This window comes from Mauremys reevesii, linkage group 4 (genome assembly GCF_016161935.1).
Source record: "Mauremys reevesii isolate NIE-2019 linkage group 4, ASM1616193v1, whole genome shotgun sequence".
NCBI classification, from domain to species: Eukaryota; Metazoa; Chordata; order Testudines; family Geoemydidae; genus Mauremys; species Mauremys reevesii.
Window position 1 is genome coordinate 11,688,728 of NC_052626.1, and position 551,257 is coordinate 12,239,984.

The 551,257-nt window shown below is 43.1% G+C and overlaps 7 protein-coding genes, 2 long non-coding RNA genes and 1 other non-coding gene across 42 annotated transcripts; 5 read left to right on the forward strand and 5 right to left on the reverse strand.

Moving 5' to 3' along the window:
* Positions 1–70,660: 70,660 nt before the first annotated feature.
* ARMH4 (armadillo like helical domain containing 4) lies at positions 70,661–204,448 on the reverse strand. Of its 6 annotated transcripts, none has more exons than XM_039536306.1 (8): positions 204,350–204,448; positions 173,627–175,079; positions 170,304–170,552; positions 168,138–168,368; positions 134,496–134,735; positions 78,770–78,801; positions 71,114–71,248; positions 70,661–70,883 (listed from the first exon to the last, which is right to left on the reverse strand). In XM_039536306.1, exons 2-8 carry the CDS (start codon positions 175,062–175,064, stop codon positions 70,815–70,817), a joined length of 2,394 nt encoding a protein of 797 aa, XP_039392240.1. In that variant the 5' UTR covers positions 175,065–175,079; positions 204,350–204,448; the 3' UTR covers positions 70,661–70,814. The 6 variants fall into 6 exon arrangements, with proteins under 6 accessions (XP_039392240.1, XP_039392239.1, XP_039392241.1 ...); XM_039536305.1 differs by having other exon boundaries at positions 204,279–204,401; XM_039536307.1 differs by lacking the exon at positions 204,350–204,448 and adding an exon at positions 184,848–184,865.
* Positions 204,449–204,485: 37 nt separating this feature from the next.
* Positions 204,486–225,470, forward strand: ACTR10 (actin related protein 10). Of its 2 annotated transcripts, XR_005597864.1 has the most exons (14): positions 204,486–204,618; positions 209,554–209,626; positions 211,112–211,194; positions 214,061–214,169; positions 217,574–217,681; positions 218,106–218,173; positions 218,518–218,597; positions 219,065–219,100; positions 221,359–221,438; positions 221,530–221,603; positions 222,043–222,124; positions 223,002–223,203; positions 224,371–224,630; positions 224,959–225,470. XR_005597864.1 is itself a non-coding variant. In XM_039536311.1 (13 exons), exons 1-13 carry the CDS (start codon positions 204,542–204,544, stop codon positions 224,550–224,552), a joined length of 1,254 nt encoding a protein of 417 aa, XP_039392245.1. In that variant the 5' UTR covers positions 204,486–204,541; the 3' UTR covers positions 224,553–225,082. The 2 variants fall into 2 exon arrangements, 1 of the variants encoding a protein (XP_039392245.1); XM_039536311.1 differs by having other exon boundaries at positions 224,371–225,082.
* Positions 225,471–230,067: 4,597 nt separating this feature from the next.
* TRNAK-CUU lies at positions 230,068–230,140 on the reverse strand. The gene has a single exon. It is a non-coding gene; the product is annotated as a tRNA-Lys (tRNA).
* Positions 230,141–230,316: 176 nt separating this feature from the next.
* Positions 230,317–252,835, forward strand: PSMA3 (proteasome 20S subunit alpha 3). Its single transcript, XM_039538263.1, has 11 exons — positions 230,317–230,474; positions 235,339–235,421; positions 237,435–237,558; positions 239,118–239,219; positions 239,376–239,449; positions 240,111–240,183; positions 245,801–245,866; positions 248,360–248,406; positions 251,483–251,550; positions 251,795–251,859; positions 252,658–252,835. Exons 1-11 carry the CDS (start codon positions 230,454–230,456, stop codon positions 252,700–252,702), a joined length of 768 nt encoding a protein of 255 aa, XP_039394197.1. The 5' UTR covers positions 230,317–230,453; the 3' UTR covers positions 252,703–252,835.
* LOC120405057 lies at positions 251,856–272,478 on the reverse strand. 6 transcript variants are annotated; one of them, XR_005598341.1, is made up of 6 exons: positions 271,995–272,212; positions 271,375–271,482; positions 269,663–269,906; positions 268,299–268,425; positions 267,066–267,188; positions 251,856–252,160 (listed from the first exon to the last, which is right to left on the reverse strand). It is a non-coding gene; the product is annotated as an uncharacterized LOC120405057 (long non-coding RNA). The 6 variants fall into 6 exon arrangements; XR_005598339.1 differs by having other exon boundaries at positions 269,663–269,909; XR_005598344.1 differs by lacking the exon at positions 271,375–271,482 and having other exon boundaries at positions 269,663–269,909; positions 272,054–272,478.
* A 305-nt stretch (positions 272,479–272,783) lies between these two features.
* ARID4A (AT-rich interaction domain 4A) lies at positions 272,784–343,313 on the forward strand. 9 transcript variants are annotated; one of them, XM_039538255.1, is made up of 27 exons: positions 272,784–272,917; positions 274,440–274,512; positions 276,348–276,458; positions 279,489–279,554; positions 280,884–280,974; positions 296,036–296,115; positions 296,210–296,304; positions 296,990–297,122; positions 299,471–299,550; positions 302,131–302,204; positions 304,355–304,521; positions 313,861–313,933; positions 316,982–317,076; positions 317,204–317,301; positions 319,479–319,707; positions 323,854–324,104; positions 326,852–327,049; positions 328,237–328,314; positions 328,502–328,586; positions 328,782–328,983; positions 329,211–329,273; positions 330,204–331,337; positions 331,542–331,646; positions 333,413–333,625; positions 340,426–340,572; positions 341,504–341,603; positions 341,877–343,313. In XM_039538255.1, exons 2-27 carry the CDS (start codon positions 274,507–274,509, stop codon positions 342,037–342,039), a joined length of 4,137 nt encoding a protein of 1,378 aa, XP_039394189.1. In that variant the 5' UTR covers positions 272,784–272,917; positions 274,440–274,506; the 3' UTR covers positions 342,040–343,313. The 9 variants fall into 9 exon arrangements, with proteins under 9 accessions (XP_039394189.1, XP_039394187.1, XP_039394191.1 ...); XM_039538253.1 differs by lacking the exon at positions 272,784–272,917 and adding an exon at positions 272,939–273,070; XM_039538257.1 differs by lacking the exon at positions 272,784–272,917 and adding an exon at positions 272,939–273,070 and having other exon boundaries at positions 328,782–328,914.
* Positions 343,314–354,592: 11,279 nt separating this feature from the next.
* Positions 354,593–365,304, forward strand: TOMM20L (translocase of outer mitochondrial membrane 20 like). The gene is made up of 5 exons (XM_039536198.1): positions 354,593–354,899; positions 357,147–357,190; positions 358,484–358,565; positions 361,039–361,181; positions 365,120–365,304. Exons 1-5 carry the CDS (start codon positions 354,770–354,772, stop codon positions 365,171–365,173), a joined length of 453 nt encoding a protein of 150 aa, XP_039392132.1. The 5' UTR covers positions 354,593–354,769; the 3' UTR covers positions 365,174–365,304.
* Positions 365,253–381,305, reverse strand: TIMM9 (translocase of inner mitochondrial membrane 9). Of its 3 annotated transcripts, none has more exons than XM_039536200.1 (4): positions 381,106–381,305; positions 368,809–368,872; positions 368,249–368,344; positions 365,253–365,821 (listed from the first exon to the last, which is right to left on the reverse strand). In XM_039536200.1, exons 2-4 carry the CDS (start codon positions 368,845–368,847, stop codon positions 365,687–365,689), a joined length of 270 nt encoding a protein of 89 aa, XP_039392134.1. In that variant the 5' UTR covers positions 368,848–368,872; positions 381,106–381,305; the 3' UTR covers positions 365,253–365,686. The 3 variants fall into 3 exon arrangements, with proteins under 3 accessions (XP_039392134.1, XP_039392133.1, XP_039392135.1); XM_039536199.1 differs by having other exon boundaries at positions 380,962–381,304; XM_039536201.1 differs by lacking the exon at positions 381,106–381,305 and adding an exon at positions 370,131–370,149.
* A 143-nt stretch (positions 381,306–381,448) lies between these two features.
* Positions 381,449–508,058, forward strand: KIAA0586 (KIAA0586 ortholog). 9 transcript variants are annotated; one of them, XM_039536193.1, is made up of 33 exons: positions 381,449–381,609; positions 382,170–382,518; positions 384,160–384,245; positions 384,836–384,905; positions 391,795–391,864; positions 393,744–393,918; positions 397,010–397,246; positions 398,343–398,514; positions 400,667–400,855; positions 404,588–404,708; positions 406,445–406,592; positions 408,302–408,343; positions 413,572–413,798; positions 417,725–417,797; positions 418,116–418,376; positions 419,048–419,222; positions 426,863–427,051; positions 428,097–428,284; positions 431,453–431,560; positions 433,136–433,216; positions 453,926–454,119; positions 454,301–454,419; positions 455,123–455,307; positions 456,760–456,907; positions 457,522–457,747; positions 458,277–458,515; positions 459,509–459,585; positions 462,332–462,466; positions 466,492–466,663; positions 470,155–470,294; positions 471,853–471,940; positions 501,084–501,149; positions 507,062–508,058. In XM_039536193.1, the coding sequence occupies exons 2-33, from the start codon at positions 382,209–382,211 to the stop codon at positions 507,205–507,207; spliced, it is 4,857 nt and encodes a 1,618-aa protein (XP_039392127.1). In that variant the 5' UTR covers positions 381,449–381,609; positions 382,170–382,208; the 3' UTR covers positions 507,208–508,058. The 9 variants fall into 9 exon arrangements, with proteins under 9 accessions (XP_039392127.1, XP_039392126.1, XP_039392123.1 ...); XM_039536192.1 differs by having other exon boundaries at positions 406,448–406,592; positions 470,152–470,294; XM_039536189.1 differs by having other exon boundaries at positions 470,152–470,294; positions 507,062–507,207.
* Positions 456,734–483,846, reverse strand: LOC120404166. 4 transcript variants are annotated; one of them, XR_005597834.1, is made up of 7 exons: positions 483,793–483,816; positions 482,613–482,659; positions 475,564–475,633; positions 468,801–468,936; positions 467,166–467,268; positions 461,568–461,672; positions 456,734–456,853 (listed from the first exon to the last, which is right to left on the reverse strand). It is a non-coding gene; the product is annotated as an uncharacterized LOC120404166 (long non-coding RNA). The 4 variants fall into 4 exon arrangements; XR_005597833.1 differs by lacking the exon at positions 482,613–482,659 and having other exon boundaries at positions 483,793–483,846; XR_005597835.1 differs by lacking the exon at positions 482,613–482,659 and having other exon boundaries at positions 456,758–456,853; positions 461,611–461,672; positions 483,793–483,846.
* Positions 508,059–551,257: the final 43,199 nt, after the last annotated feature.

Here is a 551,257-nt window from a genome sequence, read left to right on the forward strand (position 1 = left end):
TCAGAGGCTGGGGGGCACAGGAGCTGGAGCACGGGGTGGGCAGGGAATGGAGGGAGGAGTGTGGTGGGGCAGAAGGGAGGTTTTGTGGGCAGGAACACAGGGGTCAGGGGCAGGAGTTGGGGAACAGGAACACATTGGGGGTCAGAGGCTGGGGGCAGGGAGGAGAGGGGCAGGAACACAGTGGGGGTCAGAGGTTGGGGAGGCAGGAACACATTGGGGGTCAGAGGCTGTGGCAGCCGGGAGATGGGGGTCAGGAACACATTGAGGGTCAGAGGCTGGGGGGCAGAGAGGTGAGGGACAGGAACACGTTGGGGGTCAGAGGTTGGGAACACTTTGGAGGTGAGGGGGCTTGGACAACAGGGAGACTGGTGATCAGGAGCTTTTTGAGGCCATCATCCGCCCCACGGCTGCTCCTTCCCTGTGTGCCCTCCGTTCTGGGCAGGAAGGGAGCAGGGTCCTGCAGTGCATGGGCAATGTAAGGGAACCTTTGCTCCTTTCCTCCATCCAACCCTTGAACTGAAAGGGTGTCAGGAGCCTAGTTCTTTGCTCCCCTTCCCAGCTCGGTGCATGATCACAGCTGCTATAGAGAGCGTGGGACCTCACCGGGAAATTCATGAGTGTAGAGGCAGAGGCATGACATTTGCTTGGTCTACTGCCCAGCCTAGGTGTAGTATCAACTACCCTTCCAAATTGCATGCAAGCCCCTCTCCTGCTTCTTGGATCCGCCTCCAGTATATGCTGTGAAGAGGGGGCAGAGGCCTTCAGTCCTCCCCCTAAAGCAGAAGTGCTCTTCCCCTCTGCTGGAGTTGGAAAACATTGTGGGAGACTTTGAGTTCCTCTACCGTACCCAGCTCAGGTCTGTTTGGTTCTTGTCTCCTTCATGCAGTCAGATCCGTACCCCAAAGCGCCTCCTTTTGGTAGGATCAGCTCCTTACCCTTGGGGAATCTTGCCTCTTCTGAACCACGCTCCATGTGTCCTGTTGGTGTCGGGATGAATCCTGTAGCCTCATTCACTCTTTAGCCAATAGAGTCAATGTTGGCAGTGGATGGAGAGGGAGTTATAGGATCTGACCCTAAACCCACTAACCAGATGAGCAGAGTGTGGCGTATTGCAAACTATTAAAATTGTAATCTGACACTTTAAATTGTTTGAGGTTTTCCTCATCTTGCTTGCAGGGTAGGGGGCTCTGGAGGGAAGCGAGGTGGAGTGAGTTGTACTTTGCTGCCTTAGGGAGCAGCCTGCTTTATCTGTCTCTGGTTTTGGTTCTTGTGCATTAGGCTTCTGGATTCTAAGAAGTCAAGTAGTGCTATGTTGCAACCTCCCAGAAAGAGCAGTTTATGTTTTTATCTAATGTTTCTGTTTGTATGCCATGAACATAACATGGAGAGTATATAAAAAGATAGGGCTGGATTAACCACAACAGTTTAGCACCTTCTTTCATTTGATCCTTTTCCTCCCTTTGGTCTAGATCAGGGGTCTGCAACCCGCAGCTCCGGAGCTGCATGCAGCTCTTCAGCCTCCTTGTTGTGGCTCCCTTCGGCCTTGACAAAAGAAAAAAAAAGAAAAAAATGAATAACGGTTATTTATTAATTTAAATTTTATTTATATATTATTTTATTTTTGTTTATTTTGTTGCACAGTTATCTTGGAGTTCGAGGTGATACTTTAACATCGAATTTTTAAAAAGTTTTTATAATTTGTCAATTAAAATATGCGTCACATCCACGTCTATAGCCCTCGCCTTTACCTGCAGGCAGCTTCTTGAGTGTGTGACCCCCGCGGTAAGCTAACCATGAATACATCCCAAAAAAGAAAAATCTCAGAAGAAAATAGAGAGTTTAATTCTGCATGGACAGATTCCTTTGCCTTCACTGCCAACGACGCTGGCTTACCTGTGTGCTTGATATGTGGTGAGAAATTAGCAAACAACAAAAAATGTAACGTTGAAAGACATTTTCAAAACAAGCACTCAGCATTTTCTGAAAAGTACCCAACTGAAGATGGGCGAAAGAGAGCGATTTCGGAACTACTACGGAAAGTTGAGCAGAGCAAACATACTTTCAAGAAGTGGATCAACTCTCCAAACTCAACTACAGCTGCTAGTTTTGTGGCAGCTCATGAGATCGTAAGGAGGGGGAAGCCGTTCACAGACGGAGAATACATGAAAGAATCGTTCATAAAAATATCAGAGCATCTATTCTCCGAATTCAAAAACAAACAGGAAATTATTCAGAAAATTAAAGAAATGCCTCTCTCTGCAAAGACCGTCAAGGACAGGACCATTAAAATGGCAACAAACATCACCAGTAAGCAAATTGATGACATCAATTCAGCTCAAGCATATTCAATTGCCTGTGATGAGTCAAGTGATGTAAACGATATTGAGCAGACAGCACTGTTATGCAGATATGTGAACTCTGATGGGCCGCAGGAAGAACTGATTGAACTCATACCGCTAAAGGACCAAACGTGGGGACAGGACATTTGTGAGGCTGTTTTGAGTTGTCTAAAAGCCAAAGGAATAAACACCACTCACCTGGTGTCAGTGTCTACTGATGGTGCACCCAGTATGAGAGGAGCACAGAAGGGCTTTGTGAATTTACTTCAAAAATCACTGGATCGAGAGCTGATGACATTTCACTGCATCTTGCACCAAGAAGCACTGTGCGCTCAAACATTCCCCCCTGAATGTGTGGAAGTGATGAACCTCGTTATTAAGATAGTGAACAAAATAATTGCAAATGGGTTAAACCACCGACAGTTTTGTTCATGGTTAGATGAAGTCGAGAGCGCATATTTGGATCTCCTGCTGCACAACAGAGTTCGGTGGCTGTCAAGGGGAGACGTGCTGAAACGCTTCGCTGCTTGTCTGGAACATTTGAAAACCTTCTTGGAAAGCAAAGGCCTCAGCTATCCCAAACTGGGAGACCTCGATTGGCTGGAAAAGTTTTATTTCATGGTGGATATGACAAGTCACTTAAACATGCTGAATAAAAATCTCCAGGGAAAGGGAAGCACGGCCCTGCAGTTGCTGGAGGATGTTCTGGCGTTTGAGCGCAAGATGACAGTGTTTGCCAGAGATGTACAGAGAGGTACGCTCTCTCACTTCCCCTCCCTGAGAGAGTTCAAAGAAGAGAACAATCACATAAATTGTGATTATTTACACCGTGCAATTATGGCAATGCAAGCTGCATTTGGAGAAAGAAAGATTCAGCGAGTTCAGAAAGGAAAAAAACACTCTGTCCTTCCCTGTCACACCGCTGGACATCGACCCATCCCTGCTGAACATATCCGCATTCACAGGGATAAGTCAGCCCGATCTTGAAATTGAACTGGCCGACATAGCGGATAAAGACTTATGGGTGTCCAAGTTCAAAAGCCTGACAGCGGATCTCGAAGAAGTCGCCCGTCAGAAGGCCACTCTCGCTAAAGAGCACAAATGGAATGATATTGAAAACCTCCCCAAACCCGACAAACTTGTTTTTGAAACATGGAGTGCCATTCCCGACACGTATATGAACATGAAAAAGTATGCATTTGGAGTCCTGTCCATCTTTGGCTCAACATACTTATGCGAGCAAGTTTTCTCGAGCATGAACTTCATAAAGTCCAAATATCGCTCCCGCCTCACAAATGAGAGCCTACAGTCCTGTGTGAAGATCAAAGTCACATCTTACAGCCCCGACATAGGGAAGATCAGCATCGAGCTTCAGAAACAGAAGTCACATTAAACAGGTGAGAACACTAGCATTTAATAGGCTATTATTATTCAGAAAAAACATTTATTTCAGACCCGGAGCTGATGTAGGTTTTTATTGTATGTTCAGGTGCTTCGGTTGATTGCTGGCCAAGAAAGAAACCCGAAGAGGATGAGAGCACACTGAAATGGACTTGTCAAAAAACGTTCCTAATTTTATGTTTACTTTTTTAAAACTGCTAAGCTGCAACTATATATGTTTTTTTATATTAAAGTGGGCTACGTTTTATTTTAATTTTACACAAATACGGGAAGGACTCAAAAAGGCCTGCATAGTTCAGTGTTTAATTTATTTCAAAGTAGGCCTACACATGCACACTGCACTTCTGTTTGTTGTATTCTGTTGTTGTAACAGGTAAAATTAAAAAAAGATTAAAACTTTTAAAAGTTTATAAGCAGTGTTATGTTTTGCGGCTCCAGACTATTTTTCTTTAGTGGAAGAGGGGGCAAAATGGCTCTTTTGATAGTAAAGGTTGCCGACCCCTGGTCTAGATGGTGCCCTCAGGCACAGTCTTGAGCAAGGGTTGGTACGTAGACTGCACCATCCCAGGAGCAACCCCAGGCGGCACTGTGCCCTAGGCATTGTCTATACCCAAAAGTTTTGCCAGCATCGCTATATAAGTTAGGAGTTTGAAAAAAATCGCCAGCCTAGCTGGAAGAGCTATGCCAGCCTAAACCCTAGTGTAGATGCAGTTAGAGTGGCAAAAAATTCCTCCTGGGGTATTGCTTATTCCATGTGGGGAACCGATGTAAGCTATACTGCAAGTTGCAGCTATAGCTATACTGGTATATTAGTATATTCCAAGGTGCCGATTCCCCCCGTTCCCGGGGGGATGCTCAGCCCCCGGTCCGCCCCAGACCCTGCTCCCACTCCACCTCTTCTCCCAAGTCCCCTCCCCTGCCTCCTCCTGCCCCCACTCCTCCCTCTCCCTCTCAGCGCCTCCTGAACTCCGCGGAACAACTGATCACGCCAGGCAGGAGGTGCTGGGAGGGAGGAGGAGGAGCTGATCGATGGGGCCCACTAGTGGGTGGGAGGCCTGGGGGAGGAGCTGATCTGCGGGGATGTTAGTGGGTGCTGAGCACCCACTATTTTTTTTTCCGTGGGTGCTCCAGCCCCGGAGCACAGCACGGAGTCAGCACCCCTGGTATATCTATACTGGCACACCCTGTCTAATGAACACAGGGCCTTTGAGACATTATGGCTCCCATACTCCCTTCTTGCTTTGGGCCAGGGAGTAGCATTACAGCCCTTTACAGAGTGCAGCATAGCTTAAAGCAGCGTACGGCCAGAAGGGACGGTTAGATCATCTAGGTCTCTCTCTCTCGTGCAAGTATGCAGACGTTAGAGATCGCAGTCCCGGTGCTGTAAGCGGAGGGTAGCCTCAGGAGCAAGGGAGGCTCGGCCCTGTAAACTGCCCTCCCGCTGTCAGGTTGGGCACTTTTCCACCGCAAAAGTGGGGTGGAAAAGTGTGGGGAGGAAACCAGGGCAAGCTAGTGCATAGTTTCCGCAACTCTGTGCGAACCAGAGAGTAGCCTGTTGAGCCTGGTCCAGGGTGTGTGATCAAGTGGCAAGGAGACAGGTGCAGCAATGGACTCCTGAATTTACGCAGCATCTGTCTACACTTCAAATGCTACAGTGGCGTAGCTTCAAATGCAGAGCTTCAGCATAGACACTCACTATGGTGATGGGAGGGGTTCTCCCATCACATACTTAATCCACCTTCTGTCAACCTTGCACAGAAGGTTGGGTCTGCAGAGATGAGTCTCAGCTGTGGATTTTTTCACACCCGAGGAACATAGCTTTGCCGACGTAAGTTATCAGTGCAGACCAGGGCATAGTGTGTTAGATCCCCCTCCCCCCCCTTTGTGAGGGTGTCGTTTTCAGCTCCCTGGCCCCGCTGATCATCTGTGCATGGTAAAGGGCTAGTAGCACTCTTGTGCGAGCGTGCCTGAGCTGCCCTGGCAAAGGGGCGTCGCGAGATCAGCTGTGGCGTCACAGCCAGGTCTGCAGGAGCGGGGAGCAAGTCTACTGCCTTCACATGGTGCCCCCCCTCCCACATCACTAACTCAAAGTAAAACTAAATTACACAAAATGCAAAATTGGAGCTCAAATTCTCATCGTAAAAAGTGAAAGAAAAACACGGCCCCCAGGAGTCCTGCAGTGGGGTCCCTTTCAGGGCCAGTGTTCCAAACCCTAGCAGTGGGGCTGGCTCACAAGGGATGATACCCCAGTATTGAGGGAATCTCAGCAGCCCAGAGGGATGTCCTCCAGCTGGACGTAGACCATGAAGCACATCACCTTGCTTCAGGAAAAACGCTATTACTGACACTCAACTCCTGGCTTTGCTGTTATGTGGGTGACATAGTCGGACCCCCTGTGGATCCCGGGTCTTTCCATTCAGCCAGTTACCCCTGTGTTGAGCCAAGCGGTGTGTGTTTGGCCCCTGACTATCTTCCAGAAAGGCATCCAGTCTTGAGCTGACGACATCAAGAGATGGAGAATTCACCACATCCCTTGGCAGTGTGGTGCAATGGTTATTTCCCCTCCCCCACTCGGATAAAAATGTGTCTCATTTCTGGCTTCACCTTCCAGCCACGGGTTCTTGTTCTGTTTTTCTCTGTGAGATTAAAGAGGCCTTTAGGTACCCCATATTTTCTCCCCACAAAATAATCAAGTTACCACTCAATCTTCTTTTTGATAAACTAAACAGACTGAGCCCTTCAAGGCTCACTGTCCGGGGTTCTCTCTTTTCTGCACCCTCCCTGCACTATCCCCACCTCACATCCCTCCAGGAGCTGGTGCCTGGGGAGGGAGGTGGAGTCACTTCCCCTTCACAACACCAGGCTTCCAGCCCCTGCTCGTCACACCAGGATGCCCAGCTTATGCAGCCCTGCAGAGAAGTGGGCTCTGGGCCTTAATTCCCCACCCCCTCCACATGGCCATGTAAAATGAGGCCACAATACAGGCCTTTTATAAGCCCAAACAAAGAGATGTGTAAAAGTAGCCACTGCACTCACTTAACACACAGGTTTGTAGATATTCATTCGACGGTTCGTGTTAGTACAGGGCTTTGAAGATTGGAATTTTGTGTGTGAGAACATGTGGCTATCATAGATGCTGGAGACGTGCAGACTCACCCCTGTGGCACCTCCTGCTGGTGACTCCTGGGAATTAGCTCTTTTTCCAGCCAGGAACGCCCTCTGCAGGCCAGTGATCCGCCTGCCTCTTGGCCCCCGTGTCCTTCCCTGGACCCCGGTGCCCTTTTAACTGGGGTGCTGCCCCCTGGCAGTACCCCACCAATCTGGGTCTCCCCTCCCTGGGGAACCCCCAACCCACTATCCCCACTTTGCCTCAGTTTTGGCTACTGCCCAGTCTCCATCTAGCCCCCGCTCCCTGGGGCAGACTGCAGTATCAGCCACTCATCATAGGCAAAGGGGTTTGGACCTGCTTCCTTTGCCTACCCCTGGGCTGCCCCCTGCAATCCCCAGTACCCCTTGGCCTTGTGCTAGGTCGCAGCCTGGGGCTTTCCAGGCTGGAGCTCCCCAGCTCCTCTGCCTTTCCCCAGCCCTGCTCCACTCAGGTACCCTGTCTCCAGCTCCCTGCAGCCAGGCCCTTCTCCCTCTACAGGCAGAGGGAGACTGTTTGCTCCTGGCTTCCCTGGCCTTTTATAGGGGCCAGCTGGGCCTCATTGGGACATGGCCACAGCTGAGCCTGCTTTCCCCCCAATCAGCCCAGGCTTCTTGCCCCAGCCACAGCCCTCTCCTAGGGTTGTTTTAAACCCCGAAGGGCAGGAGCGGATAACCACCCTGCTACAGATACATTTAAGAGACTAAGTACTCTTTTGATCTTGGTTACTCGTCTCCCCTTGCTCTGCAAGCAGGGGCAGCTCCAGACCCCAGCACGCCAAGCGCGTGCCTGGGGCGGCATGCGGCGGGGGGCACTCTGCCGGTCGCCAGGAGGGCGGCAGGCGGCTCCGGTGGACCTCCCGCAGGCGTGCCTGCAGGAGGTCCACCGGAGCCATGGGACTGGCGACCAGCAGAGTGCCTCCCGCAGCATGCTGCCCTGCTTGGGGCAGCGAAATGTCTAGAGCCGCCCCTGTCTGCAAGAGACTTTTACTGGTAACTAGTGTACTGGGTGTTAAATCAGCCACACATCGGTGAGACTACACTCAGTCAGGAATGGGAGAATAAATCTAATTTCCCAGGTTTTCATTGCCTATGGTGGTCTAATACCACACAACTAACCTGTGTTCATCTACTAATTAACCTTGAGAGGTGCTGAGTCAATAGGAGTTGCGAGTGCTCGCAGGATCCAGGCACTCTAATACTAAAATTCTCTATAACTCGGAAAGCATAAGTCACTTGCATTGTGTGTTGTTTGGAATCACTGAGTAAATGACAAGGCATCCCCATCCCTGTTCCAGCGGGAGCCACTGTTACGAAACAGTATCGGCATTGATCTCAGCTTCAAAGTCAACTTTCAAGACTTAAAAGTGCTACTTTAGAGAGAAAAGAATTGATCTGGTTCATTTGAAGGTTAAACTAATAAGACCAGAAACAACTGTAAAGTTCAAATTGTTTCTAAACACCATAGATTTGGTTTAATATTTCATCACGTCTTCCTTTTACCCTTTGTCTTTCAAGGACATGCTGTGCATGTCCAAACATCCCTAGATAATAATGTAAAGCAGAGTAATTCTTGAAATTGCTCCTGGCTAGGTTTCCCATCCAGCATCTGACTATATGCAATAGACACAGCAGTACTTCTGTGTCTTTGAAAGCTTATAATGAATTTCAGCTTGGTATTATTTCTGAATTCTTGCTATGCTGACAACTTTAAAAAAAAATTAAGCATGTTACTTTTTATATGGAAAAGCTTTTTGAAATGTTATACACAGAAATACAGTGGGAGGTTCAATAGGATAAACTGTATCAAGCATCATTTATTACTAAGAAACAGATATTTACACAATTTAATGCACTTGGGGACTTATTTGTTCCAACTTTTCAAGTTAACAGTCTCAATCTAAATGATTAGCTGCATAAATACGCTAAAGTGATTCTAGAAAGATTTATACTTCCACTGCTCTGACTAAAAACTAAGTCTCCTGTTCAGTAAAGCACATAAGCAGTAGCTTAACTTGAAGTCTGTAAGTCGTCCCATTGACTTCACTCAACTCTGACAAATAGGAAGCTTTCACCAGTGAGTGAGGGGATTTATATCACCAATATCCATGGACTTTAAGCTTTCATTTTAAATCAAGAGGCTAGCCCTTCTATTTACAAAGATAACCTTCTAAATAGGAGAATAATGTAAACACCACATTACTGTCTTCTTGAGTCTGCAGCCAGACAACTCCAGTGCCTCTGTGGCTGCTCATAGCTTTGCCAAGCAGCACTGATGGAAATCAACAAGGTTCTGGTCAGTTTGGAAGTTCTCTTTCAGAACCCTGTAGGAGCACTGTAATTGTAAAGAATCATGTTAGTTTCACGCTGCTGCTGCTACTATATGCTATAGTCTTCTGTGTCTCTATAGGCGCACACACATACTGTGATGAGAGGGTAGCAGCACAAAACATTAAAATAGTTGCCTATACTAATGAGTCACTTCTGATATGACTGTCCAGCCAGCATTGTTTTCCTTTGTTCTTGTCTGCACTGTTTCTTTAATGTACCATGAAGAAAACACAGGAAGCTTTTAATTAACAGGTACCCTATTCTCTGCATACAGCTAAACTATAAACCCAGGAATGTTGGTAACTGAGATGAAATCAAATCACATACAATGAGGCAATGTTCAAAGCAAAATTTAAATTTTTAATGAAAAATAAATTACAATTCTTATCATCCTAAATTAAATCCCCAGTACACAATTTTCTATGAAAATATTGAACAGTTTGCCTTAAATAGCTATTGCAATTTGACAGGGGTGTCCCAAATAAAATAAATCAGCATCACAACTATTTTCAGATCTTAAAAGGCTTTTTTCCCTTACTGTTTTTATTACCCCAGTTCTCCTCTCACACCAGTGTAAGTCAATGGAGTTAGTCCAGTTTAGAAACTGGTGTAAATGTGAAGAAATTAGGCCCCTCGATAGAAGAAAGGGTGTCATGTAGAAGGTGTGAAATGACTGAGTGTCCACTCACCACTGTCAGTGTAAAACTCCCCAGAGCAGACAGGTCTCCATCTTTTTGTGACATACCTGTTTCCTTTTGCATTCTGCCCCAGATGCACTACGTATGAAGAATGACATGGTATCTCCGTCAATGAAACTGAAAGTTACCTATTGCAGAGCTCAGAATATATAGTACAGAGATACCCAAAACAGAACTCTTGGATCCAGAGCCCATCCTCTCCCCCTGGAAACTCAGGAAATTCCAATTTGGGTCCAAATCTGCAATCAAACCTCAAAATCCTCCCATGACAATGGACCAAAGGGGGCCCCAAATAAGCTGAACACTGTTGAACTTTGGGAGGTTACGATTCAGACCTGAGCTAAGGGGCTGGGGCCCATATCTCTGTACTAATCAGTTTCATTGACCAGTGGAACAGTAAGAAGCGCCCAAGCCTGCATGATCCAAAGCACAAGGGTGACATTGTGAGTGGTGGAGAAGAACCCAAGACAAAAAAAGGAAGGAAAGTCAAAGGAAAGAGAGAGCAATAGTGGAAGAGGAAAGCCAGCGAGAGATTCATGCACACAGACAGGCAACGGAACTAACGTAACATGTTGTGGACTTAACATGACATTTGTAAACCATCCCTCTGTTCATCCTGATTTGCCCTGCATTAGTGCCTATTCCAAAAAAGAAAAAAGAAATTGTTAGACTATGGCTAAATAATAATTATGAAGGCAAGTTTGTAACTCTTTCAGTTCTTGGCAGTCAAGGCACAGCACAGGCTGGGGGGGAAAGGCAGAAGCGGTTCAAAGCTCATCAGTGCATTCTCCCAGTCATGAAGTATGCGACACATCCCCCACATATAAATGAGAGCAGTCTAATTTATGCCAGTTGCTAAGAGCATCAAGGGGCTGGGGATCAGTGCAGCCTAGAGGTGTCCAGACCACCCTGCTTTTCTTCCAATCACATTCCCTACACCTACACCTGGGATTGGAGTATGCTGCGGCAATCTTAGCAGGGATGTACATGCCTGCTCTATGACCAGGATCTACAGATCAGCCACACTACATTGAAGAAACTGGCTGTCAGGGTTCCCTCCCCACTCTGAACTCTGGGATACAGATGTGGGGACCCGAATTATAGACCCCCTAAGCTTATATTCCACCAGTTTAGGTTAAAAACTTCCAAGGCACAAATTCCTTTCCTTGTCCTTGGACGGTATTGCTGCCACCACCAAGTGATTTAAACAAACATTCAGGGAGGGGCCACTTGGAGCCCTATCCTCGCCCAAAATATTGCCCCCTTCACCCCCTTTCCTGGGGAGACTTGAGAATAATATACCAACCAAATAGGTTAACAAGGTGAACACAGACCAGACCCTTGGACTATTAGGACACTAAAAAACTAATCAGGTTCTTAAAAGAAGAACTTTATTATAAAAAAAAATAAAAGAAGCACCTCTGTAAAATCAGGATGGAAGGTAAGTTTACAGGGTAATAAAAAGATTTAAAACACAGAGGATTCCCCTCTAGGCTGAACTTCAGAGTTACAAAACAGGAATAAACCTCCCTCTTGGCATAGGGAAAATTCACAAGCTAAAACAAAAGATAATCTAACACATTTCCTTGCTATTACTTACAATTTCTGTAATTTTAGATGTATCATTTCCAGGGCCGGCTTTAGGAAGTGTGGGGTCCGAATCTAATACCCAGCGGCGGTCCAGGTCTTTGGCGGCACTTCAGCAGCGGGTCCTTCACTCACTCCGGGTCTTCAGCGGCACTGAAGAACCCGCCACCGAAATGCCGCTGAAGACCTGAAGTGAGTGAAGGACCCACCGCCAAAGTGCCGCTGAAGACCCGGATCCTTAACTTCGTGGCCATACACAAATTCAAATGGTGAAAACCCTAAATTGAGGTGTGGTACAGTCTGTAGGCAAAGAGCAACTGATGCAACACTAGGTCCCAATCATTGGAGTGCTCATTTATAAATTTATGTATTATGGCCCCCAAAGTTCCATTAAACCTCTCCACCAGGCCATTGGTTTGATGGTGGTAAGGGGTGGCAACTAAGTGGTTCACTCCATGAGCTTCCCACAGGATTTTTATGGTCCCTGCCAGGAAATTATTTCCCGAATCCATAAGGATGTCGGAGGGCCAACCTACCCTGACAAAAAATGTCTGTTAATGCCTGGCACACACTTTTAGCCCTGGTGTTGCTTAGAGCTACTGCTTCCAGCCATCGGGTGGCAAAAATCTATGAAAGTCAGTATGTACTGCTTTCCTCTGGGTGTCTTTTTTGGAAAAGGACCCAGAATATCCACAGCTACTTGCTGAAATGGAACCTCAATTATGGGGAGTGGCTGGAGAGGGGCTTTGACCTGGGCTTGGGGTTTTCCCACTCTTTGGCACACCTCACAAGACCAGACATAAGTAGAAATGTCCTTGCCCATTCCCTCCCAGTAGGACTCCCGCAAACTGTCTTTGGTCCTCTTTACCCCAGCATGGCCACTAGGATGATCATGGGCTAAGCTCAAGAGCTTTACCCGGTACTTAGTTGGAACTACCAACTGTCTTTGAGTATGCCAGTCTTCATGGTTCCCACCAGAAAGAGTTTCCTTGTATAAAAGTCCTCTTTTCTACAACAAAAAAGGATCGATTAGAAGAGCTGAGAGGTGGTGGGTTGCTCCGAGCCACCATCCAAGATCCCTGGAGGCTTTCATCTGCTTCCTGCTCGGCCTGGAACTGTTCCCTGGATGCTGGAGACATCAGTTCCTCACTGGATTGTGGACTTGGGCTTGGTCCCTCTGAAAGCGATGTAGAGGATGGGGCTGTTTCTGTTGACTGTGAACCACTCTCTGCTGGTGCACTATGTTGTGTTTCAGGCTCCGGTTGAGCCTCTTGCACAGGTTTAACCGATGCTGCCAGTGCAGGCTCAGTGGTGCCCTCTGATGTTGGAGTTGCTGACGAGGTTGCAAGCACTGGATTCAGGGCTGACAATGGTTCTGATGCTGGTTGCTCCACCAGTTCCAGTTCTGGCACTGGCTCTGGCTGGGACTCTGTGACTGGGTCCACTACTGCTGTCACAGACGTTGGCCTGGGGTCCAATTCCACCACCTCAATCTGGGTTTCTGGTAACAGACTGGGCCCTTGTAGAAGGCTCAGGAACAGAGCAAGGTCTGAAGGCTTGCTTAGCCCGGCTGCGGGTGACCATTCCCACCCTCTTGGCTAGCTTCACATGGTGAGCCAAGTCTTCTCCCAGCAGCACGGGAATGGGATAATCATCATAGACTGCAAAAGTCCACATTCCTGACCAGCCCTTGTACTCAACAGGCAACTTGGCTGTAGGCAAGTCAAAAGAGTTTGACTTGAAGGGTTGAATCGTCACTTGGGCCTCTGGGTTGATGAATTTGGGGTCCACTAAGGATTGGTGGATAGCTGACACCTGTGCTCCAGTGTCCCTCCATGTGATAACCTTCTTCCCGCCCACACTCACAGTTTCCCTGCACTCTGAGGGTATCTGGGAGGCATCTGGGCCTGAGGACCTTTGGTGTGACCCCGGTGCAATGAACTGTAATCTGTTGGGGTTCTTGGGGCAATTGGCTTTTACATGCCCCAGCTCATTACATTTAAAACATTGCCCAGCTGACTGGTCGGTGGGGTGAGGTGGGTTGCTGGAGAAGGGTGTGGTGGGATGATAAGGTGTCTGGGGTTTTCCTTGGGGTGTAGGTGGGGCTGCCCCCGGTGGTATGGTGTGGTCTCGGGGTATCCCTTCTGGTATCTGCCCAAACTGCAACCAGGGTTGTTCCTCTCTGCTACCTCCACCTGTTTTGTTTCAGTTTTCCCTGTCTCTCTGGCGGTCTGGGACTGCTCGTATTGATCAGCATAAGAAGCAAGACTTTCTGCCAAGTCCATGTTCTTATCCCATAAGCACTGTTTTACATCATCATTGGTCATAATCAGGAACTGCTCCTGTATAACCAAATCACACATTCCTTCAAAGCTAGTTACACCCCTTCCCTTGACACATTTATCTAAAAGATCCTTCATCTGGTTTACATAAGCCACATTACTTAGTCCAGCCCCTCTCTTAAGGGCTCTAAATTTTACTCTGTAAATTTCAGGTGTAATCTGAAATTGTTTCAAAACCAAATCCTTAAATTTACTATAGTCAGAAGCATCCTCAATAGGCATCTTGTTGAATATGTCCAGAGCTCTTCCAGTCAATTTTGCTACCAGTGTGGTCATCTTGTGATCTTCAGGAATTGCATGGAGGGTGCACAGTCTCTCAAAGGTGATGAAATATTCAGAAATATCACTGGATTCATCAAACTGTGAACAGAGTCCCTCCCATTTGTGGATTTTTAGGGGAAATGGAACCAGCTGCTGAAGGGTTCTGTCTTTTCAACTCCATAACAGCCAGTTCATGCTTCTGGGCCAAAATCTGGGCCTCAATCTGGGCCTGTATTTCTTTGTCTTTAACTCAAGGGCTCTTTTATGGGCAGCCTCCTCCCTGGCTATTTTTGCCTCTAACTCCAAGCACTTTAAGGCCATCTGTCTTTCAGGTTCTTTCTGTCTCTTTTCAGCTTCCAATCTGGCTAATTCTAGTTTCTTTTGGATCTCACTTTCTATCATCCTAACCTTCCTGTGTTTAGCCTCGCCTAACCCGAGAGCTAGAAAGAAAAGCAAAAAAACAGCTTGTGAATTCCCTTGCAGGAACTTAACTACTCTGCCTCCAGGCAAAGAAAAAAAACACTCCAGCTGCTCTCAGCTAAAAGAAAAAAAAAAGTGTCCTTTAAAAAAAACTCCCTGGTTTTCAATCAGCCAAACGAAGAAATGTTTTTAAAATCCTGAGGTCTGTGCTTCTGGTTCAAAATGATCCCACCACGCTGCCACAATGTTAGGGTTCCCTCCCCACTCTGAACTCTGGGGTACAGATGTGAGGACTCACATGAAAGATCCCCTAATCTTATATTCCACCAGCTTAGGTTAAAAACTTCCCCAAGGCACAAATTCCTTTCCTTGTCCTTGGACGGTATTGCTGCCACCACCAAGTGATTTAAGCAAACATTCAGGGAGGGGCCACTTGGAGCCCTCTCCCCCCAAAAATATTCCCCCAAGCTACTTCACCTTCTTTCCTGGGGAGACTTGAGAATAATATACCAACCAAATAGGTTAACAAGGTGAACACAGACCAGACCCTTGGGGTTTTAGGACACTAAAAACCAATCAGGTTCTTAAAAGAATAACTTTATTATAAAAAAAAATAAATAAAAGAAGCACCTCTGTAAAATAAGGATGGAAGGTAAGTTTACAGGATAATAAAAAGATTTAAAACACAGAAGATTCCCCTCTAGGCTCAACTCCAAAGTTACAAAACAGGAATAAACCTCCCTCTTAGTCTTGACATAGGGAAAATTCACAAGCTAAAACAAAAGATAATCTAATGCATTTCCTTGCTATTACTTACAATTTCTGTAATTTTAGATGTATAATTTCAGTAGGAGCTGGATTACCTGCTTGGTCTCTCTCTTTGTCTCAAGAGGGAACACAAACAAAAGAGCCCCCATAAAACCTCCCCGTCTCCCCCAATTTGAAAGTATCTTCTTTCTTTATTGGTCCTTTTGGTCAGGTGCCAACCAGGTTATTTGAGCTTTTTAACCCCTTACAGGTAAAGGAGGGATTTTATATTACTGCATACATAAAGGTTGTTACCCTTCCTTTATATTTATGACACTGGCCTTTGCTTGTTTGTTTCTTATATTCTTGGCACTGCTACTGGGAGAGGGAAATGGCATGTCATCAACAAAGTCAGGGAGTGTGAAGGTACATACATTTTCCAACACAGGGGCAATGCTCCCTAGGCAGAGGAAGACAAACTCCCAGCTCTCTAAATCTTTTCTAACTGAAGCCAACAAGGGAGGTTGTTTCAGGGCACACATCACTTGTATTTCCAAATATCCAAGTCATGCAGCTATCTACTTTAAAGCCAAACCCTCAGTCATTTCTTGAGAACATTTATTGACATTTATTTCAACGAGTGGTTACGATCAGGGAAGTAAAAATTGCACCTTGTTACTGCAAACATTTGCTCCCTTTGGGTCTTTCAGGTCACGCCTGTTCATTTTCACCAACAAAAACAATTTTTCCTCCTACAGCCAATACAGTTGCAGATGGGCAGGCTGTTCTGTTCTGCATGCCAATAAAGGGACCGATTCTGCACGGTGCTGATCACTCCCAAGAGCTCTTGCTCCCCTTCAAGTCAGTGGAGTTATGCCAACTTCCACCAGCCGAGGAACTGACCCTGTGAATTCAAATTTAGGGACTGATCCTACAAGTTGCTGAGCATTCTCCACTCCCATTGACCTCACTGGGAGCTGAGAATTCTCAACATCTCTCAGGAAGTGATCAGCACCTCACAGAATTAAGCCCTTTGCTGTCTTCAGTAGAGGCAGGCCAATTTACACTGTCTGAGGATCTTTGTTGCTGGGGGTGATGTATGTAGCAGAGAAAGCCCAGCTTGACTTTCAGATTTCAGGTTGAATTTGTACTACTGGCAATTTGCAAACAAAAAAACTGACTTTTGACTTGAGAAAGTAATGAGGTAGTCTTTGAATAAATATGAGATCCCCAAGATGCTATTTCTACAGGGTCTCTTGTCTAATAAGAACTGCCCAATCAGGATTCCAATCCCTGAACAATATTCAGTGTAAAGAGGGCTCGGAGGCATTTGGATTCTTCATTGTGATAATGAAGTCATATGCATAGACTCCTTTTCATCTCTTCAGTATCTGGTTAGAGTCCCTGTATCTCCATTTCCCCTCCCTTTCCTCAACTCTAAAAGTGGAGGCTGGTGCTACTTGCGAGTAACCAGGCCAGTGGACTGGCACATGGGTGTTCTCAGAGGTGACCTACAGTACGATCTTTATATGGCCCTGTATCCGACTCATTCTGTCTGTCTACCCAACGGAGACTCCTCTGTCCTCTGATCCTTTATGACAGGAGTCTTACTGCCACTGCAAACAAGTAACAAACACAGGAGGACCCTCTTCCCCAGTTAAACTGGAGAAACCTTTGGAACTGGACATCTATAGGAGCGGTGGGTTTTTCAGGTAATGAAGCCATGACCCATCCAATATTTTTATAACTATGAGGTTCCCCAACTTACATTCAGAGCAAGGCACAGAGTTCATGGAACTTAATGAATTAAAAGCCTAAGAATAGTGTTAACTACATAGCAGTATCCACCATTTGTTCTTCTGTATATCACTATAAAACCCTCACCCTCTATTCATACAGGGCCTGATCCAAAGCCCTTTGAAGTCAGTAGAAAGACTCCATAACCCCAGGCCGTAACCCATGCAAAAACTCCTGCTGACACTCATAGATAAGGGAGGAAGCATTTCAAGACAGATCCCACTAAAGCAGGCTCCTAGCCCCTCACCACCTCTCCCTAGGTTATGGATGGACTCCCTTCATTTAGGTTCCCTGTCCAATTGATTGGGTTGGAGAAAAGATTCCCCACCCCTCTTCTTCTTTTTCCCCCTCTCCCCTGATTGGTGACTTGGGCTGTATCCTGTACACTTGGGGAAATTTATCTCCCCTCCTAAGTCACTGAGCCACAAAAAGGCACAAATGAAGATGAAAAATGAAAGAGGCTTTGGCCCCCATAATAAAGGCCGGGGATTCTGCAGGAAAGTGCACACACATCCTCATGCTCCCCCAATAGGACGTCTCCCAGGTGCTCCAGACTGATAGTCCCTGGCGTCCCAATGGACAGCTCACAGGAAAACGAATTGGCTACCCCACTGGAATGAGGTAATGGCTAGCTGGGGAGAAGAACGTGCAAGTAGAACTACACACCCCTCATCCTCTTCTAAGCAAGACAAAATCCTATTCACAGGAGTTCAAGGGCCCTCTAGTGGCCCACTTGCAGTAACAGCCCCGGGAAGATTCGCCAGAGAGCTCCCGTCGGTTTTACCGCAAGCTCTTTGCGGCTCTTGAGACGGCCACAGCAGGGCCCCGAAGCTGCAGGGGCTGTTTCAGAAATAAGATGGATTTTAATGAACCCACCTGGTCAGTAATGATCACTGAAGTTGAGGCTGTAGCACATTTGCTAAGACTTCACAACCACAATTCACAGAAAACAGCCTGTAGTTCTCATGGCGTAGGTAGGAGATCTTGTCTGTTTGATTTCAAGACACTTTGCCCAGCCCCCAGTCAGGCAGATAGCCATCTTCACTGAAGATGGGAGGGCCTCTTTTTTAATCAAGTGATCCAGGGTCTTTACCACCATACTGAAGCTAACTGGTCTTTGTACAATTTGAAGGTGAGACAAGCACATCCTGCCTCTTCTGTTGTCAGGAACATTTCATCCCGAGTTATGTCTATGTCCCAAGGGTCTGAGAGTAGAGAGCTTTATTCTCTCTCCCCCTGGACTCTCTGAAGTATGAGTGCTTTGTGCAATTCTCCCTGGGCCAGATCCCCAGGTGATGTAAATAGGTGCAACTCTGTGGAATTCAGTCAAGTCCATTTTATACCATGCATTTCCATGGAGAATTTGGAGGTGGATACTAACAGAGCCATTCCATTGGTGACATTACTGATTTAGACTAGTGCTTTCTGCCTCTTTTGGCAGGCCATTTGACTGCTTTTTTCACCCTTATGGAACAGAGATCTTTTTCCATCAAAACCTAACATCCAATCTTATTTAAAATATATCCTATTAAGGCCATTTAAAAAAAATTAAATTAGAAATAAACCTATTTAAAATTAAATTTGAAATTGACAGTTTGTGTGCAGGCCTAAACTTACCATAATCTATTAAAATCATTTAAATTAAATACAAAAAAATGATATTAAGCAGTACATATTTGCTACCTAGTTTTAAAGAAAGTCAAATCACTGACCTGGTGGAAAGCACTGGCTAAGTACCTGGAGCCAGAGTTTGTTGAAGACCTAACCCAGCTTTTGACTGCAGAAGCCTCTTTCGGCAGGTGCAGAGAGAATATCTTTTCATTTCTGTTTAGTCAGCTAGTTCAGTACAATGACTAGTTCATTCAAAGTTAAGAAACTCATTGGGAATTGAAAAAAGCATGAAAGCTTGTTTTCCCTCTTCCAATCTATGAATAAAGCCTTGGTGAGAGAGGATGAGCTCTACTAGTTCTAAAATCTTGAAGAACTTGGTGACCAGAGTCAGTCAGTTACATTCACTAACTAAAGATAATACTTCCTTTGTTTAATAAATAAGTTGGTTTGAAATTCAAAACACCTTTTGATACATTTTTTGTTCTTATGTATCCAGCACATGGAAGGTAGTTTTATTTTATTACAAAAATTAATGCTTTTTCTGTGCATTTTTAATTTAATTTGAACTTGCATCCAAATAAAGCTTGGATACAAATCACAAGTAAGAGATTAATCACCATCTTGTAATTAAAAAATGCATCACTAACCAATTTCTAACATATAAAAATAGAAAAATTAAGAATTTGAATAAATGTAAGTTAAATTGTATAATTGATTAAATAAATGTTTACAGCTGTAGTGTATCCTTCTGGTTACCAAAAAGAAGCACCAAATTTAATGTAAATACTATATTTACTTGGAAATCAACATGTTTTAATGGTTACCAATGAGAATCATTTTCTTTAGGAAAATAACTATAAAGTACAAATGCAAAACTCAATTAAAATCAATTTATTTAAATTGTGGTTTCCTGCTTGCTGATTTAAATCATTATTTAAATTGGTGATTTAAATCAATCCACCTTGATCCTCTGCCTTTTGAAAGTGGGTCATTATTGTATCACCCTTCTGTCAACTGTCTCACTGGGGATAGGGGTTGAGTTTTAATCCCCACTCCCCAGCTGTTCACCTTGCTTTACTAAATTTAGCAAGCCCCAATTAGATATCATTACCCATCCTCTGCTTATTGCTTTCATCACATTGCACAGCCCAAGTGCTGTAGCAATCCCCCTAGTATCCTCATGGGGAAATTTTCAGATGTGCATAAGGGATTTAGGAGCACATTTTGCATTGAAAGTCTCTCCACAGTAGTCTAAGGGGGGTTTTGCCATAATATTTACTGTTCTGCATATTTTAGTGACAAATTGAATTTCCAGTATCTCCACCTATTACAAAGCTGTGGGAGCAAAATAACACTAACTAGGATGTGATCTAACAGAATCCTTGGTAGGATCTTGGTTTTAATGTCTAGTTTCTCTCTAGAAGCGCCCTAAAGTAAATACATGGGTTTGGGATTATGATTAAATTAAAAAAATGGTATCTTGCTCCCCCTGGTGGTGCAGTCTTCACCCACATCTCTGCACCAAACATTAAACAGTCTGGGTGTTCCAATCTCCAACTTCTCCTGTCTAGAAATTGACACCTCTACCCAAGGAGACAGGTTAGGGGGGAAAACAGCTAATTTCTCAATAGATTTTCTAATTAAATAATGGTGTCCTGAATGGTGTTGTATATTATGCAGTGTTGCTTTGGTCTTCCCCCTGCTCCTGCTACCCAAGCACGTCTTCAACTATTTTTTCTGTTTTGACAAAGATTTCAGAATTTACTAGTATCATCATGGCTCTTATTGCATAATCAGCCTCCCAGCTCCCATGAGATATGATTCCTCTATAAACACATCATCGCCATGCTTCTGTTTGCAGTGCTGCCGTATTTTAAAACGTTATGTGATATTCCCCAGACACTGTCCCTTCCTTTTCCATCTGACGTCCCATTTCAAGTATTATCAGGCTTCGTTGGCAGAGCATTATACATCTATAACATTGAATTGACACATTTGTTAGTATAATCTCAAGAAAACATGAGTTCACTAATCCCAGAGAGGTGGGTATAGCACTATTGAAATTTAGAGCAGCAATAACTCATTCATAGAAATGGATGCATGGTGGTCTATGGGTTTCTAGTCCATTTCTACAGTTTATAATAAATTACTTCCTTTCCAGTTATTTGATTATGGTATAAATCATTTGACTCCATTTCAAAGAGATATCAGGTGTATCTGAACGCACACTGCTGCCTTCTATTTATTACATCAAAAATTAGCTACATTGGGAGAATGTAAAGATTGCAAAGTCAAGCACTCAAAAGATAGAAAATACCAGAATTCAGCTTGCCTGTGCAACCTTTATGCAGCCCCCTTGCATGTATGCATTCAGATACCATCTTTAATTACGTGATCGCATGCTATGTGTTTTCTACAGAACCCCTGCCTCATTCAGTGCACAGGACAGATGGCTCTCCCTGAATTATTCATTACTTTTCTTCATGCTTATCCTTCAATGTGTGGCCCCAGGCCTTTTTTACTTCGCATTGTTCAAACCCTGCACTGAATCCACAATTAGTAATTTCTTTGTGGGGTTTTCTATGATACTCTAAGTGTTTCACAAACACTAATGAATAAATCTCTCTTTACATCACCCGCGATTTGTAAGAGAATATTGTTATCCCCATTTCACAGATGGGGAACTGAGGCACAGCATTGCCAACATTCTCAAAAGCAACCACTAATTTTGGGAGACCATCTTGAGACTCCAAGGGCCTGATTTTTCAGAGCAATTTGCATTTTTACCGCACCTTAAATGTTCAAAGCACAGCTTGCATTGACTTCAGTTGCAGCTGTGAGTGCTCAGCACTTCTACAAATCAGACCCAAGGCATTTCAAATCAGACACCCAGAAAATGAGGAACACACAATTAGTGACCACCTGTGAAAAGTTTGGTTCAAGAGACTTGCCCATCACGTAGGAACTCCCTGGCAGCGGCAGAACTCAATTCCCCAGAGCAACATTCAACTGCATTCATCATGACACCATCCTTTCTCTTCTTGCAAGCCCCTGCATCCAAACACCTTCTAATTTGTCTATGACAAGCAAGGCAGGGATTCTACAGACAACAGCTTTGAACAGCACACAGGCCTGATTCGTTTCCAGAGTACTATCCACTCTGGTCACAGAATGAGGTGGGGTCCTGTGAAAAAGGCAGTATGTGATCATGCAATTAACAACGGTATCATATAGGAGACCAAATTAAGATTGCACAGACAACGTTAAATCTGGCATTTCCTAACGTGTTTAACTTTACAGCCTTAATCTTATTTTCATATAGAGAGGTTAGGAGGTGGGGTCCAATAAAATTTCCTAATTTTTAAAAAAGCAAACTGAAAAAATAGAAAATTCTATCATATGGAACCATATTAATCACATGGGTCATCATCAGGTTTGGGCCCTTTAGGCCCACGAGTAACTGGCAGCAACAGTAGGTTGTTATTCTCCAAGTGGGCCAGTCACTAGAGGGCGAAGAGAGACACAGCCATTTCCTAGACAGCAGAGGAATGTTGAGACTCAGGAATCTTGGGTTCAGATCCAGGTTCTGGACTGAGCCTAGACCCTGCTTCCCACATGCCTGCAGCCTGTCTCTGTGCTCCTCTACTTCCAATCTACCCCTGTTCCCCACCTCCCTTCTCACCCCTCACTCCTCCCCTCTGCAGTCAAGTCACTCAGGCTGCTTTTCTGTCTCCTCTTCACTGGCTGGCTGCTAAGGTGGGGGTGAGGAAGCACTGAGGGCACAGAAGAGACAGTCTTCCGGCTCTCAGTTCTGCTACCTAGAGACCCAGTGGCAGCCAGGAGGAACAATTTCAAGAAAAGCCCTGCTCAGTCCCTGAAGCCTTTGGATGGCGCATGCTCAGTCCACTGTGGGGATGGTGTATGCAACATCCAGTCAGTATGAGGGAGTTGTGTGATATGGGCCATGCTCAGTGCATGGAGAATGTCTGGAGACCAGGGCTGCCAGTCTCTAACAAAGCCTGAGAAACTTCTACTGAGCATGTGTGAACTGTGATTTTTCTGAGGCTTATAACTTGGCCACATTTCAGAGGCTTGTCTCCGGGAAAGCAAGCTCCCTGCCACCAGGGTAACCTCCCTGCCAAAGTTCAAGTCCCGACTGCCAAGTACGAAAGCGCTAGAGCGTCTCAGCACAACAGCTGTAAGAATTTAACACGGGCAAACCAATGCCTTTTTCCCCATTCTCATTCTTGGAAATGGCTGAACAGTTTTGGCTGAAACTTTCCCAGATAATTCAGCGACAGGCAGACACCCAGCATGGAAAATTTCAGCTCAGGTCCTACGCCTTGCATTCCAGGCACACGCTGACTGAGGACATCCTGCCCGGAGTGATGCTACACTCCCCCCAAAGGTAGGTGAGGCCTGCTCTCTTACACACTGGCCAGCAGAGCTGGAGTGGCTATGGCTGCTGCAGTCGGTAGTGGGGACCCCTCAGATTGGCATGCCCCAGGGCTCCCAATGGCCTCAAGCATACTGTTTCTGGGAGCAACCATCAATGTGCAAACCCAGCTCACCCCTCAGCCCCCTCCCCCACCACCAATGTGGGCAGTGGCTTAAAACCACCCTCTTGCCCAATATGTATAACAGAGATGGTTTCTGTGCAGCTGAAGAATGGAGGAGCAGTGCTTGAAACAATTGTCTGTCATTTGTATAGCACCAGCAGGGGGAGCTGCAGCTGAGGCTGAAGGCCATTATATGAACACTGCCCAATTTATTAGGTGCTTTGGGAGCTGTTAACTGAGTGACTGTGGCACTGATGTAATGTCCCTGATTACGTCTTTAGATTCAGAGTTCCCACTAGCACAGTTTTCCCAAAGATGTCCAGCGGAGGTGTCCTCGAGTCTCCCTTCATCCATGTTTTCCTCAGAAACTTATGAACATTAGTTCCTGTCACCAAGCAGGGAGGGGTTGCAAGCACTTTTAGAATCCAAATCAACTTGGATTAGAGAATGTGTTTGAAATCAACAAGATGAAATGCCATAAAGACAAGTGCAAAATACTACACTAGGAAGAAAAATTAAATGCATAACTGTAAAATGGGGACTATTTGGCTACATAGTAGGACTGCTGAAAAGGATCTGGGGGTTACAATGGATCACAAATTGATTATGGGTCAAAAATGTGATGCAGTTGTGAAAAAGGCTAATATCATACCGGGGTGTATTAACGGAAGTGACAAAAGTAAGACATAGGAGGCAATTGTCCCACTCTGCTCAGCGCTGGTGAGGCATCAGCTGGAGTACTGTGTCCAATTCTGTGTGCGACACTTCAGGAGTGATGTAGACAAAATGGAGAGAATCCAAAGGAGAGCAACCAAAATGATAGAAGGTTTAGAAACTCTGACCGATGTTTAGTCTTGAAGAAAAGAAGACTGAGGAGAGGTACTTGATAACAGTCTTCAAATATGTTAAGGGCTGTTAGAAAGAGCACAGGGACCAATTGTTCTCCATGTCCACTGAGGGTAGGACAAGAAGTCATGGGTTTAATCTGCAGCAAGGGTCATTTAGGATAGCTATTAGACAACCTTTCTAACCATAAGGGGTAGTTAAGCTCTGCAATAGGCTTCCATGAAAGGTTGTGGAATCCCCATCATTAGAGGTTTTTAAAAACAGGCTGGACAAACCTGTCGGATGGTCTAGGTTTACTTGGTCCTACCTCAGCACAGGGGGCTGGACTTAATGATTTCGAGGCCCCGCCCTACATTTCTATGATTCCCAGACACCTTCCTTCTGGCCCACCTTTTCCTGTCTGGTTGAGCATATCTAGTCTTGTTCTTGCTAGAATGGCCCACTCTGGTTCAGCCCCCTCCATCCTGGCCAGCCTTGTGCTGGTCCTTCTCCTCTGCTGACTGGCTTCTCCGCTTTAATAGAACTTCCTCCCGGGCTAGCCAAATCTAGTTCTTCTCATCTCAAAACAGCTCCTCAGAGCCACTCTGGTTGCTTGCTCGGCATCGTGCTGCACTGGTGACTCTTCTAGATTGTCAGGCAAGAGAAGCCAGCATGTCCTCATAGCTGCCTCCCACTTACTATTTAGATTGCAGTGACACCTAGGCCCTAGTCATAGGCTCGGACATCTTGGAGCTAGGTGCTGTACGAACACAGAACCCAAACGACAGGCTTGAAGGCACTATATAAGAACTAAGTACCATTGCAGTAGGCACGTTAGAAAGCATTCCACACCATTCCTGATGTCATTTTATGGGTTCCCCAATAATTTCCTCCTCAGAGGCTCTTCACTTACGGCTTCTGTACCCCTGACATGTGACCCACAGCTCACAGTTCATGGTTACAATGATGGAAGCAGAAGTAGGACAGTCAAACTTTAAAGTGTTAGATGAGGCAAAAGAACTATTAATTAGGCTAGTGGCAGCATGTTTGTAGAGTAAAATATATGTACATATGTTCATTATCGAACAATAAAGAACTCAACAAACCCCGCGGCTCAGATGGCAATGCTGTGATGCCACATGGGGAAGAGAATTTGCGTCTAAGGAGTGACTATTGGCTTCCAGTCTCCAGGCCAGTGCAGCTAGGAAAACATCGCTTAGCTGACACTTTCAATCTCCTGGGAAGAGGCAGCAGTGCACACCACGCCACAGACGCTCTTCAGCGGCATGAAGCAGCATTAATGTCAAACCCCCCCCTCCCCCCGCCCCAAAGAGACTGTCAGTTCCACTCGGCCAGTCACAGGATGCGCCCAGAGAGTGTTAGAAGCACATTGGCATGAGGCGATCGGACATAATGGCAAACGGGATGTCAGCCTGAAATACAAGATGAAGAAAGTCATGGCTCCCCTAAAGAAAGCTCCTTTGAGTAAGTATAAAGAGCATCTAAAAGGCTTGCGTTCCACCTCTTCTTCTGTCCCCAGTCCATGTGCTCAAAGGGTTCCTGGTAACACTTTAAACGGCAACAACTCCCTGGGTGGTATACAGTTGATGTAACCCTGAAAGCAAGGACACACAGGATTTGCTTCTGCCTCATCAAAATGAACAGTGCTGTTTGTAGAAGAAAGATGGTACAAGTGGGAGGGCAGGTTACGGTGAGGGCAGGCATGGAATATAATTAGCGACGAGACACAATAGAGAGGTCTGGGTCAAAACAAGGGGAATCTTTTCTTTTATGTCCTACTCATCATTGTGTCTTATCTCTGGTCTGACTGTAAGCTCCTGTAGGGACTGAGCCAGCCCCTCAGCTGGTGTAAACTGAAGTAAATGGAGCTACACCAATTTGCACTCGGCACCATGAGTCCCAAAAACTGACCAGGGCCCACTGGCTGCTGCTGTAATACAAAAATAGTAATAGCATCACCTTCCTGGGAGCAGAGAGAGAAGAGCCAGACACAAGGGCCCAAACAGATGTCACTTTTCAGTTGCTGCTGTTCTTATGTCCTTGCAAAAAAGGGAAAAGAGGAAAGTCAAAACAGGAAGATCAGGGGGAAAAAAAACAGGTTCAGATGAAGGCTCAGAACCTCGGCTGATGTAAATGTTAAAAGAAGGAATCATCTTTGCTTTTTTTCCGCATCCGCAGAAGATTTTAAACAGCTTACTGGGCATAAACAATAATAATTATAATTAGTGCCTTGCTCTTATACAGTGCTTGTCATCAGTAGATCTCAAAGCACTTTAACAACGGAGGCCAGTATCATTATCCCCATTTTACAGATGGGGAAATTGAGGCACAGAGCGGGGCAGTGGCTTGCCCACGGTCTCCCGGCCAGCCAGTGGCACAACCAGGAATAGAAGGGAAGTGCAGTTCCATCAGAGTGATTCAAGGACATTTTTTTGTCATCACTCTGCCTCTTACAACAATGGTTCTGTTGAACAAACCCCCGCCCCCGAGTGAACCTCTGCACAGAGGTAAAGTGTTTAGCATCCCGTGGATAAGGCTATCCCAGCACCGTCTTATGCACAATGACAAATATAAAGTATTGTAATAGGAAAAAACTACATTGGGATAAAATGGCTATAAAACAAGGTGAAAGAGTGTTTATGGTAAATATCCAACCAGTTACTAAGTTTCCACTTGCAACGAGAGAGAAAAAGTATTTAGACTGAGCATACCACACATAGCCAAGTAGGGTGACCAGATGTCCCAATTTTATAGGGACAGTCCCAATTTTTGGGTCTTTTTCTTATATGAGCTCCTATTACCGCCTCGCCCCCCGTCCTGATCTTTCACATTTGCTGTCTGGTCACCCTATAGCAAGTGAAAGTGATTTAACGCAATAACCTAGACAGGAACTTGCCATGTGCTTATTCAGCAACAGTGCATGCTTCCGTAGCTCAGTGCCTGTTGTAACTACAGCTCCATTGTACTGGATTTGCCAGCTACAGCCTATGAAATGCTGTTTCTACACCACACAGCAGCGATCAATATAAATCTCACATTAAGATGGTAAATAACATGATAAAATAACCTATAATGTCAAATAATACATTACTGATATTCTAATAAAAGAGTCTCCGGACAGTAACAATATAGCACATTACTGCCTAGTTATTACATTTCAGTCTGGAGCATAAGATCTAGAGTAAACAAAGCAGAGTTTTGGATTCTAAAGATATAGTTCAAGATTATTTGAACTAAGTGGGATTTTGAAGTCATTATAATGGCTTTCACAAACTACTAATTTTTATACTGACAATTCACAGGCCCATAGTAAAGATCACTAGCAGGCATTCAACAAGCGAGTAGCTCAAACTACTGCTACACTCGAAGTGCAGCAAACTGAATAAAAAGGCCGACCAATATTTATGCAGCTCGTGTTACCAGAAACCACATATTTGCAGATAAAGTGTAACAGTTCATTGATGAAGTCACAGTAATAAACAGCAGGCTACTGCAGCTCTTAGTGAAAATACAATTAACTTAGTACAAAATTAGACATACAAAATCCATAATAAGTATAAGCAGCTTACTACTCCCTATGGGTTGCCCGTAAGAATATAATGTATCAACCATCACTGCATATAACCACTTCTAGATCGCCTCTGAATGCCTGGCATTTATTTTAGTCCCATTCTAGATACACATTTTTATTATATTTTATATTATTGTAGTAACATGTCCCCATCTTGTGGACACCTCCTCATCTCCGCTCAGAGCCTTGCATGAGACCCCCATCTCTGTCACCCCCTACTGGACTCTCCTTCCGACCTGCAATGTCCTTTCTCAGCCTGGGTCTACTCCCAACTACCCCTCTGGGTATTCTGCAGCTAAAAGTCTAAAGCCCGTATGGGGTAGCATGACCAAGTCCAAATGAAAGTCCAAACGAATCTTCAAACTAAGCGCCTTTCCATCCCTCTTAGGGCCCACTCTAGTTCCCTTGTTGGCTATGCCTCATGGCTTCCCCTGCTGGAGCTTAACCTGCTCCTGTAGCGTTCAGCCTCCATTGTATCCTGACCATTAAACACTATCCCAGGGCTTCTCTCCACCAGAGACCTGTCTCCTCTGCAGTCGCTCCAAAACTGAGCTCCCTTGGTCTACTTATAAGGCCCAGCTCTGTCTCCTTTGGCCAGGAGGCAATTAGCTAATGACCTGCCAGGTGCGGTGCATGACTAATTGGGGGTCTTTCCCTTGCCTTGCAGGGGATGTGGGGTTAAGCCCCATCACAATTTATATATAATTGTGTGTATATATTACACATACACACACACACACACGCCAGGTCATCAGCTGGTGGATATCAGTATGGGCCCACTGACTTCAATGGAGCCGTATTGAGTTGCACTTGCTGAGGACCCAGCCTGTAGTCTTGCACAAATGCAACTTTAATAAAAGTGTTTGTACTATAGAAGATGTAAACTTTGATAATCTGACTTCCCTTTCACTGACCCTGACGTAGATCAGGAGTAACCCCAGTGAAGTTGGTGACATTACCGTGGTTTAAAACTAGTGTAAGCAAAAGGAGAATCAGACCTCATGCACTTTGTATTTGTATTCTAGGCACCTTCCAAAGAGAAATACATCAATACATTATTGCAGTTTACAGAAACCAGGCCAGTGCAAAAAAACAAAAACAAAAACAATGCTACCTAGGCTATTTTAGTCCGATAATCAAGTTTGGACTCTGCAGCAATTGTTTGAAATTACAGTGCTTCCGCCAAATGAATTTACATTCCACACAGTCTCCCTTCTCCAATATATGAAACAGAAAAATAATGTGATGTATGAGCCATTGAAAGAATACTCCTTTTTGCGCACTTGCACCTCCGCAACTTGGAGGCTGTTTTGAGAATTGGTTAAACTAATTTGACCATCCTTAATACCAGTATTGCTCTTTGCCTCTCTCATTATGGGTGAAATTCATCCCCACGCCGAATGGGGATGAGCTGGCACAAGGCATATGCACCATTTAAGTCCTATTTAAGATGTACAGACTCTGAGGGGCTTAAATGGGACTTAAATCATGGCTAGACCTTGTGCTGGCTCTCGCATAGGGGAGAGTTTCACCTTCTCTGCATAGCTATTATGACCACTGGGAATCTCAAGCAAGAGTAAAGAGGTTATTTGGTACTGGTGCGACCACTGCTGGAATATTGTGTTCAGTTCTGGTGTCCACAATTCAAGAAGGATGTTGATAAATTGGAGAGAAGAGCCATGAGAATGATTCAGGGATTAAAAAAACCTTCCTTATAGACTCCAGGAACTCAATCTATTTAGCCAAACAAAGAGAAGGCAAAGGGGTGACTTGATTATAATCTACAAGTAGCTGTATGGGGAATAAATACTTGATAATGGACTCTTCAGTCTAGCAGAGAAAAGTCTAACACGACCCAGTGGCTGGAAGTTGAAGCAAGACAAATTCAGACTGGAAATAAGGTGTAAATTAATTATGAGAATAATTAACCATTGGAACAATTTACCAAGGGTCATGGTGGATTCTCCATCCCTGACAATTATTAAATCAAGATTGGATGTTTTCCTAAGAGATCTGCTCTAGGAATTATTTTGGGGAAGTTCTCTGGCTTGTGTTCTACATGAGGTCAGACGAGATAATCACAATGGTCCCTTCTGCCCTTGGAAACCATGAAATCCTTTCAAGTCCTTACACAGTCTAAAGCCACATTGAAGTCAAGGGGATAGTTTGGCTAAAGGCTTCAGGACGAGGCCCAGTATTTGCAATTTGACCATAACATGTCTGTTCATGAGGTTGAGGTCCCAGATTTAGTTCTCGGTTCTAGGGATGGGCCTATGCCACAGAATTCAGATGTGGATTTCAAAAGTTTGGGGATGTTCAGATCCAGGGTTTTGACTCTTCTCTATTCAGCATCATGTTATGGAACAACACTTTCCATTTTCTACAGCTTTCCGATCACCCTTGACATGAGAGTTAAATGTTCCTAAACTTCTCTGGTTCAGCCAGCTGTCCCTTCCTGCCACTCCATCCACTGACACCCTGGCTTAATTAAACTGTTCCAAAGGTTCCCAGTGAAACCCCACCTTTCTTCCCATTCAAGAACACATTGCATTAAATAAGAAATGCTTTCCAAGAGGAAATTTCATTCTGTTACCTCTCATAAGGTAACAAGGAATTGGAAACTTTTATAGGAACATTTACATCTGAGGGCTGTTCTACACTGGGGGGGGAAATCAATCTAAGATACACAACTTCAGCTACGTGAATAGCATAGCTGAAGTCGAAGTATCTTAGATCGAGTTACCTACCGTCCTCACGGCGCGGGATCGATGTCCGCGGCTCCCCATGTCGACTCCACTACTGCCGTTCGCGTTGGTGGGTTCCGGAGTCAACAGGAGCGCGTTCGGGGATCGATATATCGCGTCTAGATGAGACGCGATATATCGATCCCCGAGAAATCGATTGCTACCCGCCGATATGGCCGGTAGTGAAGACGTACCTTGAGAAGTTCTTTCAGGTCTATGATATCACTGTCATGTGGTGCACTGGTCTACTGGTGTCCCCTGGAGGGACCCTGAAGAACTGCAGCTCCCAGAAACCCACAGAAGGAAGTGGTCTTCGAAGTCAGCCAGTGGTGTGGTGTGTTCAAAAAACGATATTTATGAAAGGTCACAGGGAGAAAGGGGAAACAAAGAGTATCATCTTAAAAACAGACAAATGTTCTTCAGAGGCTCCTGATTGTTTAAAATGTGATGGGCCAGCAGGTGATATTCCTGGGTGATCTCCAGCACAAACTGATGCCTATACCCATCTCACTAAGCAAAACGAACGCCAGCCTCCACCCTGGTGCAAAGTTCATGGTGACGGAAGTTGTGACTGCAGATAATGATTGTCCATCACCCACAGAACTCCAGCACAGCTCGTCATTACTCATAAGAGATGGATGGGTAACAGCTGTTGCTCAGGGAAAATTCACTGAGGCAGAGACAACTACTTTTCTCACTAGCAGCTCTGTGGCTTTGGTATCAGAAGCTGCAAGCCCAGGGAGCAGAGATTATCCTTTACAGGTACCAGGAGGAAACTATCAGGCCAAATATGAGGCAGAGGGTCAATACAGCCACACGATCACTTTGGTGTATAGCAGCAGGATGGGATGAAGATTCTACCCTACAGCTAGAAATGGGGGTGAGCTGCAGCATTAGAATGTGGTCTTGGACCTTGCTGGAGTTGGGATCTGGGGTTTGAATCTGCACCCATCTCCAATCATAAATCAAGAAAATTACTGAGACTAGTACCTAGGGGTAATAAATAGCCTTTTAGACCCAGTCTGTTGTTTCATTTAAGTGCCTATGGCTTTTGTACAGAAGAGTGGTCACTGTGCTGGAAAGGAACTGTGATGCTGAGAGCCCCTTTATGCCAACTGGCAAAGGGCACATCCAACCCACTGTGATCAGAAATTTGGCCAGACAGAGTCTTGTAAGGTATCATGTAAAAGCTGGCTTCACGCTGGTCATGAATATCACTGTGCAATGCCCATATGGACTGCGCATACAGAGTTATGTGTCTGCTGGAAATATGTTCTTAAACTACTTTGTTGATAAACAAGCCTCCCCTAGGCAAAGCAATGTGGATTTACGTGACTGCATGGATCAAGCTAACATGAGGATGAGGAAATCAGCAAGGACAGCAGAAGCACATTTGCATCTAAAGTAAACAAAGTGATCAAAACAATCCAGACAGCAAATTGACCTGATGATGAAGAAGGGACTTGGTGCCTGCACCCCAAAGGACAAGCAGCAAGAGAGAGGAACTTTATCTGGCTTTACTTTTCAGAGAATAAATTTCAAAGGTTTTTGGGACTATAAAAGGGAAGAACAGGGACTCCTTTGTTATCCATCACTTACAGGACAAATAGATTGATACCGTCTGTCAGTGGTGGATCCGCCTGCTGGAAGAGCTGGAGATGCTGATAGCTTGATGTTTAGACTTGAAATTAGATGATGGTTTCTAACCATCAGCGGAGTGAAGTTCTGGAACAGCCTTCCAAGGGGAGCAGTGGGGGCAAAAGACATATCTGGCTTCAAGACTAAGCTTGATACATTTATGGAAGGGATGGTATGATGGGATAGCCTAATTTTGGCAATTAATTGGTGTTTGACTATTAGCAGTAAATATGCCCAATGGTCTGTGATGGGATGTTAGATGGGGTGGGATCTGAGTTACTACAGATAATTCTTTCCTGGGTGTCTGGCTGGTGAGTCTTGCCCACATGCTCAGGGTTTAGCTGATTGCCATATTTGGAGTTGGGAAGGAATTTTCCTCCAGAGCAGAGTGGCAGAGACCCTGGGGGGTTTTCGCCTTCCTCTGCAGCATGGGTCACTTGCTGGAGACAGTGGACTTAATTTCTGTGAGCGTCCAGTGAAAGGGACTGGACACTACAGAGAAACATCTCTGGGGAACTGGGGTTCTCTGAACATTAGCTGCAAGGCAAGGTTTAGACTGAGAGAGTCTCACAGAGTTTGCTGGTAAGACAAGCAGAGTGGTGCGGCAGGGAGCTGTCACACAGTTTAAGCTCCAGCAAAGTTCCCTCTTGCTAAGCCAGAGAGAGAACGCAATGGCTTACAGTTCTGGGCTCCCTGAGGAAAGTGTCACAGTGATCTTAAAAATCAGTGTGAAAGGGATTTTCAAAAGAGGGATTTATAGTGGGTGCGGTATTGCCTCCAGTGGAGGGCAACAAAAATTATTAGGGGGCTGGAGCACATGACTTATGAGGAGAGTTTGAGGGAACTGGGATTATTTAGTCTGCAGAAGAGAAGAGTGAAGGGGGGATTTGACAGCTGTTTTCAACTACCTGAAGCGGGGTTCCAAAGAGGATGGAGCTCGGCTGTTTTCAGTGGTGGCAGATGACAGAACAAGGAGTAATGGTCTCAAGTTGCAGTGGGGGAAGTTTAAGTTGGATATTAGGAAAAACTTTTTCACTAGGAGGGTGGTGAAGCACTGGAATGGGTTACCTAGGGAGGTGGTGGAATCTCCTTCCATAGAGGTTTTTAAGGTCAGGCTTGACAAAGCCCTGGCTGGGATGATTTAGTTGGGGATTGGTCCTGCTTTGAGCAGGGGGTTGGACTAGATGACCTCCCGAGGTCCCTTCCAACTCTGATATTCTATGATTCTATGATTGATTCTATGATTTTCAAACATTTAAATTTCTACACAGCTGCATTTTTCTACGAAGAAAAATTTTGGTCAAAAAATTTCGATCAGCTCAAGAATCTGCATTTCTGCAGAATCTCCCCTGATGGGCCACCATCCCACCTCCAAAGACTGCACAAAGGAAAATGCCTTTTCATCCCGGTGCGCCATGAATCACGACAGAACCGCATTATGAAAAACATGCACTGTGCAGCACTCCACACAGAGAGAGTATCCAAGTTATCATGTCACCTACGCTTCTGTTCTAGTCCACCTACATCCAATTCAGTCGCGCCATTGTAATAAATTAAGAGGTGTGGTTTTGCATATAGAAGCCTTGAGCCACTGAAGCTGCATCAAGGGGACATACCTGCCCCAACAGGATGATGGGGGATTACCCTGATGTAGAGAGAATGCTCAGGTGTGCAAAGCTGGTGTAACTCCCTAACACCTACTCTCAACACCAGGCGAGGGGGAATCCATGGTCAGGCCAGAGGTGTGCCACGGGCAGGAGGGGATGGAGCTGGAGTATAGTGCACACTGGAAATCCCAGGCCAACAGAGGCTGTGTAACTAAGAGCATCTCTTTGAGCACCCTTAAGGAGTCCTTACTCACATGAGCAGTCCTGACGATTCAATGCAATTAACGAATGCCAGTAAGGATCAATGATAAATTCAGCCTTGGAGGTGGGGAAAGTCTCACATACTCTCATTTCCCTTTGTTTTTTAAACATTCATCCAAATAATTTAGATGCACTGTGATGGCGGGCACACTTTCCTAGCTACAATCTGAAATCCATGTAGATCTGAAACACTACCCAGCATCCAGACACTCCCCTAACCCAAAATATACATTCAAATGATGGAGGGGCCAAAATCTAGCTCCACAGTCAAAGCTGCATTGAGATTTGCACATACAGCCTGATCCAGTGCCCACAGAATGTAATATGAATGCTCCCATTAACTTCAGTGGAGGTTGGCTCAGGCCCTTGAAGTGGGAATTTAACCTCTTTGTTTTACGCAGACACTAAGCAATATAGTTTCAAAGTGATCAAGGGACTTATTGGCATGGTTAACGTTAATAGAATGGGAACCAGATGGCCAAATATGGGGGATCCTACTTACTCCTAATGAAACAGGTTTGTAATGTCAACTCTGGAAATATTCCTTAGAGCACAGTTCAGCTGAAATCCTTAAGTAGAGTAGCTCTTCAATATTTAATGTAAATAGTAACAATCACCAAGGAGCCACTGGGGCTCTGTGCATAAAATATTACAGTTTAAAATTCATAAACTGGACCCAATAACCTTGATCAATAGGTCACCAAGATCACTGATCCCTGTTAGTCTGCAAGGAAAGCCTGATCCAAACCCCACTTAAAGACAATGGGATTCTTTCAATTGATTCCAGCAGACTTTGGAGCAAACCCTAAATTTGCTTGGTTAAGCTTCCCATTGAAATGAGTCACTTGTGTTTTTTCTACCCAACCAGTACTTACTTAGACACACACGCAAGCATATGGATTTTAACAACTCAGGATATTAATTTGGAGAGGTAGAACCGCAGATTAATTGAATGAAGACCATCCATGAATATTTAACAGCTTTACAATCTAAAGCAATTCTACAGTAATCTGTCACATAGATAGACCCAATAATCAGTCAGATTGAGAGTTGGGCTGCATGCATTGTGAATTATTCATTTCACCATAAAGCTGTGCCAGCATGTCTGAAAAATGAATGCAATGCAATTTGAGTAAGTACAAACGGAGACAAGGGGGGTGTGGGCTTGTAGGGGAGACTAATCACCTTTTTTTTTCCTTTTACACTCAATAGATTTTAAAGCCAGAAGGAACCAGTGTGATTATCTAGTCTGACCTCCTGCATAACCCAGGCCAGAGAACTTCCCTGAATTAATTCCTGTTTGAACTGAAGCAGAACTTTTAGAAAAACATCCAGTCTTGATTTAAAAATCTCCAGTGATACAAGAATCCACCACAGCCCTTGTTAAGTTTTCCAATGGTTAATTCCCCTCACTGTTAAAAATTTGTACCTTATTTCAAGTCTGAATTTGTCTAGTTTCAACATTCTGGCCATTGGATTGTGTTAGACCTTGGTCTGCTAGACTGAAGAGCCTTCTGTGATCAGGTTTCTATTCTACACTGAGGTATTTATACTTAAACTTCTGTTAAACTAAATAGATTGAGCTCCTGGAGTCTGTCACTATGAGGCATGTTTGCCAATCCTTTAATCATTCTTGTGGCTTTTTGCTGAACCCTTACCAATTTTTGGAGATCCCTCTTGAAGTGTGAACATCAGAACTGGACAGAGTATCCTAATAGTAGTCACACCAGAGACAGATAGAGGGGTAAAATAACCTCCCTACTCCTACTCAATATTCCCATTTGTACAAAGGATCACCTTAGCCCTTTTAGCAACAATGTCAAATTGTCAGTTGACCATCCACCATGACCCTCACCAGGACTTTTTCAGAGTCACTGCTTCCCAGGATAGAGTCCCCCATCCTGTACCTATAGCCTACATTCTTTGTTCCTAGATGTGTACATTTATATTTGGCCATATTGAAATGCATGTTTGCTTGGGTCCTGCTTACGAAGCAATTCAGATCACTCTGTATCAGTGACTTGTCCTCGTCGTTATGTACCACTCGTCCAATCTTTGTGTCAGATGCAAATTTTATCAGTAATGATTTTATGTTTCTTTCCAGGTTGTTGATAAAAATGCTAACTAGCATCAAGCCAAGAACTGATCCCTGCAGGACCTCACTAGAAATAGCTCCTCGAGGATAGCTTCCCATTTGCAATTACTTTTTGAGACCTATCAGTTAGCCAGTTTTTAATCCATATAATGTGTGCTGTATTGATTTTATATTGTTCTAGTTTCTTAATAAAAATATTGAGCAGTACCAGGTCATAGGCCACATAATTATATTACATCAACACTATTACTTTTCTCAACCAAACTTATAATCACATCCAAAAAAGGATATCAAGTTAGTTTGAAAGGATCTATTTTCCATAAATTCATGTTGATTTGCATTAATTATATTACCCTTCTTCCATTCTGTATTAATAGAGTCCCATATCAACCTTCCATTATTTTGAACAAAAGAATGGCCAAATTAGGTCAGACCAGTATCCCGTCTTATGACAGTGGCCAGTGCCACATGCTTCAGAGGGAATGAATGGAACAGGGCAATTATCAAGTGATTCATCCCCTGTCATCCAGTCTCAGCTGCTGGCAGTCAGAGGTTTAGGGACACTCAGAGAAGCTGAGATATTCATTACTCTGTGAAAGCAGCAAAGAGTCCTGTGGCACCTTATAGACTAACAGACGTAGTGGAGCATGAGCTTTCGTGGGTGAATACCCACTTCGTTGGATGCAAGACGGCTACCCCTCTGATACGTTACTCTGTGAGTAGTCCTAGTATGTTCAGCTAGGCTACTCATGCAGTAAGGCTCTACCAATGTGATTAAGAAGCAGCTTCTGGCTCTTAATTATTTGAAGGTCTCCTTTAGAACATAAGAACGGCCATACTGGATCAGACCATCTAGCCCAGTATCCTGTCTCTGACAGTGGCCAATGCCAGGTGCTTCAGAGAGAATGAGCCAAAAAGGCAGTCACTGAGTGATCCATCCCCTGTTGTACACTCCCATCTTCTGGCAAACACAGACCAGGGACATTCAAAGCATGGGGTTGCATCCCTGACTATTTTGGCTAATAGCCATTGATGGACTTATCCTCCATGAACTTATCTAATTCTGTTTTGAACCCATTTATAGTTTTGGCCTTCACAACATCCCCTGGCAATGAGTTCCACAATTGCCTGGGATCAATATCAGGCTGGCAAACCTATAAGTATCCAGGTGATCCCATTTACCCTTTTTACATATTGGCAACATTAGCTTTCACCCAGTTCTCTAGAACCTCCACAGCATTCTAAGACTTTTTGAAAATTAACGATAATGGTCCAGAGCTCTCCTTGGCTAGTTCTTTTAAAACTCTTGAATGCAAGTTATCTGGAACTGCTCATTTAAAAATATTTAACTTTAGTAGCTGCTGTTTAACATCTCCTTAATTACTGTGAAAATGAAAAGTATTTCATCATCAATCATCATCATATGATATAAATACAGCTGGCTTTTTGCCAGTACAGAACATAAATATTTATAGAACTTCTATGCATTTTCTGCATTATTATTGACAATGCTACCATTTCCATCTATTAATGGATCAATATAATTGTTACCATTCCTTTTGTTCTAATGTACTTCAAAAATCTTTCTTATTGTCCTTAGCTTTGCTAGATACAGAGTTCGCCTCATGTCCTTTTGCTTCCCTTATCAATTTTCTACAATTCCTAGCTTCTACTATATTATTACTATCAATTTCTCTTTTCTTTCATCTGTTACATATGTATTTTTTATATAGTCATTTCACTTCCCTTCTAAGCAAGGCTGGTTTTTAAAACTGATCTAGCCTATCTCAGCTGCGGGATTGTGGCTTTTTAGAAAAATATTCTTAAGCAGTTTCCAATTATCATTCACATTTTTCTGTTTAATTTTTTTCTCCAAGCTGATTTGGCTCATAATTGCTTTCAGCACTATGAAATTGCCTGTAGTAATTGATGGTCAGTTTCAGTTTCTTTTTTTGGGAGGGGGCTTTCTTGGTTTTGTTGTTTGGTTGGTTTTTTAAGAAAAAGATACCTCCATTTATAAGAACAGTTTGGAAGTTGTAGCTGTGTGTTTAAACTATTTGTGGCCTCTTCTTGATGCTTATTTTAACTTCCTATGACCATGCTAGTTAAGATGACAGTATTGTCCACTCCCATGTCTGTAACAGCACCTGGAAACAAGTGCCTGATTTACACCTGCAGTAGGCCTGAAAGTGTGAATATGAATTTCTCTTTTATAGCTGTTGCATAAGCAAATATAGGCCTGTGGCAAATTGCCAGCACTATTATGATGGGTCTTGCGCTTTGGGGGTGTTTGGGGGTGTTTCAGGGCACCATTTTTTGCCCCTAAATTGGAATATTAATTGCCCCACTAGTGTCCTAGAGGAGGGGAGTGGAGAGGGAGGGACCTGGGCCCACCCTCTACTCCAGGTCTCAGCCCAGGGGCCCTGAGGATAGCGGTGAACCACTTGAACTGACAGTTCCTTCCCCTGGGCTACTTCCTTCTCCTGCCCTTCAGCTTGTGGGGGGCTTCCTGCCCTCCCTCTGCACAAGCCAGGTGCCCCTTACCTAGGGTCTAGGACTTCTTAGCCCACCACAGCACTTCTCCAAACTGTCCTCTGCTTCCCTTCAAACTGTTCTCTGCTCCAACACCAATCCTTTCTGCTCCCGCTCCGCCAAACTGTTCTCTGCTCCAACACCAATCCTTTCTGCTCCCGCTCCGCCAAACTGTTCTCTGCTCCAACATCAATCCTTTCTGCTCCTACTCCCACACTGTCTGATTGAAGCAGGGGGTTTCATCATGTGACTGACTGCAGGTGCTCTAATTGGTGTCAGGTGCTCTAGTTAATCTACAGCAAACTTTCTTCCCCTTACAGGGAAGAAGGCTCCCTTCTAACCCTCTCCTGCTGCCCTCTGGCCATGCTGTATCACAAGGCCCTTTTGCAATTGTGCATGGTGAGGATTAGGCCAGTATGTACAGCCCCACATCGGTGTCTGGATTAGACATACAAGACAGGCTATGCAACATACAGCCAGACTGTTCGTGCATAGGAGGTTAATATTCTCACTTTCAAGTGTGAAGCTGGCATGTGCTTCCAGCCCTAAAACAGCACTTTGAAAATTCTGTGCTGCACAGGTGCTCAAGCTGCCATGCCAGCCCCTTGGGTCCTTGAATAAGCCTATGTGTCTTCTTGATAGGTCTGCTGCCTCTGGTGCCCCATCCAGAACCATGCAGGGCACTGAGGCCTCACACATAAAACAAGGCTACCATCCAGCCCTAAATAAGCCAGCTCACACAGCCCTATTGTTGTTGAGGTGTTTAACGGGGAGAAATGCAGAGTGCCCATAGGCAGCGTGCCACACAAGCTGCGGTGGCACATGCACAAAACACGACAACCCACGTGTGATTTGTCCCTCCTTTCCAGGAAGCTCGCCGAGCCATTATTCTGCTTCCCCTTCTCCCACCCTTACCCAATGCAGTAAGCCCCCAGGCTCTCCGCCAAGGCAGAGGTTTTTGTGAGCGCTGCGTTTAGTTTTTAATTACTTAGGAAACTTAGCTCAGCATCCTTCCTGCATCAAAACATTCTCCATCTAGCAATCGTAATGGGGAGGCTGAGAGAGGCACTTCTAGGTTTTCTCCTTCTCAGAGGGCGCTGTTGCTGTTGCTCCGTCTCTCATTTTATCACTTTGATTCCACTGCTGTTTTGTAATTAAGATGGAACCGAGATTTATTTACTCCTTGTCAGGCTTGAGATCAAGAGGTTGGTTTGTGAAGTGCTTAAAGACTGCCTCTATTTTGCCTGGAAATTAACAGGTCAGCTTAACTCTTCTTTCTACAGGAACATGCACTGACTACATTAGCGAGCAAGTAATGCTGTTCTCCATGCACTCTCACGTTCAGCCAACCCTTCTATGAATCTGTTCTCTCCAGGATATGTACATACATTTACCATCCAGGACACTGGATGTGTGTGTGGTAAGGACAAATTCACATAACGCAAGAACTAGGGGTCACCCAATGAAATTAATCGGCAGCAGGTTTAAAACAAACCAAAGGAAGTATTTCTTCACACAGCGCACAGTCAGCCTGTGGAACTCCTTGCCAGAGGATGTTGTGAAGGCCAAGACTATAACAGGGTTCAAAAAGAACTAGGTAAGTTCATGGAGGATAGGTCCATCAATGGCTATTAGCCAGGATGGGCAGGGATGCAACCCCATGCTCTCAGTGTCCCTTGCCTCTGTTTGCCAGAAGCTGGGAGTGGACAACAGGCGATGGATCACTCAGTGTCTGCCTTTTCTGTTCATTCCCTCCAAAGCACCTGGCATTGGCCACTGTCAGAAGACAGGATACTGGGCTAGATGGTCAGACCCAGTATGGCTGTTCTTACGTACTAAAGGAGATCCTCAGATAAGAGCCAGATTCTGCTACTTATTCATATTGGTAGAGCCTTGCTGCATGAGTAGCCTAGCTGAACATAGTAAGACTACTCACAGAATAACGTACTTCTCAACATCAGCAAAGGGGGCAGTATCCAGCCCGCATGTAATTGTAGAAATACGTGGCATTTGCAAGCTATTGTTAGAAGGCAGGTTAAAATACAATGTGTCCAAACTGCAGGGGCAGCTCCGGGGCGGGGGCGCTCTGCCAGTTGCACGCCTGCGGGAGGTCCACCGGAGCCGCGGGACCAGCGACCGGCAAAGCGCCCCCCGCGGCATGCCGCCGTGCTTGGGGCGGTGAAATGTCTAGAGCTGCCCCTGCCAAACTGACACTGAGCGTACCCATTAGAGCAGTCACTGCCGTACCAGGAAGAGAAAAGCCACCTCCTCGCAGCTCAGCGACAGGCTGAGTTTGCCATTCCATGTAGCGCTTCCTTATGGTGCTCTCTCTCACTTGTAAAGTGTTGCTTTATTAAGTGACATGGTGGACAGCTGAACCAACACTGAGAGACAGAATGTCTGTGATGCACAAGAGGAAACTCAGGGTATGTTTACACAGCAAAAGAAAATCCATGGTGCCAAGTCTCAGAGGGGGCTCAGCAGGAGCGGCGGAAGTGCCCTAAAAGCGAGGAGGCACCTGACCTGAGGCCCTGCCCACCCTGCCCTGCACCGCCCTCCCAAGGCCCCGCCCCTGCACTGCCCCCTGAGGCCCCACCCCATACCACACCTTCAGCCCAAGCCCCGCCTCGTACCACCGCTTCCTCCAAGGCCCAGCCCCCACACCACCTCTCCCCCCGAGGCCCCACTCCTGAGCCACCTCTTCCCACCCAAGACCCTGTCCCTCTCTCGCTCCTCTCTGCCCCCTCCCCACATTGCTCACCCATATGGCAGGTAAAAAGTGGGAGGGCATAGCCACTTTTAAACATGGGGGTCCATGGCCTCCTGGCCCCCCTATTCCAGCACCCCTGGGGCTCAGGCTGTGGAGCTAAAAATAGCAGCATACATATTCAGGCTTGGGCTGGAGCCCAGGCTCTGAAACCTGGCCAGGGGAGAGGGCCTCAGAGCATTGGCTCTAGCTCCAGTGGGAATGTCTACACTGCTATTTTTAGCCCTGCAGCCCAAGCCCAAGTCAATTGACCCGGGCTCTGAGACTCGGTGTCCCGGGTTTTCCTTTGCAGAGTAGATGTATCCTTAGGACCATGTTCTAGCCATACCAGGCCCTGGGATTTCTTCTCTTTCTGTGGATTTGCACCCACCTAGCCATTCTAAAATTGCTCACAATATTGGGCCAGATCAGCATATCTCCATTTGGCCCAGTATATTTTAGGTCTCCTATTAAGAGAGAAAGGTATAGTTCAAATGGAGAAGTCTTACCCTTGGTCAAGCTTTTGTTTTATTGAAGCAAGATGCAGAGCAAGTTAAATCTGAGATGCATTAATGTGGATGTGCAAGCAGATATTGATGTGTTAACCAAGGAACTGTCTTTATCTGGAGTCCATAACTCTCCTAACCATTTTTGTTATTAGTGTCTTCTGTTATTTCTCACCATGTTTCTATGATGTTCAGAGAGACCAGAGGGGAGTCATTCTGTGGCTAGTTTAGCATTCGTAGATGGACTATAACCAAAAACGGCGCAGCCTGCTGGATGGAGGGCAGCATATTACAAACCTAGTGGAACAAACTCTGCTGTCATTATGCCAGAGTATTCATCCAGTTAATCCAGATTTATACTGGTGACATGAGAGCTGAATTCAGTCCAACAAATTATAAAATTGGTACAAAGTCTCACTACCTACCCAATCTATCATAGGTAGTACCCATGACCATAATGTCTAAGTGCTATTCACTGTTATCCAGTCAATTCCTTGGGACTGGGAGTTATACACATTTAGAGAAGGATTGGATGTCATAAGGATTGGATTGGATTTCCATGAAGTCAATGGCAAAAATTCCATTGCCTTCAAAGAGTGCAGGCGCTCACCCTATTATTAAAAAAATTAAAGCTATCAGGAAAAATTCTGCTGTCAGATAAACTAGTGTTACTGACAGCGGAATTTGATAGAGAACATCTCTCACTAGTGGGGGAAGCCATGTTTTTATTGGGAAATTCTTTGTCTCTTTTATTCCATGTCAGGTGTATCATTATATGTGCAACAATTCATTTTGTTCTCCCAGGACACAGTGCATTTAAAACAAAAATAACTGTTCAAGTGGCAGTGCAGTAGTACCCAGTATTGTCCAGTTTTCAGAAGATTCTGCATCCGTGTGCATCTTACTATGAACTAGGAAATGTATTTAAGGCATACATGTTGTAGCCTTCGCATTCGTGTTTTTAAATGGTTTGTAATTCTTGATACAGTACTTCTGTTGCAATAACTGGAGCGATAGGGGATCCTAATCACCAAAATAATTTCTCTAAATTTGTACACAGAGGATAAATTTGGATTGTGTAGCCTAGTCAATAAAGCTTCATATTTCAATTGTACCACGTTTTAATCTGGATAAGGAAAAGGTTTCTATTAACTTCACATACACATCCATGAAACTATAAATGAATCACTACAACTTTCTAAGTCTCATTCCCAGCTGGCTTTGGAGCAGATCTTCAGCTAGTGTGAAACAGCACAGTTCCATTGCCTGTCTACTTACATGGCCCCACACCCCAGAGTGCACCATAGTCACTGGCCTGGTCTACATTTGGGGGGGTTTGATGTAAGATACGCAATTTCAGCTATGGGAATAGCATAGCCGAAGTCGATGTATCTTATTTCGACTTACCTCCCGTCCTCACGGCGCAGGATCGACGGCCACGGCTCCCCCGTCGACTCTGCTTCCGCCTCTCGCCCTGGTGGAGTTCTGGAGTCATTGGGAGCACGTTCGGGCATCGATTTAGCGTGTCTAGACAAGACATGATAAATCGATCCCCGATAGATTGATCGCTACCCGCCGATCCAGCGGGTAGTGTGGACATACCCACTAACAGATTTAACATTCAGAACACCCCTGAGAGATGCTAGCCCCATTTTACAGATGTCCGAAGCACCAGGACAGCTGAGAGGATCTGAGGCACAGAGTAGACCAACTAGCTCGACTAAGGAAGTCTGCAGCTGATGTGAGACTTAAACACGGGTCTGTTGCGTTCTAGACCAGTGTTCTAGCTGTTAAACCAGACTTCTTTTTGCTGAGCTCAATAGAGTTACACTGATGGAGACCAGCTGAGGATCTGGCCTTCCATCTGATCCCAAATGCTTTTCACATAGAAGATGCCAGTTCTCCTCAACTATAACATCTCTTTCAGAAATTGAATGAAGAGCCACACTCTGCCATCCTTAGTCAGCTATAATACCATTAGCTCTGGGCCAAGCTCTACCACTGCCTTTTAAAAAACATATTAAAAAGTTTGAGGCATCGTATGCACTGAATAAATAAGTAAATTGTAACTATCCAGTGCTGACTTGGCGAGAATTGCTTTTACAATAATCCGCTTAGGGGCGGGACGCTCAATTGTCTTCTTTTTAATCACACTGAAAAGAGTTGACTTAGGAAACATTCCTTTTCTTCTGCAGCCTTCCTGGGCAGGAGCAAGTTAAAGGGAAAGACAAGAAAACGTGCTCTGATCATCAAAAGTCCAGACCACTCACCAGCTCTTACTGACGTCAGTTGGTGGTGGCTGGGTATGGATTCAGGAGACTAACTTCAGGCACCCGTTCTTTAAAAGCTTGGCTCTGTAAAATGGAAGCAACTGCACCAATTGATAAGCTACACAATATCACATGGCAGACACTGGATTTGAGGCTTTTACACCATTCTTAGCTTGGTTCCCAATGCCAGTTCACTTCCAAAAAGACCAAGCACCATAAACTACGGTATATGCTTGGCTGTGAGTGTGTTGCGAACCCATGCTCATCGTATATGACAAGTCTGGCTTTGCACCTTTCTCATGTTTCTTTGCTCGTGTTTCTCTCTCAGTGTCTCAGACAGAGAGAGAAGAGACATCTTGCACCTCTTTAGTGCCAGCAGAGTGAAATGGGCTCATTGAAATAAGCCCTTGACTCAGGTGAAAAGGGCTGTTGGTTTGAATTAGTAGGGCCAGAGTTCTGGTCTCAGGTCTGTGAATGAAGCTGTGTGCTCTATCTAGTAACCATGCCTGCTCTGTGCACCTGGAGGCATTTCAAGTGCATCTAGGTCAAATTACAAAAGACAAATATAAACAAATAACGTGAGCACAAAATTAGCAAGGCCAAGGCACAAAATGAGATTAAACTCGCTAGAGACAAAGTGTAACAGGAAAACATTCTACAAATACATTAGAAGCAAGAGGAAGACTAAGACCAGTGTAGACCTGTTACTCAATGGGGTTGGGGAGAAGACAATAATAGAAAATGTGGAAATGGTGGCGATGCTAAATGATGTCTTTGTTTCAGTTTTCACCAACAAGTTTAATAGCAATCTGACGTCTAACATAGTGAACACCAGTGAAAATCAGGTAGAATCTGAGGCTAAAATAGGGAAAGAACAAGTTTAAAATTACTTAGCCAAGTTAGATGTTTTCAAGTCACCAGGGCCTGATGAAATACATCAAGAACAAATCATGTCAAACCAACTTAATAGTTTTCTTCGACAGGGTAACAAGCCTTGTGGATAGTGGGGAAGCAGTAGATGTGGTATATCTTGACTTTAGTAAGGTTTTTGATACTATCTCGCATGACCGTCTCATAAACAAAGCAGGGATATACACCCTAAATGGAGATACTATAAGGTGGGTACATAACTGGTTGGAAAACAGTTCACAGAGAGTAGTTATCAGTGGTTCACAGTCATACTGGAAGGGCATAATGAGTGGGGTCCCACAGGGATTGGTCCTGGATCTGGTTCTGTTCAATATCTTCATCAATGATTTAGATAAAGGCATCTAGAGTACACTTATAAAGTTTGCAGACAATACCACGCTGGGAGGGGTTGCAAGTGCTTTGGAGGATAGGATTAAAATTCAAAATAAACTGGACAAACTGGAGAAATGGTCTGAAGTAAGTAGGATGAAATTCAATAAGGACAAATGCAAAGTACTCTACTTAGGAAGGAACAATCAGTTGCACACATACAAAAGGGGAAATGACTGCCTAGGAAGAAATACTGCCGAAAGGGCTCTGGGGGTCATAGTGTTACCCCAGAATGTTATCAAGCTAATTGCAATCATATTATGTGCATTCAGCCACCATGAACTAATGAAATAGAACACCACAGAGTTAAGGGTTAATTTGGAGACAGGCTTTCAGAAGCAAGGTCAATACTAGCTACAGTTTCTGCTAATTAGAATGGGAGGAGGGGACAAATAAGTAAACGATTGAGACTAAAAACCTTGGTGGTTGGAAAACCTTGAGTCTGGATGCCTTGGATATTGAAAGTTTATTGAAAGTTAGAAAAATGATGATCCAGGAGGGGTCATTATGACCTATGTGTTTTGTTGCAGTTAATTATAAAAGATTATCTAATAGCGTGTACTTGAGAGCAGTCCTCTGAAGCTATCTTGAGAGACTTTTTTCCTGACACACTTTCTCCCCAGTGGGTGAGCAACTGGCCACTGTGAACCTGCTGTTAATTACGCAATATCGTTCCAGATGTTCGGTAAATATCTGGGATGTTCTAAACCTATTGCTTACGTCTGTGTGTGCTTAAATCTAATAAACTGCAGTTTTAGACAAGAGCATGCTTACTTGCATTACTCCTTGATCAGACAGAATCGCTGAGCTTGTTGATTTATTCCTTATACAGTAACTCCTCACTTAACGTTGTAGATATGTTCCTGAAAAATGCGACTTTAAACGAAATGATGTTAAGCAAATCCAATTTCCCCCATAAGAATTAATGTAAATAGGGGGGTTAGGTTCCAAGGAAATTTTTTTCACCAGAGAAAAGACATATATATATACACACACACACACAGTATAAGTTTTAAACAAACAATTTAATACTGGTACACAGCAATGATGATTGTGAAGCTTGGTTGAGGTGGAAGTCAGAGGATGGGATATTTCCCAGGGAATGCCTTACTGCTAAATGATGAACTAGCAATCGGCTGAGCCCTCAACATTTAGGGGGGAGGGATAGCTCAGTGGTTTGAGCATTGGCCTGCTAAACTCAGGGTTGTGAGTTCAATCCTTGAGGGGGTCACTTAGGGATCTGGGGCAAAAATTGGTCCTGCTAGTGAAGGCAGGGAGCTGGACTCAATGACCTTTCAAGGTCCCTTCCAGTTCTAAGAAATTGGTATATCTCCAATTATTACTTTATTTTAACACATTGTTAATGTAGCCTCACACTCTACAAGGCAGCACGAACAGGAGGGAGGGGAGACAGCATAGTAGACAGAGACAGACACACACCTTGTGTGGGGAAGAGAGAGAGAGATGCACACTGCCCCTTTAAGTAAGCTGACCCGCTCTTAAGTGCATTGTCTTTTTAAGTGGATCCGACGAAGTGGGTATTCACCCACAAAAGCTCATGCTCCAATACGTCTGTTAGTCTATAAGGTGCCACAGGACTCTTTGCTGCTTTTACAGATCCAGACTAACACGGCTCCCCCTCTGATACTTGACAATGTTAGAAGGGAGCATTGCACAACTTTAAATGAGCATGTTCCCTAATTAATCAGCAAAGTAACAACAAAACAACATTAACTGGGATGACTTTAAGTGGGGAGTTACTGTACCTCGTCTGGACAAAGGCAGCTTGTTCTGCATCTGAGGTTCCCAACAGTTCAAATCCTGGACAAGCCCCACCCCACCACCACCACCCCATTACTATAGCATCCACCATCTTGACCAACATGCATAGGATTGAACAGGAGACCTCCAGAGCTAAAAGCATAAGCTGCTTGAACTGAAGGGCCGAGGTTTCCCCAATGGGGGCTGCAACAACTCACATCCTTTGTGGCTTGGACACAAGGAGGGACACGTAACACACACTCACTGGTGGCTTAATGTGGACAGATCTCCTGAAATCGTTAGTCTGGGAACTAAGCCGGAACATTAAACTGTATTAAAGTTCTAGGATTTCTCTTCTGCTCTCCCTCCTTGCTAAGGAACATAAGTCATTCATCAGAGGAGTCAGACATTTGACACACAAGAATCAGAGCACGCCACTCCTGTCATGTTTTGTTCACATTACCTGGGGGCTGTAAAACATCTGCATGCTGAGAAATCATTTAGCTTCCAAGTATGTTACACCTAGTGGAGAAGATTAAATGTCATTGTTTAGGCTACGTTTGACATTAAACACAATCACCTGTGCCATTGCAGGTGAAAATGTACCGTTGATAAAATACTGTCCCCTAGCTCAGATACTCAGGCAACGAGATTGGGGAGTGCAGGGGAAAACAACAACTGAGCTTCTTTTACGGAAACCTTCCCTTCCCTGCTAACAAAGGCTCACGCACTCTGGCCTATTGCCACTTTGGCACCATGGCAAAAAGAGACTTGGCCAGGCAGCTAGTGTGCGTACACGGTTCTTTGTGTTAACATGCTACCGCCTTGTTTCACAGCATGTGTAGCTTTAGATAATCTGTCACGCTTCGTGGGACTGGCATTTCCAAGTGAAGCCAGGATGGTCAGCAGCATCAGAGTGCAAAGAGTTCGAGAAATAACTCCCCAGCAATGCTTGGCTTTTTGCTTCTTAAAAATAGGGTCATCTTCCATAAAGGGATTGCAAAACAGCTCAGGCTGAGGTTTGTCAAAGCTGCAGAAGGGATTTGGATGCCTAATTCCAGTTAAAAAGAAATCTCAGCCTAACTGTGTATATGAGACATTACTCTTTGTCTAACACCCAACACTGATGAACTAAGATAATAACTGCACATAGGCCTGAACCTAGCCCCACATCTGGACAAGGTGGAGCTCTGGGGAAATTCAGATCCAGGCTTTGCAGCTGGGCTTGCTACGGAGCTGCTGAACCAAAGATCTGGATCCACAAACTCACAAGCTCTGTGGCTTAGCCCCATCCATGATAATAATAATAAAATCATTTAACCCAATGCCCAGAAAAATGCACAAGGACTTCTGAAGTGGAGTTGTGGGGGAGGGAGGGGGCGAGGAAAGAAAATAGATTGTGCATCCGTGGTTGATGTTTAATTATAGTTATCACCTGACGGGTTTCAGAGGAGGGACAAAGTCCTAGTACAATGCTGGGGCGAGGGAAGGAAAGGCAAATTTCCCTGGCTTATGGAGGGGGATTTGGCTATGGCAGTAGGTGAAATCTCTGCTCCTCTCCCCTTACTGCAGGGGAGAGCAGAGCTGAAGGAACTCTCCAATCCCACCCCATCCCTGGTAGTGTGGCACTCAGTGGTGGTGACATGACGTCACAGCTGACTGGCCTGGGCATGGTCCAAAGCAAAGCCCCTGAAGGACCTCGTGCAGAAACTCCTGCAGGCTCTCTTCCAAAACACTTATAGGGGTGCTGAGCCTTCCACTACTGCGTGCTGCCCCCCAGCAGCACCTTCTCCTATGGCTGCTCTGGAAGGGAGAACATGAAGGCTCCCCCCACCCCCAGCTAAGTACAACTATAGCAGCCAGCCGGGCCTGAATGCTTCCATCCATAGCGCCAGGAATCAGGGGCTGCACGGATTGCAGCCTCCAAGAAGAGGTAGCAAGAGAAGCTGATGTGGCTCTACCGTTCTCTGCACCGAGAAGGGGGTTGTGAAGGACCAACAGTACCGGAAGTCCTGCTTCACAGACACTCCTCCGCTGCGTTTCCCATGCACTCAGGGGTGCTGGAACAGGGGGGTCCAGGGGGCCATGGCTCCATCACTTTTTACCAGCCATAAGGGAGAGCAACGGGGGGAAGGCGGCAGAGAGGAGTAAGCAGGGGGTGGAGGCTCGGAGAGAAGGGGTGGTGTGAGGGAGGACTCTCAGGAGGAAGGGGCAATGGAGGGTGGGACCTTGGGGGGGAGGGGCATCACAGGAGGGTGGGGCCATGGTTCAGGCACCCATGCCCCCCCACACACACACTTTTAGGGAGTTTCTGCCACTCCTGCGTACGGCTCTCAGTCACTGCTGCCCCCGAGCAGGATCTTTCATCCTCTCTGAAACAGGAGGCATCTTTGGCTAAGCTCCCTGCTGTTAGATAATAAGGCAATTATCACACTGGGGACACACATGGCTGGTCAGTTAGTTTAGTCTGTCTTTTTTAACATTGTAACGGGCGTCCATGTAGCTGTGTGACTTAAGAAGATCGTGAGATATTGGTAGCCCAGTCATGTACTAAGGCTTTGTCTACACTATATACACACCTTCTGGGTGTGGTGTTCTGTCCTATCTAGTGGCACCAAGACCACTCAGAGAGCAATTCATGAGCCTGCTCTGCAGCCTTAGATAACAGCCAGTTGGTTTTTAGCTCATGCGGTAGAGGCTCAAAGTCAGACTGTGGAACGGCGTCCCAAGGGAAAGGATTGGAGCTCCAGCACTCGGGGTATCTGAAACATGGCTTGACCAAACACTAATGCACTGTAGTGAACCTGCACTAGCAGGGGCCTGGACTCGATGGCCTAACAGGATTTTTCCATCCTCCGTTTCAGTGTGGCTCAGAGAGGAATGAGCATGTTTCTGTTCCTGGCGACGTAGGGCTGATGTACGTGCCATGAAGGGCAAGCCGGCTATGGAGCATGTTCCGCCCATGCTGTATAGCAGTCACCATCCTTCTGCAGCAATCAGATACATCATAAATATAGGCACTGAGGAGAGTTGTGGGCAGCTAAGAAGAGGACGAATCTAGAGAGCGGCTGCACTGTGTATCTGCTGTTACTGTTGCCAGATCGGCCTGTAGCAATGTAGTTTTGGGTGTCTGGGGCTGGTCAGGCAGCTGCAAATGCCAAAGGTGTTTGTGTCACCATGAGGCTTTCACCCTTTTTTCCACTGAGGGGTCCAATATGGCAGTATGGTTGTTTGAGGGCACACGGGGCTGCTCAGGGGGAAGCATCTGGCAGGGTGGCAGCTGGAGTAGGTGACCCTGCCAGATCTTTTCTCCTTTTATGTCTTGCTGAGCCTATGAAATGCTAACAAAATGCTGCACCTGCTGTCGAAGCTCTTCAGTGTACTTTGGAGAAAGTGTCAAGCGCTCGTTTTGGGAGAGAGAGCCACTCTACTGAGGTGGGGCTGCCCTTCCCTTCTGAGCGGGAAGACGGAGACGAGGGTGAGGAGGGGAGCCTCTGTCTGTGTGAAACCACGGCCACCGTCAGATCCTTCATCTCAGGAGCTGTGCTGACACCATAAGGTGCCAGGCTAGATTCTCCATTAGAATGTGGCCACTTTACACCAGGGCCCTGACCTACCATGGCCACAGCTCCTTTCCCACCAGCCTCAGGCCGAGGGTGGTACTGGAGCCACTGTACGTGGCTAAGATGGCCTTAGGGCTGCTTTGTGTGATAGCACATGCTCACACATGGACAAGGAAGGGCCCCAAGGGCCAGCCCCTTTGCCAAAAGGGTGTCATTGCCTGCAGTGGACCTTCCATGATATAGCAGGAAACACCCTCCAGACTCCCTGTTAAACCCCTTTGACCCGTCAATTAAAGTAACAGATCCTATTTCTGCGGGACACGCAAAAAACATGTGAACGGCCTCAGCTGGACTCTCTGTTAAGAACATAAGAACATAAGAAAGGCCGTACCGGGTCAGACCAAAGGTCCATCTAGCCCAGTATCTGTCTACCGACAGTGGCCAATGCCAGGTGCCCCAGAGGGAGTGAACCTAACAGGCAATGATCAAGTGATCTCTCTCCTGCCATCCATCTCCATCCTGTGACGAACAGAGGCTAGGGACACCATTCTTACCCATCCTGGCTAATAGCCATTTATGGACTTAGCCACCATGAATTTATCCAGTCCCCTTTTAAACATTGTTATAGTCCTAGTGTTGCCAGCTCAAAGAGCCCAAGGCGGAGCAACAGTAGGGTTCATTGCCCGGTGTGCGTCGCACTAATTATCACACCAGGGTGGAGAAGCAAAACCAGGTTTATTTAAGCCCAAATAGGTGCCAGGGAGAAAAGCATTCTCAAATCCTGCACCCCGATGCAAGCAGTTTTCCTCTCTTTATACAGAACTTCAGCTACGCATTCCCATTACCCCCACACTCCTCCTCTCCCCCCACCTTTCATTCCCATGCAGCAAATACACTTTGCAATAGCAATCACATGAAGCAGTTAAGTCATACTTGGCAAAAAACCACCTTAGCTCGTTAGCAACTTTTCTGTGATCAGTTATCTGTACTTTCCCACCGTGGGGGCTACGTTCTCATGCATATAACTTTAATTACAGCACCTGCTTTCCGCCTATCTTATTTAATATTGGCTACATCTAGTATCAAGCAACCTTACCACTGCAGTAATTAGCACATAACACAAAAGGTTACAAAAGTTTAGTAAGGCTAACAAAAGCACTTTACATAAAGGTACTTTGGGTCACATAGGCCCAAAGTCACAACTTTGGTTTACTCAGGCCTAGTGGCACCAACACTAGCCTTCACAACCTCCTCAGGTAAGGAGTTCCACAAGTTGACTGTGCGCTGCGTGAAGAAGAACTTCCTTTTATTTGTTTTAAACCTGCTGCCTATTAATTTCATTTGGTGACCCCTAGTTCTTGTATTTGTATTTAGTTGTCAACAGACAACTAAAAGTCGCTATTGCCAAAGCTATGCACAATAGCTGCCGACCCCCATCAGCACTACTGGTGCACAAATAAGAGAACACACAGATCCACCATGGGAATTTCAGCTTCATTCAAAATCCCTGGGGACAGAAAGGAGGCCCTTGCCTTTAGCCAGGTGCAGGGCACAAGTGTAAGGAGGTTATTCACTGCATTCCCCGGGTTTTCCTGGCTGCGCCTCAGTCTTTATGATTACAGGAGTCTGCGGGAAAGACAGAGCTTTGCTTTTTAAGAGCTCTTCTGCTCCCATTGCTTAGTCCCCCGTTCATAATCTTGTGTCGGGATCATTTCAATAACAATAGTCCCCAAGCCTCCAGCCGGGCAATAAGTACAGGGGCATCGTTATTACTCCGCATTTAAGAGGCAGTTACAAAATGAGTGATGAGCCCTCTAGACCCCGAGCCAGCCCAGTGTGAGAACTGCCTCAGTGCACCTACTCACACTGGCCCTGCTCCTTCTCCCACTTAACAATGGGAGGTTTGCCATCAGATTCAGCAGGGTCAGGATTGAACTGAGCCATAGCAGCAGTCAGGGGGTTGAGCCATCTTGGGGGCTGGGATGGGAGAGAGTAACCCCACTGAAGGCACTGAACTCAAAAGGCTTGAAAGATGTGGTCCTTTCCCTCCGTCTTGGCCAAGCCTTTCACCCTGGCTTCCCTCTCCCCATTACACTCTAGTAAAGCAAATGACCGAGGCGGTTCTTGAGAGGTAAAAGAGAGTTGCGGGTGGACTTAGTTGAAAGGGAATGGGATTGAAGGACATCATCTTGCTGGACTACACATTGCCCTGGTTTCCTGCATATGAGTGTGACTTAGCGAACGGTTCACGGAGTCTCCACTGTACCTCTGCTGGGAGAGTAAAGGGCTCAGTGCCCTTTGGTCCCATGCCAGCTGAACACATCCCCCTGGAGTTTTGCTATAGGCGCCACGGGAAGGTGCAGAAGCAGCTGGGCTCATGACAAAGTGACCCTAGCTGGACCATTCCCAGGCCATCATTTGCTCAGTCTATTTCCATATTCCGGGCCCCGTCACCAAGGTTAATGCAGACAGGGATTTTAAGAGAAAAACAGCACCCCTGTCCCAAGTTACTGTCCTCTCACCTTTGACTGTGATGAAGGCTTTAAGCGCTCCTCTCCCTAGCACTTACAAAGTACTTCAAAGCCAAAGCACCCAAGAGTGTATTATTGCACACATACAGGGCCACGGTACCAAAATAATGCATGTGCCAAGGAGCATCCATGAGAAGACTGGTGATATTAAAAGAGAAACCAAATACACAGAGCAAATTCCTGCCTTGTGCAGCTGCATTGATGAGGGCAAGAGGGTGCAGGGATCCCACAACACTTCTGCACAGGAGGCAGCCAGGATATAGATCTAGCCCTCCCTGGAGCTCAAGGCAGTGGACCCGGCTAATTTACCAATGCACTAGAGGGGAGTGCCATTCATCATGGAGCAGCTTTTAGGAGCACTGCGGAGTGCATTGCCCCTTATGAGCTATCTCCACCTACGCAGACAGCATGACTGAAGGACCTTTTACTTGGCCTCTGCCAGTCTGCTCCCAGCCCTGCAGGTCTCAGAAGCTGTAATGGCAAAATGTTGTTCTCTGCAAGGTACTTGTGGGATCTTGGACTCTACAATAGATGCGACTGCACATTGCTACTAGAATGGTTTGCAAGAAGATTTCTAGGCAACACATCTCAGGCACAGACACATTCAGGAGCTGGAAGTGTCAATCATTCAGCTCTGGGTTTTAGCACAAAATGTGGCCCATTCCACCCAGCGAAACCCATCTCAGTCTGAAGCAGAGCCGTTCTGTTTGCCAATGGAGCCCTTTACTTCCCCTGCATTGAGATTCAGGAGCTACGGGTCAGTTGTGCTCACTGCAGATGGACAGCAGAGACGCCAGAGTTATGAATCAATCCGTATGAAGCAGCAGTTGGTAAAATAGGCTGCTATTCATGTACAGAAAAGAGGAAAGTCCTGCCAAGCTCGGAATCTGTTTGACAACAGGACAGGGATTTTTTTTGTTTTTTGTTTTTACTTACATACCCTGATGAGGGAGTCCTGGAGGCTGTTGCCTCCTGAAAGCAGCAAAGCTTCATTCTCATTAGGCCAAAAAAAAAAAATCAAAAAACCCAAAACATATTTCTCATCTCTTGGCTGTTTTAGTGTGAGGGAAAAAATGAACCTTCTGGCAGACCGACTCGGCAGGGAAATGCTTCACCCTGGAGAGTCGAAATTGAATCTGGAAGGCGCTATTCAGACTCGCTGAGATTTTCTGTAACAGACTTTTTATGCCGTTGCAGGGAGCTGGACACTGACAGGTTTATATTATGGGGGGAAATTGCTTGCTCCCAGGGCTCTCTGAAGGAGAGTTACTGCTGGTAGCACGCTTCCAAGCAGACAACTGCCTCTGAAGAGAAAAGGGCTTTGACCAGGTGCCACTCAGTGGACCCTTTCCAATCCTCCTTACCCCAGACATGCCCATGCTGTGAAAAACCCAAGAGCAGGGATGTGTCAGTCCTGAACTGACACTGCTCTCCAGAGGCGAGGTGTTAAGTACCAGAACTCACCAATCCACACCAAAGGGGGCAGCTTCTCTCTGAAAAGTTTTAATAGCAGATGTGGCACTGAGGCCCACTAGTATTAATGCAGTGTTATTTTTGCCAAATAGACGGCTGACCCGTTCCTAGTGCAGCATTCAGAACAGCACATTGATTAAAAGAATGGAAAAATAAGGCACCAAATCACGCATCTCTCAGGCTAGTTTAGTCTACGTCTTCCCGCACTCCCTGGTTTGCAAAATGCAATACATGCCAGTGGGTTCCCAGTCATACGTGCAAATAAGTGTGGTTCTACCGTGCTACACGAGAGGCTTCCTACAGAACCCTTAGACCATATGCACTCCCAGTCTGTGTAGCCAGCATCTGGTCTGGTCCCGCCACCACTCCCGTGTGTGTTTGTGAGGGCCATGTGGGAACACTTGGCCTTATATAACTATACAACATACGATGCCCTGAGTTATTCTTAACCATCAACCAGCCAAGGAGCACACAAATCATTTTGCTAAAAGGCTTAAATTAATTGCTAGGCTTCTACTGCCCTCGGGATTAAGAGACAAGGCTCTGGCTTTAGCACCCTCATGCGTGCTGGCAATGCCAGGACAGGGGGGACGTTGCAGGCGGAGATTTCAGATAAAACTCTGGTTAGCATTTGTCCTTCAGGGACTTCCAGGGAGCGCACACCAGAGCCATGATGCCACAACCCTTGCAGAGGTGTGTGGATACGTGTACTGTTTCTTTAAATCCTCCCTCGGGCGGTAATTGGCGTTGGCCAGCTGAAAGCCTTGGCCTTTTCTTTCACAGCAGGAGTCCCATCTTCTCAAAGCGATTGGCACTGCCATTATCCATCGTTCCATGGGAAGATACAGGGGGTGCATCTTCCCCCTTCTCTCCCGAGAAAGGAGGTGATATTTGGAGGAACCTGACTCTAAGGAACATTAGAGAGACGAGGCTAAACTCAGCTCTGTTACAGCCTGCAGCACCAGTGCTTCCTCCTGTTAGCTGCCTCACCCTCCCACCGGCATGTGTTAAACCAACTTATACCACCCGGCACATCAGCTTTGCCTGGGGCTATTTGCCACTCGGACATCAGCATCAGGCGGGAGCGTGCGCAGAGAGAAAGGGACGGGGGTGGGCCCCTCACTCGTTTGGCTGGTTGCTCTCAGGCCCACCCAAACGACCCAGAGGCAGTTCTACTCACCACCACCGCAGTCCCCCCTCGCCTCACAACATGGCATTGCAAGGACTCGTTCATTCTAGCAGCCCCTATCGTTGGCCAGTCTGGTTCTTCCGCCCTCCTCGTCCGGGTGTCTCTGGCCAAGGCACACTTAGAATTCAGTCACCTTCCGCGACAACAAAGTCCAATTTGAACAACAAAACCTCCTGCCTGTCAAGTTTCTGCCCCTCGTGGGGCTGACGGTTTTCCCACGGCCTCCCCTCCCTGGGACTCGGAGGCTTTCTCTTAGAGACGCCCCTCTTTCTGACAGGCCTTCCCACAGGAGCCTCTACTGTGGCTTCTATCCCAGATTCCTCCTGATTGTGCTCTCTTCAGCGTTTAATGAGGCCCAGGTGTTCAGCAGACCAACACTTGAGCCCCTAGGTTCTCCTCCCTCAGGCCGAGCTACAGCTAATTACAGCACAGGCCGGGAAAGCCACAGGCCACCCTGTTACCCAGCACTGCTACTGAACATCAGCAGGAGAGCAGGCCAGCTCTTTCTTTTTTAAAGATACATTCAGCAGTTATTTGCAGGGCACTTTCTCCCAACTGAGAGTAGTCAGCTTACACCACTCAGGTGAACAGACGCCTTTTAACCTTGCCGTTCTGCTTTAGTAAAATAAAGGCTAACAGAAAGGAATTCCTTCAGACAAGGATTTCACTGTTCAGCTGTCCTCGCTGGGAAGGGAGAGCAAACACATTGCATCTGGGGACCGCTACACATTGTGTTCTCTCATTTCTTGAGTCCCTTGCTACAGCTTACCTATAGATACAGTCTAGAAAGCAACTAGCTACATATTCAGAGATTGCAAGGCCAGCAGGGACCATTGTAATCATTTAGTCGGATCTCTGGTCTAACACAGGCCATAGAACTTCCCCAGAATAATCCCTAGAGCAGATCTTTTAGGGAAACATCCAATCCTGATTTTAAAATTGTCAGTGATGGAGAATCCAATTGCTCCAATGATTAATTCCCCTCACTGCTGAAAATTTACACTTTATTTCCAGTCTGAATTTTCCAGCTTCAGTGTCCAGCCATTGGGTCATGTTAGACCTTTCTCAGTGAGACCAAAGAGCCCATGATTAAATATTTGTTCTCCATCTTAACAGGAATATTAACAGGAGTGTCCTATGTAAGATCATCGGCATCATGTTCCTATTACGCCTCTGGCGTTTAGGGCAGTGACAAAGGTAATTGTTTTGCTCTACCTGGCTCTCGTGAGGCCTCACCTGGAGTAGTGTGTCCAAATCTGGGCGCCACTATTTAGGAAAGATACGGACAAATTGGAGAGAGTCCAGAGGAGAGCAACAAAAATGGTAAAAGGTTTAGAAATAAGGGCCTAAATAGGGGCCAAATAGTCACACACTGCTCAGCACCTAGTGGCGCCCACATGATGCTTTGAGCCAGATTTGCAAAAGAACTTAGCACTCCGCCCCCTTGCACCTAAAGTGAGGAGCTGCTTTGAAAATCTGGTTCATAGTGCGATAGTCAAATGCTACCGTAAATTAGCTAAACCACATACTGAATCTGGCTAATTGATTTCATGATCTAGATTTTGCATATATAATAGCGGCTGTGTCAGCTCTCTCTTGGTTTAGTTCAGAATATTTATGTATATGAATAAGAAATTTTTGCAAATGCTGTTTTAAAAACACATTACCCGTTTATTCTCTACATAAAAGCCTGCTTAAAATTAAAGTGTAGTGGAGCTTGGTTAATATGTCAGGCTCCTTTTTCATATTCCAGTTTTGCTTTCCATGCTCCAAGTGAAAAAGATTTCAGTAGTTAATGTCCTCAGAGATTGTAGTTTATCCTTAGAGTTCTTTTGTCCGCAATATCTGGTAAGGTTTCATTTTGCTTGAAATAGTCCCATGCCACTCCCTTGATTTTTGCAGCTCAGCCAGTCTTTCTAATTGTATAATGTAGATGTCAGATTATTGGAACCATTTTAGAATTACTTCACAAACTTTGTTTGCAAAACAAACAGCAATTCATTCACAGACACACCTCCAGCAGAAACTGCAGACTCTCGGATGCATGCGTGCAGCTTCCAAGAAAGACAATCAGAGTGACAAGTGCACACCGAGGGTAAGTTGACACGGCAGCTGGAAGGTGTGATTCCCAGCTCAAGTAGACCCACATGTGCTAGCTCTGCTCAAGTTAGCGCCTAAAAATAAGGGTGTGGGCATGGCAGCATGGGTGGCACTGGTTAATGGGCCAAGTATATACCCAGGGTATCGGGCAGGACTATACACGAGTTGCTAACTTGAGCTATCACAGCTACACTTCTATTTTTAGGTACTCGCAAGAGCAGAGCTAGCACAGGTATGTCTAGCCAAGCTAGGAATTGCACCTCCCAGCTACTGTGCGGACACACCCTTAAGGTACATCTGCAGGGCGATATAAAACCTGAAGCACCAAGCCTCAGAGCCCAGGTAAGCCAACTCAAGCCTGTGGGGCTAGTGTAGACATTCGAGCTCAGGCTGGACCTCAGATGGAGACTCTCCTCCTGTGCAGGGGCTCCGAACCCAGGCTCCAGCCTGAACCCAAACACTGACAATGCAGTTTTCTAGCCCTGCAGTCCCAGTCCGAGTCAGCTGAACCAGGCCGGCCCCAGGTATGTTATCGCAGCATAGATGTACCCCTAGTGTCATCATTTGGCCATAAATACTAAGAGCTGGATTCCCTGGTCTGCTAAGGCCTCATTACACAGCACAAAGAGGCTTTAAGCCAGCCAGAGCTTCCAAGTGGAGAATTCCATCTGTTGTGTCGGGACCAAGTTCTGCCACACCCAATCCTTCCCTGGTACAAGAGACGTTATGCCAGGAGCACAATTCAGATGAAATCTAATTTAGACTGGGGTCATGTGGCCTTGGACCAGGGAGCTACAATCAGCTCCCTGAGGACACCACTGCTGACCACATCCAAGTCCAGATCAGGCATAGTGGAAAATTGGGGCCTTAAGTAGGATGCAAGCTTGCTATTGGCTACGTGTGAGCAGAGCTTGCATGGGTGGAGACTCCACCAGTGTAGAGTCAGCTGCAGGATCATGGCCTTAGCTAGTAAATCTTTGAAAACCATGCTGTATTTTAGCTGTTTACCATTTCATATTCTGTGTCCTGGCCCGTTAGATTTCTAGAAGCCTGCTGTCCATCGGAAAGGGTCCCATTGTGTGTTCGGTCCAGATGCAGCCTGCGGCCAAGTGGACAGCCACACTGTGCTCTCTCCTTTTTAATCTCAATTTTTCACATTTATTCTACCACACAAATTCATTCAGATGGAAAGATAACGGGAAACAACGAAACCATTGCCGGAGTTTTAATTTTCACAACTCCATAGGTTTGAAAAATCCATGTCAAATGTTCAGCAATCTCTTCCCCCCGACCTCTTTATTATTTGTAAAACATGCAAAAGCAGGGAGAATACTTCATGGGATAGAAATCCAAAGTCACTGTCCTGAAGAGTTTGCAATCTAAGGATAAAGGTAACATTAGGGAGGGCATGGGGTGAGGAGTTGCAACAATACAACCTTGTCATAAAGCAATACAATGTGACTGGCCAGCACTGAAGGGAGACTGATGCACACTGCCCGGCAGTATGCTTAGACAGCAAGTCAGAGCCCTATGCCCCACTTGTACCCAGTGAACCATTTAACTTTGCAATATCGTTGTTATTATTTCTGGTTGGGCAGCTCCGGAGGGTACGTCTAGACTGCGGCTGGGAACAAGCCTCCCAAGGCCTACAGGGTCAGGTGGGCTTGAGAGCAAAAGCCACCTCCCAAACCGCAAAGTCCACACTGCTAGTTTTAGCACAGTAGCTAGCGTGAGTCTGTCTACCAATCTGGGAAGTTCGGTCCAGCTGCAGTGTTGATATACGCATGGAGGCCCCAGTCAGGGTCCCATTGCGCTCGCCAGGGTACACGCACACGGTAAAAAGACAGGCCTTGCCCCAAAGAACTCACACCTAAGTATACAATGGGAGACAGCAAGTGAGTACAACAGAGAGAACAAAATAGCTGTGAGGCGATTATGTAGGGTGACCAGATGTCCTGATTTTATAGGGACAGTCTGATATTTGGGGCTTTTTCTTATATAGGTTCCTATTACCCCCCACTTTTTCACACTTGCTGTCTGGTCACCCTATGATTGGCCGGGGAGGGGAGCATAATGAGCCGTGGTCACCACTCACCAAGCGTGGAACTCCTCAAATTAGTCTGTACACTCCATTTGCCAGGCTGCTAGACTCTGTTCTAAGTAGGCCCTTGAATTGCATGATCAAGGTGGCCGGATCTATAAAGCCCCCAACGGTTTAGTACCCGGCCTACTTAAGAAACTGCCTCTGTCCCCACGAGATGCCACAGAAGAGGTCAGTGAAACATTTGTTCTGCAGGCCCCTGGTTCAAAAGAGATCCTGGATCCCAGCAGAGGGTTCTCCATGAATGGCCCTTGATTCAGAACTCAGATACCTTTGGTCACAAATAGCCTGAACCTACTGAGCATCAGGTGATCTGCAAAGCTCATCCGTCTTCCTGGGCTGGAGAGTAGATGGAGGAGCACCAAGGGCAGATATGCGGGGATAAAATGGGGGGACTGCAAGCTCTTGATTTTCACTTGTGGTTGGTTTCTTGCTGGGTCTGAATGAGTGAGGAGAAGCTAGTTTTATTCATGTTTGGGTGATTTTGTTTTTAATATATGTAAAAAGCTCACAGGTCTTCCCACCATTTTCCTTTCTACCCACATAATAAAGTAAATAAATTGCCAGGGAATTATAAGGCTCTTGATTCCCCTGGTGGACCACAAACTGCACAGGTATGGAAACTGGTTGTGATTTAGATCAGATTAAGCACAGGGATGCACATGTACTTGCTCATTTCAACAGGAAAAAAAAGAAAACCATCATAAGGCACCCTTCAAATTAATGTAAAACAGTGAGAAATGGTCAGTTCTTTACATTTTAAGATGACCCTAATGCCACTTTTAAAAGTAAGTTTGAGGTAAAGGGTTCTGTCATTCCAAAAAGATCTTTCTGATGTAATTTTTTTTTGTTTTAATGTTGCTGTTTTAAACAGTTTTGGAAAAGATGAAAATCACTTACATTCACTCCCACAACACTTTACAAACACAATGATCATTTCATACACCCTGGAGATGAACCATGGCAGCTGTTTAATGGGGCACAGCGGTACTGCATAACCATTTAAAAGTCAGGACAGGAAGATGAATACTGTATCCATTTGGAAACTGCAGGGGAAATATATGTAAGCAGAAAGCAATTAACTGATATGGAAGCTGGCCAGGGCACTGGGGTTAAAATCCCTATTCTTGCTGAAAGTGCCAAGGAACCTTGAAGGCAATGTTTTTAGAAAGAGAAGCTGAGGTTGGTGTACAAATGCATATGTTTGCATATATAGTACTGCCATTTCCCACACAAATCAGGTGACTACATGCAAATAGCTGCTTAGGTGTCTCTAAACTATTTGTTCCTGTAATCACTTGATTTGACAATGTAGCTGGAAAAATTGCATGCACAAATATACCTATCTCATAGAGCTGGAAGGGACCCTGAAAGGTCACTGAGTCCAGCCCCCTGCCCCTGCCCGCAGGATCAGGTATTGATTTTGCCCCAGATCCCTAACTGGTCCCCCACAAGGATTGGGCTCAGAACCCTGGGCTTAGCAGGCCAATGCTCAAACCACTATGCTCTCTCTCCCACCCCCACAGGTGTGGAATTGCCCGTGAATGTTCACATATGGATCTTGGGCCGCTATATAAAAAAATTGGGCCTAATGACCAGGCATTTAATTTTATGTCTCATCTGAAAGGCAGCACTGTGCTGGGGCATCAATTCAATACTGCCTCCAAAGGAAGAGTGTGACCTACTGAGTCACCACTGTTTCTTGTGCACTGTGGGGTTTCCTGGGGATTTCCCATGCAAATACAGAGCAAGGCCCAATGCTGCTTAGCATAAGACAGGATAAACTCTCCCATCTTGAGCCTTCCCACTTCTCAACTGGAATTTAAATTTGGCCCCAATCCTGCAGTGAATTCCCTGCAGGCAGACACTGAAGCCTGTGCAGCCTGCCAATGAAGTCAACAGTCTGACCCAGGAAATGGTAATCACACTACAGCTGATGAATACATGAGATGGGCTGGAGGCTTTCACAGCTGTTTAAGGTAAGCTTCTTTTAACTTGAAAAGGTGTAGAGAGTACATGTGTACTGCTCATTGAGCATCAGTGTTAAATGAACACATTCAAAGAAGGTGATACAAATACTTAATAATGATATAACTCGTCTTAACATAACTGGCCTCTGGAAGCCTCCTGCATTCAGATGCCAAGCAGCATTTCCTCTGTCACAATCAATTCCAGCAGACAGGACAGCAGCTTCCTGTTTCTTTAGCCATCTTTGCATTTAAGCATATTTCGTATTTTAAAAACAAAACTCAAAAATATTCACAACTACATGAAGTGATTCTGACATTTTAAAGGCCAATTGCAGTTTTCCTTTGAAGACTCTGCCCTGCTGATCCTTGGGAGCGTGTTTCTCCAGAGACGTGGCTGCCATCGGAGCCTGCTTGTTTTTCTCCCAAGAAGCTTTTGTGCTGCTTTAATTAGAAATCTGGACTGATGTTCACTCCAGATTCCCCATTTCTGTTCCAGCAACATGCCCTGCAAGAGGGACAGAGAGCAAAGTCACTGGGAACTAGGCCAAGAAGAGCTTTAACTGAAACAGCGTTAAACTAAAAAAATAAACCCTGTGGCTTGATGTAGACTTGCAGAAGATTTTGCATAAGCAGAATCATATAGGTTTGTATCTGTATCTCCAACTGCAGCAGGTATCCTTGCATACATACCCTAGATACATGCCAACCATACTGTCAATGCATCGCATCACAGGGGTGGCCAAGTTAAATCCTGGTGTAGGATCAGGCCAATCGTCTTCATACACACTGTCCCATCCTACGTTACAGCCACAGGGACACATGGGCATGTCATTAGCAGAGCCAACGACAGGCTGTCCTTGTCTGGGACACACACAGCTCTCCTACTGTAAGAGGATGTGTGAACTACTGCAGGCCTGGAGCAGCCAGAGGGTCAGCTCCTCTGCTGCTGGAAATCAGGGTCGTTCCGTTGATTTTAAAGGACGATCCCATTTTACACCAGATGAGGGAGTGACCTGTCGTGACAGGGACAGCCCTCACTGGACATGCCAAGGTCAGAACAGGCTGCAAAAGGGAGAGCAGATGACTGGTGGGTAAGACTGAAGTTAAACTCCCCAACCAGTCACAAACTGTGCTTCTGATTCCCCGCACTGGTTATCAAGAAGCAAACAAGAAATCACACAGCCCCCTTTATTGCATTCCAGTTCTCTGGCTCCCAATCAGCACCTCCGTCCAGTACAGTAAGAAGTTATCTTAAACTCTGCTCACATATACAAAAATGTTCTTCTGACTCCCAAGGGTCAGCCACATTACCAGACACGTGGCAACCCTAGATGTACTCTGTACTTAGAGCACTGTAGGAAGATTCAGAGTTGGGGCGGGCAGGAGCTCCCTCTGAAGTTTAGCAAAAAACAAAAAAAAATATATATTTTTTCTACACTATTTCAGGTTTTCATCAAAACAAAACCCATGAAAATAGAAAATGTCTCCATTTTCTGCAACTGAAACCAAAAAAATATTGGCAGGTTGGGGAAATTTTTTGTTGAAATGGACAACCCCAAGGAAATGTCCGTTTTGGTGGAGAGGAAAACATTTTATGTCAAAAAAAAAATATTTAGGATGAAAAACTTCAACCAGATGTAATTGTTAGTGAAACACTGCAGAGGGTGAATGTAGGTGCCACATGGTGAATTTTAGCCATTATGATTTAATAGCCTAAGCAGCCTTGTCCATTTTTGCATGTTCTCAAGATGCATGTGCAACACATGGGATGCACCCACACACTAGGGTAGTGTATATGCAAAGGTGTTCAGATACTCCAGCCTTTGACCTATGCATGCAACGGGCATATTGAACATAAGAACATAAGAACGGCCGTACTGGGTCAGACCAAAGGTCCATCTACCCCAGTATCTGTCTACCGACAGTGGCCAATGCCAGGTGCCCCAGAGGGAGTGAAACTAACAGGCAATGATCAAGTGATCTCTCTCCTGCCATCCATCTCCATCCTCTGACGAACAGAGGCTAGGGACACCATTCTTACCCATCCTAGCTAATAGCCATTTATGGACTTAGCCACCATGAATTTATCCAGTTCCCTTTTAAACATTGTTATAGTCCTAGCCTTCACAACCTCCTCAGGTAAGGAGTTCCACAAGTTGACTGTGCGCTGCGTGAAGAAGAACTTCCTTTTATTTGTTTTAAACCTGCTGCCTATTAATTTCATTTGGTGACCCCTAGTTCTTGTATTATGGGAATAAGTAAATAACTTTTACATGTACACATGTTAGAAAAATATGGTCGACATTTTTCACTTTCAAATGCTTTCCATTCCTCTGTATCATTTGCACAAAACAAACTCTTCCTCTAATCACCTTCTGTGCACAAGTGCATTACTTGATAATGGCCTATTTTCTTTATGAAATATTTGTTGAGCTTATTTCTGGATCTCTTGGAAAAGTGCACAAATATCATGATTCAGTCCAATACAGAATTTTGCACAGACCCCTAAAACATGCAAACAAATCAGACAAGATAGAAAAGCAAACTTGGGTCTTAAAAATATGATTTAAATATTAATTAAAAAGCCAGTGAAAGTGACAAACCATAAATCAAGGATGCGAGTCAATTAAAGTTAGATATGATGGACAGCTTTTATTTTCTGATATTTTAATTTAACAAAGTGCTACATTCCATTGGTACAATATGAGCAGTAGTTCTTGTTTGGAATAGAAAATCACAGTAAAGCACAAGGGACTGCTGCTAGCATTTTATGGAAGCCATGCAGTCCAAAAAAAAAAATCTAATAGAAGGTGAACATCCAGCATGACAGACGTTTTAAAATCAGCAGCTGTACAGTGAAGGTACGTTTTGCCACGACAAGAACTGCACATCAAACAGGCCTGTTCCTCCCATTTGAGCCAAAACTTTAAACAGTGAAATTCTTTTTTGTGATGCCTACAATAAATTGTGGCTTGTGCTAGCATGAAATTCCTAACCAGGCATCCGTGAGTAACAGAAGCAAGCTGCCTGCCTCGTGCCAAGCAAAGGGACCGTTGCACTGTGGCTACGACTGGGCTGACACTTTCATGATACACCCCTATTTTCAGAGGCTGACAGTCCACTGTTGCAATGTAGGGCCAGAAACAAGTGCGGTTGTTACATTTTTTTAAAAAGCGGTTTTAAAAAAAAACAGAAGTGATTTATTTTAATACGTAAGTACAAATAAAATCAAGAAAGCCTTAAGAGATGGGAGGTTTCAGCTTACATAGGGTGACCAGATGTCGTCATATTCAGAGCTTTGTCTTATAGAGGCACCTATTACCTTGTACCCCGTCCTGATTTTTCACACTTGCTATCTGGGCACTCTACTCCCGACAGGACACGACTCCCACCCAGCCTGCATCCCGATTATTTCAAGCGGATTTGTCCAGCTACTGGTGGGAAACCCAGGCTGCTGTCTGGGAAATAATTTTAAAGTCCTCTGAAGTCTTTCCACTGTCTGCCTTTGGATCAGGCCTTAGTTAAATGGATACGCCGTTAAATGGTGCGTGCATACCGAGGGCCAGCTCCAACTCCGATTGACTTCAATGGACATTAGATCAGGCCCGGCCTCCCTTCCAAAGACATTCCAAAATGATTTTTCACTGGCAGCCTAATAATGGGCCTGGCCATCATCTTTACTTGTCTGTGCAGAGCGGGAGCTGGATCGGAAGATCCAAGTTGCAGCTGGAGTTTGTGGCATGCTCTTCATCAGAGGAAAGGCTCTCCAAGCAGTTGTCTATACCAGTGCTGCTAGAATCTGCATTATGTTGTGCTGCACGCCTGCAGCCCTCCTGAGAGGATGGTTTTGCCCAGACAATGCATGCCTGGCTAATGACAGCCCCATTCCTGGGGGAGTCATGATGTCGAGGGAGCCCAGAACAAAAGCATGGAGGATGTCTGTGGATGTCCCTGCATCTGCCGGACTGGGGCTTTCCCTTCAAACGCTATGGGAGGCTATGCCACCTGCCTCCTCGCCAGCACCCTGCGGGGGAGGAGATTAGCTGGAAACTCTGAGCCTCATTCAACGCCCACTGATGTCAATGGGCGTCTTTCCACTGACTTCATCGGGCTTTGGATCAGGTCCTCTTGAGTGTCACCTGACAGTTTCGCAGGCCCTCTGCTGCTTCCCACAGGCTTTTTCCACAAGAGGATGCACCCTGGCCCCCAGATGGACCACAGTGACCGAAACCGAACATGACCAGGAAGTGCAGCGCATCTCAGCGAGCTTGGAATTTCCTGCTGCGGCGGCTCATGTCGCCCCATAAGCAGGGGCGCTGCAACAATTTGCACAGTGGGGGTGCTGAGAGGCATGGAACCAAACTGCAAACCCTCGATATAATGGAAACCTCTTCAAGCCACGGGGTGCTGCAGCACCTCCCGCACGCCTAGTTTCCCGCACCTAAGTGCTACTTAACCATTGGGACGTTTGCATTTATCTGTCAGACCCTACTTCAGACACAGACACAGCTGTGGTTAGCACACATGCCTGGCACGGGTGGACTGAATAAAATCCGTGATATTACCGAGCTGTTCTTGGCTGTCAAACACATCGTGACAGACAAGAAGGGAGAAATGCAGCTGTTTCATTTAAATGCGGCTTCATCGTTTCCACAGGCAGCCTTCCTTTTAATTTCTTATGAACATAATGACGGTGGGGGAAAAAGAGACATGGCTGAGCGTACAAAGTTAGCACTTCCCAAACTACGGCTTTATTTGCACAATGAAAGGCTGGGGCGGCTCACTAGCAGCTTTTCCAATCCAGCAAGCTGACATCCCCATCTGAGGGGCCCTGGCCTCCTTTCAGTGCGGCCACTCCTAGCACTGGGTTCCCCCCACCCCCACCCTTCCTCTTTTCCTGCTCAGTCAACACAGGCTAGACATCTCCTGCACGGAGCCCACACTGCTGTTACCCCTCGCGAACAATCACTAGCAGGAGCACAATGCAGAGGCTGTCATTGCAGAAAGCCCTGCTGATTCCCAGCCTTTTGGGTCTCACTGAGCCGTCCCGAGTCCTCTGATTCTCATCTGCCGCAGCAGCTCACCTTCCCGCTACCAGCTCAGAGCCGTCTTCTAGGGCATCGCCGCTGGCAAAGAGCCCAGTGAGACCAGTTACTAACCTTGCTGCTCCTAAGTCAATTACACTCACTCCTGCAGAATGGTTCATGCCCTTAGCCCATACGTTCTTCCTGCGCCTCCGCCTTTAAGATGGAAGAACAGTTGCCACAAATATCCCGCCGTTGCCTGTATAGTCTCTCGCTCCCAGCCTGCTAAAAGCGGATTCTGGCTGAGACAACAGTAATTAAGCTGAGCTGGGATGAAAGTCACTCTGCTGAAGGCTTCGCTTCCACAAATCAGACCTGGCCACAAGCCCTGCCACCTCCTCAAAGAGTCCAAAGGAAAAGACTTCCCCATTACCAGACGCCCCAGCTGGAGCAGGTAGTTAAGCCAAAGCTCCTCATTTCATTAGTGTAGCAACATCCCAAAACCATTTCCCCTCCTCCAAGCAACTTCAGAGAGAGGGAGAGAGAAGAAAAGAGTGTCAAGTATCAGAGGGGGAGCCGTGTTAGTCTGGTTCTGTAAAAGCAGCAAAGAATCCTGTGGCACCTTATAGACTAACAGACGTTTTGCAGCATGAGCTTTCGGGGGTGAATACCCACTTCTTCGGATGCAAGAAAAGAGTGGGCATTCATTCCAAGAGGAAATGCTTCTCCTAGCTAGGACTGATCCCTAGCTCTGAGGGAAAGAGGCTTTAACCATTTGTTATAAGAACAAACAACCCTGCCGCTGGATTTAAACTGCATTTCAATAATTGCTATATGTTTCCCGGATGGATTTAGGCAGGATCCTTGAGATCCAGACCTCATGGACAGAGACACCTGGGAGCACCAGTGAGTGGCAGAGTAGCAAGCGGCAATAGAACAAACAGGTGATTGCTGCCAGGAGACCTGGGACTGCCTAGCAAGGCAGGAAGACCAAAGACCCGGGGGTGGAAGACAAGAGTCTATCTGGAGGTGCTGGGAGGGAAAGTCTGTCCCAGAGGGATGCTTGAGGGAAGACATGCTCCAGGGGGGACCCCAACGTTTTGTTGGAACTGGCTCTGTTTAGCCTTAGTCCACCTCCGGTTTCTGTGTGTTCGTTGAGAAATCCCTGACTCGCCATGCAGAGTTGTCAGATTGGAAGACTCATCAATAGGCGCATTTCAAATCCTGCCGGTCCCTTCTTTCACGCTCAAGGGAAACCGCCGTAACATGGGAAAGAGCTACTGCAAAGTACCTCGGTTTGGGTGAGCAAACTCCATTGCTTGTTATTAAACATCACATTTGTGCACGACGTTCTGCAGACCGCTGACCTTCCGTTTCCAGCGGGAGAGCTCTCACTATCCCAGAGGAGGAATCCCATTTTTCTGGTTCACACTGTATACGCTGGTTAGTATGTGGGCTGTTTCCTGCACAGTCAGCAGTCAGTCCAATTTTCAAAGCATAAGCCTCAGCTTTGCACACACAATCACGTGCCTGTGCAGTGTTTGATCACTGTCATCTGTGCATGCCAATGATAGAATGTACACACTCAAATGTTACCGGCCCCCGCAGGGTGGAGGGTATGGGCAGGGTGATAGGGCAGAAGTGGGGCCTCCTTGTGTCTCTGGCTTCTGTATCATCCCCATTGGTGTAACTTGCAGGGCTTTGCTATGTCGCATCTTGGCAAGTAGCCAGTCCTTTTCACCTTTACAAAGAATTCAATCATACCCTGTCTATTCTTCAAACGCATCTCTCGTACTTCTTTCAAAGATTTAGAGGGATCGATCTAGATAAATGAGCAGCCTCCTGACCTTACTTGACTCATCTTGTCTCCTTGACTCGTAGCAGCTTAAATCAAGGTTCCCTCTAATGGGGCAATTTCCAATTTGGGAATAAGGATTTTTGCATACATGTAATATGGATGCAGAACGAAATAGCCATCTCACGGCACGCCAGAGCAGAGGAAATAAGGGGCATTTTTAAAAACACAACAACAACAAAACATGGCATGCATTCTGGGCTGAAACAACCAGCCAACCAACCAGCTCAGCAGCAATGCCCCTTCTTTCCGGTTCAGTTCCAGAAACATGTTTTGCTAATTCACTGTGTTATTTTGCGATCAACTGTACATGTTGATGCTGCTCACGCTTGCTGATGAAATGACCAGTAAGGCCACTTTCCTCCAGCTTCAGCCACCTGTGGCCGCATGTACTACAGCCTTGATTGCCTTTCCACCTATGGCCACACACACCCCATCCTAACAACTTCCTAATCTATGGCTGCCTTCACTCCAGCCTCAGCTGCCTTCTGGCCTGTGACCCCATGTTCCCAATCTGACCCCATTCCACCCACAACCACACATGCTGCAGCCCTGACTACCTTTCCTTTTGGCCACATGTATCCCAGCCTTGACCTCCTTCTCCACTGATGGGGGCCTTTGCTATCTATAACCATACGTACCCCAGCCATGACTGCCTAGCCATCTACAGTCACATGCACGGCAGCCTTGTGCTGGCACAACTTCTAAACCTGATCTGAATCTGGTCCAAAAAAATCTGTCAGCCACAGGTGAGGTCCTCTTCAGCACTCAAGAGGAGAGCTCCTTTCGCATGAGCCAGCAGCCTGTGCTTCGTTTGCCTTCTGTACTGCATCCCACACACCACCTGCTTTCCTGATCAATCAGACGACAGGACACAGCCACAGCATTATGCACCTTCCATGGTGCAGAGGGCCACAGGTGTTTGTGACGCTTATAAGAGTTAGTTACCAATTGTGAAAAGAGACCGACACTCGATTATTATTTCTCTAGCACCGCTAAGAGGGCAGAGCTCCGCTTGATAGGTGAACCACGCCAAACAAATAATCAGACAAGCCCCTTAAGATGAAAACTCTCTAGCCTGCTTTTCCCGTTTCCTTTGCCTGCTTGATATTCCAGCAGCACACTGAATAAAAGCTAAGAGATTCATGCAAAGAGCATCTTAGCATTTGTCAATGTGCGGGCGGCGGCATTTGTTGTGCTGTTATAATGCTGGTGAAAACTGCACTGAATATTTAGGCTATGAATCGTGTTTTGTTGCCATTTCCATATGTTTTCCCTAAACATGGAACACAGTTAAAAAGAGGATTTTAAAAAAGGACAAGGGAAATTGGGGCAAGGAATGTACAAATGAGTCTATTATTATGTCTATAATTGGACTGTACTTGGGTGTCTCCCTGTTGACAAGGGAGGTGGTTCAAGTGTGTAGTTTGTTAATTAAGCAGAACAGCTAATTTTAGCACTGACAAACTCTAGTAAACTCCGGTAATATAACATTTACAGTTAACTAATTGGACAGAAGTCATTCTCGGTTAAAGTTTCCATCCTGAAATTAGGTGACAGCAATAATTATGATTAGTTACCATCAGCTGGAACAAAAATATTACACTGTGATCAAAACAAAGTCATCATCCATTAGTATCGGCTCCAGCTGTAACAATACGTATTCTGCATTTCAATGAGGTGCACTGTGTGAATGTGTAATCTCACTACGGTGTAAAAACAAACATCATTGCGCATTACATTTAGAATACAACATGCCTGTTTTGCCAGGATGTAAAAACCGCTACACAGTGGCACGTGGTGGCTGATAGCAGTGATGCAGCACAAACGCCTTCCTTCTTCTCCCCTTGCCCCCGAAAAAGTCATTGGAAATCACAATGGCTCCGCAGTCAGGTTCAAAATTCATCTTCAGAGCTATCAGCTAAGAGCATTACTCGATCTTGCATGCTGTTAAATTCCCTCTGCTAAGGAAAAGAAAAGAAACATTGCACAGCTTCAATTACAGGGGCAAAACCTTTCAATTCCTTCACCCGCCCTCCCCCACTATAATGAATATAATCTAGAGCAGTGGTCCAGTCCAACCCAAACACACAAAGATGCTCCACAATTAGCTTGTATTTACTCTATGAACCAGAAATGGGAACAGGAGAGTGGTCAGGAGAGCAGATCTGGGTTTTCTTTCCATGTGCTGTACCTTTCTTTTATGCCTTTTGGAGCCGTTTCTCCTTCGGCGATTCATGATCTTAATGCTGTAGAGCGCTCCCAGGATAAACAGGGCTCCAGCTATACCAACCCCCACAGGAACCAGCATCCCCGACATGTATCCCGCCTACATGAAAAGGAGACAATCACAGCAATACTAAAGAGGCAAGCCATTCAAGGTGGTCCTTTTTCTACTAGCGTAAGACCGCAGTATATTTCCATGCTTCATGTTACAGCATGTTCCCAAACGCAACCACCCCTGAAAAAAGTGGGAAGGGCTCAGAACTATTTATAACACCACCTCGCTCTTATATCGTGCTTTTCATCAGTAGCTCTCCAAGCGCTTTATAGGCGCGGTATCATTATCCCTTTTAAAATGCATGGAGACACAACAAAATGAATGGTCTAGCCTTCAGATATACATGTTTATCAGCCTCAGTTTTTGCATAAGAACATAGGAGGTGACAGACTGGATCAGACCCGAGAGCCTTCTACTCCAGTTCCTGATTCTAATAGTAACCAGAGCCAGCTGCTTCAGAGGAGAATGTAAGAATGCTGCAGAAGGCAGATATAGGAAAATCAGCCCTCCACATGAGTTTTTAGTGAAAGCAAGATAATTTGCTATATAGCCTAAGACGAGTCTCTTTGCATGATACCTGGCCTATTGAGGTGTTTGTACTGTGTTCAGCACTGCGGGATCTGAAGATTAGGGACAGACTAAATGAGTTTCAGACAGCATCAGCCCCCTCACGTGTTTTAAATCCCTGCCTGAGCCAAACCTCTAAAGGGTCAAGTTCCATTAAAAACTCTGGATTAAAGTCACCCCTGGCATACGCGGCTGCAACTCCACTGACATCATTGCGTACAGCAGTGTGAAATTTGCCCCTTTGCCTTTTCAAGGCTAGCCGGGGTTTAGAGTTGGAATGACTCTGCGCTCCCTCCCAGCCTGTAACCACCTTTGCTCCAATGGCTGCACAGGGACAGTCGTCGCAATGAAAAACGCAGGATTTGACAAGACTTACCACAGTTCCGTACTCTTAAGAAAGGAAAGAAACGAGGCACTGGATTGCAAATGCTGTGGGCGGGTTGCATAGTGTCACTGCTACCAGATGACTCAGTGGGGGAGAGAAAAAAGCCTGTGTTGTATGTGTATAACTAATTGTGTGCCTAGATGGGCGTGACCACAGTCCCGTTGCATGTTGAACACCACACCCCTGAAATGAGGTGTGCCGAAATCAGAGCGCAGAAATAAAAGGGCCTGGGCTTACGTGAGCTCAGGTTAGGGAACAATTGGCCAGGAGCTTCAGTTCTCTTATGGAATCACGGCCACTTCTTTGCACTCCCTGGTGCATGGTTAACTGTGCGCTGCTGTGTGCTTAAAATGCATTCTTTGAAACTGTAGTCCCACTCAGCCAGGGCTAACGTCACCCTCCACCCAAAGGCCTTCTGTCCCACTTATCTGCCAGGGTGCGTCTGTGCCTGTGTGCGCGCGCATGCGTGTGTGTGAGGAATAGCTGGTGTACCAGGATGTTGGGGGATGTGTGTGCACACGAGCGTGTGGAGTGGCTGTCATGCAACCATATGGCTGCAGAGAATAATGGTCATCCTCCATTTTGGAAGGCGGGGTTCTGGACTGCAGAGAGCAGGACACACTGGCTTGCTGCGGGCGCTCATTGCTGGGCTAATACCTCTGTACAAATAATTAGGCTGTTAAATACAAGCTCTCCATCTGTAATAAGGAGAACACCACATCGATGGGGGCCATACTGGCATTGACAGGGAGTCTCTGCACTGCCTACGAACGCTGGGCAAACAATGGATTTTTCAGTTTGCTGGAAATCCTGGGGAGAAAAATTGTTTCAGGTCAACCCAAAATTGAACATTTTCAAAATTTAGGAGCAATCAAAAGGTCAGGAAAAAATGCTTCAACTAGAGTGTTTCGTTTTGATTTCAAGTCTCCCCACTCTGCTTAAAAATAAAATTGAAGGTAATTTTGAAACAAAAAGTTGCTTTGGATCAAAAGTGTCAAAACAAAACTTATGATTTTTTTCCCCAACTGAAATAAGTCACCGAAATCAACACGAATTTGGTAAATATTCTGGGCAACCTGAATCGGCTTTTTCCACCAAGACAATGTTTTGGCTGAAAAATTTTGCCCCGGAGGAGGTCTCTGTACTAGCTTCAGACAGGCCAATGGGGAGGGAGGTGCTGTGGACATGATAACAGGGCGGTGACAGAACCTATGTTTAAACTGATCCAGTGGCCCAAGATTTCCTGCCCAGAGGGATCTATTCCAGCCCAGCTGCTGAAATAGTGGCAGTAGAGGAGTTGTACTGCAGCCCCAGACTGTGCCCACAGATTGGGGAAAGAGGGTAAATGCCCAACTCCATCCCACTCCCGCTTGCTTCCATGCACAAAGCCAAATTACTCTGCCTGTTTGTAAGGAGGGGTGAATTTCCTGCTGCATAATTTAAGTGTGCAGTACAGTGCTACTAAGGGAATGCTGTTATCACAGCTGAGACTAGGGTGACCAGACAGCAAATGTGAAAAATCAGAACGGGGTGGGGGGTAATAGGAGCCTATATAAGAAAAAGACCCGAAAATCAGGACTGTCCCTATAAAATCGGGACATCTGGTCACCCAAGCTGAGACACAACATGTAACTTAGCCAAGAAGAAAACACCCGCCATGAGAAATGCAGCAAGGATAACCTGATTTAAATTCACTATTAAGTATAAGAAAATTTGCATTGCCTGGGAGTTTATAATCAGGGAAATGGCCAGTAACCAAAAAAAAAAAAAAAAAGAATATTTAGGAAATAACTTCTAGAGTTACAAAAACACTTTTTTAAAAATGTGTGTTGTTTTACATTTTACTGTTTTAAATGAAAGTTCACCCACATTTTTAGTGCTCCTATGGTTTGGATGCACCCAACAGTTGCACGTGCAAACAGCTCTGGCATCGCACACACAGCTCCTTACCCTTCCATATATGCACACACAAATGCAAAGGTAAGTGACCAAAATGGTTTTGACACATATAGATGGATGCATGCACAATTCAGAGGCCTGCTGAAATTGGGGGCCTTTTAGTTTTGGTCCTCATTCATGTGCAATCATACACATCCAACTGAGGGAGTCTAAAGCTAGAACAGAGGTGGGCAAACTACAGCCCAGGGGCTGCATCCGGCCCTCAGACGTTTTCATCCGGCTCTTGAGCTCCAGCCGGGGAGTGGGGTAAGGGGCTTGCCCCACTCTGCACTGCTCCCAGAAGCAGCTACATGTCTCCTCTCCAGCTCCTACGTGTAGGGGTAGCCAGGGGGCTCCGCACAGTGCCCCTGCCCCAAGCGCTGCCCCCCAGCTCCCATTGGCCAGGAACCGCGGCCAATGGGAGTTGCAGAGCGGTGCCTGCGGACGGGGTGGCACACAGAGCCACCTGGCCGCGCCTCTGTGTAGGAGCTGGAGGGGGGATGTGGTGCTGCTTCTGGGAGCTGCTTGAGGAGAGCGCCACCTGGAACCTGCACCCCGACCCCCTCCCATGTACCATCCCTCTGTCCCAGTCCTGATCCCCCTCCCACCAGCCAAACCCCTCAGTCCCAGCCTGGAGCACCCTCCTACACTCCCAACCCCTGATCCCCAGCCCCACCCCAGAGCCTGCACTGCCAGACAGAGCCCTCACCTTCCCCCTGCATCCCAACCCCCTGCCTCAGTCCAGAGCCCCCTCCCGCACCCTGAATTCCTCATTTCTGGCCCCACCCCAGAGCCTGCACCCCCAGCCGGAGCCCTCACCCCCTCCCACACCCCAACCCCCAATTTCGTGAGCATTCAAGGCCCGCCATACAATCTCCATACCCAGATGTGGCCCTCGGGCCAAAAACTCTGCCCACCCCTGTGCTAGAAGAATCTGACACATGCTTTTTAACCGTAATTACTTTTCTTCCATAAACCACTAAGTGGAAAAAATGCTATTCGGCAAGCATTGCCTTTGGATTTTAAACTGGAGACTGAACATACAGACTCTCCCCTGAGAAAGAAGTTGTTAGTGAGAGCTGATTTATACACTGGCCACATCATAAACCCCTCTTAATATCATGGCTCTATCAGAACGGTCACCGGAATGTAGCCATGTTGGTCCCAGGATATTAAAGACAAAGTGGGTGAGGGTCCAATAAAAGATATTACCTCACCCACCTTGTCGGTCTGGTACAGGGCTTTTCCCATAGTAACAGCTTTATCCCTGAATCCCAAGGCCTGAGAAACGTGTTTGCTGTTTGTTTGCATTCACTGGTTCTTTAATGGCACATTACTGGGTGCTGCATGTGCATTCTTTGAAAATGTAGCCTCACTCAACAGGAAAGACAGCTGCCTGCTTTAAAGTTACTGCGAAAGGAGGTTAGGAAGAATACAGTTGAATGGCTAAATTTCAGAGTTAATTAAGGTGCCTTAATTGTGTGACCTAATTAATACACTATGGGCATTTCTATTCCTGGAACTTTGCTGTGAGTGCAGACTGCGAGGGGAGGTTGAAACGCTTGCTGTTAGCATTAGCCCAGGCCTGGTTTCCAATCCAGAAATCTGTGTTTGTTCTGTGTCAGAATCTTGATTCTCTAGCCAGCCATGACCCTAACAAATCTGTGCTCCTTTCTAGAGCTTCCTCGTGCAATTGTGTCAGGGTCCCGTATCCAAACCCTGGCCCTACTCCCTCCCATCCTAGCCTGTGGAGCGCTGCGTGCATACTCAATGGGAAACCCCACTTCAGGGGCAGCTGTGTAGCCACTCCTCTGCCCCCAGCCCCGGGGGTGGAACCTGACTGCTCCCATGAAGGTGATGTTTGGCAGGTTCTGCACGTGAATAGGGCCTGCCTGACTCCACAGGGCTTGGAAGGGTCAACAACATAGGACTTAAAGAGGCCACACGGGGCATCACTCTACATGTTGGCTGCAAGTGGGATAGAGCTAGCTGGGGCAAAGAACCCCCCTTGTGACATTTGGAAGAGGGGGAAGACACTCCCATGATATATAACCTCCGCCCCCCACTGAAGAGGAAAGGGGACATCAGTTTAGTGACCCCTTATCTGCGCATCCCCTGTGGCATTTCCACAGCCCTTGAAGGGAGGATAGAGACAGGATTGCAAGGATGGCTCGTTTACATGCTCCCTGCCTCCCAAAGCAGTTCCAGGCAGCATTCACGCAGAACCACGGCACGCTCCCTTCGGCCCAGGGCCTGAGCCATCAGAGATCAGATGGGCTGGTGGAGAATTGGGACAGGAGGCAGTAAGGGGTTCAGGAATGCAGTCCTGAGCAGAGAAGAGAAAATATTAAGCCTAAATCTTACTAGGAATCTCAATAGGGGAAAGGACACAAGAGGGTGAGTGAGTGGTTTTATTTAGCATTTTATTTTGGGGTGTTTATTTTTTTGAACTGGAACAAAGTGTTACTAGATAATATAAAGTAGCATGAAAAAAAAATCAGCCCCGGTATAATTGCCAACCCCTGGGGTGTCTGTGAATCTGAGGCAAAACCCGCCGTAATGGGGATGCTAACTGATTTTTTTTTACACTGGAACAACGGCAGTAAAGCCCGGGTGGGGGCACAGTAATGAAATATGGCACCAGCCTTGCAACAGGCTCAATCGATATGATAAAGAACAGAGCAATTCCGATTTGAAATTGCACAGTGCACAGGCGTCTGCAACAGGGAAAGGAAAAAGCTGGAGAGGGAAGTGCCAGGAGGAGAAAAAGGAAAGACATGCACTCGGTGAGAAGAAAAATGACACCAAGTCAGTGCAATGTACTGGGGTAGCTTTGGCAATAGCCGGCGACACATTTGTGTGCATGCCACAGTCACTCAGGACACTCAGTCTTGGTCTTTGTTTTCATCATGAAGATGGTTTTCTCCCTCCCCCCAATCTTGAGTCTTTTGAGGTGGACTGGCTGAGTCCTAGGCTAAGATGTTTTGCTAAAAGCCCCACACTGGACCTCCTCGCTAGCACAGGCAGACAAGCACCTCAACATAGGACAGGTAGAAACTCACCTTAATCCCCTCACACAGACCATTCCAGGAAAACCGCTATCCTGATCCCTTCTCCCCCATTATATTGATGGGCTCGGGTAGGTGGTGCTGGGTGGGGGTGAGTGGAACTGCTGGGACTCAGGGATCAGTGTTATTTTCCCCTTGTGATCATCGGTCCAGGCCCTGAGAGCTTTCGTTCTAATCTTACCAAAAGGGGTTCGAAGCCCTAGTGAGTCACAAACTGTGTTTTAAAGCCCAGGGGCCACCTGATTTATTCTTCTTTGGCTTCCGTTTCTTTGTTGTCAATTAAATAACATTGCAATAGCTTCACAACATTACGAAATTTGTATTTCTCCCTGGGCAGTGCCTGAGAAGCTGAGTCCCACCCAGCGGTTGGTGCAACAGATCCTCCTTGAAGCCACCGACAACTCTCCAGGGAAGTGAACAAAACACCGGGTTCCACTGGTGTTTTCGTTGCTCCCACACCTCCTCTTGGCTTTTCTGGGCAGTTTCAGCTCTTCTTGAACGAGGAGCCAGCAGCAGCCGCATGGCGTGCGCGCTCTCTCTCTCTCTCTGTCATGCTCTCTCTCTCGTGTGCTCTCGCACTCGCACACTCGCATGCACTTGCTCACTCGCACGTGTGCTCTCTCTCATGCGCACACCCTCTCTTGCTGTCTCACGCGCATGCCCTCTCTCGCTGTCTTGCACGCACACCCTCTCTCGCTGTCTCTTGCATGCGCTTGCTCTCTGAAACACACACTCTCTCTTGCACACACACCCAGCCTCTCTCGCACGCGTATATGTGCTCTCTCGCACGTGCACTTGCTTCCTCTGTCTTGCATGCACGCACTCTCTCTTGCACGCACACACTCTCTCTCATGTTCTCTCTCATGCACACTCTCTAGCTCTCTCACACGCGCTCTCTCGCTCGCTCTGAGGTGAGAGGGTTCCAGAGCGCTGGCCCATAGGTCTACACTGCAGTGAAACAGCCCTGCAGCCTGAGCCCTGCGAGCTCAAGTCAGCTGGCAGGGCCAGCCGTGGATGTCCAATTACAGAGTATCGATGTACCCTTACACTGTGCTGGGAGAGGGCTCCAGAGCGGAGGCCAGGCTGGAAAGGAGAGGGGAGGAAGGTCAGGCAGCAATCCGAAGGTCAGGGGGGTTTAGAACAGGCACGTGAGCGGTACCAAGGAAGGGTGCTGCACTAGGACAAGGGAACACACACCATCATATCCTAAAAACAGTCACACTCCCCCTATGCTTTAGAAGTGCATGTTCGTGGGGTTACGGCACCTCAATCTTAGGTAGAGCAAACAGCACAGGCATCCTCCCTGCCTGAGGGCAGTGCTAATCCCTCAGAGCCGAGCTACTGAGATCCCTTCCCAGGCCTCCAGGGAGACAAGAAGGAAAGAGAGAGAAAAAAATTTCAGCCTTTCCAGCAGCCAGGAATGGAAAAAGAAATGCTCCCTGCCTCTCACCAACCAGGAGATGGAAGGAGAGGAAAGAGAAATTATCCACCCAGATCTCAGTGACCCATAGAACTCCCCCAAAATAACTTCACCAGTCTAGACTTCTTTTTTCCAAAAGTCCAAATGTAATTGTCTTTAAAATCAAACAAGGGAAATAAAGAGTTTCCTACCTTATCTTTTAGCTTTTCCATCCAGCTTCTCACTAAAAAATAAGGAAGAGAAAAATATATGAATTGCAGTCATAATTTGTATCTAATTAATGCAATATGAGTAACAAGGCTGTTTACAAATAGCCACAATAAGCTTGACAGATGGATAACATTTTCATTAGGTTTCATATTTTCTCAGTTATTAAGTAGACAGAATGCAGCAAATCTGCCAGAAAAGAAACTTTAACAAATGCTGCTTGATGGGAGATGAACTGGCATCGTTTTGCATGATCCGGGCCTCACTGGACTCAAGAGGGAAAAAGAAAAGACGATAAAGATTAATGTTCCGCGTTCAGTTCCCTCATCCCAGCAGTTCCCAGCATGTGTGTAGAGTTTGTAATGGGGAAAAATCTGGTGGTGAGTGGTCGATTGTAGATTCTCCAGGCAATGTGGCTGACTGCTTCTGTTGAACTCTCCCGTTCAGAAGGATTCTTTTCTCCGTAAAAGGGTACATTTATCTTGGAGACTGAAAACTCCTTTTCCCATTGGGTTCACAGACAGCTCTTATGCATAGGGCTGCATTCTGGTTTGTCCAGAGTGGGTGCACTAGAATGGGAGAGCCTTTCAAGGGTCTTCTTACTCCAGCTATGTGTGACCAAGGCATGTTGACCTAGCATCCCCTGAGTACTGTGGTGTGAGTGAAGCCAGGTCTGAGTCCCCACTGCCCACCTGCTGGCCTCTGGTGCTGGAAGGGACATACGCTACACCTTTCACCAGCTGGTTTCAGGAGCACTATTCAGCATGCTCCCTCAAGCAGTCCCTGAGGCAGTCTGCCGGCATCTGCCCTGGAGAAATCTGCTCAGGCCCTACAACTCTGCACACACCCACAAAGGAGAAAGGGCACAATTTGTCCCTTAGATTGAAGAGTCTGCAGAGCAGGAAATGTGTCTTACTCTGTAAGATTTTGCCAAGCGTTGTGTATGTCTGCAATGCTACACAAGTTATTATTAATTATTAATTATTATTAAAAAGTAATAGTAAATAACCAAGAGTCATTCAAAACCAGAATCTAGTCAAAGTCACAGTTTTGGCCACCCGTGGCAAACAAAACTGGCCCTGCCTTCTGACAATACAGGGGAATCCATGTTTGAAAAGCACACGTTGAAAACAGTCTCTCTGAATGGTCTATTATTCCAGTTCTCCACTAGTTTTATTCTGCCTTTAAGATGCTCATATCAGCTGGTCTCTACTCCAGATCCCTGTTACAAAAAAAGACATCCCCTCCTATTTAGGGACTGCTGAGAAACTCATCAGTACTGCACAACTGCTGTAGAAGGAACATGTGAGAGGAATGAGGAGTGCTCAGCTACTGCATTGTTCCTGTGACTGACTTAATTCAAGACACCATAGAGAAGTTTCTTCAGATTTCTACTGGATTGAAATTGTGCTCCCAGCACGTTAACTGGCAACAAATGGAGGTTGCTGAGCCCTCTTGTGACAAGAAACCGGCAAAGCAGATAGGGGTGCAGCCACTAGTGACATGAGTTAGATACTCGCCTTTGGCTGAAATAGCAGAGCTGCTGATTTCAGACCCTAGTGCCCCCAGTTCAAGTCTCAGCCCCAGGAAGGTTGGGGTCACCAAAGACCCACCTATCAGATTAAAGGGAAGCTATTTTCTGAGCCAGCTGCTCACCTTTGCAAATGCAAGTCATCTGTCCATGCACAAACTAGATAGTTCCCTGTTTCTACCCAATTACAGGAAGGTCATGCAGGGTTATGTGGGACTATCTGGTGACACAGCTCTTAAAATGTGGCCCCTTAGGGAAGGGGCCTGCTCCATTCTCCTTCCCTCTCCCCCAATGTTTCCCACTGTTGTACCCACTAGTTCAGTTCTACTGATCGCAGAAATGGTGGGAGCACGAGTGGAGACCAGCTACTGGTGCCTTCAGCACCGTATTACTTACCATTGCTCAGAGTAAGCCTAGAAGACATGGTGGTTAAAACACCTGTGGCCACCAGTGAACATTCTACACTAGCCAGTCTGCTCTTGCTACCACTGAAAGCGCTGAAATAGCAGCCGCGGGAATGCTGGGTGCTGGCGAGAGGACTCAAAATACTTTGCAGACTTGTACTGCTGTGTGGCAAAGGGACATCCAAGGAGCTCTCCATGGTGCTGCACCAGCACTGGGCTGTTTGGTGACTCAGACGAGCTGTCCCCTTATAGGTTCATTGCTATGGCAGCTGGATTTGTGACTTTTGCTACACTCTTTCCTAGGGAATGGAGTACATGCAGTCCCACGTGGAGCAATACACCAATCCGGGGCTTCATTAGGTCAGTCATGGGACCTTATTGGAACTGGGAGTATCCTCCCAAGGGATTTCTGGTTTAGTTACAAATGCATTGCAGGTTCATGCTATCACCAGCTGAGAGTTTCAGAGGTAAGATAACTCATGTCATACCAAAGAATTAAACCCTGCTTCGTGTCATGCACTATGGAGTTAAACATCAAGATAATCGCAAAGAACTGAAAATGATTAACAGTGAGAGCACCATTTATTAATTCTACTGACACTGCTAGATTCAGCACAGGGCATTGAAGACAAAATGCTTGGCCTTTGGGACATCTGCCATCATTTTATATGGATGTATCTCTCATAGGTAAGAGGCAGTGGACTAGTGAAAAACAGTTCTTTTATCAATGTACAGCGATTATGTTTTAAACAGTAGTCAAGGATCCACTTTTCACTGTGGGAGAGATTAGATCTGTTCATAATTTTGGATGGATGGGTGTTCTTTCAGGTAATACTTTCCCCAAGCTACATTAGATCCCAAATGTAATCTGACACATTTCCTTCATGGAGAGAGACCTGATTTATAAAGGATACCTCCCTATAGGGCATCACTGCAAAGATTTCACTTGCAGTATTAACGTGTGCCTGCTGGCATATTAAAAGAGCGCCACTGAAAGCACTTTTACAAGACAGTCTAAGGCGGCTTAGAGCATCAGAATATTATGGGTTATAGGCCTTGCATTAACAAAGGAAACAGAAGTAACGAAACAGAGGTTAACAATGGACAAAGCATGAAATTCACAAGTGGCCTTGTAAATAACCAGCAGGTAGTAGATAAAGAAATATTAAGGGTCATGTGTGATGACTTTGCAGCTGCAGCCTTGTTTACTAACATTTACTAGCATATGAATTCATGCTTAGTCATTTGTTAACTTCTGTTTTCTTTCATTGCTTGTGCCAGGCCTACACGGGTGCGTGAGAGGGTATATCCCATGGGGACAGGAGTGAATGGCCTTTAAATCTGTCAGATAAAAATAGGGATAGACAAACTGGGTGGGAAGAAATGAGATCCAGCCCAAACACTGTCATGATTACTAAACTAAACTAAGCCAATTTTAAAGGTTTGGATCAATTTGGATAGTGCCCATTTAATAATCAATAACACCTTCTGTTAACATAGCATCTTCCATACCTAAACAAATAGAGGGTACAAAGTCTCACACACACTTTGAAATACAGCCATGGAAGAAATGTGGCAATCGACAAGTACATAGTCACACTGTTGTTTAGATCAGAAAGAAGCATATAGAGTATCTAACTGAACTGTTCTAACTTATGCCAGTGGGCTGGAGTAGAAACAGATACACCCTGTGACTTACACACACACCCCACCCACACACAGATGCCTTCTTCTCCAGCCCTGTTCATGGGTCTTCAACAGCCTTTAAGAAGTGCTTGCTTTGAATTGGATTCCCTTTTGAATATTAAGTTAAGCAAGGGAAATACGGAGAGAAAAGCATAGGTCTATACTCCCTGCATTGTGCTACTACATGTAAAACTAAACTGTAACTTTCACTTGCATGTCAAAGAGAAATACTACTCTATGCCTCATGTGCCTTGCACTGGCCCTGAGAGGGTTAAAACCAGCCTAGGGAGGCTGAGCGGCATGCAGACAAAGGAGGGGCTGCAGGGGAAACAGCCAATTAGGGTGACGACTGCAGACAATTAGGGCGATGGCTGGACCAGCCAATCAGGGCCCAGTCGGCCCATATAAAAGGAAGCTGCAGACCAGAGGGAGTTAGTCTGCTGCTGGGAGCCCTAGAGAGAAGACTGGCTTCCTACAGAGAGACCAGCACCTGGGGACGGGCAGGTGCTAGCAGGGACCAGAGGAGCTAGGGAGAGCTCCTGATGGGCTGCCAGGACTTACAGGCTCAAGGCCCTGGGAAGAGGGCAAAGGAGCTGGAGGAAGGAGCATAAGGAACTGAGGCTGCAGGGAAGTGGCCCAGGAATAGAGACAGTGAGCAGGAAGGAAGATGCAGCAGGAAGCTGCTGTTTGTAGGGTCCTTGGACTGGGGCCTGGAGTAGTGGGTGGGTCTGCCCCCCCCACTAGCCACTGAAGGAGTGGCCCAACTGTGGACTGCCAAGCCACGAGGACTGACCTTGTGACACCTCCTTATATTTCACTGAGCAGAAAATGAAAGAGAAAGCAGGTGATATCTGACCAATGCTATTGCATGGGAAAATTCTATTTAAAAAACAAAAATATTGAAAAAAAATATGGCAAATCTTCAAGTAAATTCTGCTAAAGTTGCATAAAGTAATAAAAGAACTGAGCTTCTTAATTAACTAAGCTATTATTTGTCCATTCCAGTTTCCTATGCTAGATGCAGTAAGAGTCTGATGAATTCTCAAACTTGTATTGGAATAGTTATAGGTCCAAAATAAAATTCAATGCATATTTTGAAGATTTAGCTGGAAGTCGTAGATATATACACATAAATATAGCTTGTTAGAGCTTTAATTATGCTAAATTTGCCTTAATTCAAGTTAAGCACAAAACCCATTTGTTATCTGTTTTTCACAATAATTACATTGCAGTAGGAATCTCATGAATAGAATGACCTACTTCCTTGTAAAAGAACAACAACTGAGCATCTCTAAAGCAGCAATTAATGTAAGGATATTTTTAACAATTCTTATCTCGGAGGTTGATACTTCCACGGGGGAGAGGATAGTATAACATTCTAATCCCTATTTTCAAAGAATATTAAAGTTTGCTTCATTCTCTCACTCTTCAAAACAATACTAGGATGTCTTCTAGGACACACGTATGTTGAGACATGGATCATTATTTGCCTTATGCACTGACCATCTGTTGTTAAAATAGGCCCCAGTTCAGCAATGTATTTAAGTATGTGCTCAAGTTACTAATAAATAATAAACTGGCTCAGCAAAAGGCCTCAACAGTCCCATGTAGATGAGCTGACTTCAGACTTTGGAGACCATGAAGTCCACCGGCGTGCACAGCGTTTTTGAACTGAACAGCATGTGAACATGTGGCGATGCCCTAGGACAGTTTATTTGCTATTGCATCAGTAACACTTGTTGTCCTTGCCCTTTCACTGACTGCGATTGTCAAAGTAATTTTCTGTCATTAACTTGTGGATTATAGTGAATTACAAAGTATTGATTTTATCGTGATCCAATATATAAAACTAATTTTAGCACTAAAGGGAGAAATGACAGAACTGTTGTGATTTTAAAAGCATGTTCTGTCCAATTATTTTGAATATACAAATATGGAAAGTAAGACTGATAACTGTTCTCACAGCAGGTGCAGTTTGTTTAGCTACCATTGATTATATATGTGAATATAGCCTCTATTATACATAATTATTCATAAAATATTAGTATTCTGTCCTGATCGTAAAAGGGGAACCTTAAAGATAATATCTTCACATGAAAATGAAATCTACCTTGAGAACACCAGTGACTGTCATTTAAATCTTTTAGAGATTAGCAAATAATTTCTGACAATTTATTAAACTAGTTTTGTCTAATTCCTGCTCACAAAACGTCTGAACAGATTGCGACACTTCGATGGATTGCATTTTTACAAATTTCTGCACTGAATAATTCTTTGTCTTTAGATTGCTCAAACTGAGCATACTAGAACTAAACATGCAAGTGAGGGATTCTCAGAAGCTCACAGTGTTAGCCAAACTCAATGGGGAGTCTGAACCACTGACTTCAGTGGGAGCAGAGTTAGGCCAGCAATGAGATTTGTTGAAAATTCCAGGTATAATTTATAATTTTCATAGTAATTTATATAATGTATTTTATGCAACTCTCATTAAAATAAGGTGCCACAAGGCCTCCTCGTTACAAGGTGGACACAGATGATCGTCCTGTGGTTAGAGCATTAGCCTAGGACTTGGGAGACCTGAGTTGGATCCCCTGTTCCATGACAGCCTTCCTGTGTGACCTTGAGCAAGTCATTTAATCTCTCTGTGCCTTGGTTTCCCGTCCATACAATGGGAATAATAGCAATACTCTACTTCACAGGGATGCTGCGAGGATAAATACATTATGAATTGTGAAGTGCTCAGATCCTATGGAGATGTGGGCCAGACATGTACTACAGATTGAAAGTCTTGTTCTGTTGATTCTAATAAAAATGTAACAAGCTTTGGGAAAGCTAAAAACCTTGGCTAAATCCACTGAAACAGACTTAGCTCTGATAAAGTCGTCATTGATCTAAATTCAAGGATATTTTGATCGCCTCTCTTTATAGACAGGAGAGATTAGATATGATTTACAACAAAGAAGAGAAAAGGAGCTTTGGAAGCTACCTCTGACTTAGTTTTTGAAGAGACTCTCTGGCAACGTACATCCCACATGAATTATTCAATGGAAGGTGCCAATAGTGAAAGCTCTGTACAAAAAAAATAAATGATGTTTGAACTACTGACCACATTTGCAGACAGTCTGAACTACAGCTCTATCACCTTTCTTCCTAAGCCAGAGTACATACTGCAGCTGGTACCCTACACCATTCGCTAGTGCTAATGATTCAGGACTACTGACATGATCCTGCTTAATCAGTTAGGGTCAATTTTAAATTCTGTTGTGTCTCCAAAGAGAGGCAATTAATTCTATACCAGCAAACTGAGGCAGTACTGTCCATTCTTCCTTTCTAGAACTGATGTTTTAAAGATAATGGAGCATATTCAGACGTGACATGTTTGGTGGTCGATGTTAGCTCCTCTTACACACTCCCTTGGTCGTAATTACACTGGCCAACTCCTGTGTCTAAGTAGGTATAATTTGCAAACCTAGGAACTGGAAGAAAGTCTAAGTTCCAGTTCCATGCTGTGCGAGCGTCCCAGTTAGACGTCCGTGGAGCAGGTGGCAGTAGGGCTTAGAGTGTCTAATGGCCCGATCCAAAGCTCACTGAAGTTAATGTAAGTTTTTCTATTGATCTCAATGGATTGTTTGGATCAGGGTCCAAGTTAGCGTACAGGGATTTAACTGAGGCAGATGCTTTTGTACTATATAAAAGGATGCACCATTTCTCAATTCTACCCACAGGTCCTGATTCACCTCTCTCTGTCGCTGGCTCTACCCCAGTGACTTCTGTGGGACTGCTCCTGGGTCAGGGTGGGGTAAGTAAAAGGCGCCTCAGGCTCACAGTGGGCTATATTTAGCAGAAAAGTCTTGCACCCACTTTGCTCCCCCAACAATACCAAATGAAGCACATGCCAAATACCTCCCTCTCCGGAGGAATCACATCCAACCACCTGTGAAATGATCCGGGATGAAAGCGGAGAGCCCTTGAGAGTGGTGCGTTTGAGACACTTTGTTAAAAAGAACTTACACGGGAAGGGGGGTGGGCGAGGAAAGGAGAGGACTGTTTCGTTGAGCCCCGGGCCTTGGGAAAAAAGCACTGAATGTACCTTACATAAAGTGACAAACGATGACTGCTACTTAGTCTTCCTAATCCCTTCAAACACTGTATGACAGCACACTCTGGATCATACCATCTTCAGTCTCTGGGGGGCCCTGAGAATTCGGGGAGGTAAAATGTGGAACAGTTCCCCACTTTTTTCTCTTTTTGAAGTACATGCATCTCAATAGGGCATGTGATGTGGCTATAAATACCAACTGTAAGAATGAAAGTGGGTAAATATAGTTCACACACACACAAACACACACACAGTGACCAAATGCACCCCTGTATTCACACCCGACACATTATTGTAATAGACTTTATACAAAATATGCCTTGTGAGGTATCATTTGAAAACTAACAACTCACTGGTCAATAATATGATGAAATGTGCGTAGCAACATTATATATAAAGTGATAAATTCCCTCTAAATGTTGTTGGTGGCATATGTTCAACCCCACTACCATCAATTAGGCAGGACTGGTCAAGCAGGTCTTAAACAAAGGAACGTGTGTAATAAAAATTGCAAACAGGGGGAAGACAGGAGACAAGGAAAATCTACATTTCATCAAACAGAAGTGAGAAGAAACAGCATGGAACATCTCTCACCACCAGACACCATGTTTACTATTTGAATAAACTTTGCTTTGAGGAATGCAACTCAAAGGGAGTTCTCTCTCCTACTCATCTCTCTTTTTCACTTAAGACAAAAGAAACAGCCTCTGGACACTGGGAGAAGATCCTGACCTGGAATTTGGTCAGGCCTGTTGCTGGAAGCATGTGGTAAGAGCTGTACCTTGAACCAAGTCTAGTATGTTAAGTTTAGAAAATGTTTTCCCTTTATTTTTCTTGTAGCCATTTCTGACTTTAATGCCTCATTACTGGTACTCACGTAAAAATCTCTTAGTAGCTAAATACACTTGTTTTATTCTTTAATCAAAATGAATCCAGTGCTGAGTGGGTAACTCCATTTAAATGGCAAACTGTAGAGGGGCAACAGACGCAATATATCTGGACAGTCTAGGAGAGGGCTGCGCAGTGGGGGACACACATTTGTGTGTGGGGGGGGAATCCAGGACTGGAAATGTGTTGGGGTCACCCTGCATGTAGTAACCAATGCTGCTGAAAGCCCAAGTGGGGCTGGTGTGCGGCTGGGGTCAGAGTTGCTGGCCTAAGGGTGTGGCTATACAGACACTCAGAGTTTATGCTGTTTGGCTATTTGTGATGAGTCCAGGTTGGGAGCTACAGCAGCAAAGCATTGTGAGGCGCCCCAGGTCAAGTGGCGACACAGCCCCTTGCTGGTCTGGATTGCACCCTGAAGTGTGTGTGCGTCTCTCTCACACGCACACACAGAAAGAATTAGTCATTCTGGGTTACAATAGATTGATCTCAAAGTTATTACTACTAGTACTTTGACTTCTAGCTGAGTTACACCAGGGATGGTGTGGTCCAGGAAGTCTAAATTTCTGGCACAGAATCACAGTGTGATTTGCAGTCTGCTTGCCCCGTGCAGCCACAGAGAGGTATATGTGGTGAGGGAAACACTCCCAAACTGAGGGCATTTGGGCTTGGGCAGAAATTCAGACGAGTTCATTTTGCCCAAACCCAGGGGCCTTTGTCTCTTTATGGAAGGGTGCAGAATACTGACACTGCACGCCCAGCTAGCACAGATATAAAAAGCCGCGCCTCACCTTCTACACTGCTAAAGCGAGTTGAGTGCCCTACATGCCTGAACCCCCAAAGTATATAACTTATATGGCTCTCTGCACACCTCAGCAGTGCCTCCCACATCTATACTGCTATTATTAGCAATGTCCCACAGCTGGAGCCTGTTGTTGCTGCATGTAGCTACACACTGCCCTGACAAACGTGGACAGGGCCGATGCAAGGATGTTTTGCGCCCTAGGTGAAACTTCTACCTTGCGCTCCCCCACTCCGTGCCCCCGCCCTGAGGCGTCCCCACTGGCCTCCGCGGCAGCTGCCCTTCTCCGCCCTGAGGCGCCCCCTTGCAGCAGCTCCCCACCCTCTGCCCTGAGGCACCCCTCCCACCCCAGCTCATCCCTGCTCCGCACACGAGCATGAGCACACCGAGCACGCCGTCGCTGCTTCACTTCTCCCGCCTCCCAGGCTTGCGGAGCCTAAGCTGATTGGCGCCGCAAGCCTGGGAGGTGGGAGAAGTGAAGCAGCTCACCCCTGCCCCGCCTCCTCCCCGAGCATGCCGTCACCGCTTCACTTCTCCCGCCTCCCAAGCTTGCGGAACCAATCAGCTTAGGCGCCGCAAGCCTGGGAGGCGGGAGAAGTGAAGCAGCCATGGCCTGCTCAGGGAGGAGGCGGGCCAGGGGTGAGCTGGGGCGAGGAGTTCCCCTGTGTGCCGCCCCCCCTACTTGCTGCAAGCGGTCCTCCCCGCACTCCCCTGCCCCAGAGCTCCCTCCGCCTAAATGCCAGTGGCGACTGGGGCAGCCAAAGATCTGGCTGCCACGGTCGCTGCAGAAGAAAATTGCGCCCCCCAAATCCTAGCACCCTAGGCGACCGCCTAGGTCGCCTAAATGGTTGCACCAGCCCTGAGCGTGGATGTAGCTTGCCTTTCACTGCAGCGTGTAGCTATATGTGTAGTGCCTGTATTCTACACGCCACTATAAGTGTAGACGTCGCCAGAGTGTGTACACAGCACCTGGCACATGTCCCCTATACTGGGCTGGAACCTCGATGCACTACAGTAATACGTAAAGATAATACATATTTTTTACCCAGAGTACTTTCAGCTTGCAATTAAGCAGTTATACTAACAGTCACATCTATAGTTCTTTACATGAAATATACGGGAAGAAGTGCACACTGGTTACTGTTCTCAGAAGCCAGTAAACTGCTGGTTAACTCTATATTTTTAGGAGATCAGAATATTTTGTTCTAACAGTTGCCATTAACTGCAGTTCACATCAACACGAATGTGGGTGGGAAACGATCCTGTGGCACAGAAAGAAGCTGCAACTCTGAAGACCACTTATTTTGTTTTTATTATTAATTATTTGTGTTACCATGGCACTTAGGAGCCTGGGTCGTGGTCCAGGATCACATTGTGCTAGGCACTGTGCAGACACAGAATAAAAAGATAGATTGTAAGCTCTTTGGAGCAGGGACCAAGGATGAGACAAGAGACAACCGATGGAGACAGACAGATGGGGGAGCACGAGGAAACCAAGAGAATATTGGCCAGCAGCGGTCTGAGCAAAGCAAAGTGTAAAATGTTTAAATGTATTGGTCATTCAAAATGATTTCCCCCCTTCTAGCCAGAATGAGAGAGCCTGCCCCCATTAAGTTTATAATTCACAATTTACAGCTGAGATATCGTATCCCCAAAGCAGTTATATGTGTAAAAGTGCCTTTATCTGCAGTTAGAAAACTGGTTGTTAGTGTTCTTTAATGCAGCTCTTAAATCTCTGTTACACACACAAAACTTTGTGATTTACTAGAGTTGTTTCTTCCACACCCACCCACCCACCCTCCGTTTGTATACACAGAGCCATACACAAACCTCCAAGTATATTATTTGCTCCCAACAAAAGAGGAATATTTAAAGGATGAAAATAAAAAAAGATGATGTTAAACTAATCCAGAGACACAAAAGGATCTGTCTTATTACCTTACAGATATCACCTCTTTCTCTGAGGCAAATGACTTGTTTTTATGAGACTACAGAGGACAATTTTACAAAAATGCTCCTTTCTTCAATCTGCCCAGCTCTGACAAGTTAATGGCAAGATGCTGCGTCAAATCAATTTCCTTCAAAAAATGAAAATGTACTTAATCACACAAATAAACAACGGAGAAAATGGTATTTTGCTAGGAGGCAGTATGTTTTAAAAAATCAGCATTTGATGATAATTATAAGTTTATTTCCCTCCATACCCAATTAAACCAGAGCTGAACAGTTGGATGAACAGACAAATGTCAAGTGGACGGTTATCATTTAAGTTTTCAGACAAATGTCCGCAGTGTGAGCTTCTAATTAACCAAACTAATATTTACAGACATCTGATCAATACCATTGTTATTAACTGTTAGAGAGCCAAACTTTCCTCTGGCCACACAGCTAGAACTCTCATCCAAGCCTTCATCACTCATCAAAGAGTACTACAAACTCTCCAGAGACAGAGAGTGGTCTAATGGTTAGCGGGTGCTAGCCAGAGACCTGGTGTCTATTCCCTACTCCGCCACAGGCTTCCTGAGTGACCTGGGCAAGTCACTCAGTCTCTTTCTGCCTCACTTCCCTGTCAAATGGGACTAACAACACTGCCTTGCCTCATAGGGGCCTTCGGAGGGAAAAGATAATGAGGTGTGCAGATACTGAGGTGATGGGGACCATAAATTATCTAAGGGCTTGTTGTCACATACAGCGCTGCAGCTGTGCCACTGTGGCGCTTTAGTGAAGACCCTACTATGCTGATTGGAGCGCTTCCCCCAACAGTGCAGTGAATCCACCTCCCTGTGAGGCGGTCGCTAGGTTGGGGGGAAGCTCTCCCGTTGACCCGGCGCTGTCTACACTAGGGGTCAGGTGGCGATAACGACGTCGCTCAGGAGTGTGGTAGTCATACCACTGCAAGTTTGTAGTGTAGACCTGGCCTAAGACCAAGAAGCTACAGAATCTATTTAAGTCCTGCTCTTTCCTCCTCCAGCTCATACAGCAAGCAGCAGCTAAACCACCTTCCTAGCCTATGGATCTGACCACATCAGTCCTCATGCTGGCACTGCCCTCTCCATGAGATTAAGGTCAAGTTTCTCATCACCTTCAGGGCTCTACAAAACTATGCCCCACCCTACTTATCTAAATGTATTCTCATGACATGGCCCAGTGCCCACTCCACATCAGGGGCGTGGCCACAGGTGGGGTTGGGAGGCATCCTGGCCCACCCAAATCTGAGCAGAGGTGTGGTGCTGGCACAGCGGCCCGGAGCATCACTCAGGCAGCTGAAATCCAGGACGGAGCTATGCGCCCGCCCTTGAGAAAGCTACGCTCTGTCCTGCCTTGCCATTTTTCTGAGCTGCCCCAGGCATGCACCCAGCTCGGCAGGTGAAGCCCTGTGTCTGGGGGCACCAGGGCTAGGAACAGGGCGTGGCATCGGGGGAGAAGCTAAGCTAGCAGGTGCTCAGGGGCTGCCCATTGGCCAGCGGCATCTCTGCACGGCTCGTCTCCTGCACGTCCAGTGGCAACGGCGAGGCTGGTCTCTCTCAGCGCTCCCAGGAGAGGATGCACTTTGCTGGGCAACTCAGAACAGAGTCTGGGCCTAGCTGTGTGCACAGGCAAGCCCCTGTTTGTGCCCCCACAGTGCAGCCGGAGCCAACCCCACACAGGGCCGTATGGCCTGCAGGAGACGCAAGCCCCCAGCTGAAGGGAAGCAGCCCATACCCTGCAACGAGGCAACGGCCCCCTCTCTTCCGCCGCTGCAGAGTCGGGGCGCAGCCGAAGGGATCAGCGCTCCCCACCCTGACCAGGCTGCACAGCCAGCCGGCATGGCCAGCGGATGGCACAGTCTGTCATTGCCCATCTATCCAAAAGTTGGGGCCCATCCAAATTTCCATTCCTAGCTACGCTGCTGCTCCACATACGATGTCAGCCTTGTCACCCTATCTGTCTGCTTCTTCCACAGCCTCTCTGAGCTCTGAGCTTCTCTTCCCCACCCCGCCCCTCTATTCCCCTCTCCACGCCCCCACGACCTATCTGCATGGAACAGCCTTCATGAGCTGATTGACAAAGATGATGCCCGTTCCTCTTTTCAATTCCTCCTGCAGACTTGCTGCTTTTGTGACGCTAAGAGAAACCTGCCAACTAGGTTCATTCCTACCACCACCTCTTTGTTCTGTCTGGAGATGAAGACATTAAAATGGAGTTGAAGTTGAGTATTGATCAGCATTCTTAAGAAGTAAGAATAAAAGCGAGTACAGGAATATTGTCATTATCCCCTAAAATAAGCATTACAAACCCAGGAAATTAAGATTGGAGCTAAAAGAAATCCAAACACACTAAGGTACGGAACTACACATTTAGGGCACTTAACTCTGACCTGTAAGGTCACCATCCAATAACCAGATGTTTAGGATAAAGGCATTTCTGTGTTTGTAGGCCCAGATTAGGTTACTGATTTTTAAAACAGATTTTTTCCCCCACACACAGATCAGAAAATACCTATTTTCTGTATGTTTTGTGATCCAGCTCAACTTTTGTTGTACATCAAGCACCCATCATTCCAGACTACGGGCACTAGGCACTAATAGGCTGTATCATTAAGGTTTCCGGTGGCACACCATGTACCAAAGGAATAGATACACCGAGAAACGAAATGCAAAGCTACTTTAGTGAAATGTGAACCACTTACGAGAGCGCACACACGGAAACAGATTCTCAGCTGACATAAACTGGACCAGCTCCTAGAGCCCTGCTGATTTATACCAGCTGAGAATCTGCTCTGTTATAGCCAATTATTTTTATTGCACTGTGAAAATATTCACATTCCCATTGTACATTTAGTACATAACAGATATGACATTGCTGAACATTCCCTGTGTTAACACTGCAAATATAAATATCTACTAAAATACACACTTAGAGCCAGTGAAAGAACCCATGAGTCCTGACTCCTGACACTAACTTGCTAAGCAAACCCAAAGAAGTCACAAACTCTCTTCTGTAGCTGAGATTCCCAATTGTATAATCATTACTCACCCCACACGGGATTTTCATCTGCAAAGCACTCTGAGATCCTCAAACAAAGGGTTCCAGTGCAAAGCGTATAGAAAGAACATGTGATGTTGAATAAAACAGCGACTCTCAACATTTCCAGACGACTGTACCCCTTTCAGGAGTCTAATTTTTTTTGTGTACCCCCAAGTTTCACCACTGAAACTACTTGCTTACAAAATCAGACATAAAAATACAAAAGCGTCACAGCACGCTATGACTGAAAAATTGCTTATTTTTACCATATAGTTATAAATCAATTTGAATATAAATATTGTAGTTACATTTCAGTGTATAGTACATAGAGCAGTATAAACAAGTCATTGTATGAAATTTTAGTTTGTACTGACTTCGCTAGTGCTTTTTATGTAGCCTGTTGTAAAACTAGATGAGTTGACGTATCCCCTAGAAGACTTCTGCATACCTTCAGGGGTACGCGTATCCCTGGTTGAGAACCACCGGTATAAAAGGTGAATTGCAGGGTGTCATAAGTAGTTAGTTAAGGGTTAAGTTCTACCTGTAAAGGGTTAACACAGACCTGGTGAAACACCTGACCAAAGGACCAATCAGGAAAGAGAATTTGAAAATCCCAGAGAGCGGGAACTTGGGTCTCTGTGTTCTTTGTTCTGAGTTCTTAGCCGTCTGGACCTACACCAGTCCAGATGTTTAATCAAGTCTGCTCATCTTTCTGAACTAATTTCTTCTATTCAAGCTAGTGAGTATTAGAAGAACTGGGTAATTGCATATAAGAATCCTGTGTCTGCAATTCTGTGTGTTTGCATTGATTATTCGTAATTTTGCCTGTATTGTTTGTACTGAGGAAAAGGGAGAAATTTCTCCAGGGATTAATAAGATTAGACCCTATGAATGTCTATCTTGGATTCATAGAGATTGTGTATTTTTTCTCTTCTTTCCTTTATTCTTTTAATAAACTCTTTTAAGTTCAGGACTTGGTTAAGTTCCTTACCTGTGGATTCAGGGGAAGGAAGCTAGGCGCCACTCTGTGGAGACAAGGGTTGTCTCCAAGCAGAGAGAGAGCGGGAGAGGGAGGGGGGAAGTGGGCTGCTTCCCTGTGTGTAGAGATTCAAGGGATTTGAATCTGGGTTCCCCAGGGGAAGCTTGGGGGACAGGCAGTGCGTCAGACACGTTAACCTGACTGGTGGCAGCGAGAAGGAATCCTACCCTAAGGGTTAGGGTGGGGGGAGAATACCTGCGGGTCCCCATCTTTGAACCCACAAGCTCAAAGTGGGGGTGAGATCCCATGACACAGGGGATCTAAAACTAGTGCTGATACAAACCCGATGCCACACCACATTATCACTGTGGCTGTATTTTTCAAAGGAATCTAAGGAAGTTAGACTGAAATTCAAGGGGAGTTAGGGATCTAGTAGAGTTTTTTTTTCTATCCCTCCACCTGTGAAGTCAGCCTTAGTAACATGAGTCCTACATAATCAGGGAAAGGAACAAGAGACTTTTAAAAGCTTTAGTACCCTAAAGTACAGCAGCTCTGCAATCCATAAACATACCATGACTATACAGTCTAATATCTTAGAACTTCCAGAGCTAGAAGCAAGCAGCCTGTGTCCCACCAAGAAATCCCGAAGGTCTCCAATCCAGTGATATCAAGCTCCTGTTTCTAGCCCTCATGGATTGTGACATGTCGGACCTTAAACCTCACATTGGTTCAGCCGTGAATTAGTCCATTCTCCATTTCAGGTCACTGTGATTTGGAGGAAAGGGGTATAAAGAAGGAGAGGGAATTTCACATTTGGGGGAAAAGAAAGCATTTTTGTGGTATGTGTTTGAGGATTTGTTTTTAATGGCGCTGTCTGAAGCTGCTCAGGGGGTTGTAATTTTAGCATAAATTCTGGGAAAGATGGATTCGTGAACAGAGTGATAGTCAAAAAGTACGTGATAAATTCAATTCATCACATGGCTCTACAATTTGTTACTTGGCTATTACAACTATATTATACACACAAAGCTGTGTTAAAAGAACATTCAAGTTGCAAAGTCAAGTCTGACTGAGAAAATGCCCCCTTGTGCATATGCATTATGATAGTCTTTAATTCCTAGACTATAAAGCTAGAAGGGACCACAGTCATCTAGTCCAACCTCCTGTATAACAGAGCATAGGACTTTCCTGGACTAATTCCTGTTTGAACTAGAGCAGATCTTTTAGAAAAACATCCAATCTTGATTTCAAAATAGTCATTGAGGGAGAATCCACTGCAGCCTTTGGTAAATTGTTGCAGTGGTTAACAACACACTGCTAAAAGCGTGCACCTTATTTCTAGCCGGATTTGTCTACCTTCAACTTCCAGCTATTAGACCTTATTATACCTTTGTCTGCTAGACTGAAGAGCCCTCTATTATCAAATTTTTGTTCCCCAAACACACTGCAATCAAGCCACCCTTTAACTTTCTCTTTGTTAGACTCAAGGAGCTTAATCTACTGAGTTTCACTATCCAGCAAGTTTTCCAACCCTTTGATCATTCTTGTGGCTCTTCTCTGAATGCTTTAGAATTTACCAGCATCTTCTTTGAATTGTAGAATTACATGATCACATGCTTCTCCTCCACACACAGGACCCCTGCAGAGGGGCACCAGAGGTTCTCACTGAAACAACTGTAAGCATTTTTTTTTAATATGACAAAATGCATTTCCCCTCCCCTCTTTCTGAGAAACAGCTGAACTGTTTTGTCTGAAACTCCCAAAAAAGATTCCGCTTGAGACAGACATTGAGCATGGAACATTTCAGCCTTGTGGTTAAAGTCTGGCAAAGTTATAAGTAACTGAAAACAGGGTCTTATAATGGGAAGTGACAGGCAACCTCAGTAACAGTCAGCTCCACCTATAGTAGTGCACGTGCTCGTGTGTGCATTGCATTATAGGAGGAGGTATTATAATTAAGGTTGAGATAAGCTGACTATTTTAACAGGCTATTTTTCTAAGTGTAGGCCCAGATCCTCAGCTGGTATAGCCTGCCTCATCTATATCAGCTGAGCACTTGACCCTTACTCAGTTCTTTGCGGGAAGAGACCAGGTCTTTTTTTGTGCGTAAAGTAATATGGCACTTAGCAACTAACTGTGGTGTTTAGAGATGCCTATCGCTGTCACACAGTGAACCTTTATGCTGAGACTACTACTAATAAGAATAAATCCTAGTGTATTATAGAAAATCTTTGTACTTTTATAATCCAACCCTGCAGTCCTTACTGAAGCCAGACTCCAGCTGACATCATTACAAGTTTTGCCTTAGTAACGGCTGCAGGATTGGGCCCTTTATTTTTCTAGAAAAGAAGAGCAGGCAACTGATCCCAGGTTTTGAACCATCTTTACATGCCCATTTTCCCAACCAGCTTGTTTTCTGCTCCATAACCCAGCACGTCTCTCTTAATCTGGACAAGGCAGGCACGTTTTGGCAAGTTAAAACTACCAGCAAATAGCTGCTTTGGGGGAGTGGAAAAGCGAGAGCAGCAGCAGCAGCTGGAGGGTACCTGATGCATTTTCCCTCCACTCTGACAGCATCTCATTTCTGCTGCAGGATAGCCGCAAAGCAATGGCTACTCTTATTGGACTAAATGAATCCCTGCAAAAATCTCCAGCTGAGACCATGTGAGCCTGCCCTCCACAGACAGAAGAGGCGATTTCTGCATGCACATGTTTTGGAGTCTCTGTATAACTCCTGTACGCGCTCATTTCAGCCTTTTCTACATGCAAGCTGCATAAGCTTCCAGCTACTTCTGAAAGTCAACACCCTTATATGCGCTAAAGGATCCGCAGCCAAACTGCAAAAGTCCTTCCTATAATTCAGTTTACATTATAATTAATCAGGCTCTGAAAATGTTCTCTGGGTTTTTTCCTTACATAAAGAGGAATTGCATTTGTCAAAATTATTTTTTCCTGGGGACACTGCATAATATGTATTTGCCTCCAGAAAGCCATGTTGAAATAAAAAAGGTGCACTTAATGATGGCTTGTAACTGGGATGCTTTCCATGTAATTTCCTATTCGAGATTCAGCTTCTGCAGCCTTTATTTTAGTTGGGAAGACCAAGTAGTAGTTGTGAAATGTCATAAAGATCAATAAAGTCCTAAATGCTTGAAAATAACGATGAAGGAGGTTAATTTTTACAGGAAGAGAGAGAGAGCGGGATCGGACTGTTTTCAGCAAACACTTCTAGTAATTAAACCCCAAAGCCCTAAGCATCGATTAGGATATAAAGTCTGATTATCCCAGAGACTCATTTCCATGCAAACAGTTATGAGCATCAGCAAACTGAACTTGGTCCGGAATTAGCTGCACATGAAAATGCTACTTGCTAACCAAACAAGGGCCTGCATTCCTTGTGCACCTAAAACTGCACATTGATTTCACTGCAGAGAAAAGAAGGAATGGTCTTGGGGTTACAGTAATGGACTGGGACTTAGGAGATATAGGGTTAATTCCCAGCTCTCTCGCAGACTAAGGGACTTGCCTATGGACACAATCTCTCTGCACTTCATTTCTCCATCCTTAAAATGGGGATGATAGTATTTAAATAGACAAAGGGTGGCAGAAGTTAGAAGCTTTTCGGGTAAAGTACTGTCTCTTCCTCTGCGTTTCCACAGTACCTAGAATGATGGTTAGTGCATCTAGGTGCCACTGTAATTCAAATATTAAATGACTCCCATTTAAATCCTGATTATTAATCTGAAAACTTTTAGTAGATTTTTACATTGAAACAATGCTCAGGCAATGTCAGTGCCTATATTATTTATGAAAATACAGCTTATTCTGCTCTCGGCTCTCCGTAGGTAGATTCCATTATTACACAGAGGAGATATTCACGTGTCATCTATTTTCAGACACACACAATTTTCAGACAAACCTTTGCCTAACGCTTGGAGTAAAACTGTCAAATATAAGACAGCAGCAAGAGGAATGGCTGCTCTACAGTTCCTTGAGCTAAACAGTTGCTACTCAGAAATTCAGCAAAAGACACATCATGGCACTGCCCAACAGAGAAACGGGCTGGGGCCCAATCTTACTCCCATGGAAGTCAATGGGAGTAATAATTAAGCATCAACACAACCGGCCAAATGCAGACTTCTTATAAGTGGATGAAACTCCGCTGACTTCAATCAAGTTGCATCCACTTCCACAAGGTCTGACTATTTGGCCAAGGATCAGATGTGCTGTTCCGACATGGGAGGATCTAGTAATCTCCATTGATATTTACAGTAAACAAACAAAACACACAGAGGCAAAAGGTGCTGTATGTCCAGAGTAACAGTCAAGCTTTGGGAAGAGCAGAGAAACATATTTGATTCCGCATGTCAGCCCCCACGTGCCTGAATTCCACATGTATGGCAGAAGATAGGTCTATGAAGATGACTACGTTTCCTTCCAATTCACACTGGGCCCAATCCAATGCCCAATGAAGTCAATGGAAATTCTTCCATTGATTTAAGTGGGGCTCTGGCTCAAACCCATGTCTGTACATTTCTCCACTTATAGTAAAACACACAGGTACACAGATTACTGGTCCCTCAAGCAGAGCCTCTTTACCCAGGGATGGCAGAAGGGCAAAAAAATCATTGAAGTCCACTACAGGCTTCACCAGGCGGATGTAATTCGCCAGGGGAGTGGTGAGGGCTTCCTCCTATGTCTATTGAAGTCAATGAAAAGGCTCCCATTGACAACAAATTCCATAGATATGGATACTCAAAGGCAGATGTGTGAAGTGGACAGCAAAACTAGATCACTCTGAGGCTACCAGGGCCTTACTCTTGATAAGCACATGATACAGATTTTGGTTGTGTAACACTTGGATCTACTCCTTGCATGTATTTATCAGGTTAAGTCCCCTAATGCCATCGGGAGACAGGTATACGAATGTCCTGTGTCACTGGACCCCTACAAGCTGGCAAAGCAAGGCTCCTGATTGCACTGGAAAGGATGGCCCACCCCAGGCAAAAGGGCACTCATGATCTCAGAAGACAGCCAAAGGGACTGCCTGGCTCCCAGACGGACTCTTAATTGGACCGGGATCTTCAGGAAAGGTATGTTCCGAAGAGACTTCGTGCCTGGAAGTGAAGCACACAGGGAGCTAATGACACAAGGCATCAGCACAAGGTAGTATATATGATGTCTTCTAGTTCCTGTAGTGCATTTAGAATTAACATTACTCCTAGCCTACATTTATAGTACATTAAAAAGTGGGGGGAAAATCTCCATATACATCAAATTAAGTCACATAATGTCAGGTTAAATCACATGCCAAGTAACAGGATTTGACGTGTCAAAGTGCATTATTACAGCACTGACTAAAACATATCACACGTTCCAAACAGCATCTTCAGTTAGTTCTGAGGCTGTCTCCTGCCTACAGGCACTCTTTGGTGTTTGATAGCCTGCCTTTTTGTTGCGATGGATATTCATCCAGCAACAGGTCAAAGCAGCGACTGTAGCATGTCTCTATCTAGCTTTCTGTGTACTTATATGCCCCCCGCCCCACACCTCTGTAGGAACTGAGCACCTCACAGAAGTTAGGGAATTTAACACTCCTGTGAGGTAAGAAATTCCCATTATACAGATGGGGAAACTAAGGCCTAGAGAAAGTAAGGCCACATCAACACTAGCGAACTTACAATGGCACCGATGCAGCCGCACCGCTGCAAGATCGCTTGCGTAGCTGCTTGAGAGAATTCTCAATTCTTGAGAGAATTCTCCTGTCGACATAATAAAACCACCACAATGTGCTGCGGTAGCTATGTCGGTGGGAGGAGCTCTCTACCACTTATGCAGGTGAAACTTATGTCACTCAGCGGGGTGTTTTTTTCCACACCCTGAGTGACATAAGCTTTGCTGCCACAAGTGGTAGTGTAGACATGGCCAAAGTGACTTGCTAAAGGACATCCAGGCAGTCTGTGGCAGCGCAGAGAATGGGTGTCTTAAGTGCCCTAACCACAAGTCCATCCTACTCTTTCCCACCCTGCCCCAACTAGCGATATCAACCCAGCTCTGGAGCCATCATCCTATGTCAAAGTGCCCGGATGCCCTGGTGAGGGATGCAATATAAGCACCTAATCACAGTAAGAATCAGAGCTCTAAACAGAATAGTCGTGACATCTTCCCAGCCCTGAGCAGAGCTCAGCAACTGTCTTAAATGATGTGTGATGAAGGGCTTGTACTTCCTCATCCAAGATGACATAACAGTCTCTGCTTTTTAACTTCAGCATGTGGCAGCGAACCTGCAAGATGAGAGAACTAGAAAAAAAGTCAGCAGTACAAAGTGCTGGTCCTGTGACATCTCGTAAGTGACTGGGGACTGCTTCTGAACTCAATGTGCCATTACCGCGGGGTGCGACACAAGTCATTCCTTTGTTCTAACAGGTCCCGCAGATGAACTCGGACGCATGCCCGCCATGCGATGTGCTATCAGACAGTGTTCAGTCGGAGGTCAGCAGCCTCTGTCCTTTGATTTACACTTCCAATCCTTTCCAAGGCGTGCCAGGTAAGATGCTGCTCCCGAGACACAAAGGCTAACTTCGGCGTGAGTTGTGGTCTGATGACCAGACGTAGCACAACTCAGCATTACAAGGGAAGCTATATTCCCATTCTGGCCACTGAGCAACACGAAACAATGGTTATGGGAAAACGACTAGGGTCGGCCAAGCTGTCTTCCAGCAACCACGGCAGCCCACCCCAACAACGGAAGTCTGAGTCATTAGCGTAACATTACCTACCCCTTTGTAGATATTTCTTGCTGTGTTACAACATGTTGTGTCCTGGCATTGCAACAAACAGCCTGATCCAAATGGAAAGACTCCCATTGGACAAGGCAACCCTTATGCCTCATGTTACAAGGCTGGCTTTAAGTACAAGCAACTTCTAGTTATCCTGCTTAGGAACTCACAGTTCAAACCCCCATCCCCAAATAGCAAGATAGGAATAGGGGTCACAAGTCTGATTCCTTGCTTGGGGATGTACAAATTATAAAGCTGGCCCACTATTAAACAATCCATGCAACATAAAGCAGGACGAGGTTTCAGGTCAGCCCAATGTTGTGGCAAAAGCCTTCATGTTCATCTTCGCCTCAAACCGACATCACTTTGATGGGGATGGGCGTTCCCAACAAAGGAACATTTTTAGGAATAACCCAAAGCAAAAGATCTTTGAGCCAGCACTGTGATGTTGACTCACTCCATGCACAGAGCACTTTCCAGATGTGGGAGCATATATTCTGCTCCAGTCATAAATCTCCTTCACCTGGTCCTGTTTTTCCCTCCAGCTGGGTGGGGAAGTGAACAGCAGCCCTGTAAACTGGCCCAGAGGGCACAAACTGACTCTGATGTGGTGTAAGCCAGAGTACAGCTTCACTGAGGTCCACTGGAGCCAAGGGAGTGCAGCGCTTTCTGAAAACAAGGCCACAGTTGTCTAATGCCAGACACCCAAAAACTGAGGTACCCAAAATTACAGTCCATTTTTAAAACTGAGTCTCAGTTTCCCCCACCTGAAAATGGTGAAAATACTTACCTATCTCACAAGGGCATTGGGAGGATGGAGATTGTTTCAAAGCCACCTAAGGAAATTAAGCTCCCTACCCCCAGTGAGCATTCCCAACTCCTTGAAACACCTTTAATGAGTGCCAGCCTAAACTACACCTCTACCTCGATATAACGCTGTCCTTGGGAGCCAAAAAATCTTACCGCGTTATAGGTGAAACCGTGTTATATCTAACTTGCTTTGATCCACTGGAGTGCGCAGCCCTGCCCCCCTGGAGCACTGCTTTACTGTGTTATATCTGAATTCGTGTTATATCAGGTCGCGTTATATTGAGGCAGCGGTGTAGTTTTCATACAGCACCTTAAGTGAAACAGATTCCAAACCTGGACCGCAAATTGTTTATCCTAGAGAGGGGACTGTAGTGGTGGATTTACCCCCAGCTATCCAAACAGTCCATCTCTCTTGCCCAAGTCCAGGTGATCCAAAGGCCTAAAGATCTCAACACACCTTCATTCCAGAAAGGTACCACTTTGGCTCTTTATACGCCATTGAAAGCCTCTCTCTGACAGAAAACAAAAGCAACACAAACTCTATCCCACATTAACTACAGGATATTTAAAGTCATCAACTCTTTAGGTCCATCAGTCTCTTGGTCATTGTGGACAACAGGCACTAGACCAGAAAAATCCAACACCAGCTGAGGTGCTGAAAATCATCCTAAGTCCTCAGAGGTGCGTGGAGCTGGAAACAGGGAAATAATCAGGGAAAGGAAAGACTGATTTGTTCACCATTTCTTTCTGAAGTCCTAATGGGCAACTCATTCTTTTAGAAAATGACAAGACATAACGTTTCTCTGAACGAACATCTTTTTGGAATGGGGGGAAAGAAGAGATGAAAAGACGAGTAATTTAGCACCTCACCGCTCATCTGTTTGGTAAGAATTACAAAACTCCTAATCCAATTCACAAACCCCACAAGAGAACCAAATTAAGGATTGTTTTGAGCACGTCTAGGAAGCAGTTCATTATTTATACATCTCCTTTTATGCCTAGGAGGTGTGGAATATCTTTCCAGACTTGTTGAAGTGCCCAACCCAGCACTCACATTGGCAAACCACCTGGGTCCTAAATCTCTTTTCTGGACCCAGAGAATCCAATAATATTGATCCCTCGTCTCCTGCCACTGAGATGAAATCTCTAGCAACTCAGCATGTGAGTCACATGGATTGAACAGTTTCACTGAAAGATGACAGTGAAACTAATGAAACTTTATCCCTTTGACTGCAAAGTCACAGACTAAGAAAACAACAAATTATTTAAACTGCCCCTTCTTCAGTTGGGAAAGCAAATCACATTCCTGCATAGCTTCAGGTACCCCAGAATAGACCAAGCTGGAGAACAGACACTGCAGGGTTTGAGACATTAACCAGTAGCATGACATCACCATAATTCTTTGGTGTTGCTCTCCAGGGATGTAGCTGCAGCAAAATATATATAGTGCACATTCAACAATCAAACAGCACCTGTTGATTGCAATTCCTGACCATGATAAGCTTTGCTGGACATATGAAACCTCAGAGCTGTATCGCTGCTGCAGAGGGAGGAAGTGGAAGGGGTAGGAATCAGCAGGAAGGGACATGGCTTTGTATGAAAGGAAGAGTAGACCAGTTTCAGTCCCATGTGCTAGCACATCAATTAGAAGTATTGAGTATTTAGTCCACTCCTGCCAATGCAGGAGTGAGCCCTACAATACATTCAAACAAATGACTTATACACACATTGGATGGGAACCAAGTCTCAGCACCTGGCCCCAAAGTGCCTTTTTTGCAAGCAAAATGCATCTCATTTCTGAACTACACTGAAATCAGGCCCAGAACCAATGCAACATGCTGCTTTCCCGTCCAGGGCTAGGAATACCAAAGATGTTATTTGCTACCCTTGTAGGTTGTTTAATAAATTTAATAATAATTGGAGACATACCAACCTCCTAGAACTGGAAGGGACCTTGAAAGGTCATTGAGTCCAACCCCCTGCCTTCACTAGCAGGACCAATTTTTGCCCTAGATCCCTAAGTGGCCTCCTCAAGGATTGAACTCACAATCCTGGGTTTAGCAGGCCAATGCTCAAACCACTGAGCTATCCCTCCCCCCAGGATGCTTTGCATCAGCATCCTCTTGTGAAGGTGGTTCCGCTTCCATCCCCAGTGCAGTGTGCTCAGGAGGACCAGGCACATGGGCTTAGGTGGCGACAGAGGCACTGCTGCTGGAAGACTGGAGCAGTGCTCTCATGGGGTTGATCCAAAGCCCATCCAACGCAATGGCAGACTTTCCACTAACTGGCAGAGCTTTGGATTACAGCTTTAGGCAGGAGCCTGCCTTGGTGATGGTGGGGAAAGAAGTGTTGAAAGAGGAGAAATCAGTGGCTTCTCATACAGACCTGTGGCTAGAGAGATGGCCCTCCAGTGCCAAGGTGGCCCAATATTTAAACACTGAAGCCGGAAGGTGCAGACACAGAAGCTGCCTCAGCAGATATTGCAGCATTGGTGGGGGGACCCAGTATTGTGCAATGGTGACTCCCCTCCATTCAGCAGCACTAGGGCCCATGTGGGGCCACCAACACCCAGGCAGGAGCCAAAGACAATAAGCATCCTCAACAGGCTCTGTAGCAGAGACTGATGGACACTGGTACGATCATCAGAGTGTTTCCTGCTGTTGTGACTCTTATTAGATCACTGTACAGTCTGAGCACAATGGGGCCCCATTTTCAGTCGGTCCCCAAATGTGGCGGTAATAGTTAATAGTATTAGTATTATTATTAATATAAAAACGCTCTGTTCATCTCCAGGCTAAGCTGGCCATGGGGAGGCTCCCTTCTGCAGTCAAGCCAGGCAGAGTTAACAGGCAGGTTAGGCTCTGGTTTGATTTCAAAGCTAGATTAAGTGGACCTAAGGAAAGGTCACCCAACACAGGTCACAATGGGCTAGCCCCATTAAATCCAGCCACGAATGAGAGACGGGCACCAGGAATCCTGTTTCTGGGCCTGAGTCACTTGTGCCCTGCAACATGTGCAGCAAGAGGCACCGACTCTGGAGGTGCTCTGGGGCTGGAGCACCCATGGAAAAAAATAGTGGGTGTTTGGCACCCATCAGCCACAGCCATTTAGTGGCACAAGCAAACAACTGATTGGCGGCTGGGGGAAGGGTTTGGGGGAGGGCAGAGAGCAGCGAGAGGGCAGGGGCCTCGGGGGAGGGAGGAAGGGTGGAGCACCACCAGGGAAAAGAAAAACTCAGTGCCTGTGTGTGCAGCCACTCACATCAGGGCAAAGTGAGCCCTAAATGCTACCAGATCAGAACGGTTGCAGTTTGCACTGGCATAGGTGACGGTGCAAGGCAACAATTAATCACTTCACTTCTGCAGACCAATTAATTGTGACAGTTTCAAAGCATGAGGCAGGGCCAGACAACGAAAAGGGAGGACACTGTATACAGATGCCTTCGTACAAGCACAATGGGAGAGAACTGTCTGTCTCTTCTATTGCTCTCGTGAATTCACCTTTGAAGCTCATGCCAAACAGCTTAGAGACCACTGAATAATACAGCAGGCTCTTCTACAGCACCTCCCTCGGCGGACCATTTAACTGACAATGAACTAAGCCCCACAACATTCCATGAAGCAGGGACTTATTGTCATCCCCATTTTTCAGATGGTGAAACTGAGACACAGAGAGGTTAAGTGACTAGCCCAAGGTCACAAAACCAGATAGTGGCAGAGCTGAGCATATACCCAGGGCTCCCGACTCCCAGTCCAGGACTTTGTCTGCCAAACCATGCATCCATTGCACCGATACATCATTTGCAAAATGGAGACAGTTTTGCCTTTGCTTCAGTTTGTTGTCCTAAACTCTCTGTTCATATCCTGTTTGTGAATCCAGTACTAGAATTCTAACTGTAAGGAAGTATTTTTCTTGCCAAAATGGGATGGCTGACAGGACTTTCAATTCTGTGGTTTAAAACAAGGAGCTTACGAATGCCTAGGTTTTTATTGTGACCGCTGAAGTGGACCTAAGTATTAGTTTCAGGACCTGCTCAAATACTCCACATCCTGGAAATTGCACCTTATCTATCTTCTTTGACTCCCTCTTCACTGCAACACCCTGACCCCAGACTCAAGAAAGCTGGAGTTGTCAGTAATAGCATGGGCAGTATTGCTGATGTCTGTCTGTCGTTTAGTGCCAGTGCCTTGGCTGCTTTCAGACCTTGTCAGTCCCATCACATTTCACAGACTGGTGCAGTGAGAATACTGGGGGGAGGGGGTGGTTTATAAAAATTAGAACCTCCAGGTTTCTTAAATTTCAAACACATTCTGTGCAAGTTCCCAACCCCTGTATAGCACTTGGCTTCCAAAATGCTTGAGATGTTCATCTTCCCAAACCATAACCTCATTAGGGAAAGAAACGCTCCGATTTTACAGAGCTCTCACGTATTGCAGGTCTTATGTAATCTCCCTACAACAGTAGGATCAGCTGCATCCACCCATATGCTGGATGATATCATGCACTTTATATGCTGGATGCCTCTGCCCAGAATCCAGGGAAGCAAATATACAGTTGTGCTTTGTAACATAGGTAATTCTCAGATCAAATACATCTTCCATCCATCAGTCAAATGATGCCTGCAAGTACATCGCATTCAGTGAAAAGGGGATACCACTCATCTTGCACTGCCTCATTTTGAAACAGACGGAAGCCATGGGGCCATCTCCAGGAATTGTCAATAGGAATTGGGGATTCTCTTCTCTTCACAGGTTTCTAAGAGCAGCTGATTTATAGCACGACTTATTCCATCCAGACCTAACCAACTCCCATTAAATCCATGGAAGCCTCCCGTTAACTTCAGTAGGATTTGAGTCTGGCCATAAGAGATTAACCGTGAACCTTCCGCTCCTGTAATGCATCTGGGAGCTGGGTTCTTGGATTCTCATGGACCATGGATGGCCTTCTTTTCTTCCCATGGGCCATTTCAAATCGGACAGGCTAACACTGGCTGCATTTGTAATGCACCTGAAAGGTTAGGGGTTTGTGTTGTGACTGTGTGTTAGAGAGGCAGTGTGAAATAGTGTATAGAACACTGGAGTAGAGACCTGGATTCTATTCCTGGCTCTGCCATTAGCCCGCTGAATGACCTTGTGCAAGTCACTTCACTGCTCCGTGCCTCAGTTTCCCTACTAGTAAAACAGGAATCCTGATACTGACCTCCTTTGTAAAGCATTTTGAGATCCATGGATGAAAGGCTCTACATAAGACCTAGGCATTATTTCTAGCCTTTCACAGAGCTGTGTGACAGTGCTAATTATTCAGCTTTTATATTTATAGAAAGCCAGCACTTTACAAACACTGGAAAATACTAATGTGTTGTTTTCCATAACCGTGATACTTAGAACTAGAACTGTTCATTAGCATTCAAATGACAAATAATGAACCAGAATTAAGTGTATACAATTAAACTAAAAAAACAACATCAACTCATCATCCCTTGCAGGACTCCATACTTCACACTAGTTACTGTGAACTGGGGCTCATTACTTAATACTTAGAACCTTCATTATTCTTCAGCACTGTAGAAACATTAATGGGCCTCACAATATTCCTGTAAGATAGGTAATCAGCAGTATCCCCATTTACAGATTAGGAAACAGAGAAAAAGGGGCTGGCTGATTTCCTCATGGGCAAACAGTGGTAATCAGGGTCGGAGACAGGTTTAGAAATCTTTAAATCTGTGGGTGCTGACTTCAAGGGGAACAGGGTTAGGCCAATGTTGAGTGCTTTTGCAAGTCTCACCCAGAGTCCTAGCCGAACAGTCCCAAGATTACTCTTCCAGTCTATGTGCCTTATTTATTGAATGAAGAAGCTTTTCCATAAGAGCTGAGCCATTTCACCATGTGTGTTCCAAACCAGTAGTTATTTCTCTTTGTTTATGATCTAGATCAGTGTTTCCCAAACTTGGGACGCCGCTTGTTTAGGGAAAGCCCCTGATGGGCCGGGGCTGTTTGTTTACCTGCCGCGTCCTCAGGTCCGGCCGATCGCGGCTCCCACTGGCCGTGGTTCACTGCTCCAGGCCAACGGGAGCTGCTGGAAGCGGCAGCCAGTACGTCCCTCGGCCTGTGCTGCTTCCAGCAGCTCCCATTGGCCTGGGCAGTGAACCGCGGCCAGTGGGAGCCGCGATCGGCCGGACCTGCGGACGTGGCAGGTAAACAAACTGGCCCAGCCTGCCAGGGACTTTCTCTACACAAGTGGTGTCCCAAGTTTGGGAAACAGTGATCTAGATAACTAATGACAAGCAAAACCAAATGACCCCACTGAGACTCTATCAAACAGAAAAGGAAGCAGACTTGACAGCTGAAAACTTTCCTTCAAGTGTCTAAAGTGCAGTTGTCCTTTGGATAAGCAGAAGTGAAGAAGCCCCAGATTCACTCAGGAGGATATGACTGAATGGAGGGTTGGTCCATTTTTAGCTTGTACTGGTAAAAGTGTCTTGTCTCAAACACTCGCATTGACACTACAGTCTCAGAGGGAAATTCAGAGAATTAGAGGATTGATTTAACAACTGGTCAGTTGGTGCAGCTGTAATTGACACCTCCTGGGCGTGGTGTTCTGTCCCATCTAGTGACACTGAGAGAGAGATTAATGAGTCTGCTCTACAGCCTTAGCTAAGGGCCCACGTGGCTTTTAGCTCATGCAGTAGAGGCTCATGCAGTAAGCTTCAGAAGTCCCAAATTCATTCCCACCCGACGACGTGTTACACAGCTTCAATGCAAGTGTCAGAGTGCAAAGGGGACTGAGGCGTTGCTCTGTTTTACTAAAACACAGGGCCATATGCAGCCTGGGGTAGACAGGTGTGACTGCTGTTGGTGGACCTACATACTGGATGGACATTTACCCCTGGGCAGAGGCAGCATAAGGCCTAGGTATGACTTGGAGTCTCCCCAAGAAGGGTGAATTTCACCCTCGCTGCCCTACAATATATACCAAGGACTGATAGGTGTCAAGTATCAGGGGGTAGCCGTGTTAGTCTGTATCCACAAAAACAACAAGGAGTCCGGTGGCACCTTAAAGACTAACAGATTTATTTGGGCATAAGCTTTCATGGGTAAAAAACCTCACTTCTTCAGATGCGTGGAGTATAATGCATCTTTATATAATGCCTGCATCTGTAACTTTCACTCCATGCATTTGAAGAAGTGGTTTTTTACCCCTGAAAGCTTATGCCCAAATAAATCTGTTAGTCTTTAAGGTGCCACCAGACTCTTTGTTATTTTAAGGACTGATAGGGCGAACGCAGAATGAAATGTTGGCCGGAACTCAGACTTCCTGTGCCTTTGTGACTTTAACTTAAATCCTTATTATAACAGTTTTTGTAGGGTGACCCTTTCAGTGGCCATACATGAACGGCACCTGTGAGACCCTGGGGACAGATACATTCTAAAACTCGCTGAAGTTCAGCCCAACAAACCCCATACAATTCTCACTCTCCAGCTGTGTGTGTCACTCACATGCTGGCATTCCAGGGGTTAATTTATACAGGGATTATATCCATCGTCTACATTTTATTTTTATTTCACAAAAGGCACAGAACATGCTGCTCCTGCTCAAGTGAGACAACTAGATTAATGTCTGTGTGATTTCAATCAAATGGCTGTTGCAGATGCCCCAGAGCGGTAGCAACATCTCATGCCAGATTATGCTAACGCATATATTAATGGGGTTTCCTAAGCACCAAAAGGCAGGAAGAGAAGAATGAAGCTCTAGGAAGAGCTGAGGGGAAAAGTCATTCAGCTTGTGACCCAACATGCTAGCAGTGCAGCTTCTACCTAGAGCGTTCTTGTGAAGAATGCAGCTAACAGCATTATTTCTGGTCTGGATTAATGAAAAAACCAATAGTGGTTATGATCCTGAGCTGCTTGATTTATAGCTTTAAATACTCTGAGTTATTAGGAGAGGCATTTTAAAAGAGCAACTACATCTGTTCCTGAACGTGCCAACTTCCCTCCTCTCTCCATTAATTACACAAGCAAGTTCTGCAAAGGGAAACTCTGAACAGGAGATAGGAATTTTCTGCACCATTTGTGGATGGGGGAAGCGGTAGATATGGTATATCTTGACTTTAGTAAGGCTTTTGATACTGTCTCACGTGACCTTCTCATAAACAAACTAGGGAAATACAACCTACATGAAGCTACTATAAGGTGGGTGCAAAATTGGTTGGAAAACCGTTTCCAGAGAGTAGTTATCAGTGGTTCAGAGTCAAGCTGGAATGACGTAATGAGTGGGGTCCCGCAGGGATCAGTTCTGGGTCCGGTTCTGTTCAATATCTTCATCAATGATTTAGATAATGGCAGAGAGAGTATGCTTATAAAGTTTGCGGACGGTACCAAGTTGAAAGTGGTTGCAAGTGCTTTAGAGGATCGGATTAAAATTAGGGCTGTCAAGTGATTAAAAAAATTAATTGTGATTAATCGCGCCGTTAAAATAATAGAATACCGTTTATTTAAATATTTTTGGGTGATTTCTACATTTTCAAATATATTGATTTTAATTACAACACAGAATACAAAGTGTACAGTGCTCACTTTATATTTATTACAAACCTTTGCACTATAAAAAAGAAACATCAATTCACCTCATTGAAGTACTGTAATGCAATCTCTTTATCATGAAAGTTGAACTTACAAATGTAGAATTATGTAAAAAAGAGTAACTGCACTTAACAATAAAACCATGTAACACTTTAGAGCCTACAAGTCCACTCAGTCCTACTGCTTGTTCAGCCAGTCATTCAGGCCTTGGCTATACTTGCCAGTTACAGCGCAATAAAGCCTCCCAGAGCGCTGTACCTCACTCCCCGTCCACACTGGCAAGGCACGTACAGAGCTGGGTCTCCGTGGCTACAGCGCTGCTGGTACTCCACCTCCCCGAGAGGAATAACAGCTGTTGCGTATTGGCTGAGACGCTGCTGCTCCAGTGTAAACGGGGAGTAATGTAATTACACACTGATTGACCTCCGGAAACTCCCCATAATCCTTTTAACTGAAGCGGCCTCTCTTGTTTTGTTGTGAACTCCGGAGGAGGAAGTGCCCTTTCAAAGCTCCGTTTTGGGGGCTGCTTATCATAAAAACAAACACAGCTGCTGTTTGCTTTGAATGAGTGAGAGGCAGGCAGGGAGGCTCCGTTTGGAGTACTGACAGCTAATGTTTGCTTGAAGAGAGAGGCAGCGCAGGGAGAGAGGGGGGTCCATTTCGGGGAGCGGCTGCTTATCTGGTCTATGAGAAAAAAAGAAACAGCTGGTGGGGGAGGGAGGAGGGTCTGAACTTACAAGACAGTGTGCTGACACACTCTCAGCACTCCAAAAACCCACTCTCTCTCCCCCCACGCTGTCACACCCCATCCCACCCCACCCCATTTGAAAAGCACGTTGCAGCCACTTGAATGCTGGGATAGCTGCCCATAACGCACCGCTCCCAATGCAGCTGCAAATGTGGCCGGGACAGTGCGCTGGCAGCTGGCAGTGTGGACAGACTGCAGCGCTTTCCCTACTCAGCTGTACGAAGGCGGGTTTAACGCACAGCGCTGTACAACTGCAAGTGTAGCCATGGCCTCAGACAAACAAGCATCCGGTGTTGGGGGAGGACAGAGGAGGGGGGAAATAAGCAATGACTTGTGCAGGAGCAGGGCCTGGGAGGACAGGGGCTGACAACGGAGAGGAGCAAGCAATGACTTGTGCAGGAGGAGGGTGAGGGAGGTGTCTTGCTGCTGCTTCTGGAAGGGTGGTTTCTGGGACTGGGCTCACCAGGGTCGCCTCCTTTTACTGAGCTAGGTGGGATCCCTTCAGCTGAGTGAGCCCTTGTTTGCAAGGAAGGGTGGATTTTACCTCAGGGACTCGTCATACTGCAGGGGAGGAGAGGCTGGTGCAGGGAAGCTGAGCTCGCCAGGCCACGCTCTCTATGGGTAACCCGAGAGCGAGCGGCCGGCAAGGGGCAATGGGGCATGACACAGGGGGGTTGGTCCCGGGAGTGAGGGGCTGGCTGGGAACAATAGGGCCCAGGCTGGCTAGGGTGATGATACATCCCGTTGTGGCAAGGACAGGCCTCGTTTTCAGCTCTGTCCCGGCTGTCCCTACTTCTTTGCCAAACCTGGACATTCGTCCCAGCTGCAAGGCAGAGCAGAGAGAGGCAGCTGCTGCCTGGGGATCAGCTGAAGCCAGCACTGTCCCTGCCCACCAGCAGGAAAGCGGAGAAATTTGCTGCTGGCAGGCAGTGCTGGCTTCAGAGCTGACCCCTGGGCAGCGCGGAGCTCGGGGGTGTGTGTGTGTGTGGAGGAATCAGTCTCAGCGGGGGGAGGCACAGAGCTCGGGTGGGGAGGGGGAGCACAGCCCCAACTGCAGGTGGGGAGGGGGTGGGGGTCAGCCCCAACCCCGGGTGGCACAGGGATCGGGGGGTCAGCCCTAGCCCCATGAGGCAAGCGGGAGGGGTGGGGGGGGTGTAGCTCCGGCGAGCCCCTGGCCATCCTGTTTTTACTTTAAAAACGCTGGGATGAGAGCCAGGTTATTTTCTCAAGCCTCCTCTCTTCCCACCTCTGGCGGCAGCTTGTGTTACTGCACCTGACCAGACAAGTTCTCTGGAGCAGCTCATGCTCAGGTCTGCGATTAACAGGCGTTTAAAAAATTAACGTGTTAATTGTACTGAGATTTTTAAGAGCAGATTAGACAAACACCTGCCAGGGATGGTCTAGATCAGGGGTGGGCAAACTGCAGCCCACAGGCCACATCCATTTAATCCGGCCCCCAGCTCCTGCCAGAGAGCGGGGTCAGGGGCTTGCCCCACTCCGTGAGGCTCCCAGGAAGCAGCCGGCATGACCCCCCTACGCGGAGGTGTGACCAGGCAGCTCTGTGCGCTGCCCTGTCTGTGGATGGGGCAGCGCACAGAGCCGCCTGGCTGCGCCTTGCAGCCGGAGGCGGGACATGCTTCCAGGAGCTGCTTGAGATAAGCGCTGTCCAGAGCCGGCACCCGGAGCCCCCTGCCTGTGCCCCAATCCCCTGCCCTGATCCCCCTCCCACCCTCCAACCCCTTGGTCCCAACCTGGAGCCCCCTCCTGCACCCCAAACCCCTCATCCCCAGCCCCATCCCAGGGCCTTCACTGCCTCCCTGCACCCCGACCTGGAGCCCCCTCCCGCACCCTGAACTCCTCATTTCTGGCCCTTCCCCAGAGCCTGCACCCCCTCCCACACCCCTACCCCCAATTTTGTGAGCATTCATGGCCCGCCATACAATTTCTATACCCCAATGTGGACCTCAGGCCAAAAAGTTTGCCCACCCCTGGTCTAGATGATACTTAGTCCTGCCATGAGTGCAGGGGTCTGGACTAGATAACCTTTCAAGCTCCCTTCCAGTCCTAAGGTTCACACACTTGTTTGAAAGATGCAATCAAATAATTTATTCAGTCTCCAAGGGCCCTGAGGGGAACGCCAAACAAAACAAGCCATCCAGCCCTGCCATTTAACTCTTCGAGTACCAGCGCTGCAGCTGTTCAAGATGCAGGAAGGAACTTTTGCACTGTCATTCAGAACAGCCATTCCTCTGTTTGGAAGAATTTGTGGGGAGGGAAGAGGGTGTTTTTTAAAAGCTAAATACAGATTAAATTAATCTTAAAATGTATTCAGACTGAAAGGGCATTATAGTGATTTGAACCGATCAAGGGCCACTCTCAAACTGGGATGGCGATTAGATGCTGCTCTGGTAGGGTGCTTTAGAATAAGAGGGTTTCTGAATGGGTTCCTGACTTCACAAATGTCTGTGCAAAACAGCAACAAACTGACTAACATTGAGAAACGTTTCCAAAATATATTAACAAGCTCAGCATTAATGTTTGATCTGACTTCAGATCACCATCTTTATTGCAGTGATCAGTGTAGACAGCACCTGCACCCCCAGGCAGTGAGCGCTTAGCTATCTTAGCACTAAGTTGTCCTCTTGTTTGGCTGTTATGTTGTATTTGATCAGGTGTCTGGCAGAAGTTTTAGTCCTGCCTGTGTGCTGGAATTGTCAGTTGCAGTGTCCCAATAAATCCGTGGATTTCTATAAGCGAGTATTATACTATTTGTTTGTTCAGTGCTGAGTGTGTGTTTGAGTCACCTCAAAAAGCACCCGAGCCAGTGACCACTGAAGGAATGGAAAGACTCTCACTGAAAGTACCATGATGACAGACCCTGCCATGAAGAGCTTTCAATACAAACAGGATTCACTGACAAGCCCAAAGCAAGGAATAACTGGCAGGAATTTTTAGGTTTATATTATTAACTACCATTGTTGGCTCATTTCTTGTGGGTGTCTCAGAAGCAGCACGTCTTACTTGAATGCACAGAGACTATATCAGAAAGAGACACCAGGACTTTAAAAGTTTGCAGATTTTAGTACGAAATGAAGATTGCTCTGAAAAACTGAATAATACGAGGAAGTGACATTCGTTGGGGATTTCCCATTTTAATAAAAGCTCAGTGATGACTGGCTGGTTGAGAAATGGCTGGAGTGTAACGCAAAATAATCCCCACTGCACACAAAGGAGCTGGACCAGCAGCAGAACCAAGCATTGGGAAGGTCTGGTTTATCACCAAAATCCAAAAGCAAGACAGCAATCCATTCAAAACGCCACTCTACCCACCCCACCCCACAGAGCCTAAGACTATAGCAGCTGAGAGTCAGCCAGTCCTATGAAGAGCCCTGACTGGATTTTTAAACTGCTCTGCCCTAGGGTGAATCATCCAGTCTTGGCACGTCTGCACTCATCACCACTACTGGGGTGCAAACAACATGGAAGTGAATCTGGCCTCCCATGTGGAAGGTGTATAAGATGTAATATTAACATCAAGAGGAGCTGATGTAACGAAGGTCCAGATGGACAAGATGCAGCAGAAGAAGAGAGTGCTATGAAATATTTAAACACTTAGTCCTGTAGTTTGTAACACTCCGAGTCCAGATAAATCTGAAAGTTCTGCACAAAGCAAGCAGACAGGGGCCAGCACAGCGACACTTAAGCAGACTGCAAGCAAGGCAGGCTGATTACGTTCCTGCAGGATTTTGTGAGTGCGCTCCTAACCATCAGCAAATGAGCTCTAATCTCAAAGTCAATTTTAATAGCAATTCCCAACAGCAGGGGCCAATAATAAACAAACAAATGAGGAGCGTGGATTTGATTTAAATCAATTTGATTTAAATCATGATTTAAATCACTAGTCAGGAAGACTCGATTTAATCATGGATTTCTACATAAAAGTGCATTCTTGTTGGTTGTTATAACCTTAATACATAGTCTTCACAACTCAGAGATAAATATAGGTTTCATTTTCAGAAGGTACACACTATACATTTTTAAAGTGATTTATTTTGAAAATTTTTCAGATTCGTTTTACAGCTATATCAGAAAATGAATGATTGTTTGGGTATTTCATTTACCAAAAGTAATTGAAGCAGATATTTAAGAAGTCATTGGGAGGTGAACTACCTCCAGTTCAACAGGTTAAACATTAATATTTGGAGGATTTTCTTGCCAGGCTGTATTAGGAGGAGAACATCACCAGACAGACATTTAAATTGGTTTATTTAACTAAAACAACAACGTTAGATATTCTGGATTATTTTCTTCAACAGCAAACACATAATATTTTAACAAAAGCATATGAATTTTTGAATTTAGTTAAACATTCAGTTTTTTAAAATCAGGTTTGTTTCTGTTAAAATGGTTTAAAATTAAAATAGTTAAATAAAATATTTTTAAAAAAATTAAATCGACTGTCAGCCAGGTCAACATGGGAAACTTAAAATATTGGCTTCTGCAGCTAACTCAGTCATCTTCACCTTTGTTTTCCTGTTTGTTCATAATCTAGAAAAGAAAAACAAGCTTTCCTGCTTTTTCAAGTCCCAAACAATTTCTCAATTTGGAATGAATAGTCCAAAGGAAGAAAATATGCTTTCTACCCCAGCAGAAGAAGCTACTGCTCTTAAAAGTGATATTATCACTTGAACAGTCTCTGAATCTAAGTGCTTATGTGACTTCCACCAGTTCACTGGTGTGACTTTCTTTAAAACATCACCAGCAAACATATTTCTTGAATGGCTCTTATTCCCAAACTGGGTCTCTTTTACAGCCTGCTGTCATTATAGGTTCTCCCTTCTAGTAAGAGAATGCTATGGTAGATCTCAAATCAGTGAAGGCTACACTCAGGCCTGGTCTACACTAAGGTAGGGGGTCGAACTAAGGTACGTGACTTCAGCTACGCGAATAGCGTAGCTGAAGTCGAACTACCTTAGTTCGAACTTCTTACCTGTCCACACGCCCGTGGTGGAGTTCGACCCGGCAGGTAAGTATAGACCTACCCTCGGAAAGACCTCAAGACTTCTGGACTATGCTGCTCAAACAGTTTCACTTTTGTTTCTACTGTCTGTCCCTCCCTTCTCACATTTATCTCCAGATTTCTCCTTGTCCAGAACTTTTCCGCCCCCAACGATCTTCTATTCACTGAACTTTTTGAAACTTTGCACTTTTAGAGAGAGGTAAGGGATGAACTCTGTGTACAGAAATTTGCAGAGAGACAACAGGGTTAAGGTCTGTTATTTCTCACCTCCATATATTATTTATTTATTTAAAAACATTTTTGCTGTTAACAAGCATGTTATCTCTGGAGGCACAAATCCACAGTTTGAGAACTGCAAAACTAAGCATCTCTGATGGTATCTTCTAGGCTGAGCACTGAGTCTCAGTGGGTAGATAGAAAGATTAACCTAAATAATCCATACAGAAGCCCCTGGAATCGCATAAAACTGGGTCCCTAATCCATGAACTATTGGAACTCGTTTTCTTAAACATTACATTAATACTATAGAATTAAAATTTATAATCCCTATTCCATGATAAAATATCTTTTGAGCTATAATGTATCTTAATTAAAACCATCTTTAGATAGGTTTTTTCCTCAAAAAGTATATATATATTTTAAAAATCGTTGATTTTTATCCACCCTGCAAATGAGTTTAGGAGTCACAAGTTTCTCTCTCCTGTTTCAAGAGAATCACATGCCCTGGTTCATGAAAGCACTTAGTTAGGAACTTAACTTTAGGAACATGCTTAAATCAAACTGACTTCACCTGGGACAACAGCACATCCCTAAAATTAAGCACATACTTAAATGTTGTCCTGAAAGCGCTGCTTTCCTGAATAGGATACTGAGAGATGGCTTCAACCACCATTCCAGGGGACATACGTCCATGCTGATGACGTGTTCTGCTCAATAACAATCCAAAGCAGTGCGGACCGACGCACGTTCATTTTCATTATCTGAGTCAGATGCCACCAGAAGAAGGTTGATTTTCTTTTTTGGTGGTTCAGATTCTGTAGTTTCCGCATCAGAGTGTTACTCTTTTAAGACTTCTGATTTATTTAGCATGTGCATAGTCATCTAGCCAAGCGATGGCATCTTCAGTGGCGTGATGCAGTTCTTCTAGGCCACCGCTGAACCTAGTCGGCAGGCATTCAACAACAATGTGTGTCACCATCTGTGTTGCGCCACAGCTGCACAAAAGGCTGTCACGAAGGCCCCAGCGATACTGGTTGGCTGCACAGAGACCTTGCCCGGTCCGGAACCTGTTCAGCAGGGACCATTGGCAATGGGGCAGGTCAAAACCAGGTAGGCAAATTGTGGGGTCGGCAATGAGGGACTGGTTGGGGATTATAACAGATATCCATTCCTCTCGCCAGAGTGTTTCCGCCCTAACATCCTGGCGTGGCGGGTGAGACCATAATGGGTGACATGACGGCAAACGTGCAGCTGGTGGTTTTAAAAGGTCATTGTGCTGCGGCAGCATGCTCCACACCTTGTCCCTGTTAGATTTTGGAAGATTCCTATACCTTGGGTCGAGTGCTGTAGCTACCTTTAAAAATCTCACATTGGTACCTTCTTTGCGTTTTGTCAAATCTGCAGTGAAAGTGTTCTTAAAACTAACAACATGCGCTGGGTCATCATCCGAGACGGCTATAACATGAAATATATGGCAGAATGCAGGTAAAACAGATCAGGGGACATACAATTCTCCCCAAAGAAGTTCAGTCACAAATTTAATTAACACATTATTTTTTGAATTAATGTCATCAGCACAGAAGCATGTCCTCTGGAATGGTAGCTGAAGCATGAAGAGGCATATGAATGTTTAACATATCTGGCATGTAAATACCTTGCAATGCCGGCTACAAAAGTGCCATGCAAATGCTTGTTCTCACTTTCTGGTGATATTGTAAATAAGAAGAGGGCAGCATTATCTCCCGTAAATGTAAACAAACTTGTTTGTCTTAGCAATTGGCTGAACAAGAAGTAGGACTGAGTGGACTTGTACGCTCTGAAATTTTACATTGTTTTGTTTTTGAGTGCAGTTGTGTAACAAAAAAACCTACATTTATAAGTTGCACTTTAGCAACAAAGAGATTGCACTACAGTACTTGTATGAATTGCATTGAAAAATACTATTTCTTTTATCATTTTTACAGTGCAAATATTTATAATAAAAAATAATATACACTTTGATTTCAATTACAACACAGAATACAATATATATGAAAACGTAGAAAAATATCCAAAATATTTAATACATTTCAATTGGTAATCTATTGTTTAGCAGTGCAATTAAAACTGAAAATAATCACGATTAATTTTTTCGAGTTAATTGTGTGAGTTAACTGCAATTAATCGACAGCTCCAGCTCAGGCCTGTTTTATCTACCACACCATTGCTACTATCAAGTTTCTTTCTAGCAAAGTTTCCATGACTAGTCTGGACAGCAATTGTTATTTGTCTGTGAACTAAGAGTCCATTGACATAAGGATTTCAGCGGTGCATTATTAACTATTTATATCACAGCAATACCTAGAAGCCCCACCTGAGACTGTGTTCTAAATTCTGAACAAAATCTCTGCCCCAAGGAATGTAAATAGACATTGCACACATGGGAAGCATTATTATCCTTATTTTACAGGTGGGGACTGTGGCACAGAGATTAAGTGACTTGTCCAAGGTCAGACAGGAAATAAGTGGCAGAGCCAGGAACTGAAGTCAGCGCTTACAAGTCGTAAGCCAGTGCTTCCTCTCCCAAGGGATTGGCCCTTGTGAACAACTTAAACCCCTTCTTTTCCTCAAGAGAGCACACAGTCCCTGAGTCACCATCCAAACTCACCTCCTTTTTGCAGCCTAACTATTGGCAACAGCAAAAACAAACACCACAACATCAAACTCAGCCTCCCGGAGTTTGACTGTTCCTAGGGATTTCCTCCACGACCTGCTCTGGCCCACAGAGACACACCTATCACCTTCATGCTCTGGCTTGAACTAATGAGATCTGCCTGCCAGCATGAGGCAGCAGTAACAATTATCCTAACTGTTAATGGTGCGTTTTAGCCCCTGAGCTTAGGGTGGCTCAACAGAAGAGTCCTGCAGCACTGCACAGGGCCTGCCAGCCAGTGACAGTCCTGTCTGATGTAAACACGCTACTACCTGTCTACAGGATGGAGTAGCCTATAGCAGTCTGGCTGGCACAGTGCTCAGAACAGCCTGTCTGCCCCGATTATAGAAACTAGAAATCCCATTAGCAACTACATTTAAACAGTGTGAAACTGAAAAGCGAATGGTAAACAAATTAGAGCCTGTGCAGATGACTGAGAAACTGCGGGGGGCGGGGGGGTGCCTTTGTGTGATTCCCGGGCCTGCGCTGCTTGGCACATTAGCTACGTTATGTACTCCTCTGTCACGCAGCAGCAATGTGAAGTCAAGGGGATTCTCTCCCTGGCTGCGTTATCTAATACACTAGGTGCCACTGACATCCAGCAGAACAACTTTCACAAGCAGTTCCCCTCAGTGGGACTTAGAAGCCAGACTGCTGGATTGGGATTGTCAGGGACTCTAACCCCAACAGCGAAGTTCGTTGTCTGACCGCAGAGAGACAGGCAACACCAGCAAGGTCCGATCAAAAGTTCTTTATTGACAAGTGCACGCGTCAGTAAAGAACAGCTCGTATCCGAAGAGAACCAGCCGCCTCTTTTACAACTAAGTATAGGTTATATAGACAGTTCCGTCGCGTCACAAATTATTCATTTCACACAACCCATATCCCACCCCCCTTTGGTTAGTAACAAACCCTAATAACAAAGCACATCTGTCTTTCTTTATAATGTAAGCAAGTTGTGATGCCCCAGCAACTTCTTATCAGCATGGTTGCCAAGCACCAGAAGCTGGAAGACAGGAGTTAACGCAGTTGGTAACGTGAGGAATGCACCTCCCTCTCTTATCTCACTTTTTCCCAGGGCTTTGTGAAACATGCTGCTTCTCAGTATTTTTCCATGCTGGGATTACCCAGAAACCTCTGTTAGCCTGACTTCAGTCAGGCTGGCATAACTGGTTTTGTGCTACATCTTTATTCAGGCCTAACAGGATGCTCCTTTGTTCAGTATTTCCACCAGCAGAAGCAGTTATGGCTAAAGTGAATGAGAGAAAGGATGAAATACCATATCCCCATTTAACAGAGAGAGAGAAACTGAGGCAGGGAGAAGTGACGTGACTTGACCAAGGTCACACAGCACATCAGTGGCAGAGTCAGGAATAGAACTGACTCAGCACAGTGCCTTCTCCAATGCACCACAGTAGCTTATGCATAACTAATCATTTCTGAGCCCTGGCCTGAGGAATACAGAGGATTGTGCCTTTTAAATCACTCCTGTGTGACCCTGGGCAAGTCACGTAGCCTCTCTGTAAGCATGGGCATAACAGCACTGCCCTGCCCCACAGGTGTGTTGTGAGGATAGATCCATTAAAGATTGTAACCTGGTTTGAGATCTACTGATGAAAGGCCCTGTATAAGAGCAGGTATTATTATTATAATCACCTGTGCCAAAAGTCCCTTTGTAAAGCATCTACATGCAGTAAGTGTTCTCAGGATAATACTAATCAGTACATTTTAACTGATACTGTATTAGATGCTTGTAAGCAGATTCAAAATGTACCTACTGCTTTTATTCTTGACCTTTAAAACTCACTGGCCCGTATGCTTTTATTGGTGTTTGTTTTCAGAGCCCACATATTAGGGACTGATCATCAGCCAAAGAATGAAATAGTTCAAAAAAAGGACCTATCAGATATTAAACTGATAAGAACAAACACTACACTTTTGATACTTATTAATTCTTATGGTTGCACAATATATTTACACATTTCCTGCTGAAGATGAGCTAAATATGTGAATCCAAGTTCGGTTGTTAAAGAGGCGATATTACAGTTGCAGTTTTTCTGGCCTATGCATAAAACCTTCCCTAGCCATTCTAGCTGACAGCGGCGACACCTACTGTTGAGAACAAAAAGGGATCACTACAGTTCCCAAGTAACTGAATTCAGTCTGCAAGCCATTCAGGCCTCCAGATGTTACTACATTTTATGCCAATCCAGAGTTAAATTCTTAGCTGGTGTAAACTGATGCAACTCCAAATGGAGCCATGTCAATTTACATCAGCTGAGGATCTGGCCTCAGAACTGCATGTTCCTCCTCCTTCCAGATGTAAAAGCCTCTTCTTTTTACTTAAAACAAAATTACTGTCTAGAAAAGGGATGTGATCTAGTAAGAACACCACCGCCGCCCACAATTAGCACAGGTAAATTTCCCACAGCACAGTCCATCAACACAAAACTTGGGCCAACTCTGCAAAACAGTTGATGAAACTTTCAGCAAACCCGGGTAAAGCTTCCCAAGAGCCTGGGCTGGTTTGTCATTTCAGGTGGAAACTTGAGTGGCTTTGCATGGCTGGGACACCAAATCCAGCAAAACTAACCGCTGCTGACTGGCTTTTGCTCTGAGGTTTATTTGAACTCAAAATTCAAAGCTAAATCAGAGGGGTGTGAAGCACAGTATGACCCAGGGTGAAACAAAGCCATGTGTTGCACCACTCTAGTCCTGGTGGATGGTGTTAAAAAACATACACTTCAAGACCCCAGGCCAGATTCTCATCAGCTGGAGCTAGGCCGATTTATGCTAGCCGAGGATCTGGCTCCCCACCTGTTCAAGTAACAGTTTCATGCGCCGCAGCAAAAAAAAATTCTGAAGCTGCCCCAGGGCAGGCAGAAGCAGAAGAGGGAAAGGCTCCCAGAGCTTCCCCCGACCTCCCTTGTGCACTTACACAGGAGCAGCTGTCTTGGGCTAACGTGGAAGATATTGAGCCATCAGCTAACATGGGATCATTCCGGCAGTCAGGAACTCTATTTCTGGCCTGTGACGCTGGTGGAATACAGGATACAGAACTGAATCCCAAGAGCTACCCCTCTTCGGCCTGGCAGTGGGTAACTTTTCTGGTGCATCTAAAGTGCAGGTACTAAGCAGACTTCTGAAAGGCAGACAGATATATCAGCTGCACATTAAAGTGCCTCCTACATCAGTAGCATGCTATTGACACTTAATAATAAACCCAAGCATCATAAATAGCACTCAGAGAAAATCTCCAGTTAAAGAGAAACACAGTTGAATTTATAGAGGTTTGCTCTACCGAGGCAGTTTGCTTTGTCTCATACTACACTAGACCTCCCTCCCACTGCAGCACGGTAGATACAAGAGAGTGTATTTAACTTGCTCTCAATTGCAGAAAAGAGAGTGTGTGGGAGAAAGGTTTTTCCACTAGGAAATTTCATTGGCAATCCCAGGCTATTCATACAATCACTTGCCTGAAGCTGTTTATAGGCAGTTGCAAGAGAAGGACTGAACTGAATTTTGGGCCTTCCCATCCCCCACATAATATGTCAGTACAGCATTCAATTGTCCCCTGCATCTAAGTTCCAGCTGGCAAGCAGGAGAGGTGGGTGAATCTGAGTTGCCTGCCCCTGAAGATACTTAGAACCATTGAGGGGTTACCCTAACCTACACTGGATTTAGGCCACTGGAGGCTAGGCAGAGCAGAGATCCTCTGTGCCTGTCTCATTCCCCCACCCCTGCCCCGGCACACCCCCACTGCCAGAGGGGTGGAGAGCGGCTGGGGCAGACGCCAGCTCCTCTGGCTTGAGACCAGTGGGGATTTACTTCTTGTGAAAGGAACAACAGCTCCACTGGCAACTTCCAGCCAGAATTTGGCCACTTTGAGCTGACTGAGCAGCACAAAGAGGCAGAACAGCCTGGAGAACCCAGCCCAGAGACCTCTCATATTTGATCAGTCCAAGCTCGATTTAACTTCAACCCAGACTTGCAAATTTCAACACATCCAGAGTCGACATTTTAATACAGGTGAGTAAAATATTAGTTGTTCTTTATAATCAGCACAGTAAAGGGCAAGCAAGTAGATTCGGTGCTAGGGCTGAGAAGTCATCATGATGGTTTCTCAAGGCTGCTTTAACCCATCCTTACCGAAAGGGAGAAATGACTCTATCCTGGCTGGGCTGCAGCGGCAGGAACCAATCTCACTGCTCTGTTTTGAATCAAGGACCTGTTCCGAAGTCTGTGTTTCAGGACAGATGTGTTTAAAGAGCTCCACAGCAGTCCAATGGGACAGAACAGCACATCTCACATCAGGTGTGTGTGGGGGGGGGAAAGTCACACACCACTGCCCTGAGGAAAGCTTAGGCTATGTTGACACTACCGGCCTATGTTGGCAAAACTTGTGTCGCTTGGGGGGGGGGTGAATATTCCATTGTTACACCAACATAAGCGTTCATGTGCAAAGTGTTATGTCAGCAGGAAAGCTTCTCCCGCCAACGTAGCTTATGCTGCTTGCGGGGGTGGGGGGGTTTATGCCGATGGGAGAGCTCTTTCCCGTCGGCATAGACCGTCTTCAGCACACATGCTGTACCGGTACAGCTGTGCCACTGCAGCACTATAACTGTAGACGGGCCCAAAAATCAGAGAAAGCAGCCCCCTGGTTATATTCCACATGGAAGTCAGACCACGAGTCGTTATCAAGAACCTCAGCTCTATGGCAAGCACAGGACAAGGCTTAATGTCCAGAGTCTCGAGAAGTTATACTTGGTGCAATGGTTTGTTGGCTGCTCCAGTGAAAGGCAGCAGGAGTCTGATTCAAACCCCTTTGAAGCCCATGGAAAGACTTCCATTGGCTCAGGCCCCAGGTGCTTTAAAAGAAGGGCCAACTCACTGGCCCAACCTTAATCATCAACATATGCAAACAAGTCACAAATACACCACAGAGGCAACATTCACTTTGATCACCTAAAAGTCAGGGTTAAGATTCCAACAGGGATGTTAACACGATTCCAAGGGCTCTCATCACATGGTCACACAATACGTTTGATGCAAAATGGCACATTTGTTGTACGAATGGTTGCAATATGCAGTGCAATCCAATCTAATGTATTGTTTGCTGAATAGCACAACTGCTGTGTGAGCATGTTACAAAATTTGGGAACCCACACAGAGGAGACTGCAGAAGGGGACTGAGTAGCTGCACAGCTTAATTTGTGGATGAATCAAGCGCAGCGATGATAATATGGACCCTTTCACCTGAGCTCACTGGTTCAATTCCTGCTCAGCCTGGTAATGACAGTTGTCAGCAGATGTGAAATGAGCTGGTGGAGTCACTCAGATTTCCAAGTGAACAGGTGCCCATATAAACAAACATCACAGTTAGTACTAGTTGGCAGTATCAGCAGAGAGGGCAAGAATTTAATGGCCATGGAGACTGAAGTATACTCTCACCACTCAGGGAAGTCTCACTAAACTGCTCCACCCAACACATCTGAACCCCTTTAAGGGAAACTTCCATTGATTCTCCATGTACTTCACCTGATTGGTGGTGAAAATATTTCTCTTTCAAGGACTGTTTCTCTCCTTTCAATGGGAATGAATTAACTGCATCTATATGACCTCAAAACTACATTATCTCATATTCTCATCGACTATACAAGGTCAGCCCTCACTAATACTTGGATGAGTCAGCTCCAGGTAAAACCTAGGTCCAACCAAGTGCTGTAGGTGGTTCAGTAGAGGTGGTCAGGCATTCTTGTCTCAGTTTGTTAGACCGCAATGCATCTCAGCATTTTTTAAAACAGAAATTGAGGAATACCAGATCCAATTGAAACTGCAGGGGTATTTGAGGTAGGATCAATGTAATTATGTAATTGGAATTTAGCCAAGGAACTGCGGCTAAGCTAACCCTAGGATAGCATTGTTAACCTCAGCACTTGCAAGAAGCAGTGTGTTTTTCTTAATGACAGCAAGATGGTCAGTCCTCACCTTTACATCTCCAGAATTATTGTATTAGTTATTACATGAAATGACACCACCTCCAACAGCAGAGTGCTGCTTAGCATCATACTGGAGCTTTGGTCCAGTACTGAGTTGGAAGGAAGAGAACAAGAGGCAGTGTGTTGGTTACTGTCAGCAGACAGGATACTGGGCTAGATGGACCTTTGGTCTGACACAGTGTGGCCGTTCTTATGTGTTCCAGCTGTTAGAGCAGGGTATGTCTACACACCAGTCTATGGGTGTGATTGCAAACTAACTTTGATCTAGCTAACATGGCTACTGGAACAGTGACACTGCAGCAGTACGTGTTTCAGTGCAGCCTATCTGCCCGAGTAATTATCCAGGTGGGTTTGTACAGTCCATGCTAAAGTCTGTGCTGGTCAGGGCCGGCTCCAGGCTCCAGGCTCCAGCGCAGGAAGCAAGTGCTTGGGGCGGCCAATGGACAGGGGCGGCACGTCGAAAAATGAAGCGGCACGGTAGAGCTGCCGCCGAAGTGCCACCGATCGTGGCTTTTTTTTTTTTTCTTCGCCACTTGGGGTGGCAAAAAAACTAGAGCCGGCCCTGGTGCTGGTGAGTCTTCATATGCTAGCTAGATGAAAGCTAGCTCAGGTACGTCGAGAAGAGCGACAATGAAACCCAAGACTGCAGTGTAGCTATACGATCGCAGCAGGAGACCTGCTGTGTGCTTAAGCTCTCGGGGCCCATAAAATGGAAATAGTAATAATCAAGGTCATGTTCACTGGGAAGTTATCTCCAGTTGGACGACATGCCGTGAAAAGATCAGATTACCTCACACTTCAGAAGACAACATCCACGTGAAAGAGGCAATAAGGAAAGAATCTCTTAGCTACTCCAATCAAGTGAAAGGAAAGGACCTTGAGTTCTTAGCGCAGAGCCCAGTACCTGCGATCATGTTAACAAAATTCTAAAAAAGCTTTATCAAGATGCATGTTTACCTACCCAGAAAGGGAAAGTTCAGTTGTGCAGACACTTCAGCTAGAAAGTTCATTTTCTATTCAAGACCAAGGAGAGAAAAAGCAAACCTAACAGAATTGGAAAAAACTTGGTAGAGTTGTAGGACTCACTTTAGATTAATAAAGCTTCAAGCACAGACGGCACTGCCAATAAATTAAAAGAAATAATGCTTTACTGAAACCCTTTCTTATGTTCCCAGGTTTGTATGAGGCTATGATTAGAGCTCTTCAAAAACAAAGAAAAGAAAAAACGAGACCTGGGGCAATATTCATCCTATCGATCCCTCTCACTGAGTAATGCCGATTCCAACATCTCTGTGAACAACATTTGCTTGAGGTTTGAAGGAATTATTTTGTTATTGGCAACCCAAACACACTTATTTCCAATAGATGTTCCTGTCTAGCCCTCACATAAGATTTGTATGTTTATCAAAAAGGAGCCCTTCCAGAAGAACTTTAATCTCCACTGTCCTACATGCTTTTATTTGGACACACAATATGGGGGAGGGTATATTTAGTTTTAATCAATTCTGGCTCTTCCTTTCTGAGCTGGATACCATTCCTTTCCATTCTCAGCAGATAGCAATCTTTTAAAGCAGACGTTCTCAGTAAAGCACAATATCGGTGCATGGTACTAGCCACAAGTGTTCTCTCTCCACCTATTTTTCCTTTAGTCACTGTGCAATCAGAACAACACTTTGGGGTTCAAGATTAGTATCAGAAATGAATTCCCCCTTATAAGGAATGAGCTGAAGGCTGATGCACACTTACATCCTACTCTTCCAGAGGGCTTACGTGGGATGTAAATGGTATGCAGGCAGGCCTTCTGCCCAGGAGTGTCTCTCATCCCCTGAGAATAAGCGCTGTCCTCTGATATAACAGCTATTGCATCTATACAGAAGGCCACACAGCTTAAGGATCAAAGCAAAAGTCTAGGAGCCAGGAGGATCTGGGATTCTCATCCTGGGTGAATGATTGAATAACTGGGACCTGGGGAAAGTTACTGGAGCTTCTGGAAACTCCAAGGAGACCAGTTGTAGAAGCAGGACGTCGCTGAATACTAAATGTTACTTCTAAGTGAAACTGAGCTGTCTGGGGTGATTAAATTACAGGACAGAGGAAGAAGATAAGAATATTGCCTGTGCTATGAAACACAAGAAAAGATCTTTAAATTTCAGATTGAAAAAAGCACCATTATTATTTAAATTGCAGGAGTGCCTAAAAACAGAACAGAGATCTTCCAGTCTAGGTATAATCCAAGAGGCAGCAGGTGAGAGGGATAGCTCAGTGGTTTGAGCATTGGCCAACACAAGGAAACTGTCTCGAAAGGTACAGAGACAGGCAGGGTTAGCGCAGAGCCAAGGTTCCAACCCCTTGATGCTAGTCAGCAGCGTTCGGCTGGTATCGTGTGCCCAGATCATGGTCTGGCAGCTGCTGAGGGCGCTCCCAAAGACATTGCACCTAGGCAGGCCATTCGTCCGGTTTTAAAACATACAGCCCTGCACTACTCTGGTTAGTCCACATCCAGTACTGATTTAAAACCAATCTGGTCTCAGGCCCAGAGGACACCATTTGGAAGAGCTCCCCGCTCTGCCCCCACCTGGGGCAGGGCAGGTGTGTAACCCGCACAATCTAGGGCATGCTCTTCAAAATGGCATTCTCCAGGAGGCATGATCTTGCAAGGTGACGCCGCCGGGAGCAGGCCCACGGCATTCCTAGAAACCCCAAAATACTAGACATTTTTGGTAATGTGCTAGTGGACACTTTCACTGCAACTGCCTCCTGCATATCCCTGTAACAGCTGCTGCTAGTCCACACCCCCCACCAGCCGCAGGGCTACAGACCTCAACCACTCAAATACCAGGGTGAGTATGTTTGAATGGCTTTTTGGTTTTTCACTTCAATAGCCCAAGTCTCTCATATATTAAATGATTTAAGCAGCAGCAAGTTCCAAATCAGGATCAGATGAGAACTACAGTGAACCACTAAAACATCAAAAACCTTCCAGCACATCCCCTTTGCGCCCTTCCCTTCCCCATCATAAAGGGCTCTTATTGGCTCATGCAAGATCCATCTAAACCATCTGAGACTTTTGTACCTCCCCCACCTATTCCTGAGTAGCTGGTGTCAGAAACCATGAAGGGGCTGGACAGGCCTAATGGTCAGAGCCAGAACCAGGAGTCCAGAATGGTGTTAGAACAAGACCGGAACAGGAGCAAGGCTGGAGCAGGACTAGGAACAGGGCTGGAGCAAGCTAACACTTGTAGAGTCTGTTATCACTACCAGGAAGGGGAGAATTCTAAGCCATGAAGCAACATTGCATGGTACTAAGCTGCCATTTCTCCTGGGAGGCTTATATACCTCCCCTGAGAGTCACCAGAGCAGCTTCTGGATTGGCCAGAGCCTAGCACAGGAATGACTCATCAATGTGGTTTAATGGGACTCCTGTTGGGGGATGAATCATTACTTTATACCTGGAGAGAGACTGCAAATGCCTCTATCAAATTGACCAAGGGGAGAGAGGGGGATAAGGATTGTAGCAAGCAGGTGGCTCCATTGATTTGCCTGGCTTTACCCTCCTATTCATTATCAGCTCCCAGGCCGGGGAGCAGCCTACAAAAGGAGCTCAGCTTTGAGCTGCTCCTGATTTCTTTGCAGTCTAGCAGGGAGTAAGCCAGGCTAGACTAGTTTTTAAACTGCAGGAGGTTTGCAGGCTGGGTAGTTGGCATCAGCAGGCTGCCTAGCTTCACCCCACAGTCTGTAATAAACAGCGGCAGGTGGCGTGACTCTCCTCAGCCCTGCTTACACCAAACTTTATCGGTTGGAGCCACCCATACTCCCTTTGGCCTGATCTTCAGGTATTCTGTGCTTCAGTCTGTTCTACTGCTGAGGCTGTTGTTTCACGGGAGGGCTGGCTAGCTTCGGGATTCAGAGCCTTTGATTCCAAAAGAGCTCTGCACTGCAGGGGTACCTAGGAACAGAATGTGGAATTACAGCAGCCTTTGGGAAGGGCTTAGCCCCTCCTAGGTTTACACTGTATCAGTGGGCCTTGCTAATCTGCGTCCTTGTGTAACTGATTTGAAACTGCTCTCAGTCAATAAGATCTGAGCCGGAACCTCTTGTATACATCATACTGGACACTGATACAGGGTCTCCCCATTGTCCCATTGAACTGGCAAAGGAATTCTCTGCTGCTTCTAAAACTCAAGGCTGAAATGGGGAAAAAAAAATGCTGCGGAGGTAAGTGCCTAATAACTTGGTTGTCGACATTAATGGCTGACCCTAGTTTACTGTCATGTCTGACAAAAATCCCTTTTTTGTTGTTGTCGTTGATGGGAAGAATGAAGGCCAAGAGAGATGTGGCTTTTTGTATGAGCTAATATGTCTTAAGTCTCTCAGCACAACTGGAGGTGATAGTTAAGGATGGATAGTAAATTGATCTAGCCAAACTTACTCTGACACAGCTTTAACTGGCCACATAAACCTTTTGGAAGAAGCTGGTATTTCAAAGCTGCTATTTGAAAATGTTGCAATATTGCTGTTTCTCGGTATATTCAGCCAACAATGTCGGACCAAAATCAGCTCAGATTTCTTATTACATGTGTGTGAAAAAGACCCTTTCTGTTTTCCCTTACCTTGATAGGTTTATAAAGATACATTTATTATCTTAAGCAGAAGCTTAAGATTTCATCTATTTCTCATAGCAGTTTTTTCAGAATTAACCCCTTTGAGTGCTGTTAAGCACAATCCAATTCCCATATCTTCTGAGAGTGCCCAAGGCTGCCCCACTTTTGCGCTGTTCTATGCTAGAGCCTGGGAGAAGCTGCTGGATACTACCCATACTTCCTTTTTCTTTATCTTTGCCTCCAACTTCATTTCTATTATGGAATCAATAATCAAGGTATATCCTACAGAACCATGTGGATCTTATTAACTCTTCTAACTGACTAACACCAGATGGCCTGCGTAGATTCAGATTTCTCTTTTCCACCTCACTAGGGAATGATGAGACTATCAAATTTTTACTTTTAATATAGTGGGCTTAATTGACGACTACGCTCCTTCAGTATTACACTGATGTAACTTCTTTGGTCTCAGCTGAGTGTAAAAACAGAGCAACAGAGTCATCGCTTGGACCCATTGTGCCTAGGCCCAAGGGTGAACTGCATTTCTCTCTGAAGGCCCAATCATGCAAACACTAAGGGCTTGTCTACAGTTGAAAGTTGTTTTTGATTAAGGAAGGTGGGATGTTATTGACATGAACTGGAACCGTATAGATCATTGTTGCAACCAAAGTCCTGTAGTGGCACCAAATCTTGTATAAAGGGGGTCAAATGAGGTGTCTAAGACAAGGTTATGGTTTGCTGGTTATGGTTATGCTGTCTATATGTGTGCATCATTTTTGTAGTTGAAGTTATGAATATTGGCTCTATACTGTCTGTATTTCAAACTTCTGCTATGCTTCTGGGTGACACCCCAGACAAGATGGTGTCAGCTCTGCCTAGTCTGCTTGATGGCCCATTAAGGACCACTGATCCATTGAGAGAAGGCAGATATGCCTTGTAACTCAGCAAAGTATGCAGGGATTTGCCCAGACTCCATTTTGCTGTAATTTTCCACAGTAAGGACAAAGAGGTCTTATTACACCTGGAAAAGACTATAAAAGGCTGATGCCTCACCTTCATAGGTATAGCTCAGTGGTTTGAGCAGTGGCCTGTTAAACCCAGAGTTGTGAGTTCAATCCTTGAGGGGGGCTAAAATCAGTACTTGGTCCTGCTAGTGAAGGCAGGGGGCTGGACTCGATAACCTTTCAGGGTCCCTTCTAGTTTTACAAGATAGGTATATCTCGATATATTATTTATTCTTACCTCTGGAGGGACTTTGCTACAAATGGAAGCTCAACACAAAGAACTGATGACCCATCCCAGCTGTGGATGTACTCCAGAGACTTGATTTGAACCTGCAGTTTATTCCATCACTGTTACAAGCCTGAACCAAGAACTTTGCCATTTTTCCTTTGATGAATAAACATTTAGATTTTAGATTGTAAAGGATTGGCAACAGAGTGATTTGTGGGTAAGATCTGATGTGTAGATTGACCTGGGTCGGGGGCTTGATCCTTTGGGATCGAGAGAACCTTTTTTCTTTTACTGGGGCATTGGTTTTCATAACCATTTGTCCCCATAACGAGTAGCACTGGTGGTAATACTGGGAAATTGGAGTGTCTATGGGAATTGCTTGTGTGACTTGTGGTTAGCTAGTGGGGTGAGACCAAAGTCCTCTTTCTCTGGCTGTTTTGGTTTGCCTTAGAGGTGGAAAAACCCCAGCCTTGGGCTGTAACTGCCCCGCTTTAAGCATTTTGTCCTGAATTGGCACTCTCAGTTGGGTCCCGCCAGAACCAGCGTTGTTACAGAAGTGTATGAATTTAAAATGCAATCAATATTCCTGAATGACTCCATGTGTGGAAACTCATATTCCACAATAAGAGTGTCCAGACATGGAGCTGATCAGGAACAACTCATTGTGTAGACAAGCCCTTACATAATGCTTACTACTATGTGTAGTCCCACTGAGCACTACGCTGAATAGTGTTTGCAGAACAGGGTCATAAACCTTTTTATTGCATCAGTCATTGAAAGGAGATATAACTAGAGAAAGTAGAAGTTGCCTTTGGGAAAAACAAAACAACACACCCAGATAATTTGACCACAGGCTTATTTTTGTGATTCTAGATATTTTCATGCAGGAGTTACTGTGGCAGGTGCCATTACAAGAAGGCAGATAGGCTTATTAATGTTTAGATGTATTTGGAGGCTGATTCTGGTTCAACAAGAGAAACCTGATTAAGTGTTTGTCTTCTTTTAGATCTAAGACTTTCAACTAGACAGCTCGAACAGGTTCTGGAAACCAGACCAAGAAAACAAAGTGATGGTCCAAATGTGCATTTTTCATTTGTTATGAGGAACATAGCTGTTGATATCAACAGACATTTTAAGTGCTTCATCTGAAGAGAAGGAAGAGGAACTGGCAAGGAGCTGTATAAATTCTCAGGAGAAAATAACCCATATAACCTATATTCCAGGGAGCATTCGTCCTACTTTAGTCAAGGGCCACTCACCAGAGAGGTGCCTCCTGCTGGTTGCCTCAGGGGTTAGCTCTTTCAGCCAGCACACCCTCTCCTGGTGGTGCCTCTGCTGCCACCTTTTCCGCCCACATACCCGTCTCAGCCCAGGAACCTCAGTGTCCTTTTCATCATTCCACCCTCCAGCTGTGCCACCATCCATATTTTCCCCCTTCAGGGGGAAGGGGGATATTTCCCAGTTCTATAGTCCAGCCACTTCCCCAGTGGCCCCCTGCTTTGGATCCCAGCCCACGGACCCTGTAGATAGCAGCCTTCTGCTGCTTCTCCTTAACTTCTCTGCTCATAGTGCTTCAATTCCCTGGGCCACTGCCCTGCAGCCCCAGCACCTTTTTCACCCTCTTTTCAGGGCCTCCAGCCTGCAAGTCCCAGCCGCTTGCTCTCCCAGTCCCTGCCAGCAACTGCTCTGTCCAAGGTGCTAACTTCCTGCAGCCTGCTGGTAACACAGTCCTTTCCCCTTGGTCTCCCTGCAGGTACTGAGTGTCTCTGTCCCAGCAGCTCCTTTTATGTAAGCCCACTGGGCCCTGATTGGCTACTCCCTGCACAGCCTCCCTAGGCTGCTTTTAACCCCTTCCTTTCTGGTGTGGGGTGGACACCCTTAAACACAAACTTATGTTACATGGTAAATACTATAACAGAACTCATGTAAACATACATATGCTCTAATATATGTGACTGAACTCCTGTAAATGGCTACAACACACTGACACATCTGGCGATGATTGGCAGCTCAAGAGGCAAAGCTTTGCAGAGATACTTATCCAGGGTGCAATCCTGCCAGGTGTCGAGCACTCTGGCCCTGAACCAGGCTAACCACGCGCTTAACTGTAAGCATGTGAGTAATCCCATTGGTGGCACTGAACTGGTCAAGCCAGCACAAAAGATCTGGTAAATTATCATTTTCTCCCTAGACACCATAAAAATAATGCAACAACAAATGAAAAGCTTTCTGAGGCCTTCTCAGTGCAACCTTTCTCTCCCAAATATTCACCTGTTTATTCCTCTAAATCCAGTTCTTTAAAATTAACCAGCAAGGAGTTAAGGAATCAGAATTATTTACTTCACACATTGTTCCTGTCCAGTTTAATGGGCTAATAAGACCCATGCAACAGATTTTACACGTGAAACATGAAACAGTTTTTCCAAGCAAGATTTAGTCAGCCAGAGTGATGTCAGATCAGACTCAAACTCAATCTGCCCTCAGCAGGGAACAAGCAGCCTGGCAGTTGAGGATCTCGGAAAATGCTTCAGAGGAAACTACCACCACCAGAGCAGGTCGGAAATGGATTTGCAGGGGAAAGAACTGCCAAATGCAAGGAATTGAACTCCTGGCAGAGGTGCAAGTTATAATCACACAATACATGATAGAGGCTGAAGATAAAAGGACTCGAGACTGGTGATCTCTCTCTTTCTTAAACCTTCTACTGGCCCACACCTTAGGCCCACTGCTCACCTCAGATGGTTGCAAGCACCCATTTCAAGTCCTAACGCGTTCAGCTTCGGCGTACAAGGATGGGAAATTCACGTCATGTCGACAACTAAAGCTGTGACCACAGAAGTTTGGAGACAAGGCTGACGCTGTCCTTGCAGCTTTCTATGTTGCCTTGTGCAACAGAGATCACCAAACAGCTGGTGACTTCTCATACAGTGCAAGCTGCAATGGGTAGGCCCAGGAGACTGATCGAGGGCATGGCCTTCCTAGACTGGTGGTTTTCCCAGGTGGGGATATCTGGTCTGGTCATGCAATCCAGAGCTAGAGATAAGCTGGGCACTGACTGAATATAATTTCATGTAGGCCTTGGTTTGTAACCTTCACCAGTGCTGCCTCACATACCATGAACTCATTGCCTCAAAGGCTGATGCATGTACCTGGAACAGACCTCTCCAATGAAATAACAGGAAACTGGCACTGAAAAGAATGCAGCAGCAGGTGAGAGCAACAGTAGCAAAATGCTTGACTAACCGCTACTCTTCCCTGTCCTAGCAGGCCTCACTTTGCTGCACCTCTCCTCCAGCAGAGGGCACCCAACTTTCCCTTTGAAGCTCAGTTTTCAGCGCTTACCTTAGCTAGCAAGTCTGTCCGCAGAGTGATACGGTGCGAGGCTTTGGAAACAAAGGGCTAGAACAGGTGCACTGAGTGGGTTCTCCAGTAAATGGGATGTTATTTGACTGGGGACACAGAGCCAGATTCTGATCCCGGTGACACAGGTGTCCATCTGGAGTACTTGCATTGCCTACAGTGACGCTACTCTGGATTTAGTGAATACGTTAATTATACAGCCCAGGGGGTTTCTGAGCAAAAAATGCAAAACAAGGAACACTCCCCCTTAAAGAAAGAAGAGAAGAGTTGCTCTTACCAAGGCCCTGGTTTTGCTGTTCCCATTCAATGGTGTCTGGAACTTGGTAAGATACCCCAGCCAGCTGTGCGGCAGAGTCTCCTATGCCAACTACAGGCTCCTGGGAAGTTTCGCCAGGAAGAGTGAAACCTGGCAGCTCCGTGTCACCCTCCATGCTTTCCTCCATTGAGTCTGTATCTCTGTCTTCCTCCTCTTCCTCTTCTTCATCCTCCTCTTCATCCTCCTCCTCCTCCTCCCCCTCTGGACAAACAGAAACCAAGACAAAAACCACAGTGAGGAAGATCCTGCAAAGCTGAAGATTTATACGGCTGTGTCATCAGACTTTACTAACTGGGTTTGCTACCAGAACAGGTTTTATTTCCTTCATGCAGAAAGACAGATTGATTATTTGAACCAGGCTGTCTCAGTTTTATAGGGTATGTGACACCTAGGACTGGGTTAATTTGGAAAAGCTATCACAGGGGTTGGCAATCTTTTAGAAGTGCTGTGCCGAGTCTTCATTTATTCACTCTCATTTAAGGTTTCACGTGCCAGTAATACATTTTAACATTTTTAGAAGGTCTCTTTCTATAAGTCTATAATATATAACTAAACTATTGTTGTATGTAAAGTAAATAAGGTTTTTAAAATGTGTAAGACGCTTCATTTAAAATTAACTTAAAATGCAGAGTCCCCCGGACCAGTGGCCAGGACCCGGGCAGTGTGAAAGCCACTGAAAATCAGCTCACGTGCCACCTTTGGCACACGTGCCATAGGTTGCCTACCCCTGAGCTATCAGCTTCCTGAAGTTGCTAAGTAATTATGTTCTGTCTTCAAGTTATTCTCAGCCAATAAGATGTATTCTAAGGACGTCTGGTGTCAGTGGTGGAGTATGTTGTCATTCAGTATCCTGAGTGTGTGCGTATTTGGGTGTGTGCATGGTGTATGTGTGTACGCACACCCAACAAACATGTGCCTGTCTTGACAATTTTCAATTAAAGTGAGAAATGTTTTCCTAGTTTCCAAGCTTTAAAGCAGCAACAATTTGCTTCTGCTTTTTATTATCAATATTTTCACAGCACCCAAACACATGCCAAGTTATTTCCCAGCACAATCAGACACACTCCCGGCTCCAAAGAGCTTACAGCCAGAAGAAACCTCAATCCTGCAATCAGATCTGCTAAGGCAGATGCATGGGCCCACGCGGAGTCCCACTGACTTGTGCTGGCACATGTGTTTTCAGTGAGGATCACAGCAGGGACCGGATGGGGCAAGGAAGGACAAGGGTTACAGCAGTGTCACATGGTTACTTCGTTTAGGCAAATGTACTTCTAGGTGGCTCCATTTAAAAAAAAAAAAAACATTTGAGTCACTATTACAAAAACATCCTCAGCTGGTGTAAACTGGCATAGCTCCATCAGCTACCCTGATTTACCCAGCTGAAAATTTGACCCACTGTGTCTTCCGAAAGTCTTTGAAAGAATCCAGTAGTATTAAGATAGCCTGTGACCCTCTTTTCACCTGGTTGCTAGAGTGCTGGACATCTGAAAAGGCAATAAGCTGATAAATAATGATCAGAAATATTTTTGCAAGTCAGCCTACACAAACAAAATATCACTGTAGTTTATCATTTACATAAAGCTCACTTTGATCTGTTACAAACTGCTCTACAGACGTAATCAGAGTAGAAGACGGTCACCATACATCTGGAGGTGTATTCTAGTCAGTGGGCCTCAGTCTGTGTTTAAAAAAAAACATTCTAAGAAAAATCCATGTTTGCCATTTGGATACTCCTAACAGGTGAGTCATTTGGGCTCAGAACTGTGTCCCACGTATATTACTGCCTTGGCAGTTAGCTGGAGCAGCTCAGCTTAGATAAGGCTGGAAAATTCAAATACGTATTGCGACCCTGAGAGCTGTGCCGTATTTAACATGGCTCTGCTTTACCCTGCTACAGGATGCGATTACACTATAACAGGCCTGGGTCCAGGAGTAAACTAGTAACCAAGCTGGAATAACTTTTGGAAAGGATGTTGCTTTGTGGGGAGGACACTCATGTTTTGAATTCATTGGGTTTTGAGTTCCCCCTCTACTTAATATTTCAGAGATGAGAATGACATTACAATTTACAAGGCTTCGGTGTGCCGTGCTGCATTAGTATCAAAGACTGGTGCATGACACAAGTGTGTATATCATCAGGGATTTGCTTTAAAAGGCTACATTGCTTTTCAGATCTTCAGATGAGACAATTTCACTTTGATGAGTTTTATTCAATTCCAGAATTTGATGCAAGTGATGCGCTATTTGGATTTAGCATAAAGATCATTCCTAAGAACAATTATGCCATGCAGAGTACTGAATAGAACTTCAGGGGTCCCATCAGCCCCTTAGCGTCTCATTACCTTTGATAGGAAAAAGGCAGGAGTATTTCATCCCCCTGGTGGCTTTGTCCTTCTGCTTTTCCTGTCCTTTCAAATCAACGACAAGAACTTTCACTGCCATATTGAATGAGCTCACACCAAAACAGTCAGCCTCTATAAACAGGGCTGGAGCTTATCCCTGGTGGGTCATGAGGCGAATGCTTACAGGAGAGTTACAAAGACAAATTAATGTTGGTGTTCTGGTCCAGTACCGGGTTTACCATGGTGCCAGTGGCTCCATGGCGCCAGGCCCACACTCAGAAGGAGCCCCGGAGTCCAGACCATGGCCCCACTTCCCTTCCCTTCTCTGCCTGTGCTCTTCCCCAAGGCCTCGCTCACTCCTCTTCACCCCCATCCCTCCTGCCTGACCCCTGGGTGTGGGGCCAGTGGCGCAGCTGGGTTGAGAAGGCTCTCAGGGGTCACGTCCCAGGGTCTGGGTCTGCCCCACTCAGCTCTGGCTGGGTGGTCTCTGCTGCCCACTGCCTGCGGGGCCCAACGTGCTTCCTCGGGACGAGCTGCCTTGGACCAGTGCTGGCAGTTTTTGGGCAAGGGGGCACTGGGCATAAGGGTGGTGGCACTGGGTAGGGGGGTGGTGTGGCATGGGCGCGCCCCCAGAGGGAAGGGGCACACTGGCAGTGCAGGGCTGGGCGGGCCAGTGTGCGTCTGGCGGCTGCAGGTTTGTAAACAGTGTCCTCATGCTGGGCTCTGCTCCTGCCGTGCCATCCCCTGCCTTACCAGCCCCTCGCTCTGGAGACCGACCCCCCCTGCACCATGCCCCATTGCCCCCATGGGGGCCCACAAATATGTTTGGCGCCAGACTCACAAAAAGTTCATCCAGCCCTGTTTTGTTCTCTGCTGGGAGAAACGCCGCCATAAAGGAAGGCAGCAGCTTTGGATTTCTAAGCTTTAATAGTAAAGACAGAAGAGGGGTGGAAAACACCAGCAGAAACTTGAATATTAGCAGAGTTTCCCCAAGCCCTGATGGAGGGTGGGGAGTGCTGGCCAGCAGGTGAGGAAATAGGGATTTGAGGTCAAATCTGAAAAAGATTTAGGGTCAAAAATTTTCACAGTGACTAGTAATTTTTGGGAGCCCAACCTGGGGTGCCTTTCAAAGGGCAGGTGACAGCACTTCTGAAAATCACGCCCCTGCAAAGCATCTGAAGCTGGGCAGCCAAAAATCGAAGTGGCCGGAATCACTAGTCACATCTGAAAAGAACTGTTACAAAGAGAGATGCGGTCCCTAAGCTGCGATGACCACTTCGTGATCACGCCACAAAGATCAAGGGGATACAAGCCTTCTGGCATAATCACTGGTAAAAATCCCTATTGGATGGATGGCTCCTGAACGCTGCACCCCTTCTTTCTCTACCCTTTACCGCAAGTTCACAGTCTTAAAAAGGCCTTTAAAATCAGGGCTGGCTCCAGGCACCAGCTGAGCAAGCTGGTGCTTGGGGCGGCATATTCTGTGGGGCGGCATTTCGCCCAATCTTAGGGCAGCACGGCCGGGTTTTGTTTGGTTTTTTTTGGTTTGCCGCTCCGGCCGCCCTGTAGGGGGCGGCAGTGCGGAGGAGGGGAGTGCCCTGCAGCAAAATGGGCAGGGCAGCCCCTGTTCTTCCCTCTCCCCCGACTGGAGCGGAGCGGAGCCCACCCGGTAGGCGGCGCAGTGGTCAGGACCGCGGGACAAGCGCCCTGCTGAAGCCCTGGCCGCCCCCCTGCTCTCTCTCTCCCCCGCTCCCTCCCCTTCCTCCCCGCTAGACTGGGTGCGCACTCTGCTGCACGTCTGCAGCACAGGGAGTCCCCCTGCACCCTGGCTCCGGCTGCCCGGCAGGCTTTTTTATTGTTGTTTTTTTCCCCCTGCTTTGCCGCTCCGGCCATGCCCCAGGTTTTTTTGTTTTGTTTTGTTTTCTTTCCCTGCTTTGGCGCTCCGGCCGCACTGCAGGTCCCTCCCCCCCGCTGCTCCAGCCGCGCTGCAGGTTTTTTTGTTTTGTTTTCTTTGCCGCTCCGGCCGCGCTGCAGGTGTTCCCCCCGCCCCCCCAACTTTGCTGCTTGGACCGCGCCACAGGTTTTTTTGTTTTGTTTTGGTTTTTTCCCCTCCTGCTTTGCCGCTCCGCCCCCCCCCCCTTTTTTTTTTTCGCTTGGGGCGGCAAAAAAGCCAGAGACGGCCCTGTTTAAAATCTCATAAGAACATAAGAACATAAGAATGGCCGTACCGGGTCAGACCAAAGGTCCATCTAGCCCAGTATCTGTCTACCGACAGTGGCCAATGCCAGGTGCCCCAGAGGGAGTGAACCTAACAGGCAATGATCAAGTGATCTCTCTCCTGCCATCTATCTCCATCCTCTGACGAACAGAGGCTAGGGACACCATTTTTACCCATCCTGGCTAATAGCCATTTATGGACTTAGCCACCATGAATTTATCCAGTCCCCTTTTAAACATTGTTATAGTCCTAGCCTTCACAACTTCCTCAGGTAAGGAGTTCCACAAGTTGACTGTGCGCTGCGTGAAGAAGAACTTCCTTTTATTTGTTTTAAACCTGCTGCCTATTAATTTCATTTGGTGACCCCTAGTTCTTGTATTATGGGAATAAGTAAATAACTTTTCCTTATCCACTTTCTCAACATCACTCATGATTTTATATACCTCTATCATGTCCCCCCTTAGTCTTCTCTTTTCCAAGCTGAAGAGTCCTAGCCTCTTTAATCTTTCCTCATATGGGACCCTCTCTAAATCCCTAATCATTTTAGTTGCTCTTTTCTGAACCTTTTCTAGTGCTAGAATATCTTTTTTGAGGTGAGGAGACCACATCTGTACACAGTATTCGAGATGTGGGCGTACCATGGATTTATATAAGGGCAATAATATATTCTCAGTCTTATTCTCTATCCCCTTTTTAATGATTCCTAACATCCTGTTTGCTTTTTTGACTGCCTCTGCACACTGCGTGGACATTTTTAGAGAACTATCCACGATGACTCCAAGATCTTTTTCCTGACTCGTTGTTGCTAAATTAGCCCCCATCATGTTGTATGTATAGTTGGGGTTATTTTTTCCAATGTGCATTACTTTACATTTATCCACATTAAATTTCATTTGCCATTTTGTTGCCCAATCACTTAGTTTTGTGAGATCTTTTTGAAGTTCTTCACAATCTGCTTTGGTCTTAACTATCTTGAGCAGTTTAGTATCATCTGCAAACTTTGCCACCTCACTGTTTACCCCTTTCTCCAGATCATTTATGAATAAATTGAATAGGATTGGTCTCCCTATCCTATCGCCTGCTGTCCACTGTTCCTTAGTGAAACCATTCAGCACCGGTGAGAGTAGTGAAGAGCGCCACCTGCCAGTCACTGCGAGGAAGTGCTTCCTCCAAACACCAGCACATTTCACAAATGCTGGGAAGGGCAAAAGAGGCAAGAGGAGACGGACAATCCATATGTCCGACCTGATGCTCCCACAGACCAGTATTCAGGGGCAAATGTGCAGCCAAACCCCAGAATACTCCAGTGAGTGAACCCCACCATGACAATGTTTCCCTGCGCTCATGTACATCATTGGGCACCCCAGGGCTCTGACAGCGCCAGAGGTAAAAGAAAAGAAACAAAAGTGGTTTCAGGTGCCTAGGATGGAAGCCACAATGACCAACAGACTAAGGGAGTGTGCCAGAGCTGCCCATATGGCAGCGGTTCATGATGAATTTTACTAGGCACTGGCCAATGTAAAAGTAGTGAATTTTGGCCCCAAATCTTTTTCAGATTCTGCCTGCAACATGGAAGAGCTGAGCTGTGACAGGAAAGATGGCCCAGTAATTAGGACACTAGTTTAGCCCTTGAAAGACATAGGTTCAATTCCCTGCTCTGTCAGAGACTTCTTGTGTGACCTTGGGCAAGTTACTTAACCTCTCTTTGGCTCAGATCCCCATCTGTAACGGGGATACTAGCACTGCCCTGCCTCACAGAGAGGTTGTGAGGATAAATACGTTAGAGATTGTGAGGTGCCCAGATACTACAGTGATAGGGGTCATATATAGTCTCTTTCTTGTTCAGAGAGTGGGACTACATTTTTGTTTATATGTAAACCCTTAGCTGCTATGGCTTTATGTAAACACTAGTTTACAAAGTTAGTGCTATGTTTTTACACTCCCTGTCTCTGGGTCAAATCCTGCCTCTCAGTTCATTAGTTTGTTATTATTTGCATTGTGGTGGCAGCTACATGCCCCAATCAAGGATTCCCGCCCCATTTTGCTGGGCACTATATACGTAACACAAAGACAGTCTCTGTCCCAAGGAGCTTGCAATCGAGTATGCAATCGAGTATCCCAGCCTCCACTGAAATAAAGGGAAGCAATAAGCAATGCATATGTAGCAGAGGACAGAATCTGAAATGAATGAAAAAATAAAAACCCTGCTCTTCTTTGATGTCAACAGAAGTTTTGCCTTCCAGGAGGCCCCTGGCTCAGGGAAGATCAGCAGGGTTTGATCTATAACATTTGTTATTTTTAGAAGGCTTTAAAACAGGCAGGAGGAGGGGGGGAGACCCAAAGGAACTTAATTGGCTGCTGAGAATACCTACTGGAACATCTATACAGAATAGCTCATGAGCAGCTGGAGTGCTGAGAGCAGGAGGTGTGATACGCCACAGCTCATGTCCCAGTGGACTTTTATTCCCTTAAGCACCTGACAGCTTTTAGAACTATTTCGGAAGCTGAGATTAGAATCAGTGATGGAAGAATGTTCAGACATGGAGAGGTTTAGCTAAGTGTCAAAATACTTATCTGAGCACCTAGGATCCCCAGCTACATTACCTATCACTAGAAATTGTAATTATAACTTGCCACAGGTTGGTCTACTAGCAGTATTGCAGTAAATTTACCAGGGATTTTTCTGATTCCTAGTGGCAAGCAGCTTCTATGTTATGGTTAACAACAAATATACTGTAAAGATAATTTTACATTACAAAACTGCACCAAACCTCACAGCAGTGTGCAGCACAGAAAAAAAGTGTGAGTACTTCTCTCCTTCCTAAAGAGTTCTCTGTGGCATGTGTAAAGGGCGCAGCTCTGCTCTCATCAGTTAGTGGAGTGGCCACAGTCATACAGATAAAAGATCCCAGTTGCATTCGTGTGAGACAGCCAGAGGAAGTGTTGCGGGTGCAGTGCTGGGGAGTAGACAGGTAGGTCACAGAGGAAAGAGGCAGTTTTGGTCTATGGAACATCTAGTGCTGTGGTCAGAGAGCACGTGGGACCAGCATTCCCATCACCAGTGGAGAATGGTCTTGCCCAGGTCCCAGGACTGGCTTAACATTCACTCAAGTTTCTTACTTTGGCATCATCCACTTTCCGTATGATTCCCATGGATTTTAGGTCATTACAAAAATTAGGCAAATTCCAGCCAGCAGCAAACCTGAATTGTTTATTAATTATAATTAGTAATTGTAGTGACAGTATCGCTTAGAAGCCCCACTCAAGGACCAAGAACTCACTGTGTCATGGGTGTCAGATTTCCCACCTCCCTGCTGTGACCATGCTGAAAGAGACAGAAACAAGGTGGAAGGCACTGAAAAAAGGTTCCTTGGTACACCTTCTGTATCCAGTCCTTGCCCCACATCCATCCCCAGAGGAGGAGGCGGGTGAAGAGCGAGTGACTGAGCACCCAGAGGGAACCTCAAATGGCACTGCCAGGATGGGGATATCACCCTCCTTGAGGGTACCATATACATGACGGGTCACCTCTCATCTGTTTGCCTTATCACCTTGGAGAGATTACTTAGGGTGAGGGCATTTTCTGCAGCTACAGGGGGCATCTGATTGTCTGGGACAATGGGTACCTGACAGACAAAAGATAGTAACAACGATAGGTCTATCAATGGCTATTAATCAGGATGGGCAGGAATGGTGTCCCTAGCCTCTGTTTGCCAGAAGCTGGGAATGAGCGAAAGGGGAAGGATCATTTGATGGATCCTTGTTGTAACCCCACTGGTGTCAATGAAGTTACATCAGGATGAATTTGGCCCTTCATTTTTATTTCAAGAAAACCTTCATGGGAAAAGATTTCAGTATTCAGAACTTTGCCATTATCATTTGCTAACATTCTTGTTATCCAGAAATTTTAAGAAACAGCCATTTATCTGATTTATAGCAGAGGAGAAATGTCTTGTTCTACCCTGAGCAGTAAGATTCTCTTATTAGAAGAAGAAAAATTCATTGGCCCAAATCATGAATTAAAATTAATATAATTTTAATAAGAATTATAGGGCAGTACCCAAGTAGCCGCCTGTGACACACTGTACCTCAGAATGGCACCCTATAATCCCATATTTATAATTCATAGATGGTTGTGATATTTCATACAAAGCATGCCACGTAAGGGATCATATGAAAGGTCATGATCCACTGAAACCCACTGTTCTGTCCAACTATGTATATTATTAGTGTGTATAAAGTTACTGGAAAACTGGAGGGTGTAGCCTGATGACACGATGTCTAACACCCAACGGTCTGAGGTAACCTCAACCAGGCCGAATGGAAGGGATGGAGATGGTCGAGGAAAATGGTCGGGGCAGATCCTGGGAGGTGACTGGTGCGTGGCTCTCGAGAGCACCCTCAAAACGAGGGCTTCTGGCCCCCCACGATGTTTTGTCAGGCCAGGCTGCGCTGGTCAGTGGGAGGATGAAGGGCAGCGGTGGCTAAAACCAGTTTCCCTTCTGCTTGCAGGTCCCTGCGGAGGCTGCCACTGCTTTGGCGGTGGGGGTGGTCGGCATGGTTGCCGTCAGATTGAGGAGTATTCATCCCCAGTGAGCGGAGGGTGGCCCAAGTGTCTGTTAGGCCATGTAGCCTCGCGTCTGTCTGGTCAGAGAATAGGCCAACCCTGTCAAACAGGAGGTCTTGCATAGAGGCCTGCATCTCCTGGGACAGGCCGGTGGTCTGGAGCTAGGAACTACACCTCATGAACACCGCCAAGGCGAACACCCTGGCAGCCAAATTAGCCACATCTCAGGCCATCTGGAGGGAGCACCAAGCTGCCGCGGTACCTTCCTCCCCCAGAACCCCAAGTTCTTGAGCTGCTGCCTGGGACATAGAGTCCTTAAACTTGAGGGAGTCCCACAAGTTAAAATTATAGTACCCCAAAAGGGCCTGGTGGTTTACCACCCGGAACTGGAAACTGGCCATGGAATAAATCTTGCCTCCAAAAAGGTCCAATCTCTTGGCCTCCTTATTTTTGGGGGTGGAACTGGCTGGCCCCTGCTTGTCCTTTTCGCTGGCCGCCAATATGACCAACAAAATACTTCTTTTCTGCCCTCTTGGAAGTGGGCAGGATGGAGAACGGGGCTTGCCAGATGGTCTTGGCAATATTCAGGACCCCTTCGTGTACCAGGAGTGTGACACAAGCGGGGGCGGACGCGGAAAGCACACTCAATAGCGTATCCGATTGCTCCTCCATTTTCTCCGCCTTGAGGCCCAAGTTGGTGGCCACCCGGAGGAGCAGCGCTTGATGCTCTCTGAAGTCATCCGGTGGACTAGCCCAGAAGGGCCCCGCCACTGCCTTGTCCGGAGAGGAGGAGGATGATTGGACTACAGGAGGAGGGCCCAAGGCATCTTCCCCCTCAGGGGAAGGGGGTCTTGGGGTGGGCATCTGCTACTCCACCGCAGCGCCCACCAGTGCATCCTAAACCAAGCCCGGTGCTATCAGTGCCGCCGGTGCCAACTGAGGTTTGTCTGATGCAGCGACCGAGGACTGGTGGGACTGGGCCATTGGCATAACGAGTATGCCCCAGGCATTCGAAAAGGGCCATTGTGTTGGCCTCTGGGCCTGATGCCAGGTTGGCATCGCCACAGTGGATGCACCTTCCGGAGCCCAGTCACGCTGCTGTCTAGGCAAGGGACTGAACTCCTCCTCCATGCCGGAGAAGTCCTCTTCCTTCAGAGACCAGGGCAGGACCGTTGAAGCCTGGGTCTGGTGGCTAACTATCGCTGCGGGTGACTGGTGCCTGGAATATCCAACTGGTTCCGGGCGTAGGGGAGCAGCGCCAAGCTGGGGAGCATCCCTGAGGCCTCAGTGACGGTGATTGTTGGCGCGAAGATGACCAGTGGCGACTGTGAGATGATCAGCATCTCTCTCTAGGCAAGCCCTGGCGTGAGGGCGGAGGCTGGAAATGCAGTGCCGGTGACCTGTAGCAGTGAATCAGTGACCTGGGCTGACGAGGAGACCAATAGCATGGCGACACAGGGCTCTGCCTTGGCTCCGGAGACCAGCGGTGTTCGCTTGCCTTCTGGAAGGCCCTCACAGCCAGCTTGCCCTTGTGGGGAGCTTTAGTCGGATGGCGGGAGCACTTGTTGCTCCCCAGGCACCGGGAGCTTAGAGGGTGTTGATTGCGTCATCAGCCTGGGTCCCCTACTGCTCCCCGGAGTTGGTGGTGGGTCCCTTAGGGAGGTAGTCCCCAGAGCAGTGCCCCCTTGCAGCTCCGCTGTGGGTAGGTGGCCCGAGTAGGGTCCTTTTCCCAATGCCCCTTGATCTGGCTTGCTCAGTGCCGGGTCCCTCTTCTTGGGCACCAGCAAAAGGAACCGGTGCTGGGAAGAGCCCGGCGCCGGACGTGCGCTACACACCGAAGCTGAAGCCCTGGGAGACGAGCAGCCTCCATGAGGAGGACCCTCAAGCGAATGTCACGTTCTTTCTGTATCCTGGGATGAAAGCTTTTACAGATGCGACACTTCTCTTTGATATGGGATTCCCCCAGGCACTTCAAACAGCTGCCATGCAGGTCACTAACAGGCATAAGCCTGCTGCAGTCTGAGCAGGGCTTAAACCCCTCTAAATCGATGGCTGAGCGCTCTCTGGTTGACCCCGGTACTCCTGCTCTCTGAGAAGCGTAAGGGAAGTCAACCGGAGAGCGTCTCCTGTTGACGCAGTGCAGTGAAGACACCGGGGTAAGTCGACCTAAGCTACGTCGACTCCAGCTACGTTATTCAGGTAGCTGGAGTAGCGTGACTTAAGTGGACTTACCCCGGTAGTGAAAACAAACCCTAAGAGATCAATACAGATGTACGGAGAGGAGATATTTGGATTCTGATCCAAATCCTCATCTCAAAAGTCTAAGTGGATGCAGACATTGTGTTCGATTCTTGCTCATCTCCAATCAGAAGAGACCTCATGCACTAAAGATCTTTTGAAACAGCTGCCACAAAATGAGAACAATGCAAATTATTCAGCCAGAGAAGCATGGGTTTGCTTTGTGTTATGATCAAAAATACTAACTGAAGAATCATAGAATATCAGGGTTGGAAGGGACCTCAGGAGGTCATCTAGTCCAACCCCCTGCTCAAAGTAGGACCAACACCATCTAAATCATCCCAGACAGGGCTTTGTCAAGCCTGACCTTAAAAACCTCTAACGAAGGGGATTCTACCACCTCCCTAGGTAACCCATTCCAGTGCTTCACCACCCTCCTAGTGAAATAGTGTTTCCTAATATCCAACCTAAGCCTCTGCCACTGCAACTTGAGACAATTACTACTCCTTCTGTCATCTGGTACCACTGAGAACAGTCTAGCTCCATCCTCTTTGGAACCCCCTTTCAGGTAGGTGAACGCAGCTATCAAATCCCCCTCATTCTTCCCTTCTGCAGACTAAATAATCCCATTTCCCTCAGCCTCTCCTTATAAGTCATGTGCTCCAACCCCCTAATCATTTTTGTTGCACTCCGTTGGACTCGTCCCAATTTTTCCACATCCTTCTTGTAGTGTGGAGCCCAAAACTGGACACAGTACTCCAGATGAGGCCTCACCAATGCTGAATAGAGGGGAATGATCACGTCCCTCGATCTGCTGGCAATGCCTCTACTTACACAACCCAAAATGCCGCTAGCCTTCTTGGCAACAAGGCCACACTATTGACTCGTAAGAGCGCTATGTAAGCTCAAAAGCTTGTCTCTCTCTGTCTCACCAACAGAAGCTGGTCCAATAAAAGATATTACCTCACCCACCTTGTCATTCTAATGAGCTGCATTTCCAGCAGCATTATCCGAATTGCCTAAACATTGAGCAGGGCTGAGGAGACGCGGAGTGTGAGGTAATATCTTTTATGGCACCAGCTTCTCTTTTTGAGAGAGAGACAAGCTTTCAAGATTCCAGAAGGCTCTTCTTCAGGTCTGGGAAATTTACTCAGAGTGTCACAGCTAAACACAAGAAGGAACAGATTGTTTAGAATAAGAAGTTAACATATATTTCAAGGGGCCATTCAAGGGTGGAGGGGTTTATAGAAAAGATGCTGACAGAACCTTAGATTTCCCGCCCCCGCCTTAGGCCAAGCTTCTGGTTGAGGCAGAAGAGTAACCGGGGAAAGTGAAGGACCCCCTACAAAGAAAGTGAGTTCCTTTTTACTATTACACAGAGTAAATGAAAAGGAAGGAGGGGTGCAAGTGAGAAATGTTTCCCAGAGAGTGGGAAAAACAACCTCAGAGATGCAGGAACAGGTATGAACAGGAAATCGATAAGTCACTGAAGCAGGTAAATGATGCAGTGACAGATGAATGACAACGTGCTGTTCCACCTGCTCCACACGATTGAGGTTGGATGTCAAAACACAATCTCTCAAACAACAAAATATAAACAGAAAAGCGGCAAAGCGGAAACAGAGCAAAAACAGATGACTGGATCAGATGAGCTAAACCTAATGACACGCTCGGACTTGTTAAAAGAAAGAATGACTGGGAAGAAGAAGCTATAACAAAAAACAATTAAATGACTATTCTTTACTGCTGCAAGGACCTAACTATTTAAGGATTTGTAACATGGAGAGAGTAAAAAGTTTCCTTCTGAAAAACAGGACATGAAGGCTCATCATCCCAGAGGTCTAACGCTCAACCTTGGTACATCTTGAAAGGAAGTGTGAATTGGCCCAGTCAGCTCAGGGATGTCACTTTGTAATGCATTAGGCCAGAATGTCTTACTTTTCCTCTTCTACGAAGAAGATAAAGGAGTGGGGACTGTTCTGATACTTGTGTCAGAGTTAAAGTTGCACACGCCAATGAGATTTTGGTTTTCATCACACAAAGCTCCAATGCAAGCAAGGTGTGTTGGGATTCCTATTCCCCATGTAACAGGGTTCAGAGGAAGACCTCTTTCTCCTCCCAGCACACTGATTGTTATCTCTTGGTTGGCAATAATAAGTCTGCCAGACTTAACCCTCGTAGGCTATGTCTACACCGGCAATTGAACGACAAAACTTTTGTCTTTTAGAGGTGTTAACCTCCCAATCCCCCCCACCCTCGCCAAAAGACAAAAGTGCCAGTGTGAACAATGCGCATGCTCCTGCCAACAAAGCTAACCCAGCTCGTTGGGGGTGGAAGTTTTTTGTCGGCAGGAGCGCCAACAAACAGCGGCTACACTGCACAACTTTTAGTGGCACAGCTGTGGCAACACAGACATGTCATTAAAAGCTGTGTAGTGTAGACAAAGCCTTAGGGCTTGTCCACACTGGCACTTTACAGTGCTGCAACTTTCTTGCTAGGGGTGTGAAAAAACACCCCCCTGGGCACAGCAAGTTTCTGCGCTGTCAAGTGCTGGTATAGACAGTGCACCAGCTGGTAGCTACGCCCCTCATGGAGGTGGGTTTTTTAGAGCGCTGGGAGAGAGCTCTCCCAGATCTCTGCTGCGATTACGCAAACCACATTAAAGCGCTGCCATGGCAGCGCTTTAACGTTGCCAGCGTAGACTAGCCCTAAATCTTGGACAGCCACCCAGAGTAGAAGTATCCTCTAAAAACTAGAAGTCAAATCCTACTGAGAAACACAGAAAGGAGCATAAACTCTGGCAAGTCAAGTATAAAGAAAGAGTCTGAAGAGCAACTAGCTAAAGACAATAAAACAAACAGCAAAATTTTGTTTAATTACACCTCTACCCCGATAGAACGCGGTCCTCGGGAGCCACAAAATCTCACCGTGTTATAGGTGAGACCGCGTTACATCGACGTAGGGAGAGGAACCGCTCCCTGCCCCAGCTCACCTCCGCTCTGTCTCCGCCTCCTCCCTGAGCGCGCTGCCGCCGCTCCGCTTCTCCCTCCCTCCCTTCCAGGCTTGCCGCGCCAATCAGCTGTTTGGCCCGGCAAGCCTGAAAGTGGGGGGAGAGAAGCACAAGCGACAGGGCTGAGAGCAGGGGAAGTGGAGCGGGCTGGGGCCGGGTTGCTCTGCTTCCCGCCACCGCCGCTGGTGAGTGCAGGGGGACGGGCCCGACTCCTGCTGTCAGCGCCTGGCTCCCCACTAATCCCCTGCGCTGCCCTGGGCCTCCCAGCCCTGCTGCTGCCCCCCACAGCTCCTGCCTCCACGGCCCTGCAGCCCTTGAGCCAATCCCCCCTTACCCCCGCGTGGAGGGGCTGGCCCCGCAGCGGAGTGGCCGCTCCCCTGGCAGGGGGGGTGCAGGTGATCAGGCTGCGTAGGGCACTACCATAGTTAGGGACGGCCCCACTAGAGGTTCACCTAGAAATGGCCAATCTTTAATTGCTAAATCATTTTCCAGATCTCTCGAGACATTTAGACAGGCTTATGTGCAATGCTGGGGAGGAGCCAGTGATCATGGTACACGTAGGTACCAGTGACATAGGGAAAGGTAGGAGAGAGGTCCTGGAGGCCAAATTTAGGCTGCTGGGTAAGAGACTGAAATCCAGGATCTCCTTGGTAGCATTCTCTGAAATGCTTCCAGTTCCATGCACAGGGCCAGTTAGACAGGCAGAACTGCAGGGTCTCAATTTGTGGATGAGATGATGGTGTAGGGAGAAGGGGTTTAGGTTAATAAGGAACTGGGAAACATTTTGGGAAAGGAGGAGCTTATACAGGAAGAATAGACTCCATCGAACTAAAACAACCAGATTGCTGGCATGTAAAATTAAAAAGGTTGTAGAAAAGTTTTTAAACTAAGGGCTAAGGGGAAAGCCGACAGGTGGAGGAGCACATGATTCGGACAGTGACATCCCACAGGGGAAGCTCTATTAAACAGGGATTCTTTATATCCTAGTAAAGAGGAGAGAATAGAAATTAATAAAGTACAGACAGGAACTGAAGAGAAACAGTCAAATGAAAAAGAGTCCCATTCAATGGCAGACAGCTAAAAAGTGACAAATTTCATAAGTGTTTGTATACAAATGCCAAAGTCTAAACACTAAGATGGGTGAACTGGAGTGCCTGGTATTAAATGAGGATAGTGATATAATAGGCATCACAGAAACTTGGTGGAATGATGATAATCAATGGGACATGGTGATACTAGGGTACAAAATACCCAGGAATGACAGAGGAGATCCTTTTAAAATTGGAAGTCATATCCTACTGAGGAAAATAGAAACTCTGGCAAGTCAAGTGTAAAAGTAGAATTAGGAAGGCCACAAAAGAATTTGAAGAGCAACTAGCCAGAGACTCAAAAACTAACAACAACAAAATTTTTAAGTACACCAGAAACAGGAAGCCTGCCGAACAATCAGTGGGGCCACTGGATGATCGAGATGCTAAAGGAGCACTTGAGGAAGATAAGGTCATTGCAGAGAAGCTAAATGAATTCTTTGCATCAGTCTTCACCTGAAGAGAATGTGAGGGAGATTCCCATGTCAGCGCCATTCTTCCTAGGTGACAAAACTGAGGAACTATCCCAGACTGAGGTGTCAACAGAGGAGGTTTTGGAATGAACTGGATAAATTAAACAGCAATAAGTCACCAGGACCAGATAGTATTCACCCAGGAGTTCTGAAAGAACTCAAATATGAAATTGCAGAACTACCAACTGTAGTCTGTAACCTATCATTTAAATCAGCTTCCGTACCAAATGACTGGAGGATAGCTAATGTGATGCCAATTTTTTTAAAAGGCTCCAGAGGCGATCCTTGCAGTTACAGGTTGGTAAGCCTAACTTCAGTTCCAGGCAAATTGGTTGAAACTATAATAAATAACAGAATTATCAGACACGTAGATGAACATTATTTGTTGGGGAAGAGTCAACATGGCTTTTGTAAAGGGAAATCACGCCTCACCTATTAGAATCTATTAGAATTTTTGAAGGGGGTCAATAAACATGGTGGACCAGGATGATCCAGTGGCTATAGTGCAGGAGTCTCAAACATGCGGCCCGCGGGGTTATTTCCTGCGGCCCACCAAGCTCCCCTCCTCCCCTGCCCCGCAGTGTGCCATGTCCCGGCTCCTCCGCCTACCTCCCAGCGCTTTCCCGCCGCCAAACAGCTGTTTGGCTGCGCTTAGGACTTTCCAGGAGGGAGGGGGAGGAGCGGGGACGCGGTGCGCTCGGGGAGGAGGTGGAGAAGAGGGGGGGCCGGGGCGGGGATTTGGGGAAGGGGTTGGAATGGGGGCGGGGCCTCATGGAAGGTTTCAGTGATGTGGCTCTCAGGCCAATGTACTAGTCCTCATGTGGCCCTCATGATGATTTGAGTTTGAGATCCCTGCTATAGTGTATTTTGACTTTCAGAAAGCTTTTGACAAGGTCCCTCCCCAAAGGCTCTTAAGCAAAGTAAGCAGTCATGGGATAAGAGGGAAGGCCCTCTCATGAATCAGCAACTCATTAAAAGACAGGAAACAAAGGGTAGGAATAAATGGTCAGTTTTCAGAATTGAGAGAGGCAAAAAGTAGTGGCCCCCAGGGATCTATACTAGGACCAGTGCTTTCCAACATATTCATAAATGATCTGGAAAAGGGGGTAAACAGTGAGGTGGCAAATTTTGCAGAAGATATAAAATTATTCAAGATAGTTAAGTCCAAAGCAGACTGCAAAGAATTACAAAGGGATCTCACAAAAACGGGTGACTGGGCAACAAAATGGCCCATGAAATTCAATGATAATAAATGCAAAGTAATGCACATTGGAAAACATAATCCCAATTATACATACAAAATGATGGGGTCTAAATTAGCTGTTACCACTCAAGAAAGTTCTTGTGGATGGTTCTGTGAAAACATCTGCTCAATGTGCTGAGGTGGTCAAAAAAGTGAAGAGAATGTTAGGAACCATTAGGAAAGGGATAGAAAATAAGACAGAAAATATCATAACGCCATTATATAAATCCATGGTGCACCCGCACCTTGAATACTGCATGCAGTTCTGGTCGCCACATCTCAAAAGAGATATATTGGAATTGGGAAAGGTACAGAAAAGAAGCGTAAAAATGATTAAAGGTTATGGAATAGCTTCCATATGAGGAGAGATTTAAAGGACTGGGACTTTTCAGCTTGGAAAAGAGACAACTATGGGGGGATATGATATAGGTCTATAAAATCATGAATGGTGTAGAGGAAGTGAATAGGGAAGTGTTATTTACTTCTTCACATTACACAAGAACCAGAGGTCACCCAATGAGATTAATAGGCAGCAGGTTTAAGACAAACAAAAGGAAGTATTTCTTCACACAACGCACAGTCAACCTGTGGAACTCATTGTCAGGGAATGTTGTGAAGACCAAAAGTATAACTGGGTTTAAAAAATAATTAGGTAAGTTCACAGAGGATAGATCCATCAATGGCTGTTAGCCAGGACACCCAGGGATACAACCCTATGCTCTGGGTGTTCCTAAGCCTCTGACTGGTAGACGCTGGGAGTGGATGACAAGGGATGGATCACTCGATGATTGTCCTGTTCTGTTCATTCCCTCTGAAGTACCTGGCATTGGTCATTATCAGAAGATAGGATACCGGGCCAGATGGATGATTGGTCTGAGCCAGTATGACCATTCTTATGTTCTTAACTGTGTGCCCTCATTGCCAAGAAGGCCAACGGCCTATTGGGCTGTATTAGTAGGAGCATTGCCAGCAGATTGAGGGAAGTGATTATTCCCCTCTATTAGACACTGGTGAGGCCACACCTGGAGTATTGTGTCCAGTTTTGGTCCCCCCACTACAGAAGAGATGTGGACAAATTGGAGAGAGTCCAGCGGAGGGCGACGAAAATGATTAGGGGGCTGGGGCACATGACTTACAAGGAGAGGCTGAGGGAACTGGGGTTATTTAGTCTACAGAAGAGAAGAGTGAGGGGGGATTTGATAGCAGCCTTCAACTACCTGAAAGGAGGGTTCCAAAGAGGATGGAGCTCAGTGGTGGCAGAAGACAGAACAAGAAGCAATGGTCTCAAGTTGTAGTGAGGGAGGTCTAGGTTGGATTTTAGGAAACACTATTTCATAGGAGGGTGGTAAAGCACTGGAATGGATTACCTAGTGAGGTGGTGGAATCTCCATCCTTAACGGTTTTTAAGGCCTGGCTTGACGAAGCCCTGGCTGGGATGATTTAGTTCGCATTGGTCCTGCTTAAGCAGAAGATTGGACTAGATGACCTCCTGAGGTCTCTTCCAACCCTAATATTCTATGATTCTATGAATGCCGGGCATCCTCTCACACCCTCCACAGCCTGCTAAGAAAAATGAGGCATGTCTGGGTTTACCCCTGGTAGAGATGTTCTCTTCAGTCACATTCATGATGTGGGGGGAAAAGAAACAAAAAACCCAATACACTGGTTTGGGAAAAAATACAAACTTTTGTTTTGATGCAACATTTTGTTAAACAGATGCTCTCATTTTCAATTGCAAAAGAGCAGAAAAATCTGGGAGGTATTGCCAATTGCTTATAAAAGCTGAAAAGCATGCAGAGGCCAAGTGTGTATCAAAAATACTGCAGTTCCCATTTCTAAGTAGCATTAATAAATAGGGAGCAATGAAAAATCTGTATCTACAGCCTTTTCATAATTAATCCATTTGTCTGTTTTGATTTAAATCATTTGGATCTTGCCAATTTTTTCTGACTTCTAAAAAGCTGGGTGGAGCTAGTTAACCACACTGGGCCAAATTCCCTTCCTATTTACATCCCTACAACCTCATTTAAATGTTTTATGAGATTGCAAGGCTGTAAGGGAGCAGATTTTAGCCCATTATAGCCAGGGCTCAGCAATTTCACTGCCTCTGCTTTTCATTAATTTATACTCCTCTCTCTCAAATTAAATGACCTTTCGGGGAGAAATTTCTCATGCTTAATCACAGCTCAGAGACAAATTATTTTTTGGAAAAATTTCTAGAAGACTCAGCCAGTTGAATTACCAGAATGTAAAATAAAAGGGGTTTGGATGGTTTTGGAGGACTGCGGTGGGAGGGGGTTTAAACAGAAATCTCAAGCACTTGTTCTTGCACCTGGAGAACTGAAGCAGATTAGATTTAAAACATCAAACTCGGCATGTGTGTAGTCCTCATTGCTAGACTTGAAAAACACCAACTACAGAACAGAGATGGCATGAATGAGTGAAACAGAACAGCATGCACCAATGTACAGGTGCATTCCATTATAATCCTGCACAGCAGTGCACAGCCCAGGTATTGGGCTGTATGCTGCCCTGCTCCAGGGAGCACGGGCAGGAGTTGGGGGAGAAATACCTGCCTCCTCTGTCTGTAGAGCCACTCCGCATACAGCGCTACAGCGCTGAGGCACAGTGCATTGAACAAGCACCTGGGACCTCAGCATGTGAAATCTGAACTGTATGTGCACTGCAACAATCCACACTCAGTTGCAATGTTCCCTCTCCTCTGGTACCTACCACGCATCTCACGTGAAAGGGATTCATAGATTCATAGATTCTAGAACTGGAAGGGACCTCGTGAGGTCATCGAGTCCAGTCCCCTGCCTTCATGGCAGGACCAAATACTGTCTAGACCATCCCTGATAGACATTTATCTAACCTACTCTTAAATATCTCCAGAGATGGAGATTCCACAACCTCCCTAGGCAATTTATTCCAGTGTTTAACCACCCTGACAGTTAGGAACTTTTTCCTAATGTCCAACTAAACCCCCCTTGCTGCAGTTTAAGCCCATTGCTTCTTGTTCTATCCTTAGAGGCTAAGATGAACAAGTTTTCTCTCTCCTCCTTATGACACCCTTTTAGATACCTGAAAACTGCTATCATGTCCCCTCTCAGTCTTCTCTTTTCCAAACTAAACAAACCCAATACTTTCAGCCTTCCTTCATAGGTCATGTTCTCAAGACCTTTACTCATTCTTGTTGCTCTTCTCTGGACACTCTCCAATTTCTCCACATCTTTCTTGAAATGCGGTGCCCAGAACTGGACACAATACTCTAGTTGAGGCCTAACCAGTGCAGAGTAGAGCGGAAGAATGACTTCTCGTGTCTTGCTCACAACACACCTGTTAACGCATCCCAGAATCACGTTTCCTTTTTTTTGCAACAGCATCACACTGTTGACTCACATTTAGCTTGTGGTCCACTATAACCCCTAGATCCCTTTCTGCCGTACTCCTTCCTAGACAGTCTCGTCCCATTTTGTATGTGTGAAACTGATTTTTCCTTCCTAAGTGGAGCACTTTGCATTTGTCTTTGTTAAACTTCATCCTGTTTACCTCAGACCATTTCTCCAATTTGTCCAGATTATTTTGAATTATGACCCTATCCTCCAAAGCAGTTGCAATCCCTCCCAGTTTGGTATCATCTGCAAACTTAATAAGTGTACTTTTTATGCCAATATCTAAGTCATTGATGAAGATATTGAACAGAGCCCTCAACCTGCCAGAACTTGGCACTTGGGCCCTCAACCTGCCAGACCCCATAGCAGTGGCCTGCCAGCACTAGGGACCAGCAGGAAGCCTCAAACCAGCAGGGAAGAGGGAGGCTTGGGGGCGGAGGCAACCGGAGCTCTGGAGGGAGCACGGCTGGCACCCAGGTCCTGTTCTGCCTGTGAGGGCCTCCTGCTGGAACCTGTGGCAGTTCCTCTGGGCACCGTGGGAAGCCTCGAGCCAGCAGGGAAGGGTAAGGAGCCGGGGGGAGGCACAGGCCAGGGGCTCTATTTGGGGGAGATCGGGAAGCTGTTCGTCCAGGGTGCAAGGCGCTGGCTGCGGAGAGCTTGGTCCCAGCTGCTGGCAGCGGCATCTGAGGGCTGGCGGTCCTAAAATGTGCCCCCAGCAGCCTGGCCCAGGAAGAAGCTGCAGCGGTAGATGAAGGGGGAGCCTGTGCTGCCACTGCTGCCCCAGGCGGGGGTGGGAGAGCAGGGCTGGCTGTGGGGCAGAGAAGGGAAGACCCTAAAGTCCCTTTCCCCAAGGAAGCATCGAGTCAGCAGGGAGAGGAGCCTGGGAGGGGATGGAAGGGGTTTCCCTCTGGGGTTGAGGCTCCTTGCAGGGGTGGGTGTAGGGGCTCCTGCTGGGAGAGGCAGGGGCTCCTGCTATCCTGGGTTTCTAACTTGCTTTGGTTGTTAACTCAAACTCTTGAAAGCTAATAAGTCCTCAGCCCACTGTGATATATGCCTGTGTGTTCCATCAGAACCGGACAGTCTCTACACAAAAGAATTAATGGACACAAGTCTGACATCAGGAATCATAACACTCAAAAACCAGTAGGAGAACACTTTAACCTTTCTGGTCATTCAATGACAGACCTGCGGGTGGCAATTTTGCAACAGAAAAGCTTCAAAAACAGACTCCAACGAGAAACTGCTGAGCTGGAATTGATATGCAAACTAGATACAATCACCTTAGGTTTAAATAGGGACTGGGAATGGCTGAGCCATTACAAACATTGAATCTATCTCCCCTTGTAAGTATTCTCACACTTCTTATCAAACTGTCTGTACTGGGCTATCTTGATTATTATCACTTCAAAAGTTTTTTGTTGTTGTTGTTGTTTTTTCCTTACTTAATTGGCCTCTTAGAGTTGGTAAGGCAACTTCCACCTTTTCATGCTCTCTGTATGTATATATATATCTCCTCAATATATGTTCCATTCCATGCATCCGAAGAAGTGGGCTGTAGCCCATGAAAGCTTATGCTCAAATAAATTTGTTAGTCTCTAAGGTGCCACAAGTACTCCTGTTCTTTTATCTCATAGGTGGAAATTTCCTGACTCCTGTGCTTGTGAACTCACAGCCATCCCATTGCTTGTGGCATTTCACAGAATTATTTAACGTGCCGCTTAACCATTGCACTAGGCACCTGCACTACATTTACGAAAATACAAGCTGGTCCAATGTCTACAATAAAAACCCGACTGACTCCCCCTCCAGCCCAGCTGAGTCCTGAGAAATGAGACAACGGCACGCCAAAGGTCAACAAATTCATTTGTTGCCTTGAAAGCAGGGCTGAGTTTTTAAACAGCCATTAACATCTCTGACACTGACATGCTGGGCTGTGATTCATAGCACTTCAACCCCTCGCCCCCATCGCCATCCATATACAGTTTATTTTTAAACTGACTGTTTTTATATTAACGTACTGCTTGTCTGCAGTTTGCTCTCCTCCACTGGGCATGGGGCAAAACCCAGCCTCTACTTCTGACGCTCAATTCTGCAAAGTGCTAAGCACCCTCCTCAACTCCCATTGACTTCAGCTAACTAGAGTGCTCAGCATGTTGCAGGATGGAGCCCCAGATGACCTTGCATGAGGCAGCCTACTGACTGGAAGATGGCTGGGGGGTCCTTTTCCTTTTCTTGCAGAGAATAGGGTGTAGCTTCCAAATCCTTGAGTTTAGTTAGTGTGGTTGAAAGGCAGTGTTTAGCTAGAGTGTTTTTCTCTATCTGTAGTGCCTTCCTCATTTTCAGGAGCGGTTACCAGCTGCAGCTGTCCATGACATCAGCTGGAGTTACGCATGCTTGACAGCCAGGGCTGGCTCCAGCATTTTTGCTGCCCCAAGCAGCGGGGGTGGGGGGGGAATGGCGATCGGTGGCAGCTCTACCGCTGCCGCTTCATCATCCTGCGGCAGCAATTCAGCGGCAGGTCCTTCCCTCCGAGAGGGACTGAGGAACCCACTGCCGAATTGCCGCCGAAGAGCCGGACGTGTTGCCCCCTTTCCTTAGGCCGCCCCAAGCACCCGTTTGCTGCGCTGGTGCCTGGAGCCAGCCCAGTTGACAGCCCAGAAAAATCAGACCCTAATTGGTTTCTAGGGAGTTTTTTGTCCCAAGGTACATCTACACAGCAACTGGACACCCACGGCTTGCCCATGTCAGCCGACTTGGCCTGTGGAGCTGTTTCACTGCTGTGTAGACTTCCAGGCTCGAGCTGGAGCCTGGGCTCTAGAAGCCTGTGAGGTGGGAGGATCCCAAACCCTGGGCTCCAGCCCGAAGCCTATACAGCAATGAAACAGCCCTGCAGCCCGAGCCCTACAAGCCTGAGTCAGCTCGCATGGGCCAGCGGTGGGTTTTTCTTTGGTGTGTAGGCATATCCTCAGAGGTTGTGTTGGGGACGGGAGGTAATGGTTAAAGAGTCTAGGAATCAATTAGAGAAAAAATTTTATGAAGGTGACCTACAAGGGCATAAAGAGGGTCTGAGCTCACTTTTGCTTCTTTATGATCCTGTGCAGTGAGACAGAGTGGCCTCCCTCCAAGCCGGAGAGGGAGGGACCTCTCTCCGCCACCCCCCGCCTCACACACACACCCGGTGCAGGGGTGTTGGAACAATTTTTATAGTGGGGTTGCTGAGCGCCATTTAACCAACCTGTAAACCCCGTATATAATGGAAACCACTTCAAACCAGGGGGTGCAGCAGTACCCCAGCACCCCTAGTTCCAGAACCTATGCCCTGGTGGGAAGAGCCAGGCCGGGCCCACTCCTTGTGCGTGGAACAGGAAGTATAAGAGGCAGGGTCTCCAGTGCAGTTGGGCCAGAGCCAGGGAAGGACTTGGCTGCCTCTGCCTTGCTCCTGGCCCCTGGTCCAGGGACCAAGTGGCATCACCCTCTGCTCCCAGAGGAGGACCCCGAGGAGCTGCCGGGACTGCCAGCTGCCTAGTACTCTGAGAAGCTACTGGGACTGTGGGTGCTGAGTACCCCGAGGAGCTGCTGGCTGCCGAGTAACCTGAGGAGCTACCGGGACTGCTGGCTGCCGAGTACCCTGAGGAGATGGGGGACCCTTGGACTATGGAGCCCCATCCCTGGACTGTGGTAAGAAAGAACCCAGGGAAACCAGACTTTAGTTCAGCTTTGCTGCCAGAGCGTGAGTCAGCATGTTTCGGTGGGATCCCCAGTGACTCAGTGGCAGACCTCTCTGCCCCTGGGCTGGGACCCAATGGAGTAGGGTGGGCCCAGGTCCCTTGCCCCTCTGCTGCCAACCCCACCCCTGGGGTGGCAGTCTACCCACCTTAGGCTAAACAGCCTCTGTTTACCTCATGTCTGCCCAGCCAGGGAGCTGGGCCATGGACTGCTGCTGCTCCGCCCTGACCAAAGAGCGGAGCCAGACTGCCTATGCTGTCTGCCCTAGCCAGAAGGCTGGACTAAAGCCTGCTCCTTGCTCTGCCCTGCCCAGAGGGCCAGGGAACCAGACTGTATTTGCTGTCTGCCGTAGTCAGGAGGCTAGGCCAGAGACTGGTCATTGCTAGGCCCGCCCAAGACTGGCAATGTGCTAATTCCCCTGCTCATAGACTTTGATCGTTGTGCCGTAGTAAGGAGGGCATGGCCTCCCTCCGAGCCGGAGGGGGAGGGACAACCTCCAACGTACTACATCCATAAGAATTTTGTGTTCGTCTTTTCCTGCTTGTTTTTATGGATTTAGACATTCAGATCTTGTCTACCCTAGAAAACCACTGGGAAACTGGTAAGGCTGACATCACAGTTATCAAGGAAATGAAACCTGATTAATTGGGAAGGGGAGGGCTTTAAAAAAAGGCACAAAACTACATTTTATTCCCCTTTTGATGTCACCTTTGAGCAGCCCAATTCAGCTGCACCATGCATCTCCTTTATCCTTCACAAAGAACACCAAAACCAACAGGATGCTGCATAAAAACACGCAGCCAATGAAAAACCTAGACAAAAAGCATTGTATTACTGAACAATGCTCATTGGCTGAAAACAGCCTACGAGCAGCTACAGTTACCTAATGGGGCAAGTCTTGAGGGCTGATTAACTCTTGTGAGAGACAGATAGTAGCTTGCCCACCTTGTCTCTCTTATATCCTGGGACCAACATGGCCACAACAACATTGCAAATAACTCTTTTATGTCACTTATATACCAATCACATCTGGTTCATCAGGTTTTCTTTGCACTTCTGTTGAGTCATATTTTCAAAAAGGCTTAATCCAATTTTCATTTGTGAGTGCACTGCATTACACATGCAATCACCTGTTTGTGCAATTTTGTGTACTAACACTTCTGCACCCACTTGCACTCAGCTTATTAAAACAATTAATATTGCCACAGTTGCAACAGCAGCACACACAAATAATGACCAATATTTGATGATCTAGGCTGAGATTTTTCAAAGCTGCCTATGTGATTTGGTTGTCCAGTTCCCAGGAATGGGGGATCAAAATCTTTTAGGTAGCTTTGTAAATGTCAGCCTTAGTACTTAATCTTTTGAGGCCTGATCCAAAGCCCACTGAAATCTTGACTTTAGTAAAGTTTTGATACTGTCTTACATGACCTTCTCATATACAAACTAGGGAAATGCAACCTAGATGAAGCTACTATAAGGTGGGTGCAAAACTGGTTGGAAAATCGTTCCCAGAGAGTAGTTATCAGTGGTTCACAGTCATGCTGGAAGGGCATAATGAGTGGGGTCCTGCAGTGATCAGTTCTGGGTCTGGTTCCGTTTAATATCTTCATCAATTATTTAGATACTGGCATACAGAGTATACAGATAAAGTTTGCGGATGATACCAAGCTGGGGGGGGGAGGGGTAGGAAGTGCTTTGGAGGACAGGATTAAAATTCAAAATGATCTGGACAAACTGGAGAAATGGTCTGAAGTAAATAGGATGAAATTCAATAAGGACAAATGCAAAGTACTCCATTTAGGAAGGAACAATCAGTTGCACACATACAAAATGGGAAATGATGCCTAGGAAGGAGTACTGCAGAAAGGGATCTGAGGGTCATAGTGGACCACAAGCTAAATATGAGTCAACAGTGTAACACTGTTGCAAAAAAACAGAACATCATTCTGGGATGTATTAGCAGGAGTGTTGTAAGCAAGACAGGAGATATAATTCTTCCGTTCTACTCTGCACTGATTAGGCTTCAACTGGAGTATTGCGTCCAGTTCTGGGCGCCACATTTCAGGAAAGATGTGGACAAATTAGAGAGAGTCCAGAGAAGAGGGACAAAAATGATTAAAGGTCTAGAAAACATGATCTCTGAGGGAAGATTGAAAAAATAGGGTTTGTTTACTCTGGGAAAGAGAAGAATGAGAGGGGACACAATAACAGTTTTCAAGTACACCTCTACCCTGATATAATGCGACCCGATATAACACGAATTCGGATATAATGTGGTAACGCAGTGCTCCGGGAGGGTCGGGCTGCGCACTCCAGTGGATCAAAGCAAATTCGATATAACGCGGTTTCACCTATAACACTGTAAGATTTTTTTGGCTCCCGAGGACAGCGTTATATCGAGGTAGAGGTGTATGTAAAAGGTTGTTACAAGGAGGAAGGAGAAACATTGTTTTTCTTAACCTCTGAGGGTAGGACAAGAAGCAATGGGCTTAAACTGCAGCAAGGGAGGTTTAGGTTGGACATTAGGAAAAAGTTCCTAACTATCAGGGTGGTTAAGCACTGGAATAAATTGCCTAGGGAGGTTGTGGAATCTCCATCATTGGAGATTTTTAAGAGCAGGTTACACAAACACCTGTCAGGGATGGTCTAGATAATACTTAGTCCTGCCATGAGTGCAGGGGACTGGATTAGATGACCTCTTGAGGTCCCTTCCAGGCCTGTGATTCTATGAAATCAATGGGATCAAGCCGTAGCTGCATTGTTCTTGGGTGCCCCATATATGTTCAGAAAACAATGTATTGTATGATGTTCCTTTTTATTTTATGGTTTGGTTCAAACAAATAACTGAAAAACACTTTTTTGGTCTTCATTGAAAATTTTAATGTGACAAATCCTATTATTATCAGCAAACAGGCACTACCTCTGGATGTCCCAACCTCCGTAACCACTGGGTTAAGGCCTGTGTATATCTCTCAACATTGAAGCACGCAAAGTTTATGAACCAGGCTCTGGCATCTTTTCTGCAAGAACCATGTTTAAGCACAGTTTGCCACAAAGGTGCTACCGTAGTTTCACTAGTCAGTCAGGGTCAAGAGAACTGTCCGCTGTTAGGGTCAAGAGAACTACATATTGGGCAGGGTTTCAAAAATATACTGACACACCATGTGTATACGGATCCCACTAAGCCTCTTTTAACCAGGCATAGTGAGTTGACGTGGAGGTGGCCAAACCAGGCTTAACATCTGTGTTTGAGATTAGATCCAGCTCAAGAATTTAGTCTCAGGTACAATTTTTGAAAACCGTTTTGCATCTGGATTGGGCCCCTCCCAAAAGGTTGGCCACCTGTGTTCACTTGTTTAAGGAGAGCAGCATTCAAGCCCGGTTTTAATCCTGCTGCCAAACATGGCCCATCTGTAAAGAAGATGCTAATTTATAAACATGACATACTTAGAATTCTCTGTGGCAACTCAGAATCCTCCCCACCTAGTGTCCTGTCTGCTTGCATTTTCTTTCTCGGGTATCTGCCTGGCAGGTCTTGCCCACATGCTCAGGGTCTAACTGACCGCCATATTTGGGGCTGGGAAGGAATCTTCCCCCAGGTCAGATTAGCAGAGACCCTGGTGGGTTTTCACCTTCCTCTGAGCATGGGGCACAGGTCACTTACAGGTTTAAACTAGTGTAAATGGTGGATTCTCTGTAACTTGAAGTCTTTAAAAAATGATTTGAGGACTTCAGTAACTCACCCAAAGCTTAAAGGTCTATTACAGGAGAGGGAGGGCGAGGTTCTGTGGCCTGTGATGTGCAAGAGGTCAGACTAGATTATCACGATGGTCCCTTCTGGCCTTAATGCCTGAGTCTATGAGATGCTGCTATAACCCAAAGCACATGTCATTATTAATTGATTTCATATGTGAAAATGTTGTGGGTTTTTTTTAAAAAGGAGACAGCCAGGTGAACATGCAGCCCCCATTCATGATGCACTGAACCTCACCCTACTTGGCATGGAAGACCTCTACAGTACTTAAATAGCTGCACAGTATGTGTTTCTTTAGAAATAGGGAGCCAGATCCTCCGCTGGTATAATTCAGCATAGCTCCACTGAAGTCAATGGAGATACACTGATTTACACCATTTTATGATCTACCCAGTGTCTTTTTCTCCCCTCACTTCCCCTGACAGCCTGCAAACTGTGGCCTCAATTCTGCAATCAGGCCCTTACAGATACCAGGATCCCCTATCAGGACCTCATTACCCTGGAGAGAAATATCAAGAATTGTTCTTAATGAGAAACAAATGTCTGTTGCTTTCTTGGTCTATATGAACCTCACTGAGAATCTGATCTTGCAAAACTCTCATTAGAGTCAATGAGGCTGCAGGATCAGGCTCTTTTGTGGCTGGAGTTCAGCCTTCCCTTGCCTTCTCCTGAAGGCACTGTGACACCCTGGCACCCCAACAGTCACCACTGCCATGTCTTGATCTGCTAGACATTAATATCTCATTGGATTGTATGAGCTATCGTGGTATGTGAAGTTATGAAGTTTGGCTATGCATGTGGTACTGAAACATGTGAGGTTGAAAACACCCACAAGCAGCCTTTCAGGTACAACAATAAAAAGGCCGAACAATGTTAATGGCTTACTGAGGAAATGCACACAAGCACAAGGATTACCACGGGGACTGCGTAGAACAGAAACCTCTCAGAGATAGCACTACACAATGGGAACTCTTTGACCCAGGTCACAGCAAAATTGCTTTCCAGCAATTGGGAAGAAAATATAAAAGGAGGAAATGACATCATGATGGTACCTCACTCTCCCTGGAAACACCTAAGGAACAAAGACTCAACTGGGGGAAGTGATGGTCCCAGGCTAAAGCAATTTTTAGCCTGCGTATGAAAACCTGGGAAACCCAAGCTGCAAAGCAAAGGCAGCTTGTGCCTTAAGAATCTGCCAGCCTATCACTCAGGGTGAGAACTTGCTAATTCATATCCTATCTATCTAGTATGTTAAGATCAGTTTGTGTTTTTATTTACAAGGTAATCTGCTTTGATCTGTTCGCTATCATTTATAATCACTTAAAATCTATCTTTTGTAGTCGATAAACTTGTTTTTGCTTTATCTAAACCAGTGAGTTGGAATGAAGTAACTCAAGGGGCAAAGGCTGTTGCATATTCCTCTCCACATTGAGGGAGGGGGTGAATTGTATGAGCTTACGCTGTACTGTTCCCTGTGCAGCACAAGACGGTCTAATTTGGGGTTTATACTCTAGAGGGGGTGCGTGCCTGAGGAGCTGGGGGTAGCCTTCCCATGCAGCTTGCTTGTAACTGCAGCTGGGTGTGTCCCTACCTGTGTGCATGCTGGTGAAAGTGCAGGCTGGAGGGCTTTGCAGCTTGTCACAGCAGTACAGTGTGAGAGGGAGCCCAGGCTGGTGGGTCAGGGGGATCAGTGGTACCCCAGTTCCAGGTGATGCCCCAGGGGGAACCCATCACAGGCACCATTTTACATTTGGGCTCTAGAGACAAACCGTCCTCTGGATAAATAGCTGTTAAAAAGAGGGGAGAATTGAGTTTGGAAGCCACTTGAGGATGGTCACTTCTCAGGCTAGAGGCAGGATCAGAGAGGTGTGTGAGGGTGTCGTGTATCCAGACACAAAAGAGTTAACAGTACTGTTGCTCTTCTAACCTGATCCTGGGAGAGAAGATACAGTTGGTGTGGGAAGCTGGGACCAGCAGCTTGCTTTCAAGTGCCATTCCCATCTCAGAGGAAGGGCATACTTTGCCCTCCAGTAGCCATTAGGCAGAGGGCAGAAGAGGTTATACAGAGAAGACACAGACCAGAACAAAGGGAATGGGGAGGTGAAAACCTTATTGATTCCTATCAACTGGAGCAGCTAATCTCCTGTGAGGAGGGAAGCTTCTCCCTGGATAGCTCATGGCCCACTTTAGCGGGTTGGTAACGGGGAAAGCGAGTGATAGCAAGCTCTGCCTCAGCCTGAGAGAAAGGAGGTTAACCATGGGCAGCGTGTAAACCTCGTGCTGCTGAGGGTGGGGTAGTGGCAGATTTGGGGACCCTGGAAAACTCCCCTGCCTGCACAGCCCTGGGGTGGGGACAAAGAACTTTTCAGTCTCGTGGCTGCGGCGGGGGGCGGGGGGGGAAGAGAGGGAGGAGCAAGCAGGGGATGGGGCCACAGGGGGAAAAGGCAGAGTGGGGGTGGAAAGGGAACAGGGCCATGGGAAGGGTGGGGAGTCAGAATAGGGTGGGGCTGTGGGTGGGGCCAAGGGTGGAACGGGGGAGACTCAAGGCTCAGAGCTCCAGCCAGGGCAGAGATTTCTGCTGCGGTCCCAGCCAAGGCTGAGAGCTCGACCCCAGCTGGGCCTGAGGTCTCAGCCTCCCCACACACACCCCACCCTGGCTGGAGCCATGCGGGGGCTGACAGCAGCGAGTAGGGGCAGGGCCTCGGCCAGAAGAGGCAAGGCAGGGACTAGCCTCCCCAAGGGGAAACTTCACCCGCTGCCCATGAGGTTAACCTCAAAATTCCTGGCTGACCAGTGGTGAACTGTCTGACAACCCGGTCCAGAGCTGCCTGCTCCGCCACAGCCATGTACCACACTGAGAGAGATGACTTGGTTGCTTAGAAACTGGGTATCCCACACAGCTGCGTGATGGAGCCAATAGACCCTCAGGCTTGTAGGTTGATGTAGTCATTAAGGAAGCCGCTTGCAGCTACTGACTCTATCAGCAGTTGGAATGAATGCATTTCAGGAGCTTAGTACCTCATTCAGTTATAAGAACAGAGATAGGTCTCGGGTTGTTTAAAGGGAACAGGCGGGAGCCCAACAGAAAGGGTTTCTCACAGCAGAAAACAGGCTCGTTTATCCCTATGCAGACAGAGTGAAGGAGCCGAGTGCAGTTAAACACCCCCCACCCAGGACAAAAATGCTACAACTTCAAGAGACCCCCAACTTTTAAAGAGTCTGGAAATGAGTCGTTCCAGGTCCACTTTGAACCTTCATCCCCTAACCACACCCTGCCTATTCTAAACCCACTCACTTTACCGTAAATACTCCACCCCTTAACCTTCCCCCAAACTTGTTGTTTTTTCTAAGCTCCACCCCACCACCACCAACCCCACCCCCACACACACTACACCTTGAATTGCCAAAAGAACAGGCCAGATTCCCTTGGAAGTAAACAGGAGATGGGAGACGGGATGGTAGTAGGGAAAACAAAAACACGCTTGAAAGCTGGGGGTTGGGGAGAAGGTCCAGGGGAGGGATGGATCATGATAGCATAGAACATGGGAAGGAAAAGGGCTGAAGCAGACAAAAGGAGGGAGACGTGGGAAACTGGAGTGAAGAACAGCCTGGAGAGGGGAATGGTACATGCCTCCTGAATGGTGTCAGTCCTGTCTTTAAAGTAATGAGGGAAGATCCTGGATCGAGAATGAGAGACAGGGAGGGAGGTTTCAGGAGAGGTCCGGGGACTTAATCAGAGCTGACGGGACAATGATGGCACAGTCACAATATTTCATCCGGCAGAGCTCAGCACAGCAGGAGAAGAGATAGCGAAGGGAGGGGAGATACAGGCCTGGGATTGGGTGAGGCAGTCCTAACAGTGGGAGAGGGGAACCAAGGGTGTGAGGGTAGAGGAAAGGCAGAGATCAAGGAATCAAAAATGGAGGATGGAGAGCAGCAGAGTAGTGGGAGTGGCTGGTAGAATGGATGCCATGGAAGGGGCGAGGGTGAGCAATATTGGAGGCGATCATAAGGGGTGGGCTCAGAGGAAGGGCAGCAGTGCTTAATTTGAGCCCCGGCACTTCGAGGCTCGGCAGTTCATAGCCCTGGCACCTCTGGGCTTGCCGCGTCAGTTACGAAAGTAAAAAATTGCTTGAACCCCTTTTGTTACAAATTAAGCACTGAAGGGCAGCACGGGCTCTTCAAGATTTAACTAATTGCTCGTTGCACCAATATGGATCTTTTTAAACACCCACCTCTCCCTGAACTGGGACAAGGACAAGTGCAGAGTCCTGCACTTAGGACAGAAGAATCCCATGCACTGCTACAGACTAGGGACCAAATGGCTAGGCAACAGTTCTGCAGAAAATAACCTAGGGGTTACAGTGGACGAGAAGCTGGATATGAGTTAACAGTCTGCCCTTGTTGCCAAGAAGGCTAATGGCATTTTGGGCTGTATAAATAGGAGCATTGCCAGCAGATCGAGGGACATGATCATTCCCCTCTATTTGGCATTGGTGAGGCCTCATCCGGAGTACTGTGTCCAGTTTTGGGCCCCACACTACAAGAAGGATGTGGAAAAATTGGAGAGTCCAGAGGAGGGCAACAAAAATGATTAGGGGGCTGGAGCACATGACTTATGAGGAGAGGCTGAGGGAACTGGGATTGCTTAGTCTGCAGAAGAGAAGAATGAGGGGGGATTTGATAGCTGCTTTCAACTACCTGAAAGGGGGTTCCAAAGAGGATGGATCTAGACTGTTCTCAGTGGTGACAGATGACAGAACAAGGAGTAATGGTTTCACGTTGTAGTGGGGGAAGTTTAGGTTGGATATTAGGAAAAACTTTTTCACTGGGAGGGTGGTGAAGCACTGGAATGGGTTACCTAGGGAGGTGGTGGAATCTCCTTCCTTAGAGGTTTTTAAGGTCAGGCTTGATGAAGCCCTCTCTGGGATGATTTAGTTGGGGTTGGTCCTGCTTTGAGCAGGGGGTTGGACTACATGACTTCCTGAGGTCCCTTCCAACCCTGCTATTCTATGATTCTATGTCTGCGAGGCACCCAGCGCTCAAGATTGTCTCTTTTCCCTTACGCTGTTCAGGAACGTTAACAGCATCTCTTTGTGGAAGACACTGGGTTTCAATATGTGGGGGCTCAAATTGCTTGACTATAGCTTTAAATACATTATTATGGTCATTGTGTTACTCGTGCGGGACAGAGGCACCAAAATGAGCCTTTACACCATTGGTTATCGTCACCAATAACAAGTACTACTGGGATGTCGTGGAATGTTCCTCCTCCCCCACACCTCAAGTTGTTCCAGCATACAGTTCTATCAAAAATCAATAATTATGCTCAGTTGCACAATGCACAGTGTTAATTGTCCATTGTGTCCCTGGGAAAGGGGGACACATTTTCCTGTTTCTCCTTATTTGCACCTGTAAGAATTGTACATAGATCTGTCTCCCAGACAAAATTACAAAGGTGAAGAAAAATCAAGTAGCACATCCTAACCCAGGCGCACCATCTCACACCAAACCAGCCTGCCTGCTAGCCTTCAGAGCATGTGTACCTTCCGACTCCAGCCGGTCCAATCCGTAGGTGACAGCTGTGCTAATCCGCCTCACAGATGGAACAACTGTTCTCCTTACAGAAGATGCCATCAAAGCTGGAGTTGCCAGGGTCGCAGTTCTGCTGGTCAGCTCCTCCACCTCCATTCTCATTCCAGAGAGGGTCTCTGAGGATTCAGGAAGAGCAGTGACTGCTTCCTCATCTGAGACAGTGACCAGGTCTGTTAAGACTACTGAAAACAGGAAGTATAAATACCAGTCACGATAATTATTGCAGACCAACTATACAGTAATTATTAAAGAATTCATTCTTAAAGGGAGGCTTAACTTTAAACAAAAAGGAATTATTAAATTCTGTTATCATTTATGCACAAAGCTCTCTCTGTGAGATGGTGCAATGAATGAAATCAGTACGCCCCGAGGGCCAGCTCTCTGAGTGTGGGAGATCTCCTGTAACAAGCCTTCAGTTAGTTTTACTTTATGTTGCTTCTGGGGATGCCAGTCACTACACTGAGGCACTTCAAAGGCATAAATCAAGTTATGAACCAAGAGACAGATCTAATTGTTTACTGCACAGATAAAATATTAGGGACGATAAATTTATAATTAAACTCTAGCAGCAAATTAATTACAGTGGAACTTTTAAAAAGAAGTCTTTTTTTTTTTTTAGAATGGAGTCATTTTTTTCCTACCAAACAACCTCACTCTGACCCAAACGGCAGTTTTCACACTGTAGAGCACCAACGCAAAAGGAGACTCCCTGGCTAGATTTGCCATTGGTGGTGTTTCATTGTAAGTGGTTTCTACTGTATTAATGCCTTGGCTGGATTTTGAGTTAGTTTTGCAGCGCTAGCTTGGTGTGAAGGGGAACCTAGGCTGCGCTCTTTGCAAGGATAACAGAGTTTCTGATGCAGTGGGTGTGCATTCCCTGGCTGATGCCAGGAGGAATTCTGGTTACGTTTGCAAGGACTCCTCCTGCAGCTCTATACCACCCCTAGGGCGTGCTTCTGGGGGAGCCAGAATCCAGCCCTAAAGGCTTTAGAAGGTCTATCAGGAAACCCAGTAGATAAAGTAAAGAAAATCCCATCAAATGCCTGCCAAAGATAAAGCTCTTTCATTAATTCCCCATAACAAAAGGCTAGTAATTAGTCTCACATCCCTTTGGGCTCAATCCCAAGGAAGGAGAGACTGTAGCCATATTGTCCAAGGAAGAGCAACCAGCTGCATTAGGGCAGGTGGGAGGAGCATCCCTGCTCACTCTCCATCCTTCCCCATCCATTAGTTTGTGGGTGAGATTTTCAGGAGCGGAGTCCTTGCTCTTCCCCTTGCACCCAGAGCCACTGCTGAGGCAGCACTAACATAGAAGACATGGGCAGTTCTTACATCCCTCTGTGCCCCTGCGTGGCTGCATAAGAGGAGGGCTAATCTGACACATCTGACTCCCATGAACTCCACCTCAGCTGCCTTTGATCTCCTCGCTCATAACACACTGCCAAGAGGCCTGCATACCCTGACACGTTTAAGAGGAGTGATGGCTAGAGAAGCAAGGACACAAACCACTTCAGGACTGGAAGACGAAGGCCAATGCCTCTGAAATGAACTGGCAACCAGGGAGGAGCACAATGATAGGCTGCTCCCTGAACCCTCACTCACTTCTAGCTGAAGTTTCTGGTGTCACTCTGCCCCCACCCAAATCACCGTATTTAAACGTAGTTGTGGCTAAAGCATGTTATATGATGGTTGGTTCTTGCTTGTTAGGAGAAGAAAAATCAGTTTTGTTAGAGAACCAGGTTTTAATCTAGGTATCTACCAAGGTTAAAACCTGGTTCTCTAATATGATTGTAAACAGGGTTTTTTCCCCAGTCACAGTAGCAAGCCAAAAATATGTTACAACATAGTTTGGCCATAGCCAAGTTACCAAATGTGATTTTTGTAGGGCAGATAGGACCCCAGAACAACAGAATCAATCCATGGAGAGGAGGAGAATACACCACAAATATTCTAGCAGGGCAAGCTTGTTTTGCAATGAGAATAGTGAGCTGATAATGTGCAGCAGGAGGCATCTCAATTAAAGTTGTTTCTGGCACAGGAACAACAAGATCAGTAATATTTTACTTATCCTAAAGAAAAAATAAAGCTTATAGAGAAATGAAAACAGAAAACCCTACCTTCGGCATCCGGGGTTTTTGCAATAGACAAATGGGTGGCAGTAAAGGAGACAGTAGTGGCTGAGTGTTCTGACTTTTTCGACAGCTGGGCTACACCAGAAACAGTCGGTATCAGGGTTGCCCCCTTACTTTCTTCCTCTGTCACGCTTGCTTCACTTGTGGTCTCGTGTACAGCAAAGCATGCTGGTGTCATGACTGGCAAGGTGGCATCAGTTTCTTGACTGGCTGGCATCGTATCTTGAGTAACACCTATGGCAGTAAAGTTTTTCAGCTTTGATTTTGAAAATTACCACCGACTTCTTGTATGTTACTTGTGGAACTCCCTAGCCAAAAAACGTTACAAGAAATTTAAAGCAAAAAGGAAGAGGTAAAGGAAATACTGAATGGGAACAACTAAAGGGTTTGTTTTTTTCCCTATCCTATAAGGGTCCAATTCTGCCACCCTTTCTCCACATGGAGCTCCCTTCAGATAAACGCAACTAATAACTAAATAATCCCTTGAGCCTGCAATGAGCTCTGGGAGGTGCTCAGAGCAGGATTGGAACCTAAAGCACTCTTCAGTGTGAATGAGCTCGGCAGAATCAGGCCCTAAGTTATTAGTAAAAGATCAATAATCAGCTCTCAAAAATGTATAAACCGCCCCCCAATTCTGGAAAAAGTACCTTAAAACAAAACAAAACATACCGCCACAGGTATTTTTACACATTACTAGATCTATTATTTGAGATAATCTACAGAGCAATAAACAAAAGGAACCAGTTTAGAACAATAATTCACAGTGACCATAGAATATAATTAAGTCTACGATTTTGTCACAGAGGTCGCGGAACTCATGGAATTCGTGACTTCCAGAGACTTCTGTGACTTCAGCCCGCAGTGGCTCAGACCTCCCGGGGGCCTCACCAGCATCAGCAGCTGGGAACTGCGAGGTACCCCTGCTGCCTGTGGGGTCCCCAAGTTTCAAGCTGTCAGGGGTGGGGGGCACCCCACAGCTCCTGGCCACTGTGGGCAATGAGAATACCCCGCAGCTCCCAGCCACCATAGGCGGTGGGACCACCAGGAGCTCTGAGCTGCCACGGGCAGGGGGTACCCCGGAGATCCCGGCCACCGCAGGCAGTGGGGGCCCTCGGGAGCTTTGAGCCACTGCCAGCGGGGGGCACCCCACAGCTCCCAGCTGCTACAGGCAGCAGGGGCCCCTGGATCTCCTAGCCACAGGCAGTAGATATGTGGTGGGGCCTCATGAACTCCGAGCCAGGGCCCCTGCAGCTGCTGCGGGTACTCCACAGCTCCCCATTTTGTCACACATATTTTCAGAAAAAGTCACGGTCAGATCACAGGCTTCCGTGAATTTTTCTTTATTACCCATGACCTGTCGGTGATGTTTACTAAAAATATGTGTGACAAAATCTTAGCCTTAAACGTAATGGATTAACAAACTCCTGTAAAAACAACAAGGCTACAGACTAACGCAGCTACCCCACTGATACTAAACTCCTGTTAAAGCAGAATCAAAACACAAACATTGTCTTTGTTTTGTTTTCCAGGCGCAGAGGTGGGGTGTCAAGTTCTTTGCACATCTTGAGGTGGACAGGCTGAGTTTGTACAGGACTTACCACAATGTGGTCCCACCCCATGACTAGGGCTTCTAGGCACTATGGTAATACTAAGAAATAAAATAACAACAACAACAAATAATAGCAGCATCCACAGTTCATCAGCACCATTGCACTGTTGCATGGAAGGAATCTGTTTTCTTTCTCATTTTCAGTTTTGTATGGTTTAAAATACACTCCCACCTCAGTGGCTCATTGGTTGTTCTGTCTAGTTCCTCTTGAATATAAATACTACAGCTGTGAGGAATTGCTATGCCCAGAGCCAAGGACGGCATAGACTGCCTCTGTGCAATCCTTGCGCAGGCAGTTTTCCCAGTGTGACTCAATTCTAACCTATAACCAGAGCCTCTGCACGCTCACAAAAACTGCCAATGAATCTGAGCCAGATCACAGAATTTTGAGCTGTCTGCAAACTTCTTGAGCAGCAGCAATTGCTCCTCCTCATCCTGGAGGTCAACAACGCTTCCATTCCCACATCATCTAAGACAACATCAGTGGCTCCAGGCCCTCCGTTACCTGCTCTTGCTGTTCCAGTGGAATCATTGCACTGAGCCTTCAGATTCTCCAAAGTCACAGGCTATAGATAAAACTCACTACAGAAACAATTGTACCTGGCTTGAAGATGCTTCACTGTGTTCACACCCCCAGCACTTGAGTTTAAGTTTACAGCCATCACACAATTTAAAGACTGGTACGATCCCAGAAGCCAACTGGAGTTGCACTTGCTTACACCAGGGCTGAATTTGGCCCATACACTGAATGGCCCCAGTAGGACTCTGAAGTTCCTACCTTATGGAACAGTGAATGCAGGAATACACTAACACACTAGAGGGACAGTGTCAACTTGAATTTTTTACTAACAACGCCCCCAAGTTTTTGATAGTATATAAATGGTGTTCTATGCACTGAAATTTTTGAAAGTCTCCTTAAAACAGTTTTCATATTTCTTTTTTCTTTCCTTCTCCTCCCCCAGTGATGATTATATAGAGAGAAAATTCATCAGACACTCGGGCACAGCCCTAACCCCCATGTATCCGTCTGCTTCTGCCTTTTCAGTTTCAGCTTTGCTGCTTCTGTTACTGGTAAACATTCTCTCCCCAGGGCACGAGGTAGAGCATACATATCAGCTCAGTGCATGAGAGTGATCTCACTTCAGTGTGGGAGGCTTGAACTGATCATCAACAAAAGAGTGAAACTGGTTGGACACTAGGAAAAACTTCCTAACTCTCAGGGTGGTTAAGCACTGGAATAAATTGCCTAAGGAGGTTGTGGAATCTCCATCATTGGAGATTTTTAAGAGCAGGTCAGACAAACGCCTGTCACGGATGGTTTAGATAATACTTAGCCCTGCCAGGACTGCAGGGGATTGGACTAGATGACCTCTCTTTCAGTTCTACGATTCTATGATTATACACGAGGTACTGTCAAAAGCTCAAAATGCACGGAAAAAGTATATTTAGTCATTTCATTCATTTCTAGCAATCTTAGCTGTTACTCATAGCTATAGCAAGCACAAAAATGTATAACAGCATCCCTTTAAACATTTATACTGCAGCTGCAGGTTAGCCTCTAGCTATAAATCAAAGCCATCTTTGTTCGCTTTTGTTCTTTGATTTTAAGGAGACAAATCAATAACAAACGGGCTTCTCCCAATACCCATGTTGGAAAGCAAGTGTAGGTTTTTATTTCAATGTGGGGTACGCAAGTTACCTTTTAATGAATTTTCCAGGGTAAGGAAGATATTGGATTTTGTGTCCGTCATAGTAACAGTCTCTGGCAATGACAAGGAGACACTTTTCCTATCATCCATTGTGACGGGTTCTGTATTTTTCTTTGTGTTTATAGCAGTCACTTCAGCTTCTGCCAAGGGACTTGTGAGATAAACAGAAGTTTGGCCAGCGGAAACTGTTGGCATCATCTCCCCCTGCACTGACACCTGTGCTGGCCCAGGGTACACATTTTTTTCTAGTTTAATGGTTGTTGCATATGCAGAAGCTGTAAACGGCATGCCTCTTTTCACATCATCTTCATCATCCTCTCCTCCCGTTGTCCAAGGAGGTTCCGCTATCACATCGTTCTGTTTTTTCTCCTCATGCTTTGAGCCTCTTACCTGACTTATAGTTCCTAATTTTGTATCATCCCAATCATCACTCAGTACAGAGACAGCTGGAGCGCCTGTGACAGCACTAGCTGCCACTCGCAAGCTTCCTTGCCTGCTGTCCGTTTTTGTTTCCAAATTTAGGGAGGCATCAGTGGATACAAATGTCTGTTTCGCCGTGAGGGCAGAGGCACGGGCATCTGTCAATTGCAAAGGGCTCCCTACATTTGGTTCCAGTGTTCCAGGCTCAGAATCAGCTTTTTGATGAGCCAAAAGTAAAGGGCTTGTGGGGTAGTCACTCATCGCTTCTAAGTTTTGGGTTCTGAGGTGCTGAGTTGGCAATTCTTCATTGCTAAGCTGGGGTGTAGCTGAGAGCTCGGAACTACCATCTGCCTTCTTCCCTCCTTCTACAGCATCCATCCTAAAAAAGTGATTATCCTGGTTGCTAATAAAACTATGCCCTGCCTCTGTGCTACCCCCTACTGTCGTCTTGAACACAGTACTACTGAGCACATCAGCCTCAATGTCCGGATTGAGAGTAGTCAAAGCTGTAGTTAGCATGGCCTTCAGTAGCCCGTTTTCACTCGACTCTTGGCTTGATCCAGTGGGACTGAACTCACTTTCATCTGCCACAACCATTGACACTATAGGGGGGTAAACATCGAGGCTCTTACTGCCTATGAAAAGATTATCACTAAGACTTGTGTGTTGCGTTTCTCCTTTAGCAGTGAAGATCTTGTTTAATGAAGTCCCAGATGGCTCTGTTGACACTCCAGATGGCTCTTCTGAGACAGCAACACTGGTCGATTGCTCAGAAGGGCCTACGTTATTTTCCAAGCTTTGCATGCTCATCCTCTTGTCTTCTAGCCCATTCCCTGCCAATGCAGTTTGTTGGACCCGTACTGTGTCTTTCTCCGGTTTCTGAAAGGTTAGACATTGCAGGCTGGTGGAGCTGAGCAGGATGCTGCATATGACCATGCAAATGTGAAATCCTATTGATCTGCTCATATCGGAAGAAAGATGTGCACAGAAATTTGCAGAGTTGATCATTTCAGAATGTGAGTCCTAGGAAAAGAAAAACACAATATACAAATGTGTCACTTTTACATACTTCAAATTAACACTTTAAATTAAGATAAATGCAGGTAAGTGGGTCACCTTGACAATGGGACAGGTTAATAGTCTCTAAGGTAATTTGTGGTGAGGATGCCAGTCAGGAACTGACACTACTTTTTTTCCCATCCCTGCTATAAACACGACCTATTTCACTCATTCCTGCTGCATTCTGGGTTTCATTTTATTTCTGTGTGCTCTAGTACCTAGAGACATATACTCCTGAGTTCTCAGCCAGTTTTGACATTGACACGCTCAGCATACAATACATACCTATCTCACAGGGTGTGATGAAGATTAACCAATTGGGCTCTGATCCAGCAAAGGACGCAAGAATGTGTGTAATACTAAGCATGTCAGTAACCCCACCTACTTTAGTGGAACTGTTCCCATGCTTAAAATTATGCACATACTTATGTGCTTTGCTTGGTCAGGCCTTAATATATCACAACTACTTTGAAGACATAAAATGCTACCTCGGTGCTAAGTATCATTGTTCTCCCAGAAACAGGACACAGTGGTGAAATATACTCTGAATATCTGCTTACAAAAATTCCTGCAAACTATCAGGCAACATGTCTATGTATGTATACACATGCCCACCATGCTGTCTGATAGAAGAGTAATCCTAATATGATCTATTGAAATATAGAAATGTTATATATACAATAGGCAAAGCAGGTAATGCGGCCTATTTTGAAGATTGCCAGACACTTCCCTTTATCAGACCTGTTTTCAGTCACTTATAACTTTGCCAAATTTTAACCATTTGGGCTGAAATTTTACATGCCAGGTGTCTGCCTCAAGTTGAATTTTTTGGGAAAATTTCAGCCTAAATGGTTCTGCTGTTTCTGAGAATGAGGGGAAAATGCATTGTTTTCCCCATGTTAAAAACATTCTGTTGGCTTTTTCTTTGAGAAGCTCTAGCACTTTGATGCTTTGGAGCAGGAATGTGAAATACAGCAGGAATTGGCCTCTGTGTCAAAGATGTGCCTTTTGCTGGCCCCGTAAAAATCCACCCTAATTTGGCCAAGCTATAAGCGTTTGAAAAAAAATTGCAGTTTGTATAAGCTCAGTAGAGACTCCTTGTATTTTAGCTGCTAAAATCTCTAAAGACTCTGTCCTCACTGAGCACGCTAGCCTCTCTCAGCTCCTACAGTTGACCAGACTGTACATGGTAGGACATCCCCACAGAATGAGTAAGCATGCTCCCTCCAGCCCAGGGCACAGGGACAAAGCTGAACTTCCCCTGTCATGGGTGATCCAGGCAGAGTTGCTGGAACAATTTTTATAGTGGGGGTGCTGATGATGGAAACTAGGTATTTTGTGTTTGTTATTACTACTTCAAGCCAGGGGGGGAGGCTGCACCCCCAACATCCCTCTTCCAGCAGTGCACCACTGGCTCCAGGCTAGGATGGGGCCAGGCACTGGAACAGACAGCAGGGAACCTCTCTCTCCTGAGTTCTCAATGATCCTCTGCTGGCACCCAGGCAGCAGGAAGGAAAAGGTGCCTGATTCAAATGCAGAGACTGGACAAGAGGCAGCCTCAGAGTGGGGAGAAGAGTAGATTGGGAAAAGGAGTCTGGTGATACTTGGACTGGAGGTGGGCGGGGAGAGAAATTGGAACTGGCGGGGCAAGGAGACTGCAACTGGGAGATGGGTGGAGGGGAGGCTGTGACTGGATAAGCAAGAAGGCTGAGGTTCTGTGGAAAAAATACTATATAGTCATGTAATTATCATAATGCATACACCCAAGGGGGCTTCATGAAGATTGCACAGACACCCCTAGCTCTGGCATTTCCTAACTTTGGAGTGATTGACGTTACAACCTTAATAATGTTCTTTTAACATAGCATTTTGTGGTTTTATATATTAAAAAATACAGACACACTTGTACATATGGCTAGGCAGTTGGTGGCTGTGCTGAGATAGCTGCTTATTATACTAGATTGGACTGTTACCTTGTGTTCCCTCCTCCCTCTGTTTGTTGCATCCATCTATTGCAGTGGTTCTCAAACTTTTGTACTGGTGACCCCTTTCACATAGCAAGCCTTTGAGTGCGACCCCCCCTTATAAGTTAAAAACACTTTTAAATACCCCTCTACCCCAATATAACGCTGTCCTCGGGAGCCAAAAAAATCTTACTGCGTTATAGGTGAAACCGCGTTATATCGAACTTGCTTTGATCCGCAGGAGGGCTCAGCCCTGCCCCCCCTGGAGCGCTGCTTTACCACGTTATATCCAAATTTGTGTTATATCGGGTCGCATTATATCAGGGTAAAGGTGTATATTTAACACAATTATAAACGTTGGAGGCAAAGCGGGGTTTGGGGTGGAGGCTGACAGCTCGCGACCCCCCATGTAATAACCTTACGATCCCCTGAGAGGTCCCGACCCCCAGTGTGAGAACCCCTGATCTATTGTGTATCATCACATGCTAAGCTCTTAGGGGCAGGGACTGTATTTTTGTTTAGTATTTTTGTGTACAGTATAACAGAGCCCGGAGGGGGCTGATAAGTGCTACCACAAGGCAAATATATAATAACTGTACTCATAGTCCACCAAACGGAAAAGTAAAAAAAAACTGTTAAAAACTAGTTAAGGATTCTTAAATGCATAGACCACTAACGCAACCATTAAAAAGCCATGAAATTACTAGTTAAATTCTTAGTCTACCTTTGCAATATACAACCATGACTGTCTTCTTCACTTTACATCACGCACATCCACCACCACAAAACATATGTCTCTCCCTTCCTCCCACCCACACTCCTATAAGGATGTTTAAAACAATCAAGGAAAGTGAAGTGATTCTATGGTGTACTCTAAAACATTCCTTGAAAGCCAATACTGACAACTATACAAGAGTAACCTTACAGATCTTATGGTATTCTGAAGCGTGCATTTTTAATTTTAGAAAGGAGACCACAACCCCAGTATTGCCAACTCCCAACATCCAAAATCATGAGACTGCCTTACAATTCATGAGGGCTTTTTAATGATATATTTGGAGATCTTTTTATTTGCCTTCTGGTTTTTGAGTCTCTAGGGTACACTCACATCACATTTTCAAGCTTTTCTTTGCAAACATGAGGGCTAAAAACTTTTTTATTTTAATGAAACAATTTTTTTTAGGTTCTTATATATTCACATGACTCAGGAGCTAGTGCTTTAAGTGAAACATCAAATATCATGAGGCCTGTGATAAAATCACAAGAATTGACAACGCTGCTGAATCCCCACTTCTCTTTTCCCATCCTGCACCTTTTCTTGCTGTCTGGACTGCAAAACACCTTTCCTGTTCAAAATCTGAGGCCTGGGAATGTTCTAATCTAATCCAATTGCTAATCTAGCAATCTAATCCCTTAGTGCTTTCCAATGACTAAAAGATGCACAAAAATATATTGCGTAAATTAAAAAATCAATAATGCCTAATGGAAGGTGTCTGCCTTTCTGTATGAATACAGATTATTTTCACCTCATTCCCCCCAGGTCTTGCCAGCTAAGATTACATGGAAATTGTGGAACAGTCCTTTCAAAAGATTTTTTAAAGAAAATTTGACTCAAAATGCAGTGTTTGTAAATAAACACATAAATAAGATATAGAAATATTTCTATGGAATATAAAAAGTTCAATGGAAATAATTTTAGGAGAAAAAAATCAAACAAACCTTCTCTAACAATGCTTGAAACTCAAGCTTTGTTGCTTTGAATTAATGCAAGAGAACCGAGAGATGAAACTGACTAGAAACCAACTGCAAAGGTATTTTCAGTGTGCTCCCTGCAAGAAATTCAGAAAGCGAATATACCACAATAGCGAAAAGCAAATTAGATTTGTAAATTGTTTTTCAAATTTAACCCTCTCAACCTATGTCTACACTATGAGCAAGGGATGTGATTCCCTGCTCATGGACACACACCCATGCTAGCTCTCATCAAGTTAGTGCGAGTATAAATAGCACCGGTAGCCATGGTGAAGGCACAGCTTGAGCTGTGCTGAGTACAAACCTGTGGATAGTATGTACTGGGCATGGCTCAGCTATGCCTCGCCTGCTGCTACCCATGCGACCACGGCTACACTGCTATTTGTACTCGTGCTAGCTTGCACAAATATGTTTCTACAAGCAGGAGAATCACACCTCTAGCTTGCAGTGTAGACATAGCTTAATGCACTCTTTGTAAAATAGGTAAGGGAAGGTGTGGGGGTGGGTTTAATATATATCTTTTCATCTGTGTCCCTCTAATTATATCATTTTTACAGTTATAACTCTTAAAGTATTTATTTACTTAAGAACATAAGAACGGCCATACTGGGTCAGACCAATTATCCATCTAGCCCAGTATCCTGCCTTCTGACAGTAGCCAATGCCAGGTGCTTCAGAGGGAATGAACAGAACCCGCAATCATTGAATGATCGAGCCAGTGGACGTATTAAAGTGAAGTGGGAGAGGGGGGTTCTGCTCCCTCTTTCCCCCACCACCACTAATAGCACGTAACTGGTTGATATGCAGTGCTTGCCTAGTATTATCATAATTTGCATTACAGAAGTACATAGAGGTCCTAGCTGAGGCTTGTTGTGCTAGATACTATGCATAGATAGTGAGAGACAGTGCCCCTTACCTGAAAAAGCTTACAATCTCAACAGACAAGGCAGACAAAGGGTAGAAGTCAAGAAGTATTAGCATCACCACTTTACAAACGGGAACAGAGGCACAGAGCGTTTGATGTGCCCAAGTCACACATGAAGTCTGTGACAGCCAGGAATTTAACTTATTAGATCTCTTGACTTGAACAGGGCTCTGTTGCAGGCACAGCAGCACAGAGCTCATTGCAGGATTGGGGCCTAAGAATTTATTAATGACAGCAAGGACCTATTTCAAAGAAGATTAAGCAAAGCTTAAAGCCTGACTTCGCTTTTTTTTTTTTTAAAAAAAAGGGGGCTGGATTGGATTTTGCGTCTAAGAAGCATTACAAGTATCCCCCTGGCTATCCTCTTAAATAAAATAATGTAATGTGTTAAATAAATTAACAGTGGAAAGCTTAAAGCAAAGCTGAATCAGGTTTTAACTAGTAATCAACTGCAAAGCAGTTCATTATTTGTGCTGCACTGAGCCATGGATCTGTTTGCACATATCTATTCTCTTTTCTGGCTGTTGTAGGGTCCGTCTATCCTACAAACATGTTGAGTCAGGGGACCCATGTATAACTTGGTTAAAGTTTGCATTGTTGATTAGGACCTAACCACATCCCCATAACTGGACTAAAATAAAGGCTTCTTGTTCACAAGGTAGAAGAATACTATAGAAGAATTTTTCCAAGGCCCACAAACACTCTGAATGTCCTAAAGTCATGCCAAAAATATCCCCTTTAGGCTGACACCTTCCAGGAGAAAGGAATTTAGAGGGGGAATCAAAATCAGGCTACTTGTGGAAAGCTAGTTACAGCCTCGACTATGGAGTCACTGCTGTTGTTTCATCATACAGGAATCAGGGGGTTAAAAGAGTCCCAGCAACTTCTCCAGCATTGCTGAGCAACACAGCTAGGCTGGAGGGAAAACCCAGCTCTTCTCTTTGAAGAGGCACTGGTGGACCATCATAACAGAGAAATCACTCTTGGAGGCAGCGGGGCAGTGTAAAATGAAAGGTTTATATCAGTTGGGCTGGAAGAAAAAGGGAAAGAAGCAGGAGGGGCTGATCATAGCAAGGGAAATGAGCTGAGGGAGGGGTGTGCTCTAGTGATCTGGGAATACAACTAGAAGCGTCGAACTCCAGAGTTCTGATCCTGAAACTGACTTCATTTCTAGCCTTGGGTGAGTCACTAAGCCGAAAAACGTAAGCCGTGTCAGGAGCTCTCGTGTAAACAGGCCACCAACTGAGGCACTGTTTTAAGAACACTGTTGATTAGGCTTTCTCTGAGCCAGGCTACAGCACCAGCCCTGCGGTGTCAAGGCAATTATCACAGCTGACTAAAATGGATTTTTTTCTCATAAGTGAATCTCAGTACGTGAAGAGTCAATTATTTTGTTTAAGAGTGATGGCAGGTCCTGAGTTACCATTGTCAGGAAGTTCTTATTTTATATTGAGATTCAGCTTTGAGAAAGTCCCATCCCTCAAATACAACAGTTACTTTCACACAGCAGGGCTGGGGACGGCAGGTGGGAAGTGAAGATAACAGATGACTTCCCCATTCAAGAAAGTCACCCACTGCATAGCCAAAGAGCTGGTGGATGTGTGCGACAAACAGCAAATAGCTGTCAGCAAATCACAGAAGCTAATGACAGAAATGACCTGTTAGGGCATAAAAGCTTATCCCTTGCTACCACATAATTGTTCCCTAAAAAATATTTTACAGCACGTTGTCCAGTCCGATTTAATATATCTCAGCTGATGGGGTTTCCATGGAAAACTATCCTCTCTGCTATTTTCTGGCCTTTGGTAAGTTTTGACCATATTTTCCAACTGCGAACACTCTAACAGGGGATGAGCATCAAGCTTTTAGACACCTGAATAAATACAATTGCTCTGATGATCCATCTTCCATGTCTCAAGATTACACTTGTGCTCTGAAGTTACTGAAGTGACTGCATGTGTCGTGCAGAAAAAGCACAAGAGGATTAACAGGTCATCCACTTCAGACAAATCACTGGACGACCTTTGTGGTACACGGCTTTCCACATCTCTGAGTGCAAGCTTCATTATACCAGCTTTGCCCAGCTGAATGGTCCCATACGTGTTCAGCAGGGCAATTCATCTGCTGATTGGTAAAAAGAATACGAGAAAAACTCTGGAACGCCTCAATATAAATATGAAAATATGTGCAAAACACACAGTAGAGTCATTGCCAGGAATCAAATTCCATAACACTGGAGTGCTAATGCACACTGCCCCCAAGGCTTTACCCATTTTGATGGACACAAAAGCCAAGGGATTATACACATCAGTGGTCTGACACTACAGACTTCTAACTCTTGCCATATTTTTTATGGACAAATTCCTGTATTTCTCCTCATGCTAAATTATTGCCAGTTCAGTCTTCCAATACAGCACACATCTGAACACCTTTCATTCCCAGTTAGTTCAGATAAACAAACCTCAACCAGCTAGAACTATCCGGCCTGCTCACAGCTGACAGCTTCCAGCCAAATCCCAAGGAATAAGACAGGTTTAAAAAAAGGAGCCAACAACAAACATGCCCATCAGATTCAGCAAGAGGGTGGAACAAGACTCTATCATTCTGCCACTCCATATGCAATCTACTGCATCCCTATGGATAAGTTCACTACAGCATCAAACGTACCGAGAAGCCAAAATATCTTTAGTTTTCCAAGAAACAAACTATTTTATTTACCAGTTCTATGCAGGCATCCGCCCTAAAAAGGATGAAAGACCAAGCAAACCAGAACCTTCACATCAGTCATCTATCTGCACTACAATGGTCCAGGACGGAGACATGTCAACCCTCCCTTCTCATATTTCCTAGGGTCATTTGTGATTTTTAAATGTATATTTTATTGCAGTTTTTGTCTTTTTAAAAGAAATGGAAAAATAAAAGGAAAACAGCATAGTATGTCTCATATGGTATTCTCAAACAGTTAGTAATATTATCTTGTTTTGTCAGTGACTACATATGTTTAGATATTTATCTATATAAATCTTTAGTTATCTCTGTATATCTATATACAGATAGACAGACAAATATGCAGCACAACTTCCACACCTCTTCTTGAAGCTTCACTCTAACAGCTATGTGCTGTGTGCTCTCTGCTTCAGAGATCCTCTCTCTTTCTTCATTTCAGAGTCATCATTCTGATCACTCTGCTTTTCGGAGTCTCTCGAGGGGTGCTGGAACTAGGGGTGTTGCTGCACCCTGGGCTTAAAATAGTAATAACAAACAGCAAATGTGTGATTTCCATGGTTTCTATCAACAACACCCCCACTATAAAAATTGTTCCCACATCTCTGGGTCTCTTCACCACACACACCTCCCTATGCTTGCAGGTCACTTCCCTAACATAGCCCCTATCAACTGATGGGCTCTCTCTCGCAGATGCCAGACCTGTCCTCTTTAAGCCAAGTTCCTTCATATATTGGCTCTTAACATCTCTGTCCAAACTGTCTAGGCATTTCTAATGCACTCGTCACTGGTATCTAGGTGCTACATACACAAATTAAAAAGCACACCATCTCCACCTGACACATACTACCATGCGGGGCACCCCATGCTACTATTCATACAGAGGCCAGTCCCACCATTGTTTGACTGCATTACCGATAATGAGCAGGATAACACCTATGTTTGACCATGCTACTAAAAAGCTCAACATCTCCATTTGCTTTCTACACCTTTCATGTTGATGCTCACACCACACTACAATTGAACTGATGAGTCCTCCTCTACGTTCATGTTCTTTCGAGTGATCAGAGGAGGGAGGAGAAGGTATGGGGAAAGCATGAGCAGAGACATGTTAAATTACTGCTGAGATACAGGGTGGGCAGCTAGCAAAATATCAGTTGTTGTTTTGGACTTGCTACCACCTTGTTTCATGCTGAGGAAATCTATCAATCATAAAAACTTACCTTCCACATAAAAGATAAATCTGCTTCTGTGGCACATTTTTTTCATTGTTTTCCTTACTAATAAGCAGTAAAAACAGGAACCTTTTATCCAACACAACCATCCTGGACTATTATAAATTCAGATAAAAATAGAATTGAGATCCAACGCACCTCTGGTTTTACAAAAACAAAGTCTATGTTTCTCAACTCATCTCTGCAAATTACGGAAGCCGTTTGTGTTCAAACAAAGTGTTTCCTCCTCACAGTCTATATTCTTATCTTACTTGACCCTGTGGTGGTCTTAGAGACAAATCTGCCTCAGGAAACAGTAGCTGGTATCAGTGCCTGGCAGAATAGGATTGTATATTATGAATAATACTTAGCACTTATATAGCATTTTACATTTTCAATGTACTGTACAAGTACTAGCTCATTTTCAGAACCTGCTGTAAATTAGGTGAATATTATTATCCCTATTAAACTGTTAGGGAAACTGCAAAACACAGAGGTTAAGTACCATCCCCAAGGACACACAGTGAGTCAGTCACAGAGCCAGAACAAATACTTTCGATCCTTTTTAAAAATGCTTTTGTGCAGTAATCTGTGCTCTTCGTGGTTTTGTACCCAAACAGCCACGTTTCAGAATCTACCCCATAATAATGCTTTGGTGACCCCATAGCTATTTCCAGAGAAACAGACTGTGATGTCAAACACAGGATTGTGATTTCACTCAGGCTAAAGGAGAAGCTGGGCTCTGAGGGGAAAGCATTTTTAGAAACACAAACACCTCCCACAACACAACAATGAAGGGAACAAAGGAAACGACCAGCCATGTCCATTTCTCTTCCCAGCATTCTCTCTCCCCCAAATCCGCTGCTGTGCAAAATCCCTCCTGTAAAGGGAGCATAAAATCTAACTGAGATGACAATGCACTGTAATCCAACAGCTGTGTTAAAGGTGAGTGGCAGGCCTGGCATGCGGTGACAGCCGACAAGCTGCACTGAGGTCTCCAAGGCGGACAAGAAGGATTCAATAATAAAAACTATCCTGACAGTGCCAACTCCTTCCCTTCCCGTGCTAATCTCAGGCACTCAGCTTATTATAAGCCATAGACATTCAGACAGCATCTATACACAACAGGCTAAGGAGGAAGCAGGGAGGTTACCCATTTCCCTCATCTAGCCAGGTCTCTGATTAAGTGGCCATTCCGAACAATAGCCTTGCTTCCCTGGGCAGTGGCAGAGGGAAGGGGGCACCAGCAGCCAGCCTGGTGTGGCCACTCCAGAGCATCCTTCACTACAGCAGTCAAAGGAACAGCTCTCTCTGCCTGGAGCCCATTCGATGGGCAGCTTCGCGGCCCGCCACGGGCTAGGGGATCCAAGAGGAGAAAGGGGCGACGGCTGGCGCTGGGAACTTGCTGTGCCCGTGAGAAGTGGGGAGAGGAGGCGGAAGAGAGGAACCCCCCCCACACACACACACACACAAAAGGAGGCCAGAGGCAGCAGCATCCATGGAACACAAAGGAGGCTCAGCAGCGCTCCGCTGTCCCCGGGCATCGCATCCTGCCGGCCAGGCCTGCTCCCTTGCACGGATCGGGGCATCTATTCTCTAGGGAGCCTCTCGACCATTGCACCGGCTCCCCCCACGCCCCCAGCCGCTGCGATTCCCAGCCCCGCTGCAGCGGGGCTGCCCCCTCCCCGCCTCTCACCTGAGCCCCGCGTGTCCCGTCCGCCGGGCAGCGCTGCCAAGGCACATGGGAAGCGACCCGGGCCGGCGCTCACCATCCCGCCGCCGGCTGCTCGCGGGGCCAGTGGGGCTGGGCTGGGAGGAGAGAGAGGGGCGGGGGGGGGGCGGCCCTATTTCTTATTCATGAGGCGCCCGTCCCCGCTCCAGGATTGGGCAGGAGGCAGGGGCCGGGCACGCCCCTGCGCGTCCCTTCCCGCCCCCGGTGGGGGCTGGTGCTGCAGCCCCTGCCGCTGCCTTGTGCCCGGCTCCCGCTGCGGCGGGCGCAGGGCGGCTGTGGCCTGGCTGCGCGGCCACGAGGGGAAGGAGCTGGTGGCCGCCCCGAGGCGAGCTGCTGCGCCAGCGCCGCTGGCCAGGGGGGACCCCGCGGAGCAGGGTCGCAACACGTGCAAACTCCCCGGCGGCTCCCTGGCTCTGCGGGACTGAGCGTGGCGGGGAGTCGCTTTGGGGCGCGGGTTAGGGGCAGGCTACCCACAACTGCACCCCTGCAGTGCCAGGGTGCAGTTGTGCCGGGTGCGGGGACAAGTCAGTGCGATCTCCTCCCCCTGGCACGCTGGACAGCGGCTGGCAAAGTGCAAAGACAGGAGCTTCTGGGAACCAGATGGGTGCGTTGCCTCCTTGCACCCCCCAATCCTCTTATCCTTGGCAGGGTGCAGGCGCTTGGGAGTCACTGGCCTCGCCCTCTGCAGTGGTTAAAGAGGTAGTCAATTATTTTTTGTCAAGGTCCAGATTTCTTGGTCAAGGTATAGTCAAAGTCCAGACCTGCAGAGAAAATAATAAAAAATAACAATGATAATAATAAGTAAATAAAAAGATTTCAGGGTCCATTCAAAAGTGTCCGGGAGTCTAGATTTGGCCCACATGCCGCCTATTGAGCATTCCTGAAGTAGGTTCCCCAACAGGAAGAGGAGCTTTCATGTCACAAGAGGGGAGCAGTGGGGAGGGAGTGTGGACTGTTAAGGGAAGCCAGGGAAAGGAGGGGAAGTTGTGCTTCCCGCCAGTTTTCCCCCAGCCCTTACGTTAACCGCTGCTTCTACCTTTGTGACATCAATGGGCTTTGGATCAGAACTTTGCTAAAAAATACCTCAAGCATATAATGCACTGCCAGTCCGTTTCTCTCGGTCACAGTGTCCTATTTCTATAAATTTTCATTGGCACTCAAGTCATTGTTAGAAGGAAAAGTATTTTTGAATGTACTGCAGGCAAGTTGTCACATAATAGTACTGTGCGCTCAGCAATAGGCAATGGCGGTCAAAGTGATGCTGGTGGTTTGAGGCAGCAGCCAAAGAACTATCCTGAGGGGCTAAGGAAACACTTTTCATAAAGAGAACTACTCTTGTGTACAAGCCTTGGAATATGCTAGCTTTTGTTAGAATGAAACAGTCCAGTGAAATTGTGGGCAATGAAAATGAAAAGTGATTTGTCTTACAGCGTATATATTCTGGGCCCAAAACACAAAAAATGAATCAAACATGAAATTGGTCTTGCCCAGAAGTAAACTACAATTTAAAAAAATTATTCTCTTTAATATAGCAATGCTAGTCGTAATCTGTGCAAACACTACGTTTTGAATTACTCCCATACATATTTCAATGGTAAATATCTGATTAGTCCTTTCCCGGTCATAAAATAAATAGGCATCCCTCTGAGCCCACACATGGTATGTTTTCCAGTTTTGTCATATTGTTTTTACACCTTCATAATTCCAGTATACAGGACAACTGAGTCACTTCACCATTTTCCTCACAAAAATGTTCATGTGCATAGCCAAGACCATCTTTAAGCGAGACAGCTGATTGATTAATCCTAGACAAATTAGAGGATTGGGCCAAAAGAAATCTGATGAGGTTCAACAAGGACAAGTGCAAAGTCCTGCATTTAGGATGGAGGAATCCCATGCACTGCTACAGACTAGGGACCAAGTGACTAGGCAGCAGTTCTGCAGAAAAGGACCTAGGGGTTACAGTGGACGAGAAGCTGGATATGAGTTAACACTGTGCCCTTGTTGCCAAGAAGGCTAATGGCATTTTGGCCTGTATAAATAGGAGCATTGCCAGCAGATTGAGGGACATGATCATTCCCCTCTATTTGGCATTGGTGAGGCTCCATCTGGAGTACTGTGTCCAGTTTTGGGCCCCAGACTACAAGAAGGATGTGGATAAATTGGAGACAGTCCAGCGGAGGGCAACAAAAAATATTAGGGGGCTGGAGCACGTGATTTATGAGGAGAGGCTGAGGGAACTGGGATTATTTAGTCTGCAAAAGAGAAGAATGAGGGGGGATTTGATAGGCTGCTTTCAACTACCTGAAAGGGGGATCCAAAGAGGATGGATCTAGACTGTTCTCAGTGGTACCAGATGACAGAAGAAGGAGTAATGGTCTCAAGTTGCAGTGGGGGAGGCTTAGGTTGGATATTAGGAAAAACTTTTTCACTAGGAAGGTGGTGAAGCACTGGAATGGGTTACCTAGGGAGGTGGTGGAATCTCCTTCCTTAGAGTTTTTAAGGTCAGGCTTGACAAAGCCCTGGCTGGGATGATTTAGTTGGGGTCGGTCCTGTCCTCCTGAGGTCCCTTCCTACCCTGATATTCTATGATTCTATGATGCCCCTTTGTAACTCCCAGAACTCTTGGAATGATTTTCCAACCCACTCCCATTTCAGGGACTAGAGAAGAAAACACTCAAGGCCCAGTTCTCATTTATAGCCACAGAGCTAGAGGAAGAAGCCCAGTAGAACTTCCACTGTTTGGGATTCCCCAAGTGGTAAGACTGTCCTACCTCATATTATATGAATTTAGGTCTGCTTGATTTGGATATCCCCAAAGGAACCTGTGCTCTGCTCATAACCCTTCTGCTCATAACCCTCCTAAGAGGTTGTTTTTCTTGATGTAAAAATGCAGAGACCAGGGTCAAAACATTAATTTATAGTCATACAATCACATGACAAAAGACAAAGTCTTGGCCTTGTAGCCTATAGGTGCACTTTGCCCAGCCATGAGACTTTTGTTCAGTCTTGGAGTCACGTACATTCAGCCATCGGGCACTGGGAGTGGTGAACAGACAGACTATATTAGCCCAGTGAGAGGCTAATACACTTTGAGTGGCTCAGTAGCCAATAATAGCAAATTCATCAGGCTTTCACAGGGGTCCCAGCCAGTCCTCCTTGGCATAGCGAGGATGATGATTCAGATTTGAGGCTCAGAGATGGGATGTGAAGTATCCCCACCAAAAAGTTTGCATTTTTTTAAAGGTAGGTGGGAGCCATAGGTGCGCAGTAGGTCCAAAACTTGGGCCACTTTTATTTACGTCTGTGGATTGAGGTGTGTGACTTTAGTTTTGAAATATTTGGGATAAGTTTTCAAGCTCTCTATGTGGGTTCAATGGTAGACACATCTGGTTTGGGAACTAGAACCACTGGAGATGCCCATGCACTGGTAGAAGGGCGGATTATACCCATCTGTAGCATGTTGTGGATCTCCTGTTCTACAGCAACTTGGGCATGAGGAAACACCCGGTAGGGTGGTGTTCTAATTGGGTGAGCATTACCTGTGTCAATGGAGTGGTATGCTTGTTCAGTCCGTCCTGGGGTGGCTGAGAACAAGGGGGTGAAGCAAGTGCACAGCTCCTTGATCTGCTGCCGCTGCAGATGTTCCAGGGTTGTGGAGAGGTTCACCTCTTCCACGCCACCATTACTTTTCCCTTCGTAGTAGAAACCTTCAGGCCACTCAGCGTCATCTCCTCCCTGGGCTGTAAACTGACAAACCTGTAATTCTCTGGAATAAAAGGGCTTTAGAGAGTTAACATGGTACACTTTAGGCTTTAAGGAGGAATTAGGAAATGCTATGAGGTAGTTAACAGCTCCCAGGCACTCTTGAACCGTGAATGGCCCTTCCCATGACGCTTCCATCTTATGGGCCTGTTGCACCTTCAAGACCATAACCTGGTCTCCTACCTTGAAGGAACGCTCTCTGGTATGTCTATCATACCAGGCCTTTTGTTCTGCTTGAGCATCCTTTAGGTTTTCTTTAGCAAGGGCTAAAGAGTGTTGGAGGGTGCTTACAAAGTCCAGAATGTTAGTTCCTGGAGAAGACATAAACCCCTCCCATTGCTGCTTCACCAACTGTAATGGCCCCTTAACCTCGTGGCCATACACAAGCTCGAATGGTGAGAACCCTAAACTGGGATGTGGTACAGCCCTGTAGGCAAAAAGGAACTGCTGCAACACTAGATCCCAATCATTGGAGTGTTCATTCACGAATTTACGTATCATGGCCCCCAAAGTTCCATTAAATCTCTCCACCAGGCCATTGGTTTGGTGGTGGTAAGGGGTGGCAACCAAGTGATTCACCCCATGAGCTTCCCACAGGTTTTTCATGGTCCCTGACAGGAAATTAGTTCCTGAATCTGTAAGGATGTTGGAGGGCCAACCTACCCTGGCAAAAATGTCTGTTAAGGCCCGGCACACAGTGGTAGCCCTGGTGTTGCCTAGAGCTACTGCTTCCGGCCATCTGGTAGCAAAGTCCACGAAAGTCAGTATGTACTGCTTTCCTCTGGGGGTCTTCTTTGGGAAAGGACCCATAATATCCACAGCTACTCGCTGAAATGGGACCTCAATTATGGGGAGTGGCTGGAGAGGGGCCTTGACCTGGTCTTGAGGCTTTCCCACTTTTTGGCATACCTCACAAGACCGGACATAATTGGCAACGTCCTTGCCCATCCCCTCCCAGTGGAAGGACTTCCCCAAATGGTCTTTGGTTCTGTTCACCCCAGAATGGCCACTGGGATGATCATGGGTACTTAGTTGGAACTACCAACTGTTTTTGAGGATGCCAGCCTTCCTGGTGTCCACCAGAAAGAGTCTCCTTGTATAAAAGTCCTTGTTCTACAACAAACCGGGATTGGTTAGAAGAGCTGAGAGGCAGTGGGGTGCTCTGTGCCGCCGCCCAAGCTTTCTTAAGGCTGTCATCTGCTTCCTGCTCAGTCTGGAACTGTTCCCTTGAGGCTGGAGACACCAGTTCCTCCTTAGACTGTGGACTTGGGCTTGGTCCCTCTGGAAGCGATGTAGGTGATGAGGTTGTTTCCGTTGACTGTGAACCGCTCTCCGCTGGTGCACTAGGTGATATTTCAGGCTCTGGCTGAGCCTCTTGGGTAGGGTTGTCTGCTGCTTCTCCCAGTTCAGGGCCGCTGGTGCCCTCTGGCGTTGGGGTTGGAGACGGGTTTGCAAGCGCTGGCGTTAGTGCTGGCAATGGTTCTGCTGCTGGTTGCTTTTCCAGTTCCGGTTCTGGGACTGGATGCACTATGGCTGTTTCCGTTGTTGGAATGGGATCCAGTTCCACCACTTCTGTCTGGGTCTCTGGCAGCACAGACGGGGCCCTGGTGGACGGCTCAGGAACAGGGATGGGAGTGGAAGCTTGCTTGGCCTCGCTGCGGGTGACCACTCCCACCCTCTTGGCCAGCTTCACATGGTTGGCCAAGTCTTGCCCCACTAGCATGGGGATGGGATAATTGTCATAGACAGCAAAAGTCCACCTTCCTGACCAGCCCTTGTACTGGACAGGCAATTCAGCTGTAGGTAAAGTTACAGCTTTTGACATGAAGGGACAAATTGTTATTTGGGCCCCTGGGTTGATGAATTTGGGGTCCACTAAGGATTGGTGGATAACTGACACCTGTGCCCCGGTGTCTCTCCACGCGATAACCTTCTTTCCGCCCACTCTCAAGGTCTCCCTTTGCTCCAGGGTATTTGAGAGATATCTGGGCCTGGGGATCCTTGGTGTGATGATGGTTTAATGGACTGTACTCGATTGGGGTTCTTGGGGCAGTTGGCCTTTATATGTCCCAGTTTATTACATTTAAAACATCGCCCAGATGACGGGTCACTGGGCCGAGGTGAGTTGCTGGAGACTGGTGAGGTGGGACTATAGGTAGTCTGGGGCTTTCCTTGGGTTGTAGCTGGGGTCTTGGGTGGCCCCTAGTGGTAGGGTTTATTGTCATCTTGCCCCTTGTTATATTCGCTCCCCTTGTTAGTATCTTTTTTCTTTTCTGTCACTTCCACCCATCTGGCTCCAATCTCCCCTGCCTCGGTTATAGTTTTGGGTTTCCCATCTAGGATGTACCTTTCTATTTGCTCAGGAACACCCTCTAAGAACTGTTCCATTCTCATCAGGAGGGACAGCTCTTCAAAATTTTGAACTTTTGTGCCTGATATCCATGCATTCCAATTTTTGTCAATGTAGTAGGCGTGTCCGGGGAATGACCCATCTGGTTTCCACTTTAGGGCTCTGAACCGCCGACGGGCATGCTCAGGTATTAGCCCCATTCTGATTCTGGCCTTTGATTGAAACAGTTTATAATCGTTCATGCTGTCCTTAGGCATTTCAGCCGCCACCTCTGCTAAGGGTCCACTGAGCTGTGGCCTCAGCTCTATCATGTACTGGTCTTCAGGGATGCTGTACCCATGGCAGGTCCTTTCAAAATTTTCTAAGAAGGCCTCAGTGTCATCACCTGCCTTGTAGGTGGGAAATTTCCTGGGATGGGAAACAGTACCTGGAGAAGGGTTGTTAGGGTTGGCAGGAACATCTGGCTTAGCCTTTGCCAATTGGAGGGCCTGCTGGTGGGCCTCCCTCTGGAGCTCCAGCTCCCTCTTGTGGTCAGCCTCCCGCTTCTCCATCTCTCTCCTGTGGTCAGCCTCTTTGGCTTTTTTTTTTATTTCCATCTCCTTGAGTTTTAATTCCAATTCCTTTTTTTTTAATTCCAGTTCTTTTTGCCTTGCTTCCAGTTTAGATGCTTCCTTGGTACTCATTTTTTCTGCTTTCTGGTGTTGGCCACACCCCCCTGCAGTCAGTGAACTGTGTTGCTTCAGCTCAGGCTGCTTGGTTTACAGTTTCCTAATCTTTCTATTTCCGACTGAATTAAAACAAAACAAAACTTTTTATTTGCAAATGTCTCTTGCTGGTGTTTGCTCGCTGACAAGGAACCAGAAAAAACTGGTTTTGTAACCTGTCTCTTGCAAACTGCTAATGCTCTTTCAGTGGGAATCCTTTCTCTCTGCCCTCAGGCTGCTTTTCCAAGCAGCCAGAAAGGGGAAAAAATTCTCTTGCTTTGGTTTTAAAAACAATCCCCCCCTAGCCTGCTTTCCTGCCCTAGGAGAGAACAGCTCTCACTGGCTTTTGGTTCCTAAAACATCCCACCTCTGCCACCATGTCATAGGTTTATTCCCCACTTTGAACTTTATCGTCCAAAAGATGGGGACCTGCATGGATCCTTCTAAGCTTAAATTCTAGCTTAGATCTGGTACTGCTGCCACCAGCCAAAAAATTATAGTGTTTTGGCACACTCCCTGTCCCCCCAAACCTTTCCCTGGGGAACACAGATCCAAACTCCTTGGATCTTAACACAAAGGGAAATAAACCATTCCCCCTCCCAGACTTCCCCTCCCTTGGTTGTTAGGGAAGACTACCTTGATTCAAACTCCTTGAATCTAAAACAAAGAGGGATTCACCTCCTTTCTTTCCCCCACTCCTTTCTTTCCCCCACCTGTTCCTGGTGAGTCAAACTAATCCCCTGAGGTCTCAAACAAGGGAAAAAGTCAATCAGGTTCTTAAAAAGAAAAGCTTTTAATGAAAGAAAGAAAAGTAAAAACTATCTCTGTAAAATCAGGATGGAAATGTTTACAGGGTATACAGCTTATAAAAACTAGAGAGACTCCACCCCCTCTCTTCTAGTTTAAGCACAAGTAACAGCAAACAAAAATAAAATATTTCTCCAGCAAAACACACATTTGCAAATACAGAAATTAATAAAAAAGACTAATCCACCTTTCTAATACTCACTATACTGAATAGAAGAGAATACTTCAGGAAACTTGGAGAGCCTGGATATACGTCTGGCCCCTCTTAGATCCAAAGAGAGAACAGCCCCCAAAACAAAGAACACAAACAAAGACTTCCCTCCACAGAGATTTGAAATTATCTTGTCCCTTGATTGGTTCTCTGGTCAGGTGTTCGTCAGGTTTACTGAGCTTGTTAACCTTTTACAGGTAAAAGAGACATTAACCCTTAACTATCTTTTTATGACAACTCCTTTTAACATTAATGAGAGTCATACAGCTAAACCCCAAGGCACCCCTAAGAATGTCAATTAAGATTAACTTGCTTTGGCATGATGTGTCATTTTCCTTTTAACACTGTATTATTAGTCTTTTGAAGCTTGGTATGTAGGACAGGGGTAAGATATCCAAGTGCTACAAGAAATCGACAGATGGTTCATATTCAGCTGAGTTGGGTTTGGTTTTTTTAGCATTTTATTTCTGGAAAAGTATAAATGTGTAATATGTTTTGGTATTCACTGCATTGATTTTATGCCTTTTAATAGACATATGAAAGGGAATGATTATCGTACAGAGCTTAGAGTGAGGACCTGGAAGTCAGGACTCCTGGGCTCTGTTCCTGGCTCTGCAACTGACATGTGTGACTTTGGGTAAGCCAGTTAAAGTGTAGTTCTGTTTGGAAAGTGACTATGTAAAAATGGTGCCTTCTTACTCAGCAGATCTGTTCTGAGTGTGTATTCCAAGTCATAGCTGCTGATTTTAGTGACTTTACTGCTTTCTTACTCCTTTGAGCATTGCAGAGCCAACCAAACTGAGATGGTGTGAGCTGGAGTCTATTTTTTCTTGTGGGACTAATTATTAAATTGCAATCACCAGTGTGGTTGCATAGGCATAATGTAGCTTGGACACCCTTTTAATTATTGTTAGGGATGACGAAAGAAAGAATCCATATAGATTCTCTTGATTGAACTTGATATCAGGTTGAGTTTACAGGGCTGGCATATAGATGTGGGTTTTTTGTCTATTTACTTGTAAGATGAGCACATTTGAAATAGACTGTGAACTCCATGATACACTTTTCAATGTGAACCCACGCTTTAAACTCTCTCTTCCCATCTGTAAAATGGGGACAGAACCCTCTCCTAGAGAATCAATTTAAACTCTGTCTTATTTAATATCAACAACACCTCTTTAATGGGAAGAATAATTCCACTTAATGGAGATGCTTCCAGGTGATTTAAAGATGAATTGCAAAGCAAAAATCCAAACTGAGTTGTGCTGAGATTTCTGTGCTGAATATACCCAGTAACTAATCTGTCAGTCATTCAACACAGAAATAAACGTTAACAATTTAAATGTTGCCTTTACCCTCTGTGAGCTCTTGTTGGTATTTCCCTAAGATATCTGAGCTTAGGGTGACCAGACAGCAAGTGTGAAAAATTGGGACGGGGTGGGGGATAATAGGCGCCTATAGAAGAAAAAGCCCCAAATATTGGGACTGTCCCTATAAAATAGGGACATCTAGTCACCCTATCTGAGCTTATTACATCACAGATACCAGAAGCCTCATTGAACATATTATATGTGATGTCCGATAATGGTGAATTTTTATTCAGTAGAGCATTTTATATCATTTTAACTATTTTCAGAGTTTTCTTTAAGAGATCTATTCTCTTTATTGGAAGAGCTTTTTAATCTGTGCATAGGCTGAGAACCGGAGTGTTCCACTTTAAATAATTCTACTATATTATTGTGCTTATCATTTCATACACTATAACTCACCATTAGCTACCACTGTAAGAAGCTATAGGTAAAGCTGAACCTAAATTCTGCAGTACCTTCAGATAGATTAAAAAACTGACATTTCCAATTAATTAACTATGAAAACAAATAACACTTTGTACAGTGGCCCCATTTTTTTTTATTAAATTCAGTTTATTTGAGGGTATCTCCCCGCTGTTAGTTTTTACTAACTTGCAGATTTTGGTCTTGATAAGACAGAAGAACAGGAATGTGACACCTTATCTTTTACACTTCTTTCCCCCTAGCTTGACTATCTAATGGTAGACAAATTTTCTGAAGGAACTGTGTAGTTAATAGACTTTATGATTCATAGAGTTAATTCTTAATCTACTTGAAAATTTAAGATTTTGATTTTATTTTTGGCATTGTCACAAGCAATGTACTGTGCCTATAGTTGTTTGCAGAGGATTTATTTTTTTATCTTTTTTGCAAACCCTACCTGTGTATTTCTATTAAATAGCTTAGAGTACAAGTTTAAAATAACATACATTTGCTGTATTTTCTTTCAAGAGCGTGATTAGGCTTTCTGTCTCAGGGCATATGTATTGAAAACAGCTTCTATACAGATGGCAACCTCACAAGATGTAAACTCGGCAACCAGTTATTTCCAGAAAACTTAGAAATAACCACTCTCCAAAGTACTCCTCTAAAGACATCCCATATTTCATCCACGCAAATAGTGCTATTTCCCTGGAAGATTCAAAAGCAGGGACAAAGGGATAACTGTTAACGAGGAATGGCCAATATCTCCAAGCCTCATTATCAGCAGTACCAACATGTTTATCATGGGAAATTACTGTAGCCAAGAGCTGGCAAGTTGAGGTCAATGGTCAAAGTTCAGGGAGCATTCTTTGGAGGGTTGGATACAGCTAGATTTTTATCCTCCTCTAAATTCCTTTTCATATCTAATTTCATTGTCCTACCTTCTGAGACTGTGAATAATTATCTTAATTTATATTGTCATCCTGAAGGTATTTATAGTCTGAATCTTACGGTGAAGCACTGCCATCTGTGTTTCTCAATCAGTTACATATCTGGGAAAACAGGACTACATTTCACATTTTAGGAGCAGCTTCCTTGATTAAACCAGTGTGCTCTAGATAGAATTTGTTATGAAACACTGACATACTTTTAAGCTATATTTGGCTTCTATTATCAATAATTCCTATACCCATTGAAGACCTTCCATTATAAGTGCTCTTTTAGCTGTTGCTTGCATTTCAGAACTCATTTTAACAGTGATTGATTAACTCTGTTTAAGAAAAGAATTCCAAGGGCAACCAGGATGGTAACGTGATCCGATATAAACTCTGATCTCTTCTAACCCCACAATCGTATGGTTAGGAGATCATTTTTCAAAAGACACCTACTATAGTGAAATTGTGGCTTGTGATTTGCTTCAAAAAGCACATTTAAGAAATTATTTTTCATTATTAATGGTCTGAATCAAGCCAAGCAATCATAAATAAGAAAGGATTTTGGATGAAGCAGGTAATAAAGAATTCAGGTTAAGACATTACAGTATTTTAATCACATATTAGCTGAATAATTCCTTAGTCCAGAATTTAGATTTCAAATTAATTATTTCAGCAGTCACAAGGTCAAATATATCACCTCAAGTCTTTACAAGATCCCTATCATTTTGGTAGCTAGGAATGCTTTACACAAGTTAGTGAAGACCAGACATCTTGAAAAGAATAGGGAGCATATAATCCATAACCAGTCACATTAGCCAACTGCCTTGACATTTCAAAAATGGCATATAGCACCTAATATATTAAGTCAGGGGATTTTAGAACCTACTGTTGGTAGACAGCCTAGACAAAGAAAAGCATGTTGGCTCTAGTTCCCAACATGGTCAGGCATTGCCTCAGATGTATTTAGAGATGGATCAAATCCAGAGTTGAGGGCTTAGAACAACCAACATGGACATTCAGCCATTTTTCAGGCTCTGATGTTCAAATCAGCACACAGGTTTCCATCAGCCATAAAAACCTCTCCCAACCACTTACTAGAAAATATTTTTCTCTTCTTTTTACAAAGAAATAACAAACGTACAAGAAAAATGTCCATAAACTGTAAACCTTTAGGCAAGGGTAGTCAATAGGCAGACTGTAGGCCAAATCTGGACTGCCGGATGCTTTTGAATGGACCCCAAAATCGTTTTATTTACTTATTATCATCATTATTATATTTATTATTTTCTCTGGAGTCTGGACCTTGACTATAACTTGACCAAGAAATTTTGACCTTGACAAGAAATAATTGACTACCCCTGCCTTAAGGTTACATTTAAGTGTAGAATAAGGAAACTGAGATCGAAGCTCCTCAGCAACTGCAGAGTTAAATCAAAACAACCTTAACTCTGCCCCCCATGCATACACATTCTAATAGCAATTTTCAGCACATGACTGCACTACACTCAGTGATGCAACCATTCTGTACAGCACAATATTGCACTATAGAAAGGATTTCCATTTTCTTCTATACTGTTTCTTGAGCAAAACAATGAGGAGTCCAGGGGCACCTTAAAGACTAACAGATTTATTTTGGCGTAAGCTTTCGTGGGTAAAAACAGTCTTTAAGGTGCCACTGGACTCCTCATTGTTTTTGTGGATACAGACTAACACAGCTACCCCTGTGATACTTGCTTCTTCAGTGAGACTGATAACATGTTCTGTTTTTCATTTAAATTGTACCATTTCTATAAACTTTCTGGTGGGCTTTGTTCAACCCATCAACCTCTCATCATTCAAATATCTCCCTAAGACTCTGTTCTTTCAAGATACCCACAAGTAGCAAGTCAACAATAGTAGATTAAAAAAAAAAGCAGCAAACTGTAGTCAATCTGTTCTCTGAGCTGCCTGTTGGATTCTGTCTAATCTGTATCAGCTTTGTTCAGATTGTAAATTCTTTAGAGCTATAGCAACATCTGACTTGTGTCTTGTACAGTGCCAAGCACATTGTTAATGCTTAAACAAATAATACAAGTATTACTGTATATACATTGTATGATAAAAGGCCCCACTTTAATTCATATTAAAGCCCAAAGGCTTCACATTTACACGGTGGTTAGGTGGCCCAGTGGTACCGCATGCCTTTCCAGAATGAAAAGAAGGAAGGACAAAATTAAGGTACATGCCAGATGCATCCTTAACTCTGCTACCTGGACCTGGCAATAGCCTCTGAGAATGGTTCAGTATGGAGCCATAAGAGGTAGACATGAGGAAGTTCTAAGACAGTTTGCCATTATTTGTGTTCCAGCATTTATCTGCATGCACTCCAGCTGCATTCGTTGTATTAGGTGTAGGTTAGGTCCAGCACAGCTCTCCCCATCTACTATCTCTGGCTCCTTAGCAATGATTCTCCCAATTGCAAAATAACTGGCTGCATGTTGCAAAAATCCATCTGAGGATTGGTCCAGCTCTGAGCAGGGGGTTGGATTTTTTAGCTTTTTTGGGGAGAGATAGCTCAGTGGTTTGAGCATTGGCCTGCTAAACCCAGGGTTGTGAGTTCAATCCCTGAAGGAGCCACTTAGGGATCTGGGGCAAAATCAGTACTTGGTCCTGTTAGTGAAGGCAGGGGGCTGGACTCAATGACCTTTCAGGGTCCCTTCCAGTTCTGTGAGATAGGTGTATCTCCATATTTTATGTTTCTCCCTCCGCAACTCCTCCTCTCCGGTTTCTCTGCCTGTACAGCACAGCCCAGTCCTCCCACACACAGAGACAGGTGTCAGCATGGGACCCACAGGTTGAGGAGCTAAGAAGAGGATGCTGGAAGAGCACAGGGACATTACACTCAATGAGGTCATTTTTGAAGGGCTGGACAAAAGGGGGCATGATAAGGGCTTTTTGGGGGGACAGAGATGAAGCTCCCCAACATCCCCACTGCACAGCTCTCACCTTCATTTCCACCCCACAATTCAATGAACTGTTCCATCACACCCCACATTTTCCCTTGCTGCTGCAACCTCCCATATTCCCTTTGACTGCTCAGACTCTTCCAAAGTGCTCCAACGCTGCTTCAACTCCTCCAACATTCCTTCCATTACACCCACCCGTTCTCAGACCATCCCCATATCCTCTGCTGCTTCAAGTACCTTCTCCCCACATCACCCCACATACACACAAATACACTGCTCCAAGCCCCTCTCCCCCCAGCTCCACACCTCTGGTAAATTTGGAGGGGCAATGAGGAGAAGGAGGTGGTGGTACTGCGAGGAGTGCAGCATGTACCATCTGGATGCAGAACAGGGCAGGAGCATGGAGATGCAGAGCTCCTACCTCAGGTCTGGACCTACTGTGTGGGGAAGGGGCTCCAATCCACATAAGAAGTCTACTTGAGGACGTTCAAGGCAGCATGTAAACAATGGATGCTACCTGTAAAAACTGAGAGTCATGCATGGACATGTGACTTGCCCAGGTGACTCCTAAACTCCATCTTGGAGCTGGACTTTGCACAGGAGTGAGGAGGGTGGTCTCCACCCACAAGAGAAAGTCTATTTAAACCCCTGTGGGACCCCTCCATTTTGTCTTCAGCTGGCTAAGGAGAGGAGCCATCATGAGGAATCCCCTAGATACCACCTGAGCTGGAACAAGAGCTGTACCAGGGGAAAGAATTGTGCCCAGGCCTGGAAGGTGTCCAGTCTGAGGAAAAAACTTACTGAAGCATCTCTGAGGGTGAGATTATCTGTATTCAGTTTGATTAGACATAGATTTGTGCATTTTATTTTGTTTTGCTTGGTGACTTACTTTGTTCTGTCTGTTACTACTTGGAACCACTTAAATCCTACTTTCTGTATTTAATAAAATCACTTTTTACTTATTAATTAACTCAGAGTGTGTATTAATACCCGGGGGAGCAAACAACTGTGCATATCTCTCTATCAGTGTTATAGAGGGCGAACAATTTATGAGTTTACCCTGTATAAGCTTTATACCGGGTAAAACGGATTTATTTGGGTTTAGACCCCATTGGGAGTTGGGCATCTGAGTGTTAAAGACAAACACACTTCTGTGAACTGCTTTCAGGTAAACCTGCAGCTTTGGGGCAGGCAATTCAGACCCTGTGTCTGTGTTGGAGCAGACGGGAGTGTCTGGCTCAGCAAGACAGGGTGCTGGAGTCCTGAGCTGGCAGGGAAAGCAGGGGTAGAAGTAGTCTTGGCACATCAGGTGGCAGATCCCAAGTGGGGTTCTGTGATCCAACCCATCACACCAGCATATACATAGGGGGCTGGGAGAAGGGCTCAGACTAGCCCCTCCCATGCTCCCCCTGCTACCCATTCCATGCCCCCTCTAATCACCTCAGACAGGCTCCAACCCCCCTGAATCTCTGTTCTCTCCCCTACCACCCATCCCCATTTACCCTCCCTCCCTTAGCCACAGCCCCAGACACCTCACCCAGTATTCCCCTCCAATCTCTCTACGCTTTCAATCTCTACACTACTCTAACATCCCCCACATTCTGCCTCACTGCTCCAATTCCCCATATTCCCTTGCTCTGCACCAGAAAAGTTATAAACATCTGGAAATGTTAAGAATAGCTCATGTTAGGAGGGCTGTGTTGACCAAATAAGCCAGTGACTTGCTTTCCTTTGATCACACTCAATGCCATCATTCAGGAAATATGACTACATTATCCTGTCTTTCATCTTCCTGCTAATTTCTTCAACAAAACTTCTGAAGTAAAATCAGAATCTGAATGTGGATTTTAAAACACTTTAAAATATGACCCAAACCATACATTTTGGCATCAAGGCAAAACTTGCAAAAGGAACCCTGAAAAATGCAAGGAATATGCACATAAGGTGACCAGATAGCACGTGTGAAAAATCGGACACCTTTTTTTTTTTGGTGGGGGGGGGGAAGTGGCAGGGTATAGTTCCATATATAAGACAAATCCCGTAATATCAGGATGGTCCCGATAATATTGGAATGTCTGGTCACCTTATGAGCACAAGACACATTCTCTGAAAATTGCCATGAACTCACATGGGTGCAGCTCAGGTTCAGTGGTCACTGGATGTCACCTTGCACCATTCTGTTAATATAACAACAGCCTGCCTGGAAACCTTCTGTGACATTATGAGTGTAATATAATATTTCATTGAAAGGTGACAGGGCCAGAAAGAGTTAATTAACTCAGACTGACCTGACCTATGGGTGAATTGTAGAAACTGGTTAGGAAGATATGTAAATGAATAGAGCTTTGAAATGCAAGTCTGCATTGTTAGAGGTAGAAGGGTAGATGTTTACTCAGGGCTTGTGATGTAAGCAAACAAGTCTTGTCTATCACTATAGCTTTGATTCAAAGATCAAAAAAGGAATATTAACATTTAGGAAGATACTTGAATGAAATAGTATTATTGTCTATATGTCTCTTTGAAGGTTGTGGTACCCTGTATCTGAACTGTTTAATGGATAAATTACCCTGTACTAATTGCCAGGATGTTTGGAAGAAGGAGTTAAGCCTATTGTTTTCTCAGGCCAAAAGGCTGCTGGAAATGTATAAGAACCCTGGGACACGATCCTGCTTTATCTCAGATCTGCTTTGGGTTTCAAGAAGGGGAAACCTTAAGCCATAAGGATTGAGATCCCCAGTCACTGACTAGAGTCACCCTGAATATGGACATTGGACTATAACCTATGGACTATTCCTAAAAGAACTTTTGGCAACTACAAGCTCATCTCTACTATGTATCTAAACCTCAAGAATTGAATTCAAGCCTGTATGTATATTGATCTTTTAACCAACACTCTCTCTCTTTTCTTTTTAAATAAATTTTAGCTTAGTTAATAAGAATTGGCTATAAGTGTGTATTTTGGGTAAGATCTACGTTATAATTGAACCTGGGTATGTGGCTGATCCTTTGGGACTGGAAGAACCTTTTCTTTTATATAAGATTTTCAGTAATCATCATCATATGTTTGACAGGTGTGTCTAGACGGAGGCCTGAGGCTGGGTACTTTAAGGGAACTGCGTTGTTTGGACTTCTAAGTAACCAGTGAGGTACTATAGAAGCTGTTTTGTGCTGGCGTGGTAAATCTAAGTATTGGAATATCCACCAGCATTTGGGGTTTGTCTGCCCTGTTTTGTTTGCAGTTCACCCTGATTGAGTGACCTCAGCTGGCTCCCACAGGCAGCACCGTCACACCCTCTTCTTCAGTAGAGCCCTAATCTTGTTTCATACGGATCCTTCAGTCTCTTGGGCTTGGCCACTGGGCATGAGCCAGCCTCTCGATCCAAACTCCAAAAGATTAGTAACTTTTTCAATATTGCTTCCCTAAATAGCCAGTGAATGTCATGCACTAGCTGAGATAAATGTCAAGTGGCTGAGATCATTTGGGGAATGATCAGAGCCATAGCTTGAGCCCTAGGCATTCTCAAAAAACTTTAGAAGAACTAAGTTGATTCTGAACAATGCTGTTTTTAAAGGGCTGCATCTCAGGAAACTCTTGCTCAAATGACTTCAGTTATGGACCATTAATATTACCCAGCACCCCCATAAGTAAGGCTACGATTTAGTCATGGAGGTCACGGAAGTCACAGAATCTGTGACTTCAGCCTGGGGTGGTTGGGAGCTACAGGGTACTCCAGGTGCCCCTGGCAGCCCTGGAGCTCCAAGCTGCTGTGGGCAGCAGGGTACCCCACAGGTCCCAGCTGCCACAGGTGGTGGGGGAACCCCTGAACTCTGCAGGCAGTGGGGGAACCCCCAAGCCTCCGCTGGCAGAGGACCCCGAGCCCCTGGCCGCCGGCGGGAGAACCCCACAGCTCCTGGTTGCTGCTGGTGGCGGGGAAACCCCTGAGCCCCAGGCCGCCACAGGTAGCAGGGAAATCCCTGAGCCCCTGGTAGAGAACTCTCGAGCCTCCGGCTGCCACAGGTGGTGCGGGAACCCCCGAGCTCCTGGCCACTACTGCCGCTGGGGAACCCTGCAGCTCCCAGTCAGAGTAGGGGAACATAAATTCTAGCCAATACATACATATAAAAATAAATCTGTTCTCTAACATTGTGTTAATATGATAATATATTGCTGATATTACTGAATCATAGTATCATGAAATAATATTCTAGCATTGCCAAACACAAGCATTCAAAAATCATGTCCGATCCTAAAAGTCATGAGATTGGCGTATCAATCATGAGATCTTAAAATAATATATATATTTTTACAATTTGCTTTCTGAGTTTTGAGCATTTAGGGTTCACATTTTCATGCTTTTCTCTACAACTGTGAGAGCTAGCAACTTATTTTTTACTTTTTAAAAAATGAAAGCTGAAAGTTTCGTATAATCACATGATTCCAGGAGGTGGAAAACACCAAACAGTGCAAGACTTGTGATAAAATTGTAAGAGCTGGCAACAATATTTGTATTTTCATTATACAAGACTGAAATGGGAGTTGTATTGCATATATACAATGCTTTGTATGTATATAGCACCTTTCACCTGAGATTTCAAAACATGTTGCATACGTTAATTAAGCTCCACAACTCCCCTAAGTTCAAAGTAGGAAAGTGGGGAAAGTGAAACATTTCCAAGATCACAGAGTGAGGGCCAGGAATAACATCATTCAGGAGTCCTGACCAGGGCCAGCTTTAAGCCTATTCACCCGATTCCCCGGAATCAGGCCCCGCGCCTAAGGGGGCCCCGCTCCGGGGGGTCTCTGGTGGCATTTCGGTGGCAGGGGGTCCTTCGGTGCTGCGGAAAACCCTGAGCAGACCCCCCCCCCCGCTGCCAAAGTGCTGCCAAAGCCCCAGACCACCGCCAAGTATTCCAATCGGGCCCCGCGGGTCATAAAGCCGTCCCTGGTCCTGACTTCCAGTCCTATGCTCTGACCACTAGCACATGGACTCCCCCATCCCCTTTATTACTATCAAATCAAAGCTCTTCAACCTGGATCATCCCTCTCTGTACTCGAGGGCGGGGACAAAGGAGGCTAACAGGACCCTGTGCTCCAGTCTCCAAACACAATCTCTCACCCCATGAATCACTATCACCCCCCTTTCTCCTACTTGGGTCTCAGTCCTCAAAACAACCATCTCCCATCACTTTCCCCCAGGGACCTCTCCATCCTTCACCCCCAGCACCCATCCTTGTCATCCTCTCCCGCAAGGGCCCGCTCTCTCTTTCACCCCAGCACCTTCCCCGAAGCCCTCTCCTGCTCTCTCTGTCCGCCTTCCTCCCCACCCCTGCACATAGCCTCTCTTAAGGTGACTACTACGTGCCTGAAAACAGCTCGGGCCAGAGCCGTACAGTTTCTAGCGCCGGGAAAGAAGAAGGGGACGTGCAGAATCACCTCAGCTCCCTCCGAAAGTGTCAAGCCCCGACAGAGGGATTAAACCTGAGAACAGGCAGAATTAGGGACAGCCTTGATCTGCGCCGGCCGGTGTAGAAGGCCCCCCCAGGCCGCGAGGGTCTGCGCCGTTCAGTGAGGAAGGCCCCCTTTGTTGTGGTGGAAGCCGGGCGCTGGTCTCTGCAGCCCGTGGCGATGCCGCTGTACGAGGGCCTGGGGAGCGGCGGGGAGAAGACGGCGGTGGTGATAGACCTGGGAGAATCTTTCACCAAGTGAGTGGTCCGGCTGGCCGCGGCGGGCAGCCCCTTCCCCCGGTCCCGGGGCTCGCTGCGGGCTGACTCCCGCCTCCGCACGATGCCCAGGTTAGGGGTGCAGGTGGGGCTGCCCCTGTATCCCCGGCAACTGCGCCCTGTCGCGACATGAGGCAGCGCGGGCTGGGGGCGGGGGAGGGCTGTGTCCGGCGTTCCCTGCCCTCTGAACGCCGTGTCACCACACGTCAGGCTGTGCCCAGCCCTGACCGGCGCTTGGCGCGCGCCCGGGATGCCCGGCTGGTCTGTCACCATCGCAAAAGAGGCGCAACAACCCTGCCCTGGGGCCTGGCACTCGGGTACCATGACGATGGACGTCTTGACTCTTCGTTAAGGCTGGATGTCCCTGAGAGAGACGCAGTAGCACAAACCCAAGTTATGGGCTTGATGTAGTAATTGACGGGAGAGGTTCTCTGGCCTGTGCTATGTGGAAGATCAGTAGATGATCATAATGGTCCTTTCTGGCTTTGAAATAACTGAATTTGTGAATGTGACTTGAAAGATCTTTCTTTAAATTTGAAAGCTTGTCTCTTTTACCAGCATAATTTGGTCCAGTAAAAGATATTATCTCATCCGCCTTGTCTCTCTAAATACCTACACAAATAATCATAGAATCATAGAATATCAGGGTTTGAAGAGACCTCAGGTGGTCATCTAGTCCAACCCCCTGCTCAAAGCAGGCCCAATCCCCAGACAGATTTTTTCCCTAGATCCCTAAATGGCCCCCTCAAAGATTGAGCTCATAACCCTGGATTTAGCAGGCCAATGTTCAAACCACCGAGCTATCCCTCCACCCCCAGGGAACAATTGTTTGATGCTGGTTTAGCTGCAATCATAGAGACTTACCTACTTTTTGAAAAAAAGCTAATATAGACACACAAATTTGTGTTTCTTTCTTGAAAACTAGCCTGTGAATTAGGTTACATACATTCTTATCCAGGTCTGGATGGTTCTTTTACATCTTGCTCTGAGTAAGAGGCATCACACAGCTGTGCTGCCCGGGGAGGAGACCAAGGAGAAAATTGTGACTAGAGCTGGTGTGATGCCATTATTCCTAATCCAGATGCAGAAAAATCTTTTAGTGTTAATTGCAGTCCTGCATCCTGATTTTTCTTCTACACCCAACCTACTACCTAGCTCTTCTGACTCCAGGTGACATTTAATTTATTAAACAGATCTTTTCAGGTTTAAAAATAATTTATGTAAGAGAAAAACCCACCCCTTGATTGTAAATAACACCTTTTAAATTATTAAAATGTAAACAAAATATTACATATGCCTTGCCATTGTTTACTTGTTCTATTAGACATACCTTGGACAGTGATAATAAACTACTTAGTTTCATTTTCTGACCCTCCTGCACTAGCACTATGATACAGTGATGTTTGGGTTGCATATATTATAGGTGAAAGTTTGGATTTGAACAATAAATATCTGTAAATGTTTTGATTAATAATGGTGTAAAACTTTTCTAACTGTTTAGAGTTCAGTTTTGGACATAAGCTACCCAGCATTGTTTCTTTAATTAGTCACGTGTATGCGAACAGTAGGATTGTTTTGAGACCCACATGATTTGGGAATTTGAGAGATTAAAGGAGGCAATACACAGTGCTGGTCTGAATATGCCAACCCTTATTTAAGAACGTAAGGTCAGCCATACTGGGACAGACCAGTGGTCCATGTATTTCAGTATCCTGTCTCTGACAGTGGCCAGTGCCAGATGCTTCTGGCAGTCAGAGGTTTAGGTACACCTGGAGCACAAGTTTGCATCCCTGACCATCTTGGCTAATAGCCATTGATGGACCTGTCCTCCAAATGTATTTAATTTGTTTTTTAACCTAGTTAAACTTTTGGCTTCACAACATTCCATGGCAACAAGTTCCACAGGTTGACTGTGCATTGTATGAAGAAATATTTCCTTTGGTTTGTCTTAAACCTGCTGCCTGTTAATTTCATCAGGTGACCCGTAGTTCTCCTGTTATGTGATAAATCAGTGGGGCTACCTGCATGAGTAAAGTTATGCACATGCATAAGTGTTTGCAGGATCGGGGCCTTAGTTTCTATTTACTTATGGTACCCAAGTGCCGTGGCAATTGCCCCTTAACAAAGTGTTGAATACAACCTAATAGCTCTGGTTGTGTTGTTGAACTTTGATGTTGAATCCATGTTTGTAAAGTAAAACAAGGTATGTTAACTTGGTATTATAGTTTAATCTGTGTTTTTAAGAACTCAAGCCTCTATGAGGTGCTCAAGTCTATGAGTCTGAATTCCCAAGTGAAGGCCACTCAGCACTTCACAGAACATGCTTAGGAGTGAGGCTTGAATAATTATGGCACAAAGATGTTTCTTTTAGAAGCCCCAGATTCTGTAAACTGAGCATCTGAACCCTGAGTCAGTGGGGCTGTGTGTGCGTTCAGTTGTCAAACCATGTGGAATAGTTTGCAGGATTATGGCTAAATTGAGAACAGAGTCACTTGAAGATACTGTTGTAAAATATTTTGACACAAATACCTTAGAATTTATTACGTAAATCATGCTTTCTCTCATCAAATGCCTATTATATGTGAGTTTATGCTTTAGTAAAACTAAGCTGATTAGTTTTAGTAGAGGACACCAGTTCAAGCAGTTGGACTAATCCATGAAGTCTATTCTTGAGGTTCTGAACTAAACTTGGCTGCGTCTTTCAGGATTCAGTGTATAAAAATTACCAGTCCTACTACCTAGCTCTTATGTAGCAGATCTCAAAGCACTTTACAAAGGAGGCTAATATCATTATCCCCATACCCTACCCTGCTCCTACTAAAGTAAATGGTGAAATTTCCATTGACTTCAAAGGGAGCAAAATTGTGCCTGCTGTCATTAGCTTGGACACTAAAGTGGATTCAGTTGTTTCAATCTCTGCTATTGGGGCAGCAAGCCGTGGCGGGTGGCAGGCAGGCTGCCCTCGGCGGCTTGCCTACGGAGGGTCCGCCGAAGCTGCGGGACCAGTGGACTGCCCGCAGGCAAGCCGCGAAAGGCAGCCTGCCTGCCGTGCTTGGGGCGGCAAAATTCCTAGAGCCGCCCCTGACAGTTTCAATTGAAAGTGGTCATTACTCAATTAATTTAGCTTTCAAATGTGATGTCTGATTCATTTTGGAATTAATATAGTGAGAAACTTTCTTCATATCTTGAGAGATTTTTATCTGAAGCCTTCTATATCCTAAGTTTTATTTTTCCTTTTTGATCAAACTAGCTAATATGATTTGAAACGCCACTTAGCGTGAATTGTAGACAAATTGTGTTAGCTACTTGATTAAAAATACACACATCTTTTTTTCCTAGTCTAAATAAAGCCTAAATGTAAGCTTTACTTTCACTTTATAACTAAGAAAATCAAAATGTGAAAAAGTAGAATGATTCTTAGACCAGTTTACAAAAGAAAATGTCTGATACCTGCAATGTAAAACTATTTATACCCCCTTCTATCCACCACCCCAAAGTGTCCTTTTTGTATTATCAGCGCCAAATTCCAGACCCTTTCTTTTTTATGCTAGTGTCTTCTGCATGCAAAGTACTCACTTAAAATAAGAAGATAACTATGGGCTTGATCTTGTGAACAGTTAAATAAGTGACTATATTATTCACTTGAGTAGTTCCATTGGTTTCAGTGGACCTACTTGGAGGAGTAATTTTTATTCCTGCAATGTTTGCGACAACTGCAACAGAGTCATTTGTTTACATTTACGCCACATTTGTGGCTGTACTACATTAGGCCCAGTTCTTCACCTGCCTCTATGCTGTCAGATGCATGCATGGAGCTCCAGTAATATCATTGGGGCTCCATGCCGGAGCATGAGCTCCCATGTGAAGGCAGTTGTAGGATTGTGGGCTTAGACACACCGATCTTGGGATCAGATGGTACTGATTTCCACATGACTGTATATTATTATTAAAAATTAAGGCCTTAGTTCTGCAATCAAATCCTTGCAGGTGCAAGTCTGTGATGTGAATTTGGTTGCAGCATTGGGGTCTAAATATATAACCAAAATAACATTATAGTAAGGATGTGTTAAATCCTCTATGTATGTATAAATATTGATATTCTGAAGTCTGGCTGTTTTTCTCTAGAATAGTCCCCATTCAGGAAACTGATTGGATGCATTCATGGTATCAGAATGCCAAGACAAAATATATTTATTGACCTCTTTACTTTAAAAACATTAAACTCTGAAACCATGGGTAGGCATTCTACCAAATCGTGCTTGAACTTCTAATATGTATTTCAAAAGGGACAAAAGAAATGTAAAGCATTGGGAACTCCTAAAACCTCATCCTTAGGGCATCTGTTTTTTCTGTTTAATCTTTAGAACTTGCTGTCCTTTTATATATGACCTGTTTATGAAAAGTTAACTTGACTAGCTATTCTAAATCTTGGCTTGGAATCCTGCTAATTTGAACTCACTACATAGGCTGAGTCTACACTATGAGCACTCTACCAATATAAGAATACCAGTATACTAGAATGGCAAAGCACTCCTAATGTGGACACAGCTTTACTAGTAACACTGTTCTTTGTACCAGTATAATAAAACCAACCCCTACAAGCAAAACAAGCTATACCAGTAAAAGTGTAGCATCTACACTATGGCCTTTGTAAGCACTGCTGTGTTACTCAGGGATCACACCCCTTCACCCCACTAGCTAGTCTAGCTGTGCTGGCAGAAGTTTGCAGTGTAGACCTGGCCGTAGTAAATCATACATTAAACATCTCTATGGACTTTACAGATTTTGTTCAGATTAAATTATTTTGATTATCAAATCCACTTTTACTATTTGAAATACCAGATCATTAATTTCTTGGTAGTTCTTAAATGTGAAATACATATATGTAATTAGTTAATTTTAAATATTTTTGTTTAGATGTGGTTTTGCGGGAGAAACAGGACCAAGATGCATTATTCCTAGTGAAATAAAGAAACCTGACATTCCTAAGGTAATATTTTTTAAAATGTACTATCGGGAAAGAGCCACAAATTCAATAGTTATTTGTGTTACATTTTTATTTTTGAGAAGTACTTTAAATATATATGTTCAGTCATCACAGAAATGTGTGTCATTATTTCCTCCATTGTAAACCATGTCCGTTATCTTGTAGCTGTTCCTATTAGGAGGCCATAATAAATTGTTATGAAAATTGACCTCATATTGAGGACAATGATTGTTACATGAACAACCATAAAGTGAGCTGGCTTTTGCAAATGAAAAATTAATTGGACACATCCCTAAATTAGAAATTTGGGACCATATAGTATATTAATAGGGTAAGCTGATTGATATAAAAATGTCTGGAACTGCCAAACATGGATTTGACAATTGCCACCTCACATACAAAACAGGATAAGTAGAATAATCCTCAAAAGTATTTTTAAAAATAACAAAATGTTTCACCTATAAGAGCCATGATTACCTTGATTTCTGGGTATTAATGTTCTCTCTGTTGTGATTCGGGCTATAAATTTCTCCCAGTAAATTGTTAATTCTCAGGAAACTTTCTTTTTCTGCATCAATATTACTTACAAATTAAGGCTCTAATCCTACAAGGTGTTCAGTCAATGGGTCTCCATGTGAACACAGGGGTCCGCATATACAGAACAGCTGGTAGGCTTGGGGCCTTTCAAATATTTAAGATTATTTATCTCTTGAGTTATCCAGTTGATCAGTTAGGCCCCAGTTCTGCAAAGATGTATGCATGTGTTTGTGCCCTGTGAATCATCCTGTTGAATTAAAAAAGATGATTATCAGTGGATAAAGTTAAGTATGTGTATAAGTCTTTGCAAGATTGGAGCACTTCATGCGAAGTGTCCACACCACCACATTTGGCATTAATCGGTACCTTTAGAGGTGGTCTCTAGGGGTATGTCTACACTGCAGTTAAACAACCACAGCTGGCCCATGTCAGCTAACTTGGGCTCAGGCTGTGAGGCTATAAAACTGCAGTGTAGATGCACGGGGTGGAGCCTGGACTCTGGGACCTTGCAAGGTGGGAGGGTCCCAGAGCCTGGGCTCCAGCCCAAGCCCAGACATCCACTGCAGTTTTATAGCTCGGCAGCCCAAGTCCTGTGAGCCTGCTTCAGCTGACACGGGCCAGCCTCTGGTGTTTAATTGCAGTGTAGACATAACCACAGGGTCAGGTTTGAGGCACATTGCCTCCACCTGTACTACGCTTTTTCTCTTAGTAGGGGATGTAAGTCTCCAGAATTGTCAATTTGACACCTTTCCTCCGCATTAAAATTGATAACAAGTTTTAAAGGAAAAAAATTCAAAATTGATTAAAGTAAAATAATTTGTAGGATAATTTTGTGATGTGCGTTAATACATCAGACAATGGAAAATGATATTTCTTAAAGTCAGTAACAATATTTTTTGAATTTTATACTGGCTATAGATAACATTTTAATATAATTTTTTATTTTTGCAGCCTATTAAAGTCGTTCAGTATAATATTAACACAGAAGAGCTGTATTCATATCTGAAGGAATTTATTCACATGCTGTATTTCAGGTAAGCGGCACTGGGATATTTTTCTCTGATTAGCTGCTTTTGTTTGAGCATGTTGCAAAAGATGTCTGTTTTGATAGGGGTTTTGGAGAAGGCTGATGTTATGTTTCCTAAACGATAAAACGATGGGAAGGAGATGGCTAGCTGGCTGAGCTCTTGCTGAAACAATTATTTAATGTTGCTAAAATTTGAATTGTGTTGTTAATGTCTGATAAGCACCTAGAGCCTTGGATATGCATCTTATTGTTTAAAATCATCTAAATAAATAAAACAACTGTTAACTGTGACATAGTCACAAATAGCTTGAGCCTGAAAATTCTTATTCTTGTGTGGAGTTGCACTGATTTCAATGGGGCTGCTCATAGGACTCCAAAGCCCATTGAGATAAATGGAAAAACCAGGCCTGATGTGAACAAGGGTTTGGACGTCTGGATACAAATGTTCAGCGTCTGAGATTTATAATGTGCCTGATGGGATCACTGAATTCTGTAGGGTTATATTTTTTTACTTGAATAGAACACATCTTCCCCTGGGTCTAAATGTCCTCATGAACTTAGATCTGGTGCTCTCCTGTCCCACTCACATCCACATACAGAATGACTTGACTCCTGTTGTGTCAAGTAACATTACTTTTGTTACTGGACTTCTGCCTCACTCCCTCAAGCATTATTGGTTTTCTTTCTGACCTCTACCAGTGCTGTTCTGTTTCTGACCCAAAGTCTCTGACATGCTGGGGACACGTCCTTCTGCAACTAGAAGATGGTTCTATTATCATTTTGAGAAAATGCAATTTATTCCTCTTTTTCTTTTAATTTTGTGAGAGATGATGAGCTAGACCAGGGGTAGGCAACCTCTGGCACTTGTGCCGAAGGCAGCACGCGAGCTGATTTTCAGTGGCACTCACACTGCCCTGGTCCTGGCCACTGGTCCAGGGGGCTCTGCATTTTAATTTAATTTTCAATGAAACTTCTTAAACATTTTAAAAACCTTATTTACTTTACATACAACAGTTTAGTTATATTTTATAGACTTAGAGAAAGAGACCTTCTAAAAATGTTAAAATGTATTACTGGCACACAAAACCTTAAATTAGAGTGAATAAAATGAAGACTCGGCACCCCACTTCTGAAAGGTTGCTGACCCCTGAGCTAGACGTTGAAGCACAGGACTGTGGGTCAGGAGATCTGGGTCATATTCTTAGGTCTTCCACAAATGCACTGTGGCATTGGACAAGTCACTGAAGGGTGGCCTGCACACAGACCTATATACTTAGAGCAGGGGTGGGCAAACTTTTTGGCCCAAGGGCCACATTGGGGTTGCAAAACAGTATGGAGGGCCAGGTAGGGAAGACTGTGCCCCCTCCCAAACAGCCTGCCCCCCACCCCTTATCCACCCCCTCCCACTTCCTGCCCCCGGACTGCCCCCCTCAGAACCTCCAAACCCATCCAACCCCTCTGCTCCTTGTCCCCAACCGACCCCCTCCATCCACCCCACCCCTGACCACCCCTTCCAGGACCCCCGGCCCCTGACCGCCCCCGTCCAGGACCCTACCCTTATCCATCTTCCCCAGCCCCTTTCGGAATGTGGCCCCGCAAACATGGGCGGAGGACTCAACAGGAGCAGGGGCAGCCGCACAGCCAGAGAGAAGCGGCGGTTTCCCCTTCAAAGGGCCGCTTCTCTCTGGCCGGCTGCGTGGCCTCCCAGTGCTCCCCCTGAGTCCTCCGCCTGCGTTCCCTGCGCTCCCGCCATCTGCACCGCCCGCCTGCATATGATTTCAGTGCAGCCAGTGTTGAGTTGCCCGAGTGCCCGGCCCTGGGTCCCCCTGTTGTTGGGGGGCCTTTGCCAGGGCACCCTGTGTTCACTTGTAAATCTGCCCCTGCACCGCGCCGCCCAGCCCCGGAGCCAGCCAGGATGCCGCGCTGCCAGCACAGCAAGCTGAGGCTGTGGGGGAGGAAGGACAGCCGGGGAGGGGCCGGGGCCAGCTGGGAGCTCAGGGGCTGGGCAGGATGGCCCCGCAGGCCAGATGTGGCTCGCGGTCCGTAATTTGCCCACCTCTGCCCTATCCACACCCCCGCCCTCTGACCACCACCCCAAACTCCTCTGCCCTCTATCCAACCCCCCCGTCCCCTGCCCCCTTACCACACTGCCTGGAGCACCGCTGGCTGGCGGCGCTACAGCCACGCAGCCGCCGCCACCGTGCAGCACAGAGACTGGGTCAGGCCGGGCTCCGCAGCTCGCTGCCCCAGGAGCTCGCAGCCCCGCCGCCCAGAGCATTGCGCCAGCGGCGGAGCGAGCAAGCTGAGGCTGCGGGGGATGGGGGATAGCAAGGGAGGGGCCAAGGGTGAGCTTCCTGGGTCAGGAGCTCAGGGGCCGGGCAGGACAGTCCCGCGGGCCGGATGTGGCCCGCGGGCCGTAGTTTGCCCACCCCTGACTTAGAGGTACATAATCTGTTTGTAGACAAGACTGTAACCTCTGCATGCACCGCCGTTTCCTGATCTGTAAATCTGGAATAATGCCTACCTCCCTGCATGTTGTGAAGCTTCATTGTAAGATGCAGTGAGGTGTGGGGTGGAAGGTGCTATCTAAGCACACTTTATTATGCTTTTGACTGAATTAACTTTCAAAAGAAGTAGTTACAAAACTTGAAAAAAGGTATCAGGTCCCATAAGAGATGCTTAGATTTAACAAGTATCAGAGGGGTAGCTGTATTAGTCTGGATCTGTAAAAGCAGCAAAGAGTCCTGTGGCACCTTATAGACTAACAGAAGTTTTGGAGCATGAGCTTTCGTGGGTGAATACCCACTTCGTCGGATGCATGCATTAACAGTCTCAATTTATAATTCTTTACAAATATATGTGCTGTTTTCCAGACATCTGCTGGTGAATCCCAGAGACCGTCGCGTTGTAATAGTGGAATCTGTGCTATGCCCCTCACACTTCAGAGAGACACTCACTAGAGTACTTTTCAAGTATTTTGAGGTACGTGTATTACCTATTGGCATTCGTTGTCTTAATTGATTACATAAGAATGGGCATATTGTGTCAGACCAGTGATTTATCTATCCCAGTATCCTGTCTTCTGATAGTGGCCAGTGCCAGATGTTTTAGAGGGAATGAAGAGAACAGGAATTTATCAAGGGATCCATCCCCGGTCGTCCAGTCCCAGTTTCTGTCAGTCAGAGGTTTAGGAACAACCCAGAGCATGGAGTTGCATCCCTGACCTTCTTGGCTAGTAGCCATTATTCTTACCTTATTCTTGTTTGAACCTAGTTACATTTTTGGTCTTCCCAACATCCCCGGCAATCATTTCCACAGGTTGACTGTGTGTTGTGTGAGGAAGTACTTCCTTATGCTTGTTTTAAACCTACTGTCTATTAATTTCATTGGGTGACCCCTGGTACTTGTATTATGTGAAGGGATAAATAACTCTTATTCACTTTCTCCCCACTATTCATGATTTTATAGATTTCTATCATATTCCCCTTTAGTCGTCTATTTTCCAAACTGAACACCTCCAGTCTTTTTAATCTTTCCTCATATGGGAGCTGTTCCATTTCCCTAATCATTTTTGTTGCCTTTTTCTGTACTTTTTCCAGTTCTAACATATCTTTTTTGAGAAGGGGCAACCAGAACTGCACACACTGTTCAAGGTTTGGGCATACCATGGATTTATGTAATGGCATATATTTTCTGTCTTATTATCTATCCCTTTCCTTATGGTTTCCAACATTCTATTCACTTTTTTTTTAAACTGCTGCTGCACAGTGAGCAGATGTTTTCAGAGAACTATCCACGTTGACTCCAAGAGCGCTTTCTTGAGTGGTAATTGCTAATTTAGACCCCATTGTTTTGTATGTATAGTTAGGGCTGTGTTTTCCAATGTGAATGACTTTGCATTTATCAACTTTAAATTTAATTGGCCAGTTTGTTGTCCAGTCACCCCGTTTAGTGAGATTCCCTTTGTAACTCCTCGCAGTCAGCTTTGAACTTAACTGCCTTGAATCATTTTATATCATCTGCAAACTTTGCCACATCTTTGTTTACCTCTTTTTCAAGATCATTTATGAATATATTGAACAACACTGGTCCCAATACGGATCCTTGGAGGACCCCACTTTTTACTTCTCTCCACTGTAAAAACATTTATTCCTACACTTTGTTTCCTGTCTTGTAACCAGTTACTGATCGATGAGAGGACCTTCCCTCTTATCCCATGACTGCCTACTTTGCTTAAGAGCCTTTGGTGAGGGACCTTATCAATGTCTTTCTGAAAGTCCAAATACACTATATCCACTGGATCACCCTTGTTCATGTTTGTTGACACCCCCCCCAAAGAATTCTAATAGATTGGTGAAACATGATTTCCCTGTTCAAAAGCCATGTTGATTCTTCCCCAAATATCATGTTCATCTGTGTGTCTAATAATTCTGTTCTTTACTATATTTTCAGCCAATTTGCCTGGTACTGAAGTTAGGCTTACAAGCCTGTAATTGCCAGGATCACCCCTAGAGCCTTTTATACAAATCAGTGTTACATTAGCTATCCAACATTCATCTGGTACAGAGGTTGATTTAAGCAATAGGTTACATACCACAGTTAGCAGTTCTGTAATTTCATATTTGAGTGCCTTCAGAACTCCTGGGTGAATGCCATCTGTCATGTAGGATATGTAGAATAATCAAATAGTGCTAGTGGCCATTGCTATACTTGGCATGTGTGGGAATGGACAAAGGAGTGGGGATAAAGGGAAAAAAATGAAAGTGAAAAAAGAAAGACAGAGAGGTAGAGATCAGTGGGATTTTTTCCTGACTCATTTAAATATCAGTTATCTAAATAGCATATATTAGCAAGAATTACCTATAGATTTTTTTTTGACTTGGCAAAAAATAGCTCATGTCATCTCATTTTTGACAGGACCAATAATCCCCACTGAGCACTGCCAGAAACCTGAGTCTATATTTAAACATTTCTTAGTGCTCTCTCTCAACACAAGTCTTAATCTTTTATCATAAGCCAATATCTTTGCCTAGCATGTGACCTAAACTGGCTGTACTCACTTAGATAGGAACTTATCTGATATTTATGTCCTTTACATAATCAATCTTTTTGTTAGATCAGACTCTTCCTTAACTCTAATTCTGATCCTAGTGTCAGTGGAAAACACTTTGCAAGGTAATGCCATAACCTTTCAGTTCATATAGGTCAGATTGCTATGCTTTTCTGTTAAAGGCTATGCAAATAAGTAGTTTGCCTCCCCAGCCTAATTTTATAACTAATCTTAAACTGTCATAGATTACATTTCTGTATAATTCCTTCCTGGTATCTTTTTTCCCCACCTTAAATTTGATGAGCAGTGTGAGTGGATTTTCTAATCCGTTCACAGAAAGTTAAAAAAGAGGAGAGAGAAATGCCATTCATTTTGATTACTTTGCAATGTGAGGGTGACAAATAATGCACTTAACATAGAGCTGCTTTAAACATTATCCAAAATGACTGGTGACAGTGAAAGGTCCGTACTTTGGTTTTGAGGTCTGGTTCTATGACAACAAACCTGCTGGTAGCCATGTAAAGTGAGCCCTGCCTCGTGTGTAGGGCCACCATTTCATGGTGTTACAAATAAATGTGACATTTGATTCAAGGTCAGCATTTTTAAATAGTTATCTTGTGATCTAATTACACCACGCTGTTGCCAATAAATAAAAACTGTATGGAATTACTTTTCTTCCTTTTCCCCAGAGTTCAGGGGAGGGTATTTGCCAATGGAGTTGTCAGCACCCTGAGAGCGAGATTTCTAGGGCAAGGCTGGCGCTCTCATCTAGCTATATGGTCTGAGCTGCTTCTTTCACATTTCCTTTTAGAGTTCCCTCTTTCTTACCTATATTGCAATGTGATCCTTGTGGCCAAAAGAGCTGTTGATTTGCTCTGAGACTAACACTTCCTAGTACTGGCTTTTAATCAGTATTTGTACAGTGGAGAGCATGATCCCACTGGCCACACATCAAAACTTTGTCTCCTTTGCTCACCTCTTCATGTCTTCGCAGCATGTTATGAAGAGCTACGTTTGGCCTTCTGTAGTCACCTGTGACTTGACCTAAGCTATGTTCCATACACAGTACTTGTTTTTCTGACAACCCTCTGTTACTATTCACTGGTATTAAGCACATATGTGGACATGGTGTAGCGATGAACATGTTGGGAATGAATTTGAGTATGCTGCTGTATTTAGTTGGTCGTCATCACCTTAGATTAAATCCTGAATTAAGACTGGGCAGTTCAGTACTTGATTGTTCAGTCTTCATTTTTTATACGAAATTGGGGGGAATGAAAATTGTAAACCTTCAAGTTTTCTTGCACTGAATTTAATTGTTTTGGTCTCATTACAGGTTCCTTCTGTGTTGTTTGCCCCAAGTCACCTGATGTCTCTTCTGACACTTGGGATTAATTCTGCTATGGTTTTAGACTGTGGATATGCAGAAAGTCTGGTGCTGCCTGTATCCTTGAATAATAATCCAGAAATCAAATCTTCAGCAGGAAAACTATAACGAGAAGTAGCTTATTTTATTATAGACTTGAAATATGATAGACAAGAATAGGGACAGACCAGCAATTTAGCTTTGATCATTGTATTCTGGCTTGCGGTTTTAGAGTGGAGAATATCACAATATCCTGACTTACTACGTGAGAATCCCTAGACCTATGCTCTTTCCAAAGGATGGGATAGGAACAGATATAATCTTGACAGTTCTGTGTTTCTCCCTCACATACTACACATTAATGAGAGTTCTGGACAGAACTGACTATTAGAAATATTTCTAACTGATGCAGGGAAAGGAGGAAGAAAAATGCCTTCAATCCCTGTGTCTTCAGATGGAAAACACATTATAATATAGTGAAGATTTCCTGAGCTGCTTGTAGATATATGAGGGAATTCCCATTTTGAGTTGCTGGGGTGCCCTTCCCCTAGGAGGAAAAGCAATTCACAAGTAAGTTTACAGTTATGCATGCAAAATGATTCTGTCAACTGATGATGCCATTTGATTGTGAAAATTAATCTTTAGTCGATTACTTTATTATAATATAATTAAATTGGATTATGAGCCCTGTTGTGTTACCATCCCATTCTAAAGTTGTAAACATGTAGTGGCCGTGGAAATATGATGGGAACTGTGGAAATAACAGTTTAGAAATTGGATTTATTTCGGTCTTTATTTGAAAGAAAGGAAGTAAATAATTGAAGGAAGTAAATAACGTAGCGCTGACATGGTGCAAATACATAGGATTGGTAGCGGGTGGTAACTATAGACTTTTTATATTTACAACATTTTAGGGAGCTGGAGAATCAGCTGTTGGAGCAATGCAGTGTTGACACAGGAGTAGCTAAAGGACAAAGACTCCCATCAGTGATGGGTAAGATGTATTTCTGATGTAACATAAATGTGTTCCTTTTTAGGCAGTCGTTCTGGGGAAGGTGGGTTAATCCCGCTTCCTTCTTTGCTTCCTTTCATGCTGCTAACATCAGAAAGAATAAATTAATGTTTCTCCACCAGGTTTAACATGCTGCTGGTTCCATGTCTCCTCCCAGTATAAAATTAATTAGTATGTTACTTCCATGACAAACCACTCTTAACGGTTAACTGGTTTGAAATAAAGTTTAGTGCTGTATTCTTTGTCTGTTACATTGTTTCCAAATGTAAGACAGGTTCTCTTTTTCATATAGATTTCTTCCCCCAGTAAAGTTGTTTATTTCTAGCAACTCTTTTAAAGTTATTGTTGTGCAGTTTCTGTACTAAATTCACACTTCAATTATTGGTTGGATTTTGCAAGTTGTATTTTTACTTAATGAAGATGTGTACTAAACTATTAACTATTTTTAGGCTCAGTTCCAGAAGACATTGTAGAGGATATAAAAGGTAAAACTCTTTACTTCAATAAACCCTATTTTGTGCTTTCCTCCAGAGATCAATTTAACAACATCACTACATTTACAGTACCCTGCCACTGTAAATTTATGGGATTCTGTTGTTTTAAATTCCCTTTTGTCATATTTCTTATATCAGCAAAAGAACTTGAAGTACTGTCCATATTGTAGGTGTTCTGCGGGTCATATTGCATCCATCTTCTGAGGTTAGACTTGAGGTATTGGTCCAGATATAGCTGAGTGTTGTGTTTTTGCATATAAACACAATGTAAGAATATTGGGTAGTTTTGTGCATCCATCCATCAGCAGTTTAGGTTAATATGGTGTTGTATTTTTAAATACTCGTGTTCTGATGACTATTTATAGAAACACACAGTATGTACCCTACCTTTGATTAATAGCAGATTTAACTTTCACAAACTGGCAACATCAAGTTTCGATTGCTTCTGGTCAAAAAGACCATTACTGCTGAGAAGTTCTGACTTAAAAGATTGTTCGTTCTTGCTTAAAATGATTTAGCTAGGCATGCTCTGTGTTTGCCACATAATATGGTATCTTCACCAAAACTGAAAATACACCGCTACCTCAGTATAACGCCACCCGAAATAACACAAATTTGGTTATAGCGCAGTAAAGCAGTGCTCCGGGGGGCGGGGCTGCGCACTGCAATGGATCAAATCAATTTCAATATAACACGGTTTCACCTATAACACGGTGACAGCGTTATATCGAGGTAGAGGTGTGGCATGTAAAAGGCGTTTTGGAATATTGGATCTGGTATGAAATATTAATCACCTTAATAAATTTGCACTTCAAAAATTTGGGCGTACTTCAGTAAAAAAACTATACTAACTTCTCTATGTCTTGGTCTACATTATAAGTTTAGGTCAAATTTAGCAGCGTTAGGTCGATTTAACCCTGCACCCGTCCACACGACGAAGCCATTTTTGTCAATTTAAAGGGCTCTTAAAATCGATTTCTGTACTCCTCCCCGACGAGGGGATTAGTACTAAAATCGACATCGCTGGGTCTAATTTGGACTAGTGTGGACACAATTTGACGGTATTGGCCTCCGAAAGCTATCCCAGAGTGCTCCATTGTGACCGCACTGGACAGCACTTTCAACTCAGATGCACTAGTGAGGTATGCAGGAAAAGCCCCGGGAACTTTTGAATTTCATTTCCTGTTTGGCAGCGGAGACTGCAGGAAGTGTGTGATAGCTACCCACAGTCCACTGCTCTGAAAGTCGACGCTAGCCCCGGTACGGTGGACGCACTCCGCCGACTTAATGCGCTTAGGGGGGATGCACACAATCAACTGTATAAAATCTCTTCTGAGAAATTGACTTCTATAAAATCGACCTAATTTCGTAGGGTAGATATACCCTATAGCACTTTAGATGTAGTTCATCCCAAACCACTTTACAACTCTTTTAATAGAAAATAAAAATCGTTGATGAACTTAAGAAATGTTTCCTATGGCTTATTAACAGCCAGTCTTAACAGAAATAGTATCTACCTGTTGGGTCAAACAAGGGAGAAAGGCCACATGTCAAGCACCTTGCTACCTTAAGATGTTCCATACCTTTTAAACATTGCTAATATTTTATCACATATAATTAATTCATGGAAATGGCTTTTTAAAATTCTGGATACAAATGCAGCTTTCTGATTGGCTGTCTTTTTTTCACACTGTTATTTTTAACCAGATATAAGATGTTATTTGCTAGAATGGTTGTTTGTGTTCTATTAAAGATACAAATGGAGTTTGGCTCTTAAGCTCCTTCTGGAGTTTTGGAGGGCAGGAGATATGTGCCACTAACACCACCACATAATAGCAGACCATTTACAAAACAGCAACATCCAATTTGAGATGGTGGTGTGTAAGACTGGAATTGTTGATTCAGATGCAGTAAACTATCCCTTCCACCTCCTGGCAACAAAAAGGCAGAGTTGATAACACTCGATGGACTTTAGATCTAGCTATTTAGTTCCTCAAGAAGAAAATCCTCTCTAGTGCAGCATATTTCTGGTATGAATGCTACTTCCTTTAGAATTCTGCATCCCAACCAGAGCCTAAGTTCTGATAAGTAGTGTCAGAGTATTTCACAGCAAGTAGCAATATCTTGTATACATAAAAATGTAGACTTTGGTCCCAAAAATGTTAAGTAAAGGGATAGAAGTCACAAGCTGTGTTGAAGCTACTCCAAGGAACAAAGTCTTTGTATATCTTTTTTTTTCTTTTATAAAGTCCGCACTTGTTTTGTGAGTGATCTCCAACGTGGGCTGAAAATCCAGGCAGCAAAGTTTAACATGGATGGCAGTGCTGAGGTAGGTGGAGAGTAAATGTTTCTCCTCTTCTTCGAAGTGGAAGGAGATCTCTTTTTTGCCTTTCAGATGATATGTGTGTGTTTTGTTTCAGCGTCCTTCACCACCTCCAGATGTAGATTACCCTCTAGATGGAGAGAAGATTCTGCATGTAGTTGGCTCAATCAGGTTAGAAAACTTACAACTAACATGAATTATTATTTTATTGTTGTGTTTAGAGTAGTGCCCAGATGCCTGAATATTGAAATAAACCATTAGAAATGATGCCTTAGTTGTGTGCTGGTAAAATTTATTTGTGTGTTTAGGGGCATTAATGAACCATTGCACTTTGGTCTTGTGATCTGAGGCCCCTAAAACTTCACACTATAATGACAGCCTGTGGTACCACCTTGAGGCCCCAGTCATGCACCAGGACCCCATTGTGTTAGGTGCTGTACTAACATGTAACAAAAACTGTCCCTGTTACACTAAGACTCTAAACTCTTTGAAAGGTGAAAGACAATAGGTGGAAACAGACAGTTGGGAGAACACGAGGAAACAATGACACCATACTGGTAGGCTGTTGTTTGTTGCTAATGCGCCATGCTTTGTTTTGTTTTGTCAACAGAGACTCAGTTGTTGAAATACTATTTGAGCAGGATAATGAAGAGAAATCCGTTGCCACTTTAATACTGGATGCACTTATTGAGGTATCGCTACCAGTATAAATAGTTGCATGCATTGCTGTGGCCTTGCATAGAGCCTGGTTTTACAAACCATCATTCACTTGGGCAGTCTCACTGATTATAAGTATGGACCGTGTATGGGTAAGATGTTCTCTGAATCAGGCTCATGACTGGCTTAGGGAAGATGAGAAACTACAGCATCTTGTGTACTCTTAGAAATTCGAGTGCTGTAATTCAAGAGGTGTCAGCATTTTTATTTCTCTCTTCACTCTTTTAAGGTCTTTTATTTGGACTTGGAAATTCTCTTGAGGCGTGATAGCGTATCATAAGAAGAAATGTCTTTGTCTAGTTAGGAAAAAAAATATGGAATGTGGGTTTGACCAGTACAAATGTAAACTACATCTCATTCTATGTATATTTTAAAGATGGGTTTCTGCAGTTACAAATATATTGTTTGAACCAAAGTTTGCAGATGAGTAATTCTTTGCTAGGACAATAAACTTGGATGTTTTAAGGCAATTATTTCAAGTTAGGGCTCACCTTGTTATAAAAATTGATCCAATTAAATAATTCCCAATGTTTTGGGTTCCTTGGTCTAGAGGTCCTGGGATGGTTCAAATTACATTGTTCTCTAGTGACTCCTTCTGACCAAGCAAGCAATGGCTCTGGAGGAATAAGTCAGTCAGGAGAGGGTCACTGCAGCATGGGACACCTTGAGAGGGGTAGCAGGCCTAGATAAAAACACAAATGAGTTGCTGCAAATAGTGTATATTGCCTTGTGCTTACGTTAACAGAAATACATACCAGTGTCACTTGTAAAGAGAGGCGCTACATTTCTGACATGTTCTGAATGCTGTGTATATAACTTCATTTAAACATTTTCAATTTTCTTTTGTACCAGTGCCCAATAGACACCAGGAAGCAGCTGGCTGAGAACTTAGTAGTTATTGGTGGCACTGCTATGTTGCCAGGATTCCTACACAGATTAATGGCTGAAATTAGGTGCCTGGTTGATAAACCAAAATACAAAGAAGCACTTGCCACTAAGACCTTCAGAATTCACACTCCACCTGCCAAACCCAACTGTGTGGCTTGGCTGGGAGGTAAGAATGACACTGGGGTTAGTCAGAGGTATGAAGGGAAAAGCAAGGTTATACAATGGGATTTGGAAGGAGTAAATGACAATAGTGCTTTGAAACGTTGCTAAGTGTAAACTGCATCTGAGCTCTTTGTAGTTATTGTGCCTCATGTCAAAGTCCTGTGGAGCAAAGCTGCCTCCTGGAGTTTTGGAGGGCAGGAGATTTGCCCCACTAATGACAGCAGATCATTGAAAAGCAGCAACATCAAATTTGAAGCGGTGGTGTGGAAGACAGGAATTGGTGATTCAGGTGTGCAGTACGCTATTCATGCCATGTGGTGGCACCAGCAAAGCAACCATCCAAAGCACAAACTTGAGGACAGGGGTGTCATTTGCTATGGGGCCAGATTTTTCATAGCTCCTCTCCAGCTGGCACTGCAATGTCTCCCTTGGGCGTGCATGGACCACTGTGAGCCGGGAGTTCTAATTGCTGCATTGGTAGTTCCAGCCCCGGCTGGCCAGGGAGCAGTAGCAGCCTGGGTCAGAGCTGAGCGCAGAGTGAGTTGGGCCCTGATTCCCCCACACCCACCCCCTCCCAAAAAAAAGAGGTGGGAGGCAGTTATTGACTTAAAAGCTGCCAATCATGGGCTAGGCAACTAGAGTAGAATTTTAGAGAAACAAAATGTAATAAATTTAAGCCTGGTTGAACGTGAGTGCCACAGAACAGCAAATGTTTGATATTGTGGGTGTCATCAGCCTGTCTGCAGCTCCTCATCAGAAAGAGTTGCCAGTTAACCAACATAGACGTACTTTTCTCCACGAGTCGTACAAACTTTTTCTTGTGCACGTTGTGCCATGCTAGGAGTGTGCCTAGTTTCTGGGAGAATTTCATTTACCCATGGGATTGATGGTACCTGTTTAAAGCACTTGGAGTTACAGCTTCAGGGAAAGGCCTCTGGCGGGAAACTACTCGCAGTAAAGCCCATATGGGTCTTTTAGTCAGTCACTTATGAAGGGTGTGGAATGAAGCAATAAAATACATAAAAGAGGGAAAGGGATTAGACTCAGTATATTCAGACTTTTGTCTCTTTGGCGGGTTGAAAAGGAGTTAGGGGAGATTCCCGCAACCGAGCAGGGGAAAGAGACATTCAGTGTGATGAGAACTAATGTGAAATTTTGTTTTACGCTGCAGGAGCCATTTTTGGAGCTCTTCAGGACATACTTGGAAGCCGGTCAGTGTCCAAGGAATATTACAGTCAAACAGGCCGTATACCTGACTGGTGCTGTCTCAATAACCCTCCTTTGGAAATGATGTTTGAGGTTGGCAAAGCCCCACCACCATTGATGAAGAGGGCTTTTTCCACTGAGAAATAAGCATCTGAATACAACACAACTGCACAAGGCTTCCTTTCACCTATTTCAAGCAGACCTATACAAGTTGCTTCTTATGCAGTAAGTTAATCAGGTGTAACACTGTTTCAAATTAATGATATAGGTGTGGCTTCGGAGCATCTTGTTGGCTGGAACTATATTGAAGTTGGATACAATTCTACATTTAGATTAAAAGACCCCAAAACACTGGTTTTGACAAATGTGATGTTGTGCTTGGTGGGGTTTTTTTGTTTGTTTGTTTTTGTTTTTCTTTTTTCTTTCTGTGGAAATATTGTAACTGGCACAAGTTGTTAACTACTAAGTTGTTTGCTCTATACATATATGTACAGTAGATACAAAATTAAGAGGCTTAGTTTTAGATATTTTTGTTTTGTTTTAAATATCTTAGAAGAATGAAGGAGATTCCTTGTTACCTGAAACCATCTGTGGAAGTTTCTCTGCCAAACTCTGCATAAAATGTTGCACATGTTAACATAACCTGTTGGTTCATATATTAAAGTGTCTCCTGGAAACTGTTTTGTTTTGTTGTCTGTCCATGGAAGTTGTTATAGGGATAGTAATTCTCTTAGACAGAGATGCCTATTTTCAGAAGCTGAACAGGGAGTTGCTCCAGGCTGAAGTTGTCAAAGTGTCAACCTGCCTGCTAGCTACCTTTACCCCCCCAAATCTGTCCGACCACTCAGGAAATGTACATGAAAATCTTAATGTTAATAACATGCCCATATTGATTATTTTAATTTTATTTGGGTTGGAGAGGCAAGTTAGCCTCAAGGCAGATGTTAAAATATGTAATCCTACGGCAATAAATATTAAATAAAAATACACAGCTGAACTCTAAGGCAAATGATGTACAATAACTGATGTAAAGACCAAAAGTAATAAAAGACTTGAAATTCCTAACAGAGAATCAAATGAAAATGTTCTCTGAGGAGCCTGTGATCAGGCTTTTTTGTTGTTTGTTTAATTACTGTTCATGCAAATACATTTTTTTTCAGGTATATCCACATTAACATTGTTAACAATTCCAGAGACTAGAGTTCTACCCTCCACTTTAATTATTCTAAAGGTCTGTTGAGTCAAAAGTTCACCCTTTAAAAAACACAACAGCCTACATTTGGATGCACACAATGTGCCATTATGACACTAATTAATAGGCTTCTATAAATCCTGTAACTCTGTATACTGCAAGGCACTCGTACTTGGAAAAGTATCTCTAAAGTTTGTGAGAGTCAGTCTCTCTCTCTCTCTCTCTCTCTCTCTCTCACACACACACAGACTCTCTCTCTCTCTCACACACACACAGACTCTCTCTCTCTCTCTCTCTCTGTTATTTTTGTCAATTCTCATTATTTCCACTAGAATTTTATTTATAATATTGCCTTAAATAATATTTTGTGCAAACATGGTATAGTGCCTTCCATCTGAGAATTATGAACGCTTCAGTTTCAAAGGTTTGACTTATTTTTAGGTGAGGAATGTCAAGATTAAGGATCAGTTTCTCATTAATTTACACCAATATGCCTGACTCATAACTATCTCTAGATAACTAGTAATTTTCACCTATCCTGTACTAAATACTGAGACAGATGGATTCTTGTGCCTTTAAATCCTATCGTTAGGCTTGAATGTTTAATCAATCTTTAGAATTTATTTGTTTAGAATCTTTCATTGTCGCTAATAGGATTTGCATGACTAATTCCCCCCCTCCCAGCCTGTTGTTCACTTTCTGGTGGTTACTGAAATGTAGTTTTAGAAATAAAGCAGGATCTTACATAGAAACAACAAAGATTGTTGATTTGAAACTAAACAGTGTAGCATGCATTGGTATTTAAATAAGCTTTAATCTGAAGGTTGTCATTACATTTCATAAGTGCCCTAACCTCCATACGCATTTTTTCAGTTGACAAATGTTGACAGATCCTCTCTCCTATCTTAATATTTTATAATTAGTGTGTCCAGGAATCCCTGTGTGAAGTCCCACGGCTTGTACTGTTAATTAAGTCAGACTTGATGATCATAGTGGCCTCTTCTGGCCTTAAAATTGTGGGTTTTTTCCAACATATTATTGAGGGATATATATTTGAGTTAATTGGAGCTAGGCAGAATATCTCTAATACTAGCTACACTCATCTTTCTGTACTCACCTACCATCTAGGCATCATGTATGTATCTGCTATAGTTTGTAATGAAGATATTGGAACAGTTTCTGATAATGGCAAGTACTTAGCCCATTCCCCTACCCATTTTTAATGAAATAATTAGGAAAGCAGAAATCACTGCAAAAGGTGAACTTGATTCTAAAAGCGCAGGTGAGAGAAAAAGATCTAGCTTCTGGATAACAGCCCATTGTATTTCTTTTCATGACTGATTCTCAGTCTATATAGTACCATTAGAGCTTCTTTATTTAAAAAAAGATGTCTTTGCAATGTGTATTAATGCGCCCTTTGATCAGGGCTGGCTCCAGGGTTTTTGCCACCCCAAGCAGCAACAAAACCAAAAAAAAAGCCATGATCAGCTCTACTGCCGCCACTTCAGTCTTCGGCGGCAATTCGGCGGCTGATCCTTCGCTCCGAGAGGGAGTGAGGGACCCACCGCCGAAGAGCTGGACGTGCTGCCCCTCTCTGTTGGCCGCCCCAAGCACCTGCTTTCTGGGCTGGTGCCTGGATCCGGCCCTGCCTTTAATAGAGAGAGATCAGACCAAGTTTCTGTCATCCCCTTGTAAATACAAGGTGAATGCATCAGAATAACAATCTGAAGTTTCAAATTCTGTTTTGGCCCAATGTGCAAAACTCCTGCTGAGTGCAGTGAGAGTTGCACGTACAAACGAAATATCTTGGCCTGAAGGGACAAATTATGCAATCACTTGTTGCAGTCTATAGAGCTTGCTACTTGTAGTCCCATGGAAGCCAGAGGATTGTTCACATTAGTAATCGCTATGCACCATAGGAGGGACTCTTAGATTTGTGAGGCTTTTATTTTCATTTGTCTTATACCACAGCAAATTCAAATATAGGAGCCATGGAAATTCACAGGGTTATTATTAGTTGTTCCAAGTCCAATATCTTGTGGCCCATGATGGTTAGAAACAGAAATGTCATCCTGTTGAAAAGAAGATATTCCCCACTTCCCAGCACTTGTAGCCTGGAAACTCCATAGATATCACACCTTAAACATATAAAAGGTGATTTAGGTCATTGATTTGTTTTTAAAGTATATTGATTATAATTCTCTCCTTCCTCCAAGGGCTGTTTGGTAGTAAAACTCCTGGTATGAAGCTAGCCAGGCTTTATTGGTGCAGATATGAAATGTGTTTTAATACACCCAAATACAAGGCCTTGCTTTAAGAACAAAGAGTGCAGGCCATGCCTAGAGAATGGGAGACTGTATCCTGGAAATCAGTATCTCTGTAAAGGATTCAGAGGTCATAACAGGCAAACAATTGAACATGAGCTCCTAGTAAAATGCTATGGCAAAAAGGGCTACTGTGATCCTTGGATTTATAAATGGGCATAATGAGTAAGAGATGATTTTACCTCTGTACATCAGTGGTGAGACTCATCATGTACAGTTCTGGTGTCCACATTTTAAAAAGGATATTGAAAAACTTCAGAGGGTGCAGAGAAGAGCCACAAAAATGATTCAGTGACTGGAGGAAAATGCCTTACACGGAGAGAGGGGCAAAAATACCAGGCACCCAAGGATTCCTTAAGCTAACAAAGAAAGGCATAACGAGTACCAATGGCAAATTCAAATTAGAAATCAATTACACATGATTAACAGTGAGGGTGATTCACCATTGGAACCAACTAACAAGGGAAGTGGTGGCTTCTCCATCTCTTGATGGAGTCTTCAAATCAAGACTGGATGCCTTTCTGGAAGACATGCCTTAGCAGAACCCAAGTTATTAGGCTCAATTCAGGGGTAACTAGATGAAATTCGCTGGCCTGTGTTGTAGAGGAGGTCAGACTAGATGTTTTAATGGTCCCGGCTGGCCTTAAAATCTGGGAACAACAGTACTGTAGCCAACCCACTGTAAGGTGTCTCTGAGTGTTGAAATACACCAGCCCCTATGTGTCTGAGGCAAGTACTGTAGATCTGGGGCTTGCCCCGCTCCAGCCAGGCTCCCAGAAGCAGTGGCATGTCCCCCCTCCGCCTCCTACATTTAGGGGCAGCCAGGGGGCTCTGCCCCACACACTGCCCTCACCCTAAGTGCTGCCCCTGGAGCTCCCATGGTCTGGGAACCATGGCCAATGGGAGCTGCAGGGGCGGTACCTGCGGAGGGAGCAGCACGCAGCAGAGCTGCCTGGCTGCTCCTCCGCATAGGAGCCAGAGGAGAGACATGTTGTTGCTTCTGGGAGCTGCTTGAGGTAAGCGCTGCCCTAAGCCTGCACCCCTGAGCAACCCCCACAGCCCTGATCCCCCTCCTGCCTTTTGAACCCCTCGGTCCCAGCCTTCCTGGAGCACCCTCCTACACCCCAAACCCCTCATACCCAGCCCCACTCCAAAGTTTGCATCCCATCTGGAGCCCTCATCTGCCCCCCCCACACTTCACCCTCCCTGCCCCAGCCCAGAGCCCCCTCCCGCACCCTGAGCACCTCATTTCTGGCCCCACCCTGGAGCCCACACCCCCAGCCAGAGCCCTCACCCCAATTTCATGAGCATTCATGGCCCACTATACAATTTCCATACCCAGATGTGGCCTCAGCACTCTGTAGTCATATGCCTAGTAAGGAATCTATTTGTCAAAAAACATTTCTGTGTTTTTTTGTTGTCAGACATACCTGCTGACAGGTATTTTGAAACCAATTACAGAAATAATTGAAAGTGGGGTGATTATATGCTGTTCTTTTGACAAATAAAATATGCAGAATTTCAAAATATTGTGTGCGGAATTTGTAATTGCTTGGCACAGCCTTCCCCCAGAAGCAGTGTATTCTCAACAGTGTCAGGGGAGCCTCTGACTCTACAAGCAGCCTTTTCCAATCATAAACAAGCCTTGGGGACACCCACTGAGTCCTCCTTTGGTGGGACGGGCCCTTTTGCCAGTAACACACAATACTACAGCTGGTAACTAGTTACAAAGCAGCCCCGCTGTGTTTGATGATAGTCACAGCTTAAACAGCAAAGAGGGTTACAGAAAAAAAATGACCCCTGGCTTCGATTGAGTTACCAGCACTGGGCTAGTTTTAAGTGACTTTGGGCTATTAATGCAGTAGCCATTTGGCAGCCTGCTCCTCTGAGGGTCACCCCACAGCGCAGTGGGACCAGGGGCTTCCCCACCCTTGGAGAGGGGCTGCTGCAGCCTTTCCTGTGCTGGAGGATGCCTGGCGATCGGTCCCCAGGCCCTGCCCCTCCCCATCTGGGCGCACCACCGGGCTGACCCGCTTTGCAAGGCTGATTGCCAAGCTTGCCCCCTTCGCAGGCAAACGGCGCTGCCCCCATTGCTCCTCGGGGCAAAAGCACGGAACACCTGCAACTGCAGGAGCAAAATTCTCTGCGCCCAACGTGGGGCTCGAACCCACGACCCTGGGATTAAGAGTCCCATGCTCTACCGACTGAGCTAGCCGGGCGCTGCGAGCTAGGGCTCCTTCAGTGCCTATTCGAAATATAGTTTGGCGCATGCGCAGAATTAGTGATTCAGCTTTGCTTATGAGACTCCTCCCCTTTCGAGTCATCTCCCGCGGGGTTCTTCCGGTCTCGGGCCGGGCGCGCTCCCGCGGCAGTGACGAAGCTGCTCTGCGGACGCGCACGTTCGCATAGGAACCCACCGCGGGAGCTCATTGGCTGGTGTGCGGCGGACCAATGGGCGTGTGCGTTGGTGAGCGCTGGGGCGCGTGAGGATCGGGTCTGTCCGGCGCTCGCTCTCCGCACGGCTCCGCCGCCATGAGCTCCATCGGCACCGGGGTGAGTGTGTGTCCTCGGCGGGGCCGCCGCGGGGCCCGCTGGGGCGGGAGCGAGCTTGAGCCCCCCCCCCCCATGGGGCCGGGGGGGAGGAGGGGGGGCTGCCCGCGCGGGCTGGGTGCGGCGCCGCGCCGCGCGGCGGAGTCCCCGGGGCCCGCGCGGCGGGTGGGAAAGCGAACGGGAAAGCGCGGGGGGGGGCCACCGGGCTCTGGCCCTGGGGGGTGGGGAGCGGGGGCAGGAGCTGGGGAGGGCGGGGGCTCTAGGGGCAAGGGAGGAGAAGGGGTGGGGTCTAGGGGTGGGGAGCGGGGCAGGAGCTGGGGAGGGGGGGGGGGGGGGGGCAGGAGGGAGGGGGGGGATGGGGGGGGGGGGGCAGGGGAGGAGAAGGGGTGGGGGTCTAGGGGTGGGAGGCGGGGGCAGGAGCTGGGGAAGGGATGGGGGCCTCTAGGGGCAAGGGAGGAGTAGGGGTGGGGCTCTAGGGGTGGGCAGCAGGGGCAGGAGCTGGGGAGGGGGAAGGGATGGGGGGGCCTCTAGGGACCAGGGGGAGGGAGGTGGGGGTCTAGGCCAAGGGGTTCTCAACTTTCCCCCCCTGGGGTCTGTTCTCCCTAACATGTTTTTAAAAATTCAGGGCTTCAGCCCGGGGTGGAGCGTGAGAGCCACTGCTCTAGGGTGTGAGGAGAGAGGATGCGGGTGGGGGTCCTGGCTAGACAGTTGGGAGGGTGGGCTCTAAGGGGGGGAGTGGGGGCGGGTGGCTCTGGGGAGATTGGGTCTGGATGGGTGGGTGCTCTGGGAGAAGGAGTGTGTGGGGCTATAGGAAGTGGGTGAATTGAGGTGCTGGGGGGAGATGAGGCACTAAGAGGAGCAGGGAAGGGGATGATGGGGGTGGTGAAGCAGTGGGGGCCCTCTGTCCAGCCCCAGGGCACTGGTGTACTCTTCTCAGCCCCATGATGCCCCCTCCTCCAGTCGCTGCCATGTTTGAAAAGGGGGCACCACATCTGCAGGGAGAGATTCAGGATGCCCCTCTCCATGTTCAGATGCATGTTGTCAATGAACTGGGGAGGTTGTGGCTGGGAACGTGCCATTTAACTTATGGGGGATGCTTTTTTCTATGGATATGCAGACTTAACTGGTGCTTAACAAGGGCCTTTGCCACTCTGACCCAGGCTAATGCAGTAAGTACATGAGACTATGGCATGGTTATGTCTAGGGGTTCTCACAACAAATATTTTGGTGGCTTCAGAGAGCGGCTACCAGCAAGAGCTGGTGGCAGCTCTTACAATTTTTCCTAAAATACTTAATTAATTTTAGGAAAAACAAATAAATATGTACATATACATGCCCAAATCATTGTAATTTATTTATGCAGGGTTTTTTTCAGACTCTAATAAAAATAATGTACAATTGTCTCTAATCTTTACTCGGCCAAAACAGAATAGAAACATAGATACGGTGCTTTGTGTGTGTTGCTTTTTATGGTTGATTTTTTTTTTTTTAATTTGCTATCTAGTAAGTCTGCCACTGAGAAAAGTGATATTTGTATATTTGTCAATATCACTTTTCATAGCAGGCTTACTCATCCCCGACAAGCTGGGGAACAAATTAAACCCTGGATGGGGAGGTGAGTAAGGATGGCCAGGGGTAATGGGGGACTGGATGGGGGGCTAAAAGAGGTAGCGGGGGTTGGGGCAATGGAGGGTGAGTCCAGGGCTGGATCACGGGGTCTGGCTGGGGGCTGGAAGGAGCAGCAGGAATCAGGAGTGATGTGGGGGGAATGTGCCCAGGGCCAGAGCACAAAGCCCTGCCACTGAGGGATGAAGCCTGCCACCCACCACCTCAGAGCTGAAGCCCAAAGCCCAATCCCCACTGCCCCTGGGAAGGTGGGGAACTCACACAGGTCGCCTGCTCCTAACAGTATTTGTGGCTTCAGAGTGGGGCTGGGACCAATCCCTGCTGGCGGCCCCAGGGGAGGGGCTTCTCCGCCACGCCCCCTCCCATCACCACCCAGAAGGTTGTAGCTGCAAGAAGAACCCCTTGTGGCCACATTTGAGAGACGCTGGTATGCTACAGACCTTACAGTGGCACAGCTGTAGCCTCATTATGCTGACCAGAGAGAGCTTTCCCGTCTGGATAATTTAAACCACCCCCAGTGAGCGGCGGTAGCTATGTCTCCCGCTGACTTAGCGCTGTCCTCACCAGCGCTTTTGTTGGTGAAACCTATGTCGGTCAGGGGTGTGGTTTTTTTTCACCCCCCGACAGACAAAAGTTTTACCGGCAAAAGTGCTAGTGTAGACCTAGCCTACGGCTCAGTGAGAAGATGATCTGTCACTTGTTGGCAGTTCCCTGTTCATTTAAGAATGGAATCAGGCCTGAAAACTGTTTTCTGGGAACAAGGGAAGGTCTGGGTTAAACCTGCATATTCATAATAGTTGGGTGCTTTCATGAAACATCTACTTTTTTATTCTTCTGCCCTTCGCTGCACCAGGCATGTGCAAACTCCACACTACTGAGATGACTGAGGGTCTGTCTACACTGCAAAAACACCCCACAACTATGGCACAGAGTTTCAGAGCCTGCTAAAAATAGCAGTGTAGATGTTTCCACCCAGGCTCTGAAATGTGGTGAGGAGGGGTGGGTGTAGAAGATATACCCTGAATTTCCTTGGACCAAGTATAATAGTCATCACAGACCCAGCTATCTACATTTCTAATAATCCATTACTAACACCTGCCTTTTCCAGAAACTGGAGTTCCAGGCAACCCCAGCACCATCTGGAAGGATCCTCAACAGCACAGGTGCTGTCTCCAGGAGCTCTGCACCGACTGCACACAGGTAATCATACATGCTACATGCTGCTGGGCTTCTGAGTGCAAGGCTGGTTTACATAGTTTTGGAATGAAACTCCGCCCTGGCCTGGCCTGTGAATGCCCGCCCACTGATTAAGGCTCAGCCAATTACCAGAGGCTTCGAGCTTTCAAACCTGCCTCCAACTGCCAGCCAGAGCACACGGTCCCTCAAACAACCAAACAAACAAACAGACTGACAAACACAAGCTCAGCACACAGCAAGTAACCCCCAATACAGTTACAAGCAGAGCTCAGTTAGTGTTATACCTATTTGGCCAGCAGGCAGCACTGTTCACCGACATCACTCAAATGCCCACTGACCTCTCACACATTCTGCTGTACACATTACCTAGGTACCAGAGATGAAGCCCCGGTTTGTGCAAGGGCTTAAACGTTAAAGTGTGAGAAGTGCTTTGAGATCGTCATCTGGAAAGCAAAGTGGAAGAGAAAAGTACTAATGCTATTCTAAGTATCTAAATAAGTCACAATGTACTAAAAAATAGGAACTTTTTGTATGGTTAATACTATGTCTGTGTGAAGCCTTACTCATTATGCTACTGTTTGGAATTTGAGATTCCTTAATGGGTTTGAATTATGGAATGAATTTCACTGAAGCAAGAGCTTTTTTAAAAACTAAGCAAACCAACATTGAGCTTACTAATTTACTTTGAGTTTATATACTTTCACTAAAAGAGAACTGTCTGATTTTTTTTTTAAAAGTACTGCCCGCTTTATTCACATGAAGTAAACATCAGTTTGAGTGAACCATTCTTACACGTTAAGATAAAATGGTCAGTTTTCAGAATGGAGAGAGTCTAAATAGTGGTGTGTCTCCTGGGGTCTTTTTTGGGACCAGTCTTCTTCAACATATTCATATATGATCTGGAAAAAGGGGTAAACAGTGAGGTGGCAAAATTTGCAGATGATACAAAACTACTCAAGATAGTTAAGTCCCAAGCAGACTGCAAAGAGCTACAAAAGGATCTTACAAAACTGGGTGACTGGGCAACAAAATGGCAGATGAAATTCAGTGTTGATAAACACAAAGTAATGCATATTGAAAAACAATCCCAACTGTACACATAAAATGAGGTCTAAATTAGCTGTTACCACTCAAGGAAGAGATCTTGGAGTCAGTGTGAATAGTTCTCTGAAAACACACTCATTGTGCAGCAGCAGTCAAAAAAGTGAACAGAATGCTGGGAATCATTAAGAAAGGGCTAGATAATAAGATAGAAAATATCATATTGCCTCTATAAATCCATGGTACGCCCGCATCTTGAATACTGTGTGTGGATGTAGTTGCCCGATCTCAAAAAAAATTGGAATTGGAAAAGGTTCAGAAAAGGGCAACAAAAATGATTAGGGGTATGGGACAGCTTCCATATGAGGAGAGATTAATAAGACCTGGACTTTTCAGCTTGGAAAAGAGATGACTAAGGGGGGGATATGATAGAGGTCTATAAAAACATGACTGGTTTGGAGACAGTAAATAAGGAAGTGTTATTTACTCCTCCTCATAACACAAGAACTAGGGGTCACCAAATGAAATTAATAGGCAGCAGGTTTAAAACAAACAAAAGGAAGTATTTTTTTCGCACAGTCAACCTGTGGAACTCCTTGCCAGAGGATGTTGTGAAGGCCAAAACTGTAACAGGGTTCAGAAAAGAACTAGATAAGTTCATGGAGGATAGGTCCATCAATGGCTATTAGCCAGGATGGGTGGAGATGGTGTCCCTAGTCTGTTTGCCAGAAGCTGGGAATAGGTGACAGGATGGATCACTTGATAATTACCTATTCTGTTTGTTCCCTCTAGGGCACCTGGCATTCGCCACTGTTGGAAGACAGGATACTGGGCTAAATGGACCTTTGATCTGACCCAGTATGGCTGTTCTTATGTTCTTACATAGATTTTCTCCAAAGACTCACTTTAAGACTCTGCATAGAAAAATAGCTTAGTACTACCACTATGTGGGTTCTATTTGTAACTCTTTTTATGCTGAGTAGTTTGTTTTCTTCCTTTACAGTATGACCTGTCAGCTTCCACATTCTCTCCAGATGGCAGAGTATTTCAAGTTGAATATGCTATGAAAGCTGTGGAGAATAGTAGGTAAGAGAAATGTCTTTGTTTTATACTTCACAGATTTCTTTAAAAAGGGCAAGAGAAATGTGATTAGGGCAGATAGCTAAGATCGTATTGCAAAGAAAATTGTACTCCTGAAATAAGCAATTTTGTGACTGTATTCCTTTCAGGAAGCTCTTCAGATTAAATATAAAGGGAGTGTAATCATCCTTATTTGTTCAATAGTTTGGAGGAACAAAAATTATAAAGGCATGTTTTGAGAGACTGCAAAGGAAGGTAGTAAATTATTCATGTTTGCTAGGTGTAATAAAATCTCATACTTTGGGGCAAAAGCTGATTGCATAGGTCCTTAATATATGTAAAGTGCTCATCTAGTATGGTAATAGGCTATATAAATACCAAAAAGGCCATTTTAGAGATGGTGAATTGAGGCACTGAGAAGTCAAGTAACTTGCTCAGGACCACACAGGTTTGTGGTAGTCTCACTGGCTGTTGCCAGTTTCTTAAAGAATGATGGTTTGGCTAAAACGACAACGTCAGCCTCCCTAAGATTACATACGTTCATTCAGGCATATGCCAGGTGACAGCTATAAACATGTAAATATTATTTTGTGTTGTAGCACAATCTGGATGTGTTGACTAGTAAATGCAGATAAATTGCTTTGAGCTTTGGATTGGATCATCCTGTGTTTGTACAGTAACTGGTCTTGATCCAGGTCTCTGGATACTATTGCAATAGAAATAACGTAGTTCAAAATACATCTGTGTGGTACTCCAGCTAGTATGAATATCTAATATCTTGGGAGTATATCACCCTTTTAGTGACTTCATCAAATGCTTTTAAAGATCTCTTACCATCTGTAATACCATCCTAAAAGTAATGGTGGAATGGTCCATAAATCTTAAATATGCATCAAAAACTATTTTGTACTAATTCTCAATTAGTAAGAACTATTTAATGTCACTGAAGTGCGTGTTCTAGTGATTTATCTTCTCTTCTTCATTCACTTGGTCGGTAAGAGTTTTTGATGCATCTAGATACTTTAATGTTAGGCACTTAGAGGACATGATTTAGCCCCATGGAGGGAGGAGGGAACTTTATGGCAGTGGTTCTCAAACTTATTTGATCGAGCGCCCCCCCCCCCCCTTCCTTTCTCTGTAGTAGTTTACACCTCCCACTCTCACCACACAAATACATATATGGCCGCCCAACTCTGAAGGCAGAGTGGAGAGTGGCGGCTGCTGGCCAGGTACCCAGCTGTGAAGGCAACACCGTCACGAGCAGCAGTGAAGTAACAGTGGCATGGTATGGCATTGCCATGCTTACTTCTCTGCTGCTGCTGGTGGCGGTGCTGCCTTCAGAGCTGGGTGCCTGGCCAGCAGCTGCTACTCTCTGGCTTCCAGCTCTGAAGGCAGCACTGCTTCTCACGCCGCCCCAGAATTCATTCTGTGCTCCCCAATGTGAGAACCTCTTCCTTACGGAGTAGGTAGGGGCCATGGCCGTCCTAACTTAGTGATGACAACAGATTCTTGAGATACTTGTGCCACTGCCTGGGTGCTCTCAGGAGCTGTGTTCCTATTTTTACAATTATGTGCTTACTGGGGGAGAGGGGGATTGAAGGAAAATAACACATCCATGTAGATGCTCCCACTTCACAACTATAGGAAACCTGCAGGTTTGAAGGGAGAACTGCTCCCCACCCACGTCCCTCAAACTATTAATTCTAGATGTACAGAGTGTGTGCGAAAACTTTCTTGGGTAGGGTGGGAAAAAGGGAAATGCGGTGCCACTTTCTTATAGAAACACTGGGTAACTTCAGTGGGTCTTACTCTTTTCCTCCCCGTCTTCAAGACAGCAGTGAAATCATGGAGCAGATCTACCTCACTTTAAATTAAGCTGTCTTGTACTTCAGTCCTGCACCTATTTAACTTTGATAAAGATATGCTAAAATAACTTTCCAACCCCAGTCCTACCGATTTAGTGGGGTTTTTTTGTTTTAAAAAAAATCTTACTCTTCTTATATTTGACTTGTCTTTCAGTACAGCAATTGGCATAAGATGTAAAGATGGTGTTGTCTTTGGAGTAGAAAAACTAGTCTTGTCCAAGCTTTATGAAGAAGGTTCCAATAAACGTCTCTTCAATGTTGATCGACATGTTGGAATGGTGAGGTGCTGCAACACTTTTTTTTGCTTTTCTCCTATGAATTAGGAAAACGTCACAGAAAATGGATAGTCCATTGCATAAATATAGCCAGTGTTAAATAGCTTTTGAAGTACTGTATCCCGACACTTCTAAACTTGTAGTCAGAGAAAAGTCAAGGGACATTTAGACAAATCAGATTCTCAATTCTGTGTATGCACTTCTAGTCCTGTTTGTGGGTATGTGTATAAACCTGTTCATGTACAAGCAAAATCTCACAGTAAAATGGGAGGCTGATCTGTGATATTTACTCATTCTAGAGTTATCTTTCTCTGGTTTCTTTTTTCTATGTGCACTAAAACAAATGCTCCAATGAGAGCAGGAATATACATAAACTAAATATTAAGAAAGCAGCCTCTTGTTACCCATATCATAAAACACATTTTCTAAGAATAGCAAAACACAACAACAGTACTAACATATAAGATATTCTCACCGTCTTTTGAAAGGGGCGTGGGACGGAAGGAGCAGGATGCTATAATGGCTGGTATAAAGGGACCAAATATCATGGGCTACTGACCTGTCCCCAATAGTAATGTCAGTAACATCAATAGGGCTCTACCAAATTCACGGTCCATTTTGGTCAATTTCATGATCATAGGATTTTAAAAATAATAAATTTCATGATATTTAAATCTGAAATTTCACAGTGTTGTAACTGTAGGAGTCCTGACCTAACTCTGAAGGCAGCAGCGTAGAAATAAGGGTGGCATGGTATGGTATTGCCACCCTTACTTCTGCGCTGCTGCTGGTGGAGCACTGCCTTAAGAGCTGGGAACCTGGCCAGTAGCCACTGCTCTCAGGCCACCTATCTCTGAAGGCAGCGCAATACCTTCCCCCCAATAACCCTTTCATGGATTGGGACCCCCAGTTTGAGTAACACTGTTCTCCCCCTTGAAATCTGTATAGATAGCGTAAAAGTACACAAAAGACCAGATTTCATGGGGGACATCAAATTTCACAGTCCGTGATACATTTTTTTATGGCTGTGAATTTGGTAGGGCCCTAAACATCAGGTGGGAACCATGCTAGTAAAACTGCTTGAAGCTGCACCACTAGTCATGGAGAGTAAGAAGATTGCTCCTGCAACTGTAATGCTGCCAGAAGAAGGGTAGGTGTTGCTGCAGTTCAAGAAATCTTAAAATCCAGGGGGAAAAATATATAATATACTGTTAAGGGTGCTTGTCTATTTTTTCCATGTTCTCATGGTTTTTGTTTATATTAAGTTAACTTTACAGCTTACATAGAAGTTGGATCTTAAAAGTATACCTTTATTTTATGCGGTTTACAATAATACATCAATTTTGTTTTTATTGAATAATTTTAAAAAGCTTTTTCAGCTTGTTGACAGGTGTAAAGTCTGGTTTGGTCAGTTTTGAAAGAGCAGATGTATGGTGCAGTGAAAACCTGTTTAAGTCACAGTAACAGAATTAGAGGTTGTCTAAAGTTTGTCAATTACCTTGCAAGAAATAGCGGTAATTTATCTGAATGTTGACTTTAGCCGGTGATACTCTTCATTTCAGGCAGTAGCAGGACTCCTGGCAGATGCTCGTTCTTTGGCAGACATAGCTAGAGAAGAAGCTTCTAACTTTAGATCTAACTATGGATATAATATTCCATTGAAGGTAAGTAACTGGTGCTTTTAGCACAAATTCATTCTTTAGGTTTCCTTAGATCCTGTGACAAGGAAGGTAGCCTGTTTTGAATTGTTTTTACTTGAGGCATGTTTATTTCATTAAATTAAATGTTCTAAAACTCCTCCCTTTTTTTTTCCCCCCTAGCATCTTGCCGACAGAGTGGCCATGTATGTACATGCCTACACACTATACAGTGCTGTCAGACCTTTTGGCTGCAGGTATAAGTTTTTAAAATACTTGTGCTTGATTGGAAGAATTTTTATTCAGTGCACAACAGATAGATTTATCTTGCGTATTTATAAGATGATTTTTCACCTTGGTGTATCTGTGCCTTTGTGTCTATCTGTCTCTCCTAAAACAAGCGTAATTATATTGGTAATATTGAGGAGGACTTTAGGTAAAGATGTCTGTGTAAAGATGCATTTGATTACTAGGTAAAATATCTAATTGTTCCTAAATTTTAAAACTGAGACGCTTGTGCTGGTAACTTCCATGGGAATCATGAAAGCAAAATTGTCATTTGAAAATTTACTTCTCCGGCCCTGTAGCTAAGTGAGGCATTGTAAATTCAGTGCAGTTTATCTTAAATGACAATCCAAGGGACCAATAAGTCAGTGACTTAAGAAAGACGATCTTTAGCTATAGGTCGAGCAAAATTGTACTGACAGCTTTGGGGTTGAAGGTACCCAAAAGGTAAAGATGAGTTTCTTGTTGGAAGGTAGTGTATAGCGGAGGTTTCACTGCAAGAGCAATGATGAGACCTTGTTGTCTACTGTGTGCAAAAAAGCCCAAGGCAGTATAATTAATCTTTGTAATTTTGTGTGATTTTTGTAGCACCATGCATAACCTGTCTTCTAATATCTCATTTTCTTTATTCAGTTTCATGTTAGGGTCTTATGATGAGGATGATGGCGCTCAGCTTTACATGATTGACCCATCAGGTGTTTCATATGTGAGTATTTTGAAATAGCCTCAAATATCTTCTGACCTAATAGTTCCTAATAGGGTCATGGAATATAGGATTTTCTCTTTGGATAGTGGTCACTACTGCTGGATGACAGTTGAACTGGTAGTGTTGTATGGCATTGGTGTGGCTTGTCTGTTTGCAAGCTAAGTACTCTTGAGATAGACCTTTTCAAAATCACTGTCAATTGTAATTGACAGCATTTCTCACACCTGGTTTCACTTATTTGTTAAAGATGAGTGTCAAGGACTTTTTTGGAAAAGTAGCTTGTCTGTTAAACCCCTCTGCTAAATGAGTCAGAAATCCAGCACATCACTTTATTTGTTCTGTCTTCTGAAGTCAGGTATTAGTGGATGGGACTCTGACATAAAAAGTGTGTGGCACTGTAGTAAGAGTTCCACTTACTAATAGTTACCGCCAAGTAGACTCCCTTAAGACATTGCTTTAATAATGTCAGGTCAGGACAGACACGTGTCTTGTAAATCATAATGCTTGACAGGGCTATCTCTGAATAGTCAGCTAAAGAACAAACAGGACAATACAAGACCATAGACAACAGCAGGAAGTGTCCTACTGTGCAAAGCCCTGCACATTTTGTATCCCTAAGGATGTATTTAGTAAGATAATTTGTAAGGCAAGGAAATCTTTCAAAGTGTGGATAGCTAGGGATAGTCTCTAAGCCTTGATCTGAATTTCCTGACTTAGTTTTCAGTTGCGACCTAGATATATATTATACACAGAGTATATTAAAAGAATACTAAGGCTGCAAAGACTCAGAAGTTAAATGTTAGAATTAAAGTTGCATCTGCTTAAAAAGGCTTATGGTTACCTGGGTCCTCCCATTTACCTTTTTTAAATGTTGGCACTCCAGCTGTTTTCAGTCTTGTAGAACTCTCCCAGTACACCAAGATTCCTTAAATATCAATATCAGTGGGCCAGAGCTTATCAGCCAGTATTTTTAAACCTCCTGGATGCAAGATACTGTTTAACACCCTCCCTAGTCACATTTTTCAATAGAAAGTATTTCATTATCAGTAAGTTGTGAATATCTCATCTGGCTTCTTTCCAAATGCAGAACAGAAATGTACTGACTACATCTGCCTCTTCTTTATCAACAGCTTTTCCATCACTGTTGGATAACTGACTGATACCAGTGCTAGGTTTTCTTATGTTCCTGATATATACAAAATTACTACTTATTGTTAATTCTACTGGTGGTAGCTTTTTTTTTCATTTATACCTTTAGCTTTTCCTGTCAACTGCCTGTATTTAATAACTGATAATTTTTAGTCTTTCCTGTTGACTTCCCCTTTCTGTTGATTATGATTTCTTTTATTGCTGCTTTCATTTCTCTTTCTTAATTAGGATTTATTTTTTTTAACCAAAGAATCCATTCTTTATTGACACTGGAATTGGGGGGCATCTAGTAATGTTTTCTTAAACAACTCCTAAATATAATTCACATTTGTATTGTTTAAATTTTTCCTCCCACTCACTCGTGACCATAATTGTGTTAAACTTTGAGAAATTGGCCCTGTTAAAGCGTGTGTGTATCCTGTGGTATATACATACTAGGTCAGTGTTCTATTACTTCACCATTGACTGATTACTGTTAAAATTTAAACTTTGCAGCACAACAGTTTCACTTTGGAAATTTCAGCTAATGGTTTATTTTCATAGTCTTGTTTGAATATATTTAAATACTTACGTTGGGCATGACAGTTGGGCTTGTGAATACAATATTCACATCGAATCTGACTTTTTGTATTTATCCTAATGAGTATCAGAAGGGTAGCTGTGTTAGTCTGGATCTGTAAAAGCAGCAAAGAGTCCTGTGGCACTTTATAGACTAACAGACGTTTTGGAGCATGAGCTTTCGTGGGTGAATACCCACTTCGTCGGATGCATGTCATATCCTAATGAGCACATCTCTGAGTAAAAATATTTTACTATAGCAAATATCTAATAGATATGTACTAACCATAACAAGCACAGTCTTGGTTAGCTATTCCTAGCTAGTTTTAGACAATCTCACATCAATGTCTACAGTAGCTTTTTATGGGAAATCTTCTCGTTCCATGCACAGGACTAGCCACACAGAGGGAACATCAGAGCCTTTGCAAAGAAGGTTTTAAATGACTAGGAAACTATGGTAGGTAAAATGGAAATTAGGAGGCTACAAATTTGAAGAATAGCCAAAGATCTGAAAAAACAAGTAACACGTTCTTTAGTATCAGAAGCAAGAAACATTGAGAATCTATGGGTCTACTGCATGATAGAGTGTAAAAGATACAATTAAGGAGGATCAGGACACTGCAGAAAAGCCTAATGGTTTCTTTGCATCAGTCTTTACTGCAGAGGATATTGTGGAGGTACCTTTATTCCCTGATAAGAGTGGGTATCAAGAGAAGTTGCTGGAACCAATTGATAAATTAAAGAGTAGCAAGTTGCCAGTGCTAGATGGCATCCATCCATCCAGGAATTCTGAAGGACTTTAAGAATGAAGTGGCTGATCTGTTAATAAGAATATGCCATGTCTCAATATACTGGAGGGTAGGAAATGCTGTACCTATTTTTAAAATAGTTGCTGGGATGACCTCGGAATTTAAGCCTTTCTTTAAGCTGATTCAAAGCTGGTAAAACAAATACAACTGTACACAACCTGTGGAATTCGGTGCCACAGGATATCATTAAATCCAAGGATTTAGGATTCAAACATTAGATATCTGTGTACTGAGAGTGTTCATGCTTATATAAGGGTAAAAACTTTATTTTCTTTTAGAAAAGATGTAAAGCCTATATGCTTCAGGTCATAGCCAACATGAATGAGGTTAGCAAGAAACTACCTTTGTGGACAGATTATTCCATAATTGTCCACTATAGGGCTTCTTCCTCTGAAGCATCTGGTACTAGCCACTGTCGAGAGGCAGACTGGACTAGATGGACCCATAGACATTTCAACCTTGTGTTTCAGTAGTCTGTGTATTACTTTGACTTCTGTGCTGTGAGGTATAAGAAGGTGAGTCACTGATGTATATCTCCTTCTTTCATCAAATGGTATACATGGTTAAACTCCACTGTATTTACCACTGTGCTTGCAGTGCAAAAATTAGGAAATTAATACTTCCTTTGTGACTAAACAAATGTTTGGTGACCACCTCTCCCACCTAAGCATGAGGAATATAGAAAACGTATTCTGCGAAAACACTCCAGAGTATGTGAAACTTTTAAAGCTGCAGTTTTGGGGGTCCAACAAAAATCAGTAAGAACAGCTAGGCTTTCACATACAAGATGCTTCAAGGCAGACAACACACCAGTGGGAGTTCTGCAAAGGAGAATGATAGGAAGGGACAGATGGCATGAGGGGAGATTTTGGGAAAACAGTATATGTTAATTCCCAGAGATGGATATATGTTGTACAGCCAAACTGTACAACAGTTTTGGGGGTGGAAGTGATGATGCAATTCAAATGGAATGTTTAGTTTTGTATGCGGTGTTGTAGCCCTGTTGATCCTAGGATATTAGAGAGAGAAGGTGGATGATGTAATATCTCTTATTTGACCAACTTCTGTTGGTGAGAGAGACGAGCTTTCGAGCTCACACGGAGCTCTACTTCAGGTCTGGGAAAGGTACTCAGTGTCTCAGCTAAATACAAGGTAGAACAGATTGTTTAGCACGAGTAGTTAACACATTTCAAGGGACCATTCAAGATGAAGTGGCCCACAAACATCTCTCTATTCATGGGGGGGGGGGGGAGAGAAAGAGGGGGGAAGAGCAGCTGGGGGCGGAGTTACTAGTGGGTTATATAAATTATTGTAATAACCATAAGGCTAGTGTGTCTATGCAGTCCATTATTTTTAGTGTCTAGCTAAATTCTGAATTTAAGCTCTCAGGCCAATGTTTTGAAAGTGTTGTGCAGTTTTCCTTTGAAGATGGGGACTGATAGGTCAGATATAAAGTGATCACTTTGTGAAAATTGTTCACCCACGGGTGGGGGTGATGGGGTATTTTTGTCCTTTGTCATTTTCCTACATTCATTTGAGAGTGTAGTGATTGTCTGGGGGTGGGATAGCTCAGTGGTTTGAGCATTGGCCTGCTAAACCCAGGGTTGTGAGTTCAATCCTTGAGGGGGCCACTTAGGGATCTGGGGCAAAAATTGGTCCTGCTAGTGAAGGCAGGGGGCTGGACTCAATGACCTTTCAAGGTCCCTTCCAGTTCTAGGAGATTGGTATATCTCCAATTATTACCTTTATTACCTTTTTTTATTACATAGTTGCTATCTGGGCATTTAGTGTGCTGGATGAAGTACACCACATTGTGATAGGCATGTTGAGGACCCATTGATCTTGAAAGATGTGTTGTGGGGAGCATTGATCATTGTAGCAGTGGAGGGGTGCACTCCACTAGAGAAATAGATCACATTATGGAATGGACCATCCAAATATCACGAGAGAACTGGCTTCAACATAGAATTTAAACCGCCTCCAACTGCACACCCCTAGGTGTCACCTGCCACCACGCACTGGAACCCATACAGGGTACCATCAAATAGCTATAACCCATACTTGATGGGGATCCCACCCTGAAGGAAATCTTTCCTGAATTCCCCCTTCTGGCCTTCAAATAACCCCCTGACCTCTTCAAGCTCATCAGAAGCAAACTCCCCACAGACCAGGACATACTAGCTCAAAGCGGCACCAGACTGCCAGAACGACAGATGCAAAACCTGCCTACATATCTCCAATGCTACAATGATCAACGCTCCCCACAACGCATCTTTTAAGATGCATGGGTCCTACACATGCCTATTGCTACATGTGGTGTACCTCATCCAGTGCACTAAGTGCCCCCATAGCAACTATGTGGCCGAAACCAGACAATCACTATGCTCTCGAATGAATGTAGAAAAATGATAAAAGACAAAAACGCCATATCACTTATGGGTGAACACTTTTCATAAAGTGATCATTCTATATCAGTTCTCATCCTCAAAGGAAACTTGCGCAATGCTTTCAAAAGACAAGCCTGGAAGCTTAAATTCATAACTTTGCTAGACACTAAAAATCATGGACTGAATAGAGAAACTGGATTTATGGCTTATTACAACTATCTGCAACCCCCTAACAATTCCCCCCCCCCCCATTTCCACCCCAGATGTTTCCCCTACCCTTCCTCCTTATGACTGCAGGGGTCACCTTGAATGGTCCCTTGAAATGTGTGTTAACTACTTATGCTAAGCAGTGACACTTCGAGTTAATTTCCAGTCCTAAAGAAGAGCTCTGTGTAAAGCTCAAAAGCTTGTCTCTCAGCAACAGAGGTTGGTCCAATAAAAGATATTAATACGCCCACTTTGTCTGTTAAGTTTTTGAGAGTTTTCACTTATTGTGTTAAAACACCAGTATAAATAGGATTCTACTCTGAGGAATTTACTGAGAAGGATGTTTTGTTGTTACTGTAATATTACCTACAGGTATACTCCGAGTTCTACATCGTAAACTGCAACACTTTACTGAGTTCTTCCGACTAAAGAATATTAAAGAAACCCTCCCTGTAAAAAAGATTATAACAAACTTTAACTAATCTCTTTTTTTTGTTGCTTTTATAGGGTTATTGGGGGTGTGCCATTGGTAAAGCCAGACAGGCTGCAAAGACAGAGATTGAAAAACTTCAGGTAGGATGGTATTAACAATATAATATACAGTCTATCCAATTATTTTGTATTAATCCATTTCAAGACAGATATTCCTAGCTACCACTGTTGTGCTGTAACTTTTAGGTTTTTGAAGGTAAGGGTTAGTAGGCGTCAGTGCATTCTGGCACAAGGGAGATTAGCAAGTAGATGAAGCTACTTGCTCTGTACAGGAACATTTCCCTATAGCCCACTGTGACTGGAACATCCCCTGAAGAACAGTGAATGGGGCTGCAGCCCCATCTCTTTCCCATGCTGAATGACCAGAGGAATACTATGAATTGTACTAAAATATACTGTCGTGGAGAAGTAAGATCAGAGATGTTTGTTCTCATCAGGTGAAGCACCAGCCAGTTGTCACCGTAGCTTAGGTCGACCTTTTGTGGTGTTTACGCCACGCTGGGTCGACAGGAGAAACTCTGACTTTCCTTATGCTTCTCATTCTGGTGGAGTAATGGAGTTGACAGGATAGCGATTGGCGCTCAATTTAGCATGTCTTCACTAGACCTGTTAAACTGACTCCTGGTGGATTGATCGCTGCACGGAGATATCCCCCCTTCCACCTCCCAGTAAGCAGAGACAAGCCCTAGGTTTCCAGAGACTTTGACCTATTTGTTAGGTGCACGTTTGCCACAGATTAACATTTGATCACGTTTCAAACATAAAATTAGAAGTAGCAAACTGCAAGGTGTCTTGTAGTGATGGACAATATGGCCTGCTGGAGATTACATATAAAAATCTACACCCAGAAAAGAGGGGAGAGGTAAGGAAGTAGCTCCACCTATCATCTTAAAGCAGATCTTTTCCTTCTTAGTACTGTCAGATAGCCAAGCATTATAGGGGAACAGCTAAGCATACTGCAGTGAAGATACAGAAGCTGGGAGGGGAGGTGGTTAGTGAAATATTTTCTATCATAAGTGGTCTACATTATGAAGAACTGCTGTATTAATCACCTCTAGTGGTAGCTGTAAACACTTAATACTTCAAAATGGGAATCTGTATTCAACCAGGGAAAGCGGTTTGTTTTTTCAGTATCTCACAAATTCAGCTTTTTCTGAGACAATTCATGTGCCATCTAATGTTTAAATTTCCCCCATTACTTTGGATGTGAACAGTGAATGATACATGTAAACCTTTGAATGATAAATTCAGTGTCAAGCTTTTGATACTGTCTGCAGGATTAACAAATCTGAGATGAAAAAGGTGGTCAGGGATAATGTCTAGCTGAAACATGTGGCCTGCAAACCTTCTTAACATCAGTAGACTAATAAATCTCTCACTCTTCCACAAATAACTTGTGTGCATAAATGCAAGAATCAGTTCTGTGGTGCATGCAATGGTTATACAAAGATAGTGGTGTATATATCTTAGGGCTTGTGTCAACACAAACATCTAGTTTGTGGCAAAACAGGGGGTAAATTTACCCCATACTAGCCTGCTGTGCATAAGATGTCTGTCTGGGCCTGCTGCTACTCATTAAAAGTTCCCTAGTGTGCTCTGATCCACCCTGCTTTGAAGTGAGTAGATTAATGCATACGAGGGAACGTTTAGTGTGCTGCAGCACGTGAACATTTAGCACAAATAGCACAGTAGACTTGTATCCCGTCTTGTTGTTCGCTGAGTGTTTGTCCAGATATGATCCTGTCACTGTTAAGAATCAGTTATTGGGGAAAGGGAAGAAGGATCTAGTTTTGTGCTGCTTTTCCATTATTCCAAAAGGAGGAGGTCCCGGTTGAGATCTGATGTGTATGAATGTTTTTTCATGAGCTTGTGCCATGTCATGGATCCTGGAATTTAATTTTGTAAATGTTACCATAATCAAGTGTGAAACTTTATTTTGGTCAGCTGTCAGTGGACTGCCTCAGGACTCAATGTACCTACATGAGTTTGAGGAAAAAATGAAAAACCAATCCTCCGTTCAGCCTCACAAGGTCTGTCTTATCAAAATTAGAATAGCATTTACTAGTAGGACACTACATGTAAACAGGAATGCCCTTGAGACTCTTGACGCATGATTGTTAGAACAGGTGCTAAGATAGAGATGCATCTGTTGGTATGATAGTCCCATGATTTAGTCTGTCAAAAGGCATTAAGGTATAATCAGCTAAGTAAAGGCCTGTGTGCTGAGATTTATAAAAAGCTCTGCAGCGTCTAGTTGAAAGGAACAAACTGAAGAGCTGTGTCTGAGTTGTCTACAACTGAATGAATAGGGGAAAGAGTAACATTTGGGACTCATACAGAAGTAGTCGTCCAGAATAAAAAGTGAAAATAAGGAATCATTAGCTAACTTAATTTGGCTCTATTCTTAACTGAGCCCGTGGCAGGATTGTGCAGCAGAAACCGATGCCGGAACAAAACAAGAGTAATATAATTTGGTGCATCAGCCACCAATATCCTGGCTTTCCCCTAGTGGATAAGTGCTTTCCAAAAATACAAAATGTTAAATCAACTAAATTGTACATTCCTTACCCACAGATGAAAGAAATGACTTGCCGTGATGTTGTTAAAGAAGTTGCAAAAATGTAAGTTTCCTTTCCTTTCGGCCTTTCATCCCCAGTGCTCTTATTTTCTCTTATCCCTCTTTGTGAAAAATAAACATCTCAATAGATTGGCAAACTGGCCCTAACATGGAACTGAGTCAGTTAAATAAAAAATAAAAATGGAAGCTTAAAGTACTACTCCTGTTCCTAGGGCTGTCCCTGTGTAACTAACTTTAGTAGTTTTACAATCTTCTTTCCCTATTTTAAATATGTGGTTTTCTCTCCCTCCTTCCTGTGCAAAAGATCTATCCAGCATGGGGAAACTGACTATACAGAGGAAACCGTGAAAGGAGTCAATTCTTGGTGCTTTTGGCAGCACTGTGGAAGCCAAGTGAAAACATGTATCTTTATTCTTTCCATTAATCACTTTAGGTGTTGCTTGAAACAGTGGGTTAAGTGCAGATAAATGTTTGGCCGTGTTCCTACTTTTTAAATGTAAACATTTGAGAGAAAGGGAAGCTGGTCATAGTTCATAATACAGAGTTACTATGGAAATAGATCTATGCAAACTTAATTAATTGTGGCTTCAGGTGCTTCCTAGCTTGGCAGTATCTAGGAATGAAGCAAAGGAACACTGTTCCTGGAGAGGGCCTCATTACCACCCCTCTCTTCTCCTTGCTAGCTGATTAAGGAGCATCACTGCTTGGTTAGGAGAGCAAGTGCAGTGCAATTTATCCAGAAGATGACATGTAGCCTTCTACTATGTAGATGGAGAAATAGTAGGACTTAGCTGACTCCTGGAGGAAACTAACAATCAAATTTGGTATTTGATGGCACAGTAGCTTCTTTGCTCGTTTAATGTTTCTAAACTTACTAACGGGTGTTAGAAATACCATGTTAGGTAATTAAGACTAGGGAAATATTTTATATATAGTATACATTAGACAGTGCTGGATAGTCACTATTCCTTCCTGGTCTCATCTGCTGGCTGCTATGAGCCTCTTGTTGAACTTGAGCACACAAACACAGGCAGGAGAGAAAACAGAACTGGGGTGCAGAATTGAAGAAATAGGAGTGTTTGAGTCTAGTGTGTCCTTCCTTTTGTATTTTCATGTTTGTTCGTATCAGTATCTCTAACCCTTTCTTGCCTAGACATTTTTCCTCAGTGATTTGAAGGCTTTAGACTAACTCAGTGCCAGAAATGGAAACTAATCTGCTGGATGCTTATACAATGCTGTTTTCACCTTGATTCTGTCCTCCTGATACTTTGTATGAATTAAATGGTTGATTGAACACATTTCAGAGGAGGGGTTAGAACTTTTTTGTCTGAATATCTGAGGACATTTCCCCTTCAAACTTTTAGCTACTGCAGGAATTACAGTGAGTTTCTTGGACATCGAGTGTGCTTGCCTGTGAAACTTTAATATTACAGTTTAGTTGCAAATGATTCCAGTATTTTTGTAGCAGTATCTTAGAAGGCTAAGGATGTACTAGGATGAACCTTTTTGTACTGGGGCATATGCATGTTCCATACAACAGATGTCTCAGGTTGCCTTGATGTGTTGAACCAGAGAGCTTAAGTAGGATCTCTGACCTTGATATTTATTTGAAGCCCTGTGAGCAGGGGATCAAATTCTCTCAAGCTGCACAAACTGGGGGCAAACTTTGTTTTTGGTCCAAGGAATTAGAATGGAAAAGTGAACCACATGGTACTGGAGGCTTGAAATGTTGCATAGTGGCAACTCTATGCACTTTACACTTTTTCTTTTGACATTTTCAGTTTATCTGCAATCCTTTAACACTCCAGTAGCACTGAAAGGCCTTAACCAGGTTGGGGTCCCCACTGCACTAGCAATACAATAGCTGTTGGAGGCAAGCACTTAGTCTCAAAAACAACAGGTGGATGAGACAGGGCGGGGTGAGGGCCTGTGAGTTGAGGTAATGAAAATAGCATGAGCAATTTCCAGGATCAGTGCCTACAATTCCATATGATTAATAGCAGGCTTTGAGGCATTCAGAGCTCTGATCTTGGTTGGCAAGTAAGTCCAGAGCATATGCCCAATGCAATTAGTGAACTTGTAGGTTCTAGCTCCTCTTCTAGAGGACAAGGGATGACATCACCATTAGGACTACCCATTTTCAGCTTTGCTTTTAAGCATCCTAAATTCCAAGTTTGAAGAATGCAAGCTTCTGTAACAATTGGAACTGAATGTTTTTTGTTTAGGAAATTAACTTGTGCAATTGTTTTGAGGGAGCTGTTGGAGAACATTAACTTGGCATTTTTTAGTGTTCCTCATGTGAACAAATAGATTAAGGATAAGGTTTATATGTTCTTGAACATGGAAATAAGATTGGCAATGATGACCAGACTGTAGACGACATTTTGCCTTTTATTTTTATAGGCTGATGGCTAGTTTCAGAACTGTATGTATGACAACACGTGCATAACTTACCAGGATTGCATGCAGAATTAGAATTGTAACACATGGCCAGTTCCATATGTAAATAGGGCTTGTACACAAGTCACTAACTACAGATGTGCAAGGTGTGTGAATGCACGTGTAGTATTAGACAACATTTGTAAGTTTGAGCTGCATTTACTCAGTCTTCTTTAATTTGTATGTGACTTGCAGGAGAAATATAGTTTTAGGAGAACTACTTGCTGGCTTCAGTTTCATGAATAGTTGAGGCACTAGGTCAAGGGCATCATACCTATGGGGTCACTTAAGTGTTATGCTGTCTGCATATTTGATCAGGATACTTGTTCCGCACTTATTACTGGTTGTAAGACACCTTGAGTTAAGGGTGGTATCTTTGCTGAAAGTTTCTGTTAGCGAATGCTACTGTAAGTGGGAGGGAATGTTACTTTCAGCATTTACTTTGTACATTAATGTAAAACTACTATATACACTACTGGTGTGCGGGTCCTTTACCATACAAGAGAAACATGTTAAAAACAGGAAAATTGTGATCTACAAACTAGCAGGGGAAGAAGGGAGGGGGCAAGTAGAATTTTGTAATGTAATTGTTCATTTTGCATATTAATCCTTGGCTTTGGGAAGGGAAAATGTCAGTGGCTAACTCTTAACCAGTTTTCTTCACTCTTCTTTCTTTCTAGAATCTACATAGTTCATGATGAAGTGAAGGATAAATCTTTTGAACTTGAACTCAGCTGGGTTGGAGAAAGTAACGTATTTCATTTTTTCCTTGTTTTGTTATCTTTAGCTACACCATGTTTGTCAGTTCTGTGGGAGTAAAATTCAAGGCTCAAATTCTAAACTCCACACATACTACAGGGAAAGTAACATACCTGTTAATGTTTGTAGTTTCTTGTTGCTTCTATCCACTAAGTTTGTTACTTTGAGACTTACAAGTTCCATGCTTATACCAGTAATTTCTAAAGTCTTTATAAATATGGCTTCATTCGCAGTAACAAAAGGAAAACATGAAATTGTTCCAAAAGACATCAGAGAAGAAGCAGAGAAATATGCTAAGGTAAGCAATAGAATTTTATTTAGTAGGTTCAAAACTCCATTTTACAAGTCCAGAATAGAATAAACTGCACAAAGTTCACTTTGTCTAGTGTTTTGGCAACTAGAAGTGTATTATTTTAAGTAATTAGTTATGAGGCAAATCTAGCCTGGGGTTTTTAGATTAAAGTGATTCAGAAACAATTACCAGAAACTTTGGAAGGAAGAATAAAAAGATAAAGTAATCCAGTGGTATCTTCAGCCGATCACGTGTGCATTCAACAATGTAGGTTCAAGTCTTGTACAGCAGGCATGTTTCTCCTTGCCTAAATAAGACAAACCAAATGCATCAGACTATTTTTTAACTGCGAGAACTGACAGTAGTAATGAGTTATATCCAGTACACTAACCCTTTAAAACACAAATTGACTAGGAAAAATAGAAGCCATCGGTGCATGTATCAGTTCTGCGTTTGTTTTGGAAGTGATGGCTGCACTTCAGTAGTGTTTCTTGTACACTGAAGTTGCAGTATTTGACACTTTCCCATGCAACACTATTATTGACTGCCACAGGGTGCTATGCAATCTGTGTAGATACAGGGCCTTGTCTCTACTGCTTTAGTTTCTGTACAAAGTGGATGCAATTCAATTACCACACCAAAATTTCTCACTCACTCATAGTGAACTAGTGTAAATGACTATACCAGGTATATAGCTTTAAAGAATCAGATACTTTGTTGAATGTAGGCTGACTCCTAGGACTTGCAAGGCAGCCACTGAACAAGACCTAGGAGTTGATTACGCTTTTATTTTTTTTAATACAGGAGTCTTTGAAAGAGGAGGATGAATCAGATGAGGACAATATGTAACACATTGTTACTTCAAGACACGTTTCAATTTTCTTAATTTGTAGTAGCCGTTAATGTGTTAACCACGGATTATTATTTACTTGCTGGAAAGGTGTTAACTTGCACTAAAATAAATTTCCCCATTTACTGTCAAGTCATGATTCAGACTTTGTTTGAAAATTGGACATAGTTGTGTTGACCTATGAAAAAAAGACAAGATATTGCCTCTAAGTCTGAATTTTAGTAAACTTTTGTGCCAAAAACCATGGTGTCAAGAGTGAGAGAGGACATTTGGCAACCTGGTGGTTTTTCCTCAGTGCACCAGCATACTTAAGTCTCAACTTTATGTACAGCAAAGACAACCCTCATTTAATTTGAACTGTCCCTCATTTTTCAATTGAGTAGACAGCTAGTGCTATTTCTTAACCTCAAAAAAATCTGAAAGCAGTCTAACTCTTGAGTTAACTAGTAAAGCTATACATGAAGTTTATAAGTTGAAGACACTGCAATTCTACCCCGAATAATAGTTTTGCAGCAGTCCAGTTTACAGGAGGTGTGAATTTTACAGTGCTCTAAAATATTGCACTCTAACTGCCTCATGTAAACCCTGCCGGCACAAACTAAAAGGTACCTAGTGCATGTTACTAGGTACCTTTTAATTTGTGCCAGTAGTGTCTAACCCAGGGCATTTAGAGCACTCTAGTGTAGACAAGCCTTAAGATATTGGTCTTAAGGGAGCTTATATTGTAGCTACTGTATCCTGAAGCCATTTCAAATGGATTTTACACTATTTTTTACCTTTCCTTAAATAATGTAATGGTTCATATTATAGGAATATAGTCCTGTAGTTTAGGCAGTGGACTGTACACCTGTGACTTTTGGGTCCATCACTTCAACTTTGCAAAACACTTGCCTACCTCTCAGGGTCAGTGAGATGCCATTCATTAGTATTGTTTTGTTGAGATCCTTCAGAGGGAAGGTGTATTCATTCTTTGACTTGGCAAGCAAACCCTGGTGCCAGTGTGTCAAGCAGTCCTGTTATCAGAATTTAGCACACCACAAAAGATAATTGGGAATAAAGTCATCCCTACCTGGATTACTGCTATTTTAATTGTCTGCACCTACGAGACAACTATCTACCCCCTGACAAGGCCTGCTCCACCCCAAGTTAGGTTAGGCCCAGCCTACCTTTTCTTGAATGGAGAACTTTCAGTCTATAATACTTCAGTGCAAATCTCACTTGGTCATTGTAACTGACCAAAGCTGGTAGTCTCCCTCTCTGAAGTTATGACTTGAACCAGCTGTTGTGACTGTTAATTACCAAAGAGTGCTATGCAATCCTTTCCTGGGATGGTAGTATGGTACATCACCTCATTAAGCTGATATGCTCTAGCATTAATGCTTAGAGCAGTGGGTTTCAAACTATTGTACTGGTGACCCCTTTCACACAGCAAACCTCCAAGTGCGACCCCCCTTATAAATTAAGAACACTTTATATATTTAACACCATTATAAATGCTGGAGGCAAAGTGGGGTTTGGGGTGGAGGCTGACAGCTCGTGATCCCCTGAGGGGTCCAACCCCCACTTTGAGAACCCCTGGCTTAGAGGGTAGGAGGCAATATCAAGGGAATGTATTTATTAGCTTGGATTGTGCAGTCTGCATTTACTGAAAGATAACAGTTTACTTCATCTTTATATTAGTTTTATAGCCAGTCATGTCTAGAATATATATAAATTCAAACTGACAAACTTTATCTGGGAGAGACTGAGTATGTCTAACTTGTGCATATCAAGTAGAATAGTACCATTCTAGTGCTACATATGACTGACATCTAATGCATTTCTCTTATGTCAGTATAACACACAGAGTTTAGGAAAGGCAAGTGCTGTCTAAAACACATACAAGTTACATTAGTCTGCTTCTCATTGCAACTGAGGGAAGCTACCCTGGCATGAAATAAGCCTGGCTCTTGGAAGCAGGGGCTAAGATTTAAATGAAGCTCTGCCCTAACCTCTACAGTACTTCTAAAGGATGATCCAGGGGTTAGGTTACTAGGGACTCAACACCTGGATTCAATTCCCAGCTCTACCAGAGGCTTCCTCTAGGGCCTTAAGTCATTTCATGTGTCTCCATTCACCAGTTGTAAAATAGGGATAAGAATACTCTACCTCATCAGGAGTGAGCATGATAAACACCAAAATATTAGAGCACCTCCACATAATAGGGACACAAATATAGCCTCAAATCTTAACTGAAGTTATCTTTGCTTCAACTTCATCCAATTTAGCGTTACCATTTTTTAAAAAACATTTGGGGGAAGAGATGGCTTTATTGGTTTTGCGAATTTAGTTGCATTTTCCACTTCCTAACCTTAGCTATTGCTGATTACACTTAATTTCAGTTATATATGGAGTACTTGGCTCAAGGCAAGAATACAAGAACATACCTACCACAAGGGTGCACAGTTGAATGAGCAGTTATTATACTACCTCTTTAAATGCCACTGTTTTGGATCTAGTTTAAAAAAAAAATCTACTGGAGCCAAGGCTGCTTTGTCAGTAGAAAGCTATGCAAGTTAGTAACTTAGTTTTAAAATACACCAGAAGAATTTTTTTTTAAAAAAAAAACAACTTTCCTGTTCTAGAAGAAATACCAACAAACTGATTTAATTGTCTGAGGGAACTAAATTGAGGCCTGTATGGTCCAAGGGTTATCTGAAAGTTCTTCGATTCTCTTCAAGGCTATTTAATCCTCAAAACTGCCATTTTTTCCAGACAAGATCACTTGATCCTTAAAGGCTACCTTGATCAAGAGGGCTTGTTGCCATACTGCCAACCTTTGGTAACCGCCTTTTAAAGATCAACTGTCCATTTTAGTTAAACACCCAAACAGCGTGAGCAGGCATTTTCACTAAGGCCAGGCCTACACTTACAAGCTTACAGCAGCACCACTGTAAAAGCGCTCATATAACTGTGTTATGCTGCCAGGAGAGAGCTCAATGGAGGATGAGTGGTGGGACAGGAAGAGGAGTATTTCTAAAAATTGCTGAGCCATTTTAGTGCAAGGATTTCCTCTAAATTTAAGCAATAGTAAGCCAGGGAATTTTGGTAGTACTGGCATTTAAGCAGATGGCACCCCTAAGAAATGGAGTAAGTGCTAGTGAAGAGTTTAGACACATGAAATTGACACATGAATATAACTATCTCCAAATAGAATAGTGCATCATTTATACTGGGGTCTACTTGCCAAGACTAGAGTTAACGATAGCTCATTAACACACACATTGAAAACACATCGTACATCGCCATGATATAACCACCTAATACTTCTGACACTAAACAAAATTCTGATCACTAGTTCAAGACCCGTACTTTGGACAGCACATTACTCTGAAATTTAAACACTTCTGCACCAGTCATCAACATTACTTTTGTGAATGACTAGTCAGAAATTAATGCCTTCCATGATCTGAAAGTTTGGATTTCAAGCTTTGTAATTGTTTTTTTTTTTTAAAGTAGAAAAAAGCAAGAGAGACCTTACAAATCATGCCATTTGCTGACAGTGTAAGAACTGCCAGGGATATAAACAAATGCTTTCAAAGCACTGGAAGCCATGGCAAGTTTGGGAATTTTAGCAATACAGCACTGATCTATAGCGGATGCTTGTTAAAGAACTCATCCCTCACTTTCAATGCTTTGACACTGGGCCCAGGTAAGTAATTTTTTGTTCAGTGGGGATGTCCTTGGTTTTATCCCTCCCAAACAATGCTGCTGCCACTAGTCCTGCAAAAACCACCTTTCTCCACATGTAGTTCAGCAGCTTTAGTTTCCCTGGTAGTCTACATAATTAGATATCTCTGCATGTACACTATTGTAAGTTGCAAGACTAGTGGGGTCTCAGATTAAACTACTTACAGCCCTTAGTGAATTGCAAGATCAGCATCTTACACTACAAATGCACCTATTTAATGACAATTGTCTTAATTGTACACATCTGAAAGTGAAAGACAAAATGTTCCCTGTTCAGGTAGTTTCATCATAGCATACCCACGCAGGTCTGTGATCAGTTTCCCTGTACTGCCTTCTGCGAGCCCTTTATAAATCTTATGTAGACACAAATATTAAAGTACATTAAAACCAGGCAAATGTTTGACATAAAAAATGCAAGTAGTGCTGAGTTCTGTTTTCATGGGGGTGGGGTTACATGCTGGCCCCATTACAGATAGGACTCAAGAGGCTAGTAGTCAAAGTTTCAGGGAAAAGCAAGCTATAATTTGCCTAAAGGTAAAAACACTGAAAATTAAGGTAAAATCAAGTATTAAATCTGACACTTTGCTTTGTGCCAGGGTGAAAAGTTCACCCAATTCTTAGCAGCCTACTGGAGCAAGCAGGTGGTGCTTTTACTTTGGATTATCTTATTTAGATAACCTATATTTGTACCCACAGCTACTGGAAAGATTCACTCTCTAGAATATTAGAATAGCACAATTAGGCTCACCAGGCAGCTTCCTCTTTTTGCTTCAGGCATGACAAATCTAGCCAATCCAGGCTCAAGCCATATATGGTCATACTTGACAGAACAGCACAAAGTACGCAACTGTCCACTCAGAGTGGTTGTCACTTCTGCTATTCCAAAATGCTTCAGGATTTCACAGGCAGTTTAACATTTCATGCACTGTTGCTTCTGACTCAAAATATATGCCTTAGGAGAGCACCAAAGGTGCTACCGCTGTTTAGTCCAGATGCCAAGATTCTGACACTTCTGTTTTGGTGTAGCCAAGTCCTTCTCTATTAAATTGTTGTGACAGAACAGCCAACTACTGTTAAAACTGACAGTTCTTCCCATGTGTTTCCTCTTGACGAGCAGGAGGATAGTTTGCAACATCCTCACACAACAGTTTATGGCATGCACTAGACATCTTACTTGTCCCTTGGTGCTCTCTCCACAGTTTGTGGCACATTTATTCCAGAAGTTTAATAAGATCCTAGCACCTTACCTGTTAGGACTCCCCTTTAACACTACTTGGAAGTGGAAATAGGCAGAACAGTATCATCCAGTGCTGTATCTAAACTACAGAGTAACAGCAGCAAGAGTCTTGTGGAACCTTCTAGACTAACAGACATTTTGGAGCATGAGCTTTCGTGGGTGAATACCCACTTCACCCACGAAAGCTCATGCTCCAAAATGTCTATAAGGTGCCACAAGACTCTTTGCTGCTTTTACAGATCCTAACTAACACGGCTACCCCTCTGATACAAAGTAACAGGTTTCTGGAAGCCATTTGGTTTATACTTTCAGGTCTGTGTCCATCTAATAGCTTGACAGTCAAAAGTCTATTCCATGCAGATTTTCCAGATAGGCCAATATTTAATATATATACACATCTCTGCCTCAGCTCAAATACCACATCATTTACTATTTATACAAAATACAATTTCCTATAGGAAGTATAAGCCTCTATAGACAAGTCAAGCACATTTTATATAAAACCAAAACAATGGTTACAATTTCCCTATCAGACACCCCGGCTTGGAGCCTGAATCTTTGGCTATATAGAAACTGCTAAACCAATCTACCTTAAAAAACAAACACAGTTTCTTCTCACTCCATACCCTACCCATAGTTGATTAAAAAACAAACAAGTCATGCCATGCACTCTGAGGCTGAAAGTCCATTGACTTGATCAGGCTAAAACCAAAGTAGATTCCTAGTTTTACCATGAACAGCAGTTAGATCTGTAGCTCTCTCAGAAGGTAAGCTTGCACACACATACTGATCTGATTCTACAAACATTTTCCTTCACGCAAATCTTACTGCTGTCCTAAAGTATGTGTTCTTATTCTGTATTTGATGAGTCACTATTCTGGTATTTAGTGGAAGTGGACTTGTCAGATTGCCAATTATAATACTCATGTATTTTGTGGAAGTGAGTCAATACACAGCAGCTTTGTTTTGATAAGATTGTGAAGCAAACCACAGACAGCACATTTTCTTGAGTCAGGTGAGAGCAGAACTAAAGATCAGAAACTAGACACCTACTAGCCAAAGTTATAAACAAAAGGATATGTCTGTAGCCTTCTCCCAATCAGCAGGGTCCAAAGGCCAATATGCTGGTAAGAATGCCCATCTCAACTGCTGGGATTTCTGCCAGGGTATTGTTGCTAAAGCATGCCTGTTTCTATCTTTCACATCAACTACAGCTGGCTGATGCATGGGGGTGCACTTGTGGGAGAGAGAAAAGGAAGCTTCCCATTCATCTAAAAGCTTGTCACTCCCACTGCATTCAGAGCCTCACACATACTGCATAAGACATCCTCCCCTCCAGTCTCCTGGCTATCAAGAAGAAAGGTTTCCCACTCTTCTACACTTGTTTTGGGATTGTCTTCCATGGAAAGCTTCCCTTTATTGCTCCTCATAGCTTTTCTGAGCATTAGTGTGAAAACAAGATCTCACTGATGCCAACAAGGTTCTGAAAACTGCAGTGAAACTGACTGATCCTGTTAAATTTTATTCTGCTGCTGCCCGGCAAAGCTACTATGAGTCTCATTTGTTCCCTCTATAGACTCATGAGGACAACACATCAGTTCAAAGCTGGAAGGACTTTGCAATCATAGGAAAATTAAGTAGAAAGATGTCCTGGGCCCACTCAGTCAGCAGAAAAGCTTACCACTCTTCATGGCAAGTGGATTTTTCAGCTAGGATTTTCAGAGTTTGATTTTCAACTGGATTTGGGTACTAACTCCCTTAGGCACCTCTGAAAATTGTATAGTGGTTTAAGCTAAAAAAAATTAAAATATTAATACATGGTCTCAAAAGGAGAAAAACTAAACATTCACCAAGATATCTTAAGGGGGGAGAAATTCTGATTGGGCCCTGTTTATGCGATGAATTCTAACGAACATCTGAACAGGTTTCCTCCTCCCTCCTCATTGAAGTTTTCCTGCCTTTCTTAACTTAGACTTGTTAACACACAAATTAAACTATACTGGATAGCTAGAGGTTTCAGTAGCACAACTCCCATATCGTGGACAGAGTTGTATCAGGATAGTTACTCCTATAAGGAAGGAGAATAAGCTATGCTGGCATTAGGCACCTTTATACAGCTACAACTACATCCACACTAGGGGCTGTATCCATTTAGCTATTTTGTTTAAAAAAAACAAAATCATCCTGAACTAAAATACCTGTACTAGTACAAAACCTTTGTGTAGACAAAAACCTTAGAAATGTCAAGTCTGATCTACTCTGCTTTTTCTGGGAGACTTGCTTTGCCTCTTTAACTGAGTACAGAGCTTAACTGAATAGGAGAAGGTGCTGAATATTTTTCTCAAACTTGAACAGGGGAACTCGAGTAGGAAGAGAGAGATTATTTTACCTCTGTATTTGGCATGGTGCAACGGCTGCTGGAATGCCGTGTCCATTCCTGGTGCTCACAATTCAAGAAGGATATTGTAAAATTGGAGAGAATTCAGAGAAGAGCCATGACAATGATTCAAGGATTAGAAAACCTGCCTTATAACAACAGACTCAAGGAGCTCAGTCTATTTACCGTAAAGAGCAGATTGAAGGGTGACTTGACTACAGTCTATAAGTACCTTATAGGGAATATTTAATAATGGGCTCTTCAATCTAAAGAGAAAGGTATAACACGACCCAATGGCTGAAAGCTGAAGCTAGACAAGTTCAGACTGGAAATAAGGTGTATATTTATAACAACGAGAATAAACAACCATTGGAACTTACAACAACTTATGGTGGACTCATCAGTAGCAATTTTAAAATGAAGACTGGCTGTGCTCTAGGAATTATTTTGGGCCAGTTCCATGGCCTGTGTTATACAGGAGGTCAAACTACATGATTACAGTGGTCCTTTCTGGCCTTGGAATCTATGAATTTCCATTAAGTTGTTTGTCAACATGAAGAATCAAACCCCAAAACATTGCTTTTTGACCTTGTGTAGTCATGTATCCTAATGTAGAGTTAGCGTGAAGTACTACAATTCTGAATTGGTAGTGCTTTGCACTGGTATAAATGACCACACAAGGTGCAGGGAAGGAAGAATCAGACCCATAAGTGTTCAGATGGGGGAAGGGGGGGCACAGAGAAGAACACCACTCCTTTTCTCAGCAGGTTGCCTCCAAAAAAGAAAGTTACGGTCCAACATCTATAATTTACATGCATCTATCTATAGGATTGATGTTCTTAGACCAAAGGGACTTTCAGTAAGTGAAATTTAATTATTTCATGCTCTAGATTACCTACACATTTTATTCTAGAACTTGGACCATAATTTCCACTGATTTACATATCTATCCTACAAATGCTGCCTTATCACCACAGCAATTAGAAATTAAAACATGAGGCTAAATTGTGGAGAAAGTCAGCCCTGTGTAAGGAAGACAAACAGTACTGCAAGTGAATTGGAAGATGTCTGTCAAAGCAATTTATCCATCTTAAAATGGCTCCAGAAATGACACTAATTTTGTACCCCCAGACAAAAGGCTCCGAATGTGACAAGTATACACAAAAACCTGAGTGCGAGTCTCAAAACTCAGACTCCACTGCAGTATCTGAGATGACTAAGGACTCATTTCAAAATATAGTCTCTTGCAGATCTCTAAATGAGCCAGCAGTTCTTTTCTTACTTCCTCCCCACAACTGGAAATAGCCTGATGACTCTGGCTTTTTGACTAGCTGTGTGGCTGCAGAAATGGACATGTTCATGTTTGTGATTTTATCTGGTCTTCAGATTCAAAACAGCATTAAGTGGGATGCCTAAAGAGAACTGCCTTCTGTATCCCAGTTCTTCTTGCTAAAATGAAAATATGACCAAACAAAAAAGGAAGCACAAAACACTGAATTGAGTTCAATATCTTGTGTTTACCAGCTTGAAGGCAGTTCTTCATGACTGTAATAAAATGAAGAACCTAAAGCTTATTGGGGAGGAAAAACAGTAAGGTTCCTGGTTGCCATAACAACTTTAAGACTGTACCTGTGTCCAACAAATACAGTAAGTAGATTGTTCTCCCCCACCATTCTTCTTCCAGTTAAATATTCCTGTCAGACAGGAACCTAGCCCCCCCACCAAATACACACACTGTATGTAGGTTTTCAAACATGCAACAAGAACAAGTGACTTACACTTTAAATAAAAACAGCCCATTCAGTTTGAGAACTGACTGCTTGTTACTTCCTATTTTAGAAGTTCTTAGTGCCCATTATCTCCAAAGCTGCCAAAATGCAAACACCAGCATATAGGTTAATTGGCATTGATACCATACTGACCAGTTTTTAAATCAAGGACAAATGGGAGACTTACAAATCTGAAGTCTTCTACCCTGGACTGCAGGTCCTGCATTCTCAGTGGTAGTATGTGAATACTGTACACATAGGGTACAACAACCATCACACAGAATGTTGCATTTCTGGGATCTTGGAAGTAAACTAACTATTCTGTCCCATTGAAGAAGATGAAAGATTCTGAATCCCCAAGCAGCTTTTATTCAGGTATCATTTTCTCACCTATTATTGGCTAGAGGGAAGCACGGAGTAGTCTGGCATAATTTGCCGTCTATATAATGGCAGATTTTGGGGGTGTCAGGGAAGAGATTAAATTGCTAGCAGCCTCCCCACCTCATTCTACAGAAAAGCTACTTTAGTCAAGTGAGTTTTTTAAAATGTCAGTACTATTTTTTATCCCCACTGCCTATACATTAATTGCCATGACTCACAGTAACTAGGCAATTAATTAGATGTGGAGACAAACACTATTCCCATAAAGCTAAGCTTTTTAAAAAAAAATGGTGTAGTATCATATAAAGTTGGGATGTGCTGTTGGGATGACCTGTAGTCATTTGTGAGCCAACCACCAGTAGGCAATATGATCATCCCAAACTCATGATCAACATACCACATAACCATATTCAATAACTAAAAGAAAAAACTCCAAGCTTAGGAAGAAGAAAATTGGCTGTATGTTTAAAAAACACACCTAAGTTATTGTTAATTCATCTCATGTTGGATCAAGAGATATACTCCATTAACAAAAAAAAAGTGTTACTTGTCTCTGAAGGCCACCACCAAAAAAAAAGAGATTCATGGAAGTTAAAGTGATCTTGTCCAAAGGGCTTTTAGAAAAGCAGCAACATGCTATGCCCCGAATCAGGACAATGATGGCAAAGATCTATTAAGTTAGACTGTGTATTAGCAGTGTTCAAGGGCCATACAAGGCAAGCATATGCTTAACAGAGGAAGTGCTAAATGATTTAACACTTAATACGCAATGCTTAAGTTTCAATTCTGGCCGTCTCCATATAGGGATGGAACAATGCAGAACAAGCATGTCATGATTTTGTGCAAAGGAGTGAGATTTCTTGATATCCATTCCACTATGTCTTATGTGCTTTGGAAAAAGCATAAAACATACTGTAAAATAAGAGATAGGGGAGGACGTGTCTAATAGCCAGTACCAAAATACTGGAATTTATAGCATCACAGGTACAATGCTACAGTTTGCTGTCAGCCAAAGGCTACCCAGGCATTAGTCACGCAGCAGATCCTTTTAGTGTTCACTGACTGCTTTGTTGATAGTTCATATTCTCAATTAAGCCTTTTAAATAAAACCTGTGTTAAGAGCAGCTTTTGCAAGCACCATGAAGTTTCACAGCAGGCACAGTTGAGAAAAAATTCAGAAACTGAATTGCCAACCAGCTATGGATCTGAGTTCAAAGCAGCTGCTTATGTAAGTGCTTATAATTTTAAAAGCATAACTGACAACATTAATGCTTTTTGAAAGATATCAGCAATGACCACCAGCTAAACACAAGGGAAACCTTAAGACTGACAGCCAAGTTAGCAAAAATATGCTTAGTCTAGGTGTTTGGGTTGAGACTGGACTGGAAAAGGAAGTCCTAAAGTAGAGAACAGAGAAATGAGCCATTAGATAAAACTTGTGATTTTCTTTGTTGTTGTTCATCATTCTACATATGCAGAAATATAGGCTAAAAAGCCTGTCAATACTCATAAAATGGAGCTAGATTAAAAGGAGGATTTAAAGGAAAACATTACAAACTTGATTTTAGTACTTCTGAAAGCATCCGGATGAGAGAAATGTACAAAATGTTGAAAGCAGGGCCGAATTTCTATGAATTCATAATAGTTTTTGAGATTCAAATTTTAGAGAGCTACAGTGATACCTTGGTAGATACACTGTGTACCGAAGATTTACATATGCATATTTACTATTTCTTCTAAAAAAATAACATTTTTGCTCTGAAGTGTTTAATTTTAGCTCCATCTCAGTTGTAAATATAGGCACAATTTACCATCTATTGCATAGAGTTAAATCATAGTCTAAAAGTCACCAAGCTTTTTAAAAATACTAAGCATCAATTGACTTACCATTAATTCATTTGTATTAGGGTAATGTTTAGTGATTCTAATAGAGATGTCAGTCCTTGCCTCAGAGAGATACCAAATAGACAAAGAAAGAGAAAACAGGTAGAGCTGTCAATAGGTTAGAACCTAGGTCTTAGATTTGCACTATTCAAGACAGAAATATGAAAGTGGGACAAAGTAGTAGCTAGTTTTTACAATGTTCAGGAAAATAACTAATTTAATAGTTGCAGAGTACATTCCAGACTGACTGAAATTTTCTAACATCAAACTCTGTTGCTCCTATGGATTCACAGATCCAAAAGTTTACTCAGTGACTGTAAAATATAACCAAGTGTCTATTAACCTGGGGTCTGATATTCCAGCCATTTCTCTTCCATATCGACTCCCATTACCATCCCAAGAATTATCTAGCTATGTCAGCAACATATTTGGGGCCTGATTTATAGGAATGCTGAGCATCTGCTGCTCTTTTTGACATCAGTTTGAGCATGTTGGTGCTCAAGAGCCCCATAACTAGGTTTGTATCTATGTCATTTTGATCAATAGCCTATAAAAGTTTGTGAGCTTGGAAATGAGACTTGTGCTGAGATATGAACCCAAATAAATTTACTCATCTTCAGTATTCCTGCTATGTATGTTTTATACCTCCCCGGAATCTAATCTGTGCTGCATGAGCGTAGAGACAAGTTATTGAAAAATCCACATCAAACACGCATGTTTCTTATCAGTTTTTGTGCAGCAAATTTATTCAATCAATCTCAATTTAAGTTTCCTACACAATTTTTGCCCATCCTGCACTCTTGCTGCAGCATGGATAAATTAATAGACATTTGTCAGAAACAAAAAAAAGCTACTTTTAAGAATTGAAAAAGAAGCTGAACCAAATGCCAGGTGTGGGGGGAACCCACTATGAAAGCAGTTTACTTCTGATTGGTAATGACAGATCACTCAAAAAAAACTCCTCAGGGGAAAAGAGAAACTAGCTCTTCTGTTGGTCTTTTACTTTCATGTTGGCAATAGAAGGGATTTCTCTTCTGCCACCCAAGTGAAATAATGGCATATTTTAGCTCTCAAAATAAGTGTGAAGCAATTTCTTAGGTAAGAGGGAAACTGAATAGCCTATTCACCATATGGTGAGTCAAAGACCAATACCACAAAAGAAAGTAAGCACTTAGGCCAAATCCCTCCAAGGTGGATACTGGAATAAATAAGAGTGAACTTTCAGAAGTTCAGAACACTAACAAATCTCACTCAAGTTAACAAGAACTGCAAGTGCTCAGCACTTTAAAGCAGTCAGGTCACACATTAAGATGCCTAAATATGGATTCAGGAGCCAAAATTTAGACATGTAATTCTGGAAAAGAAAAACTAAGTCTCACTTTAGTGTTTTTCTATATTTCACAATATAACATCTTCTAAAATACCTCTAACTATAGGGAGTGGCCACTTCCACAAATATATTATACAAGTTTTTTTTTACAAAACTTGTTAACACACAAGTTTGAGTATGTTTACATCCAAATCAAGAAACAAAAGGCTTCTGAAATTCATGGTATGTTTCAGTTTAACCAAAAACCTTCAGACATAAGTTCATTTCTAACAGATTAAGAATTTGTAGTAAGAAACAGGAAAGCTGTACATCCAGAAGTTTAGATGCAAAGACAGTATAATTTTAAAAAGCTCAAGTTTTTAGACCATATCTAGCACTATCACTGACCTTTGTCACTGGTTTGTGTATACTGCATACATAATTATGTACCAGGCAGAAATTTAAGATTTTTTCCTCAATTCATGCAATATACAGGCATGCCTCAATCCATTCAGAAGTGGCGAAGATTTGAAAGATCTGCAGCTATTTAGCAGAAAGTGGGTTTTTCTTTGTTGTAAAACACCCTCCCCCCCCAACACACACAAATGTGGAACCCACCAGAAGAACTGTTTTAAGTAGGAGGCAGTAGAATTAGATTTTTTTTTTAGGCCTGAATGCAACAGTGGAAATATAAAAAAAATTAACAGTGGCATTATTGATAAAAGCCTATGCTAATATAGCCAAAATCCATAATAAGTCCAATTCAATAAAAAATAAGTATACCCATAGAAAGCATATTGTGCACATGACCCAGACAGTGGAGCTCTGAGGCTCTTACTTCACAAGACTGGAAACACTGAGCATGATGTATTTGGTAAAGGATAGCTAATATTTTACCTTCATCAATGGGCATGTACAGAAGTCTATACTACTGCTCATCTTCCATATTTTTCATCTAAGAGCTAAACAAGTTTAAGTATTATATGGTTACAAAGGAAAGATGTATTTACATAAAAAAAGTAAGGTTACAAACTAAAAAAATAATTAAGGGAAAACTTCTGAAATTTGTCCTAATTTGATTTTTCAATTCTTTGCCCTATTCTTAAAAATGGTGCGATAGAGGAATTGTCCTGAGGTAAGTGAAAAGTTACAAAAACTAAAGGCTCTCTCACCCCTAAAGTAAAGGCTGGACAGATATTTTAAAACAATGAGATTTAGCCTACAGAGCTGTTACTTAGATCTCTGCTGCCACTGCAGTTCTCTATTGTGCTATACCAGTACACTAATGAAGGCAAGAGTAAATTCTCTGCACATTTGTAGTCAGTCATTACTTCTCAAGTAGGGACTATAGAGAGGCTATTACAATTAAGATAGTGATTTCTCTAATTCCACCTTCACTAAAGACAATTTAGAACACTGAATGGATTTCTCATTACAAATCAGAACAATTACATTGTTTGTGTTTGCCAAGTGAAATGCTATAGAAACAGAAGTCTATATCAAGGTATCATATTGAATAGTCCATTGTCAGTACTATGTAAAATTGGTTTTAAAGACAGACCTGAAGTAAACCTTTGCTTTAACACTCTAGCCTCTTTAATTAGCATTCTATGCAACTGGATTACAATTATCACAATCAGAAAAAGTGGCAGGCAAAAATAAGAAGTCTTACTTACAATGCTGTTCTTATATTTTGTCCTAAAGCATCAGAGAAGAATATCCAATGTTTAGATTTAGAGTCACTATGGTACAGGAATCAAAAAGAGCAAGACATGGAGAGCAAGCAGATTGGTCTGAAACTAAAGAGGAAATAGCATTTAACAAGCCAGTCAGGATTAAAATATTTTCTGGCACAAGGCTTTGCTCTCAACAGTTGCTACTGACACATGCAGGTAAACTGGCACACTGCTGAACCACATACACATTCTATGATCAGTAAGTCTCTATCGAAAAGAACTGTAGCCACAAAGCAGAACTGAGACCAGACTAGAGTTACTCAATAATAATGAGATTTTAATTTTCCCAAGAGATCACTGGACCTGCTGGAAGAGCTGCTGACAGTGGAAAAATTGATTGGTAGTCACACAAAGTTCAGAGGAACCTGCAGCAGTAGCTGTGACGTCAATGTTACTGCCTAAGAATTGCATCTTTCCTCAGTGGCTTTGCAACAGAGTAGTAAAGTTTTTAATAAAAACAACAAGGAGTCCAGTGGCACCTTAAAGACTAAGATTTATTTGGGCATGAGCTTTCGTGGGTAAAAAAAGCTTATGCTCAAATAAATGTTAGTCTTTAAGGTGCTACCCGACTTCTTGTTGTTTTTGTGGATGCAGACTAACACAGCTACCCCTGATACTTGACACTATGCAAAGTGTTTAATGTTGCATTAAAACACAATGCTGTATTTCAATATAGCTAGAAGAGTTACTGCACTGCCGCAAACTAACCATCAGTAATACTGACCCAAAAGACCACCCCTAACTTCAGGGGGACATAAAAATGGTGATTCATACCTCTTATGTGGTGGCAACTCTTATTGCGACTTCCCCAGCAATTCCAACAAAATCCATTTTTTTTTTTAAAATGTGTTTACAAAAAGGCAGGGAATGGGTTGTGAACTTTTGGGGAAAACCTGTATTATGCTTTCGAGTGATGCTGAATGCATCAAGAAGAGGAACTTACTAGGTGTGGTAAACAGTAATGGAAAATACTGTTTTGACTAAAAATAATTTAACCCTTCTCATTTAGTAATGCAGCTACTTTCACTGATTTTTTTCCCCCCTGCAATGGACTTGTGTTCACAGGACAGCTATATTTTCAAACATTGAAAGAAAGGTTTCCTTTTTATCTAGAAAGACCTTCTCACACAACTCACAATCATGTGTGACACAAAATAAATCTTTATGGCTTACAAAGAGCTTAGTTGATGCTCATGTTTTGTAGGAAGATGCCAATTCCAGTGGCACAGATGTCTCGAGGTTCAAAGGAGGTTGTTTTCAGGCTCCTCTAGAATGCATGCTTGCCACACAATGCAACGCACTTCACTCGTTACAGATACGATAGTGAATGTGGGAAGTTGTTCAGATGAGGTAGCAGACATGAAGGAAGGATAGGAATAAAAGCATCATTAAGAGGTCGCACTCAACACAGGCTCTTTTTCAAACACTCTTGGATGAAAACAGTATCCCTCTCTATATCTATTTCATTTAAATGTTCAGAAGCTGGCAAGGAAACAAAGTTCTGGTATTCTGAATACTGCCAAAGCTCTTTTGACTACCAAGTTTACATGAATTGCACATATATTTGCGTTTTTAGTTCTGAATACAAGCGGAATGTGTCAGAAGTAATGCATTGATCAATTTGAATAATTAGAACTAATTAAAACATGCTCATCTGACCTTTAGTACCCAGGGGAGCAAAATGAAGTAAAGAGCTTTCCTTTTAACAATTTGTGTTTGGTTGCTATTTATGCTCTTATAATGAGTATTATGAAATGGAGAATCCACTGCCCTTTCTGTCTTGCTAGTTTTCCTGGACAGAGTGCCAGATTCTTGGAATTATTAGCATAATTTCTGTAAATTTTTCAGTTCAGATATGATCATGAGAAGGAACTTATTAACCCCCCCACCCAAGTGTACTTATAAAGTGTACCCATCACTTGGGATCAAGGCTTAGTTTATCAAATATATGTCTTCATAACTGACATCTGTAGATACCTATAAGATTACATATTAAAATATGAAAAATTTCATGTTAGATTGTTTAAGGATTAAAATGATCTCTGCAAAGGCCTACAGACTCCCAAATTTCTGTGTATATATCCAATTTTCATACGGATGCAATATGTATGAAAGTACGTACACTCTTAGAATCAACACGAGGATTTTTCCAAGTAAAAGGCCCCTATTAAGAGTTTCATTTTTAATTCCCCTTGTGTGTCTAAGTTTTCTGTTTGGTCCCGCACCTATTCCTAAAAGGTTGTTAACATTGTGCATGACAAATTGAGTCCTAGGGGGCAGTTATGTCAAAGGATTATGCCATTAGATAAAATAAGCAGCAGATCGCTAAAAAGATTTGTTTCCATATAGGATATCCCAGTAACAAGAAAGAAAAAGGCAAAAATGGGATACACTGTAGAAATCAGTTCAAGTTGTCTAGGAACTATTTACATTACAATGAATTGGGAAAAAACTCAGAATTTCAACATACACAATACAATTCCTGTAGTGAAGCTCTGATATTCGTATTTTAAAACTAAAATGAAAGCTTCCCCTACCTCAGTGAAAGAAATCTTCATTCCATTATACTAGATGTCATCTTTTTAAGTAGTGTCAAAATGTTCAATTAGGTGGTCTGATTGGCTAAACAGTCTGAAGTACTTTCGTTGTAATCATAATACAAGTAGACCCTCTATAGAAGTTATTTTATTCCACTGGATGACCAATGCATCAAGAACTTCCTAAACAGTCCATCATGTAGTCTCTCATACCAATGGCGATATCAGCAGGTAGCCAGGGCTTCTGCTAGAAATTAGAAACAAGGCTTGTTAGTTTTGTATTTAGCTGATATTTATTGAGTGCTGGTGTACTAAGTGCTTTACAAAGGCACAACCCCTGCTCCAAAAAGCTTACAATCTAAATGATGACTTAAGCAACATGTTCCAAACAAAAGATACGTAGGTTAAAAGGACCAATCTTCAAGCCATATATTTTTAGTTACTATTACAATAACTGATATTGCTAAGAATACAAGAATACAGTCTCCTCACTCTATCCAATGAAGAATCTGAACTAATGATATTATGCACGAATAAACTACCAACTTGCTTTTCACTACATCGTTTAACTAGCACAAAACCCCAACAATCTAAACCAAAAATATTCCTCTCAAACTCCATGCTTCTGTTATGTATTGTAAACACGTTACCAGTCAAGTACAACAAAAATCTTGAAAAAAAAATTAAAAATAAATCACAACTCAACTCCAGCTAGCAGAACTATGTTCTGAACTTTTTTGCCTGTATGGTTAAGTCTTTGAACAGCTGACTGCAAACATCCCCAACATGCTGTCTCTAATAAAGTACCTAAAGCACATCCATACTATGCAATACTGCACAACTAGTAAACTTATCCATTGGAGTATGCCACTTTCTTTCTAAAGCTTCAGATCTAATAAAAACCAAACTCTGGACCTAGAATGGACTTGGAAGCTGGTTATTAGATATCAAGCCATTCTGGCATCATTCAGTTGGCAGACTGACTGACCATCTCTGGGGCCCTCATCTTCCAATAAACGCTGCATGATGAACTCCTGCAGCCAGAGCCCATTAAAGGATTGGAGCCTAGAGCAGTGGTTCTCAACCAGGGGTCCAGGGCCCCCTCGGGGGCCACAAGCAGGTTTCAGGGGGGCCATGAAGCTGGGCCAACATTAGACGTGCTGGGGCCCAGGGCAGAAAGCTGAAGCCTCACTGCTTAGGTCTGAAGCCCCGGGCCAGAAGCCACTTTACCTGGGCCCCATACCACGAGGGCCCTGCAATTGCCATACTTACTACCCCCTAACACCGGCCCTGGCTTTTATATACAGAAAAGCAGTTGTTGTGGCACAGGTGGACCATGGAGTTTTTATAGCCGGGGAGGGGGGAGAAGGAGAGAGAAGAGGACAGAGAAAGAAAAAGGTTGAGAACCCATGGCCTAGAGCACTAGATGGAAGGTTGAAGGGGTGTTCTCAAATCTAAGTTGTTATGCCAAATATTTAACAAAGATGCATTTAGATCTTTAGGAGGTTTAGTGATAACAGCACTTCATGCTGTAGCTTGCGTTTCAGTTAAATAGTTACCATATATACTCATTCATAAGCCAAATATTTTTGGTAAAAAAAACAACACATCAAAGGGCAGGGGTCAGATTATAAACAGGTCTACACCAAAATGTTGATGATTTTAAACTCTATGGACTCATTGACTATCTAATACATTGTCATTTTGTTTACCTGGAGCATCTGCAGGCATGGAGCCCCTCAGCTCCCTGTGGTCGCAGTTCGCTGTTCCCAGCCAATGGAACCAGCAGGGGTGTAAAGGAAAGCTGCACTTTGGCTATTCTGTGGAAAGGGAAACTCCGTCTCCATGGCTGTAGCTTTTGGACTGGTCACAAGCACTAAAGCCACGTGAAAAATACCTGGGAGGCAGGACACACACATCCTCCCCACCCTGCTCCTTCCTGTGTATCATGACTATGACACAGACTAATGGAAACACAGCACACACGTCACCCGGGAGCGAACTGCCACCTCATGCCCGGTGCGGTAGTTCCAAGAGCAACACGTGCAACCACCCTGCTACTTCTGAAAGCAGCAGCTGGCGAGTTACCAAAGCCCCGCTATGCCCGCGGGACTGGCAGCTCCCCAGGCCACAATCCCGGAGCCTGTGCACATTTCTCCTGGAGCTAGCGACAGAGCTAACGCCCCCACCGACGTGGCGACCGGCAGGCTTCAGAGTCAACGCGCTCCGGGAAGGAGCGGCTCGAACCTCGCCTATAGCTTCACTGACGCCGGTCGCCAGCAAGCTCCAGACGGCGCTGGCACTGGGTCACAGCTAGACAGGCCTCGCTCACCACCGGGGCTGCGCGTCCAATCCGCACGGGGCTGCGCCGACCGACTCACGCTGCCGTACCCGGCCGCCTCTCGTACGGCCCCGCCTCCGTGGCCCAGACATCGCTGCGGGCTGCTGCCACCTCCCCCTCCTCACGGGGCTCCTCCTCCTCCGCCGCGGCCATGGGCTAGGTGAGCGGCTCCTCAGAGGTCCCTTCACTTCCGGGTCCGGCTTCGCCGAGCTTCCCCCTCCCCCCGGCTGCTGCGCCATCACCGCGCCAAGGGAAAGGAAACGCTACCCGCTCGCTACAGCCACCATCGCCTCCGGACAGGAGAGAAGACGGAGCCTTCAGCCGGAAGGAGGAAGTCCCACGGAGCCCATCCCCTAGCCCGAGACGAGGCAGAGCCCCCCGGGAGACGCAGCGACCACTCCCGCTCCCTTCCTCCCCGCCTAAAATGGGAAAGAGCATCGTACAAAATGGCGCCCGGGAGGCCCATCGCGGCGCATGCTCTGTGCGGAGCTATGCAGCCGCCGCTGCTGCAGGCCTCTTGCTCCGCCCCCTCTCCTTGTCTATGACACAGTCCACACCAATCACATCGCCCCGCTGCTCTTCCTGACCTCCACGCTTCCCAATCATCGCTCGCAAAGCTACATCCGGATCCAGTTCATACCAATCAGCGGGAGGTGTACGATGACTTCACGTCAGAAATGTCCAATCGACTCGAGTGCCACCGATTCACCAATCAAAAGTCTCCGTTGCTTTACCTGCGTCGTCTGTTGACCAATCTGCTTTCACTGCTACCCTGTGACCAATGGGAGGGGGCTGTCCGCGGCGCCCAATCCGGGCAAGGTAGAGCCCCCTGGGCGTCACGAGGGGCCAATGGGAGTTCGAACAGGGCAGATACTGCTCAACAGCTTGTTATTTGGCTGATCGCTGGTGATTCGGTACGAGTCCGGGCTGGAAGGGGGGGTGGAGCGGAGTCGAGCCGCCGCCGCTGCCTCCGCCGCCGCTGTCTCTGAGGCGCCTGCCGCGAGCGGGGCTGGGGGCCGGGCCGGGCTCGCCTCGCAGCAGATCCCTACTTGGCTCTGAGTTTAAAGGTAGGGGGAAGGCGCAAGAGGGCAGCGAGCGGCTCAGCAGCCGCAACTCCGCTGCCGTCCCGGGGGAAAGGGGAGCGGGATCCCCGAAACCCCTGACTCGGGGGATCGGGGCTCCCTCACCCAGTCACGGAGGAGGCAGCCCCACCCCCCGTTCGGTTCCCCTCAGAGGGGGACTCGGACTCCTTTCGCCCGCCGAACTCCACCCCCCCATCCCAGCGCGGTGACCGGCGCTTCCTCTCCTCCCTTCTCTGGCTGAGGACCCCTCTTCGCGGCAAGGAGGACGGGGACGATTTATTTCCCGGCCCCGGGTAGGGGAACGCCCCCGTCAGCCCTCTCGGGGGTGGGGGAAGTCGGCAGGTTCCCCTTGCCCGCCCCCCTCCCGCGTCTCCAATCAGCTCTTCCCTGCTCAGCTTCAGGGGGCACCGGGACCTCGCTTCCCACCCTCTCAGTGGGTGAATCCCCCGCCGGGCCACCCCCTGGCAGCGGTGGGGTTTGGGTTATGTGTGTTTGGAGGGGGCTGAAGGGTATTTGAGAAGGGGGGTGTTGGAGCCAGGGGGTGTGGGGAGGCGTTGGGGGGCTGGAAGGTATTTGAAGTGGGGAGGCGTTGGGGGGCTGGAAGGTAGTTGGGGGACAGCGGGTGTGGGGAGGCGTTGCGGGGCTGGAGGCTAGTTGGGGAGGCAGGGGGTGTGGGGAAGCCCTGGTCTAACTCCTCTCTGCGTCCCAGGCTAAAGCCTTCTGGGGGAGAGGAGAGGGGAGGGTCCTCCCTAAGTACCGTAATCTCTCTTCTTGTGCTTGAGAAAGTTGAGAGGGGAAGGAGGCAGCTCAGGGCCTTGTCTCTTCTGCGCAGGAACTGCCCTTGTCCCAGCAGCTGGGCTGCGAGCAGCTTATTAGTATTATTATGATGATTTTTGCCTACGTCGTGTGTGTGGAGCCTCTTCTTGCCTGACATGGTGCAAAGGCAGAGGGAGTAATGGCGACCTGACACACGGAGGGGCTGAGGAAGAGCAGGAGGCAGCCAAAGCGGGAAGGAAAAGGAGGTAGTAGCGGCTTCTTGCCCAGATCTCCAAGGGCCCATTTGTCCCCTGCAAGGACCCCTTTTCAGCACTTCTCGCTGTCCCCTCCAGCTGCACACGCAGGGCAGCAAGTGGGGCTCGGAGGCTTTCTGTGGAGGGAATGCTTTAGGGATGTAAGGGGTGGGTGTGTTCGTAGGGTGGAGGGGTGTGTGTAAACAATGTGGAGGGGTGTGTTTAATAATCTTCCATATGCTTGTAGCTGAATTATGTTCTCCCAAGATCAAGATATTTCCTTTTTAATAAATCCACATGCGTGCAGATAAGTGTCTGATCATCTTCCTTCTCTTGTTTTCTAGCTTTTTTTCTGTATAACTGGAGTCAAGATAAATCTTTGAGCTGGAATCCCTCAAATAACCTTCAAAGATGAAGGTAAGTTTGTCCAGGTCCTGAGATGAGGAGTAGGGGAAGCATTTGTGCTCTTTCTCTTCTCCCTGCACCAGTCACCTTATTAGTTTCATTTTTAATCAATGTATCTTCGGGGAACAACAGCAGAATAAAGTTGGCTGTGAAAATCAGCACATGAATGGAATGAAATCCCATTTCTTCTCTCTCACTGAAGGGCAACTCATCCCAATCCCTCACCTATGCAGTAACAACACTTTGGAAACATAGGATGCCTTTGACTTGTTGTCATTTGGAGTACTATCTTTAAATGCTTCCTGTGTTGGCTGTAGCTTTTGTGAGTTTGCAGAACCACAGCTTTTGTCCTTCCTTAGCAGTTTCAGTTTTTCCAGAGCAAAGGCTTAACAATTGCAGGGTAAGTCACATGGAGGGAAACACTTCTTAGATGCAGAGACGAGCAAAAAATAGTTCATTATTTGTGTTCTTTATCAACACAAAATATTTCATTGCATGTATTGATTTCCTATTTTACTGTAGCTTGTTTTTTTAATATAATAACTTAGCATAAGTTTATTGATCATTGTAAATGTCAAATAAAGAAAATAAAATGTAAAATAATAATGCCCAGGTACACACAAATGTTCTTGAAAATGATAAACTTGCACATGTTTTGGGGGGGAAATAAATCTTAACAGAGACCTTTCAAGGAAGAAAAATAACATATAATATACTTGTTTGAAAGGTTACATCAAACTTTTCTGTAGCTCTTTTGCTGTTTTTCCTTCAGAAAATCTGATGTAGAGAACACCATAGAACACTTTTTTTCCATTCAAATGACATAAATCAAAGATATTTTTAAGTACATAAAGGTTATGGTTATTGCATAAATTTTGAAATTGCAATTGTCTTGGATGCAGCTGCATTCAAAATGAAATATCACTTTCATATTGTTTATAGCAATGTATTGAAATTATCTTCCTCCTTCTATTTATCTTTCCCTCTCTGTTTGTAAGCATATGCTCCAGTTCTCTTTGAGGTTATTGAACTGGTATTTCTGAGACAACAGTCAGACTGATAAAAGAGAGAGAGAGTGTGTGTGTGTGTGTTTTTTTGTTTTTTTTCTTGGAGCAAAACGTGTATCAGTAAACTCAGTGTAATTTAAGCTTTTTAGCCAGCCCAATATGCTGAAATTTACTGGTACAGCTGATTTATTTCTTTGGATCATCATGATTTGTGTCTGCTTTAAAATAGTGCTACAAACCATTACCATTGGTCCATTCTTACTCATTTTTCATCAGTTACTTAAGTTCTTCTTTTTTTTCTTTTTTAAGTTGCTATTTTAAATTGTATTTCTGCACTTAAATGACTATTAGTACGTTCTTGCAAAATGGGGACATGAAAATAATTACGTAGGAAGAATCTGTACCACTCACTTTTCTTACACTGTTTGATTGAAGTTGTATGTTTTGTTTAGAAACAATTCCTGTGCAATGAAACTTTAAATATGGTTAAAATGTTATGCACAGCACCTTGGTAAAAATGTGTATATCCGCTCCACGGATTTAATTGGAGCAAAATTAAGGGCCACTCTTAGGAAAGAGTTGACGTTTTAGATTTTAGCATACGTCAGATCTTATTGTAAAGAAAGATTAGGCTGTCTGCAATATTGGGAAGCAACGTAAATCATCATTTGTGACCTAATTAAGAAATGGTCAGTAGGACTAAACATTTGGGAATATATTTGAATATATGATGATGCAACTGTAAAGACGGTTATTATTGTTGTTGTTTATTATTTTTAACGAAATACATTTTGTAAAATATAAAACTAAACCTTGTTCTAATTTATTCTCCTTTGTTAGGCAGCAGATGAGCCTGCCTACCTGACAGTGGGAACTGATGTCAGTGCCAAGTACCGTGGTGCCTTTTGTGAGGCAAAGATTAAGACAGTGAAGAGGCTGGTGAAAGTCAAGGTAGGATTTATGACATTAGTGCTATTGCTTTCCTTGTGTTTTTATTAGAAAATATATTAAAAGGGTTGTCAAGGAAAATCATACCCCTTAACATTAGTGTATGGTTATACAAAGTTGTAGACATTTCTTGGGAAGTTTTTTTTTAAATGTAATTCTATATTGGTGCAGTTATGTTTGTCGTATCTAAAAAAAATTCTTTTCAAGGGTACTAGCATAAACTTATTTTAAGAATTATTTTTATCTGCTCTTGCTACTTTATTTCTCATTTGCAGTTATAACCTTCTGTTTGTGACTATATCAGTTCCACAGTAATCAATGTTGCTGTCATAAATGGAGTATTATGGCTTTAGGTGAGCAATAAGAACTAGGAGCAAAGATTCTTCAGAAGCAAAGATTATATATCATACAGACATCTTCGGTCTTTTATAGCTAGGAAGCAAAGAGGAGATGAAAATTATTTCCATTGAACAGTTTTTCAGAATTGTCCATGAGATGTCTCTTTAAATGTAAAAAAAGTTTTAAAACTGTTTCAAAGCAGCAAGCTCTAGCTGTATGAAATTTCCATGCAATGTCTTTCCGAGGCAAGGATTGTGCTAAAACTTAGTGTACGTTGATACAGGAGGAAACTTTTTTTTGTTTTGGCATTCCTTCTAAATTGCTTTTTTTTTCTTTCTTTTTTTAACACTCTTATAAACGATGGAGATCAAGAATGAAACTGTCCAAACATACATGTTTACACAGCATGCAGAGTAGATCCAAAAATTTACTTTGCACTTTGTTCCTACTTCCTACCTTCTAGCCTACCATTCAGGACACTGTGTATATGAGCTATTACAGTGACCAAAAAAATTAGATGAAATCCAGTTATTTTTTGGTACACATCTTAGTTTCTATGTGCTTTTGTACTTTGGTTGTTCTATTTGATCTGTCTATCTGGGTGCTTATATGGACCTCGTCACTTTATATCAAAGTACCTTCCCTGAATTTCAAAACAAATCTCTCCTTCCCTTCTCACCAACAAGCAAATTATGGGATTTTGGTGGCACTTTTTAAAATCTGTTTGAATGAGGGTATTGTTGTGGAAAGCAATGGATTCCACCTTTTTGGTCTGCACTGGTCCACAGACTATTTAGATTATTTTGAGATGTGAATTTTTTTCCCTTGGATCATAGTTAGGGCCCTGTATACTTCACTGTACGGTCCCTGGGATCTCTAATGTTGCTGCTGCTATCTCATTTACATTTTAAAATTTGACATTTTTAATTAGTTAAGCCTGATCTTGCAGTTAGGTGCATGTGGGCACACCTTGTGTCTACGCCAAGTCCATTGAGTAGGGCTTTTCACAAGCACATGGGTATGCCTGCATGCACCTTAAATAAGAAAATGAATAATACAATCTGCACAGTAGCTCCTGTGTCACTTCTAATATTAACTGTAGTTTATTTTATGTCTTCGTGTTCATGTTTTAGTGTGCCACAGATTTTTATATTGACAAAGAATGACTACATTGCATATGTTTTTTGGGAGGAATTTTGAGAGTTTGGTACATGCAAAGAGAGTAGTTTTGACTCTTGGCCACTGCAGAAATGTGGGAAGCATTTTGGAATTGTAGGATAAATGCATTAGCAAGATGTTTCTGTTCTTCTTCACGCAGCGCACAGTCAACTTGTGGAACTCCTTACCTGAGGAGGTTGTGAAGGCTAGGGCTATAACAATGTTTAAAAGGGGACTGGATAAATTCATGGTGGCTAAGTCCATAAATGGCTATTAGCCAGGATGGGTAAGAATGGTGTCCCTAGCCTCAGTTCGTCAGAGGATGGAGATGGATGGCAGGAGAGAGATCACTTGATCATTGCCTGTTAGGTTCACTCCCTCTGGGGCACCTGGCATTGGCCACTGTCGGTAGACAGATACTGGGCTAGATGGACCTTTGGTCTGACCTGGTACGGCCTTTCTTATGTTCTTATGTTCTTAAAATGATCAGCAGTAAAATAATTAACAATGTTGACATCCTACATTCATCTTTACGTTTCAAAGTTAACAGTCCATGGAAATGAATGATCCAGTTTACATTTCTTGAAGTTCCTGTTTCCAGTCTCTCTGCAGGAAGTGGCAAACATCAATCCGTATTTTTAGAGCTCTGCAAATCCATGGACCTTTTTGGTGGATTACAGATTGAAAATGGATGCACGTTTTGTATCTAGAATCCTGGAAATCTGTGGATATCCGCTTTATATCTGGGGATCATTTTTGTGGATCGGATGCAGATACAAATTTTGTATTCATACATGGGTCTACATATTTTCAAGGTTGTCTTCACAACCACGAGAGCTGAAACCATATTTTTTGTGGAAGGAAAACTTAGGTCTTATGTACACAGTAACTGGAATTAAAAAAAACTTAATTGGTTTAAATTCACAACTTTAGTGTGTGAGTCTGTGTGTGGGCACTCTAAAGAATGTCCACATACTGACTTGTACCAAAATAACTAAAGGTGTGAATTACAACTGATTTTAGTTATTTTGGTTCCTGTTACCATGTAGACAAGCCCTCTGCAGCAAAGAGTAGATTCTGCAGGAAATTATCTGCCCTGGAAATACAGTGGCTTTGTTAATAGTGAATGCTACAGATGATGTCAGAGAAGTATAACTCTTAAGCCTCTAGCCTAGTGGCCCACTGCAGGTAAAGCCAGGATTGTGTTATTGTCCAAGCTCATAATTGTATTTAAAAAAGTACTTTTTTTTTTTTTATTGGTATGACTGAGATTTGATTTAGGTGAGAGATCCTCTTAACTACTAACTGATTCATAAAGTTCGGTATTGAATGCATGGTATTTACTTGGTAACTCATATGGCACCTGGGCTCCTTATAAATTCAAACACTGTCATATTGTTTGTACTAAATAATGTTAGCGATTTTGATAAGGGTTGTATTTTCTAATTTTTTAGACGTTGTCATAAGGATTGTTGTGCATGCTTTTTGGAAGTATGAAAGTAAAATGTATATACCTGTTTCTAAAATATTTTTCAGGTGATCCTGAAACAGGATAACTCAGCTCAGTTAGTGCAAGATGACCAAGTAAAAGGACCTTTAAGAGTATGTATGCAGCATGTTTTTCAAATGTACAACTAAATTGTAATTATTTTAAATTTAGACTTTGACATTTAGACATTGAGCATCTAATGCACAGTCTGTTGAAGTCAGTGGAAAAACTCCCATTGGTTTCCATGGGCTGCGGATCAGGCCCTCAATGAGTAATTATCATTATTAGCTAACATTTTATTTTTTAAAAGATGTTTATCCCTATGCCTTTGACAAGTTAGTTTTGTATGGAAATGTTATTGCAGGCAAGACTATTTTTGTAAATACGTTAGACGTAAATTTGGAAAGGTCAACTGTTTCAAGCAAAATACAGACATTAGACAGGAGTAAACAAGCTGTATATTCAGTTTGCTCAGGAGCTGCTAGAACAGGTGACTAGTATAAAATACTCATTGCAGAAATGGCATTACACTGGGTACCCCTTATTTATTTGCTTGGGGTTTTTGCCTTTCCCTTGTCCTCTGCTGCTACCTCAAAGGCACTAGTAAATGCTGTTGTCAAAATCTGGGCCAAGTTCAGAACTCTGTTGTATTGTCCAGTTGACAGTGAAGCATATCTACTTGAAGTTTGAGTTCAAAGAGTAAATGTATGTAATAACACAGGCTTTATTTTCTTATCCTGTAGACACATATACCACTACTAATACTGTTAAAGTGTTGGATTAGTGATTTAGATCTTGAATTTGAATAAAATTTATGACTACTGCAGCACCTTTCCCCTTTGAACGTTGCAAGTTGGCCCAGACTGTTACAGCACCTCTCAGGTTTGGTGTGTCCACCCCTCTGTATATAGAGACAAAGGGCCAAATTTGATTAGTGCTGTAACCACGTGGGTCAGCTCTCAACACTCAATGCAGGGAGCTGAGCCCAGTCCCATAGGATAGGGCCCATTGCTATGGAGTGAGTGTGGGGTGGGCTCACTGTCTGAGCCTTCCATTCTCCCCTCTCTTCTGTGACATATCCTTGTTTTCCTTCACCTCTGCCATGATATTTATTAACATTTATAATTTAAAAAAAAATTATAACCTTACCTTTTGTTATAATACAAAAGTCACAGTAGGGATCCCAGTATGCTAATTTCACTGCCCACTACTAACTAAAACCAAGTCAGAATAAAATTTGATTTGGCTAATGATTTTTCACTTCTGAGGCAATGTAACCAATGCATGCATTTCACAAGGGTAGTGAAACTTAAATGAGTCTCTTTCCTGCCAACCCCTCCCCCCAGATCTTTCTGGAAGAATTGATATATTTACCTCCAGTATATGAACCTGGGACTATAAGTGTATACAACATAATAATTTTGAAGTATTTTATATTGCAGGTTGGTGCAATGGTTGAAACCAAGATGCCTGATGGATCCTTTCAAGAAGCTGTTATCAACAAATTGACAGATGCCAGCTGGTATACTGTAGGTGAGTAACTATGTAACTTATAGGTTTTAATGTTGGTACAATATATTGGTTTAAACTGGTCCATTTAAACCAATGTTTAAACCAATATATTGGTTTTGTATTCAAGGCACAGGATGGGACTTAAGATCTGACTCCTATTAGACTTTTGGTGTGACCTTTGGCAAATCACTTAACTGTCTCTTTGTTTCGTCTCCATTTTACAACTAAGAAAACAATCATTGCATGCTTTATAGAGGTGTTCGAGAGACGAGGTGGGTGAGGTAATATCTTGTATTGGACCCACTTCTGTTGGTGAGAGAGAATTTTTCAAGCTTACACAGTGCTCTTCACAGGTGTTGTAAGGATAAATTCATTGTCTGGTGCTCAAATACTATAGCTTTGAGTGCCTATGGATTTTGATACTTTGCTTGTATGATCAAGCTTCAGTTGGTCAAATAGATGCATATTGATTCAGGTTCACTTCTTGGAAGACAACATTGCTTAATTGCTATTTTGAAAGGACATACTTAAATCCCACTGCTGTCTGAAAATTTTGTTACCTACTGTTGTTACAGGTGACTGCAAAGATTAGTGGGAAAAACATTCTGTATATTTCTAGTTTGTTTACATGTGATTTTAAGACTTTCTATAGAGAGAATTTCAATTGTTCCCCTGTATACTCAGTCATTTCCCCCTGTTTATGTGGTGGGTTCTGGGTGTTTTACACATTGTTACTAGGGAGAAGAAAACATTCCTAAGAGAATAGAGAAGAGTGTAGTACCTTGAAACCATAATTTTACTCCTTTGTTTGAAATGATTACATTTCATTTTGACAGTATTTCCTTTAAAGGAACTAAACCTTCTTCTACATGTTCTTTTAAGATTTTATTTTCATTTTAGGGACAGATAACTGAGATGGTCATTGGAAATAAATCCAGTAAAATCATGACTAGTGACACAGAATGACGATTCAATGAAACTTGACATCAAACCATAACTAGGTTCATTGTAGAGATAACTTTATTTATTTTGGATTATTAATAAAAATGCATAGTCTGGTGTCTAGGTGTCTGACACAGCATTAAAAGTATAATGACATAAAAAACCATCAGCTTCCCCTGAAATCAGAAAATAACTAACTAGAGATGCCAATCAAATAATATAATACTCACTCAGATCAAACACCCTTGCAAATACCAGTCCTTATCATGTGCCTCGCTCCCCCAGAAAAACTGGGGATAGTGAGGGTTATATTTCCAGAGCTGTGTGGGTGGTGTGCACCTCTTTACATAATAGAAACTGTACATATTTCTCCTATGTGTTGCTTTAGAAATTAATTCTTGAATGTTTAAATTCACTGGTCCCATTTCCTTGTCTGTTACCTTTTGCAGTAGCGGTGATGAGATTATTGAAATGCTTTTAACAGAATACCGAAGAATTTAAAGTAGAGTTTTTTACACACTGGCATTCACTTGTCTATTATCTTAATTATTAATGTACTCCTTTTTTTTGGAGACAAAGAAGCAATGGTTTGGCAGCCCGATTTGGTTTGCATTGAAATATACAGGAGTTTTCATGTTGACTTTAGTGGGAGCGGGATAGAGCCCTAGATGTCCATGATTTAGTACTTTATGTTAATATAATTGTGATCCTATGGATCTGAGCCAGTTAGCTACTTTTAAGTTGACCATCTACACTGCTATTTGTTTTCTGCTTCAGGAATGTAGCATAAGCTGGCATAATTCAAGATGCATGACTCTAAGTGTAAGTGTGTGTGTGTGTGTGTGTGTGTGCGCGCGCGGTGAGGACAAGTTTGGGGGAAGGAGTGATAATTTAGGAGTTTAGTTGTGGGAATTAGATGAGTACTCATCAATTTAGTAAAATACTCTGATGCAACCTAGCAGGCAAAGGACGCTGACTTTAATTTTTGTTGGCTTAGAGATTTTCTTTCCCATATTGAAGGAAGAAGGAAATACTCTGTTGCACTAACAGTGTTACACTTACTAAGTTGATATTTCTGTTCTAAACTCTTATTTTCAGATTAATTGATTTTTAATAAATCTGCATTTTGGGTTGTAACTATTTGTTTTGTCTTTTCCTCAGAAGAATCTAAATTGGAAAACTGACCCTCCTGCCCCAAATTCCCCCCCTCCCCCCCAAAAAAAGCGCTTAACAGAATTAGTTGATGTAAGTGGGAAAGGATTTTTTTTGTCAAATTCTGCAGATGAGTTTTGCATGTGCAAGTTTTCAAGTTCTTGGATATAACAACTCACATTCAAAAATTTACTATGATGTGCAGGTAGTTTTGAATGAGGAACATAAGAATTGGCTTATTTTAAAGAAATTTTGCTTGGAGTTAACAAATCACTGAACGCTTACATCATACTGAGCATACATGGTATGATCCTTTCCTTTTTATGTATGTATGAAAGTGCAATGTTTCAAATAGACACATAGAATTGTATATTTAAAGGTATGCACGTGGTTTCATTTATATATTTATACTACCTGGTGCTTTAAATAAACATTGAGAAGGGAGGATTTACCAGGTAGAGCACAGCAAATGCATAAATTGCTGCAGAGTGGGACCTCTTAAGTTTTCCTGCAGTGGAAGTTTTACTCCCCCTTAAACCCTTAACTTGTTATTTTAAACATAAGTGTATAAAATGTTAGCGTTTTGGCATAATTCAGAACTCTGCCCTTTTTAGTACTTAGTTACATGTTATACTTACAAACAGTAATAATATAGAACACTAAATGTACCTAAGGCTGTAAAAGAAAGCTGGAGTTTAAACATAATGCACTTCCAGTTTGTTTAGCTATGTGCCCTTGACTTAAGACCACCTAAGTTCATTTTTGTGAGTAAATAATAATATATAATGGGCAGGGTATGCATTTGTCAGCTTGCAAACCAGAGGTAAAGTTGACCAAAGTGCATACATTGTGAAGTGTAGATTTCTGATAAAGAAGTTAGTTTACATTTAAAAATAGGGGAACTTTGTAGCTCAGGGAAATAGAAATGACACACAACCTTTCATCTCTCGGTCACCAGTTCGAATTTACTGTGGGTTAGTAGTGATCTAAAGATGATGTCTGTACAGTAACTTCTGTGCACTGAGTTGGACTCAGTTTCCTAGTGAATGGTTTTAAGCTATAATATTTAGCTGTTGTTGGCTGTTTAAACAGATTGACCAAGAACTGCATGGACTTGGGGACTGAACAACCCTTTCACTTGTGGAGTCCCTACCAGATCCAAGTCAAGTTTCAGTGGTAGGGCAGTGCGGGAAGCTTGCATTGAAATTATCAATGCTTTTCCAGTTCTGATTTATTGTCCTCTTACATGGCATAATTTATCCAATCATCTGAAAACACTTAACGAAGGTAGGTAAGTATGAGCGCCTTTGAAAGAACAGGACAGCTAATAAGACACACAGATTAAAGCAAAAATTGTCAAAAGGGTCCACTAACTTGGTGTGTCATTTTTCAGGTGTATGTTTTGAGACACCAAGTGCCTGTCTTTAAGCATCACTACTTATTCTCAGCACATTTGAAAATCTGGAGCCATGTTCGTTCGCTCTCTTGCGCGCGCGCTCTCTCTCTCTCTCTCTCTCTCGGACAGTTGAAACAATTTTGGCCTAAATTACTTGCCCAGTGTCCTAAAGTGAGCCAGTCCATTCTGAAAGTGTTCACTGTGTTCCAGCCTTAGTCTCTAGACTAGGCTACTTTGTTGCCACCTTCTCTGTTTAGGGCCTTGATATTGATATAGCAACAATGAAGATAAAGCACTTTGCTTTTAGAAATAATTCTCTTAGGGTAGGTCTACACTTACCGCGCGGGTCGATGCGGAGAGTTCGACTTCTCGGAGTTCAAACTATCGCGTCTAATCTAGACGCGATAGTTCGAACTCCCCGCGCGCTCCGGTCGACTCCGGAACTCCACCACTGCGAACGGCGGTGGCGGAGTCGACCTTGGAGCCGCGGACTTCGATCCCGCGGCGTCTGGACGGGTGAGTAGTTCGAAATAGGGTACTTCGAATTCAGCTACGCTGTTCACGTACCCAAATTTGCGTACCCTAGTTCGACCCCCCCTTCTTAGTGTAGACCAGGCCATAGCTATTAGAATGATACTGCTGTGCTCTAAATTGATTAACAGGCTGTTCAAAAAATGATCAAATGGAGTTTTATTTTCATTGTTTCTGCCATGGAGCCACCTCTGCATCAAAAATCCTGATCTAGTAATGATGGCACAGCAGAGAAACAGTGATGTTGGAATTTTAAACTGGGGCTTGGAAATGCTTTTGGAATTGGGCTGCTTACCCAAAAGTATAGATACAGAAAGAAACAGAAGAGATCTGGATTAAAAGTTTAACAGGCTCTAGGAAACGCCTCTTTTGCGCACACCAGTCTTTTATCACTTCTCAGTCTCATCATAAAGAAGTGGCAGCAGTTCCAGTACCTTGGAAAACAAACAGCTAACCTTAATTTTTAAAAATCTCATTTTAAATAATTACAAATGTGGTGGGGGTGTTCCTCGGTTTTTGAAGAGAATTTATAGGCTCAGTATATGCAGCGTGTTACCACTAGGAGGTAATTATATACATTTAAACAGTCTTCAGCCTATCAGGTCTGTTTTGATCCAAGTCATTTTAGAACTAAGTCTTATTTTTATAGCGTGTTTCATCCACAATGTTCTCCAGTATTAACTTGAATATTAAATATTGAAATATGCCTCTGAAACAATAATAATAAAAATACACTATATGGTTCTATAGGTGTTTTCCAACAGCTGCCAAAGGCAACATTAAGATGATTATGATCAATTTTGGACCTAGCCCTGAACATTAAAAAATTATATTAAAAAAACATTCTGTAAGAGGAAATTTGTTTCTGTAAATTTGAAGTAGTAACAGAAGTTAAAAGCAGTGTCTTAGTATGAAAGACAATTTATTTCTTGTTCAGAGACCTCAGTGGAATGCTTTTGTACTCACTCTGTCTTGTGGTGTTGGCTTACCTTCAGGGTGTGCTCTTATGCATGCTCAGTTAAGAGTTGTTCATGTCTGTCCTTTTGCTCTCTTTCAAGGAATATTCACTGGTGTGTGTGTAGAAGCAGCAAAGAATCTTGTGGCACCTTATAGACTAACAGACGTTTTGCAGCATGAGCTTTCGTGGGTGAATACCCACTTCTTCGGATGCAAGTAGTGGAAATTTCCAGGGATAGGTATATATAAGCAAGCTAGAGATAACGAGGTTAGATCAATCAGGGAGGATGAGGCCCTGTTCTAGCAGTTGAGGTGTGAAAACCAAGGGAGGAGAAACTGGTTCTGTAATTGGCAAGCCATTCACAGTCTTTATTTAATCCTGAGCTGATGGTGTCAAATTTGCCGATGAACTGGAGCTCAGCAGTTTCTCTTTGAAGTCTGGTCCTAAAGCTTTTTTGCTGCAGGATGGCCACCTTAAGATCTGCTATTGTGTGGCCAGGGAGGTTGAAGTGTTCTCCTACAGGTTTTTGTATATTGCCATTCCTAATGTCTGATTTGTGTCCATTTATCCTTTTCCTTAGAGACTGTCCAGTTTGGCCGATGTACATAGCAGAGGGGCATTGCTGGCATATGATGGCATATATTACATTGGTGGATGTGCAGGTGAATGAACCGGTGATGGTGTGGCTGATCTGGTTAGGTCCTGGGATGGTGTTGCTGGTGTAGATATGTGGGCAGAGTTGGCATCGAGGTTTGTTGCATTGATTGGTTCCTGAGCTAGAGTTACTATGGTGCGATGTGCAGTTGCTGGTGAGAATATGCTTCAGGTTGGCAGGTTGTCTGTGGGCGAGGACTGGCCTGCCACCCAAGGCCTGTGAAAGTGTGGGATTATTGTCCAGGATGGGTTGTAGATCCCTGATGATGCGTTGGAGGGGTTTTAGCTGGGGACTGTATGTGATGGCCAGTGGAGTCCTGTTGGTTTCTTTCTTGGGTTTGTCTTGCAGTAGGAGGCTTCTGGGTACACGTCTGGCTCTGCTGATCTGTTTCCTTATTTCCTCGTGTGGGTACTGTAGTCTTGAGAATGCTTGGTGGAGATTTTCTAGGTGTTGGTCTCTGTCTGCGGGGTTAAGAGCAGATACGGTTGTACCTCAGTGCTTGGCTGTAGACAATGGATCTTGTGGTGTGTCCGGGATGGAAGCTGGAGGCATGAAGGTAGGCATAGCGGTCGGTAGGTTTTCGGTATAGGGTGGTGTTAATGTGACCATCACTTATTTGCACCGTGGTGGACCTCCCGTGTAGATTGGTCCAGGCTGAGGTTGATGGAGGGGTGGAAGCTGTTGAAATCGTGGTGGAATTTTTCCAGAGTCTCCTTCCCATGGGTCCAGATGATGAAGATGTCATCAATGTAGCGTAGGTAGAGAAGGGGCGTGAGTGGACGGGAGCTGAGGAAGCATTGTTCCAGGTCGGCCATAAAAATATTGGCATATTGTGGGGCCATGCGGGTTCCCATAGCGGTGCCACTGATCTGGAGATATATATTGTCATTAAATTTGAAATAGTTGTGTGTGAGGATAAAGGCACAGAGCTCAGCAACCAGTTGTGCTGTGGCATCATCAGGGATACTGTTCCTGACAGCTTGTATTCCATCTGTGTGTGGGATGTTTGTGTAGAGAGCCTCTACATCCATGGTGGCTAGGATGGTGTTTTCTGGAAGGTCACTAATGCATTGTAGTTTCCTCAGGAAATCAGTGGTGTCACGGAGATAGCTGGGAGTGCTGGTAACATAGGGTCTGAGTAGAGAGTCTACATATCCAGACAGTCCTTCAGTGAGAGTGCCAATGCCCGAGATGATGGGGCGTCCAGGATTTCCGGGTTTGTGGATCTTGGGTAGTAGATAGAATAACCCTGGTTGAGGCTCTAAGGGTATGTTGATTTGTTCCGGTGTTAGTGTAGGGAGTGTCCTGAGTAGATGGTGCAGTTTCTTAGTGTATTCCTCAGTAGGATCTGAGGGAAGTAGCCTGTAAAATTTGGTATTGGAGAGTTGTCTGGCGGCCTCCTTTTTGTAGTCAGACCTGTTCATGATGTGTGTGTGTGTGTGTGTGTGTATATATATTTATATTTTAGGCTAGAAGTCAGTGCTAGTCTATTAAAAATCCAGAATGAGTTGTTCATGAAGCTCCTAATGATGATTCCTTCCTCTCCCTTTCCTAGTGCCCAGGTACGTTATCTGAGTTCCAGCAGGTCAGGAAGTGGAAAAAATGTACATGTTCCTTATTCTGGATGTCTTGTGCTACTTTTGTATACTTCTGTAAAGTACTGAAGTGGCTTGAGTCACCAGATAAAGCCCTCTAGTGGGAAGCAATAATTGCAACCATTAGACAAGCAACTAAGCTACTGCTGTTACAGTAGCCTTTTTTGTAATAGGGAGTAGGACAGTGTATTCTTTGTGGTCCATTTATTCTCTGTCAGTATATATACCTTTCTGGTGACAGAATCCTCAAGAAAATTTAATACAATCTATAGGCCTAGATTTTGGGCTTAAAAGGGCAGTTTAGGTTAGACATTAGGAAAAACTTCTTACTGTTGGGGTGGTTAAGCACTGGAATAAATTACCTAGGGATGTTGTGGAATCTCCATCATTGGAGATTTATAAAAGCAAGTTAGACAAACACCTGTTAGTGATGGTCAAGATAATGCTTAGTCCTGCCTTGAGTGCAGGAGACTGGACTAGATGACCTCTTGAGGTCCCTTCCAGTCCTACAATTCTGTGATTCTTTTAAAAAGGTTTTTGAATGTATAACTTATTTTTATCTGCAATTTTAAAACAAAAAATGCAACAACACACATTTGACCTTTTTCTTAGCTATTCTAATGTGGGAGGATTGTGGGGTTGGTTTGGTTTTTGCAGGGAAAGTGGAGCGGAGAGGAAGGCAGGATGTTGGTTTATTATTTTTCAATAATCTCATACATTACTGCTAATTCTAACTTTATTTTTCTGCCTCCCATCTTCAGTCAGAGAGATTTGTATTTATAACAACTTTCAGCAGGATTTGCCCTCCACAGTTAGGCCCTTTTATGCAGTCCAGAGTAGAAGGAAACATAAATCGTTGGGTTGTGGTAGCTGTGGGCTTCAGGCTTTATCTGAAGCACTTCCCCTAAGGGTAGTCATGTCTGTCTACTTTTATAGTTTGTCTTAATCTGTTAGGAAACCATTTAATTAAAAATGATTATATTTGTCTCTCTTCTTTCCAACTGTGCATAACAAATCAAGCACATGCAGACTTCTGTCTTGGCTGTGATTAGCGTGTAGTATAGATGTACAGACACTCTTTCCTTAACCTGTTTATTATATAATTTTAACAGTAGCTTTAAGAAAAAAATTTTATTCCCACTTAGGGTACATCACATGATAGTAATTATCTAGTTCACATCTTCTCCATATTACAGGGATAGGAATGGCAATATACAAAAACCTGTAGGAGAACACTTCAACCTCCCTGGCCACACAATAGCAGATCTTAAGGTGGCCATCCTGCAGCAAAAAAACTTCAGGACCAGACTTCAAAGAGAAACTGCTGAGCTCCAGTTCATCTGCAAATTTGACACCATCAGCTCAGGATTAAACAAAGACTGTGAATGGCTTGCCAACTACAGAACCAGTTTCTCCTCCCTTGGTTTTCACTCAACTGCTAGAACAGGGCCTCATCCTCCCTGATTGAACTAACCTCGTTATCTCTAGCTTGCTTCTTGCTTGCATATATATAAACCTTCCCCTTAAAATTTCCACTACTTGCATCCGAAGAAGTGGGTATTCACCCACGAAAGCTCATGCTGCAAAACGTCTGTTAGTCTATAAGGTGCCACAGGATTCTTTGCTGCTTTTACAGATCCAGACTAACACGGCTACCCTTCTGATACTTGAAATCTAGTCATTTTCAGAAAGAGTTCCAAATAGTCTCAGGTACTGGACAGTCCCTGAGTCCTCCTGCTAACTCTTTGATTTACATTCACATTTACCTATCTTTAAAACATTTTTTTCTTTTAATGCTATGTGAAAGACCCATGCTAACAGGGGAGGCTTACTTAGGTCTCGTCCCCCACTACTATTTTGAACTAAATTTGTACACTGTTATTGGCATGGTTAGTTCCACTCACAGCATGATTAAAACTATTAATATAGCCATGGTCAGCTAAGTGTTTCCATGCTAAATGCCATAGCTGGCTGGCTGTCTTCAAACCTGGTTTGACCAGTCCTCCTTCCTCACAGCATCATGTATAGTGAGACATCCCAGATGCATTATGCCATGTGCTGCTGTGTGTGTATGTCACCCAGGAATTGTAAGCCTTATTAAGATACCATGGGAAAACTGCCCAGATTTGCCCGGCTTGTACTTATACAAATGGTTAGACAGCATGTAGCTGGACAAACACAGATGTGATGTCAGGAAAGCTTCTTTATGGACAGAAAATGAACAGTTACTTGTAACTGGTTAAGTTGATAGTATCTCTAACGGGTTATAAACTCATGTTTTTGGTGTGTTTTTGTTTGGGTATTGTGACTGAGTATAAAGGGGAAATGGTGAAACACGGTTATGCAAAGTGCTTTTGAATATGCAAAGTAAACAAAGTGGGGAAAATAGATTCTTTTCACTAATCCTTTTTAAGTTAGATTTTTTACGATAGTTATGAGTATCATCCAAGTAAAAGCAATTTCAGATAGAAGTTATCATTTTGTTTAAGCTGACAGTGTCCTTACAGTATCAAAGAAGTTCAGTTTCTTCACTTTTACAGTTCCTCTGATCTCTAGAATAATCTGTTCCCCTCTTTTTTCGTATGGTACTGTCTGTAGACTAGTGCAGTGCAGATCTTCATCTTGCTATTTATAAGAACTCACTTGTAGAGTTGTCTTGATACTGAATGAAGCCCAGTTTTGCATTCAACAGGTATACTTTTGGATTGTATAGCTCTTGAACAATCAATATTGCCTCTGCAGGTGAGGAAATAAGAATATACTTTTTTGTTTTTAAAAAAAAAAATTGATTTGAAATCTTAAAATGCCGCTGTTAGGTACTAAAGCATTTAGTAAGGTCACAAACTGTGACATTGTCAATCACTTACTGAAAACAAATGCATATTGCATGTTGGAAAAACAAAAAGGTACCATGTTATTTCCCTATTAATATCAGTACCTATTTTTGCTTCGTCTTTTTAAGTTCTTTTGCCAGGTCCATTACCATGGTGTCAAAATGTCACGGAGGCAGTAGAATTGTTGCAGGCTCTCCTGTTGCTTGATATTCAGGGAGTCCTTAATTTGTGGGTCCTCGATGCTGTACTCTGAAAAGGCTATTTTTAAACCTTTAAGATCTATATTAAAAGTTCACGTTTAGGGAGACTTTAATTTGAAGAATGCTGCATATGAAGTACCGGTAGATTAAAAAGAGAAGAGATCAAAATCACAAGGACTGTTTAGTTTAGAAAAACCAGTGAGAGAGAGATGGTAGAAGTGAGTGTTTTTTGGTTTGTTTTTAAGGTATTGAGAAGGTCAGATGTGTGCTTCTGTTTACCCTTTACTATAATACATAATTTAGAGGGCACTTGCAATCAAAAGGCAGTGAATTTAGAATTGATAACCTTAAAGATTCTTATGCAATATAATTAACTCATGGAATTTGTTTCTGCAGGATATTATTCTGGCCCATAATTTAGTCAAACTCAGTGGAGGATTGGCTAATGTATATAAGTAAGAATAACTTCTTCAATACAGTGGCTATGCTTTCTCCTACTTCACTGTGTGACCTGATCTCCAGCTGGAGTAGGGAAAAATGTATCCTCATTGTTTAGTATTGCACACTTTGGTGCATTAATGGAAACTTGGTGATTTCCTCTGAATTATTCATCTATGGCAGTGTTTTCCAAACTTGGGATGCCGCTTGTGTAGGGAAAGCCCCTGACGGGGCGAGCCGGTTTGTTTACCTGCTGCATCTGCAGGTCCGACTGATCGCGGCTCCCACTGGCTGCGATTTGCCGCTCCAGGCCAATGGGAGCCGCTGGAAGTGGTAGCCAGTATGTCCCTCGGCCCGCGCAGCTTCCAGCAGTCCCCATTGGCCTGGAGTGGCAAACTGCAGCCAGTGGGAGCCGCGATCAGCCGGACCTGCAAACGCAGCAGGTAAACAAACCGGCCGCCGGCCAGGGGCTTTTCCTACACAAGCGGAGTCCCAAGTTTGGGAAACGCTGATATGTGGTCTCAATTATATGGGCCATTGGTCTGATCCACAAAAAAATCCTTCCGTGGAATGCCTGTCCTTGTGGGCTAGCATCCTTTGTTTATTCTTATGTTTGTGGAATGAACTGTAAATTATTATATTTACAGAAACTCCTATGTGAGCAAAGGGAATCCCTCATTTTGCCCTCAAAGTAATTTTAATAAGTGTGACCCTTTTAAAAATAAACATTATTCCTTTTTTCGTGCTCCCTGCCCCCCAATTTTTTCCCTCAAAGATCAAACAGTCACCTCTACAGTAATATTTTCAAGGGTTTTGCTTTGGGTTTTGTAAGTAACAATAATACTGTGGGACACTATTTCCCTCCAGTCTACAACTATTAATTTAGGCTTGTAATAACTGTCTAAAAACATCCTTTGTATTGTGCATCAGATGTGGGGATAGCCACAGGTTGGAATAGAGACAGACCTCATAAATCTTTGTGTAGTTTGTTTATATTGTCTGTAGTCAAATTACTTGAACATTAACCATTATTTTAGTTTGAAAAACCTTCAGTCCTAGTTTTGTAGAAATGAAATAAAAATGGAGCTTGTAACTCAGGGCTTTAATTAAATTGAAGGGATCATGCACTCTTAAGCCTGCGTTGTATTTCCTCTGCTCCCAGTCAGGGGAATCCCACATGGCTGTTTAACAGACATATTCCCTTTCCTTCCTCCATCCCCCTGCCCCCCCCTCACTCTTCCTTAACTCTTAAACCAATTGCTTGGCCTGCTAGAGTTCAGGAGGGAAGGTGTGAAATTCATAATTTTCCACCTTTCCTTCCTGAAGTGCAGAGCTAGCTGCTCCAGTTGGCCTGTATATAGAAGGGAGACGAGGGAAGGAGTGCTGTACAAATAATTGTATCCCTTCAGATTTCGTGGCTTTCTTTCCTACCCTTTTCTTCATGACGGGGGTGGGGGCGTGTCTTGACTCTCTTAGCTGCACTCTGTTTCAGCTGCGGTTTTTACTGAATGTCCTAGTGCTTGCTCAGTCTGTCTCCCTTGGCAGCTTGCACAGTGAGATTCCCTTTCTGTTGTAAGAGACAAACTGTTGTGCTGGAAGGAGCCACTTTTGTAGCTGGCACCAGGAATTGCAGAGGTGACAAATACCAGGACTTGCAGGGAGAGGACTGCCTGCAGCAAGGCATTAGACAGGAGAGTCTTCCCTTTGTTCAGGTGTGGTGAAAGGGGATGTATGGCTGGGAGAGCTATAGGGGCTGTAGAAAAGGTCTGTAAGAGGTGCAGGGGAACATTCAGATCTCTCTCAACATGTTAATTATCCTCATTTCTTCCACCTGTAAGAGTATGGGAGGAGATTTGCCCATGAAAGAGAAATTTGAAGTTCTGAGATAAAGATAAATTAGTTCTGATAACACTTCACTGTCCTGTTTTTGAGTTCCTGAGCCACGTGTTAAATGAGATGTTTGATTCTAGCTGAGGAAAGACCTTTTTAGCACATTATTTCCTATTTTTGTCACAAGCAGCCTAAGAGGTCTTATTTTTAATTTTTTAATGAAATATACTATATTGTGTTATGTACTTACATTTTGCTCAGTATTTAACTTTTGAGATTTTTTGTTCTTGATGGTTGTTAAGATGTTGGTCTTCACAGTAAAATGAAAGCTGAGTAGTTAATTAGAGGATTAGTGTGACATGTTTGGGAAGGAAATAGGATTTCTTTTGTACGGCTGCAAAACCTTAAACAATTGAGCATCCTGTACTATCCCCTAAAAATATAACATGGAAGCTCTCTATCATCTGGCTTTAGCGTGGAGTTTCCTTTTTTTTCTATATCAAACTTGTTTGAGAGAGATTTTCTTTCTAAAAATCTAGCTTCCAAAATATCAGATAAATTAGGCGTGATTTCTCCCTTGCAGTCCACTGTCATGTCTTGCTTGATGCTGTGGTGAAGTTATCTTATGCTGAACATCAGTGTATTGCCCCAGAAATGATTACTTCTACAAATTCCGCATTTTGACTTCTGTGTAGAATCTGTTGGGAGGAGAAGAGGTGGTGAGGGGCTATGGCCTTGTTTACACAAAGAAAGTAACATTGATTACTGCCCAAAAAAACCCCCAAAAAAATGGATAAGATATAGATTGAACGTCAAAGAGCAAAATGTGCACAGTGGCTTTTTCGGGAAACTAGGTAATAGAGTTGAAACTTTTAAAATAGATTACATTAATAAAAATGCATGCAAACCTATGTTGTATGACTATTTTGTAGTTACTATCTAGCAATTTTATGTTTTAATAGTTTTGAGAAAGATTATTGGAAGGCAGTTAGGGAGCAGGATTGCTTGCTGTTTTAAAACTAATAGTCGTTTATGTGAACAAGTATAACAAGCTGAATCAATTGGCTTACCTCTATCAAAGTAGCTCAGTTGGGAGACTACAGACATGCAAATTATAAAGCTTAGTAGGCCTGCTAAGATATTACTTGTGTACTCTGCTCTTTCTTTCTAATTACTCTTGCAGTTTCTAGTCTTAAATTAGGCTGTTAGAACATGGTGGTTTCTTTTCTTTTTGCTTGGCAGAGTAGGATTACAGAGGAATAATTTCAATTACAAATTTTACTTTATATCTTGGTGTAAATGTATCAAATTTTTAGCAATACAAATATATTGTATTCACGTTAGTCTTGAGAGATTTTTCTTGTAGAAAGGATGCCACAGTTATCACACTAATAAAACAAACATGTCCAGACTGTATGGTATATACTGGCTATGGGATAGACAGCCTCTTCCTAATAGTGTAAATACAGACTATATATCCTGCAACTGAATGGAGGCCATGGACCCCTTTGATCAGTGTCGTGTCTGTTGGAAGTCACTGGGTCTCTGCACGTGCACAAGGGTTTGCTCAGATGTCCCGATTTTTAGGATCGGGATTTCTGAATGTAAAATGCAAAATTGCCAAAATGTATACATTCTACTTCAAATTTAGTCAAGGTTTATGCATTTTAATTAAAGTATACAGTGACTCTCATAGATATTAAACTGTTAACAATCTTAAAAACTACTTTAGAGGTAAAATTCCTTCTTTTGGAAGAAGTTGGGAATTTTATTGTTACAGACAGTCCTGTTAGCCCATCCCTGTAACCAGGAGTAGCACAAGCTATTCTTTAGATATCTGCCAGCATACCTGAGTCCATGTATGTAACAGCCTCACTATTATTTTCTAGGTCTCTCCTGGCCATGTGTTACAAATTTAGATGACTTGCTTCTGATTATATGTGATTTTGTGAGGTGAACAAATTGTCCAGTAGGGACTAGAACAGAGATGGCCAGACGACCACGTGTGGACTTCCAGTTCTCCTCTTATCTGTAGCATAGTATTTTATGTTGTAGCAGAAACTTCCATGTGTATTTGTCTGCCCACTAGTAAGATTTCCTCACAGAGTATACAAGTGGACAGTTGCCTGCTTCCTATTTCCCATGGCAACAGAAACAGAGTTGGGAGATTGGCCCAGTTTAAATCAGAAATAATTGGGTGTTTCAACCCAGCTGGGGATGTTGGTTGGGAATGATAACTGGCAGGCAGCCAGTATCTGTGGTCTTTAGTAGTACAGTGTATTGATAAGAGAGATGACAAACCCTGAGACTGGTGCAGCTGGCAGCCTGATTTTTGCAGTGACTTTGAATCCATGTGCTGGAATGTTTGCCTGCTCTTGGGCCAGATCTTGACTATCAGACTTCTTTCCACTTCTGAACCAAAGAGCTTAATTTAAGTTCTCAAAGGCATATTCTACAGGATTATTTAATTTATGATTTTGAATAGCAAACTGGCCATTTAGTTACATTTGCAAATCTTGTACCACTATCTTTGTCTCTGACTTCATTCTAGTTTTTGATGATGGAGATGAGAGGACATTGAGACGAACTTCATTGTGCTTGAAGGGGGAAAGACACTTTGCAGAAAGTGAGGTAAGGAGATGTTAACTTTTCTTCAAGCTGGAAAGTAAAAATCTTTACATTGTGGAAGAATTGCAAGCTGATTTATATTCCCATCTTCTCCTAGACACTTGACCAACTGCCACTAACAAATCCAGAGCACTTTGGAACTCCAGTAATTGGGAAGAAATCCAACAGAGGGAGACGATCTTCTCTTCCTGTGTGAGTTTATAATTCTATATATGCTATTTTGTCACCTTATTGTCCTTTGCTAAAGTCTGGTGACCCTAGAATTTCAATGGGACTATTCATGTGTGCCTAGTAGACAGAATTTGGTCTTAAATGACTAAAAAGAGAGATGTAGGAGGGATGAAACCGTCATTATTTTGTCATGTATTATATTCACCACTTATATTTGAAAACGGCTCATCTTGTCGGGCACTAGCTTTAAAATGTAATCACTTCCAAACTCATGAAAAAAGTTTGTCTGGTATATGAGTAAATCTAGGATTTTTAACATGCTTAGGCATTTAAACTGGTAAAACTGTACATACAGAAGCTTCAGGTTTGTAAGCTCTTTGGGGAAGGAATGCTCTTTGTTCTGTGTTTGTACAGGACCTAGCACAGTGGAGGCCTGTTCCATGATTGGGGCTCCCAGGTAGTACTGCAATACAAATACAGTAATTATAATTGTGAGCACAGAGGAACTTCAGCAATTCAAATGCCTTTTACTTAATTTATGCTCTTTTACTATTTCAGTTTTTTCAAGTTCAACCTTTTGCTTTTAAAAATTAGTTTTAGTGGCCCTAAACCAGTATTTTACTGCTGCTCTTATGACTTGTATTTCCTCACAATTCTTATCTTCAAATTAAGGCTGTTTTAAAATATTGTGTGCTTAATCCTCTAGCACTGAAGATGAAAAAGAGGAAGAAAGTAGTGAAGAGGAAGAGGAAGATAAGAGACGTCTTAATGATGAATTGCTTGGCAAAGTTGTCAGTGTAATTTTTTGTTCAGAGAAGACTGACTGGTATCCGGCTTTGGTAAGTAACAAATAATTGGGATAGCCACAATATAATGTCTTCAGAATACTATGTTTTGGTTATCTGGGGGTATGAAAGGGTGTTCTGAATCTGTGTCAAAGCCCCAGTCTTGTCACTTCACACTATAGCTCCTTCCTTCCTCTATACTTCAACCGCACTACTTGCAGACATTGCAGCTCCTGGAGCAAGACTTGGGGATAGCCCTCAAACTCAGGACTCCCTAGGCAGCAGGCTCATGCTGAATATGTTTTGAGGTTGTCGTTTTTTGTTTTTACAATTTAGGTGAGCAATAGAAAAATAATTATTTTGAGAAGTATTGAAATTTGTATCAGGTTTATGGCTCTGACTTCAGTAAAAAGCGATACTTAAAAAAAAAACTTTTTTTTTCTTCTTTGTAATATTGATCTTTCAACAAAATCAGATCTATTAAAACAACTACCTGTTGGTAATGTAAAACTACATTTCTAATCCTTTTTCTTTGTTTAAAATTTATAAACTACTAGATAAAATAAATGCATGTGTGTGCTCTGCATATTACAGTATATTTAAAAAAAAAAGTTGACAAATTAAACTTTGTTCAATGACATGAACAGTAGGGATTGGGTACTAGAGTATTTTTCATTTGTAAATTGACTTGCAATAGTTCTGGTTACAAATAACATACACAAGAGAAATCTAAAATAATCCTGGTGTTCTATTGCTCTTGTACCTTTAATATAAGTATGGAGATGTTTCACAGAACTTTAAAAAAAAAAAATTGCTCATGTGCATCAAAGGAAGCTCTAGCAATACATTTTTGCAATTCCTGACTGACCAGTTAAGTGTATGCATATTGTCTCCTTACATCAAGGACAACACCCATTATTATAAACACTTTCATTAGAGTGTTGAATTGGGACATTTTACCCACTGATTCAAATGTTACCTTGTTAGATTTACTGTAGGTAAATTAATCTGCATTGTATCTGGCTACTTGGTGCTGCTTTTCAGGAACTAACTGGAAAGAGACCACTTGTCACATTGGGTTAACTGAATTTTAACATTGATTTTTTTTGGATGCAAGTAGGAAGAAAGATTAATTATATACACAAATTATGTTTTTCTGCTGCAAGTGTTTATCAGTATATTGTACCCTAATAAATAGATATTGACGATGTCTGAGGTGTATGTCAAGTTTTATTAAAAGCCTGTCGCTATGTAGCTCTTTCAGAACAGTAGAACTCTGTTCATCGAAATATGAAATATAGTATTGTTCCATATCTTCTGGCTGTTAGTCAGCGCTCCATTTTGTTCATTCATTAAGTAAAAATTGTTCTAATATTCTAACTGGGAGGTGAAATTGTTAGAGGTCTAGAAATTGTTATCCTCTTAGCGAACCAAGAAATAGGAATCTGTGAATTCAGTATGATGTGCAATCCTGGTCCCATTGAAGTGAATGACAAAACTCTTACTGACTTCAGTTGAGCCAGGATTTTGCCTGAAAGTGTTAATATTGCTCCAGACCTTAAGAAGCAGTTATAGCTGGAAAACAGACTGTAAAATCATTACCTTCATGTTCTTTGTGCATTCAGAATTGTTTACTTTAGTGACACAAATAAGGTTATTTTTTTTCCAAACTACCATGTAATCCTACAGCATTAATACCACTGTGGAGGAGCTCTGGTTGACATTATCAACAGTATTATTTACTTAAGTTCCAGATGTAGAAACTTTAATATTGGGGATCATACGTAAACCAGAAAAAAAGGAAGCTTGCCTTTTGGATCCCAGCTAGGATGACCAGATAGCAAGTGTGAAAAATCGGGATGGGGTGGGGGGTAATAGGTACCTATGTAAGAAAAAGCCCCCAAAATCGGGACTGTCACTATAAAATTGGGATATCTGGTCACCTTAATCTCAGCCTTAATATGAAAGACTAGAAGTGGGGAGGGGGTTATTATTTTTTTAATTGTAATCTGAGCAAGTTTTAATCTGAAAAACTGTTGTGGGGTAAACATGGAATTCCACAATGCCATCTTTATAGAATAGCTTTTCAGAGTATAACTGCACTTTTATTATTGACATCTAGGGGGTAAATGATCAAACTTCTGGGTTGTCACATGAATGTTTACAATGGAGGATATGGTGCTTGTTGGCAGCTTCTTCATCTTGGTCAAGTATTTATGGAGAAGTTGTTCATTGCCAGACTTTACAACATAAATAGGAGTATACAAAAACCTAATTGCTGTTGCCTTTTCTGAAATTGGAAGTAACAATAAAAGAAAGTGGAAAGGATTTATACAGTCTTACTTTTTTTAGCAAGAAGAATAGCAACTCTTGAGAGCAATGTGTTTTATTTGAAACTTCAGGTAATATCTCCCAGCTGTAACGATGACATCACAGTGAAAAAGGACCAGTGTTTAGTTCGATCTTTTGCAGATTCCAAATTGTGAGTAATAGAATACAGTACTCTTAATAATAGTGTTGTATTGAAAAATGTGTGAACTTGTGACAAAAAATTTTTATGTGGACATTATTCAATTGTACATTAAGATCTTTCTATACAAAACTTAAGTATAGGATTCTACTTAGTTAAAATTTATAACCAATGACTCATTATTTTCTTGCAACTTAAAATGAAAAAAGGCAAGCGACTTACAACTCAAGAAAAAACGCAATAAATTTTTCTACCTATTGCATGCTTAAGATGCACAATTGAGCTAACGTATTTGGTGGAGGACAGTGGGGGGCTTACCAATGTTACTTAATCATCTTAGATGATTAAAGTTAACTAATTTTTTTAAACAAAATTTACTTTCGTTAGTCAAGCATTTTACTTCTGTTTTTTTCCTCACTTTTTTAGTTTATAGACACTTTCCAATTAATTTCTCCTTTTTGGTTTTTCGTACATTAGCATAGTCCTTTATTTGGGTTGCAACATTGAGTTGGAATGTTTTGGGGTTTTTCGGTAGGCTTTTTTTTAACTTTCCACTGAAATAAAAAATTAGAGAAATAATTTTTAGAGGTCTAAAGTTTTTTGTAAAAGCGTTTTATGTAACTTGGGTCCTGATGTTCCTCACTTAAGGTCTGCCAATCTGGGATATTTTTGTGCATGTTTGTTGAAACAATGTTTTTAAGCTGCTCTTTCAGTAGCAATTTGTAGCGTTTAACTAACAAACTCAGTATTTATAAGAGAAGGTGAATTAAAAGTATCTATTGGGTTACAAACTGCTACTGAAGGGGCACTTGGGGTCTAGGATATCCAGGTGAGAGAAAGCGGGTTCAGTTATTCCAGGGAATCTTAAAAATAAGAGGATAACTTTTATTAAACAAGTATGTTCAAAACAATGATAACATTTTAACCATTTCCTACTATCTTTTTGTATACCATTTAGTAAGTTCTTCTCACAGTCCATAAACCTCAACATGCCTGTTTTTTAAAAATAAATGAGCTATGGTTATAGCAGCTATAATTCTCAATAGAATGTGAATTATTAGGCTACTGATGCACTGTTTCTTTTGGCCTTATTATGTGGCCAAGGCATGCATCAATAGCCTACTTAAAGTATATTCTGTTATGAATTATCACTATAAATAACATAATATGTCTTATTACCAGTGCTTACTGGACCATTTTTCTATTTACTTTCTCTTAAAAAAAGACTACTTCCCCATAATTTTCTTTAGCTTGAGAAAATGGTGGCCACCAATTCCTTTCATTCTACTGGGGTTTTGCTACAGTTCTTGTGAATGAACTGAATGAAGAAAAATCTTATTATAATAACTCACTTGAAATACTGTAATTGTAGGTTGGCCTGCATTCCTATTATAGCAACCAAATTTAACTCAATATTTGCAATACATCTTGTTCCAAACTTAAAAGATTCCATGTGTGTTAGCATGAGAGCACTTTTGTAACTTAAAAAAAAAAAAGGATGATATAATAACACAGATATTAACACAATAACACAGGTATGTGCTTCACAAATCTTGTTTTGTGCTAGTAAAAATACAGTTTAAAAACAGGGCATACATTTACTTGTCAATATATAGATTGTTTCCTTTTGATAGTTGTTTTTGTAAACAATCATATTGGTATGGGATATATTACTTTTTACATGCAGTAGCCACATTGTAAAGAGTGACTTCCCTCTTTTCTCACCCCATTTCTTTTCTGTGGTTACATATTATAAAATCAAGGATTCATTTCCTTGATAGATCTAGCTGGAGGGTCTATTTTTATATTAGATTTTCTGTAAACTGGTCTTGAAATTGCTTTGAGAGATCAGATCTCTGTAGCATGCCCTAAAATTTGTATTTAAAAAGTAAATGTGCAGTATTTCCTTAAAATATTATGAAATATAATAAAAGGTTATATTGTAACCTGACATCCAATTCTTGTTCTTCCTTGCATTAATTCCCTCAAATGAGGTCTGCTCTACAAGTCCTCTCTCTCCAAAGTGCTCAGTTCAGTGCCATATCCCCTATCACACCACATGCTAACATGTCTTTCTTTGTCATCCCATCCCTTCTTAACATGACATCTAACTAACATTGGCAAAAGTAAGGGAATGTAGAGATAAAACTTTGTTTCTACTGTATATTGGTGCTACAGACGTTAACTCAGTGCGTGATTGAGAGTGATGGCAAAATATTTGGATGGAGTTTTAATTTGCTCCATAGCATGGTGTAGGGTTTAAAAGAAAAATTAAAAATATTTTAAATATTTTTATCTTTAAAAATAGAACAGCTCTGTAACTGTAACAGATTAAATTATATTTTTTAATTAAAAAGGCACTTTTGATGACTTTGGGAATGAGGATTGGGAGTTTCTGTGTTATTGCTAGTGTATATTGTGTTAGTGCATATATCCGCTGATGCTTTATGTATAATTCTAAAAGACCTTATTGTTGAAAGTGAATGAAGGGTCTTGAATTTTGAGAAACCACTTTTTTTATAAATCTAGTACTCCTTGACTTATTCCTATTTTATTTTATTTTATTTTATTAAATACTTTCCTCTCTTCCAGTTATTCAATAGCAAGAAAGGACATCAAAGAACTAGATGTAAAGCTATCAAAATCTGATCTGTCTGCTAAAAAAGGTATATTAGAATAATTCTTCTCTGGTTTAAAAAAACAAATCAGTTGTGTAATGCAATATTGAACCTTCTGCTGGTATGTGACCAGAGTTAACTGCTATCAGTTTACCATTGGAAGGTTACAGTGAACACTAATAATACTGCTATATACGATAATGCTACTACTTAGCATTTTAACAGTGCTTTGCTAAGAAGCACTGGCAGCTATTGCTTCATACTTAAGATGGGAACCAAGCTTCCATTATAAGTCTGATTTGTTTGGGTGGGGGAGTTTCCTCTCTAAAATCCACCCAAGTTATATTGGCCTCCAAACTGCTAGTTTATGCCTAGACCTGAGGTTGAAATATTCTACCAAATTTGAAGTGCCTTTATACACAGGATTCCTGAATTATGGCACTCTAAAAATAGAACTGTTCACTAGAATTCAAAAAGTCTCCATTGTTGTTGTTTTCCTTATGGAGGCTTCTTAAGGAAAAAAGAGAATTTTACCTCCAAAAAGTAGGTAAGGGTACTTGTATGTCACAGGAGGGCTTGCCAAGCAAGGGCTTGTCCACAAAGAGTCTTCTGCAAACCACAGAGGGTTCATCAGTTACAGAAGCCAGGGAGGTATTAGTGCTCCCCAGACCTTCTACAGCAGCACTGAGCAGGTCCTTGGTGTTCCCACCTCTATCTATTTTAGGTACCTGTATGGCTCCCATTACTGTAGTATCCAAGTGCCTCAGTCTTTAATGTATTTATCCTTGCAAACACCTGTGTGAGCAAGGACAGTTATCCCTATTTTACAGTCGGGGAACTGAGGCACAGAGAGACTAAGTGACATGCCCAGGATTACACAGATAGTCTGTGGTGGAGCTGGAAACAACTTGAGTCTCCAGAATCCCAGACCAGCACCACTAACCATTGGACCAGTCTTCCTCTGCTTCTTCCACAGTCCCCAACCAAAAATCAGCCTCTCTTCCTCCCTGCCAAATTCCTAGGCCTCATAGGGGCTCACAAGCTTGAGTCCAAAAAGACTTACTGGGCCACTGATGCGGGTACCCAGGTGAAGCCCTACTCCACCATCCCAAAGATCTGTGGGAGGCTGGCTGTATTAAGTGAGCATTAATGAGTGTGAGGAAGTTATACGTTAGTGAGTGTCAGGGAGTCGGGAGGATATGGGGAATCTCCACTCCTATAGTCTTTCAAAGTCTCCTTTTGCTCCCCAACCCCATGTTGGGAGTATTTATATTATTTAAAAAAAAAAATCCATACAAAAACACTAACATTATAGTGTGGATACCTATCAGTGGGTTTAGATGTGTATTGCCTTAATAACATTTGGATTTTTTGTTTCAAACTCTAACACTAGAAACCAAATATATCCATAGGAAAGGTTGCCATGCTTGAGAAATACAATCATATTGCGTTAACTCAACCCCCTGGGGATGCTCTGAGGGCATAAAGAAACTTCTACTATTATCACCCATAACCATTTATTTTAAAACCCTACAGTCATACGTGACCCATACTGAAGAATTATAGGCAAATGGGCATACTGAAGGCAGTCATTCATTCCTTACCATTAAATGCCTTATCCTACAAGGTGCTGAGGTCACTCAAAGTGTCTCATATGAGAAGTGTATGCTTTGATCATGAAATTAGAGCATTACTGTATTAAAAGAGCAAATGATAATGTGGTGAGAAATCATCACACTTAGCATAAGAGACATGTATGTATGAAGCAAATATTTCAGCCAATGTTTTGTGATGCTTGTTTCTGATAAAGTTGGATGTAAGGTGCAGATGATAACTCTGCCCTAGAGGTGCCTGCCTAGGATAACATTGTACTTGTCAAATAGCACCGAAGTTAACTCTGAATTCCATGGATTTCCAGTATTTGTGTTTTTAATCTAACGTTCCCGAAAGCTAAAATGTGCTCATATTATGAAGATGTGCTTGCAACCTTAACTTCATCCTAATTTTTTGTGTGTGGGATAAATGATCGTGTTTAAACTTTTAATTCACTTTTCATCACCTCCTGACAATTCAGCTCTGAATTTTCCTCCCCCCCTTCATTATAATTTGAAAAAAGAAGAAAAATTAGGAATATTTTGTAATTTACATAATTTTGAGTTAAAGTTAGTACCTTGAACACTGGGCATTTTTCTCTGTAGGGTTACAGGAAGCAAGCACTTTCTTAAACACAAAAGCTGTTCCTGATAACTGGAAAATGGACATGAGTGAAATCCTGGAGTCCTCCAGCAGTGATGAGGAAGATGGCGCTGCTGCAGAAAGTGATGAAGAGGAAGACAAAGTGGAAGAAAAGGAGGAAGAAGTAGTGGTAAGTCTATTTTTATATTAGAAACAATTATGCAATTAGAAATGGAAGATACAGAATTTAAATGTCCAAGGACACTTTAGTTACCAAAGTTGTGATCTCAAACTTGGCTTACTCACTTTGGAGTTTTCAGACCTGTTTATCCTCCCTTCACAACTGTGCTTAATGGTATCTGTGTGCAACTGCAGATATTCTGCTATTATCCAATGCACAAATTTGAGACAAATCTCCGAAGTAAGTCAGAAAACTATGTTGGAGAGGGTCTGGGTCAGAAATATGCAGATAGGGAAAGGAAATAAAATTTGATAGCTGTCTGAATAATAATCTAGTGCTGATTTAAAATGTAACATGCTTCTAAAATCCAAGATCCTCTTGAATGACGAATACTTCCAGTCAGAGAAGGTACTGAAATGCCAAAATAAAAATATCGGGCACAGTAGAGGAAAGTGGTATGTGGGTGGACTATTCCCTGTTATAACTATTTATTAGCTAAGAACCTCAGAATTTTATGCTAAATATCTTTGTAAATAATATTTCAGTAAAGCTTTCTTTAGATATTAATATTTTTTAAATAATGGAATGGTAATGTTATTGTCTAATATATACTTTAAATTCAATTCATTGTACAAGTGTCTGTGTCACAGAAGTATTGATAAAATGATCCAGTTACTCAGTTTCCATAAAGTAAAGCATCATCTGTCCTCATGTCATCAAAAATGAATTTATGGAATTTCCTTTAATTTTTATCTGGTTTAAATCTTACATAATTAGATTTACTTGCAAACAAAATAGTTCTTTGTAAGTTTGTGTACCATACATGGAACCAGGAGATTCATTATATAGAAAAGGAAAGTAAACTTTCTGTTTTTAAAGAAGGTCAAATATCATTTCCCTTTCACTTCCCCTGTAGTATGTGGTTTTGTCACACTGAAAACAGAATGGCTGTTCATACTTAGAGGCAGGCTGCCTACAGTGTTGCCATAGTAACATACTGTTGGTTTCAAGTGAGCATGCTCAGGAAAGAGAGGAAGATTTAGCAGAGGCTTGGCAGCCTGCCAGTGAGGCTTGCCAGATGCTTTGAAATGGACTGTCTCTTTCTTTTCCTTTCATGTAATGTCTGATTTTTATATGGAAGAGAATGTAAGTAATGCTATATAACTGCGGATGTCGTGCAGTGAGAGAGAAAGAAAGCAAATATTTGGAAGTCAGGATGAAATATGTCCAGGCACTGGGCAGATTAGGTAGAAGGGAAATATAACCATTTTTCATTTGAGAGAAAATGCAGCTCATAGGTAAGGAGTTTGTGTTTTAACCTGCAACATTAACATTTTTCATTATTAAGAATGTGGATTTGACTTAGATTTTAAGCTTTCTGATCTGTGAACAATGTGATATACATGTAGCCAAGGGTAAATGTTTCCTTGTTTTAAAAAATAAAATAAAAACCTATTTTAGATATTAATGTTATGCCTTAGTAATAGTGTTCTGAAAAATGGAGTAGTTTTCCATATGAAAATATTGATATGGTTAGATAAATATGAGGATGAATGTGCATAGAACATAAAATCCCACTGGGTTTTTTTCCTCTGTATGTAATGATAAGAATTGAATAGGCCACATTTTGCAGGGTGTGAACTGTTGCAGTCTGCAATCTGTATTAACGTTTGTTAAAATTGCATACTCCCAGTCAGTTTGGGGGGAGAGGGGGGTTGTTGTTTTGTTTTTTTTAAAAGATGGCTTAATCGGCTTCTAGTATAATTTTTGGTGTCATTTTACAATGGATGTTGTCTAAAAGTGCAGTATGCTTCAAACAAAGAAGGGGGAGGGGTAGCTTTGTTTAAAAACAAAACAGCATTCTTATAAAACAAATGGAGTTTTCATTTCTGATTCTAAGAAAATAATCTGTTGATCAAGGAAAGGGAGGTAAAGCATTCCAGAGATGTAGATATGTCAGTAGGAAAAGCTGTAGGATCCATTGTTTCCAGGTAACAAGTAGAGAGATAAAAATAAAGGGATCATAAAGCTATCTAGTGGAGCACAGATATTTATTTTTATTTTTTTTTAGATTGTCTGAGCAGAGCTGTCATTCTCGACCGTGAAGTCAAAAATCTAGATTATTCTATTATAATAGTCTAATCTTAATTATTTAATGGTGGGCAAAGCTCAATATTTCTGCTAAAGAGAGAATTTAGGAATTGTGATTTTTTTTTTTTTTCTTTAAGGATTTTCTTCAAAACGTCACTAATCTGGGATGCAGACCTAAGGGAGCCAATGAATAAAAGACTGTGGTCTTGGCTATGTATGATTATAAATGTTGAATCGCTCAAATTTTAATCAAGGTCAAAATAACCTCATTCCCTCTTCTGTCAGAATATCCTCAATGCATCCTCTGTTTTGGGACTCTGAGTCACGCTGTTCTATTTTTTTAAAATTTACCATGGTGGTGCAGTAATGGCCTAGCTGCCAACAGGCATGGAAGGCCTTTCTCAGATAAATGACATGGAGTCCCCTTAACTCTACAAATATATATTTAATACATACCCAGCATATTGTCAGTTAAATCCAAAGGATAGTCTTATTATGGAATCAGAACAGATAGGGCTAATGTAGTTGTTTGTGATTATAGAACCTAGTATTTTCTCGCAGCTGGATTAGGATCCATATTTTTGCTTTGACACACTGTGTGTGTGTGTGTGTGTGTGTGTGTGTGTGTGTGTGTGTGTGTGTGTGTGTGTGTGTGTGTGTGTGTGTGTGTGTGTGTGTGTGTGATGCCTTTTAGTGATTTAGTAGTGGTTCAGTACGAGGAGTAATTTAGGATAAGCACCAAGATATTGTGGTGTCGCTGCATAGTCTCTTCAGAATCTGAGAATATGGGAGCCACATGGTGATACCCATATGGTTATTTCTCCTGTTGGAGGTAACTTATGAGTGTGGAATTCTTTACAGTTGGCACTGCAGGAGGAGAATCTGGAGATAGCCTTCGCATTGACATCTATATTAAATTTTAGAAGAATATTGACGTGTCATGTTGCATAATGAGTTTCTCAAAAGGTTAAATTTGTGAGACTTTTTTGCAGTAATTTCAAAATACTGCATAGCAGCCCTAAGTTACTGTATTGCTTTCAACTTATACTTGGATGCTCGTTTAAATAATGAAACTGACTTTTTGTTACTATTATTTTTGCTATTCCTTTTGATTGAAATAAGGTAACTTTTCCCATTTGGAAGTGAGTGGTTAGTTTGAATCTAGTCACAGATCTGTTGGCTATAAACTTCTGTATTCAATTCGTAAATTTAAAAATCTGCTGTAAGAGTATGCTAGGTACATATTAGGATGTAACAGCCATTCTGATGATAAATTGGAATTAGAGGTATAAAAATTTGAAACTCTTCTATATCGTTGGCTGCATTGAAAACATTCCAGAAGCTCAAGGTCTGTCTCTATGCCTGTCTTATTAAAAATCAAAAATATGTACAACCATATTATTTTCTTGTACTTCTACTCTTCTGTCAAGGAAGATGGCAATTGCTAGTTGTTTACCAGGAAATAAAAATGTCCAATGATTAACTTTCCCCTTGTCCTGTGTTTAAAGGGGAGACTGCCTGCAGCTTGCAGTTTGATCTTTTGAATCTCTTTGGACATTCTTCCTGTTGACAAATCAAGCCCTCGTCATGCATTTAGTTAAAATATATATATTCCTTTTGTTGAGTCAGAAGAAAGAAAAGGAATTCCTATACATCGAGTGTATGCATTTGATTTTATGTGTAGGATTTCAAAGAGTTACAGTAAGGCATAGTATTAAATGATGATTGGATCAAAAGGCGAGAGCTTTGGAGGGTGGGGCATTGTGGGAAGGGAGGAATGGTGTATAAGGCCCTCAGTATTCAGGTTTGGACAGTGTACCATGACTGAATTTAACTGCTATTGCCCCCGGGGAGGTAGTGTTTTGTTTTATTATCCCTTTGGATTTTTCATCTCTTCTTATCCTTTTACATTTTTAGAAGCATGAAGAGTTAAGACCATAGCAACAGTGCTAGCCAGATTGCTCCCTTAGTGTTTCCCACTCAAGAGGAATTGGCTAGCAGACATGTATCTTTTTCATGGAGAGTCTTCCTAATGGGAGATATTGCTGAAGCTAGCCAGTTCATCTCATGGGAAATATGGGGGGAACAGGTCACCATGCTGGCCATCCTTTAAAGGTGTCTGTCTCATATGAGATCAGAAGTAAGTTGTTTCCCATTTGAAAATGAAATTTTGGTGCCTAACTCACTTCCTGCTGTTTGAAAATAAGAACTGGAAGATCCAGGAGCATGTGGTGACAGAGGGTGGGCTCTGTTCTCAAGGCAATGGCAAGTACCTGGTCATGCTCCTGGTAGCTGGGCCATGTATTTTTAAGGTCAAATTATAGATTTCTTGTCATGTGAATTTACCCTACTGAAGTCTTCAACTGGGGGAAAAGATGGCCCATTTAAACAATGACTCTGAGGAGTTTTTTCAAAATAAGACACGTTCTAAGGAAGTCAAATTCCTAGATGCTGAATCAGGAGCGTGGTGTAGCATGCATTTTTTCCAACACCCTTCAGATCCCTGTTTTTCAGAAAAGCAACAATACACTATGATAAGAGCATAGGATGTGTAATTATAATAGAAAAGTTGCTACTTAGAAAGTTTCATATAATACTTCCAGATTTGCAGATATATATAATATATATAAAAAATGGATGACATGTTCAACATTTTCTTGTGTGAAATTAGTTGGTTGGTCGAAGTCCGCTTCCCAATGAACAGGTATTTGAATCATAAATATCATCACAGTTGGCACCCTTGTTGGCACTCTGAGCAGACAAACCAGTGACTGAATGGGCATGATGGCTGGTAGCCTGTAGAGGAAGTGTCATCCAGTTAGCACTGAGTCATGTCACTGCCCACCACCAGTGCAAGAAAGCTTTCCCTGCTATACCTGCTCTGTGGATAAGAAGAGGATTTCAGTCCTAAGGATTTTCATTCCTGGTACCTTTCACCAGCATTAAATTTACATTGGAGGGGGGCGTGTGTGGAAATATTTGAAACCCATGAATTACCTTTTAAAAATAGAGATTTGGGATTTTTGTACATGACTAACAACTTCTAATGCTGCTTCCAAATTGCCACTGTTCCCAGACTTCTCTAATGTATAAATGGTTTTCAGAGGCAAGATAAAAATGTTATCTGAAGCAGTCCATCGCTGGTGTCAAGTGTGTGTGTTTTAAGATAGCATATAAAATCTGAGTCTAAAAATTGCGTACAAGAATATCACAATTTCAAAGCTATTCAGCAAGAAACAGCTTCTTTAAGATACATGGATTTACATAACAGGTAAGTAGCAAATGTAAATGTAATACCACACAACGTATATTTACAAGTGACAAATTCACTAATCTAAAGTAACTCATTTCCAAGATTTCTGATTACTGTTTGAGTTTGTGGTTTATAGTGCATGCTGTTGTAAAACTAGACATTTTATGTACAGTTTTCATCTTCAAAGTTCTATATGAACATTTTAGTCTTGTAATACCCTTTGGAGTTACCTATATTAACCCCATTGTACAGATAAGATGAGGCAGAGAAAGGTTAAAAGGTATGTAGCTAAATCGTTGGGTCTCAGTCACCCTTTATTAGAGCCTATTTATGGGGAAAGGATGTAAATGAGAAACTAACCTATTGGGGAACTGGAAGTTTTCAGAGAAAATTATTTACACAGATTTTATCTACGAAATTCTGAAGCCTTCTGGTGAAAATACCTGGACTTCAGAAGAGATGGGACTGCTGCTTGGTATGCACCATTCCTGCTATCTACCACAGTTCCTGCTATCTACCACAGAGAGTGGCATGAATGCCATGCTTAGAAGTACAGTGTTCAGGCTACCTACCAACAGAAATATGGCTCTCCTTAGTGGTGACAGGTGGTGGCAATAGCATTTCTGAGATGCTGCAATGTTTATTCAGGTTCCTTCAATTCTTCTTTATCTTCCCCCTCCTGGAGGCTGCAGCAGGAGAAATAGGGGGAGAGAAGCCAAAGGACCTGCTATGTGACCCACTTTGGGGTCCCAACCCACAGTTTGAGAACCGCTGGAATATCCCAGAATTAAGTGGCTAGAATTCTTTCCTGAAAGGTAGGATTCAAAGAGGGGTCTTCCTTCTTCCTGAGCGGCAGGGGAACTGAACTTGGGTCTCTCAAGGTATGTCTACACTGCAATAAAAAATCTGTGGCACAGAGTCTGAGAGCCAGGGTCAGCTGACGGGCTTATGGGGCTCAGGACTAAAAATAGCAATGTAGACTTTAGGCTCAGTGACCCACCCCCTTCATGGGGTCTCAGATCTCAAATTCCAGCCTGAGCCTGAACATAGAATGTCAGGGAAGGGACCTCAGGAGGTCATCTAGTCCAACCCCCTGCTTAAAGCAGGACCAATCCCCAGACAGATTCTTGCCCCAGATCCCTAAATGGCCCCCTCAAGGATTGAGCTCACAACCCTGGGTTTAGCAGGCCAATGCTCAAACCACTGAGCTATCCTTCCCACCCCCAATCTATGCTGCAGTTTTAGAGCCCTGCAGCCCAAGCCCTGCAATCTATGCCAGCTGTGATCTTGCCCTGGGTTTTTTATTGCAATGTAGATATACCCTCACATGCCAAATGAGTGCTCTAACCACTGGGCTAAAAGTTATAAGGTAGAGTATTGCTGCCACCATCACTACCTCCTCCTTTCAGATTTTGAATGAGACCTGGTCTGATAGGTGGTCTCTAAGCATATCTACTGGACTGGGCCCTGCACCCTTGTTAGGAGGGCAAATGCCGATCTTCCTCTGGTTGTATAAAACTCTGGGGGCCTCGACACCTAGAGGGAGGCTGCAGTGTGTGTGCCTAGAGGCAGAAACATCTGTGATGAGGGATATTTTACTCTGAAAATATAGGTGCTTGAGCGAGTTTAGGCACCAACAGGGTTTGGTGGGAGTTCTGTGCATTGCAGCGGAGCCTGAAACTGACTTGTGCGCCTATATACCTTTTGTGGATCTGAGCCTCTGTGCCTATATTCATCTGTAAAACAGGAATAATAAAACTTCCTTTTGTCTTGTCTATTCAGACTGTAGGTTTTTCAGGGAAAGACTGTGTGTCTCGATGTGTAACATCTAGCAAAGTGGGGCCCCAATTGGTTGAGGCTGTCATGACAGAAATAATAATTCATCCCTCCTCATCACTCAGGAGCAAGGATGTTGCCTTAGGGACATTAAGTCCATGAAGCCTGGAGGGCAGTTGATAATTGAAATGAAACCCTGCTTCAGAACAGCAGGTGATGTCCTGGGAACCACTTGTACCCAAGACACACAGAGAGAGGATAAGGATAGCATAAAGATAGCCTAATGTGAAATGCTCTCCAGCATCAACTCATGAGTCTTTGTTTCACCTGGTCTCCTGTCCAGTGACTGGCCAATTAGGTGCATCAACTGTCCTAACTCTTCCTTCTGTTTTCCACGCTCCCCATGTATAGTCACTCACTTGGTCTTCCTCCTCCTGTTCCCTTGGGCTATACAGTTTTTCATCTTTGCCTTTTGTTTAACTTCAGGTGAAGATACTGAGAGACTGTTAATATTTAAGTATCTGCTCATGGAAGAGCTATTTCTAGCCAACAGTTTCATTGTTTTGGGGGATATGTCCACAAGAATAAACAGTTCAAGGTGGAAGTGCTTCTGAATTCTGAACATCTGTAGATATCTACCACTTGTAGTGCTTTTTATCCATAGGTATAAAAACCTTTTACATTAAATGGTGAGATCTATTAATTGCAATGTTAAGATTACATAGTTTAATTTTTTTTAAAAGCAGGAAATATAAAAGCTAAGGTTCCTGTGCACTAATAAATATGCAGCCTTGTCTGTGTGATTCTATTGTTAATTTTATAGCTTACTTATATGTCTGTTAAATGTATACCATAGAATATACAGGATGAGCAAAATGGCCACTATAACATTATATAATTTTGTGGGTTGGCATTTAATTTCCTTGTTTCTTTTCTAAGAAAAATCAGAAGAGAAGAAACACAAACTATCTCTGCAGAATAATGTCAATATTTAAATAGCCCTCATTGTGCTCTGGACATTACAGCTCATTGAAGCAAGCAGGATGAAGAAGGGGTGAACTAATACCGATGCTTCACAGGAGGCTGTGTTTCGGTTAATAAGGCAGTGGTGTATCAGTTTAGATTGCAATGGCTCTATTTTCACAACAGAAAATTAGGAATGTAATTTTATTAAAATGAAAGCTTAGAATTTGCTGAATGCAGACCAAACTGAAACTGAGATCAGTAACCTTTCTATTGCTTCCCCCTTCCTCTCAAAACTACCTGTGATTTTTCTACTAATGATACAGTAGTGGTGTTTTATTTTTGACTTTTTCTGTACATCTTTCCTCTGAGACAGACAGCCTCACCAGCAATCCTTAAGCCTACCAGGCTGGGCAGGAAGAATGTGGCATACATAAAATGTTGCAGGAAGCAAGATTTCATTAGGCTCTGCTAAAATCTTAGAATCCCACTGAACATGCTCAAAAGTGATTTTTTTTCTCATAACTTTTATTTATTCTAACATTTTCCCTTTGAACATAGCAAAGGCTTTACTCCACATTGTGGACTATCCAAGTCAAAGTTTAGCTGTGTTTATCCGGAGTGGCAGTGTAAGAATAGTAGAGGTAAAAAGAAAACAGGATAGATAACATACATTCTGCTGTTCTGAATTATACAAGTGACTCCTGAGATGTTTCCAGAGATGACCTCTTTGAGCTGAGACCAAGCATGGAAAGTTTCATTCCCCAAGGGATTTCCTTCCCCTCCTTCCCCAGAAATGTATGAGCATCTGAAGATATAGGGGCTGTTACAGTGGAAACCATTTTGCAGCCTTGACTATAGTTTTTTCTACTGCGGAAAGCTAGAATTCATGTTAACTGCTATAGTCTTGTAAATAACACATTCAATATTAGATTTTACTGTATGACATCAGTAATATATTAGTGCAGGCCATGTCATACCCCTAATGGATTGAGGATCCCACTGCTCTGTCTTTTCTTTTTCCCCAGTTGAGACTCCAGTGTATGGGGTTTTGAACCTTTGGAGGGGAACCAAGTTAGTCCTCCTCATCTTATTTAAACTTGTGTCTATTTGTGTGGTTAGCCCTTTCTGATTGGTTTATTTTCTGGATATCGTATCCTTATATGGGCGAACTTGGCTTGGCTTTTTTGTGCAAATGAATTGTTTGGCATCTGACTGTCCATATGCATCTAATATTTTCAATATGTCTCCCTTTGTTTTGACAGCCTGAGGAAGAGCTTGATCCTGAAGAGAGGGACAACTTCCTCCAACAGCTTTACAAGTTTATGGAAGACAGAGGTAATACATTGCTTAACTTCTTATCTCTTGGATACCAACCCATTTAAAAAAATTCTTTTAAAATTTAATGTGTTGTATTATGTTATCACCCTTGCATCAGGGAAACATGTATATTACAATAACTAAACATACAGATGAAAACATTTGTAACCATTTTCAAATGGGACAAGTCGTCTTATGTCGGATGCTTATCAGCATAACACACACAGTAAAAGCAAACCCTGCCTGATTGATGTTTGGTCGTGTGTTGGGTTTTTTTAGACAGTTCTTTATGTGCCTGAATCAAAGTATCTTTGAAATAGCCTCTGAGTTGGTGTCCCTCTATGGCAGCTATGGCTGGCAACTCCGATTTGGAGAATAAAAACACTTGGAGACTTGGCCCTGGGTTGTGGCACTTTCAGCCACCAGAAATCTGGAAATGTGCCATTTTTAAGTCTTGTAGCAAGGCTATCCTAATCACGCACAGACATTCTAGTAGTAGTGGAGCAACAGTGACGTTCACCTGGAAAACAACCTAAGCAATCCAGCTTGGTTCAATAGTTAGAATAAGGAAGGAATTGATTTGCTGCTTTTCTCAACAGAATTAGACCAGTCTGTTATATACATGACGGTTAGATGCTATAATGGCAAAGAATATATTGGAAGTGCTGCAGATACCTTTATACATAGTACGGTGCTTTGCTCTCCTCCCAGTTTCACCTTCCTTAGAACCACAAATTTCAGGGGCTTATGCAATACTAGTTTTCCAATTTCGGGGAGGCAACCAGTTCTAACACCATGAGCTTTTCTAAAGGCATTGAAGCCAGAAAATAGGTTATCCTTTCAGCAAATACCGTATTTTCCGGCGTATAAGACGACTTTCTATACTAAAAAACAACCCCCAAAAATCAGGGGTCGTCTTATACGCCGGGTATAAACAGCAGGCAGCCCAGAGCCCTCTGATTCCCGGCTGTGGCTGGGATTTAAAAGGCTCTGTGCTCCCCGCCACAGCGGGCAGCCCAGAGCCCTCTGATTCCCGGCTGCGGCTGGGATTTAAAGGGCTCTGGGCTCCCCGCCGCAGCGGGCAGCCCAGAGCCCTCTGACTCCCCGCCGCGGCTGGGATTTAAAAGGTTCTGGGCTCCCCGCTACAGCGGGCAGCCCAGAGCCCTCTGACTCCCCGCCACAGCTGGGATTTAAAAGGCTCTGGGCTCCCGCTCCTCGGAAGGGGGGGGTCGTCTTATACGGCGAGTATAGGCCAAAACCTATGTTTTAACTGTAAAATTAGGGGGTCGTCTTATACGCCCAGTTGCCTTATACACCGGAAAATACGGTAACATATTGTGCCCACATATTTTATGCTCAGAAATGGCTGTCTTTTTTAATATGAAAAGTTTCACTCCTGTGTTTGCAAACTCGTTTTGATCAATAGCAAAATTGAAAAAATCGTACAAATAAGACTAGACTCTCTTTTTAGATACTTTTGTCAAAAATTAGCAGGTCTTTTTTTCACAGGGTAGAAAATATCTTTTAAATTTTTTTGTAAGCACCGTATGTACTAAAAACTGTTATTTGACCAATTCGTAGATCCCCAAATTGCCAGGCTCCAAAATGATTCCATAGCAGTGGTGACATTACAGCATAGTATAGCAAAGCATGTGTGGTTATATCTGGATTTAAAAGGACAGGGAATGAAAAGAATAAGTTTAGAATCAGTTACATACTGAATACCTTCTCTAGCCTTTGGTGAACGAGGGAAGAGTGCATAAAAGTTCATAAAATGTTAAAGTAATCTATAGCAATAAATGTTGATAAGAAAAACACACAAAAGGGAGACAGACTATATTAGTTCAGTCAGAATGGTTTCACGATCTTTAAGTATAATTAAAAAAAATATGGCAGGTCACCATTTTAAGTAGGCTGGTCTTCTCTTTAATAAGGTATTTTCCAATCCACAGAGGCTTAATGGAGTAGTACCTAGCCTGTTCAGTCTTGCCACTTGCCTATCACAAATATATCAGTGGGTCATGTATTTGTTATGGCAAGCTTTTCTGGCGTTCATCCAGCATCACTTTGAAGGCCATGCCATGTGGAATTAGCACTCTCGGGGGGGAGGGGGGAGGGAGGAGGGGCTTCAGAGAAAAGTGTGTTATGTGTAAGCAATACTAGCTTCTTTATAAAGTGATTCTTCTTCTACTTCTGTTACTGTCCTTTCTCCTCTTCCTTCATTGAGGAGTGTCACCCTGCCTCAAGTGCTGTTAGTCAAGGAAGTAGGGAGAGACTGTGTAGGCAGCTGTGGGACGTGGGGAAAACAAGGAAGGTAACAGCATTAAAAGTAAAGACCCAGTCCCGAGACAAACTGATATTGCTGAAATATAGTATTTAATGGAAAAAAGGGGGCCTCCTTTTCTACCTTGGCAGGGAGGAATAGCAACTTCATCAATTTTCAGCCCTTAGCCCTGTTTATTTCGGGCCTCCTCTTTCACAATTAATAGATTCTCATTTCCTACCTGATTCCCAGCTCTATTAGTTTAGTTTCATACTCTGTCTCCACACAAATATTTTTCTCTTTTGCCACCTTTTCCACCATTTCACATTCTGACCCTTTAATTTAATTTTCTACTCCGTGTCCCCTTCACCCAAACATTTGATGTTCTTCTGTTTATCGACTCCCACACCCTACCATTTTCCAGGCTTTTCCTTAGCAATTCTGATAGGCTGTCCTTCCATGTTTTGCCCTTCCGTGTTTTCCCTGCTGTTTGGGTAAGGGCAGCCAATCAGATGGGGTTTTCCCGAGAGATTTGAGGAGGGTCAGAGAACCTGTGTAGTTTGCAGGCCTATGATGCCAAACATTATAATAACCCACCTAGAACCAACCAGATGCTGATGCAAAAGCTGAGCATGACCATTAGTTGGGAGCAACTGACTTGGGATGTCCTTTTATGGGTAAAAATATTATTTCAGACACTAAATTAAAAAATGTACCAGCAATCAAGTGTGTGCTATGGGATGGAAGAGAAGTTTGCTCATCTGCATGGTAACTTTATTTATTTGTATTCTTATGTTAATTAGGTACTCCTATCAATAAACCTCCTGTTCTGGGCTACAAGGATCTTAACCTCTTCAAACTCTTTAGACTGGTGTATCAACAGGGTGGGTGTGACAATGTAAGTGTCAAATTTTTCGTAAGCAAAACATCTATTTGTTCTCTTGGAAATTATGGTTACAGTTCTAGTGTCACAGTAAATTTTGTTCTTAATTTTCCTGGTTAACAAATAAAACTTACTTTTCCAGATTGACAGCGGTGCTGTATGGAAGCAAATTTATATGGACCTTGGCATTCCTATTTTGAACTCAGCTGCTTCCTACAATGTAAAAACTGCTTATAGAAAGTAAGTTATATATTATTAGATGATTGAATGAATAGTTTTATAAATATGGAAAATCTGAAAAGTGGCATGAACATTTTATTTTGATGGCTCAGCAGTTGATATTAGCAGACAAGTTAGTCTTCCACATTCTATTCTTAAAATCTGGCAAAATTAATGTAGCAACGTAAGAAGTTCTTGCAAACAAGGGCCAGAGTGGTGCTTAGCGTTCTCCATCAGGGCCGGCTGTATGACCCGCGGGGCCCGATTGGAATACTCGTCAGTGAGGGGTCTGCTCCGGGTTTTCCGCGGCACCAAAGGAACTCCGCTGCCAAAGACTCCTGGAGCAGTGCCCCCTTAGGCGCAGGGCCCTAAGGCCCGATTCCGGGGAATCGGGTGAATTGGCTTAAAGCTGGCCCCGTCTTCCACTTCCATTAACTACAAAGGGAAGTAGGTGCTAGGCACCATGTAGGATCTTGCAGTTGCAGTTTCTTAGAACATTGCTTGTTTTAGAGCAGGAAATCTCCATTGTTGGCATGTGGTGTTACAGTTTTGGAATATAGCAATTAAAACTGCTATACAATCAGTTTGCAACTTATGCTTAACAACATGGACAGACTCTGTCCTCAGATGCACACACATTCTACTTCCATTGGGATTTGTGATAGCTGCATGCTGTGGGCTGTGCTTTGCATTTATATGCTCCAGACTTTTAAACTTTCTGTACAATGTAGCTAGAAATAAGTGTGTTGCAGAAGTAATCTTTCAAACATCAGTGCAGAAATTTTGGTTATATCTTTATAAATCTGTAGATGATGGCTTTCAGACACACTTACGTTGTTAGCTATAGGAGTAGGAGGAGTGGTGGTGACCACTTGAGTTAAGGCTGCATAAGCCTTTTCATTCTAACCCCTGATGTCCAGTTGTATTTTCATTTTTGATACTTACATCTTCTGGGCTGAAATGTTTCAGGCTCACTTTCTAAGTAGAGTGGACTTTTTTCTTCTTTTTTTCTCCTGAAAGGTTGAGCAAATATAGTTCAATGATTTGAGTAAAAGGAGAAATTGAGCTCTACATGTGGGAAGCAGGGGGAATTTTTTGCCCAATTCTGAAGAACTTAATTTTTTTTTGTTTAAGAAAACAATCAGAACAACTGAGCACTGAGGTTGTGTGATTGGCACCAGTATCAGGAATGGCTTAAGTTAAGGTTACACATGCAACATTAACTCTCACTGTTGTGCATTTGCAGTACAAAAGTCTTTAATGACATGGTTATACTGTATTTGAGAAACAAAATGCATCATATGTTGTCTAAGCCTTAGATTAATGTGTATTCTCTCTTTTACAGTTGTGTATGCCAGACAGCTCATTAAAGTAATCATTTGAAAAGTACACAGCAAACTATTGCTGATTAAGAAGAGAAGTGAAAATTTGCAGGCATATATTGCCCACCTAAATTTTGAAGCTAAACTAGCTTAGTGGTTAACTACCTTGTTCTCTGACTTGAACCTAATGAAAGTCGTGCTTGTTGAATAGCAGGTGACAAATGGTCTCATCCTCCTTGTTAAAGTAAATGAAAATATTCAGATTGTCTTCAGTGGGAGTTGAGCAGGGCACTAATTTAAGATGCATATTTTACAGAAAAGTATTTAGCATGCAAAAAATAGTAAAGTTGTGATAGACCATTATGACATTAAAAACGCTCTAACAGTATAAGAATGGGGAAAAAATACTGCAAGGTGATTCTAAAATCTTGCATCTGAAGAAGTGGGTATTCACCCACGAAAGCTCATGCTGCAGAACGTCTGTTAGTCTATAAGGTGCCACAGGATTCTTTGTTGCTTCTAAAATTGTAGAAGCAATTGTATGTTTGACAAACAGTATAGCATGATGTGCGCTTGACTGTCATGAATGCTTAAGCAAATGGGACAGAATTAAAGCTGAGCACGTGCAATGTTAAACTTAGTCACTCTCATATGACTGCTTAATCATGCTATCTCAAAATCTCTTAACATAGGATTGAGGTTTTTATTGTTTGGTTTGGGGTTTGGGGGGTTTGTTTGTTTGTTTTTCTTCAGGAGTTAGTGTTCTTCTCTTGCACTTCTGTGAGCAAGAAAATAAAGAATTTTTTTGCAGTTCAGTGAAATGAAAATCAGATATGCAATGGTAAAAATGTAGTGAAACTTTGTTTGCATATATAGGTATCTTTATGGTTTTGAAGAATACTGCCGCTCTGCAAACATTCAGTTCAGGACCATCCATCATAATGAACCAAAAGTGGTAGAAGACATTCAGAAACAAGAAGAACCAATGGAGGAAAGTGTAAAAGAGGAACAAGAAATGCTTCCAGCAGAAGTAAAAAATGAAGCAGAAGAAAATGATTCCAGCAGCGAAAGTGAAAAAGAAGAAATAGAATTAAGATCCCCGAGAGTAAGTAGTCTGATTTGAGGTTTTTGTTTTTTTTATTTATGTGCTAAATAGAACTGGGTGTCCTTAATAGTTCACTGATACGAGATTTCCCTAGAGGATTGGCTGTACAGGGGAATTGCCATACTTGTACAAACACAGGAGCCACATGCTGGACAACACAGGTTTCCATTCACATATCAAGACAATGTTCCACTGTTTACACTGGCTTCCAATTGAATATAGTCCATTTCAAGTTCTCTCTTGATGGTCAAAACCCTCCAGGAAATTGACCAAGCTACCTGAGATCATCTTTAGACAAAGGAAATGCAGTAGATCTAATCTACCCAGGTTTCAGTAATTCATTTGAGAAGATGGGGATAAAGAACTGGTTAAAGGGGAGACTACAATGGGTCATCCTAAAAGGTGAACTGGAATGTGTTTACTAGTGGAGTTCCTCAGGGATTAGTTTTGGGACCAACCTTATTTAACATTTTTATTACTGACCATGGCACAAAAGTAGGAATGTGCTAATAAAATTTGCAGATGATACAAAGTTGGGAGGTATTGCCAATATGGAGAAGGACCAGAATATCGTACAAGATGATCTGGTAGACCATTGAAACTGGAGTAATAGAGAGAGGATGAAATTTAATAGTGCAGGATCATGCACTTGGGGACTAACAACAAGCTACAAGCTGAGTACGTATCAGTTGGACGTGACAGAGGAGGAGAAAGACCTGGGTGCATTGGCTGATCACAGAATAACGATGAGCCACCAATGTGATATGGCCGTGAAAAGGCTAATGCAATCCTAGGATGCATCAGGCGAGGTATTTCCAGTAGAGACAGGGAAGTGTTAGTACCATTATACAAGGCACAGGTGAAACCTCATCTGGAATACTGTGTGCAGTTTTGGTCTCCCATGTTTAAGAAAGATTAATTCAAACTGGAACAGGTGCAGAGAGAGGCTACTAGGATATTTGAAGGAATGGAAAACCTACCTTATGAGAGGAGCCTCAAAGAGTTTGGCTTCTTTAGCCTAACCAAAAGAAGGCTGAGGGGAAACATGATTGCTCTCTATAAAAAAAAAAAAATCAGAGGGATAAATACCAGGGAGGGAGAGAAGTTATTTCAGTTAAGCGCCAATGTGGACACAAGAACAAATGGATATAAACTGGCCATCAACAAATTTAGGCTTGGAATTAGATGAAGTTTTCTAACCATTAGAGGACTAAAGTTCTAGAGCAGCCTTTCAAGAATAGTTGGGGCAAAAAAACTAACTGGCTTCAAGACTGAGCTTGATAAGCTTATGGAGGGGATGGTATGATGAGACTGCCTACAATGGCATGTAGCTGATCTGCAATTGCTAGCAGCAAATATCTCCTCCAATGGCTGGAAGTGAGACAGTAGCTGGGGAGGGCTCTGAGTTACTAAAGGCAATTCTTTCCCAGTTGTCTGGCTGGTGAGTCTTGCCCTCATGCTCCAGGTCTAACTGATCGCTATATTTGAGGTTGGAAAGGAATTTTCCCCTGGGTCAGATTGGCTGAGACCCTAGGGGAGTTTCACCTTCCTCAGCAGCGTGGGGCACGGGTCACTTGCAAGTTTAAACTAGTGTAAACAGTGGATTCTCTGTAACTTGAAGCCTTTACATCGGGTAGGCAACCTATGGCACGCGTGCCGAAGGCGGCACACAAGCTGATTTTCAGTGGCACTCAAACTGGCCAGGACCTGGCCACCGGTCCAGGGGGCTCTGCATTTTAATTTAATTTTAAATGAAGCTTCTTAAACATTTTTAAACCTTATTTACTTTACAAACAACAATAGTTTAGTTATATATTATAGACTTATAGAAAGAGGCCTTCTAAAAATGTTAATGTATTACTGGCGCGCGAAACCTTAAATTAGAGTGAATAGATGAAGACTTGGCACACCACTTTTGAAAGGTTGCCAACCCCTGCTTTACATCATGATTTGAGGACTTTAGTACCCAGCCAGATGTTAGGGGTCTATTACAGGAGTGGGTGGGTGAGGTTCTGTGCCCTGCAATGTGCAGGATCAGACTAGATGGTCGTGATGGTCCCTTCTGACTCAGACTTTGTTTCCCTACACAACCATGACTTTCATCAACAGCTGTGTTCCACCAGAACCATAAAACTATCACCAAGTGGAGTAGACTTGTGAACACGGGAGAATTTTCACAGGAGCTGGACCTAGATTATGTAACTTCCTCCTGCAAGAGATAAGAATGAGCAGACACCTTACAGCTTTAAGTACCAAATGTAAACCCCATTTCTTTGACCTAGTGTTCTCATGATATCTCTCTTTAAAAAATAAATAAAAATCTTCAGCCTTTCAACTCATTCACATATGCAGAGAAGGGAATGGAGGGATAGTAAGTTTTTTGTTTGATGTCTATTTTTATTTTTTTATTTTGAGTATTGCTTGAATGCTGTGGTGATGAGGGCCATGTCAGCAGGTACATAGATACGTCAGTGACCCTGTCTAATTTAATGTTCAATCAAAAGCAGAATATAAGAAAATATTTAAAAGAATTTTTCCTTCATTAGAACAAGAAATTAACTGTCTGAGTTATCTAGATTAACTGGCTAGAACTCTGGCTAGTTCTATTAAGGAAGTTACTGTGTGTTCGTTTATTAAAACTAGCACACTGAAAGGGAAAGAAATGTTACTTCTGACAGTTACCAAAGGACAAAGCATGTTTCCAGTTAAAATATTTAATAATGCACATTTAGGATCTCATCTCCTTGTGATGTAAGCTAGCTTCCATATAACATCAGAAGTTTGTTTCCTATTGAAGTTTTTTGGTGACTAGATCCTGTCAAGGTATTAAAGGATTGATAGAAAGGATCTTATTACATGAAAATAAAAATACTGTGAACATATGCTTACTGGAAATGCTACTTAAAATGTGGTAAATATATTGAATCAATAGTTTAAAAGATGTGGTTTCTGCAATAATATAAATATACAATATTTAGCTTTAGACAAGCACTGAAAATATGAAAAGATAATACAGACCAATTACCTATGATTATCTCTAACTTGATCACCTTCCAGCAAGCTGCAAAAGCCATTTTTATTTGACAGGGTGTTGGAGGAAGGTTGTGGGTCAGGAGAGAAGAGGGAGTGGAAGGGTTTTTTTGATGCTGCTTTGACTTATTGGATGGCAAAGTTAACCTGTTAACTCGGCCAACCAGCAGCATTAAATAATATGTAGATAATGTTATCTGTATGTGACTATGTAATACTTTCAGGTGGTTGCCATTATGTTGCTATAAGTTTAATTATTAGGGCACCTAATGGGTTTTGATTGTTGTTTTGAATAATAAATACATTCTAATAGAAGGATATATGTTCTGAGTACAAAAATGTGACGCTACCAAAAAGAGCACCTAGGCCGCTAATAATAAAACAATAAGCCCATAACAGTTAAGACCCCCTTCCTCAAACTCACCAGCTGTCCCCACTGCTGTTCTTTACCCCTTTGGAAACTCCAGTGGGCTTGCAGCATGCTCTGAAGGCAAACAAATCTAGAGAGACAAGGTCGGTGAGGTAATATCTGTTATTGGACCAAGTTATGTTGATGAGAGAGACAAGAGTTCAAATTTACACACAGCTTTTCATCAGGCCCAGACCTGAAGTAGAGCTCTGTGTAAGCTCGAAAGCTTGTGTCTCTCACTGATGGAAGTTGATCCAATAACAGATATTACATCACCCACTTTGTCCCTCTTAATATCCTGAGACCAACACGGCTACAACAACACTGCATACAAATCTGGGTCCTGTCAGACTAAGGAGAGCACCTTCCAGAACTGAGGATCCCTCGTGGAAAATGCCTTGTGAGCATCTCTGTCCCTTTTAAACCATGGGACTATCAACTCAAGTAGTTCCACTTACCACAACTGCCATATTCAGCTAGGGAGGGTGATATTTCATGTGATCAGGGACTTCAGGCCTTGTAGAATGCACACAATGTTTTAAATTTATAAATATGTGATAACTCTCAAATGCAAAACTTCATGTTGGCCTCCAATCTGTCTTCTATACAGGAAAAATAAATATACTTCAGTGCACAGGATGCACTGCATAACCTCCCCTGCCCTGAACGTGACAATGCTTGTTTAACAGATTGTATTTCTATCTTAGGGAAGGAGGAGACTTGCTCGCGATGCAATAACTACTAAAAAAGAAACTGAAGAGGATAAAATGCAGGACAAATTAAAAGACAGCAACAAAGAAAATAAAGATGTAGAGGAAACACTTGAGAATGCAGAGAAGAAAGAAAATGAGACACCGCTCGGGAGAAAGAACACACCAAAGCAAAAAGAGAAGAAAATTAAAAAGCAAGAGGAATCTGATAAAGAATCTGATGAAGAGGAAGAGAGAAGGCAAGAGAGGTACATATTAACTTACATCTGCTCTTTAAAAGAATGCCTGTGTGATGGTACAGCGGCACTCTGTATTGCTGAGTACAAGGGAGGTTTAGGATTCCATTTCTGGAGATCAGATGTGAATCAGGTCCATGATACTCTCACACACACACCCATCACAATTTGCCCCTCCTTGTGCATCTCCAAGACAGCAGAGGCCTGCTGTACCTGAGGGAGGATTCTTCCCTGGAGATGGCAGGTAGTATTTCCACTGTCATCTTCCTCCAAGGGTTCGGTCAGAAAGGGCAGCATTCTAGTTTTGGGGGCCATACAGGAGTTTATCTTGAGAATGCTTCCCAGGAGGTGTATTGAATCAGTGCATCCCTGGATGTTCTAGCTCTGTTCTCATCCCAGCCCCACTTCTGGGCTGCTTTAGCCAAGAGTGTCACCACCCCCCTCAGTTGCACACAATATTCACTGCTGTACTGCTTCTCTGGATGGACTTCTGTCACGGCGGGCTAGGGTGACCAGATGAGAGGAAGAAAACATTAGGACACATGGGACGTCTGGTCACTTGTATTATACTGGTATTTGTGCACAGTAGTACATGCAAGCACAGCTAGAATTGGCTAGGTGTTGTGCAACCATGTAATGATAGATGGTTTCCCACACTCTGTCTTGTCTATTTGTGTTGTATGATTTGGGGTAGAAAGTGGATGTAACATACAAGTGAAGTGGCTAATGATGGTTGGCAAATGTCCAACTTGTGCTTGTTTCCATTTTTATTTAAATGTATTTAGAGGGCAGGAGGGGATGAATTAATAAGAGCAAAGGAGAAAGGAAGGGAAGGGGGACTAAAAATGAAAAGGGGAGATGGATTGAAGAGGCAGGGAAGGAGAGAGGGCAACATGGAGGGCAAGGAGAGAGTGGCAGGCAACAGAACAATGTGGAAGAATGAGGAGATGTTGGAGTAACGAGCTGAGTGGTAGAAAATAGCGGCCATAGTACAAACTGAGAGGCAGAATTGGTTTAAATCACTGCTGTCCAGGGTTTGTGAAAACAGGCTAGGCCTCTCTCTTCCCACCCTGCTAGTCCTGACTACCCCCTTGCTCCATTCAGGGATTGGTTCTGCTCCTTGTGACATCATTCTTCCTCTTTTCTAGCCCATGTGCCTGGGGAGGGGGAGAAGCGCACTTGGGGCACAAGCTGAGAGTGAATCAAGCCTGATGACTTTTTTTGTTTGATGCAACTGGAGAATGTGTTAGCTGCATCATCTCCATATCATTTCCAGATGAGGAGAGATTAATAAGACTGGGACTTTTCAGCTTGGAAAAGAGATGACTATGGGTGGAGAAAATAAGGAAGGACGTATTTCTTCACACAACGCACAATCAACCTGTAGAACTCTTTGCCAGAGGATGTTGTGAGGGCCTAGACTATATAACAGGGTTCAAAAAAGAACTAGATAAGTTCCTGGAGGATAGGTCAATGGCTATTAACCAGGATTGGCAGGGATGGTGTCAATAATCTGTTTGCCAGAAGCTGGGAATGAGTGACAGGGGATGTTCTCTTCATTCCCTCTGAAGCACCTGGCATTGGCCACTGTTGGAAGACAGGATACTGGGCTAAATGGACCCTTGGTCTGACCCAGTGTGGCCATTCTGATGTTCTCATTTTGATGCACTTGTGGAAAAAACAGTGACTTCAAAGAAGGGTGCGCCTTCAGTCAAAAGAAAGTTCTTGTAGAATAACACAGCAAGCAAAAATTCCATTCAAACATAGATACCGCGTGGGTGTACAGTAGGTTGCATAGGTGTATTACATATATCTACAGTCTCTTGGTCATCTTTCTTGTAAGTACTTGATGCCTTGGCCATCGTCTTTCCTTTTAGTGTAAACTGTTATTGCTGCAAGATAGGTTATAGTCAGAGATGAACTAACATTTATCTTTTGTAAAAAGCAAGTTGTGCTTTTTCTGTCTATTTTGTCTGCTTGTGGTTCCTTATAGTTCTAGGTTTTGCTTCTATTCCAAATAATTTGTTTAAAAGGCCGCGTAAGTATGTAGCTCAGATGAGACATTGGTTATTGAAAAGACATTTTTCAGGCACCTAGTCCTTGTTATGGATCTTTCCTTAAGTTAAATGGTAGATAAAAATTCTTAGCCTCTTTTTTTAAATTATATCACAGTTAAAGGCATTTATTGTAACCTTGTGTTCACCACTGTTTGCTTCAGTGGAACTGATTAGATAACCACAAAAGGGCCATTACATTGACAGTGCAAACGTCTCATATAACTTGAAAGAAAATTGTGGAAGGTGGAAAAATTTAAAATAACACAGCAGAAGCAAATACTAAGAATTAAAGTTAATGTTGCCTTGCTCAGCACCTTCTGTTTCACTGAGCATCAAAACAGTGAGTTAATGTAATGTATTTTCTCCACCTTCTTTCTGTGATCTCCATATGTTTCAGAGGATAAACGTTAAAGCTTTGAGATAGTTATGCACATAATAAATCATGTTAAAATGTGATTTGTGAATAAATCCGATGCATCATTTTTTAACACTTCTGATTTATGCAAAACAGAATGGAGGTGTCTGACTTGAATAAGCTATGACCAGCCCCTTTTTTTATACATTGCACTTCATGAAGCAAGGAACTCCCTACTGCAAACTTTTTATCTTCTCCTTCCTCTGATTAGAAACTATGCCTTGGAAATGTTAGGTCTGATTGTAATTAAATAATCAATGGGCATTATAAATATACCTTGCCTACAGGGAGGAAGTTGAAAACAAAGGAGAATCAGAAGGGGAGGAAGATGAGGAGGACTCGGAGCCCTGTCTAACGGGAACCAAAGTGAAAGTAAAATATGGACGTGGAAAAACTCAGAAAATTTATGAAGCCAGTATTAAAAGCACAGAAATTGATGATGGAGAGGTTTTATATTTAGTACATTACTATGGCTGGAATGTAAGGTAAGAAGGAGAAATTACTGGTTAACTTCATTTTAGTTTACTAAAATAATTGTTGTATTTAGAGATTTTTTTGCTTTTTAAGAGAAAATGTCATCAAAGGGGGAAGAGTAATGGGTCTCTTGGCCCTGCAGTGAATTAGTATTGCACAATAGGGTCAGATCCTGCTAAAACTTTTTCATGTGCCTACCCTCACTCACATATGAGTAATCCTATTGAAGCCAATGGAATTACGCATGTGTGTAAGTGTTTGCAGGATTTTGGTCCATCTCTGCATAAAAGTGTGAGTAGTACTGTTATATTAAATTGGAGTTCTTGTGGGAATAAATCCAATTCCTGGTCATTGTCACCAGGATCAGACCTTTGGCGAATATAGTGACGTTGAAAGTGACATTTAAATTACTCTTGCCTTTTAAGAAAGTGGTGGTGTGCTTCCAGATGTCACCCTGAGTATTAGAAACGGTATTGCGTTTAGTAGTAGGGTAGCTTATACAGTTACTGGTTTATTAAACTCTGAAATTTCAGCAACAAAAAATATGCTGACAGTTGAACACTGGCTATAATTAAAGAAGATCTGTGTTTTAAGAAATTCATGGTGGGAGTGAGTGGGGAAAGCTGAACTGTAAGGAGGTGCAGAAAAAATTCCACTGAACGCTTATGTTGTATTCCAAAAGAGTGCATTCCTTATATTGAATACCTGTTGTGTAATGGCATTTCTTTATTTTTATAAACAATGTGACTGTGCTAATGCCACAAAACTCAAATATATTTTAAAATGTATTTTCCTTATACATTAAAATGTGAGACTTGCCATCTCACTGAATTCCTGAGAAATCTAAACAGACTTTCTTGAATGTCATTGACATCACGTAGGTTTGAAAGAAACCTTTTTCCCAAACTTCTATTCACATTCCCTCTTCTATATTGATGATGATGATAATAATAATAATAATGCAGGAGAGTTTCAAAGGCACAAATGGCAGATAAGCACCTAACTGCATTTATGCCTTTGACAGTCTCCCTAATGCTTAGTATCTTTTGCCAGACGATTTGAAAACTCTTTAAAAACACAGGTAAGTATGATTATTTTATAACAGTGTTATAGATGGGGAAACTGAGGCGTGGAGAGATTAAAACTGAATTTTCTAAGGTCACATGAAGTTGATGGAAGAGTCTGTAATTGACCCCAGGTCACCTGACTTCCAGTGCTTTGCTGGCAGGAGACCAGGAAGGTCTGCACCTTCAGATTTCCTCAGGATCTTAGGAAGGTAATTGCAATAAAACATAGCACTAAATACGTTTTAAAACATTAGATACTTGATATGTTGCTAAAAGGGGGTTGGGGATCTATTTTGAATTGTTATTAAGGTCTTTGCAATTCAGCTTTGAACCATCAAATTACAATAAAAGTGTTTTTAACGGGAATAGTAACAGTGTGCTGTGTTTTGCCTTTAGATACGATGAATGGGTGAAAGCTGATCGGATTATCTGGCCTTTGGACAAAGGAGGACCAAAGAGAAAACAAAAGAAAAAAGCAAAAGTAATATTTGTAGATCAGTAAACTTTTTGTAATAGTTTGTAAGAGCTTAATGGATCTCTCTGCTCCTAAGAATAAGAGTTTATTTACCTGTTCACTCCCTAGCCTCTCCCCTTAATGTGTAGCCCAAAAAGGGTGACGTTTTGACTATATAAGCAGTGATGTACATTCATAGAATGTCCAATTTTGTGTCTTCAGAGTAAAGAAGACCAGGAAAAGGATGAAAAGAAGGATGAGGAGAAACAGAAATCAAAACGTGGCCGCCCCCCTCTGAAATCTACTCTTCTGTCAAACATGTCTTGCAGTTTATCCAAAACACCTAATAGTGAAGGTAAAGCAGGAGCCAGAAGTACACGGAGCAATATGTCAGATTGCTCGTCATTACCAAATGGAACAGAAGGTACACCTGATACAGTCATGTGAGACACTTAGGGTGCTCATACATAGGAGAAATGTATGTAAATACTAATAATGTAACCCCACACGTTAGTATGAAACGTTTAATAAACATATTGTTTTATTGTAAGTCAACAGTTTTGAAGTCCTGTGCATTCAGTCAGTCAGTTTACTAGCTATATAACAAATTTTATTCTATATAAATTAATTAGTTTTGATTTTGATTTTTAGGAACACCTCGCAGGCAGACGAGACGTAGCTCAGGAATGTTTGATTCTGATAGAGGATCAAACGGTGAGTGATCTCTGTCCTGTGTTTTTGATTTTCATTCCTTTTTGAAAAAGCAATTAAAACCCCCTTTTTTCCCTGCGAATTTTAATGCTGTTGAAAGAACTAAATTGACACCGTGGAGGAAAAAAAAATCTCTCTTTCCTCCCCAAGCAATTAGGGAAGGGGCAGCTACCCCATGTTCTCACATCAGTCTGCTTCAGTCCTAATCCAGAGATAAAATTGTGGCCATTACTATGGTCACTCAGTCTTCTAATGTCACAGCTCATGCATCCATCAGGGATGCTAGTTAAGTACAAATGGTGGCAATGTTGTTTGATGATAAGAACCCTTGTCTAGTAGAAACTGAATTGAAGCCACCAACTCATTTCATATAGGTCTCTGCACAACTATCAGGCACCATAGTATTACTTGCTATCTATATGGCTTCTGATTGAAACCACTGATTTAGCAATGAAATGGCTGAAACCCCATTATCAGTCTTCTGAGCCATCTGTTCCTTTTTGAGGTGAGGTGACTGGGAAGATTCAAGCTATAAGGAGACTTGTAAAACTATCCTGTCCTCCTGAACTATGATTTATGTGTGGCTTTTTGATTTCTAACCCCCTCCACCACCACCACCACCACAAAAAAAAAAAAAAAAAAAAGTGAACACAAAAAAAAGTTTACACCATTACTACCATACTTTCATAGAGATCTAAAGTAACACTCAGAAAAACTGTAGCAAAAATAGGTTGAACAATGCAACACATTTTGGATTTTTTTTTATTTAGTTGTAGTTGATGCAAAACCAAAACTCTTGATTTTTTTTTTCTTAAAGTGATTTTGGACACTATATCTGTGTGGGTTATTGAATAGTATCTGCATAGCTAATATAAAAAAATTGTGCTTTAACAATGACCTGATGTATTGTTTTTTAATCTTATTTTCTGGCAGATTCTGGTTCATCTGACAGTGAAGCTGATGAGACTTCTGAAAAGAGTATGAATGAAGAATTTTCTGCAGAAATTTCAGATATGGAAAAAAATGAAAAACTAATTGATGAGAAACCTGCTGAAGAAAACCCAAAGATCCCACATGTATTGATGAAAGAAAATGATAGGACTCAAGTGCAGCCTCTAGAAACTTTGAAACTGGAAGTTGAAGAAAGTGAACAAATAGTTCAGATTTTTGGAAACAAAGCTGAACAAGTGGAAGAAATGAAAAAAGAGACTGAAAAATCACCTAAGGGGAAGGGAAGAAGGAGCAAGACAAAAGACCCCTCTTTAGAGAATGTAAAGGTTTTGCCAGAAAGCCAGGAAGAGGGAACAAATGAAACCCTCATAGAATTTGAAAGATCAGAAATTTCTTCCTTAGACAGTAAAGAGTTTTCCACCACTGCTGAAAATGAAACAGACCCTTGTACAAAAGATAAGAAGCTTTTGAAAAGGAAAACGTTGGAACAGACATCGCCTGAGAAAAAGGTACGACGAGAGTGTGAGATGGAAGTGCCAAATATTGTGTCTGAGGAGAGGACCAATGAATGTATTGGAATAGAGGAATGTAAAGACTTTCATGATGAAGAGTCACTCAGAACTGAAAATGAGGAAATGCCGTCTTTAGTAGCAGAGTCAGATCAACATGTTCAAGAGCTGACTAATGAAAACTTTGAATGTACATCTGAGGAAAATGAGCACGTTCCATTAAAAGATGAGGATGACGCTATGCCTCAGATTGGACCTGAAACTCTACTTTGCCATGAAGTGGACTTGGATGACTTTGATGAAAAGGAAAAGAGCAGTAGTGAGGATGCAGTGACAGAAAAGCCAGACCCCAACACTTTGACCTCAAATCCATCTGCCTTAACCCCTGCAGTCCAGCCTAACTTCTCTGTGGCCTCCCCCCTTGCTCTTAGTCAGGATGAATCTCGCAGTATAAAAAGTGAAAGCGATGTAACGATTGAAGTGGACAGTGTGGCAGAAGAATCTCAAGAAGGACTCTGTGAAAGCGAGTCTGCTAATGGATTTGAAGCCAGTACCACTTCAAGCAATTGTAGTATAGCAGTACAAGACAGAGATAATGGAGAGAAGGGTATGTGTTTCCCATGTGACAAGCCAATCTCTATTTTGACAATTCCTGAAACCATTGTAAATCTTGTATTGCTTTGCTAAGGACTATTGGCTCAAAAGTGGCATTTGGCTTCCTCTAATACTAGTTTTCAGTTCAATCTATTTGTTTTAAAAGGGGTATATTGAAGGCAGAAATATTTGAGGCATGTTTTTTCTTTTCCTTCAGGTCAAAAAAGGCCAAGCGATGGCAATAGTGGGACACTGGCAAAGAAACAAAAGCGTACTCCAAAGCGATCAAGTGCTGTAGCCAAAAATGAAAAGAATGGAACAGGTACATTTGGAAGTGAATGTTTGTACTGTATCACAGCAAGTGTGTAGTAATCCATCCTTTTTTATATTTATCACCATTGTACGTGTGTAGGGGTTTCCTTGCCAGGGCCTTTAATTAGTGTTGACTGGACCACTAACTATGTATCTAGTAGTATCTGGCAGTCTCATGACAGTCTCATGACTGTTATCGTCATCATTTTCATTAGCAACTATCTTTACAAAGCTGCTGTATGTGAGAAGATACCAGTTATTTTACAGTTATCCTGGTTATTTGTGTTCAGCTCAATTATCATTTTGTCCCTATGCTTGCTGAATAGAAGCACCTCCTTGAAAAGTCATATCCAAGTGCTTCTAAGGTAAGAAAGATACAGTAATTGTAACTTACAAGAAAAAATACATAGAGTGAAATGAGGTAAGTACGATACCTTTTAGAGACAGGACTTTTATGTACGGTTGACATTGTGATCAGATATGTAACCTTTTTAAATCAGCTGCAGAAAGTCTGGATTTAGTCTTATAAGTAATGATGACCTTAGACAGCTAATGGATTTGAATCAAATAAGTCAATAGAGTCAGTGCCAACAATGGCATTGTTAAGATTTTTGTCAAATAAATATTTTGGGTTCCCACGGTAACTGCAACAAATATTGTTCATAGGCTGTTAAATGATGCCTAATATGTGCAGCATGAAGATCTTGGTGGGAACTGTAACTTAAAATTTCCTGAGACTTGTATATTTGAAATGTGAACCTTTATTTTGGCACTATTGTAAGAAGTTTTAAATTGTTTTTGTTTTTACAAAATAAATTAAACTATACACTGAAGTACAAGATCACACTGCATGTCTATGTGAATATGGTACAGTAGAACCTCCATTAGGAACATCTCAGGAATGGAGGTTGTTCATAACTCTGAAATGTTCGTAACTGAAAAAATGTTCTAATTATTCTTTCAAAAGTTTACAACTGAACATTGATTTAATAAGCTTTGAAATTTTACTATGAAGAAGAAAAATGCTGCTTTTAACTGTCTTAATTTAAATGAAACAAGCACAGAGACAGTTTCCTTACCTTGTCATATCTTCTTTTTAAACATTCCTTTTGTTGTTTTAGTAGTTTACATTTAACACAGTATTGTACTGTATTGGCTTTTTTTGTCTCTGCTGCATGATTGTATACTTCCTGTTCCAAATGACGTGTGTAGCTGACTGATGAGTTCGTAACTCTGGTGTTTGTAACTCTGAGGTTCTTTTGTATCAGAGATGCATACTCTACTGAAATGATCAGACATTGTTCGCATCTATAGGTAATTAGTGCACCTGCACTCTGAAAAATGACTCTAGGGCCTTGTCTACTCTGAAATAACTAAATGTGTTTTTAAGTCACACCTGCTTTTTTGACAGCAAACACACTTATTTTGGACTTATAATGTCTGTATTATTTTTGTAGGTAAAAAATGTACTTTAGCAAGGGCTGACTCAGCCCCTAACTGCTCCCTCCATTGGGGTTAGAGGGAGCACTGGCACACCTGAAGAATCAGCTCATCGTAATGTACCTAACAAAATTAGAAAATTTTAAATGGGTTTGTCAGTAATCTGAAACAATTTGGAATCCACAAAGGGAGCAGGGTCTTTTGAGTAAGGAAACACAATTTTACTGTTCACTTTTCTGACCATAACCACAGTTTATGTAACCTAGATTGTAGGGTTAGAAGAATACTAAAATTATAGGTCTGTCTTCTAATCAAAATTAATTTGTGTTATTACAGGACAAAGCAGTGATAGTGAAGATCTTCCTGTCATGGACAGTTCAAGTAAATGTACTCCAGTAAAACACATAAATGTGTCCAAACCACAGAAGCTTGCGCGATCCCCTGCAAGAGTAATTTCCCCTCACATCAAAGATGGAGAAAAGGATAAACATAGAGAGAAACATCACCACAGTGCTCCCCCTAGAGTATATAAATGGAGTTTCCAACTCAGTAAGAATTTTTTAAAGTGTGTTAAATATTTAAATCAGAGTTCAAAATTATATTAGTACAATATCCAGAACTTGCTATGTTCAGTTCCAAAAAGGCACTTGGCATGAATGCTCATTATCATTGTAAAGCCAGGTTTATTGGTATAATGTATTTATTTCTGTGCTTCACTTTCACACTATAAAAGTCCTTTTAAAAATGGTATTATTTAAATTATCATTATACTTCCCCTCACACACACTTAATTTCTGGCATACGTTTAGCAGTTTATTACTTCAAGAATATCTAGACTGTGAAACTAGTATTTTATATTATTTGAAAATATCTGGAATCTGAGTTCTCAGATGGCATAATCCAGGCATTCATCTCTAATTCTAGAATTTACTGGATTATTGGCTGCAAAAATTCAGGTTGGGATTGAAGAATTGAGTTAGAAGAGCAAGATGACTAACAAAATTATTATGTAGGGGGAGGATGGAGGAGTTCTTTTGTTTTTTGTTTTTAAGTTCCACGATATGGTAACCTAAAACTCTGGGGGTTTGAGACAAATATTTTAGAACCAATAATCTTTTTCCCCACAACCATTAGTGGAGGACTAGTGATCATGTAAATATAGTATAATATATAAGTATGTCGTAGCTGTCTGTTCTTCAAGTGATTGCTCATGTGCATTCCACAATAGGTGTGCAAACTCACCACGTGCACCGGTACCGGAAGTTTTCCCTTAGCAGTAGTCATATGGGAACACCTGTAGTGACCCCTGAAGTGGCGCTGCGATGGCATGGTCTAAGGGGTGCTGTGAGCTCTCACCACCCTCAGTTCCTTCTTGCTGCCAGTGAAGGTGCTTCGGAACTGCTCTGCTCCAGCTCTGCTGTAGCTTTCCCTCTTTGGACTTTGTTAGTTCGTAGTTAGTAGTACCTGTAGTTATTTTTAAAAAAAAAGTTAGAACTAGTTAGATGCACCTGGGTCGGGGCATGCCCCGGGCTTTAAGTCATGCAACACTTGCAAATGGCCTATGCCTGTCAGTGATCCGCTCATGTGCATTCCACAATGGGAAACCCATCTCAGTGACTGCTGCAAAATTTGCAGATCCTTCAAACCTTGGACCAAGAAGGAGCTGGATATACGGCTCCAAGCCATTTTGATGGAGTTGGCCCTAACCCCGACACCGCTTCACCACTCGAGTCGGCACCGTAGCATCAGTGTGCAGTGATGCATCAGTGCCCTCCACCAGTCAGCACCGCTCTCCATCCATGGGACAGTCTAAAAAGGCAAAGAAAAGGTCTTCTCCACCAAGGCACCGGAGCAAGGGCAGTTCTCAGTCCCCATCGCCTCTGACTCAAGTCAAATGGAGTAGCCTGGCCCACTCCGAGCCGACTTCCCCGGATGCCAGTGGCCACATTTGGGTGCCCTCCACACCGGAGGCTCTGCGGGCGGGTCGAGACGTCTCTACCAGTACTGGCCGCACTGCTGTCAACTGCTCCCTGGTCCAGAGGCAAGCTGTTGCTCAGACCTCTGCAGTTACTGCCTGGACGGTACCACTCATGGTCGAGGGAAGGTTCATGATGCTGTTCTCTGCACAGCTATCGCCCTGTGCGCAGTGCGCGCCGGTCTCCGTCAACCCCCACCAGGATGTCTGGCTGGGTGCTGAGCAGCAGCGTTTCCAGGCACCACTCCGCCTCGGAGGAATGTAGACCACGTGATGAGAGATGCCCCACCAAGACCGGGACAGAGAGCTTCTCGGAGATAACCATCTCCGGTGCCACCGTAGCCCCTCGCGGTATGGATGTTGATGCCGCTCCCACTCTTTGTCCTGTTTGAGGTACCTGCCATGGTACCGCTCCTGCAGCCCCAGGCATCGATCGCCAGCACCCCGCCATCGCGGATCCATCCATCGGAGCTGGTCACAGAACAGCCACTATAGATGGTACTCCCACTCCTCCACAGCGGGATCACGGTCTCATGTTCGACACCGCTCCCGATGCCATCACTCATCCCTGTCCCTGGATAGCAGTCGATCGTATGCCAGCCCAGCCTCCCTTCAAAGTCGACAGTTGGTGGGCCAGGCGAGTCAGGCAGGACAGTCTGCTCCAACGGTGCCACAGCTTGTGCAGCGCCATGGTACCAATGGGCCCCGATGCAGCCCCTGGTGGTGGCTTGCTCGGTGGCCAGAGCCTCGGAAAGACCATCGGCCTCCCTCTCTCAGCCTTCCAGGAAAGGGTCAGCGGAGCTCTCGTCCCTGGTCTCGCACTCAGAAGGGGACCAAGTGGTAGGACCTGCAGCACCAGTGGGGACACAGAGCACCACACCACCATTCTCATCCTCCCCCCATGAGGCGATCATGGCCCCTCCTCTTCCAAACCCACAGGAGGACACGAAAGCCCACTAGCAACTGTTGAAAAGAGTGGCATCAAGCCTTAACCTACAAGCTGAGGAGGTGGAGGAACCCTCGGACTCCCTCTTCAATGTCCTCTCAGCTTTGGCACTGGGCAGGGTGGCTCTCCCACTCCATGAAGGGGTGGCAAAGATCTCAAACGCCCTGTGGCAAACCCTGGCCTCCTTACCCCCCATCTCTAAGAGGGTAGAATGGAAGTATTTTGTGCCCACCAAGGGGCACGAATAAATGTATACTCACCCCACCCCCAACTCTCTAGTGTAGTGTAGGCGGTCAACCATAGGGCGCGTCAAGGTCAACCCGCTCCTACTCATAAAAGTAAGGACTCGAGGAGACTAGATCTATTTGGTAGAAAGATTTACTCGTTCTCAAGCTTCCAACTGAGGATGGCAAGCTACCAAGCCCTGCTAGGCAGATATGACTTCAATTTGTGGGGCTCAGCGCCCAAATTTGCGGACTCCCTCCAGGAGTGTGATAAAAAGGAGTTTGTCTCTGGTGGAGGAGGGTATGGCTGCCGCCAGAGCAGCCCTTCAGGCAGTCCCGGACACTGCGGATGCGGCTGCATGGTCTGTGTCCTCCGTGGTGTCCATGAAGAGAGCGTCAGGGCTCCTGCTGTCTGGATTGTCCAGTGAGGCACAGAACTCCTTGCAGAACCTTGCGTTCAATGGCAAGGCCCTGTTTGCGGAACAAACCGGCGTGAAGTTACATGGTCTGAAGGACTCCCGCATGACATTAAAGACTCTCGGCCTCTATGTCCCAGCCCCAGCCAGGACCAAGTTCAAATCACAGCAGACTCCCAGTCAGGCCACCCACTCCAGATACGAGCCCCCTTATAAAAAATCAAGGGACTATTAAAAAGCGCCCGCAAAGGCAATCCCGGCCTGCGCCCCAGCCTGGGCCCTCTAAGGGAAAGCAGGCGGGTAAGAGCCAGTTTTGATGGGACGCCCAGGGACGACTTACCAGTTTGTACCAGGGATGCACCCGATCTTCCCTTCTCCAACCACCTATGTATTTTCCTCCCGGAGTGGTCACGGCTGACCTCGGACTGATGGGTCCTCAACACAGTCTCCCGGGGCTATATCCTCCAGTTTCTTTTTACCCCACCCACCCTCCCTCCCCGTCCCTCTTCAGGGACCCTTCTCACGAGAGCTTACTCAAGCAGGAGGTGAGACGGCTTCTTTGCTTTGAAGCGGGTAAGGTGGTGCTGGCGGAGTTCAGATACAAGGGGTACTACTCCCACTATTTCCTTATCCCGAAGGCCAAAGGAGGGCTCAGGCCCATCCTGGATCTGCAAGGCCTGAACCAGTACATGGTAAAGCTCAAGTTTCGCATGGTCTCTCTGGCCTCCATCATTCCCTCCCTGGATCCCGGAGACTGGTACGCCGCCCTCGATCTGCAGGATGTGTACTTCCACATTCATATATTCGGGGGCCACAGGCATTTCCTCTGCTTCACGGTAGGGCAGGAATACTACTAGTTCACTGTCCTCCCGTTTGGTCTATCGACGGCTCCCAGAGTCTTCACAAAGTGTATGTCTGTGGTAGCGGTCTACCTCAAGTGTCAGGAGGGTCCAGATCTTCCCTACCTCAACGACTGGCTGATCAAGGGCAGCTGCAGGTCACAGGTACAGGATCACGTAACACTCCTCTTGTCCACATGCACCGCACTGGGGCTGCTGGTAAACAACACCAAGTCCACATTGGTACCGGTGCAAAGCATAAAGTTCATTGGGGCGATTCTGGATGCGACGTCGGCCAGAGCCTCCCTCCCACCGGACAGATTCTAAACCCTAAGGGAGCTCATCAGCGTGGTCATGAGGTTCCCCGTGACGACCACCAGAGCGTGCCTCCAACTCCTGGGTCATATGTTGGCGTGCATGTACGTGGTTCATCACACCAGGCTCAGGATGCGGCCCCTTCACCTCTGTTTTGCCTCGGTATTCTCCCAGTCCAGAGACCGGATGGACAAAGTAGAACCTGTGTTAGCCTCCCTACGTTGGTGGTCCTCCCCAGGGAACATGCTCCAAGGAGTCCTGTTCAGGGGCCGATCCCTGACAGTGGAGTTGGTGTCCGATGTGTCGGACCTGGGATGGGAAGCCCATGTGGAAAACCTCCAGACCCAAGATCTGTGGTCCGCACAGGACCTAGCCCTGCACATAAATGTCAAGGAGCTCAAGGCAGGCCATCTAGCCTGCGTGGTCTTTCGCTTGTGCCTAGCGGGTAGAGTGGTCAGGGTTCTCACGGACAACATGGCCTCGATGATCTACATCAACAGGCAAGGCGGGGTCTACTCCTCAGCCCTCTGCCAGGAAGCCCTCAGGCTGTGGGACTTCTGCATAGCCCACGATATTTCCTTGGAAGCCCACCACTTACCGGGCATCCAAAACTCTTGGACGGATTGGCTGAGCCGGGACTTCTCCTCTTAGCTCGAATGGTCGCTGCACCCAGAGATGGTGCACAGGATTTTCCAAATGTGGAGCACTCCCCAAGTGGACCTGTTTGTGACCCGGCAGAACCACCAGTGTCCCCGCTTCTGCTCCAGGAGAGGGTTGGGCATGGGCGCGATCTCCGACACCTTCCTTCTGCCCTGTCGGGTCAGCTCTTCTATGCCTTTCCACTGATCAGCAAGGTCTTGAAAAAGATAAAGACGGACAGGGCCCAAGTCCTTCTGATCGCCCAGGCAGCATTGGTACGTGACTCTCATGAGCTTGGCATTCATCCTATTGTGGCCGTTGTCAACCTGCCCAGATCTGCTCTCCCAGGACCAAGGTCGCCTCCTCCACCCCAACCTAGCAGCCCTCCACCTCACAGCGTGGCTGTTCAGCGTTTAGGCCGGGAAGAGAGGACTTGCTCAAAAGGGGTTCAGCGCGTCCTCCTGGAGAACAGGAGGCCCTGCAAGCATCAGGCCTGCCTGGTGAAATGGTCTTGGTTTTCCCAGTGGGCCGCTGATCGAGGCGTCTCGCCAGTGGCTGCTCTGATCCAGCTTATACTAGACTACCTCCTTCACCTTAGAGCCCAGGGCCTAGCGCCCTCGTCCGTCAAGGTGCACCTGGCAGCCATATCGGCCTTCCACCCGCCAGTGCAGGGCCACACGATATTCTCTCGTGCCATAACCGGTTGATTCCTTAAGGGTTTGTATCACCTTGTTCCATATGTTAGACCCCCAGTCCACCAGGGGGACCTGAACTTAGTGCTGGCCAGACTAACTGGACCTCCATTTGAGCTGCTAGCTACACGCTCCTGGTCACACCTCTCATGGAAAGTAGCCTTTCTGGTGGCGATCACGTCCGCTAGACGGGTCTCAGAGCTCCGGGCCCTGACCTTTGAACCCCCGTACATGGTGTTCCATAAAGATACGGTCCAGCTCCGCCCGTTCCTCCCTAAGGTGGTCTCCGCCTATCATATGGGCCAAGACATTTTCCTGCTGGTCCTCTCCAAAACACCATGCGTCCAGTGAGGAGTGCTGCTTCCACATGCTGGATGTGAGACAGGCTCTGGCTTTTTACCTGCAATGTACAAAACCATTCAGGAAGTCTTCGCAACTATTCATCACCATGGCCGAATGCATGAAAGGTCGGCTGATCTCCACTCAGCGGCTTTCCAACTTCGTGTATCCATACTTGTTATGACCTGGCGGGAGTTCTCCCGCCGCCAATTTTGAGGGCCCATGTCCCTATTTGGGACATCTGTAGGGCTGCCACTTGATCATTGGTCCACACATTCACCTTGCATTATGCAATCATCTCCCAAACCAGGGAGGACGCCAGGTTCGTCAGGGCAGTGCTCAACCCTGAGTGTCTGTGAACTCCTACCCACCTATTATGGAATACACATGAGAAATCATTCGAAGAATAAAAGATGACAGTTACGTTTTCCATAACTGGTGTTCTTTGAGATGTGTTGCTCATGTCCATTCCACATCCCACTCTCCTTTCCCTCTGTTGGAGTTGTCTGGCAAGAAGGAACTGAGGGTGGGGGGGGGAGCGCACAGTGCCCCTTATACCACACCGTAGTGGTGACACTCCAGGGCTTGCTAGGGGCACTCCCCTACGGGTACTGCTAAGGGAAAAACTTACGGCACTGGTGCACGAGGCGAGCACACACACCTATTGTGGAATGGACATGAGCTACACATCTCGAAGAACGCCAGTTATGGAAAAGGTAACTGTCTTCTTTATAAGGAGCACAATTCTTGCTAATCTACCATAATTAAAACACCTTGGATTAAATGGAATTTAATAAGAAACTTTGTATTTTGATAGCCAAAACCCACATTTTTTTCCATCTGTATTGGATGTAACCCTACTTAGTATAGCATTGTGGAAGTGCATTATTGTTTTGCATGTGATGTTGCAGTTATCGTTTCTTAAAATCACCATAGTAAAGTAACTTTTTTCCCCACTCTTAAGATGAACTAGACAACATGAACAGCACTGAGAGAATCTCCTTTCTACAAGAAAAACTACAGGAAATCCGAAAATATTACATGTCCCTGAAGTCAGAAGTAGCAACAATAGACAGAAGAAGAAAACGATTAAAAAAGAAAGACAGAGAAGGTAACTTTCCAGTTTGCTTTACACTCAGACCTCCCTCTCATGAGATAAGAAGAGATATCTGTTTTAAACATGCAGACCCCAAAACAATACATTTAATTGACATTTTCTGCAGCTGTTGTTTTAACTTTTTCGAAATACAGTTACTATACAAAGTTTAACTTGTCTTCTATCCATACAGGATAAAATTAGAATCCACAACATGGTTTGCTTTTCAAAATTCGTACATATAATAAATTAAAATCTTTGAATATATAAAATTACACTTTACAAAGGCCAGATCCTTGTCTTTTTTTAATGTACCCTGGATCTGGGTTTTCACAAGTAGCATAACAGATTGTCTTGTCCCTTAATGATTTAAGGCACAGAAATTATAAGGTTAGCTATCCAGTGTATGTGAACAGACAAGAAAAGTAATTGGCAAAAATAATCTGGACCAGTTTCATAAAGCTTTTTGTAGTAAAAGTAAATCTTATTTTTAATCCAGTAATATTTACTCTTCTCCGTGGTATCTGAGCACAGTATAGAAACACACAGAAACTAGAGTAGTTCTCTAAAACATTAAGGCTTTGAACTTACTAGTCCACACACGAGGAATCCACTTGTATTTTTTTATAACAGGACTTTGAGAGGTCTTTCTGTACTGCTACTTCTCCTCCATGACTATTTTAAATAAATAAATAAATGAAGGTAATACTCATTAAAATGAGCAACTAGTAAGGACACTACATTGAGCCAGGGATAATGGGTGCAGCTACGATGTAAGTTTCTACACACAACTCTGTCAATGTACCTCAAACCTGACAGGCCTCACTTGGGATCTATCAAGTTGTTTTGTGTGTGTACAGACACTGGATCTGATACCTAAGCGAGCCTCCAGTGTGAAGGATAATTTTACAGTCTGGTGCTGATGTCCTGCTTTATGTATTTACAGTGTCTCATACAGGAGCATCCATGTCATCTGCTTCATCAGACACTGGGATGAGTCCGTCATCATCTTCTCCTCCCCAGAATGTGCTTGCTGTAGAATGCAGGTGATACATATTTCTCTGCCTTGTCAGCAGTTTGCTGCCATGGACATAAATCCTGAAATATAACCACAAAAAGCACTCAACTGGTTTGACATTGCCAAGTACATTCTGTACACTCTTCCACTGCTGGACTGTATCTTTTTCTTCCCTCCTGGTTTTTTATTTTATTTTATTTTTATTTTTACTGTTGAGAAATTAAGTTCATTGGTAACTGAAGGTTTGTAGGCACCGTCTGACATGTTTGTCATCGTGTTTATTGTTTTTTTGTTAATACAGAGAAAGGGCACTTATCAGATTTGAAAAATTATGTCCAATGAAGCATTCAGGTGTTCTAGGAAATCATAGAAAAGCAAGTGCATCAAACAGACATCAGAATATTATCAAACAGAATCAAGTTACTGCTGCACTTTCACCCAGCTTGTATGCTAACCCTTGGTGAGTAGTTCCTCTTTGTGGAAGCACTTGCTATACAGAGCTGCCAAAGTATGTGTTCAGCAATGTGCCCAGTTTTAAAGATGTAAATGGGACAAAATAAATTGTGAAAGGAAGTGTAGTTGACTGAAAACTACAGTTGTAATAAGTCTTCCACTTTTTATAGGATTTTTGAGCACACAATTATGCAAATATTTTAATGTTTATTAATGTTTACAGTGGAATTGTGAATAGGTTTTCAGTGGACTATCTTATCCCTTGACAAAAATATTTTGTCTTTTTTCTATGTAATTTCAGAGTTTTTATTTTGTTACAAAAAGACGAAAAATGAAATATATAACAACAATGAAGTTATTTAACAAGATTTCTAAAGCTGAATTTTTTTGTGTAAAATAAGGTATCTTGCAACTTGTTAAATATATTTATTCAGACATTGGATGTTGTATTTTTATGTATTTTTTAAAATATTAATAAAATTGGAAAAAAATTCTAGGTTAGTTCACTCTTTTGAAAAAACATACCTATCAGTTGTAGCTCTTACAGGAGGTTTTATTCAATAGCCATGCCTGTATGTGCAGTGGGTCTGTTTATTCTTCCACAATGTAGAACTGTAATCGGGCATCTGGATTAAACTATAACCTTGTTTGGAAACTTTGGCAGTCCTAGTACTTATATTGTTTTGAGGAACAAATTTTATTGGGTTGCCCTTAAGATGCTTTGTCACAGTTTTTATGTTTGCTATACTGCCGAATGAATTTATATCTCCCAAAGTTGAGATGCAACAATAAAGTAAAGCAACTGTGTATACTTTGTCTGTGGATTGTCCCACGGGCTGATGCAGTTTGTAAATAACTCTTCCAAAACCATGTATTTAAAACAGTTCGCATATACATTATGTATAAAAGTGATTTTTTAATCAATTTTTTATTCATGTTTGTACATTGAAAGGGGTTTTAACCTCTCTTTCTGTGTTTAAAATGCTGTAGAGTAATAACATAGATGCTCTAGACTATATATCAGGATATTATGGTTCACACAGCAGAAAGTCAGAGCGAAACACTAGTGATGGGGGTAGCATTACTAAAATTGATGTTTCTTGAAACTTCATTTTACCACATTTGTCAACTTGTGATTCCAATTCCTTCCATTTTCGCAGAGAATTAAAGAAAAAGTACTCTTGTAAAATGCACTTTTCCGTCTTTTCTTAAGCAAAGCATAACTATTTCAATGTAAGATAAAATGGAGTTCATTAGAGAGCATTAATAAAGGCCATGTTTTAAACATAGGCTTTATATTTTTTTATTTAAATGATTGTTCTTGTAAATCTGACATCTAAACAATAGAAAAATCAAACTTTGTTAAGTGTTGTAAAAAATGTTCAGAGCTAACTTTCACTGTTAATTTTATATTAACTATGAATAATAAATAAAAATAATACTCATTTATTAAGGAAAATAACACGGGTCACATATTTTCTCAAATTAACTTCCATGCTTAATATTTGCAGAAGTAAATCTTAACTGTTGAGTGTAAATAATTCCATGTATTGCTCTTGGATGAGTTTACATCTTGTGAAAATATTTAGCCTGTGTCTAAATACTACAACCATTTCTCTAGAACAGCTAGAAAGATTTTGATGTAAATCACCATTTCAAATGTTGCAATGGATGAGCCTCTAACATTCTGTACTATAGCATAATTGTTCAAAATGAACAACTTGACTGCTTCCCCTTCACCTTTGACTGGTTAATATATGACCAGGAAACTGTGAAAAGGTGGGTAAGGCAGCCATTCAGTTCTTGAATATTAATTAGGAATTTGGTTTTTGCAGACTAAAAAACAGGTAAAAGAAAGAGGGCTTTTCTTCTTTTCCTTCTGCTGTTTACCACTGGTACTATCTCTAGCCTGTATTGCTTTTCTAGTCTGCCTCATTTGGCTCGACTCCCCAAACACCTGTTTCTGTAGATATCTAAAGTTTTCTATCCGAATTATTATTATTATTATTTTAAGGCTACTAAATGTTCAATAGGAAACAATCCTGTAACAGCAAGGACATGGACAAGATGATCTAGTAGGCCTTTCATTTCCAGCTTCGAGTACAATTCCTTTTTCCTCCTTCGAAAACAATTGTTAAATATCTTTCATTGCCTTAAATAAATCTGGTGAAGAAGACAGTGATTATGGCTGGTTTTAAAATAACTATCTAAGCAGTTTTGATACAGCTAATAATGATGCTTTACTTTATGGTTATGCTAGAGGATTTTTTTGGCAGGGTTATTCTTCCCTTCTCATCTCTCCTACTCTCATCCCAAAACTATATACTTCATTTGGAAGGTATGTCAAGAGAGAAGATTGGGTCAAATTCTGCTTTTTTACATCAGTTGAAGCTCCATTTCAGTTGACAGAATTGCACTACTCCTAGCAGCAGAATTTTGACCGCTTATGTAGCTGAGCTACCAACAAGAACCACTGAAGAACAAGTAAGCACATTAGAAAGCTGCAGTTGTGATGCAAGATAGCTCTAGGAACTGAAGATTGAATTGGTGTAAATCTGAAAGATTGAAAATGTTATAGGAATGTGAATTTGAACCAATATTCAAAGCAGAAGGTTTGTTTCTCTCTGTCTTGAAATAGGTGTCTCCTTTCTTCCTCTGGCAGCTGGTTAATATTCTGTTTCATTAATGTAATCAAAAACACTTAAATTTCTCCAGACCCTTAAAGAGACTTATTGTAGAGAGAGACTCCATGCTTCTGTTTTTGTTTCCACACAAATGTTGTAGGAACTATTTTATGTTCTAGCATTAATGATTTTAAAAAATAGTTTAAAATGTAAGTTTGTTTATCAACATCCTTTTTCCTGTATTTCCCCTCCCACCACCAGTGTTTGTCCAACGTATGTGACAGTAGCTGTCTCTTGCCTAACCAATCTGAATAGAGCAGAGATGTTCAGAATAGTGACAAATTGCGATTTCACAAGAACTGCAGAGCAGCAAAGCTGATGGTGTCATTTCTTTACAGTAGTGGTATTAGTACTTATAACATGTGCCATTTGAGGATCTTGAAGTGTTTTAGATAGATTGATGAATTAAGCCACCCAACAGCCCTTTGAAGTAGGCAATACCTTTATCTGATACATGAGGAAAATTGAAGAACAGTGTTTCTACCACAAAACTATCTGAAACCAGAGTAGAAGGCCAGATAGTTTTGTGGTAGAGACACAGGATTGAGTACCAGCAGTCTCTTTCTGGTTCTGCCAAAATCATCTTTGATAACACCCTGGTACCGGCTCTGCTCTTCAATATTCCATCAGCTTTGCTGCTCTGCAGTTCTTTAATTTAAAGGGTCAATGTCTAGGGAAACTTTAAAGATACTATATTTTGCTGAAATATGGGCTCTTACTTTCCCTTCACACAATTTCCTTTCATTACTAATTACTAAGTAAGTGGGTGTAACTTTCTCTTTTGTCTAGGCCATCTCCTCACTTTATGCACTGACAATTCAGTGCTTGTGAAATCACAATTTGTCACTATTCTGAACATCTCTGCTCTATTCAGATTGGTTAGGCAAGAGACAGCTACGTCTCCCCCTCAATTGCATGATGTTTGTCTTTTGAAATGCAAATATGCAACTGAGGGGGAGACATGGCTCAGTGGTTTGAGCATTGGCCTGCTAAAGTGTGAGTTCAATCCTTGAGGGGGCCACTTAGGGATCTGGAGCAAAAAAAATCAGTGCTTGGTCCTGCTAGTGAAGGCAGGGGGCTGGACTCAATGACCTTTTAATGTCCCTTCCAGTTCTAGGAGATAGGATATCTCCATTATTTTATATACACACACACACAAATTTAAACTTCAGTTATACAATTCCATCCTGTATAATACATTCACCTTCTGTCCCTGCAAACAAGAATAATACTCTTTCTCGGGTTTATGTGGATACTGAATTGTCTTTTTTGGGTGACATTTATTGGAATCTGCTGCCTACAATGATGTCTTCAATTAATTTTGAACAGAAATGCTTGCTTAGTAGTCTAGGCCCTCTGCAGAAAATCCCACATAGTGTGAACAAAAAGCCCTCTGAGATATGTGCAGTTTCCATTCTGCTATGGCCAAGGAGTTTATTCCCCCTCTCACAGCCTGTGGAATGAGCAACGGGAATTCTCATATCTATCCAGATCTTAGCAGGTCCACGGACCAATAAACCACGGCCATTCATGCACTGAAAATGGTTTCTCCTTTCCCTTTTCCTAAGTTGCATGTGTTTTCAAGCAACTTGAATGTAGCATTTGGTGGAGCTGTGCTACCAAAGCTTCCCTTTTTGGACAGTTTTTTCATGCTGCGGAAACATAAGAGAGAAGGCCACCATTAACTTGTTCAGTGGAGTCCTAGGTGGTTCATGGAGGTGGTGAGGACAATTTGGTCCATTGAGCCAATTTGTTGAGATAACAGTGAAATGCCAAACAGCTCTAGATAACACTGACTTTTACCACTTTGTTTCTACCTTTTAAGTGTGTGAACAGGACACAGCTAGCTATTTGCTCTACCATGTAACTCTTTTACAGATTCCATGCACTGAGAACTTGCTTGTGCTTAGCTCTTTTAAGCTTGTGATTTTTTTAAAATGACCTGCTACGATATTCCCTGCTAGGTAAGGACTGGTTTTTAAAGATGTAGGGAGCATGCAACAATCAAACTTTTCATGAAGCATATGAGGATGACCCAGCTGACCCACAAACATTCATGGATTTCCACTCTTCAAATACAGATATTTTCTAATTAGCTCACGTTCCCTAGTATTTATCAAGCCATTGTGCTCACACTGAGAAATAATATATTTACTTTATTGGTAAAATGTTAGAAATACCAGTGTTTTCTTCTTCAGCGTTGATGTCTGAGGATGTATCTTAAAAGGATATGTATTAAATTTCCTAACAATTGTATTAGGAGTACTAAATGTAAACATTCATATGGTCACTTCTGAATATTGATGTATTGATATGTGTGTGAATTTTTGGAAATCTAGCAACAACCAAATTTCCATGAGCCCTTACTTACTAGTCTCAATGTTTCTTTTAATTTAACTTTCCCATTTTTCCTTGCTTCCGACCCTTAGCCTGAAAATATGCTGGCTTTTTATTTTTAACTTTGACACTGGTGTGCTAGTACAATGGAAGATGTATATCAAATGTTGTATTTTTCTTTGACTGTATGTCCCTGTGCATGCTCAACCATAGGATGTGTGTGCATCTGCGTACTCTTGATTGGAGACTGCGAAGTAGTGCTTGTGGGTCCGTGCCTGTGCAAAACAACACTTTCTGCTCTGAATGAGGGGATAGAGGTGGGCACGAGCCTGCTGCCACTCAGTTCCTTCTCAACCACCTGTGGCTCAAGATGGAGTCCTTGCTGTTAGCTGTTTCAGCTTCCCGCCTTTCTTTCACATCGTGAAAGTCTGCTCTATTCATTTGTTTCTTAGCTATTTACTTTATTGTATTTTATTTTGTTTGTGCACCGTGGAGTGGGGGTTTCCCCCTTCTACTTCTGGAGCTCTGTGCCAGAGCACAATTTGTTATGCCTAAGACCCCAGGGTTTAAGCCCTATGTGAGACCTGCACAGGTCTTTTCCCCACAGTGACACTTGAGTTTCCTGCAGTGTTTGGGGGACCCCCATATCCCCTCAAAGTGCAAGGTATGTCTGGGATTTAAGGGCAGGTCCAAAAAAAGATAGGGAGGCTAAACTAAAACTCTTAATGGAATGAGCCAGGACCTCATGAAGAGGCTGGCAGATTGTCTCCAAATTCCGCAAGATGGGAGTCCAAGAGTCACAATGTTCCTTAGTAGACATCTTGAATGTTAATCCTTAAGGGAAGCTTGCTTTGCCCATTAAATGAGGCATTACTGTCCCCTGCCACAATTCTACCCTTTTATAAGAAATCTTATGCGATGTATTACATCCTGCCAAAGGGAATGGAACACTTCCCCCTCCCTGACCCTAGCCCTAATTCCTTAGTGATGGATGCAGCCAATCAAAGGAGACACCAAACTTGGTCAAGACCCTCTCCATTAGACAAGGAATCTAAAAGACTGGACTTACTGGGCAGACCAAGATATTTGTCAGCTGCTCTTCAATTGTGTATAGTTAACTATCAGGCCTTGATGAAATACAGCTTTACCACATAGTCAAAATTTACACACTTTTATTGAACATCTACCACAAAATCAGACAGACAGACCACTCTCAGTCAGTCCATAGTGGAGGGGCAGGCAGCTAGTTGCAATAACCTCTCTCTAAACTGTCCTAAGATGCTACTGACAGTGCTCCAAATTCATGGCCAGTGTGGTAGTTATGAGAAAGGCATTATGGCTCCAGTCCTCAGGTCTTCTGAGAGAAGTACAGTCCACCATCAAGGATCTCCTCTTTGAAGGGGCCTAGTTGCTTTAAGCATACAGACTCCACTCTCCACATTGTCAAGGATTCCAGAGCTATGCTGTAGTGACTAAGAATGGTACGTGCCTGGACCAAAGACTATTTAGTAGGACTCAGTCTGCCTAAAGATCCAAGCCATTCCAGTACCACCAGCAGTCCACCTTCCCTAGGCCTCAGGAGAAGGGGAAAGCAGCAGAAGCAAGGACCATCCACTCCTCAATCGGCCCCTCCTTCTATAAGGCAGTTTTGACACCTTGGCTGAGGGCATCAACCCAGTTCACTGGATTTCCCATTGTGCAATTCCCCCCCGCTTTGGAGATTGACTGTCCCCCCTGCCTCGAAACTCCTCACCTCTTACAAATGGATACTGGAAGCCATCAGAGTGGGTAACCATCCACTTTCACACACTCTCCATCCCTCTTCAAAGACCCCTCTCTTGAAAAGTCATGAGGCAAGAGATCCTGTCCCTCCCCCCGTTTTGACAGTAGAGCCAGTTCCAATAGAATTCATTGGGAAAGGATTCTATTCCAACTACTTCCTAGTTCCCAAGAGAGAGAGGGTGGAGACCAATCCTCGACCTCAGGAACTTAAACCTACTACGTTCTAGCACAACACTTCAGAATGGTGACATTAGCTACCATTCTCTCATCCTTGGATCCAGAATACTGGTTTGTTGCCCTCTACCTACAAGCTGACTACTTTCATGTAGCCATCCACCCATTGCACAAGTGCTTCCCATGCTTTGTAATAGGAACAAACCCCTAGTGATAGAGAGTTCTTCCCTTTGGGCTCTCCACGGCTCCGAGAGCGTTTACAAAGGTACTTTCGTCAATAGGATGGAGGTGTCTCCATATTTGGATGACTGGCTGATCAGGGCTTTATCACAACAAGAGATACAGTCAGCTACAACCAAGCCATTAGCATTGTTCCAATCACTAGGACTTTGCATCAATCACAACAAATCTGTACTAACTCCAGTACAAAGGATAAACTTCATAGGAGCCATTTTGGACTCCACATCAGCAAGAGCCTACCTATCCTTGAGCAATGGTTTCAAGTTGCAGTAGGGGAGGTGTAGGTTGGATATTAGGAAACACTATTTCACTAGGAGGGTGGTGAAGCACTGGAATGGGTTACCTAGGAAGGTGGTGGACTCTCCATTCTTAGAGGTTTTTAAGGCTCATCTTGACAAAGCCCTGGCTGGGATGATGTAGTTGGGGTTGGTCCCACTTTGAGCAGGGAGTTGGACTAGATGACGTCCTGACGTCTCTTCCAACCCTAACCTTCTATGATTCTAGCCTGAGGGTGGAAAATCTCTCCATCTGGCCTAATCTCTGCACTGTAGTTCAACCCACAAACAACCAGAAGGGCTTTTCTTCAGCTTATGGGTCACACATCTGCCTCCACAATCATGACTTCCTATGCGAGACTACTCCTTGGATGTCTCCAGATGAGGTTAAGAACAGTATACACCCCAACAGACACAACCCCTCCAAATGGGTCACTGTGCCTCAAAAGTGTTGGGTGCACTTATGTGGTGGAAGAACCCACAAAGGGTCTGTATGGCAACTCCATACTTGCATCCCACACCATCACAGAGACTCATAACAAACACGTCTTTGTTAGGATGGGGAGCTCACTTGCAGGGAAATACAGCTCAGGATAAAAGGTCTGCAAGAATCATTGCTTCACATCAATGTTCTGGAGCTGAGAACAATTTGTTATGCTTGCCAATACATCCTCCATGACATTCAAGCCACTCGGTCAGAGCAATGCTAGAGAACAGGGCAGCAGTGCATTACATTAATCATAAGGGTGGGGGCAAGAGCCCAGTCCTTATGTGCAGTCACTAAGACTCTGGAACTGGTGTTTTTCCCATTCAATAAACATATTTGTGGTCCTATCAGACTCGGATACAAGTGCAGGACTCCCTGAGTAGACAATTCTGGCAAGACCATGAATGGGCACTCAAAGACTTTTGCAACATCTGCCAAACGTGGGGTCTATCACAAGTAGATTTCTTTGCCACCCCAAACAACTCCAAAGGTCTCCTGGTTTGCTCCAGTGGAATTTATGGTCTCAGTTCCCTGGGAGATGTGCTGATAGCTCCATGGCCTTGTGCCCTGCTTTATGTGTATCCATCAATTCCATTAATCCTCAAGACTCTTTTCAAGCTACGCAAAGAAAGGGCGAAAGCTATTCGTATAGCACCAGCTAGGCCAAGATGGATGTGCTATTCAAATTTCATCCACTTTGCAGATGTGGCACCGCTCCAACTTTCTACCACAGAGGAGCTATTGACACAGAACTCGGGGTCCCTCATCCACCCCAACTCTTCCTCTCTGAACCTCAGGGTGTGGCTCCTGAATGGCTCTAAACCATGGAATTAACCTGTTAAGTTGCAGTATAATCAGTGTTTTTGTCCAGTAGAAAGCCCAGGAACTGCCAGACTTACCTCCAGAAGTGGCAACATTTTCATTCTTGGTGCTCTCCTCCATCCTCCCAAGCTTTGGAAGTTCTGCCTTCCAAGATTCTGGACTACCAAGTGGAATTAAAAGTCAGAGGTCTATCAAAGACCTATTAGGGTACAGTTGGCTGATATCACAGCTTTCCACTCACCTATTCATTGGCTCTTCCTTTTTTCCTATCGTCACAGACAGATTCCTCAAAGTTCTATACAATTTGTATTTTCCTGTCTGAAACCCAGCTTCCCAGTGGGGCCTCACCCTGGTTCTTGATGCTCTGCGAGCCCCCTTCAAGCTGATGGCTACCTACTCTCTCCTCCACCTCTTCTTTAAAACTTCATTCCTGGTCGCCATTACATCATCAAGAAGAATGGGAGAGCTGGGGGCCTTCATGGCCAATCCACCACGTATCACCTTTTATAGGGACAAAGGTTGTACTATGCCCTCATCCCCATTTTCTCCCTAAAGTCTCATTGGCATATCACATTAACCAAAAGATTCACCTTCTTTTATTCTACCCAAACCTCATGCTTCTAAAGAACAATCAAGCCTTTATTCACTGGATGTTAGACACCCCATCAGCTGTGTTCACCGAGTCCCACCGAGACAGACTCCTGAGGGAGACTTGTACAATCTTAGGGAGCTGTGCACCTCCTCAAGCATCTGCAGTGACACCGAGCAGTGCTATCAAACAGTAGGGCTTATTAGTTGGCTGGAACACAGCATAGGAAGACCAGGATTATCACAGAGAAGTGAAAGTTAAGCCATAGTCCATTCCGGGTAGCCAGAGCCCAGCCAGGCTGTAGTGAGTCCCATTCCTCAAGCTCTGTCTCCCTCTCCGACTGATCTCCTTTGTCAGACTCCCAATGTGCCCCTGACTGCTTCCCATAGCCAACACTTAACTTCCACCTCACCTCCTGCCCCCAGTCCTTTGTTCCTGAGCTAGGGAGATGCAACTTAGTCGCCTTGATGAGAGGTAGGGAAGTCCATGTCTCTGGGGGTCATTGGTTGCTAGGTGTCCGTGTCTATGTCCAGGCAATTGGATTTGCTATAGTCTTCTGAAGGGCTCCATTGATATGGGACCCAAGCCCCCAGACAGGTAGGCACTATTTACACCTGTGTCTTAACCTGCTCCAACAGCAAACTCCCTTTTCACCAGTAGATAACAGTGCAGCATATAGGGGAAACTGAGGTACAGATAGGCTTCCTAAAAATATTACAAAAAATTTCCACTTTGTCACACCAGTCCAGTCCCATCAACTTCTATGCTGTTCTAAACTACTTTATTTCTAATCCCTCAGATGGGTACAGCCTGACCTAATTTGCCATGATCCTACCAACTATGCCAGTTTATTGAACAAGGATAAAATGTTGTGGAATTTATATTAATACCTTGTTGCATCATAGGTTTTTTTTTCCTTATTAACAAGCTAGGAGCTCTTTTTTAAAATATTAAATTTATAAAATCTCACAGGATGTATTTGAAAACAGCAAGACATATTTAAGTTAGAGATGGAAAAGATATTACCAATTCCTTTCTGCCAGGGCCATATTAATTGCTGTGTCATAAGTGTAGGTAGATAAACACCATCTAGTGAATTTTTCTGAATTTCCTGGGAGTAACTTCACTTACAGGACTGGTAGGGTTTTAGAAGAAAAACAACTTAGGCCTTTGCTTTACACACTATTCTCTCCCTTGCTAATGGTATTTGCTGTTACTGTGATCATATTGTATGTAAGTGTCTATCCAAGGGGACTAGTGCAGGTTTGAATGAGCAGTGTGTGTCACTTTACAGTAGCTCTGTTGCCTTTTACAGTCCAATTTCAAATGTGGCTTCTACCACTTACTGTGGAAAGTGTTCAGTTGCTTTTAAATTTGCTATTTTCTACATCTTTTTTGTTCTCTTTTGCCATTTTGTTTTACTTTACATCTCTGTATAGCTGATCACTACATTTTCAGTTTCTGCTCTCTATCTTCCCAAACTGTTAAAATACTTCGCAAGTATATAATGCATTCCGCTGAATGATTTAAAATGGCTTAATATCTATGGAAATAGAGTGTAATCTTCATTGTATAGGGAGGGAAGAACAAGGCCCAATTACAAGGATGTGCAAAGTTTGTACCAGAACTAGGATTAGAGCCCAGATTCCCTGACTCCATGATCATGTTATTTCCTTAAACTCGTCTTGTAATGCACCAAATGCATTGTCAGTTTTTAAAGAACAGTATTTCCCTGCTGCTTCAATTAGTTTAACTACAGGAACTTAATAGCTGTCCCAAACCAAATTACATATGTAACTCTTCATCCTCACACTCAAATACAAAAAAGATGCTAGTTCATTCCCTGGCAGTTTGCAGTCATGGATGGAATGGCTCAATTTCACTGCAGCATTCTGCAAGCTCTGGGGCAGGAGTGGCAAATATAAATGGCAAGATGACCATCCCTACATTTTTATTCCCAATAATATGCTTTCTCTAATGTTATGTTTATTCAATTATGAGAGAGGTAGGGGGTAAGTAAGCAATCTGATTATTGGACCTTTATGCACAAATAAGTAATGGATACAGTTGGGTTGGAAACAAAGAAAATAGGCTCAGTATTTTATCCTTGCCATGTGAGTATTTACTGTGACCTGAACTAGATAAATGTTAATGGCTGTATGAGTTTTTCCTCACTCATCAACTGAGTACCTCATTTGGGTAGAGCAGTAATGTGGGCTGCAAAAAGATCTGGGCTCTCCCAAAGTGTGATTCCCTCTCTGGTACTGTCTCAGTGTCTAGCCTTTAGCAAATCCCCTCTCTGTGCTTCTGCCCTTCCTCATCGAGGTGAGACTGACAAATAATAGTCGTTGCTCCCCCCCCCCAGTATGAGAAGGAAGTGGGGATCATTTATATAGCACTGTGTAGCTGTAAAAGGCTAACTGGGGCCAATTTTAGAGAGGTTAACACTAGGGTGACCAGATGCCCTGATTTTATAGGGACAGTCCTGATATGTGGGGCTTTTTTTTAATACAAGCTCCTATTTTCCCCCCACCCACTGTCCCGATTTTTCACACTGCTGTCTGGTCACCCTAGTTAACACTAACCCTGTGAGCTGACACAGCCACAACGGCAATGAGCAGGGGGGAAAAGAGGTTTGAAGCTGCTGCTGACATGTCCCTCCATTCCTGACTGCCGCACAGCCCCTGGCCAGTAAAAAATGGGCCCAAGATACAGTCTGGTCACTTCCTGCTATGTGGAGTTGGCAACACAATGTTATGCAAAACCTACAACTAGAGCGGGGTAGGCAACCTGCAGCACACAAGCTGATTTTCAGTGACACACGGCCTGGATCCTGGCCATCAGTCTGGGGGTGGGGGTGCCTGCATTTTAATTTAATTTTAAAAGAAGAATTTAAAACATTTTAAAAGCCTTATTTACTTTACATACAACAATAGTTTAGTTCTATATTCTAGACTTATAGAAAGAGACCTTGTAAAAACGTTAAAATGTATGACCGGCTGGCGAAGCCTTAACTGAGAGTGACTAAATGGAGACTCGGCACAGCACTGCTGAAGGGTTACCGACCCCTGAGCCAGATCAAGCGTCTCCTCTGAGCCAGCTCCCCGCTGGGGAGCCCGGTGCTCCCCGGCACAGACCAACCCCCAGAAACCAGCCAGGGCGGGGGGGGGAGAGTCTCCCCCCGGGGTTCCGGGAGGCACTGACCAGCCCCCCCCCCCTAAAAAACCCCACCCGGGGGCAGGGGGAGCGTCTCCCAGGCCCTGCCAAGCCGGGGGTCCGGCTCCGTGCGCAGGCCGGGCGGGGGCGGCTCCTCAGGGCTCCAGAGCGGGCCGGAGCCGGGCGGGGGCGGCCATGAGCGGCTGGGCCCGCCCCCTTCTCCTCCTGCTGGCCGGGGCCTGCGGCCTCGCCCTGCTCGGCTACGGCCTCTACTTCGACCGGCAGCGGAGAAACGCCCCCGACTTCCAGCGGAAGCTGCGGCAGAGTGAGTCTCCCCGCCCGGCCGCGGGAGCGGGAGGCCCTTAGCTGAGGCCGGGGCCGGGCTCCCCATCGCCCAGGCCAGGGCTTAGACCCTCCTCTCCCGGGGCGGGGGAGCCGCAAGCACCGCCCCTGCCCGGCGAGGCCTCCCCCTCGGGCCCACACAGAGCGCGGGCAGGCAGGGAGCGGGGGGAACGGGGCTGAATTGACACCCCCCACCATGGTCAAGTCTAAGCCCTGAGCCCCTTTGGGCTACAGCCCCTGGACCTTCCCTTTCATCCCCCCCCACCCCGCGAAATAAATAATTCCTGCCCCACATAAACCCCACTCCAGCCCCATCCTCACCCGCAGGTGGGATTTTGAAACCTGCTTAAATTACTTTTAATCTGTCCTTGCGTAGCTGGACTCCTGTAGCGCACACACTTGCTACAGCAACTGAAGGGGGGGGTTCCCCAGCGCTTCCACCTCGCTGAGGGGCCCTAGCCGGGTTAACAGAGGGATTCTGCTGTTGGCCGAGTGACATCGCCACTGAAGGTTCGGCTGACCTGGCTACACACATTTTTCACAGCCTGGAGCACTCGCTAAGTCACTCTAATTTTTAAAAAGAACCGGAGTACCTGAGCATAAGCTCAAATAAATTTGTTAGTCTCTAAGGTGCCACAAGGACTCATGTTCTTTTCGCGGCTATAGACTAACACGGCAGCTACTCTGAAACCTCTCATTTTTAAATATAGACCAAGCCTCAGGCACTTTGGAGCGTGAGCTTGACTGACTCCCATGCACCTGAGGGCATGGCTACACTTGCAGGTGTAGAGCGCTGGGAGTTAAACCAGCCTTCAGAGACTGCAGCAGGGAAAACGCTGCCGAGCGTTTACACGCTCAGCTGGAAGCGCACTGGCATGGCCACATTAGCAACTCTTGCAATGCCACAAAGAGCAATCATTGTGGTAGCTATCCCAGCGTTCAAGTGGCTGCAACATGCTTTTCAAATGCGGCGGGTGGGGTGGAGTGTGATGGGGGGGAGAGACAGTGGGTTTTTGGGGTGCTAAAAGTGTGTCAGCACGCTGTCTTGTAAGTTCAGACCCCCCCTTCCCCCTGCCTCTCTCTCACTCACAGCAAGCAACATTCCACACTAATGGCTTGCTTTGTCCTGGAGCAGATAAGCAGCAGCTGGTCAGAAATGGAGCTTTGAAAGGGAATATCCGCATTCCTACAGCCAATTCCAAAACCAGTGACAAGAGTGGCCACTTAACTTAAGGGGATTATGGGATGTTTCTGGAGGCCGATCAAAGCACAGTAATGCAACACCTCGTTGACACTGACATTGGGGCATTTCAGTAACAAGCACTATGCTTCTCGTGGAGGTGGATTACCAGGAGTGCTCCAGCTGCAGAGTCCAGGTGCTCTAAGTGCCTTGCCAGTCTGGACGGGTTGGGAGTTAGGGCTCCTGGGGCTGCTTTAATGCATTCTAACTTGCAAGTGTAGCCAAGCCCTAAGTGTTGAATAATTCACTTGAGAATGGGACCTAGACTTCTAAAACACCTAAAGCCAATTTTCTAAATGTATTTAGGTGCCAAAAGATGAAAATCCCATTAGAGGACTATCTACAACACTGCTTATGCACCATGGGAGTTAGGCACCTAGGTGGTTTGAAAAATCCCACTAGGCACCTAAATATCTTTACAAATCTTGGCCATAGGGTAACATTTAAAAAAGTGTCAAAGTGACTTAGGAGCAGCAGGCCATGGTTTTTTGAAAATCTCACTCCAGATGCTTTACTTGGCTAAATTCTAAGAATTTCTGCAGTGTTTGCAGTAAAACATATGAGCTCATCAACAACATAAAGCTGAAATGTAGCTTGGCTTCCTTCTGATCATGATTCGGTTTTTTAATTTGAAAATATTTTGGTGTACTTAATAAAGTATCAACAAATATCTATATGGCAAATTCAACTCCCTGAGCATCTCTCATTTTAGAGAAGAGGTGACGTTATAGAAAATTTAACAGGACAGTCAGTTCAAGAAGAGTTTACAAATATTTATAAATAATAAAAAAAATAGGTACAATTTACTTTTATAGGTTTCTCTCATATCTCTATCTTCCAATTATATCAGTTTTCATGTTAGAGCATCAGCACATTTTGGATGAGATAACACTAATATGGAAAAAAACTTTGGAGACGCAGGCTTGACAATCTTTTTGGAGTTCTGAACTATTAAGCTTAGATGTTAAATGCACCATGTTACATTTACAGAAAGAAGAAAAGAACGTGAGAAAGCTAAAGAGCATGATGTTGAGGTAAAACACTCAGTTTAAAAATCACTTAAACTTAGTAGAAAGAATACCAGGGCCGCCCAGAGGATTCAGGGGGCCTGGGGCAAAGCGGGGGAGGTGCGGCACTTGTACTCAGCCGGCGGCGGTCTGGGTCTTTGGCAGCAGGGGGGCTCTGTGTCTTCGGCAGCACTGAAGGGTCCCCTGCCGCTGAAGGCCCGAAGCGACTGAAGGACCCCCCGCTGCCGAAATGCTGCTGAAGACCCAGACCACAGCCAGGCCAGGGCGCCTGGGGCAAATTGCCCCACTCGCTTTACCCCCCCCTCCCCCCGCGGCGGCCCTGAAGAATACTAACTTAAAATTGAATGTCTTTTTGGTGGTACTGACCTGAGCCAAAGCACAAAGGGGAATTAGGAACCCAACTCATTTGTGCCCTTGAAAATCTCCCCCTACACTGGGGATGGGTGGAGTGGGGGAAGGAATTTATGGTCAAGTGTAGTACCTGAAATTAGTTTTTAACAATAACTATTTCAAGTTGACTGTGTCCTTTTAACTCTAATACATATTTGAGACTACAGTTGTTTTTGATTTAGTAAATTTGTAGCACACCTGCAGCTCACTTTTACATTCATAAAGTTTTGGCTAATCTTAATTTGCTAGAGAAAGTAGATATAGTCAAAGGATACAATTATCCACCATTAGTACTTCCTCTCCTGCCTCACTTCCCAAGGTGGGGGGATGTGAGGAGAGACTCATCTACCATGTCTTTGTGGGCATTCCCATCTTTCACTACAGCCACATCCTCAGTCCCTATTGAGATATTTTATTTTTATCATGAAGACAAAGCAACCTATGTATTCCAGAATTCAGTGCAGGGAGCAACCTTGGTTTGCAGAGCTATAATCTCCCCAAAGAGCAGCCACCGCCCTTCACCAACACCCATTTTGCGCTAGCAGGCAGCACTGAAATCATTTTCACTAATATAGCAAGTTAAGATAATTCCCAACCCCAGACTACAGAACCTTGTCAAACCTCTGTAGGCTTTTTTTTTTCTTTCTTTAAACAATATTGTTTCGGTCAACACTTTGGGAAAAGCAAAATGACCCATGGAGCAGAGGAGGGAAATCAAAGATGTGTCAAGAAAAATAGTGACCTCCAGAGGTTTGACAAATATAAGTCTAAATGGCAATTTACAAAACAGCACTGCAAATTAATCTTTTGAGAAGTCTTTTTCACTACCAGTTTTCACAGTAACTACAGAGATGTCGTTGCACTGATGCATCTTATTTCTAATCTAAATATATTTGATAACATCTTTAGTTATGCGAGATGAAAAATATTGGAAGGGTACGGGAATTCTTTCTGCAAGAGGTGCAGCTGGGAGAACACTGGTTATCTAAAGGTAAGGTCATAAGCATGAACTCTTGTCAACAGCTGTGCAGGACGTGTATTGCAGTTGGTTTGGTTTTCACATAAATTGCCTTGAAATGCTCAGCTGAAGTCAAGGTGCAGTATCATTTTAGCACAGACAAACTAAATTGTTTTGTCAGACCTCAAGCATATTGCACATGCCTAAGGGCTTGGCTACACTTACAAGTTGCAGACTCTTTAGTGAAAAGTGAACTCCCTCAGTGTAACAATTCATGTCTGGAGATAGTGGATAAAATGTTGGTTTTATGACAGTGACCTGACTGGACTGCTGCCCAGATGTTCATCATCACAGAGGCTTCAAAATTTGAAAAAAAATCGAAAGAGCAAAGAGGACATGCTGAAAACTGTTCTCTTGTTCATGAAATGTTGTGTGTCTGTCTGTCTGTCAAGCTTTATAGCAGATAAAGATAGACCTTAGCCCAGTAAGAAAAGAGAGGCTGCAAATCATATATTATTATGGATAATAGAATAATACATTACTTGGCTTTCAGCCTCAAATTTTTTTCCCCAGCATCCCTATCCCCTTAGCCCTGTGTGCTGCCTCTCTCTATTAGCCTGCTCTCTGCTGTGCATATTCAGCCTCCTCCAGGACTTGAACGTGGTGGTCCATGCTCACTGAATGTTTCACCCTTCCCTTCACAAATATTATGGAGGGGGAGGGGCATTTCGACATCCCCTACTGTGATTCTTCTCCTCTGGAAAAAAGTCCTGCCTGCATCTTCCTGAACAGGCCACTGTTCTCCACAGTTAGGAAACCCAATGTGATCCCACCACTCAGTGAAGTCAGGCACTGTCTGCTCCACCTTATATCAGGATTTTGGATAGCACCAGGCTTGATGCTGATGCTGCTAGGAATTCCTACACTTGAAAGTAGGTGGGGGAGGAGGCAAAGGGAAGTGAAATTTCAATTAGATTTGTAGAATTGAAAATTGTTACTGGATTACAAAGAGTTAAAAGGTTTTTAAAGCAATGTCGAGAGGGGTTATAGAAGGTCTGAAATTGAGTAACTTATTAACCAGCCCCCTCCTAGGAACTGAACTTTTAACTAAGGGCATGGCTACACTTGCAAATGTAGAGCGCTTTGAGTTAAATCCGCCTTCAGAGAGCGCAGTAGGGAAAGTGCTGCAGTCTGTCACACTGACAGCTTCAAGGGCACTGGCATGGCCACATTTACGGCACTTGCAGTGGCATTGGGAATGGTGCATTATGGGCAGCTATCCCAGCATGCAAGTGACTGTAACATGCTTTTAAAATGGGAGGGGTGGGGTGGAGTGTGACAGGGAGTGTGTTGTGTGTATGTGTGGGGGGGAGAGAGAGTGGGTTTTGGGAGGGGCTAAGAGCATGTCAGTGTGCTGTCTTGTAAGTTCAGACAACAGCACCCACCCACCCCCGCCCCTCTCTCTCTCTCAGGGTACGTCCACACTGTCCGCCGGATCGGCAGGTAGCGATCGATCTATTGGGGATTGATTTATCGCCTCTAGATGAGACATGATAAATTGATCCCCAAACATGCTCCCCGTTGACTCCGGAACTCAACCAGGGCGAGAAGCGGAAGCGGAGTCGACGGGGGAGCCGTGGCCATCAATCCTGCGCCATGAGGACGGGAGGTAAGTCGATCTAAGATGCGTCAACTTCAGCTACGCTATTCTCGTAGCTGAAGTTGCGTATCTTAGATCGATCCCCCCCCAGTGTAGACCAGGCCTCACACAGCATTCCACAGTAACAGCTTGCATGTCGGCTGCCAGAAACAGAGCTATGAAAGGGCATTTCCACATTCCTACAGGAGTTCAAAACAATGACAAGAGTGGCCACTTGACTTAAGGGGATTATTTGACGGTTCCAGAGGCCGATCAGAGCTCAGTAACGCAACACTTTGTTCACACTGATGCCTGGGCGTTGTAGCCAAGGTGCAGCAAACGTTATTCCTCTTGCCGAGGTGGAGTACCAGCTGCGCTGTAGCTGTGGAGTCAGAGCACTCTACGTGCCTTGCCAGTGTGGACGGGGCTCCTTTATTGCGCTGTAACTTGCAAGTGTAGCCAAGCCCTAAGTAAAACTGAATTTAAAAAAAGCCACTGAAATGTGCTAAAGAAGATTCCTAATACATCCCAACCGTCTTCTCTTTCACCTTTCTCACTGCACCCTCCACCCCAAAGAGCTTTCCCCAAAGGACACAAACCCTGGCACTAGGCCAGTCACTTAAAATTACTCCTCCTTTGCTCTCCCTAATTCAGGTTGCCCCTCCACCAAGCATTTATGGAAACTTGGGTTTCTGAGTAAATGAACACTTTTTGAAGAAGATCTACTTTCCTCAAATACTTGACTTTTCATTGGAAAACCAAAAAAAGGGGGGGGGGTTGGTTTTTTTGGGGGTGGTGGTGGTATGAAAAATAAAATTTTTCCTGGGATGGCGGGAAAATGTAGTTAAAAATATGAATTTGCTTCAGGAGAACATAAGAAGAGTGTGGAGCACCTCACTAATGCTATTTCAGTGTGTGCACAGCCACATCAGCTACTGCAGATTTTGCACAATACACTACCACCACAAGTCTTTGAGATGCTTATGCAGAGAGTACCATACACAAAACAAGTACGTATACGTTTAAAAAGTTAAAGAGGAAACTATTGGTGTTACGTGTGCTGGACACTATCTAGTCAGTAATATACATTGACATAGATTGGGAGCTTGCAGTTTGTTTTGTAGAGAATCATTGCTTGTACAGTAAATGGTTGCACAACTAGATCTCAATTTTTAGAAATTGTCATTGATTTTCTGCACTTTGGAACTCTGGTTTCTGTGGCTGCTGAGGTAAATTGTTTAAGCCATAAATTGTCAGGAAAGGGCAATATTTAATAAGAAAGGAATCAATACAGAAGGCTCAAGATGGACTGATTATGAAAAAAAGACTGAGCAGCATCTCTCTCTGCCTTTACGGCCTCTAGACAGTATTGGACTGAATACCAATTATTACTGGAATTTCAACTCAGTTCTTTAAGAGGACATGCCTGAAACTAAAGTCTGCACCAAATGAAATTTAGCAGCCAGATTGCTTAGTACAGTGGTTCTCAACCAGGGGTACATGTACCGCTGGGGGTAGGGCCGGCTCCAGGCACCAGCGAAGGAAGCAGGTGCCTGGGGCGGCCAATAGAAAGGGGCGGCACGTCCGGGTCTTCGGCAGCAATTCGGTGGCAGGTCCTTCACTCCCCTCTCTTACTCTTCTGTGGCACTTCAGCCGCAGCTCAATTGGGCTCCCCCCCCCCCCCTTCGCCGCTTGGGGCGGCAAAAAAGCTGGAGCCGGCCCTGGCTGGGAGTACTCAGAGAGTACTCATATCAACTCATTTAGATTTTTGCCTAGTTTTACAACAGGCTACATAAAAGGCACTAGTGAAGGTAGTACAAACTAAAATTTAATATACAATATTTATATTCCAATGGATTTTTTTATAATTATATGGTAAAATGAGAGAGTAATTTTTAAGTAAGAGTGTGCTGTGACACTTGTATTTTTATGCTTTATCTTGTCAATTTTTAAGTGAGGTGAAACTTGAGGGTACACAAGACAAATCAGACTCTTGAAAGAGGTAAAGTAGTTACTCCTGGTAGAATTCTGCGCACAATACTTTTAAAATTCTGCATATTTTATTTGTCAAAATAACACAATATAATCACACCTGTTTCAATTATTTTTGGTCATTTATTTCAAAATACCTCTCAGCAAGTATGTCTGTAACAATACAGACAACAAAAAAAGATTCAGGAAATGTTTTTTGATAAATAGATTCCCTACTAGGCATATTAATACAGAACTCTGAGTAATAATTCATTTAAACTACAATACAGAACTGTATTTCCTGCACCCCTCAGAAGCTGTGCAAAGGCTTGGGGGATTCAGGGGTAATGGAGGAGCTGAGGGAGAGGGAAGTAAATTGGTGGGAAGGAGCCTGGGTGTGAACTTAGAGGGTTGTTGGTTATGGGTGGGAAAAGTATGGAACAGGTTTTTAGGGGGGATGGGAAGAGATTGTTAGGGAGCTTCCCCCATGCAGACCCTAGTTGACCCCTAGTCTCTCCTATTCAGTCAGGCACATCTGCGCCTGTCCCCATGTGTGTCTGTGCCCTCATGCAGCTACTCCCCTGTCCTATGTCTCCCTGTACCGCTTCCCCCATCCCATGTGTCTCTGTGCCTCCACCCCCCGCCCCTGCCCCTATGTCTCCCTGTACCCCCACCCATTGCCATGTGTCTGTGCCCCCACCCAGCCACCCTCTGACCCCATGTAGCTCTGCACTCCCCACCTCCACCCAGCCACTCCAATCCCTATGTAGCTCTGTACCCCTTCCCCCCCACCACATGTCTCTGCACCTCCCTCCCTGTGGCCATGCAGCCACTCCCATTCAGCCCCTGCCCCAAGCTGTCCTCCCCCACTAGCCCTTATGAGCCCCATCTGAACCCCCCCAGATCCCCACACTGTCTGTCTCCCTATAGCGCCTGTCTCCTGACCTGGCCTGACAAGCGCTGTGAAGAAGGCAGCTCTTTCTCCTCCCTCTCTGTCAGGGAGCTACAGCTTTGGTCTATTGCCACAGCGCCCTCTGTGGGCAAAAGGCAGAACTACAGCAACATTTTGGCAGAAGCTTTTTTCTGTGCAAAAAATTAGATGTCTGCAGGGCTCATTAAATTATACATGCAGCAACACAGAATTCCCCCAGGAGTAAGTAGTCTGGAAAGGTTGAGAGCCACTGGCTTAGTAGATACTCTTTTATTTATCCGTTAAAGTGAAAATAAAATTGAGTCAGATCTTATTCACAGTAATACATCATATTGGTTGTGTATAACTGAACAAAGCACAGACCATGTCTGTTCTGTATTCGGTTCAGAACAAGGCTATTTGATAACGAATAGCAATAAACTGTCATACTACTGCATTAACACTCAGCTTCAAGAATTATATTCACTGTAATAAAATGCTGTCAAAGAACCATTGTTTCCACTATCTTGAAAACACCAACATTTAATTTTCATAAATGCTCATGTTTTATCTCAGCGCTTATCAGCAGAAGATGTCATCTTGTGAGCACCTCGTATATTCTACTGGCATTCCCTCAAAGGAGAAGTATGCTGGGTAGCCTAGTAGTATTGAAGGAATAAGTCATATATCATGTAATATATGTGAGAACAGGAATAACCTTTGGATTACTTCTGCATACTTCCCCTACAGGAGAGAAGTAGTTCTGGGAGTGAATATTGCTAATTACCATGCTCCTGTGCCACTCATGTAGGAAAAAAAAAATGTAGGCCAAATTCAACATTGGGATAAACTGGTAGAACTTCTTTGAAATCAATGGAGTTGTGCCAACTTGCATGAGCTTTTTATAGCAGCTGTCTGCCCTCATACCATAAAGGCAAGTGCTACAGACTCAGAAATGTAGGGCTGGAGTCAAGAAGTCACTAAGTCCAGCCCTAGCTGCTGAGGCAGGACCAAGTAAACCTAGACCATCACTGACGGGTGTTTGTCCAAGTTGTTTTTAAAAATCTTTAATGATGGGAATTCAACCCCTTCTCTTGGAAGCCTAGTCTAGAGCTTAACTACCCTTATAGTTAGAAAAATTTCCCTAATATCTAACCTAAAATCTCCCTTTGCCTCAGATCAAATCAATTATTTCTTGTCCTACCCTTCAGTAGATATGGAGAATAATCAGTCACCATCCTCTTCATAACAGCCCTTAACATATTCAAAGACTTACCAGGTCCCCGCTCAGTCTTCTTTTCTCAAAGACTAAACATGCCCAGTTTTTTTAACCTCTCGTCATAAGTCAGGTTTTCTAAATCTTGTATTATTTTTTGTTACTCTCCTCTGGACTCTCTCCAATTTGTCCACATCTTCCCTGAAGTGTGACACCCAGAACTGGACACAGTACTCCAGCTGAGGCCTCACCAGTGCAGAGCAGAGCAGGACAATTACCTTCTGTTTCTTACATACAACAGTCCTGTTAATACAGCGAGCATGATGTTAGCTTTTTTTGCAACTGTATCACAATATTGACTCATTCCCTTTATCATCCACTATGACTATGGCAGTGAATCATTGACAACTACTCGTTGAGTATGTTTTTTCAACCAGTTGTGTACCAATGTTATAGTAAAATTCCATGTAGATAATGTTTCCCTAGTTTGCTTATGAGAATGTGATGTGGAACTGTATCAAGAGCCTTACTGAAAATCAAGATACATCACATCTGCTGCTCCCCGCCATCCACTAGGCCAGTAATCTTGTCAAAAAGGGAAATTAGGTTGGTTTGGCATGATTTGTTCTTGACAAATCCATGCTGGCTATTCCTTATAACCATATTATCCTATGACAGCCATTAGCCCTGGGGAGCACAGGGGAAGACTGCTGGTTAGGGAAGGCGCTTGCTCGAGCCATTCTCGAATGGGCGAGAAGAAGATAAAGGCTTTCCCAAAATAAAAAGAAATAACTATTCACGTGTCCCTAACTGATGAGGTAATTAGTCACTAACTCTTATCTGTTTGTCAGCGACTTCAAGCAGCACTGAATGAGCAGGACTGTGTGGAAGATGAGACGGAATGAGAGATGGCAGCAATGTTAAGGCAGAACTCTAGCCGTCTAGCCTATAAACCCTTGTTTGGAAAGAAAATACATACAAAACTGAACAGTTCCCATTTATTGTACTTTGATTAAATAAAAACATTTTGAAGACATTTTGGTATATATTTCTGTACAGCACTTTTTGCATTAAAATTAATAGTCGTAGTGGAAGAAACAAAAAAATGGTCCTCTCCCTCCCCTGCCCCCAACGTAGTGACCAGCATAACCAGTCTGCAGGCCTCTAGAAATGGTTATATCAACATTATTCCATTGCACAGTAAAAAAGGACCTCAGAAATAGGCTCTGTTTGCCAGCTGGCCCTTACCAACTCCTGGTATAGCCCATAATTGTTTCCCCAATGGTTTCCATGTGCCAAATGGTCTCTGAAACTCTGTTGTGAGCTGGTGGACACACCCACAACAGAATGCCTCCACTTGCAATCCAACAAACATGGGCATTGCTTTGAAGCAAGGTTGGAATAGAATTCTCTTTTGTTTAACGAGGTTGCCCAAGAAGTCCTGCTTTGGCAGCTAGAGCTTCGTTCTGCTGAATATGATACTCCTGAAATCTCATGGATATCCTCTGTGTCATTTTTAAATATTTCTGTAAGCAGTGTTCTGAGCACGTCATCTACAGGAAAAAGGAGACACAGAAGGACCATAACAATGATTAAAGGAAAAAACTGACCGAAGACAGTTTATGATGACATATGACTAGGTGAATACACTCTTGCGTCCTATGCTTATGCTACTTTTAGCCCCAAGCTTACTGCCCAGCCTGTTTCTGATGGGGAAAAAAAAAAATCAAGTTTAGTTTTCAAGGAAACTATGAAAAGTTGAGTTTTCTTTTGGCATTCATTCCAATGGAAAACCACCATAGAGAATCTTTTAAAAATGAAATAAGTCATTATGTCCCCCTCATATCCCTACGATCCTCTGAAATAAAATCTATAATCTCGTACCTTATGGCAAAGGCCAATATTACATCAGTCACTATTTCATTAAATTCTGTTTGACCCACCTTCTGCCCATGGCAGCCAAATGTGGCCTACTATATCCCCTATTCATTCTAGGCTTCCATTGGGATCCCTCCAACTAACTGTATCTGCCACTTGTGGTGTGTACTCAGAGAACTTTTCCTAGGGCTGCTGTAATAATTCTTGTCATTCTGTTGGCTCCGTTGGCTGGGATGTACTATGCCCATTCCATGTTCTGCAGTGCATTACTTTTGCAAAATTGGTAAAACCAATCTACAGCAGGTTTCCAAAGCTATTCCTGGGCCAGTGTTGCGCGTGCTGGCCACCGCTTCCCGCAGCTCCCATTTGCTGGGAATGACAAATCGTGACCACTAGGAGCTGCGGGGGAGGGAGAGGGGGGGTTGGTTTGTGCCTGCTGACAGTCAACGTAAACAGCCTGCCTTCGGATTACCCTGATGGGTCGCATGCCGAAGGTTGCCAACCTCTGCATTACATGATGCTCCCAAACTAGCTGTCATTATAAAAAATGACCTGATAGTTACAGTGAAAGCATACAAAACTTAGAAACAAAAAATGGGGAAAGGAGGTCTAAACTGTTGTTGTCTGGACATCAGCTACCTGGCAAAACCTGTTAAGCAGGAGTGAACTCTAGCTAAACAACGACAAGGAGGGAGCCTGGAACAGTTCCAAACCATTGCTTCCAGGGGGCGTAGTATTCAGGGGATGGTGCCTTGGGAAGGCTAGACTTGCATTAGGGGTTGCTATGTGGAAAAGTGACCAAAGATGAATTTTAAAAAATTCTGGCATTGCTCACAGGAGATTCCTGGATGCTTTTGATTTGTACTGAATATGAAACTAAACTTGAATAGAAACATAGGAATTGCCATACCAGATCAGACCAGTGGTCCATCTAATCCAGTATCCTGTTTCCAATAGTGGCCAGTGCCAGATGCTTCACAAGAAGGTGCAAGAAACCCTGTAATGGACAATTATGTAATAAACTGCCCATAAAGAAAGTTTCTCCCTAATCCCCATCTGTTAATGATTGGTTCATGTCCTCCAGCATGGGGGTCCCTTTATGGAGTACAAAAGAAAAATGGCTAGCTACAGGTTACTGTTTATATCCAAAAATCTTAAAAGGCTCTACAGACACGATCCGTCAGGATTCTCACTCTTGGATCTTAGCTCTTTAGCACAAGACCAGCAGAACTCCCATTAAGTAGTTTTATCCCTGAATGGTAGCAGGATAAGGTACAAGTCTGACCATCTACTGGATGTCCCATCATCCCTGCAGGCTATAAATGTTGCCTCCAAAACATTTGTCAGTTCCTTTAATCGCACAGGAGGTGAACCATCCATATGGCTAAAACAATTCAAAATGATTCATGATTTAAAAATGCCTCCAAAAATACACAAACAGTGCAAGATGGGAAACACCCTCCAAAGAGGATGATACCAAACTGTGAGGGGAAGTGGGAGGGTGAGTGAGCATTCCAGGACAGTGTCTCTTCAGAGAAGTAGATTTCAGGTGGGTAATTTCCCCTTCTCTAAAGAATTCTCATTCTTAGAGAGTAGGAGGCTCTAGGAATGCCCCAGAACAAAATACGTTGCTAATGCTTGTTGCAGCCTTAGAAGGCCAATGCCAACACCAAAACCAGGGAGGCTATCTGCATATATGTGAAGAAAATGAGGAAGATGCTGCCTTCCAGGGTCTGATGTGCAGTGTCCTGTAAAGTGCCTGGCATGCACTTAGTCCTGCAACTACTGGCCTCGGGTCAAAATTTTTCAAAAGCTGTGGTGCAGGAGATCTATTGTTTGCATGCAAGGGAGCTAAGAGGAAAGAGTGAGAATCCTATTGGAATGACAATTGCACAGAAACAGAACCACAAATACGTCATTGTCTCTTCAGTTAACATTTCTCACCTGCAGGCTGCATACATACTGAAGAGCTATAACCTCTTGTATGTTAGTTCAACTAATTTTTGATTGGATCAAAACTTTCAAAGCTGCTTATCAAATTCAAATATTATCATACAGCATTTCCGCAAAAGAGAAACTCAAAACACACAACAGGGGCATACCTCTTCTGATTTAACCTCCCTGCTAGTGAAATCTTTCACACAATCCAGGAAACAGGTTTCTGTAAGTTTATTGTATGTCCCAAGAAACTCCTTGAACTGTAACAAATTGAACAGACATGTAATATTAAAAGAAAAGACGACATTTTCAAACTTTTCCCATGTACAGCTTGCAATAGCTGAATGTACCATTCAGTGACATTAACAGAACAGACTACTCATTTAAAGTGACAAGTCACCAGAGGTAATTTAGTATCAATGCAATAACATCATTTGATGCTGACAACTACTGTTCCCCTAGATCAGATACTATTCCGTGCCTGCTGATTTGCTGATGATCAAAATAATGAAATCTTGGCTATCTTAATATTGTTCCCAATTCATAAAAGAAGTTAAGCTACAACTCAGACAACATTTTACTTGGTAACTAACTGGGGGGGAAAGCTGCATTTCATATATGCATGCTAATAACTGAAGATAAAATGCTGAAACCTCTTGAAACCATAAAACTCCATTGCTAAGTTGAGGTAATGCAAGTTTCTCAAAACAGTATAGCATCTTACCTGTTTGATCTGATCAGATTCTGATATTTGCCCAGCCATATTCTATTGGTCTGCAATCAGCCACCTAATTTTAAGATAACATTTGTGTCATAATTCACACCAAAACACATATATAAGAAATATAACATTCGAAGGCTGAATAAAACTCTGCCCTTTCTGTAAGCGTAGCTAGACATAACTGTGGTTTCAAAGAAACAAGAATACGTGGCTACTGTGTCATAAGTTCCCAGCATGATCTGCATCTAATAAAATACAAGGACAGGCTTACATGTGATTTAAAGAAACAGCTTCAGGTTAAATTTCGCTCAAATTTTACATCTTATAAAAATAAAGTTTTATAAAATCTAAAACCAATAGAAATGATGCTATGATTTGTACAGATCCAATAGAAATAGTTTGTTGGTTTTGAGGGTTTTTTTAGCACCCCCCTGCAATGGCTATAATGGAAGAGTATTGTTTTAATAATCAAATTCCTTACTTATTACAAATAACCCCTTAATGAGTGACATGATTCTCATTGACGATATCCATTTAAACTGAAGCTATCGAGTTGAATTTTAGTCAGTTAAAAAAAAATGTCCAACATAGGGTCAGATACCACACCTTTTCAAGCCCCCTGCCAGTTTTTGTAATTACATTTTTCTATTTCTTTAATGTTGCTCTTCTCTATTATTTGAAAGATCCAAACAGGTGAAACACATTATAGAGAAACCAGCAAAACTAGCTACAAGTAAAGAGCTGTCAGATACACAAAGTAAAACTGAGGTGGGGGGGCAGGTAAGAGACCTCTAGTTACCTTTTAGTTACAGCCACACTTGGAGAAAAGAAACAGCACTCTATAGTATGCTAAATTGATTAAATTAATTCCACCCCCACCACTTCTTAGAAACCAGTTTGTGTTTTTAAAACATCTATTGTTTTAGTCTTTAGGAAAACGGTAAAACTACAAATACTTGTGCCAGTGAATCTAGTGAGTTAAATATACAGGATTATGAAGAAGAAATAAAAATAGCATTAAAAAGGAAATGAAAAACAGGTGAGGAAATGTGAAAGTATGAACACTAAAGGAGACCAAGAAGAAGGAATTTAAGAAGGCATCTTCAAAGACAAAGACAAGTTAAGTCTTGAGACTTTCTAGGAGAGAATAGTTCTGGTGTCTGCAATTCAAGAAGGATGTTGGTAAATTGGAGAGGGTTCAGAGAAGAGCCACAAGAATCATTAAAAGGATTAGTAAACATGCCTTGTGGTGGACTCAAGGAGCTCAACCTATTTAACTTTAAGAGAAGATTAAGAGGTGACTTGATCAGTCTCTAAATACCTACATGGGGACAAATATTTGACAATAGACTCTTCAATCCTGCAGGGAAAGGTATAACAGGATCCACTGTCTGCAAATTAGAAGCTAGACGAATTGAGACTGGAAAACACAGTGTAAATTTTCAACAGTGAGGGTAATTAACCATTCAAACAGTTTACCAAGGGACATGGTGGATTCTCCATCACTGGCAATTTTAAAATCAAGATTGGATGTTTTTCTAAATATGCTCTTGGAATTATTTTAGGGAAGTTCTATGGCCTGTGATCATCTAGTCTGTCTTCCTGTGTAATACAATGGTCTGTTCTGGCCTTGGAATTGATGAGTCTATGTATACTGAAAGCTGTTGCCTTCCTTCCCTCAATTTACACATTGCCTGAGGCTCACTGCCATCCCACGGTGAAAGTAATAATTAATTATTACTAAATAATATTAAAAAAATTCAATACATATTAAATATAAATATATAAAATAATATATTAGTAGTAATAATATTAATTAATAAAATTGAAAAATCAAATGCAGTAACACACACACACACAAAGCTCTCACTAAATCCTCTCCACTCACATCTCTTCTGACAGGGCTCAAGTAAACAGATGAACCTTGAAGCATGTCCTGAAGATCAACAGACTCTGAGCTAGTCTATGCTTAGAAGTTTTGCCAGCATAACTATGTCGGTAAGGGATGGAAATTTTTTGCCAGCATAGTTGTGCCAGTAAAAGTCCTAGTGGAGATGCAGTTATACTAGGTGTTTTTTTGTTTGTTTTTTGTACTGACACAGCTTATTTTTGTTCCTGGTACAGTTGCATCTACACTAGAGGGGTTTTGCTCCTTTAAATTAGCAAAAGTGGAAAAACTTTAACTGCAGATGAAGCCTCTGGATCAGTCATATCAAGGCTGGTTTGGTGGTGGGAAGAAATAAAACGGAAAGTGAATTCCAGGGTCGAAGGCTCTCCACTGAGAACATCCTACCCCAGGCCCTTAACATACAAATCTGAGAACTGTTAGCTCAAGTGTCCGAATAGATCTCGGCTGTCAGTGTTGAGCATGGGAGAAGAAGCACTCTCACATACCAAGAAACCAACCCAAAGGGCTCTGTAGGTTAGAACCTTGAACTGCACCTGAAAACAAATTAGAAGCTAGTACAAATGTAATATGTTCTCTATGTAAAACTTCACTAAGAAAGTGGACTGTGTTCTACATTAGCTTAAATCTGATCATTAGGTAAAGGACACATCCAGAGTGCTTAAAAATAATCTAATCTGGAGATGGCACACACAGATAGATGCTGAAATCTGCACCAGATAGGAATGAGTGCAACTGCCTAGCCGAGCACAAGTTTAAAGATTGCAAATCTGAAAGTCTAACATGGCATACAACCTAAAAGCTGGCTGCTTAATGAGTAAAGCCAAACTGAGCAAAGCCAAACTGAGCTTTATCAAAATCACATGCCTGGGGTAGAGGGTAAAGGGTATCTATTTGGAGCCAGCTACAGCCTAGTAAAGTCAGAACCGAGGTAGCTCATTATCAGTGAGTGTTAAAACCCCACCGAGAAACGGAAAAGTCGTGTGTCCCCACCAGGGCGCAAAAAGCTAATGGCCTCAACTCCCAGCACTGCCACTCCCTCACATTTTATATTCTGTTCATCTTTTTTATTTAATCAGACCTGACGTCCTGCCATTTTGTCACTGATTTAATGAGATTTAGTAAACTGAAGTTCCAGAAAACCTTTGCGGCTATACTTGAGAAATAGCTTCCTTTAGAATTTAACACAACAGCACTGTCTGACTGTAATTGTCTTTGAAGCACAAATCTGTTGCCCTTACTTTTATCCCTTCCATACTGTGGGCAGTACATTATGATGTCTCTACTGCACGTCTTCAGTGGCTGTCATTCATAGTTGGCCTTATATCTCCAGAATATACTGTCTGGTATATTAAGGTATTTTTACATTATCTATCATATCTGGTTCTACTTGTTGTTCACATCTGGTCTTTGAAACTAAAGGAAGAACGATAAGCCATTTCTGCCTGAATTTTAGAAACTGTCTGAAGCATTAGTCACAGCAGTAATGGCTGAAGTTCTTAAGTGGCAGCTCAAGGCACTCAGAATGTGTCAGGTGTAACTCTTGTACTAGTCCAGGATACGCAACCTATGGCACACGTGCCGAAGGCGGCACACGAGCTGATTTTCAATGGCACTCACACTGCCCAGGTTATATATTAAAGACTTATAGAAAGAACTTCTAAAAACGTTAAAATGTATGACTGGCACATGAAACCTTAAATTAGTGAATAAATGAAGACTCGGTGCACCACTTCTGAAAGGTTGTCAAACCCTGTACTAGTCCATCCTCAAGATGGTAGAGGACTGCTTTGGGCTAAACGTGACTTCAAAATTACGTGCTGCGTTTTTTAACATGAGTCACCTCAGGGGAAAGCAGACAGCCAATATATAAACAATTACACACAAGGCTGCATATGGTTAGACTACAGAGCAGCATGCCCCGAGTGCCCTGGGCCACCAGGGATGTGCAAATACCTAGGATAATATCACTTGTTAAAATGTTACAGAGTTGCAATTAACATTTTCAATATATCAAAAGTTTCATATATTTTATATTTTCACTGGGTTTTTTTTAAATGCAAGAACAAAAATAGTTGAGAGTTAAAGTTTTTTTTACTGTTAAGTGTAAAAGCTTTCCTTCCCCCGTGATCTCCTTTCCAAAGGTAACAACAGACCATGCGCCTGTTAGGGTACGTCTACACTACGGGACTATTCCGAATTTGCATAAACCGGTTTTGTAAAACAGATTTTATAAACCACACTAAACACATTAAATCGGTGGTGCCATGGTCCGAGGATTTCTGGAGCGTTGCACTGTGGGTAGCTATTCCTAGCTATCCCATAGTTCCCGCAGCCTCCGAACTTCCGGGTTGAGATCCCAGTGCCTGATGGGGCAAAAATCATTGTCGCTGGTGGTTCTGGGTAAATGTCGTCAGTCACTCCTTTGTCTGGGAAAGCAACGGCAGACGCCTTTTTTCCCTGGATTGCCCTGGCAGATGCCATAGCATGGCAACCATGGAGCTTGTTTTGTGACTCTCACCGTATGTGTACTAGATCACAGAGGCGATTCAGCAGCGCTACACAGAAGCATGCTTTTGCTTTTGCATGACAGCAGAGATGGTTACTAGCCATATTGCACCATCCAAACCCTTCCATAAATTGGAACTGAGGATGATCATGGCTACCAGTCCTTTTGTACCATTTGCTGCTAGTGCCCTGGTCAATCAGCCAGGGGTGCAAAAGTGGTTGCTAGCCATATTGCACCTTCCATCGTTTTGTACCATTGGCTGCTGTCATAAGTGCCCTGGCCGATCAGCCAGTGGGAATGACTCCTGAGTCAATCCCTCCTTTTGGTATCTAAAAATAGAATCTGTGCTGCCTAATATAGGCAAGTGTGCTAGAGAACCACCTGCTCTGTGTCAGAACCCAGAAATTATCTGTATGCTATTCACAGGGGTGCTCCTGTAACAACCCCACCTGTTGATTCCGTTCTTCCCCAGCCTTTCTTGGCGCATTGTCCCCACTTGTGTGATGAATTAATAAAATAAGACACACTGACTTGTTAGTGAGAAATGAGTGGAAGGCAGCCTCCAGCTGCTATGATAGTCCAGACAGGACATTAAGCAGTGTGTAGGAGAGAAGCCCAGCATCCCACTGCTAGTCCAGGGCAACTGAATCTTTTCTTTACACATGAAGGGTGGGGGCTGATGGAGCTCAGCCCCCTGTTGCTATGATGAGGATGGTTACCATATTGCACCATCCATCCACCAGAAAAATTAGGGCTAATAGGCTGATGCGGTTACCAGTCCTTTTGTCCCATCAGATGAAGCTGATCATGAGGATGGATTTCCATCATTTTGCACGATCAGCTTATGCTGATGATGAGGATGGATTTCCATCTTTTTGTACCATCAGCCGCCCATGACGGGGAAGCAAGGATGTTGGTGTTGACTGCTGCACTAGCGTCTATCTGCAGCATTCAGTAAAGATAGGGTGACATGTAAAAGAGTCAGAGGATTGTTTTACCTTTCGCTTCTGGGGTGGGTGGGGGTGGGTGAGTAGATTGCCAAGCTATGCCTGACCCGGGCACTGTGTTTGACCCTAGAAGCATTTGGAGCTCAGCCAAGAATGCAAATAATTTTCAGAGGCTGCAGGAACTGTGGGATAGCTTCAGTCCTCCAGTCCATGAGCGTCCATTTGATTCTTTGGCTTTCCGTTACACTTGTCACGCTGCAGTGCGCTGAGTCCCTGCTATGGCGTCTGTCTGGAGATTTTTAAAAAAGGATTCTGAATTTCATCTTCTGTAACGGAGCGCTGATAGAACGGATTTGCCTGCCCTTACAGCGATCACATCCGCATGGTCCATGCGGGAGCTCTTTTGTTTGATTGCTGATCGGAGCTCCACGCTGGGCAAACAGGAAATATTCAAAAGTTCGCGGGCTTTTCCTGTTTACCTGACCACTGCATCCGAGTTCAGATTGCGGTCCAGAGCGGTCAGTGGTGCACTGTGGATAGCCCCGGAGGGGCCAAATACGTCGATCAGCGTCCACACTACCCTAATCCGATATGTTAATACCGATACTGGCGTTACTCCTCGTTAGTTTAAAGAGCCATTAAAATCGATATAAGGTGCCTCCTAGTGAGTGTAGACCAGGGCTTAGATCCTAATGCCTGTACACATGGCATTCCCAGCCTCTCCAGCTTTAGAAAAGCCAAAGAGGAGTTTGAAGAACGGCTAGCCAAAAACTCCAAAGGTAATAACAAAATGTTTTTTAAGTACATCAGAAGCAGGAAGCCTGCTAAACAACCAGATGAAAATACAAAAGGCGCTTTAAAGATGATAAAGTCATGAGAAACTAAATGGATTCTTTGCTTCAGTCTTCACGGCTGAGGATGTTAGGGAGATTCCCAAACCTGAGCTGGCTTTTGTAGGTGACAAATCTGAGGAACTGTCACAGATTGAAGTGTCACTAGAGGAGGTTTTGGAATTAATTGATAAACTCAACATTAACAAGTCACCAGGACCAGATGGCATTCACCCAAGAGTTCTGAAAGAACTCAAATGAACTATTAACCAAGGTTTGTAACCTGTCCTTTAAATACCCAATGACTGGAAGTTAGCTAATGTAACGCCAATATTTAAAAAGGGCTCTAGGGGTGATCCTGGCAATTACAGACCGGTAAGTCTAACCAAATTAGTTGAAACAATAGTAAAGAATAAAATTGTCAGACACATAGAAAAACATAAACTCTTGAGCAATAGTCAACATGGTTTCTGTAAAGGGAAATCGTGTCTTACTTATCTATTAGAGTTCTTTGAAGAGGTCAACAAACATGTGGACAAGGGTAGACATAGTGTACTTAGATTTCCAGAAAGCCTTTGACAAGGTCCTCCAAAGGCTCTTACGTAAATTAAGCTGTCATGGGATAAAAGGGAAGGTCCTTTCATGGATTGAGAACTGGTTAAAGGACAGGGAACAAAGGGTAGGAATTAATGGTAAATTCTCAGAATGGAGAGGGGTACCTAGTGGTGTTCCCCAAGGGTCAGTCCTCGGACCAATCCTAGTCACTTAATTCATAACAGATCTGGAAAAAGGTGTAAACAGTGAGTTGGAAAAGTTTGCAGATGACACTAAACTACTCAAGATAGTTAAGACCAAAGCAGATTGTGAAGAACTTCCAAAAGATCTCACAAAACTAAGTGATTGGGCACCAAAATGGCCAATGACATTTAATGTGGATAAATGTAAAGTAATGCACATTGGAAAAAACTATACATACAACATGATGGGGGCTAATTTAGCGAGTCAGGAAAAAGATCTTGGAGTTATCGTGGATAGTTCTCTGAAGATGAGTGTGCAGAGGCGGTCAAAAGCAAACAGGATGTTAGGAATAATTAAAAGGGGATAGAGAATAAGACTGAGAATATATTATTGCCCTTATATAAATCCATAATACTGTGTACAGATGTGGTCTCCTCACCTCAAAAAAGATATTCTAGCACTAGAAAAGGTTCAGAAAAGAGCAACTAAAATGATTAGGGGTTTAGAGAGGGTCCCATATGAGGAAAGATTAAAGAGGCTAGGACTCTTCAGTTTGGAAAAGAGGAGACTAAGGGGGGACATGATAGAGGTATATAAAATCATGAGTGATGTTGAGAAAGTGGATAAGGAAAAGTTATTTACTTATTCCCATAATACAAGAACTAGGGGTCACCAAATGAAATTAATAGGCAGCAGGTTTAAAACAAATAAAAGGAAGTTCTTCTTCTCAACTTGTGGAACTCCTTACCTGAGGAGGTTGTGAAGGCTAGGACTATAACAATGTTTAAAAGGGGACTGGATAAATTCATGGTGGCTAAGTCCATAAATGGCTATTAGCCAGGATGGGTAAGAATGGTGTCCCTAGCCTCTGTTCGTCAGAGGATGGAGATGGATGGCAGGAGAGAGATCACTTGATCATTGCCTGTTAGGTTCACTCCCTCAGGGGCACCTGGCATTGGCCACTGTTGGTAGACAGATACTGGGCTAGATGGACCTTTGGTCTTACCCGGTACGGCCTTTCTTATGTTCTTATGTTCTTATGTTTGCTTTAGAAACTGAAAAATGTTCTAAAGTTCCCTTCTGCGGGCTGCCACTCCCATTGCCATGGAAACATCTGATCTCAAGGTAATCATAGCTTTAAGAAACCTGCTTTCTTTTTATAAAAACAGTGATTAGGTTAAAGCTTCCCAGCCAGAGCTGAGCCAATCATTTCTCTGTTTCCATGGCATGGGAGCTGCAGCAAAGCACCACAGCTGTCAGAACTTCTCTAAAATTTCACAAGCGTGGGAATGCGATTTTCCCAGCTGTATATGCGGCCTTTAGGTGGCAATAGGCTCCAGAGCACAACTGTTCTGAGCAATTTACTTGGCTGGAATGTTTGATTCTCATTACTGTCAGACAGGGACAGTGAGACTAAAATCCCAGCAGTGCTGATGGATGTGAGCTATTATATGTGAAATGTGCAGAAACTTACAGTGTCATGAGGAGGCTAATTGTTCACCGACGTAATCAGCATCAGTGGCCATTACCTAATCCAGAAATTTGAAATCACTGGGACCTGGATGGACCCCCTAGTGTATTCTTCTCTATGAAGCCAAATAATAGTTTTATTGACAGACTATATAATCATGGCTTGTTATGAAGGTCCAGCATTAGAGCAAGCTCCAACTGTTACCTGAATTTACATTACCCCTGCAACTACCACATAGTACCTTTAGGTCCATCAGTAACACTTTGTAACTGGCCCACTGCGAGGAGTAGAGAGGGTTCATCGTAAGTGTATATATTTTTCATGGTGGGGAAGACAGGAGAGAAGAAGAGAGTCAAATCACAGAAGTGTGTTAAAATTGGCCAGTCTGGGAAGTTAAGAGTTGTCATGCTGGAGCTGAATTTAAGAATTTGTTCTTAATCCGTTGAGGTAGAGCTTCAGAAATGCTTTTATTTAACTTAATCAAAGTACAACTACACAGAAAACCACCAGGACTGAGAGTAATTCACACTAAAATTAAACCAAGGTTGTGACAACACAAGACCCAGGAAATGCTGTGTCAAGTGTTGGTGCACTTTAGGTCCTCCAACAGTAGGCCCAACCAACACATCAAAGAAACGGCTTTGGAGCTCCCTCTTGTGCTTGAGAGTCAGGGCACGTCATCCGTACCTTTGAATTACTTTGTATTGTTTTATTACAAACCTGTGTCATGCCCTTAATGTAGTTACCATGCATAAAATATTTTTATTCTAAATAATTCACAAATTATACTCAGACACTGCATGCATCATGAATTACAATCCAGTGCACAAGGTCAGTGAGCCAGATTCAGCCCTGAAGTAAGCATGCACAGCGCGTTAGTGGACCTTTCTTCCACTGAGTTCAGTAAATTCAGAGCTGAATTTGGCTTAGTGAGGCTGAATGTTAGAGATCTATTAGAAACATCCTGAACAAATTCTGATCATATGCAATGTCGTTTTAAAAAATGCAACAGCTTCTCTGCTTTTTTCCTTGGGTGGTCTCCAATCAAAGTACTGACCAGGCCTGACCCCACTTATCTGGTGATCTGATGAGGTCACAGCCCTAGGTGGAAATACTTCAGGTAAGGCAGATTTATCTTAATCCCTTCTTCCTGATATTTCACTGTGTCCTTCAGGTTTCACCTTCAACAATTTCTTTCCCTCCTTTGTGTTCACTGAGCCAAATTCCAACCTGATACAAGTGGATAAAATGCCAACGAAGTCTGTGCAGACAGGTGAAAGGAGTCTGAATTTGGCCCTTTTTCCCATCCCATTCCCAATTAGTTATTCCATACATTTATTATCTTTTGTGTGAAGTAGTTGTTCTGCCTGGAATTCCCTATTTGCTCCTAGTTTTGAAATTGCACCCTTTTGTTTCTGAATCTCTTAGCAGGGTATTATCAAATATATTAATCCCTTTTATGAATTTGGGAAGCCTGTCTCAGGTCACCTTGAAATCTCTTCTCTTGCATCAAGAATAAGTCCAACAGATTAACTTCTCCTCATAAGTTACATTCTTCAGAGACTACTTTTTGGTCCTGCTGAACCCTGCATCTCCTTCAAATGCAATAATATGCTTCCTGTTGCAGAGTAACAAGTATCGATCAATGCATACATCTTACACATTACTTTTTTGCTTCCTACCTTGAGCTGATTATATTAGTAACATCTTTTTTATGCCCTTAGATACCATAGTGCTAACACACTAGATGCCCAGATCTCTCCAGAAGGGATAAACAGTTAAGTAGTGTGGTGTGGACATGAAACCTATATTGATACATGGCTGTATTGTGGAAAAAAGCTGCTGCATGGATGCATCTCCTCCATTTTCGTTGTAAATGAGTCTCAGGAAAGTATGTTGCAAACTGGTTACAAACACAGTTGTAATTGTGTAGTGACTAACCGATAACTGTAAATAAGGGTTGTGAAGATGCAAAGAGGACTGATAATACAAATTATGAAAATCCATAAAGTATTGTATTGAGAACCATCATGGCCTAGTGCAGGGGTTCTCAAACTGGGGGTTGGAACCCCTCAGGGTCACAAGCTGTTAGCCTCCACCCCAAACCCCACTTTGAATCCAGCATTTATAATGGTGTTAAATATATTAAAAAGTGTTTTTAATTTATAAGGAGGGTCACACTCAGAGGCTTGCTATTTAAAAGGGGTCACCAGTACAAAAGTTTAAGAACCACTGGCCAAGTGGCTAAAGCACAGGACTTGGAATCAGAAGACCTGGTTCTATTTTCAGCTCTACCACTACATTGCTGGGTGGTCTTGGGCAAATCATTTTACATCCCTGTTTCCCTCAGTTTCCCTGCCTGTAAAACAGGGACAAAAATACTCTGACCTCCTTTGTGCTTTGAGATCTATGGATGAAAATCACAATGTAAGAGCTAGATATTTGTGAGAACAGTATGAAGCCATAGCAGGGCCTGGTCAAGTAGAGATTTAATATCTCAGATGTATATTGCTATAGGTATTTAAGGGTTGACATATTCTTCCTAAAGTAGCCAATCTATGAGTTCTTTGAATTACAATCTGAATGTTTTATTTAGTGGAAGGAGACAGCAAATTTCTCAAATGTAAGAGAAAACATTTTCCTTCATTTTTTTTTTTACTTAGATTGTTTTTACCCAATTCTCTAAAAGTAAACACACGTTATCATAGACACAGTCAGAAGGGAGCATCATGATCATCTGCTAGTCTGATCTCCTTCACACTTCAGGCCACAGACCCTCACCCACTCACTCCTGACATACAGAATGCCATACGGAATTTTTTAGGAAATTATTAACATGTACCATAAAAGTAAATAACCACGAGATAACTACTGTATTTTGGAGAAGTTCTCTGGGCTGTGGTTATAAAGGAGGTCAGACTGGTTGATCACAGTGGTCCCTTTTGGCCCTGGAGTATATGATATTGATAGTAAATTAGCATAAAGCTCTTATACTTCTACACCTATCTTGAGATATCTCATTTATTTCCACGCTACTGTGGGGGCCGCAAAGCCCTGGTGCACCAGGGACCCTCCTCTCCTTAGCCTCTGGAAAGAAATAGTCTAGTCTCCACTGGGCCATAATACTTTGGTCTAATTTTGGTTATTGAGTTTAGCGTGTGGGTATTGTTGGTGGCCTATGATATATAGGAAGTCAGGCTAAATGATGGAGTGGTCCCTTCTGGCCTTAAACTCTAGGACCTTGATTACATTTACAGCAGTTCTCCAAAACGCTAAATCTGTTTTAGGGTTTTAGATCACGCCATAGCACCTGCCACATAAAACTGCTATTAACAGTGAAGTCTCTCGCGGTCTCTGTGGAGTCTTTGTTGCTTCTCCCTTTTCAGGCAGAAAAATCTAATCTCCTCTGAAAGTTTCTGCTAGCGCCGGATCCCCTGGCCGGCCAGTCTGTCCCCATGAGCCGTACGCCCGGGCTGCAGCCAGAGGAGGAGAACGAAGGTCACTGCCGGGGAGCCCGAGCCACCACCTGGTGCCGAGAACGCGTGAGGAGGGGGCGATAGAGAGCGAGCCCAGCAGCGCCCTGAGCCGCCCCCAGGACCGAATGTCCTGCCCTGACCCGGGCCCCCGGCAAGGGGGCAGCATCACCGCCCCACCACACAGGGGAAACTGAGGCACGGGCTCCCACCCCAGCCACACAAACAGGGCCAGGGATGGAACCCGGGAGTCCGGACACCCAAGCCCGCTCCCCGACTCACCTGCTCTGCGCCCGGCGCCTCTCAACACGTGGGGGAACCGGCAGCCTCAGCTCCTCCTTCCGCCCCGCAAATTCGCCACGTTTTTCCCCCCCTACCCTCCTCGTGGAGACGAATTGGCACATGGGGATCCGCTGATAGATTTACCTTGGCCCGCGGAGCAGCGTGGTGCAGCATTGTAAAGTGTCCCCCATGTCCCGGAAGTGCCTGTGGGAGCCACAGTACGGCGTGAACAGCCGTACCGGAACACTATGCTCCCAGAGTACAGAGCTGAACCATAGGCGGCTATTGCGGCATTATAGCGGGGAGCGGTGGTTGTATCGCATATTTGTTCCACCCGGACGGTAAAGAAAGGGGACCGCGCAGCACTAGCGAATGGCCTTCCCGTGGGCGGCGGATTTACGCATGCGTCCTGGACATGCGGCGTCTCGCGCGCAAGACCGCATCCGGCCCTCCCGACCCCGCATGCGTATTGATTCTGAGCTTCCGGAAGCCTACAGTAGCAAGCGCATGCGCGGTGCTACCCGGGAAAGGATTGGGCAGGCAGGCGCCACTGGGTTGGAAGCGGCGGGAGCCTGGGGGGGGGGGAGCTGGTGCTGTTACCATGGTAACTAGCATTTCCGGTGGCTGCTGGGAAGGGGTTGAATGAGGGTGAGTTGCAGCTTCCGGGGAAAACGGGGCGAGGGCTCCCTGCACCCCAAGGTGGTTATGTGGGGGCTGTACTCCTGGGGCTGCGGAGGGTTGGGGATGGGGGAGGGAGCCGTGCACCCTGTGCCTTGCAGGGGGGCAGGGGAGGGAGCCTGTGCCTTGCGGGGGGGGGGAGGTCCTGCATCCCAATGCTTGACGTGTGTGTTGCACCCTGTCCTCGCTATAGCACTGTGTGGTGGCTAGATGGGCCCTGCTTGGTACCGAAATACTGTGGTGTTAGGTCCATTAGAACTATTCAGGGTAGATAGTCCTTGCCCCTCCTATGGCAAGACGATGAGGGCTGAGAGGGAGGAGCGGTGACTGGTTGTTTATGTTGGCTTAGATCCAGGGATAATTTGCTGGAATCTGACTACTGTACCTTGTAAACCCCACTCATTCCCCCCCTTTTATTTCTCTAATCCTAGGTTTTTGTGATGTGAGTGCCCCTCTCTGTAATCAGTTCATGAGCATTAATAAACTATCCCTTTTAGTTTGTTAATAATGTTATTAAACCCCATTAATAGGTTGTTTGGACATGTTGAAAACTGCGTTGTGAGCTCTTCATGGAGGTGGAAAGTAATTCTAGTGTCAGCCAGGACTCTATGGCTAGCTTCACTGCCGGTGACGTACTTATCCGCTCCACCAGCCTCCACGCAAAGGAAAAACCCACTGGCGCTTGGACAGCAGCTACTGACTGCAGTAGAAAAAAAGTTAAAATTTCAGTAAAGAAGCTTCGTGAAGTGGCTTCTCCCTACCAGGCAGATGATGCAGCTTTGATTAGAGACAAAACATCCTATATTCCTCCAGCATTGTCAACAAACAAACCTCTGCCGAATAGATCAACTGTCACTACCTCCGGCAGCGTTACACAGGGTATGTGATCAAACCCGATTTCTGTGACGTAATTTGTCTAGCCAGATCCTTTTTCCAGCATGTCATTTATGGACGTATGTATATTAGGAACGTTGTCTGTAAAGATTGATATGAATTGGTTATACCTTTTTTTAATTTCCTAATTGACCAGATGCCATTTAGCCAGTTTTGTGAAATACTATTTTGTTTTTAACATGTTTTGTATAAAATATTTTAGAATGTTTTTCTAACTCTGTATAAAATGTCCCCAGACTTCACACACTTCTTAAATATTGCTCCAAATTCTGAGTAGTACATTTATTGTGATGATAAATTTGCTATTGGCTATTCATTATGATGAATTAGAAAGAAAGATATTCTGTGTCTTGTACCTTTTGATCGTTTTAGCCCTCTTTGTACCTACATGGGGATTGCAGGTCCTTCTGTACCACTGTACTGGAGGAAAGATCACAGACCTTTTCATGCACTTGCAGCTTTCTCTAACTTTAAAATGACAGATTAATTTGCTCTGAGAGCTGGAACTGATAGATTTCTCAATGTATGATGACCAAAACTTACTGAGATTAGAAAGAAATATTTATTGGCAGTTTAGAGTAGAGAAAACAGTTATGAAAATATGTTAAATATTACATGCTTTGTATGGATATTTCAAAAAAGGTAATTCCAGTGACCCCTCTGTTTTGGTTACATAATGTTTGCATGTTTAGAGGGACACATTTAACTTGAAAGGTAGTCAGTTTAAAAAAACTGTGTTTTAAAAAGAGTTTCAGATACAACAGCTGCCCCTGACTCTCCCTGGTAATTACTGTGATTACAATATTAAAATGAGATCTTTACAGTTTAGTTTTTTTCTGTGGTGTTGCTTTGTGAAAGACTCACACAAACAGCTGAACCCAATTAACTACTTATACAGATGAAACAGTGAAACTGACAAATATACAGGTAAACCAAAAAAAACATAATATATTATTTCCTCTAATCTTTAAATTCTGGTAATTTTTGGTGCTTGCTACAATAGTAAGTAAAGCATTTTAAGGTTAGAAATTTAATTATTTTTTTTAAGTTGATGACATCCCTTTAACAGTGTTCTCCCTACATTTCAAGTGTATCTTAGATGTCTGGCAGCTAAAGCTATATCTTATTCCCTATCACCTAGAAACTACAGTAATGGGTTCATTTAAAATAGCTAAAATTGACACATACTGTGCCATGAATTTACTGGGCTAGAGTGTGCTTCTTATCTCCTTAGAAAATAAAGTTTTCATTGTTGATCAAAGGATCACACAACTTTACAAGATGTTATCCTTGTAAAAGGGCATCAGAATGCATTACCCCATTAATTTATGTTGATTTCATACTGAATTTGATCCCGAGTTGTCATTGCATCATTTGCGATTCTCACTTTTAGCAAGTTTCTGTTGTATGTCAAACAGGTTAATGCTGCATCTCAGGCATTGTTCATTAATATGCCAGTTCCAAGTTGACACTCAGCTCATTTGTGCAATGAAGGTCATTTTGTTTAGTTTAGATTTTTAAATCTACAGATATAGAAATGACTAAGATCTGGGACAGACTAGTGATACCTGTCAAAGATGCATAAACTATATGTGCATAACTACACTAAAGTCTCTCTTATTTTAGCTGTCCGAAGTATGTTGGCTGAAAGAAGTTCAGAACATCTTCTTTCAGTAGAAAATGATTTAGAACCCACGCTATTATCACAGAAGGTAAGAAGAGTTACTGTTCTATTCCTGATCCTACAATCCTGAAGTGTATGCCATACTTCCATCTTAAAAGGTTATATATATGATCCAAATTTTAGTACATCAGCAAACTACTTTTCTCTCCCAGGGGCTTATCTGACTTAGGCCCTGTTCCCATGAAGACTTCTGCATGTGCTTAAGTTTATGCGCTGGAAGTATTGAAGTCAGTGCACATGCATAAGTCTTTGCAGGATCCAGAGCCTTCATATTCTCTTAACCTATCTAGTATATAGTGAATATGAATGCATCGTTTTCTTATGTTCCACCTATAGCATGTTTTTTCAAATTATAGTGTAATTCTTCCTATGAAATTTCTGCTCCTTGAATAGCTCAAATCAATATGATTTCCTGAAGACCTTTAATATTATGATTATAGTTTCTTTTGCTTCCTGTCATTGTTCATTTAAATAGACATTAGTTCATATCAATCTATTGAAATTTCTTTAATATTTTGATGTGACCCTTTCTAGCTCAATTAGTTTCTCCTTTTATATTTGCTATATTTTCTGTAGTCTGTATTTGTTGAGATCTGTTTTATGCACCTATCCCTAAAGGATTACTCTAAGGAAGCTGCAGTAAAAGGAGTTCCTTTGCAAGTAATGGAAGATGGAAATAAACCAGAAGGTAAGACAAAATATCAGACTTCTATAACCATTGTTAAGAAAACAGCTATTTTGGAAAATAGCTATAAAATATGTTTGTTTCATAAAAGGTAATGGAAAATAATAAATCTCCTAGAACTGGAGAGAGAGAAAAGAGTCATCTGTCCAGCCCCTGCCCCCCCTGCCTACACTAGGATTTTTTTGCCCCCCTAAGCGGCGGCCTCTCCTCTCTGAACAACAACCCTGGGTTTAGCAGGCCAATGCTCAAACCACTGAGCTATCCCTCCCCCCTTTTTTCCTTCAGTATAAAAATTGTTAGTCAAGATGCTGCAGTGCATGAGTTTCACTAGTAAAATGAAGGTAACTTAAATCCTTCCTTTTTAACAGTGGGAGTTCTATTCTGTTTCATTCTGTACTTTACCATACGAGGTCATACACTATGCTCATCACTGTAGTATCCGAGCACCTTCCAGTAGTGTATTAAACTGCATTGCCAGAAATCTTGGCAGCCTCCTAGTACTGAAGTGGTGCATGCCTTTTAGTAGAATATCCAAGAGCTTGCAATTTTTGTTTCGAAGTGCTTGTCTGGTGACATTAGCATGAGGTCAGTAACTGCTGCAGTGAGTGTGCATTCTTTTGCAAGCAACCAATTTCTAGGAGAAGCGGTATCTTTTAAAAATGAGATTTGTTTGGAATCAGCTTTTTGAAAATGGGATTTGTATTTTAATTACATTGGTCAGTTTTGTCCCCTAAATTATATATTTTTTTAAAATTAATATGTATAACATATTAACAGCACTGGTAACATTGCAATTTCATCTTTTTTGATATTTCAAGTTTGGTTGATAAGTGTAATAGTGTGGATGTAATAGACTTCTGAAAGGCATTTGACTTGGTATTGCACAACATATTGATTAAGAAATTAGAATACACAATCAACATATCCCATTAAATGGTTTAAAAACTGGCTAATTGATAGGTCTCAAAACATAATTGTAAACAGGGAATCATCATCGAGCAGATGTATTTCTAGTGAGGTCCTGCACACATTGGGTCTTGGCCAGTGTTCTCTCTAATTTTTTATGTCCACATGCGGAATGCATTTTGTTATGTGCACCAATATGGAGGTGATGTGTGGTGGGGCCGAGGGGTTCAGAAAGTGGGAGGGGGCTCAGGGCTGGGGAACAGGGTTAGGGTGTGTGTGGGGAGGTAAGGGCTCTGGCTGGGGGTGTGAGCTCTGGGGTGAGGCTGGGGATGAGGTGATTAGGGTGTGGGAGGGGGCTCAGGGCTATGGCACAGGGTTGGGGTGTGGGCGTTGAGGGCTCTGGCTAGGGGTGAAGGCTCTGGGGTGGGGCCGGGGATGAGGGGTTCAGAGTGTAGGAGGGGGTTCAGGGCTGGGGCAGAGGGTTGGGGGGCAAGGGGGTGAGAGCTGTGGCTGGGGGTTCAGGCCCTGAGATAGGGCTGGGGATGAGGGGTTTGGGATAATGGGGTGCAGGCTAGCCTGGAGCTGCAGTGGGGAGAGAGGGCTATGCAGTTTACAGGGAACTTAGGTCTTGGCCCTACACTATTTAACATTTTTTATCAATAAGCTGGAAGAAAACAATCATTACCCATAAAGTTTGCAGATGACAGAGATTGGGGAAGTGGTGAATAATGAGGCAGAGAGATCACTGATACTGACCTAACTGGATTGCTTGGTAAGCAGGACTCAAGCAAACAATATGTATTTCAGAATGGCCAAATGTCATACTTAGGTTGGAGGCTGTATCTTGAGAAGCAGTGATTCTGAAAAAGACTTGGCGGTCATGGTGGATAACCAGCTGAGCGTAAGCTTCCTGCGCAGTGCTGTGGCCAGAAGTGCTAATGTAGTCCTTAGATCAGCTGGCCACAGGTTGCCCACCACTGCCTTAGATGCATGAGCAGGGAAACCTTGAGTAAGAGTAGAGAGTTATTACCTCTGTGTATTTGGCATTGGTGCAAGCACTACTGGAATCCTGTGTCCAGTTCTGGTGTGCACAATTCAAGAAGGGTGTTGATAAATTGGAGAGGGTTTAGAGAAGAACTATGAGAATGATTAAAGGATTAGAAAACGTGCCTTGTAGTGATATAGACTCAAGGAGCTCAATCTGTTTAACTTACAGAGAAGGTTATGGGTGACTTGATCACAGTCTGTAAGTACCTATATGGAGAAAAGAAACTTGATAAAGAAGGCTCTTTAATCTAACAAAGTTATAAACACAATCCCCCCATGGAGTTGAAGCTAAACAAATTCACATTGTAAAGAAGAAATACGTTTCTAACAGTGAGGGTAATTAGCCATTGGAACAACTTATTAAGGGCTATGGTTGATCCTCCATCACTGGAAACTTTTAAATAAAGATAAATATATGCTCTATTTCAAACAGGAATTAATTCAGGGAATTCCTATAGCCTAGCTATGTTGGAGGACAGACTAGATGATCACAATGGTCCATGCTAGCTTTCTATGAATGTTTTGTTCAGTTCTAAATAAGCTATTTTAAAAAAAAGTTATTCATCTATAATTTGTGCAGCATTTTACTAAGTGATGCATCGAACATGAAAGGAGTTTATAACCAAAAAGTAAACTACATTTTAAAACTCTTTTAGCTTTAATAATCAGATGTTAATATAGGCAAATAAATCTGTATTTAATATTTCTCTCTCACCTTTTAATTACATATCGTATGGAATATCTGCACTAAAAAAACCTGTGTTCTGTGTAAAATTGTTAACTCTTAAAGACATAATTATAGTCTCTTCCCTGAACATTGGCAGTGGTTTTGCTTTCTGTGAGTTTTTTTAATAAATATTTGTTGGAAGAAATAATTGAAAACACAGTTATCCTGATAATACTTAAAATGATGGTGCGGAAGCTAGCTGCCCAGACATACAAGACTTCTTTCTGAATTCTTTTCAATATCATGAAGGAAAATCTTTTAAAGGTCTCATTATGTGGATGTAATTCTAAAAATACTGATTTAGGATGAAATTTTATAGTGTTACGCAGGAGTTCAGGCTAGATTAGAGGTTCCCAAACTGGGGCGTGTCCCCCAGAGGAACATTCGAGGGGGTGCGGTAGGGTCCGGGCCAGCCCCCATCAGGGGCAGGGAGGGAGTGCCACTTAGCCTCGCTCCTGACCCCGCCCCCAGCCGCAGCCCTGGCTCCATCCCTGCCCCCAGCTTTGTCCCCTAACTGCAGCTTCCGCTCCCAGCCCTGCACCTAGCTTCGGCCCCCAGCTGCAGCTCGGCCCCCAGCTGCGGCTCTGCTCCCAGCCCTGGACCCACCCCGAGCCTGGACTCCTGGACGTGGCTCCATTCTGGCCTCAGCTGCGGCCCCAGCCTTGGCTCTCTTACTCCTGTCTGCCCACCCCCCCCCATCCTGGCCCTGGCTCCCGGGGGGATAGAGGGGAGGGAAGGGGAGGGAGTGAGACAGGGGTAGGGGGGATTGCAACTATGAAAAGTTTGGGGACCACTGGGCTAGATGATCGTAATAGTCTCTTCTGGCCTGAAATCTATCTAAAAGAAGATTGTGTGTGTTTTTCCTCTGTTTAGTTGTCAAACTTAAGAGAAACTACAGCCCCTTTAAGGATTGGTGCAAGGGTTGGATTGTTGCTATGGGAACCTACTTACAACTAAACAAGTTGTTTGTGAGCGATTCCTTCTGTTGGGAGTTTGGTGCCTTAGGTGCAATTTGGAGGGGGGTAGGTTGTGTAATCTTAAACTGAAGTGCCATGTGGTCAGGTAATGGTCCTGTAGTAAATTGCTAAAATGTTTAATTCACTTCATTTTATGATAAATTATTACTTTCCTCTAATAGTTTTTCTTAATTTCTTTCAAAATGTGTTTGATTCTTTTGAGAGTAACTGCTATGAATTCTATTCATAATGCTTTTGTCCCTCTCCTACATGTGTCTAAAATAAATTTGTAAATCCTGAGGTTCCTTGTGAGAATACATCAGTTCTTGAACTTTTCTGTCTCCGGATATCCCTGTATATAGGGATAACTGTTAGATTCCTGTAGCTTATATTGGTTGTATAAAAGTGAATAATTTAAAACTCACTGTTTCCATGTTGAAAAAATGAATTTAAATTAATAAAATCTAAATATTTTCCCCAATCCTAATCTCTCATTTAAATCAGAGATGCCAATTTTTAAAGTATAGTTCTATGCCGTAGGCTGTAAAACAACTGTAAAAAGGAGCATGCAGTGTATTTGCAGCCGGGTTGGTCCCAAGATATTAGAGACAAGGTGGATGAGGTAATAGGTTTTGTTGGACCATCTTGTGTTGGTGAGAGAGACAAGCTTTCGAGCCACAGAGCTCTCTGGGAAAGATACTCCTAGCATCATAGGTTGTCACAAGGCAGTCACTCTATATCTGACCTATCAGTCCTCATCCTCAAAGGAAACCTGCACAACACTTTCAAAAGATGAGCTTGGGAGCATAAATTCATTACTCTGCTAGAAACTGAAACTCACGGACTGAACAGAGACTGGGTTTATGGCTTATTACAACAGTCTGTAACCCACTCATCCCCTCTCTTTGTCCTGTGATTGCAGAGGTGTTAACAAGCCACTCTATCTTGAACGGTCCCTTAGAATATGTTCTAACTACTTACGCAAAACAATCTGTTCCACCATGCATTTAACTGAGATGCCCAGAGTTCCTTTCCCACTCCGGAACAAGAGCTCTGTGTGACTTGAAGCTTGTCTCTCTCACCAACAGAAGATGGTCCAACAAAAGATACTACCTCGCCGACCTTGTCCCTGTAGAAAGAAGATCCATAGTTGTACTTGAATGATTTTCAGATTCTGTGTGCTCAGCTTACATGTATAAAGATGCTTCTAGCTGCCAGCCTTGCAAACTCAGTCTGGAATCAGTCAGTGATTCTTCCTGGATTGTTCATTGTCACCATGGGGCAAATTCTGACCTCAGTCAACCTTTGCAACCCCATTGCCCTCAATGGAGTTGCACAGATTCACTGTTCTTTGATTACAAGGGTAAATAGGAATGCGTACCCCCACCCCCTTTAAACACTGAGATTACCAGATATAACTAAATATGTACAAGGATCGGATTTGTAGAGTAACAAAGGGCATCTTTAAACCTAGTCACTTTTTAGAACATTATTGAGGAGGAGACCCCATTGTGAATTACCGAATTTCACAAATTGATAAATAAGTAAACAGTTAAAAATGAGTAAGGTTAATGCATTGCAAAATTTACTTTGTTTATTGCTTATCAAGTGCACTTTAACCTTATCTGATACTACCTAGTATATTAAGAAAAGATCCACCCTCTGTGCAGCCCTCAGGGTGGGGTGAAGAGGGCCGAGCCCTTCTTATCAAGGTGCAGCATATGTGTTTTGTTAAATAATGTACAGTAGTATCAATAATGAGATCTTACTACAACTTCTGTTAAATCTTTGCTGAGAGGGAGGTAAAAGGATGCTCTGTTGTGTGTGCATTATAAAATGTGCAGATTAGCAATATGCATATTAGCAAGGTTATATTGTAACATAGTTTACCAGTGGCAAGCAGTGCTGCTTCCTCTGAATTTTCAAGATCCTATACTAAGTAAACTTGGTGCAGCTTGCTTATGACTATTGGATTTGGGGTCCTCTGTGATGCACAATGGGAGAGAATCCTGATTAGGGGACCTTCTAGAGCAGGGGTGGGCAAAGTACGGCCCTGGGGCTGCATCTGGCCCTTCAGACGTTTTAATCCAGCCCTCGAGCTCCCGCCGAGTAGCGGGGTCTGGGGCTTGCCTCGCTCCAGTGCTCCAGCCAGGGAGCAGGGTTGGGGGCTTGCCCCACTCAGCGCGTGCTGTGGCTCCATGTACCCCCTGGAAGCAGCGGCATGTCCCTTCTCTGGCTCCTACACATTGGGGCAGCCAGGGGGCTCTGTACACTGCCCCTGCCCCAAGCACCACCCCCGCAGCTCTCATTGGCTGGGAACTGAGGCCAATGGGAGCTATGGGAGTGGTGCCTGTGGATGAGGCAGCACGCAGAGCCGCCTGGCTGTGCCTTTGCATAGGAGCCAGAAGGGGGACATGCTGCTGCTTCCAGGAGCTGCTTGAGGTAAGCACCACCCGGAGCCTGGACCCCTGACCCCCTCCCACACTCCAACCCCCTGCCCCAGCCCTGATCCCCCTCCAAACCTGTCAGTCCCAGCCCAGCGCACTCTCCTGCACCCCCAACCCCTCATACTCAGCCACACACCAGAGCCTGCACTCCCAGCTGGAGCCCGTACCCCCACCCCAACCGCTCGCCCCAGCCTGGAGCCCCCTCCCGCACTCCAGCCCCTAATTTTCTGACCATTCATGGCCCCCCATACAATTTCCATACCCAGATGTGGCCCTTGGGCCAAAAGTTTACCCACCCCTGTTCTAGAGCATTTGATGGTGGGTGAAGGCTTTTGTTGTACTTTATGATAGTACAGGAAAAACTAATATTAATACCATGCAGTTTTAGTTCATTTTTGTTTATTAGAAAGTTTTGGTTAGAGTTTGCACAATTTAAATGTATATGTCATGTGGTGCACACATTCAAAATGGTTGTTATTTTGACAGCATTCTTAAATTCTTCAATGCTTTATGTGAGAGAAAATAAATTTATAGTTATTTTCAAAGCACATTGGGTTGTCTTATCACTGAATATTTTTAAAACACAGTAGTCAACGATACTCAGATTTTTTTAGCCCTATGTTAAATGATGCCTAATATTTGTCTGAAGAAAACATTTACACTCTGAAATAATGTGGCTTGTGTATTCAGCTGTGATGTACTTTATACCAAATTTCTACATGTTACTGAAATAACTTTTTTTACCACCTTTATAAAAGGAGACCTGAAAATTAAATTGACAAAGTGTATATTATATTCTTGTTTCACAGATGGTGATATATTTATTTCTCAGTACACTACTGGCGAGAAAGAAGCTTTACGCGCTGTATTAAAGCAGAGGTAAGTTTGAACTGTTAATAATGTCTGAGCTGTTAAGTTTCTATTACGATATGTGGTTCCTGGTTTCCCTGATCCCTCTTAGTAGCACTGGTAAAAGGAAAATAGTTCTTCATTCTCGTCCATTAATATTCTGTTTATACTTGTGGACGTATTTTTTCAGAACTCATTTTCTAGTTTGAAGTCTATTTGCCCTACAGTGTCTTTACTATTTTGTACAATTTTTTTTCTTTAACGCTTTCAAAAAAACTTTTGGAATAATGCCTTAGTGTTCCAGAAAGGGTGCAGGAATTGTTCTGATTTATTTAGCGCCAAAAGCATGCTAGGCATTTTACAAACAAATAAAGAGATAAGGTCCCTGCCGCTAGCAGCCTTCAACTTGGACTGTAGCCTGGTTACAGACTGCTTGAATAAGGTCAAGTCTATACCACAGTCTAGAACTGCATATGTAATTGAACTAGGTGACCGCCAGCATGTAACCCCGTTGTGTGTCATGGTGGCAGTCATACAGACCATGCCCTTAATATTTCAAACATTAACAAATGGTACCTCTGTAGCAAATCTTTATTATCTTGTTGCAATAAAGATTTAAATAAAATTCTGTAGTGTCAGCTGTGTGGGAGAAATGTGTAATTTTTCTTTAAAGGAAGTTTATTGTTGGAGAAGCCATAAATGCATGTATGGGTCTGACCCAAGGACCTCTTGATGCCAATTGGCAAAAGGGCACAGGGGTACATAAGGGTTATAAGAATCCCCTGGGTCTGATATCTACATGCTAGTCCAGCAAAGAATGTCATGTAAGGTCGGTAATGAAAGTCTGTGTCATACTGGAAATCATAATAATTGTGAGATGCATGTACAGAAAATATGTGAAGTTGTGTATAGATACTAACAATTATGTTCTTTAGGTCTGTGAGTTAAACAGGTCACCAAAAGATAATCCACATACTCCTGGCGGGGATATGGGAAGAGATGCTTATCTCACTCTGGCTGGTCATGTACAAATTAAGTATTATGTGGTTCTCAGTGGATGCCCATTTACAGACCAAGCAAAATACCAATCAATAGGTTGTGGAGGTTGCAGGAAAAAACAAAACCAGCAAGAGTTATCCTGCTTAGGAGTAGGACAATGAACTTCTGAAACTATATCTGGGTGCAGATGAACCACCAAGTTATTCCTTCATTCTGTGAGGACAAGTTGCCATTGGAGTCTATCTTATGAGAAGGGATTTCATCCAACCTGACTGAAAATGCTTGGAAAAAGACTTTCTGTATGCTATCTTGTAAGGGATAGGGAATGCCTTGTGTATTAAGCTTAGGCTGTAGAAAGCATGTTATGATTCTGTTTTATATGTAACTATTTGTTCACTGTATTCTCGTTCTTTCACTTGAATCTCTGTTCTTTGATAATAAAGGTATTCTTGTTTTCACTATAAGTATATCTAAGTGCTGTGTATTAAGTTGACTCTTACAACCTGATGTGTACTATTCCTTTGGAGGTAGCGAATCTAGGAGTTCTGTGAGTGTCCAGTTAAACGGGGCTGAGCATTTCAGAGGGATATTTGGAAGGCTTGTGGGTTGGTGTGAGTGTGTGTTGTTAACCTGTACAGAGAGAGTAAGGCCTGCTGAGGCCTGGAAGGCAGCTTGTGTTGCCAGAGGCTGGTAGTTTCATGGAGCTGATCCATAACGGGCACAGACATGCTAAGGGCAGGTGGTGGTGAGGCCCCTCACAACCCTGGGTATCCCTGGAAAGCCTCACAATGGCTAATAGTGCTGAGGAAAGGCTAGTTTATGGGGAAGGAGTGGAGGGAACGGGAACGTTATGTTTGATCAGGAATTGACAAGAATGCCATTCACAGGAAGATCTGTTTTGTATTTATAGAACCCAAAACCCTCCTGTATTTAAGGAGGTGAAGGTACAGCTTTTAGAAAATGTATCTGCGGAAAAGAAAGAGAGTATTCAAGATACCAGATCAGCACACAGCAATATAGATTCAGCTACAACCATCGCGGCAGCCACAGCAGCTGCCATTGCTACAACTGCTCCACTTCTCAAAGTAAGACATTTTTTGGTAAAATTAGTTCTCTATCAAGTTAAATAATAGAAATAATAAATAAGTCTGAGTTGGCTAGTAGTGAAGCTCCCACTGTCTTTCATTTGTATTCTCTTCATATGTGCTCACAGTCATCTCGATGAACAGCATGGCTCATTGGGGCGGTAGGAGGGGATGACAAAAAGATACAAACACTGGGTGCGTTCAGTTAGAGCTGTCTTATGTATTTGTAGGTGTGACCCAAGGGCCTCTTGTTGCCAGTTGGCAGAAGGCACAGGGTACATTGGGGTACAGGGATCTTCTGGGTTTACCAGAAGGGGTCACGTAAGATCTCTGCTGAAAGTCTGTCCCCCTCTGGTCGTCTTAATCATTGTGAGATGTATATACAGAAAATATGTGAGAACTTTGTTTTTATATTATATATAAAGGCAGTGTGCCTTGAGACAAACATGGAAGGAGGATCTCAGACATCCTGGTTGACAATGCTGGGGAAAGGACTTGGGAGTAAACTGTTCTGTAGGAGATAGGGGAATGTCTTGCGAGTGAAGTTGAGGTTCTAGAATGTGTGTTATGACTTTGTTTGATATGTAACCATTTGTTTCCAAAATTCTTACTGTCAGTTGAGTCTCTGTTCTTTGATGATAAACTTATTCTTGCTTTCACTGTAAATATAAGTGCTGTATGTTAAGCAGATTAGTGATCCTGAGCTGGATCTTGTAAGCTGATGTGTACTATACCCTTAGGAGAAAAGGATCTAATTGTTCAGTGAATGTTCAGTGGATCAGGGGCTGGGCACTCCAGAGGGATGCTCTGAGGACTCAGGGGTTGGTGTGTACCTGTTGCTAACCTGTACAGAGAGCACGAGGCTTGCAGAAGCCTGGAAGGCAGCTTGTGTTGCCAGAAGCTTTTGGAGTCAGGGAGCTGATCCACAGCAGACACAGACAAGACTCCCTCATGGTAAGGGCAGGTGGTAGTGCTGTGCTTCACGGCCCTGGGTACCCTGGGAAGTGTCACAGTAGATAGTGAATAGGATGGGAGAAAGCCCATGTTTGATAGATTACACCGCTGTTTATAGATCCCCAGAATAACAATGGGGACAGTAACACCCTTTAATTCAATGTCATTTGGTGGTAATAGTGTCCCAGCTTGTCTATGAATGTAGACTCCTCAGTGGCAAAAAACTGGCATCGTGAACTTTCCATGCTGACATTCATAAATCTGCCTCTGTGGTCCACGAGTGCCTGCATAACAATGGAGTAGTACTCTTTGTGGTTTATGTACTCGTGCTCCTTGAGGAGGGCAAATTATGGGCACCTGAATGCCATCAATAGCCCCGCCACAGTCAGGAAACCCCGTTCTCTCAAAGTCAGCAGTTACCTTTGGAATATCTTTAATGTCAGCCACTCTGGTGTAAACCACCATGCCTGTTTGCCTCCACTTTACCCACCACTTTACCCACAGTCGACTTTCCAACCCCAAACTGTTTGCCAATGGACCTCTAGCAGTCGGGAGTAGCCAGCTTCCAGACAGCTCGAGCAGCCTGCTTCTGGACTGCCAAGAATGACCTCAGCTGTGTCTCTTTACGCTGGAGGATGTGGGCGAGTTGCTCACAAAGCTCCAGAAATGTTGCTTTCTTCATGCAAAAGTTCTGGACCCACTGCTGGTCATCCCAAGCCTGCATGATGTTGTGTTCCCACCAGTCTGTGCTTGTGGCCTTGCACCAGAAGCAGTGGTCTACGTAGGGGGCATCAGCAGCTATAAGAATTACACTGAGCAGCAGGATTGAACAGGGATGGATTAGAGTCTCATACGGATTCCCCTGCCAGGGCCAGGGGCGGCTCCAGGCCCCAGCACGCCAAGCGCGTGCTTGGGGCAGCATGCCGCGGGGGGTGCTCTGCCGGTCGCCAGGAGGGCGGCAGGCGGCTCCGGCAAACCTCCCGCAGGCGTCCCTGCAGAGGGTCCGCTGGTCCCGTGGCTTCGGTGGGGCATCCGCAGGCATGCCTGCGGGAGGTCCACCGGAGCCGCGGGACCAGCGGACCCTCCGCAGGCACGTCTGCGGGAGGTCCACCGGAGCCGGGGGACCAGCGACTGGCAGAGCGCCCCCCGCAGCATGCCGCCGTGCTTGGGGCGGCGAAATCGCTAGAGCCGCCCTGGTCAGGGCAGGGCCCCTCTCATCTCTGCTTGTGTTCCAAGCAGCGGATCCTGGTCTCAGCTCCTTTGCCTGTTGGGCACTGCTGTGGGGTGGATCAGAGCTCCTAACTGCCGTGTGTTGTCTGTCCCGCCCCCTCTCCCTGCAAGTTGGACAGGAAGCAACCGTGCAGCAGCCTTGGTCCGGAGCTGAGTGTGGGGCGTGTCAATCCCAATCCCTATCCTAGGCTGCGCTGGGCTGGACGGACTGTACCGGATGATGAGACAACCCCCACCCTACCCCCCAGTAACCCTGTGAGCAGGTTTGGCCTCGGCAGGGAGGTGGAAGTGAGAATGCCTGCTTCTGCCTCCTTGCTGTTGGGAAAATGGCAGCATTTGGAGGGGAGAGGGAAAAAGACTCGGCAGCCACGTATATCCTGTTAAATTTAAACACCCATGACCATGCTATGAATGTTAAAAAAACAAACCCAACCCCTCAGTTTTCTCAGAGCGATAATTATATGCTATAGTTTTATGGGGGGTGTGTGCCAATGAGAGTTAACGTAAAGATTGGTTTAACATAAAAGAGAGTCTGCAGCAATCTGATAATATTTGTACTGCCTATTTTAAGGGATGTTTTTGTTCATTTTATTTGGGTAAAAGGTGGCTTGGCACTAATGAACACTACCTTTTTAATGCGGTATTTATCTTTTGGAAAGGTTCCCTTGTGTTATTAAATCACCCCAAATCAGGACTATTATTATCTGAATCTTTTGAAGAAAATATAGATGCCAAAAAGTGTGTGGTGTGATGTGATGGTGGGGGAGGGATATTGGGAACAAATAGGAATGGTATTAATACCTGCTTCCTCTTGCCTCAGGTTTCAAACTCAAAGAGTTTTTAAAATGTATAACTAGACTTCTCTTTGAACTATACCTGAGCTACAGAGTCTAATTTTTTTCCTCAGGTTCAAAGTGATTTGGAAGCAAAAGTTAGCTCTGTTTCAGAATTGCTCAGTAAACTGCAGGAGACAGACAAGCAGCTACAACGCGTTGCAGAACAGCAAACAAATATAAAGGCTCAACAACAGGAGAGATCCCGTTGTCATGACAGAGTCAACGAGCTTGAAAAACAGATGACTGTGTTCATGGAACAGCGGATTCAGCATCTTGAAAAGTTACAACAGCAACAAATACATGTCCAGGTACCTGCATAGAAACACAGAGCTTCTTGCTGTTTCTCTGCCTCTGTGTCTTGGTGTTAGTTATACTGAAGTTTGTTGTTAAATTTCTTTAATTGAGTAAATCTGCAACCGTACTTTCACATGTATGAGATTGTTATTGTGCCCATATGTCTGTGCCAGGGGGATTAGTTTGGTGGCTTCTTACCTGTCTAAGCAGTTAAATTTGCAGAGGAGAATGTGTGGTATAGGACAGAGAGGTTTTATGACCTAGTTCCAGAGAGGGAGGATGAACCAGTGGTTAGGGAGGTTTGTGGTTAGCCTAAACCTGGAGAATGGAGTTCAAATTCCTGATCTGCCACAGACTTCCTGTTTGACCTTGAGCAAGTCACTTGGCTTCTCTGTTTTAGTTCTTCATCTGTAAAATGAGGGTAACAACACTTCCCTACCTCATAGGGGTGTTGTGAAGATAAATACATTAGATTGTGAGGCCATTGGATACCACTGTCATGGGAACAAGTAACTTAGACTGTTTGGGAAGTTTTCAACTTAATAACAGTGCTGTCAGGCATGTGTGTATGTGATTGTAGCGTAGATAGACATACCTGAGCTAGCTTTAATCTGCAGTGGATCAGCATCAGTATGCATTTCAGTGAAGACTAGCCCCGGGAGTAATTACTCACAGTTCTGGATGGGTTTGAACAATCTGCACTGAAGCGTGAGCTGCCATAGCTTCACTGCTCCACTACCCGGGCTAGCTAGATTAAAGCTAAATTCGGTATGTCTACCTGAGCTGCAATCACAGAGTGGACATACCCTAAGAATTTGGGGAAAAAATCCCTCTTATGCTACTGTCTGTGTTTTTGGGAACCAGCCAGAATGGGAATACTTATTTCCCTCCTTTTTTGGAGGGGGGAGAGATTCCTATATGTCAGTTTTGTTTTATTCTACCTTTCAAAACAATGAGCAAGTATTAGTTTTCTTAGCCTGCTGCCTATCATTTTTTCCCCCAGATTTCAATTAGTACAAATATATTACATATTTGCTTGTTCAGATTGTTTGTTAAATACCTATAATTCCTTTTTTTTTTTAAATTAACTTTGTACCTTTTGTCTCTTAGTCTCATCTCATTAGCTCTGCAATCAACACAGGTGGTTTCCAACCAGTTAACATACCATCTTCCAATTTGGTGGCAAAGCATTCTACAAACCCAGAACTACAGCAACCACTTACCAGCCAAGTCTCTTCATGTCATAGGAATTTATTCTCTACCAATGCTGTGCCCACCCAAGGTGAATAATTCACTTAATTTAGATATTCAGTTTTATTTCTGTCTTAATCTTGCTTTCATAAATTTAGGACTACATATTACTAAGGAATAACAAATATTTTTGCACAACTGATTTTATCTTCATTAATACAGTGCGTACTACATAAACTAAAAACCACATTTATATCAAATTAAAGTGAGATTTTGGTATTTAGTGGATTCTTTTGCTCACCCAACTGATTATATTTGAGAGGCCCAAGACTGTTTTATAAAAGAGAGTGAATGTGGAAACTTGTACACTGCCTGACCATGCTGTACCGTGCCCTGGACTCTTGTTAGGGTGTGTCTGCACTGGATGTGACATCTCCCAGGGTGCAATTTGGACTGTGGAATCGCTGTACTCCCTTAACTCTTTAGCCTAGGTCTTCTCTTACACTGCTATGCTAGTGAAAAGTAGCCCCTCCAGGTTTTGCTTTCACACAGCCATCAGCATTGGGGGAGGGATAGCTCAGTGGTTTGAGCATTGGCCTGCTAAACCCAGGGTTGTGAGTTCAATCCTTGAGGAGGCCACTTAGGGATCTGGGGCAAAAATTGGTCCTGCTAGTGAAGGCAGGGGGCTGGACTCGATGACCTTTCAAGGTCCCTTCCAGTTCTAGGAGATTGGTATATCTCCAATTATTACCTTACCTTTATGTAAGGCACACCCAGCTAAGTTAAATGAATATTCTCCTACCCACTCATGAACTGTAAACAGGGAAACACCTGCAAATCCCCCCAGCCTTGCACCCCAGAAATGTGCGTCTTACACTGCTCAAGACTGCCTTGGACAGAGCAAGCTCATAAGTCCATCATTTTATCAAAGAAAATGAATATTCACCAGCCCTTCTTAACCCGTGCAGAGATTCCCCAAAAACTTCAGTCAAAGCAGACTGGTTTAGATAAAATATAAAAACAAATTAATTAACTATAGAAAGAAAGATTTTAAGTGATTATAAGTGATACAGGCATAAAAGGTCAGAATTGGTTACAAAAATAAATAAAATGATAAAATCGCAATATAATTTCTAAACTTTACCAAGTTAAGTAAAATTTGAAACACACAGCTTTTCTCGCCCCCCTGAATGTTGCCCACAGTTCACAGTTCTTAGTACGCAGGCTGGATACCCTCCCCAGCTGGGACCAATCCCCCCAGTTCAAAGTCTTTCAAGCAATCTTATTTCACTAGAGGTGGGGAAGGACAGAGGTAATGCAGAAGCCATTGTTTCTTATTTTATACCCTCCTCCTCTTCTTGAGGAACAACCCCACCCCCACCCGCTGCTGGGGTATAGACAGAGAAGTCTCCTGTGTATGTGCGATTCAAAGCGTGTCTCAGATGAATTGTAAATTTCTTGCTCGCACCTTCTGTGTACATGACATTTGGGATGACATGCAAGGCCTTTGTTATTTCTGAGAAGCTGGTCTGTGGGCATTTCCCAGACTCCCCAAATGTTGAATAACAAAGTAATCATAGCAAAATCTCATAACTCCATATACAATGATGATACACACATGCTAATATGATAATAAAGTTCAGTAGCTCATGAGTTTTTAAATGATACCTCACAAGGCATACTTTGTACAAAATATATAACCACAGAATAGAGGTAAATAAGGCGGTTACAGGGGGTTATTTTGAGGTACAGTGTGTCACACAGGCTGGAAGGTGTAATTTCCAGCTTGGGTAGACATACCTGTGCTGGCTCTGGTTGAGCTAGCGTGTTAAAAATACAAGTGTAGCTGTGGCAACGTGAGCTCAGGGAGGGGCTAGCTGCCCCGAGTAAGATCGTATTTGAACCTTAGGTACAGACTCGTGCCTAGCCCCTGCGGCTGCTCATGCCGCAGCAGGTACACTTCTATTTTTAGCATGTCAGCTGGATCAGAGCTAGCGTGGTATGTCTACCCGAGCTGGGAACAACACCTTCCAGCTCCAGTGTAGACATATTCCACTTACTTTCCTCAATACCAAAGTTACTACCTATTTTAAAAAAATTTGTCTTGCTAATGGAAATGTTTTATATTTCTGTGGGAATTTTTTAAACTTCTGTTTGCTTTTGAAGAGTTTGTTTTTTCCTTTTCAAAATCTTTTAACTTTGGATTTAAAGAAAAATTGTTCATTTTTTTTTCTGAATTTAAGCATATTCAAGTCAATTTGGAAATTATGGCGTTCGTACACAGAAATCGCCTCTGAAGACACCAGCTCCTCGGAGATATGCTCCCGTACCTGTATCAAAAGACGTGAAAATCTCTCAGAAATTTTCAAAGAAAGAGAGACCTATAGCAGAAAAGGAAAATGTGCCCAAATCAGCATATGGAGGTGTTGTGGGTAAGTGTCAGAGGAAAGTTCAGAAATAGTCTTTCTTTGTGTCTTCACTGATATGGGCATGGCCAGTGGCTGCTATTGCTTGTATCATCTTCACGTTCTCTAAAGACAGTTCTTATTGGATTACCTGAATCTAGGCATACACATTCAACATTTCTAAAAATGTTTGGTGAAGAGTTAGTGCTGGCAGTAAATTAACGACTCCCGGAGTTCAAGGCGGTACTGTTAATGAACACTCTGGATGAGCTTCCCCACTGTCTTGCCCTTGCATTTTGACCCTAACATTAAATATCCAAGTAACTAATGAAGGGTTGTTGTCAAGTTGGAGGCAGGCACTGAGTGGGGTCTATTCTGTGTCCAATAGTATTTAATATTTTCACGTTAGACTTGAAGGATGAAGTGGTGAGTGTGGTATTTAATGGCCCTATATGTTACTCCTTACTCAGGCAAAACTCGTGACTTCTGAGTAAGGAATGTTGAAGGGAGCCCAAAACATGCATGATGTGCACCTTACAGGCCTTTCAGACACTTGAGAGGGTAGAATTAAAGTGCAGTTCAGCCTTCATTACAGTGGTAGAATGAGCTTATATAAAATGCAGTAAAGTCAAGTGTAAGGTGGTTTGTGTAGGAATGCAGTATCATACCCACGAATATTGAATAGGGGAGTACTGGCTAGGTCAGAAGAGTTACAATGGTAGATAAATTGAACACTGTCACAAAAAGGCAGATGGTACACTGGATTGCATTGATAAAAACAGAGTATGTTGACCAAAGGAGGTGTTTAACAGCCCTACTTGGTACTGGCTTGGCAGCCCAGAATTCAGTTTTCAGCACCTTATTGAAAAAGCACAAAGACCTGGTTAAGTTTGTGTGACTGTTGAGGATATCTGAAAAAATCCAGCCCTTCCACTCTTACCCTGTGGACAAAATGCTTGTCTGTCACTTGGTTACTTCCTGCATAGACTACTGAAACCTCCCCTCTGGCCTTCCAGATTTCCCTCTTGCTCCTCTCCAGTCCGTACAGAATGGCCCTGCTGAAATAATCTTTCTTGCCCACTGCTTGGACCATGTCACTCCATCTTTGAATCCTTTTCCTGGCTTCTTACCTTCTGTATCAGAATGAATCTTCTCATCGTTCATCCCTGACTACATCTCTGTTCTCGTTGTTTACTATTTCCTTATATGCTCTCAGTGCTCCATCAGTTAATTCCACTTGCCCTCTCCCTTTCTGCATTTTTCCATTCCCTATCCTGGTGTGCTAGGCATCTATCTTTCTCTTCAAGTCTGAGAGCATCAAAAGGAAACCCACATCAATAAAAAGCCACCCACTATAAGATGGAATCAAAAAATCCCCAAATGGTCCAAGACAAAATGTTTCTCTGAGTGTGGTTGTTGTGGCAGTGGCAGTGGCAGTGGCAGTGTTAGTGGTGGTTGTCTTACTGTTTAGACTTATACAATTCTCAAGTTTTAGGGTCTGGAGTCATTCTGAAGGTTAGTTTACACTACAAAGGCTTTGCTGAAATAGCTATACTAGGAAAATGACTCTTGCTTGTATAAGTTGTGTTGACATGGGTGTTTATGCCATCATGTTTGTCAGTTTGGGGGGTTGATTTTCATTTATTTATTTATTAGAGGGATAGCCGTGTTAGTCTGGATCTGTAAAAAGCAACAAAGAGTCCTGTGGCACCTTATAGACTAACAGATGTATTGGCACATAAGCTTTCGTGTGTGAATACCCACTTCGTCAGATGGCTGCTTATGCTCCAGTACATCCGTTAGTCTGTAAGGTGCCAAAGGACTCTTCATTTATTTATTTAACACTCGTAACTGACATAGCTATGCCAGCAAAACTTTGTAGTATAGACCTGGCCTGAGGCCCTATCTCTAAATATACTCATATTAAATAAAATACACTGATTCACTGGTCTCGTGAAAACAGTTTGTTTCATTTGCCATATGTTGTATGGTTTCCAATCTTAGGGTGTTCCTGTTTGTTATTCCTCTCATCTCACTGTCGCATAGAAATCATAAATAAAATAACATGTTTACCTGAATGTTTTTTAGGCATAGCATGTTCGTTGGTGCTGTAAAAGTGCATTAGTGATTATCTTTGTTGATTCATGTAGAAAGGGTGATGTCTCAGAGAACTGGAGAAAAGCAAATATAATACCTATATTTTAAAAGGGGGGAACAAAGAGGACCCAGGGAATAAGAGATCAGTCAGTATAACTTTAATACCTGGAAAGATACTGTAACAAATGATTAAGCAATCAATTTGGGAGTATCTAGAGAATAATAAGGTGATAAGTAATAGCCAACAAGGATTTGTCAACTATAAGTCATGCCAAACCAACCTAATTTCCTTCTTTGACAGGGTTACTGACCTAGTGGATGGGGATAATTTCTGATGGTGATATATTCTGATTTTAGCAAGGCTTTAGACACAGTCCCACATAATAGTCTCATAAGCAAATGGGGGAAATGGGTTCTAGATGAAATTACTATAAGGTGCAGGTCCAACTGGTTGAAAAACCATACTGAAAGAGTAGTTTGGTTCACTGTCAAGCTGGGAGAACGTAACTAGTAGGCCCCTCCCCGGCGTCTGTCCTTAGGGCCGGTACTATTCAATAATTTCATTAATGACTTTAGATAATGAAATGGAGAGTACACTTATAAAATTGATGTGTGACATCAAGCTGGAAGGTGTTGCAAGCACTTTGGAGGACAGGATTAGAATTCAAAAGGACATTATTAAATTTTAGAATTGGACTGAAATCAACAAGATTATAACTCAGTCAAGACAAGTGGAAAGTACTACAGTTAGGAATTAAAAATCAAACGCTCAACTGTAAAATGAAGAATAATTAGCTAGGCAATAGTATTGCTGAAAAGGATATAGGGTTATAGAGGATCAGAAATTGAATATGAGCCAACAGCATGATGCAGTTGTGAAAAAGACCACTATCCTGGGGTGTATTCACAGGAGTGTCCTCACAGGAAGATACTGTTCCATCTTACTGGACACTGGTGAGGCCTCAGCTGCAGTACTGTGTCCAGTTCTGGTTGCTGCTATTTGGGAACAATGTGGACAAATTGGAGAGAGTCCGGAGGAGAACAACAAAAATGATAAAAGGTTTAGAAAACCTGACCTATAAGGAAAGGTTAAAAAAAAACTGGGCATGTTTAGTCTTGAGAAAAGGAGACTGACTGGGGACCTGATAAGTCTTCAAATATGTCAAGGGCTGTTGTAAAGCTGTTGTTCTCCGTGTCCGCTGAAGGTAGAACAAGAAGTAATGGGCTTAATGTGCAGGAAATGTGGTTTAGCTTAGATATTAGAAAAAACCTTCTAACTGTACGGATTGTTAAGTACTAGAATAGGTTACCACAGAATGGTGTAGAATTCTTACAATTGGAGGTTTTGAAAAACAGTTTGGGCAAACACCTGTCAGGGATGTTCTAGGTATACTTGGCTCTGCCTCATCGTGGGGGGCGGGGGAGGTTGGGTCTGGACTAGATGACCTCTTGAGGTCCCTTCCAGCGCTATATTTCTAGGATTCTATGATTTTTAGAACCAAATTGATAAATAGTTTCCATTGCAATATTCTCATAAATCTAGTTAAATAATAGTGGATTTTTTTAAATGAATGAAATATTTATTTCTTGAAATGAAAATAAGCCACTTAAATTTATTAAATATGCTTAATAATAATGTTGTTTATGTGTTTCCTATTGTAGGTGGAGGGAGACTTCTGGAGCAGATTCTGAATTCTCAAGAAACTCCATTGAGACAAATTGAGTCTTCTGAGAAGTCGTCATTAAACAACACCAAAATGGCCTGGCATTCTGAGAGAGAGTGGTAAGTAAATGTGACTGAATCAGAAGTTCATACAGACTTTTTATTTTTAATATGACATAGGTGTGTGCTAGACAGTGGTTCTCAACCAGGGGTACGTGTACCCCTGGGGTTATTCAGAGGTCTTCCAGGGGATACTCAACTCATCTAGATGAATGTTTCTCAACCTGGGGGTTGCAGGACAGAGATTTAGGGGATTGCAAGCACACGGCCAGCATTGGGGGTGGCAAGCAAGGCAATTGCCCAGGGCCTCACACCAGAGGGGACCTGTGAAGCTAAGTTACGTGCTTCAGCCCCAGGTGGCGGCCCTTCGGCTTCAGCCCTGGGCGGTGGGGCGTCATCTTCAGACAAGGCTCATAAGTGAAAAACAAGCTGAAGTATCACACTGAAACGTAAGTACAATATTTATAATCTATATCAATTTTATTTTATAATTATATGCTAAAAATGAGAAAGTCAGCAATTTTTCAGTCATACTGTGCTGTGACACTTGTATTTTTATGTCCGATTTTGTAAGCAAGTAGTTTTTCAGTGAGGTGAAACTTGGGGTACACAAGACAAATCACACTCCTGAAAAGGGTACAGTAGTCTGGAAAGGCTGAGAACCACTGTAATAGGTAGGAGATGCACTAGAGCAGTGGTTCTCAACCTATTTACCATTGTGGGCTGTGTATGCAGCTCTTTATGTGTTATGTGGGCTGCATCCACGCAATATATATACTACCTGTATGGCTCTGAGGATGTCACATGGGTCACAACTGTGTGCTGATTGGGCCACGGCTTGAGAACCACTGCGTTAGAGAGATTGGGCCTGGGCCTTGGGTCTGACTAAGATGTGCTTGGTGCAGGACCCAAAAAGGGGAAGCAAAGGTGGCTTTATACTACCATTGTGCTTCCATGATCTCCAGGGCTGCTAAGGGCTTGTTTTACAACAGCATAAGGAACCTTAGGACAAGTGTAAGTAATGATGGCTGGTAACCAGTCTCCCAAAGGGCTGAAAGGGCTCACTGGAGTATATTCCCTGGCTTGTAGAGGGCTGGAATGTAGTGGCTTAGAGCCAGTTATATTGGAAGTGTTTCAATAGGGGGTTCTCCAGGTCAATGGAATTCTCCATTTTCCAGTTAGGGTAGCTTTTGGCCACTTTGCATTAAGGTGTTTTATCAGAAACTGCTATCTGGTTCATATACTGTCTTAAAAATAATGTATGGATGTTCTTTAAAACTGCATCTAGAAGGAAAATTAACTATTAGTGCAGTCAGTTTCTAAGCCTCAGGACAGGTCAGGAAATTTTATCCTTCCTGTCTGAAGAACCCGCTTCCAGATTACGCTTTTGTTGTCATGATTTCACTATGTTTTTATATATTACACTGATGGCTTGAACATGTAATCTGAGGGGGAGCACTTTGCACCATATTTAATTAACAGTCAAATTATACCTTAAATTCAGATTGAAATCATTGAAGTAACATTGGAAAATTGAGAAACTTTTCACTTTAGAAATTAATTAATCACTGCTATTTTTCTATCTTGTTCCTAATAGTGCAAACACTGTAACTATTAAACAAAAGAAGCAATATAATTGGCCAAGGCCTCTGTGAGAAGAAGCAATTTCCTTTCTGTGTAAAGGTTTGATACTTGTGCAGAGTTCAAATCCATGTTAAAATTTTCAAATTAGAAGCTAGTTGTTTCTAAAGTAAGTCAAGAAGCTGTGAGATTTTAGTAATATGTAATCTTCTCAGCAGGCCTCCTGCCCTGCGAACTGACTCATTCCCTGCCTTTGAAGGCCCCCTCCAAGATTACAATTCAATTAATAAAACAGTGAAGAAAGCGGAAGATGTGCTTCAAGATCTTGGCCAGCTGAAAAGAGAAATGCATGGCATGCTACAGGTAAAGTGGGTGACCATATTGTTGGAATGACTAACCATTTCAATAAGAAAAATAAGCAAATGCAAGCAGAATTATGATATCTGGTACCAACAAAGATTGCTCTTGCTTCCAACTCTCCAAACAGAATTATGTTTACAAAATGACTTGGCTGGAAGTTGTAACCTGCTTGTATGAAAAGGGTTCTGGATCTGGGATATAATTATCTCCCAATAAACATACATTTGTTTCTGGATTATAAAGCCACTATGTTACTTTACCAAAGCAGTAACTTTAAAAATCCAGTCTCTACAGTAATAGTATTAGTAAAGTACTTTTTCTTCAAAGTTTTTAAAATGTTTTAATTTTTAAATGCTGCTTTCTGCTGTCCTCTCTTCTCTCCCCGCAGTATTCTAACTGCAGACCTGATTGAGCCATTCACATTTCAGAGAGAAAAGTCTTTGGCTTATTGCATTTATTAAATGTGGGGGATGATTTAAACCAGTCCTTTTCCTACCTTGTCAGCTGCTTCTTGTGATAAAATAGCCCAGTTTCCAGAGTTCAGCCTGGGGCGCTGTTACTTGCATGTTTGTTCTTCTGCTGAGCCTAGTTCCTTTTACTGAAGCGGGTCTCTGCTGGCAGCAGTGAAGATTGGTCGCTGGCTTTTAAAAATGAAGAAGCTTTAGCTATTTATGTGCATCTAATATTTTATTTATGAAACCTAGATGAAACAATTTAGAACAATGCAGTACTACAGAGCTAAGATGCCTTAAATGAAAAAATATCTAGTGCTATATCTATAGTGCCACTGCTTTGGAGCTACATCAGTATCAGAAGGTCTGACCTAACGGTGACAGCATTATCTGTGGAACAGAGTAGACTAGCTCTCCTCTGGCAGTACTTTGGAAATATTGGAGCACCTGCCTTAAAAAGACAGAAGAGGAGAAAGGGATGGCAGTTTAAACAAGGGCAAGGGGTGAAAGAATCTCCTCTGTTTAATTAGTGGAATAAGCAAAGACAAATACAGATACCCTTCAGGCTTCCCCATGTAGTGCTTGTAGCAAATCAGCTTGACAGGTTAGGAAGAAAAGTCATCTGGAAGACAGATGAGAATTTTAGCAGAGGTGGAGTTGAGGTAGAGGGGGCGGAGGGTGGGTACATAGGCAGTGTTGAGAAGCCAGTGGTAGGTAGATTTGCAGATACAGAAGAAGTAAGAGGAAAAGAAGAGTTTGGGCTCAAACATGATTCCAGCTTAGAAAATGTTGACAAATAGAAAGTCGGAGACAATGAAGCATGGTCCAGTAGTTAGGGCACAGCCCTAGGACTTGGGAGACCCAGGTTCAATCCTCTGCTTTGCCACAGACTGGCTGTCCTTGGGAAAGTCACTTTGTCTCTCTGTGCCTTAGTTCCCCATCTGTAAAATGGGAATAAATAGCTCTTCGCTACTTAATGGGGGTGTTGTGAGGATAAAGACATTAAATATTATGAGGTGCTCAGATACTCTGGTAATGGGGGCCACATAAGTACCATAGACAGATAGGTGAGATGAAGGAAATGGAGTTGTGCTTGAGGATGCTCCTGTTGCCCGAGAGAAGCATGCTGAGACATCAGACAAGATATTTTACCTAAACTTTTTAGTCACCTAACTTCTAAATACTGAATTTAATTCTGATAGATACTTATTGTTGACGTTTCAAAGAACCTTTTTCTGTCTTTTTCCCCGCCCTGCCCAGGAAGCAAAAGCATGGAAATCGGACATGAATGATTTTGTTAAGGTATAGTGGGATTTTTTACATTTAATTTATAGAAACTCTGTTTCCTTTATCTTAATCTTTTCAAAAAATGTCTGTTACATCCTGAGCAAATAGCCCAGAGTACGGTTTGAGTAGTTCTGTGACTTTTGATGTTCTGTTTTAGTGAAATATACTTGGGAAAGCAGACTATAAATGCTGCCCCCCCAAAATCTATATCAGGTGGATTGCTAATGTGATAACTGTTTTGTGCTCTGTTCTGTATATAAATACACCACAGCTAAATTCTTGATGATGCACCTTTATCACTAATTTCAGATGTTTTACTGAGCACATATTTTAACCTTGGCTTTTGTTCTTAAATTAAAATTTACATGAAGGTGATAGATAATTTGTGGTATATCCATTCCTCCCCAGGCAGTATCAAGCCCCATGCATTGAAGCATAGGGCTCTCTTGTGTCTTGTCAAGCAAGAGACTTTTTCCAAAGTGGCACTCCACCATCAGCAGCTGCTCTATGAAAGCCACCAACAACCTCACTCTGTCCCACGGCAGTCTGTCTTCCAAGCAATCGTCATGTTCCCCACTCATTTGGGTGGTCTTGTAGCTCTTCAAATATGCCAGGATTGTGCACCCTGTGCTTGCAATGGTCACAATATTAGTGCAGAGCTGGGCAGGCACCATGCTTCTGTCAGAGATGGCGGACATCAAAGAGGGCCACACCGGTTTGTGGGATTTTGAAAAAAAGACATGAAAATTATCAGATATAGATAACATTATGGGATGGAGACAGTTACAAACTGGGAAGTTGACTCCATGCTCCCAGTCACCCCTGCACAACTCATTTCAACCTCATAATGCATCGCCAAAACTTCCCAAAAGAGAGTGTACTGGACAGTGGCGAGTTGCAAAGTGGGATATCTACCCATGGTGCATTGTACTCTGCACCCATACAAGCACTGCTGGTGAGTATGTTACTCTGGGGGAATTCTGTGCATCTGCAGATGTGCAGAATTCCTCTGTCTCACCCCTAACCCACCCAGCAATATCGTCAATCTATCCAGCCACACACTCAGCCCAGAAGAACAGTCTGTCCTATCTCGGGGACTCTCTTTCTGCCCTGCCACCCCCACCAACATGATACAGTTCTGCGGCAATCTGGAAGCCTACTCTCCGACTCAAAGAATACTTCCAGGACAACACTGAACAGCGCACTGATACACAGTTACCCTCCCACCAACAGCACAAGAAGAAGAACTCCACATGGACTCCTCCTGAGGGTCGAAATGACAGTTTGGACCTATACATTGAATGCTTCCGCCGACGTGCACAGGCAGAAATTGTGGATAAACAACATCGCTTGCCTCACAACCTAAGTCGTGCAGAACGCAATGCCATCCACAGCCTCAGAAACCATCCTGACATTATAATCAAAGAGGCTGATAAAGGAGGTGCTGTTGTCATCATGAACAGGTCTGACTACCAAAGGAGGCCATCAGACAACTCTCCAATACCAAATTTTACAAGCTACTTCCCTCAGATCCCACTGAGGAATACACTAAGAAACTGCACCATCTACTCAGGACACTCCTACACTAACACCGGAACAAATCAACATACCCTTAGAACCTCGACCAGGGTTATTCTATCTACTACCTAAGATCCACAAACCTGGTAATCCCGGACGCCCCATCATCTCTGGCATTGGAACTCTCACTGAAGGACTGTCTGGATATGTGGACTCCTACTCAGACCCTATGTTACCAGCACTCCCAGCTATCTCCGTGACACCACTGATTTCCTGAGGAAACTACAATGCATTGGTGACCTTCCAGAGAACACCATCCTAGCCACCATGGATGTAGAGGCTCTCTACACAAACATCCCACACACTGATGGAATACAAGCTGTCAGGAACAGTATCCCTGATGATGCCACAGCACAACTGGTTGCTGAGCTCTGTGCCTTTATCCTCACACACAACTATTTCAAATTTAATGACAATATATATCTCCAGATCAGTGGCACCGCTATGGGCACCCGCATGGCCCCACAATATGCCAATATTTTTATGGCTGACCTGGAACAACGCTTCCTCAGCTCCTGTCCACTCACGCCCCTTCTCTACCTACGCTACATTGATGACATCATCATCATCTGGACCCATGGGAAGGAGACTCTGGAAAAATTCCACCATGATTTCAACAGCTTCCACCCCACCATCAACCTCAGCCTGGACCAATCTACACGGGAGGTCCACTTCCTAGACACTACGGTGCAAATAAGTGGTGGTCACATTAACACCACCCTATACCGAAAACCTACCGACCGCTATGCCTACCTTCATGCCTCCAGCTTCCATCCCGGGCACACCACAAGATCCATTGTCTACAGCCAAGCACTGAGGTACAACCGTATCTGCTCTAACCCCGCAGACAGAGACCAACACTTAGAAAATCTCCACCAAGCATTCTCAAGACTACAGTACCCACATGAGGAAATAAGGAAACAGATCAACAGAGCCAGATGTGTACCCAGAAGCCTCCTACTGCAAGACAAGCCCAAGAAAGAAACCAACAGGACTCCACTGGCCATCACATACAGTCCCCAGCTCAAACCCCTCCAACGCATCATCAGGGATCTACAACCCATCCTGGACAATGATCCCACACTTTCACAGGCCTTGGGTGGCAGGCCAGTCCTCGCCCACAGACAACCTGCCAACCTGAAGCATATTCTCACCAGCAACTGCACCGCACCATAGTAACTCTAGCTCAGGAACCAACCCATGCAACAAACCTCGATGCCAACTCTGCCCACATATCTACACCAGCAACACCATCACAGGACCTAACCAGATCAGCCACACCATCACCGGTTCATTCACCTGCACGTCCACCAATGTAATATATGCCATCATATGCCAGCAATGCCCCTCTGCTATGTACATCGGCCAAACTGGACAGTCTCTAAGGAAAAGGATAAATGGACACAAATCAGACATTAGGAATGGCAATATACAAAAACCTGTAGGAGAACACTTCAACCTCCCTGGCACAATAGCAGACTTTAAGGTGGCCATCCTCCAGCAAAAAAACTTTAGGACCAGACTCCAGAGAGAAACTGCTGAGCTCCAATTCATTTGCAAATTTAACACCATCAGTTTAGGACTAAACAAAGATTGTGAATGGCTTGCCAATTACAGAACCAGTTTCTCCTCCCTTGGTTTTCACACCTCAGCTGCTGGAACAGGGCCCCATCCTCCCTGATTGATCTAACCTCGTTATCTCTAGCCTGCTTCTTGCTTGCTTATATATACACACCTGCCCCTGGAAATTTCCACTGCTTGCATCCGAAGAAGTGGGTATTCACCCACGAAAGCTCATGCTGCAAAACATCTGTTAGTCTATAAGGTGCCACAGGATTCTTTGCTGCTTCTACAGAACCAGACTAACACGGCTACCCCTCTGATATTTTGCCTAAGAAGTGCTGCAGTTCTGCCTTTTGCCCACCAGAGGCCGCTGTGGTGCCAGAAGACCCAGCTGCGTTCATGCCCGCTGTTCTAGCACCACAGCGGCCTCTGGTGAGCAAAAGGCAGAACCGCAGCACTTCTTCGGCAAAATGTATTTTATGCGGGAAAATACAAAATTCTGTGCCCAACAGTAGAAGTTCATCAGCGCACCCTTCCCGCAGAGCCAGGTTAGGACAGAGTGGGGCACACAGGGCTGCTGGGTTCACAGACTGGGATTCAGAATGGCTAGTGGGAGGGACATACTGACACATGGGCTCAGGAGCTAGTGGGGTGGTGACCTTGAGCCTGGGGACGGGGGAGGGGGGCTGCAGAGACCCGTGGGGACAGGAGCAGACATGCCTGACTGAATGGGAAAGGCTTAGGATCAGCCAGGGCCTGCATGGCGGAGGCTTCCCAACACCCTAACAATCCTCCTCCCCAAGAAAACTCCCACCCACACCCAACACCAAAAAGGTTCGCTCCTAGGCTCCTTCCCTCTCCCTCAGCTCCTCTGTTATCCCTGACTTCACCAAGCCTTTGCCCTGCTTCTGACAGGTGCAGGAAATACAGTTCTGTATTGTAATTTAAATGAATTACACAACATTCTGTATTAATATGCCTAGTAAGGAATCTCTTTGTCAAAAAAAAAAATTACCAGAATCTTTTTTTTTTTTTTTTGGTCTGTATTGTTAGACATACATGCTGACAGATTCTTTGAAATAAATTACCAAAATAATTGAAACTAGCATGATTATATTGTGTTATTTTGAAAAATAAAATTTGCAGAATGTTCAAATATTGTGTGCAGAATTTTTAAATGTTTTGGCACAGACTTCTCCCAGGAGTAGTATGTGCACCACTGACCCACGGAGCCAAGTATGCAGGTGCACAAGTGCTATACTAACTGCCTCAACTGGATGCCAACATAACTTGAGTCAACATAAGTTTCTAGGGTAGACATGGCCTAAGAAGTGGCCTGGGGTCACTTTAGCTGGTCATTAGCATGTCCAGAAGAGCATTATTATCTGCCTTCATCTCTTCCCCACTTCTTTTCTTGGAGATCAAACGTCATCTTTTGTGTACTTCCAGACAAGAGTATGAAGCCCAATCATTGTTCCAGTCTCTGTGTTCTTGTGCATTGGTGTCCTTTGTGTTCATACTTAGTGGTTTAATTACTAATTTTGTTTTCAACTTGGTGAAATGTTTTGCAAACTAAATGGCTTTTAATAGTTTTTTCAGTATTTCTTATAAAGAAGTAAACATCAGTGGCATATGGCGCTACTGAGTCACCTAGTGCTGTGTTACCTGGTGTTCCTTAGGACCAGACTGATTTCAGAGGGAGTTATGTGCCTTTATCGGGGGCAGAATTTAATCCTTATTCTTTTAGAATGAATTATGCTTTAATGTTGTTGTACAGAGAGATTAACATGTGATTTCTACTCCTTACATTTAATAGTTTCATCTTTTTCACATGCTATATTGCTTTCCTATTTTATCAGCATTGTGCCTCAGATATGGTATAGTATACTTTAATGTTTGACAAGTTTCAGATCTCCTTCCATTAGTTTGCAAGACACTGATCTCTCTTTAGTTTAGGTTTAAAGTCAATGGCAGTTGCTGTCCACCTTATTAGATTGGGCCTTAGAATTGATGATAGATCAACAGTAGATCAGATTAATGTACTCTGTTTAGAAAAATGATTTAGTATGTTAATAATAATAATTGTTTTCCTTAAATTTTAGCCAACAAACCCTGTTGTTGCACCTAGTCTTGCTGAATGTCATCAGGTCTCCAAGCCATCTATTCTTCAGACAGTTAAAGCACCAAAATCCGTGTTGAAGGATGCTGAAAGGATTTTAAGAGGAGTACAAAACAATAAAAAAGTCCTTGAAGAAAATTTGGAAGCCATTATTCGTGCAAAAGATGGAGATGCCATGTATACCTTTATTAATGCTTTGACTACAAACAGGTGGGAATTTCATTTAATCTTCCATGCTGCTACCCACGCTACTCTACTCTACTCAGAGTACTAGTTAAAAAATATCGAACTGGTTTAGAGCAGAAGTGAAGGCAGCTATATCGAAAAAAGGGGAAGTTGATAGTAATGAATATAAATCAGAAGCTAGGATTGTAGAAAATTGATAAGGGAGTGTAGGGAGCCAGGGTGGCTTCCCTCCGAGCCGGAGGGTAAACAGCCACTCTCTCAACCTGAGTGGGCGGGGCCAGGCCAAGCTTGGTCCGCCCCCCAGAAGGGGAGGGGTGGAACAGGAAGTACAAAGGGCGGGGCCCTTAGCTCAGTGAGAGCAGCACCAGGGAGGGAGGCAGATGCAGACTGCACGCTGCTCCCTTCAGACCTTGCTGCCACCCCAGGGGAGGCCCTGGACCAGGGAAAACCTGAGCTGGAGGAAGGACGGGGCTCACCAGGACTGCCTGCCGCCGAGTACCCCGAGGAACTGGAAGAGCCTGAGCCGGGGGGAGAGCTTGAGCTTCCAGCAGCGGTCTACCTGGGTGAACTGGAGGAAATGGGTCCCGACAGTGCTACAGGCTCTTGCCGGCGCTCCCCTGCTTGAGGGGCGCGCTACTGACTCTTGCCGGCGCTCCCCTGCTTGAGGGGCGCGCTACTGACTCTTGCCGGCGCTCCCCTGCTTGAGGGGCGCGCTACTGACTCTTGCCGGCGCTCCCCTGCTTGAGGGGCGCTACAGACTCTTGCCGGCGCTCCCCTGCTTGAGGGGCGCGCTACAGACTCTTGCCGGCGCTCCCCTGCTTGAGGGGCGCGCTACTGACTCTTGCCGGCGCTCCCCTGACTGAGGGGCGCGCTACTGACTCTTGCCGGCGCTCCCCTGACTGAGGGGCGCGCTACTGACTCTTGCCGGCGCTCCCCTGACTGAGGGGCGCGCCACAGACGTTCACCGGTGTTCCCCCGGCCACTGATTCTCCGAGACCGGGCGGGGCTCAAGCCGGCCAGGGAAAGAGTAGCTCACCATCGCCCCTAGCGGTGGTAAGCCAGGCGACGCAACTTACAGGGAGGCAAAGGGACATCTGTGGCCACCAGAGTTCAGGAAAATAAGGAGGTTAAATGTACAAGGGGGAAAAAATGCCAGCAATGACATTAGTCCACAACTAAATGGAAATGATAGAATTAGGAGTAATAATGCAAAAAAGATAGAAGTGTTTTGTGTCAGGATCCCTGGGGTGCAGCCTGGGACTGTGGGACCGCTACGCCCCCTTAACTCTCTCCTGCCTGGGCGCTCTCTCTCAGTGCTTTGCTGGTGATAAGCAGCAAACTTCTCCAGGCCCTATTATCACTCAGCATAACAACATATGGAGCCCCACACCCAGCTAGATTGCATGAATGCTCCCAATGCCACTCATGAATCACACAGAGAAAGGTACCAGCCAAATCCCCCCAGCTCCCAGCACTGTACCCCAGGAATATACCATCTTGCACTGCTCATCAAATTTATCAATTGGTTCTCCACTTCATCAATGGAAAGTGGATATACACTGGCCTTTGCAAACCTGAGCAGATTTACCACACACTTCAGGCAAACTCACTGGTAGAGATAAACATTAAAACTAATTTACTGGCTACAAAAGAGAGATTGTAAGTGTTTATAAGTGATAGGCAAAAAGTCAGAGTGGGTTACCAAAATAAAATAAAATATAAACATGCAGTCTAAACTCTCAACCCTATTAGATTGGGCAACATCTAGATTAAGCAATTTTTCTCACCCCACTCAATATTGCCGTTCATAGTACACAGGTATCGCCCTTGAAACCTGGGCCAGTCCCCTCTGTTGGAGTCTTCAGAGTGTCCTTGTTGCTTGCAGTATAGGTGGGGGAAGGAGAAAGGCCAACCATGAGGCCCCTGAGTTCTGTTTTATACCCTCAGTCCATGTGCCTGGAGAACACAAGTCCAGGCATGTCTGGTGGGCATTGCTGAGTCTCCAGGCAAGGTTGAGCAATTCCTCTGGTGTGACCTTATGCAGGCGAGTCATTGAATTGTAGTTCCCTTGCTGGACAATGGCTGTTTAATGGTTGTTTGACTCCTGCCTGGGCGTTGGTTACTTTCCTTGGCATTGTCTCTGGAGAGCTAGTATCTGGGTTTTTTCCAAACTCTCAGCATATTTTAGTGACAGCCATATAGCACAAGTCTCATAACTTCATGCGCATTAATTATATACGTGTTAAGATAGAACAGTGACTTTCAGCACCTTTCCCCTGATACTTCAGATGACCTGCTTTATATACAATATCACAATTATATACAAATGAGGAATATGGGGGTTACAGGACGCTCTCCCAAGGTATAGAATGTCACATGTTCAATAAATACTTGTTCTGTATTTGGGAAAAACAGATGACGTTATCATATAATATGATGATGGCAACACTCTTTGTATTCGTATCCTGAAAGGATGTTAAACAGCAGCTACTGAAGTTAGACATTTTAAAATCAGAAATCCAGATAACTTGCATCGAAGAGTTTTAAAGGAGCTCGCTGAGGAGCTCACTGGACTGCTAATGTTGATTTTCTGCAAGTCTTGGATCACTGGGGAAGTTCCAGAAGACTGGAAGAAAGCTAATGTAGTGGTGATATTTTAAAAGGCTAAGAAGGATGATTCTTTTAATGATAGGCATTCTGAGGTTAACCCTAGGCAAGATAATATAGTGTCTGATACAGGACATTAATAAAGAATTAAAGGAGGACGATAAAATTAATGACAATCAACATGGGTTTATGGAAAGTAGATCCTGTCAAACTAACTTGATGTATATTTTTGATGAGATTACAAGTTTGGTTGATAAAGATAATAATGTTGATGTAATATACTTAGAAATCTGTAAGGCATTTGACTCGGTACGGGATGACATTTTGATTATTAAAAACTGTCCTTAACTTCATGTTTCATATGATACTAGTAAAGAAAGTCAGACTGTCTCCAGAACAGCCATGGTTTAAACATTTGTCTGATTGCTTTTGTTATTGTTACTCCTTGTAGCAGGCTCACAATTTCAAGGTCCTGTTGGGGCTCATTCAGTCAATATATGTCTAAAACTGTAGCCAGCCTCTCTGCAGATAGTACAATGACATGCACCAGTATAACAACCCAGGTATATTTATTTTCTGTTCAGATTAGCAAAGCTGCCATAGAGAATACTCTGCATGCTTTCTCAATGCACTATTGCTTGCTCTCGTCTTGTGACATGAATCTGATTTTGACCATTACAGAACCTGTTTCCATGTTGTGAGCACCCAATCTTTCTCATACCTTTGGTTTTTTTTAGGATGTCTCTATAGCTTCTGTTCTAGATATTTTGTCAGTTGCTTAAATAAAATTATATATGAAAAATATATTTTGGTGGTAATTAAACTTTCATCTCTTTGCTGTCTTGAATGAAACTAGTCTTCCTTTTGTAAAGATTTTCTGGAAATGGGAATCCATAATAATTCCTTTTTGGAGAAAAAGACTTCCCTGTCTTTAAATACTCATCTGCTCACTCTCCCCCACCAAATTGGGAATATGTTTTTCATTCTCTCTTGCTTTTCACCTTTTGTTCAAAAAAGAAACATAGGAGGCAATAGGGACTGCTATAGCATCTCATTAGAGTAAATGCATGGCACCTACTTGTGAGGCAGATTAATGGTGCTAGGGCATAGAAATATGGGAGCTTCCAACAATGATATACTAGAAGCACAGGTGCAGGCATGGGAAAGTAGTATGAATACGTTCAATATCTTCCAAGATCAAGAATTGTAGGTAAGTTAATAATCTTATTTTCCCTGTGCTTTTTAAAGCCTCCCTCAGAACAGGTCACTACATTCTCAGGAACTAACTCATCACAGTTTGAGAATCATTGACCTAACATAGCTCTTTCTTCTTTGTGTTTCAGACATGTAATGGAGGAGATTCGTATCAGAAAGACGGTAGATGAGTGGATTAAAGCAATCAGTGTGGAAATTCAGGTATGGCTGGAAGAAAATGTTTGAGTTAGTTTCTCTCATTGTAAGACACTCTCGTGGTTTTTTAAAATGTAGACTGTTGTTAAATATTTTCACTCTCAATATGAAAACATCAGGAGACTATTAGGCCAATTTGTAGCTCAACAACAAAATGTCCACACCTATTTTAAAACTTGTTCAGCTTAATGAAAGTCAGTACATCACAGTTACTGTTTAACATGAAAAACAAACCATTTGTCAGAACTTCAAAGTTGCCCCCAGCCTTTCCTGATAGACTTAAACATAAAATCTCGTTTGACAATGTTTCCATTTGATCTTTAGGCAGAAATGGCAAAAAATGATTATGAACAAACACAATATAATAAAAAAGATCCAAAGACTCTATGGATCAAGAGAACACAGAACACCAGGGATATGAAGACCAACAAAGAAATTAAAGCAAAAACTCAAGGATCCTTAACAAAGAAGTATTTATCGGCTGCTAAGCCGTCTCAGAAGCAGTCAGAGGATAACTTTAGAAGACAGAGCTTGAGAAGTTACTCAGTTTCTGAAACTTTGCTGAAGAAAGAAGGAAGGGCAGAGGTAAAGGGTTTTGTTTGTTATTTGTAGTTCCTTCTGGTAATGATTGCCCTACTTCAGTTTCCAGGAGAGAACTGAATTGGAACTGTCAGTGTCCTGCTTTATGATTGACAGTAATTAAAATGTTCACATGTAAGGCAAATATTCCTCTACATACAGTGCTAGTTGGGTAGTATCTGGAATACTGCACATTTAATTCTGGACAATTATGCTATAAGGCACAGAATTTGTAGGGTTTGTTTAAAGGGTTGTTTGAGCGTGCATTACTTCATATATAATTAATATTACCATAAATGCAAATTTAAAATAAAATGGCTCCCTCCTTTAGGTTTCCATTGTGAGGACTGACTTTATTTTTATGCTTGAAGAATACAGCGTTTATTGGCGCTTAATAAATAATATGTAACAGGGTATAAAAAGGTATAGTTGATTGTATACTTGATACTGATTTATGCAAAAGTTGTTATGCATAATGACAACTAATTTATCAAATTACATAGGAAGTAAAAAAAAAATGCCAAGATTTACAGTTCATCTAACACTGTTTCATTTCTGTATCTTATTTGTCCATAATACATCACAAAATATAAAACTGCTGGAAAAAATGTGTAGCAATAATTCTCCATATGTGAAGAACTAAATGTGTAATTTAGAAATGGCTTTTTTTTGTGCAGGGACCTCTGAAAGCAAGTGCTGTGGTACAGAATGAAGAGTATCTGTCCCAGGTATATGGGAAACCAATTTACCAGGGCCACCGCAGCACACTTAAAAAAGCGCCATATCTCAGGTTCAACTCTCCTTCTCCGAAATCCAAACCTCAAAGACCAAAAGTTATAGAGTGTGTTAGGGGTAAGTAATCCTTTGACATAAATGTTTAAATTATAAACAGGTGTGTCTGTCGTCACTTCCCATTAGGTGCTTACTTTCAGGTTTTTCTTTTCAAATTCCTTACAGCAGATTCAGTTGCGTGTTTACAACGGGCACACTCTTCAAGTTAAGCTTTAATGGGTTGTGATAACTTTTTTCCTCTCGTTATTTGAGAGAGAACCTTTCTGAAATGCATCCCCGGTACATGTTGTAAAATCAACAAAGTTATATTACAGGCATAGTTATGATATTCATACTTGTAATGGAAATTCGTCTTCAGGCTTCTGCTTATAGTCTCTCTTCTTAATATGCATGTAATGCTCTGAAGGTGGTTTTTTGTTTTGTTTTTGTTACTCTATCAAACTTTAGATCCCATCTCTTTCAAAACTGTCATTTTTTATGAGAGATTAGCAATCTATGATCAATTCAATATATGCTTTTACTGTGTTTTAAGAAATATATAGTTGAATTATTACACTTGTCATATCTCCATAGTTAGTGTTGCATTTAAAATGGGGTTTACAGTGTAGCAAATATGTGTTTTTCTATACATGTAGGTGGCCTTTAAGTGTGAAATCATAGAACTAGAGAAGGGACCTCGAGAGGTCATCTAGTCCAGTCCCCTGCGCTCTTGGCAGGACTAAGTATTGTCTAGAAGTCTAGACCATCCCTGACAGGTGTTTGTCTAACCTGCTCTTAAAAATCTCCAATAGTGGTGATCCACAACCTCCCTAGGCAATTTATTCCAGTGCTTAACCACCCTGACAGTTAGGAAGTTTTTCCTAATGTCCAACCTAAACCTCCCTTGCTGCAATTTAAGCCCATTGCTTCTTGTCCTATCCTCAGAGGTTAAGAAAAACAATTTTTCTCCCTCCTCCTTGTAACAACCTTTTACGTACTTGAAAACTATTATCATGTCTCCTCTCAGTCTTCTCTTTTCCAGACTAAACAAACCCAATTTTTTCAATCTTCACTCATAGGGCGTGTTTTCTAAACCTTTAATCATTTTTGTCACTCTTCTCTGGACTCTCTCCAATTTGTACCCATCCTTCCTGAAATGTGGTGCCCAGAACTGGACACAAGACTCCAGAAGATGCCTAATCAGTGCAGAATAGAGTGGAAGAATTACTTCTCGTGTCTTGCTTACAACACTTCTGTTAATACATCTCAGAATGATGTTTGCTTTTTTTGCAACAGTGTTGCACTGTTGACTTATTTAGCTTGTGGTCCACTATGACCCCCACATCCCTTTCTGCAGTACTCCTTCTTAGGCAGTCATTTCCCATTTTGTATGTATGCAACTGATTGTTCCTTCCTAAATGGAGTACTTTGCATTTGTCCTTATTTAATTTCATCCTATTTACTTCAGACCATTTCTACAGTTTGTCCAGATCATTTTGAATTTTAATCCTATCCCCTAAAGCACTTGCACCCCCTTCGAGCTTGGATCGTCCGCAAACTTAGGTGTACTCTATATGCCATTATCTAAATCATTGATGAAGATATTGAACAGAACCGGACCCAGAATTGATCCCTGCGGACCTCACTTGTTATGCCCTTCCAGCATGACTGTGACCCACTGATAACTACTCTCTGGGAATGGTTTTCCAACCAGTTTTGCACCCACCTTATATTAGTTCCATCTAGGTTGCATTTCACTAGTTTGTTTATGAGACGGTCATGCGAGACAGTATCCAAGCTTTGTTAAAGTCAAGATAGACCACATCTGCCCTTATCCACAAGACTTGTTATCCTGTCAAAGAAAGCTGTCGGGTTGGTTTGACATGATTTTTTTTTTTTTTTGACAAATCCATGCTGTTACTTATCACCTTATTATCTTCTAAATGTTTGCAAATTGATTGCTTAATTACTTGCTGCATTATCTTTCCGGTACAGAAGTTAAGCTGACTGGTCTGTAATTCTCTGGGTTGTCCTTATTTCCCTTTTTATAGATTGGCACTATATTTGCCTTTTTCCAGTCTTCTGTAATCTCTCCCATCTTCCATGATTTTTCAACAATAATTGCTAATGGCTCAGATATCTCCTCAGTTAGGTCCTTGAGTATTCTAAAATGCATTTCATCAGGCCCTGGTGACTTGAAGACATCTAATTTGTCCAAGTAATTTTTAACTTGTTTTTTCCCTATTTTAGCCTTTTAGCCTATGTTAGTTGTCCAATCACCACCAACCTTCTTGGTGAAAACCAAAACAAAGAAATCATTAAGCACCTCTGCCATTTCCACATTTTCTGTTATTCTCCCCCCCCCTTGAGTAACGGGCCTTCCTTATCCTTAGTCTTCCTCTAGCTTCTACAGTATTTGTAGAATGTTTTGTTGTTACCTTTCATGTCTCTAGCTAGTTTGATCTTGTTTGATCTCTCACATAGTTTTAGTTCTTATGCCCTTTGAAATGTCTATGTGGTTTGTGTTTGACATCTTTTCCTTTCTACATTAAAATGTTTGAAGTTGTTGCTGAAATTTCTGTGGCAATCAAGCTTTTTAAATCAGCTGGTTACTTCTAAAAAACATTCTCATTTCACAAAAGCTTTCAGAGAGATGAATCCTGATCTGATCTGGTCCGAGGACTAACTTTTACGATTATGGGTAGGATTAACTTTTGCCATTATTCTTCATAACTTAAAGTTTTCCTTTAGCAAAACCTGGGGACTGTGTTCCCTCAAAGAAACTCATAAAGAATTGCCCTCTGTCAAAATGGTTGCTATCTCCCATTGTTCTTAATACAACTGAAGCTATTGGAGATCTGTTTTTGTATAGTCTGTACAGGAGGAAGTTTAGCAAATATGGCCACCCCCCTGAATCATTCCCTGTGAAAGTGACACTAAGCTGGCCTTTAAGGTTTGAGGAGGCAGAGGGGGTCACTGGGAGAATCCAGAAACAAGGGGAGTCTGAGAAGCAAGAAGGAAACCTAGGAGAGTTGGAGGGCAATAGGATGTGCAGAAGGGGAAAAAAGGGGACGTGTAGCGGACATGTAGGGGAATGTAGGAGGAAGCCAGAGAAATAGGAGAGGAAGTGGGGAAGAATATGAAGAGTAGGAAGCCGGGAGAGCAAGCATAAGGAGGAGTATAGAAGACAAGACACTATGGGAGACTGGAGGGAGAATGTGAGTTACCAAATGATTACATTAACTTCTCTCAATGTCAATGTGTGGATATTCAATGTGGTGAAGGTAGTGTGCAAAAGGGAACGCTGATGTGATTGGAAGAAATGGTTAGGGTGCTGAGGCAGTTAAAGGCTAAAGTGTATGATGTGTTGCATACATGATTGAGGTAGGGATAAAGTGCATATCTGGGGGTGGAAGAGTAGAGTACATATGATTAGTTGTTTTAACATTTCATTTATTTGCTTTTGTGGCTTGTTGTCAAGGTGGGTTGCATAGAAACCATCTCTGTTTCGTAACAGAGCTTTTTGTGTATTAACTACAGTGAGTGTTGTCAATGTGCCATATGCCGTATAAACAGAGATTGACTGGCTGAAGATGGTTAATTCTGACACTTTTTTTTTTTTAAGCAAAAACAGATCAGTTTAGGAAAAAGGTCAGACTGTGTTTTAAATGTCACATGGTAATTATGATTAACAGTTTAGTGGATCAAAGAGTAGTAATGACTTGTTGTGACAGGGTCCCTGGGGTGCAACCTGGACTGTGGGACTGCTGAGCCCTCTGTCCCACCTACCTGGTGTAATAAAAGTATCATAAAATAATGGAGTTATCCTGTAGTTGGAACTCTGTGCAAGTTACACTGATCTCTCTGTATCTTGATAATAAATAAACTAAGACATGTTTATTTTCACTTTAGGGGAAGAAGGTGGGAATATACTGTGTCATTTCATGAGCATTTACTGTAAATAGAGCTTCCATAGAGTTAATCTAGTCCTAAGCTTTCCAGCTGAGCTAGGATGGCACTTGACTGGTACTTAAAATACCTAATTTTATTATCCGTCTTTGCCAGAGACTTCTTGGGTTGACCTTAGGCAAGTTGCTTAAATCTTCTGTGCTTCAATTCCTTGTTAGTAAAATGGATGAAATAATACTTTCCAATAGGTATTGGGAATAATTTGTTCATGTTTTTGTGAGGTGCTGATATACTAGTGATAGACTAGATACTTGTAGACTGTTATCAAGTGACCCTTTACCTTTCTCTTTGTTAAGCTAAATAGATTGAACTCTTGAGTCTATCATTATAAGGCATGTTTTCTAATCACTTCAATCATTCTTGTGGCTGTTCTCTGAGCGCTGTCCAATTTATCAACATCCTTTTTGATTCCCGCTCCTGGAGATTGCATACCATGTTACATAGACCACAGAACCATTGAAAGTAGTTAGCCTCATGGTTGATTGTCAAGAAAATCTAATTTTATTAAAGTGACTCCCCTTCACTAGTAGCATATTTGGGTCATATTAAATTTAGTGTTACAACAAGGATTCTCCTAGTTAAGGCTGAAATGGACATTTTTAGATGGTCTTTTCAGTCATTTATAACTTGCTCAACAGTTTTCCTTTGCAACTAAACTTCCATGAATAATGCTTGATATCAGTGCAAGAATTCTCCTAGGAAGTTGCGGGTAGAGAAATCCATCTATTCCTGGGTAATCTGAGTGTGTGAAGAAGGTTTTTTGTTTTTTTTTAAAGAACAATTTTTTTGTGCTTGGATAATTGTAACTGAAAAAGATCTTAATTTTTAAATGCATCATGTTTTATACGTATGTTTAATCAAAAATCCAGTGTCTGCTAAATTTGAATGATTTTTTTTCTTTTCAAGAGAAAGAAATAGTTAAAAGCACTTGAAAATCATGTTCAGAGAATGTACCAAGAAATTCAGATTGCTCTGTATGTCTGCTCAGTCCTAATTGTTATTTACCACTCTGCCAGTCTTTGTGTCATTGCAAATATTTATCATCAGTGATTTTATATGCTCTTCTGGATCGTCAATGAAAATGTTTAATAGGATTGGGCCTGCTTCCTATTCTTGTGGAACCCACTAGGAACCTCCCCAATTTGAGGATGTTTCCTCATTGACAACTAATTTTTGAGATCTGTCAGTTAGCCACTTCTTAATCCATTTAATGTGTGGTTTATTGTTATTGTATAGTGCTATTTTTTTAATATTGGAGTGAATCTAGAGTAACTTAAGTTCATTAATTATCCTGGATTTACCCTAGTATCATTGAGAGCAGAATTTCTCCCTTAAATCATAAAGAGTATACATATCTGTAGATTATTATTTAGCGTGGTCAGGCTAGTGTTGCTATGTGAGAACATAAGAATGGCCATACTGGGGCAGACCAATGGTCCATCTAGCCCCACTATCCTGCCTTACAAAAGGGGACAGGGCCAAGTGCGTCAGAGGGAATGAAGAGAACAGGGCAATTATTGTGTGATCCATCCCCTGCTGTCCAGTCCCAGCTTCTGGCAGAACCTTATCTGTGTTTAAATTCTCAGGTTTAATGTGGCATAATATACACTTTTTCCATAGAATGTATATGGCATAGGAAGCTTTATGTATGCACAGCAAGAAATACAGTATTCAATATATGTTCCACTCTGCTTGATGCTTAGATGTTGTTAAATAGGGTTAGTTTTTGTGAATACATTTTCAAAGCTGGATTGGCAAATCAGTTTTCCCATGTTGATGTTGTGTCTGTATTTATGAGTGGGAAGTTTTCACAGTTTGTCCTGCTGCAGTGGTTGAAAAAGGTGAGTACTAACCTCCAGATGGACAGTTAAGAAGCAAGATACAAATCCCAAATTGGTGGTGAGCTCTGTACTTAGATTTCATCAGTCAAGTATCTAGTGTAAACGCCTCAGACACTATATAACATTCTTAACATTGAGTCACAGAGTCCCCTTGGGTGCTCCAGTCTATCTAGTCACCTAGGCAAGCCTGCCTTTGTGATAGATGTTCCTTTACACCAAAAATCACAATAATATTTAGGGTACACCAAGTCCGAAAGGACCAGTCACTTGGCCCAGGTCAGGTGCACCTTAGCTCTTACACCAAAGACAACATTCGTAGCCAATCCTATAATATACTATCAAAAGATTTATTAACTAGGAAAAGGAAATGAGAGAGTTATTTAGAAGATTAAAGTAGGTAAACAAGTGAGTCACTCTTAATTTTGAAAAAGTAATAGAAACTTCTAAACAAGCACTATATGTCTTTTAGGGCTAATCCATGCCAAGCATTGGCAATCTTTTGCTTATGCTTGGTAATCCTTGCTCCTCAGTGTCCAAGCAGCATAAAAGATACGGGTATGTCTACACATACAGTGCTGCAATGGCACAGCTGCACTACACCAACAGGAGAGCCTCTCTTGTCAATGTAGGTACTCCACCTCCCCAAGAGGTGGTAATTATGTAGATGGAAGAAGCCCTCCCATTGACTTAGTGCTGTCTACACTGGGCGTTAGATCGGTATAACTATGTTGCTCAGCGGAGTGGATTTTCCATACCCCTGAGCAATGTAGTTACGCTGACATAAGTTGGTAGTGCAGACCAAGCTACAGTTCCTCCTTGTTAGGGCTTTTTATTCCTTTTCCCCTTTTGCTTCGAGTTACAAATTCAGCTGTTCGGAGGAATTCAGTGCATCTCCTCTGCATGGGGTCTGGGAAAGCAATTCTGATGTTCCACAATGTTTAGTTTGGTGTTGATGGATTTTCTTTTTGTTGGGCAAAATATAACACCTATTGGGAACTAGTATTTTACACTTGTTAATGCTTCTCTCCTGTCTGGTGACTTACAATGGAAGAAAAGCACTTAAATATTACCCTATAACATGGCATACAGGTATTATAAGTGAGATTAATACATGCAGCAACTTAAAAGCATTTCATAAAGTCTAAACACTAAACACATTTTTGTAACTCATACCTATTTTAACAGTATTAACACAGAGATGAGCCACACTGGTTCCAGCTATATATTTGTAAGTGTTCAGTGAGGCCTAGGGGCCTTGGCATGTGCTGCCAGCATCAGTTTGTAGTTCATTGGATTATAAAGCCAGCAACGTATGGTATACACGGGTCATTTCTTGTTCTAATCAATCTTAGGCATTTTATGTTTGTGATTGATTTTCAGTCAATGTCAGAGATAGTTTCTACTTAAATTAAGATTTTTTTTGTTACATGTTATTTAAATGGAAGGAGAGCTGCTTTCTTTAACTAAATATAGGGTTGTATATAGAATTTCCTTTATTCCTTGTGGTGTTTCACCCTATATTTACTTTTCTCTCTCTTTCATAAAATCCTTAAAGGTCAACCTACTGTCTTTCAATAGCAGTTTCAGTTCTCTGATCACTTGGTTTGAGTGCTGTGTAAAATAAAAAACAGAAGAAAATTCATTGGCAGGAGGGATGCCATAAAACGGGTATTTTTGATGGGGGAAGTTGTGAGTTTGGTGTATTTTGTCAGTATTGAGGAATATAATGTATTCATCACTTGCAATGTTTTTTATTTATTAGAACAATGACTGGTCATACCTTCTCTGTTGTTAAAGCATTTATACATAGTTATTGCAATCAAACAGTTTGTATTACATAAGCTTATACTAGTATATGACATCATATGAATGCATGTGAGAGAGGTATAATTTAGTTGATTCTCATTGCAGGTACTAAGGTAAAGTCAGCAAGAACACAAACCAACTCTTGCACACAGAAAGTAATAATCAGTCCTAAGAGGCAGTGTCCACTTTCTGCACCCCTTAAAGAAAGCCAGTATCTGTTCAGCCCCAGCAGAGAAATGCCTGACTTGTCCGGTCCACTTGAAGGCCATCTAATTCCTATGGCTATTCCATTAGGTAAGAACAACCAAAAACCTAATGAGTTGTATGGGCCAGATTCGTCCCAGCTGCTTCTGAGAGAAGCATCTCTTATCTCTCTGTATAATTTGGGGAGCAGTGTTAAACTCTGGTGGGACTCCATAGAAGCTACACTAGCAGAGGCTGCAGCGGGAATCTGTGTATCCTCTGGTTCTTCTAGCCAGGCCCACTCCTAGCCAGCACCACTCACACCTTGTGCTGCCTGTTTGAGGACCTCCTGGTAGAGGAGAGATTGCTGGCATTTTGCACTGCAGCAGCCTCCTTACTCTTCCCGTCACTGAGGCTCTGACCTTGTTTCTACAGGAGAAGCCATTGTTAATCAGAGAATGAATTCCAGGCCCTGGAATTTAGTCTGCATGACAGAGCGTAGATATAAATTGATCATTTCTGCCCAACAGTTTGAATAATATTGTCCCAAGTTGATTATAGCCCATTGATCACCACTGAGATAGTCTCCTCTTGAGAGCAGATATAGTCTGAGTCCTGTTGGTATATAGACAGAGGTTAATATTAAGCTGACACCTAAAGATAATAAATATACAAAAAAGAGCGGCTGCAGTCAAAGCTCGAAGGATGTTATAATCTGAATCATATCTTGACTAACTGGCCCACTAGTTCCAGATAGGAGGAGGCAGGGAGAGACTGTGTAATGTAGGTATTGATTTTATATAGCCCATATCCTGTAGGTCAAAGAACAAAAATGTCTGTCTGTTATGATGACCCAAGTTTTTGAGTAGCACAGGTGATTGCAGTTGTTGTTTTTATAACACTAGATGGCACTGTAGTCAATTGAACTACTACAAAACAATTGGGAAAATCCTCAGGTATCTAGGCTTAAAAAATTAATACGATAAAATGCATAAAAATTTAAATTTAACTGATAAGACACCAGATTTTGACCAGTGAGGAAGAAAATTAATCTGATTTTTATAAAATTCACAAAAATGTTCTGAATTAAATTAACTTTTATTCTGTTTAATCGATAAATTAAAGGTTTTTATGTTTCTTAACCAACTGTCTTTAGGTCAAACGCAAATTAATGGCATCTCACCACAGCCTGCTGGAGTCATTATAGGTAAACCACACCCTGTTACAGTGACCACCTCTGTTCTTCCAGCTCCTCCAAAACCACAACCTAAGCTAAAGAAACCCAACATAGCAGTAATAGAGATGAGATCAGAAAAAAAGGACCCTCCTAAACTCACTGTGCAGGTATGAAGCAAGCACAACTGCTGTACTTATTAATATTTGCTAAAGATTGTTCGTGTTCAAGGACAAGGTAGGCCCATTACTCAGTGAAGACGGGAAAGACAATAACAGAAAATGTGGAAATAGCGGAAGCACAAAATGCCTTTTTTGTTTCAGTTTTCACCAAAAAGGTCAGTAGCGATTGAAGAACTAACATAGTGAATACCAGTGAAAATGAGGTAGGATCTGAGGCTAAAATAGGTGAAGAACAAGTTAAAAATTACTTAGACAGTTAGATGTCTTCAAGTCACCAGGGCCTGATGAAATACATCCTAGAATACTCGAGCTGACTGAGGAGATATCTGAGTAGGGTGACAAGATGTCCCGATTTTATAGGGACAGTCCCGATATTTGGGGTTTTGTGTTATATAGGCTCCTATTACCCCCTACCCCCATCCCAATTTTTCACACTTGTCAGCCTTATCTGAGCGATTAGCAAATATCTTTGAAACTCATGGAAGATTAGAGAGATTTCAGAGCCTGGGAGTAGGGCAAATATCGTGCCAATCTATAAAAAGGAGAATAAGGACAACCTGGGGAATTACAGACCAATGAGGGGGAAAAAACCCTAACTAGCTTCAAGACTGAGCTTGATAAGTTTATGGAGGGGATGGTATGATAAGACTGCCTACAGGACTGCTAGCAGGGAATATGTCCAACGGCCAGTGATGGGACACTAGATGTGGAGGGCTTTGAGTTACTACAGAGAATTCTTTCCCAGGTGTCTGGCTGGTAGGTCTTGCCCACATGCTCAGGGTCTAACTGAATGCCATATTTGGAGTCGGGAAGGAATTTTCCCCTGGGTCAGATTGGCAGGAACCCTGTTGGGTTTTCAACTTCCTCTGCAGCATGGGGCACGGGTCACTTGCAAGTTTAATGAGGACTTTAGTACCCAGCCAGATGTTATCAGTGGTTCACAGTCAATCTGTCAGGGCATTTCAAGTGGAGTCCCACAGGGATTGGTTCTCGGTCCAGTTTTGTTCAATATCTTCATAAATGATTTAGATAAAGGCATAGAGAGTACACTTGTAAAGTGTGTGGATGTACCAAGCTGGGAGGGGTTACCAGTGCGTTGGAGTATAGGATTAAAATTCAAAATGATCTAGATAAACTGGAGAAATGGTCTGAAGTATATAGGATGAAATTAAGTAAGGACAAAGTCAAAGTACTCCATTTAAGAAGGAACAATCACACACATAGGAAGGAATCTGGGGGTTGTAGTGGATCACAAGCTGAATATGAGTGAACAGTGTAACACTGTTGCCAAAAAGCAAACATCATTCTGGGATGTGTTAGCAGGAGTGTTGTAAGCAAGACACAAGAAATAGTTCTTCTACTCTACACTGTGCTGATAAGGCCTCAATGGTGTGTTGTGTCCAATTCTGGGTGCCACGTTTCAGGAACGATGTGGGCAAATTGGAGAAAGTCCAGAGGAAAAACACGATTAAAGGTCTAGAAAACATGACCTATGAGGAAAGATTTTAAAAATGAGAACATTGAGAGGGGACATGATAACAGTTTTCAAATACATAAAAGGTTGTTACAAGGAGGATAGGACAAGAAGCAATGGGCTTAAATTGCAGCAAGGGAGGTTTAGGTTGAACGTTAGGGAATAGGGCAAAGATTGTGCCAATCTATAAAAAGGAGAATAAAAACTTCCTAACTGTCAGGGTAGTTAAGCACTGAAACAAATTGCCCAGGGAGGTTGTGGAATCTCTGTCATCAGAGGTTTTTAAGAACAAGTTAGACAAACAGCAGTCAGGAATGGTCTAGTTAATACTTAGTCTTACCTTGAGTGCAGGGGACTGGACTAGATGGACTATTGTGGTCTTTTCCAGTCCTACAGTTCTGTTATTCTATGTGAATGATTGGGCATTGGTGGATGCCTTTTCTCTTAATGTTAACACCACATGGTGTAGTGTAAACCAAAAATCAGTCATCCTGTGCTTAATTGTTTTGAATTATTTTACAATCATTTTTATTATTTAACCAGAATAGAGTTGTTTGGAAAAAGAACATATCTGCAAGTATATTCCTTGTGTCAAGGGAGACTTTCATGCTGGAGAAAACTCAAAAATGAGAGTTTAATTAATTTAAAACAATTTACTTGGCTGAACGCTTTGCCATTTAAAATTTTTGTTTAAATATGAGTTTCCTTGCAACTCAGTTTCCCTTCAGACCAGTCAACTGCTGAAGTTCTGATCCCATGTTTGTGATGAGAGTCTGTTGTCATGGAAATGGAAGTGAATGTTTTATCAAAAATTCAGTATTCTGTGTTCATTGGAGAATCAAACTGAAGCAGAAGATATGCTGTCAGTATTCCCCCTCTCTCCCCTAGCCCCTTTACATATAACTATTTTTGAATAATAGAAGAAGTAAGAGATTTAAATAAAAAATCCCATATAGAACATGTAGTCCATCCCTCTGCCAGTGCACTACTTTTCTCATCAACACACTTTTTTGGTAGTGCTTTGTCCAGTTGTTTTAAATGTTCCAAGTGATGAGGCTTTTGTCAAAGATTTAAACTAGTACTTGCGTTTCTTTTGATGCATTTGTGTACCTGTTAAAAAAATCTTTGTCACTGCAAAGAACGTAATCACTCTAATTTTTCTTCTAACTGTATTGTACAAAGATTGGACATCTATTACAATGTGTCTATTACAAAATTAATAGTTACTGCTTATTACTTAGAAGTACACTTAACTACACAGTTGCTTATAAGGCAACATAAATGACCCATGAGTCAATCAATCACAGAATTCTGAATAATTGATGTGAATTGAGGTGGTGAATTTATTATGTAAAATTACCATACATGTGTTCGGCAATTAAAACATACAAAATGACAAGGTCCCACTGTGTTAACAATCTATTATAGATAACAAAACTGAAGACCTCAAATGAAATGGAGAGCAGGAAAAGTAAGATAACAGGAAAAAAAGGAGAAGGAATTACTCTTGGGGGAATGTTCTTAGCTTGTTTATTATGTTAAATCTGTCTGTAAAATCCAGTCCTGATCAGGTGCAGGCATGACAACGGGGAGCCATTCCATGTTCTTATGAAAAGTGTGAACAGAGGAAAATTTAATTAATACAGATTTCAATTTTGGACTTGTGGTGTTTTCCATTTTAGGTATTACCGAATGTAGATATTGACAGTATTTCAAATGACAGCGTGAGTATAAACCAGGCTTCTACAAGCTCTGAAGCAGCACTTCCTCCTGTCAGCAGTCTGATTCAGGTATTGGTCTAAATGCCTAAGAATTGGTGTTGGTTTGATAAGTAGATATTAATACATTAATGTTCAGTTATTATCAAATGGTCTAATGCAGTATTCCTTCTTTGTTAAAGGAAGTAAGCCCACTAGTAAACAGAAAAGAGAACTAAATTCTGACTTCTAAGATGGGTGGGTTTTTATTTATTTATTTATTTTCAACAAAATCTTTAACAAGGTGTAGATTGTTAATTTCCTTCCATCCCCGATTAAAGAGTGGTGCATAACTGTGCACACCCCACGAACAGCATAGGGAAAGAACTGTGACTCTTGGGACAGGGGAGAGGAAGTAATCTGCTGTTGGTCCATACCAGTAGCACATTGCTTCTCCATACATGCAGGCTCAGCTATATTAGCTGGCACATGGAGGAGAGAAGGCTTCACCCACTCCTTGCCCCCTCTATGTCCATTCCCTGTCCGCTTGCCTTGGGTGGGGAATAGTGGCCCTGTGGATCATCTCGCCACCCTGCTCACAGACCGACAATACACAGTAGCTGTGCAAGGGATTAAGGAGTTGCCTTGAGTTCCCTTGTACAGCAACATAGGCAAGCCACTAACTACTCGGTGAGGTGCTATGGCCTGTATGGTGCAGGTCAGACTACATGATCACAATGGCCCCCTCTGGCCTTTAGATTTGCGAATCATGATTTTGCCCATGTCACTTTCCAGGAGTTGTCATAGAGCATTTAGGAAATAATGAAGATTATGTGTGAATTCCAGGCAGAAAACTATCCAAAGAATGTTAAGGTTGCAAACTGAAGCATATGATGACAAGATCATATTGTTTCTTCCACAGGACCTCGGCCTCATTCAGTGCACAGGCTGAACTATGTGAACTGAATGAGGCAACTGTTCAATATTTCTTTTTTCCTTAGCTGTTCAGCATGTGTGTGTCTGCTACATTCACTGCACACCAACCAGCCTCCTCACTGCATGAGGTGATGTTCCCACAGACCCCTGCCTCATTCACTACACAACTTGTTCATCATTCAGCTGAACTGTCATTCTCATTCTGCCACTGAATGAGGCAGGGTTCTGCCCTTCCCCCAATCAATCCCCCCTCCACCCCCCCAAAAAAGAGCTTGTGATCATGTAATTTAAAAAGTTTGTAAAGATTATGCAAAAGGAAGTAGAGTTAAGTTGCTTTGGGGAACCTTAATTTCGGTATTTCCAGACTGAGTGATTCATTTTGAAGTCATTTGTCCCTCTCTTGTGTATTTCAAAAGAAAAGTTTGATAGTTATAAAAATAATGTCCTGAGATTCTGAAGCAGAGATATTCTATTAAATCCTACAGGCAAGTCCAAGGAGTGCTAGCGTTCATTTTATTGAATTGCTTAATGGATACCATCTAGTCCTCTTCCTGGTCTATCGAGAAATCCCTCTAACTGTTAGGATACAAAAATTTGCATTGTGGTTGTTTAAGATCTAATTAGTGTGCAACAAGAGGGTCACTGTAGCTTGATCATATTCTCAGTATAAAGTTTTTCTACAGTTATACCTTTTAATTTAAGATATGTATGTTTTTGTCTACCTTTTATAAGGGTCCAGAACAAACTCAGTATGAGGAGGAAGAGCTAAAGTTCCCAGGAACTAATTTTGTTGATGTTACTGATGTCATTCAGGTAATTACATCCCAAAGATGTCCTTGCCTTTGACTTTTATATTCAATTCTGTTCTGTTCCTCAATATGAAATACAGCATTAAAAATTGTACTTTATAAAAATACACATCTTGTTAATGTAGCTTTATGTGAGATTGAAAGGGGTGGTTTTAAATTGTTGGATGCCAAGTAATTTTGTTTTTAAAGGACTAAAAACATTTGGTTTAGAGAAACAAGAAATGGTAGGCCAGCTCTTACTTATTGTTTCTCTTTCTGCTAACTCAGGGACATGGCTTCCATTATTTAGTCACAGTGTTTCTTTTACATATGCTAGGAGACACTGTGGTCATAGTTGGCATCCTTTTGTCTGTGAGAGAGGGTGGGAATTGTAGCCTATGATGTAAATGGTTTGCAATGTCTCATATGACTGAGTAGTCCAATTCAAGATTTGCATGATCTTTGGCAGTTATTGAAAATGTTTGTATCTTGGTTGGGAGCTGCTTGCTTGGGTGTGATCAAGACCAAGCAAAATCATAATTATTAACCATGGCTATTTTATTACTAAAGAAAGCATTAAACAACACACATGACCAAGCCAAAATGATAAACTGCTTATTGCCATTATAATTTTTTCTGTACGTCTCTCTGTAGAGAGCTTTTAACAGAGATTAACACCCTTGAACAACTCTGAGGTGTTCTTTTCTCTTGGTAAAGTTAAGACCAAAGAATATTGTTTAAAACTATTATGAATCCATTCTTTATTATAGCCTTATAAATAACTATGAATATTTATAGATGAGCAAAAAAAAATATTTATTTCAAGGCAAGTGGACTTGGTGGTGGTTAATAAATTACCAATTATAAACTGGCTGTCTATCTTTACTACATCCTATGAAACCAAAGAAAATATTTAAATCAGTTACTTAGAAGAAGGCATTTAAGGAACTATCTTGAGACAGGCCAGTTAACCTATATTAGGAATCTTAAATCCAATTAAAACTCATTCTTTTTCTGTTTACCAACATTTGACCCGTTTTCATCTCCAGGAATACATGGTATAACCATTTGGTGATTGATAGGAAAAACTGTTTGTCTTTTAAATTACAACAGAACAACAAAATCATTACAAGAGTTTTAAATCTAATCTCTTGGTAGTATTTTAGTTAACTTCCTCTCACCAATCCACATTAACGTCTTGGGGAGATTTCCTTGGGTTGATTTCTTCTTGAGTCTTCTCTTTTTTTCTTAACTGTCTATGGCAGTTTGCTTGTAGAGATGGGCTGGGTGAGTTGTGGAGTGCTTGCTGTCTAAGCAGAGTAGCAAAGGGTGGTTGTAAGGGGGTTCTCACTTCAGTGTTTTTTATATCCTTCTCCTTATTTTCATGAAATCGTAGGGAAAACACACCTCTTTCATTCTTGTTTAGATTCAGGTTGGTTGCTGTCATTCTTTGACTGGCTTCATGCCTTTGGGGTTGGCCTAGGTGAGACTTTCACATCCTGAGGGTACGTCTATACTACCTGCCGGATTGGTGGGTAGCGATCGATCTATCGGGGATCAATTTATCGCGTGTAGTGTAGATGCGATAAATTGATCCCTAATCGCTCTCCCGTTGACTGCTGAACTCCAGCTCGGCGAGAGGCGGAAGCAAAGTCGACGGGGGAGTGGCGGCCGTTGATCCCGCGCCGCAAGGTCGCGAAGTAAGTGATTCTAAGTCGATCTAAGATTCGTCGACTTCAGCTATGCTATTCTCGTAGCTGAAGTTGCATATCTTAGATCACACACACACACACACACACACACACACACACACACACACACACACACACACACACACACACACACACACACACACACACACCCCAAGCCTGAATATGCAACCTCTTAATGAATATGAGTCATTTCTGCCACAAAAAAAGAACAAAGGCCATTGAAGAATAGATTCAGGTAACTTTTAATGTTTTAACTCTTTTATTCAGTCAATTTTTTGAGATTTTTTTTTCTCATAGTATGACAGGAAATTAAATTCAAAAAGTCCAACCACTCCTGTTCTTTATTAAAGAGTTTTTAGTTCTCAAAACAGTCTTAAACTTAAATAACTTATAGAAAGTGCTTATACTAAATGGTTGACTCTACATGACAGTATTTGGGATGATGATTTTCTTGTCTTCCTGCATTGGATTAAGGTTTGCTCACTCCCATAATTCACCATTAATATAAATATTCTATACTTTAATGGCTTCTTATGTTAATAATTAGTCAATCATCAAGTGAAATTACTATATTTGTACATAAAACAGTTTGCTAATTATATAACAGTACTATCAGGCTTGCATTTACAAAATATTTGCAAATGTACATATTGAAAGAAGCATATACAAACTTAAAAGCAGCAAAGAATCCTGTGGCACCTTATAGACTAACAAACTTGTCTGTTAGTCTATAAGGTGCCACAGGATTCTTTGCTGCTTTTACAGAACCAGACTAACACGGCTACTCCTCTGATACTTGATATACAAACTTAAGTATTTGAGAAACAACGAAGATTTTCATCTCTAAGTGTCGACATGAGTTACTTGGAAGTAACCGGTATCTTCTGTAAAACATTTCCCACCATAAATATTCTCCAAATGTAAAGAATAAAGACTTCAGTGTGTTTACAAAAGAAATCAGTTTCAGTAAGGCTAGTTCTAGAAATCTTTGTATGGGTTAAACATAGCTTTTTCTTTGAAAAGAAGGGGCAGGAGGGGTTCGAATAGGTCCACTTTACCTCTACATTTATTGCTCTGATAACACAACCCTGCATTCTTTTCGCAATCAGATTTATTCCTAAAAATGTTCACAAGATTTGTTTCTGCTTGATGTGTGCTTTTTAAAAGTTACAATAATTTTATTAATATAATTTTTGTATCAATACCGAGGTCTTTCCCCTGTATTTGCTAACAACTTAAAAATATTGTATCTACTTGTTGAACAATCTTATTCTTCACTGTTGAAATAAATATGTAATTTCTTAATAGATAAAGGACCTTTGACAAACAAAAGGAAGAGAGTTAACTTAATTTTAAGACTGGGTTTTAATTGTACATGCCTAGACTCCTTAGAAATAAAGGCATGCTGTCAAAGAACAGCACTTCAGAGTCAATAGTGGTACTAGCATTTGAGACCTAACAGTTTGTGCACTTATTGGACAATAGCAATGAAGTAAGTTAATATCAAGTAGTAAGACAGAGCATACATCATTTGGTGATGTTTCAGCCCTTGAAAATGAATTGCATATATAGCCCTTGAAAATGAATTGCATATATGGATTTTGGAAATAAAAGTAAGAAAAACTGTCAATAATACCTTGTAAATATATGAACATGCAAATAACCATATTGACAACCACTCAGAGAGCTCCATTTGTGACCACTATGGTAAATTCACTTCAGAAATATGTGTATTAAATGTACAATATATCTACAAATATGTTCCAGTTCTGTCAAAGCTATGCAAATGACTCAAAAAAAAATGGCCAGAACTTCTCTAAAAGAACTAATAAATCTACTTGGGCAGTTTTTTTTTTCTATTTGCACAAATGCTTATTCTTTAAAAATGAACAGGAAACTACTTAAGAAATCAATTTAAGAAATAGCAGTAAAAAGAACCTAACAGCATCTACATTCTTTAAATGTTAATATGAGTTATTCTCCATTTTTCATTTTTCTCCAGGATTGCTTTTATTTGTTGTTCTTGGCAATGGTATGCATTTTAACCACAAAACAAAATTATGTTTCAATGGCAACACATGTTTGGCTCATGACCATACATAGAGTATTCTTAAAGATGTGCAAGACAAAAATAATGTGGAACCATAAAATCAGGTCTCCTGAGTGACAGAAATATTTAAGACATCAAAAGCAATCCTCTTTTATAGTATTAGCTTTCCTTTGAACGTGCATGGAGACATGTCCATAAAATGTTATGCAGGAAAACTGGCCTTTTTCTCCCATGAAAAGTACAATCTGTTAGAAGTTAAAAAGACAAGTATTTGTCAAAACACTTCCTGGGTTTTCAATTTCATGTGGATAGGATTTTTTGGTACTTTGGTCCATGAGTTTTCTCTGCGTTTAGTACTTCTGTCTGATTTCTTGTGGTAGAAGATACTTAAGATGTTAAAATGCTAATTTTAGTTAGCTACTCTGTCATTGGATAATGCAACAGTTCCCAAATTTTTTGAAAGTTGAGTCCCGAGGAAGATGAAATGTGTTGTGCCCCCATTGCTGTCCTGGCCGTATTATGTTAAAGGCCTACCTGTGGTAATGTACAACCCTTCTGCATTTGCCTTCTTATGTCTTGGTGCAACTTGTACTTTGGGGAAATGCTAAGATAGCCCTTCAAGTTACTCCCTTCCTTTTTGTTTATGCTTTGGAGAGCAGTGAAATAATTAACTATGTTGACAATCAAAGTATCCTCATTAGCATAGGAGTTAGCACCCATTGAAACAAATGGGACAGATCACATCCTAGAGCTGTTGTTTCAGGCTCTCATTTTGAAGGTTTCTCCTCAACAGTAATAGTTAGAGACTATGTACACAAAAAAGTTTTAACAGTGTTACCAGTATAGCTGCCCCATCCATGTGGACACTCAGATTCTGCAGTCCAGCATCAACCCCAATTCTAATACATATGAGCTATTCCCTTCCTGTGTGTAGTTTTGATGGGCAGTTCAACACTACAGTATGCAGCCAGATGTTGGCCACAAGTAGCGTCTTACTTGATGTCCTTGGAAGAGAATCCAAGTACTCAGATTTCTCAGAGCAGTCAGACTGGTTAGACCTGCAGTCAGACCAGTCGTTCCCAAATGGGACCTACCACTGGTGCTGAGAGCACCCTTTTAAACCATTTACATGGATCCTCACCTTTCTGCAAATCTATCAAAACCTGTTCTTGGTTGCTATCACGACTTCTAGATGAGTCTTGAAGTTGGCAGCTTTATCTATGCATAAATCTCATTGAGTCATTCATAATGACAAAGTGGTATGAAGGAAATCATAATCTTTCTAGTCAAAAGTGAACTCATCTTTCTGTGCCACATAGGGGGGTGATCCTTCCTCATTCCATCCAAAGCCACAGCATCCTGCAGAAAAGCTGTGGCATAATCTGGATGCTTTTGGAGTACTAAAGATATATATTGAGTGCACCGATTCAACGAGAAGATTGGATTCTTCATCTCCTTTCATCTGAAGTGACAAGGGCTCCAGCTATCTAAACTATATCTGGTTAGATGGATCAGTTTATGCATTGTCAAGGCGTACAAGGCATCAGGTTGAACTTGTTTTGACAGAATCAAAACAGATCTATGGTGTCTTTAGGCTCTTTCTGCCCATGTTCTTCCCCTGAGAAGATCTGCATGGCAGCATTAACCCTTTTATTAGACACTATAAGGTGGACTTTCTATCCTGTGCAGAAGCGTCTTTCAAAAGGAAGGTGCTGCATGCATTGATCCAGAAGTCGCTTTCCGTTTTGGCAATTGATGGGAAAAGCCATCCCTTCACTTCTTATTCTACTTCTTTATCCCTCCCTAGTTCTGTTCTCTGCTTGCTACTTCCCACATGTAACAGTATTGTGGGAGACATAGGGCTATAGAATGATACATTTCTTACCTGATAATGTCCTTTTAATAGTAGCAGCATCCACAGTTCTGCCTTCCCTGAATGGCTGCTTATCCAAAGGACAAAAAATAATTTTTGTACCTACGGTAGGCTAGTTAGCCTATTGTACATAGTTTACTAGTTGGCATTGAAGTTATTCTTACTAATCATATTCTATGAGTTTTTACGCAGCTTTGGAATCAACGGTCTGTTAACAAGTTGGAGCAGAGGGTGTGACCAGCAGAAATGTTGAAACAGGATGTTTCACCATTGTCAGAACATTCCCCCTCCTTTTTCCTCTAAATGAAATTTTGGCAAAATCAAGATTTTTGCAAAGCATTTCAGTTTAGATGGAACTGCATTTTTCCCATAAAAAATGGTTTAATGTAGCCAAGGCCTACACCATGAAAGCCTTTGAAAATCAAGTGTCAAAAAATAAATTCATGATTAAGTTATTGGAGAACTTTGATAAGAGACTATTAATATATTTTTCACTGTTAAAACAGAATTCTCATATTTTACCTGATCATTTCTGCCATTTTTTATTTCTATAACATTATGTGAATATACTTTCGAGATCTAAATAGAGATGGCCTCAACTTGATACTTTGAAAAGTAGAATGATTAATATTCCAACTAGGACTAAAATAACTTCTAATTTGTCATTTTTTTGATTGGTAGTCATGATAGATATTTTCAAAGGTCCCTTAGGAGGTGAAATGCAGAATTAACTACAGATCATTCAGAATGAGACTGGAAGATGACATATTAATAGTTTTGGTCTGTATAATTAAATACTGAACATTATTTTTGTATTTAAATTTCAGTGAAGATTATGTATTATCCCAAAATGAGTATAATATATAATTCCCTGTTTAGATTGGTATACTAATAAAAATATTTTTTAAAATCTTATGTATATGATCTGGAAATGTTGAAAAAGCGCTGAAGTCTTAGCCAGAAGCTATTAGTTACATGTGAGATTTACTGCATATACTTAGTTTATTTAATCCAGATGTCTGCATTTTAAACACTTTAGAAAATATTATATTAAATGGGAGAGCTAAAAGAAAATTTATAAGAGTTAATGCAGTCAGTAGAAAGAACATGCATAATGAAACACTGGACAGAGGAATTTGTAAATTCACTGAGAGAATGAATTATGGCTATGAATGCATATAGCCCAATAGAATGAATTGCTTATCAACTCACAAGTCATCCAGAGTAATTTTAAGATGCTATGGCACCCTTATTTGAGTTTAAATGTAATAAATTATTTTACAGAATAGTGCATATAGAATTTTTTGGGTAAGATTTCTATTTGGTGCAATCCAAATGTGAATATCATGTTGATATGTCTATTTTGTAAGTTATGCATTATTTATCATAGACTCATAGAATCTCAGGGTTGGAAGGGACCTCAGGAGGTCATCTAGTCCAACCCCCAAGATGTTTAAGAGAACATCTTTTTAAAAACCCAGCACATTCTTCCCCCTCCCTTCCACGTACCCAGTATGACGCTTTATTACATTTTTCAATTTTAAAATACTTAAAAATTAGTGGCGAGGAAGACTGGGAGAGAAACCTTAATATCAGGGTGGAAGTGCTTGCTCCCTTTTCGCTCTTAGTCTGAGTTCTGGGATCCTTCACCTCACAGATTCCTTGAGCCGAGCCCCAGCCCAAGCCTGAAAGTCTATACTGCAATGAAACAGCCCTGCAGCCCAAGCCCCGCAAGCGCGAATCAGCTGACTTGCACCAGCCTTGGGTTTTTCATTGCAGTGTAGACATAACCTTATGGGTCAGTCCTTCAGGTCTTACTCATGTGAGTAATTCTTACTAGAGAGATAAAATGAACTAGATAATATTTTGTATTGGACCAACTTCTGTTGGTGAGAGAGACAAACTTTCAAGCTTACACAGAGCTGTTCTTCAGGACTGGGAAACTTACTCAGGTAATGTCTAAACTAAAGAGCTTACAGCGGCACATCTGTACCAATGCATCTGCACTGCTGTAAGATCTCCCATGTAGTCGCTCTATGCTGACGGGAGAGAGCTCTCCCACTGACATTAAACCACCTCCAACGAGTGACAGTAGCTATGTTGGCGGGAGTGCGTCTCCCGCTGATACAGTGTTGTCCACACCGGCGCTTCTGTCGCTGTCACTTGTGTCTCTCGGGGTGTGATTTTTTTTCACACCCCCAAGCGACATAACGTATACCGACAAAAGTGCTAGTGTAGACATAGCCTCAGAGTGTCACAGCTAAATGCAAGGTGGAACAGATTGTTTAGCATAAGTAGTTAACACATATTTCAAGGGGCCATTCACGGTGAAGTGACCCATTAACACCCCTTCAGTGATAGGGAGGAAAGGAGCAGGCTGACCAGCTGGGGGTCTTGTTAGTGGGTTATAGATTGTTGTAATACGCCGTAAATCCAGTATCTCTATTCAGTCCATGATTTTTAGTGTCTAACACAGCTTTGAATTAAAGCTCACAGGCTCATCTTTTGAAAGTGTTGTGCAAGTTTCCTTTGAAAATGAGGGCTGAGAGGTCAGATATAGAGTGATCGCTTTGTGAAAAGTGTTCACCCCTGTATGATTCTTACTATTTGGATAAGTAAAAAATTTTACATGCTAAACGAAGGTTGCAGGATCTGGTCCTTGGTGGTGCCTCTGTTAAGCATTACAGTGTGGTATGATATGCGTGATTGGCCATGATTCTGTGTAGAGGCTTGTGCAAAAACACAAAGAAACAAAAACCAAAAGGGGTGCAGGGTCAGAAAATTAAGCTTTTTAGTCTTGCAGTTCATTGCTTAGAAATACCTTCTAACTCTTCAGCAAATAAATGTAGTGAAAAAATAAATGTGTGTATTTAAATTACCATTAAGCTTCCAAGATAACGACACATCTGTTAGAGCTATAGTTTACCTGCTGGTGTACTCAATAAATTCACATTTTGGTCTGTATCTTCACAGCCAGATGGTACTGAAACTTATTTTAAATAAAAGCGTAAATTCTGCAGAAAATGGATATCCATGGAAAGATTGAAAATCCGTACTATAGGACAGCATTTCTGAGATGCATATTACAAGTGACTTCAGCTGTAATTGCAGTGTTGCTGTAGCTATATCGGTCTCACAATATTAGAGAGACAAGGTGGCTAAGGTAATATTTTTTATTGGACCTACTTCCGTTGCTGAAAGAGGCAAGCTTTTGAGCTTACACAGAGCTCTTCTTCAGGTCCAGGAAAGGTTCTTGAGTGTCACAGCTAAGTACAAAGTGGAATAGAAAAGTGGAACACATGTTGCAAGAGACTATTCAAGAAGCAGTGGACAGTTAACACCCCTAGGACAGAAGGAGGATAAGTGGGTTACAGATTGCTGTAATGAGCCATAAATTCAGTGTCTTTAGTAAGTTCATAATTTTTGATATGTAGCAGAATTATGAATCTAAGTTCCCAGGCTCATCTTTTGAAGGTGTTGCGCAGGTTTCTATTGAGGATGAAGACTGCGTGATCAGATATGAAATGATCATTTTGCAAAAAGTGTTTGCTCACGGGTGATGGGGTGTTTTTTGTCTTTTGTCATTTTTCTGTGTGAGTTCATTTGTGTGTGTAGTGATTGTCTGGTTTCACCCACTTAGTTGTTGTTGGGGCATTTAGTGCACTGGATGAGGTACACCGCATATTGATAGGCGTGTGTAGGACCCCTGGATCTTGAAAGGTGTGTTGTGGGCAATATTGGTCACCACAGTAGTGGAGATGTGTCTGTAGGTTTTGCATCTGTTGTTCTGGCAGAGTCTGGTGCTGCTTTGAGTTGGTATGTCTTGGTCTGTGGGGAGCTTGCTTCTGATGATGAGCAGGGTGAGGTAGGAGGGTTGTTTGAAAGTCAGAAGAGGGGGCTCAGGTAGTCCCCATTGAGCATCAGTTGTAATTGTTTAACAATACCCTGCCTGGGTTCCAGTGTGGGATGGTAGGTGACAACTATGGGTGTCTGGTCAGTGGTTTTATTTTTCCTGTATTGAAACAGGTTCTCTCAGGGCATTTTGTTGGCCCATTCCTTGATGCAATCTACTTCTTTGGTGGAGTGTCCTTGTTTGAGTGAAGGCAGTTTTAGAAATGTTGAGCTATTTATCCAGGACTTTCTCCTCGGATCATATTTTGTGTTATTTTAGTGCCTAGCTATAGATAAAAGCTTTCTTGGTGTGTTTGGGGTGGTTAGTAGATCTGTGAAGATAGGTATGGTGATCCGTGGGTTTCTTTTATATAGTTGCCTGTAGAGTTCTATTGTTGAAGTTGATAGTGGTGTCCAGGAAGTTGGTACTGGTGTGGGTGTGTTCTAGAGGGAGGTTGATTGATAGGTAATGGAGCCATAACAACATTAGCAGAACCTGCAGACCTATCTCCATATGATCAATACTCCCCACAGCACACCTTTCAAGATCCATGGGTCCTACACATTCCTATCACAACATGTGGTGTACCTCATCCAGTGCACTAAATGCCCTATGTCAAGCTGTCTACAGTGGCTCACAAGCATGAGTACCAACCTCAGGGCAGACTGTTAAGAAACAGGGCACAAAACCTAAACTGGTTGTGTGTTCTGTCCTTAGATTACACTAACCAAGTATCAAGTGTGAACTCCTCAAGCACTACAACAGCCTTAACATGGAGTTACAGACAGTCCCATTGGCCACTCTGGTCTATCTTGCCATTCAGGCAAGCCTGCCTTTGTGATAGATGGTCACTTACACTAAAAATCACAGCAGTATTCAGGTTACTCCCAGCCCCAAAGGACCAGTCACTTACCCCAAGTCAGTTGTACCTTAGATCTTTCACCAAAGACAAGGCTTGTAGCCAGTCCTATATTAAACTAACTAAAGGTTTATTAACTAGGAAAAAGAAATGAGAGTTATTTACAAGGTTAAAGCAGGCAAACATACACACACAAATGAGTTACATTCTTAGATTTCAAAAAGTAATAGATGCTATTGTAATGTGCAAACTCTATATGCCCTTTAGGGCTAACCCAAGATAAGTAGCTTGGTGATACCTTGCTTATGCTTAGAAATGTTGCCCTCTCCAAATTCCAAGCAGCACAGTGATGCAGTTCTTTCTGGTCAGGGATTTTTATTTCCTTCCCCCAGAGTTCAAATGGATGGAACAAGTGTTGGCTCCTGTCTCCTCTTCATGTATGGGGTGGGAGGAGGGCGGGCAATCAAAAAAGTTTTTGTCCTTTGATGTTTCACAATCATTTGGTTTCCGTGGACCTTCCTGTGTGCAGGACCAGCACTTTACACTAATTAATGCTTCTTTCTTGTCTGGTGAGTTACACAGTTACAGAGGTTTACAATGAAAACACCCAGTGTAACTTTATACCATGGGCTAGAGCAGGGGTAGGCAACCTACGGCACACGTGCTGAAGGCGGCACATGAGCTGATTTTCAGTGGCACTCACACTGCCCTGGTCCTGGCCACTGGTCGGGGGGCTCTGCATTTTAATTTAATTTTAAATGAAGCTTCTGAATTTAACACAAGAGATTGGGGTATAACAGGAATTACACTGAGACAAATTTAAAATCAATGAAACAAGAAGTAAATGTAAATGTTAAAAGCAGTATGAGATTACTAAGTATCACAGTTTTTGCAGCAGTAACTAAAGTGATTTCACACCTCTGCTAGAGGAAGTAAGTTATAAAAGAAAAAACTTGTAATTAAATTAAACCTAGCATAGATGCTTGTTAGAGGGTGAAGTAGAAATAAGAATTATCATATACACAAAGAATTAATACTACGACTAGCAAACAGAGAGATGTCGGCGCTGCCCTAAATGATTATCCACACACTTTTAGGTAAAAAAATCCCCTCCTTTTATGCCCAATTTTGTCTCCCCCATGGAAAGGTGAGGGTACCTGTTTTCATAGGCTGATTTTGTGGCAGAGAAATACCCTACTTTTGCACCTAACTAGGTGAAAGGGTTAGAGATATTCAGAGTAGACTAGACATTTTTGAGGTTTGTTTTTTCCTAGTACTTTTTTCAGTAAGGGTCTTAAAAGGTTGCTTTCAGCATCACACAGAGAGAAAGGCCAGGATGGATGTTAGAAGCTTCTAGGTATCTTGCATTTATAGCTATTGCAAATTTCTATTAATCTGCAGCCTACACACTTTTTATCAAAAGACATTTTATACAGACCAACAGATTAAAAATTTTGGTATGTATCAGGAATGGGCACCATGTATATATATTCATCTTTAGTTTTTTGGCTTGGTTTTTTGCATTTATACAGCATATAACCTAACATAAGGAAATTAATCACAATCCCAATTCCTTGGATAATCATCCATACTTTAATCGAATTTTTCTTTAGAAGTTGTTGCAGGCTCATTCCTTCATTCATTAATTGGGTAATAACTTGTTGGGCTTCATCCATATTGTTAGTAATTTGAATGATTTCAGTTGCAACCTAATGTGGAATAATATAGCCAAAAGTAGGTATACTTTTTGATAGTTAAATTTTTGTAATCAGGGTTAGACTGAATAATGGTAATGTTCTCAAAAGGCTCTGTGACAGGACACTCAAGGGACCATACTGGTCAGCCTCACCAGGCATGACGATGATGATTTCTGTGCTTTCTCTCCTGTAGTCCACACAAAAACAGTGTCTGTTTCAAACACATTACACCTACAGATATACTGGGGCACCCACTGACAAATGCTGGCATGCATCCAAACAAGTGGATCTTTCCACAATACCAACTCATTAGTTGTTCATCCTTAATTAAAGTCAGGACTTCTCCTAATTTTAAAGATAATGCATGCATCAAATTTGTGCTTACACATATTCCCCATATGCAGAACATATAATTTCTTTCCCAAATGCTGATCTCTTTTCTGATCATTGTTTAAAGCAATTAACTTTAAAAATTGATATTTAAAATAATCCCCCCGAATTCCCTTATCATCTCCCCGAATTCCCTTAACCTGTTGAATGTTGGTATGTTTTGTTGCTTGGGCTCAGACAACTGAGTGTGATCAGTTCAGTTTCAGACTTAAGATTTTGGCATAGTCCTACTCTTAGAGCAACAATAAGGGTGTAATAAGTCAAAAATGTCAATGTTAATTTCATGGTTGCAAACTGCTGGGCTTCAGTTGTTGCGATTTCGTCTGATCACTTAAGTCCTGAGAATTGGTTAGCATGATAAATCTTGTCTCTATTATGCTTTCCTCCTGTTATTCTGATCTTATATACTGCTGAACTGAGTTTATCAATGATTTGGAAAGGTCCAATCCATCGATTACACAATCCATGTTCTGGTGACTTATATGACAATAACATTACTTGATCTCCTACCTCCCAAGTATTCTCTCTCTGGTTTTATTTTCCCAATTTAGCAGCTACCTGCAAGTGAATGTGATTTAAATGTTTTGCAGATTTTGCAGGTAGGTATCCATTTTTATTCTCTAATTGAGTGCCACTAGCTTGCCAAATTAAATGTTCTGGTGTTTTATCAGTAGATGTCAATGCCATTAAAATTAATTGGCATCAACCAGTTTCCTCAACATCACTTTTATAGTCTCCACCATCCCAGATGACTGTGGTCTGTATGGGATGTGTAGCTTCTATGGACTCCCATCAATTTAAGACAATCCCTAAAGAACTGTCCTGTAAAATGTGATCCCTGGTCTGATTCTACCTTGGCAGTGGCTTTTGCAGTATTGGCTTTAAGAGGAAATGCCTCTATCCACTTTGAGAAAGGATCGATAATCACCAACAAATATTGGTTACCTCTTTGGGTCCTTGGCAAAGGACCTACAAAGTCAATCTGCAAAGCCATCCACGGACCTTCATACACCTGGGATCTTAGTGGCGCATTTCTTTTGGATGGAGTAGGATTAGCTTGGGCACATGACAGACAATTTTCACAATATTGTTGCACATCCATCCTAAGAAGTGGCCACTACCCTACAGATGCAAGACGTTGGACAGTTTTGTCCACTCCTGATGTCCTCCTGTAGGAGTGTCATGGACCATGTACATCATTTCAGGTGAGCTGGAACTACCCACACAGGAAAGGACCTCCTGTATACATGAGAACTCCATCTACGACTTGTAACTGCTGTTCATGTCTTTGTCTATTTTGGAAAGCTCTAAAATTACTTTTATTATGTCCTTATCCAATTTTTGCATATCTTTTAGATCTGGTATATTGGGTTGTACCAATTTAGTTGCAGCTACAGGACATTTAGGATTAGGGGTAATAACAAAATACTCCTGATCCTTACTTTCCCAAATTCTGATCGGGCTCCTTCACGGGCCAATTTATCAGCTTTCAGTGAGCTTTTACTTTTTATTTTAATTGAATGGATGTATCTCATCAGTGATGCATACCTAATAGGTGTGCCATCAGAAGATGTAAAACCATTTGTTTCAATATGGTAGGAACTTGTGAGAGAATTGCATACCCATGCAGAGTCTGAAAACAGACAGATATCTTGGTATGTGGTGGTGATGGAGAACTGCACACAGTACTCCAACACACAAGCCACTGCAGCTAATTCTGCATATTGAGCCGAATGTGGAGTGCATGAATATGCCTTTTCCCAAGCTCTCCTTTTTCCAGGGGGAACTGCATAGATTCCGAACCCAGTATAGGGTTTGCCTTGATGGTAATAACTAGAACCATCAACAAAGAATTTATACCTATTAATAGGATTTGTCTCCTGGATTAAAGGTTGAAAGAGCTTTTGTTTTTCCTCCCCTTAGATCCAATTGATCAAAGTTGGGACACTTGTGTGGCTCTCCTGATACAATAGAGCTGTTGGTAACAAGGATGGTGTCCTAATAGGTTTGACTGCAATATCTTTTCCTTGCAGTAATAATGCCCAGTGAGCAAGGCGAGCATTTGAATATTGGACAGTAAAAACTGAAGAGGAGTGTGCGATGAGTGTAATATGATCGGGCTGAGGCCAATTAGAAAAGAAAAGTGTTGTATGGCCCAACTGGTTGCCAATAGATACTTTTCACAATTGTCATATTTGAGTTCAATTGATGACATTAAACGTGAGGCATAGGCCACAGGTCTGATTTTCCCATGCCTTTCTTGTGAGGCCACAGCAACACTCACCGCTACCTCCAGATGATAGGGTATTTCAGGATTTGGTGTGATCAACACCGAGCCTTGATAATGGCCTGTTTTAGTTGGGATACTGCCTCCGTGTGTTGCTCAGACCATTCCCACTGTACACCTTTCTTTAGAAGTTGGTACAAAGGACCTGCAATAGAAGCAAAATTAGGGATGAAATCCAGTTAAACCTAGGAAAGCTCTTCCTGTGGTAAAGGCAATGTTTGGATTGCATCCACCTTCTGTTGAGGCCCAAGAAAGAGACACAATTAGCCATTAGCTGAGCCTTGGCTGGATTGCACTTTAATCCTGCTTCTTTTAGAATTTGCAGGAGCTCATCAAGTCTTTCTAAATGCTCCTGTGTTGCTAAACACAGATCATCTACATATTGAAATAGAACATTTGGTTTAGAAAATGGTGACAGTATCCGTCTCATTTGTGCATGGAATAAAGCTGGAGAGTTTTTATATCCCTGGGGCAAACGTGTCCAAGAATATTGCACTCCTGAAAACTAAATGCAAACGTACTGGAAATGTGTGCCAATGGTAATGTCCAAAAGCTGTTACTGATATCTAATACAGTAAACCATACAGCCTCTGGATCAAAGGATTTGATTAGATCTGGCATTTTGGCCACTGGACCTGGTTTAGGCGCCTGTAATCTATTAACCATCCGGTTTCTTAACAGGCCAAATAGGTGAATTTGCAGTGGAAGTACATTTGTGTCAACAAGGATTTAATAGTTTTTTCTATGTATGGATTTGCTTGTTCTGGGTAAGGATACTGTTTTTGGGCTGAAATTTCTCCTCCTTCCACAACAATAGTGACAGCCATGCATCCACAGTCATGTTTGTGTTTAGCAAAGGCATCTGCATGTTTGTACAGTAATGCCTGTAACTCAGGTTGGTCTGCATGTTTAGCCACTATTTTGTCCAAATCATACCCTTCAGGTTCAGAGTCCTCCACTGGAGATACCATGCCACACTCAGGTATGACTTCTGGAGAGTCATCCTTTCCTGTTCTACTGAAAGACACAATAATTGGTTACACAAATCAAGAACACATCCCTGTTTGTATAAGAAATCAGTTCCCAATAAGGAATTCTTTGGGTCTGCTAACTTCATTAATGCAAAAGTATGATTCTTTCTTAGGTGACCTATTTGTACTTCAAGGGGTATAGAAAGTGTGGTAGTAACCTGATTACTTGCAAAGGTTGCAAGTGTCTTGGTACATCCTGATGATAGAGGAGAGGATCTAGGATCAGTATCTATAATGAGATTCCTGTCTAGTCCTCTATCACTGCAGATATTGTGGGTCTTCCACTTGTATCTCTGCCTAAACGGGTTATGACTACACTTGGGGTTGTTTGTAGTCATGCAGCATATGCTGTCAGATAATCAAAGGTTCCTCCTCTATCTCCTCAGAGGCAGCCAATTCTGGAGGAGTGGCTGTCCAGCCTGTTGCACTGTTTTAAACATTTTCACAACTGAGTCCTCAGTTTTGTGCAAAGCGGTGATTTAGGTCTCTGCAGACGTGAACTGTTCTGTGCAGCATCTGAAATCATTTTGCACGTTGATACTTAGGGAATTTAGGAACTCCTCGTCCTAATCCTGGCTGAGGTTGAGGTCCTCAATCCTCACAATTTAGAGCCTCCCTGTGCATGTGCTTTAGCCAGTAAGGCTAATGTTCTTTTTAAAGAAATATCATCAGTGATATGCATATTAACCATTTCTCTTAACTGAGGAAGAGAATTATTAACTAGCAAACTGATGTATGGCAGTTCATCTGTTTCCTCTTTGATATGACTGTTTCATTAGGTTTCTGCTTAGTTAGACAGAATTGCTACTCCAGCTTGCCCTGGGTGCTGGTTATGTTCCAATAGGGCTACTGTCTCTTGAAAACTTTTCTCCCTACCCTAAAACTAGTGGCAAAGTACTCCACAATGCTCGATTCACTGTGAGTTGTAAGATTTTAACCCAATCTTGAAGAATCCTCCATCATTCCTACTTGCTTAGCCACCAGGTCTAAGGTTTTAATATCTGTAACAACTGCTACAGGACAATCAGAATTGGAACCTGCAGTTCCTTCTTTTGGATCTGAATCTGAGCTTTCATCTGAGCTTTCATCTGAGCTTAAATCTACAATTTCTATTCCTTGCCTCCTTCTACCTGGATTCACATTTTCCTCATCTGAACCATCAAAACTTTCCACTGGAGAGAATCCTGGGTATCTAGGATAACTTTCCATGAAATATCTAGGACATCCCTTAGTCCACTAAAGTCTGGCGTGTAGGGGCGTTCTACTGATACACTAGGTGATACCAGCATAGACCACGGGGGTGTAGAGGACCCACGAAATTCCTGGGGTCTAGGCAATGTTGATTGCCCGAATGCCAATAAATGTCCACCCAAAGGGACTGGATTTTCTACTCTATATGGTGCTAATGTAACATTGGGTGGAGGAGCAGGAATTCTATTCTGCTTGTTGTTGTAGCTCTCTTTGTAACTTAGAGATCACTACATCACATGCATTAGCTACCTGTGTTACCTGTGATACAGCCTTTTCTAACCCTTGAACAATGACCGATTGTAAAGGTATTGCTTCTTCACTCACAGAAGCTGTCTCTACAGAAGTAGAGATCTTTTCCTCTTTCTCTGCTTCTCTGTTTGTGTCACTTGACACTTGTCTCCGCCTCCTGAACTGTCACTTCAGAACTCTTCTGACTCTACAGATTCAAGATTCGCTTCTGAAGGCACTGTGTCTGCTTCAGCTAATTCTCTTGTTTTACTTCTAGTCACTGGTCCAATAAGATTTTCTACCTCTGTTGGTTCCACCATACCAATAGGAATGGGAATCAATTCTTCAACTTCCTCTGCTCTATTTTCTCCCTTTTCTAGTTCTTTAATCTTTTCCAACAGCCAACCACGGTCCACTCTATAGGCTACCAGCATCTGCTGAACTTCCCTGAGTAACTCCATCTTTTTATCCAATTTCTTTTCCAATGAACTACAAGCTACAAGCAAGCATTCAACAGCTATTCCCTTCACCACCTTAGCTCTTTTCTTTTTCTGCTCTGTTTCATCCTCAAATACATTACTCACAAATTTCTCTGCTCAGAAATCATTTTACTATTTCTCAGCTGCTCCAAACCTCCACCATGTTCCTGAATATATTTCCTAGCAAAGTTTTCCAAGGCTAAACTGCTAGAAATTCCAACACACTCCACTCCTGTGCTATCTTCACTTTTAACACTCTTACAATTCATCTCTTTCTTTTCCTAGTATATTCACTAGAATCTAGTATTGTCTAGTATATTCACTAGAATCAATCTTCTGTTGATTTACTCTGATATAGAAGGCGCCCTTCACAGAAACAACAGGATAATACCCTTGTACACCGGTTTAAACACTGTATCATAAAAGTCCCAAGTAAATAGAGGAGTGGGGATACTCTCTTCTCTCTTCTCTCGATGGCTTATAGCAGATCGAGAGGTCTTCCCTCTGTCGGGACCTGCCAAATATCGGGAATACTGAGGCAGACGGATCAGAGGTGCAGTCGGAAGAGTTAATGGGACTAAGATAAGGTATCTTTGAACTATTCAAGTTCTGACTGATTGGGCCTTTCTGGCGGCTATGAATACCTTGCTTTATTAACTCCCCGCCACCACTAGTGACCATTCATTAACTTCTTCAATATAAAAACCCCTTTCTGTGCACATATATCACTTTTAAACTTTATTACTTTAATATTCAGTTATCAACACAGTTAAAATCCTTTAGGCACAAGTGAAAGTAAAAACCTTAAGATTGCTTAACCACAATACAACACGGAAATACTGCCAGCAACAATAATCACAGGAAGTTGTCTATGGTTTAAGAATAAGATTTCAGACTTGTACTGAAATTAACTATTTACTTACGGTTCAAAGAAATTCCTGAAATTCCTGTCACACACCTTAAATCTCTCTGTTGCCTGATTTGGGGAGGGTTAATAGGGACAGTGGAATTTATCCACTTAATTTAGTTTTATTTAATAATTAATTTTCTAATTAATTAAGAATGTTAGTAATAATTAATAGATATTAATAATATGGGTATGGCTCGCCAATATGTGTGATCAGAAGATAAAAGTTCGTCTTGAATCAGGCTTCACAGAATTTAACACAAGGAGATTGGGGTATAACAGGAATTACACTGAGACAAAGTTTAGTCAAACAAGACCTTTTATTTAAAATCAATGAAACAAGAAGTAAATGTAAAATGTTAAAAGCAGTATGAGATTACTAAGTATCACAGTTCTTTAAGAGATATGATATGATATTATACAGTTCTAAATGCACTTTGCAGCAAAGAGTACTAAAGTGAATTTAGTATAGTTATAAAGAAACTGGTTGTAAATTAAACCCTTCTTAGCATAGATGCTTAATGGTGGATTATCACACCTTTTATAGGTAAAAATCCTTCCCTTTATGCCCACATTTGTCTTTCCCCCATGGAAAGGTGAGGGTACCTGTTTTCATAGGCTGACCTTTAATGACAACTATCTTTTGTGGTAGACTTGTTATATTTTGTGGGCAGAAATACCCTACTTTTGCACCTAACTAGGTGAAAGGTTAGCAGATATTCAGAAAGTCCCTAGACAATTTGCGTAGGTTTGTTTCCTAGTATCACTTTTCTGAGTAAGGGTCTTAAAGGTTGCTTTCAGCATCACAGAGGAAATAGGCCAGGATGTCTGGTTTAGAAGCTTCTAGGTATCTTGCATTTATAGCTATTGCAAATTCTATTAATCTATGCAGCCTACACACTTTTATCAAAAAGACATTTTATACAGACCAACAGATTAATCCTCAGGGCTACACTTCTTAAACATTTAAAAAACCTTATTTACTTTACATACAACAATAATTTAGTTATAGAGGCCTAAAAATGTTAAAATGTATGACTGGCACGCAAAACCTTTAATTAGAGTGAATAAACGAAGACTCAGCACACCACTTCTGAAAGGTTGTCGACCCCTGGGCTAGAGAATTTATAAATGAGATCAATACATGCAGCATCCTACAGGTGTTTCATCAAGTCTAAACACTATACACATTCTTATCAACTTAATGTCTATTTTAACAATACTAACACACAGGTGAGCCAGACTGGTTCAGTGCTCAATGAGGCCTAGTGGCCTTGTCATGAGCTGGCACCTGGTCTGTGAGTGTCACACTCTAATAGCAATTATGTGGGTAAAACAGACAATCTCTATGCTCTCGAGTGAACTCACACAGAAAAATGATCAAAGAAAAAACCACCTTATCACCCGTGGGTGAAGACTTTTCACAAAATGATCACTTCATATCTGACCTCGCACAACACCTTCAGAAGATAAATACAAGAACTTAAAATTAATAACTCTTTTAGACGCTAAAAATCATGAATTTTAATAAAGACATTGGATTTATGGCTCATTACAACAATCTGTAACCCATTAATCCTCCTTCTATCCTATGACTGTAGAGCTGTGAATTGCCTGCTTCATCTTAATTAGCCTCTTGCAACATGTGTTTACTCCTTGTCTGTTCCACCTTGTGTTTAGCTGTGACACTCTGAGTACCTTTCCCAGACCTAAAGAAGAGCTCTGTGTAATCTCAAAAGCTTGTCTCTTTCACCAACAGAGGTTGGTCCAATAAAATATATACTACCTCACTCACTGTTTCTTCAGTTAAAATGTTGCAAGTACATTTCCGAGGTATTGCAGTCATCCTTTATCTTCCTGCCTCATGCACCACAGGCAGGAGACCTAAATCCTGTTTTATGTAATTACTTCTGTACCACTATAACTGCACAGATTTATGGGTTAGTAGTCTTGAAATATTGTATATTAACTGCAAAATGGTAAAAGGAAAGCGTGTGCATAGAATAGTATAACACAACTGTAACTATTTTATAAAGCAAAAATCCTTAAGGCTGTCTCTTTGCTTTTATTGTAACTAGGATCAGGAGGAGGAGGATGGAATCCCAGAATTGTCTGAACCAATCCTGGAATTTAATAGACAAACTGAAGTTGTTTCTCCAAAATATAATGGCCCTCCATTTCCCCCAACTGCTCCTGCTTCTCAACAACCAGCTGATATTCTGGATGAAATCATTGAAAGGAGGGAAACTTTAGAAAATAGGTTGATTAGCTGGTGAGTTTCCTGTCAGGGTGAAGGTAATAAAATAGCAGCAAGAAATACATACCACACGTTTGTTTTGTTTTTTTAACTATTTCCCTTTGTCTTACTAAGTTTTCCCTATATATTGAGAATGCTGTCAATTTGGCTGTCTCAGAGAATTGCTGGTAGAAATACAAAAGTTTTGTTTTGTCAGGGTGGAACAAGAAGTAATGGCACGAATTATTAGCGGGATGTACCCCGTCCAGCAGGAAAGAGTGCCCAGTGTGAGTGCATCAGACAGTGAAGAGAGTGAGGCTGTAACCTCTGACATTGGTAAGTAGGAATTGTAATTGTTCTCAGTTGCTTTCCAGCCTGAAGGCAGATGGGACCAATGGCGATCCATCTCAAATTTGGGCTAAAAGGTATTTTAACAGCTTGGTTAGGGAGTTTTAACTGTCTAAGCCATAAGAGGTGTTAAACGTACAAAACTGATCAACTAATGCACAGAAAAGTTGTGTGTTTGTGCACATGCGGAGGTGAAGAAAGGGGTCATCAGGCCAATAAAAGCAAATTACCATGATTAATTGATAAAGAACATTCCACAAATGGGCCAGCTTTGCAAACCAAATTCTGGTAGCCCTCCTTCCATGTAAATCAAAGTGCAGCTGTGCATTGTACTTTTGCTAGACTACAAGGGTGACTGTCTTTATCTCTCTTGTGAAGAAAGGCATATCAAATAAATGCCTGCCTTATAAACATACATAAGAGAAAGACATAGGGACTCCCACAGTCTCACCTCAGCCCTTACACTGACTCCCTCTGCGGCCTTGGACAAGCCATCTGCCTCAGTTTCCTCATCTGTAAAATAGGAATAATACTTTCTCACAAGAGTGCTTGAGAGTTCATTAATGTATGTAAAGTTCTTTGAAGATGCAAATTGCTAAGCATATTGTTATATTGTTATATCTCGGCAGTATGATACATTCCATATCAAGAGTAAAATTTGAATTTGGGTTTTGTGTGTTTTCTTTTTTAGTTGAGGCAGCAGGTGGTGGAGGATTTCAGCTCTTTGTCAGCACTGGTGTGCCAGTGAACTCAGAAATGATTAGTCATTTTGTGAATGAAGCTCTTACTGAGACTATTGCCGTCATGCTGGGTGACAGGGAGGCTCAGAAAGCAGTTCCTGCTGCAAATGTTCTTCAAAGCACGACAGTCTTGCCAGTAAGAGTGAATTTTATTATTGTTTCCAGTTGTAGTTATGAGGATGTTAGGATTTATTTTTTTAATCCCGGGATTTTGGTTATGTGCAATATGAAGACATTGAAAAGCGATTCTGAATCAGAACAAGCATGTTGTGGCTTCTTGGTTACAGTAAATCCCAATAAGTAACAAGATTTAAACCAATTTCACTTTTCAAAACTTGAGTTCTTTTGAAGTTTGCTACATTTATTTTTAAAATGCTATGCACATAAAATTGGTCTCTGAAGGAGAGGAATAGTAATATTGGATTTGATTATCCATATTTAAGGGAGTTTACTGAATGTGCCTTACAGCAGTTGTGTACGTTAGAGCTGCTCCTCAACAATTCTTGACTTATATTGGGGGCAGACAGAGCAGGATTTGAGGAGTTGCAACCAGTTCCCTCATCCTTTCTTGTGTGTGGTGGAGATTCTGGACCCAGTGTGTCATCAGAATGTCTAAAAAGAGAATCAAAGAGGCAAGGTTCCTGAGGTAATATCTTTTATTGGACCAACTTCTGTTGGTGAAAGAGAGAAGCTTTCAAGCTACACAGAGCTCTTCTTCAGGTCTTCTGACCTGAAGAAGAGCTCTGTGTAATCTCTGAAGCTTCTCTCTCTGTCTCTCTCTCCCCAGCAGCAGTTGGTCCAGTATAAAAGATATTACCTCACCTGCCCTGTCTCTAATATCCTGGGACCAACACAGCTACAGCAACACTGCATACAAAGGGAATAGCATAAGAAGCAAGTAGTTGTGGAAATATCTGCACTGATGTGCCAAGGATATCAGGGCATTGATGCAGAGGTGAATCTAAATGCGCAATTTCTTCGCTGAAGCAAAACCAGTTCATTGTACTATTGGAGAGAGTGCTGCTGGATCTGGTTAATGGGCAGTAAATGCCATTGACTCAAATTGTGCAAACATTGGGTGGCTCTTTATGTTTCAGGGAAGGGAAACATAATTGTGGATAGGCTTATCCAACAGTTATCAATCTCTATGAGTGCTCTATGGATGAGGGAGTGGAGGACCAAACTTTTCTTGTTTAGGATGTGTAGACGTTCAGTTATACTCTTCCAAGACGTCCTCTGGTGGCAGCAATTCTGAACAAACTTAGGAGAGACAAGGTTTCATGGAGAGCAGAGTTATTTATTGGTAGAGACAAATTTGCTTCCTCTTTTGGTGGAGAGAGGAATGACTAATTCTGACAGGCTACAGATTGAAACATTTGATCACTGAATGAAGGCATCTTGTTGTACCTTGAGTCAGGATTTCTGACTTCTGACACTGGGGAGTCTGATCAAGTTATCTTCAGATAAGGTTTTTCAAGTGCCCTTGCTTGCTAGGAAGAGTTCCAGGAGATCATATTTAAATGGAAAAAACACTCAGTGTTCCTGGACTTTCAATGATGTGTCTTTTTCTTCTTTTATTTTTTTTCAGGAGTCTGTGGTGTCTACTCCATTGGCTACACCACCTCATACACCACTTCCTGAAAAAGAACCAGCTCCAGTAAAAACTCCAGTTTCTTCTCCGTCTGTGACAGAAATTGGTGGAGATGTTGGGGAACAAGAACAAATGACAGAAAAAGGTAAGGAAAATGGTCTTTAAACGTGAGATGGAACAAGTGTACTGACATCTATTGACTTTAATTTATGGCATGGAATATTTTCTCCCCTAAAGATACTATCTCTGAGAATAACCACTGTTGGGTCTGTGTTTCCACTGAGAGAGCAGGTGGAAACTCACATAGTTTAGAAGGTTTGAGTTAATTTGTTTAAAATATATGCTTTTTTGTTTTCCATTGGGCATCAGGTGTGCCTTGACCAGACAGAATTTGCATTGGCATTGTCTCTGGGAGTCATCCCTTTTCCTCTCACCATGTCAGAGAAATAGCTGACCTTTGCTTCTTTATCTATGCCTAATGTTGTTAAATCCATGTTTAGCCACCCAAAATAGACTGGCTTGGCTTTCAGAAGTGCTGAGCACCCACAAATCACATTGAAGTCAATGGGAGCTATAGGCAATTGTCTAATCCTGCTAAATGCTAACCATTTATTTAAATTAGTTTAGTCCCCACAACTATTGGAATGTTTTCAGGTAAGATATGAAAGTCTTATGAAACAAAATAACTTGACCTTGCCTGAGGATTACTACTTGTTTTACTTGCCAGTCTGAATTTTGTGATTGATTTCTTATGTGTAGGATTTGACATTCCAACTGCCACTACTCCTGTTTGCACACCTGCTGTTACTCCAGTTGATACACCTCCTAGAGTAACTACTCCAAGCCCTCCTGTATCAGAACGTGGCTCTGTTGCAACAAGAATGGGAAGCCCAGAACCTCCAAATCCATGGGGTGATGCTGAGCTTCCTCTGGATGAGGAAAAACCCAGTCCTTTGAATGAAGAAACTCTCCATCCAAGAGCTGTGTGAGTTATAACAATCAATATATTATCTAATTTTCTCTTCCAAGTAATTTTGCCTTTTTTTCCTGTATAGTAAATAACTTTAGGGAAATACCGTATGTGTATATCATGAAGTGTTGGGATAAACAATTCAGTAAATAGAATTAGAGGCTGATTTATATAACAGGTACAAGAAAATCAGGACCTCCTCCAGATTTTATCAATACTTGTTTGTAATCGTATTTGACAAGATATTTAGTAAGCCGGTTCTTGTCACAACTGCTACTAACAGATTTTGCTCTGTTGAAGTGCTTTTTTGTTATCGTTTTACCAAATAGAGAACTATTTTTGCCGCTATGTTAATGGAAGTTAGATCATTAGAGCTCATTGTTAAGGTTATTTTTAAGTTTTTATTCAGATCAGTCCATGAAATACTGTGCTGCTTCTTCTTTTAATAAAAGCTTTGTAAGTTATAATTTCTTTACAATGTTGAGTTTAAGATTTAGTACAGTGTATTTTGGTGCAGTAACAAAATATTTTCTTATATTTTTAGTGTAATGTCTGTGGCTAAAGATGAAGAACCAGAGATGTTGATTTTACCTTCTCCTGAACCAGTTAGACCCTTTGAGTCACTTCCTTGTGAAACAAGGCTTCCATCTCCTGTGCATACTCCCAGTTCTGGCCCATCAACACATGAAAGCAGCCTAACTGTCACAGAAACAGAAACTGCAGACAAGCCTATCTCAGAAGGCGAGGTCTTATTTAGCTATGGACAGTTGGTGGCTGCAAGAGGTAATTTAACTTCCAAGAATCTGTTCAGTTTAGGGTTGGTTTAGACATGTTTTTCTTTGCTGTTCATGTGAGAATTACTCTCACCATTTAATAGAAGAGCATTCAATTTCATATTTTTTTCTGGTAAGCCTACAGTGAGAGTGTACTGTGTCTGTACTCCTTAACTTCCTGTTCAAGTTTCTGGGCACATGTAAGATACTTCATCATTTTTTCTCATCTCAGAATGAAATAAGTGTTTGCTTATGAATTGTAAATAAATGAAAGAAAATAATTAAATTAATTAACTTAATCTTACTGACTAAGAACTTGTTTAGTTTATTCCAGGGGGTCTCACAAGAAATTTTTTGGTGGCCCAGAGTGTGGCCACCAACTCTTGCTGGTGGCCACTCTGGCAATTTTTCCTAAAATACTCAATTAATGTTAGGAAAACAAATAAATATATGCATGTACATGTCGAAATAATTGTAATTTATTTATGTAGGGTTTATTGCGGAATCAATAATAAAAATAATGTACAGTTGTCTATGTTTTAACTGAACCTAAACAAAATAGAAACAAACTCTGTGCTCTGCGTGTTGTTGTCTTTCTTAGATTTGCTAGCTAGTAAGTCTTTTTCTGTGAAAAGTGATATTTGTATGTTTGTTAACATGGCTTTGCCCCCCTAATCACCGCCCAGGAGACTCTGGCTGCACAAAAAGCCCCTAGTGACCGCATGGCTGCATTTTTGTAATGCTGGATTATTCTATCTTGCACAAGTACCAGGAACAAATTGTAATGAAGGCACATTTTTTTACATTTCCAAAGTGTCAGAATGTTTTTGTTGTTGACTAAAAATCTGTTCTTATGAGTGAGAGACATTTGGTAGATAGAAAATTGTAACCTTATTAGAGCATTGTGCTGCAAACAAGGAAAAATATGGCATTAACTTGCATGTCATAAAAATGGATATTTTCTGCTTGTAATTTAAAAAAAAACCACAATTTTTATTTTCAGCATTAGCAGAAGGAGGACTGTCTCTTCCAAACCTCAGTGAAAGTTTAACTAGCACGCTACATGATGCAAATGAAATGGTAAGGAAATAGTTGAGTAGGAAATTGAATTTAGCATAGTACCTTAGCTGGAGAAGTTTATTAGATAAGATGTTCTCTGATAAACTTATCCACTTATTTAAACTTCATGAAAGAAATGGACTGCTGAGCTATAAAATATTGAAGAGAATTCAAACTTCCAAAGAGAAAATATACAGTTCATGCAAATTAATTCATAAGGCAGTTACACATGAGTAGCACCCACTATAGTTTAGAGAGTCCTTTATAAGAGATCTCTTTTCCTACTGCCTTGCTTGGAAGATTTTCATAGTTGGATTAAAAGTGGAATCACTCAAACCTTTCATCTAATCTTTAATACATGCTTAACACTCAAACAGCTTATATGAAATACAGTATTATTTACCCAAATTTCAATTTTTCCCATTTAAATGATGTATTAAGCAAAATGACAGAGCATTATTATTCCCTGTCATATGATACTTCTCATCACATGTAACTTACTGAAATGAAAAAAGTTTATTTTACTCATTTTTGACTCTCTAGTAAAAATACTTATTTAAAAGGAGTTTCATACTTAAATAATGGAAGAGTTTGCCTTTATCTTTTCTGAGTAGAAACATATTTTAGAAGTGAGTTTTCTGGCACAATTCCTATTTCTGTTACAGGTCACCCCTAATAATTTATTACACTCTTCTTTTAAAAAAGAAAAGAAAAAAGAGCACAACAATTTTTTAATACATCTGAGCACAAGTCCCAGAAGCATTTAGAAAACGGTGACTGCTGGAGATCTGTCTGCATGTACTGTCACTCTGATCTCAGTTCCTTTCTTTAGGCTCACTTCTGTGCTCCATATTTTTAATCTGTTCATATTTATTATATAGTTTGTAATTTGTTGGGAGTGCAGGGTGGAAGGGTGCATGTGTGTGAGAGAGAATCTAATAGTTCAATCTGATAGTGAAGACCAGGTACAATTTTTCACACTTGGGATTGAAGTCTTCCCATCCTGGACCACTTGCCTGATGATTATGATTACGATAGAGCACTAAAGCTGTTTGAAATCTTCCTCGTGAACTAAATGTTCGTATCCATAAGGGAAGATGTGCACAGCCCCGTGATCACTGTTTGGATATTTCTAGGATTTGCATTACCACGTGGTGCACTCCCAAGACTGGTTCTGCAGAGACAGTCAGTCTTTCTTTCTTTCTTTTCACACGTTCCAATGCAAAGTTTTACACACTCAGACCTCACATCTTTGAAACTAGAAACTTCAAAGTTGTTTTGTGCTATGACTTAAGTCTCTTTCAGGCATAAAAAGCAAGTCAAGTTTGAAGAAAATCTGTCTAGTAGACCTAAAGTTGTGAATGTCCAAAGGCTGCATTTCACTGCATCTGTATTTTGGAGAGTTTAGACATCTTAACTGTCTAGAACATTGGGTGCATGCTAAACTGCTTCAATTTTGAGGCACCTTTTAATTTCTTGTGGGTTTAAATTCTTACATGTATTAGTGAAGTTTTAAGCTGCTTTAGCTGACTTCTGCCTCAGCTTGGCTGCCCCTTGCCTTAGTCCATTGGCTTGTAAACTTTCCAAGCCAAAAAGCTGACAATTTTTAAAACGTATTTCCTCCAGAAAACCCTAAGACTTTCCCTCTATGACTGTGTGATGGCTTTTAGAAGGAAGATGTTGGAATATAGACTAGTAATGTGTACTGTAGTACTATTACATTCAAGCCAAAAAAAAAAAAATTCTTTATAGGAGTGGAAGCAAGTACCTCTTGATGAGCAGTCTGTGTGAGGGCATACCCCTCCAACTGCACACACTATCCTGAGCAAAAAAACAATTACTAGCAGGTTAGCTATTTTGGTGAAAAGGGGTATCCGTTTCTGGCTGGCTGCACGAGCTTCCTGTGTTGTTGTTCCACCACCCAAGGTTCTCTGTAGTAAAGGCAACATTGGCTTATCAGTCCTGCCAGTTTCATGCAGCTGGCTAAATATCCAGTCACCTACCTGCGAGGAGTGGTTAGTAAAAGTTTGCTGAAAATTCTATTACCCATGTCTACTCTGTTCTGCTGGGAATGAAGAGTTTGTATGGAGACAGTCTTCCTCTTAAGCCTTGGGTGAACAAAAAAACAAACAATAGAAATATTTTCATGTCAGTGTTCAGCCACATGAAATTACTGAAGATTAATGATTCACGAATCTGAATGTATATTTTTGCATTCTTAGCCTTTTGGCTACGAACAAGTGTAGTCAAATATTTGGATGCTAATATCTAAACTGTATTGTTAAATTTATTAATCCTATTTGGGTTATTGCTGACTATGTTCTCTATGTATTTTAAATCAACCTTTGTACTTTTGGATAATTTAAGCACTATACCCAGATGTACAGACACTCTCTTTTCTTAACCTGTGTATTATATAATTTTTAACATTAGCTTTAATAATAATTTCAATACCAGATTCTGCATCTGGGCTATATTATGCATTTGCTGGGGGATAGGACTTTATGGCCTAATAGGTCCTTTCTGTCTCAAACTGTTAAGGTCTTGTATATCAAAACTCTTAATATATTGATTGTGCCCTTCTTTTGCTAAAGAGAGGAAGCTGTGCTGCCAGTCTCCCTGTTATGAAGTGTTTGTACTTTTATTACAAATGTTTTTAATATTGGCAACTGTAGTAAAAGATGGAGACGCTTTATAAAAATAATGTACAGTTAACTCTACACTAAGGATGATCTGACTACTAAAACATTTTTTAATTTTGTTTTAGGATTACGATCCTCCCAGTGAAGGACAGGTCACGAGAAGACCCTATAGGGGATACCACAGAGATCCGGTTCTCTCTCTTTTTGCTAAACTAAATCAAACACCAGTTGCTTTACAAGAAGTAATTTACCACTCTGAGGTACCTTATTTCCTTTTCATTCCTATTTGTAATTAAAGCAAAAATACTAGACATTCTGAAATGATATTTTATGATACAAAGAAGGTAAAAAATCTGAAGTGTCTTTTGCTTAGGGAAAAACTAAAAGTTTTATTCAACCTCTTGCCCCAGAAGAAAATTCTTCTATGGAGAATGCTGGTTCTACTCCAGGCTTCTAAGTACTTAAAATTCTCTTCCATTTATAATCAATTTTTTTGCTGTATGTAACATCATATATACCAGTCTCCACTATGTGAACATTTAGAAGTTTTCCAGAAAAGCCTAGCCATGCTTTGTCTGGCCATTTTGAAAGGGCAGAAGTTTATGGCAGTCACGACCAGATGGATGGTTTGGGGGAGATGTATGGAATAGATGGTGACAAAAGATTTCATACACTTGATTAAATCTCACTTTCTTTTGTACTGACCTGAAGAACAACAAAACATTCTATTTACCTAAAAGCTATTTGAAAAACATAATTATCAATCTATATTAAAAGAGTTTAGACCAGTAATATTTCTGTAATGCAGTTAGGTATTTTCAGTACAAAAGTCTGCAGCCAGTTGCTAACTTTGTGTAAGTAAAAAGATGAATGAACTGATTGCACAGTCCTGGCTGGTGTTGGAAGGATATTCAGACAGAGAGAACTTGGGAGGACACTGCCACATAACTCATGAAATACCTGTATTTAGGTCAATTTCTTGCTTTTTGTGACTTTCCTGGAACACATCCAATTTCTTCCTTCTGTCTTGCTTAGCCTGAACTGTCCCTGATCTTTATTTTGTTTACTTAATGATATTAGAAGATGAACTATTTGAAGAGCTTTCTGTAGTATCAACTCTCAGTCCAGCTGTAATCTTAATGACACTTTCTTGTCAGCATTGGTAATTACAAATGCAGCTCTAATTGCTTTTCTTTGTCCTTCCCATTCTCTGTCCTCAGCCTATTCACACAATGTTCTAACAAATGCCTCTACAGATTCTGGCAACGCTAGTGCAAGCATACCGTCTTGCATATGAGATTACCTCTAGGAACAAAATACTCATCACACTGCTTTAGCACAAGATCATAATTATTTTCCTGGTCCATCAAACACAAAAATCTCATAAATGGATTGCTTGTTTCCCATTGCATGGAGGAGAGTTAACTGGTTTCATTATCCAGCTTAGTTGAAGCTTGGAGCCTGGAGGAACATTCAGGCCATATCAAAGTCTCGCTGAAGATGAACCTTTTAATTTGGCATATTGCAATAGCACAGACTTGCCATCTTTTAAGTACTCCAAATGTCACATTGTTTGACAACTCTTGATGGTTATACAGTATCATAGAGATGAGCATGATAAATAATACAGCAGGACACAGATTATCCAGCAAGTTCTTGGAATATATTGGAGACAATTTTTTAGTTCAGAAGGTGGAGAAAGCTACTAGGAGAGAGGCTGTTCTAGATTTGATTTTGACAGATGGGGAGGAACTGGTTGAGAATTTGAAAGTGGAAGACATCTTAGGTGAGAGTGGTCATGAAATGGTAGAGATCTTGATTCTAAGGAATGATAGGAGGGAAAACAGCACAATAAAGATAATGGTTTTCAAGAAGGCAGACTTTAGTAAACACAGAGAGTTAGTAGGTAATATCCCAGGGGAAGCAAGTCTAAGGGGGAAAACAGTTTAAGAGAGTTGGCAGTTTTTCAAAGAGACCTTATTAAGGGCAAAAGAACAAACTATCCCACTGCATAGGAAGTATTGCAAGAGACCACCCTAGCTTTACCCGGAGATCTTCAGTGATCTGAAACTCAAAAAAGAGTCCTACAAAAAATGGAAACTAGGTCAAATTAAAAAAGGAAGAATATAAACAAACAACACAAGTATATAGGGACAAAATTAGCAAAGCCAAGGCACCAAACAAGATTAAACTAGCTAGAGACATAAAGGGTAATAAGAATACACTCTACAAATACTTTGGAAGCAAGAGGACGACCAAGAACAGGGTAGGCCTGTTACTAAATTGGGAGTGGGGTGGGGGGGAGGTGAACAATAACAGAAAATGTAGAAATGGCAGAAGTGTTAAATGACTTTTTTGTTTCAGTTTTCACCAAAAATGTTAGTAGCAATTGGACATCTAACATAGTGAATGCCAGTGAAAATGAGGTCGGATAAGAGGCTAAAATAGGGAAAGAACAAGTTAAAAATTACTTAGCCAAGTTAGATGTCTTCCAGTCACCAGAGCCTGATGAAATACAGCCTAGAATACTCAAGGAGCTGACTGAGCAGATAACTGAGCCATTAGCAATTATCTTTGAAAAGTCATGGAAGATGGGAGAGATTCCAGAGGATTGGAAAAGGGAAAATATAGAACCCATCTATAAAAAGGGAAATAAGGACAGCCTCGGGGAATTACAGGCCAGTCATCTTAACTTCAGTACCTGGAAAGATAATGGAACAAGTAATTAAACAATCAATTTGCAAACACCTAGAAGATAAAAGGTGACAAGTAACAGTCAGCATGGATATGCCAAGAACAGATCATGTCAAACCAACCAAATACCTTTCTTTGACATGGTAACAAGCCTTGTGGATGAGGGAAGAACCTGTAGATGTGGTATATCTTGACTTTAGTAACTCTCTTAATATGGTCTTGCATGACCTCATAAACAAATAAAGGAAATATAAACTACATGGAGGTACTATAAGGTTAGTGCATAACTGGTTGGAAAACCATTGCCAGAGAGTACTTATCAGTGATTCACAGTCAAGCAGGAAGGGCATATCAGGTGGAGTCCCATAGGGATCGGTCCTGGGTCCAGTTTTGTTCAGTATCTTCATCAATGATTTAGATAATGGCATTAGGAGTACACTTGTGAAGTTTGTGGACGCACCAAGATGGGAGGGGTTACACATGCTTTGGAGGATAGGATTAAAATTCAAAATGATCTGGACAAACTGGAGAATGGTCTGAAGAAAATAGGATGAAATTCAGTAAGGACAATGCAAAGTAGAGTAATCAGTTGCACACATACAAAATGGGAAATGACTGCCTAGGAAGGAGTACTGCAGAAAGGGATGTGGGGGTCGTAGTGGATCACAAGATAAATATGAGTCAACAGTGTAACACTGTTGCAGAAAAAGCAAACATCATTCTGGGATGTATTAGCAGGAGTGTTGTAAGCAGACTGGCGAACTAATTCTGCTTTACTCCACGCTGAGTAGGCCTAATCTGGAGTATGGTGTCCAATTCTGGTCACCACATTTCAGAAAAGGTGTGGACAAATTGGAGTCCAGAGAAGAGCAACAAAAATGATTAAAGGTCTAGAAAACATGACCTCTGAGGGAAAATTGGAACAATTGGGTTTTTTTAGGCTGGAGAAGAGAAGACTAAGGGGGGATATAACAGTTTTCAAGTACATAAAAGGTTGTTACAAGGAGAGAGAATAATTTTTCTCCCTAACCTCTGAGCATAGAACAAGAAGCAATGGGCTTAAATGCAGCAATGGAGGTTTAGGTTGGACGTTAAGAAAAACTTCCTAACTATCAGGGTAGTTAAGCACTGGAATAAATTGCTCAGGGAGGTTGTGGAATCTCCATCATTGGAGATTTTTAAGAGCAGGTTAGACAAATACCTGTCAGGATGGTCTTGATAATACAAGTCCTGGCATGAGTACAGGGGACTGGACTAGATGACCTCTTGAGGTTCCTTCCAGTTCTATGATTCTATGATAGTAACTTTTTGAGGAGTCTCTTCTTTAAAACAATGCATCTCTGCTCCTCTGGCAAACTAGCAACAAAGGAAATAATCTCTCCATTGCTCGATTCAGTCCAATGGTAAAGGTAGGTCTTACGTTCCACCCTGTGGTCACGTGTCAGTCTTTCAGGTTGCAGTCTTCTTTATACAGCACAGGTAGTATAAAGCTATGTACATGTGTGTTTAAGAATATTCTAGTTAAACAGTATTGCATAGTTTGAAAGATATTTGTTGTGATTCACTGAATGTGTTTCTCTGTTTTCTCTAGGATTCTGATAATAGTGTTGGAGAACTTAGTGAAGGCCAGAGACCTAGACTGACTAGAGCAGCAGAAAGTATTCTAATGGGACATTCCGTTTATACTGATCAGGTGGCTGGCCGGGTTACTGAACAGAGACCCCACCATCTACCATCACCAGGAGAGTGTGACAGGGTTACAGGTATAAGCTAGAACATGAGCTTTCCTCAGTATTATCTACTGGAGACCACGGCGGGATGGAAAATGTGTCAGAATGTAGTGCGGACAGACTGGAACTGTGTTGAGCACATTTTTGGTACATGGTGTTGAACACCACTTAGTATGATGAAGGGTCTTGCATACTGTCTCTGGTAGGTGTTGAAAACTGCCTTTTCCCACATTAGTGGCTAAAACATTTTCAAACCTATTGAAGGAGGGAGAGTTCTTGATATTTGTTGCCAATAGTTGGTAATTTTTCTAGTGAAGCTGCACTTGCTGTTTCCCCCACATCTCCTACTGGGAGAAAATAAGCCCATATTCTCCTCTCTGAAACCTTTCATAGGAGGGAAGTTAGTGATCTAGTTGTTCCTTATGAATTGTTATAAGTCTGTTTTCCATTTATGCTGGCAATGGCCTTAACTGATTCCATCAGGCTTCCAGTTTTTCCATCTCCAGTAACTAAAAACCAAGGCACCTCTCTTTACCTCAATCTGGATTGTGTCTTTCCCAGTTTAGCAGGGTGGAGTTTGAGTGCTTTGGCGTGTCTCAAACAGCATCTTCAATCTTGTTGGTGACATGTGGCATTCACTAAAGGATTATGCAGTATTAAATTAGAATAGTGCCAAATAGTCCTTTACTTACACAAAGCCTAGTTGTCATGTGTCTTCTGTTCTTTAAGGGTGAATTCACTTACCATAAGTGCTAGATTAACAAACAGTCCTTGAAGCTAAAGTCCATAAAACTGGTATAGTACTGGCAGTGCAAGCTTTTACATGCTGCTTGCCCCCTCTCTCTTTCTGGTACACCTCTAACCCAATATAACACGAATTTGTATATAACGTGGTAAAGCAGCGCTCTGGGAGGGCGTGGCTGCACACTATGGTGGATCAAAGCAAGTTCGATATAATGCGGTTTCACCTATAATGCGGTAAGATTTTTTGGCTCCCGAGGACAGCGTTATATCGGGGTAGAGGTGTACTTGTATGGCCCCCATCACCATCATACCTGAGCACCTTGCAGTCTTTAATGTATTGTATCCTCAAATATTCCTGTGAGATAGTGCGGTTCTGTCATTCCCAGATGTTTTGCAGATGTGGAGCTGAGGATCAGAGACAAAGGGACTTGCCCAAGGTCATGCAGGAAGTGTGGCAGAGCTGAGAATTGAGCCCAAGTCTCTGTAGTCCCAAACTAGCACCCTAGCCACTGGCCCATCCTTCTTCACCTTTGCTCTACTTAAGATTGCCTAGGTTTAACTAAAGTTAAATTTTTTTAACCTGATTTAAACTGGGGCAAGTTTGCGCATAGACCTTCCTATTTCAGTCAAGTCTGGTTTATTTTGGTTTGGTTTAAAACCAGATTAGGCTAAACTGTCATTCTGAAACCAAAATACGAGTGTCTACACACAAACTTGCACTGATTCAGCTAAATCAGTGTAGTTATACTAGTGCAAGCTTGGGTGTAGACAAGACCAGTAACTCTAGAGATGAGAAGGTAATTCAGTTTCCGTGTTGATTTAAACTTTGATACCTATGATGAGACTGTCAGGAGCGGAGCAACTGTTGCTTTTTGGGATCATGACTTTGTATTGTTGACATTTGTCCAATAGGAAATGGACAGAGATGCCAACTCAATTCACACATTTCATGTAATCACTATCAGCTAAGAGCTTTTGGTCATTGTTGACTTGGACCAGATTTGAATTGGTGGTCTCTAGGATAAATTGATCCTTTAGGGCAGCCATTTTGTTGTCTGTCTCTGAATCACTTCTATTTCTGCTATGTCATTTTTAATTAAAGTGGACGCCATTCCCAATGGGGATGCACTGTTGTTTTAGATAATATCTCCAGTATTATTTTTACATCCCTTTAATACATTGTAACTTTCTGTTTGCATTTTGACCGCCACTGAACATTGAGCAAAGCTATTCAGAGAGCATTGCTAAGAAAATAACCTTCTAGGAAAGCTGGGGCCTACTTCTGACTTAAACAGTATTTTAGTACTAAGGAGGAACAAAAGATCTTGTTTCCTAATAGCTTTGGCAGTGCAACCAAAGACAGCACAGAAACTGTTCAAGTTAAAATAATCTCTTCCAGGAAAAAAATGAAACTATTGATAATCACCTTTTGAATTGTTGCCATTTTTTCAGCTAATTCCTCAGTATACCTAATGTGTTGTGTGAGTGGATCCATCCATCAGTCTGTCAACAGCTAGGGTTAAGTGCCATTTTTCTTACAGTCTCAGTGCCTGTGGTGTAGTCTACAAGAATTATATTTAACAGTAAAAGTAAATAACCATTACATCACCTGGCTATAATGGGTCATATATTTCCATGCGTAACTCTACATATGCATACTGAAAGACGTGAATTGTCAATCATATCCTCTTACAATAGGTATTGACCTTATACATCAAATTGAGTCACTTGCTTGTTATTGAGTAGACCATAGAAATATATCTTCAGTCTTGTGACGTGATTTTATTCATATAATAGAAACTTGATGTCTATTTCAAGAGCTTAGAAATTATAGTGTTGCCTACTTGACTCACCATAATATAGTTAAAGGTCTATCAGCATTTCTATTATATCTCTCTGTATTCAGTGCTTAATAATTTGGCTATAAAAATTAGCTACAGGCTGAAATATGTCATACAAAGTCTCAGCCCAAGTGCAATATTTTACACTAATTAGATTTCAGACTAGTGTTTTTGTTTTGGCAAGATAACTGGTCTACAAAGTTAGTTCATGAACTGTAAGCATACTTTTCATAAAGATGCTTAATGTTCATGCAGGCTGCACAAGTGTGATAAACTGTATGGATTACATAGCAAATTACTTTTTTTTTCCAGTTACTGTTCATAGGTTTCTATTCATTCACACAATAAAATGAAACACTTTAATGAAGAAGCCTTTCCAATCTCTCTTTCCATTAAGAGGAATAAAGCTCATTAAGTACATAGTGACATGATGAACTATAACCACTCAGGAGCCACCATTAAGGTCTACCCATGTTAGAAATCTACAGATCATAAAACTGTTTCCCTCACTTCCATTGAGATTTTTTCTTTCTCCTTTCATCAAGGAAAATTAAAAGGGTATTATTAATTAGCTTCTGCCTAAAATATTACCAGCTTTAAAATTATTTTATACTGATGGAAAGCCTGGGGTGTTCTAAATACCAATTTAAAAAACCTCACATTGAACAACTTAAAAAAACCCTTACTACCCCACCACACTGTACAGAGAGCTCTGATGTTGGTACATACACAAAGAAATAAAAAGAGCCACCACCTTGTTAATCTGAGCTCTACTGAAAACATGAGTGGGTAGAGAGAGAATCATTCACTTCATTATGGAATGTCTCATTGATGAGCCTAGGTACAAACGTGGTAGCTGGGAGACTGTGGATCTAATTTGGACTTATCAGGGATTCTTTTTCCCCGTTAATGTTTGTTTATGTTTTATAATCTCAGCAGAACTTCTTGGAGATGCTGCAGATGTTAGTCATGGTCCAATGAGCATGGCTGAATTGGAGTCTCAGCCACTCTTAAACCCTGCTCCTCAAACAGCACAAGCAAATAACAGACTAACATCTCTATCAGAAGATCTTCCAGAGGTAAAGTATGCATAGTATTTGTGCATTGCTTGTAAATGGTTAGGAACTTTGTTGCCATTCAAAGCAGCTAGATAAAAAGAGCAAGTGCAGGAGGAAAATTTACCTTTTAAATTGATGTGGCAGGCAAAGGTACAGTGCAGGAGACTTTTCTAGACCACAGGTCAGCCAAGGAGACCTCATCCTCCTGCAGTGATATGTTGGCCCATCCTATGCTAAACTCGTCGTAGCCTAGTACTCAGATAAGGTGATGGATACCTAAGATAGGTAGATAGTATCTTAGAGCTTATACCAACTAGTTGGCTCCAGAACCCCCAGTAAGTATTTCTTCTCTGGGCTCATCAGTCACTGCAAATGGGTTTCTCAAGGGACAGGGACTAACTTTGTATCTTGTACGACATTGAACACTTCGCAAATAATATCTCTGGGGGTCCACCTGAAGTGGATGTGTTAGCTCTAAGCAATAAAGCAGGGATTTTACAAGAACAAGTTACTCCTTATCTTTCCTTCTTTTAGTCTTGGGAGCAAGATATCGCTACTGCTTTTCCTCCGTGTCCTCTGGAGAGAGACCCTGCTGACTAAAGTGTATAAGCCTGAGTGCAGCCAAAATCCAGGAAATTCTATTATTATTTTATAGTTATAGTGCAGTAGCATCCAAAGGCCCCAAGCAGAATTGGGCCTGAAATACATATGAAGACATGGCCCTATGAAGGCTCAGTGAATTCTTTTATTCAGCTATTACATGAACAATATAATTGATCAACTGGATTTAGCATTTTACTCAGATAATCCTTAAACTCTGTATGTTTTCATGTCTCTTTGGAATCTACTTCCCACCATGCTCTGCATTTCTTATGGACAGTCCGTTTATCTAACAGGATGGCTCTGTGCCACAGTCCCTGCCCCAAAGAGCTTACAATAAAAATAAACAACATATGAAGGGCATTGGTAGAGGTGGTGTAACTTTGTATATACATTGCATTTTTTGTTATAAGAGTGAACTATTCTGATCTGTCTGTCCTTCAGCCTAGTCATTAACTGATTTATGTAAGTGTTGTGGCAGAGATGGGCCTTGAGGAGGATTCCAGGAAGTGGTCTTAAAGACTACTTCAGCTGCTTCCTCTAAATTTGAAAACCCTGTATAGAGTGAATTTTTTTTCTCCAAGACCCTTCAATTCTTGTAAACAGGAGAAAGAGGAAGTTCTTGATTGCAGAGGAATGAGACAAAGGAATCCCTGACAAGTTGTTCCTGTCACATCCTTTGATTAAAAATTGAGAGCCCCCATGTCTTCAGCTGTAAATGGTGCCTGCTCATCTCTACTGACTACATGGGAATCACATCAGAGAACAGCTTGCCGTGCTGTTTGTTGTCAAAGAAAATAAATGGTTACAAAAGGCAAATTAGGATTGAATTCTTTTAAAATTGAAATGGAGACCAAGAAGTTATGAATCTTTTCGCAATTCTGAGTGCTAAGTAAATAGTTCTTAAAACTGCATTTGTTTTTATTGTATTTTTAATAAAAATCAGAATTATAACATGGTTTTAATAACTGATATACAGAAGCAGAGCCAAAAGGTTGTGCAAGTTGAACCAGTACGATCCCGAGTCATTCATGTGAGAAATAAATCTGAAGTAACACAGCAGCAAGGTAAATCTATGTCTTTAAGCATCTATTCTGATATTAAAGTACAGGCACTGAAACCTACCACTCTGTTTTGCTCTTCATACACATTTACTGTAAATTTCTATATTTGATACCTCTTTTTATTGCAACTGAGTCCAAACAGTATCCAGGTGTCTATATACATATATAGGTCTCTGTGTACACAGTACTGATCCAGTTTGGATGAGCAAGGTATTGTTGGAGTCACTTAGTTCTATAGATAAACAATCAGAACTCTTTGGATCAAATATTTATTTCTTACTTTAATGTTTCTTAGCCAATAGCTTTACAATATGCAAATAGTTTTAGTTTACTGAACTATGTTAGTCCCAGTCGCCACCAAAAATGTTGCTCTCATAGCAGCAGAGCATATGCTGTTGCTCAAGAGAGGATGAAGCAAAGTTAAAGTCAGGGGAAGAGAACAGAGCAGTACCAGTTATGCCTGTTCTGAAATAGGGTGCCAGCTAATATAGAATGGTTCTTACACAATATAAAGTGCTATATCATCTATGGATAAATGTGCTACATAAGAGATCATTTTGAGTATGATTGATAAAAGTATTATGTAGAGTGTATTTCAGATATACTATGGGTCAACCTGATATTTAGCTAACATGATATGGGCAGATTATTGCTATATTTTTACTGAGACAAATAATTAAATGTGTTTTACAACTGGATTAGACATTAAAAATAAGGCAAAGCCAAAAATTAAATGCAAAAACTTTTGTACATGCAAGTCGTAAGGGTTGACAGTTAAATTTGGCATCCATGTTGGGTTTTTTTAAATTTAACGTTGCTGTAGCAATGTTAATTAAGACACGTAGCAATTATAATAATAAGAATGGTAATTGAAAGATACTCTTATGTACAATATGTCCGAAGTTAACGTTGCTGTAGGTACCTTAATTTCTGCATTTATTATTTTTAAAATTTTAACTGACATCTCAACACTGCATTAACAAATACCTTTTGCATTTAATATTTACAAACGTGTAATCAAGATATGCAACTTACTAAGATGATATTTGCCTCAATCATTTATTTACAGAAGTTTGAAACTGCCTCTGTAAATCATTCTCTTTGAAGAGCCCTGTACCTACAATTAACCTCCTCATACTCATAGGACTTGGGGGTTAAATCCATAACAGTGTGCTAAAAAAATTAGTTATGAATGATGTAAAACATTGCTACTGTGCATACATGATAGGAAAGCTCATTAAATCCGAGTGTTTGTGCTTTTGAGAAATGTGCTCTGTCCTAAGTGTACATTTAGCAAAGTATGCGTTGGGGGTTTAAGCACACATTCCACTTTAAGTCACTAACTAGGGACTTTTTTAGCCCTTTCCATTTAAAAAAAGCAGGAAAACTAAAGGACTAAATCCCATTTGGAATCTAGAGAAGGACGGTATAGCTAGTGTATTTTTCCCAGATTTTCACAAAACTCAAAATGTCTTAAGGATTTTGCTGACACTTAAAAGGTGGGAGCAGCAAAGAATCCTGTGGCACCTTATAGACTAACAGACGTTTTGCAGCATGAGCTTTCGTGGGTGAATACTCACTTCGTCGGATGCAAGTAGTGGAAATTTCCAGGGGTAGGTATATATATATATATGCAAGCAAGAAGCAAGCTAGAGATAACGAGGTTAGTTCAATCAGGGAGGATGAGGCCCTGTTCTCGCAGTTGAGGTGTGAAAACCAAGGGAGGAGAAACTGGTTCTGTAGTTGGCAAGCCATTCACAGTCTTTGTTTAATCCTGAGCTGATGGTGTCAAATTTGCAGATGAACTGAAGCTCAGCAGTTTCTCTTTGAAGTCTGGTCCTGAAGTTTTTTTGCTGCAGGATGGCCCCCTTAAGATCTGCTATTGTGTGGCGAGGGAGGTTGAAGTGTTCTCCTACAGGTTTTTGTATATTGCCATTCCTCAACTGTGAGAACAGGGCTGATCAGCCACACCATCACCGGTTCATTCACCTGCATGTCCACCAATGTAATATACGCCATCATATGCCAGCAATGCCCCTCTGCTATGTACGTCGGCCAAATTGAACAGTCTCTAAGGAAAAGGATAAATGGACACAAATCAGATATTAGGAATGGCAATATACAAAAACCTGTAGGAGAACACTTCAACCTCCCTGTCCACACAATAGCAGATCTTAAGGTGGCCATCCTGCAGCAAAAAAACTTCAGGACCAGACTTCAAAGAGAAACTGCTGAGCTCCAGTTCATCTGCAAATTTGACACCATCAGCTCAGGATTAAACAAAGACTGTGAATGGCTTGCCAACTACAGAACTAGTTTCTCCTCCCTTGGTTTTCACACCTCAACTGCGAGAACAGGGCCTCATCCTCCCTGATTGAACTAACCTCGTTATCTCTAGCTTGCTTCTTGCTTGCATATATATATATATATATATATATATACCTGCCCCTGGAAATTTCCACTACTTGCATCCGACGAAGTGGGTATTCACCCACGAAAGCTCATGCTCCAATATGGCTGTTAGTCTATAAGGTGCCACAGGATTCTTTGCTGCTTTTACAGATCCAGACTAACACGGCTCCCCCTCTGATACTTAAAAGGTGGGGTTTTTTTTTTTTGTTTGTTTTTTGGACCAGAGATCAAATGGAAAGTCTCTCAATGTGAAAGTCTCAGAAAATGAATTTTGCAATAAGTTATGGATAAGCACATAAAAATGGAGGAGGGGAGTTGTCTGGCATCCTTTCTCCTCTAAGGCCCTCCCTGCAACCAGAGCCACCTGGTCTTCCTGCTCTCATGTCCCCAAATCAGACAACAGGCCTATTGCTCCTCTAGCAGTGGTAGGAGTCTCTTCAAATTGAGCCCTTAGGAGAGGGAGCAGAAGGAAGGGACACTTCTGTTAACACACACACAGTGTCACAGGGGTTTTTTGTGTTTCTCCTTCTGCTTCAAATATTAGCAAAGTAGCATCCTCAGCCCTTGCTTTCCCCCAGGAAGTTGATGAAGGCTGGAAACGGGAAATATAGTTTTTAAAGTCCTAATTTTTTCTTTTAAAATTCAAAATAAAATATTTTGCTCTGTGAAATATTTTTTTTTAAATGTAGTTGGACAGAACAAAGGGCATGCCCCTGCACCAAGTACATCTGTGTTCCTATCTGTACGTTTGACCACAAGATGGCAGAAGTCAGTTTTCTTTAGGAAGAAAAAAAGTTACCTGGTAGTTATTCACCAGTATAATTTAAATATTATTCTGTGTATGCATATTCAATAATCCAATAAAAATCAAAGGGGGTTACAAACTTAAACTGTTTGTCACCTTAAAGCCGAAGCTTTGTCGAGATCAGCTTTATGGTACTGAACCATCATATTCAATGGAGAAGTTAAGTACAAAGGATCCATATTGGTGCGAATCTTTGGAAAGGGGAAATGAAGACTTGGAAAGCTATAAACATATACGGGTTTAAATAAATACAGCATTTAAAAACCAAGCACAGCTGTTACTTTATAGGTGAACACATCCTGCTTATTAAATGTCAATGTTAAGTGAATGCCTTTGCCAGAATTAGGAGGAACAATGAATTTTTGCATAAACATGTAGGAACGTTGCAGTTGCAGTTATTTTTGTATACCTTCTAGGAAGAGTGGGTGGGTTTTTAGCAGAACTCTGGAAAATCATATCCCTGAAGCAGCTGAGGTTGGCTGGGGAGAAGAAAGAAAACAGTTTGGACTTACATTTGTTAATGAAAGAAAAGCTTTTTGTTTTATTTAATAGATAGACACGAGAGATTTGATTCTTCTTTGGATTTTTATAATAAATGTATTTCTAATATAGCCTTCTTTTGTTGTTTAAGAATCTTTTGCAGTCCACATGGAACATGTGTTTTCTTTAGCTGGAGAAACTGTAAAAATTGATAGGTTTCTTCTAATGAAAGTTGAAGTTCAGTAGGGCTATTACAAAGCTACTAAGTCAAGTCTGAAAGAATAATGCTTCCTGGAAGTTATAGCTGAAAATAAAGCTTGAATGTATCATTAATTTGAAATATGTATGTTCTCTAGACATTATGGAGACAGTGGTTGAAAAAATACACATGCTTTATATATATCCGTTAATCTTTCTATCATTCTCTACAGATGTTTCCATAAATGTAATATGTTAATATGTATTTTCACAAGCCACAGCAATTGCTTCCAAAATACAAGCATTTTTAAGACTTCCTTTAACAGAACCCTGAATTCTTAAATTGAATTAAATCCAGGAACAGGTGTCATGCTTGGATGTAATTCTTTTAATCTTTATCACTTATAGCTGAAGAACAAGAGTTAGATGCATCAGCATTTTCAATATTTTCTATAGCACAAGTTCTCAAAATGTGGCCTACAAACCACGTTTTGGTGGTTAGTGGAGGACTTTTCGCATGGTGGTAACTCCTCCTCCTCCCTATTTCCAGCTAGTAAATTGTATTCATAGCTAGAAGTACATGGAAAAATAATACACCTCTACTCCGATATAATGCGGTCCGATATAACGCGAATTTGGATATAACGCGGTAAAGCAGTGCTCTGGGGGACGGGGCTGCTTTACCTTGTTATATCTGAATTCGTGTTACCGCAAGCGGTTCCTCTGCACCTGCCTGTTACTTGCTACGGCCCTCCCCGCCCCCCCCCCCTCAGCTCACCTCCACTCCACCTCCTCCCACAAGTGCACCGCAGCTCATGGGAGGAGGAGGAGCAGAGGTGAGCTGAGGCAGGGGGGCCGCAGCAAGTAAGGGATGGGTGCAGAGGAACCGCTCCCTGCCCCAGCTCACCTCCGCTCCACCTCCTCCTCCCACGAGCACGCCACTCACCTCCGCTTCTCCTCCCTCCCAGGCTTGCTGCGCCAAACAGCACGGCAAGCCTGGGAGTGAGGGGGGAGAAGCGGAGCTGCGGCGCGCTCATGGGAGGGGACAGAACAGAGGTGAGCTGGGGCGGGGGGGCCCTGGGGAGGACCACAGCAAGTAATGGGGGGTGCAGAGGAACCGCTCCCCGCTCCAGCTCATCTCTGCCTCCTCCCCTGAGTATGCCACCGCCGCTCCGCTTCTCCCTCCCCCCCCGTTCCATGCTGATTGGCACAGCAAGCCTGGAAGGGAGGGAAAAGCGGAGCGGCAGCGGCATGCTCAGGGAGGAGGTGGAAACAGCAGAGGTGAGCTGGAGTGGGGAGCGGTTCCTCTCCCTACCCCGATATAACGTGGTCTCACCTATAACATGGTGAGATTTTGTGGCTCCTGAGGACCGTGTTCTCTCGGGGTAGAGGTGTATTGTGAAAGTATGTAATTGCTGTGATTTCCACATGGATGTTGTGCACTGTTAAATGGAAGTAAGTGGTCTGTGCAGTGGTGAATGGGAGGACAAGTGGTCCTCAAGACAGTCTATGAATTGCTTACATAACCCCTGTTCCACAATGAGTATGGGATCTTTCTTTCCCCAGGCTTGAATTTCATCATATTTCACAAAAATTATTTCTGTATTGACTATGATGAATGTAACTTAGTTTTGTTACTTTATTGTCATCTCTCTTCATTATCCAGAAATTCCTCTGAGTTAGTTTTTCCAAGAACTGCTGTGGTATGTGGCAAATCCCTAACATAAATTAGTAGGAAGGGAGATTAGGATAAAGGCTAGAATTATTCCTTTTTTATTTTCCTTGGATATGGAACTGCTTTGGTCAAACTCTGTACAACTATTTATCTGAAAGTTTAGATTTTCTTTAATGTCCTTCTCGTTCTTTTTTGGGCTGGATTTCACTGGAGACTTTCACTAAAGATTTCTATAGTCACCCAGTGAACCAGGACAGGGTTGTTCATTAATGCTGTGGAAGTAAGACTAAGAAAACTTTTATTTCTACCTGACAACATGGGCTATCAGAATAGTTCAATAGCCCACACTACGTTTTCAGTTTCTTGTTCTTTGATGACTATTTGCTGAGACACAACACTGGAAGTTGAAGTCATAAAATTGACCAGCTGTAATTAAGGCAGTTTGTAGCCAAATTTATTTCCAGTAGAACTTCACATAATTTTTGTTATCCCTGCTCTGTTCTATTTAAGTTCTTATACTGCGCCCATCACGGTGATATCAGGATGCTAATCAGCAATATACAGCTAATATTTCTCCAACTTGTGATCTCCTTCACAGATCACATATTATGGTAGAGATTTTAAATGTACGTAAGTCAGGAAACAAAGCTGATTCCCAAAGCAGCGATAATAAAACTCTGCCCCTTTGCCTACAGGTAGTCATTTGTTTAACACTAGGTGGTGTAAAAGCATAAACGTTACAATGTGGTTGAGTTACAGTTGCTTTGGGAACAATAACTTTGAATTTCCTGACTTTTGTACATTTAAAATGTCAGTCATAGCATGGCGTTAACATTGTTTTATTTCATTCAGTTGCTTGGCTTACTTTTCAGGCATGAGAATAACTTGTGCTCCCTCACATATTAATTTGAATGTGGAATAACTGAAATACACACTGATATGTATTCTGCTGATAGGAAGTGAGAGGAAAAGGATGAGCAGCAATGACTGCGGTGGGCAGGTAAGGCCTTGTAGGTCCCTCCTCGGGGCCCCAGTTTGGGAAAGATGCTCCTACCAACTGTCATCCCCCTCCCAAAGGAGATTAAGCAGCAGGCACTGCCAGTGACTGCAAGGAGTATGTGAGGTCATTTGGGTTTCCATCCGAGGGAGTCCCACTATTTTCAAAAAAAGAACAGTTGTATGGTGTGTGGTTGCTGGTGAGTATTTGCTTCAGGTTGGGAGGCTGTCTATAAGCGAGGACTGGCCTGTCTCCCAGGATCTGTGAGAGTGAGGGATCATCTTTAAGGATAGGTTGTAGATCTTTGATGATGTGCTGGAGAGGTTTTAGTTGGGGGCTGTAGGTGATGGCTAGTGGCGTTCTGTTATTTTCTTTGTTGGGCCTGTCCTGTAGTAGGTGGCTTCTGGGTACTCTTCTGGTTCTGTCAGTCTGTTTTTTCACTTCAGCAGGTGGGTATTGTAGTTTTAAGAATGCTATTTTCAGACACTTCCAGGTGGGCAAATCACCCTTGTGTGATACCTTGTATAATAATTTTAATGTTTTAGGAACTCTGAGTATTTTAAAAAATGAATTCCCAGTTATCCAGTGTTGAATTAAAAAACAACAAAAAAACACTTATTCAAATACAAAGGAAGCATCTGAAAAAATATGAGCAATAGAAGAACATGCAGCCCTGCATTCCCCTACCTGCACATGTTTTGATAGTTCAAAATCAGCCAAAAATTGACCAAACTTTCCAAAAATTGTCCCTTCTGAAAAAACAAGCATAAAGAACAGTCAGCTCAGGGTGATATTCTTAAAAAATGTCAAAGTGCTTTAAAACAGTATAGGTGCGCTCAGGGCCAGTGCCCTCTCCGCCATCACTGATGTGGTGTTAGCACAACACTTAGTGTTCATACTGCTGCCTCAAGAACCCCAGAAATAATTTTAATATCTACAAGACAAACTGGAAGTGTCTTTAAAAGGGGTGGGAGAAGGAGCTTTTGTAACATCACAGTATCTCACATCATACACTACAGTGCAATGATATTGAAAAGGCTTTTTCTTAACATATTGGGGTGAATGTTATGGATGATTCCTGGCATTCTGCAAGCCATTGCTGTGGGAGCTGGGACAAATAAATCATTGATATTGGCAGCAACCCCTGGGCATGTATTTTCTTCCTGGGCATGTATTTTCCTGGGATCTATTTTCAATCATTATGGAGCTGTGCATGTGTATCTCTTTTATTTTTCCCTTACAGTAACTTCAAGTAGCACATTTCCATGCCTGTTTAGTTGATCCTTCATTTACCATATTTCATTAGGATTAGATAGTTCTCACAACAGCCCTGCTTCATTTCTTGTACTCAGAGACTTCTCTGCCTCAGTCTGTTTTCCTGGTATTTTTTCTTAAGCCCTGGGTATCCAGAAGAGAGACTGCAGTACGAACATAGATTATTTGGGATGGTTAAAGAATGCACAGCTGCAATATGAGAACACTTATTTTGGACAGTCTTCCACTTTTGTTGTAGTTTATGTCCCTAAATGTGCATGGGTCAGGGAACTTCCAAGCAGGATTCTAATTAAGTGAATAGTTGTCTACATCTCACTGCACTTATGTGCTTTGATATATTTAGTTGGAAGGTTCTGGATAAGAACAAAGTAGTATTATTGCTCCCTCTGGCACTCCTTGTCCTACCAGGCACTGTGCACATGAGGCAACAGAGCAAGCAAATCCCTGTCCCTAGTAACTACCCTTACACTTAGAGCTAGTTCCAAATGTGTAATTAAGGTTACCATACATACTCCTAAGACAATTTTTATTTATTTTTGGGGGAGCCATTTTAAGGAGCTTAGTTTCTGCTTGGGTCAGTGATACCTTACTATTATCTCCCTCCACTTGTCTCCTCTTCATCCCAGAGGATCTGCAGAACTTTTGAGTAAGTGTTGGATGACCCACAAAGGCACTTGTGCACCACAGGTGGGACTTGACCCCGCAGCTCCTTGGCCCCACAGTGAATGCCAGACACACTCTTGAGTCTTCTGGATACTAACCTCGCTCCCCTCTAGTCAGTCCAAAATTTGTTTGCCAAAATCATCTTTCTCACAGTGTATGTGGGATTCTTAAATATGCTAGCATCTGACTAAAGCAGCTTTGTGTTGTTGTGATTTGCATGCACTTTTGGGAACTTACAGTAATTGCTGTTGCCTTCATTGTAAAGAGGGGGGAAAAAACAAAACAAAAAACCCTAGATGGGCACTGATCCCATTGGCACTGATCCTGAGTAATTCTGAATAAAAGCAGATGGTAGCAAGCTGGAGCGGCTGACCTGCTTTCACCTTTCATGCATACATCGCTTACAGAAATGGGGGACACAAAAAATTAATTGGCTTGGGCAAGCCGCTTACCGGTCAGAGACTCCCCATGTATATAATGCTTACATCAGCCTGAGAGTTGTTTCCAGTTACTTTTCCCTACAGAGAAGAACTTTCTCACAATATCGCTTCCAACTCTGTGCCCATGGTTTTAAAAGAGAATTGACATGCATCAAATAAAGTAAACTGCCCTTAACTGTTCTTTGGCCTGTGTTACTCAAAAGGTCAGGCTAGAGGATCATAAAGGTCCCTTCTGGGTAGGGTGACCAGATGTCCCAATTTTATAGGGACAGATTTTTGGGTCTTTTTCTTATATAGGCTCCTATTACCCCCCCATCCCCTGTCCTGATTTTTCACACTTGCTGTCTGGTCACCCTACTTCTGGGCTTAATTTTCATTTATACTAAGGCTTCTTTACACCATTCTGGGCTTTACACCAATTTTAAGGCCCCCTTATAATGGCAGGGCATTAGACTCATAGGGCTGGATTCTCATTTAATCATGTCGCTATTCCTTTGGGCTACTAAAAAGAAATGAAAAGTAAATTGAGACCCTTGCTTGGTTATACCAGTTAGCTACAAGAGAGTGTGCGTTAATAGGTTCTTGGCACACGCTGTGCATGTGTTGTGAGGCCCAAAGTTGTCCAAATGAGATGTGCATCAGCATTCTACAGAGTTCATGTCCTCGCTTGACTTATTGCTATGAGAGTATTTAAAGCTAGTTTAAAATCAAGTTTTAGGGAAGATTATTATTTATAAACAAACATTTATATTGGAATAGTACCCAAAAGTCCCAGTGTATACATTGTGTGTACATCCACACACAGAGCCCTCAAGAGCTTGCAAGCCTTCAGCTATGAAGAGATGGTTCATGGTAGAGTGATAAGAGAAAATGGTGGGGAAAACCTTATTTTCGCCATTTTGCATGTGTTCATTGTTTGGTCTGAGTTGTGGGGGAAAGCAGAGTTTGCTCTTTATAGTTCAGCGGCTAGAGAAACTCCAGTATCTAGCAGTGAAATGAGCTACTTCCGCTTTCCTCTGCAGTGTATCTGGCTGTCCCTAGAGAGAGAAAGCTGGGCGTCTTTTAGCTTTACTCTACTTAAGACAGCCCCTAAACAACTCCCAAATCAACCGACCAAATCAAAATGAAAACTTTAAAGGAGTCCAGCTGGCTGTAAGTGAGATGGGTTGGTGGGAGAGAAGAGAGGTGACCAGGTATGTTGATACAGGTAGCATAACCTGACTGATGAGACAGCTGCCTTTGCAGCTAAAACCTACAATATTTACTTTTACAGTGGGGGAAGTATATTTACATATTATGCCTCCCTAACCCATTAAACATAATTGGCTTTTTAAAAAACTTCTTGGTGACAAGGTTCCATGTCACTGCACTGGTGGTAGTTGGCGCACCGCTATGACATGACTAGAAAGACTAAACTAGCCGATTGGGACATGCATTTGAACAGTTGGCTTCTTAGACATATTTGAACATACCTGTGCCAGAATATTCTGTTGTAAAATGGCTAAACTTAAAGATGTCCTTGCTGTGCCCATACACTGCAGTTAGTATTTTATCTGTGGATTTATTTATTTGTTTATTGGCCTCGCTTCCCTGAGATTAGCCAGCGTTCCCTTTTCATGCTGTGTGCAGAGCTTAGGTTTTCTGTAGCAGATTTGACATTTGACTGTCGAATGCACCAGGTGATCGCAATAAACTGTTACAAAGACTAGCCAATATGCAAAAACACTTACGTCTCTTCCCCTCTCCCATTTGTCACATTTCTCAAAACTCTCTGCTCCTGGTAAATTTTCATGTAAGGTAACAATGTAAAGTGAATGTTATCCAAGATATCTTTCAAGTTAAGGGAAACGGTATAATTCAGAGTGCAGCTCTGTCCATTGGCAATTTGTGGTGTTAATAAAATAGTCTGCCAGTGCTTCCTTCTCTCTAAAAAATATTATAAGAACTGATAGCTAAAGAGCATAGCAGGCATGCATGAGCTGTTGCTTGTTTCCCGATGTACAGATAGGATTAAATTTTGTAGCAATGTCTGATCATGCATGTGAGTGTAAAAACTGATTATGCCTTTTTTTTCCTTCAACAAAATTGGAATTTTGAAAGCAGAATATAAGAAAATAATTTTCATCTCAAACACATATTAGGTCAAAACTGCCTTTTGCTGTACTCATTAACAAGTAGAAAATATTATATTAAGTGGTGAAGAGGGCTTAAACCCTGAAGCTTTGTCCACTACTATGTTCTGTTACTTATGAATTCTGCCATTTAGAAGAAAATAATTGGAGTTCATATGGAAAAGCTAATAGACAATAATCTATTGTCACTTAGGGCACTGTTCTGTTTTTGTTTTTTAATCTTTAATCATGGTGTATTGCTTTAAAGTAGCAGCAACTCTTCTGCATAGTTCTGAACAGGCCAGATAGCTACTGAGGATGTTACAAAATAGCTTTCCAGTTCTGTAAAATGCAAATTTTCCAGACTTTGGCTAGGGAGAGGCTCTGGCTCTCCTTTGTGTATGGCATTACTTTGACATCCTATCAATTTTTATTCTTCAACATCAGACAGGCTTGTGGACTAAGTACAAAATAATAAATCATAAACTGTATATAGAAAATAAAATGAATATTGCACAGGTCATACAGAGTCTGTTAAATTTCTGAGTCAAGAGCACAAAATCAAGGTAGTTCAAACTTAATGTTAAAAACGTGAGCTGGCCTGGTGACTTCCCTCTTAACTCAAGTTGTTACAGATAGGTAATAATATCGGGGTCTAATATTGTTATCTGATCTTACGTAATGTACATATTACCAGACAAGGTGGAGTTGCATTACTTTAAGGGCTGCGTGACAGCTGCTTGGTATTTTTTGACAGATGCTTAATTTCCGTTATTTTAAGTTGTGCTTTTATACTCACAAGGCCATAATTGTAGGTCTCTCTGAGTTTGTGCTGTTTACTTGACAGGTCATAATGGCCAGTGTGATGTAAAGCATAACTATGGAATTTTTAAATGGGAAGTATTTACTAGTTTGAGTTATTGTGTAAATACACAATTAACTTCTTAAAAGTATATGTTGTTTATTCCTGTACTAAGAGCTGGGCCTAGGAATGTACAAACAACAAGGCTACACTACGCACCCTTGCTACTGAAAATGAGGCTTCCTGGGTGTCAAGCATGTTCAAGGAGCTTCCTGTGAATTGGGGGCCTTCGAAGCCAGAGAGGGTCAGTGTGTGCCACTCTCTTCGCCAGCTGGGCCTGAGGGCGCTGTCATTGCCAGAGGTGTTTTCTGCACCGAGAATGTCTGAAGACATTTCTTTGGAGCCAATGCCTTGCAGCTCGTGGATCTGCTGGTGCAATCAGGCGTGGGTTCTGAGGAACTCTCAGTTCCTCTTTCCTCCTCTCTTAAACATAAGGCTGGAAGAAGGAGCAGCTCGAGGGGGTCTTCTCTTGTGGTGGGTGGCTCCGTAGAAATGGCATTCTGAAGGGACCCATATCAAAGTTGTTCAGCTTTCATACACAAATGTGTTCTGACTGTCAGGTCTGCAGGCTCACCATAGGAGCTGAGTGTCAAATAATGATTCTACAGGCCAGATTTTGCTCTCTGCTACACCTGTGGCAACTCTATTTCTTCATGTGGGTTTGTTAGCATTTGGCCCTGCTTTTGGAAATTAGTTAACCATTATGCTGATAAAGATGCATGAGCCAGAATGGAATCCGCTCATTACTCTTTCGCGGTGTTGGCTCTGCGGTGCTGATAGGTGTACCAAGTTACTTTTGTCACTAAAGTGAGCAGATATGAATGTGAATATGTTCAGAGAGAAGATCAAATAAGTCAAAAGGTGCCATTTTAGTCACTTTTTTGTGAAGTAGAACCACATTTGCAGACTAAACTACCTAACAATTAAAAACTGGGAATGGAATTGACAAGACAGTTCACTATTGCATCCTTCATTAGCCCAACAGAGAATGAAGCTTCTGTATTAGGACTCTATTTTTCTTTGTTAAATATTTTGTGAAAAAATGAACTGATTCCCAACCCATCCAGTGGCCTAGCTGTGACATTCTGGGCTGTTACATGGGGACCATAAATTCACCTTTTAAACCTGGCCTTTTTATTGCATCAGTCTGTGTGGAATGGAAGCTGTTGTGGAGCAGAGCAGACTTCTCATCTCTCCTCAGTGATCCCTAAGGTAGACTAGGTAGCAGAGTTGATTTGTTCTGTAAGAGTATACCATTTTGATTCAAAGGATAGCTGCTGTGCAGAGCCTTCAGGGTCGATGCTTTAAAATATGCAGTAGGGAAAAATTGTGGGGACCTTTTTAGTCTGAGTCTAGTTTTGCAGGAGGCCTTTACAGGTCTGACTTATTGTGCATTCTCAATAAGTCATTTGTAATCAAAACCTCTGCATATGTCACTTTTATATTTCCTGTAATAAAACTGCAAGAGTAATTAAGATTTTGGACTATAATATTTTGTAAGCTTGTTGCTAAAAATGAAGTTTTATGAGTTATGACCTATAGAAATAGCCAGCTTATTTTTATTTTAGAACTATAAATTACTCCAAAACCAGCTTTTTATGCCCATCTATCTCATAGAACCGGAAGGGACCCTGAAAGGTCATCGAGTCCAGCCCCCTGCTTCACTAGTAGGACCAAGTACTGATTTTGCCCCAGATCCCTAAGTGGCCCCCTCAAGGACTGAACTCACAACCCTGGGTTTAGCAGGCCAATGCAACTGTTACACAGTACCATAATCAGTCTGGGTTCACTTTAGATAAAGTCAAGGAAATCTGTGCAAAACTGGAAAGCATTTTTATATGAGTGTATATACTTATCTGGCATGTGATTAGTGGATTTTGTCCATTTTTTAAAAAAAGTATTATTAAAGATTGCCACAGTACTATTATGCATTTCAGAGCTAGTGGTGGATCTGCCATGGTTTTCTGAAATTTACAAAGCGGTCTGTGGTCTTAACATTCTGCAGGAAACATTAAAATAATATATTCCTTCATTGTCATATAACTTTTTCCTGTTTAAATAGGTGTTGGAAAGCAGAAGTTCTATAAATGAATTTTACAGAAGACTCTGGAGGAAGAGGGGCCTGTAAACTAGACTAAAATTAATGAATATACGAATTAGAAATCAAAACTTTATGTTTAGTCTGAGGAGAAACAATTCCTTAAGCCATAACCACATGGCTGTTTCTTGTTTGTATCAACTCTGGTTGATGGTTATTGTCTTCTGTTAATTCTCTGGGGCAGTGGCCTGACTTTGTTGAATGAGCCAATTGTTTTCCTTTGTGTTGCCCATCAAGTAAGTCCCCATCTGGTTTGTATCAGACTGTTTTCACAGCCAACAACTGCTGCCTTTTCTATATCCTGACACTTAAGGGCCTCATGCTATCAAAGCATTACTGTGATAGCCTGTCTGGCTGGGTCTATACAGCTGTGCGTTGCAGCTTGAAACTATTACCCAAGTAATGGTAATTTAGAACTTGAACTGGCTCTTATTCCCATTGGTGTCGTGTGTACAGTGAACAGAATACATTTTTGCTGAACTCTGTATTCAACAAAAATTGTTTAAAGCTTTTCTTTAGTTTTTTGTCATGGTCTAGTTTTTATTTTGTAACAGCTTCCTGTATCTGAGACATCACTGTGTATTCTTTTCAAAAGCTAATGTATGTGAAATGAGTAATGTTTAGTGATAGCATAGTTGTCCTCACTTCATTTTGTTTAAATTCATTTGCTATGGTATACCTTACATTAAAGCCTGATAAGTGAAAATAAAACAAGCAAATGCTTCTTAACTAGGATTTTTCTTTATCAGATTTAGAATAGATTTCCTTTTGAGACAAGGGGCTTTTTTTGCTCAACAAACGCAGATCATGTGAACAATGTCATCAGCTCTAGCTAGCATTGAATCTACCTCACTTAATTTTTTTTTAAATTGTCATCTAAAACAATAGAACAGTACAGAATATTGAATTCTGCAATCGTATATTAATTTTGTCTCTCTTAATAAAAGAGGGAAGGATCAGACCCTTTGTACTGTAATTTGTGCAATAAAACTATTCTTTGTATTACAGAAGCACTCAGAGGCGCCAACCACTATGAGGGCCCTACTGTGCTAAGTGCTGTACAAACACGTAGTAAGAAACCCTCCCCACCCCCAAAGAGTTTACAGTCTAAATAAACAAGACAGGCCAGGGGTATGAAAAAGGGAATAGTATTATCTTTGATAGTTCAGCACTGAGGAACGCAGAGATTAATTAATTTGCCCAAGGTCACACAGCGAGTCTTTGTCAGAGTCAGGAACTCAACCCAAATCTTCTGAATCCCAGTTCATTGTCTTAAATAAATTCCTTTTTCTCTCACTCACACACTCATGCACGCCCGCCCAAGGTTTGAAAACATCTTCTGGAATCAATTCTCTCCCCTGTATGTACTTATGTATTTTCTATATGCCTATCTATATATGGTTTTAAATCAATTCTCTCCCATATATAAAAATATATACACACACACACAACCTGGACCCTCACTAGAACGCGTGTCTATATAGTGTGAATTCGCATACAACGCGTTCACGGCCATGAATCCCAAATTTAATTACTTTAATTGCAATTCATTTTAACGCGGTCCCTGCATAAATGCGGTACCATGCATGGATACTAAATCCCATGTTCTAGCGAGGGTCTGGTGTGTGTGTGTGTCCACACTTATATATTTATTTCTATTTTTATTTAAATTTACAATGTGAGTTATATAGGTACAACTCCTACACATTCAGAAGTGAAGAAACTCCTTAAAGATTACCTGAATCTAAATTATGAAAAGTGTGTGTGTGGTGTGTAAATATATATATAGAGAGAGAGAGAATTGATTCCAGAAGATGTTTTAAACCTGGTAATGTAAGCACATCTCTCTCAATGACATATAATTCTTTTTTTAGTAACAAAATGGAAATGTCTTATTTTGCCTAACTTAAAACTATTCCTTGTTTTATGCCACTTAACAATTTAGGTTGCATGTTGTATGGTAAGCAGATGACACACTAGTATAACTAAATTAGATATCAATTCTCTGATTACTTACTGCATAAAGTTAAGTATAAAATGTTTGCAGGGTCAGGGCCATAGCTGCCATTTTTGTGGACACTTGCTATATTGTGCAAGTTCTTTTGAATTTTAGGAATATTCCAACTGTAGCTTTCTAGATAATAATTTTGTCTTTGGTGCTACTACTTGCTGGCATACATGAAATGAGACTGTTGGAGTCAGCATCATTTTAAAGCATTGAAGTGTATATTATTATATCACCACCAAATATGCAGGGCTTGAAAAATCTACTCTCACAGTTTTCCTTAGTGACATTAAGCCACCAATTTCACCAGAATTTAAGCTTTCATTAAAAAAAAAAAAGTGCATACCTTTAGCCTTCAAGGACAATATCCCAAATAAGAAGAGAGTATAAATCAATGCAGTGTTGTCTTCCTGAGTATGTAGCCAGACAGCTTTGCTTCTCACAGTTTTTCACAGAGTAGCTACTGATATTAGCAAGTCTTCTCAGTTTCCCTGCTGCTATTCAGAAATCTGAAAACAGTAATGAAACTGTCAAGTCATGTCCATTTCACAGTGTTGCCTCTCATAGCAGCCAGAAGACTTGGAGACATGGGCATGGATTTTAGTTGGGGAAATATATGTAAGAGAAAGTTTAAAGAGATACTTCAGTGTAGTAAAAGGTAGAAGAACTCCAGGTGAGGTAGTGGTATCAAGTGATGTATTTTAGCAACAGTAGAATTCTCATTAGTACAAAATTGACTAATAGCCATAGAATTTAATAATTTAGAAACTGTATAAATCTACTGTTGCTAAAATACATCACTTGATACCACTACCTCACCTGGAGTTCTTCTACCTTTTACTACACTGAAGTATCTCTTTAAACTTCCTCTTACATATATTTCCCCAACTAAAATCCATGCCCATGCCTCCCTTCTCTTCAGACTGACTGTGAATATTTTGCAAAGAGGAGTGTTTGCCATTTTCTGGCATACATAGTTAGTAAAGTTTTTACATTTTGCAAAGCTCCCAAATTATACAAGATAAGGATGGCAGATTTGCCAGCAAACCTTTCTGTGCCTCTGGTCCTAGGCTACTGTCTAAGATGCTGTAAAGGCAGGATTACCCCCTGTCTTTCCGTTAAGTGATTTCTTCAAATCAGAGCTTTAGGGGATCTTTGGCAGAGCAGCAGAAGGAAGCTTACATTGCAAATGCCTGCGCTACAGTTGGCCTATAAATAGATGGTTCACATTTTTCCACCTCTTTTTATTGGTGCTTACTAGTAAAGTCTCCTGCAGTGGGTTTTCAAACGTGATAAACAGAAATATGGAGTCGCCTCTTTAAAATATCCTAGACTTGCTAATTGCAAATATTTTTTTTTAAGTTAACTGATGTCTGGTTGGAATGTGCACACACAGAGTTGATGTCTGTGTTGCGCTGTAGTATGTACTATGGGGTGTGAACTGCAAAGTGCACTGAATTGTTGCACTCTAACTGCCCCATGTAGATGCTGCTGGTGCGAATTATAAGATGTTTAGGATTGTTAACATAGTTCTCTTTTCAGCAGCAGGACTAAGTTAACACAAACTAGGTACCTTGTAGTTTGCACCAGCAGCATCTACACTGGGTAGTTAGAGCACTGCACGCTAGTGCCTGCCGCAGTTCTCACCCTTGCAGTCTGAACTACAGGGCATGGTGTGTGTGTGGGGCCCTGGGCGCAGCAGGGCTGTCAGGGCTGCCAGCCTGCCTTGAGTCCCCCTGCCTCGCCCCTCTCCCCCGCGCCCCTGCCTCCTGGATCGGCCCGCCCCCGCCCCCTCAGGTCCTGCCCCAGCGCCCCCGCCCCCCGCAGGTCCCCCCCCCCCGTGTGTCCCCCGCCTCCCCCCCCCTCGCCGCCAGTTGTGCCCTGCCTGCTTGCTGCCGCCGCCTCTCCCCTGCCTGCTGCCGGGAGCTTGGCTCCTGCTGCTCCTCCTGCCCGCTGTCTGCTGCCGCGGGGTGCCCTGCCCTGCCCAGTACTGGCACTGGCCCTGCACCCTCCCCCACCCCAGCCCCCAGCCCCCCCCCCCCCCCCAGCCCCGCCTTCCCTCTGCCCCAGCCACCCCCTCCCATGCAGCCCCCCACCCATCCCACCCCCTCACCCCACCACCCCCCCCCCCCCCCCCCCCTCTGCCCCCCCCCCCTCCCCCCCTCCTCACATCCACCCCCCTCCAGCCCCCCCCCCCCCTCCAGCCCCCCCCCCCCCCCCAGCCCCCCCGTCCACCCCACACCCCTCACCCCCCTCCCCCCCCGCCCCCCTCCCCCCCTTCCCCCCCCTGCCCCATCATCCCCCTCCCCCTCCCCCCAGCCCTCCTCCCTCACCACCCTCTCCCCCCCCTATCCTCCCCCTCCCCCCCCCCCCCCCCCAAACCCCCCCCCCCCAAAAGCCTGCACCCTCACCCACCACCCCACCCCACCCACCCCTGCCCAGCCCAGAAGCCTGCCACAGCACCTTCCTAACTAATCCCCAGCCCAGGATCTGCACCCCAGAGACCTCCGAGCCCCCCCCCCGAGAGCCAGGCAGGTGGGGGGGGCGGAGGGCGGAGGAGAGGCGGGTTCTGGGCCCCACCAAAATTTTTACAAACTTGCCACCCATGCTACAGGGCTGTGTAGACAAGCCCACAGGCTTTTAACCACTATGGTCTGTTATCTAACAGATGTTCTTAAAGGCGATCATTTTGGCAAGAGTTTGTCAACTTTAGAATTAGAAGTGTTTGTTCTGGGAATATTTATCAAAGAATATAGCACTCAAATGAAATGAAACTACTACAGTTCTTAGCAAAATGGTGACCTAACAGGTCTTTTTGTTCAAGATCTAGTTTGCTTTTTTCAGAGAAAAACATTTACTCAGCATTTCAGATAAATGTACTGTCTTGGAGTAGTGTATGCATTAAAATTATGTAATTACATTGCAAATATGGATATTTTAAAATGATGAGTATTTGTAAAGTTAAAATACTTTAATCTGATTCCTGGCAAAATATTTCCACATGGAAATTTTTATAATTTTTGAAGAGTCAACATAAAGTATTTAAAAACAATACATGGATTATGTGAGTATTAGATTATTAAAAATGTTGGTACTCAGTCTCCGGCCGTTTACAGAAACTTACGTTAATTAATATACAGAATCTTACTTTTAGTGCATTTGATACAAATCTGGATTTTTTTCAGTTTGTTTTACAAAGTTAGTTACATGTGAAAAGTGACTATTAGACAGCCTTGGTGACTGAAGTTATCTGTCCAAAGAACAGGACAGCTGGAGTGCAAGCTTCCCAATGCACAAGCCTCCATACTAACCTGGATGTGGATCATATTTAAGGGTCAGAGGGTAGTGTCGTCTCCATGCCCACAAAACTCTTACCTACTCTCTGTTGAGACACCTGTTTAGATTTTGTGCATTCATTGTGAAATGATTCACTTTGTGCTTTGCTTCCAAATTTATTCCTTAAACTTCTTATTGATGCCAGTATTATAATGCTTTTATTGGAACATGAACTACCAACAACTTTGAAACATTAGTGCCTTTCTTCATCAGACTGGCTCTGACTAGAGGATATGTGGCATCTGTCAACTGAAAAATTATCAGTAAAAGAAAATATTTTTGAATGATTTTTGCCACTTAATTAAGATAACACTTCTAGCACGTTAACCGCCAACCTTCAGAAAAACAATGGGTGAAATCCTGGCCCTGTTTAAGTCAGTAAAAAGAACAGGAGTACTTGTAGCACCTTAGAGACTAACAAATTTATCTGAGCATAAGCTTTCATGGGCTACAGCCCACTTCATCAGACGCATGTGGTGGAAAATACAGTAGGAAGATATATATATACACACAGAGAACATGAAACAATGGGTGTTACCATACACACTCTAGCGAGAGTGATCAGTTAAGGTGAGCTATTACCAGTAGGAGAGAAAAAAAACTTTTTGTAGTGGTAATTAGAATGGTCCATTTGCAGCAGTTGACCGAAGTTATGAGGAACTGGGGGGGTGGGGAATAAACATGGGGAAATCGTTTTACTTTGTGTAATGACCCATCCACTCCCAGTCTTTATTTAAGTCTAATTTAATGGTGTCCAGTTTGCAAATTAATTCCAATTCAGCAGTCTCTCATTGGAGTCTGTTTTTGAAGTTTTTTTGTTGTAATATTGCGACTTTTAGGTCTGTAATCGAGTGACCAGGGAGATTGAAGTGTTCTCCAACAGGTTTTTGAATGTTATAATTCTTGACGTCTGATTTGTGTCCATTCTTTTACGTAGAGACTATCCGGTTTGGCCAGTGTACATGGCAGAGGGGCATTGCTGGCAGAGTTTTACCATTGACTTTGGTGAGACCACGATTACAGTCAGTGTCTTTAAATATTATGAAGAGGCTGGCTTATGCTCTATTATGCTCACTTCCAGAATCTTGCCCTCTTAAATTCATAGGAGAATGTTTGAGTCCTAATGAAAATGAGGGATTAATAGTGCTGGATGACACGTGACATTTCGAAAGCGAGTGAGTGCATGCTTCCCACGGAGTTCTACATATATATATTCAGTCTTGACCTGCAACACACTGAACCTGTTTCATAAGCAGACACTGCCAGTCACAGTGAATTGTGTGGTGGCTTAGTAATATGGACAGTTGTGTGCTAAAGCCAGTGCAGGAGTCACCAAACTACAGATAATTTTCACTATGCAAGCCAGGCTAGATTGAGCAAAAATTCTTGGAGGGCAAAGGACAACACATTAACCCACTGCACTATATAGTCTTTATTGAGAGAATTCCTTTATTTCTTCAGACACTTCGTTGGCGCCAGTTTTTATGTTAAATGTGTGAACTGCAAGAGTCTGAATGCATTTGAAACACTTTGATTTGTCAGTTCAGTTTTAAGTATTCTCCTGATACTCTCAGAAATGAAAAAACAAATATAAGCAACTGTTAAAGCTTAAAAATATGTTTGACCATGAGATTCTACCTGCTACCTCATTATTAAAATATCAGTGCTCTAATCTCAGGCACTGTCAGGATTTAGATTCACCAGAGGGAGTATTATTACAATTAATAGGTAAAGACAGGAAGTCTCTCTGGTGCCAGCACTACTGCTATGTTGTAGTGAATGTGTATGTTTGCATAAGCAGGGATGTGCCGACTAATTTCTATAATACTGGTGTTGAGTGGTAATTCCCACAACTAATAATCTGGATGTATGCATGTTTAATACTTGCTGCTTTCCCGCTAAAGTCTGACATTAAATGTGTGCTTAAGACCCCAAAACTGTATCAGAAGTAACCATTGGAACTAAACATTACAGATATTTTTATAACATACTTTAATATCAATTTCCCCTTAACCTAATTGTCAAACTTTGTAGAAAATGAGAAAAAGATCTAGGTAGGGGAAATATTTTTAAAAAATTATTTTTGCTGAATTAAAAAAAAATCCAGAGGGACACTAATATTAAGCATCCCTCAAAGTTAATGACAGTAAAGCTTTGCCATTTCTCGACTAACATTTTTCTGATTCTTATAACTCCACAAGCTCTTTATCAAAGTTGTCTGTCTGTGGTGGAGCCAGACAGTTACTGTCCAGCTTGCCATGCTCCTCCCGGTTGACACCTGCCTCTTTTAGTAGAACCAGACAGCATAAGTAGTAACTTCACCTGCTATTTTTCATATATTTGAAGTAACTAATATTTTTAGTAGCACTTTTCAGATATTTGAAGCCAAATTCCCCCCTCCCCCCAACAGGTGTGAGCCAAGTCTCCTTTTTTCTGTTTCTTCTGCTTATTTATTGTACATTGAGGTAGCACCTAGTGTGTGAAGCTTCATTTGGACATTTCCTTGTAGTCCCTCCTTCTTTTGCCTCCTGGGAAAATAGCAGAGATAGGAAAGAAACCCCACTCAAAATGAAGAGATGCTCTGTTTGCGAGACCTTGTTCATTTCTAGCCACTTCAGGGCACAAATTACACTTTCTTCTTCGAGTGCTTGCTCACGTCCATTCCATTGTGGGTGTGTGTGCTCAGCAGTTTTTCTCTCAGTGGTATCCGTTGGGGACCAGCTCTGGCACCCTCTTGGAGTGGTGCGTGTATGCACCAGTATAAGGGGCGCCGCCAGCTCCCCCCTCCCTCAGTTCCTTTTTACCACCGGTGACGGTGCTGGAACATCTCCTTGCCTTGGCAAGCTTTCCTTCTCAACTGTGCCTAGTTGAGAATTTCCTTGTATTTAGTTCTTAGGAAGTTTGAGTAGTGTATTAGTTCCCCTAGTGAATAAGTTAGAAATAGTTAGTTCCTTGCGGGACTTAGCCTAGGGACGGGGCAGGCCCCGGTCCCTGGGTTTTAAACCTTGTGACTGCTGCAAAAAACCTATACCCGTCAGTGATCCCCATCAAAGCCCTCTTAAGTGTTTGCGGAGACCCACGTGAGCGACGAGTGTCTCATTTGTAAGAGTTTCAAGCCCCGAACCAAAAAGGAGCGGGACATTCGACTAAGAGCACCTGTTGAGCCTTTTTCATGACCCAGCCACCACCCCGGGAAGCGGCAGAGGCACTCAGCACCTGGCAGTGCCGTCCACACCGGAGGCCTTTCAGGCCACTAAGGACATATTGTCCCTTCCGGTGCCGGCCAGTGAGGTGCCCCATTCAAGTGGTAAACCCGCTCTGGGACCTCTCCAGCAGTCCCCAGCGGTGCGGCACTGCTCCTCGATGCAGGGAGTGCCCCGCCAGCGCTCACCAGAGTAGTGCCACCAGCTTGTCAGAGTTCCCAGTGTCATTCCCTGGGCTCTAGACAGTGTTCCCCGGGATCCAGCATTGTTCACTGGCTGTCTGGCACAGACCTGTGGAGGCGTGCCATCAGTCCCCTGAGTCCCAACACCAGTCTCTGGAGTGGTGGGATTGATCTCCAAGCTTGCAGCACTGCTCCGGAGAGTCCAGATACTGGTCCCCAGAGTCCCGTCGCTGGTTTGCTGATACGGATCCCCATGGGCAAGGTGTCAATCTCCTGTGCCAGAATGTCGATCCTCCTGATCCACGGAACAGCACAGCTCTCAAAGCGCAAGGCGTCAATCGCTGGGGTACCGTCGCTGATCCACCAAACGACGACGTGACACTGGTCATCGGAAGCGCAGCACTGGGAACAGTCTTCCTGGTACAGGTCACCGGTGGAGACCCGTGGAGAGAGCCGACGGGATTGGGGTAGACAGACGGCATCAGCACTGTCCTGGTCCCCAAGACATGTCTCTCCCTCAGGCTCAGAGAGTGAGGAGGAAGATCTAGTGGCAGGACAGGGCCACCCACTGGTGTCGTCGACATTCCCATCAGGACCACCGGTGCCCACATGTTGCCAAAGTCAAGGGCTGGCTCCCTGGCAGCTATGGAACCCCTGGGGGTTTCCCCAACCATCACAAGGGCACCAGTCAGTCTCAAGGGCGTCTGAGAAGCAGTCGGCACCGTCTCCTGACCACCCCCAGACTCGGAAGTAGAGTCAGACCAAGGTCCCCAGGTTCAGTCAGCCCCAGCTGGGCTCCCCTGGTGGAGGCCACAGAGGTGGCAGACCTGCCATTACCCGCCTCCTCATCCTCTTCGCCTAATGAGGCAATAGCGGGACCTTACCACATGGTCCCCCAGGATGATATAAAAGCCCACCAGGAGCTTCTTAAGAGGGTGGCTTCGAACCTGGGGTTAGAGTCCGAGGAGTTGGCAGAACCTTCCAACTCCGCAGCCCCCTCCAGGGTGGCATTGCCAGTCCACAAGGGAGTGGTAAAGCTGAGCAAAGCCTTGTGGCAAATTCCCTCCTCTCTGCTCCCCATTTCCAAGAGGGCAGAGAGAAAGTATTTAATCACTGCTAAAGGATTTGAATTCCTATATCCAATACCCCGCGCTTAGCTCACTGGTGGTATTGGCGGCCAATGAGCGTGATAGTCAGGGCCAACCGGGATTGACCCCTAAGAATAAGGAGGAGAAGAGGCTTGATCTCTTAGGCAGAAAAATTTATTTGATGGCCAGCCTCCAGTTAAGAGTGGCCAACCATCAGGCCCTACTTGTCCGCTACGACTTTAACATTGGCAGTCCATAGCCAAGTTTGCAGACTCACTGCAGAGGAGTCCAGAAAGGAGTTCCTGGCTCTTTTGGATGTGGGCAGAGCTGTGGCCAGGGCAACCCTCCAAGCGGCCTCAGATGTGGCGGACTCCGCGGTTCGGACCATGGCTTCAGCCATTTCCATGAGGCGTGCGTCTTGGCTGCAGTTGTCAGGCCTGTCAGTGGAGGTTCAACGGTCCATCCAGGACCTCCCTTTTGATGGCCTGGTGCTGTTCACGGAACAAACAGAATGCAAGTTACATGGCCTGAAAGACTCTAGGGCTACCTTGCACTTGCTGGGCCTCTACACACCAGCTCCCATGAAAAAGCGGTTCAAACCTCCGCACTCCTACAGGTTCAGGAACCAATCCCGGACAGTGCCCTTCCACAGAAAAGGTAGGAGCTACAAGTGCCGGCAAGGCCAACAGCTGGCACCCTCAGCTCCCTCGAGCTCCACCTGCAGCCAGCAGGGTAATAAGCAGTATTTTGAGGTTGCACTCAAGCCTGTGTCCTGGATTCAGCACCACTGCTTTTCTCAACTGTCTGTCTCTCTTCCTCCCTGCCAGGGCTTCTATAACATTGGACAGTGGGTCCTCAGCACAATAGCGGCAGGGTACACCCTCCAGTTTATTTCTACTCCTCCATCTGACCCCCCCCCATCCTTCTTCAGGGACCCTTCACACTAGCATCTGCTCCCTCAGGTGGTGCAGGGCCTTCTGCGAGTGGGAGCTGTGGAGGAAGCCCCTCTGCACTTGAGGGGAAAAGGATTTTACTCATGTTATTTTTTGATCCCAAAGGCCATGGAGGGGCTACAGCCCATTCTCGACCTGCGGAGCCTCAACAATTATCTTAAGAAGCTGAAATTCTGCATCATCTCCCTGGCCTCCATCATTCCTTCCCTGGATCTGGGAGACTGGTACGCTGCCCTCAACCTGAAAGATGCCTACTTTCACATATCGATCTTTCACAGATACGGGAAGGTTCCTATGTTTCGTAGTTGGGACCACCCACTAGCAATTTGCAATGCTCCTCTTTGGCCTAGTGACAGCTCCAAAGTGCATGTCGGTGGTGGCGGCCTACCTCAGACGTAAGGGTATCCAGATTTGTCCATACCTCAATGACTGGCTCATTAAGGCCTGTTCCAAGGTACGGGTTCAGTGCAGCATCAGGATGTTGCGAGTCACTTGTCAAGCTCTAGGCCTGTTGATAAACGAACAAAAATAAACATTGGTTCTGGTTCAAAGAATAGTTTACTGGAGGAGCGGTCCTCGACTCTGCCAGAGCCTACGTGCCAGATGCCAGTTTCAAGGTAATGTCAGATCTGATTGCCAAAGTCATGGCCCACCCTATGACCACTGCCTGGGTGTGCCTCAAATTATTGGGGCACATGGCTGCATGCACATATGTAGTTTGGCACGCGAGTCTCAGACTACACCCCCTCCAGATGTGGCTGGTGTTGGTCTACTCCCCAGCCAGGTATCACCTGGACAAGCACCTCACAATCCTGCCATAGGTACTTACTTTCCTGCAATGGTGATCTGACCTGGCGCTAGTGTTGGAAGGTGTGCCATTTGTTAGCCCATGGTCTCTCTGATAGCGGATGCATCTGACCTCAGATGGGGAACGCATCTCAGTACACTGCAAATGCAGGGGCTATGGTCACCTGTGGGACTTCTGCATCCAACATGCAGTCCATGCTAGAACCCTCACACCCCCCCCGGTGTCCGGAACACACTAGTTGTGGTCCCTCCACTCGGATGTTGTCAGGACGCTCTTCCAGAAGTGGGGAAAAACTCCCAGCACCAGTGCATGTGGCGAGCACACACACCTACAATGGAATGGACATGAACAACACATCTTGAACAATAACAGTTATGAAAGGTAACCGTCCTTTCTTTTGTACGTGAGGGAAGTTCAAGATGAACTGCACTGACTTTTATTATTTGATAAGTTCTTTATAAATCATTGGAAGCACTTTTCTTAGACCAACAGAAAGGGGTGAGGCAAAGCCAGATGGGTTACTAGGCAAAGAGTTCAATTCCCTCTACGTCCACTACAGAACAAGGCAACCCAGATTTGAAGGACTAGTAGAGATGTTGCTTCTGGGGCTGCTTTCTGATTGTCCTTCTCTACTGATCTTTTACCCTATATTCTTTCTGATTTTGAAGAATGTTTCTTTCTTTGTTGTTCCTTTCAGCATTGTTTGTCATTAGTGGGAACATCAACTGTTTGTTTGGGCAAACCACTGAACCTTGTACTCAGACTTGTTTGAATGAAGGAAGAACTCATTTTTAAATATTTTGCCTTAGACATTGGTAGCTTGTAAGCTATTGCCTCCCTTTCTGTTACTGACTTGGGATCTGAAACTTTTATCTTTTTACAAATATTTATAGTTCGCATTTAAACTACAGTTTACACTAAAAATATGAAAGAAAAATTAAAGGAAAACAGAGTAGGTTACACCAAGTGAGACTGAAGCTTCCAAGTTTAGGTCAAAACCACTTGTAACTCATGCTTGCACGGTGTACTTTGTAGCCCATCTAGTCTGCTTATGAACATTTATTAGTTGCTACAGCCTTTGAACTAAGGAGTCTGGGTTCTTTGCTCAACCAGTAGAGGCTCGTACTTTTAGATCCAGAGGTCACAGGTTCAAATCCCCGCAGATGACTGTTTGTGCAAAACAACTGAATGTTTTAACCATAAATTCCTCCCTTTCAGTTGTAACTCAACCCAGGCTCACTAGAAGCTTGGCCCAAGTTTGCTGAGGGACTTCTGGGTTTATAACAAAAGCAGCCAAGTTTTGCACAAGTTTTTCAGTCATGAAAATAGAAGTGTGAGCATTTGCAGAGCAACTTAGCTTAGTTGTGGTGTTTTTATTGTTTGTATTCCAGTAGGAGCTAGAGGTCCCTGTCAAGATTAGAGCCCCTCACACCCCTCTCAAATGTACACACACACGCACACAAAAGACAGTCCCTGCCCCAAACAGCATAGGTATATGGAAGTCCTGGCCTCACCTCCACCAGTGTGAAATAATCAGGAAGGAAGAATAGTAGGAATCAGGAAGAGATACTTTGATTCCATTAAATTCTTCATTGTATCACAGATGTCTGATAGTGTATATAGTTTTAATGTAAATTCCAAAGCTTGGTAGATATGGGGAAAGCAGTGGACGTGATATACCTTGACTTTAGCAAAGCTTTTGATACGGTGTCCCACAATATTCTTGCCAGTAAGTTAAAGAAGTATGGATTGGATGAATGGACTGTAAGGTAGATAGAAAGCTAGCTAGATCATCAGGCTCAGTGGGTAGCGATCAACGGCTCGATGTCTAGTTGGCAGCCGGTTTCAAGCGGAGTGCCCCGGGGTCAGTTGTGGAGCCGGTTTTGTTCAACATCTTCATTAATGATCTGGATGATGGGATAGATTGCACCCTCAGCAAGTTTGCGGATCACACTAAGTTGGGCGGAGAGGTAGATACACTGGAGGGTAGGGATAAGGTCCTGAATGACCTAGACAAATTGGCGGATTGGGTCAAAAGAAATCTGATAAGAGTCCTGCATTTAGGATTGAAGAATCCCATGCACAGCTACAGACAGGGGGACCGACTGGCTAAGCGGCAGTTCTGCAGAAAAGGACCTGGGGATTACCTCGGATGAGAAGCTGGATATGAGTTAACAACATGCCCTTTTTCCCAAGAAAGCTAATGGCATATTGGGCTGCATTAGCAGGAGCATTGCCAGCAGGTCAAGGGAAGTGATTATTCCCCTCTATTTGGCACTGGTGAGGCCACATTTGGAGTATTGCATCCAGTTCTGGGCCCTGGACTACAGAAAGGATGTGGACAAATTGGAGAGTGTATCCAGCGGAGGGCAACGAAAATGATTAGGGGCCTGGGACACATGATTTATGAGGAGAGGCTGAGGGAAATGGGTTTATTTAGTCTGCAGAAGAGAAGAGTGAGGGCGGGATTTGATAGCAGCCTTCAGCTACCTGAAGAGGGGTTCAAAAGAGAATGGAGCTCAGCTGTTCTCAGTGGTTGGCAGATGACAGTACAAGGAATAATGGTCTCAAGTTGCAGTGGGGGAGGTCTAGAATGGATATTAGGAAAAACTGTTTCACTAGGAGGATGGTGAAGCACTGGAATGGTTACCTTGGAAGGTGGTAGAATCTCCATCCGTCGAGGTTTTTAAGGCCCAGCTTGACAAAGCCCAGGCTGGGATGATTTAGTTGGGAATTGCTCCTGCTTTGAACAGGGGGTTGGACTAGGTGACCTCCTGAGGTCTCTTCCAACCCTAATCTTCTGTGATTCTATAATCTAGGTCCCACTCCTGTTGTCATTCAGGGGGAATTCCCATCTAAATCAGCAAGAGTTCATCCTGAATAAAGACTGCAAGATTAGGCCCCATAGCTTGCTTTCCTTTTTTACATGTGATGTTTATTAAAAAATATTCTTCTCAAACAATGGAGAGTAGCTTAATTTAGTATGATGGAATTATTTGAGAAACTGTTGATAACCACTCTGTTTGTGCATTTCATTGTCATTACTGGATGTAGGGATTAGAATATCATATTCTATATCCTATACTATATAAGTGTAGCATCTTGAGACCATGTGATTAATTCTTCTCTTCTACACTATGGTTCCAATTCTATAAGAGATTACATTCCAGGAGCATTGAATTATGTAGTCAGTATATGGAAGTACAGATAGACATACATCTAAATTGAAAATATTGCTACTTATAATTAGCAACATAAGTGGCTAACCACTGTAGGATATGTTCTCTTTTCAATTTTGCATGCAAACCACTTGGATCAAGATGAGACTGTTTCTCATCTTATATTTTAGTCCAGCAAATCTGGGATAAGTTTGATTTTATGGAACAGAGTCCTTCTTGTGTTTCCATACTTGGTAACTCTTCACTTCGATCAGATATTGGGGGTTGGGGATTGGTCCTGCTTTGAGCAGGGGTTTGGACTAGATGACCTCCTGAGGTCCCTTCCAACCCTGATATTCTATTATTCTATATTAAAATGAGTGTTTTTACAACACAGATTCCCAAGGAGACATGGATCGGACACATATTGAGCCCAATATGTACCTCACATTGTTACTTAAAGGTAAGAGCCACAGGTGAAGTGTTTTGCTATCTGTAGCTATTAAGTCACATTCTTTGAGTTCATTTGGCTTTCTTTTTCTTAACAGTCACTATCCTAAAAGAACCTACCAACATACATGCTCTCTATTCTTGTTAAAGGTCTTTGCAAATATAACCCAGATGTAAAGCTTTGTTGTGCACAAAAAAAAAAAAAGCAAAGAGGAGGTGAGGGGAAACCAAAAGCAAAAGATTTTAAAAGGTTACTTCCCTTTAGGAGGTTTATAACATGTTGAATTAAAGAGCCGCAGGTGTTGTATTCAGAGCACTGGGGAAAGCACTTGATAATGCCACATGAGCGATGTTATTTGTTGAGACAAGACAGTGTTTAAACTTTGAAGTCAGTATTAAACAAAGCGAAGCAGCTGGAATCTGGCATATGAAGAAACGAGTCATTCATATGAACTATTGCTATTAAGGGAACAAGAGGTACTGTATTGGAGTTGTTTTTATAGATTCCTGAAAGCTTACTCTAGGACTTAGCTGTTTTACTTTTGCATTAAGTTATACATTTGTAAAGCAAGCATCCAAGCTTTGGTGGATGAGTGGTTGGGTGGAAGGTTTTGCAACAAACCTGAAGAGAGTGATAGAAATTGTTTTTGTATCTGTATGGTAGTAATTTGTACCCTAGTCCTCCAAACTATTCCATGAATGGACCCCTGTATATTGCAGCTTGCCACAGGGGTCCACTTTTAGAGATCCAGTTGCAGGATTGAGGCCCTGGTTGGGTTTCTCATTTAAGAGAATTCTTGATTTAAAATACCAGTCTTACTAACTGTCCCTGGAAGAACAGCTCGGGACTAAAAGGATAAAGCATATGTTTTTATTTGGCTTAAAAAAATCAGATTTGTTTATTTTTGTCTTTTGCCAAATAAAAAATGTTTAAATCATTTTTTTTTCTTTGTTCCTAATGTTGACATATGGTGTTAGTAACCAAACCTCTCTTCAGTCTGTTTGATTCCTGCTCGAATTGGTACAAGTTCCTGATGCACACTATGCTGTATACGAAGTGTGTATGTGCAAATACATCTCTCAGAATTTTTTTTATAACCGGCCATGGATTGAAATAGATCATTTTCGTGTCCTGTTCAGTTTGAATCTTGAAATTTTAGTACTGAACATTAATTTGTTATAGACTGCTGAGTACAAGGAAAAAAACTCCCAAATCTGAAAACTGACCTTTCCATCGAAGGGTCACCAAAATGTTGTCAGTCATTATTACTGAATTTCAACCAATCAAAGGCTCTTACATGGATGTTAACAGTATCAATTTTCAAAAATTATGTTAATGTATGCTATGAGATGGTGATGATGACTGGAGAAATGAAGGACATCTGAGGTCACCGGTTCTTCTTATTGGGTTTTAACATGGAAAATGTCTATAAATATGTTTAGGTAGGTGTTTATAAAACTAAATAGAGTATTTCTAGATCTTCTAAACAGGCAAAAGCTGCTGAACTTGTGATAAGAATAATGCTTAGTTACCTGATTTACTGTGTTTTTATGGAATAGTGAAATTCTCCATTCAATTTTTATATACTATACACCACTACAAGTTGCATATTTATGAATGAAGGATGTTTAAGATGAAAGCCTCTATTTATTGATCATAAGCTGTTATCTTCTGATAAAATAATAAAACAAAATGCCACATCATTAAAATAGGAGGTTGCCAAAGGTTTTATGCAGGCACAAATACTGATAACTAGATCCAGCCAAAAGGCAGGTACAGCTGTTAGCGAGTGTATATGTTTGTATGTATTTGCAGATATATAAGCACACAAGCCTATGTGCTCTCTGTGTGTGTATTTACATATAGGTGTGGTGTGTGCGCGCGCATGCATATTAGTTGCTTGTATAATATATGCACCAGGCATATCAGAGGTCAGATTTAGAAAGAGTTGACAATAATAAAACACAGATGAGGGTAACTTAATAGTTGTGCCATTAGGCCAACATAGACTTAGAATACCAACAGCTTTGGAAACTTGCAGTCACAAAGCAAGATCTCAAACTTTCCTGAAATAGGATATCCATAAACCTTCATATTTAAAATGTTGAAAGTATAGATAACACATTTTCTGCACATGTCTAATGTATACAGTAGAAAACATTTTAAAATTATGACTCGAAAATAAATCATTGCTCTTTACACATGGCAATGGATCTTTAAAAAAATAAATAGAAGATAGTGAAATAGCTGAGAATATTTTTGTTAACCAATTAGAATGTATTATTCTATTGGTTTCTGTATGTACTTTTCAAGTTTTATATCAAACATAAAATTGGACTCTAGTATGTCTGCAAAACATATTACAGCATATGTTAGGAAGAACTTAGACTGGTATGGTCTTTCAGCACCCCAGCTTCAAACACTTGGCAGGTTAGATGAAGTTATTGCAAACCCCTAGCATCAGGGAATATTCTTTTTTAACAAACCTGAAAACAGCTGTTGAAACAATGACATCATGGAATAGTGGCATGACTGTGGAAATTATTAACAAAGTCAAGCTTTGAAAGCATCAAACTACATATAATATAGGTAGAGTATACAAAGGTTTGCTTTAGTATTTATTGATGATTTACAAAGTTTCCTTAGGCATCACACTTGCACATTTTAAGTCTATACTAGCTTAGTTTCTGACTAACTGAACATTCACACTTTTTTAACTTCCCATTTTTCATAACCAGTTTCTTTTTTTAAGCAGCCCCTAGTTGCATCAAGTGAGCCCTTTCTGAAAAATAACTTCATACATAATGTATATGATGTGTGCAACTTTTTAGCATTTCCAAAAATGTCCTTTTAAACAACTTCTTGCATGTACTCACTGTGGGTTAGGTTTGCTTAGGGCTTATGCCAATATAAACCTTGGCAGATTTACTTTGCAAAGGAAAGACAGCAGGGGAATGAGGCTGTTTGTGCAAAGTCTCAGGGTGGGGGTGGGTGTAATGGGGTATCAGTGCCTGAAGAGTGAATTGGATTGGAAAGGGGGTGTCACCATAGCAGCCAGGTAACTCACTGACTTAATGGCAACTCTGAAAAAGGGATAGTGGTATCTCTACCTTCCTTCTACAGGGGCCAGCCTTCCTGAGGTGCAAAAAGCTTAGCTGGCATAGGTTGCTCCTTGTATTAGATTTACCAAGTTTGGCCATAAATGTGTTTGACCTCCTTGGAAGTTGGCAGCCACTGTAGACCGAAAAGCACTAGACGAAATTTTATATTAGCAGTGGTTTTTATTCCATCGCTGATCAGTTTAATTAACAATTTAAGTATGTTTTGGCACATTCAAGTGAAAGCAAGGTGTTGCTGCGTTGTCATAATAGAGAAGCCTGACAAATATTTTATGTGTGGAATTGAAAAAATGGAGTTCTAATTGCCGAGGCTGTCGGAGAACGAGGGAAGATCACTAATGTACTGTGTCATGTTAGTAGAAAAACTCCGCCACTGTCACACTCACCAAAACAAGTGTACTTTCAGCTTACCTCTAGGATGTTTGTTTTTTGTTACTAAACCCTTTATTTTACAAAGTGACATTGAGTTCACAAAATGCTATGTAAGTAATGAAGCTTATGGTAGCCTGACAGTATTGATTGGCTGCAGGAGGGTGGTTCCTCCCTGCCCTAGATTTTAACTTTTGACTAATGACACGAGGTACTTATGGGAGGCCTTTGTCCACACATTTAAATCTGTGCTGCGGTTGCTGTAAAGCAGATAGATGTAAATTGAATTTACTCAGTAACTGGTTTCCTCATCTACTCCAAAGACTAAATATGTGTTAAAAGAATTTACTTTAGCGGCTCATTCCATAGTATGTTGATCAGATTAATTTGCCACTTGTTTCATTGTTTCCACAGCGGTGAGGAGATGATCTTGAACTTCCCATATCCCTTATTTTTAATTTTAAACGAATAGAAAAATAGAGTTCAGAAATAGCTTTAAAAAATTACTACTGTGGGGATTCCCCCACCCCCCGAAGTCCTGTTTATTTGGGAGAGCTGTAGTATGGACAACAGTTAAATCTGTAGTAATGTCTGTTTTTCTCACTGATACTGAAAGAAATTAATTTGAGGTCCTGAATTGTGTTCCATTAATTGCCATCACCTCCCATCCTGTGGAAGATCCCAAACAGTTAGTGGTATGGTGCCAAAGAACAGTGAAAGCTAGAAGATATCTAAGGGCAGAGACCATCTTCCAGTCATTCCGTTTTTTTGATGTTTTTTTTTGCCTCCTGTCCTGGAAGCATGGAGCCTAGTTAACGTTTTGAATCCAGATCCTCCTTTCCCTCTAGCACCTACTCAATGAGGTTAGACAAGAAGATGGGTGACTCTGAGAAGAGGGACCAAAACAGGAAGAACCCAGCTAAGAAAGCTTAGACAGCATCACATAGTGACTGGGCACCAATTGTGTGTGCTGCCCATCCTGAAAAGAGTCTTGCGGAGTGTAGAGGTGCAGACTCAGCCCTGCAGTGCCTCCTGCTGGTGACTTCCAGGAATTAGCTCATTCCAGCTCCGGAGCGCCCTCTGCAGGCCGGTGATCCGCCTGTCCTCTGGCCCCCGTGTCCCTCCCAGACCCAGTGCCCTGTTGTCTGGGGTGCTGCCCCCTGGCAGTAACCCCCCAGTCTTAGGGTCTCCCCACCCACTCTCCCCACCTCGCCTCAGTATCAGGCTACTGCCAGTCATCATGTAGCCCCACGTCCTGGGGCAGACTGCAGTATCAGCCTACTCATCACTGGCAAGGTTGGGATTGGACCTGCTGCCTTTACTTACCCCTGGGCTGCCCTCTACAACCCGCAGTACCTGTTGGCCTTATGCTAGGCCACAGCCTGGGGCTTTCCAGGCTGGAGCTCCCCAGCTCCTCTGCCTTTCCCCAGCCCTGCTTTACTCAGGTACTCTGTCTCTATCTCCCTGCACCCAGGCCCTTCTCCCTCTACAGGCAGAGGGAGACTGCTGAGCTCCTGGCTCCCAGCCTCTTTATACAGGCCAGCTGTGGCCTGATTGGGGGGTGGCCCAGCTGCAGCCACTTCCCAATCAGCCCAGTTTAGCAGCTCCCAGCCACAACCTTCCCCCAGGGCTGTTTTAAGCCCTTCAGGGCAGGAGCGGGATAACCACCCTACTACAGGGAGCTTGCTCCAAGGGATCCTTCCCCAGCTGGTAGTTTCCCAGGCCTTCTTTTACCTAAGCCACCTCCTGTCAGACTGCTTGTTACATCTACTCCTTGGCTGGAACCTTCCACTGGATGGAAGAAAAAAGGGATGAATGACAAGAGGCTATGGTAGGGCTTGTTCATCCACTCAGGGAAGGGGATGCTGGAAGGATGGTGTCCCTACAAGGGCAGAGTTAAGGCAGTGTTTGGTCTGTAATGTAGGGTATTTGAGATAGTGATAGAGTGTATCCCTGTGGGTGAAGAAGTAGAGTGTATCTACTGTTAGTTATTTTAACTTTCGTTTCCTTGCTTTTTTAAATTTTTGTCAGATATGCTGGGTGTCGCAACTTTAATTTTTTCATAAGGCTTTTGGCATGTGACTATATAAAAAGATACAGATTTCTATATTTTACACACACACACACACTCTCTCTCTCTCTCTCTCTCTCTCTCTCTCTCTCATATGTGTGTGTGTGTGTGTGTGTGTGTGTGAGTGCCTTATAAAGAAATGTAGTGGCTGAATTAAGACCACACTGGGAAATATGAGACAAAGATGTAGCTGGCTGTGTAACACGTCCAGCATACGTTTTGCCATATGTCTATCCTTGACATAAGAGTATGTATTCTTATGTCCATAAGATGATGCAATAAGGTGATGGCTTTAGTACATTTGGAATTGTTATATTTGGACTGTAAAATTAAGGTAATTACCAGTATTCTGCCTTTTATTTTAGGAGAGGAAACTGTACCACATTTAAGTTCACTGACTTCTCCAGCGAAGATGTCAGTGATGCTGCCTTCCATGAATATAGATGACCAGACGCAAAGTATCAGTACGGTACATGGGGATTCAGACTCTTCAGGAACAGATACATTTTAAAACATGAGGTTTTTAACAGTCACATATCTGAAAATTTTCTAGGGAAGTATTTTGTCTAACTAGTGTTATAATCCATATATTTTTGGCATGAAATCTCTCAGTACTGTTTATTTTCTACTTACTGTTTTTTGTAATTTTGTATTCATTGGAATGTAAATCTAGAAAATGATTTTGTTGTGAATATATAAAATATTTTAAACAAAAATAAAATAATGTAATTTTTCAGCATTACTGGGATTAAATGGCCCTCTGATTTATTTGAAAATGCATTTATATGTTGAGTATTTAAGTATGAAGGGGATCTGTATTATAGACCTCTTTAATTCCCTGGCAAAATTCCCATTGATTTCAATGGGTAAAGGATTGGAGCCTATCGTATGTCTCAAAGGCCTTTGAAATTATTTTGATCTCTATGAAGAATTATACAAATCAATGGGATTTCTTGACAGATCTTTTGAAAGAAACAGGCTAAGCCACAACACAGCAAAACAAGGAAACACAGCTTTGGAGAGGAAGAACACATAAATGACTCTGCCATAAGTTGAATATGCTGGTTAGCTGGTATATAGAGGCCATTGTAACAGAATGGATTGTCAGTTATTGAAAAGGGGAGTTTGGAAGTAAAATACATTTGAAAACCAAGTATTGAAAGAAGATTATGTTCTTAAATATGTTGAGCAGTTTTGATTCACTCCTAAAAGTCTCCTAACAAACAATAAGGCAACGCAGACACAATTGCCTTCTTTGTGGTTTTACTACGTGTATTTCTTCTTGCAAGTTTTATTATTTTTTCAATATTTTGGCATGTAAGTTTCTTTAGAGTTGTTTTTCATTCTTGAACTGTGACTGTATGAGAGAGATGGAAATCTTTAAAAGATTAAAGAATACAAATAAAACAAATGCAAATTGTGACAAGAAATGTCTTAACTAGTCACAGTCCTCAAAAAAAAAAAATCCAGTGTTCTCCCTTCAAAAATAACAGCTACCATTAATAGTCATATATGCAAACATATCACCATCACCCTCTGGAGAGATTATTCAGTTTGTTTATGGAGCAACGACAATGTGGTCAGTACTGTACAAAATATAGAGGAAGTTGTGATCCTTGCCCAAGGGAGCTTCTAATCTAAATGAAATAATTTGGATGCATAATACTTCAAGTACAGACATCAGCAGAAGGCTTTTCACCAGGCAGTGCAAACTCTTTATGCCTTTGCTCCATTCTTTATCCTATCTGTGCCTGCAATGTGATATCCCTGGAAAGTCTGGGATATCACAGCTCTTTTAAGGCACCAGGGGGATCACGGAACCTCTCAAGTGGCGAGGAAACAATCCCTTCCTTTTTTGGTGGTTTGTATATACCTCACTGTGACTTTGAGGCATGTAACATCACTTTATCAGCCGCAGCTTCACTCCATCCTTTAATCACCTGCAGATATGCTGCTGCCATGAACAATTCCTGTATGCGGTGTAGCTGTAGCCGTGTCAGTCCCAGGATATTAGAGAGACAAGGTGGGTGAGGTAATATCTTTTATTGGACCCACTTCTATTGGTGGGAGAGACAAAGTTTTGAGCTACACAGAGCTCTCCTTCAAGTCTGTGAAAGGTGCTCCCAGCGTCACAGCAACATGCAAGGCGGAACAGTTTCTGTCAATCACATTTTAGGTCGAGCTATGGTATGTAGCTACTTTTTCTGTTTTGATACTGTTGACTATGAGGTTCTGTTGACATGGCTTCAATCTCTTGCAAGGATAAATAGAGAATAGAAATTACTGAGCCATCAAGCTCAGAGGTATCCCAGAAGGTTCTGCTCCAGGGGCTCACTCACTGGGGTACTACAGATAGTAACAGGTTTACAGTGGTGCTGGGCCCACACTCAGGCTATGTCTACACTACCGCAATAAGTTGACCTATGCTACAGAACTCCAGCTATGTGAATAACGAGCTGGAGTCGATGTACCTTAGGTCAAGTTACTGCGGGGTCTACACTGTGGGGGGTCGACGGGAGAAAATCTCCAGTCAACTTACCTTACAATTCTCGTCGTGGTAGAGTACAGGGGTCGACTGGAGAGCGATCTGCAGTTGATTTGGTGGGTGTTTACTAGACCCACTAAATCGACGGCCAGTGGATCGATCTTAGAGCATTGATCCCAGCTGTAATATAGACCTGCCCTCAGAAGGGACCCCAGTGCCTGGACAGTGGCCCCGCCTCCCCTCCCCGTGCTCCACCTTGAGGCCCTGCCCTCACTTGGCCTCTTCCCCACTGAGGTCCCACCGCTGCTCGTTCCTCTCTGCCCCTTCACCCCATGCGAACAGCAGGCAGGGCTTGAGGGGAAGAGGCCGGGCGGAGCCTCAAGGTGGAGCACAGATGGGGCTTCGGGGGGAAGAAGCTAAGCAGTGACACGGCCTCGGGGCAGAGGAGGGGGTGGGGCCATGGTGCGGGCACTGGGGCCCACAAAAGATTAATTCAGCCCTGACTACAGAGCGCTGTTTTTTATTCTCTCTGTCATACCTGTAGGTGGGGATGCTAACGAAGGCAATGAAGCACTTTGGGCATTTTTCTGGGTCTTGCAAAGTAAACATTGATAAAAATAAACCACAAGGTAGCATTTCATTGAGAGCTTGACTACTGGGATTTGGTTCTCAGTGTTTTGAGGAGCACATAGGCCAGCAGTGCTGCTCGGAGAGGGAGTGGTGGTGGTTGGGAGGGATTCGTGGCTGAAGGATGTGTAGGTTTGGTGCATCCCTACTGCACGGATCCTATGGCATCCCAAATAGAATTCCTGAAGTAGGGTGGAATGCAATGGTGCAACACCTCTCAAAGGTGAATCTCCCTTTCATTCATGGTGCAGCAAACCCAAGGAGATGTGATCTGCACTTCTCTGTGCCAATGCGGGAGAAGCTGGTATACTCCATGTAGATCATTTTATGAACGAGCATTTAGGAAAGTGTGTATAAGAATTTGGGAACTAGCTAGTAGCTACATTTTTATTTATTTATTTATTTTTATTCTGACCATCTTTGAAAAGGAAAAATTACCAACCTACTTTCTTGAATTTAGTGTCGTGCTTGAGATGCCTGTAACTTTCTCTCTTCAAGTTTAAAATGGAAAGCACATGTTTTGTGAGCACAGCCAGGATATGATAAGGAATTCAACTTTGTGTATCAAAGTTCCATTTTCTTTCTATAGCTCTTACGACTGTAAATGCATGTTTCTCCTAGTCATTTGCAAAACTGAAATAGCATGATTTTCAAGACTGCTGTATGGATTTCTTCCAAGCAAGTCCTTGGAGTATGTCATCAAAGTCTAACATCATCAAATAGCATTTCACCCAGCAGAAGTATAAAAATGCAAGTTCAGTGTAGCTGTATTTTGCAGTTAATTCTAAAAATGCTTGGTTCATTTCTTGGTTTAAGTTAACTTGTGGTGGAACTTGTTTGATTTTTGTGACTATACCTCCTGTTTTGAAGAGAGATGTTCATGTACTCGGGTTGCAGCCTCCGAAAGTGGAAAGTTGAAGTGTCTAAAGTATCTGTTTTAGTAAGTCATCCTGTTCTGACTTTGATAAGTACAATGAGACAACTTACATTCAGAATCTGGTAATTGCAATCCAATTTTCTAGAGGGGGAAAAAAAGTCATACTCCAGAAACAGTGCCAAATAAATAAAATAGGAAACTGAGGCTTTCTCCATAAAAAGATGCGCCAGGAGCCTGCAAGCTTCCTGACCCCAAGATGGGAACCACAGTTCCACTCTTGTATTTTGCTCCGTTTGGACAGAACCCTGCAGCCTCATTAAGCACCTCTGAAGTCAGTGGCACGTAGCCAGTCTCAGGATTGGAGCATAAAATGGCTGTTGCTGACCTGAGACAAATACAAAGAACTGTACTTCATCATCGTGTTCCCAGTCCCCTAATTATCCAGTTCCCTTATGCTCTGTTTTTCAGTATATAAAACATTGAGAATGTCACATCTACTCCTTCCCTGTTCCTGTTTCGGATTTGAGAAATTTGGCTATTTTGCAGCTCATGTTGCTCAGCTTTATAGCTAACTGGGGAAAAGTGGTTGAAATGAGCTAATAACAATATACAGCAACTTTCTAGAGTTCTGAAACCCTTTAGAAATTAATACACAAACGTTATACACAGGTATCATTTAGGCCCTGATCCTGCAAAGACTTATGCACATGCTTAATTTTAACCTCTAGAGTTAAATGAGACCACTCCATACGTTTAAGGTTAAATACGCATGTAAAACTTTGTAGGATCAGAGCCTTACTCTGCTGCTGAAATGCAGACACTCCAGGGGTGAAGCTGCACAGCATGCAACCCTTGAAGACAGAAGGTGAAGAGTATTGCAGCCAACTGAATTTGCAGGACAGGAGATCTCAAATCCCACCTCTCAGTTCATCCTTTTATATAAGTCTAATAATGTTTTCTCCTGTCTGTAAATAAAAAACAGCCCTGCTGTTCCACGTAATGCTGTGTGATATTAGTGGTGGGTGCATCTATTTGCAGTATGTGCTCAGGTTCAACGTGTCTTCCACTTAATTCCTAATTTAATTTAATTAAATTCTGGCCTTACGCATTTTGTCTCATTGGTAATTTGTTACACTTTCAAACTAGCATCTTTCCATTTAAACCTTTTGATGTGTTTTGTCCTTTTGATCTCTGGAATAGCTCTACAAATGTAATGAACTTGTTTTCTAGACCAATGGCATAGCTTGGTTTTTGCTGCTAATCTTTTACTGTTGCACATTTGAACATTGTCCTTCTAGAACAATATTGGTCGTCCAAAGTAGAATGCAAAATTTACACAATGATGAAGGAAAATCTAAATTAATGGGAATTCTGGCTATTAGCTGGTTCAGAGGAAGCTTTTATTTATTTATTTTTGCATGGGGAAAATCCCAAAAAGGTGTGTTGCATGTGAAAGAGGGCAGGTTCCTTAGGGCTTCTGTACTAGGAAAGCGCTGGCCCCATGGTAAATTTTTCCTTGAACTCTCATTAGTGATGAAAGTAAGGGCATTGCAATAAAAGCTATTCTCTAAATCCCCTTAAAAAAGTGTTTAAAAATGTGATCCTGCCTCTGCCCAGTGGGCTAATAATGGACTAATGATGCCATAGGGTCCAGTCCTGCAATGAGAACATTGTAGACACACGTTTTTGTGCCCACGTGGAACCCCTGTAAATTCTGCTTTATACAAGTTCCTAGACTGTGTTTGTCAACGTAGTATCTGAGCCCCTTCCAGTAGTGCGTTAAGCAACGTGACTACACATCTGTCATGTGATAGTTGTGCTCTCATCATCTCCCGAGGGAGTGTGTGCATTGCAATGGTCTGTTGTGGAATGTTTATATATATATGTGTGTATGTATGTTAGAGAAGGCAAAGAAATGCACAGTGCACTTGGAGAGGAGTGTGGTGGGGTTTGTGATGGTCCTTAGTTCCTGTGAGAGTTCACTCCCCAGTCTTGGGCTGGTCCCCAAGAAAGCTCTGTCTCATGCACAGGTGAGCTTTACCCTTAGGGCTGGTCTACACTTGGTGGGGAGGGGGATTGATCTAAGATACGCAACTTCAGCTACGCTGTTCACGTAACTGAAGTCGAAGTATCTTAGTTCGACTTACCTGGCCATCCTCATGGCGGCAAGTCGACCACCGCAGGTCCCCCATTGACTCTGCTTACTCCTCCTGACGAGGTTGAGTATGAGCGTCGATTCGGGGATCAATTTATCGGGTCTTGACTAGACGTGATAAATCGATCCCCGATAGATCGATTACTACCCGCCGATCTGGTGGGTAGTGTAGACCTGGCCTTACTATAAACAATTCCATTGTGCCAGGGGTGCAAAGTTGCTGTCTGTATCCCAGAGCTTTAGTTGATCTTTTAGATGCATTAGGTCCAGGCCACTGAGCACCTTGAAGAGAAGGACCAAGACCTAGAACTTGATTCGACTGAGTGGGGTTCTACCTATGCAATTCTCATTGCAAGATCAGGGCCCTTATTGGCAAAAAAGAAAAAAAAATGGTGTGATGCAAAAATCAGAACCATCTGAAGAGTCAAGAGGGCGTATTTTCTTCAGACTCAGGCAAAAGCACTGGAGCTGCTACAGCTCTCACTGAAACAAGGCAAGCAAACCTCCCTCTTGCAGAGGTAAGAAGTAATTTGTGCTGCTTTCGGTGTCAATGTTGGGATTTGTTTCCCTGATCTTCTGTGTGTGTGTCTCAGCATGCTGACTTCTTACTGTAATCTGACCATTTCCACCCAAGTTAGTACCTAGAATTTTTTTTTTAACTTATTTGCAGCCTCTTATCACCTGGATGGCTGACCCTTTGAATGCTGTGTGGAAAGATAGCCAGCCTGATTAATGACATGAAGCCTATTTTTGATGAGTTGGCATTTGGGAACTACTGCTTGCAGTGATGGGAAGTCTGAAGCAATGGGGGAATGCTCTGGGTGCCTGGAATCCTGTCATGTTTTTTGTTCTTTTGACAGTCTTGAAAATTGTCTTCACTGTTCCTGTATGACCTGCTCTTGGGGAAGGTCGTTCAGTGCCCTACATCTGTCACATCAATATAGTCTGAACTTATGCAGCCGAGTTGCTTCTCTTCCCCTGGAAGGCTGTGCTTTGTGTCCTTATTCAGACCCTGTAGCAAAATAACTGGCACCAGTTAGCTGCTCAAACGCATAATATTTTAAATGAAACCCAGACACTGTTTAAACAGTGGTTAAATTGGTTAATACTTATTGTTTAATGTAGTTTTTTCATGGAAGATGTGAGATGAATCCCGTATTTGTATTACTTGTATTATGATTGCACTCAGGAATTCCTGTCATTAATCAGGGTCCCATAGCATTAGGTGCGGCACAAACACATTAACAAAGAGATGATCCCGATCCCAATGAGGTAACAGTCTCAGTAAATAAGATTAAGTTTTGAGATTCCTGCTTCTCAGTCCTGTGCTCTGACCTCTAGGCCTGGCCTCTGAACATGATCCCTCTTTGTCTTTCTTTAACAGTTGATTTCTTTCATGTTATTTTTCAGGTTTTTGGGGGGCAGGGTCTAGGATGATAATCAAAGATGCCATCTCAACAAGAAATCTCTTCCCTTTTGAGGTAGTTGCACTATTCCGGCTCCCAGATTAGATTGTAAGCTTTTCAGTGCTGTCTTGTACTGGGTCTATGTACAGCACCTAGCGCAATGGGGTTCTGGTCCTGCAAGGCTGCTTTCCTGCTTTTACAAGATAGAGGACAGCCTGCATTTTTCTATGGGCTTGGTAGTCAAAAAGGAGAGAGGGTGACCGCAATGCAAAGCCACAAGAGGAAAGCATGGTTATAAGAAAGAACCCTTGAGTCTGGTAGTTTGAGTGATACCTGCCTCTCTCCCACTGTGTACAGTTTAGGAACAGACTTGTGTGTATTTGCTGTATTGTCTTTGTCCAATTTAGCTAAAGATCTTTGGAGCCGGGATTTATGTTTTCCTTGGTCTGCACAGGGCCAGCTATATAGATAGTGTCCAATAAATAATGGGAGATGACCATTCAACTCAGACCATTTTTGTTCTTAGCTTGCTCATGCCTTCCTGCTTTCTCCCCGTAACCCTGACCCAGTCTTCTTGAAAACTCATCTGACTGGGCCTGGAATCCCATTCCAAGAATTTTAGGAACTCTTGCTCCTCTCTGCCATTCTCCAGTCTCTCTTATGTGAAAGAACAACCCCCACATGATATACTCTGAATTTCCTTGAGGGTTATCTAAACAGTGTCACATGATCCATTTCTCTCTAACACTTACAAATGGGAAAGCATAAATCATACATCACTACAAATAAACACAACTGGCAGATGTTATTTCTTTCTGTCTAGGGCAACACAAGTTCTTTCATCTGCCGCCTCCGGTAAGCACGTCTGCTCGAGAGAGAATGAAACTATTACAATATATACACAATGGTGTTCTGCTACTTTTTGTTCCTCACTATAATAGGAACTATATGCCAGAGACATTTAATGTAACGTGACTACATGAATACCTCTTACTGATTTTGCTTCTCTTAGCCAACTTGGCTCTAAAACCAGAAAGCATTCCTGCTTCTAAGGAAATGAACAGCCAGCCAAGAAGAGGAAAATTCTAACCATGAAATCCTGGCGCAGCTTAATGCTAGGAACCTGTGACTTTCTTTCAAGCATAATGTTTTATAGTTAAGGAGTTGAGAGACATTAGTCTTACTCTGTTATGAAAATATTCTTTGTAAATTAGAGGAATGGTAGCAGCTTGTCTTTAAAGAAAATAACACTCAGAGTTAATGCCTTTCTGGAACAACAAAATGCTCCAAAGATTTGAAATGGTCTCAGTTAAATGTTATCTGGGTTCATTTAAAATGATCACGTTTACTTGAAGGTAAATTGGTACTCAGCCTTGCCAACATCTTGCTGTAGTTAAAAGATCATGACTATTATTTGGCCAAGAAATAAATCAAGAAATATAATTGCAGGAATTAATTCTGAGAATATTATGCTTCAGAATGTGTGAGCGAACCCAAAGGAGGAAATCTCCTCTTCTGGAGGGAAAAAGCCAAATATAACGCTTGATCAGTATCGGACATTGATAGGAATATTCCGGGGGAAGTCGGCAATGGTACTACCCAGCAGATCTGGGGACAGCACAGTGCTTTAACAAGACTGCAAGTATGAAAGGGAAAGCATAGACAGTGGGTCCCATTTCTCTACTTTTCTAAGGAAACTGGTGGTTATAGAATTTCATGGTGGCGTCACTAACTCTAGAGCATCTTAGTAAACTGGCTTCATCTGCAGAACTTCTGCCTTTATCTACGATTTGAAGGAGTGGTGGTAACTAAGATACAAATCTCAATGTGGCAGTTAGCTTTTATTATCATTTATTATTTATGTTACTGTAGCACCTGGGAGCCGTAGTCACAGACTGGGACCCCATTGTGCTAAGCACTGTATGGCTCTCCTGGTGGAGAGGAAGGTCAGTAGATCCGTTGTTCCAAGAGTGGAGTTCTGTGCATCCTTGGAAAATTGATTTTGTAAAATTTATTCCTGTTTCAGATAAAGCCTATGCACCGGGAATAAAATTCACTATTACAGGAAGACCAAATGATTCGAGTGACTCATATGATGCATCTACAAGAATACAGTGTGCTCCTGACAGGTCTCTGCTACATGACTCTCTTATCGTAGAATCAGAGAAATGGCGAGCTGGAAGGGACCTTGAGAGGTCATCAAGTCCAGCCCCTTGTGCAGGCAGGACCAAGTAAAACGACACCATCCCTGATGGGAGAGTTTTAAGAACAGGTTGGACAAACACCTATGGTGGGGATTCCACAACCTCCCTTGGAAGCCTATTCCAGAGCTTAACTACCCGTCCGGTTCGAAAGTTTTTCCTAATATCTAAGCTAAATCTCCCTTGTTGCAGATTAAGCCCATTACTACCTGTCCTACCTTCAGCGAACATGGAGAACAATTAATCACCTTCCTCTTTATAACAGCCCTTCTCATATTCGAAGACTATTATCAGGTCCCCTGTCTTCTTTTTTCAAGGCTAAACATGCCCTTTTTTAAAAACCTTTCCTCGGAGGTCAGGGTTTTCTTAACTGCTTATCGTTTTTGTTGCTGTCCTCTGGACTCTCTCCAGCTGATCCACGTCTTTCGTAAAGGGCAATGCCTAGAATTGGATCCTTAAAAACCATCTTACTGTAATGCTCTGGCAGTTGTGGTCTGCTAAGGCACTTGTCCGCGTTAGTGAGCAGATCAGACTGCACTGGTGCAACCGCATGGAAAAAAGTTGCATGTGTTGGGGAGGGGAGAGGACAAAGGAGGGAGCGTGTTAGTTTTGCAGCTGTATTCAGGGGGACATAAAGAGGATAGTGAAAAGTTAGGATCAGGGGAACATGTCCTCCCAGCCGGGTCATCAGAGACTTGCTACCCACTCCCAACCTGCTGCCCCTTTTGTCTGGATCTGTTGACCATAAGGGCTTGCCTTAAAGGTCTGTTTTTCCTGATGGGGAGTGGGTAGAAGGACGCCTGTGCAGATCGAAGGGAGAGAATTTTATTACAGTGGGCTGCAACATTCTCTTTGTGGGTATTGTTCCAACTCAATCTTTCGGGCCAGTTCCTCAGTTAGTGTAAATCTCCACTGATTGTGATGGCTCTATACCAATGTACGCCCGTTTAGGATCTGTCCCATTGTTATTTTTTAAGTGCTCTTGGCACTTTGCAATAGCTACATCACTTCTAATCAATGTATATACAGATCATTGTTACTTACAATATGTAAATAGCGGAGAAGAGTTTCTTGATGGTTCTTATTCTAACAGTTGTACCAAACGCCATTTGGTTCGTTAGATAACAAGTCTGGGTGACTTGAGTTGAACCAAGACGTGGCCATTTAAAGTAACTAAATTCATGGCATCTTATTAGATATTATTTTAGAAATATTTGGTGATTTGTAATGTTTTGTTTTGAAAGGTCACAAATAACCATTCCAAGGTCTAGTGCCAACCCTTTGAGTTGAGGGTTCTTTCATGTGTGACAGGATAATCGGTTCAAAATGGGGACATACTGCTGAGGAATGATGCGATCTGGGGTCAGGTAGAACATCTGTTACTGAAGAATGCCATGTAGAAAAATCAGTTCTAAACAAAGATAAGCCAGTTTGGGCAGGATATGAAGGAGGCTTGGAAAGCTGAGCAAATTACTCTCATGACAGCTGTCAAACCAAAATAAGTTGGAATTGCATTATGGCCATATTGCTCTTAAATGAAAGCAGTGACGATTGAACTGCATTTCTGTAATATGCAGGAAGCAATTGGGGAAACTTAACGATCAGACAATATTTAATTGTATGTGACTCATGTTCTTATAAGAATGTGCATTTGATAAATGGCAAGCCAGTGTTAAAAACCAAAACAACAAATTTCCCAATGAGTTTATTTTTGTGAATAATTTTTTTATTAATTTTTAAAAAGAAAGAGTCAAATATAAAAAGGTTTAACAACTTACAGTTTATGTATGATACCAAATACTGCACAAGTCACAGGATAGCCAATAAAATTATGCAAGAGTTTATTAAACAGATCAGTCAGGTGCAATTTCAGAAATTTTGAAGCACAAGTGTGAAGTAACTCATAGTTTTTTGATCTTCAGTTTATCCAACTATTATTTGTATAGCTATTTCTTTAACTTGCTAAAATCATTACCCTGTTAGGGAAGGAAATAATGGGGTTTTCTTACAATTATTGTGAGATGTAACAGGAATAATCAGTAGTAAATAATATTTAATTCTTATATAGCAAATAAAAGAAAAAAACTTTCAAGAAAAGCAAATTCAGATTTTGACATATCCTATGTTATGCAACAACATAATTGCAAAGTGATAATGTCATTAAAACATTTCTGTCAAGATGTATTGAATCAGTGATCTCGGACATAGTTCTGAACAATGTAGAGGGATAAAAGAAATTCCAGGTGTGTGTGTGGGTGTAAAACGTAGCTTTTGTGAGGTGTGTGGGTGTGTCTTGCGTGCGCACACACACACACACACTACGTTAAAAGATTATTATTAAGGGTAAGGTAACTGGAGTTTGCTCACTTCTCATTTTGAGAATATGAAATTTAAGTTTAGGTTTGTTTACCTACCTTTTTTTTTTTTAACCACTACACCCGTGGTTGCAAAGTCAAGTATTACAAAGTTAGAAAATGTCAGAATTAAGGTTGCCTGTGCAACCTCAATTCACTCCTGGGGGGTGTGTGTGTGTGTGTGAGAGAGAGAGATGATATAGTCTTCAATTACATGATCACATACAGTTTTCTTGTAGCCTCCTCCTTGAAAATGACTGAACCATTTGACTGAAATTAAAAACAATTTTTTTTCAACCTGGGGCAGACACTCAGCATGGAAAATTTCAGCCCAGACAGTCAGTTTGCAAGAATATAAGCAACTGAAAACAGGGTCTTTCATAGGAAAGTGTCAAGCAACTTTAATAATACGTAGCATTAAAACATTTGTGGTGTAATGTGTGTGTAGGCTTCAATTCAACAAGGTACTTTAAGCACCTACCCAAATTTAAGCATGTGAGAGTTCTGGGTTGATGTCAGTGGGGATCACTCATGTGCTTCAGTTTAGGCATGTGTTTAAGTTTTGGGACGAGAACCTTAGTAGGAATCCATTTATTTCCTTTTTCCGACTCAGATCCCAAATAGTACCAACTGAAACACGAAGGAAGTTAGAAATTGAGTACATAAAGCAGCTGAGTGTACAAATAACTTGAAAAATCTTACATCATCAGATCTTAAATCTTGCTGACATTAAATATGATAAATCTTTCTCCTTGGGCAAACTAATGCATGCGGTATTTCGACAGTCAGACCACATGCTCGGACGTGTACATGTATTATGCATTGTATTTTAGGGTAGCTAATGTATTTAGTATTTTGGAATTTGTGTTATTTCTGATCAAATAAAGGGCCATGATTTTATCTGTTTTCATTAAAACTTATGGGTGTTCTTTGATGTAGGACTTTTCACTAAGTCAAGAAATGTTTATCTCAGTGTTACTGTTTCAAAGCCAAGCTAGCACGGGATTCTCATGTTGTGATGGAAATGAAAAAAAGGTGTGTGTGTGTCCCCCCGCCCAGCTTCGACTGTCATTCTCTGAGGAAATTGTTCCAGATGGTCGACAGCTTGGTGATTGGGAATTGTCTTTTGTTGTCAACCTTATGGACCAGAGCGCCTGGATTGGTTTGGAAGCCTCCATGTTAGCAAATCAGTCAGAGGCGAGAAACGCACATGTGATGTGTTTTTTCTGCTTGGGTTTTGGCCTGTCTCTCTCTCATTGGGGTTTCTGATGTTCCTATAAGGTCTTGAACTATGATCTGCAAACCTATGTCCTTCCAGTGAACAATTAGTGGTTCTTCAAGTGATGTCCCTGTGGGTGTTCCACTTTAGGTGTTCGTACACCCCTGCACTCGTAATCAGAGTGCAGGGTAGTAGTGCCCGGTTGGGTCGCACATGTGTGGTCCCTGTCTTGCGCCACTTCAGGCAGTTAACTAGCCCTGTGCGACCAACTCCCCCTCAGTTCCTTCTCTACAGCCCTTGGCTATAAGTCGGAGCGTTCAGCAGCGCCTCAGAGCTACGTTAGCGTAGTACACCCCAGTTAGTTCTAGTTTTATTAGAGATAGTCAACCCTTTTTCATTTCTTTGTTCCCATTTATTTTCCAAAAATAAATAAATCCTAATTTGTTTTTCCTGACTAGAAGTGGGTTTTCGTTGAACTGTTACTCCCAGTTCTCCCCTTGGGGCATGCCTGGTTCCCCGGGCTTTAAACGCTGCCTCACCTGTAGGCTATTGATTCCAGTGTTGGATGGGCACACTCAGTGTGTCTGCTGCCTTGCGAGACACATGTCCCTCAGAAGTGTCCACACGGTCATAAGCTAACAGCCAGGACCAGGAAAGCCAGGCGCACACGCGCGCGCGCACACACACACACACACCCCTCTCTACCTATGGCAGCCTCTGACAGAGGCTGTTCTTCTAAGGCTCAAACAACAGACTACCCAACCATGAAAGTGGCTAAAAAGCATCCTGTGGCTTCACCGACTTGGGAAATGGCCAAGAAAAGGCATTCCCCGCACTGGCATGTTCAGTCGGTACCGACCGCACTGTCAGTCTCTCTAACTGAGGTAGTGGCACCCGCCGGTACTGTAGGTACCATGAGAGCTAAGGACTCTAAACAGGCCAGCTCTGAGACAGGCAGTAAGGGGAAAGTGAAACCTTATGCCTCAGCACTGCTGCAGCAGACCAGACGCCTGGCGTCCAGCAGCTCACTGCAAGTGCAAGCCATGCTGCCACTTACTGGTGGTATGCCACAACTGCCGCGCACGTCCATACCGACTGCTACGACCTCAACAGCACCGTCAGTCCACACTGACACCAGTGGAAGAACTAGAATTCATTGGAGCCTTCCTCAATTCTCTTGAGGCGAGGGCCTCTCTACCACAACAATGATTCCTCACCTTAACCAACCTGATTTTTAAAGTACAAATCAGCCCACAAGTCACTGCCAGAACATGCCTACAACTATTAGGCCACATGGCCTCCATGCCATACGTCGTCAGGCATGCATGATTCCATATGCAGTGCCTTCAAACCTGGCTCCACTCAATTTATGTCACACATAGGCACAATATAAACAAGCACTTCACAATACCAAACAAGACAAAAGAGTCCCTACTCTGGTGGACTCAATAAGACAACATCTACGTAGGATTGCCTTTCATGCAAACTCCCTCAATGATGACCGTCACGACAGATGCTTCACTTCTGGGTTGGGGAGCACATTTACGCCCGCACTCTATCCAGGGTCACTATGACTGTTCACAATGCTTGCTCCCACTTCTTATGGATCATTGAAGGCAAGGCCATACAGCCATTCACGGAGAGTGTGGTTTGCATGTTTTACATAAATAGACAAGGGTGAGCATGATTGCACTCCCTCTGCATAGAAGCCATGAGATCCTGGCAATGGTGCATAAGACACAATATCCACATTACAGCACAATATCTACCTGGTTGCCAGAACACCATGGGAGATGCATTAAGCAGGAATTTCTCCCAGGACCACAAGTGGGAACTCGACACGTGTGCTCTGGAACGTCTTCAAGCATTGGGGATTCCTGACGATAGACTTGTTCACAATGGCACAAAACACCAAATGCCCACAGTTGTGCTCCAGGGTGGGGCTTGGTCACCACTCTCTGGGCAACGCCTTCCTCGTGAAGTGGAATGCTCCTCTCCTATACGCATTTCCCCCATGCCCTTCTCTTCCCCTGGGTGATCCACAAGATCAGACAAAACAACTGCAGGGTAATTATAATAGCCCCCACGTGGCCTCACCAAACTTGGTACCCTTGCCTTCTCAAACTATTGGTATGCCCACCACGGACGCTTCCACCTCTGCCTCGTCTTCTATCTCCGGACGCAGGGTCACATTCTTCATCTGGATCCCCAAAGACTCCATCTCAAAGCTTGGTTACTCCATGGCTCAAGGGACCCAAAATAACTTGTTCAAATGAAGTACAAAACATTTTATTACATAGTCGCAGAACAACCACACCTACTACCTGCACAAATAGAAACAATTTGATGCATGCTGCCGATAAAAACAAATTTCAGCCATCTCAGCCTCTTTATCCCTAATACTGGACTACTTATTACAACTTAAAAAGACGGGCCTTTCCATGAGCTCAATTAGAGTGCATCTCTCTGCTATCACAGTGTTTCGCAAAAAAGTAGACGAATTATCCATATTCGCTCACCCACTCACCAAAAGGTTCCTCAGAGGCCTCAGCAACTTCTATCCTAAAGTCAGAAAACCTACCCCAGCATGGGATCTCAACCTAGTCCTTTGAATCCTCCATTTGAACCCATGGTGACATGCTGTTTTATGCTTCTTTCTATGAAAGTAGCATTCCTCATGGCGATTACATCTGCCAGACAGGTCAGAGAATTGAGCGCTCTCATGACAGACCCACCATACACAATCTTTTTCAAAGATAACGTTTCCCTGAGGCTGCATCCTAAGTTTTTGCCCAAAATCACCGCCTCATTTTACCTCAATCAACCTATCTACCTCCTGACATTCTACCCTAAACCCCTCGAGGATAGACGAGAGTCCAGACTACATACCTTGGATGTACACAGGATAATCGCCTTCTGCATAAAACAAAAGTATTCTGTAAGTCTCTGAAACCATTCGTCTCAATCACTGAATGATCCAAAGGGAATGCCATATCTGCACAGAGGCTCTCCAAATGGATTTCAGATTGCATAAAACTCTATAGCATTCCTTAACAATGTCCCCATTACGGAAACCTGTAAGACTGCAACCTGGGCCTCAGCCCAGACATTTACTCAACATTACTCTTTAGAACAACAGGCAACATCCGCTACCCTGTTCAGACTCACTGTACTCTCATCTGCTACGACTTCAACTCTGAAGCTCCCGCCTCCTACTGACGGGCACTGCTCTGAAGTCACCTAAAGTGGAGCCACCCACACGGACGTCGCTCGAAGATGAAGAGGAAGTTACTCACCTGGTTCGGTAACGTAGGTTCTTCGAGATGTGTATCCCTGTGGGTGCTCCACTGCCCTTCCTCCTCCCCTCTACTTTGGAGTTGATTATTAAGGCTCTGCAGTAGAGGAGGAATTGAGAGGGGGTTGGTCACACAGCACCAGTTAACTGACTGAAGTGGTGCAAGACGGGGACCACGCATGTGAGACCCAGCCAGGCACTGCTATCGTAAGTCTCCAATTACGAGCGCGGGGCACACGAACGCCTAAACTGAAGCACCCACGGGGACACGCATCTCGAAGAACCTACATTACTGCATAAGGTGAGTAACTTTCTTGTCTCTTTCTGATAGAGATTAGGGACAACAGTCACCTCAAATTAGTGATTGTTAGGCCTCTGCTTAAGAAACCATTGCTTGGTGTTGGCAGGCTTGCTAATTGTCACACAATCTTATCCTTCACTTAGAAAGGAAGGTTCATTAGGAAGGTTGTACTGAAGCAGTGCGAAGTTCTCAGATTTCTTTGACCCCTTTCAGTGTGGTGTTTGGCCTGCACTAGTCTTGTTTAGATAATGCTGTCTTGGTGATGGACACTTTTGTTAGATCTCTCATTTCCTTCAATACTGAGGACTGTGCAGTGTTATGGAATAAGTACAGTCTGTTAGATTTTTTTTCATCTTTGGGAGGACTCCTAGGTGCAACCCTGTATATTCCATGATTTCAGGACCACACAGTTTGCCACCAAATTCATCCATTGCTGTGAATTTGTGCTGCAGAATCTCAGCTTTATTTAAAAAAAAATGGTTTCTAGCCTTCATGGTTGCAGAGAGAATCTTGAAAACATGAAGCAGTGTTCTGTTGTCTTTCTAAGCTTGCAGAGAGCCTGAAATAATGGTGGGGTGTGACCTGCCTCATTCATCTCCATCAGGGCCCCCTGGATTCTGTGATTCCACAGCCTTGGAATTCGTCTTTTTCCTGTCTGCCATGTAATTCAGCATTTTTATCATGGAGTTCGCTGTCTCAATATAGCCAGGTGCCTGGCTTCTTGTTTTCTGTCCTCTGCTCTGCTGGGAATTAATTGGATTACAATACATGCTTCCCGCACTGTTTCACTAAGCCAGGTAGCAGGGAGCCAGAGCTGGAGCCTGGTTTGCAGCCAGGGAGTGGGAGGAGCTAGAAGTATAGGCTGGCCAACTGGGCTGGCTGGAGAATGGAGCAGTAGCCAAGGCTTAGGAAGCCAAGAAGATGAGTCTCTAAGGCTGGCTACAAGCTCCCGCTTTCCCTCAGTCACACGGGAGGCAGGAAGGAAGTTGTGATCTGGGCCTTCTGAATAACATTGCAACTGCCAAGGTCTGTGGCACTCAGCCACCTGGAAAGCACTGAAAAAATACCCATAGTCAAATAGAATTCTCAATTAAAATAGCCGTCAATGAATTTTACATGGAGTGTTTTCAACTCTGAGCCTCAGCTGAGTGTGTGTTTGAGGGCAGAGCATTGCGCATGAATCATGTTCCATGGAGCTGCAATGAATTAACATTGCCGTGGGATTTAGGGGTTCTTGCCACAGAAGTTAGTTCTTGCTTCTCTTGGTCTTGAAGGTTTGACTGGGGCATCCTTTTTACCCTGGCAATCCCCAGTTGTCGGAGCAGCCCTTGGAGGAGCTCAGACCAGCCAGCATTAGCACCAGAGCAACCCTGAGGCTCCTCTGCTTTACATCAGGGTCTGATCCAGCCAGGACCAGTCCTAGAGCAAATGACGCCCCAGGTGACGAGCGTCTTCGGTGTCCCCACTCCATTTGCTAAACTTTTGAATACCTTATTGCATTTGTAGCCCATTTCACAACTTTGATGCACGGTTTGCATGCATGATTCATCCTTATACGACAATAAATTTGCATGCTAAGTTTTGTAAATCTGTATTTATTCATGCCATAGATAAACAAATAAAAATATTTGTTTCCTCTAAGCTTATAGAAACTTTTTAATTTTAAGAATAACTGAAATGCACTAACATCAAGGAATTAAACTGTGCACTAACATTGGGTGGACCAGTATTAAATAGTGTTACAGTGGGTGACAGCCTTAGAATGTTAACCCTAGTCCTTTCGTTCAGAAGATTGCTTTTCTCGCCTTTGCCCTCACAAACTGAAGTACAGCACCAGAGAGATCCAAAGGCATTTTCAAGCGATCAAATAGTAGGCGATGTCAGTTTCTTGTTGGCCATCATCGATCGAAGATATGTTTTAATGAGTCTGAACTTCAAAAAGCTGTGCTCACCACTCGTGACTGTGACCAGCAGTGTGAGCAGAATCCTCAAAGCTATCCACACATTAGGAAAAGTGTCCTTCAGCTCTGCATCATGAATGAATTGGAGAACTTGGAGTGGAGAGTGCTTCCTGTGTTGCCAAATGTGATGGATATTGTCCAATTCAACGTCGAGGTCTTTATCACTGACGTCCAAACATTCCCCATGTGTCAGCGACAGGTAAAGGTCTGTACAATTGTTCAAGGGTGTTTTTCTGTCTGCCAGTGGCTTACTAAGGTCTCACAAAAAAAAACCCAGGGCTTTTCATGGTGTTTCATTTGTCCAAATCTTTCTTCGATGAACACTCAAGCCGTGTCAATGAGGAAGCAAAAAAACTCCCTCTTGAATTTTTCTTCTGAGCTTCCCATCACCTCATCTTTGCCCTTATAACCAAACTGTCTCCTCTTCCCATGAATGAGTTTCCTTGAAGACAGGCTCAACTTCTAAGTTTTCAGCCATTTCTTTGGCAGCAGGGATCGCATCTTCAAATTCGTTGTCTCTGTGGAAGAGGCACCAAGTTTGTAATCTGCTGGGGGGTGCTCTCCCCCAGGCTCCGCCCAGGCCCATTCCCACTCCACCTCCGCCCTGCTTCTTCCCACCTCTGCTCCAGTCCTTCCCCACCTCTTACAGCTCCTGCCCTGCCCAATTCCACCCCTCCTCCAAGCATGCTGCGCCCTCACTCACCCCCTCCCCCACAGTGCCTCCCGACATCCCGAAGCAGCTCATCTGCAGCAGGTGGTAGGTGCTGGGAGGAAGGGGGAGGCAGTGATCTGTGGAGGCTGCCGGCGGGCAGGAGGCACTGAGGGGGAGGGGGAGGGGGAGGTTCTGGTAGGGGGGCTGCCAGTGGGTGCTCAGCAACACCATTTTTTCCCCTTGGGTGCTCCAGCCCCAGAGCACCCACGGAGTCAGCCCCTATGTTCTGTAGGCCACAACGAAATCAGGGCAGCTTCTCATCAAAGTGGTAGCAGTTGTGATGTTCATCGACTGAGTTTGTAAAGTCTTGCTTACAACGTTTACTTGGAACAGGATATCATGCCAAACCACAATTGAGACCAGAAATTTGGTCAGCGATCACATAAACCAGATTTTTCTTGTCATTACTCTGCTTTTCATGTGAGCCACATTCTTCTTTATCATCAATAATGTTAGTAAGTAATGCACATTGGAAAACATAATCCCACCTATACGTATAAAATGATGGTGTCTAAATTAGCTGTTACGACTCAAGAAAGAGATCTTGGAGTCATTGTGAATAGTTCTCTGAAAACATCCACTCAATTTGCAGCGGCAGTCAAAAAAACAAACAGAATGTTGGTAATCGTTAAGAAAGGGATATATAAGACAGAAAATATCATATTGCCTCTATATAAATCTATGGTACACTCATATGTTGAATACTGTGTGCATATGTGGTCACCCCATCTCAAAAAAGATACATTGGCATTGGAAAAGACTCAGAAAAGGTCAACAAAAATTATTAGGGGCATGGAACAGCTTCCATAAGAGGAGAGATTAATAAAACCTGGACTTTTCAGCTTGGAAAAGAGATGACTAAGTGGGGATATGATAAAGATCTATAAAATCATGACTGGTGTGGAGAAAGTAAAAGGAAGTGTTATTTACTCTTTCTCATAACACAAGAACTAGGGGTCACCAAATGAAATTAATAGGCAGCAGGTTTAAAACAAATAAAAGGAAGTATTTTTTTCACACAACGTACGGTCAATCTGTGGAGCTCCTTGCCAGAGGATGTTGTGCAGGCCAAGATTATAACAAGGTTAAAAAAAGAATTAGATAAATTCATGGAGGATAGGTCCATCAATGGCTATTAGCCAGGATGGGCAGGGATGGTGTCCCTAGCCTCTGTTTGCCAGAAACTGGGAATGGGCGACAGGAGATAGATCACTTGATGATTACCTGTTCTGTTCATTCCCCCTGGGGCTCCTGGGGCTCCTGGCATTGGCCACTGTCGGAAGACCAGGATACTGGGCTAGATGGACCTTTGGTCTGACCCAGTATGGCTGTTCTTGTGTTCTTATCACTCTCCTTTATGCCACCAGGAAAACTATGATTCTCCATCACTTTCCTCACATTTCTATTCCTTCTCTTCAGGTAAATCTGCTAATTCCTTAGCAATTGGACTTTCATCATTTACACTTTGCACCTCAATTTCTTCTGCACTGGGACAATCGCTACTGCCTAAATCCCGGGTTATGTTGTTCCATTTCAGATATTTTCCCATCAAATTTGCCCCTTGCTGCTCACTGACTGACCGGCGACACTCCGCCCCTTATATACCCACAAGGGCGTGGCTGAGAACATTCTAGGAGGTTCAAGGAAAATGTTGTTCTCAGAAAGTCTGGAAGGCTCCACAAGATTCTACGAAGGTCCAGAACATTCTAGAAGGTTAGGGAAAAATGAATTCACCTATGGAATATCTGAAACATTTTACTTCAAACGTTCTATTTTCTGTTTTGTCACTAACAGCAGTACCCTGCCCTGCCAAGCCCGGCACTCCAGGCGGTTGCCTTCCCCTAAATCCGGCCTTGTGCCCAGCAGACAGCACCAGGATCACGGGTGGGAGGCACAAAAGGTGGTTAAAGCCACTTATATCTCCATCTGTTAGCAGTGCTGAGTGCAGCATGGCAACCCAGGAAAAGGCATGTGAAATCAGATCTACAGTACAGCAAAAACAGAACAGTCTCTGGCTTAATGTGTTGGAGAGTGTGTCTGTATGCAAGGGAGGGGGTATGTGCATGTGTGTAATACATAATGTGTGTTTAGATGCTACACTGATGGGGGCTTTACAAATGCCAGTGGGTCTGATCCTTCTCCTAATAAACAAAAAACTCTCACCAACTATGTGATCCATCAACTCCTGTGGACTTTGGATCAGGCCCATAGACTTCAGTGGAGCAGCCTTGGACCTGAGAACAGCTTGCTAGATCATTTCCCCCCATGCACTCATATGCTTGCAGTCAACAAACCGCCATTGTTCAAACAGCTAAGGAACGGCCCTCCTGCTAAACACAACCTGCTACATTTAATATTGAGGGTTACATGAAAATTGCATCAATTGGATTCTGAGGTAGGATTGCTGTTTCTATGAAGCATATGTTTTCAAAAAAGAGCAATTTTCCAGTTGTTCTATTAATATTTCTCAACACCAAATTGCAAATGTGAAAGATACTGTAATAAATTAGGATTAGTGAGATTCTGAAATCTATTGTTTGTAAAATACAGACTTAAGACAGCACTTCACTGCCATTATGTGATGTCACCTGGTTACCTATGTGCTAGAACAATTATTTAGTATGCAGAGACTCGGAACTGGACTGTCATGGTTTTCCTAATAATTTCTTGAGGCTGGCACCATGGTTTTGATTAATGCATCCTCTTAATTCTAACAGCGTGTTACCCTAATAAATCACCAGATTGCATTCCCTTTGCTCATGTAGTACAGTCATGCACTGCGGAGGGCCGTGTTTCCGATGATTTATGGTTCAAACAAATGTCACCAGCCGAAAGGAAATACTGAGCATCGTCAGGTCAGATTCGCACACCAGTTTTGGTATGCCCGGGGCTGTATTCAGCAGATTCCAACCTGTTGGGTTGATGTGATCCAAGTTTTTTTTTTAAACCTATTTTTTTCCTTGTGTGTGATTATTCCATTGATGACTGACATCTAGTCCAAGGGACCGGACTAGATGACCTCTCGAGGTCCCTTCCAGTCCTATGATTCTATGATTACAGCTAACGTAACTCGACCTTGAAGTCACCGGAGTTTTGCTGCTTCGCACAAGTTGAGAATCAGGCCCTCGATGTTCATTTCCAGGTGAAATCCCTTTCCTTTTCTGTATTCTGTCCATTGTTCTGCAATCTCACCACTCCTCTGGCTGCAGCCTACGTACTCCATGCCGAACGATGCCTTCAAGGATTGTTCCTTCCCTGAGGAGTTTAGGATCAGCTGCGCATGGACTATTCTTGTGGTCAGACCAGGGCAGGTGACCCCTGTGGCCGGTGATGACTTTGTGTTAATAATCAACAGAACTGTTGAGCACCAACCTGGTTCTTAAAAGCGACTGTTGGAGGGATTTGAACTGAGGGGCAGTGTCGTCTTCCCAGAGCAATGCCAATTAGGAGTTTACTTTAATGCGGGGTTCCCAGATGCTGTCCCAATTAAGACCTGGTCCAGGCTATGAAAGTGCCTTGTGGTGGGCCTCCCTCCTCATTGATGATCAAATAACATCCCAATGGCAGCAGCAGCTGCAGCTTCTATGGGGAAGGATGACTGTATTATTAGCTGTCTTGAACACAAATTAGCAAATAGAAACAGAGAGGAGAAGCAGAAAGCATGTGACCAGCCAGCTTTCTGTGGACCACCAGGCCAGCATCACACAGACCACCCCTGATTCAGAACACACTGTTTGGGAACTGTTAGCTTAATGCATCAGCAAAGCCAATTGCCAGTGTATTGTCTTTGTCATGGGATTACCAGAAGAAGAGTGGATACCCGTAGCCAAATAGCACTGACGTGCAAACTTCATACAAAGACAGTGTTAATCATTTTACAGTTTAACTTAATTAGAATTGAGACAGCTATTGCTTGTGGGATTAGCCCCCAGCTTCACTGGTTAGAAGCTCAGGAATTCAACTAGGCACTGGTCTAGTTTATATAAGGGGGAAAAAAACCACATGTCTGCTGTGATAAAATCTGAGTAGGCCCCAGCTCTCCTGCTGATGCATACATTCTTGTTGGTGTCTTTCTTTCATTCCCTTTAGAATACTGTGATGCTCTTTTTGCTGGTCTCCCTGCATGCAGCCTTACCAGACCACATGCTTTGATTCTTTCTTGGACTTGATTCCAACAAGCACATAAATCCAGTCCTGGTTCTTTTACATTATTTGTCAGTCCTGTGCTGTTGTTCCATTTTATAAGTGCTTCTCTTGACCTGTAAATTTCATTAGACTCTTACCAGTAGCTCTAGCTGTCTCACAGATCTGGTCACTGTATTGAACTGCCCATGCACCAGCTAAGGTCATCTGGCATTGGTCTAGTTGTCTCATCCATACCTAAATGTGTCTGCCCTAAAGGCTCTTCTTTCAGCAACTTAGCACCTTCACTTTGGCTTTCTTCAGGCCAGGGAACATATTTTAGTCTCTGTAAAAGCACCACGTAAATTTACAGCACTATATAAATGATTAACTAGCCAGGAGATGTCAGAGATGTTGCTGAAAGCCAAGGCCTGAATTGTTTTCTCTTGTTCCATTTGTTATCCTGGCACTGCAGCTTGAATTAACTGCCTTGGTGCTGATCCTCCATTCCTGCCTCTGTCGTCATGTTCTACTGTCCTCTTGAAATATTGGAATATCCCACTGTGCCTGGTACATCCCCGTAGCTCTAAGCTGCATTTTACCCAATGTACTTGTTACGTTCAGCAGCAATGAAGCAGTTGAACTGTTGCACATCTTTTGTTAAGTGCACTGAGTTGGTTTAGCATATGAGAGGCTATATAAATTGCAATCCCTGCTGCTATTCTACCATGTGTGAAAGCCAGCAAAAAAATAAAAAAATTCTTTATCTTGATATGTATCTGGATTCCCCACTCTGCAGACAGTGGCTAATTTGACAAGAGTTTGGTTGTCCTTAGCTAATATTAGTTACTGGCCATGTCAGTTCACTTTTCACCCCTGTGGAACAATGCAATGGGTCCCTGTTAAATAAATCCTATAATAGAATATCAGGGTTGCAGGGGACCTCAGGAGGTCATCTAGTCCACCCCCCTGCTCAAAGAAGGACCACTCCCCAGGCAGATTTTTTTCCCCTGATCCCTAAATGGCCCCCTGAAGGATTGAACTCACAAACCCTGGGTTTAGCAGGCCAATGCTCAAACCACTGAGCTATCCCTCCTCCCAAATTCAGTGGAATAACCCTAGGGAAGCCAATATTCTAAGGAAGCCAATGTGTAGCTATGTACCATTCCCAAGGGAAAATGAGGAGGCTGGGAGTAATTTTGCAGAACACCCACTAATGCATCTGCTGCGATTGATTAAAAAAAAAGGGGGGAGTTATTTGGGATGGGCTCTTCCGAAGCATTTAGCATTGGTCTAACTCTGTTCCTACTAAAGACCATGCTACATCTCTCATTGACTTCAGCGGGAGCAGAGTTAAGCAACATTGAGCCCTTTTAAAAAAAAATCCCACACTAGATCTGTTGTAGTCCAGGGAAAATGTTTCCAAGTTTTTAATTGTTCACTTTGCTCAACACTAGTCCGTAAACATGTGGCTGAAAGAGAGAGACACAGAACACTTGTTGCATGATTGAAACCAGATTGATTTTGCTGGAACAAAATTTTTTGTGGCCATGCTTGACTGGAAGCCAGTGGGTGACAGAACCCTTGCAAGAAGTGGATGTTAACGGTTGAGATGTGCAGACAAGATTGGCACTTTGGAGTCTGAATAATAGTGTGTGTTCTGTAGCATTTAACAGCAACACTTTACTCTGCTCATTCAGCTGTGTCCGACTGGAGGACGTTTGCATTTTAAAGTGCCAGAGCAAAAGATTAAACTCTCTGCCTTTCCCCAAGTGTTGGCCGTTCTGAGAATGTTTATCAGGAGAGGCCACATGAGACTATCACTTTCATATGTGCCTGATATCTCCTCCTGTTTTAAACGGAACCCTTTTTCTCATGGCATGTTTCTAACAAGTATAGTTTAACAGCAGGCTCTTATGTCATTTTATACAGTCACAACATTTTCATTTAAAAACAGCTCTAAGAAAACCAACATCTGCAAAGATCAGTTTTCCAATGGGCCCTCCAGGCAGTGGGAAGTGTTGAGGGAAATTGGTTTAAGATGTCAGATCTTTCTGGAAAGTAAATTTTAGAGTTTAGCAACTCCGCCCCGTAGACGCTGGTTTCTTTCTAGCTGAAAAGCGTGCATGGCACTTTGCAAAGCAGATTCCTGCCACTCTCCTTAGCTCTGCGACTCCTGGTGCTCTTTCCTTGTGACCTGGCCTCTTGGCCCGGTCACTAGGCATGCTTCCCCTTCTGGGGTATCAAAGGCTTTTTCTTATGAACGGGCTTTGGCAGTCTTCCCAGTAACTGTCCAGCTGGTGCCACTCCCCCAGTGGCTGGCAGGGGATCCCTGACCCACCCTCTGCTCCAGATTCCAGCCCCAGGGACCCTCTAGTCAGCAGCCAAGGTCTGTTCCCTCCTCACCCTTGCTGCCTTTCCCTGAGCCTCTTCCATTCTTTCTGTCTCTCTCCACTTCTCTGGGTTTGCCAGCCTCACAACTCCCTCCTCCTAGGGAGTAACTGTGGGCTACTTCCCTACAGACCCCTCTGCTATCAGCCTCCTGCCTTTATAAACCAGCCCAGCTCCTTCCTTTTCAGCTGGGCTCCCTCATTGTTCAGTTAGGGGATTACTTAAGCCACCTGATTCCCTTCCGCTGGGGCCTGTGTGGTTAACTGGCCCCCTTCTTCGCCTACATCAACTCTTTCAGAGCAAATGTGGGGTGAACACCCCATCACATGGCATCGTAATCTTTATGGGCCAGGCTTTTCTCTGCAACCATAAGGGCTAGAAACTTGCTTTTTAAATAACAAATGCTGATACTTTCTCGTGATCATATGAATTCAGGAGCCGAGGCTTTAAGAAGACCACCGAATATTGCAATGTTCGTGATACAATCCCAACAGTTGGCAACATTGAATGATTCAGATGATCTTCTTCCTTCATTAGGGTAGCTTGGAAATGGCTTGCTATATCTACAGTAGCTGAACAAAATGCTGGGAGGAGCTGGAAACCACCTGATTTAACAACATCCCTTCAATAGTTACAGGCCCCAGGTTTTACAAAAATCTAATGCCATGTTCCTGGGTGCTTCACAAAAGTGCCATGAGATTTTTTTGAACTGTTTTCATCTGAAATAACCTCAGGTGGTAGCAGCAACTGTGGAAAATTCTTTAAACGTTATTTTAAACCGGTCTGTGTCCCTTTAAGCATCTATGCTAATGTCTCTGCTCTCCTCCCATTGATGTCAGTGGCAAAACTCCCTCTGACTCCACCGAGGGCCTCGTTAGCTCTAGTCGCAGAACTGTGTAGTATTAGGCATATCAAAACACCTGGCAATTCTCTATTTCTGCCTGTTTCCAACTCCAGCCCTTTGTATATGGGCTGCACATTCCTTGCTCTAAAATGCGTCTAGCAAGCCCTACCTTATTCCGACTGCTTAGCAGCTGGGAAAATACCCTGGCTGTGACTCTACAGCATGGATCAACGTTTGTAGAAATAATGACAAAAGGGAAAGTTTTCAAAAGAAACCAAGTAATTTGCTAGCCTAAAGTCCATTTTCAAAAGTGGCCTAGACACACAAAAGCCCAAGTCTCATTGACTCTCAATGAGACTTGGGATCCTAGTGCATAAGTCACTTTCACTTTTAAAAATGGGACATAAGCCCCTAAATCACTTAGACTTGGGTAACATTTTCAAAGGCACTTATATGACTAGGGCTCTATGTCCCATTTTCAAAAGTGCCTCAGGCACTAGGATTTCGAGTCTCATTGCAAGTCAGTGAGACTTAGGCTTCCAAGTCACTTTTGAAAATGGGACATAGACCCCCCAGGTAGACACTTTTGAAAATGTTACCCACAGACTGTCAAGAAAGAGGAAAACAACTAAACACAAAGAGTAAAAAATAAAAGTTGTGAAACCTGATTTGGTGGCAGGATTGTCTTCTGGTACACAGCATGGTTGATTGTGTTCATAACTTCCTAGAGACACGGCTCTTGCATTTTTAGTTCTGCAGACAGAAATCTTCTCATGGACCCATTCTTTGCCTTTCACATATCACCATCCTTCCCCATCCTCTCCCCTCCCCCACCTCTAAAATATCCACCTTCTTAACTCTAACTTTTCATGCTCTTGTGGACCACTCGAAAAGTCTGTTGTGGTCCATGGACCGCAGCTTGAGAACCATTGGCTTAAAGGATCTGGTGGTAGTTTGCTGCCTTCAAAGCAGCCCTTCCATTGAAGAGTTTTGGATCCCTCCCTCCCTCTTTCTGCAACTGGTCATATAACCCTTGACTCCTGCTCTGAAAAAGCCTGCTACTAGGTCCCCTGTCTCTACTTCTCCTCAGCCTGAATAGGAAGACAAATAGCTCTCACTGTTTCAATTGCTAAATAAAATGCTTTTCAATGCAATTTACTTAAAAAGCCTCAATTATACATTCAAACCAAAGATCAATCACCAGCTTTGTGTGACAAATCAGCATTTGCTTACATTGACTGCAATTACAAAATAACGAAACTGCACAAGACATCTCACTTGCTGCAAATGTCTTTTAGATGGCAACATTTCCCCTTGCCATTGCAGTAGGGGGATGGGTTTTATGGATAGTCCCTAACGTTGCAATTGGGTCTAAAATCAGAATTCTCTGTCTCAGGCACAAAATTCACTCCACTAACGAATTCTGCGAGTCTTTTTTTAAAAAATCGGATCTGTTTCAAGTGTTTAGAGAGTCATTTCTTCACAGGTGCTGTTTTATTGGCGGGGTCTGCCTGACCCCTGATCTTCGACACTCAACAGCTGGACAAGGAGTGATGCAAAACAGATGAATTTTGCCTGCTTTAAGCTGCTCTTGGGCCCACTCCCTGCCACGAGGGGAGAGTGGTCTAGTGCCCCCATAAAAAATAGCACTAAGATGCTTCAACCACCCACTCTACTGCTGTTTGCCTCCCCACCTTCTTTTTTTCTTTAGTAGTCTAAAATATGGTTCCTTCTCCCCTGCTCCTTCTTGCCCATGTGCTTTGTGTGGATGAAGCAGTGGGCGCTAGGAGTAGCTTTCAATGCTGTGTGTGTGTGTGTGTGTGTTCTCTCCTCAGTACAGGGTGGAGAGATGCATCGTTTAATGGTCTACGCACAGGCACTGCTGAGCTCTCCTGAGGTTCCCCCTGCGGCCTTGGGCCAGTTGTGGAACTGCTAGGCCTCAGGCTTCCCTCTCTGTGACAATGCTCGGCTGCCTCCTGGGGGCGCTGTGAGACGGGGATCCTTGAGGCGCTTGGAAAGCGTTATGTAAGTGCTGACCGTGCCTGGGACACAAATGAAGATAGCCCCCAATAGGCCCTCTGCTGCCTGCATAACCTGCTGCTGGTTCCCCCTTTCCTGCATGAGGCCTCTTCCCCTTTGGCCTCCGCTCCCATAAATGCTTCCCCAGGTTGTTCCCAGCCTGAGAGAGAGGAAAGACAGGAGGGAGGTGGGTTGTGTTGAGGTGGCAGGGAGGAGCCATTCAGGCCTGGGCTGGCTGGCTCCTCCCCAAAATTGGACTCCTTCCCTGGTAGAATCATAGAAGATTAGGGTTGGAAGAGACCTCCGCTCCCACCTCAGCGCTCTCCAGGGAACTGGCCAGTCCTCAGTATTCATCCAGCTGCTAAGGCTTGGCCAGTGCAGAAGGGGGAAGGCTGAAGCTCTGAGCTGGACCCTCCCCTGCAGTAACTGCTCCGAGGAGATGCACAGTGAAGAGCGCTGTTGTATCACAGTGCAAAGTGGACCCCTCAGTTGTTGTGGCCAGGTATGGCATTGGCTGGGCCTCCAGACCATATGTGCTGCTGTACCCAGCAGTGATGGAAGGACCCCATGATGGAGTCTGTGTGTGTTGGAAATGGCTTCAGGTCAAACCTTTAACATTCCTATTTTGAACGCAGATGCTGCAGATCGCCCAGTGAGTTTGGGCTGAGAGGAGGGTATTGAGGGAACGGTCACTGATCATCCCACATAATGTGCATGTAAGGACACATTACAAGCTGTTTATTAGTGGTGTCCTACCCATAAGAGAGCGTGAGCTGTAGAGGCTCCGACAGATGTTTGAGGGGCTATAACGAGGAAGCGGGGGGCATGGATCACGTCTCACTCCCCATCAGTACCCAGCCCAGGCTGGGGAAGCTAATGATCCAACCAGCAGACCAAATTTGATGATGAATCCTGGTCACGCGCCACCTGAGGTACATTGCACGTATGCTAAGAAGAAGACAAGGAAGGCATTTGCCTGCACATCTGGTAAGAGCATCCTGCTAGCTGGATGATAATTTTGGCAGTTCTTCAGTTCACAAATTGGAGCGAGAAAGCCTCAAGCCTGTGTATTTGCTCTCAGGTTCCCTGGGATGGTATCTGTGAGCTGAAGGGCTGTAGCTGTACCAAACATCTGATGCTCTTGTTCTGGTGGCAGCAAAAGCTGCTCCATCGTGGGTCACTGGAACAACCCTTGAGATGGTATAATCAGGTTCTGGGTGTGATTCTGGAGAGCCGGGGTACCTTGGCTCAGAAAGCGCAGCACCAAGGTCTGGTCCATGGAATGGTTTCACTTCTCAAACATCTTGGGAGAGGCGAATGCGCCTGCAGTGAAAAGTAGGAAGCCCTCCTTTCCCCACAGTGTAGCCAAGTGTGCCACTGATGTCTGTTTAACAGAGTGGGTCAGGAAAAGGGGAGTTTTGTTCATGTGAAATTTTAAAAGAAATGAAGTTTCCATTTTGTTCAACACTTTCTGTGAATTTCCTTGCGTTTTTCCAATGAAAAATTTGCTCAACTAAATTTTAACTGTCTCCCCCTCCCCCCAAATTTAGAGAAATTTCATTTCATTTTGGTGGGATGTAGGTATAGCTGTGTCCCTACATATTCCTGTATCCCACCAAAATGAAATCAGAGAGAGGTTGGTCTGTCTGTCTCATGTGCAACCACAACTATAGGTGTCGCCTTCATATATAATACTGTGTGTACACGCGCACACACACTCACTCTCTCTCTCTCTCTCTCTCTTTTAATGCTTTGCACTTTGCAGGGTCCATCACAAAGGAGGACATATCTTTTTACTCCCATTTTGTAGCTGGGAAAACTAAAGCAAGTTGTAACTGACTTGCTCAAGGTCACGCAATAAGTCAGTGTCAGAATCTGGAATAGAAGCCTTATCTCCTGGTGTGCATTCCTGTTCTAACCAGTCAGCCACACTGCCTCTCCCACTGGATTATATTTGTAATTTATAATTTACTGCTACAAGGGGGCGAGTTGACTCACCGTGGGATACCACTTACTCTGTTGTGGGCCACAGAATCATTCATAACCTTTTTTTCATTTCTTGGCACAGTTACCTGAGCATAGCCAGTGCCTGTCCATAAGACCACGAGCGCCCCTCTTTGTTTGGTCATCTAAGTACTATCTAACACAGTCTTACCATCTGCTTGTGCATAAGGGACTCAACTGCCGTTCCTTTTACTGTAGCAAGAGTGAAATGCGGCTTTCCGTGATGCGGTTACTTGGGCTCTGTCAGATCTATTATTAAAGACACTTCTGCAGCTGAACTCATTAAGCAACTAGTGCTCGCTCGTCTTCTTTAGTCCCTGTTGCATTTAAAATAGAACCTTTTAATTTGAATTAATTCTTAATTCAGCTCTATGTCCCTTCATGCCCTCCCCCATACAAGTCTATTCTCCACGCACTTTGCAATGAAACGCGGCTGGAGGATTCTTTGATCTGTTTAAATGGAGACGTGTGCGGGTGAAAGTGGTCTGGTTTTGGCGGCTGCTGCAGAATTTTACTGCCTCTTTGTGACCAGAATGTGTAATAATAAAAAGAGGTCATGGGTCTCTGGGTATGCCCTGTACTTACCAAATGGATTTAACACATGAAACGATCAGGGGAATAGCTCACTACTGTATTGGTTCCAGGGCTTGCTTAGGGGATACTATATTTTCAGCTGACTGTGCAGTTTTGTGCTTGGAATTCCCCATGCAACAGGAGGCCAGTGGGGCCAGATTTAGCGAAGTGAAAAAAAAAATCAGGATTTTCTTCCTTTATTTTGAAGGAATACTTCTCGGGCCTGATCTGCCCCCACTGCCATAAACGCAAAAGTCCTCAGTGGTGCAGAGCTGGGCCTTTTGCTCTATGGCCAGTGAGTGGGGCGGATGGATTGAGTGGAGCGGGAGAGTGGGCGTGGGAGTCTGGAGTCGGGCCGATATCTAACTGAAAAATGCGCTCAGTGCTTCAGAGGAGCATGTTGGAAATAAAATGAAATCAACAACGGCAGAAGGTCTGCTCCTGTAGCAAACCAGCGCCCAGACTCTGGAGTTCCAGCACGCTGCAACAGGAGCAAAATGCCTTTTCTGCTCAGATCGCTACTCCCTTAAACTCTTCTGTGTCGTTGGAAGATCAGGGAGTCAGGGAGTTTGTCATAAATAAAATCTGGAAACGCTGCCCGTTCTCGCCTTCCCTCTGCATCTTGGGACCAACATCTAATTGGCACCATATTGCTTTAGAAAAACCCATTCCGTCCTCGTTTGTCGTCATTATTTATGTGCTGCTTAATAGACAAATAACATGGCAAGGGGCCTGATTCTGATCTAACTCGTTCACTGCAATGGAGTTACTCCCGATTTACAACCATACTTCCCAAAGCCTTTGGTTTCCCATAAGCCACCCGGCAGGTCATGTAAATGTACACGTAGGTGAGCAAAGAGTCGGGCCCAATGACCCTGTTCCATGACTCTTACCATCCAAATCTCCCACCCTTGACATCTCTCACGACCCTGACCTGACCCTCCCTCTGGGACAGTATGCGGCTCTTTCTGTGGCTAGTCAGCACTGCTCCTTGTCCCAGCCAGGGTGGGTCACTCGAACAATGGGAGATGCGCTGTCTTTCCCCAGCTTTGAGCGTGTTACCCTGACAGGGCTCTCAGCCCCTGGGGAACTGTGGTCAGGAGCTCAGCTTGGATTTTCCATGTGGCAGGCTTGCAGCTGGGTATCCTTTTCCATTGGGTGCAAGCCCTGTGCAGTATTCAAAGACAGCTCCATTGTGTGTAAGCAAAACCCCAGGGAAGATGACATGAGCAGGGAGAGCCCTGCTGATCTGCTGAGTAAGTGCCAGCCACGCAGGTTGCAGCTGTCTGGGGGCGTCTTTAAGCCCCAGTTTTTCCAAGCCTTTAAATGTTCTGAAGAGCAATGGCCAACATCCTGCAGTTCTCCCCTCACAGCATGTGCTTTCCCCCTGAATGTACCCTGAGGAGAACCCCGGTCTCTAGAAGGCAGTCACAGACCTAACTGGGGTGATTAATACCCATTCTGCACAGGGGTTTGCGCAGCTACAGAGCAGAGTTGAGATTCGCACATAAAGTGGGGCTCAAATCCCACTGTTTCACCCTCTGCTCGTTGAATTTCATCTCCAGAGTTCATCCAGAGCGCCAGATCCTCAGCTGGTGTAAGTTAGTGTCATTGATTTCCGTGAGGGTACCCTGGTCTACATCAGGGTTTGGGGACCCTGGCCCAATGAGCTTTCAGAAGACACTTGCGTTGTCATTCAAAAACAAATTCCCTGAGAGTCAAACTTTTTGTGCCTCTATAGCTAGAGAACCACAGTCCCCATCAACTCCAGACCTCTCTGCCTCACACAAACTCAGCTCCAGATGCCCGGTCTGCCTCCTTGAATCCCCAGCTGCCCTCTGGCTGTCATGGAGTGTGGGGAAGCAGGGCTGTGCCTAGAGGGGCTGGGACCGAGAGAGGTTTCTGCGGGAAGGTCACAGTATAAGAAGTGAGGCTGCTGGAGAGGAGCAATGCTCTGTACTTCCCAGGGGTCAGCGGCGTACAGCATCAGGGCTTTCTGATAAAACTATCGGGAGTTCATCTGACAGCTGATCTCTGCTCTCACGTCTCCAGTCACAGGGAGACGGTGGAGCAAAGTTTTTGCTGGGGGGAGGGGAGGAGGGATGTCAAGGTGTGGGATGAGAAGCCGACCTGTAGAAGAGCTGCACTTTGATTCTCCTACCTATGGTTCGTTACAGCTGCACTCTGACTAACCACAACTGTCATTGGAGCACTGTTCCCTTCCAGCCCAGCTTCTCAAGTCAGCAAGCAGCTGGGTGGTAGGAAGGGAATATTTAGGGGGGGACCAGAGCTGTGTAGGGGAGGTGAGGGTGAGAAGAAACAGGATTGGATAGGAGATACACCCTGATGATGCTCCTAGGGTTCTAGTATAGAACCACATCCAGCCATACTGAGAAGCAAAATCGTAACACCAGTCTCCTGCTTCCTTATGTACAAATAAGCACACCCTTGAGTTTGCCGCTACAGGTTTGCCCCTATGGAACATATCTTACAGGAGCTAAGGTCAGATGAGGCATCTGTCTGCCATTACAAAGAGCTGAATGAGGGCTTTGTGAGTGGCCCCGTGCTGGAAGAGCAGGTGCCTGTTTTGTGGAGCTGCGGTGGGTGATGTTTGGCTGCTGTGAGGGTGTTTAAATGAAGTGGGCTTTGGTTGGTGTTAGTAGGGTGACTAGATATCCCGATTTTATAGGGACAGTCTCGCTATTTGGGGTTTTGTCTTAGCTGGGCTCCTCTTACCCCCCACCTCCTGTCCTGATTTTTCAGATGAGTTGCAGTGTAGTGAGGATCGTTGGCTGACCGAATACATTTTAGGGATTGCACTGATAGGAAATGCACTCAGCGGCAGCGTTCACGTCAAGGCCTGGTCTACATCTGCAGTTGTACCCCCTTAGCGAAAGGAGTGATTTTAGACTGAGTTAGCTAAACTGGTGCACCTTTCTGTGTGGGCAGCCTTAAAAAGTTTAGCTTGTATTGGTAAATGTACAGCCGCCAGCTAAATTGATGGAACCAAATGGAAGAGCATCTACACCAACAAGTTGCACTGGTTTAACCAAACCAGTTTAAGTTAAGATGGTGCACCTTCTGTGTCTGGACAAGCCCTAGTTAACTAAACGTTTTTCCATTTCCAAAGTGTGGCACAAACGCGAATGAATGATTCCACCATGCTGGGAAGATGAAAAGTCCTCTGTAGCTGCGAAATATTAGTGTTCAGAATGGAAACGGATCAAGCTGCTTTGTGACGTGTAAATGGCTCTGATAGCCTAGGCATGGTTTTGTGTATGAATCTGCTAAAAATTGTCTTCTGCTGAGGAGCTTATTTTTCCATTCAAGATGAACAGCACAGTGGAAAAAATACAGCTTTTGTGCTGCTGAATCCGAACAGCCATCTGTGTTTAAAAGCTCAACCTCTATAAATGCAGGCAGTCAAATCTGGTTAATCCATGCTTGGGTTATCTGCATGTCCTGGCATCTGAGATATGCCCATGGTTATGCCAGCCTTGTAGCGTGGGGTGTATGTGTCTGTCCTAGACTGGTTTAATTTTAGATGCTGTGGATACAGACAAAACTAGTATGTGCAAACTGATTTGGATGAAATTTGACTACAAACATCTTTTGCAGGCTGCCTTCAAATGTCTTAGTGACTATGGAATGCCTGCCAAACGATATTACGTTTTACACCAAACTATAGTTTGGTCTCTAAAGATGTTGAATGAAAGATTTGAAACTCCAGGCATGTTTCAAAAAAGAATGAGTCACTGAAGCTGTCCAAGAGAAACTAATCAATGTCATTTACTGTGCTTTGCAGCTCAGCTAAAATCTAGCCTTTCTTCTATTGCGTTCATCGCTAGCAAGGGGCTGGATCACTAAATGGAAAGGTCAGTTTTGAAGAATCCACCTGGTAGCTTTGAAATTGCTTTGGTTTTTTTTTATTATTATTTGTTTAATTGTCCTAGTTCAAAAGTTTTATCTTCTAGGTTATTTAAAAAAAACACAACAATTTGGTGGATGCAGCTAGCATTTAAAAAAGGAGTCTGTTTAGAAGACTGGGCTCGGTGGATGAGATGCTGATGTTGGTTACTCCCATGATGTAGTGCTTCGATAGAGGTACTCCTGATTTACCCTGGTGTAAGTGAGATCAGAATCAGACCTGGTGTTTTTAATTTCTGTTTGTATTGCTTTGCTTAGCTGTGAAAATGGAAATCTGACTTGAAACTCCTTATGATTAGAGGCTCTGAAAAATATGTAGAAATGAGCTGCTGCTTTTAATTCCATGTCTGAAAAGGAATCTGTCACTGTCTTATCACTCCTGTCACCCAGTAGAGAAGCAGTGTTGCACTGTGGCTCTTTCCGCACCCTGGCAATTAACATATATTGTAATTATTACCTAACATATGAATAGTATGGTGTGCTGGAGTTCTCCAGTCGGTCATACAGTGCTCCTCATAAACTCTCACTGTACATGAGCAGAGCTGCAGTATAGATTTCTGGAGACTAATAGGTTTTATTTTAAATGTATTCACATTAAGCACCTAGAGGCCCTAATCAAGAGCAGGGGTTGTTGTTCACAGGCCTACAGAGATACCATCCCTGCCCTCAAGACCTTACAATCTACCTAGACAAAGCAGGCAAAGGGTGGGAGAGGAAACAAAGGGGAAGCAACTTGCCCCAGGTCACCCTATGCCAGGGGTGGGAGTAGAACCAATGCTTTTTGAGTTATAGGCAGCGGCTCTATTCCCCAAGCCACGTTGTCTCTAAACTACAATAATCCCCAGCTCACTCCAGAGCTTGGATTTTCAGACATGACCAAAGCAATGTAGGGGAGTGGGAGAATACCACGTATCTAGGATGGCTTTATACATTAGCATGTTTTTGGTGAAATAATACAAACTCTGTGTACAGTTTCAAAAAGTAAATAGACTGGGTTCATCTCACACAACGGCCCACTGAGAATGCATTTCTTTGACAGCTAGATCCCAGCCTGCTCTTGTTAAATCAATGCCCAGAAGGTCTTCACTCCAGGCTTTTTTGGCAGCCCCATATGAGAGCAGGGATTCAGAGTGCACTGATGATGTGGTCTTCTTTCTTCAAGCCTTTATTTATCCTCCAAACCAGATGGTTTTTCATTCTTTATTTTTTTTAAAAGGACCCTAAAGCCGCCCCCCGGCCTGTAAAAAACAGCAGAGATGGAGAATGCCTTAATGGAGATCTGTATGGAAAACCCCTTGCTTTGCCTTCAGGCGTTGGTCCATGTGGATTCCACTTCTTGGGCACAGGCACCGCACGTATGCAGATCATGAGTCAAAACATCTTGAGGAACCCCGGTCACTGTAAGGTGAGTACCCAGTCTTTGCTTTCCAGAAGGGGCCAACCCTGCAAAGTGCTAAGCTCACCCTTGCAACGGGCTGAGTGCCCTCAATGCCAACGGAAGCCAAGGGCAGCCATTGAGTTGGCTGAATTCACATAATAAACGCATTAATTTTTTGAAAATGGCTCTTAATGTGTTGTTAATTATTTACGAGCCTTAATACTTAAGGCAACAAGTCCCCGAGGCTAAAAGGGCATTACAATTCCATTTGCTGCTCACCAGGCCTGACTAATAAAATAATGTCCAACAAACACGTCAATTAGCCGCCTATTCGCTACTGCTTTCGCTAAGCTAATGACGGCTGGAATGAAGAATTTGAAGCCGGAGCTGTTCCTCCAGCCTGCTCCATGGGTGCCAGGCATAAAAGGTTAGTCATGTGTACCAAATGCAGTGTGAGCTTCTCCATTATTCATGTGTGTCAAACAGACAAGGAGCATTTCAATGCCTGCAGTCACTCTATGGTAATTTGTATTATATAAGCAGATATAATCTGGTCATTAATACACATAATTCCGAGTGAGCTGACAGTAATGAATCTGGAGTGTATTATTCCACTGCCTTGCTTCCTTGCTAAATAAGGGCCAGTGTTAATAAGTACCAATATACTGTAGCCAGTGGCACCCAGGAGAATGGTAGGGTTCATGGTGGAATTAAGGTACTTAGCTTTGTTCTTTGCCTTTTGCCCTAAAGTTTGGGACATGATGAAAAACCACCCAATTTGGACTCTCATTCCTTCAGGCCAGATTTTTCTTCTTGACTGTGAACTCTGGCTAAAAAATCTCTAATGATGCATCAATCACTGGTTAGGACAGAAAGCTCCAGATTTCTCTCCAGGACTGATTGCCTGCTCTGCTGAGCGAGGTTGGGCTCATAAGCTTTTCCCTTTCCTCTCTTCTCTCCCTTTTTTTATGGCATGACAGCCCTTCCCCTCCACCCCCCGAAAGCCTGTGAGCGTTTGGCTGGGAACGAGTGTGAATAATGCATGTTGTTTGTTAACTAGTTTGGAGTGTAAGTTAGCTGCACAAGAACGGCAGGTCTGTGCCACTCCTTAGAGCCCTACATGATTTTCAAGGCTGTGGGAGTCCAAGTTACTAAGTGCTTGATGCCATCAAAATAGTAATTATGTAATCAGCAAAGGTATAGGAGGGCTTTGATTATTTGTTTACATTACGGGAGTCCCTAGAGGCCCAGTCAGTACCGGGACCCCATTGTGCTGGAGGCTACCCCTCGTAGGGCAGTCCCAAAGATCTTACAGCGTAATCAGAGAAGGCAGACATCCCCCCTCGGCACCTGTCTCAATTTACCCAGCAGTACAATAAGTCTGGCTAAGACTAACCTACCTCCCTGGGCTAGCCGTGTAGGAAGCACTCCGAGATCCTCAGGGGGAGGGTGCGCGCCTACAAGGGCAAAGTACCGGGGTTATTTTTTATTGTTCCTAAGCAGGGTTTGCAATAAATGAAGAGGTAAAACAAAATGGACTGTCAACGTACTTGAGCCTGTCTGGCTCCGAGCTGGAATGTTTGGTTCAGGGATGCTGCGAAGCTGGTAGAATGCCTGACTTTTTACAGCTCCATTGTGGGGGTGCTGAGCCCAGGATTCCCAGGGGTCTGTCTGAGAGGTGGCTTTCTCGCACACTTACCTGTCTCCCGATGTATATGCTTATGCAGGCTGCAAAAGTTAAATTGTATATCCAGCAACACCAGCATGGGCTCCTAACCAGGCTTAATCTCCTAGAATCCAGTAGACGAGCTCCACTGCTCTTTCTGATGAGTATGATGATTATATATATATATATATATCCTTGCTGTACTGGTTCATTAATTCTGGAGCTCCAGGTTGCTAATTTCATTTGTAGCGGTGCCAGTGCACCCTTTAACACGCATAGCAGGTCTCACGCTGTCAGGATAAGAACATAAGAACGGCCAGACTGGGTCAGACCAAAGGTCCATCTAGCCCAGTATCCTGTCTACCAGCAGTGGTCAACGCCAGGTGCCCCAGAGGGAATGAACAGAACAAGTAATCATCAAGTGATCCATCCCCTGTTGCCTATTCCCAGCTTCTGGCAAACAGAGGCTAGAGACACCATCCCTGCCCATCCTGGCTAATAGCCATTGATGGACCTACCCTCCATGAAAATTATCATCGATAATATTCTGAGGCTGTTTTAGTACTGGCAGCTTGAGACCCCCAGCATATGTCACTCAGATTGATGTCCCCCAGGATCACTCAGTTTCCCCCCCCCTACACATTACAGATAAGTGTTCTGACTATGCAAGTAATCCCTTTGAAATCAATGTCAAAGTTAAGTGCATGCTTAGGTGCTTTGATGAATTGGGGCCTCTAAAAACAAGGAGTGGCCAACTGGCCATCAGTTTTGCATAATTCGTTTCCCTTTAGCATTTACTGCACCAAGCTGACTATTGGATCACCCTTCCCCACTGTTTAAACTGAGCGAGTAGAAATGAGCCACCCTTGGGGCTGTGGTTTGAAATAAGTCCAATTAATTTCCATGTCTTTAGTGTTAATATATGCATTAGACGTGATGGCTTGCTACATACTGGCTTATTCTCTCATGGAAAAAGCTCGTCTCAGAGTTTTCCTTTTAATTAAAATGGGGATTTTGCTGCTTTTTAGATATGTTCCTCCAAGAAACCACCCACTGAGCTGCAGCATCTCAGTCCCAGTGGGTGGTGTTACTTTAAAAAAAAATGCTTATAACAATTAGTGTCATAACAAATTCATATTTATCCTGCTAATTTAAGGGCCACGAAAAACTCCAGTTTGTTCTCAGAAGAGGCAGATAAACAAACAGAGCAGTAGCCAAACACACAGATGCACTTCTCGCAAATCTGCATGGTAATTACTATTTACAGTCAATTCCCTTGTTGATTACGCCTATACAAAGGATGTGGCAAACAGTCTACATAGGATTCATGGCCAGATTCATTAGCAGAATCAAGTAACCCTGCAGTGTACAATTCTTATGCTGGTTGCTTAAAACTAGATAAAAAGAAAGAGAGGAAACCAACTGTGGAGCATAATTTTGTGCCAGCATCTTCTAGAAAGTACTATAATGATTGCAGCTATGCCTAGCAGAGCCGGCCGAGGGTGGGATTTCGTTGCACCAGGTGCTGCATATACACCTAGTAAGAGAGAGTCCTTGTTCTGAAGAGTTTACAGTCGCTGGAGTCAACAGAAGGATTATTACTGACATTATATAGATGGGAAATTGAGTAACAGAGCAATTAAGGCCCAAATCCTCAAAGGTATTGAGGTGCCTCACTCCAATTGAACTCAATGAGTTAGGTGCCTAAATACCTTGGGATCGGGGCCTAAGTGACTTCCCCTGCCCTATGCAGAGGCTGTGGGAGAGCCAGGAACTCAGTCTAGAGCTCCTGAGTCCCGGTCTAGTGCTTTAGCAGTGAGACGCACCTTCCTCATTTAGTAGCCACTGATAACGGGCACGTGTGTTGTGAGAGACAGCAGTCAAGGCAGTCTCTACCCCTATCATCTAGCACCGAGGGGTCAGTTCAGCATTGCTACGTTTGTAGAGTTCTCCAACGAAATAAGCTCCTGCCTCCTCAGGACACATTGAATTGCACCCTGCCAGTGCAATGTTACACTGTGATGGTGTTTTAGGGCCGTGACCTGTTGTGATATTTATGTCAAAACATCATTGCATCATGACACAATTCACAGGGCCAGAAAACCATTCTGGGAGCCAAGAATGTCCCGCAGACGCTAGGATTGCAAATATTGAGACAGGTGCCAACCCTGCTACCACTGGGTGTGATCGAACACAGCTGAGTGTGGTGGTTCTGTGGCTGCTCTGTGAAAACTGCAGTGGTGTTAGTTAGCTCTAAAGGAAGAGTTCATGGATTTTCAGTTTTGTCTCCTCTTTCCTTGGCTGGGAAGAATCTGTGCGAAGCTGTTGAAGCAAGCAGTATGAAGACGCATGGCCTTATGGGTCACCCTCTAGACCAGGGGTAGGCAACCTATGGCACGTGTGCCTAAGGCGGCACGTGAGCTGATTTTCAGTGGCACTCACACTGCTTGGGTCCTGGCCACTGGTCTGGGGGGGGGAGGGCTTTGCATTTTAATTTAATTTTAAATGAAGCTTCTTAAACATTTTAAAAACCTTGTTTACTTTACATACAACAATAGTTTAGTTACATATTATAGACTTATAGAAAGAGACCTTCTAAAAACGTTAAAATGTATGACTGGCACGTGAAACCTTAAATGAGAGTGAATAAATGAAGACTGCTGAAAGGTTGCCGACCCCTGCTCTAGATAGACCCAGAAGATCTGGGCTTAATTACTAGTTCTTCTACAGTTTTCCTGTATCACCTTGGGGTTTACTTGGGACCCTCCCACCTTGCAGCGTCCCAGAGCCTGGGTTCCAGCCCGAGCCTGAACATCTACACTGCAATTAAAGAGCCCCATAGCCCAAGCCTTGTGAGCCTAAGTCAGCTGGCAGGGGCCAACTGTGGGGTTTTAATTGGAGAGTAGACATACCCTCAGTGTCTCTGTGCCTCAGTTTTCCAGCTGTAATAAGATATAATATTTCCTTTCTCCCATCTATTTATTTTGTGAGGGTGTCCAGAGCTTGCGATGGGAGCTTCTTTGTTTACAATAGTGCCAGTGTGAATAAATAAAAGCAGGTTGGCATTCCTGGAAGCTGTGTGGATGGAGATGTGTCCTGCAGGGGCTGCCCATGGAGGACAAGGGGTACGTCTCGCCTACACAACTGCAGTAGCTTTCTGGCTTTCAGTCTGTGCACAGGCTGACTTTTCCCTGAACAAGCTGCCCGGCTTTAGGCTCTTGTAAGGAAATGGCTTGTTTCTCTGAGAGGCTACGAGTGCTTTAAGATTGGTGCATGGCTGCAGCGTGAGCTTGATTTCATGGCGCTCCTCCTGCTGATGTGGCCAGAGGCAAGTGCCTTTTGGCTCACCTGCCTTTCTGTTCCTCAAAGCAAATGCCTCCTTACAGATGCTGTCGCAATTGGTTTGGGATGTTTCTGTCGCCTGCCCCCCGATGATTCTGGCAGCCAAAGCCCTGCCATGCTGCTCTGCTTGGCAAGCCCGTCGTGTGGCTATTTGTAATCTGCATTTGATTTTCAATCAGGTTAATTTGGGTTTCCTGCAGGCTGTTGTTTCTCTATCAATAACTTCTATGCTAATGCACTCACGTCCTGCTGCCATAGTCTTAGATGATGGAGTACCATTTCCTCAGACTCTCAGACATTTGTCAACCTGCTTATTTCAGGTTTCTTGTTCTCCTGGAATAAGTCCGTCCTTTTATTTCATTACTTCATTTTTCCTCCAGCAATCCTCCTAATGAGGCTTTGCCAAAGCTAGTACTAGAAGAGAGGGCTCAACTCCAGGTGCTTCTATGGAATTGGTTTCTTGTGGGACAGAAGTGCAGGGCTTACATTTGACCAGGTGTCCAAGTGCTTTTTTTTTTTTTTAAAGACAGCTAGCTTGTTCTCCAGAATCTCCGCTTTCATTAGAGAAAGTCTCAAGCCCTTGCAGTTATGCAGAAAACAATTAAAATGTGAAATGAACACAAACCAATCCAATAATATCTGCCTGAGTTTGCAGAGAGCCTGAAACAATAGCTCTGAAAGGTGTGACCTCCTTCATCTCAATCAACAAGCTCCCTCTACCCTCAGACCAGTGGGGGCCAGCCAGCTTTCTCATTGGCTCTGTGGCCTCTTTATCTGCTGGTGGCTGTCTGCAGACTAGTTACACCTTCAGTTCACATTTTCATGATTATTAGCCTATAGATTTGCAAACATATAGGGATATTAATGAGAGCTGAAGTTCTGGTGTCATCACATGGCTCAGCTGGGATCCTAGACACTTGCCTATGATGGAATTGAACACCAATGGGGGCAGCCAAGCTTGAGGAGCCTGGCAGAGCCTGCATGATCATACTTTGAACATCTGCAAAATATGTTGTGAGCCGTTTCTCCTTCTAGCATCTCAAGTGGGTGGAGCCTGGGCGGGGTCCACCAATGTGACCCCGGGACAGACTCATGGTTTCTCAGCTCCCCATTTGCAATGTGGCCTATTTAATGATTGTGTGTACGGATTAGGGAGAGGCTGAAGCTATGACATTCAGCTCCGGGTCCAGATTTTGAATGCCGCAATATTGGGGGGGTGTTTGGATCTGGTGTTTTGACTCACTGGCAAATGGGCTATTTGCAAAACTGGGCTGTAGGTTCAGCTTCCAACTCCCACCCCTGTCCAAGCAGAAAAGAAGTTCAGGAGGTTGAGAACTTGGTTATTTTGGTTCCGGCCCATCTAATATGGATTAAACACATGCTTAAATGCTTTGCTGAAGGGGGAGGGGCTTGTTTAATCAGGGCCTTTGGCTTTCTAAGTCAATTCCAACACATTAGTCTCTCAACAGCTGGTGCAGATCATGCAACACTGGCTGGATGCGCTCATGGCGAGACACTCCTCTGACACAGCTGGCTGCTGCATTCTGCATCAGTTCTAACTTGTGAATGAGGTGTTTTAAAAAACCCCAAACAAAAAGGACAAAAAAGGATGTCCCAGTACTGCTGAGTTTCTGACTCAAACGGACACCAGTCCCTGGCCATTCCACTCCCATACCGAGAGCAGGGAGCCTGCTCTTCTCAACCCAACCTCACTGATGCTCCAAATGCCCTCTCTGGTTTATGCCCTGTGCTTAGAGCGGAGAAGAGAACTGCACAGCTCTGTGCCATTTCCATGTTTGCTGGGGCAAGTTTATTAATGGGACATGTGAGTGAATGATTCATGGGGTAGAATCCTAGAAATGCAGGGCTAGAAGGGACCTCGAGAGGCCATTTAGTGCAGTCGCCCCACACTGAGGCAGGACCAAGTAAATGTAGACCTTCCCTGACAGGTGTTTGTCCAACCTGTGCTTAAAAACCTCCAAGGACAGGAATTCCACAACCTCCTTATGTAACCCCAAGCCCGCACAATTCCCTGAGAGACGTGGCGTCCCACAATACACAGTGGCTGCCCCACAATGCAAAGCAACAATTTCCCATAAAGCAGTGTGCCTCCTGGTGGCACTGAGGACACTGGGATGCCTACCCACAGTGCAACATGGTTCCGCCAATACAACTTTGATGTGGTGTGGACACAACGCAGCTGCATGAGTGACTGAGTGTGAACCCAATCTGTTGAAATAGTTTTGTCTGTGGCACTTTGCTGACTGAATGTTTTCTGGTACAACTCTTTTGTGTAGGCAAGGCCTAACTGTGTAGAAGCACAAGCTCATGAGCTGTAACAAGACAAAGAAAAACACTCCCATGAAGGAACCTCATTTGGATTGCAGTTGAAAATACAATAAAGCCTGTAAATCACCATTGGCTTGGACTCCAGTGATTGTAATTTTCATCCAGTAATGAGCATCAATAACTTCAGGAAGTTTCACCTCCAAACTATTTTCAATGGAAATGAGATTCATTCACTTCAGTGAAGTTACTCTGGATTTACACAGGGGCGGAAGGAAAATGCAGCTTCTTTTCCTGGTAAAGTGTCTGTTCAACCCAGCCCTCGGTGGAAATCAATGGAAAACTAAAACACGAACAAGAGACTCTAAATGAAACACATTAGGCGCAGCGGTTACAGTTGGAATATGAGAGCCACT

Bases quoted from the DNA above. Each gene is read 5' to 3' on its own strand.
- ARMH4 (XM_039536306.1), bottom strand. From the start codon at position 175,064: ATGATCAACTCTGCAAATTTCTGTGCACATCTTTCTTCCGATATGAGC. The intron at 71,249-78,769 runs GTAGGAAACTCT...CTTTTCATGTAG, and splicing joins TGGAAAAGCTAAAAGATAAG to GCGGGATACATGTCGGGGAT. The intron at 70,884-71,113 runs GTACAGCACATG...TCTTTTCCTTAG, and splicing joins CCAAAAGGCATAAAAGAAAG to CAGAGGGAATTTAACAGCAT.
- ACTR10 (XM_039536311.1), top strand. From the start codon at position 204,542: ATGCCGCTGTACGAGGGCCTGGGGAGCGGCGGGGAGAAGACGGCGGTG. The intron at 209,627-211,111 runs GTAATATTTTTT...TTATTTTTGCAG, and splicing joins AGAAACCTGACATTCCTAAG to CCTATTAAAGTCGTTCAGTA. The intron at 217,682-218,105 runs GTATCCTTGAAT...AGCTGCTTGTAG, and splicing joins CAGAAAGTCTGGTGCTGCCT to ATATATGAGGGAATTCCCAT.
- PSMA3 (XM_039538263.1), top strand. From the start codon at position 230,454: ATGAGCTCCATCGGCACCGGG. The intron at 230,475-235,338 runs GTGAGTGTGTGT...CTTCCTTTACAG, and splicing joins TGAGCTCCATCGGCACCGGG to TATGACCTGTCAGCTTCCAC. The intron at 240,184-245,800 runs GTGAGTATTTTG...TTGCTTTTATAG, and splicing joins ACCCATCAGGTGTTTCATAT to GGTTATTGGGGGTGTGCCAT.
- ARID4A (XM_039538255.1), top strand. The intron at 324,105-326,851 runs GTACATATTAAC...CCTTGCCTACAG, and splicing joins GAAGAGAGAAGGCAAGAGAG to GGAGGAAGTTGAAAACAAAG. The intron at 333,626-340,425 runs GTAAGAATTTTT...CCCACTCTTAAG, and splicing joins TAAATGGAGTTTCCAACTCA to ATGAACTAGACAACATGAAC.
- TOMM20L (XM_039536198.1), top strand. From the start codon at position 354,770: ATGAGCGGCTGGGCCCGCCCCCTTCTCCTCCTGCTGGCCGGGGCCTGC. The intron at 357,191-358,483 runs GTAAAACACTCA...TAACATCTTTAG, and splicing joins CTAAAGAGCATGATGTTGAG to TTATGCGAGATGAAAAATAT. The intron at 361,182-365,119 runs GTACGTATACGT...TCTGTTTGTCAG, and splicing joins GAGTACCATACACAAAACAA to CGACTTCAAGCAGCACTGAA.
- TIMM9 (XM_039536200.1), bottom strand. From the start codon at position 368,847: ATGGCTGGGCAAATATCAGAATCTGATCAGATCAAACAG. The intron at 368,345-368,808 runs GTAAGATGCTAT...AATTTGTTACAG, and splicing joins AATCTGATCAGATCAAACAG to TTCAAGGAGTTTCTTGGGAC. The intron at 365,822-368,248 runs GTATGCCCCTGT...TTTTTCCTGTAG, and splicing joins GGGAGGTTAAATCAGAAGAG to ATGACGTGCTCAGAACACTG.
- KIAA0586 (XM_039536189.1), top strand. From the start codon at position 382,209: ATGGAGGTGGAAAGTAATTCTAGTGTCAGCCAGGACTCTATGGCTAGC. The intron at 397,247-398,342 runs GTACCTGCATAG...TTTGTCTCTTAG, and splicing joins AGCAACAAATACATGTCCAG to TCTCATCTCATTAGCTCTGC. The intron at 398,515-400,666 runs GTGAATAATTCA...TCTGAATTTAAG, and splicing joins CAATGCTGTGCCCACCCAAG to CATATTCAAGTCAATTTGGA.